Consider the following 576,716-nt stretch of genomic DNA (forward strand, 5'->3'; position numbering starts at 1 on the left):
CCCACCATCCACGAGATCGACAGTCACCAGGCTTAACGACGCCGGAACACGTCTCTAGCCTAGACCTCTATGTTGTGCGTTATGTTGCAAAGCGTTGTTAAGTTCATTCAATTTATTTTAGGTTGATCTTTTTAAAGTTTGCCTTTCAAGGTTCACCACGAGATGTATGATACAAATTCCTAAATGCAGTCTAAAGATGATAAGCAAGCTTTATATCTTTTCAACTTTGAAAATCCTAGCTACTAAGGGAAAAGAAAGACACCATCTTTTCTCAAAGAGCAATCAGCACACTCTAATGCACTTTTCCTAAATCCAACATGCAAACTATCAAATGCAAATGCACAATGCAGGTGTTTGTTTTCCGCTTTCTTAGTATTGATGCCTACAAAGAAAGCTTTTTGTACAACTTTGAATTTGCTTTTAAATGATCAATACAAACAAGTTTACTTTTTCGAAATCAGAGAAGATAGAAGAGATTACAACACTTAACGATTTTCGAAATGAAGACTTGTTTCGACACTTAAAAGAGACAAATTCAAACCAATAAGCAATAGTAAATGTATAATCAATCTGCAAACAGCCAATGAACTCTCTTCTAAGATCACAATCAACAGATCTGAATCAAGGGCTACAGGATGACTATTTCACTCATGCAAAGGAAAACTGTAAATGATGCCACAAACACATAAAAACATTCACAGTCTTTTTGTACAAAAGGAGGCAGAATCTAAGCAGAGAAAAGGAGTTTTCAGACTGGTACCTATGCTGGTTACAGGCTGCAAAAAACAGAGATCAAAACAAGGCAAAACAGAGCAGAGAACCCCAGCTGCACAAGGCAAAACTGGTTCAGCGCAACCTCAACACAGGGGTTTTGACATTCAGCGCAGGTAGCCTTCATGGGACCTGCGTTGAAATGCAGAATCCCTTCACTGGGTCTGCGCTGAAGGAGAAACTCTCGTTTCCCTCAGGTTCTGGGTCACAGATTGCTATTTAATTCACTGTTTTAGGCCAAATAAAAGCAACAAGAAAGGTGTAATCAAAGGGATGCTTTGAGAGGCTACTAAGATCTATCACAAGGATCATCAAATCATTTGTGAATCCATTGTTCAGATCATAGACAAGTCCAACAACTGGATCAAAGCAGCAACTGTCTACTTTGCATCCGGGAAAGATGCAGTTCGATTGTTGCTGTCAAGTCTATGAAACAAACAATGATAGAAACACAAATAAAATGACTAAACAAACTTCCCCAGTGGAGTCGCCAATTTGTTGTGGGGAAAAATGCCTATGCAGGACGATCCTATCCACCTAAGGTGTGACAGTGCCTTAGCAACAAACGAGTACAGCTATACTGGTTTCTTCCTTTATGAAATGTGAAAGAAGAGAGATCAATAGACTTACCGGTGTCTTTCGTTTGTCCCTCGATCCGATCTCCCTTCTCTTTGGGTGTTCACAGCTACTTGCCTTCTTGCTTGTCCAGCTACAACTTACTGCAAGATCACAAGAGAACAGCTACTTGCGACAAGAGAACAGCTACTTGAGACAAGAGAAGAACACTACACAAAGACAGATGTTCACATTCATAACTAGTTTAGGATTAGAAATAAACTAAACATGCTAATACATTCATACATCAAAATACATCAGCATATAGGAGAAACCAAGATAGCTTTACTGATGAATAACAAGGTTCAGGAAGAGATACAACCCAGAGGGCTCCAATCCAGCATCTCCTTCCCAGCAAATGGAATTCCTCTCTTTTCCCCCTTCAAAGCATTAAGCACCCAATGATTCCAGTCTCAAACCAACAGCAATTCTTTGCAATAACAAAATTCCAGCCTCTAGATCTCATAGAGGAGAGATCCATATATAGATGTTTGGAGAGAGGATGAGTCAGCTTGAGATCTGACTAGTGTCCTCTCCCTCTATCAGTTCTTGAGTCCACTTGGAGGTTCTTGCTTCCACTTGGAGATTTGGAACCTCTTACTCATCACCAGTCGAATTCCCTGAGGCAAGTGTCATTTTGGAAGCTTCCTGGGTTTTGACACCTTGAGAAATGAGCCTGCCACTTGTCCACTCTCGTTCAGCGCAGGTAGCCTTTGTTCCAGTTGACATTCAACGCAGGTAGCCAGTGTTGGCTTTGACATTCAGCGCAAACAGCTAGTGTAGCCACTGAAATGATCCTGAATTGACTTGTTTTTGAGCAGTTTCAGGTGGAGAACTTCTGTGAATTGCTGTGGTTTGTTAGCCTTGTTCCTCTAGGGGCAGGAACAACATGTTTAGGGACTTTGGATCCCTTAGATTATGGACATTTCATGCTCAATGCTATAAGGCACAAAAATGTCTATAACAGTTAGTCATAATTCTGTTTTATGACGCTTCCAAGAAAACAACCTATATAGAAATTGAGGGAATAAGAAAAAGTCAAATCAGCTGCCATCATATCAAGATAAGAAATTTCAAAAACAAAATTACAATCACATATTTTTCAAAGGCAAGAAAAAAATGTGCAAGCTTCTCAAGAATGTAGAGACTCAAAATGTTATTGTGAGCCTTGTAGCATTGATGGATATAAAAAGAAGACATATTGGAAGCTCCATCCTTGTATCCATCTAAAAAATAAAACAAAGAAGAAACTGAAAGAAACTTAGAGATGTAAAACTTACATGGACCTAAAATCAACCCCATAGATGCAAAATAAAAAAATAAAACAAAAATTTGCAAGCAAGAAAAATCAGCTATGGCTAAAGAAAATCACTCATGTATGTGCAAGAAGACCTATAAGCAAGCCCCCCAAAAAGGAAGTGTTGCGGATAAAAATAAATCAGCTAGTAATAACCAAGAAAAACTTTCCAATGAAGAAAAAAATCAAACCTGAAAGTCAAAATTTAAGGGAAAAGAAAAAATAATTGAAGAGGAACGACAAAGAATCTTCTTATGGAAGGATCGAATCATTGACTCTTATTGATTACAGTTTTGAGAAAAATTGATTTCCAAATCATTGGTGCAACAACTTGGCTTGGAGTCTCATGCCTATCCTCAAGCATACACCTTGGATTGGTTGATCAATGACACCAATATGCAATGACAAAGGAATGTTAGTTTAGATTTTATATTATTTCCAGGTATATTGATGAAAAAAAATGTGATATTGTGCCATTAGTCATAATTCTTGTCCAAGGAATTTTGATGATGTTTCCACGAAAAAGTATAGAGATGAAAAATAAGTAAAACGTATGAAGCAATTTTGAACACAAAATTACAATAAAAAATAAATAAAATGTTAATAAAATGCATTTGCAACATCTCAAGCTTGTAGAGGACCAAAAGAAAATTGCAACCATTGCATCATTGACGAACTTAGAAAGTAGAAAATAAAAACAAAGATGTGAAGTAAGTAATGACTGCTCAAGTTGAACGTGAAGAAATTGAATGCAAATTAGAGCAGCTGTAAAATTTGCATGCCCAACCCAAAAATCAAAGCTAAATATGAAAATAAACAGTTGCAAGTATCAAAAATCAGTCATGTTTGTGAAACAAGTCCTATCCACAAGCAAAAGAAAATCACTCTTGAAAGAGAAAAAGAAATCATCTAGCAATGAGCAAGAGAAATCTGCTAATGAAGAACGAAAATTAGCCTAATAGATGGAAAAATATGGGAAAGGAAAAAATTGAAGAGGAAAGAAGAATACTCTTTCTACCGAAGATTTAAATAAGAAATAAGGTGGTGTTGACTCTTTGTTGATTCCACTTCTAAGATAAATTTGATTTCCAAACCATTGATGCAACAACTTGGCTTGGAGATTCATGCCCATTCTCCAGAATATCCATTGGATTGGAAGATCAAAGACAACAATATGCAAGTGAAAAAGAAATACATGTTCATATTTGCTACTAAAATATATTGATGAAATTTAATGTAAGGTTGTGTCATTAGGTGTGCCAATCAAGCCAAATGGGATGTAAATGCTAGTAAAAATTTATTTTAATTGTGTTGACATCCAAATTAAAGATTCCATTCAATATCATATAAAATGATATATAATTAACATAATAAAATCCATATGCACCATTAAAATATTTAACAAATTATCATTGATTTTGCATCTTCCTTTAATGATAATATTATTTCATAGTTATAAAACATACAATAGAAGACACATATGTTACAAATATATGATTAACAATTTTAAGATTTAAAATTGAAAAGAAACATAAAAGATATATGTTACAAATATATTCTCACAATGAAAATGATATATTGAGCAACACTTTTAAGTGAAAATAAATTCAAAAATATAAATTTAATGTGGAAATAACAAAGATGAAATTCATAAACCAAACAAATACAAGTAAATTTAGTATATTCGTAAATTAGAAAAATACAATATTTATTACTACACTCATTATTGATATTCTCACATAATGACGATAAAGGTTATTGTGAATTCGGTGATCACTAAAACCTTAATTAGAGAAATAAAAGTTATAACTTGAGAGATTGAGATCCTTAGGGTGGTTGAGTAATTACACAATTTTATAGCAGTATCTTTTCTTGTTCTTTTGTTTAAATATAAACTTCCCAAGGTAATATATACATCGTCATTTTATCAATCTAGATGATGGAGATTCAAGGCTCCTCAAAAATTTGTTCCAAGGATGTAATCCATTTAAGAGTGGGCTCCATCTTGAATTACTTCAATGAAAGGGTGCTTCCTAAGTCATTGATTAAACATCGGATTCACGTCGGGGTCTTTCACCCATCCTCACTCTAACCAAAGATTTCTTCCTATTTTAGTTCAGTGACTCAAAACTCAACCCATATGCATGAAATCATGCTTGAGGCCCACGAAATATTGATTTTTCAATTGAAAAATTTTCCCACCTACCTTTCCCAATGTAGGTGGATTTCCCATGCCTTTTGATGAAGTAATGGCCTAGATTTAATTGCATCCCCTATAATGGAAGTTATCTACCATTAGCCTTAGTGATTTTCCCACCCCGACCTCAATATGAGGCAGTGTTCTCATAACCATATCATTGACCGAATAAGTAGGCCTCCCAACTAGTTAGAATTGGACCAAAACCAATAAAAAAACCATAACAAAAATCCAGTCAGCCAAAAAATATATAAATTTTTAGTGTCCTATATTATAGCAATCAAAGTCAAGCTTAGTGTTTCCATTATTGTTGTCAATTTGTAAAGTTTTTCTATGATCTCTTAGAGATAAAGTTATTAGTATTTTGAGAGAAGTGTGAGATCATGTAATTAGTTTGAGTCTAAGTTAGGGTTATGTCAAAAATGTTTCAAGTGAGGATGGAAATAGTCATTGATTTCATAAGGTATAAATTTAATAAGTTTATGAAAATGTGTCAATCAGATCATGAGTGAAGATCATAACAGATTTGTGTTTTCACGATTGGGTCGAGTTTAGTGGTGTCTTGTCAAGTCAATTGCAAGGTCGAGTCAACATATCATCATCATTTCAAGTTGCTGCTACACTTCTCCATTATGTTGTGCTTTTGCATTTCAAATTAGAAAGTCATTACTAGAGTTAAAGGGAGTCTTGGGCCACATGGAGGATTGTAAATACATGCATTGGCTCCCAAGAAGTCATCGAACAAGTTTCTTGTCCTCCTCAGATACTTTCAAAATGAAAAGAAAGTTGGTGCGCTTTGTCTGCAGGGGCGTTGATGCGCTTCTGCAAATTGGAGATTTTCTTGTACCACAGAGGTTATCCAATAGGTATCTGAAATTTTTCAGGTTTTTTTTCACATGTATGATACATTTATAAGCCTAGGAGGTTATCAGAAGCATGCAAGTCATGAATTTGTTGCGCTTTTGAAGTAGTGGAGCGAATGCGCTACGCTTCCACACAGTGCGCAATTTGACCTTCTAATTCGACTCCAAACCTCATGTAATTGAATCTCATGGTTATGAAAAGTGTCCTTAAGTGTCTTGCAGGTTCAACATTCAAGCATTGATCATATAATATGAAAAGGAAGCTCGTTCTGTTTTGGTTGCAGGGGATTTGCTACGTTTTTTTACTATTTTAACAGTTAACTTCAAAATCAAATTTTGACCAAATGGAGATGAATTTTGAAAAACTAAAAATAGTTTTTGTTAATAAAAATCCAAATAAAATAAAAAATCCATTAGTTTATTCATGGGTATCATATATTGGAATATTCGAGTGAATAATTACAACCTATTTTTCAGAGTTCTTAATTTCCTATTTTAGTCATGAACTTTCGATGCATATCCAGAGGATATCGAGAAGAATTTTCGAAAACCGATAGAGGTTTCTCTCAAGAACAATATCATATACAGAAACCTCCTTCTGTTTTGTAATCATGATTAGAGAGATATGGTCTAATATTTGACCCCTATTTTCCATAAATTGGGTCCTTTCCTAGCAGACAGTTTCTAAATCTAATGTAACTGACTCTATCTTTGGGGAAATGGTTGAGCTGGACCCCATAAGTCCATGGATGAGCTAACTGTATATATTTCATGATTTTAGTGTGCAAAAGGTTGGTTGGTCAGGGTTAGAGAAAGAAAACACTATGCATTATACTTTTCCATTTAAAACTTTTCAGTGAATGATGAAGGTCGATCTCTACTTTTTCGGGGATTCATTTGTCAATCTACTGATGGTGATGTTTTCCCTTGTGTATGTGAGTTTATCTCTTGTTACAATAATGCTTGAAATGTTATGTCTTAATGTTTAATTAAGCAATATTTCTTTCAAATTCTCTTTTTAAGTGCTTTTTTATGGCTTATTGAACATTTTAGTGTTTTTATTTCATTAAGATATTTAGAATTCATCCTCAACCAGATGCTTTAGATGTTGTCAATTCCACTATTCCTCTGCCCACCCTCTATAACGAAATTTGATTAAAAAACACCAGAAGGATTTCCTACCTTACCCCTATCTAAAGATTCCTCATTTTTTCATCCTCTCACTGAAAATCATTAGCTTAATATGACTCCATGCCCAATGGATTTTCCCTCTTCTCTGCCATCAAGCCATTAAACTTTTTCTCTCTGATCTCAATATCTATCCTAAAACCGAAGACAACCTGTCATCCAATTGGCTAAAGATCCATATAGAGAGAGCCCTCTCTGAAGCTCGAAGGGCTAGATTCCAATTTTAAATTGGTTTGTTGTTAGCTTTGGGTTCCTCTCCTCGGACTGGAGGAATTACGAAGTGATACCATAAATTATTCAAAATTTAAAGAAAAATGTATATATTCATGTGCATACATATGAATCCAATCCATTTATAAACAAATATGCAAAATTTCTCAATTATATAACGATGCATCCAACCAAAATAACATAGAGTGAAATCCATCTCTAAACCAAAAATACATCAACAAAAAGGCTCTAGATGGCCTCTAGCATCCAAAACAAATCATGCTACAACAACTATTGACATATCAACAAAATCATTGCATTAAAATAAGACAGAAAATATTAACATGTCAAGTCAAGATTTTTGTTTGAGTAATGGGTACATTTTTACAATCAATGTCACTATCATCAAGGTACATGAAAAAATGTTAATTCCACCAAAAAATGTTAATTCCGCCATATTTTGAGAAAGACCTAAAATTCTACTTTTTCATATGAAATCCTAGGAGGTTGGAACCACTCTCAAACATCCAGAAATACTTAATGGTACTGTTAAAAATTTAAGTAAAAAAATCACTTTTTACTTTAAGCATTTAACATTACCATTAATTGCATAGCAATAGTAGGGCCCTCGATTTGGTTAGGATGCCCCACTCAAAAAATATTGTTGTTTTTTCTCTTTATTTTTTAAGGAATGTCCTTTGTCACATTGTATGAAACCGAACGATCTTATACTAAACCAACCTTTTCCAATTCCAAGCCTCGATCGGACCAACTAGTTCCACCACTTTCCATCTAATTCCAATAACATTAATATGGAGTTTTCATTATTGTTTATGCATCTAAATACGTCAAGGAATTTGTGCTCGTCATTGTTGATAACCAATTCAAAGCAGACAAGTTCAATATATCACTTGTACCAACATCTAATTTCACTCGAAAATAATGGATCATCGCATACGTAACCATTTATGACTTCGGTCAACCAAAAGGGGGCCTCGCCAACCCAAACCTATCCTATCCCCAAAGCTCCCTAGGGAGGTAACTCAGTCAAAGCCTATGATGATTATTAAATGAACCTAAAACATTGAAAATAGGCAATGTGGACATTCACAAATCAATAATAGTGGGATATTAAATCAAAAATTGTAACCACTATCTAACACTATCTTCTTTCACATGCCATCACTTATCCCAACATCTATTTTCACTCTCAAATCTTGGACCATCGCATATGTGACCTAGGTAAACCAAGAGGTGGCCTTTCTCTCCCAAAGCTCTTCTACCCTAAAGCTCCTAGGAAATAAAAATAGATGTAGCTTAGACCTATATTTCTAAGAGGTTATCTACTTATGGAAATCTTCATTAAATGTATCATATGTTTTTTCCAAAATTACACTTTATTAATTAATAAAGTGAACATTTTCTTTATTAAAGTGACTTTTAATTAATAAAGTGACTAAAATGGGTCACTTAATCATTTAATTAAAAGAGAGTCATTGATCTCATGATTAGATTTTAGCCATTGAAGATTAGGTTTTTGTTTCATGTCAAAGTTATAAATGAAAGAAAGGGAAAAGGACAAAGACATAGAGAGCATTCATTTCACATAGAGAGCCATTGGCGAAGAGTTTTAGTAGTATTTCAGCAAGAAGAAGGCATCCATTTAGTAGCAAGGAGAAGTGCAATCGACAACCCAACAGAGTGGATTGTAACATCATATGTACAAGTTCGTGCAGTCATACGGATTGCAGAGTAGGTCGAACGAATTGCAAAGTAGGCCACACATTTCATGTAGACATGCCTTGATTTCTATGTAGACTGAAAATTTTCCAGGTTTGTTGTTTGTTTGATAATTTCTCAAATCCATTTTCTATGTAAGGGAGCTCTTGCAAAATTTCTAAAGATATTTTGAATGATGAATTGATCTAGAAGAGAAAAACTAATTGTACATTGTGTGATTGATTTTCTTGTTTTGAATGATGAACTGATCCAGAAGAGCAGAAATAATTATGCATGGTGTCTGATTGAGTTTCTCGTTTCTCATTAAATCTAAGAGTTAATAATTCCACAAATAACCAGATCTTATTTGTTTTCTTAAATAGTTGGTTTTATGATAATTTAACATGGTATCAAATCTTTTGTTTTGTGAGAAAAGTAGATCTAATGTTTTCCAAGTTACTTCAGCGAGCTTGAGAAACAGAGCTTAGGACAACCATGTCTTTAACTAATGTGAAAGTTGAGGATCGACTTGGTGGGGTTTAAAATTTCTTTCCCTAGAAGGCAAGTATTTCAGTGATCTTGAAGGAGCAATACTTATGGGAAGCAGTGTCCAAGATTCCTACTCCAACATAGGCCTTAAGGAGCATGCAAACACCAGTGGTAGTAAACCTTGTAGTGCAGGCAATGTGGGATAAGGACATAAAGGCAAAGAGGGTGATCCTTTAAGCTATTAAGGACCATCTAATGCTACATGTTGCGAAAATACCATATATAAGGAGATATTTGATGAAGTGATAACATGAGTCAAAAATTGATTCTAAAGACTAAGCTCAAAGAGTGCAAAATGAACCCCTTTGACAAAGTGACCAACAACATTATGAGAATCACACAACTCTGTGACTAGCTTGCAACTGTTGGAAAGGATGTATTGGATGCAGAGCTAGTGAATGTTGCTCTGAATGGATTCACCAAGCCTTGGGAACCATTCGTCATGGGAATTTGTGCCCGGAAGCATATTTCCAAGTGAGAGAGAATTTGGAATGACTACATCCAAGAGGTGACTCGTAAAGAGTCTAGGACTAGCAAGTGGGGAGGAGCAACAAACAAAAACTTGGCCCTATTAAGTAATATGAAGAAGACCAAGGGGAAAATTTTCATCAAAAAGTGTGAAAATTAGGGAGAGATACATCAATCTAAGCAAAAGAGAGATATGAGCAAATATCAAATGTTATATCTACTATAAGAATAGCCATTTTTCTTCTCATTGTCCACATATGAAGAAGGGAAAAGGGAAGTCACAAAAATTTGCAGCAACAATAGAGAAACGGTTGAGAGAACATGCTTCCATGTTCGAGAGTGACTTTTTCACTTGTTTCTTACCTTTCTACCAATGTTATTGCTAGAAGTGCCTAGTACTTGGATAGTGGTTCCTACCACTTCAAAGGCTATAGATTTATTTAGTAGATTTGGAGAGGACGACTCTAAGATCCATATTGAGCTTGGCAATGAAGCCAAGTATGCGGTGAGGGAATAAGGGACAATTCAGTTCCAGCTTGAGTTAGGAGGATCCTTTCAAGCACAAGAGGTACTCTATCTACTTGGCCTAAGGAAGAACCTTTTGTTAATCTCAATCATGGAGTATAAATTTTATGAGGTCAACTTCTAGAAGAGGAAAGTGTTTATTTTCCTAGAGGGACCAATCCAAATTCCAGAGACTGCAATGAGGATTAGAGTCTATGATGGAAACCTATATAGACTTCAAGGGCAGCCTGCTCAAGCACTAGTGCACACCAATGAAAACGTGCACGATCTTTGGCATGGGAGGATGGGGCATCTCCGTCACAGGGCTTTACCATTACTGAGATAGATATGACATCTTAGTGTATTTTATTGTGTAATCTACATCCACATACCTATGGAAAAGAGGGAAAAGTTGCAGCCCTCTAGTGAGAGGGACATCCTTGTGGGATACAACAAGAATTCAAAAGACTTATAGAGTCCTCTTGACATATCGATAGAAGACAATGTTGAGCTGATATGTTGAGTTTGAGGAGAACTTTCCATATAATAAATATCAAGACCTACCAACAATTGTAGAGGGGCCTTAGGATGAACCAAAGGAGGAGCCGAGAGAAAAGACTTCCAGTAGAAAAGATAGCCAGCCATCAATGTAGGAGCATTCAACTCCTTAAACATCAATCAAGAGGCCTAGGTGGGCAAAGCAGACCTTACAAGATGTTCAAGAGATTGTCAACCCTTGCAAGACCAATATCAAGGAGAGAAAACCTCTGCAAAAATTTTTGACATACATAACTTTGATTACCAACATCATAAACTTAGATCCTTCTAACTTTGAGGAAGAAATAAACCAACAGATGTTGAGATGCCATGGTGGAGGAGCACAACTCCATCGTGAAGAATGATGTCTGAGAAATTTTGTCGACACGAGATGGGAAGCTAATTGTGACTTAAATTATGCAATAGATGGCGATGTGGAGAAATAAAAAGCCAGATTAGTGACTCGTTGGTTCTCTAAGAAAGAGAGAGTAGACTAAAAGGAGTCTTTTCATCTCATAGCCAAATACTCCTATATCCGAGCAGTTCTTTTGATAGCTTCTGAGATGGGATAGAGCATCCACTAGATGGATGTGAAGAAGTATATATTGAGTAGCCACAGGGGTTTGAGGCCCATGATAGAGAGACACATGTATGCATGCTTAAGGAATCCCTCTATCGACTCAAAGAAGAGCCCAAGGCCTAATATTCTAGGATTAATATTTCTTAGCAAGGCATAAGCTTCACCAAGAGTGAGGCAAAACCCAACCTATACTTCTTGTTGGTTGGATCTAAGCCCCTCATTTTGGCATTGTATGTGGAAGATCTCATTCCAATAGATGAAAAGAGACTGATTGTAGATTTCAAGCCAAATCTAGCATTATAATTTGAGATGAATGATATCAGGCCAATGCATTACTTTCTAGCAATTGAGGTTGGTAGCGACTAAGCGAGATCTTTCTCACACATAGGACAACAAACCAATGGCCACTCTAATGGTGACCAATTTCAAGAACATTAATTCTTTAGCTTCGGAGTTGGCAGACTCCAGACAATATAGGTAGTTGATTGGCTCATTGATATATCTCGTCAACACTTCACCAAAAATTAGCTTCGTTATTAACACCTTCAACCAATTTCTAGGTTTGTTGTTTGCTTGTTAGTTTCATAAAGCCATTTTCCCTGTAAGCGAGCTCTTATAAGTTCTAAAGATATTTTGAATGATGAATTGGTCTACAAGAACAGAAATAATTGTGCATAACGTGTGATTGTGTTTCTAATTTTCTGTTGCATGCAAGAGTTAATAATTCTAAGAAATAACTAGATCCAATCTATTTGCTTAGATAGTTGGTTTAGGATAATGTAACATTGTATCAAAGCATTTGTTCTGAGAGAAAAGTAGATTTATCATTTTCCTAGTTACTTCAGTGAGTCTGAGAGACAGAGCTCAAGACAACCATGTCCATAGCCTGTAAAAGTTGAGGATCGACTTGATGGGATTTCAAATTTCTTGCAATGGAAGGCAAGAATCTCAATGATCTTGAAGGAGCAAGACTTGTGGAATGTCGTGTCAAATACTCCTGCTCCAACGCAGACCTTAGGAAGCATGCAGACACTAGAACTAATAGACCCTACAGTGTAGGTATCATGGGATAAGGATATAAGGGCAAAGAGGGTGATCCTTTAAGCTATTAAGGATCATTGATTATGCATGCTGTAAAAAATAACAAATATAAGGAGATATTCAATGCCCTGGTATTACTTTTTCAAAGTGATAACATGAGTCAAAAAATGATTCTCAAAACTAAACTTAGAGAATGCAAAATGAACCCCTACGATAGTGTGACCAACTACCTTATGAGAATCACAAAAATATGTGACCATCTTGCAACTATTGGAGAGGTTGTATTGGATGTAGAGCTAGTGAACATTTCTCTAATGGGTCCATCAAGGCTCAAGAATTATTCATCACGGGCATCTGTGCCCAAAAAGATCTTCCCAAGTGGGAGAAACTTTGGAATGACTGCATCCAAGATAAGACTCGTAGAGATTCCAAGACCAAAAAGAAGGGAGAAGGAGCAAAAAATGGAAACTTGGTCATGGTCAGTAAGATGAAGAAGACCAAAGGGAAAATTATCATCAAACAAGGTGACAATCAGGGAGAGGGGAAACAATCCAAGTAGAAGCTATTGAATTTTATGCAACTAAGGGATAAATTTCCTTAGAAAAATAAATTTAAACAAAAAAAATGTTGTATGAAGTAAATTATTTCCAAGTGGCTCCACAAGTGCCAAGCTGAATCTTGTAGATGGTCAATTCGACTTGCCTAAAAAATTACATGATGGCCAGTTGGCTTACACTCTCATTTAGGTCACATGGTGGCTATATAAATAGGTTAATATGCCTTCCTTAATATGTAATTCGATCATGCACACATTTCTCATCTGCTCTCCTACACGAAGGTATTCAAAGAGATGTTTAAGGGTCAGATCAAGTGAAGAAATTTCTCTTCTATCTTTTATTGAATACTTTGATTTGGTTGTTCATTATTTTGTGATATAGACTCATTGATTAGTCAGAGATTATAACTACTTCAAGTCTGTAACTAGGCTAATATTTACTTCAAATATACCTCCATAGATCTAGATCTGATACATTTCAGATCTACCTCACACATATCTATACCTGAGCCACCTCAGTATGCCATTTTAGAATTGTGATATGGTTCGAGCTTATGCCTTCACAAATCTATATTCTATCTCAAGTTTGAGCTTAAAAAGGGAAGAATATTTGAGATCTATCTCTGTAGTATGGTGAAAGGATCAACCTCTTGTTTCAGATCTAGCTCGAAGACATTGTGAAGAATAACTTAAAATTTTTGGAAGCTATTATCAATGGCAAATCTCTTATCATCATTGGTGATCTCTTTCGCATTGGTGATAGAGTTCTTGCATCAGTATTTTATCTCTCTCATTGTTAGAATATTTATTGCAAGCTTGTTATTTCGTTTCATCATTAACGTATATGGTGGAGATTTCTCTCTCGCATTTCTAGAGATTGATTTCTTGCATTATTGTTTGGCAGATTTCATATTATTAGCAAGATCTCTATCTTGTATTATCATTGGTGGAAGATCTGTCCTAGTTTAAAAAGGGGTAATTTTTTTGTCATTGAGAAAACGGTTTTGTACTCTCCTTATGCATCTATGTTGAACATTTAATGAAGATATAATACAAGAATATTCTTAAAGGGTTTTCCCCCACGGTGGGGTTTTTCCATGGTCTTGGACCAAATCTATTGTCTCATTTTTATTTGACTATCTTATATATGGTTATTGGTTATTGTATCCACTTAAAGGTCGTAGATCTAAGTTAATTAATTGCAAAATTTAACATAGTATCAATGCACGTTGAAGATAAGATTAAGAACAGTAAGCTGAAGGAAATTGTCTACTAAAAGAACTTATTTGTTGCTCAAAATACAATAGTATATCAGTTTAGATGGCTACATCCTTCTTCAAGGACAACGAGAAATTGATAGGGGCTTCAAAATATGTCGCTTGGAAACTCAGGCTGGGCACCAACTTGGATGGAGAAGATGTTCTAGAGTGTGTCCAAGGAAGTGTACCCTAGGCTCCTAAAAATTCCCCTACTGCTGCTAGGGAAAGATACAAGAAAGGTGATATCAAAGCTCGTAAAATTATCATTGATTCTTTGAAAGATCATCTTCTTACTTGTTGGCATGTTTGGAGTCCAAAATTTGAATCACATCCTTGACTTGAAGAAAAAACTCAAAGGTATCAAATTGAATAAGGGAGAATCTATTCAATCTTGTTTTATAAGGATTACTGAACTTAGGGACCAAATTTTGTCTGTTGGCGAGCCCCTGTCTGATAGAGAATTTTTTGGGTGTGTGTTATATTATTTCCACGACTAGCCCATGGGCGAAGCCGAGGGGCAACCAACTATCCCTTTGTTGCAGTGGGCACAATGGGGAGATCATGGGAGGGTGGGGGGCAACACCTCAGGAATTTTTTTTGGACCCTATATTAGGTGGGCGGACCTATCTATGGTTTTGTGCATGGGTTTTGCACATGGTTTTGGGCATGATGGTTTTCTACCCATGGTATCTTGTAGATCCGGTCAAGGGAACTATGGTTGTCTAATCTAAGGTTAATGGATTAGGGTTTATGGATGCTTTGACATGCATATATGTGTATTGTAACATTGAAAGGAACATAATGAAAAAAGAATTTGGTAGTCCTAGTTTTGGGATCCAAGAGAAAATCTCTATGTATTTGTTTTGTGTTTCTCGCCACTGTATATTTTCTATTTTTTAAGAATTTGTTTGTAGGTAATTCCTGAACAAGGTTAAAATCTACATTTTGTATCAGAGGTGTTTCGGCTTCAAGGGAACGTATTTATTGTTGAGGGGTTTTTCTCGAGCCTATGGTAGACCCTTTTCAGTCGTAGATCTGCGGAATCAATTATTGTGGTGAAAGAAGATGGCGAACAGTGGAAAGATAGAGATAGAGAAATTTAATGGTTAGAGTTTTGAGTTGTGGAAACTCAATATGGAAGATTCACTCCTAGATAAAGATCGGTGGATCGTGGTAGATCCAGGTACTAAACCAACAACAACATAAGATGAATACTAGATGAAGTTGGATTAGAAAGCAAAGAGCACAATACAGTTGTGTATCCTAGATTCAGTATTGTTGAATGTATCAGGGGAAGCTACAACGAAGGTTTTGTGGGACAAGTTAGGGACTTTGGACCAATCTAAGTATTTGGTTAACAAATTGTTCCTATGGAAAAGGTTGTCTAACCTAAGGATGAAGGATGGAGACTCAATGACAAAGAATTTGAACAGCTTTAGTACTGCGGTAAGCCAGTTGTTATTTGTTGATATTAAAATTTCAAATAAAGATAAGTGTATCAATTTGTTGTGTTCTCTACCAAATTCGTGGGATAGTCTAGTTGTTGCAATAGGTAGCAATACAACTACCTTGAAGTTTGATGAAATAGTCTCATCCTTGTTGTTGGAGGAGATGAGATGGAAAATTATGGAGGGCCAAAATGGAGATGCCTTGTCTATACAAGGATGGTCCCAGAACATAAACAAAAATAAGTCTTCGAGTGGAATATCTAAATCTAGAGGGAGATCTAAATCTCCAAGAAAACCTGTAAAGGTGTCTTGGAAATGTGGAAAGGAATAACACTTCAAAAAGGTTTGTAGATCTAAATCTCCTAAGAAAACAAAGGGATCTGATGATGCTCCTTCTACAGAAGCGAAAACAAACTCAGATGAAGGTGGGAATGTGTACTTGGCTTATTCTTCAAGTACACATGTAGATCACAAGGCATGGTTGATTGACTCAAGTACATCCTTTCACTTCACTCCCCACAGGGATTGGTTCTACGAATATGAGAAATATGATGGTGGTGATGTTTTCTTAAGGGATGACGAGAAGGCTAGAATCATCGATCGCGGAAAGTCAAGTTGAAGTTGCAAGGTGGAGGGATTAGAACACTTATGGGTGTTCTGCATATTCCTGCATTGGCCATAAATCTGATTTTTGTAATAAAGATGGATGATGCAAGTGCAAAAACAATGTTCAAGAAAGAGACCTAAAGATGGTTTGGGGAGCACTGGTATTGATGCAGGAAGTTAGGATTGGAACTCTATAAAATATTTTGGGTAGCACTGTTATTGATAGGTGCAACAATTATGTAGTTCCTGAAATTGGAGCAGAAAACCTTGTGGTCTCTAAAGAAAAGGCTATGCTATGGCATCAAAGGCTTGGACATATTGGAGAGAAGGGCCTTCTAATACTTATGGTAATGGTATGGTAGAAGGTATGTCTAATTTCTCTCTAGATTTCGATTTCTGTGAACATTGTGTATATGGGAAGAAAATCATGTGAGTTTCCCCTCTGGTGCTAAAAGGGCGAAAGGGATATTAGAGCTTGTGCACAATGATGTTTTTGGACCTGTGTTGGTTCCATCACTGGGTAATTCTATGTACAATGTATCATTTATAGATGACTTCTCAAGGAATACATGGATATATTTCCTTAGGAAGAAATATGAAGTCTTTCACAGGTTTAAAGAATTTAAGGCTCTGGTTGAAAACCTAACAAAGAAGAAGATAAAGGTGTTGAGGACGGATAATGGTAGAGAGTTCACAAGAAGGAATTTGAAGAGTTCTATAAGAAGTGTGGTATAGCACGATATAATACTACTCCATACACATCTTAGAAAACGGATTTGCAAAAAGAATGAACAAGGCGTTGATGGAAAAGGCAAGAAGCATTCTCAGTGGTGTCGGGTTAGGACAGGAATTCTGGGCAGAGGCGTTGGAGATTGCATGTTACCTGGTTAATAGATCACCTTCATCAGTGTTTGAGGATAAGTCTCCACAAGAAGTATGGATTGATAATAAACCCTCTCTTTCGCATATAAGGGTATTTGGTTGTGATTCATATGTACATGTTCCAAACGAGAAAAGAACCAAGTTGGATAGTAAATCTTAAAGGTGCATTTTTATTGGGTATAAGGATGGTTTAAAAGGTTATAAGCTTTGCAACCCAGAAACAAGGAAGGTTGTGTACAACTGAGATGTGGTGTTTAGAGAGGTGAAAGATGTTATTAAACACGAAGTCCTACCAAAGGAACCTGCAAAGATAGAGTTTGAGCTAAAGGAAGAAGAATCAAACTCTACAGTAAAAGAGGAGTTAGAAGATGACAAGTCACAAACTCCAGCTGTGAGAAGATCAGTTTGAGAAAGAAGGAAACCAGAAAGGTATAGTCCATCTTTTTTCTGTTCAAAATTTTCTTTATCTATTATTGATGATGATCCCATAACTATCAAGGAAGCCGTAAATTCAAAGGATGAAAACTCTGGAAAGAGGCCATGGTTGATTAAATGGCACCTCTGCACAAAAATGAGGTTTGAGATCTGGTGGAGTTGATGGATGGAAGGAAAGCCATTGGCATAAAATGGGTGTTTAAGAAGAATATGAATGCAGAAGGCAGGGTGGAGAAATACAAAGCTCGATTGGTAGCAAAAGCTTATTCCCAAGTGTCGGGAATCAATTTTGGTGATATTTTTTCTCCTATTGCCAAGGTAGCTTCTATTAGATTACTTATATCTGTTGTTGTTGCTTTTTATTTTGAGGTAGAATAGATGGATGTGAAGACAACATTTCTTCACGAGGATCTAGAAAAAGAGATCTACATGAAGTAACCTGAAGGCTTTGCGGTGAAGGGTAAGAAAGAAATGGTATGCAAGTTAAAAAATGTCTAAATATGGGTTAAAATAGTCACCAAGGATGTGGTATCAGAAATTTGACACATTTATATAGGGACTTGGCTTCACCAGAAGCAAAGAAGATCACTTTGTGTATTTTAAATTAATTGGTGACCGTGTTATTTATTTGGTCTTATGTGTGGATGATATGTTGCTGATTGGAAATAACAAAGAAATTATCTAGGATTTGAAGACTCAATTATCCTACAAATTCGACATGAAGGATCTCGATGCCGCAAATTATATTTTGGGCATGGAAATTAAACGATATCAAGCAAAGAGGAAGCTCTAGTTAAACCAGAGGAAGTATGTCGAGACAATATTGCAGAGGTTTAATATGTAGGATAGTAAACCGGTGAAGGTTCCTATTCCTGTAGGTGTAAAGTTATCTGCTGAACAGTGTCCCAAGACATAATAAAAGGAAGAGGACATGTCCCATGTTCCATACGCAAGTGCAATCAGTAGCTTGATGTATGCAATGGTCTGTACTAGACTAGACATTGCACATGCAGTGAGAGTATTGAGCAGTTTATGTCAAAACTAGGAAAGGAGCATTTAACAGTAGTAAAGTGGGTTTTCAAGTATTTGCATGGCACTAGTGATTATGGTTTGTTCTACCAAGGTAGACCAAGATTGGACAAAGTTTTTGACATCCATGGCTTTGCTGATGCAGACTGGGCTGGAGATATAGATCAGAGAAGATCTACAAGTGTGTATGTGTTTAACCTATTTGGAGGTCCAGTCAGTCGGATGAACAAGAGACAATCTATAGTGGCACTTTCAACTATAGAAGCAGAATACATGGCGACCACTCATGCAATCAAGGAAGCAGTTTGGTTGTAGAGATTGTGTTCAAGTATGGGGTCAATACAATGAAGATTTTTGTGATAATAATAATCGACAACCCTTGCCTTCTTTGTGCATCTATAGGGAACATATGCCCAGTCCCTCACCTAGTATCAACCAAAGAAAATTTAAAAATAAAATCAGATTTCCTAGGAGAAAAATGTTGGGCAATGGTGACTTCGAAGGGAGTGAGTAGTACACAAGATTCCCTTATTCATGGGCTCACCAGCACCATCCACTAGAAGATTCTTTCACAACTCGTAAATCAAGTTTTTGAGATATAATGTTTTATTTGAAGGGAGCTACAACTTTAGTTTTGGGAGGCACAAAAAGTTGAGTCGTAGAGGGAAAGGTGAACGACATAGATTTAATTTTTGAAACTACGGTCAAATTCCACCTTGAGCATCTCAAATAACCAAGATGATGATTACATTAGATTTCTCATTTTTAGAGGACCAAAATCGACCTAAATATCACCTTATTTGGACAAGCAAAAGTTGGTTTTTGAATTTATTTATTCACTCATGTATATTGGGTTAGGTCGGCCCTAAGCACATGTTAAATTGAACAGGTCGGCCTCAACTCCAAGTGGACTCTCATGAAAGCCTATAAATAGAAAATAACTCAAGCTCATTTGGATATTGATCAAGTCATCTTCTCTTCTCTTATCTGAATTATGTAACGATGACATGGGGTGAACTTAATGTATTAATGAAGAAATGCAATTATCAAAGTAAAGAACATGTAGCCCTATGAAAATTAACATGGTATCAAATTTGGGCTGAAGAAAATCCATAGAGATCGCCTGGATGATGACACCTTTGATGGAAGCAAGAAGAGGATGGCGGAGACCTAAAATAATTCTATGGATTGAAGAAAACCCTAAGCAACTTGAGTATTAGGGTTTTATGGATTTTATGAGGTTAGGGTTGGAGAGAAAACCTTGGTTTATGGAAACGATATGAGATATGGAACCTAGTTGGTCAATGTGAAGATGCTCAAGCACTTGAAAAATATTTGATGAAGCCCTATATGGGATAATCCCTAGCAGGCCTCGTTAGATAATTGAAGGCAACATTGGTATATGGACCATGGACATTGACATCTCTTGAAGATTGTTTTAGGAGGGAGAGGATCACCTCTCATTGAAGATACGTATATCTTGACTTATGATGCCTCTTACTTTTTTTTTATACCTATGGATCTGATGATTATGTTTATTTCTTATACTTCCTGCATATATATTTGAGAATATGGATGTTTCTAACCTCCTTGATGAGATGTGTTGAGTAAATCCTTCTTGAGGATCATTTGAGATGCAAGAAATAAAAGCTAAATCTAGGAAGACGTAAAGAGGTACTTGATGAAAAGGTGACAAGCACTTCAAGTTGTCTATGTCAAAAAGGTGCATAGGTATTTGAATACCATAAGGTATGCATGGTATGAAATATTTTAGCTGTAACATTGGATGGCTTGATAAGCCCTGAGGTATGATGAGAATGTCTCTTTCTTTGATCGCTCTGTTGGGTTGTGTTATATTCTTTCCACGTAGTTCACAGGGGGTTTGAGGGGCACTCGTAACCCCACTTTATGGGTTCCAGGGCAGCGCCCCGGAAAAATTTGGTTTTGGGCCCTATGTTAGGTTGGGCAGACGCACCTATGGTTTTGTGCATGAATTTTGCACATGTTTTTTAGATGCGATGGTTTTCAGTCCATGGTATTGGACGCAGTGGTTTTCGGTCCATGGTATTAGATGCTTCGGCATGTATAAATATGTATTATAACATTGAAAGGAACATAATGAAAAATCAAGCTAGTAGTCTCAGTTTTGGGATCCAGGGGAAAATCTCTGTGTTTATGTGTTATTCTCTCGCATTATTTATTTTCTGTGTTTTAGAATTCGTATGCAGGTAATTTCTGTACGGGGTTAAAACCTACATTTGGTATCAGAGTTGTTTTGGCTTCAAGGGGACGCCTTTGTTGCTGAGGGGTTTCGCTTGGGCCTGTGGTAGACCTTGTTCAGTGGGAGATCTGCGAGATTGATTCTAGTGGTGAAAGAAGATGGCGAGCAATGGAAAGATTGATATTGAGAAATTTAATTCTCAAAGTTTTGAGTTGAGGAAACTCAAGATGGAGGATCTGTTGGTGGATAAAGACCAGTGGATCGCGTAGATTCGGGCACTAAACCAACAGGAGTGTCCCATGAAGAATGGAAGAAGTTGGATCGGAAGGCAAAGAGCACAATACGATTGTGTGTCTCAGATTTAGTATTTCTGAATGTATCAGGGGAAGCTACGGCGAAGGCTTTGTGGGACAAGTTAGGGACTTTGTACCAATCTAAGTCTCTGGTGAATAAATTGTTCATGCGGAAAAGGTTGTATAATCTGAGGATGAAAAATGGAGACTCAATGATAGAGCATCTGAATGCATTTAATACTGTGGTAAGTCAATTAGCATCTATTGATATTAAAATTTCAAATGAAAATAAGTGCATCAGTTTGTTGTGTTCTCTACCAGATTCGTGGGATACTCTGGTTATTGCAATATGTAGCAATGCAACTGCCTTTCATTTTGATGAAATATCTCATCCTTGCTAACGGAGGAGATGAGACGGAAAAATATGGAGAGCCAAAATGGTGATGCCTTGTCTGTACGAGGGCAGACCCAAAAAAAAAAAAAAATAAGTCATCGAGTGGGAGATCTAAATCTAAAGGGAGATCTAAATCTCCAGGAAAACCTGTAAAGGTGGTGTGCTAGAACTGTGGAAAGGAAGGGCACTACAAAAGGGACTGTAAATCTAAAGCTCCTGACAAAGGAAAGGGATCTGATGAGGCTCCTTTTGCAGAGGCGAAAACCACCTCAGATGAAGGTGGGGATGTGTACTTGGCTTCTTCAAGTACACATGTAGATCATGAGGCATGGTTGATTGACTCAGGTGCATCCTTTCACTTCACTCCCCATAGAGAGTAGTTCTGCGAGTATGAGAAATATGATGGTGGTAATGTCTTCTTGGGGGATGACAGGAAGGCTAGAATCATTGGTCGCGAAAAAGTAAAGTTGAAGTTGCAAGGTGGAAGGGTTAGAACGCTTCCAGGTGTTCTACATATTCTTGCATTAGCCAGAAATCTGATTTCTGTAAGAAAGCTGGATAATGCAAGTGTAAAAACAGTGTTTGAGAAGGATACCAGCAAAATGGTTCGGGGAGCACTGGTATTGATGCATGGAGTTCGGATTGGAACTCTGTACAAGCTGCAAGGTAGCATTGTTATTGATGGGTGCAATAGTTCTATGGTTCCTGAAAATGGAGCAGAAAATCTAATGGTCTCTAGAGAGAAGACCATGTTGTGGCACCAAAGGCTTGGACATATTGGAGAGAAGGGCCTTCGAATACTTCATGGTAAAGGTATGGTAGAAGGTATGAGTAATAGCTCTCTGGATTTTGATTTCTATGAAAATTGTGTATATGGGAAGCAGAATTGGGTGAGTTTCCCCTCTGGTGGTAAGAGGGCGAAACGGATATTAGAGCTTGTGCACAATGATGTGTTTGGACCTGTGAAGGTTCCATCACTGGGTAAGTCTGTGTACTATGTATCATTTATAGATGACTTCTCAAGGAATACATGGATATATTTCCTTAAGAAGAAATCTGAAGTCTTTGACAGGTTTAAAGAATTTAAGGCCTAGTGGAAAACCAAAGAGAGAAGAAGATAAAGGCGCTGAGGACAGATAATGGTGGAGAGTTTTGCAGCAAGGAATTTGAAGAATTCTGTAAGAAGTGTGGTATATCACGGCAGAAGACTACTCCATATACACCTCAGCAAAATGGAGTTGCAGAAAGAATGAACAAGACATTGATGGAAAGGGCATGAAGCATGCTCAGTGGTGTCGGGTTAGGATAGGAATTCTGGGCAGAGGCGGTGGATATTGCTTGTTACGTGGTTAATAAGTCACCTTCATCAGCATTGGAGGATAAGACTCCACAAGAGGCATGGACTGGTAAGAAACCTTCTCTTTTACATATGAGGGTATTTGGATGTGATGCATATGTACATGTTCCAAAGGAGAAAAGAACAAAGTTGGATAGTAAATCTGAAAAGTGCATCTTTATTGGGTATAAGGATGGTTTAAAGGGTTATAAGCTTTGGAACCCAGTAACAAGGAAGGTTATATATAGCTGAGATGTGGTGTTCAGAGAGGTGAAAGATGTTATTAAACATGAAGTCCAACCAAAAGAACCTGAGAAGATAGAGTTTGAGCTAAAGGAGGAAGAATCAGACTCTACAGCAGAGGAGGAATCAGAAGATGAAGAGCCACAAACTCCGGCTGTGAGAAGATCAGTTCGAGAAAGAAGGCAACCAGAAAGGTATAGTCCATCTGCTTTCTGTTCAAATTTTGCTTTGTCTATTACTGATGATGATCCCAAAACTGTGAAGGAAGCAGTGGATTCAGAGGATGGAAAACTCTGGAAAGAGGCCATGGTTGATGAAATGGCATCTTTGCACAAAAATGAGGCTTGGGATCTGGTGGAGTTGCCAGCTGGAAGGAAACCCATTGGAAGCAAATGGGTGTTCAAAAAGAAGACAAATGCAGAAGGAAAAGTGGAGAAATACAAAGCTCGGTTGGTAACAAAAGGTTATTCCCAGGTGCCGGGAATTGATTTTGGTGATATTTTTTCTCCTGTTACCAAGGTAACTTCTATTAGATTACTTTTATCTGTTGCTACTGCTTTTGATTTTGAGGTAGAACAGATGGATGTGAAGACAACATTTCTTCACGGGGATTTGGAAGAGGAGATCTACATGAAGCAACGTGAAGGCTTTGCGGTGAAGGGTAAGAAAGAACTAGTATGTAAGTTAAAGAAGTCTCTATATGGGTTAAAACAGTCACCAAGGATGTGGTATCAGAAATTTGATACATTTATACGGGGACTTGGCTTCACCAGAAGCAAAGTAGATCACTATGTGTATTTTAAATTAATTGGTGACCATGTTATTTATCTGGTCTTGTATGTGAATGATATGTTGTTGGTTGGAAATGACAAAAAAGTTATCCAGGATTTGAAGACCCAGTTGTCCTCCAAATTCGACATGAAAGATCTTGGTGCTGCAAACTATATTTTGGGCATGGAAATTAAAAGAGATCGGGCAAAAAGGAAGCTATGGTTAAACCAAAGGAAGTATTTCGAGACAATATTGCAGAAGTTTAATATGCAAGATAGTAAACAGGTGAAGGTTCCTATTCCTGTAGGTGTGAGGTTATCTGCTGAACAGTGTCCCAAGACACAAGAAGAGGAAGAGGACATGTCCCGTGTTCCATATGCAAGTGCAGTCGGTAGCCTGATGTATGCAATGGTATGTACTAGACCAGACATTGCACATGCAGTGGGAGTATTGAATAGGTTTATGTCAAAACCAAAGAAGGAGCACTGGACATCAGTGAAGCGGGTTTTCAGGTATTTGCGTGGCACTAATGATTATGGTTTGTGCTACCAAGGAAGACCAGGATTGGACAGAGTGTTGGATATTCATGGCTTTGTTGATGCATACTGGGTTGGAGATCTAGATCAGAGAAGATATACAAATGGGTATGTGTTTAAACTATTTGGAGGTGCAGTCAGTTGGATGAGTAAGAAACAATCTGTAGTGGCACTGTCAACTACAGAGGCAGAATACATGGCAGCCACTCATGCAAGCAAGGAAGCAGTTTGGTTGCAGAGATTGTGTTCAAATATGGGGTTAGTACAGGAAGCTATAAGGATAGACTGCAACAGCGAAAATGCAATTTTCTTGGCAAAGAACCCTGCATATCATTCAAAGGCAAAGCACATTGATGTTCAGTATCACTTTGTGAGGGATATGATAGAAGACAAAAAGGTGTTGCTGGTAAAGGTGGACACTTTGAAGAACATTGCAGATGCATTGACAAAATCTGTGAGCTCTGAGAAGTTCTCTTGGTGTAGAGAGACAATGGGCATTTCAGGGCTGGAAAAATGACTAAGCTCTCTTGTGGCCCCTGTGGAAAGAAAACAAGAAGTGGGAGAATGTTGGGTTGTGTTATATTCTTTCCATGTAGTTAACAGGGGGTTTGAAGGGCACTCGTAACCCCACTTTATGGGGTCCGGAGTAGCGCCCCGGAAAATTTTAGTTTTGGACCCTATGTTAAGTTGGGCAAACCCACCTATGGCTTTATGCATGATTTTCGCACATGTTTTTTGGACGCGATGGTTTTCAGTCCATGGTATTGGACGCAGTGGTTTTCGGTCCATGATATTAGATGTTTCGGCATGTATAAATATGTATTATAGCATTGAAAGGAACATAATGAAAAATCAAGCTGGTAGTCTCGGTTTTGGGATCCAGGGGAAAATCTCTGTGTATATGTGTTTATGTATTATGCTCTTGCATTGTTTATTTTCTGTGTTTTAGAATTCGTATGCACGTAATTTCTGTACGGGGTTAAAACCTACATGTTCATACATGCATATGAAAGTGACTTGGATCTATGTTTCCTTTGATGAAATGATGCACCTGATGTTGAACATTTTGATCTTCTTGAATTTTATGAGGTTATCTAGTGTTGATACATTGATACACTTGATGTTTAGCTAACATCCATCCGTTGGACATCTTGCTCCTATAAAGAATGCTAGCACCTTGACTCTAGTAAATGATACTCTTGATACTTGTCATTATGGATTTATATAGAAGGATAGCTTATTGACTCCTATACATGAGTATGCTGACAATGCTTGTGATAAGAATGGTGAAAGCATATGGAAAGAGAGATTGACACTCTCTTGTTGTTTTGGTAAAAATTTATTGAATGACCTAACTTGATCTCATTGATCATGATAGGCATAGTAGCCTTGATGTTAGAGGTATAACTATGAGATTGATATTCTAGATATTTTACTGCCTGTGATCATGTCTTGATGGCATATGGTTAAACTAAATATCCTAACTTTATGAAGTGACTTGACAGAAAGTGTTATTGTGTTCATAATCTCTGAGATATGATGTTGCATCTATCTACTTCTTTGAGTTTAACCTTTGATGAAAGATTGATGTCATGATGTTGATAGCAATGATAGATATATATTCATGATCTAACAGATCTAATGTTGATTAATAAAGACAAGTTAATGACATAGATTCCTAGATAGAGGGAGAACCTCTTCTCAAGATTGTTACTCTTCTTACTATTTTCATTTTGTATTGTTGAAGTATGATTTATGTGCATCTAACATAATTGATCTATAGCAAAGTTTTAGATTTGAAGCTTGTACAAAAATTAGGGTTTCTGCTCCGGATGTAGGAATTGGACTGGGAAATCTCGCCCCTGGATGCACACATGCTAAGGCCCAAGAAGCTAAAGACGCTCCATGGTAACTTGAAGGGAGCGTCCAGGGGTTTGACTACAGTCAACCATCATCTGAAGCTTTCTGAAATTGTCTGAACTCTGAATCAAGATGTCTAACATATTCTGCCACTGTAATATGATTTCTGGAGTTGTTGGGTTAAATTATTGATCACATAAAAATTAAGTATTGTGCATGAAATCAGATGGTCACCTAGAAGATGTCAGTTCCACATAAGTGTTGCAGATAACAAGATCTCGAAGAAGGAAAATCTTGAATGTTTTCCATAACATGAACATGCAAACTAAACTTGTGTTTGTAGGTGACCGGGACATACATATATATATGTCATTATGTTTGTGCTACAAGAGTTTGGCATGATTTGGATGATTGGTATAGATGAACAATGTTTTGTCATGATGCTTGACAATACTTTTGAATTGATAATTGAGATATGTTTTGGCTATAGATATCTCTACGATAACGAATTTGGACTTAACCTAATGTCTAATGATTTGATTTGACGATTATTGATTTTCCCTGATATCAATGCTATGTGGGCATAATGACTTATGTGGGTATTCAAAAAAATGATTTTGTATTGGCCTCCTCGTTCCTAGCACAATGGTTGAGGTAATGATAGTTGTGATTCAACATGAAAACGGAACCTACATGACTCATCCTTGGTGTATATTTGCAGATAGTGACAGAAATGACTTGTATTATGAAAATGATAATAACTTGATCAAATTCGGATTGATAATGCATAGTTGATGACAACTTGTTGGCATACTAATAATAAATGAAGTCACGACTTGATATGAGCTCCCTGTCTCCTAGTTGAAATAATTGATATTATGATGTTGATGACTTTGATAATGGTTGTGATCTGACTTCTAAATTTTGATAAGTTGACTTTGTTGATCAATATTGATTTATGTAAGGCTAATTATGTTGGCTTAGCAAGGCAATATTCTTAGAGCATTGCATGAAGCAAGCTCCTCATCCAGATATGTCTATATTTGACAGTTATCTAATGAAGTCAAGATGATGAGTTCCAAGGTATGGCTTTGATTTTGATTATGGTTTTGGTTTTACATCTCGATGGTTTACTCTTGACATGTGATGAGCCTTTGATGATCTAAATCAGAGGGAGATAACTTCTGAAGCTTGAAATGCTGCATCATGGCATGATGAATTGATTTATGGAATTTGGAAAAGAAATCCCATATTGCAAAGCTATAATGAAAATGCAAATCCTTGGATACTTCGATTTGAAGTTCAAGATGTTGTTGAACTTGACATGGAATTTGAAAGTTGATTGAAGCATTAATGTTCATCTTTGAACATCCATTTATATATATATGTGTGCATAGAACCTGAATAAATATGTGAGCTGCTTCATTTACATAGAGTTTCCACTGAGCATCCTTCCAAATATTTGCATGAGATATTCTATTTTTGAGGTTGAGACATTTCTCCTATGATATGTGACTGCATGGATGTATAGTTGTTGATAGAGATGATTACTAAGCACATTTGGATATTTCTTTAGTATGAGATCTGCCATGATATCTTGGATGAGAGGTCCATAGTACGATTGAGGATGAGTATGATGTTGTTAGCATGGCTAGCTGTGAGGCTGAATGAAGAAACTCCTTAGAGAGTTGTTTGAGCATGATCTAGATATGAAATTGATACATTGTGATGACATCGAATGAGATCCAATTGGCAGAAATTCCCATATTTATAGTTGGGACCAAAATATTCTCATATATTGAGACAGTGCAATTGTTAGAAACAAGCTCAGGCTTCTGGTTGGCACCTTCTTGAGAGGGAGGATGATTATGGTATCCTTTTGTATATGGTTATTTATGTTCTGACATGATATTTGATTTGATGTTTTGTATGAACACGAAACAACTCCTATTGAGACAAGTTGATACTAGATTTGAGTACAATGAGAGCAATGTTGATCGACAACACTGAGCCAACTCTTCCTCCTTGTCTGATCTCCTAGGGCGAGAGATTGAGGTAGAAGGGTTCCTGGGGTCGAGGGAACTTTGTACAATAGGGTATGACACCTATTTCTTACCCATAGGGTTGACGATGTTTCTACCCTATCTTCATAGGGTCAGAGAATGATGCTCCCATGTTTAGTCTTTGCAGAGTATACCCCAGTCGGCATCATACCCACAAGCTGGGTTTATCAAGAATATCGCTCCTCATTTGGCCAACGAGTTGAGATTGTAATTGGAGTGTACAACCCAAGTCGATTATGATGTCAGCGTTCTACCACATGACTATCCAGGGTCATCGATGGGAAGATCAATAGGCAATAGGATGGGTTGAGATAACCCTATGCAATTCCAGGTTGAGATTGAGCTCCCTGATGAGATCCAAGGGTCGAGATGTGCTCCCCTGTGTGTTTGGATATCCTATTTCTTGCTATGGGGTTGTAGACGTGTAGCTCCCCCATGAGATTCTGGGTTGAGATGTGTTCCCTAATGTGGTTTTAGGTTGAGATATGTGCCTTAATAATATGCTCTCCAACGAAAATTGATGATATTCTGGGTAGTAGCCTATTGACAGAGATTCCAGGTAGTAGCCTGATGGATAGAGGGTGGTAGATTTAGCTCCCCTCCAGTAACAAATTCTTAGTCTTCTAGATTCGAGAATGTTCAACATACGAGCAAGAACAATCAAGAGATAAACATGAATAAGCAAGGGATAGATCGAGATGTACATTGATGATTTGTGTTGATGAGATACTTGATGTGGTCATTGCATGATGACAACATGACATAGATGATCAAGGTTGATACGTGATGACAGTTGAAGACACCAGAATGACATATTGATTGATGGACAAATATTGGCAAATGGAATTCTCCCTAGTTGAGAGCGAGTGTTAATTTTTGCAACTATGGTTAAATTCCACCTTGGACAACTCAGATGACCGAGATGATGATTGCATTAGATTCCTCTTTTTGATAGGACCAAAATTGACCTAAATATCACCTTATTTGGACAAGCGAAAGTTGGTTTTTGAATTTATTTATTCACTCATGTATATTGGGTTAGGTCGGCCCTAATCACATGTTAAATTGAACAGGTCTGCCTCAACCCCAAGTGGACCGTCATGAAAGCCTATAAATAGAAAAGACCTCAAGATCATTTGGATACATTGATCAAGCCATCGTCTCTTCTCTTATTGTCTTAGTTCGCACAGGTCTATCAGAGGAAAGTTTGTGCAAAGATTTGAAATCTCAGGGATGAAGCTCACATTTGATCTAAGGTTTTCTAATTCCTGGATGTTGGCACAGAACTGGGAATTTTAGTCTCTAAACACTGGCACATAGTGGTCAAGACAGAGTCCAGAGAGCCCTAGACGCTACCACAGAAGCCTATGGGAGCATATAGGGTTTCAGAGGTAGATCTCGAGGTGTAAGTCCCCAGACGCTCACACATAACGGTCCTGAGAACATCCATGTTTTCCCAAATGCACACACAGTGATTGGAAGAGAGCATCTGAGGGTTTGGTGCAAATATGGTGAGTTGGTCCCTGAACACGCACATAATGGTCTAGGGAGTGTCTGGGCTATCATAGACATCGACATACAGTTCATAGAGAGCATCCAGGATTGTTATAGATGCTCGCACAACTCCTTGCGTCCAGGACTCAAAGATGAGACTTCAATATTCCAAAGACTCCGCTCAGTGACAGTAGTGTTCAGTAGTATCAAGCAGTTGATTACAGTCAGTGACAACACATTACAACCATCAGAGTAAGCGTTTTGATTATAAGCATGATTAGATATGTTTCATGGATATCATAGTAGTTTTGTTGCATAGATAAAGCTATGGATCATTGTACTCTCTTTTGTTGAATCATTTGATGACAATCTAAGAAGAACATTTGCGAGGGTTTTCCCCATAGTGGGTTTTTCGTTGGTCTCAGACCAATCCTAGTGTCTCTATGTGTGCATGATTTTCTTATATTGTTCCTTTATGTTTCGCTGCATTGATGATGATGATGTTGTTCTTTCTATATAACTGCATATGCTGATGACTAATGGTGTACATTTGAATTATGTAATGATGGCATTGGGTGAACTTAATGCATTAATGAAGAAATACAATTATCAAAGCAAAGAACATGTAGCCCTATGAAAATTAAAATAGAGAGAGTTACTCTTTAGACTACGTGGACTGAGAGCAAAAGTCACATAGAGAGTTTGTGCGGCTGAAGGCAAGCGTCATTACATCAGTAGGATAGGAGTGGTGGCGAGAAGTGTTATGTCCACGAGATAGTGAGCATAGGTCGAATAATGAGCATAAAGGACTCATAGATGGAGCGTTCGGTCTAAAGAAAACGACAATAATTAGAGCAGACTAGCTAGCAAATGGAAGAGGAATTACTGAGTGAGACATAAATGGGGACCTATGCTCTAATACCATGTCAAGTCAAGTTGGTAACTCTCAAATATTGAATATTTCATTAACGTGAATGAAATTAAATACAATCAAGATAATGACCCTTGGGATTCACATTCCAGGGTCTCTTCATATTCTAATTTCTATATTTACATACTTACAAATTTTCACCTAATCTCAAAGGATTAAGTGTCAACATGTTGGACTCCATCTACTATGCATTGCAACGATTTTAAAGAAACTCATATTATCTATCAAGACAACCATTGATCGAGGTAAGCATGTCACTTAATACATAGGAAAAAAGGAGTTGTAACACCCTACCATTATAATTTTTTACATTGATTTCATTTCCCTTATGATGAGTTACATGATTGAATGTATAACATATAATAGGACGGGTGAGCCATTGCTAGATTCAAAATTTGGCCCAAGAAGGGAGGAAGACTGAAATCTTCAAACCCTTGGTAAAGGTTATTCACCTAGTTGATGGGAAAAGGATCACAATACACTGCTTGTATCATACCATTTATAGGACCAAAGACAATTCAAATCTTTCTATGAGAGAAGATACTTGAGGAATGATGGACTTCATAAACAACCGATGCTCTAAGGATTGTATAATGATGGAATGCAATGACCCATCATCCCATTCAACAACAAGACTTCACTTCAATCCGATATTTTCTTATCCATGTAGTTTAGATTTCGATTGCAAGGTTATGGAAGGGTTCCATAAAATTATTCAAGAAAAGAAATATTTTAATGCTAAGTAAATTTCACTTCGAATTTTAGTTACAACTTTTACGTTTTACACTTTTGATGAATTATGATGCAAAATCACCAAACTTATAAAAAAAAGTGTTCTTTAGGTGTTTAGCAAAACCCATAGCATTTCACATTATGAGTGCATCAAAAGATAATTTCAAAAAATACACACAAAGAGGTATAACATGTTACAATTATGATTTTTATAATTTTGGACCCTACTTTTGACATGACTCTCAAGAGTCAAGGCTCATGAAATTTTTATGGCACTCTTGCAATTCTAGAGTTGTATCAACACTTTAAATTATTTGGTTTATGTCAATTACAATCTCCAATTGTTAGAGAAGCAAATTGAACACCCCATTCACATGGATGTCAACTCATTAAGAAACATTGATACCTTCATTCGGTGGAGCGTGGATTTTAAAATGCCTATTATGGAGGGTGTACCTTTGCAGTCAACATTGATAATTACCATTGTCAAAGGAAAAAGGGAATTATGTGTTATTAAGTCATATTTACTACCTTTTCTCTTAATGACTTCTTAGTTGTTTTGCGTGAGACTTCACCAATCCCCACCTGAATCTCAACTAACTACTTAAATGGAGAATGTATTCACCAATAAGGAAAGCTTATGAGAAGCATTGAAAATTAAAAACAATTCTAGTTTCTTGCCAACAGGTTCCCAATTCAAATCTCCTTCAGTGAGATGCACTAGTGTATATTGATACATTTATTAAGAATACCATCCATGAATGTGGATAAGCATCCCTTTCATCTCCCTATGAGGTTTTTCTTTTGAAAAAAAAGGGAAATGTCAATCACTTTCAAACAAATAAAATTACTATTTTTTATAAGATTTGAAGAAAATAGATAAGTTCATTAAAATACTTGGTGAAAAGGCTCATTGTTTCTTTAGTGCACAAAAAATAAGCATCACTAAGTAGTTTTGATATTTTGATTGTCCAATGGATATGTGAATAAATTATGCTTAATAAATATATTTCCACCTTTAGAACTATTATAGTAAAGGCACCTTTATGGTCAACATTTATAATGTTCATTGTCAAAACCAAAAAGGTAAATGATGTAATAGAATATCATTGTTGAAACAATAGGCTAAATAAGTTCAACATAGCTAAGTCAATCAATGGTTGGCAATTGATTAAGAGAATTCATTGAGTGATCCCATGGGCATTCAATTAGTTGCATAATTAGACCAAAGTTGTTGATTGATGCACAAAACAAAGCAAAAATCAAGAAGTTCATTATACACCAATGCCAATCTAAGTGGAAATCATCTTTGTCACTTCAAGGGAGTAGGTTACATCATGGTTCTATATAAGATGACCTTAAGAATTGATCAAATGAATGGAAGTGTAAAAAGTATTTTGTATGGAAATAATTTTGTTTCTTACACTTTTATGTATGTTGAGTTATGCTCACTTGTACTTAAGTGCTATAAGGATGTCTTAAGGCAACAACACTTCTCGAAACACCTAGTTCTCTAAAATGGCACAAATTTATTGATTCGGGATCTAACCTTTTGGAGGGTTTCGATTGTTCATAGTCCTAGCAAATCAAATTTTCTAGTTGAGAGACAAGTTTCAACTTGGATATTGAATCTATGATTAGGTTTGTATATTAACATTATATGTTCCACGCAAGAAATAGTGGCCTAAAATGGCTACAATCATGGAATATGGATACAAGATATGGAATCACTTTTGAAGAGTAAAGTGCTCCATTAATTTACAAACATTAAGGTTCCAAATTTTATGAATGGCCACTAAAAAATTATCATCCTTGAGAAGTATAAGGGAGTACACATGAAGACAAGGATGAGGCAAGAGTCATAATGACATACATCTCTAAGGAGAATCTTTTTCATATAAACTACAACTATATAAATAGTCTCTTAAAGAAGATGAAACGAAAATCAAGTTATGCAAATTGAGAAAGAGTTGATCTATTCTTGTAGTGTTAAATTTTTAAATATTAATTATGATCAATGTCATAATATTCATTGTGTTTTTTGTTAAAACTAAAAATACACATTATTTTATTTATTTCAAAAATTTAATGATAATTCCTATTATTATATAGATGATGCCCCTTATTCATTAAGACTTAAGTTCAAATATTAACCTAAACACGCTACTCATTTAAATGTTTTATTTTTTAATAACAAAAATATCTTTAATATCAACATGATGGCAAAATTTCAATTCTAATCTATATTTAAAATCTTCCAACAAAATTCACTTTATTAAAATGAAAACATCATGCATTTACTTTCCCATATTATAACATCCTATCTTATATGTGTTTTTTAAATTCTCTTATATGCATTTTTTAAAAATGGAAAGCAATTTTGACAAGGTTTGATAAATAAATAAAAAGATGAATTTTATGGTGAAATATAAATAGCAATTCCATGAAAAATATGTTAAATTAAAAACATTAAAAATATAAACTACAATAACTTTATATAAAGAAAATAATTTTAACAAAACTTCAAAAACCATTACACAACATAAAAGTACATGAAAAGTAATATCTCCACTTCTAATAACAACAATACAATAAAAGTACAACTAAACAAAACAAAAAGCCACTTTAGTACATGAGAAGTATGCTAAATTAAAATTATTAAAAATATAAAATACTCTTAAATAACTTCACATAAACAAAATTATTCTTAACAAAGCTTCAAAATCCATTACATAACATAAAAATACATAAGATGTGATATATGTACTTTTATAAATGACAATAAAATAAAGTATAATTAAGCAAAACAAAAAGGCATTTCAGTACACTTCTAATAAAAGAAAATTGAAACTACAAACTACAAAACCAAACTTAATGAATATATAAATTAAGATAAATACAATGGTTTTCAAAAATAAAAATAAAAACCAAGACTAACCAATAGTACACCAAATTAGAAAAGGTTGTCTACAAAGTTAATCCAAATGTGTTTGTATCTTATTACGAAGCTTTCCTTGGATGTAATATTAGTTCATTTTCTAATAATTATATTCACTAATTATGTGAAAGCGGCTCTTATACTAAACATAGTAACATTAAAAATATAATATATAAAATAATGATAATGCATAATTAAAGCTCAAATCCCACATACCTCTTCACTTCATCATTATTCAATAATGTAGGTATACTATCGAAAAGAACATTGTAACATCATTGACTCATATCAATCATTCATTACATTCTATACTTGAAGAAATACTTTATCAATTCAATTATATCACAGAGATGTTTGTTCAATCTAGTATCAAAGCCATTGATTTTGAAAATCATGGATTAATTCCAGACAACAAACCTTCTGTCTCTCCTACATCCATTATACATAGTCTGTGTGCAATCAATTCATATGATTTTAAATTAATATTAGTTGTTATCATTCATATAACAAACATTCCTAACACTTTCCTATACAACATGTGTCACTTAATCAACCACGCCTGTTGCTCCCACCTTTTTATCAAACATTTTCAATGTTGGCAAAATATATATGCTATGCCGCCATTGTTAGTGTATATACACACACACGCACACACTTAACAAAAATATTGGTGCAATCATAGGGAATGCAAGGTACATAAAAGAATGTTCAAATTAAAATTTAAAAGGTGGTTGTATGGCCAACAATATCTTGAAGTCATATTGAAGTACGTAGAGAGTACATTTTTGGAAATCTCTCTCTCTCTCTCTCTCTCTCTCTCTCTCTCTCTATATATATATATATATATATATATATATACAACAAAAACTTGCAATTAGAGGATTTTGACCATAGGAAAATCCCAACTCTACAAATTTTCAAAAAGATTAAGTCACAAAAGAGTAAAGGGGGGAATTTGCAAAAATTAATAGAAATAATACCAAAAATATTGAGAAATAGAATTGACAAGTTAAAAAAAAAAAATTGAAAAGACGACAACTAGAATTATAGAGAAAGAAAACAGTTGTCACATATGTGTGAAAAGATAATACAAAAAATATTGACAAATAGAATTGACAAGTTTAAAAAATAAATAAATAAATAAATAAAATTGAAAAGACAACAACTAGAATTATAGAGAAAGAAAACAGTGGTCACATATGTGTGAAGAGATAAATTTCACATTTCCATGTGAAGACAAGTGGACAAAAACGATGGAAAAAATTGGAGCCCAATAAGCGAAATCACCATTGGATGCAATTTCAAATCAAAAAAATGACAAGAGTGCCAACAATAACATTAGTTTCAATCATGAGCACCTAATGAAAGAGAACAAATACAAGAATTGATTACAAAATATAGCCCACCTCATTTAAAAAAGTTTGATAATACCCAAGAACGAAAGGAAGCACATGCTTAAGGAACAAAAAATTTAGAAATGTAATAATATTTGTAGATTTTAATAATAACCATAACTATATAAATATAAATTTTGTAAGAAACTAATTTTTTTTCTTTATATTCACCCAAAGAACGTCATAATTACAATGGTTGATGAACAAAAAGTCTAGCAGAGTAGGAAGAAGTCAAAATATCTAAACTCTAAAACAAGAATTGAAACTACATACTAAGATTATGTGCTCCATCCCTCGATGAAATCAATATTGTGCCATCCAATAAGCGATTGATATGATTAGGCACTTACGCTAACAAACTTGAGTAAACATTGATGGAATTTAATTGGCATGTAAGATAAATTGAGGTTGATGATTATCATCACAAGAAAAGTAATAATTAATGAAATAGTAGGGAGGTAAGCAACAAAAGTTTGTTACAAAAGTAGTATCAAGGCTCATGCTCAACAAACAAGAGAAGACATCAAAATATGATGTATACTCCAATGAAGTATCATACTTGTGTTGGGAAACCAAATCAAACCTCCACAACCAAGTAAACATGATGGCATCAACAAAACATGCTCAATTACATAAATTTCTATTTATCATACTTTCGGGTGAGAGCATTCTTTGAGGTAGCATTGTATTAAACATCATCATCATAATCACTAGATTAATTAAATATATAAAAAAATAGCCATGGGGTGTCAACCACTTGGCAAATCATGTTATATTAAGATTATGCAATCCTTGGTTCCAACCCTAACTTACACGTGCTCACATTAGTGGCAAGTGTGTACACCTAATGGTTATAGCGGTCATGCATAGAATTGACCTATGCCACACAAGTACTTGACTACCCCAATTATTGATTCCACTAGACAAAGAAGAAGAAATAAAAGTAAGTAAAAAAATACAAAAATATAAATCTCTTCACCTCATGGCTAATCAATGCATAAAGTATACCATCATAAGCACATGGTAAAACAATTCTATAGATTCACTAACAAACAAGGTTATTTTTTCCAACTTTTAAACACATTGTCTAATTACTCTGTGTGAAGCTAAGAGAGTGATTACCCACCATAACTATTTCAATTACTTTTACATATATTTTAAATACCAAGGATTTTGATCCAAATGTTCAAAATTCCTAAAGGAACGAGGCTGCTATGTTTAGCTTAAAGTGATTATTATCGTTTCTACGGAGCATATTAGAATGAAATACAAACATAGTACCCCCTATGACTTCGAATTTTTACAAAGGTGGTTCATTTACACCCACTAGAGTGATTTTTTTATTGAGGATATCTTCTTGAGATTGGTGCTTCCGTACCATAATTCCACACATTTATGTATTAAATGATTAATACTTTGCACCAACCTTTAGAGAATCAAGAAAACCAAAGGGATTATCCCTTTTCTTTTAAATCCAAATCCTTGAACCCACACATCACTTGTGATACTTTCAACACATAATATTGCACATACAATTTAATACCTAACATTTCACTTATGAGAACCAAAATCATCAAAACCTTACGTATAATACTTTCAACATATAATAATGTACATACAATTTAATACATAAGATTCCACCTACGGGAACCAAAATCATCAAACCTTCCCAAGGTCATAAGCTAGCAAAAGGTCTAACTAGTTGCTAATGTTTAGCAAGACCATAAGAGACAAAGTTTGTCCATGGATGTAGATTTGCAAGTTAAAAATCATAAGTCAATTGGCAAATTAAAATTCATAAGTGAAGGAACTCTTTATTTGAACATTTTGTGAATATGTAAACAAATTACTATCTAAACAACTTTATCATGATCAGAGCTTACATAATTACATCATGTATTTAATTTATTTTCTTTATTAAGCATTCAACACGGAAGGAATTTATATCATGCAATCATATTTTAATTAAATGAATCTCACAGTTTTCATTCCTTGTTTCAAATATATTCAAGTATTAGTGTTTTGTTTGTTTAAATATTATTTTTATAAATTAATATCAATTATAATATAATGGTAGTACTTTAGGTTGAAAATTTTGAAAAAAAAAATAATAATAAATATTTATTTACTATTTTTTTTAATTATTAATTTATAATAGTTGAAATTTAAACTTCTTAATTAATAAAAAATAGTTTGTATCTATAATTTAATTTGGTTTTAATTAATAAAAAATAGTTATCTTAAATTTAATTTGGTGTAGCCTAACAAATAGACAAAATGGTTTTTTAATGCAATATAGGACAATTTCTAACAAAATTGTGATTTCTTATTGTATATAATATACCCTAAAGCACTTGATTTATTTATTGATAATTTTTTAATTTTAGTTATAAATGGACATTTTCATATATATTATTTACTTAATAATGAGTCTTTCATCTTCATTTATTTACCTATATATATATATATATATATATATATTGGTATATAATATATAATCTTTCTAACAAGATTGGAATAAAATTTCTAACAAGATTCATTTTTTATTGTTTATAATATACCTGAGGCACTTCTTATAAATGAACATTTTCATATATATTATTTACTCTAATTATTATTATATATATATATATTTTTAATGGACCACAAACATAATTTGTATAATAAATTTATTACTATGTTAAATATTGATGGTCAAGTACACTACATTAATATTAGTTATTTTTTATTAATCATAATTGACTTCTTAAATATTATTAAATTATAATTTCTAATTTCTATTAAATTAAATATTATATATAAATATCCCTTGAATCTACAACTGACTAAATCATTCATTTTTAGTTGTTGGATTTGATTGTGTACTTTATATTTATTTAATATATTATTTTTGCCCATAGTTTTGTAATTTATATTTATCCAATTTATTAATTTTTGCTCATGGTTTTGTAATTTATATTTTTCCACTTTATTAATTTTTATTTGCTAAATTTTCTTTTTATAATTAAGATGACCAGAGTGGAAGCCCCAAGGAATAGCTCAAATGGTCGAGTTCCCGTTGCTAAGCACTTTCCCAGTTGGTAGATCACGGGGTCAAATCTCCTCGACGTCCTCGGGGTTAGGCCTGTTAAGGTTGGCCGACGGGCAGATCCCTTCAGGTGGAACTGCCCGATATTTACCATGGATTTAGCGGCCACTCAATGACCGTGAACCACAGCTTAACAAAAAAAAAAAATTAAGATGACCAAGAAATTATTGACTTTTGTTTACATTTTACATATTATATTTATATATGTTTTTATTAACTATTAATTAAAACATATGAAGCCTATATTTTTTTTCCTAATGTTGACAAACTTTCCTATACATTAAATCTACATATTCCACATACTACATATTCCACATATACTGAGCTGTAGAGGCGCAATAAAATTATATTCAAACAAATTACCATCCAGCTACTCCCTCTAAGCAACTCAACTCATCAAGTATGGAGACTTAATTACATCACCATATATTTAACCTAGTTTCTTCATCAGGAATTCAACATGTAAGGAATGTATAGTACCCAATAAGATTTTAATCTCTCTACTAGAAGTGATCCTTCTAAAATTTTGCTTTTCCATCACTAAACAATTTAGAATTCTTTGTTGCAAATGTTCTTGTGGTTGTCTCCATAAACTATTAACTTAATAAATTTCAACTCTCAGAACGTCTATATGTGATGTACTAAAATGACCCACTACTAATTCGAAGATAGCAAACAAATGAGTCACCATAGAAAAATATTTTGAGGAGCTAAGATATTTCATTATAATACCTAGACACAGAAGAGAGTGGGGCAAGAGACTTTGAAGAATGATTATCCGGAGGAAAACAAAAATAAAGTTGCGATAGACACACTGACTATTTTTGCACGCAAAGTTAAAACCGCATGAGGAAAATTATCACTTGGCACACGACATTTCTAAATTATCAATCCGTCGCTTATGTAGAATTCAAACTGAGATTGTATTCGACGACATAGAATCTAGAAGATATGGGTAAAGATTGTGAGTTGGAGGCAAGAAAACAAATAGTGAAAAACCTGTTTCAAGTGGGTTGAATGTACCGCATCTCTAGGTATCAGATGACATGTCTGTCACTTACCTGTTTCTGTGACACCAGCTGCACTACGGTGTTTGAAGTAAACACGCACGTTTTCCTCGCAGGTTTTTTATGAAAAACTCTAAAAAGATCGACATTATGTTTCTCCACATAGAGTATAATGCATTAAAAAATGTACAGTGCTCTTGTGCAATTCCAGAAGACAAAGACATTAAAACAACTTATAGGTAAGCTTTAAAGGCATACTTATAATGTCTGAACAAGGTCACTAGGTCCTTAGTAACAATCAATAAATCTATAAATTACTTGTTAGAAAACAAAATAAATGTTTACACTAATAGAATAAATGGGAATGAAACAATGCATGCATATACAGTCCATTATATATGTATCCCACCACTTAATGCTTGCCTCTGCAAGTCGGAAACTCATCATATGGAACCTCGAATATTGGTAAAAATAAATCAATGTATGTTCAAACTAGTCATGTTATACATAATATGAACACTGGTGCAGGATCGTGAATGTTCAGCACTAATAATTAGATGTATTAGTTCTCTACCTGAAGCGTAGCCTACATGCAATAACCATGAAGAATGCTTTCACGTTGCTAAGCTAAGCTGTCAGCAGCGCTGCATCGCACTTTTAAAGCAACTGACACGCAGGAGAAGCTTACCAGTGCCCGATTCCCCATCCACATATATAAGTCCAGTTCATGTCAAATCCAACATGAACCTAGCCTTAATCACACCTCTTTTACCTCTTTCTCCATTCCTCCCTCCCTTTCTCCATAACTGATTTATCAAATTTCCATGTTATTTAGTTTATGGTTTCCTTCATGCAACATCTAAAACAATGTTAATTATATGCATACAAAAATGTAGGGAGGTTTAAAAATATTTCTTATAATAACCGACTGGATGATAAAAAGGTATCAACTTTCTTATAAAGCATTCAGCCAACCTCTACTCACGTATTGATTAGTTAGTGGTATTATGTTAGTAGGATTTAGAATACATTGTGGAAAAAATTTAAGTGAATCATTTTACTACATGTGGGAATTGCGCTAATATTTCCTGGATCATGCTCTGCAATAATTACCAACTTATACTGCATCACTTATTGTCTAGTGACTTCCAATAACTGTTATTGCAAAAGGACAGAACACGACAAATTGGGAATCAATCAGCATTATACAACTTTACAAAAGCATCAAGGATTTCATTAATTATTGAGAATTGAAAAAGAATTTCCTTTGAAGTTCAAAACAGAAATGAAGAAACAAAAAAATCATTCTACCTTGTGTGTGTAAGCAATACAAAACTTTCAAACTTGCTATGTTGACCAGCTGTTCTTCTACAAGGCCTACCACTTGCTGTCAAGAGGTTCTCAGCTTGATCTGTATCCTTACTTGACACATCCATCCTCTCTAGATGTCTAGAACTGAAACTTCCTTTCAGCCTTTCCTGCAAGTTTGACCTAGCTTTACCACTCAGTCTGCTCCGCCGCTTTCCCCTTGCAAATTCGAAAGGTGGAGTGATTCCATCTCTTTCCCTAGACACCTCCTCTGATGTGAATTCACTGTTTGCAAAATAAATTCTGAAATTTGTCATATTTGTTGTCTCTAAATAAAAATTTCTATAAACAAAAGGATGTAGAAACTTCAAGCTACAATTGACAAGTTGTCACAAAAACCAGTATGCCAAAATGAAACATTCATTTGTCTTGCTCATTTGAAAGATAAATTTTAAAAGTACAGTATATAAAGACTAATTTCAACACAATGCTCCCCAGAAACACAGAAAGTGACTGGGCATGCTACTCGAAATAATATGTCTAACCTAGTTTCTCATCATGTCAAAACTGTGGGAATTTACAAGGTAAGTTCCTCAGATATAACACCAAAGGACACTGCTCACAAACAAATCACAGATCAATACACCAGTATTCTTGACGTGGTTAAAACCTTTAAAGAGGGAAACAGTCCACGCCCTGAGCCAACACGGCCACTTCAGGCAATTTATTAATAAAAGAAACTAAAATGTAAATTACTCCGTCCTTTTAATGGAAACCAATGCTGGTATTAGTTCCACCCTATTGTCAGATGCTGGATGACATAGATGACCCAAAAACGAAAAATATAAGTGTAAAACTATAAAATAGAATTTCCATGAAAAACATAACTGGAAAGATTGCAAAAAAGTCAAAATGCATAAATTTAATTAAGCTGGTACAGAAAATGGGTAATTGTAGGTAACTGAGATATGCGGAAGACACAATGAAGCAAGAGTCAAGAACACGCTCTATGTATCATAGACGTGGTAAAGCTAAGCGCTTTGATAATCTTATAAAATTTTCATTGCATCGTTGGCCCTGTTATAAAGATTGATCTACCATATGCATGATTGCAAAGAATAGCTGAGACACCTGCCGGAATCAGCAGAGATACCTCAATAGTTCATGACTGCTAAGAGTCCTCCATTTCAAAATCATCAAAATCAACCTGACTGCCACTATTCTGTCATCCTCCTTCTCCTCCTCTATCTCCAATCCAATTTGCGCATCTACTTGTGTGGAGGATGACCCTTTAAAAAGACCACCATAGTAAAAAATGACGGGCTCAAGCTGGTTCATTACAATCCAAGTTGGCTAATGCCAATTCAATACTGTTGTCCAAACCCATATCATTAGGAAACAAACCCCCCATCTTCGCTTTTCCCTTCAACCACTCCTCACTCGTAAATAAGATAATAAGACAAGGTTGGTGTGCAATTCTTATCCCACCTGCTGATACGAATATCATGTATGGTGGTGAATAAGTTCTATACTAATATCCCATACTCAAGACACCAACTCTGTAAAATAATAGTCTTGACCTCACTCAATCATGGAATCCCACCCATCATAAACGTCTGTTGGGATGGGTTAATCCATGTCGGCAAACCATAAAAAAGGGATGATCAGTTTAGAATCTTAATGACATCATCCACCCTCTGCCACCAACCATCATCTAACACTATATCCTTGAGCCTTTTTTGAAGAAGCTTGCTTTGTCTTTCTCCAGAAAGACCAAAACATTGAAATAACCATGGACCAACGAGCAGTCTTGAGCTCAATCAACCCTTAAACATGACCTCTTTTGAAGAAGCTTGCTCTGTCTTTCTCCAAAAAGACCAAAACTTTGAAATAACAATGGACCCAAGGGCAGTCTTGACTTCACTCAACCGCTTTAACAAGACGAATGAGGAGGAAAACTTTGTATCTGCAATCTTCAACAATGATAGATATGTGTACTCTTTATAGATTGTGAGGGCATTCATATGGTTTTGTAGAAAATTGAGGATATTGCATGCACCCTTAATAAGACTTCCCAACCATGTCACTTATGAAGCAATAGATTTAACTGCTAATTCAAAGAATGAATAATGCAAGGTGTCCAAAATATCTGTGGTTATTGTGCTTCCACAATCATCGTAGCAGCCTTGCAAACAGGTGCATTATTTCTTTGTGATAATTTGCATACAAGAATCAACACCTACATCTTCAATAACTCTAATGAACAACTCACCCAGGTATTATGCATCCCTGTATTTTCCAAGAGCATCCACCACTTTCAAGAAGATTGGTCCATTTAGGGAAGACACCAAGAAATTGATGAGTGAACGATATGTTACATCCATCCACTCATCAAAATCAATACTAACATTGGATTAGGGCCCTGATGATTTAATAGGCTTTAGCATTTTAAAAAACTCATTCTTTGCCTCAACCAATTCCTCGGTATCTCTTGTACTTGAATTCTTCTAGCACTTTATATGCCTCCTCTTTTTCCTTGTACTTGAATTCTTCAATGTCTCTTGTACTTGAAAATGGATATTTCTAATCCTTGTGGCATTTTTTTGTGCTTTCAATCCATGGCTATCAAAACCAGACTAGACAACAAACTAGTTGACAATAAAATGGTGAAGCTGGCCAAAATTAATAAAAATAAAATAAAATAAATAAAAAATAAAAAGTGAACCACAATACTAGTCAACCAAAAAAGAACATATGTATTCATGTGCAACCATATGAATCCATACCATTATAAACAAACATGCAACATTTCTCATGTGCGTAGGCCCTAGCATGCGTAATACATATAACTAAAATGGCATATGGTACAATCCATCTGTGGACCAAAATATATCAACAATGAGGCTCTAAATGGCCTCTAGAGTCCTAAAAAAATCATGCTACAACAAATAACTACATATCAAAATAATATCCTATTTATGGATCCTCATCATCAATATCACACTACACATTAAAATTAAACAGAAAAAACTTAACCTGTCTAATCAATGATTCTGCCTGACTAAAGGGCACATTTTCAGTAGTCATGATAGAGGAGTCCAATAATTAATGCACCAATGGTGAAGTACATAGAGGATTGTTGATTTTCTAAGTGCAATAGAGACTAGCACGATATTTCTGAAAAACTTGATAATTACTTTTGATGTAGATGTTATTATACTTATTCCAATCTTATAATTTAGTAATTATACTTCATAAATTCAACCAGAAACAATAGTAGAACAGTAGAGATCACAGTGCACAAAAAAAGACAAGATTTACCTTGGGAAAACCCACCAAGGGGAAAAGCCCAACTACCTTTTCAATAGAGGAATTCTTCTTGTTCAACGAAAGACACACCTAGACCTATGGTCAAACCTAGTCTTCCACTCCAAGTCAAGCCTCCCAATTTGATCCAGAACTTCGCTATTCCTATCTTGACCCAGAATTTCGACCCTCCTGCAGTTACAAGTCAGTGGAGAATTTCAACCCCCTGCAACAAAATGCCCTGAAAAACTGTGAACTAGAGAGATGGGATGGTATAAACCTTGGCTCTCTTTTTCTCTTTGGTTCACATTTTTTCTAGGCATCTCTTGCAGCTCACATGAGTGGGATGGTATAAACCTTGCTTTCTATTACCAGGCATCCTAGTACAACAAAGTATGCATCCTCTAATAAATTGAACTAAATTTTCCCACATTTTGGGCCAATAAACATGCCGTTGTTAGTTGGCAACTGTCTTCACAAACCAAAAATGTCCAACAACCTGGAGGTGTGAGACTCTCTAATAAGTTCTAAACTTTCTCTCTTAACAACATAAAACTTTAGCATGTAGGGAAACCCATTATAGAGGTGATAGTTACTCTTATTGTCACCTTATTCTATAAGAATTTGGCCTTGTAGCTACTAAAACACCTACTTAAAGTCCTCATCTTTCATGTATGTCTATATGTATGCATCATAATGAAAGGCTCCATGTGCATAAGAGTTCCCGAACATGTAATTTTGGAAGTGGGTGGCCTTGAAAACATCTCTACTCACTTATTTGTGACGCCCTTCTTATATTTGATGACTAGATGAAAACTCTACAAAAAACCCATCCACTTATAGTGTTTGGGTTTATTGAAGCTTAATGTAGCCCTGCAAATATTACAATGGCTAGTGCTCAGTGTGGATAGCAATTTCCTTGCCCATTAGATAGTTGTTCCACTTCTTAAAAACTTGAAACAAGGCATAGAGTCCCTCATCATGCATGATGTAGTTCAAATCTCCACTGTGAAACACTTTAGAATGATAGCTTACCAGCGAACCTCCCTGCATTAAGAATGTCCCCATACCATATCTACTTACATCTATCTCCACTTCAAAAGGCTTCTAGAAATTAGGCAATGCAAGAACTAATGCATGACTAATCTTTAATTTTAGTTCATCGAAATCTTTCTATCAATTCTCTCTCCCAATAGAAGCTCCTACTACTAGCTATTATGGCATGAAGTGGCATAGTTACAATTAAAAAAGGATGCTATAAACTTCTATCGGTACTACAATGCACCAAAAGAAGTCCTAACTTTAATGACAATAGTAGTGACTTGCCACTTGAGGATGGCCTCCATCTTCACGAGAACTATCTTGGGTTCCCACCACCAACCACATATCACAAATACAATAATGATTGTTGAACAAACTCACATTTCTTAAGGTTAGCCAACAGTTAATGGTTTCTTCAAAATCTCTAATGTTGAAGAATGTCACTAGCTTCGGTTTTCATAATTGTAGTTGTCAAAAAGAAAATTTATTATTAAAGAAAATGACTTATTGAAGAAAATGACTTATTAAAGCATGGGTTTTATGTTTGGGTCAATGTTTTCTAGGTCAAAGCCTCCATTGAAGGCTTCTAGGTTTTGTCTTGAGTCATTAGAGTCGTTGTCATTTTCATTAGACCCTTCTTGGGCTTTCGTATCATGTAAAAAGAATTATTTTTGAGTCAAAAAGATAATTTGTCACCTCCACACCAAGTTGGTCCTATCCCCAAGAAGTCGTCCTACATTAGGGTAACTCGACCCAACAGAAAGGTTATATAAGGAGAGGCAATTCGACCTATTTCAATCACTCACTCAACAAGTTCGATCTACAAGAAAGAGAAGAGGAAGAAGAGAGCAAAGAAGCTATAGAAGGACGAAATTCGCTGGGAAGACCTAAATCAAGTTTTGGGCTATCATTCTCTCACACGTGCAAAGTTTTATGGGCAGTTGTGGGGACCGAAAATCTATCTCTATTGTAGGTCCAAAATTCTGAAGTTGGGGGTCAAAGTTCTACTGTTGGGGGACCAAAATTATGGACTGACGCTGCTACTAGGATGCTGACACTTGGAGTATTTTGTCAAGATCATCTGTTGCATGGAAGGGTTGACTTCGTGGTTGTAGGAGGTCTTTGTCTAGGTCTAAGAAATATGGAAGTGTGTCATCTTGATTTGAATATATTGAAGGAAGAGTTTGTGATTTGTGAATCTATTGGGTTTTCCCCTTATAGGGGTTTTGCCCTGTATGAGCACCTACATCTTGTGTCTCTTGTTCTTGTGATCTTCATACACATATAATTTGGTAATTGCTGGATGAGAGATAAACTAATTAAGACATAAAATAAGCCAATATAGTTCACAAGAAATTCTCAAGAAAGAGGAATCATACCCTAAATCCTACTAGCATTGATTTCTCAACATGGTATCAGAGCTAAGGTCGAAGAAGGTTGGAGATCACTTTGTTGGCTTGGAAGAAAAGATTACTCCCTATATGACAAGTTACTTGAAGATGGGATTCAATATCATAAGAATTGCAAGAAGTTGGATTGGAAGGATCATTTACAACCTATCTAGGAAATTCAAGAGTGAAGGACTCTTGGTTGCACTAACAGGTACTCTTGATGATGACGATGCATGGATTATTGATAGTGGAGCATCAAGACATATGATGGGAGAAAGTGGACAAGTTCATACTCTATCAAAGGAACCATCATCTCATGCAATGGAACTAGGAGACAACAACAGTTATGCACTCAAGGGCCTTGGGTGTACATCATTGAAGCTGAAAAGTGGAGCAAAGCTACACCTCAACAATATACTCTATGTCCCAGGTTTGAAAAATAATTTCATTTCAATTTCTTGTTTAGAAGATAAAGGAGATAGGGTTCGCTTTGTAGATGGTAAAGTTTTCGTTTGGGGAAAAGATTCAAGCATTGAAAAGGCAAAGTTATTGGAGTTCGTGAAGGAAGGCTATATAGAGTATAACACCATCCCCCCAAAGCCTAGTTCCCGTGAATATCAACCCTATAGAACTATGGCATAGAAGATATGGGCATATTCATTACAAGATAATACCCTCTCTTAATCAAATGGTAAAGGGCATCCCAAACATCAAGGAAGATCATGAAGGAGTATGTAAGGGATGTGCTTTGGGAAAGAATAGAAGGAAACCATTTACAAGTAGTGATACAAGGTCTAAGGAAATATTAGACCTCATTCATTTTGATGTATGCGGGTCAATGTCTAACAAATCTTTTGGGGGGCATCTTTATTATGTGACCTTCATTAATGATCATTCTAGAAAGACATGGCTCTACCTCTCAAAACAAAGGACGAAGTATTTGAAAAGTTGAAGGAATTTAGATCTGCAATGGAGACCTTAATCGAAAGAAAGATAAAGACTTTGAAATCCGACAATGGAGGGGAATACACTTCAAAAGAACTAACTGCATATTGTAAAGAAGCATGCAATAAGAGGAAGCTCATTATTCCCTACAATCCCGACCAAAATGGAGTTGCAGAAAGGAAAAATAGAACAATTGAAGAATGTATTCGAACTATGATATTTTATCAAAATCTACCAAAGTTTTTGTGGGGAGATGCAGCAATGACAATAGTGTATATACAAAATAGAAGTCCTAATAGAATCCTTGATAATATGACATCGGAAGAAGCATTCACAAGGAAGAAGCCATGTGTGGACCATCTTTAAATCTTTGGGTGTTCCGCATACATCCATGTTCCAAAAGACAAGCGAAAGAAATTAGATCTACAAGCATAAAGGGGATCTTCGTTGGCTACAATCTTTCTTCAAAAGAATATAGAATCTACATCAAGGAAGGAAGACAAATTGAAGAGAGTCAGGTTGTCATATTCGATGAAAATCATGCCTACAAAAGATCCAAGGATATTCCAATCGATTTCGATGACGAAGATATACTAGTATTTGAAGAAGAAGAGCATCATGATAAGACAACTACAAACCAAGAAGACGAGCCTATTCAACCTGTAATTATTCTGGAAAGAAGGAAGAGGCCAAATTGGTTAAAAACTACACTTGAAGATGTCAAAGGACATGGAGCTACTAAAGGAACTTTTAGAGAAAGCAAAAGACCAAAGAGACATTGAGGATATGCAGCATATATGACAAAATTGATAGAAGTTGAACCTACTACATTTGAAGAAGCTACTCATCAAGAAGAATGGAAGAAGGTGATGCAAGAAGAATATCAATCCATTATGAAGAATGGGGTTTGGGAAATCATTCATAGACCAAGTGACAAAATGGTTTTCACCTCAAAATGGATTTACAAAATCAAATAAGCTATTGATGGAAGCATAGAAATATACAAAGCTAGATTCGTTTTAAGCGGTTTCTCACAAAAAGAAGGCATAGACTATGAAGCAACCTTTGCTCCTACTGCCAGGTATACTACTATAAGATCTTTGGTTTCGCTAAATGCTACTATGGGATGGAATATCCATCAAATGGATGTTAAAACAACATTTATAAATGGAACCATTGATGAGGAAGTATACAATGAACAACTGAAAGGTTTTAAAATAAATAGCAGAGACACATGTTTGCAGACTCAAGAAATCCCTATATGGCTTTAAGCAAGCTCCTACAGAATGGTATGCAAGAATGGATGCATATCCCTTAAGAATTGGGTTCGTCAAAAGCTCTGCAGATCCAAATCTCTATATCAAGGTGGTGAAGAATTAACCAGTCATTATACTACTATATGTGGATGATTTGTTTATTACAAGTGTGGCATGCAAAATAGAAGAATCCAAGAAAACACTGGGAGCTGAATTTGAAAAGAAAGATCTAGGACTTATGCACTATTACTTGGGTTTAGAAGTATGGCAGAAACCTGGAGAGAGATATCTGGGTCAAGGTAAATACATAATCGAGATATCGCAAAGATTCGGTATGATGGATTCCAAGCCTATGCCTACTCCCATGATTGCTAATCTCAAGAAGTTGAGAAGCTCTGACTCTAGTCTCGTCAATCCTACTAGTTATCATAAGTTGGTGGGTTCTTTCATGTACCTGGTAAATACGAGACTTGATATATGTTTTGTCGTAAATATTCCTAGTCAATTTCAGTTGAAGCCTCGTCATAACCATTGGATGGTTGCTAAGCATATTTTGAGATATCTACGTGGCATTATACATCAATACCTAAAGTATGAAGGAAAAGAAGTCAAGTTAATAGGTTTTACCGGTTCTGATTGGGGTGGCAGTGAGACTGATGGAAGAGGCACTACCTGTGGATGTTTTAGTTCGGGATCTGCAATGATTTCATAGATGACTAGAAAACAAGATCTTGTTGCGTTAAGTAGTGCTGAAGCAGAATATTTTGTTGCATGTGAAGTAGGAAAGGGAGTTGTTTGGTTGAGAAAACCTTTGTCAAATTTGTTTGCAAAGCCTCTAGATCCTACAATGATAAAATTGTGATAATCAAACAGCATCAAGACGTCTAAAGACCCTGTATTCCGTGTAAGGATGAAGCATATCAACAACAAATACCAATACATTAGGAGACTCATACAAGATGGGGTCGTGAAGCTACAATATATTCTGAAAGATGAACAGGTAGTTGATGTACTAACAAAGTCTCTTCCGAATACGAAGTTTGAATATTTTAGAAGCTCTTGGGTTAGTTGATATTACACATTTGGTTGATAAAGAGAGATGAAGCATCTAATGGCAAGATGCTTGGGAGGACATCTGGACGGCCTATGTGTTGATGTCTAAATCTCAAAGAGGGAAGGTGGGGCATTGTTCATGGAGCTCCGACCTTGGATACGCACCTAGATCCCTGGGTTGGTAGTAGAGCTTAAAATCCTAATGGTACCTAGAGTTGGCTAAAGCTTGAGTCCCCTTAGTCCCACCCAAATATATTACCTTGGTCAGGTATCTAGTCTAAAGCACTAAGTTTGCTAGAACTCTTCGTATATCATTTCATTTTGAAAAGCTTCCATGTACTCATATATGTATATAATTATGAATACCTCCCTAGTTAAGAGGGCGTGTTGAAGAATGTAACTAGCTTTGGTCTTCATAATTGTACATGTCAAAAAGAAAATTTATTATTAACGAAAATGACTTATTAAGGCATGGGTTTCATGCTTGGGTCAATGTTTTCTAGGTCAAAGCCTCCATTGAAAGCTTTTAGGTTTTGTCTCGAGTCATTAGAGTCATTTTCATTTTCATTAGACCCTTCTTGGGCTTTTGTATCATGTAAAAAGAATTATTACACCAAGTCAGCCCTGTCCCCAAGAAGTCAGCCTACATTAGGGCAATTTGACCTAGTAGAAAGGATATAAAAGGAGAGGCAATTCGACCTATTTCACTCACTCACTCAACAAGTTTGATCTGCAAGAAAGAGAATCCGAAAAAAGAGCGAAGCTGAAGAAGGACGAAATTTGCTAGGAAGACCTAAATCAAGTTTTAGGCTATCTTCTTCTCACATGTGCGAAATTTTCTGGGCAGTTGTTCGGGCCGAAAATCTGTGTCTACTGCAAGTCCAAAATTATGAAGCTTGGGGTTGAAATTCTAGACTGGCGCTGTTGTCGGGAAGTTGTCACTTGAGTATTTTGTCAAGATCATCTGATGCAGGGAAAGGATGACTTAGTCATTGGAGGTCTTTTTCTAGGTCTAAGAAGTTTGGAAGTGTCTCATCTTAATTTGAATCTACTGAAGGAAGAGTTTGTGACTGGGTTTTCCCCTTTTCGCGGTTTTTCCCTCGCTGAGCACCTACATCTTGTGTCTCTTGTTCTTGTGATCTTCATACACATAATTTAGTAATTGCTTGATGAAAGATAAACTAATTAAGAAGTAAAAGAAGCCAACATAACTCACAAGTAATTATCGAGAAAGAGGAATCAAAACCTAAATCCTACTAGCATTGATTTCTCAACATCTAACACCTAGATGAGTTGTGAGATCTGTTTTTTCTAGGTAAAGCTATGAAGAAATATATCATTCAAGTACAATATCACAAATGAATCTAGAAACAGACACAATACATCATTCACCAAACAAAAAAATATAGCTAGTGGATTACATAAACCAAAAGACATTACCAACAATTCATATAGAGCTTCCCTTTTCCTTGAAAGCGATCTTCTAGGTGTTTTTTCTTTAACTCATACTTGGTGGTATCTCTATTTGCGATCTAACTAGATCAAGTAATTAGCATGCTACAACTAATCTAACAAATCATCAATCCTTGGCATAGGATACCAATTCTTGAGCGTGATCTTGTTCAAAGCTTTGTAGTTGATACACATTCGACAAGTCCCGTCCTTATCGTGTAGTATGATGCTAGGTGATGTGCTTGGTGAAATTAGTCTTTGCTACAACAGTGTTGCAAATGTTTCATCATTTCATCTACTTCCAAGATGAATTCTATATACAACCCAATATTTGGCAATGGTACTATATTTCATGCTTCAGTTACCCCTTAATCGGTAAACCTTTAGGCTATTAAAACACTAATCTATATGCGTGCAACAACTCTCCAAATAGCACTTCTTCTGTTCAATGCATCCTTCCGTAGATGCCTTTACTTCATCAATTCGTCACCTAGTTGATTCTATCCTAAGAAATGTAATACAAGCCTCTACTCAAATTGATCAATTTCTTGCCTTGCTTAGCACTTTTCACAAAGATCTTTTATTTACTTTAGGTGCATTGACTTCCGATCCTTAATGAAGCAGTATTGGTTTTCCCTCCTTATGAAATTTGAATCTCTCATATACATGTAGGGGATTTCAAACACTACACCACACAGATCAAGTGGCACTAAATCTACCTCCACTTTAACAATCAATACAATTTGCACATACAGCATGTGATCTTACACTATTTAGAAACCTTGAGCTCTACATCCTTATTTAGCCATCCTAATGGATATGGTTTAGGATAGTCATGAACTTTAAATCCAACTTTGTTGACCATATCTTATGTAATGAGGTTGACTTGTGCACTGAAATTGAATTGGTCATTCACCTTTGTCTTCATGACCTATGTCCTAATATCCCAGACTTTACTCACCTCCTGCTCTTCCTTGCGATGAAGCTTATGCAAGTTCATCGCCTTCTACATTGTATTATGAACAATCATTTCATTTATATCCAAGCTACTCTTCGCCTAGTTACCTAGATTCATGGCTAGTAGGTTCTTCTACCTAGCATTCTCATGTTTTGTTTAGGATCATCTCTAGATGTATCTTCCAACACTTATCTCCACTATCACCATTAATATTACAATGGTTGCATTGATTGTTTGGATCCTTGCATCGATGGGAAGCGGTTGTTGTCTTCTTGTACTTTCCTTTCCACTTCATCTTCCCCTCCAACGAAGCATCTTGGTGGTCTCCTTGTTTCGAACCTATGACCTCTCATGTCAGCAAGGTGTTGACAGTGCTCGAAGTCCACCAACACAAGGGGTCTCCTAGGTATGAAGTCCCAATTAGACCTCACATTGTTTGAAATAGGAGGCCCATCCAGGAATTCGGTTTGATTTCCATTAGAGATTATACACAAATTGTTGAGATAAAAAAGTAAGTTAGCCTTGTGAAACACCAATTGCAATGTATATGATGTACTTTCACAGAAGGGAAAAGAGAGAGTGAGCCTTTAAAAGAAAAGTAATAGTACTATCCTAATAAAAACACATGCGAGCATAGAAAGGATCATTAATTAACTTGCAAAATAATTCACAAAATAACAACGATCATGAAAGCAAATAAGAACACACATTCAACAAGATGTATACCAAAGCCAACGAAATAGTTCATTTTCTTTAGTACATATGAAGACAACATACATAGTAAACATTAAAAGAATAGTCTTACAACATTCCCAATACATACATGAAATTGTGCAGGCTCTGAGAGCTTCAAGATGTTAAGTGAAAGTTCCAAGATACACAATTACAATAACGCAACACTAGCCCCAGTAGTGGAACATTAAGCCACTAGTTGCTCCTCCAAAGAATGATCTTCTCTCCTATGCCAAGCTAGAGAAGCCAAAATGAAAAGTCCTTTGCTTGAGTTGTGAGGGTTTATTTATAACAAATGAGGTGACCTTCCACCTCCCATGTGACTCTTGAGCTCCCATATGACTTTTGAACTCCTACAAGACTCTTGGACTTCCTAGTGAATTCCATGTGTGACCCTTAGGCTTCGAGACATTTTACATTTTCCAATTTTTGAAATTACATAATTAATTCCACCAATAATGTACAAAAAATGCATGGGACAAAATAACACTCGTGTTGACACTTTTGAAAGGCCATAATTTGGCAATTGTGACATGAGACTTCATCATAGTGTATCAATGTCAAGTTCTTCTCTTTGTTGTCTTCAATCCTTCATAATAAATTTTACTTGTTCTTCATCTTCACCCTCCAAAGGTTCTGGTAATAGTATTAGAGCCTTCCAAGTCATCATAAGTTGCCATCTCTCTGTCATGGTCCAAGGTTCCTTTACTCCTCCATGATAACATCTTTGTGTCTTTCTCCAGAAGTGTCCATTTGAAACCCCTTCTTGATGACCTCCTTGACCATCATCTTGCCATGATAAGATGAGAGTACCTGCAAATGAAGTTCACTCATGACAAGACTACATCAGTCTGAAAATCACCTATTCTATATTGTTTTCTCATGTAAGTTGTTGACTGTAATGGGATAGTATGCAAGGACTGAGAGGGGCATTCTTAGGTGCAGTGCACAAAGTTAGGAGGCAAGGGGTAGGAGGTTGGGCACCAGAAGTACGCAATGCGCAACAGAAAGAGAGAGAGGCAAGGCTTTGCGTAGTGGGCAAGTCCAAGAGGAAAGGGTGACAAGCTTGAGCACTATGATTGCACAGTGTGCAATGATTGAGCAAGGGGCTCTAGGGATTGAGTAGGTTTCCACCACAAGTATCAAGAGATGGCCTTACTGTCCATTGAGAATGCGTAATGAAGGCATGACCTTAATGTCTTGAAACGAAAGATGGTATGATCAAAAGGAGGCTCCAAAATTTGAATGTAGGTAAAATTTTGGCGGGGGTTGTAGCAGTGCAGGGTTGTAGCAGCTAAAACACAGGGGTACATGAAATCATTTGTAGTAAATTTTACTGCCATTGTAAGCCCAAGGTCACAAGTCAAAAGATTTGTAAGAACCATGCAAGGTCTCACAATAGGTGTCCTAGAATTGTTTGGTCGGACCACAATCAATACCTTTAGGTTCATCTCTGGCTTCTTTCACCCTAGACAGGAATGGAGGGCCTTCAATGGATTTATATGAGGACTCATGGTTTTAGAGAAACCTACTTTTTGTCAATTTGATCACCAGGGTGTGGGCTAGTCCAACCCGCATCAAGGCGAACCTATGTCTTTCTCTATGTTTATGTCTCTATAGAGTATGTATGTGGCCTTGGCATTGGTGCAATGTCGCTCAAACAACTATCGAACATGGTAATTTAACATCAATTGGTCAAAATCATCAGGCCATTGGATATCTAGTCACAAGAATCTAAATCTAGTTTACTAAAGAGAAAAGTCAAGCAAACTAGTCATTAGAAGGGTCAAACTAGATGTTGAAGGTACCTTGGACCGAAATATTAGAAGGACCAACACACTAGATTTATAAAGTCAAAGAAGCAAATTGAACACCCAATTCACATGGATGTCGATTCATTAAAAAACATTGATACCTTCATTCGATGGAGCGTGGAGTTTAAAATGCCTATTATGGAGGGTGTGCCTTTGTAGTCAACATTGATAATTACCATTGTCAAAGGAAAAAGGGAATTATGTGTTATTAAGTCATATTTACTATATTTTCTCTTAATGACTTCTTATGTCTTGCGTGAGACTTCACCAATCCCCACCTGAATCTCAACTAACTACTTAAATGGAGAACGAGTTGATTTATTGATTTAAAGTCTAGAATACACATTTCCCAACCATTTTTAAAGTCTATTTTAAATCTGGAAATTTTCTGGGTTGATCCCATATTCACAAAAATACAATTTCCATGTTGCTGGAAATTGTTATTTTCTATTGATCAAGGATGGAGAGTGATCTTCATTCTCCAATCTCCACACCAATAAATCTATGATCTAGGAGTGTTTTGGCACTCATTGGGTGGTCAATTTGAGTGAAACAGGTCATTGTCCCTGCTGTTTACTGCAGATTTTGTAGCATGATTTTATAGAGCAGCAAGCCAATTTACTTTGTAACCCTCTAACCAACAACCTAAATTAAAAAATAACATCATTGTTGGTTAGTATATTTTATCAACACCATTTTTGAGTACTTACATGCCATATTTAACATCAACCGGTGTAGCATCTAGCTGTATTATGATTTCTATTGAATATTTACACTCAGAAATCAGCAAGAATGCCAACATAATTAACTCCCCACCTCTTATCGACCCCATTTGAGGCCCTAGTCTTACTTGGAGTTGGTTCAGGTATTAAGTAGGAATCCTCCCTTGTCCTTTCAAGAGGAAGTTGAACCTAAAGGGCAAGAATTCAGACTGAGGTTACAATGAGCTCTTACCCTGTGTGTGCTGATCTTAGCACATTGTATGGACCTTTGTAACCCTGCTAATCGGATTGGTAATAGAACCACTTGGTTGTCCTTATTGCTGATGTTCTCGAAGTACTATGCTTGTACACATGCTCATCAATTGTCATATTTCTAAAGAGCATCACTTAATTCCATAAACGATTGTGTATACTCCCTAGATACTTGAGTACATCTTTTTCTTGGGAGATATACACATCATAATCACCATTTTTTTGAACTCGGTTACGTACTCATGCACACTCTACTCTTTCCTCTACCTAAAGTGATGCCAACAAATCCACTAGTCCTCTACATACCTAATAGGGTAGAACTAGGACCTAGTAAGGGTTTTAAGCACCTCCTACTTAACTATTTGGCGGCGGAGATCACCCTCTAACCTAAGTGTCCCTTTGTGGCTTTCCCACTAGTCGAGTGCATGGCCCCCTAATTTCAATTGTGCAAATGGAATCGTTTGCTCTTCTACTATGTTATGGACATATAAATAAGCTTCTAACTATTGCAAGTTGCAACCAATGATTTAACTTATCGCCATCAATCTCACTTTGATAGTGTTTCATGTCCACTTTAGACAAAAATTATGAGGAATATGGCATGAGAACTTAGCTGTTTCTCTTGCTCTTTTTTCAACTCCTTTTCTAGCTCTTCATTATCTCCTAGTTTCTTATTCATTCTAGTGTTTGAGTTGAAGCCACAAACCTCCCCAAAACATCCAAACTTCTTTTCCAAAAACAAAAATAGGTGGGTCCTATGAGGAGAGATATCATCAACTTGTCCTTCTAACATCAAAAATATCTCTCGTGCCTCATTGCAGGGATTGTTGCAATTGGACATGTTGCACACTTTTTGTCAAAGCTCCAAGGAAGCAGATATGACAAAAAAAAATAAAAATCAAAGGTCCAGTTCATCAGTCATCAATTCATTCAGTGTTTGTAAACCCATTCTACAAATTTATAATGTAAATGATGCTAGTAAGACTGTGTATGTATGTAACAACTAGGGCCAAATTCCACTTTAGGAAGCTCTTTTGAAGAAGATAATTGTGGTATTGAATTTATCTTTTCGAGAAGACCAAAATCGATCTAAAGATCACTAAATTTGGATAAGGAAAAATACATTTTTAAAAGCAAGCCCACACGTGTAATTTATCAAGGTCGACTTGGGGTTAATTAGACAAAGTGAACCCCTCTCCATCTCTTATAAAAAGAAGTGACCTCCAAGCTCATTCAACACATTCACAACTCATACTTCTCTCTGAAATAGCCGCAGAAGAAAGAGGTCTCCAATGAAGGTGGTAAGGGCAAGGTTGCCATCAAGTCCGGGCTAATTTGATATGTCGAGGCTATTGAAAGCATGTCTGAGCTAATTTGATGGGTATTTAAGGACTATTCTGGGAAGTGTTTATCTTCTCTTGTTTGTCGCATACCTACTATGGAGATTGCAGGGTTCGGACCTATGTTTGATGGAGGTTGAGAGCCCTAGTTATCAGCCTAGCCTGGTCCACATTCACTGCAACCTTCACAAATAAAACTGCAGAAAATAAATAGCGTTGGTAACTGAGAAAATATTAGCACACACACTTAAAATTAACACAATTGTTTTTGAACAAAAGTCCCTGGAAAAACCCAACTTGGGAAAATCGATGCAGCAGATGAGGGTTTTATTATTATGCAACAGTGAAATAATTTGAGTACAATTTGGATGCCAAATACTGGCAATTTTGCTGAGAAAATACTAACAAAAATCCAATGAGGAATTTTCCTTAGACCGTGGGAAAATCTCGGCTCTGACTATGTTGGCTCTGCGTCACCCTAGCACAGTCCCTTCTACACTCAGTCTGAATCGGCTTCTCCTTAAGGTGTCTAGTCTGTTGCTATCTGGGAAAATGTTTCTCCTAGCCCCTGAAACCTCTATCCAGCTTTTGCAATTGAAACATGGTTTTTCCCCAGCAGAATCAAAATTGCCTCTAGAGGCTACTACGTTGCCCCAGCGTCACCCCTCCTTGTGGTTCTTCTACCTCTCTGCAAATGTACTCATCAGATCTGGAAATCTTCCTCCGACTTCACTGTCTCTACCCCTCTCTCACTGCTTTGATCTCTGACTCTCTCTCCCACAACTGACTGCTGCTACTCAGGAAATCAATTTGCCAATAAATCGAACTTCTCGGGTGTCTTCTCCATCACCACATCGACCTCCTCCTATAATCCTCTGTTGGAGCACCAACAGCGAAGATTAAAACTTAATCAATGGTTAGGATCATTTCTATATCGATCCGTGTGACTTTCTAGATGATTCTCGCCTTGACTTAATTAACATTGATTACTTGACCATATTCCCTAAGTTTATATTTAGGAAATATTTAAAAACTAGTTAATAATCTAATTAAGTCATTTCTAGGAAGAATTTCAAGAAACAATTTCTAGGTTTTGGACATCTCATGTATTCTAGCCTCTCCACAAAATTTTGTGGCTAGAATACATTCGGTGCTACAAAAACTAACAAATGATGCTAGTAAGACCGTGTATGTATGTAATAACCTAGGTAAGCCTATTATTTTGGCATAAGCTTCATCCTAGGAAGTTTTTCGTCTGATTGACTCATCTGTGTTTCTAAACATGGATCATCAGCAGAGTTTTTCCCACCAACCTCACCCCAAAGCTAGGGTAGAATTAAGTGATCATAGTATTAAGTGAGTCATAGTGTTTTAGTAGAGTCTTATGTAAAAGTGGTTTGGTAATAATTTAAGCAAGTTGGCTAATTTATTTTATTACAAATAACTTCGTCTACTAGATCATATTGTGTCGCAGAATTGGACATGTAATTTGAGGGTCTATACCGAATGGGTGTTCCCCTTTGAGGGTTGAAAATGTAATTATCTTATTTAAAAAATATTTTAGTGTGTAGTTCCTCATACTTAGACACCATGGCTAAAATATTAGAGGGTCGAAAAAATTATTAATCCCCTCAAGTGTCAATTAATTAAATTTTCTAGCAAAAATAAATTAAAATCCTAAGCAATAAAAATTTAATTACTTAGAGTCAAAATTAAAGTCTTAGAGAAATTAAATTTTCCAAGTGGAAAAAATCGTTAGTATCAAAGAAAATAATTTTTGGAGGTACCCCACCAAGGGAATATTGGAAATTTCAAGAAAAATTAGACCCTTGGACCTTGGTGGTTAAGTCAAAGTCAATTTTTTGATAAAATTAGCTAAAAACAATTAATTTTGAGCTAATAAAAAAAGAGTGAAATAGGAAATTCGAAAATTCCTCAAAAATAAATATTTTCAATGGTGGAGATTAAAAGATGATCAAATATTTTTCGACCGTTGAGATTATCTTGACAAGGATCAAGCCAACTAGCCATTACTTTTTCAGCTTGAAGGATTTATCTATAAATTAGGAGTCATTTGTGTCTCAACCCATCTGATATTTGGCTAAGAAAATTTTGCAAAAAAGACGATGTAATGCTATTGTCCCATTGGGAACTTTTTTTGAATCATAATAAAAGTTTGGGGTGTAGTTTATGGTGTTTATTGTCTACTGATTTGAGGTATGTGCTCAGTACAGGCTTTCCTATATTGTGCTTAAAACTTTGAAGTTTGTTTATTCATTAGATGGCGATAAGAATATTTTATTAGTAGATTTTGGGTCTATCTTAGGTAATTCGATTCGCCATGTGTCTAACAAGCTTTCTTGAAGAAAATATATAGTGTTTGCAAGTTCCCTAGCCCTTGGGCTCCAAGTTCACAAATTGTGGACGTAGACTAACCTTGTCTGGACTTCAAATGTTTGTATAGTTTATCTAACTTCACTAAGTTTGTAACTTGCATTTATTTTCCAAAGTATACTTAGCCATTTATCAAAAAATTTCTAAAAAAAATATTTCTCAAAATTCCTTTTAAAAGCATTGTATATTTGTATATTTGTAAATAAATTTGTGTAATATATTTTGTAAAATATTTTTTCTAATTGGGGTTTTGGGTTTTGAAATTTTTGTATATATTGGGGTTTTGGGTATTTGTAAATTTATTTGTGCAGGTGAAATCAAGTGAGAAGAGTTGGATTAGAGCTAGATCTAGGCCCTTGAGGGTAAGATCTAGTCTCCAAAATTTTTGCAGGGCCAGCCATTGAATAATTTGCAACAAACTGAAGATCTGTAGCAAATAAAATTTTTCAGAGTTGTGATTTCAAGTTTTAGGGCTCCTAAGACCGGATCTCCCCTCTCCAAGGCCAACGTCTTCGTCCTAGGGCCCTATGTCAGCCCTCTTTGGCCCTGCATCACCCTTTCTAGCCTCTTGGAAACTGGTTGTAGCCCCTAAGGGCCTCAGCCTGCCCTATTTCCCTTCGCCACAAGCCTTGTGGGCCTCTCCACGCCTTCAGCCCTCTTCCTCTTCCTCTAGTCCCTGCTCCGTAGCTCCTCCTTCTCCTCTCCTCCCCTCCCTCAGCCCTCCTTCCAAGTCCGCTAGCCTCCTCCTCTTCTCAACTCCCTTTGTCCTCCCTTCTTTCCCTTTCCTCCCTCATTTCTCCCTCTGCTCCCTAGTTGCAGCCCTCCAAGGGCTTATGACCCCCATTCTCGGCCTTCTTACCCTAGGTCGTGGCCATTGTTCGGCCTAGAGCTAGATCTAGGACCTTAAGGGTAAGATCTAGTCTCCAAAATTTTTGCAGGGCCATCCATTGAAGAATTTGCAACAAACTGAAGATCTGAAGCAAATAAAAAATTTAAGAGTTGCGATTTCAAGTTTTAGGGCTCTTAAGATTGGATCTCCCCTCTCCAAGGCCAGCGTCTTCATACTAGGGCCCTGCATCAACCCCTCTTAAGGCCTGTGTCACCCTTTCTAGCCTCTTGGATACTGCTCGTAGCCCCTAAGGGCCTCAACCTGCCCTCTTTCCCTTGGCCACAAGCCTTGTGGGCCTCTCCACGCCTTCAGCCCTCTTCCTCTTCCTCTCGTCCCCCCTTTGCAACTCCTCCTTCTCCTTTGCTCCCCTCCCTTGGTCCTCCTTCCAAGTCTGCTAGACTCCTCCTCTTCTCGACTCCATCTGCTCTCCCTTCTTTCCCTTTCCTCCCTCATTTCTCCCTCTTCTCCTAGTTTCAGCCCTCCAAGGGCTTACAACACCCATTCTCGGCCTTCTTACCCTAGGTTGTGGCCATTGTGGGGCCTAGAGCAAGATCTTGGACCTTCAGGGTAAGATCTAGTCACCAAAATTTTTGCAGGGCCAGCCATTGAAGAATTTGCGGCAAACTGAAGATCTGAAGCAAATAAAATTTTTCAAAGTTGCGATTTCAAGTTTTAGGGCTCCTAAGCCCAGATCTCCCCTCTCTAAGGTCAGTGTCTTCGTCCTAGGGCCCTGCGTCATGCCTCTTAGGGCCTATGTCACCCTTTCTAGCCTCTTGGAGACTGGTCGTAGCCCCTAAGGGCCTTAACCTGCCCTCTTTCCCTTGGCCACAGGTCTTATGGGGGCCGCTCCACGCCTTCAGCCCTCTTCCTCTCGTCCCTACTCCGTAGTTCCTCCTCTGCTCCCCTCCCTCAACCCTCCTAACTCCGGTAGACTCCTCCTCTTTCCGGCTCACTCTATCCTCCCTTCTTTCCATTCCTCCCTCATTTCTCCCTCTTCTCCCTATCTGCGGCCCCCCAAGGGCTTATGACCCCCATTCTCGACCTTCTTACCCTAGGTCGTGGCCATTGTGGGGCCCACGACAACCCTATACAACTTTTACCCTAAGCCACTAGGACTTTTAAGGCCTTTTCCCTTCAGCGCAAAGCCTTCTTAGCCTTCCTCCTCCTTTGCCTCTTTTATGGCCTCATAGGACCTCTTCCGCTCAAAGCTAGCCCTATTGGGCCTAGCGTTGCCCTCTCTTGGCCCTAATTTGCCTCTCTTCCATCTCTGTGAGTAAGTTTGATTTTGGGACTGAATACTTAGTGCGTTTTGTAGAGAAATTGGCTCAAAAGTTGTATTTTCAGGTGGCATAATCATTGGAGAAATTTTGGCATTTTAGGCAAGTTTTCTATAAGGCATTAGGGCTAGGGTTTGCTCTCTAAACTCTCATTTTATCATTGTTTTACTTCAACTGTCATATTCATTTCATAATAGTGAATTGAAGGCCCTAAAATCACATCTAAGTCGTCTACACACCCTAATAATTTCATTGTAAAAGTTTCTAGTGTTTTCGCTACTTGGGCATTAAATATCTAGCCTAGATCTATTTGTTTGCTTGCTGGAATATCTCTGCATAATCACTACATAAGATCTAATATAAATCTGAAAAGAGCATTCTAAAGGGCATAAAATTGATTGACGATTTCTAGCATATTATCATAGCTTCTAGACATCTTGGGCATTAACATTTTGGGCTCGAATCTTCATCTCTGCATAAAAGGCATTAACAATCTTCTTTTTGACATTATCAGAGTGTGTGTTTCTTATTTCATCAAATAGCTATCAAAAACAAATAGACAAGAACACAAGATGTAGGCATTCTGCTAGGGCCAAAACCTCTACCTCTTGGAGAGGAAAATCCGCAGAAAATTCTTCTAATAGAGATACCAATTGATGAACACCAAGACCATGACCCTTGACTGACTAAGCCACTCCAAGACCACATCAATCCTCTTCTTCATACTACTGATATCAGCATCATCATCACTGCACCTTTTTCGAGATCATCATTCTGTCTGCACCACCGATATCTTCATTGTTTCACCATAGTTGCTCCTTCGATGAGATTATACCCTTGAGACAGCGTCACGATTGAGATCGTAACTATGCATAATGGTTATGATTGCAGAGAGTAGCATCGAGACCCTTATCTTTCGACTTATGCCAAGAATGTAACCATTACAATGCTATTCGAAGTCTGATCCTTATGCGAAGAGACACAGTCTTGTACCCTTCCGAGTTTTAGCACCTTGAACTTGACCAATATTTCAGAGTGGAATACAAAGGTATCACTGTACCTTATCGTCGAGGTCCTGCTCCTAACTATCCCATCCGAGAGTGTACTTCTTCAAGATATGTGAACTTGCACACCCTACTCTTATCCGAGTTATTGCAGAGAAAAATGTGAGGTTTTGTTTCTTCCATTTGCAGTGACCCTAGGTGGGTATATATAGTGGTCATGCCTCCATAATGAGCCGACATAACCAAGTGACCTGTTGTGTCTATTTTGCTAACCGACCTGACTTCAATTTAAATTATTTCGCTAGCCAATGTGACAGAGTTTTTCATCGTTTTGCTTGCTTGTATTCAAGAGGATTGTGCTAGTCTTGGAGGGTTGTTCTAGACAGTAGGTAGCTTCATATACATTACAAATATGCTCAAGAAGAGCTTTTTAACATGATTTTAACTCTTTGACTTTCCTAAACCTATGGAATGAGCAAGAAACTCATTCATATAATTTAAAAAAAATAATATTTCTTTTCTTTACAAGTACAAAGATCAAAATTACATGTATAAACACCAAACCTACTTACATTTTCTTCAACAATCCCTCTTAACTAGGGAGGTATTTACAATGGTACTTGGTCATTCTCAATCTGAAAAATTTCAGATAAGTATCGAATTAATAATCCCATCTGTATAGCATCATATCAACTTGCATTGTCACTGTGCAAGGCCTTGACTAATAGCCCCATCTCTCCACAAGACCATGAGCTACAGTGCTGGCGAGACCAATGATTTATAGACACCTTCATCATTGTCTCTTAAGGAACATACCCACCCGGGTGTTCACTAAGTATGACCTTCTAGGACTATTCTTATCTTTAGTTCCCAACCCTTAAAGAATATCAGTCCTCTTGCCTACTCTTATCTTGGATGCCCTACACATCCTCAAACAGTATTGGATGCCAGATGATTACCCAACCCTCCATTCTTTCTTCTTAGGTGAAGACAAGAATGTTGTGTCTATCATGTGTCTTCATTTCCATTCATGGCCTTCATCTAGACTTACGGTTGTTAGTCCTGGTCTAGTGCATGACACATGAAATAGAAAAACACAACTGCCACTCCTTTGTAATCAGGGGTGACTTAATTCAAGCTCCCTCTTGATCAGAGACCTGTTAGAGCTTCCTCTTAGCTAGGGACTCTTCAATACATCCGCAACTTCTTCTTCATGGGTCCTTCAATTGCTTGATCAACTTCTCTTCTTGATGTCATGAAAGTTAGTTAAGCTTCTTTCTTATAGGGCAATAGTCATTGATCAATTTCCTCCTTAGTTCGTCATGTCATTCCTTTCTTCATGGAAAGTGGCCTTCTTCATATCTGGAACCTTCGTCATATGACTACTTCCTCATCATGCTTCTTCCATTCATCACATGAATGCTAGTTGTACTTGTAAGTAGCCCTGCATAAACTTATCCAGATATTATTCAAGAAATCAAGTATATCATTAAATCAAAGCGTACCTTACTAGGTGGCTCTTCATCACGACATCTTTCTGTAGGTATTAGCATCTTGCACACATACTAACATATCTCCCAAAGATAACCATTGTCAAGGGTCTTCATCTTTTTCAGACTTTCATCAAAGTCTTCATATGTTTCCGAGAGATTTCATACTCCAATCTTCTTGGTCTTTTGGTTGTTGATTGCCTTTATCATGGTTGCATGTCTCACAATCTCTTACTTCCTAACACATTCCATTCCCAGCAGCTTTTTAATCAGAGTTTCTTCATTGTAGTAAATCACCTCATATTTCATATGAGGACATATTATGTTGTTTTCATCTAGTGTGGCATATCTTTCTGCATCCTTTCAGAGGAGGAGATCCTTTTCCTTCAATCATGCTTCTCAAGTTAGAGGTATTGATCTGCAACCATACAACATGACATTATAAAACTTAAATACAAGTACGCATACCTCATTTTAGCCAGGCTTCTTTCAATAGCTTCCTTGATTGAAATATCTTCAACCCCTTGCACTGCTATTACGTCATCATATCATTATTCATGAACTTCACAGGTTGGAGTTTCTATTGAAACACTTGCCTCATCCTTGGATCAGTGAATCTTCTAGTGAAGATTCGATCAAAGAATCTTGAGGATCTTACAGATCCCTATCCAGCAAATGTTTCCCTTTTGATGCATGTTGAGCATTCTTCAAATGTTTGAGTTCTGCAAAGTTGTTGCCTACAACTTTCTTTCTTTCATAGAAACCCTAAGTTGTTAACAAAAGTATCATACTTATCCTTGTGATTATAGTCACCCTCGTGATGATGTCATGAGATCTTGTTTCTAATACTTCCATAATGTCACATCATATCCGATAATATATTGTAGTCACATTCTTCGCAGGATTTAGGAGCCCAAAAGGAGACTTATAGAGAGAGACTAACTTAAAGAATTCTACTCCCTCTTACCATGGGTTGCATTCAGCTTCTTCCATCCTATCTAGTGACATGAATTTTCTTTTCCTTCTATCAATGTTCTTTTAAGAACCATACTGTTCGTAATTCCTTTTCTAGCTTCCCTAATGTCTACCTTATGAATTCAAAGGAGACCTCATTCAACGACTTCACTCATCTATGAGGACCATAACTATCGTCCTTATTTCATGCAAGGACCTTTTTTATGAGGATTATGATTATCCTCTAGCATTTCCATTACCTTGCAAACCGAAGTCATTAAACCAAAAATTGATTAAACATGAGAAATACTTACTTGGCATGTGAAGAGGAGATCTTCACCTTGATGCTTCCTTTGCTTGAGCTGCCCATCATGAACTGCTAGTATCCTTTTACCAAGACTTCTTTGGAGACCTTCTAGCACCATGACATTTTTGATCTTGTCATCACCAAAACTGCTTTATGATCTTGAGATCATCTTGATTCCTAATTCATCTTCATGGTACTTTCAACTCCTATATTTGAACACATTGTTGACATGCTCGTGATACTGCCATCCCACAAGTGGACCTTATTATACTTAGCATCAGCAAATTCATGCTCTGATCTGAGCATCATGCTATTGAGATCATGTTCATGGACAAGATTCGAAATTGTGACAAGTATATCGTTGTGACACTGTACCGAGACAGTGAGTTCTATGAGCATTGTACATACGAATTGTGTAGAGAGGCACTTGTCACTGAATAACATAGACAGAGATAGTAATTGAATTGTGTATAGAGAGATTGTCTGCCTTCCTTTCCCAAGTTTCTAAAAGTATAATTTTTGTCGAGACAGAGAAGAAATGTCTCCTTGTATCGAGGAATTATATGGAGTTACCCAAACGATGGCATTTTACCCGAGATCCTCAATAACTAAGCATCATGAGTAGTATTGAGATCACCATGCTTATGTAATACTTCGTCGAACTGTACCATTTCATCAAACTGTGGATATAGTTTTGTCAGACCGAGATTGTGTGTTTCCTGTAGGATCTTTGAGACCATTATTCTTATGCCAAGAAATTACCGAAACAGAGACCAAGATGAATATGTTAAGTCTGTAAGAGTATCACCATGATCATGCCGAGAATATGTTGAAGACTTTGATTATGAGGAGACCAAGACAGTGATCACGTTGATGTCAAGACAGTGTTCTCATTGAGACAGAAATCATAAGAGTGTCGAGACAGGGGATACTCCTTTTTCACCGAGACAGAGTATCCACCAAGTTCATATACCGAGGATTTATACTTTGTTGTGCTCATCAAGACTGATAGAGGAGTTCGAATATGTCATTGTTATGTGTCATCGAGAGCCTATACCAGTCTGTACCATTTGAATATTCATAGTGATCCGACTTCTGAGCACGAGTATTGAGACTTCACTTTAACTGAGACTGATCTTGAATTGTCTTGTTGTTGTATACTGCTTGTTGAAGACTGATCTTTCAATTCCTTCAACTTGTTCTGATGTCCTTCTTGAAGTTGATCCTTAAGTGTCTCTTTTATGCCCTACCTTAGACTGCAACCATAGTTCTGATACCATGTTGAAGAATCTAGGGCAGATGTAGTTAATGAGATACTTCTTGACTTGATAACTATTTGTGAGGCATTTTTAATTTTCTTATTAGCAGAATCTTCTTTTTGACATTATCAGAGTGTGTGTTTCTTATTTCATCAAATAGTTATCAAAAACAAAGAGACAAGAACACAAGATGTAGGCATTCTACGAAGGCCAAAATTCTTCTTATAGAGATACCAATTGATGAACACCAAGACCATTACCCTCGACTGACTGAGCCACCCCAAGACTAAGACATCAATCCTCTTCTTCATACTACTGAGATCATCATCATCACTGCACCTTTTCCGAGATCATCATTGTGTCTGCACCACCGAGATCTTCACTGTTTCACCATAGCTGCTCCTTCGATGAGATTATATCCTTGAGACAAAGTCACCATTGAGATCATAACTATGCTTAAGGTTATGACTGCAGAGAGTAGCACCGAGACCCTTATCTTTAGACTTATGTCGAGAATGTAACCATTACAATAGCACTCATCTGAAATCACAGTGATGCTATCCGAAGTCTGATCCTTATGCGAAGAGACACAGTCCTGTACCCATCCGAGTTTCAGCACCTTGAACTTGACCGAGATTTCAGAGTGGAATGTGAAGGTATCACTGTACCTTATCACCGAGATCCTACTCCTAACTATCCCATCTGAGAGTGTACTTCTTCAAGATATGCGAAGTTGCAGACCCTGTTCTTATCCGAGTTATTTCAGAGAAAAATGCGAGATTTTGTTCCTCTCATTTGCAGTGACCCTAGGTGGGTATATATAGTGGTCATGCCTCCATAATGAGCCGACATAACCAAGTGATCTGTTGTGTCTCTTTTTCTAGCCGACATGACTTCAATTTAAATTATTTTGTTGGCCGACGTGACAGAGTTTTTCATCGTTTTGCTTGCTTGTCTTCAAGAGGATTGTGTTGGTCTTGGAGGGTTGTTCTAGACACTAGGTAGCTTCATATACATTACAAATATGCTCAAGAAGAGCTCTTTAACATGATTTTGACTCTTTGACTTTCCTAGACCTATGGAATGAGCAAGAAACTCATTCATATAATTTACAAAAATAATATTTCTTTTCTTTACAAGTACAAAGATCAAAATTACATGTATAAATACCGAACCTAGTTACATTTTCTTCAACATCTTAAGAGGGTTAAAAGTTCATAAATTTACATTGGCAAAGTTATTCTATCAATTGGCAAGTCATTAGGCATTTCAATGATCATTTCCAGTTTTGTATGCTTGTTAATTCCTTGATTTGAACTGATAAACTTGTGGTTGTCCTATACATCATTAAAAGTGGTTTTTGCATGATCAAGTTGGCTCATTGTGGTTTATGCTATTAAAGACTAACACTTCCTTGTCTTGTGTTAGATCAAAATCTCATTAACTTGGCACTAAAATCACTCACACATTATATCTCTAATCTTGTGGAATTGTTTAAGTTACTTCAAGCATTGAAGTTTCATTGATCTAATTGGCTCAAGCCTCTAATTAAACACTGCTAAGGAAACATTCATAATTGTTAAACACATTGTGTTGCCTATCTTAAGCATTGAAATATTGAGAATTTGTTGGCATAAGATTTTTGATAATCATTAGAATACCTTGTTCAATTGCCATCTTGTGGATTTGATATTGGCACTTAATAATTAGCACACTCTTGATAATAAGATTGTCTTTTCATTTATTTGATAAGTACTCTTGTCATTAAACATTAATCATAACTTTAAGTACTTAAGCAATTAAACAATCTTAATCCAAGGCTCACTCAACTTCATTCCATTGCATTCGAGCCTTAACTTGCACTAATAATTTACCTCCAAGCATAAGCATTAGGGGAATTTTGAGGTCTAAAATGGGCCTCTTAAGGAAATTATAAAATAATAGTGAAAATAATAAAATAATATTAGATTACATCATCAAATTTTAAAGGGAGAAAACGAAAAAACTATTTTTTCAACTCGTATTTTCAACTTATCTCCCTATGGGTTTTCTCAAATTTCGAGCGGAAACACTCGTTGGATGCAAAATTTGATTCCTCATCCAAGGAGTACCCATGTTGCATACTTCTAATGGACCCTACTACATGAAAAATGAGAAATACATGAAAAACGTGATCGCAATCCAACGTGATAAGGAATTAAATTTTGCACCCAAAGAGTACTCCCGCTCGAAATTTCAGTAAAACCTTAGGGGGATGAGTTGAAAATACAAGTTGAAAAAATAGTTTTATTATTTTAATATTTTTTAATCTTTTTACTTTTTACTCCAAAAATGGTGAATCATCCCCCATGGTTGACATCATCATCTTGAATCTTATGCAGTTGTCTATAACGCGACTTTTTGAAAGCCTTTCCGGTGGGTTTTTCCGGTCGAAATCCGGCAGGAATTTATTGGAATCGCAAGTTTGATAGCTAGTTTCTGCACAATGAAAGCGTCCCAGGGGTTTTTGAGGGTGCTGAATCCAAATATGCAGTTAAAAAACCATTTTAACTGCAAGAAATCAAGATTTAACCTCAATTTCTTCTGTCGGATTCCGTCACCGGAATCTCCAAAAAGTCGCATTATAGACAACTCCAAATCTTATTGGTTCTTATAAAGTTTATTTTGGTCGTACATTTTTCTTAGGAGGCCCATTTTAGACCTCAAAATTCCCCTAATGCTTGGTTGATAAATCTCCAGGGCCACTTTTTCTCACCTAGCTTGAGGAATTCAATACCTTTCTAGTGGTTAATGCAGTGACCTTATAGTCATCAGAGCCACAGTCTTTGCAGTGCCAGAGGCACTAGGTGGTTAAAACACAAGGGGATGTATCGTTAATCAAGCCTTTGCTTGCTTCCATCCCACAACCTCCTCTAAATACTGGTCTCAAAACAATTAAGAGGAAGATTCCATTTATAATAGGCATCTAATTTAAAAATTAACCAAGAGCCTTGCATCACACCTAGGTCTTAGGATTTGCATAGCATATAGGTTGGCCAATCATTTAAGCACCAGTTGCCCATACAGTTACCTGGTCTTAACTTGTAATAAGCAAGAATTTTCACTTCATAAGCCACTGGTCTCATTTCTAAATCTAATTAAATCCTCAAATCTTGCCAAATTTAGCACAGTAGCTAGGCCACTCAATTGTGTCTCCCGGACAAGTTGGTTCCCAACTTGTCTTTCATCATCTTGTTTCATAGGGCTACCCCCCATAGCCTGTTGTTGGGAGACAGCGAGAACGGAGTGGGCAGAGATCAGAGTAACAGCCCCTGCCCTGAGTCGTTGTCGTGGTGCCTGTACAATTTGAGGGACAACATGACCCATCCACCGTAGCTAAAATTCTAAGACTTCCTTATCAAGCCAATCCCTAGATCTTGCATCTTCCCACAAAACCACAAGGAAAATTATTATGGTACCAATATGATATATAAACTACCATTGATATTCCACTAGAATAGTGCATTACAACAAATCTTATAATATTATGAAATCATTTATCATGCAATATATTACCTTTGAGCTTAGATTTAATATGACTAGTGTGGTTCTCAAAATTATTGAAATAAATGAAACCAAAATGAACATAAAAAGCATGTGAACACGCCATCCAAAGAAATCATCACAAGATATGATCTGGAAAAGAAGATGGGATCCCGCTAAACTCGATACGAGAAAAAACCTAGCTAGAAGGTGAGGCGTATGCTCTACTCTGCTTTTCTCAATGGAGTTGCCATGGACATTCTCACCTAAATGGTTACCATGAAATCTTCTACCTTGTCTATTATGCTTCAAGATCACACTCCTAGATGTCTACTCAAATATGGTACAATACCAAAATAATGGAACCCTTCCTTTCCTAGCCACCAAATATTTAGCATAGCTCGATAACCAACTATAGTTAGGCTTCGGATAGGCTTTTCACATGGCTCAACCCTCAATTCATATTATGGTTTTGGACCTTTAGAATCTGCACATGACTAGTCCCAGATGTGTGATTAATGGGGGCTAACAAGGCATCCACTCGAGACCATGGTGGTCAATAGGGTATGCCAAATTCTTAGGGCACAACTACCACATATGAATTTCAACTAAGGTGATTTTTTAACCGCAAGAAAGCTTTTGGTGTATAAAATAACATCCCCAAGCTAGGAGTTAAGCTCGCAAAATTTTGATCCCAAGAATTGTTGTTTGATGCCTCAAACCAGCTCTACAAGTTTCTAAACCCCAAGTCATTAAACTAGGACCTATCCCTCAAATGTGCCCTACTATTGAAAATCGGTTGTCATTGATAGTCAGAAGAAACCTTGCTTTCAATGTCAAAAATGACAAGCAAGATTAGGGTCCTTCGGCTCAATATCATCTTCATTTCATGGTCCTCGTCATATTGATTCTAACAGTAGTGGCACGCCTCATAACCCCTCACTATTGAGGAGATATGCTCAATCAAAGTTTGAGCCCCATTTTGTGGTCAAGAAGCCCCAAAGAAGATGTTGCAAGCAACTTATAGATTGGTTTATTTGTGGCATTTTTATTTCAAAAATTAAATTAAATTAAATTAATGATGGGCTTGTCCTAGTAAATTTCACTTGCAAAAGAAGTCATGGTCAAGGGAAAAATAATTAATTAAATTTGGAAATCAAGTCGGCCTCCTAAAATAATTTGTTTTTGGCTCCAAAAATTAAATTTGAAATTCAAATTTGAGGTCGACTCCCTCCTATTGTCAAGTCAGCTTGCCCCATCTAGATGTGTCCTCGGCCAATATAAATTAAGGACTCGCTGCCCTCAAATATCTACAAATTCAAGTGATTATCTATGGAATCTGGCACGATCTGTGGCCTTGCATAGTCACGCTTAACTGAAGATATAAGCCAAGTTCTGGAGACTATTTCGACATGTGAAGTTCATATTTGATCACTGGTTCTTCGCTGGGCTAGTGTATATGTTCTGAGGCATACTTGGCCTTGTTTGGGAGACCACATCTGTAGTTATCTATGGGAGACTTCAGAGTAAATTAGTGTAATATGTCCTTAGGCTACTGCGAGCTCTTGATGGGCTTATTTTTCGATGGGCACAGGCAATTTTGAGGCTTAATCTTCTGTGGTAAAGTCTACTCTATGGCTATTCGCATCTATGTTACAGAGTTTCATGGACTGAGGGTTTTGGTGTTATTTCTTTTTCTTTTATGAAGGGTTTTTCATTGGGTTAATTGGTCATATGTCAGAGAAGCTCCGAGACCTCCTGTGGTTGAATGTTGAGGTTTATTTGGCCTCCTTTTCTGAGACTCTAAATTAGAGTTTCTGTGGTATTCTTCGCAAGTTATTGAGCTATTCGGTGGCAACATTCACTGTGATTTTCTAAGCAACATTCGACATGATTTCCAGAGGTATTTCGTGGGCTTTTTCTGTGTGAACCTTCACTGCTTTGAGGTCTGATCTGTGAGCTATTTAACAATCTCGACATCCTTTCCGAGGAAGATTTCATTGATCTTCTGAGCACTAATCCGTGCAAATCCAAGGAGCTTTAGTTGACCCTTTATTGAGGCCTAATCTGAATGTTCCTTGAGGAAAGATTTACAGACCTAATCTCAGTTCTGAGGCAAAACAATATCTTGGTGTCTTCATGTTCCAAGGCCGAGCCATCAAGAGCTGGAAAAAAAACTATTCTAGCGCTGATTTGTGGAACCTTATGCATTACTTGTTTCATTTTTGTATTGGGGCATCTGTGCATGGATTGAGTAGTGTTTTGTAACATAGTCAAGGACCTTCTGAGCATTCAAGTTTGGTCCTCATTGTGTTTCTTTTTGCTGGATAAAGGCAGATCTGAAGCTATCATCACACTGGTTAGGGCTTTCTGAAGCAGCCAACTGTGGGCATCTTAATTCTGGCTCAAACTCACAATAAGGATGTCACTGTGTCATCTTTTGCAAAAGGCTACAAAGATAGCTTTTGAAGAACTAGGTCTGTTTGATACAAGACTGATTTTTGAATTCCCTCGGGTTTGATTTGGTATCTTCTAGAAGTGCAGTCAGAAATTAGAATTGAACAAATATTAAAAGGTATTTTGTTTGAAGAAGTAAAAACAGGAAACAATCAATGATCAAGAACCTGCTGAAGAAAAAACTGAAGCAGACATAAAGTCTGATCAAGCCTTTTCAGAGCAGATCTCTTAAAGGCATACCAAAAAAGTCAGTGACATTGTTCTAGGCAGTACAATTAATTGATTCCTGTAGATCATCAAAAGGAAGCAGGTTCTTGAGGGGAAACTTCAAGCACTCCTTTTGCCAGTCAAACAGCACACTTAACTCAAGGTGTGGAATTATTGGTTAAAGGAGGAATCATGACGTAGTTCGAAAGTTTTGGTCAGTTATTGAAGTTTGGCTCTCCATTGCATATCTGAAGCATACATCAGCAGAAAGGGGTATACTTAATACCTTTGTAATTGAGTCATTGTCCCTAGTACAAGAGCCCACACTCTATCTTTCTATCTTTTCAGGGTGGTGTGCAAGGCAGGAGAATGAAGTTTCCTTCAGGTTGGAGATTGGAAATACTTTAGGGTGGCAGGGTGGTGCTACGGCAAGTTGGTGCTTGCAGGGTATTGGAGCATCCCTTCAGTTGTAGCTAATAAAACTAGGGCATTAGAGCGTCCTTCCAGTTAGAGCTGGTAAAACCAAGGTGTAGAAGCATTCTTTCAGGAGTTGGAGCTTCCCAATAAATTGAATGTTTTTCTAGAGTACTAGGAAGTTGGAGCTTCCCTTTCAGTTGGAGCTGAGGAATTTTTTTACTCATAAATTATTAGAAAAACGATCAGTGGTTTTTCTCCCAGAAGCATTTCCACCTAAAAATCTTTTGTGTACTACTTTTGTGGTGTATTGATGATTATTCTTATGTTGTTCATCCTCTCAAATTTTATAAATAACTAATTGTAAGTGAAATATTGATTCAACCCCTCTCAGTGTTTCCAACACCTGCAAACCATTTCCTGCAATTTTTTCCACTCAAAAAGTAAGATAGATGAAAAATCATATAATGGTCCATTTTGGATCACTAATCAAGCCCACACTTTAGTAATCAAGCCCACACATAAGTAAAATAAATGTTATCTTACTTATTATATTCATGGAACCAGCTAATATCCTTCCCCCATATATGTTCCTAGCAATCTAGTAATGCAACATGTCCCCACAACTGTGGAGCATGTAACATGCATTTTGGAATCCTTAGGGAGATGGAAACAAGAAGTTGCCACATGTTTTGCAGGGGGGGCGAGGTTGGAATAAGTCCATTGTGTAACAAGAGACATCAAGATGTCTCCCGATCATTTCAGGGATATCTACATAGCCACTATCCAAACCATAGTATTGAAAACCGGAACTGGTGACCAGGCCAGTGCACCTATCAAACCAGTTTTTAAATCGAAAATGGACAAATAGCAGTGGTCAGATTCAATGAACCGGTCCTTAAAAAATACATGAAATAATTAATTTCTAATGAAAAAACCAAATTTTAAAGTTTAAAACCATGATTCCCAACCCATAGAGACAAAACATGCAAAGTTTTCTCAGCTATATACCATGTAAAAGTGAATGTATCAAAATGGCACCGAGTGGCTCTAAATGGCCTCTAGAGTCCAAAAACAAAGTTACAAGCTATGGGGCCATTGGCCTACTACAAGTCTACATATTAGTCATCACATGATCACTCTTCATCATGATCAAACTCATCAACACTGCTAGACATGGGATCATGAACATGAGCTACATAAACATCATCTAGCTCAAAGTCTACAGACTCCTCAGACTCTTCTACAATCTCAGTAGTAGTAGTAGTAGTAGTAGCAGCAGCAGCACAACTAGACATCAAAACTTCAAATCATTGATCAACATGATCACTCATGAAATTCATTATTGATTTAGCACTACTAGAAATGGGATCATCAACAAGAGCTACATAAACATCATCTAGCTCAAAGTCTTCAGACTTGGATTGCTCAACCTTATAATATGGTAGAAATGGAAAACGTTTAACATGCCTAACCAATGATTTTGGTTTGAGTGAACAGCTCATATCCTCAACCTTATAATATGGTAGAAAAAGCTTAGCATATCAAGGTACATTTTTGTTAAAGCCATGGTAGAGGAGTTCAACAATCAATAACACCAACAAACATGAATGTTCAACTATCAATGCCACCAACATCAAAGTACTTAAAGGGCTTCATGCTCTTGATCAAATGACAATCTCATACCCTCACGCATGACAGAATCAAATGGAAACATTGCAATCCTCCAAATCCTGAAATCCTGAAAACCATCAAGTCTGTTGGATTTTGAGTGAGATTTAAAATTCTAGTTTCCCCATATGAAATCCAATGAGGTCACCACACTCAGCCATTCAGAGTCATTTCATGGTAATGTTAAAAATTTAAGTAAAGGATAAAAATGAATGATAAAGGAAATGTGACATCAAATCCTAAAATCAATATTCTTTCAAAATGGTTTTCACCAAGTATCATCTTTAGGACTGTACATGAACTAATTCTTAAACCCATGACATCTGTTCCTCTGCAAGAAGCCATATAATGTCATGAAAGTGAAATTCACACTTACGAATACCAATTTTCTAAAACTTCTAATATTTAGTGTATACCACATGTTTACCAGATTATAGACAACGACTTCAGCAATATGACCAATAACCTAATTTGCTATAACAAAATCAGGGAAATATAAAGTCCTTAATCACTATACCTGTCATCATTGTCGACCTCGAGGTGAAGACTTGATTTCTCTTGTGCCTCTGATGGTTTGCAAGCTGGACAAATAAACTCGGCTGTTGCACCATATTCCTTCTCTAAAAGGAGCTCACAACCTTCATCACTACTGTCTGGCTCTGGAAGGTTAACACAATCAAAGTGATACCACTCACTGCACCTATCACAGGCAATCATTGCTCTTTCCTTGTCATAAGGTTTTCGACAAATGCAGTAAAGGACACTGCGGTGCTTCAATGCCTGTAAAATTACAACATTGAGGATGTCACTTTGATGCTTGCATATGTTTACACCATATGTAGAGATAAACTGCTGCATAGCTATTATCATAAACGATTCCTAAAACAAAAGTGGTCCGATTACCTCTAGCTCCTTGCTGAAATCCACAGGCAATCTTTCACCTTCTGCAATTAATTTGAACACACCATCCAATTCAAGGGCTCCTTGATCTTCCACAACCTGCAACCAGAACACTGCCACCAATTCAAAAACTCCAATATCCATCACAAACATGAACAAAATGAAAATTATATCACTGCATTTAAATTCTGTAATTCAAACTCCCATAACCTGTCTTGTATGAAACAACCATTGAGAAGCAGTGTGTGCCACCCTCTTGAGCTCTTGAAGATAGTAATCTTTCAAAGCGACATTCAAGGACAGTCCCTAGTGTAAAAGCAGAAAATTTGGACCACAATTAAGAGATCTATATTTTACAATTCAAACTCACTTTCATCAATGTTAGATTGCCTAGCAACTGACCATTTAAACATGAAACCAACGTAGCTTGCAATCAGGGATATCCAGAGTAACAACATTAATGGCTTTCAAGAAACAAACTTTAAAACTTGAAATAAACTTGCAGTAATCTAGAAGAGGAGGAAGAATCATTAGGAAAAGTTAAATGTGTATGAATTACGGAGCTTTTCATTGATTATCTATTAATTGAGTGGTTGTATCATCCTGCCTCAAGTCACTAAGAAAGCAAATTGAAACAGAGAAGAGTATTCAGCATAAAAATGTAGTCACAGAAATTGGAATCCACTCAAACATGCCAGATATATGAATATGCATTTTATAGCCTTAGCCTATTCATCCATGTAACCTCACAAATCATTTTTTCTATACATAACCTTGCTATTTTGCATGGGAAGTAATAGGAAGGAGCATCTGTCATCAAATCACAAGAAACAACATAGATGAACAACTCTATTATCGTGGGGTTTGGCTGCCCACCGGTACATTAACAGATGTACATGTAACAAACGAATGCAATAATTAGAATCTTCGTTCCATTTTTTCTGGGTTATCATCCAACCTCAGGGTCAAGTTAAACAGTGTTCCAGCACCTTGTAACAAACTTTGTGAGGAGGATTCAAAACAAGCAGAAGAAATTTGGAAAAGGAAATATATAACCCAGTTTTGAAATTTCACATGACATTTGTTATGACAATGATTTGGATAACCATATATAAAGGTTATTAGAATTTTTGTTGTACACACTGACTTATGGTTATTGTATATGTACTATAACCCCATGACTTGTAGGGGTGACTAGATGATCAATGCACTCGTGATTTTGTAATGATTTTGAACCCTTGAAAAGTCTTCTACATCAGCTTGGTGTCTTCGCAGTGTAGAAGATATTTTATTTCCTCTTTAGGTGCTTGCTTGCTAGAGTAAGCCATTTTATGATTTCATTCGTAACGTTAACTTAAGAAAAATACAATAATTCATTTAATTAATTACTGTGGACTATTAAGCCAAAGTTCTCAGAATAAATAATAAAATTATTTTAAGTGACTTGAGATATAATCTCAACCATTGATCTCAGGTGAAGCTTAGGATTCAATCCTAGCCATTGATCACTTAAGATATTAGGATTAGGGACTTTGTCTTAATGAAATTATAAAATAAGCCTAAGGGAAACACGAAGACACACACAATTGTTGAGGAAGTGGTCTTCTCAAGATCAGGAGGCTCGATTGAACTGAAGAAAAGTGAGGAGAATTGCAGCAGGGAATTTTGGGAAAAATTTCTAGGAAGCCAAAGCTAGGAAAAAGAGAGAGCGAGTCGGCTGAAGAGGAGGGTCGAATTGTCCAAAAGCTGAATTTCTCAAGTGTGAAAATATCATACGAGGGAAAATAGAGGTTGAAATTCTACAACAAGTGCAATAGAATCCAATTTTCTACCAGATAATTACTTCCTATTGATTTTCAAACAGTGTTTTATGCCACCATTGTCATTGAATAATTATACTCATAAAATCTCAATAGTAAATGCAATGGAAACCGTAAGCATCATAGAAAGCTAGCCATGAACAATAGTGACAATAATTTTACCCCAGGAAACCCATCCTTCGGAGAAAACCCAATAACTTTTCTTAGAAAATATTAGTCTTCAGCAAGGTTTACAAATCAGCAATTTGTCTAGAAATCTGTGCCAATAATCCAAGTCAAATACCACTCAAATATGGTCAAACAACAGCCAGTCTATGCTGGTCAAACTATTAGTTTTTGGTAGCATCGGAAGTGCTCTAGCTTTGAAAATTGGTGGAGAGGTTAAGGCACATGAGTTCTAAAGAACCCAGAAACTGTTTGGTGAAATTCCACACGGATTGTATTTTATTAAAATAATTAATATTTTTAATGGGGATCCTAATTCTAAACTTAGGAAAATTAAAATATTAATGGGTATTAATCAAAATATGGGCGAGAATGAACTAGAAGGCGGATCAAGTCATGTTTTAATCTTAGTCATTGATTAGAAACTTAATCTCAGTCGTTGAAGACTCAACAGGAAAAGTACAAAATAGAGACTTGGGGTTCATTTGAAAAACACACACAGACATTTAGGAAATCGATTTTCTGAGGTGAGAAGTTCTCAGGAGGAAAATTGATTGGGGAGATCTTGCAACTGAGGGGCAAAGAGAATCCGAGAGGACTATCCGGAAAACACAGAACAGAGAGTCGGAGAGTGCTTGCAAAGAGGCAACGCAGTAGCCAGGAGAACTGACACAAAAAGTGGCCTGTCACGCAGCATCCAGAACTGTCGAATAGTCGAAACTGTCGAGAACAGGAGGGAGAGCTCACGCAGAGGCAGCGCAGTAGCTGGGAGAGCTGACGTATAAAAGTTGTCTATCACGCAGAATCTAGAATTGTCGAAAGAGCCGAAACTATTGGCAACTGTCAAGAACTGTCGAAATAGGTGAGAGAGCTAACACAGAGGGCAGAGAAGGTGACGCAGGGCTAACGCAAAGCCAGTGCAGAAATAGTCGGGTTAGCCAGCCTTGTGCTGGATCAGTCGAGATTCTGCTAGGTGAAGTGAGGTAAAACTCACTCAGATTTTCTGCCAGTATTTTCTCTGTAAAGGATTGCTAGATGAGCATCCTAGATTTGCATTCAGATATTTCTCCAGCATAATAACAAACCCTCAGAAGTGCTACACCGATTTTTCCGCATTGGGTATTTCCTAGGACTATTGTGTCCAAAAAATAAGTGTGTCCTATGTATCTTGTTCTTTTCTTAGTTTCCTTGTTTCAGGCAAATAAAATTTAAGTAGTGTAGGTTGCAGAAGTAACTTGCTTCAGAATTTAGAATAATAACTTCATGAATGCAATTAAAATCAAGTATGTGAAGTAGATTCAGATTTGTTGCAGTAGGGGTTCCTTCGAGTCTAGGAATTTTCACACAAACCAACCAAAATACATAGAAGTCAATGTTTGTCAAGCAAACAAACTTCAAACATGTGGCCAACCCTCGGATAAGCAATCAACAGTCCACATATGCCTTGCAGTCAAATTGTGGTTGGTCGAACCCTCACATATTTGCCTTCCCTTAGTTAATGCTCGATCAAAGGACTGGTCAACACAGCCTTCTTCCTCACATGTGAAACTAGTCAAATAGTTGGTCAACTCGTCTGTTTTTTCACACGTGTGACTATCCAAGATGGATAAAATGATGAAGAGAGAAATTGTGAGCTACCTGAGGAGCTATTCTTCAAAACAAAGTGAGCTTCCTAAGGCATATACTTCTGTGGTATCTGAGCTTTATGTGGCACAATACTTATGTGATATTCAAGCTTTATGTGGCAATATACTTCTGTGGTATCTGAGACATCTGTGGCATTACATTCTTCTCTGGCTTTGAAAATTCCTAAGCCTATATTCTTCTACAGTTATGCGAATTTCTGAGACACTTTATTTCAGTAGCATGTGGCATCCTAAAGATAGTCTTGAGGACAAACATGACGAAGGTTGACTTGGCACTTGGGTAATTGGTCTACTGGTTAGATTGTGTATGACTTGGATTTCTCACTTGTTGACAAATATTCTATAAGGAAAGCACAGTTGGGCTTTCCCTTTGTGGCTTTTTCCCTAGCCACTGGCCTAATTTCTGATGTCTCTTGTCCCTTCTGCACAGTAATTTCTATTTTTCCTGAATGGATAAAATTGTTAAAGTATAATTGCTTGATGAAAAATAAAGAAAGGCTAAAATAACAATAGCACCTTCACAAGTTATTATCAAAATTAGAAATTCTAGCTTTCAATTGAATTTCAACATGTTCGATGAAGATCTCATCAAGTCTCTACCACACGTCCAATCACAAGAAATAATGTATCAAGACAAGATCCTTCATCTCGAACTCCGAGAGAAATTCCCTCTTGAACCCAACGATGAGCCTCTCTGCCCCAGTAAAGAACAAATCATCAACATACAACACTAAGATCAAAGGATCATCATCAACAACCATGAAGCAAAGGTTAGGATTTGCATCACTCTTGGTGAAGCCCAAACTCATCAAGTATTCATTAAATACAAAGCTTTTCATTAATTATCTATTAATTGAGTGGTTGTATCATCCTGCCTCGCCTAATCAACAGACGTCAAGTCGCTAAGACAGCAAATTGAAATAGAGAAGAGTATTCATCATAAAGATATAGTCACAAAAATTGGAATCCACTCAAAATTGCCAGATATATGAATATGCATTTTATAGCCTAAACCTATTCATCCATGTAGCCTCACAAATCATTTTTTCTATACATAAACTTGTTATTTTGCATGGGCAGTGATAGGAACAACATCAAATCACAAGAAACAACATAGATGAATGACTCTATTATCGTGGGGTCTGGCTGCCCACTAGTACATTAACAACAAGATGCACATGTAACATACGAATGCAATAATTAAAATATTCGTTCCATTTTTTCTGGGTGATCATTAAATCTAGGGACAAGTTAAACAGTGTTCCAGCACCTTGTAACAACTTTGTGAGGAGGATTCAATACAAGCAGAAGAAATTTGCAAAAGGAACTATATAACCCAGGTTTGAAATTTCACATTACATTTGCTATGACAATGATTTGTCTGTGTCAATAGTGGATAACCATATATAGAGGTTACTAAAGTTTTTGTTGTACACACTAGCCTATGCTTATTGTATATGTACTATAACCCAGTGTTGCAAGAAACCCCCCCCCCCCCCCGGCCCAAGGATACAAAGGCAGATCCGCGTCCCGTACAGATCCGCCACCAATCCTTCGGCAGAACCACAGATCGGAAAATCGAATCCGCAGTTCCTCCTTTTTTTGGCGGTTCCTGCAAAATTGGATTCGGGGGGCCCGATCCACAGCTCCTACTGCCCGATCTGTGGTTCCTATTTCCTAACCCGCGGATCCGAAAAGGATCGGGTGTGGATCTGTGGAGGTTCGGGCGTGTATCCACCGCGGATCACAAGCGGATCCGAGAGGTGGACGTTTCCACAGGGATTTTTTTGTTTTGCAAAATTTTAAATTGTTCTGTGAGGAACTACACTTTCAGAATACTCCTAAGGTGCCCCTTAATGCTCCTTAGATGCTTCCTAGATGCTCCCTAATGATAATGTTAAATTCTTAAAGTAAAAGTGGCATTCTCCTTTATCTTTTATTTCCATCCTTTTAATTAAATTTTTAACATTACCATGAAATGACTCAGGATGTTTGAGTGGTTCCAACCATATCAGATTTCATACGAAGATGATAAAATTTCATATCCCATTCAAAATTCAGCAGACTTAACAGTTTTCAGGATCAATGGAATTGTGGCGTTCCATTGAATTATAACATGTATGAGGGCATGTGATTGGCATTTAATCAAGAGCAACAAGCCCTATATGTACCCCAATGTTGGTGTTATTGATTGTTGAACTCCTTTGTCATGGCCTTAGCAATTATGTGCCCTTCACTCAAGTCAAAATCATTGATCAGGCATGTTAAGCTTTCTCTACCATATTATAAAGCTTGGATTACGCTGTTTGATCAAAATTAGGCAATGTTGACTAAAATCCCTATAGAATTGAAGTAGAGCCAAATGCTGGACAAGAGAAGAGCAATCTAGATTGAATATGGTTGATGTTGGAATCATTAATCATTGATGTACAATGGATGCCATATCTATCTTGATTTATGTAAAAATATGCATGATTTCATGTCTTCTACAACTAATTTTGTATTTTGGATGTTTTTTTAATATAAATGCAAAAAATTTAAAAATTTAAAAAAAATATATATAAAAAAAAAAAAATATATATATATATATATATCGTAGACACTTCCGAGACACTTCACTTCCTAGATTTTTGGAAAATGACGCTTCAACATCCCCGCATCAAAAAAACGTCCCTGTTTCGTCCCTGCCTCATGCAACATTGGTTCGAATTGTAAATGACAAAGCCCTTCTATTTGCCAAATATGCTAAGTAACCCACCCATGGTTACAAGCCAACCACGATAGCTCAAAAATTAAATCAAATTTTCCTCCTAGGCCCACATAAGGCTGATGTCATGCAAGCATGGAGGCCTAAAGGGGCAACATGGAGGCCTCATGTGCTAAAAATGTGAGAGGGAGCCTCCAAAATCATAACAAAGAGGGTGATGCCCTCCTAATTCTACAAATAATCTCCAAACCCCTATTTGGGATTTGAAGACTCCAAATGGGTCTCATGAGTCTCCAAGTGGCTGAAGATCAAGTCAATGCCCCACCGATAAGGGCTAGAATATGACACATGTCATCCATCATCTAGCTAGGAAAGGCATAACCTCCTCAAGGTTTTGGATCACCTAGCAAATGTCGGGTGCAATGTGTGGACGGTTAGGGCAACATGGTCCAAGTGCATCATCATCTTTGAATAACTAGGGCACGAGTAACAAATGGTGGTGTAATGAAGAAGCCCATGGTGTGGCAATCAATGATTTGCATGCATGCAAGCCTATGGCTCTCAATGCTCACCCTAAAAATGCCATTGTGATACGTTGGAGTGCTTGGATCCCATATAGGGAAGGCATGTCCAAGATGAAAACCCACCGACAATCCTGTATAAGATCCAATGTGTCTCCTCACCCTCGAATAGAATGATTCATTAGTGAAAATGAGTAAATAAGCTTGTTATTCAAGGGCAGAAGTGGACACTTCATAGTGGGTTTCCCTTCCAGATTTGGGGCATTGAACATGTACTGGTGTTGCCTTCCTTGGTAGGAGAGGTTAATGAAAGACCCCATTAGGTGGTTTCAATGTTATGAATATAATTCATAAACAAGTAAATAAATAAAATAAATATAAATATTAAATAATCAAATATTGATTAGGTTAAATAGTCATTAAGTTAAGTGAATAGGCATGTCTAAAAGACATGCCCAGTCACGAAAGGACACACGCTTAGCTATATATATATATATATATATAATTTCAAATACCTCTGTGTATTTTTACGTTTAAGTCAACAAGCTATCAGTTTTGATGTTCAATGGTACCGGAGCCATGGCGCATAATATAATCATGCGAGTCTTTGAACGTTGTTCACCGCACAATGTGCCATTATGTTCACGTCCTGAATGCGTCGAACAGTTTAGTAAAATTCAAGAAGCATTTCAGCGTTTAGAAAAATCATATGCAGAAGTTAAAGCATGTCGAAAGGAAATCGATAATAAGGAAAATGATCTAGATGATGATTTCGATGAAACTTATACAGATCAAGATGAGGATTCAGATAAAGATGATCTTGATGTGAATGAGGATGATCTAGATCAAGGTAATGATTCCGATGAAGTTAATCTTGATATGGATGAGAGTGTTGCAAAAGATTCTCGAGCCAAAATTTCAAAAGGTAAGGTCGAAGATGCTGCAGATATTTCAGAAGAAGAAGATGATGTTGGTAATGCTTTGCAAGGCCAAAATAAGACACTGCAGTTAAAGATTGATGAGCACAAGAAACAGTTAGAGATACTTAAACAGAAGGATCCTAAATTTTTGAAATTTTTAAAAGAACATGAAAAGGAACTTCTTCAATTCAATCATGAATATAACACTGACTCTGAAGAAGACAAAGAGAATCTCAAGGAAGGTGTTCTGAAGCTTGGTCAACCTCTTGCAAACTTAATTCCTTCCAAAGTGCCTCTTGGGGAGGCCTTTAATGATTGTATTCCTCCTGGAAGAAGATATTCTTTCAAGCAAGTGTTGCACCAACAACGGGTTTTGATGAGAGAACTGGGTTTGATAATTGATCTGACAAATACTTCACGCTATTATCATTCTTCAGATTGGTCAAACAGGGGCATCAAACATTTCAAGATTGCATGCAAAGGACGAGATGCAGTTCCAGACAATGAATCTGTAAATAATTTTGTGTACAAAGCATTGTGTTTCTTCCATAATCATAAACAAAGTGGGCAGAACAAGTATATTTTGGTTCATTGTACCCATGGCCATAACCACACTGGGTTTATGATTGTTAATTATCTTGTTCGCATACAAAGCATGACTGTTAAAGAGGCTCTGCAGCACTTTGTTGCTGCAAGACCTCCAGGGATTTATAAATAGGATTATATTGATGCATTGTTTAGGTTTTATCATGAGAGAAAACCAGAAACAATGCTTTGCCCTTCCACACCAAAATGGAAAAGATCAGTTAGTGTTGATCTTAATGGCAATGCAATGGAGGATGAAGATGATGATGGTGACATTATGGCTGCTTTGCAGGAAGTTGAGGAAGAAAATGAATTGATGACAAATGATGATATCCTAGGTGATGCAATTCCTTCAGCTCAGCAAACAGATATGCAAAAGATTTGTTGTATGGCGCTTGGAGTAGAGTCCCATGGAAATTCTCATTTTCCAGGATCTCAGCCAGTTTCATTGGACAGAGCACACCTACAACTCCTGAGGCAGCAGTATTATTATGCCACATGGAAAGCTAATGGAACTCGATACATGACAACTGTTATGACAATTACAGATTATGACGAGAATATAAGTGTTCTTAAAGATAAAGATGAGCCTTCTAGATAGAAGACTGTTGAAGAAACTGAAAAATATGGCAAACATGAAATCAATGACATGCCTTTCCCCTTAAAGGATGGGAAGGAACAAAAGAAATTAGAAATTTTTATAAGTGGTCATGATAAAGAAGTTGATGAAAAAGATTTGAAGAAATTTTTGGGTATAGTCGATGAAATTAATTTAATACACATATCTAGGAACCCTCCATCCCCAGATAATAATAATAACAACACAACACTGAGCCCCAAGTTCGGTCTCAAAGTTATTTCCAGCTACATTAAAGTGTGGAGCACTAGAGACATGACGGATATCTCGAATGAATTGGTTTTTAATTACCCAAAACTTCTAAATTATTGCAACCCAATGTGGCAGAAATTGAATTTGGTCCGTCTCTATTGCCAGTACAATGAAAAAAACAAAGGAATTATCTCTTTTCATCCACTAAATTCATTACTAAGGAGTGGACTCAGGCACCTCCCAACAGCAAACTCAACAACAAACCATTGCTTGTTTTGTTCCATGACTGGAGTTATTTAGATTGTATGGATTACTATTGTTTTTTCACACGTACTTGGAAAAGATTCTCCCTTCTATTCTTGGAGAAAAAATACGAGCCATATTCCATTGTCTCTACACAGCAGCGGACCTCCATACATTGTGCGTTTAAAACAGTGTTGATAATATCGGTATCGGGAAAATATCGGCGAGGGTCCAGAAAATATCTTATCGGCAATATCGGCGAAAATATCGGCAAATATCGGCAAGCATAAAAAATGCATAATATATTCATTTTTTTCAGATTTTTAAACATATAAAGAAATAACAACATGAAATAAACACATTGGCACATAAATATGAAGAAAACACTGATATATATGATGTCAAATAGAAATGATACATCAAAGGCGATACCAAATCCTGCTGATACCTGATAATTGTCCATTCAAGGACTCAAATGTGGAGAACCAATACAAAATAACATCACATATATAAAAGTATCTCATCATCATGAGTTATATGTAGCACAACAAATAAAACTAGCAACTATCTATCTGAAATCACTGCCCTCTCCCCCTTTTACGGGAAAACATGATGGGTTGTTTGCCAGGCCTGCCCCTAGTAGTAGGAGGCCCTGACCCCTCTACACCTAATGTCAAATAATGAGTGCTAGGTATGGGGCTATGCTCTCCTATATCTATAGCAGATGGTGTTGACGTTGATGCTCCCGCAGTGTCCTCCTCCTCCTCCTCCTGCTCCTCCTCTGAGTGTTGCTGCTCCTCTGACTCTGAGTCCTCCTCTTGTTGCCCCTGCTCTAATGGATCATCTGCCACTGGCTCTAACCATGAAGGTGACTCCTCCAAGAGGGACTCCTCAGACTCCACCCTCCACGGAGACAATACATCAATATTGTCTAAGCTAAGTCACATGACACGAGGACACGAGACACAGAGGACACGTAAATACAAGTATTCAATACGAAACACAACGACCTGGAAACAAGACACGGGGGACACGTTATATATATATATATATATATATATATATATATAGTTTTTTATCCATATTAAATAGCAGGTTGCAGCTTATCTAATCAAATTAAAATATAATTACTTCTCAAAGTTCATAGTTCACTTTAAAAAAATAAATATAATCAAAATTTACTATTTAGAAATTAGAATGTGATATGCTTGGTCTTGATTCTTGAATATTCAATGTTCATTGTTCATGTACAACTTACAAGCACATAAGAAAATAACTAAAGTCTAATCCTATTGATTTCCTCTGCCCCTCTTGCGAGAAAATGCCACAGCTTTCCCTTTCCCTCTAGATGTAGATGCTGGTGCTGGTGGAGTTGGCAGTGGGGTTTGCTATGCTCTAGAAGCTGAAGAACTAGAAGTAGGAGCTATAGGAGGTAGACCACGTCCTCTACTAGTGGCAGGGGTAGCCCGGGCAGGTGGTGTCACCTGGAAACATTACAATCTCCCAATCATGAAATCCTAAAAAACTGATAAGTCTGCTGCATTTTGAATGAAATCTAAAATTCTACTTTCTCCATATGAAATCCAATGAGGCTGGAACCACTCTCAAACATCCTGAGTCATTTCATGGTAATGTTAAAAATTTAAGTAAAAGGATGAAAATGAAGATTAAGGAGAATGTCACTTTTACTTTAAGAATTTAACATTACCATGAATAGCATATCAATACTAGGGCCTAGAAGGCTCAAACCATCCTTGGCAGCAACCACATAGCTCTCCCCTTCTTTCTCCAGCAATCAGAAATGAAAATGATATGAAAAAAACCAAAATCGGATTTTTATAGGCCGTGCAGAAATTTTTTACAATCACCGGGTGATTTTTCAATTGTCGCGCGATATTTTCCGAAATATCGGCGATATTTCGGAAATCGCGCGATATTTTCAAAAGCCGAAAATATCGCGATATTTTGTCGGCGATATATCGGCTCGCCGAAAATATCGCGATATTTCCGAATATCGTCGATGTCTCGGCGATATTATCAACACTGGTTTAAAAAATATATATATAGTGGCACCCGTCCACATCTCGTCCATTCCTCCCTTGTGTTACTTCATCGAGCCACCTTCCGCTCTCTCCATCCATTATGTGATGCCGCAGATCCTGTCTGTCGTGACTTTCCTTCAACGCTACACAATCCGACCGAAGTCACTGCCTGCTGCAAAAACCATTGATGTCGTCACTAGTTCACTGTTACGCTGCATAATCCGCCACCCAACAGAATCCCCGTTAGCCAATCATACAGCAGCAAGGTTAACAGTAACAAGTCAATCGGGTTATTTCCGGTCAAACCAAGCACCGCATTCTCAACTAGCACCGGTTTCTTTGCCTTGTCGACACTGCGTACTACAAAACAATCCGCATTTTTGTCATGTTGTGTTTCTCATCCAGCCAATCTTATTGGTCGGTCAACGCAGTCATCCGATCACATCCTTTCACAATTGGGGTTATACTATTTTGTTCGATGTTATCAACGGTTTAGTTATATATATATATATATATATATAGATTAAGTATATAATTAATTTAATAATTTAAAAAGAGTTAATTAAATAATTAGAAGAAAAAAAATAGAGTTATTTAAAAAAAAAATAGAGTTAAAACAAAAGAGTTATAAAAAAAATATTTAGAGTCATTAAAATTAAATAAAATCAAAAAAATAAAAATAAAAAAATCGATAACCCTGGATTCAAGACAGTGTTACCAAGCGAATTATACAGGCAAAGGTGCCAATGGCATCTAGTTACATATGTCAAGATGACAAATGCAAATCAGTGTTTTACAACTCGGACTCGGACTCGGACTCGGCCGAGGATCGACTCCGACTCGGACTCGGACTCGGTAATGACTCGGCCGGCTCGATTTCAATGACTCGGTCGTTGTAAAAAATACATTAAATATTTATTTTTTTTATAAAAAAACATAATTTCTCTAAAAAATACATTAAAAAATACATTAATTTCTATAATTTTTATAAAAATACATTAAATAAGCATCATTTCTCTATGTATAACTAAAATCAATAAATTTACTGTTATCTGACCAGTTAGATGACCCTAGCAAGTAGTACAGCAACTTCAGTTGTAAGGAAGGAAGAGAAGTTTCAGTCTCATTAATGCTTGGGCTTCTGCTAACCAGGAAGTCAAATTCCAATCTCCTTTTGTGGAAGCTTTCAAAAACAACTGATCAACCACACTACCATGAAGGAATATTCATCAACTAAATGGTGTCTCTAGTTCATGAAAATTGAATGAAAGGCAGGAATTCTGTTTCAATGAACTTTATAAAGTACACTATCAAGAAACATCCAATCAAATGAATTTGATGGTTCATAATTTTAAAATGCATCCATTCTTTACTTGTATACACTATTTCCCTTGTACCATATGTTAATCTGAAGCATCTCTTAGCATGTTCAAAGAATGAGTGTATTTAACAGACAAGCTGCTTTTGTCTCAGCGAGTCAACATTTAGGCTATCAATGGATTTGCTGGCATATGTTACCTCCCAGTACTAGCCATAATTATGGGTCAACCTTATGTAATTTAAGGCTCCAGGAACTCATTACTATGACAGAATGTTCATGGGGCCTCCATTCTCAGCATTACCTCTATTTGTGCTCTCTCTGAGTTGCGAGAAATGTATCAAATCTTTAATTTCATCCAATGAAGCTAAGACTTTAAAGTTTAAAGTTTATATATATCTCTGGAAAGGCTTTAAGCAACGACAATAAAGCTATACAACCTCCATGTTTTTCAAGCACTAAAATGGATTGAGAATAGAGGATGATCCCCACCTCAACTGGCATTTCCTCAGCTAAACACAATACCGTTTATAGTTGACTCGGACTCGGACCCGGCCGGGTTGACCGAGTCAGCTATGACTCGGCCGAGTCATTGGCTGACTCGGCCGAGTCATAGCTGACTCGGCCAGCCGAACCGGGTCATGGGCCGGGTCAAAAAAATTTGCAATGAAACGGATTGAAACGGCCGTTTCCGTTTCGGTTCGGCCGTTTCGTAAAACACTGATGCAAATTGAAGGAAACTGCCGACAAGAAGCTTTGAGGACAAAGCCTCTGAAGAAAGGGGCTATGTTATGAATATAATTCATAAACAAGTAAATAAATAAAATAAATATAAATATTAAATAATCAAATATTGATTATGTTAAATAGTCATTAAGTTAAGTGAATAGGCATGTCTAAAAGACATGACTAGTCACGAAATGACACCTGCTTAGGCATATATATGTGGGTCCTCATCGTAACATTCATCACTTGTATATATATATATATATATATATATATATATATATATATATATAATTTCAAATACCTCTATGTATTTTTACGTTGAATTCAACAAGCTATCAGTTTTTATGCTTCATTCAACCTCTAAGGGGATGACAGGTCCAAGGTACACCCTTTAAGTGGAAGATGTGATGTGAAATAATGATGGAACGGAGTGGAGATAAAGGGAAGGCTCGAAGCCACATGTCATTGTACAAGGGTAGCTATGATGAAGAAAGCACACACCTTGGGTATATGAATGTAGGAGGCAACAATCGTGGTACATGAGTTACCCCAGTCGTTGATTTTCCACCCTGCTTCATTTACCTTTTTCTTGTTATTGATTTTTCTTCATTTTGTTGCTTGGGGCTCAAGGGGATGAGAGCATGATGTGTAAGATATAGCAGTGATTACCCCCCTTAAGGTAGTGCAGTTCATCGCCCACTAGGGGTTGGGACATTCATGGGTTCCTTAATGATGCAAATGACACTCATAGGGGCCCTAGGAACTAGGGTGATGTCCATAGTGATGAGGGGTGGAGCTCATGCTTGTTTTTTCCCACATAATAAATTTTATTGTTTCGGCCATCTTTTGCATTTTGTGGTACATTTCATGTTGTATGTGACCATATTATGATTTTATCTTTCTTTTGCTTCATCAACCTTTGGGGCATCGTTCCAAGCCTAACCAATGTGTGGCCAAGGAGAAGGGGAGGCTAACAACATATGAACCCAATGGACAAATGTAGACCCAGATAGAGAAAATGTCAAAAGGGGCTTGTAATGAGCGAATGGGAGTGAGATACATGGTATCAAGAAATCGGACCATGCAACCAAAATCAAGGTTTCCCATGTAGTGCCACTGCTAAATCTACTAGTCAATAAAGGAGATCCCACAGGACTAGCATTCGGGATTAACCCCCAAGCTGAGGTAAGGCAACAAGTGTACAATCAAGGCCCTTCCTTCTTCCCAGTCTCCTCATGATCCATGCCCAAGTGTTCCCAAGGAAAACAAGCATGAATGCCTAATTACATAATGAAAAATCATACATTTGGGATTGGATGAGCGAGGGTACACAATCGTTAGCTCATGTGGTGGAGACCGGTAGCACATCAAAGCTATCAGGTGGTTGAAAGGGATGGTGGTTGCAAGGGGTTGTTGCAGTGTTTCATGGGGAAGCATCCCCAAGGGTCGCATGCACGCACACCTCACACCCCATGCACCCGGGACAGGGAATCATGGGGAGACACAAGGGCGTGCGTTTCCCCAGTGTGGGGACGAGACTCCCCAAAAGGGGTGTGTCTAGGAGTCCCCCCTCAAAACTTTAGTATCCAGTATATAGTATATGGTAATATACTAGTATGTTTTGCTTTCAATTTAGATTCTAGAATGATGAATGATGAATTTAATTTTTAAATCAATGTAGGTTGTAGAACGATGAATGATGAATGATATGGATCAATGTATTTGAATATTTCATTATTCAATTTTTATTGAATCTCATGGTATGGATGAATAATGAGTATGGCATACTTATGATGTATGTATCAAAATGAATGATTAGGATGGATCAATGTATGTCATTATTTAATTCAATTATGAATTTAAATTTTATGCATGGATCAGATTTCAATTTTCAATGTATTGGTATCCATATTACTATTAGTTTATTTAATATTTATGCTTTAATTATTGAACAATGAATATGAACATGAATTAATTTTATATATATATATATATATATAATTAAAAATTATATACCCCGACATCCCCCGGCACCCCCGAAATTTCCCTAAAATTTGTGGGTACGCCCACACGTCCCCCCATGTGCGTCTCCCTGCACCCGCGTCTACCCACACCGGAGTCTTGGTGGAAAATTGGGTTCTTGGCTGCCAGCTGAAGACAAATCTAGGAGAAAATTTCGCCTTTCGCCTATGGGGTCACCCATTGTTGTGGGCTAACATCTACCTCCAATTGGGACATGAGCTCTCAGAAGAGTCCACGAACCATGCACTCAAACGGGCAGGTCATGATAACACTAACAATCCTTTGGGATTCTTTGCACATCACAGACATGAAAAGAAAGGAAGCATGTGTCCGAGCGTACTTTGATCACCCATGTTTCTCATCAAATAATAATAAAACCATGCAAGAAATAAAATCTACTTTAAAATGCAAGTCTAATTTATATGCATCTAATCTAGCATGAGAACATAATATGATGACGTTACCTATGCAAAAATCAATATGCAATGCATCCTACTCTACCATGCATGGCTACATTATACAAACGTTAGGTGTAATCATATAGCCAATGTAACCAACATATTAGTAGATCAATATAAAAACACTTGCCCTCATGATTACTCATGTAACAAATCCAAAAGCAGAGATAGGAAGAATCATATGTAGGATCACAAGTGGGGAGGTGAGAAAATAAAGTGACCATATATGAAAAATCATGGATGGAGAAGGGAAAGAGGGTTGCAACTTGTTCCATTGGATCCTCTCATCCATCCAAAAGATGGAAATGTCAACAATCAAGCACATGAATTTCCAATGAATAATTAGTTCAAGAATATCATCCACTTCATGGTCATGGAAGAGATGAGGGGATGGAGGACAAATAGGATCATAGTCAGTGTCATATATAAAACCATTTTCAAAACGATTACCAATATCCCATTTGCCTTCTTATATATGCAAGAATTTTGAAATACCAACATTATACGGATCCCAAGGAGCCATTTCCTCGAGTTTTGCATAACAAATCAATAGGGAGTCGCCAAGGGAAATTCAAAATGCCTCGAGATGCTTGCTTCACCCTACAAGCATTGACTTTGAGGTTCAATGAGGAAAAAGGGCTTTGTTCCTCCATCGAAGTCGCCAAAAGGATATATTCATAATGTCGTATAAGAACAAGACACGTCTCGTGTCCCCAGCAACAGCACGAAAAAAGTTGTTGCACAAACTAGCAACCCTTGTAAAGAGGCAAAAGCTAGAGGGAACAACATAACCTATGACACAGGCCCACTGTCACCACAGCCTAAGTCCACTACTCTTCTCGAATTTTCATCGACGAAGGGAGTCTCAATATTACTCACTTGTGATTAATGTGCGTTTGTGCTAGGTTTGAAGTGAGGTAAGGTGGCTCATTCGATGGAAAGGTTCAACAAAAGTATGAGCTTTGGGAGAAGCTAGTAAAACCTTCCACAAAAACCCCTTTAAAAGATATAGCTACAAAGTGTGAATTCTTATCATGAGAACAAATTCCATGCATTAAAAATTATTTGCAAGATAATTTCACCATAAAGAGACACTTACAAGTAGAGTATATCCATTCATCAACAATGCATTAGAAGATCCAAAAAGATTTCAAGATAGATCCAAAAATCAAAGCGCATCCCAAAGACATCTAAAAATCCGCTCCAATTGCAGGTCCAAATTCACTAATTACACCGAAAATCTAAGAAACAATTATTTGAGGTGAGAATAGGTCTCGACTCTCACCTATTTATAGTATATACAAGTCATAAGAGTTTAAATTGTAAATGACAAACCCCTCTATTTGCCTCATATGTTAAGTACCCCACCCATGGTTACAAGCCAACCATGAAAAATTAAATCGAATTTCCCTCCTAGGCCCACACAATGCTGACATCATGTAAGCGTGGAGGCCTAGAGGGGCAGTGTTGAGGCCGCATGTGCTAAAAATGTGAGAGAGGGCCTCCAACATCATGACAAAGAGGGTGATGCCCTCCTAATGCTGCAAAACATCTCCAAACCCCTATTTGGGCTTTGTAGGCTCCAAATGGGTCTCATGGGTTTCCAAGTGGCTCAAGATGAAGTCAATGTCGTATCGATGAGGGCCAGAAGATGACACATGCCCTCGCATGTCTCCCTAGAAATACATAACCTCCTCTAGGCCCTAGATCAATTGTCGAGTGTCAGGTGCAATGTGTAATCGGTTGGGGTAACGTGGTCCAAGTGCATCATCATCTCTAAATAACTAGAACACGAGCAAGCAAGTGGTGCTGTAATGAAGAAGCCCATGGTGTGGCAATCAATGCTCTACATGGATGGAGGCCCATGGCTCTCAATGCTCACCCTAAAAATGTCTAATCCTCTGGAGGGCTTGGATCCCGTATAGGGAGGACATGTTCAGATGAAAACCCACCTGCAATCCTGTAAAAGATCCAATGCATCTCCTAACCATCCAATACAATGATTTATTAGTGTGATTGAGTAAATAATCTTGTTATTCAAGGGCAAAAGTGGACACTTCATAGTAGGTTTACCTTCCCAATTTAGGGCTTTGAACATGTACTAGTGTTACCTCCCTTAGTAGGAGAGGTTAATGAAGGTCCAAGGTACACCCTTTAAGTGGCAGGTGTCATTGTGAAATAATGATGGAACAGAGTGGGGACAAAGAGAAGGCTCCATGCCACATGCCATGGTACAAGGGTAGCTATGATGAGGAAAGATCATACCTTGGGTATATGAATGTAAGAGGGAGCAATCGAGGTACATATGTTACCCTAGCCTTTGTTTTCCATCCTTCTTCATTTGTCTTCGGGCTCTTATTGATTTTTCTTCATTTTATTGCTCGGGGCTCAAGGCGATGAGAGCATGATGTGTAAGATATAGCAGTGATTACCCCCCTTAAAATAGGGCAATTCATCGCCCAACAAGGGTTGTGACATTCATAGGTTCCTTAATGATGCAAGTGGCACTCATAGGGGCCCTAGGAAGCAACGTGATGGCCATAATGATAGGGGGTAGAACTCATGCTTGGCTTTTTCCCATGTGCTAAATTTTATTGTCCCAACCATTTTTTGCATTTTGTGGTACATTTCCTATTGTATATGGCCATATTATGCTTTTATCTTTCCTTTTAGCTGCATCAACCTATTGGGCATCTTGGCCATCGCCTCCCATATAGGGAGGTCATGTCCAAGATGAAAAACCACTTGCAATCCTGTATAAGATCCAATGCGTCTTCTCACCTTCCAATACAATGATTCATAGTGTGATTGAGTAAATACGCTTGCTATTCAAGGGCAGAAGTGGACACATCATCGTGACTTTACCTTCCAAATCTGGGGCTTTGAACATGTATTAGGGTTACCTCCCTTGGTAGGAGAGGTTAGTGAAGGACCCTATCAGATGGTTTCAACATCTAAGGGGTTGTGTTATGAACATAAATTATGTAAAAATAGATAATTAACTAGTAATTACTTAAACAAAGAGGCATGTCTCTGCAAACACGACTCTTCGCGAAAGGTTACTTACCTGGCTATATATATAGGACCATCATTTTCAATTATACTCATCCTATGACAATTCTTTATACCATATACAATTTACAATTACGGTCCTACCATGGATGTCTTTGTCTACAAAGTATTTTAAATATTTCCACTGCGTATACGACTCTTGATCGTTACATGTTGATAAGTCCAAGGTACACCCTTCAAGTGGCAAGTGTCGGGAAATAATGATGGAACAGAGTGGGGACAAAGGGAAGGCTCCAAGCCACATCCTATGGTACAAGGGTAGCTATGATGAGGAAAGCCCACACCTTGGGTATATGAATGTAGGAGGGAGCAATCATGGTACATTTGTTACCTCGGCCTTTGTTTATCAACCTTTCTTCATTTGCCTTTTGCCACTTATTGATTTTTCTTCATTTCATTGCTCGGGGCTCAAGGTGATGAGGGCATGATGAAAAATACTCGAATCCCAGAAAGATTCTTCACAACAATTTTAGAAATTAAACATGCATGATAAAATAGAAACGTAAATTTCATTCATAAACAAAATACCATTCCAGTTCTTGAATATGTAAAATGTTAGAAACAAACGAGTACACTATACACAGACAGATTTAAATCTGGTCAGAATAAATATGCTCAATCACCAAAACAATACATGCTACATACCCCAAACGGGAAAAATACCTAAAATTAAGCTCACGCCAAAAACTAAATAGTAAATAGAGCCCACTGCTCACTCTCCTGGCTCTGAAAACTGTCTCAACTACTGCATGTGTAATAAAAAATAATAAATGGCCATGGTGGGAAGGCCTCCAAATTGCACTATCTCATATCCAAACAATAACCGCATATAAAAATAGCATTGTCTCATGTTCAAGCAGCAAAAGGATGAATGCAAATGTTTTTTAGTTATTTTGTTTTTATTTGGTGAAAAGGATTTATTTTTATACATGTTTGTAGGTTAGATATTCTTTTCTCCAGATATTAAGCCAATTTCTGCCACAATGTGCCCACAATCAACCAACTGCAAACCAAAGCAGGCATATCTTGGTTCCTTTTGGGAGCCATCCTGCTTGGAGACAACCAGAACTCTCTGGTTTCTCAAGGAATGCCTACGACGTTACCATCTCTTATTAAAGGTGGCCCAATGACAAGGGGAACATCCCTGACATCCCCAAGGGTGCCCCCAACACATCAGGGACATCCCCAGCCATCCCCAAGTAACATGGGACATGGGAAAATACAATAGAGGTCCCTAACCTACAGGGATGTATTCTAGTGTAACCATGATCATAACCAAATAAGTGATTGAAAATCTACAGCTACTTCTTTTTAATTTTGCTTATATAATATAAAAAACCAACTCTTCCAATCACTCTTGCTTGCTCATTTCTATTTTTCTCCCTTAAGAACAACAGTTGCCATTGTTTACTATTCATTAAGCATTGAATATCTCACTAATCATCTGTTTCAATTTACCTTAGTATAGATCTTTATATACTCTAAAACTATATTTGAAGTTTTCAATTCCCCATTTGTTTTGTTTCGTATCTTTGCAGAATTTTTTAGTCAATTACTATTTGTTTTCACCTATCCAGCATTCAAAATCATCTTCCAGCTTCCATCTGATATAACTGTTAATTTATTTTTGCCAAACTTCATTTCCAACTATATAATTGGTATAAATGTTAGCAAATTCATTCCCAGATAGCAAAATATTTGATAGTTTAGAAAACACAGGAATCTCATTTTGCTGCAAACAAATACGATTCTCAAGCATAGCATTTCAAACCTCTTTTATAGCACGTCGAATTTGTCTGAAAAAAGGCTTGGTTGCACCTTCTAGAAGTCTTTTTCCTTTATTTCTCCAAGCATTTACATGCAGAGCCACCTCAAGCTTCTTTCTTTCTTCTGCTTGGACCTCCACCAATTCAATTGTCTGAAAAAGAATTAAAAACACGTTAACATGAAGAAAATTATCAAACAAGCCTCGCGGTTGTATCCTTTATCAACCACCCTTTCCCTGTAACTTATTAAAGACAATGAAAATATGTCTACTGGTTAATAATTCCAAGAATAACCTTCTAGTATTTAAATAACATAGCCTCAAGCAGAAAACAGCAAGAAAGAATCAAAACATATTATAAAAATAAAATATAGAGGAAAAGTGATTCAATCTGTTTGTCGGGAGTCTCAGCAAATAAAAGGATGTGGCAAGATATCATATACACTTAGCAAATCTAAAATGATTTAGAAAAAGATAATATACCATATTAGAATTTACATGTGAATAGCAAGACAAGCGTCTCTTGGTGAACTAAGTCATGAAATCCTATGTAAAAGGAATCAATTCAGTAACTACCACAGTCACTCTTCCCAGAGATCAAATTGTAATGACATAAGTAGAACCAATAATAACTATGGTACTGCACAAATAGGCAATTCAATCCAACAAAAAAAAAATGAAGGTCGTAGTCATCCAATTAGAAAGTTAATGGCTTTCAGTATGCCAGATACCTTTAGTGCAATAACGAGTCTTCGCGAATCAAATATGGAATTTTTGTCATGGGGAACCAGGACATCACAAGTGATTTCTCTTAAATAAGATTGCCACTCCTTTGCATGTTCGACAATGCCCTGAATGAGTTCTACCTCCTGGATCCTGCTAAACAACACTCCAAGGGAAAAGAAAAAGTTATCTCTAAACCAAAGTCTCTGGAACAGCAAGCAAAAATATTTGAAAATGGAAATTCGTAAGTATAAACTTTAAAGTAGCATTTACACTCAGATTCAAGTTCAGACTTCAAATGCACTTGCATATTGAACAGAGCTCAATTAAAAAATTATTGACCAGAACATAAGAGAAAAGCATTTGTGAGCAAAATGGGCATATCATTGAAGTAATGAAATAAAAACTCAATAGGTCTCATGGAATCTACCAAAATCTCCAAGATGCCGCATTATAACTGGTAATGTCTCTATACTATTTTTGCCAAATGCTGTGCAAACAGACATGCAAAAAATAGTATACCCTATATTTTTCTTGAAAATAAAATATACCCTATATTTTTCCTGAAAACAATCATATGGCCTGAGAACATAACCAATCCTCATACAATGTTGCAATAACATTTAATTGTTAGGCCATGACAAGAGAGATGGCACTTTGTTTTAGACAAGGAATATATTAATTTATAATTAATAGAACAACTGCACTGTCCAAGTATTTATTTACACTGCTTTTATGAAGGAAACTGTACTGAATAAATCCTAATTGCAAATGATGTCAGAGACAAATCCTGTTGCTAGTATCCAACATTAAATACAAAAGGAGTAAATCAACATACTGCAACCAGTGTAAGAGCAAATTATAAAACTGAATATTTATTTTTGTCTTGCGCTAAACCATTGATCACGCCCCTTCCATTAAACTGTGAGTCCCTAGATAATCAATAAGTCAGAGACCACATAGATATGAGTTCTAAACCTTATCTTTGATGAGGTGTTGTCATGATCCCCTGCTGAGTTGTCAGTAAGATCTAGATCTAGAATGGTCCAATTGATGTACTATAAATTCAGATCATGAGATCAATACATGTAAGAGAATGGCCTAAGACCTTTTCCACCACATTCTTGTCTCGTCTGGCTTGCTCAATTCTTAACATGGTATCAGAGCTAAGAGAAGACCACTGTGTACAAGATCATAGCTAATTAGATTTCTTTTCGATTTAATTGGCTATTACTTTACTTATATTTCAGAAAATATCTGGTTATCATCATGTATGTGAGATCTCAAGAGTGAAAATAAAAGGAATCAAAATAGAAAGTTAAGATGTGGTTGTAATAATAGCATATAGGTTGTGTATAGAGCATAGAACTGGTAAAGCTCTGGTTTAGATCTAGTTTATCTCTCTGAATTCATTCACAATTATCAGATCAGTTTTTTTATTAGTTTCAATTCAAAAAACTACATCTACGAACAAGTGAACTGCCTTCCCTCTCATAAGTTTTAATCCTACTCCCTTCTATGTAGCCCTTATTGATCTTGGCATGAATCCTAGATCCATGGAATCAGGGTCAAAATTGTATCATATCTGCAGAATTTTAAATTGGTTTCTGCTGCAGGGACAAAAGCTTAGGCTTTGAATGTTTTGGGTGCCTTAAAAGATACGGTGCAATTAAAGAGAGAATTTGATCTAAAAAGACTGAATGATCAGTCAGATCTGAAGTTTTATTCCCTAAATCAGTCCCGAGATCATCGCCTTTCTCAAGGAATAGCACAAGCAGTGATCTGGTAACACTCCCCGAGATCATCATCTGCCCAAATTAAAACTCCCTCTTAGCAAGGACTGTGCTCTAGTAATACTCCACACTGAGCATCACCCTGATTATCCGGCACCGGTCCCTATGCTGATGCTAGGCATCCCCACCCAACATCCTCTGCATTGCTGCATCCTGTACTGCTGCCCATGGCCCTGCTAGTGCCGCTGCGGCATCCGTACAGCAGCTCCCTCTGCATCCGTGTTGTTGCTAGTCCATCCTCCCAGCACTGCATCCCCCTCTCATCATGCTACATCGTGCCACTGCATACTGCTACTGCATTGCAACTCAATTACTGAGAAGTAAGTAACTGATACACCCAACTTCTGACATCCCTGTCAGGCTAGAAACACCCCGAAGCTGAAGCTCTCTCTGTTGCTAACAAGTGCTCTCCCTCTACTGGCCTCTGCGCTGCTGCAACAACTCCCTGCATCTCACACCGTTGCACACCTCTCTGTGCCATCCTACATTGGTGCAACACTCACGTGCCTCTCGCACTGTTGCAGCGTGCTAGCCTCGGGCTGCCCCAAGACTCCTGCGTTGTAGCACTCTCTGTCGCTCCATCTGCATTTGTCTCTACCAACATCTGCCAGTTCTGCTACTCCTGCTCGGGGCTCCCGTGGCAAGGTATAATCCAAGAGGTTGGGTACCTCGAGGATCCTACCCCTCATCGCCTATAGTCCTCCTGACTACAGCTAAATGTCTCCCCACTTCTTCTTTAGAGGTATATGAGCACTCATGGCACAATCGTCCTCCTCATTAACTTCTTTCTCCGCCTCTGCAGGCACTGCCTTCGAGTCTGAAGCCTCTCCCTTACTCTTCTTCCTAGAACACTGGTTCGCAAAATGACCCAATTCCCCACAATGGAAGCACTTGACCTTGGAGAGGTCCTTCTTCTTCCTCTTCTCCTGCTTTCTCGTAGATGCTAGAGCCGCATCCTCTTACTCCTTCTTGATCCTGACCGCTTTTCCGCTACTCCCCGCCTTAGTCAGTCGTCTAATCTCTTCTTGATGAAGAGCCGCCCACAGTTCTTCCCAATCTGGAAGACTCATCCTGCCCAGTATGCTTTGGACAAATACCTCCCAATCCTCGAAAATTACGTTTAGTGTGGTCCTCACCATCAATTCCTCATCCAGCATGGCCCCTATGGAAGTTAGTTGGTCACGGATCTCCTTCAATCGACCGAGGAAGACATCTATCTGCTCTCCCTTCTACATCTAGTATGCCCTTAGCTGATTCTCAAGGAGCATCTTCCTTTGCACGAAAGTATGTTGGTATAATGTCTTCAAGGCATCCCACATCTCCTTTGTCGTTTCCTTCTCGGCAATCTGTGGTACCACATGATCCTTGACCCCGTCAAGGATGATGTACTTAGCCTTAGCCATTCCCTCCTCGTACCTTTCATTAGTTACCGAGTCAACTAGGATAGCTATCACTCTTGAAACGAAGCCCTTGAGGCGATGTCTATCTAGAATGGACAAGATCTTGGCCTTCTAGACCACAAAGTTGCATGCTTTGTCCAGCCTAACCTAATCTTTCATCCCATTCACGGCCATCTCGTTGCTCTTATTTCGATACCTCCGAGTCTCTCTTTTTCCCTCCTGGAATTCCTCTGTTCGACTCCTGCTGAGTCTATCAACTTCCCCTCTGGAAGTTCTCGGTGTGAAGTAACTATTTTGTCCATGTTCTAAACAATCTATCCACTTACAACTCCCTCAACACACTCAAAATGTTCGGAGAAGATACAAAGAAAATGAATATCGAGTCTACTACTACAACATTTCAATGAAGTTCATCATTGAATATTGTTCAATTCTATTTAGCCAAATTTTGTCGTCTTTTCCTCAATAGACGAAGGCAGCATTGGGGTCATGATTCATAAACAAGTTATTGAGATGGGTCAATTTGGCCAACTGTTGTTGTCTTTTCACCAAGCCATGAAGAAGGTTGTGGGGTCCCATCCCTGGTCTACTTCTATTTCTGATCAGCAAATTGACCCATCTCAACAACTTGATTATGATATCCTCAATTTAGACAATTTCTTGCTTGGCTTTCCCAACTTTTATGCACCACATCATGACGAGCGAAAACCTCACTCTAGAAAAGGATAACTGATGACAATCCCTGTGTTCAGATTGCGGGCATTGCAACATTTCCATTGGATTCTTTCATGTGTGAGGGTATGGAACTAGCATTTAATTTAGGGGACCAAGCCCTCTATGTGCCTCGAGATGTTGGTGGCAATGATTGTTGAACTCCTATGTCATGACCCTAGTAAAAATGTACCCATCACTCAAACAAAATATCGATTTGAAATGTCAAGCTTTTTCTATCTTATTTTAATGTTTTAGAGGGTGATATTGATGTTCATTGATGAGGATCCTACTATAGGCAATGATTTTGATGATATGTAGTACTAGTTATTTGTTGTAGCATGATCTGTTTGGACTCTACAGGCCAATTCTTTATTGATGTACTTTTGGTTCAGAGATGGATTGCACTCAATGCTATTTTGGTTATGTGCATCAATTGGATGATTGAATTTGCATCAACATCATGTAAATGTTTTATATATTTCATATTTTATGTGTAATTCATTAACTTGCTGCGTTTTTCAATATATATTATATTTTTTTCATATAGATAATATACAATGTGTCCTATGTGTCATGTTTTGGGGGGTTGTCATGTCACAGTAAGATACTCGTATTTTCATGTCCTTTTTGTCTCGTGTCCTCATGTCATGTAACTTAGGTGTGAAGTGAGTAACTGTTTTGTCCAAGTTCTAAACGATCTATCCACTTACAACTCCCTCAACACACTCAAAATGTTCGGAGAAGATACAAAGAAAATGAATATCAAGTCTACTACTGCAACATTTCAATGAAGTTCATCATTGAATATTGTTCAATTCTATTTAGCCAAATTTTGTAGTCTTTTCCTCAATAGATGAAGGCAGCATTCAGGTCATGACTCATAAACGATTTATTGAGATGGGTCAATTTGGCCAACTGTTGTTGTCTTTTCACCAAGCCATGAAGAAGGTTGTGGGGTCCCATCCCTAGTTGACTATGATATCCTCAATTTAGACAATTTCTTGCTTGGGTTTCCCAACTTTTATGCACCACATCATGATGAGTGAAGACCTCACTCTAGAACAGGATAGTTGATGACAATCCCTGTGTTCAGATGTCTCTGAGATATCAACTTCTACCATTCAATTGAATTTTTTCAATATTCTCAACAATGTAACAAACTGCAGCTTAAAAGAAAATGTATGCATAAATATTATAATATTATGCATGCCCCATCACTAGTTTATTATTATTATTCACAAAAGCACAAATAGACAGGCAACTTGAACTTGCAAGGGTCCTTAATCTTTATCACAAAACTGATCCTTTGCTCAAAGCTAATAAAACCATTATCAACATTCATAACATATAATGGTCTGTCTAGATTCATATGACAAAAATAATATAATACCATGGAGGACGACATTTTGCTTCATTCAAGAGTTCTACAAAAACGCCAATAGTGGGGCGATTTTTTTGTGAAACCTGGAAGCATATCAAGATATGTTAGAAAGATGGTATAATTTAAGGAGCATTAATCGTCCAACTAAACATAACTGTTGAAAATTTCAAAAGTAACAATCCATTTACCGTTCTGCAAGCATCAGCATTAGCTAATGATCCACTTCTCACAGCAGTACAAAACCGGCACACATGTCTACTTGTCCACGTATGAGATTGCATAAGCCCAAAACATGAAGGGTGATACCTACCACAACAAAACACTCGTGGTAAATCTTCATGAAATCCACCTCAATCTGGCTTACAAGTCAAATGCACCATAAGGAACATAGGAAAAAGATAAAAACTAAATACCAAAGGATGGTGAGTTAAGAAGCAGTTGAAGATAAAATCAATTTAACGAACCAAAATTTATTCGAAAACATAAAGCTATCAACTACTGCAAGAACTATAGACACCCCAACAAACGATGGGACACTAAAATAAGATAGAATATCAAACCAGTGTTATCAGAGCTGTAGGAACAGATTCGAACAAGCCAATACACACTGGATCAAAAGAAAAAGGATAACTAGATACCAAACTACCAAAGGAAGCTGATTCTGTCCCAAACCGACCAGTTCAGATCCTATTTGACCAATTTGGATTATGTTTGGACATGTATCAAAACTGGCGCTCAAAAAACTAGGCCCTAACCACAGGCCATCATGCCCAAAAACAAAACAGAACAAAGGAAAAAAAACAGACAAAATGAAAGAAAGGGATTATTCCTCCCAAATCCCAATTTATTATTATAAAATGATTTGCATTGATGTACATGAACATATATATTTATAATAAAATTTGATCCAGTCCTAATCTGATCCCTTGTCAATTCCACTACCAGTTCCACACACGATAACATTGAACTGAAATAACAGATGCAACACAGGATCAAATTACATACAATCCACATACTAACGTAAGCTCCAAACAAAGATATCAACAATGATGTCTGTGTGATTGACTGTTCAATACCTGTTAGCAGCCAAAAATGAATTTCTCAAAAATCCATTTCGAGTACTTGTCAGAGATGATTCATAGGTACACTATGGGATGCACTGGTAGGTCATTCCATCAGCTGGCATCAATGGTCCAAGAATACTATTCAAACTCAGCAAATAGTCACAGGCTATTATTTCTCAGTGCTTGATCGTTGGAGAGGTTTTTGGGCAAGTATCTCTAGACGACACATCAAATATGTCAGTTCTTTTCAGGGAAACATCAAACATGTCAGTTGGATAGCTAAGTTGCACTAAAACAGATACAGATACGGGGTTTGAAATGGATCCGGCAAATTTTCAAAAAATCCAGATACGATACAAGAAGGAAACGACATATATATATATATATATATCTGACAAAATAAATTTTTCATATTACCATTCATCTTTTAGAATCTAGATTCTATATTTAAAAATACATAATCAAACTTAGACAGTTACTGTGATGTGTGCATTGAATGCATGTTGACTAAAAGACAACAAGAGGCAATGAGCCTGTGGTCTTAGTGTCAGAACCATACAACTTTAAAAGAAAAACAAATTTAAGCAAAGGAACTTTATTGCTTAATCTTGAAAGGGTTGACAAATATACTAAGTTACCAAGATACGGATACAGATACAGATCCGGATTCGGATCCAGATACAGATACATTGGTTTTTTGAAAAGCCAGGATCCGGATATGGTGAGGATACGACGAGTACAAAAAAATATATATAATATTTTTTATATTTTAAACAACATAGTTCTAAATCAAAACCATTACTAAGTCACAGTATTAGAATTAAATCATTAGATAATTTTTGAATCTAAACACTGAAATGACGCATGTTGCCTCATACAAAAATGATAGTAGTGATACAAAAATGAGTGTCTCATGAGTGATCACTCTACTAATATGATAATATCAAATAGGTGCATACCAGCACACCTATTTTAGTTTGCCCAGTGAGATGGGCCTTAAACCTATTGTATGAGCCTTTTGGAATGCTATCGCATTCACTACATCTCCATTTGTATGAACCACCCCCAACATTTTTGCCAAAAATTTCCACATATTACCACAAAAGAGATTTTGGGTCTTTATTGATATTTGTTCCTTCATTGTAGGAATGGCAATGTTTTAAAAACCCGAACCGGTGACCGGACCGGTCCACCTAATGAACCGAGTTTTGAACCAAAACCAATCGAACCAGGACTGGTCAGGTCTAAACGAACCGGTTTAAAAAAATACATTAAATAATTAATTTTTAATGAAAAAACTACTTTTAAGATTTAAAACCATGATTCCAAGCGAATAGAAACAAAATATGCAAGGTTTTTTCATCTATATACCATGTAAAGGTGAATATATCAAAATGGCATCGAGTGCAATACATATCCGCAACAAAATACATAATCAATGAGGTTCTAAATGGCCTCTAGAGTCCAAAAACAATGTTCTAAGCTATGGGGTCACTGAACTACTACAAGTCTATATATCAGTGATGAACAACATGATCACTCCTCATCATGATCAAACTCCTCACCCCTACTAGACAAGAGATCATAAACATGAGCTACATAAATAATATGCCTCCGAGTTTGAGGACTCCTAAAACTCCTCTACAACTTTAGTAGTAGCAAAAATAGACATCAAAACTACAAATCACTGATCAACATGTTCACTCATGAAACTCATCATTGATTCAACACTACTAAAAATACATAAACATCATCAACAAGAGATACATGAACATCATCTCGCTCAAAGTCTTCAAACTTGGATTGCTCAACCTTATAACATGATAGAAATTGAAAAGGTTTAACATGCCTAACTAATGATTTTGGTTTGAATGTAGGGTTCATCTCCTCAACCTTATAATGTGGTAGAAAAAGATTAGCATGCCTAACCAGTTGTTTTCCTTTGAGTGAAGGGTGCATTCTTGTGAAGGCCATGGTAGAGGAGTTCAACAATCAGTACCACCAACATCAACAAAGTTCAACAATCAATGCCACCACGATCAACGTTCTTAAAGGGTTTCATGCTCTCGATCAAATGCCAATCTCATACCTCACGCATGATAGAATCAAATGGAACATTGCAAACCCCCAAACCATGAAATCCTGAAAACCATTAAGTCTGAAAATTTTGAGTGAAATCTAAAATTCTAGTTTCTCCATATGAAATCCAACGCGGTCGAAACCACTGTCAAACATCATGAGTCATTTCATAGTAATGTTAAAAATTTAAGTAAAAGGATGAAAATGAAAATTAAAAGAAATGTCACTTTTACTTTAAGAATTTAGCATTACCATTAATTGCCAACATTGTTATGGTTGAGATGTGTCAAGAAAATGAGAGGGTAGGCATGTTTTTCTTGGAGGGACTATTTTTGGAGGAAAACAACCCCAAATTTCCCTCAAACCAGCTTCAAAACTCATAAAAATGCATTTTTTGGGGGTTATAGTTGCCTTGGCAATAAACTGGCCAGTTTAGGACAAAACCAGCCGTTTCTGTCCTAAATCGGACGGTTAGGGCAAAAAAAAAAGACGAAATGAGGAGCTAAACCAGGTTTTTAAGCCGGTTTGACCCTGTGAGCTTACTAACCGGCCGGTTTGACCTAGTGGGCTTGCTAACCGGCCGGTTTGACCTAGTGGGCTTGCTAACCGGCCGTTTTCACCGGTTACCGGTTCAGACCGACCGATTTTTAAAACACTGAGTGATGGGTCTTTATAATTATATATAAATTAAAACCATACACAAGTAGCAATATATGTTTTTTAATCTAAAATTACACATTAATTAATTAATATAAAAATTAAACATCAATATAAATTAAATATTAATAAAACTATAATTAAAACTATATATAAATTAAATATATGTTTTTAAAATTATAAATTATACATTAATAAATTAAATGTGTATAAATCAAATATTAATAATATTTAATTTATAATATATATTAATATTATAAATATAGATTAAATATATTAATATTTAATATTATATTAAATAATAATGTTAATCTTTAATATTTAATATGTAATATTGATTTATAATGGAAATTATGCAAAAAAGTAGAGAATGACAAAATAAGCTCACACACACACATAAGACACAAGATATGCTCTCTGGGAACCCTTTCGAGAGAAAACCTAGCTAGAAGGTGAGGTCGCTTCGATCTCTTTCTTTGTCTGGAAATATGGTTGCGAGTACAAAGAAGTAATGTTTGTTGCTCGTGGGTTGCTACAGTGCACAAATCCTCTCTGTGTGCTCTACCTCCTATCTCTCCTAGCTATCTTTTCTCAGCTATGGAACAAAATGCTCTCGAAAGAATGGAATGTCTCTTCCTCCTAGTGGCTCGGTTATAACACAGTCTGATAGCCTACTAGTGGTTAAGTTTGACTAAATCAACTCTTAACTAGAGTTACAATATAGACTCTTCTAGAGTCTTTTACATCACAATCTCGTGGCTAGCCCCTTTTCCATGAATAATGGGGGCTGACACGGCATCCTCCCAAATTATAGGTGTGAAAACAAAAAGGTCAACTTCTAAGTGGCATAACCTTCGCATATGAACTCTAATTGACACGCTTCTTGCGTCGTTGGAAAGATCTTTGTGTGTAAAACAATGTAAACGGGTGCTACGCTAAAGCGACAAAGATTTACCCCCAAAAAACATCGTTTGATGCCTCAAAACGCTTCCACAAGGTTTCAAACCCCGTTTTGCCAAAGTAGGTCCCGTTGGTAAAAACAATCCTGTGAGTTGATCCCTCTACTTTTTCCACTCCGAATGCATCGAAATGGATGACAAACAATATAACGATCCAATCCAGATCATCTTTTGTGTGCATTCTGTGGAAAAAAGGCATAATATTATGGTCATTTATCATGTTATGTTATGTATCATTATGACATATGTCCAACATTATATATCAATGTATCATTCATCACATATGTTCATATCATATATAATATGTCATATGTCATAATGATACATAACATAACATGATAAATGACCATATGTTCATATCATATATATATATATATATATATATATATATATATCACACTTTATATATCAGATTTGTGATTGATACAATGATTATTGACTAATATTGTGTATCATTTATGTTTCAACTTTTCATATATTAAAAATTTAAACTTTTCGTATTTCGAGTAGAGTCTCTATGTTGGCCACCACCCCTGCATCACCTGTCACATCCCCTAAAATTTGGGGGATATCTTCACACATCTCTCCGCATGCGTTCATATTAGCAGCTCAAGTAAGTAAGTGATGCTTTCATTCTTCCTAACAAATAAAATTTTCAAGGATTTCTCTCAAAACTGCAATTACAGATACAACAAACTTTGACATATAAAACTTCAGCAGAGCTCAGAAAACAAGTCTACGAAGAATACAGAAGGGTTCAGTAGCTAAACAAAGTTACCTGTCCTTGCATTCTTCACAGTGAATTACATTTTCAAAATTTTCTCTTGATTTCCCATCACAGATACAACATTCCTCTGTGTCACTAGGCACATTCGACATCTGAACCTTTTGAAGAGCTCTCTCCAAAGAATTGTTTATCTGCAGACAAGATACTGAACATTAAGAGCATCCTATTATGAATAGCAAGAAAGAAAGAAACAGAAACTTGTGTATATTGTTTGAGGGCAACCTGTACAAGAAAATCTCGCAACTGTAGTGCCGATGTATCTAAACAACCAATGGCAGACTTGCAACGTAAAACCCAACTGCTAATCTCAGTTATTTTTGAAGCAAGCATTCCTAACATGTCATCCTCCACAATACTACACTCTCCAACTTCCTGAAAAGAAAAATGAAACAATCAGTATCCCCAAAGGTAATGCCTAAGATAAAATAAGGATATCCAATTCCATAATTCCACAATAGTGACTCAATTCCATAATTCCACCATACTAAACTTTCATGCAGTCTAAACTTATCACACAAAAAGCTTCCTGTATAAACATGACTCTAAGGTAACACCTATGACACTATCCAAAACAACAGTGGGAGATAAGAAAAGAGAAAAAATGCTTAGCAACAAAAGTCCACTGCAGGAATTCCAAAATTAAGCATGCCTGCCAAAATAAATATTCAAACAGCTTTGAAAAAGGAAAGGTCCATTCTGATAAGAAAGAATTCACCTATTCTCTGAATTGGGGATTAGGCTTGGCATTATGTTATAGGTAGGGTTCCTTATTTAGGTTGATATTTCTACCTTTTCCAGAATCTATTCAGCGCATGTTCCTGCGTACACTCTTCCAACCCAAAAAGGACAGGGTCTCTAATTTAGGTCATGATCTCAAAGTACTACCATGTGTGGTTTCCTTTGCAACAGGAAATCTTTCTCTCCCCTATAAGTTTCTTATAAAATTAAATATGCCTATGATGACATATACCTCAAAAGCATAAAGCCCTGAAGCTGAAACCTGAAAGAGTTCTCTCGAGGTTGATAAAACAAATTCCTGGGGGTTCCTTGATGCAACACACCAAGGAAATCCTGAACTGTGCTGTGCAGGTGGTGTTCTGTTTATGACTGAAAATAACAATGTCTCCCTCAAAGTTGGGCTATGAAGGCGGACAGATAACTGGACTGAGCTTCAGCTGACATACTCAGGATCAATGTGTAATAGAAGACTGAGTCTACAGGTATATGGTGATTTGAAGCTATATAATAACCTAAAGGGACTGTAAGGATCCACAATATATCTCTTCATCTAGTCCTCAATCAAATTATGTTGATGGAAAGTAACTTCAATAAAATCAACTTCTCTCACGTCTTTAGAGAACATAATACAATGGCAGAAAAACTTTGAAATGAAGCAATTGGTTGTCAGGATGGAATGCAGGAGCCTGGTTTAGAATAGGAAGGATAAGGATCATCTTCAGGATCCCAAAACTACTCTCATGTGATCCCACTAACCATTGGTAATGCTTACTCCTGCTGTGTTGACCTGGATCAACCTGGATATTAGTTTAGTGAAGATGATGATCTGAATTTTGCTTCTAATAAATAGTTCTTGTTACCCACCAAATATGGATAACCCATAGGAGAAATTTTTTCTCCTCATTTGACAGCCAGCCAGCCAGCAGCCCTGTAATGATCTTTGGATATCATTATGCCATAGTTCTCCACCTATAGCTCCAGTCAGTGCTCTCAGGCATCTAGTATTCTTCCTGGAGGAAGGTGGGTCATTTATCAGCAAGTACTCTAACCATTTCAGCAATCATGTGCTTTCATTTCATGTTATGAGCATATTAATATGAATCACAAGGTGAACTAGATGATTGACCGCTATTGATTGTATACTTGTTCTCACACTTTACCTGGGAGGTTAACCTTCTACTCTAGTCTATGGGACCTCCTTTGAGGCCTTATGGTTTAGAAGGGGCACTACAGGGGAGACATTGATTGATGTTGGGTGTCAAGGGTAATCCATACTTACCACTTTCCATCTCTCATGATTGTCCATATCCATTATTTGCGTTGATAGTCATTGGTCGTTGGGATTGGCACCCTATATCCACAACCTTGAGTCAAGCCCTGGAAACTTGGACTCGGAGGATGATGCAAATGACAGAACAATAAAGGCGTATAAAGCCACAATAGAAAGAAAATGTAAAATGCAAAAGATGGCTGGGACTTATTTAGCACATGGACAAAATATTAACATGAGCTCTAACCCCATTAGCCATCACCCAGTTCCTCGAGCATTTATGCTCCATTCGAAATATAATAACTCTTGAAGGTCCCAACCCACATGAGCAAGAAATTGCTACATCCTCGAGGGATGTTGGAAAAGCACAAAGCAAGATTGAGCTCCTAAGCCATGCACCAAAGAAAGATAAATCATTAAAGTAAACGGCGCACCATAGCGGTGCAACAAAGCAAGTTAACGAAGCGAATACTCATGCTTCCACGATTGCTCCCTCCTTACATCATTACCCTCAAGATGTTGGACATCCATTAGTCGGTCTCATGGCTGCGACATCTTCCTTGAGGCCTCTCCTACTCCATGATCACCTTAACACATGCACATATGGATTGATTAGTCTACCTAGGGAATGTCATTCCCCTTGGGGGTCGGAAACACCCAATAGGGTTGTTGACCTAATCATCCCTAACAAAAGTGAGGTAACTTGTTTCCAAGTCATGAGCTAGTTAGACATTTGAAGATGAGCATTATATGCAGTATTTCAGTGCCCCTAGCATTAGATATGGTCCATTATAATGCTTTAATGGCTTTATGTCCCTAATGATGTTTATCTCACTTGATCTTGAGAAGTTTTGTTCAGGTGGTATTACACATGCAATAGAGATCCCTTGAAGGATAGCTTGACTCTTTTCCAACACCTTCAAGGAGGTATTTTGCCTCATTCTAAGAGCAGATATGACCTTGTTGCCCCCCAGATATGAGTGTTGGCCCTTGAGTAGCTTCTACATGATTCTACACCTCTTGATATACCTCCAAGTGCTAAGACACTAAGCTTGCGATCTTGGGCGTTGGACTATTTAATGATGTGTCTAGAAGAACTCAAGAAGCCCCTCGGCTAGCCTTGACTCCTTTTGATGATGAAGCATTGCTTTGCAGCCCAAAAGAGGATGGATGTCACTAAGATGACATGGGAGGATTAGCACATTCTTCCTTGAAGTTGATACTTGCCCTAAATGGTGCAACGTCACTCCTGCATGCCTTGGAAGGGTGAGGTAGGCCCCTTTATGGATGACTTCATGATGGAGAAGGTACCTTTTGGAGGTGTACACCTGTACTTTGAGGATTCATAGGGCAACGAGCACCCTTGGACCATTTCATCACCAGCTTGATGCATCATTGATCATTCTTGGAGGATGACATCATGGTGGAGAGCATTCATACCCATACATGTGGGTTATTTTTCAAATATTATTATGTTTTAACTTTTAAAGCTATCTCAAGGTCGGCTTGTAAACTTTGACCCACTAGAATCCTCGAGTAAACTTATTTTAGGGCATTTACTTGTAAAATTAGTGAAATGAGAGTTGGTTTCCCTCATATAAATAGAGGGGAGTCTCATTCACTTATTCGTCAGCATCATTCCTCACACTTTTCTCCCTTTAGAAGTGTGCACTCTCTATTCGTCTCTTTTCTACTTGGACACAATGTAATTTTGAGGAGCAGATTGCCTATTAAGGAGAAACTTTGCATAAGGAGACTTCTCTAGGATTGACTAAAGAGATTCTTGTGGAATGTTGTAATTTGTAAGTTTTTTGTTGATCTTCCTCCATTTTGCATTCTCTATTATGTGAACTAAGGTTTATATATGTCCTGTGTTAAAATTGCAATATTTTTCTTGAAATGTTGATTCTTCATGCGATGTAAAATTGTTTTCCTTGAATCCTTCAAGAGAACTTTGATATATGCATCTCTTGAACTTAAAATCTCCCACTTAAAAAAGTCACTAGGGTTTGTAAGTAGACATGATTTTTCTCTCACCCTCTTCATCAAGGTCGTCTTCATAGATTTTTCCCTAAAAGACTCCATTGCCCAATAGGATCAAAGCACTAGTCTAGTAGGTGTTGGTTAACCCCTTCTTTTTATACATTTTCTCCCGTTTTTTCTAAATTCTAGGTATCTAGGGTTACGGTTAAGGTTGGAGTTAGGGTTTTTCTTGAAATTGTATTTAACAACAATTTCATTTTGATGCGTTATTGTCCTCTTAATAGGGATTGCATTTAATAATTTAAATGACGTAAAATCTAGCATTAATTGGATCTTAAAACCCTATAACCGGGGCCGACATCATCTTATCTATTGTTGTTTTATGCATGTTTCAGCCATAAATACTCGCTTATCTAATTGATAGCACTATTCCTTTATTGATTTATGCTTAAAGGGCTATTTTTGTTTTATGCATGTTTCAGCCATAAATACTCGCTTATCTAATTGATACCCCTATTCCTTTATTGATTTATGCTTAAAGGGCTGTTTCTTCAAGCTGTTACATGACATTGCATGCCATATTATTAAATATCTCCCAAACCCTAACCTATAACAGCTCACTAAAATATATAAAAGGTCTTAGCAAAAAGTCCTTGAACTTAGTCAAAACCTATCATTGTCTTTCTAAGCTCTGCCAATACTTACTCCAATCATTAGACCTGGCATCATATTCAGAACATTCTTTATTGAACATCCTTAGGTGATCTTTACAAGGAAGACTCCCTTGTGGGATTTAATTCAGCCCTAAACAGCTGGAGAGAAGCAACTAAGGTTTGGTGGCCAATCTCTTCTTGCCACAAGACCTGCATTGCCTAGTGGGGCTTTGCACTAGGCCTGCTAGATTTTCCAATAACAGTTTGAATGCCTCAAACTAGGCAGAGTCTTTTGTATGTAGTCATAAAGAAGCTCATGCTTTCAGTTTCCAGTGGATAGGTGGCCATTTCATGGAAAGTTAAGCAACCTCTTTATTAGTATCTGTGCGCTTAAGCACTTTCAGACTGTAACTTTTGGACTTTTGCAACATTTATTTCTAGCATACGCTTTTTCCACCCCAAATGTATGTCTCGTATTTGAAATTCACATCGTAAAATAAAAATCAGGTAGGAGGCCATCGACCACAGTCACAATATCTAACAAGTATTTCAAAATTCAGAGAGACAGAATACCACCATTCAGGTCTCTCTGGAACGTCTGATGTACCTGCAGTTTGAGCAACTCCGGCAATGTAAGATCAGTAGACTGGCAATCAAAGAAAGTCTGCACCTGCTTTTGCCAAGCTCTGAAACAAAAAGAAGAATTATCTGATATGTATGATGAGAAAATATAAAAGTCGACAACCACAACCACATGACAGAAAAGAAATCTAATACAAAACTGCTTATCCAAAATTCAAGGGAGTACCTATGATTATGGATAGCTGCATTTATATGACCAACCATAATGGGAAAAGAAATTCTCAATTTCTGCAACCACAAAATAAAAATAAAAAATTATAATGACCTATCAATTCAAAGAAATCTGAAACTCTACACTTCTTTCATATTTCCTAAGACCTACAACTACCAAACTTGAAGCAGCTCTGATAGAATTCAAACCCTGCACAATGCAACTCAAGTGTCATAAGTGAAATTCAGGATAAGCACAACCAACATGTATGCATCTCGCAATAACATGAATTAGGACAAGGGCAAAGCATTCTTCAGTGGTGGTGTGTTTAATACTAGATTATGATTGTAATAAACAGGATCAAGCATTCGTGTCCTCAGAAAGAGAAACTAGTTTTCAAGAAAATCAACATACCTGAGTTTCACTAACAAGCTCTTCCAGTTCCAGAATATTGCATTTTTTCTTTGAAGATGGCCCCGGAATGATTAGAAGTGCTTTCTTAAGCCACCTCTTACTCTCGAGCAATGAACTTTCTAACAATTTATATTCTCTAGATGAAATGGGTAGATTTTTGGCATCTTTTATCAGACTCTCAACATCCTACACAAACAGATAATCTTGTGTTAGAGAGAGAGAGAGAGCAGAATTGACCAAACACATTAATTATGAAACCTACTTGTTGATATAAGCTAAGGTGGAAAATATCACAAAAAAAATACCATCATCAGGACAACAAAAAATTAATCTACACTACCGACTCAGAAAATGATGAAACACAAGAAATGTCACTAGCAATCATCTACAAATAGATGACTTACTCAAAATACTATCCACGAAAAGCTAGCATAACACAACCTAATAAGTTAAAAGCTAGCAATCATCTACAGACAGATGACTTACTCAAAATACTATCCACAAAAAGCTAAGATAACACAACCTAATCACTTAAAAGCTAGATAATCCTCTGTTAGAGAGAGAGAGAGAGAGAGAGAGAGCAGAATTGACCAAACACATTAATTATGACACCTAGCTGTTGCTATAACCCAACACGGAAAATATCACAAAAACATTTATTTAAAACGGATGACTTACACAAAATACAATCCATAAAAATTCTTAAGATATAGAGAGAGCCTAAATGTTAGCAGTAAGTACATTGACTATTACAAACAACATTTTTGGATTATGATGTTGAGTTCGTACAATGACATTAAGAAACAAACAATTTTGGATTACGATTTTGAGCTGATGAGATCTACCGTTCAAATGTATCTCAGCACTTGCCGTGTGTCCCCATTCACTATCTCAGTTGAGCAATTCAAATTCACATGAATCATATAAAATAACATGACAGAAAGATGACATGATGCATTCTCCAATTTTTCTTCACCTGTTTTAAATATTGTGAAATTCCATTAGTTCACCACTGCCCATCCCAAGGAAAGGGCATGTTCTACCTTGTTAAGTTTAGGTATGTTCTATGCTAGAGCAATTTATTTCAATTTTCACAGTTAGCTCAATATCTTTTCCAGATTAGCAATCACATCAGCATTGAAGTAAACTGCAGATAGAACATAAATATAAATCGCCGTAGACAAGCCAAGACAAGAGGACACAAGATGTGGGGAAACCCTTCGTCAATTCTTCTTATATGATCTTCAATAGTTCCGCAGAGAGAGAGAGAGAGATAGTACGTTTACAACAAAAGTCAACACTTTGACTAATCTAGATAAGAGCATAGATTATCTCTAAGAAGATGATACATGAGATCAGTTGAAGACACGCTGCTTTAACTGATTCTCCAAGGTGACTCCTTTACCTATCATTGCGCTGCATCTCGTCATCATGCTGCACCCATCATCACTATGCTGCATCTCATCATTCTTCATCAATCATGACTGTACCCATCACTGTACTGCATCATGTGCCATTGCTCAACCATGTTGCCATAATGTCCTATATGCTTGCTTGGTGTACCTTGCATGCTTGCTGTCCCTTGCATGCTTGCTATACTATTGCTTGCTTCATGTACTTGCTGCACCAAGTACCATACTGCTGTCCCATTATTGTTTTGTCTCATCATATGGTTGTCCCAACATCTTACAGTTGTCCCTTTGATCATTGCAGCATTATATCATTGTTGTCCCATCATCTTGCAGCTGTCCCTTTGATCATTGCAGCATTATATCATTGCTGTCCCATCATCTTGCAGCTGTCCCTTTGATCATTGCAGCATTATATCATTGCTGTCCCATCATCTTGCAGCTGTCCCTTGAATATTGCAGCACTATATCATTGTTGTCCCATCATCTTGCAGTTGTCCCTTTGATCATTGCAGCATTATATCATTGTTGTCCCATCATCTTACAGCTGTCCCTTGAATATTGCAGCACTATATCATTGCTGTCCCAACATCTTACAGCTGCCCCTTGAATATTGCAGCACTATATCATTGCTGTCCCAACATCTTACAGCTGCCCCTTGAATATTGCAGCACTATATCATTGCTGTCCCAAAAACAAGCTACTGCTCCAGCAATTAACTCGGCCTCCATTGAGGAACTCAGGCCTCCTCCATGCTGTCTTAGAGCCTCCCTCTCTTGCTGCGGTTAGGGCAATCCATAGACTGCGTTAAGGTTCTAGGGCATCCATTTAGGGTAGAGACCCTTTTCTAGGCTGCGTTGAGGGCTTACATTGCTGCCCTTCTTGACTGTGTATACCTCTTCATAGGTTATGTTAGGGCTTCTCCATAGGGCTGTGTGTATAGGGCAATGTAGAGCTTCTCTTTTAGACCAGCAATTACATCTCTCCTTGCTGCATTATTTAGGCTTCCTTTACTGCATTAAAATCTCCTCCATGATAGCATTAGGATCTATGGCATCCTCTAGGGCAGTGTATCCTCTTTAGATCTCTCCTCCCACCAAAACCGAAAAACAAGTGGAGAGGAAGAGATCACCAAGAGGATGTGTGTACAAATGACTTTCAAGGCACCTCTATTTATACTAAAACATTGAGCACAAGTGGGGTTTATTTGGTTGTTGGCCGACCTTGACGAATTGTCCCATAACACAAATAAATTCATATCTCCATGAATACTTATCCGAATCGGATGATCTTTAGATCAATCCTACACCTCTCGATGAAAGGGATCCAAGAAAAATATCAGCTGTCATTAATAAGATGACCCACATGGATTTTGGCCCTAGTTGCCAATTTTAACATACCTAGAGAGGCATCAACTCACAAAAGTCTGCAAAACATAGAAGGGGTTCACATCCTCTCCTTTTTACTAACATCTGGGCAGGGAACCATGTATTATATATCCAATATCTGGCATCGATAAAGCCTGAAAACAGACCAGGTATGTTCATAGTTTGGATATAACCCAGATAGTTTGGATATAGTAAGGATCCTTCCAATATACCGTTGAGATTTTGACTAGAATGACCTCCATGGATCCTAATTTGTATTGCCAATAAACAATTAAGAATAAAAATGGATATCGCTGAAAGGTCAATTTTAATTTTCTGCTTGGGTAGTTGAATCCATTGTTGAAAATATCGGTATTGGCAAAATATCGGCAAGGGTCGTGAAAACATCTTATCGCCAATATCGGCAAAAATATCGCCAGAATATCAAAAAATATCGACAAAACTAAAAAATCAATTTTTTCAAATTTTTAAACATATAAAGCAATAATGATATTTAGCCGATATTTTCAAAATATCATGATATTTTGCCGATATTTTGAAAATATCATGATATTTTCAAAACGGAAAATATCGCAATATTTACTCAACAACATATCAATTTGCCGAAAAAATCACGATGTTTTCAAATATCGCCGATATATCAGCAATATTATCAACACTGGTTGAATCCCTTCACTTGTTGGAAAGTAGTGTACACTCTCCTTTTATACCTCTTATTTCACCCATAGTATTCAAAACCGGTTGGTTCGAACCATAAACCTGTCAAACCGTCTAGTTCATTACGATGACCCATCCAACCGGTAGAAAAAACAGTTTTGAACCTTGTGGTTATGGTTTTTGGGACTAACCGGCCATAAACAGGCCAGTTTATACCCAGGTCAGCCACGGACCCCACGTAAGGTGGTTTTGTGCTTTTTGAAATTGTTTTGAGGGAAACTTGGGGTTGTTTCCCTCCAAAAACAGCCCCTCCAAGCCTTTAAAAGGATGCCTCCCCTCTCATTTGCCTCACACATCTCAACCCTAGCAATGTTGGCAACCAACGGTAATGTTAAATTCTTAAAGTAAATGTGCAATTTCCTTTATCTTTCATTTTCATTCTTTTACTTCAATTTTTAACATTACCATGAAATGACTCAAGATGTTTGAGAGTGGTTTCAACCTCATTGGATTTCATATGTTGAAACTAGAATTTTAGATCTCACTCAAAATCCAGCAAACTTAATAGTTTTCAGGATTTCAAGATTTGGGAATTGCAATGTTTCCATTTGATTTTGCATCTGTGAGCATATGAGATTAGCATTTGATCAAGAGCATGAAGCCCTTTAAGTACCTTGATGTTGGTGGCATTGATTGTTGAACTTTGTTGATGTTGGGGGTATTGATTGTTGAACTTCTCTACCATGGCTTTAACAAAAATGCACCCTTCACTAGAAGGGAAATAATTGGTGAGGCATGCTAAGCTTTTTCTACCATATTACAAGGTTGAGGAGATGAACCCTTCACTCAAACCAAAATCATTAGTTAGGTATGCCAAACTTTTTCAATTTCTACCATATTATAAGGTTGAGCAATCCATGTCTAAAGACTTTGAGCTAGATGATGTTTATGTAGCTTTTGTTGATGATCCCATTTCTAATGGTGTTGAAGCAATGATGAGTTTTATTAGTGATCTTGTTGATCAATTATTTGTAGTTTTGATGTCTAGTTATGATGTTGCTACAACTACTATTGAGGTTGTGAAGGAGTCTGACGAGTCCTCAAACTCTAAGCCAGATGATTTTTATATAGCTCATGTTGATGATCCCATGTCTAGTAGTGGTGATGAGTTTGATCATAATGATTAGTTATGATCAGTGATCATGTTGATCACTGATATATAGACTTGTAGCAAGAAAATGACCCCATAGCTTGTAGAATTTTTTTTTGGACTCTAGAGGCCATTTAGAGCCTCATTGATTGTGTATTTTGTTTTGTTGATATGTATCACACTTGGTTCCGTTTTGATATATTCACCTTTGTATGGCATATAGATGAGAAAACTTTGCATATTTTGTCTCTATTGGTTTGGAATCATGGTTTCAAATCTTAAAAACAATTTTTTTCATTAAAACTTAATTATTTCATGTATATTTTTAAAGACCAGTTAACTAAAATCTGACAAGTCCCAGTTTTGACCGGTTCAAGTTTGAAACCCTATTTGATAGGTCGATCAATTCGGTCATCGATTCCGATTTTGAATACTATGATTTCACCATTGGTCTGCCATGATTGTTTATTGCGATAAGATTAACCACATTATTGCGGCCAGATGTAATTGTTAAATGCCTCAGCCATACATGCTTCGTCGATAAACCATATCCATCAATTTCTTCCTTTAGCAATGCACTTCTAACAATACCAGGATGATATTAATGCTCAAAGCCACAGCTTTATACATTCTCTGTAATGTGGCATGAGGTCTCAAGGCCATCCTAACTGTGTCTCCTTCTTCGTTATCAGGGTTACAGTAGAGCGCCCCCCCCCCTGAATCCACTCTTGAAGCACGCTCTGCTTGGGAGCGCATCGGGAGCAACGCCTTTAAAACAGAAATCACTCCCTACCCTTTAGAAAGCGATAGCGGAAGCGATCGAGGAGTAATCGCTCTCGTACCTCTCTCATTCTCTCCAGGAGTGAATATCTAAATCAGAGAGCGATACGAGAGTGATTGGGAATAATCGCTCTCGTACCTCTCTCATTCACTCCATGAGCGAATATTTAAATTTGAGAGCGGTACAGGAGGAATCACTCCTGACCGTCCCCACGAACAAAAGAGCGCTCGTTGGTAAAAAGATGCATGCGCAGTTTTTTGGTGGAGGGAGGGAAGGGGCCATAACAAATAAAAGGCCTCCTCCCCTCCCACAATGCATCATTTGCATGATTGAGAGCACAAGAGGGGGATTTTGGAGCTTGAGTTGAGGAGGTGAGTGAGAAAAAGATTGAGAGGGTATGAGCATGAGGACCTTGAGGAGCTTGCAAGGGAGATTGAAGACTGCCATTGGAGAGAACTTGGGATTGAAGGAACCACCATTAGAGAGCCAAAGAGGTAGGGTCTAATCCCATTCTTTTTTTTTCTATGTAGCATTTGTGTTTTTTATATGTTGAATAAAAGATGTTCTCTCCTACTCTTTCCCAATTCCCATTGCTCCTCCATTTTATTGCAGACAAGAAACAATAACTCCACCAAACATTACGAGTATATGGCTTGGCATTCTCTTGTTGGTTCATTTTCTTGTTATGACGGTGTTGGGGAGTAGAAGGAGTGATGAAGATGATGGAGGGGTGAGTAGTGGTAGTTTAGGAAACCCTGGAGAAGATGAGTGCCAAGAGGAAGAGGAGGATGATGATGAGGGTTGAGATAATGCCGGCAAGAAAACCAAGGTGGACAAAACCCACTTGTGGAAATATGTTACTAGGCTTTCAAGAGGGAAAGGGGATGGAGCAACCAAATTTACATGCCCCCAACGCAAAATCACTTACACAGGTTCATATACCCATGCCAGAAAGCATCTCATGGGAAAATGGCATGGGATGGAACTAAGCAAATAGCAAACAAAACTTGTGGAAGTGTGTCAACACAACAAAGAGCCAAATACATAGAAGAGGCAGAAGCCTAATACAAATCTAAAAGATTAAAGGGTGACTTTGAACATGACACCATTAGCCCACAATCACGTAGACTAACAACTCCATCAACATCCACCCATGGTAGTGGATACGGAGGCACAGGCATAGACATCTCTTTAAGGTGTAGAGCCACATCAAATTTCCTTGATCAAGGGTGTAGGGATGATGTGGATGCAAAAAATATCAGGTTTCTCTATGCATATAGGATACCATTCAATGTTCTTCGCTCACGATATTGGCATGAAATGGTTGGTGGCATCAATGATACGAGAACCCTAGGAATGAAAAAGCTAGAACCATCGGACTTGATCATGAAAAAGCCAAAATAACCTGATTTGGGTAAATTCACAAATGGTTGGAATGACTATGGGGTATCCATTGTATCTAATGGCTAGACAAATGTAAAAGGCAAGCCATTGATAAATTATCTTGGTGTGTCTGTTACTAGTGCAATCTTCCTTCCATCACATGATTATTCAGAAAAGTTCAAGACCTTGCACACCCATTAATCCAAACAACTGAAAGTATAGGGACATACAATGTCATCCAAGTCATCATTGATAATGCTTCTAATTGTAAGGCAATGGGAGCAATCATTGAGGATAAATACCCCAACATATTTTGGTTTGGCTGTGTGTTTCACACAATGAACCTTTTGATGCATGACATTATTAAGATTAAGGAACCTTAATATAGAGGGATTGGTGAATTGTACAAGAGAGGAAAGATAATGATAAAATTTATTACCAATCATAGCAATACACATGGGCTTTTTTGCAGTCACTCAAGGTTGGAGCTATTGACGGTTTGGAAGACTAGATTTGCTAACTATTACTTCACCTTCAGGCGCCTTTTGAGAGAAAGAGAGGCATTGGCTAGCATGGTATCAAGTCCACATTGGTAGGTATTAAAGGACAAGGCTCCAACCACAAATAACGAGGAAACTTTTGAAGAGGTGGAGAAGATCACTCTTGATGGTTTGTTTTGGGCACGTGTGAGGGATGTTTTGCAATACACCAAGCCCATTTATAACATGATTCGTTTTGAAGATCCAAATGCACCAGTGATTAGGGAGGTGCAAAAGCAAATGGATAACATGCTGGGGCAAATAAAAGATATTGTTCATCCAAAAGATCACAACTTGTATGATCATATTTACAAATATGTGTGTGCACTAAGTGATAAACTTGATGTTCGACTACATGTCTTGGCTTATATCCTTATAACAAAATACTATTCTCCATCTTGGTTGGGAAAACCTGCACCTGGGAGTCGGGTTAGGACCAAACACCATACAAAGCCAAAGGTACATGTTGGGTATATGGCAGCATTAGACAAGCCAGTCCCTGACAAGGAGCAGTATGCTAGATTGCATGGAGAAATAGGCAAATACCTCATTCACACTGAGTGTTTGGTTCTTTGCATGCAATGAAAGGTAGGGACAGAATGGATGTTGTCACATGGTGGAACATGTATGGTTGTGGGGGACCTTTGGCAAAATGGGCAATAAAAGTGATTTCACGGGTTGTTAATACTTCTTCTGCAAAGAGGTGTTGGAACACCTATAGCCTCTTCCATAATGTGAGAAGAAATTGCCTTAATGAAAACAGGGCAAAAGCTTGGCTTTTGTGTATTAAAACTTGCGGTTGTCGACACATTATTGTGAGCAAGCTCGTGATGATATATCACATATGACTTGGGACAACAACCCAGACGAAGATAGTTATCAAGATGGAGCTATACATTTAGAACAATTGGAAGCATAACATTTGAAAAATGATTATGAAGCAGCAGTAGCAACAGCAGCAGTCGTGCCACACCCATCATCCAGTAGCAGTGTTCGAGTTCCATAAGCTTTGTCACCACCTTCATCTGCAACCTCACGTGGAGGTCATGTGCCTTCTAGTTCTGGTTTTGGACATGGTCGTCTAGCTACGCGGGAGGAGACTCCAATACACCACAAGAAAAGAAATTAGAAATTTCTTGTGACAAGAGCCAAACGAAGTAGCAGATAATAGATTTACTTGTCTTTTCTAGTTTCTCGTAGCTTTTTATAATTGTTGACTTCTTCATATTTATTATGATATTTTTTGTAAACAAATGGCAATTTAAGTTTGAAGTTTGAACTTGGCAATTATAACTCATTGGTAATGAATTATGAATATGATGCTTCGTGAAAGTTTAAAGTTGAAACATTTCATTTCATGTTTGATATTCTTTGTTATAGTTTGGTAATGGTAATGGTTGCAAGTACAACTTTAGTGATGACAAATTTTATATATTGAATTTTGAAAGCTTCAAACTTTAAGATTGATGAACCATGAATGATGAGACTCGAAGTGTTGTAACATGTAAAATGTAACTTGTGAACATGTGGTTGATGAAAATTATAACTTCTAGACGATCTAATTCATCATTCTACATGCTTTTGTTGACATATACGCATCAAAATATATAAAAATATATATTATATAAAAATTTGCTCCCGATTCGCTCCCGACCCGAGAGCTTTTGAAAATGTTGCTCCTCGCTCCAGCTCCTAAGCAGCCCTGTTCATTATGTTTTTCCTATTATATTGTTGATTCTAGAAACAATTTTAGAGATGAAAATTGCAACATGAGTTTGCAAAGAGCAGATTCAAGTTCTAGGAACACATGAAGATTTCAAAGCTCCACGAATTGAATATAATTTGTTCTAGATTGAAGAATCATGCATTATTGTGGCCTGGCAAGTGGAATATCAACAAAAGAAGCAAAATAAATAACAAGACCCAACATTTAGAGGACATGGTTATGGGAAATAAAAAATATGTTTGGCTTTGGTCATATATTCAAAGTAATTGAAACATTCGAAGAGATGAAGAACCAACATGATAAACTGGTAATTATTCTCTATAACATTGCCATAAGAGTTGATGAGGGAAAAACCTATGTTACCAGATCTGTTGGGCCTAATGGCTGGATTTGCGGATCTCCGGATCGGAGACGGATTCAGATCCGAATCCGCAGAGATCCGCCTATCTTCTATTCGTGGGTAAAAAATCATCAACATACGGGAGCATAAAATTCCAAAACGAGAAATTCAATGCAAGTCAATGGAATGGTAAGAAATAGATTAATGAATCCGTTAGCGGAAATAAACTAGGGAATTGTTGGGCGACATAAAATTCATTTTTTTTATGTTGAACATATTATAAACTTTAATACAAGACGCTATAAACTTTAATGCAAGTTCGTGGCGACAATTTATTATTTCTATGTTGACCATATTATAAACTTTAATAGTATTAAAGACATATTATAAACTTTAATACACGTGAACTCATATTTATTAAACTTTAATAGTATTAAAGGCATTATAAACTTTAATACATGTGACGTGAACTCTTATTTATTTAGAAGATATTTTAAAGTTCAAAAAGTAAGTTTATATTTTAATCAATTTTAAAGTTCCTTTTTAAGTTTAAAAGTAACTTTTTTAAAATAACTATAAGTTTAATAATTTGCTTAATATAAATAATTATAACTTAGTGTTTAAATATTTATAAATGATGCATTAATTATATTATGATTAATTTAATAATCATTTTTGAAGTATTAAATTGGAGTTATATATTTAAAAATTCACATATGTTTTTTTATTTTTATATAAATTTAATTAATGTTTAATTAATATTTATAAATGATACATTAAGAATTATTTATTGTATGTAAAAATTATATACTAAAAAATTTAGCATATGTTTTTATTTTCATATTTGTATAAATTTAGTTTTTATTTTTATATTTATATAAATTTTAATTTTAAAAATTATAAAATATTTTATATTTGCTTGTACTTGTTGTTTCTTTGTCGTTTCCGGGTCCTGGGTTTTCAAAACACTAGCAGATCCGTATCTGAATCCGGACCCAGATCCGAATCCGATGCATTAATTATATTATGATTAATTTAATAATTATTTTTAAAGTATTAAATTGGAGTTATATATTTAAAAATTCACATATGTTTTTTTTATTTTTATATATATTTAATTAATATTTATAAATGATACATTAAGAATTATTTATATAATAATTATTTATTGTATGTGAAAATTATATACTAAAAAATTAGCAAATGTTTTTATTTTCATATTTGTATAAATTTAGTTTTTACTTTTATATTATATTAATTTTAATTTTAAAAATTATAAAATATTTTATATTTGCTCGTACTTGTCGTTTCTTTGTCATTTCCGGATCCTGGGTTTTCAAAACACTAGCAGATCCGTATCCGGATCCAGACCCGGATCCGAATCCAAATCCTGGTAACTTAGGGAAAAACCTACAAGTTTGTGAATTTTTTGAAATTGTCCAATTCAAAGGAGATTTGTATAAAGAAAGATGATATGAGAGGTGATGATGGAAAGTAATCAAGAGAGGAAAAGAGTTAATGAACAATATAACTTTGGTGCTGGACATGTTTCTAATTTGCAGAAAGAAGAATTTATAAAGCAAAGAAAAATGTTGAATGAAGAGTTTCTTATAAAGTTGATGGAGATTGTTACCTAGTTGACATGGCGAAGGGGTGCATTAGTACAATACAGAGATGTTATGGATTTTAATCATGTGATTGGAATCATGCCAAAAGCAGATCATAAATGGTGTTGTAACCCCTATTGCTAAGACTCAAGAGTCTTGTTGAGTCTTGCCGAGTGTTGGCAGCTTGGCTGGGTCAAGTACTTGCCTTAAGACTTGCTCTTGAAACTAGTGTTGCAAAAATCTCAATTTTATCACGATAAAGTCGTGAGATCACAATTTTTTTGCCTCACTGATGTTTACCAATTGCTACCAATATTTTGGTGGTATCTTAATTTTGTCAATGTTTTCTGATTTTTACCAATATTTTCCTGATTTTTACAATATTTTGGTTTTCCATACCCTTGTCGATTTTATCCCGATATCAATGTTTGCAACATTGCTTGAAACCCAGCACTCACTAGACTTGTGGGAAACTCTGCAAGACTGCCACAAATTTGATATCATTTTTGTGCATGGATATTTTAAGGATTTTTTGTATTTGCCAAGTCTTTCTCAAGTGACTGAATCTTGCTGACTCTCAAGCCAGCCAAATCTTTGTTGAGTCCCAGAGTGAAGATATTGATTGTAACAGCAAAATCATGCAACTTAAAGTCATTACATAGTGTATCCCTACAATATGCTCATTGATTTTAGGACACCTACAAACAAGACTGGCAAATGACACTGACAATTACAAAAGACTAGAATAGAAAAAGAAAAAGAATCCTTGGAGACACTGTCAATGGGTTTGCTTGGTTCCCATTTATGTACAATATCTCAAGTATTGACAAGGAGGCAAAAAATGTAGAGCAACAGAAGCCAGATGAAAACATGTGTTGTGTTGAGGATTGCATAGTGATACCTTGCAAGAATTCAAGGATTACAGTAAAATGAAGAATAAGTGATATTGCAAAAGAAATTCTTTTAAAGACAATGTTGCTTATATATTTTAATGATATACTATCTGACTTGACTGCAGAAACAAAGGATTTTACAATTCAAGACAATGAAGATGTTGTTTACAAGATTGAATATGGGGATTGATTGACCATGTGAAGCAAAGCACATCTGAAGCAGTGAAGACAAAGGATGAGCATGATATGTTCGTGCAGGTACTACAAAAGACTAAAAATGAATCAGAGAATGAAGATGATGGTGATTCCCATGATGATGAAACATTTACAGAAATAATGATGGCCTTATCATACAAAATTAGGGATGAATCTTTCATAAACAATTGTTTTGAAGAAGATGGTGCCAGTCTAAAGAACAATTAACCAAAGTAGGACAGAGAATGCAGATGTATTATGAAGTATGCGCAGGAAAAGATTGATTTGAATACTTTTGAAGAATGGATTAGAGAAAATTACATGTGTCGAACATCAGAATGAGACGAGCATTTATGTGAAAAGGAAAAAATAGGGCATAGAAACAAAAGCATTGTTGATATTTCTAGGGTTCACAGAAACTAGAAACAATTTCCTTCAACAGATAACTACTTCCAATGATTTTATAAGCATCAATTTTATATAATATCCAATATCATTAAGCAACTATACAGAACAAATTTTCAACCATTAAACATGAAAGAGTAGTAGAAATAGCAAAGAGACAATGAGACAATGAGACAAGAGACACAGAAAATTAGGCCTGAGGCTAGGGAAAAACCCACATGGGGAAACCCAAAAGTCTTTCTTTATGAGAGAGTTCAATGTTCATCAATCCATCCAGAAAGAAAAACATCAAAAAATAACATCTAACCAGTCACAAGAGTAAATTCCAAGCATCTCCTCCTTTTGAAATTCGGCCCCCTCCTTCTTCCTTCACTAGAACAGAGATAAAACAACAGTTCATCGATGTGTCTAAGTGGTCTTATATTTATAGTCTTCCAAAGGGGTCAGAAGGGTGACTCCAACGGGACTAGCAGACTTGGGCCGACTTGACCAAGGAGGCATAATATAAAAATTAAATATTTCCTTCTTCCTTAATAATGAAAATACCAACCATGGATAATATATTTCCAACACTCCCTCTTAGCCAGGGAGGTATTTTTCATTCTCTCCCTCAAGATTAATCTCCCCGACAAATCCATAGGTCTCAGCAACAGCCCAAGGGAGAGATAAGATATACAAGTCTCTTTGTCTTTCAACATCAATCTCCCCATCCAATCCACAAGTCTCTCCTTAATAATGAAAATAACGACCATGGATAATATATTTCCAATGCTCCCTCTTAGCCAAGGAGGTATTTTTCCTTCTCTGTATCAAGATCAATCTCCCCAACAAATTCGTAAGTCTCTCAGCGACAGCCCAAGGGAGAGATCAGGTATACAAGTCTCTTTGTCTTTCAACATCAATCTCCCCAACCAATGCATAGGTCTCTCAGCAACAGCCCAAGGGAGAGATCACAAATCGCATCATAAGAAGAGATACATAGCATCAAACACATCCCAACAACCAAAATCGATCATGAGGCCAAACTTTCCAACCATATGCAGGTCCATCTCCTCGACCATAAATAAGGTCTCTCAGTCCACGAGCCAAGGGAGGAATCCCTATCTCAATCACCAAATCTATAGTCTATCGGTCCACGACCCAAGGGGAGAACCCATCTTTCCTAACCAAACTTATTGGCCTCTCAGTCAATGACCCAAGGAAGGGAACTCAAGATCGATCTCCCCAACCAATCTATTGGTCTCTCAACAACTTCCCAAGGAAGAGATGACAAAAGCAGTGTCCCTGACCAAACTGGTCTCTTAGTCATCATGACCCAAGGGATCACTTCATGCCTCAGAAAAAAGCTCCCCGACCAAACTCACTGGCCTCTCAGTCAACCAACCTAAGGGAGTACAATTGTTAATTTTACGTATGTTCTATGCTTAGAGCAATTTATTTCGATTTTCACAGTTAGCTCCATATCTTTTCCAGATTAGCAATCACATCAGCATTAAAGTAAACTGCAGATAGAACATAAACATAAATCGCAGAAGACAAGCCAAGACAAGAGGACACAAGATGTGGCACTAACCAGGGACAAACACCAATGTGGGAAACCCTTGATCAATTCTTCTTATATGTTCTTCAATAGTTCAGCAAAGATAGAGAGAGATAGTACGTTTACAACACAAGTCAACACTTTGACTTATCTAGATAAGAGCATAGATCATCTCTAAGAAGATGATACATGAAATCAGTTGAAGACATGCTGCTTCAACTAATTCTCCAAGGTGATTCCTTCACCTATCGTTGTGTTGTATTTCGTCCTCATGTTGCACCTTACTGCATTGCACCATGTTGCACCCATCATCACTATGATGCATCTCATCACGCTTCATTAATCATGATTGTACCCATCACTACATTATGTGCCATTGCTACACCATGTTCCCATCCTGACCTATGTGTTGGCTGCACCTTGCTTGCTTGTCGTCCCTAGCATGCTTGTTGTCCTTAGCATGCTTATTCTTCCATGCTAATTGTCCCTTGCATGCTAGTTGTAACATTGCATGCTTGGTGTATTTGCTGCTAAGTACCATACAACTATCCCAATGTTAGTTAGTTGTCCCTTGCATGCTGCTCTCCTTCAGAGACAGATGCTACGGCTGTTTCAGCGGTTCCCGGAAATTCTGGCAGTTCCGTCTGTTCCCGGCAATTCCGACAGTTCCGATTGTTCCCGGCAGTTCCGGCAGTCCTGGCTTTTCTGGCAATTATGGCTTTTCCGGAAGTTCCGGCATTTCCGACTTTTATGGCAGTTCCAGCTTTTCCGGCATCTCCATCTTTTCCGGAAATTCCGTCTTTTCCGGCAATTCCAACTTTTCCGGCTTTTCCGACAGTTCTGGATTTTCCGGCAGTTCCGGCTTTTCTGACAATTCTGGCTTTCTGCCCTCTGGATCAAGCAACATTATTCCTTAGGATCTCTCCTCCTACTAAAACCCAAAGACAGGTAGAGAGAGGAAGAGATCCAAAGTGTGTTGAAATGACTTGAAGGCCACCTCTATTTATACTAAAACGTTGAGCACATGTGGGGTTTATTTGGTTGCTGGACAACCTTGACGAGTTGTCTTATAACGCAAATAAATTCATAACTCCATGAATACTTATCAGAATAGGATGATCTTTAGATCAATCCTACACCTCTCGATGAGAGGGATCCAAGAAAAATATCAGCTTCCATAAATAAGATAACCCACATGGAATTCAGCCCTAGTTGCCAATTTTAACACTCCCTCTCAACTAGGGAAAACTCCATCCGTTGATCCATATGTCCGACTGTACTATCTCTACCATCAGTGCCCTGCCCTGCTCTGATCTGCTGAGCTCTGCTCTGTTGACCTTTGCTCTACTCTGCTCTGCTTTAATCTGTTGAGCTCTACTCTGCTCTGCTTTGCTCTGCTCTGCTGAACCATTAAGAAGAAGAATTGATCGAGAATGTCTCATACCATTCTCTACTAACCCGAAGTCAGTTTCATCTGAAAAGAGTGTGTCACATCACTCTTACTAACCCGAAGTCAGTTTTATTGATCCCAGATCAATATCACAAGAGAGTGTCTCAAACCAGTCATATTGATCCCAGATCAATTTCATTGATCCCGGATCAATGTCACCAGAGAGTCTCTCAAACCACTCATACTAATCCCAGATCAGTTTCATTGATCCCAGATCAATGTCACAAGAGAGTATCTCAAACCACTCATATTGATCCCAGATCAGTTTTATTGATCCCAGATCAATGTCACAAGAGAGTGTATCAAACCACACATGTTGATCCCAGATCAATGGAGGTCATCCTAGCATAGGGAGTATGATAGATACAGCGATGCGTCCATCGATAGTACAACTACGATCCCTATCCTCATTTCCCTGCTCATTGATCAGATGAGAGGTACTTCCCATGAGTCCCAGACTGCATGGGTAGGATGCCTCGACAAGAGACCTAATCATCATGTCCACAGGAGAACGAATCATCTTGTCAGTGGATGCCACGAAGAACTAATCATCGTAGCCCACAGGAGAACTAATCATCGTAGCCCATAGGAGAACTAATCATCCTGTTCCACAGTCGCCACGGAGAACAAATCATCCTGGCCCACGGGAGAACTAATCATCCTGTTCCATAGTCATCACGGAGAACAAATCATCCTGGCCCACAGGAGAACTAATCAACCTATTCCACAGTTGCCACAAGAGAACTAATCATCCCGGCCCATAGGAGAACTAATCATCCTATTCCACAATTGCCACGGGAGAACTAATCATTCCAGCCCACAGAAGAACTAATCATCCTGTTCATAGCGCACCACCAGGGGAGGGTGAGTCGCCTTGTGGTCGTATGTTGCTCCAGTAAGTACCCCAAGCCCCCCAGAGCTCCTAGAGCTCAATGCATGCAACATGCAGGACCCTTATAAGAAGTTCTCTCAATGACTCCAAGTCATTCGGGAAAGTCACAGATTTGACCTTTCCACGGAGCTTTGACAAAATGTCTGCGACCTATACATCAGTCTCAATGCGATGGAGCCTCCTCGCTCATCGACTTACCATATTGCAAATAAGGCAGTATCTGATGTCTATCTACTGGAGCAATCATCGAATACAGGATTCCTCAATAATCAAATCCCCCACTGGTTATCACAAAGAATCACAGTGGTATTCATCATGTGTACAAAGTTCAAACAACGCACTTAAGAGCTTATGCAACCATGCAGCTTCACACGAGATCATACTCGTAGCTATGTATTCGGTCTCGGCGGTGCTTATAGCAATCGACTTCTGATTCCTGCTCATCCATGATATCAAACCAGAATCCAAAGAGAACCAGCACTGAGAAGTGCTCTTGTGATCCTCCACATTGCCTGCCCAGTCAGCGTTCGAATAATCATGCAGTTTCATATTTCTGGCAATGTATCTCAATCCATGAGAGATTGTGCCCCAAAGATATCTCAGAAGATTCTTGGCACCAATCTAGTGAGGCTCAACCAAATATGTCCGGACGGAAGTTCACCAAGAACATCAACGCGAATGAGTTTATGAAACTCAGAGACATTTCCCAAATCTGGTCCGACATCACTACCATATAACTTCTAAAAGTTAAGATCCTCGAGGTAGTCTCAAGCTTGCAATTTATCACTCCACATCCGGAATCCAACTCCCTCTTACTTCTACAAATGAGAGGGTCTGCACCTGTCAGAAATTGGTCATCCTCATAAGGTGTCGGTATGAGAGGTCTATCATCCACAACCTTCGGGCAATGATTTGGATCGGTTTCACTCCTAGTGAATCTCAGCTTCATCAGACAGCTTTCAATCCTCTCATACTATGCCCGAAGTGTTTTTCTTCAAGCCATAGAGGGCTTTCTTCCACCTGTATACATGAGATTCCCGATCATGAATCTCAAACTCCCGGGTTGTTCCAAACCTGTAGACCTGCTACATGAGGGGAATGGTCCCCTTATAGGATTTTCCATCGATACATCTCAGACATGTACCTTCCTTCTCTACTTGAATTCAAACATCCCTATCACCTTTTGACTCACATTAGGTAGGGCCCCATAGATAGACCTCCGGTGTTATAGATGCAATATGTCAATTGACATGATCCCCAATGGACCATCCTGCAACTTGATACAAGTTGCCAACCCTGAACCCATGAGAAAAAGCATCTTTGAAAATTATATTTTTTAACATGTACCTTTCCATCGATGAATGCCACCTGAAACCTTTGACTTCCATTTCCGAGATGGACACCAGGTTCTTCTTGCGATCAAATACATAAGAGAGATTCTGTAAATGAATCAAGTTACCCTTATTCAATTGAGAGTTAGCAATCCCTACACCCTTCCCGGGATAGGTGGCATCGGCTCCAAGTATAATCCCACGATTGTTTCCATCTCTACCAAATTAGAGAGTGCACCCATCTATTTGATGAAGTGCCTTTGAAGCACTACAATCTATAAGCCACATTTCCAAAGAATCTGAAGGAGAGGGCCAATACAAGATAACACTTCTTTATCTTATCAAAAACAACATTTGATTCTTCATACCTGGGGTTCCTTGCTTTCTATGAAGGGCCGGCCATTTCTTTGATGACCTGCATTACCTGTCATTCCTTTAATCATTGAAGATGTCCCTGGAATGATTGTTATCATCATCAAGTGATGTGTCCCTGCCATTAGGACACTCCTTCGCATAATGGCCGAACTAGTTATCTGCCCTTCCTTCCACCCTAAGATCCGGTCTTCCAACGAAGTGATCTTTAGGTGGGCCATATTCCGCTGCACCATTCTGATGATATTCTCTGCTTCAACCTCACCCTTGGTGAATTTGAAGAGTGATGAGGAATCCACTGATCCTTTTGTCCTTTCCCAACTGTCTTCGGTGATTGCTCTTTCACTCTTGCTTGGGCATTGTCTTCACCTCAGCTCTGATACCACGTTAGTTTTAGGTATGTTTTATGTTTAAAGCAATTTATTTCAATTTTCACAGTTAGCTCCATACCTTTTCCAAATTAGCAATCACATTAGCATTAAAATAAACTGCAGATAGAACATAAACATAAATCGCAGAAGACAAGCCAAGACAAGAGGACACAAGATGTGGCGCTAGCCAGGGACAAACCCCAATGTGGGGAAACCCTTGATGAATTCTTCTTATATGTTCTTCAATAGTTCAGCAGACAGAGAGAGAGAAAGATAGTACGTTTACAACAGAAGTCAACACTTTGACTTATCTAGATAAGAGCATAGATCATGTCTAAGAAGATGATACATGAGACCAATTGAAGACATGTTGTTTCAACTAATTCTCCAAGGTGACTGCTTCACCTATCGTTGTGTTGCATTTCGTCATCATGCTGCACCTCACCGCGCTACACCATGTTGCACCCATCATCACTATGCTGCATCTCATCACGCTTCATTAATCATGACTGTACCCATCACTGTACTACATTATGTGCCATTGCTGCACCATGTTGCCATCCTAACCTACGTGTTGGTTGCACCTTGTTTTCTTGTTGTCCCTTGCTTGCTTGTTGTCCATAGCATGCTTGTTGTCCTTAGCATGCTTGTTGTCCTTAGCATGCTTGTTGTTGCATGCTAGTTGTCCCTTGCATGCTAGCTATAACATTGCATGCTTGGTGTATTTGCTGTTAAGTACAATACAACTGTCCCAATGTTAGTTAGATGTCTCTTGCATGCTGCTCTCCTTCAGAGACAGATGCTCCCACTATTTCGGCAGTTATAGCAGTTTCGGCGGTTCCCGGTAGTTCCAGCAGTGCCAGTTGTTCCCGGCAGTTCCAGCAATCCTGGCGATTGCGGATTTTCCGGCAGTTCCAGCTTTTCCGGCAGTTCTGGCTTTTCCGACAGTTCCGGCATTTCCTGCTTTTTTGGTTTTTCTAGCAGTTCCAGCTTTTCCAGCAATTCCAGCGTTTCCGACAATTCCGGCTTTTCCAACAGTTCCGACTTTTCCGACAATTCCGGCTTTTCCAGCAGTTCTGGCTTCCTGCCCTCTGGATCAGGGCAACGTTATTCCTTAGGATCTCTCCTCCTACTAAAACCCAAAGACAAGTAGAGAGACGAAGAGATCCCAAGTACGTTGAAATGACTTCAACGCCACCCCTATTTATACTAAAACGTTGAGCACATGTGGGGTTTATTTGGTTGTTGGCCGACCTTGACGAGTTGTCTTATAACACAAATAAATTCATAACTCCATGAATACTTATCGGAATCGAATGATCTTTAGATCAATCCTACACCTCTCGATGAGAGGGATCCAAGAAAAATATCAGCTGCCATAAATAATATGACCCACATTGAGTTTGGCCCTAGTTGCCAATGTAAACAACAATCGTCCCAACCAATCTATCAGTCTCATCCACAGCCTAAGGAATATTGTCATGATTTTATTAATCAATGCTCTCTGAAGACAGATTCAAATCCATTCGAGACTTCTCACGTAAGCAAACATTCACCAACCTGCTTAACAGCAGAAAAGTAGCCATGGAAGATTTCAGCACTTGATCAAACATTCCAGCAGACAACAATAGACTGAACAACCAGCTATTTATTCAGCTTTGTTCGTGGCTTCTCACAAAAGCAATCATTAGAATATCCAACTAGTGACACCTATTCTTTGAAGCCGGAGCAGTGAGCTGGTGTATTGGAACCGGAGCAGTGCACTGGTGTATTGGAACCGAAGCGGTGAGCTAGTGCCTTACCGGAGCGATGAGCTGGTGCATTGGACCTGGGGCAGTGAGTTGGTGCGTTGCGCCGGAGGTGGTGTGGCTAGAGTTACCTACGTGGAGACCAAACAGTGATTGCCCCCACTCTTCGACGGTTTGCACACCATTTCAATCAACCACGCAACGGAAGCATGGAAAGCCTTAGTAACGCTGTGACTGGTATGTCTGTATCGACTCCTCCATTTTAACACCTCCAATTATACCACTTCTCCGCCATTTTAGTTATCCAACCATCAACCATGACACCCGACGGCTGATGGTATCCCCGGTTAAGTTGAATGGTATCAGCGGCTGACAGTTATAATATATAACACCTTTTTTATAATATATAACTCCGCCATATATCACCTCCCTCATATATCACCTCCTCCATATGCCACCCCCCCATACAACACCTCCCCAAGTAATAATTGTCATATATATACACCAGAATTGTAATTTTTACAAAATATGCTACCAAAAGTGCATTTTTTCAGAGGATATTGCCAGCAGAGTACAATTTTTACCAATGTTTTAAAACTCCGACTCCGACTCCGACTCGGCTGAGGGTCGACTCCAACTCGAACTCCGACTCGGTATCGACTCGACCTGCTCGATTTCAATGACTCGGTTGTTGTAAAAAATACATTAAATATTTATTTTTTATAAAAACACATAATTTTAAATATTTTCATTCATGTTTCCAAACACAGAGCATTAGAATATAGATAGAAGACAACATATGATCAAAGTAGGCTCATGAATATATCCATTATATCAAAATGGCACCCAGTGCACTGTCCAATACATACACGATGATGATATAGAGATCAAAACAAAAACACATAACCAAGGAGGCTATAAATGGCCTCTACAACAAAAGTTTGTGACCAGTACTACTGGCTACTGCGAAAGTTGCCAACATCATCTGGCTCAGTGTTACTTGGAAGCGGGAGCAAAAGCGGGGAGTGAGAGCGAAAACGGGAGTGGGAGCGACATTTTCAGAAGCTCCCGGTTTGGGAGCGAATCCCGAAGGAGTTCGACAACCAACGTCACTAACATCAAGGTACATAGAGGGATTGGTGCTCTTGATTAAATATGAGTTCCATACCCTTATAAATGACAAAATTCAATGGAAACATTGCAATCCCCCAATCCTGAAATCTTGAAAAACTGATAAGTCTGCTGAATTTTGAATGAAATCTAAAATTTTACTTTCTCCATATGAAATCCAATGAGGCCAAAACCACTCTCAAACATCCTGAGTCATTTCATAGTAATGTTAAAAATTTAAGTAAAAGGATGAAAATGAAGATTAAGGAGAATGTCACTTTTTTTTACCGGCTCGGACCAACTCGACCGAGTCAGTTCCGAGCCGGCTGGCTTTTAAAACACTGATTTTTACACAGTACATAGATTTAAAAATGCATTCACTAATATCAATTGTTGGAGCAGTTCTCTCCGAAAAAGAGAACTATCCTGAATCGTCAAGGAAGATAAAACACACTCATTTTTAATGAGTTGTGGAGAGGAGGTTGTGAAGGAGAAGGAGATAATGCCCCTACAAAGCCCACTTCAGATAAGGAGATTGCCATTTGGGAAAATAAGAACAACAAAGGCCTATGCCTTGATTGCAGCATCTGTAAATGAAGATGTGAGTCACCATATTTCACCATTTTCAAATTCTTTTGAAGCCTTAAAGAATTTGAAGGAACTATATGACTCACTCTTTGAACTTGAAGTTGTCCAATTGATGATTAAATTGTTCATTCTTGAATTAAAAAATGATGACCCTCTTTCTCTAGCATCAGAAGTAAGATCCATTATGCACGATATAAAAACCATTGGTGTTGAAATAGATATTCCTCTCATATCTTATGTCAAGGCACTCTATCCCACCTATTCACATTATCTTGAGTCATTGCAACCAAGTGGAAACCTTAAGGAAATTACCTTTGACTCCCTTGAGAAGAAGTTTGTTGAGAGAGAAGGCTTTTGGGAAGAAGATAGCTCCTCAGTCTTCTAAAGAAGTTGTGTGTCTTGCACATAGAGAGAAGAATCATGCACAAGATTCTTCTAAAGGAAGAGGTCGTCGAAAAGGAAGAGGAAGAGGAAGAAGGAATTTTAGAGGCAGGGGGCAGACAGTTCCAAGGAGAAAAGTCTGATGTTCATTGCATATGTTGCAATAGAGATGGACATGATGCATCCACATGTAAATTTCCTTGGGATAGAATTGAGCAGGAAAGAAATGAAGGAAAAGGTAAAACCAATGACAAAAGGAAAGGTAAAGCACCTGAATTCGCTCACTATGTTTTGGCACACTGTAATAATGGAGTAACTGTAGACTTCTTTATTTCTTCACTTGCTTCTTAGAAAGATGATTGGTTGCTTGATTCAGGGGCAGCTTGCCTTAGGAAAAAAGATTTTTTTGAGGAATTCATTGACAATGTTGATGGAGCAGTATATTTTGTAGACAAGTCAAAACTCAAGCCATCAGGCTCAAACTACCTGGTCTTCCAGACTTTCTTCTACATGATGTTGTATATCTCCCAGAGCTGACGAGAAACTTGTTGTCTTTGGTCCACATCCGCCAACAAGGACACTCCATTCATATATTTGATGGCATGGTCGAGGTCAAAAAAGCATCAGATCACTCACTTGTCATGACGGGGATAGAAGAAGAAAGACTTCTAAAGTTGCAATGTACCTCTGCTTGTGCACAAAAAGTTTCATACAGTTCTCACTATGACGAAGGTACATTTCCATCAAGTCTTTTACGACATGCTAGATTTGGACACTTGAACTATGACAGCCTTAGTTTGTTGAAGAAAAATGGTGTTACTCGTTTGCCTACAATTCCTAGGAAACTTAACCAATGTGATGCTTGTATCTTAGGAAAGCAAAGCAGACATTCTTTTCATGATTCTCATTCTAGAGCACATAGAAAGCTTGAACTCATTATTTCAAATTTATGTGGTCCAATGCCCATTCCTTCTGCACATAGTAATAAATATATGATGACATTTATTGATGACTACACCAGAATGTGTTGGGTTTATTTATTGAAGAACAAATTTGATGCTTTTGAAACATTCAAGAATTTTTATGCATGGATTGAAAATGAAGCACAATCTCATATTGGCTCTATTCGCACTGATAATGCAAAAGAATACACTTCAAATGAATTTGAAAATTATCTTTGCCAGCATGGGATTAAACATCAAACAACTATGCCTTATAATCCCCAACAAAACAGAGTAGCTGAAAGAATGAACAAGACAATCTTAAATATGGTACGTTCCATGATGTTTTTCAAGAATGTTAAACTGTTGTTTTGGGCTAATGCAGTTCTATCTGTTGTGTATATAAAGAATAGGTGTCCATCTAATGCTATTAGAAACAAGAATCCTTATGAAATGTGGTATGGCCACATTCCTTCGGTAAAGCATCTCAGGGTCTTTGGTTCCACTTGTTATCCCTTGATACCTAAGGAACAAAGAAACAAACTTGGTGCAAGGAGTCGTAAGTCTATCTTCTTGGGGTATTCAAATACCTCCAAAGCACACTGTCTCTATGATAAAGTGAACAAGAAGTTTATAATATCTAGAGATGTGATATTTCTTGAATCTTCCAAGACTAACAATGTTGTTGAGCGGCAGCCTGATCGCTTGGATAGATTCTGACACGAAAAAAAATTTCAAGAATTTGATAGTGTAATTCAACATCTTGAAGGGGGAATTCTTATACTAGATCAATCTGTGGAATCTTCTTTTGAAGCACTCTCTCCCCCACATGAAGCTCTAGCCACTAATGACACTTTGAGTGATGTGATTGACAGAATTGGGAGACTAAATCTTGATTCTGTTGAGAAATCTAAGGCATTAGAATTAGTTGATTTCACTTCTCTGGTGACTACTTGTGAATGTTTTTTACTTGATTAGATTAAGATCTTCTTCTTGTAAGATTATTAGAGTTCTTCTTCATCAAACAGTAACCAATGCATGAACATAAATACACAAGAGACACAACATGTAGGCTATGAGCCAGGGCCAAAACCTCTCACTATTTGAGAGGAAAACCTGCACAAATTCTTCTTATAGAGATTCCAATTGACGAATACCAAGACCAAGACCCTTGACCTATTAGCCACTCCAAGACCAAGACACTTCTTCTCTTGACTGTCTTTTCTTCTTCGAGATTCTTCCTTCACTTCAACCTTTTTTGCATCAAGACATTGTCTTCATATCACTGTCTTATCAAGATCTTCTCATCACTGTTTTCAAGATCTTCTTTCCCATTGTCATGACCTTCACAGTACCGAAATGTATAACTGGGGTGCACTATGAGAATTCTCTCATCTTCTTCGTTGCTCCTAAAATATGAATAGTAGAGGGATCTGAATTCCCTTAGACACCAACTTGAGATCTACTACTGTGACATAGGGATTCTCCCTCTAAAGTTCGAGCAAACTGTACCTTTACTTGTCATTGTCACTGTGCTCCGAATTGCATAGATGAACATAACTCACCTATGTAGCCTTCACCCAAACTTTGTGACTGTGTTTAGGGCACCAAAATAGTCACACTGTTCTTGAAGATAGTCCATACTACTTGCTACCATTGTTCTTCTGAAATCATAGAGGGACCCATCTGAACTTCTTTCTATGCCATCATCCAAAGTTCTTACAAAAAAACTCGAAGAGATATATCAAATTGTTTTGCGTGCTAATGCGAAAATCCTTCACTCTTATTTATAGTAGTTTGTCTCATATATAAAGTCGACATGACATTACGAATGGATGTGTCTATTGAAGTGAGCCAAAATGAAATCTTCCATACAGTTTGGAGGTCGACGTAGAAGAGGATGGCAAGTGCTTGTCGTTGGAGGGCTATCTAGACATATTCATAGACTCATATACATTTTACATATGCTCAAGAAGAGCTCTTCATACATGACATTAACTCTTTGACCTTAATGACAATTCCTAAGGCTATCAATGGGAGCTACCTAAAATAAAATTCACTTGCTCATGAAACCCGTGAAGCAAGGCTTACAAAAATAATTTTATTTTCTTCATTACACCATGTACAAAAGTCACAATTACATGTCATTATGAAGACCGAACCTAGTTACACTTTTCAATAGATTCAGCCCCAACTCAATCAACTGAGCAACCTGGGCCATCTCAAAAAGGTCCTCCAAAATGGCTGACAAACAAACTTGAAAGTGTTCATCCTGATGAGGTTGGAAAGACAGGAACAAGAAGCTCAACCAGACAGAACGGAGGTGATGTAGACGATTCTGATTCACCTGTTGATATGGATGTTTCTTATGATTGTGAATTGAATCTGTCTACAAACTTTGAACCAACTTCCTTCAAAGAAGTCGCTTCTCGTGATGAATGGAAAGAAACGATGCAGAAAGAATATGATGCCTTCATGAAGAATGGCACCTAGAAGCTAGTTGATCCTCCATTGGGAACCAAACCAATAGGCTGCAAGTGAGTCTACAAGAACAAGTGCAAAGTTGATGGCTCACTTGACAAGCAGAAACTCGGGCTTGTGGAAAAAGGTTTTGCACAGAAGGAAGGGGTCAACTATGAGGACTAGCACACAGCAGTCATGTAGCCTTAGGTCCCTCAAAATAGTGCCTAAACAAACAGCATTTAGCCCTTAAGGGCTTGGCCTAGTACACAACATGCTCGGCCTCCATTATAGCAACTCAGATACTGTAATAAACCCAAAATAGTCCTCCTTTGTCACGTTGTTCTTGCCTCCTTATGCTGCAGCTAGGGCATGTTATAACCCTCCTTGACTGCGGCTAGGTACATCTTGTTAGGGCCTCCTCTATAGTTGCGTTTAGCGCTTGTTATAACCCTCCTTCTTAACTGCGTCCTCTAGGTTACGCGTAGAAGCTAGGGTTGTTCCAAGACTGCGTCTAGGGCTTGTAGAGGGCAACGTGTAGGCCTCCTTCCCTCCTACGTCTTAGGGCTACTTTCTCCTAGATTTCTCTCACACTAAAACCCAAAACAAGTGGAGAGAAATCAAAAGAGAACTGTGCGTGAAATGACTCTCAAGTCATCTCCTTTTATACTAAAGCATTGAGCACATGTGGGGGTTATTTGGTTGTTGGCCGACCTTGACAAATTGTCTTATAACACAAATAAATTCATAACTCCATGAATGCTTATCGAAATCAGATGATCCTTAGATCAATCCTACATCTCTCGATGAGAGGAGTCCAAGAAAAATATCAACGGCCATAAATAAGATGACCCACATGGAGTTTGGCCCTAGATGCCAATTTTAACACTCCCTCTCAACTAGGGAAAACTCCATCGATTGATCCATCTGCCCGACTATACTATCTCTCTGCCAACAGTGCCCTGCACTGCTCTCCTCTGCTCTGTTGAACCATGAAGAAGAAGAATTGATCGAGAATGTCTCATACCATTCTCTACTGACCCGAAGTCGGTTCCAAATGAAGAGAGTGTGTTATACCACTCTTACTGATCCCAGATCAGTTCCAAAAGAGAGTCAGTTATGTCACTCTTATTAACCCAAAGTTAGTTTCATTGATCCCAGATCAGTTCCAAAAGAGAGTCAGTTATGTCACTCTTACTAACCCGAAGTTAGTTTCATTGATCCCAAATCAATGGAGGTCATCCTAGCATAAGGAGTACGGTAGATACAACGATGTGTCCATCGATAGTACTACTATGGTCCCTAACCCCATTTCCCTACTCATTGGCCAGATAAGAGATACTTCCCATGAGTCCCAGACTGCATGGGTAGGATGCCTTGAAAGGAAAACCACTCATCATGTCCATAAGTCGCCACAGGGTATCACAGGGGAAGGCTGAATCATTCACCCTATGCATGGCGCACCATTTGGGGAGGGTGACTCGCCTTATGGTCGCTTGTTGCTCCAAGAAGTACCCCAAGCCCCCAAGAGCTCCCAGAGCTCAATGCATGCATCATGCAGAACCCTCATAAGAGGATCTCTCAAAGACTCCAAGTCATTCGGGAAAGTCACAAATTTGACCTTTCCCAGGGGCTTCCACATAATGTCTGCGACCTGTACATCAATCTCAATGTGATGGAGCCTTCTTGCTCATCGATGTACGATATCCTAGATAAGGTAGTATCTGATGTCTATATGATGGAGCAATCATAGAATACGGAATTCCTCAACAATAGAATCCCCCCTGGTTGACACAAAAGATTACGGTGGTATCCATCATGTGTACAAACAGCTCACTGAAGAGTTTACACAACCAAGTAGCTTCAAACGAGATCATACTCGTAGCTATGTATTCGGTCTCAGCGGTGGTCAAAGCAATCGTCTTCTGCTTCCTGCGCATCCAGGATATCAAGCAGAACCCAAAGAAAGTCAGCACCCAGAAGTGCTCTTGCAATCTTCCACGCTACCTGTCTAATCATCATTAGAATAATCATGCAGCTTCACATTTCCAGCAGTGTATCTCAATTCATGAGAGATTGTGCCCTGAAGATATCTCAAATGATTATTGGCATCAATCCAGTGAGGCTCAACCAAATATGAGCTCAACATGCTAACTGCAAAACATATATCCAGACAGGAGTTCACCAAGAACATCAATTCTAGAATGAGTTTATGAAACTCGGAGGCATTTCCGAAATCAGGAACGGTATCCCTACCAAATAACCTCTGAAAGTTAAGCTCCATTGAGGTAGTCATGAGCTTGCAGTTCACCATTCCAAATCCGGAATCCAACTCCCTCTTACTTCTGCAAATGAGAGGGTCGGCACCTGTCAGAAAGAGGTCGTCCTCAGAAGGTGTCGGTATGAGAGGTCTATCATCCACAACCTTCAAGTAATGGTTTGGATCGACTTCACTCCTAGTGAATCTTAGCGTCATCAAACAACTATCAACCCTCTCATACTAAGCCCAGGAGTTTTGCTTCAAGCCATAGAGGGCTTTCTTCCACCTGCATACATGAGATTCCCGATCATGAATCTCAAACCCCTCGGGTTGTTCCAAACATATGGAGTTGCTACATGAGGGGAATGGTTCCCATGTAAGATTTTCCTTCGATACATCTCAGACATGTACCTTCATGCTCTTTCTGAATTCAAGGATCCCTGTTCACCATCTGACTCACATCGGGTAGGGCCCCATAAAGTAGACCTTTGGTTGTTTAGATGAGATGTGTCAACTGACATGGTCCCCAATGGACTTCCTGCAACTTGATACAAATTGCCAACCCTGAACCCATAAGTAAAAGCCTCTTTGAAAATTTCATTTTCAAACAAGTACCTTTCAATCGACGAATGCCACCATGAAACCTTTGACTTCCATTGCCGATATGGACACTAGGTTTTTCTTGCGATCAGGTACATAAAGAGATTCTTGTAAAAGAATCGAGTTACCCTTATTCAATTGAGGGGTAACATTCCCTACACCATTTCCGAGATAGGTGGCATTGATTCCAAGTATAATCCCTCGATTGTTTCCATCTCTACGAAATTAGAGAGAGCACCCTTCTATCTGATGAAGTGCCTTGAAGCACTACAATCAATAAGCCAGATTCCCAAAGAGTCTAAGGGAGAGGGCCAATATAAGATAACGCTTCTTTATCATATTAGAAAGAACATTTGATTCCTCATACCTGGGGTTCCTTGCTTTCTTTGAAGAGTCGGTCGTTTCCTTGATGACTTGCATTACCTGTCATTCCTCTGATCATTGAAGATGTCCCTACAATGATTGTTATCATCATCAAGTAATGTGTCCCTACCTCAGACACTCCTTCACATAATTGCCGAACATATTACAAACAAAGCATGTGCCTTTCCTTCCACCCTTAGATCCGTACTTCCCATTGAAGTGATCTGTAGGTCATCAAAAACTTCCACTGCGCCATTTTGATAATATTCTCTGCTTCGACTTCACCCTTGGTGAATCAGAAGAGGGATGAGGAATCCACTGATCCTATTGTCCTTTCCCAACTATCTTCGGTGATTGCTCTTTCACTCTTGCTTGGGCTTTGTCTCCACCTCACCTCTGATACCATGTTAATTTTAGGTATGTTCTATGCTTAGAGCAATTTATTTCAATTTTCACAATTAGCTCAATATCTTTTCCAGATTAGCAATCACATTAGCATTAAAGTAAATTGCAGATAGAACATAAACATAGATCGCAGAAGACAAGCCAAGACAAGAGGACACAAGCTGTGTTGCTAGCCAAGGACCATAGTTTTAAAATTCGGCCGATTCGAAACAAAAACGGTTGAGTTGATCCGTTTCAATGCCCAGAATTGTCACTCGGTGGAGGAAAGTGTTCGGGAGGCCGAGTCTGCCATGACTCGGCCAACTCGATCGTTTCTGTATTGACTCGGCCGAGTCATAACCTACAGCTTGTAACCCCATCAAAACAGCGATTTGTCATTTTTTAATGAAATTTTGAAGTGCTTGCTGATTGATTTGGACTCCAAGGTGTTTTCTAAATTAGTTAAACGCTATTTGGGGTCCATTCCCCTCTCCTAGTATTGATATGCTATTCAAATTTCATGGTAATGTTAAATTCTTAAAGTAAAAGTGACATTCTCCTTAATCTTCATTTTCATCCTTTTACTTAAATTTTTAACATTACCATGAAATGACTCAGGATGTTTGAGAGTGGTTCCAGCCTCATTGGATTTCATATGGAGAAAGTAAAATTTTAGATTTCATTCAAAATCCAGCAAACTTATCAGTTTTTCAGGATTTCAGGATTGGAGGATTGCAATGTTTCCATTGAATTTTGTCATGTATTAAGGTATGGAACTCGTATTTAATCAAAAGCACCAATCCCTCTATGTACCTTGATGTTAGTGACATTGGTTGTCGAACTCCTCTGGGATTTTCTCCCAAACCAGGAGCTTTTGAAAATGTCGCTCCCGCTCCCGTTTTCGCTCTCGCTCCCCACTTTTGCTCCAGCTCCCAAGTACACTAAGCCAGATGATGTTGGCAACTCTAGCAGTAGCCAGTAGTACTGGTCACAAACTTTTATTGTAGAGGCCATTTATAGCCTCCTTGGTTATGTGTTTTTGTTTTGATCTCTATATCATCATCGTGTATGTATTGGACAATGCACTGGGCGCCATTTTGATATAATGGATATATTCATGAGCCTACTTTGATCATATGTTGTCTTCTATCTATATTCTAATGCTGTGTGTTTGGAAACATGAATAAAAATCTTTAAAATTATGTGTTTTTATAAAAAAAAAAAAATATTTAATGTATTTTTTGCAATGACCAAGTCATTGAAATCGAGTCGGCCGAGTCGATACCGAGTCGAAGTCGGAGTCGGAGTCGACCCTCAGCCGAGATGGAGTCGGAGTTTTAAAACATTGCCAAGGACAAACCCCAATGTGGGGAACCCTTGATCAATTCTTCTTATATGTTCTTCAATAGTTCAATAAAGGGAGAGTGAGAGATAGTACACACACAACAGAAGTCAACACTTTGACTTATCTAAATAAGAGCATAGATCATCTCAAAGTAGATGATACATGAGGTAGCTAAACTCAGTTGAAGACATGTTGCTTCAACTGATTCTCCCAAGTGACTCCATCACCATGCATTGTGTTGCACCTCATTGTGTTGCATCGTGTTGCACCCATCATCACTATGTTGGACCTCATTACCATGTTGCACACATCATACTGCTACACCTTATGTTGCACCTTTTGATACTGCAACACCTTGTTGTACCTTATCATCTCGCTGCACTTACCAGTGTTGCCTCATCCTGTACCTTATTGTGCCCATCATGTTGCATCTCATTGTAGCATTTAATATCATTGTACTATACTAGCAAGTGTTGCACACAACATGCTACACTTCACATTGTCGTGATGCCCATCATTGTGTTGCAGCATTTCACATCATGCTACCCCTTATCACAATGTTGTCACTGCTCGTAGTATTGCACCATGATTGCTTGTTGTCCCATGCAGGCACCATGTCCTTGTTGTCCCATCTACCATGCTCCACCATGATTGCATTTGTTGTTGTCCCATTGTTAGCATTGTTGTACCATGCTGTTATCCCAATTGGCTATTGTTGCACCATGTTATTGTTGTTGTCCCAATTGGCTATTGCTACACCATGTCATTGTTGTTGTCCCAATTGGCTATTGTTGCTAGTAAGGACTTCTTGTGACAGCATATAGAATCTCCTCATAAATGAAGGGACCTCTCCAATCAAACATGACCCAACACATCTCCAAATATATTTGTACATTGTTGTTCGTCACTGTTTTGGTTAGGGCGTTGTTCTGGTTAGGGCACTAGGGCACACTGTTGCAGCCCTAAATTCCTTGCACAGTCCTTGAACGGCCCTCTGAAAAGTTGTGGCACACCATTAAGAGACACCTCCTTTGCTACGTTGCTACCTAGGGTTAATATCAGCCCTTAATCTGCCCCTACGCAGGCCTTGTTGTGGTGCTAAGGCCGCTTAATCTGCCCCTACGCAAGCCTTGTTGCGGTGCTAAGGCCTGCGGCCTAGCACACAGCAGTGATGTAGCCTTAGGTCCCTCAAAACAGTGCCTAAACACGCAGCGTTTAGCCCTTATGGGCTTGGCCTTGTACACAGCATACTTGGCCTCCATAACAGCGACTCGCATACTGTAATAAACCCAAAACAGTCCTCCTTTGTCACATTGTTCCCGCCTCCTTATGCTGCGGCTAGGACATGTTTTAACCCTCCTTGACTGCGGCTAGGTACAGCTTGTTAGGGCCTCCTCTATAGTTGCGTCTAGGGCTTGTTATAACCCTCCTTCTTGACTACATCCTCTAGGTTATGCGTAGAAGTTAGGGTTGTGCAAGGACTGCGTCTAGGGCTTTGTCGAGGGCAATGTCTAGACCTCCTTCCCTCCTGCGTCTTAGGGCTACTTCCTCCTAGATTTCTCCCACGCTAAAACCCAAAACAAGTGGACAAAAATCAAAAGAGAAGTGTGTGTGAAATGACTCTCAAGTGATCTCCTTTTATACTAAAGCGTTGAGCACATGTGGGGATTATTTAATTGTTGGCCGACCTTGACAAATTGTCTTATAACACAAATAAATTTATAACTCCATGAATACTTATCGGAATCGGATGATCTTTAAATCAATCGTACACCTTTCAGTGAGAGGAGTCCAAGAAGAATATCAGTTGTCGTAAATAAGATGTCCCACATGGAGTTTGGCCCTAGTTGCCAATTTTAACAGCATAAAAGGGTAAACTACTTTTATGGCACTAACTCCAAGTTGTAGTTGCTTAAACTTGCAAAAACAAGATTTGCAAGTTATACCTCACCTTTAGGCGGCTAGTGAAGGTGAGGCAAGCTTTAACTAATATGATGACCTCTAATTCATGGGAGGAAATTAACACTGATAGAGATGGTGCTAATGTAGCTAAGGACACTACTCTTGACATGTTATTACATGATCAAGTTTGCAGATTCAGATCGACCAATAATTGTGGAGGTGTATGAGCAAATGGATAGCATGTTGCGGCAGATTAAAGACATTGTTGAGCCTAGAGATATCACCTTGTACAATTACATTTGTGTAGAGGTGGAAAAACGACGGTATATGCTAAACATTCCATTGCATGCCTTAGCATATGTTCTGGCACCTAAATACTATCATCCATCATGCCTTTCAACACCAGCACCTAGGGTGTGTCGGGAGAAAACCACACCTAGATCCAGAGGTTCTAGAGGCTTATATGAGAGCATTGGATAAATTAGTCCTTGATGAGCACGAGTCTACCATGGTACAAAAACAGTTGAGCAACTATATGCTTAGCATTGGTCCATTTGGGAGCGTGCATGCAATTAGAGGTCGAGAGATTTTTTCTTCTCTCGAGTGGTGGAACATGCATGGAGGTGCTACTCCACTTCTACAGACTTTGGCATTGCAAGTGCTATCACAGGTGGTAAACACTTCTTTTGCAGAGAGGTGTTGGAGCTCTTATTCTTTTATCCACGGTGTTAAAAGGAACAGGTTAAATTTAGACCAGGCAGGGACCTTGATTTATGTTCACTACAACTTGCGATTGTTGTCCCATTATTGTGATGATGCAAAGACTAATAAAGACGTTAAGGTTTGGGACAGAAATCCAAAGGAGTCCAATTTGGAGGATGGAGTGTTGCAATTGGAGCAATTAGAGGATGCTCTTATCCAGGATGATGATGATCAAGTTGAGATGCCACCCCCATCTGGTACCTTGGTTCCCAGATTCCATGCTTCAACGCCAACAGCAGAGGCTTCATCTCCATCAATTCCAGTGCCACAACCTCTACAGCCACCAACTTCTTCATTGCCACAACGTGGAGGCCCATAGCCATGTATTGTTCTTGTTGGAAGGAGGAGATATTAGTAGATATATTCACAATTTACTACTTTTGTCATAGATTAATCATTAGACTTGTAGGCTTGTTGTGAATTTGAACTTTTTTGTCTTACTCTTCCTAGTTCAGTGTGTACTTGAGTCTTGGTGGTGGCCAAGTGGCCTATTTTGTAAACATTGTTATTTGAATTTTGGACATGACTAATGATCACAGTTGCTCACTTCCTAGATAAATTACTTGAATGTTTGATGATTTTATCTTCTAAATGTTTTATATTTTATAATATGCTTGAAAATTTGATATATGTTTGTAATTCCTAGAATCTAGATGGTTGATGCTCGAATAATTAATCATTGATGTACGATGGAATCATGGATGCCATATCTATCTTTATTTATGTAAAAATATGCATGTTTTCATGTCTTCTACAACTAATTTGGTATTTGGGATGTTTTTTAATATAAATGCAAAAAAATATAAATATATATATATAGTAGACGCTTTTGAGATGCTTCGCTTCCTAGATTTTTGGGAAATGATGCTTACGCATCCCTGCTTCCAAAAAACGTCCCCATTTCGTCCCCGCTTCGTGCAACGTTGATCCGACCTCTATATGAAGCAATAATTAAAGGACAAAATTTTGAAACAAGTCTAAAAGTTTGTCTAGAAAAATTCCACACAACAATTTGCAGTTGTTCGGTCTTCATTACTGTGGTATATCTTTGTTAAGCGCATTGTTGAATACTATGATCATTCGGCCCTAACAATTGTTTGCTTCTAAGCCTACTCATTCTTTTTTGGATACAAGTCTGTGCATTATTCCAAAGAATCCTTTTACTCGCCGGGGAAAAGATTTCAGCCTACAATTTTGGGTATCTCTCAAGCAATAAATTCGTCATATGTTTGAAGGTCCACCTAGGGCACATAATCGTGTACTGTTTAACAATGTTGCGAACATCGGCATTGTGATAAAATCGGCAAGGGTCCGAAAAACCAAAAAATCGTAAAAATCAGGAAATTATTGGTAAAAATCGGCAAATATCAGCATGGACAGAAAATCGTGATTTAGAGATAAAATTGGGACGTTATCGAGATGTTCTCAACACTGCTCTTTAAGACCTGTACTCTCTTGTGTGCGGATTATATTGAGGCAACATTGGGCAGAAGTTTGGGTAAGTTTAAAAGGGCTTGTGATAACTTTACTATCTATTGATGCTAGCTGCATTCAACCTTGTGGAAGGTTCACTGAAGCAGATCGCATTACCTAAGGTGTTCCTCATTGCAAGTGTTTTTGATCCGAGCACTCTCTCGTGAGGTAAAGCTTAACACTTTTGCTGGATGAAAAAGACTATTGCTCTGGTGTGTTGAAGTTTACTCAGTTAGAAACCCTCCATGCACTTTATCTGATTTATTCCTACCTACGTTGTTTTTCCTTAGCAAGTTATTTACAATGTAAATACTGAAAATAAACACTAGTGCATGCTTAACATATTACAGATCAGCAACTAAAGGAAACAAGAACAAACACAACATATGACGCCATTATTTTTGGATTAATGTCCCCCGGAAAACCCAATGCGGGAAAGCCGATGCAACTATCTGAGGGTTTTCTTATTAAGCAATATCAGAGTACATTCTAGGTGCCAAAACTAGCCTACCCAACAGAGAATTTCCTTAGCAGTAATACCTTTCGGTTTCTGACAAATATACTGGTTGAAACCCCGGATAATCCTTCCGACAACTACTCAGCACCAATCTGCGTCAGCGCCACGAGGCCCTACGCCAGCTCTCTGCGTCAACTATGCTGGCCCCTCTAGTGCTCTATGCAGCGCTTAGCTGCCATTGCGTGGCCTTGCATCAGCACTGGCTGCTCATGCGTCTCTCTCTCTCTCTGGCTGCTCTGTTGCTATCCCGGCACTATCTCTGCCTCTCTGCCTCTCTGTATTCAATGCCCCTCAGCTGCTCTCCCGATCACTGATTCTATCTCTCTTAGCAAACCCCGCTCTAGAGAATAGAATCACTGATCACTCTGGTGTATTCTCCAAGTGACCCTCAAGCCTCCTCTTATACTTTTCCTAGTGACATCTCAACGGTCGAGATTAACTCCCTAATCAACAACTAAGTTTAGATCTAGCTTGATCTTTGTCTTTTGGACCATTCTAACACAGATTCATATTAATACACATTAATATTTTATTTTCCCTAAGTTTAGACTTAGGGACTCCATTAAAAATCTTAATTATTTTAATATCTCCTGATCTATTTAGAATCTGCCCAAACCCTTTCTGGGTATTGGATATCTCATGTGCCCCAGCCTCTCCACCAAATTTCGTGGCTAGAGCACATCCGATGTTACCCCAAATCAACACTCCCTCTTAGCGAGGATTGTGCTCTAGCAATACTCCACATTGACTATTTCTCTGATCATCCGGCATCGGTACCTGTGGTGATGCTAGGCCTTCCTGCCCAACATCCTCTGCACTGCTGCATCCTGTAATGTTGCCCATGGTTCTACCACTGCCACTGTTGCATCCATACGACAGCTCCCTCTGCATCTGTGCTACTGTTGATCCTTTCTCCCAACACTGCACCTCCTCTCATCATGTTGCACCATGCTGCCCACTGCTGCACTACAACTCAGTTACTGAGAAGTAAGTAACTAACCTCCCTTTTGGGCTAGGAACACCCACCAATGCTGAAGTTCCCTCTGCCGCTGACAAGTGCTCCCTCTCTGACCTCTACGCTGCTGCAACAACTCCCTGCATCTCGCATCGTTGCACACCTCTCTATGTCTTCCTGCACTGGTGCAACACTCTATGCCTCTCACACCAATGCAACCTGCTAGCCTCGCATTGTCTCGGGACTCCTACACTGTAGCTCTCTTTGCCACTCCATCCGCATCCGTCTCTACCCGACTCAGCCAGTCGTGCTACTCCTCGATAGGGCTCCCGTAGCAAAGTCTAATCCAAGAGGCTGGGTACCTTGCGGATCCTGCCCCTCATCACCTGTAGTCCACCTGACTGCAGCTCGATGTCTCCCCACTTCCGCTCAAGTGGTGTGTGTGCACACATGGCACAAACATCGTCTGTCAAAACTTCCTTCTCTACCTGTGTTGGCACTGCCTTAGTCTCAGAAGACTCTCCCTTACTCTGCTTCCTTAGACACTGGGTTGCATAATGACCCAGCTTCCCACAGTGGAAGCACTTAATCTTGGAGAGATCTTTCTTCTTCTGCTTTTCCTACTTTCCCTCAGATGCCAAGGCCACATCTTCCTCCCCCTGCTTGAATTTGATCCCCTTGTTGCTGCTACCTGTCTTCGACTGTCGTCTGATCGCTTCCTGGCGAAGAGCTGCCCACATCTCGTCCCACAGTGGAAGTGTCCCTCTGCCTAGTATACTCTGGACAAACACTTCCCAGTCTTCTGAGACAACATTCAAAGTTGTCCTCACCATCAACGCCTGATCCGGTGTCGCTCCTATAGCAGTCAACTGGTCTCAGATCTCATTTAGTCCTCCGAGGAAGATGTCAATCGATTCTCCCTTCTTCATTTGATACGACCTCATCTGATCCTCGAGCAACGTTCTTCTCTGCACAGAAGTATGCTGATACAACTTCTTGAGAGCCTCCCACATCTCAAATGTTGTTTCCTTCTCGACTATATGTGGTACCACATGATCCTTGACCCCGTCAAGGATAATGCACTTGGCCCTCACCATTGCCTCTTCGTACCTGCCATTATCATTGGAGTCGACTCGGACAGCTATTACCTTCGACGCGAAGTTCTTGACACGATTCCTGTCAAGCACTGATAATATTTTGGCCTTCCAGACTGCAAAGTTCGATGCCACGTCCAGTCTATCCTGGTCTCTTACCCCATGTAGTGCCATGATGCTCCTCTACTTCCCTCCTGGAAGTTCTTTGTTTGACTCCTCTGAGTCTATACTTACCGTCTGGAAGTTCTACACTCCCTCTGAGCCCTGATTTTCCTCCTAGAAATCCTTCTGCTGCTTGTGGAGATGCCCCCTACTCTAATCAAGTTGTGCAACTACACTTCTGATCTGGGTCCCTCGGCTAGAAACCCTCGGTAACAACTCCTCTAGCCCTGCTCTGTCAGGTACTATTCTGACTACAGTACCTCACCAGCTCCACTTTGAAATATTCCTACAGCCTTCTAAACCCCAACAACTGCCTTCATGTGAGCTGCGTCAACCCCTCTTTGCCTCACGCTGGCCCTACGTCACCCTGGATGGGTCTACATTACCCTGGGATGCCCTACGTCACCACTCTGGCCCTCTGCGTCAGCAACGCTGGCCTCTCTAAGGCTCTATGCAGCTCCCGGCTTCCTCTGCTTGGCTTTGGCTGGCTCTGCGTCATACTTCTTGGCTTCTGCGTTGCTAGAAACAGCTTATGTCACCTCGGGACAGCTGTTTTCTGTTGCTATTGCACCGCTCAACTAATCTCTCTTAATCCTCCTGTGATCTGCAATCACACTTTGAAACTATGTTGAAGTTTCTAAGTTTACTCAGTTAGAAACCCTCGATGCACTTTATCTGATTTATTCCTACCTACTTGTTATTTTTCCTTAACAAGTTATTTACAATGTAAATATTGAAAATAAACACTAGTGCGTGCTCAACATATTACAAATCAGCAACTAAAGGAAACAAGAACAAACACACCACATGACGCCATTATTTTTGGAATAATGTCCCCGGAAAAACCCAATGCTGGAAAGTCACTGCAGCTATTTGAGGGTTTTCTTATTAAGCAATATCAGAGTACATTCTGGGTGCCGAAACTGGCCTACCCTATAGAGAATTTCCTTAGCAGTAATACCTTTCGGTTTTTGACAAATCTACTAGCTAAAGCCCCAGATAATCCTTTCAGCAGCTACTCAGCACCAATCTTCCCCAGAAACCCCAGCGTCTGCCCAATCTGGTCTGCGTCAACCTCTCCTAGCCCAGCGTTGGCATTGCGTCATCCTATCTTGGCCTGCGTATACCCTAGGACGCCCTGCGTTAGCTACACTTAGCTGCCTCTGTGTGGCCTTGCGTGAGCACTGGTTGCTCCTGCATCTCTCTCTCTCTAGTTGCTTTGTTCCTATCCCGGCACTATCTCTGCCTCTCTGAGTCTGTACTCAATGCCCCTCAGCTGCTCTCCCAATCACTGATTCTATCTCTCTTAGCAAACCCCGCTCTAGAGAATAGAATCACTGATCACTTTGGTGTATTCTCCAAGTGACCCTCAAACCTCCTCTTATACTTTTCCTGGTGACATCTTAACGGCCGAGATTAAGTCACTAATCAACAGTTAAGTTTAGATCTGGCTTGATCCTTGTCTTTTGGAGCATTCTAACATAGATTCATATTAATACACATTAATATTTTATTTTCCCTAAGTTTAGACTTAGGGACTCCATTAAAAATATTAATTATTTTAATATCTCTTGATCTGTTTAGAATCTGCCAAAACCCTTTCTGGGTATTGGAGATCTCATGTGCCCCAGCCCCTCCACCAAATTTCGTGGCTAGAGCACATTCAATGCTACCCCAAATCAACATAGTGATGATACATAACGTTTGTTTTTTCCTGAAGCATGAGATTTGTGGTTGACAAGTCCTGATCTAGCTCTCTAAACAGCTACAATACAAACCCTTATTAAACTTGACCTGAAAATTCAATGACCAAAGTAATCTTTGTGATTGTAATGTATCTCAGATCTCGATTAACCTTTGATGGTATGGACCAATGTTTTAAAACTCCGACTCCGACACTGACTCGGCCGAGGGTCGACGCTGACTCTAACTCGGTATCGACTCAGCCGACTCGATTTCAGTCACTCGATCGTTGTAAAATATACATTAAATATTTATTTATTTTTTATAAAAAAAACATAATTTTAAAGATTTTCATTCATGTTTCGAAACACACATCATTAGAATATAGATAGAAGACAACATATGATCAAATTAGGCTCATGAATATATCCATTATATCAAAATGGCACCCAATGCGCTGTCCAAATCATACATGATCATGATATAGAGATCAAAACAAAAACACATAACCAAGGAGGCTAGAAATGGCCTCTACAACAAAAGTAAATTGTGACCAGTACTACTGGTTACTACTGGAGGAGCCGAGATCACGTGGATCAATCTCTGGATCACCATCAGAGTCAGACAGGGGGTCGCATGGCTCCTCCTCATCATCATCTCCAACTACAACTATAGAAGTGCTAGCACTAGCAGGCTGTGCAGCAGCGACAAGCTGAGATAGACGAGATATGCGCTTCTGTCGTGGCTCCACAAAAGAAGCACCTGCAACTGGAGGACTTGGGGCTGGCCCTGAGGCTGGTACAAGTGGATTAGGATCTGCATGCAACTGAACATTATGTTCGAGTGTTGCCTCCACTTGTAAATCCAAATCAAGATCCTCATCAGAATCAAACTCTGTTGGATGACTCTCCACTACCCAATCTGATGTTGGATCAATGTCGTCCAACACAATGGGATCTGAATCAAGTCTTTTTTCAGCAATTTGTTGCCTCTGAGCCGGAGGTTGTATTGGACATAGACTCAATCATTTAACCGTTTTTTATCCAAACAGTTTCTCTTCTTTGTGTGAATCCTCTCAAAGACGGACCAACTGCACTCACACCTAGTAGCATTGCAAGTTTGACTCAAAATACAAATTGCAAACCTTTGCAATTCAGGACAATGGCTACCAAAAGCCTCCCACCATTGTGCTGCAAAAAACATAGGAGTGTAATGAGTTAGCTCAACCAAATTACAAATTATATCCAACTTTCAAATTATAAACGATTTAACGAAATAAGTATTAAGAATTTGAAGAGTGAAATCTTTGTTTACCTGGCTCATTTACTTCCCTTGCAATCTTTGCTAGGTTCTTTCCAAAGGTACCTCAAGCACTGCTGAAGGTTGTGGCCTGTCGGTGTATCTCCCACTGATCACACTCCAATGGGATCATGCGATCAATGCAGTCAATCAATGCATCAATAACCTCCCCCTTCAAAGCTCTTGTCGCCTTAGCTTTATAATGATACCGTGGGTTCAAAAAATACCCAGCTACATGTATAGGGCAATGGAGTTGATTGTTCCATCTTTCATCAATGATTGCCCAAATGGGCCCATACTTAGCCACTTTATCCTTGTATGCCCTCTTTATTTGCTCCTTTGCTTGATCCATACCATCATAAATGAAGCCCATAGCCAATCTTTCCCCATCCACCAACCACAACACCTTAACCAGTGGCTTAGCAAGCTTCAAAATCTTTGTTGCCTTTCTCCAAAATATTTCTTCATTAACTTTATTTTTCAATTCTTTGCCTTCCAGTTTGTGAGACCACTGGCTTTGATTCCATTCTTCACTGGAAAAAAAAATTTGCAAGTTTCTATGTTGTGAAAGCATAGATTGCAATGTCAAAAAATGAGTAGCAAATCTAGTGATCGCAGGACTAATAATATCCCTGCCCCCCGTGTGTTTCCTCATCAAGTTCAAAATCCATGAATGATTGTACATAAATTTTGTTATGCTTTTGGCATGATCTACAGTGTTTTTGACCCAATCTAATTTGCCAATATCCTCAAGCATGAGGTCTATGCAATGTGTAGCACATGGGGTCCAAAAGATGGTTCTGTGTTTTTCCTCTAACAGTTTACCAGCAAGAACATAGTTAGAGGCATTATCTGTGATGACTTGAACAACATTAGCCACCCCCACCTCCTCAACAACCTCATCCAATAGCTAAAACAACAATTGTCCATCTTCTACCTTATTAGATGCATCAACTGATTTTAGAAACATGGTTCCCTGTGGGCAGAAGATAAGAAAGTTTATGATGGTACGGTTACTTTATGAGTCCATCCATCTGACATGATGGTACATCCTGTTCTTGCCCATGAGTCCTTGAAATATTTCAAATACTCATTAATAGAGGCAATTTCTTTCTGCAAACGATATCCCCTTAGCTCATGCATAGTAGGGCCTTTGAAGCCTTTTCCAGCAACATGTATGGAATCAAACATAGGCTCATAATATGGTGAACGAGAAGCATTGAAGGTGATAGCAGCATCATACCACCATCTAGCTATGTAATCACAAGCAGTCTCCCTCAATTCTTTCTTCCAATGGTCATCTAAAGTGGGCTGCAAATGACTTCTACTAGGTTGAGGACCATGTGCATCTGACAGAGAGGAGGGAGTGAAATAACTTTTAATATTCATATCACCCTTTTTCATTTTACCCTATCCCTTTTCTTGAATAGACTCAAAGGAGGGAGAAACATATCGGAAGGGGTTGGATGCATCAATACAACGGATACAGGACGAACCCTCAAAATCAAAATGGGGGTTGGTAGCCAGCGTTTTTTGTATATTCCTCTTCCTCCCAATTTCAGCCTCTAACTCTTTTTGCCTAGCCTTATCTTCTTTAAACTTCTCAAAGTTGGCTAACAAATCCTTCCTAATCTCCCCCATTTCTGATGAGGTACATGGAGTAATTTGGCCTCTAATCCCTACCAAGTGTTGTTTCAGCCTATTAATGCCCCCTGGACCTTCCTTAATTTTCCTATGGCAAAATTTGCAATGCACTTGACTATCAACCATTTCAACATATTCCCAAGCAGCATCTTTCACTCTAGGTGCCATTTTTTGACTTGGAAATGAAAGCAAACAATCTGAAAATGAAAACAAAACAAAAAAGCATTGATTCAATGTTCATTTCTTTCACAAAAAACACTCTTTAGGATTTCTAGATTTGCACATAAAATTTAATAAGCAAAAACAGATTTTTACAAGTGAAAAAAAATACCTCCAGGCACAAACTGCCTCCTCAAGCTTGCTCCAAGAAACCAACTCCTCAATGTTGCTCCAAATCGCTTCCCCAGAAGCTCCTCACTCCAGCTACAATGCTTGCCCAAGACTCCTCACTGCTACTCCAAAAACAAACTCAACAACTCCTCACAAACTCTCACTGAAATTCTCACTCAAATGCATGAGATGGCTGTGAGAGAATGAGAAGGGTTGAGTGGGTTAAATAGGGTTTAGGAGAGGGGAATGGAACCCAAAGACCAAATACGCAGAATTAAAACCAGTTTGGAGTCCCCAAAAAAGATTTTTTTGTTTTTTAAATCGTTGTTTCGTGTTTCATATGGGCCGATGTGACTAATGCGGCCGAGTTAGAGCGGGCTCGACCGAGCCAGCTAGGTTAATATCGAGCCGGCCAAGTTGTTAGACAACTCGGCCGGCTCAGTATTAACCCGACCGGCCAAACCGAATCCATGGCTAGTCTTGACTCTTACCATCTCGGAACACTGAGGTGTAGACCCCACAATTGCTAGCTCATCTTGGGTCTCCTGAAGCTTTGCAAGGAACGGATCAATGCCTTCCCCCTTCTGCGACTGCGTGGATCTCATCCTCTGCTCCAAGTACATCTTCTATTGCTCGGAAGATCCTTGATACAGTGTCAACAATGCATACCACATCTCTTTGGCAGTCCCTCTGCCAACGATGTGACAGACTACATGATCCTTCACTCCGTCGAGGATCATTCACTTTGTCTTCGCCATCTCTCCCTTGTCATTCTTGAGTGGATCTGAATCCGCAGGCACAGCTACCACGCTGTCGACAGAGGTCTTGAGAAAATGCTCAACCAAAAGGCACGACATCCTTGTCTTCCAGATCACATAGTTTGATGCACCATCCAACCGATCCTGATCTCTCAACCGACTAGTTGACATCCTTGCCAAACAAAAAAGTTGAATCGCCTCCTCTCTCCTCTGCATAGCACTAAACTGGCCTACACATTCCCTGCTAGAGCTTGTAGATGTTTATTTCTAATGTACCTTGGACAAGTAGTTTCCCATGGGTTAGTCTCTACCTAGGGAAAAGTGTACAAAATAATTATTTTCCTAAGTGTGACTTTATAAAGTGAAAGTGACTTTATAAGTGGTAAAGAAAATATTAAATTATAAAGTGAAAAGTGACTTTAGACATAAAGTACAATGGGGGTACTTTATTTAATGGGTGAGTTAAAAAATAGAAAGTAAGAATTAAATGCATTTTTATTCTCATCCCTTGATCTAAATGAATCTGAGCCATTAGATCTTAGGGTTGCCCAAAAGTCATTTAGGGAAACAAAAGGGGGAAAACAAGAGAGTGCATTTCATTTTTCATGAGAGAAGATTGGAGAAAGGAGGCTAAGAGCTAGAGAAAAGTTCTGAAGGAAAAATTTGTTGCAGCAAGCTGAAGGAGTGATTTCTAGGAAAAGTTGGGCATGGAAATCAAGGCATAGAAGGCAGCAGAAGGTACAGTACGAACAACATTTAATGTTGTGAGTTGCATGCCATTCAAGAGAAATTTTTGAGAAAAAAAATGAAAAAATCGTACAGTCCTTATAGCAGTACGGAAATCCATACAGTTCGTACGAAATACGTACAGTACAGTCTGTACAGTCAGTATGTGTCCAATACATATTTTCAACTTCAAGTGAGCATGGAAATCGAGGTAAAGTGGGCACGGTTTTCAAGGAGTTTTGCACTGAAGAGATAAATTGTATTTTGTTGTTATGTTTTGTCTGCAAATGTATTTTTCTTGAACTTGAAAGATAAATAGATTTCAAGAGCTCTCTAACAGGTTTTCCCCGGAGAAGATTGAAGGGGTTCTGCCTGGGCCTACGTTGACCAAAAATCTATGTGTATTTTTATCTGTATTGTTGGTCTGTTTATGTCCATATTTATTTTCAACGTGTGTTGACAGTCCCGCGTGTTTTAATCTGAAAATTTCATTTCCATAATTCTATATGTTGAATGTAGGTTTATCGGAAAGGGAATTTAACTGAATGGGAGTGATAAGGTGAAATTAAAACCGGGTTGGGTTTGCAGGAAACTTTTTAGTCATCAAATTTCAACAGTAGATCTGCCCCTCTCTTCACGACTACTCAATAAATGAAAATTTGGACTCCTTGGCTGGAAGTCCTCTGAGGAAGAATTCCCTCAACTGTGTCTCCCTCTTCCTTTTGATGTCTTTTTGCCCAGCGACTGCTTGCAGAAAACTGCATCACACCAGAAATTCCTTTGCGTTGAAGCTTTCTACATTGCCACTAACAAATCTCGATCTGGAAATATTACCTCTTTGTCGACTTACTCAGAGAAAGACTTTCCTCGAAATTTTGCCCTCATGGATTGGATTGCGCACTCCCTATGGGGATTCGAAATGTTGCCTATGCAGCACTTTGACTTCCTTTCTTTCTTCAGCGCTCGGCTCTTTCGACACTGCTCTATTTTTTCACGTGTAACCTTGATACCATGTGAAAATTCGAAATCTGAAATCACTACTGCAGCAACCGATTACATTTCTCCTATTTGTTAATTATTGAACCAAATTATTTATCGTTTCCTACAGTAAACATTGAAACGAATACACTGCAGCCTACACCATTTAAATTTATAAGCGAAAACAAGAAAGAAATGCAACACATCTACACAGTTATTTTTGGCCAAATGTCCCCGAAAAAACCCAATGCAGAAAAAACAGTGCAACAGCTCTGAGGGTTTTATTATTATGCAGTAGTAATTTCTGAATACAATCTTTGGATGCCTTCCCGGCAATCCAGTTACAGAGAATATCACTGACAAAAAGATAACTGAGATTACCTCACCCTATCACTAGAAATCCTAGTTGATCCACCCACTGAATGAGTTGTCCCTCGCTGCCTCTGCGCAGTCACTGTGTCAACCCAACATCACACCCTCTACGGACAACATCAACCCTTCAGCTGATCGATTTGCTTCTAAGATTCTGATTTCTGCTCTCCCAGTTTAACACCCCAGCTTCCAGCGATAGAAATCGATTTCACCAGCAAATTTCCGGACTTCGTCAAGGCTTTGCGCTACCTCTACGTGGCTTTGTGTCAGCGTCTTCTGGCTCTGTGCTACCTCTCTCAGATCTCTCTCTACCTCCTCTGTTGAGTTTTCTCTGACCGGGAAAGATTTCCCTTCGGATACTATCCCTGCCCCTCACTGCAAAAGATCACTATCGAAAATCTCTCCGATAGCTGCTCTACTTCAGAAAACCGAACTTCTAATCTCCCCTCTGTGTGTTCTCCAAGTGCCCCTCAAGCCTCTTCTTATATCTTTCTGTTGGACAACCAACAGCCCTGACTAACTTCTAATCAATGGCTCAGATCATTTTGGCTTGATCCTCGTCTTCTTCTAGAAGTTACATCCATAGTTTAGATTAATACCCATTATTATTTTAATTTCCTAAATTTAGACTTGGGGTCCTATTAAAAATAATTAATTATTTTAATAAAACTGTCTCCGAGTGGAATTTGCCAAAACGGTTTCCAGGTATTGGAGAATGCATGTGTCTAAGCCTCCATGCAAATTTGATACTTAGAGCACATCCGATGCTACCAGAAATCAACACGGCCTACCTTTTATGTATCGTATTTCTAAAAGACAGATCTACGAACTGCGGGTTACACACCTAATCAAAATTGTTATATTGTAATTTGTATTGGATCCTTGAGTTGCACAAAGACAGACTTTTGGAAGGCAGTAACCTATATTACAAAAATTTTCTCTGATGCATTGATGTGATCATCACAGCATCAGACATCTACAGAATATAGTGACAAAGGTACATACTTAATGCAAAGTCATCAGTAGAAGAAAGTGAGGTATATTCGGTTGAAGTTTGTACATCCTCCAGCAGCTTGTATTTGAAGAGTTTGGTAGTTTGAAGTTGGTTATTATTGTGCAGTTTGAGTTTTGTTAAGTTTAAGTTGTTGTGAACTTAGGTTTTGAATATCTTGTAAGTAGGTCGTTATCCCTAGTACAGAAGCCTAATATATAGATGTCAAATCTTGTTGCAAGGGGCAGAGATAGTGTAGGAGAACAGTAACAGTACAGTGACAAAAAGTTGTAGGAACATTAACAAGAGTTGGACATTGTAATACATTTGTAGTGATTGGAGAGTGAGCAGAGTGCAGTAATCAAGAACAGTGATTAGGGTTTGCTTTTGATGTACAGTTGGAGGAGAAGCTAATTGGGCAGAGATTGCATCACTGGTTGCTTTTGTATTGATATTCAGCACAAGTGGATCCAGTGTGAAAATTGTGAAAGGTGGTCTGCCATGGTGAGTTGAAGGTTGGAACCTTCAAGCCAAGCAGCAACTTGCTGAGCAAGGTGGAAAGGTGGTGCAAGGCAAGAGAGTGGAGCTTCCTTCAAGTCAGAGCCTAAGAACACTTTAGGGTGGCAGGTTGGTACTAGGGCAGGTTGGAGCTTGTGCAGGGTGTTGGAGCATCTTTCCAATCAGAGCTAGTAAACAGGGCGTTGGAGAGTGTTGGAGCTTGTGCAGGGTGTTGGAGCGTCTTTCCAATAAGAGCCGGTAAACAGGGTGTTGGAGATTCCTTCAGGTTGGAGACTGTAAACCAGGGCGTTGGAGAGTCCTTCCAATTGGAGTTGGTAAACCAAACAGGTGGAGCCTACTTCAATTGAAGCTGTAAATTGTGAAAGGTGATCTGATGTGGTGAGTAGAAAGTTGGAACCTTCAAGGCAAGTGGCAACTTGCTGAGCAGGCTGGAAAGGTGGTGCAAGGCATGAGAGTGGAGCTCCCTTCAAGTCAGAGCCTAAGAACACTTCAGGGTGGCAGGGTGGTACTAGGGCAGGTTGGAGCTCGTGCAGGGCAGGTTGGAGCGTCTTTCCAATCAGAGTTGTTAAACAGATTTTTGGAGACTGTAAACCAGGGCGTTGGAGTGTCCTTCCCGTTGGAATTGGTAAACCAATGGGGTGGAGCCTACTTCAGTTGAAGTAGAACAATCTTGTAAGTTTGAGCTTCCTAATTGATGTAAATTATTGAAGAAAAATAGTAACAAGTGTTTGGTGGTTTTTCTCCCAAAAGGGTTTCCACCTAAAAATATCTGGTGTATTGTCTTTCTTGTTGATGATTGATTTATGTTTATCTGATGTTAATAATAATTATTGCTTTGTGAAGTTAAAATCAACTAATTGAAGACAAATACTGATTCACCCCCCTCTCAGTATTTCCGACAAATATCACTACATGAACCATAATGCCTAAAATCACACAATCTGAAGCAAAATGCAATTGCCAAATGTTGCACAACAACAAAAGGGCAAGCTTCAAAGAAAGGAGAGAATACAGCAAAAATTAATAATCTTGTTCATATTACGCAGGCACACAAGGACAGGCAGATATAAATGTCAGACACAGGAGACATAGACCCCCAAAAAAAGACACCAGGAAATGCCCATATATAGACAGATAGACAGATAGCCATTAAGATGTAATTTGTTGAGCATTAAGAAAATAAAACTACATCAAAAACGCATCAATATGCATTTAGCAACATGTCAGGACACATTTATACGGTCTTTGATGGTTTTTGAATTTTTTTAAACATTTTTTTGGTTTTCCAGGAAGTGTTCTTTGAGTGTTGGACATGCATGGGAGACATGTTCTTGTATAATAAATGTCCCATGTTAGTGCCCAATGTGCAGACAATGACTGTCCAAGTATCCAACACACTGGACATGTGACAAGCACGGTTGGGAGGTCCTGTTTTACAGAATTCATATACTTATGCACATTCAAGAAAAAAGGAAATATTTCCCATTTGCGCTACACTATAAGATAACATGTAAGGCTTGATAACAGATTCACCTCTATAAAAGTCAACTTCGATGACAAGACTAGATTCATGAAACGAAAAGAAAGAATACAAAAAAAAAAAAAGAAATCATTACATTTTGCTAACTAATATAACAACACATAAAGAGTATACGAGAATCACCTCTATTGATGGAGACTTGGAAGAAAAAGAGAGAGCCTTCAGATTCCATGTCAAGGCAGCTGAAACCTCTTCGAGCTTTGTTATCTCATCTAATTCAAATCCAAGTTTCAAACCAGTTTTAATAGACGACTGCAGAAATGTCATCAGTTGATCAAGTTTCGTCATAAGATTATTCAAGTCCTTGTCATTGCAATGGACTGCATCCCATCCACTCTGGCTATTGAGAAGTAGATTCGCAGATGCGAGTAACAAGGCCGTTTGAGAACACCAAGCCTCCACATTCTTCAAAACCGTTATTAGAATGTCTGATTCCTTAAGGGACACTTTAAGAAGCTTAGACTTTTCAAGAAGCTCCTGCACAGAAGACGAAAAGTAAACATCCTTCTAGAAAATCTAGCTAGTGGAGTTTCTGCACATAAAGTTCTAACCATAGTGTTATTCCTGAAACTTTATCTCAGCCAACGAGGGTAAGAAATAACCTTAAGCACATCAACTCTTAAAGGGGGTCCACATGGCTGATCCGTGAAAATTTGGTCCAAGAATGGTTTGGCATTTTCCAACCATGACTCAGCACTCGAAATAGAAGCCTCGATACTGGGAAGACTTGGCAAGCTTGTACGAATGTCATCAGACTTCCTGAAAAGAGGAAAAGACATACAAATTTATTTCCCAGAAACAAAATACAATAAGAATGTGCATATGCCAATTAAAACTGATAACAATATGCAAACACAAAAAAGTACACTGCAGAAACCTGATGAGATCCTTAAATTCAGAAATGCAACCCCCTGCATGCAGAAGATTCTTAGCAATTTCTTCCCAAGAATATGCAGCTTCCACAGTCGTAAAAACTTCAAGAACCAACTTTTCGTTTGGCAGCTGCAACCTAAAAGTAAAAGAAAAACAACTTCAGCATGGTTTGACAACCTTTCATTTACTAGAAATACAAAACATTTATACCTAAAAACTTTAGATAGGGTACTGAGTACAGAAATCAAACTTTGAAACTTCTGTTGTCAATTCTTCTAGGATCTTCAAAGGTAATCGTCGGCCAAGAGCCTACATGGAAAAATAAAAGAAATTATGAGTTCCAAATATCTTCAGTTTAAACAACTATTACAAAAATAATTTACCTGAATGCAATTCATTGAACTAATCAGGATAACTTTTCGAGAGTTAATTGTACTCTCTGGTGCCTAGAATGGAAAGCAACATCACAGATGCCATCCTAGCAAAATAGCGAAAACCAACATTGCAAATATTTACCAGAAATAGAAATTCATTTCCAAGGTTTATGCAATTAATTCGATTAAATAAGTAAAGTTGACCTTCCCTTGTCACTTCATATTAGCAACAAGTTCATTAACTAATTGAAAGAGACGAATGCAAAACTCTATCCTTTATGTCACAATCCTATAGCGAGATACTTTAAAATGGCATTTCAAAGATGGTTTTGGCTCTAAAATAAATCTTGACTTTCTTCTTTCTTTGTTTAGTTTGATGAAAACTGTAAAGCATTGATCAAGGAAAGCTTAGTAATGTGATCAAGGAGGTTATTTATCGACAATGCCTTCAGCCAACCTGCCCGCCCGCGCTCAGCTACTGAGCTCCAAGTTAATCTCTTACAGAGAATATTTCTGCAGATTTTAAATGGCCTTAATATCGCAGCAGATTTCAGTCCACACTCAAATCTCTTACGTAGCACTTGGGACGGCCAGTTTTGTGAATTGTGATCACTTCAGCAGTTGTAGACTGAAAAGCATTTCATTATCAGGTGCCCAATTCACTATGACATCCAGAGAAATTGTAACTACCTTTCCAGATATTCAAGGGAAATTTATTATTCTTTTCCCACTATACTAGAAATGTCTAGCGTTATTTCTCTAGCATGTGGAACCTTACAAGCATTAGTCACTCTCTGAAGTTCACATAAACCAACCAGGTTGATTACCTCATTCTTTGGAGTAGGGGCATCAAACATCTACGACGACAACTTATATTTGTGAAGATAATAGTACAGCGATAAAATAATATCCCAACAACTGGGACTGCTCCTTGACTGGCAATATATCTTTCATCTAATGGTCAACATATGATGACAGTTGCCCAACACATCTAATCTTGAATTCACAATGGGCTTCCATTTATCTTCCCTAAAGAACACTTTCTTATTAGGTTATCCCTGTAAGTCATATCACTTTTGCCGTATCTAGTTTTCGTCTAGGGTTTACATGTTTTCAACAACCCTTCCTTCAGGATTATGTAGATTGCACATCATTTCAGTACTCTTTTTACTGCCAATAATGATATCTGCACTTCCGAGTCCCACTAAATTAGTTTGGACAATGCTCGGCATTCATATAATATCTTATTTGCTTTCTTTATAACCTTCTTGCTAGCATTTCTCTTCGTAGGGAAAATAAAAAGGTAAACTTAGGTTATCCATTCTCTTAAAAAAAAAAATCTTTTTGTGTATGTCCGCGGATACGGAGATCTCGGACCCTCAGCTGCCGGATCCGGTAACCTTGGTTATATGTAATTTTGTGTCCCACTTGCCTATTTGGGACAATGCTGGGCATTCATATAATATCGTATTTACTTTCTTTCTAAGCTCCTTACTAGCAATTTTATTGATAGGACGAATAAGAAACGTACACTTACATTATCCATTCTCTTTAAAACAGTATCTCTTGGTGTTGCCCTTAGGGCAGATAACAATATCCTATACAGAGATCATTTTATATCTTGCGTTATATCTGTGTATTTTCATGACACAAAACCCAAACTATTTTGGTGGGTTCAAATAATGGTACCACAGTTAGTGTAGATAGATCCAAATGTCAAATTCCTTTAGACATCAGCTAATGTCCCCTTCGAATGTGTAGGCAACTTCCTCTTGGCAAGTGTTAGTCTCATGGTCACCCTCTCTTCTCACCTAACTTTATGGGTCTATATACAATCATCAAGTGTAAGCTTTATTTCCAAATATTTTGTAATGTATAACAAATAATTCAATAACTTGAAATCAATTTAAGAGCTTACTACTCACCAAGTACAGCATAAATCTTTTAGATGTTTTTCCTTGCAAAAAGCATGTTTTCATTTGGGTTTTCTTCTCAACCTGTACATTGTTTTTACTTACATTCTACTTTTAAGTCAATTGCAGGTCTTTTTACCAATGTTCCACGAGGATGCATCCCCCAAGGTCGGGGCATGCCCCTCAGTGTGGGGGGGCATGCTCCCAGCATTTCCCATGCTCCCGAGATGAGGGACACCCGTGGAAACATTTCCCCACATCCTCCTTTTGGGGAAACTCGAGGAAGCGTAGGCAGAAACATTTTCCCAATGTGGCAGACATGTTTCCCCAAAAGGAATGGTTGCGAGTGTCCCCCCTGAATTTTCCCTAAAAACAATAATTGATGAATGGTGAAGCATGATATTCAACAATAGGGTGCTACAAATGCTATGCAATTAATGGTTATCTTAGATTCTTCTTTATCTTCCATTTTCAGCCTTTTACTTATATTTTTAACATTACCATTAATTGTTTCAGGAGGTTTGAGAGTGGTCCCAACCTCATTGGATTTCATATGCAGAAAGTGGAATTTTAGATCCCACTCAAAATCCAACAGACTTAACATTTTTCAGGATCTCAGGACTGGGGGGATTGCAACATTTCAAATGGATCATATCATCTATGAGGGTATGGAACTAGCATTTAATCAAAAGCACCAATCCTTCTACGTTCCTGGATGTTGGTGGCATTGATTGTTGAACTCCTCTGTCATGACCTTAGTAAAAATGTATCCATCACTCAAACATATTCTCGATTTCACATCCTAAGTTTTTTCTATCTTATTTTAATGCTTAGAGGGTGATACTGATGATGAGGATCCCAATATAGGCAATAATTTTGATGATATGTAGGTATTTGTTGTACCATAATTTGTTTGGGCCATTTAGGGCCTCTTTGTTGATATATTTTTAGTTCAAAGATGGATTGCACTAGATGTTATTTTGGTTATATGCACAGTCTATATATATATGACAAACTATGCATATTTGTGTATAATGTTTTCAATTCATATGGATGCACATGAATATTTATGATATGCATTTTTGGGTCGACTAGTTTTTTGATCCGGTGTTTGCCTAATAAGGGTTTTCGGGTCAATTAACTCAATGAGCACTCTGGTTCTGATAACATTGGTTCAATGTCCAATGTTCAATTTCAAGTTTAACTTTGGAGTCTCAACTCTAGATATTAATGACCTCAAACCGAAACTTTGACTCACCACTCTTTACTATTTTTGAGTTTGACTAATTTCAATTAATTATTCCAATCTTCAGATTTTAATATCTAATAGTTTGTTTAGTACTAATCAGATTCTAGATAATGAATGATCAATTTTAATCAATGTAAATTCTAGAATGATGAATGATCAATTTGAATCAATATATACAATACTTTACTATTTCTATTTCAATGATTCAGTTATGATGTATGAATCAATGTATTTCATTATTGAATTTGAATTTTCGTCATGTTTCATATATATATATATATATAGACAACACAGACCATGACGACGTCCACCCGTTCCTACCAAAGTTCCCTAAGTTTCGGGATCCTCACACATGTCCCGCATGTGCATCTCCCTATTCACGTGTCTGCCCATCCCAAAAACTTGGTGTAACATTACCTTTTACCTCCATCCGATTTTCAAGGCAATGGTGAAATGTTGAATGCAATTTAGCATGCGTGCATTTCCAATATCAAAACTCTTTAGAACGCAAAGAAATGGAGTGTACAGACAGATTTAGGCCAATATAGGCCCATGCACATTTTATAATATTATGGTGTACTATTGCTAATATATGGCTAACAGTTGATCCCAAGTATACCTTAAGGCACTGTAGAACGTTGTACATTTCTATATTTATAGACTATCTTTGCACATTTGTAGAGCATGGGGGAGACTTGAACTAACTACAAGAATTGCAGTTAATATAACTTCAGGCTTTTGTCCATCTTAGGCACTTAATGATTGAGCATCATTACCACAATCAACTTCGTCAATTTATTTGTGCACCAAAAGACTCAAGAGTTTGAAAAAGTGAACAAATGACATTGCTATATGTGTGTCGTTGGTTTAGCACTACTAATCCTTCAAGATCTCACTAATCTCATAGACATAGTGATAAAGACGATTCTTCTACCTACTTGTCTCGTAATGCCCCTCTATGCTCAAAGCATCGGAAAGAATTAGAAAAACAAAAACAAAAACAAAAAAAGTAATTTCTCTAAAAGTATCCAATTTGGAGGGAGTTTGGCACAGTGAATGAGAACAAAGTCCATCAAACTCCTCAACAAGAGATGTTAGGCATTGTTGCTCTTAGTATTTGAAGAAAATGGAGACTAAGTTCAAGGACCCCCTAAAATGGAAGTGAAACCAACCTCTAATCTTATGATAGATGGCACACCGAAAATGAAATTCTCCTCCATCTTTGTCTCTTGAAGACGGCATAACTAGCAAATCATATCCGCCTATGAGATACAATGCCCGACTTCTACCTGAAGATAATGCAACTCACAAGTAGCCAAGTGTGATCCTAAGGGTATGCATCCATTGAAAGTGTAAAATACGGTCGAACAATGAGGCCATCCTTGAACTCCATGAACTACTCTACATGCAATGCCATCCTGGAGGGGAAAACTACCTGAGGGCAACCCATGGAACCTAAATCCATTGCCTATATCATTGTTGACGAACCAACATCAACAAATAATCAACCAACGTTCGGAACACAACATCTCAGCAACATCAATGAAGAAAATTGTTAAAAATAAAAATAAAAATAACAACAAAAAATCGTGGCGAGCATTAAAAAAATACAATATAAATTCATTTCTTAAATATTTTAGACATAGAAACCCACAACATCATCAGCCACATCAACCTACATGATGTCAACCTACATTAGGGGTGGTAGAGGGTAATATTGACATCATGTAGGTTGATGTGGCTGATGATGTTGTGGGTTTGGAAGGAACTCAACTAGGAAAAGGTAGCAATATGAAGAATAGGCAAACGATGACAAAGGAAGGTCACTTTCTGAAGGTCAGAAAGTGACCTTCCTTTGTCATCGTTTGCCTATTCTTCATATTGCTACCTTTTCCAAGTTGAGTTCCTTCCAAAGTTATCCATCCAATATTGTGTACTAGTTGTAGGTGAATTTCTACAACCCTCTTGTTCGTAGCCCTGTTACAATCCAACTAGATGCTTGCTTTCAAGAATCAGAAAGTGAACTTCAAAAAATATAATTACCTCTTCATGATGCCCCTTCGTCATAATATCTGCTTTTTGCAATATCAACATCCTGCACATTGAATGAATCCATCTCCAAGACATTCATTACCAAGGTTCTCCTCCTTCATCATAGCTATCAGAGTCTTCATAAATTTCTCATGGAGATGTCATAGCTAATCCTTCTAATTGTTTTTTGATGTTGATTAGTCATCTCATCTCAAGTGGCTATAGGTACATCTTTACAAACTCCTCTTCCAGCTTCTTCATACACTGCTTCATTTGGATCTCAATACATAGTTCCTTTGTCATAGGAACAATGGTTTCCAACCACCTCATATTCTCCATGAGGTCATGTAATGTTGATTTCATCTTGACATCATGTAGAAGAGTTCAAGGCATATTGAATTTTATGCCATCATGTATCATTCAGAAGGAAGAGTTTTCTTTAATCACGCTTATGAGATAGAGCCTTCTAATTATTCTATCTACAACTAAGTGATGAAATGACTTCAACTATCTATCAAAACATATGCATACCTCCTCCTACATGTGATCATCTAGACTTCCTTTAGCAGCTACATTTCCCTTCCCTAAAGATTCAACATGATGCACTTCTTTTGTTACCATTCCTTCATCCTTCTAAATTGTGGATCCCACACTAGGTGGAATGTAGATTATCTATGTAACACTTGCTTCTTCTAGGTAGAGTGGAACTCTTTTAACAAAGATTCCTATGGAGGATCTTGATGATCCTTATTATGCAAATGCTTCTTTCTAATGATGATGAGGTGTGATGATCTCTTATTTTCCAATCTTGCTAGATGACTTGTTTTAACAATACAAACTGCTACTTTAGCTACTATTTCATGCTTCTAGAATATTGTTTCTTAGTTTCTACTATAATGCATTTTATCATGAAAGTAATGCTTCCTACCATGACTTGCTAACTTCTATATACTGAAAAATGAACTTAAATGTATGTGAGACCTTCAATAGTAGAGGTCTTTTACTTCTTCCTTCTTTGACATTTTCTCTTCCAGTTCTTATACCTTTTTGGTCACATGGGCCTCACTTATTTCCTCTCTTTCCTTGTTCCCTTTCTTGAGTTCAGGACAATTCCTCTTGAAGTCTCCATATTCATTACATTCATAGCACTGAATCTTAGACATGTCAATTTTCTTTCGAAATCTTTTTCGAGGCTCAAACGTTCAAAATTTTCCTTTCTTCCTTGTCATAGTTGCATATGCTTGTGTTTGTTCATTTGATCCAATGTCATTCTTTGCCTTTAATTTGGTTTCTTCAATCTTACATAGTGATCATAGATCATTGAATGTAGTGGTATCTTGCTTTCCATATATGCTTGATACAAATTTGTCTCATTCATCTAGTAATAAATTGAGTACAAGAGTGGTCATTTGTAGATATGACATTGTTTCTCCTAGGTCTTGTAGTTGATCTCTTATTTGAGATACTTTCACGAGATATGAGGCTACCCATTCCTCTCTTGATACTTTCATCTTGTATAATTCAGTTCTTAAAGATATTATTTCTCTTGTTGTACTTATAGAGAATAATCCTACCAACTTGTCATCGATTTCTTTTGATGTCTTCAACTTTGCTACATAGAGAATAAGAGAATCCTTGATAAATTCAATGAGGATTCTTTGAGCCCTTACTTCTCCTTTAATATATTTTGATAGTGCTTGAGATTGCTCTTGTGGAGGTTTTGTGATTGAGCCCTTGACATACTCAAAAACTTCATTTTTTGTGAGAATCAAATATATTCTCTTCTTCCATGTCCCAACAAAATTATTGTTCTCCTTGCAAAAAGTAGTCATTTGATTTGTAGGTTGAGACATAAATATAAAGCATTTACTTCATAAATGAAGATGCTTCCTTGAAGATGATGTCATACTCTAGATGCTTCCTTGATGATGATGTCTTCCTGTGATCGTTACAAGGAGGGATGGTCTTCCTTCAAAATGATAGTTTGTTGAGACATAAATATAAAGTATTTACTTCATAAATGAAGATGCTTCCTTGAAGATGATGTCATACTCTAGATGCTTCCTTGATGATGATGTCTTCCTGTGATCGTTATAAGGAGGGATGATCTTCCTTCAAAATGATAGTGCTTCTTTTCTTCAATATGAGGGAGATCACTTTGACTCCTTTGATGATAAAATGTTCTTCTTAATTCCTTTGGATGTAGAGTGTGAGAGGCATGTCAAGATGCTTCAAATGCGTCGAGTCCCTTTTTTAAAATGGAGGGAGGGTCCTTGAGGTATTCCTTTTCAAGAGTTCTTCCTTCAAGATGATATTATCCTTGTGATATGATGATTGTGCCTCCTTCATGCTCTTCTTCTTGCATTTGGTCCTAATGTATCCTTTTCAATTGAATGATCTTCAAGCTGCCTTTCCTTGTCACCTTAGCTCAAATACCATGTTGATAAATCTAGGGCAGCTAGATTTGGTGTGATTTCTTTCTACTTTGATAACTACTTGTGATATTCCTCTCTTCAACTTGTAGTTCTTATTATTATTAGCTTCTTTTTCTTGATAATTATTGTTTTCTAGTGATCAAACAGCTACCAAACAAATGAAGATCAATAGAACACAATAGATACCAGATATAGGCTGCTAGCCAAGGCCAAGACCTCTCCTAGAGAGGAAAACCCACAAGTAATTCTTCTCTTCTTCTAGAATCTTCAAATGATGAATTCCAAGACCTTTAGACCCAAGACAGAGACCCCTCTAAGACCAAGTCAACCTTCCTTCTTGATGAACTTTCCTTACACAGCTTCCAACAACAAACTTCGAACTTCCAGCAACAATTTTGGCCTTCACTGCAGGGATGCAACTTTTCGGCCCTCCTATAGTAGCTGCAACTTCACATATGTGGGATGGAGAGGCTCTTTTACGTCTCCTTTCTCCTTCGCTTGGTTTGATTCTCCTTTCCTTGACAAATAGATGAATTGTCTTGCCTTTTAAGCGCAAATTCCAACCTTCCTTGGAGATCTGAAATTCCGTCCTTGATGTCGCCAAAACTGTAGCTTCTCCTCCGTATGTGTGAAAGAGATTGACACAAAATCTTTGATTTTGTTGTTTTCTAGTCTTTGACTTGTCCCTTGTTCTTTTTTCTAGCTCTTCTCCTTGAGATCGAATTTGCTTGGATGATCCTTCAAATGAGGTCGAGTTCTTCTTACAAATAGGATTCTTAGGAGGTAGAGTTACCCTTCATAAGGTCGACTTATTCTCTTATAGGCCGACTTGGTCTTGGAGGGACTTTTAACACAATTTTGACTCAAATAAATTCTTTTGACTTGATACAAGATGCCCAATGGGGTCTATTACATATGACAATGACTCTTTTGACTCCTTCACTCTGTGACAAACCCTAGAAGCACACAATGGGTGCTTTGACCTAAAACAAATTGTCTTTGAGCATGAAACCCCATGCTTTACAAAATGATAATAATAATTTTTTTTCACTTTTACAACAAATACATAAGATCAATAGTACAATAGACAATATGAAGATTGAACCTAGTTACATATTTCAACAAATCATTCATACATTAGACAAAGAAAAAAATCTTCAATAATTAAAAGCGCTTTACAAAATGATAATAATAATTTTTTTTCACTTTTACAACAAATACATAAGATCAATAGTACAATAGACAATATGAAGATTGAACCTAGTTACATATTTCAACAAATCATTCATACATTAGACAAAGAAAAAAATCTTCAATAATTAAAAGCACTTACCAGACAATATGCAAGAGATCCCCCCGGATGCGGGTGACACGACAGCGGAGAAGGCGGTGCCACATGGTCACCATGGGCAGCCCCAAGCATAAGACTCGCATTTACTGCGATCCGCCGCCATGGAGCTCAAGCGTGGGTGCAAGGGCGATAAGGGACGGCAATTCATTGCTCTGTCCGGGTTTCAATCGCGCATTCAGAGTGCAGTTATGGCTTGTGGTGTTCGAGGAAGAGCAGAGGAGCATAAGAATGGTGAGGCATTGGAATGTAATGTGTTGGGTCGAGTTCAGATTTCGGGAGTGGGCTTATGGTCGACGGCTCACAGAGCTGGAGCTCACGTTGCCCCTTTGGCATTTGACAGTGGTTTCAGGTCTGAGAGGGTGGTTTCAGGTCTCAATTTCTCTGACTCCTCTCATCCTGCTCTGTTTCGTTTTCCTGCTAACAGTGGAAACATGGTCAGGCCCCGACAGCGCCTCCTCAGCCGTCGAGGCACTAGTAGAGGCGGGTCCTCTCGCCCCTCAGTGGCAACTCCCCCCTCCCGCTGCTGTAGATGTCTATGCCACCAAGTTGCAGAGGCTAATCCCATCCAGTCGAGCCACTTCCTGGACTCCAGCAATCCAGATCCGAATTCGGCTCCGCTACCTGCGTTTGGAACCGCAGTCTTCTCCTTCAGCAATTCCCAGGGCAATTCTCGCATTAACGCCCATGTCTCGGTCCTTTTTCTTGAAGAACCGAAGGAAGAGGGCGAGGAACAGCCCAGCACAAAGATGCACCAAGCTGGAAGCTCTGGGGACGCTGAGGGTTTGCCAGAGGTCCGCCCAGAGCATGCTGACATTCCACCTTCGACTCAGGCAGCTCTTCCGCCAGAGAAGGACAAAGCCACATGGGACCCTCTCCCGGAAGGTATGTGCTGGATCATCGAGGAGGAACCGGACGAATAGTAGTCCGTTCGCTCCGGTTTTCCCCTTCAGACGCTGCTCAGGTTCTCTTATGTTTTGCTTCGTTTGCTACCATGGCCCTCTGTATACTGTGGTTGTTTCTGTTTGGTTCGAGAATTTTCATGTTCAATGTTTGTCAATGCCCATGCAAGGGCTCCATATGATAGTCTTCTTTTCCTTTTTTGTGCCCCTGCGTGGGATGTCAATTTACGCTTTTACTGCTCCTCAACGGTTTAGCGCCCCTGTGTGGGTGATCTGTCTCAGTGGTGGCGCCCCTGCGTGGGTGGTTTTTCTCAGTGGTGATACCCCTGCGAGTGTGATTTGTCTCAGTGAGGATGCCCCTGCGTGGGTGATTTGTCTTGATGCTGTGGCACAGGTGTGGGAGGTTTTTCTGATTACTGTCAGTCCAGAATGCCATTCTTGGCCTCTGGCAACATGACCGCATGACTGTAACTGTTTTCCTGTTTATGTACATAATAGAATAGCATAGTCTTAACGAGAAAAAAAAAATATGCAAGAGATCCATCCATTAATCCAAAGAATAGATCCATTCCAAAAATCAAGTCCAAACATCAAAATGCACCCAAGATCCAATATAAACCACAAAAGATCAAGTGCAAGTTTCCTCTATGAGCCTGAATTCCAAGTGTGATGATGATGAGAGATTCAAATGAGATCTCTTTAATATATATGTGGTCTAACAAGTCCTATTTTGGCCTATAAGCCCCTCCACTAATAAAATAATTCGCAAATAAAGGTCGATGTCACAAGTCGACCTAGTAGCTTTTACAAAATCAACTTTATCTCCACAAATGTTCACTGAAATGCTAACGTCATGCGTGTGTTAGCTTCCTTAGGGTTGACATTGAAGCCTTTTGATTCCATGACAAGTGTGGAAGGCCTCTTATATCAATGCAAATCATCATGTGGCCCCCAAATGTGGGTTTGCGGCACAAAATTGGTTCTCATGTGTCTCCAAGTGATAAAATCTTTGTATCTACTCCAATGTTTAGGGCGTTGAAGATGGTGCTAACCCTCCCATGTCTCAAGGCATGAGACAAACCTCATCTGGGCCCTAGATCAACTACCACACCATATATATATGCTATGTCAACTAGGGGCAAACTCATCCAAGTGCACCATACCATGAATAATATAGGGCAAAGTGCATAAGTTGTGGGTGTTGAAGATGCCCATGTCTATGAGTGATGTTATACAACTGTCCAGAGTCCCATGGCTCTCAACGCATCACCTGTGGGTGTCAACATGTCCCTCTAGAGGACCTAGACCTCAGTTAAGTTGCCCAGACCTATAGATGGAACCACCTACCAATTACACACAATATCTAGTGCTGCAACTTTCATCATTAGGCACATTAATCATTAGTGCATCTAAGTGAACCAAGCTTGAAATAAATGGGCATAAAAAAACTTCATATGTCGCTTCTCGTCCAAAATTGGGGACTTAGTCACATAATGGTGTTACCTCCCTAGGTAGGAGTGTTTAATAAGAAACCATATTAGGAGTTACCAACCCCCAAAGGGAAGTGACAAGTCCTTAATCCATCCCTCAATCGATAGGTTCCATGTGAATAATGATGGAACGAAGGGGGAGAGAACTCCATTACCAAGTGCCATGGTCAAAGGGACTAGCTATGATAGAATAGCTCATCCTAGGGGTAAAGATGTGAGGAGGGAGCAATCATGGAGGCGTGAGTTATCTCGGCCTTTGTTTTTCCTCCCATTCATATTGCCTTTTGGCTTTTCTTGAATTTTTCTTATATTACTACTCATAGCTCGAGGAATGATAGCATGCTTTGTATGATGTATAGCAGTTACTAATCCCTTTAAGATGGGGCAGTTCATCGCCCATCAAGGTTTGGGACATGAAAGGGTTTCTTGTCTTCCATGAGATGGGGCAACACTGGTCCAAGAACCAAGTGATGACCATATGATAGAGGTAGAGCTCGTGCTTGGCTTTTGCCCACATACTAATTTGTAAGTCTCAGCCATCTTTTTCATTTTAATTTTCTTTTGTTTTTCTTGTGGCCGTCATATGCTCTCTCCGTTTCTTTTAGCTACATCAACCTCCCAGGGTGCATTTCCAAGCCTTACCCAAGGTATGAGGATGTGCGGATACCAAATCCCAATGAACCAATGGTTAGTTGATTTGAAGAAGGGAGGTGGAATAAGGGTTTATTACGTAAGATGAAAAGTGGTAAGTATGTAATAGGGATAGGTGGGGCTACGCTATCTCAATCATGGCTTCCCGGGTAATGCCCCTTCCTAAAGCCATAGGTCATTAGGGGAGGTTCCCTTAGGCTAGGATAGAAAATTAACCCGCCATTTCAGGTGAGGGAACAAGACTACTGCTAAGACAATTCTTTCTTCCAAGTCACCCCATAATCCATGTTAAAATGTCCAAATACAACAAGCATAACCACTTCATTGCATAATGAATAAAGTAGCTTTTGATCAGATGCCCACCTTCCAACATGAGCTCTCGGAAAATGGGCGAGGTAGCATATGACTGATGCAGATGGCGGAGATATAAATGGCATGTCATATCAGCTACAAAGTGGCTCTCGAGGTTTTTGGTTGTCGATTGTAAGAGATGAATAGGAGAAAAGTTTCTCATAAGGGTTACCCAATTTTGGTGGGTAAAAATGTGCGCACAAATTGGAATATTAAGAACACTTATTCTTGGAGGGGTACTCATGGAGCAATGTGCACTATTCTATAGTAGTTAGACATAAGGTTGCTCTCTAAAGTTACTTCATCATGTTCTCGCTAGAGGAATTGTAGCACATATGGAAATTCACTAACTTTAAAAAAGGGCAAGATTGGGCAACCCAAGGAAAACAAAAAAATAGTGTATGTGCACTCCAACCTACATCTTATTTATAGGATGAGGTATGAAGTAATTGAAAGGAAGGTCAAATATGTGGGATATATTTATTGATGACATGGGTTTGAACAACAACATTGAGTTGGCATTAGCCAACTTAGATCTTAAGAACTAATGCTAGAATCGATCACTCTTGATGATGGTCATCCTCTTCAAGGGTCATCCTACCCACCAACAAATGTACATCTTGGTTTGAATGTGGAGGAGGAGGAGGAGGAGAAAGAGGAAGAAGAGAATGGAGGAAAGGGAAATGGCAACAGTCACGATCTTTGATGATTCTTACATGGAGTATTGTTAATTACCAATGAAATTGAGATTCTTACATATACAGTTCTAGTATGTACCCTATTTGTATTTATTGAACTGCCACTCACTGACCGGTAGAAGGGGCTGAGAGAAGATGCCTTTCGACTGAGTTGGGACTCAAGAGTCAGGACTCACTGTTCAGGACATGATTCATTGTTATGTGTGATGTAGCACTAGAAATGATATTACACATCTTATATATTAGTTCTTTTATCATATTTATGTGTCAAGGTATTTATTTTATGTTGTAAATGCTTTAGATATTAAAAAAAAATTGAAAAAAAAAAAAGAATATTTTTGTATTTTATGATTTTTTTCCGATTTTTACAGATTTTTCTCGATTTTTACGATTTTTTCCCCTCGCCGATTTAATCCCGATCGCGATTTTCGCAACATTGATATTCACTTCCATGTAAATCACCCACATTCCCCACCTCGACCACCCAAGCTGGACATGTATAAATTTGATGGCGCTAATTCGGCAATATAGGTAGCACAAATGGAACAATATTTCATTCTAAATGATATCTGAGATGATCAAACTAAACTACGTGTGGGAGCCCTTTACTTAGACCAAGAGAGATGGCAATGGTGGTAGTGGCATCAAAAATGTTATCCCAGGAACATAACTTGGCATGTGTTCTCAAAATCTCTTTGTGACCGCTTTGACAAAGAGTCTAATTTTTTGGGTTGCCTTACTAAGCTCCGACAGACAAGCAGAGTAAAAGACTACATTGCAGCGTTTGAGACATTGGCCATCCGCAGAGAAGGTCTGGGAGACGAACTCTACTTGGAATGTTTTATAAGTGGTCTCAAAGAAGCCATCCAAGCCCATGTTCGGATGCACCACCCACCCACATGGATGGACACTTGCACAAAGGCTATCGAAGTGGAACGTGTCTAAAAGGAGAAAACAAGGATTGTGCTACTACTATGATGACAAATACTCCTCGGGGCATAAATGCAAGGAACCCAAGTTCTTTCAAATTGATGCTACTAATCCCAGCTCATCTGAGAAAGCCCCACCCCTTGAGGGACCAAAGGACAAAGTTGAGGACACCCAGCAGGACAATGAGCTCCCAGCTACGCCGGAGGAACTAGTAATCTCGCTACATGTTTTGGCGGGCATTTATGTGCCCCAAACTCTCAAAATCAGAGGTTTTATTAAACAGCGCCCGGTAGTAGTATTGATTGATAATGGCAACACTCATAAATTTATCCATCAGCGAGTCCCCGAAGCTGTTCATTGTTTTGTCAGGGCAGTCTCTAATTTCCAGGTCCAGATTGTTGATGGGGGGACAATAAAATGTGAAGGCCGTTGGCTCGAAGCCCTACGCAAACACTTAAGGTTCAAAAGGTGTCTCCAACAGAAATGGCTGAAAGAAGAAGACAAGGATTGTGCTACTACTGTGATGACAAATACTCCCCAGGGCATAAATGCAAGGAACCCAAGCTCTTTCAAATTGATGCTACTGATCCCAACTCATTTGAGGAAGCCCCACCCCTTGAGGGACCAGAGGATGAAGTTGAGGACACCCAGCAGGACAATGAGCTCCCAGCTACGCCAAAGGAACCAGTTATCTCGCTACATGCTTTGGCGGGCATGTCTGCGCCCCAAACTCTCAAAATCAAAGGCTTTATTAAACATTGCCCGGTAGGGGTATTGATTGATAGTGGCAGCACTCATAAATTTATCCATCAGCGAGTCGCCGAAGCTGTTCATTATTTTTTCAGGGCAGTCTCTAATTTCCAGGTCCACATTGCTGATGGGCGAACAATGAAATGTGAAGTCCGCTGCAAAAATATCAAACTTCAGATGGGAGACTACCACCTAAAGACCCACATGTTTGCGATTAACATGGGTGTTTGTGACATTGTCTTGGGTGCTGAATGGCTTCACACACTAGGCCCAATCACAATGGATTTCCAAGAATTATATATGACTTTTAAGAAGAATGACCACATGCATACCCTTCGTGGACTCCAGGCAGGTGCCCCTTCTATCATCAGCTCGAATCAAATGGAAAAGTTGTTGAAAAAGGGCCATCATGGAGTTATCACCCAATTTAATGCCATCCAGGCCATCAAGCCCAGTACTCTTCATATTCATCCTGAGCTGCAACAGGTCTTAAACCACCGGCAGGTATTTGACAAACCTAAAGAGCTTCCACCCTCTAGACAGGAACATGATCATGGCATCACTTTGGTCCCACGGGCACAACTGCCGAATGTGCACCCATATCGATATCCTTTCGCCCAAAAGAATGAAATCGAAAAAATCATCAAGGAACTCCTTGAAGCCGATGTTATTCGTCCTAGCATCAATCCTTACTCATCGCTAGTGGTCATGGTGCTCAGGAAAGATGGGGAATGGCGCATGTGTCCAGAATTCAGGGCCCTCAACAAGCTCATTGTCAAAGACAAATTCCTTACGAAGCTAGATCTTCACTCTGGCTATCACCAAATATGCATGAAAGAAGTAAACATTCCCAACACTGCTTTCCGAACTCATGAAGGCCATTATGAATGCTTGTTCATGCCATTTGGTCCCTGTAATGCCCCATCCACCTTTCAAAGCCTCATGAATCACCTGTTGAAATCATATCTCCGAAAATTTGTCCTCGTTTTCTTTGATGACATTCTCATCTACAGACTAACCTGGGAAAAACATCTTCAGCATGAAGGCCTACTCTTGCAACTGCTCTGGAATTACAAATTATTTGTCATATTGTCCAAGTGCTCTTTTGGCAGGGAAGAAGTCAAGTATTTGGGCCACATTGTCCGGGTGGATCCCAAAAAGATACATGCAAATGCAAGATTGGCCCCAACCAAAAACCTTGAAGAGTTTGAGGGGATTTTTGGCTCTCACCAGCTACTATCGCAAATTTGTCCGCAATTATGGTCGCATTATTAGACCCCTCACTAAGCTTCTCAAGAAAAATTCATTCCCCTGCACTGATGTTGCACAACAACCGTTTATGGCTCTCAAACAGGCCATGTGTTCCACTCCCGTATTGGCACTACCCAACTTCACCAAATCTTTTGTGATTGAATGCGATGCTTCAAGTATTGGTATTGGTGCAGTCTTAATGCAAGAAGCTCGACCCTTGGCTTTCACCACCCAACAACTAGGTGGGAAACATCTGGGACAATCTACCTATGAGAAGGAGATGATGGCCATCTTACATGCAGTAGATACCTGGGGACTTTACTTATTGGGGCGACGTTTCCAAATCCGTGTAGACCATCAAAGCCTCAAATATTTTTTGGACCAGCGTCTATCCTCGCCCCAGCAAAATAAATGGCTGGCCAAAATGCTGGGATATGATTATGAGATAATTTACAAAAAAAGGTGTGACAATGTAGTAGGAGATGCTTTATCACACCAATTTGAGGATGAAAGCACCCTGTTATCAATCTCTCTTCCCATACCAGATTGGATTGAAGAAGATCGCAAGGAATGGTTTTCACACCCCTCTCTCTCCCAACTCATTAATAAATTGAGAGCAAATCCTAATTCCTCAATTGGCTACTCTTGGAAGGATGAGATTCTTAGCTACAACGATAGAGTAGCTATATCGCTGACATCCACCCTCAAAACGCGCATTTTGGTAGAGTTGCACTCATCTCCCACTGCAGACCATGCAGGCTTTCAGAGGACTTATGCTCGCACTCGTCGTTCTTTCTTTTGGACAGGCATGAAAACTGACATTCTTACTTTTGTAGTTGAATGTGATGTGTAACAACGCCACAAAGGAGGAACAGTCAAGTCACCAGGCACCTTACAAACATTGTCAATCCCTGCCTCAGTCTGGATGGATGTTTCTATGGATTTCATTACTGGTCTTCCAAAGTTAGGCAACAAACTAGTCATCATGGTGGTTGTGGACAAACTTTCTAAATATGCTCATTTTTGCGCTCTACCCCACCCATTTACCCCCACTTTGATGGCTCAAGCTTTCATGGACCAGATCTTCAAACTGCATGGCATGCCCACTTCCATTGTGTCTGATCGTGACCCGACTTTCACCAATAACTTTTGGCAAGAACTTTTCAAGCTACAAGGCACCCAACTCCAACTCAGTACTTCCTATCATCCCCAAACTGATGGTCAAACTGAAGCAGTCAACAAATGTTTGGAGACATACCTAAGGTGCTTCACTTCAAAAAGCAACATCAATGGGTATAGCGGCTACCTTTACCTGAATGGTGGTATAATACTAACTATCACGCAGCTACCAAGACGACTCCATATGAAACAGTGTATGGCCAACTCCCACCTTCACCTATTTCTTATATCCCTGGATGCTCTAAGGTGCAAGCAGTGGATCAACTCCTACAGAACCGTGCAACCATGCTAGCCCGTCTCAAAGATAATCTCCATCAAGCTCAGAATCGAATGAAGCAACAGGCCAACTGTTAAATTTGGACAACTAGGTCCAAACTCCATGTTCTGATGCTCAGATTAAGAGGCTAATATTTTTGTTGGATTCCTCTTTCTGAGAGGTGTAAAATCCATATAAAAATAGTCTTAATCCGATGAGCATAACTTATATTTTGAATTTATTATTCTTAATAAATTATATGTGCAAAGGTCAGCCAGTTTTGTAATGTAGGCTCACATGCCCAACAGATGTGTCACACACCCTCATTGATAGATATATATATACAGGAAAAGTTGGAGAGAATTTGATCACAACACAACTCACATCTTCCTCTCTCATCCTAAAAAGTACGAGCTACCTGGAGGACGAATTTCAGCCACACGTGGGAAGGATGAAGAGGATTTTTCTGCTGCTAGGGTTTCGCAGAAGTTTGACCAGCGTTGACTTTGGTCAACGCTTGGTCCAAACAAGCTGAAAACTTGTGGGAGGTTCGATTTTTGAAGGCCATACTACCTGGCACAAAAATCGAGGTCAAAGGGTTGACCGTTTTGCTGCTGCGTTGACTTTTAGCTTGCTGCCCCTGCGTTGACTTTTCAGGACAGCGTTGACTTTTGTAGAACCGACTTGGGTTGACTCATCTACTGGTTGGAGGGTTGTTGTGACACATGCTAGGCTGGCTGACCAAAGGAGACTTTGCTGGTTGAAGCATCCTGTTGACCGCCGAAACAAACACATACATTTTTCTTGTTTCTGATTTGTCTTCTGTAAGATCTGCTTATATGTTCTATCTGCATTTTGCTTATCTACTTGTATGATTGTTGTGGGAAAAGTGAAATTGCTCTTAGCATAGAACATCTACAAAACTTTACATGGTATCAGAGCTGAGGTGAAGACAAACTCTATCTATAGCAATCATCATCGAAGGAAATGGATTCCTCTAAGCTTGAATTCAGGGAGAATGACAAGCTGACTGGAAGTGATGACTTCCATGCTTGGAAGATGTTATTAGATCTCAAATTAGAAGATCATGATCTCCTAGATCATGTGACAGGGAAGATTCAAGAACCTCCATCAAATGCCTCTGCTGCTGTTAAACACAAGTATAAGAAGGGAGAAATAAGAGCAAAACTGCTGATCAGGGAATCCATAAATAAGAGTCTGGTTGCCTACATATCTGAACTAGGCACATCCAAGGAGATGTATGACAAACTGATACTTATGTTCCGAGTAAACAATGTGAACCAAGTGCTATTCCTCAAGAACAAGTTGAAGAATATGAAGAAGGGCCGAGACGAGTCTATTCAAACTTTCTTTATGAAGTTGACCGAAACCAGGAACAATCTGCTAGCTATTGGGGAGACAATAGCTGATCGTGAGATGGTTCTCACCGCACTTGGAGGACTTCCATATGAATGGCAAGTATTCACAACTACCATTCTCAACAATAATACCATCCCTAACTTTGATGAGCTTCTGTCTAGATGTATGCAAGAAGAAACAAGGATGAAGGAATTTGATAATGAAAGAAATGCTGCCTATGTTGCTCATTCCCGAAAGAAGAACTCTGGTGGTTCCAAGGACAAAGGAAGGACTAAGACTCAAAAGAAGAAGGGTAAATGTTTCACCTGCCATAGGACTGGACACCATGCTAGAGAATGCCCCTTCCAGAAGAATTCTCCCGATAGTGACGACAACAACAACAACCGAAGGAATGGGAATCAAAGAAATGACAAATCCAAAGGAAAGAGGAAGGCTCACTTTGAAGGAAACCATCCACCTTCTAAAAGGACCAGAAATACCAGGTATGAGGAGTCTAATGTTGTTGATAAAAGAAATGAGTATATTCTAATATCTGCTCTCTCAGCTGCATCTCCGCCCGACACTATGGATGTCTGGCTAATCGATAGTGGTGCCTCAAGACACATCACCGGATTCAAGGAAGCACTTTCTGACATGGTTGAAAGGGATACTAATCTAGAAATTACCCTTGGGGATAATGCCACTTATCCTGTGAAAGGGACCAGGACTGTGACCCTCCACTTGTCTCAAGGACAAGTCCTCCATCTACAAGATGTACTCTATGTACCCAAATTGAAGAAGAACCTTGTGTCTGTATCTGCCATGGAAGATAAAGGATTCAATGTAACTTTCTCTCATGGAAAGGTACTCATGTGGAAGAAGAGCTTCAAGGAAGCTATCTCAATTGGTTTTAGAGTTGGTACACTCTACCAGGTTGGAGGGAGTCCGTTGGGAGCTATGACTTGTGATACTATCCGTCAAACCGAACTATGGCACCGAAGATTTGGACACCTTCATTACAAGGCTCTTCCCGAAGCAAGGAAGGTGGTGACAGGGATGCCTGATTTTGGAAATAATCATAAAGGTGTATGTAAGGGCTGTGCTGAAGGAAAACATACAAGGGGACCTTTCCCCTCAAGTGTCACAAAGACATCTGAGATATTGCAACTGGTCCATTCTGATCTTTCCGGTATGTTGCCTGTAACATCCCTAGGGGGATGTTCTTACTATATGACATTTACTGATGACTTCTCTCGCAAAACCTGGATATACTTCTTGAAGAAGAAGGATGAGGCTTTCATGTGGTTCCGTACCTTCAAAGCCTTGGTGGAAAATATGACCGGAAAGAAGATCAAGATTTTGAGGACTGACAATGGCACTGAATATGAGTCAAATGAGTTCAAAGACTTTTGCAGAGAAGCTGGCATTAAGAGGGAGACTACCACTGCATATACTCCTGAGCAGAATGGTGTTGCTGAACGCAAGAATAGGACTATTGTGGAAGCTGCCCGTGCCATGCTATGTGACCAGGGTCTTCCAAAGTTTCTGTGGGGAGAAGCTGCAAATACTGCTGTGTACATTCAAAATCGATGCCCTCATTCCGCTTTGGACTCCAAAACTCCCGAAGAGGTTTTCTCTGGTAAGAAACCTGATGTCTCACATTTTAGAATTTTTGGATGTCCTGTCTATTTTCATGTGCCGAAAGAAAAGAGAAGTAAGCTGGATGCTACTGGGAAGAAAGGAATGTTTGTGGGCTACAGTGAGACTTCTAAGGCATATAGAGTCTATGTACCTGGTCAAAGGGAAGTAGAGATAAGCCATGATGTCACTTTTGACGAAGATGCTTCCCTGAAGAAAGTAGTAGATCTTCCTAGATCTGAAGAAAACCATGAAAAAAGACCTGGAAATCTGGAAGAACCCCAGGATGAGACTATGCCTGATGTTGAAGAGCCAATGGACCCTATTGATCCTTCCCCTTCTCTAGGAAAGAGGCCATCATGGCTCAGGGACACCCTCGAAGATGCTGAGGGTCATGCTGCCCCAAGGGGAACATTCCGAGAAAGCAAGAAGCCGTGTAGATACCAAGGGTATCTAGCTGCCATGAGTACTATTATACAATCTGAACCTGGATCTTTTGAAGAAGCCATCAAGCATCAAGTCTGGAAGGATGCTATGCATGAAGAATATGAGGCTATTATGAAGAATGATGTCTGGGATGTGGTCCCGAGACCGAAGGACAAATCTGTTGTCACCGCTAAATGGCTCTACAAGATTAAACATGGATCTGATGGGAGTGCTGAAAAGTTTAAGGCAAGATTTGTTGCCCGTGGCTTCTCTCAAAAGGAAGGAATTGACTATGACGATATATTTGCACCTGTGGCTCGATATACCACCATCCGATCCATCATAGCCCTTGCTGCGACGCAAGGATGGAGTCTTCATCTGATGGATGTCAAGACTGCTTTTCTGCATGGTGCAATAAAGGAAGAGGTGTATGTAGAACAACCTCTGGGATTTGAAGTTCAAGATCGAGACACTTATGTCTGCAGGTTGAAGAAAGCCCTCTATGGGTTAAAGCAAGCACCCAGAGCTTGGTATGAGAGGATGGATAGTTACTTGATGAAGCTGGGCTTCACTCGAAGCAATGCTGATCCAAACCTTTACTTTAAGGTTGAGGAAGGAAAGCCTCTCATTCTAGTGCTGTATGTGGACGACCTCTTCCTGACAGGTGATGACCCTCTCATTCATCAATGTAAGAGGGAGCTTGCTGCTGAGTTCGAGATGAAAGACCTAGGACTGATGCACTATTTCCTAGGCCTGGAGGTCTGGCAGAGACCTGGAGAGATTTTCCTTTCTCAAGGAAAGTATATTGTGAAGCTTCTGGAAAAATTTGGGATGGTGGACTGTAAGTCCGTGTCGACACCAATGGAACTCAACTTTAAGAAGTTGAGTGGCAGCGCTGCAGGGCCTATCTTGGCCAATCCTACTGAGTATCGTCAACTCATAGGAGCTTTGATGTTCTTAGTGAACACCCGTCCGGACATATGTTTTGCAGTGAATACTTTGAGTCAACAGATGGTTGAGCCTCATCATTTTCACTGGGTTGGTGCCAAGAATCTTTTGAGATATCTTCGGGGCACGATAAACCATGGGCTGAGATACACTGCCGGGAGTGTGATACTCCGGGGATATACTGATGCCGATTGGGCTGGCAGTGTGGTGGATCGTAAGAGCACATCTGGATGCTGTTTCAATCTTGGTTCTGCTTCGATCTCATGGATGAGCAGGAAGCAGAAGTCGGTGGCTTTGAGCACCGCGGAGGCCGAATACATTGCTGCTAGTATGGCCTGTTGTGAAGCAGTTTGGTTGAGGAAGCTCTTTAGTGAGCTGTTCCAACATGTGCTAGATACCACTGTAATACTCTGTGATAATCAGAGTGGGATTCGTATGACTAAGAATCCTGTGTTCCACGACTGATCCAAGCATATTGATATTAGGTACCACTTTATCCGGGATATGGTACAGCGAGGCGCCGTAAGGCTCGATCATATAGGAACTGATGAGCAGGTCGCGGATATTCTCACTAAGCCCCTGGGGAAGGTCAAGTTCCTAACCTTCCGTGAGAGTCTTGGTGTCGTGGAAAGACCCTATGATGTGGGTCCTGTTGGACGATGAGCTCTGGGAGCTCTGGGGGGCTTTGGGGATAGCTTCTCGGAGCTATAAGCACTCATAATGCTTCTGCCCCACCCTTGTGATTATTGAGCTGGTTCGCCACTCATTTAATCTGTGCCCCGTATGCATCCTACCCATTGAGTTCAGGGCTCATGGGAAGTACCTCTCATTTGGCCAATGAGGTGTGGAAAAGCTAGAGACTATTAGCAAAGACTGATGGACGCATCAGAGATTGCCGTACTCTCTATCTAGGATGGCATGGTCCAACCACTTGATCTGGGATCAAGATTTGTGAGGTCTGGGACCTCTGGACTGATTATGTCAGTCGGGGAATGATGTCTTTGTGACTGACCCACTTATGTTCTGAAATAAAGAAGCCAGCAAAGCAAGTTTCGGCGGGATGACTCACGATGTTAATTGCACTAATAGATGGAGTTCTCCCTAGTTGAGAGGGAGTGTTAAATTTGGACAACTAGGTCCAAACTCCATGTTCTGATGCTCAGATTAAGAGGCTAATATTTTTGTTGGATTCCTCTTTCTGAGAAGTGTAAAATCCATATAAAAATAGTCTTAATCCGATGAGCAGAACTTATATTTTGAATTTATTATTCTTAATAAATTATATGTGCAAAGGTCAGCCAGTTTTGTAATGTAGGCTCACATGCCCAACAGATGTGTCACACACCCTCATTGATGGATATATATATACAGGAAAAGTTGGAGAGAATTTGATCACAACACAACTCACATCTTCCTCTCTCATCCTAAAAAGTACGAGCTACCTGGAGGACGAATTTCAGCCACACGTGGGAAGGACGAAGAGGATTTTTCTGCTGCTAGGGTTTCGCAGAAGTTTGACCAGCGTTGACTTTGGTCAACGCTTGGTCCAAACAAGCTGAAAACTTGTGGGAGGTTCGATTTTTGAAGGCCATACTACCTGGCACAAAAATCGAGGTCAAAGGGTTGACCGTTTTGCTGCTGCGTTGACTTTTAGCTTGCTGCCCCTGCGTTGACTTTTGTAGAACTGACTTGGGTTGACTCATCTACTGGTTGGAGGGTTGTTGTGACACATGCTGGGCTGGCTGACCAAAGGAGACTTTGCTGGTTGAAGCATCCTGTTGACCGCCGAAACAAACACATACATTTTTCTTGTTTCTGATTTGTCTTCTGTAAGATCTGCTTATATGTTCTATCTGCATTTTGCTTATCTACTTGTATGATTGCTGTGGGAAAAGTGAAATTGCTCTTAGCATAGAACATCTACAAAACTTTACACCAACCAACATCGTTCCAAGTGCACATTTCAAGAAGGGGATCAGGTATTCCTACAGCTGCAACCATATAAGCAAACATCGCTCAAAGAAAAAGGATGCCAAAAATTAACTCCAAAATTCTACAGACCTTATCAAATACTTCAGCGCATTGGAGCAGCAACCAACAAGCTGGCCTTGCCACCAACTTCAAAAATCCATCCAGTCTTCCATGTATCATGCCTCAAGAAAGTGGTGGGGAACAATTGCAGAATTCAGACCAGTCTACCAGAATTGGATGAAGAAGGTTCACTCTGGCTCCAACTTGAACAAGTCCTCGATACGCAAGAACGACATCTGCGGGGCCGCACAATCAAGGAAGTCCTCGTCAAGTGGAAAGACACCTCTCCAGAAGATGCGACCTGGGAACCAGCCACTATTCTTCAATAGTTTCCGCAGCGTCAACCTTGAGGACAAGACTGCTTTTTATGGGGGAGGGCATGTTAGGGTCCAACCCTACCCCCCGTTTATTTATGTAATAGGATCGAGTCATACTTATGGTTAGTTAAAGAGTCAATAAAGCCAGTATTAATAATTATAAGTGGTTAACCCGCATTTAAGAAAGGGACCACAGTCAGTTGCAAACGGGCCATGGTATTAGATAGATGGTACTGAGAGAACCATGGTAATGACCCATGGTATTGTATTTATGAATCCTATATAAAGGATAGAGACTCACCATTGAGAAATATTGAGTCTTATTTTGTAATCGAGCTCTGCTCAGCTAGAGGTTGCCCCCTCGAAGAGGCAAGTGAACATTGCTTTCATCTCTGAATAATAAAATACTTGTTGTTTTTCTCATTTTATTCTGTGTTCTGGGTTGTATTTCTTCTCATGTTTGGTATTCTGGAATTTCTCGTTGGTCAAGAGCATAACACAAATCAAATGCGCACAATACATCGCACATCCAATGAAGATCTTGTTGCAGACTTGAGTCTTGAGTCTTACGTCAAGTATTTACAATGTTTCATTGATTTTCAAATGTAGTTCACCATTTTTTGGACATAATCGGTTTGAACAATTTAAGTTTAAAAATTAAACACAAATTTTTTGATAATGTCATTCACTGCAATATTAGTTTTCGATTTTCATCTAAAATTCTTCATGAATATTAATTGTCGAGTCTTCTAATATCATTAATCAATGAATCATATTATTTTATGTTGTAAGATTTATTGTTTTAGATCAATTTTGGCTATCTTTTTTTAAATTTCATGTGATCCAACCCCATGCACTTTTGTTTTGAAAATTCTCATTTCTATCCCCTGGCCCATTGCTATCCTTATCCCCACAAATAGAAACCTTCATATCATAATACCTCTAACCTATAACAATAACCAGTTGACTTTTTACATAAGTATTGCAAGTGTTACATCAATATTTATCTAGCAGAGCTGGCCTCCTACCCAAATTTTATTAATTGTCTTTCATTTAAATTTAAGGCATTCTCAAAATGCATTACAATTGAAAAAGGTTCTCAAAATGCATTACAATTGAAAAAGGACAGATGCATCTCAATCACGCAAGATGTTGAGCAAATATTTCCAATAGAAACAATGTGTTTTACTTTACAGATGCTAGTTTTTGTTGCTCCAAACCTGTTTTTTAGATGACTTCCTTCATATCCTATAAATCAAGTGTTCCCACTTTTTAGGAGCTTTTATTTTTTATTGACTATGGACTAGTGATAAGCCATCTTTTCTTTCATTTTCTTAATTTAAAGGTTTGTAATTTTAGCAGTTATATTTTCAGACTATTGTTTGATTAGTGATTAGTCATCAGTGAGTTTTTGCATTTAATAATTTGTTCAGTGCTTAAATTAAAGTGAATATTCTCTCCTATTGCACTTCACCCATGCATAGTGTGCCCTATCTAGAGAGAAAAGGTCAGATCTACTCTAGTTTGGTCCATGCACATCACTGAAACTTGAGTAGAACAGTCTCTCATGCGAGGCAACCATAGTTTAGCTACTTTATCAATTTTGGGAACTTAAGTGTGACTTTTGGCATCTTCTTTATCTCTCAATTGCCTTATTCCATCAATTGGATCCTTGAGATGAACACTTTGTTTTTTAGAGGGCAAGTTATCTGGAGAGAACTCGAGCAAATGGAGCACCTGCCTTCCTAGGATGTCACTCCATTGTATTGTATCATTGTAAATATGAATCCATGGTTAATGAGATGAATATTCTTTTTCCACCACAGATTTTAAGCTTCCTGGTTTTGAGATTCAACAGTAGTATTTCTCAGAACTACAGACCATAACAAGACAGGTTGATCCCAAGTTCAGATATGTTATATCTCCACACTTGACCTGCACCTTTATAGTATTTGTTTTTAAAAGGGAAGAATTCCATTGGGGTTTCATCAAATTTTTAATTCCAGTTCTATATGAAGCTCTTGCATTCAGTTATGCATATCATGAAGTGAAATTCGTACAACAAATATGCAAAAGAATTCCATAACTTGACATTCACAAAATGCACTACAATTGCTTTCATAACTGAAAGGTTGCATCCCTTGTCAAGCAAGACGTTAAGAAAATATTTCCAACCAAAAAATTGTGCAATTTACTTTACAAGTGAGCAAAAGAAATGCATGACTTGACATCTTCAGATCCCATTGCACTTGCTTTGAAAATCGATTAGATGCATCCCTAGTCATGTGAAATATTTGACTAAATATTTCCAATCACAAAAGTCATGTGCTCTATTTTACAGGTGTGCAAAACAAATGCATAGCTTGAAGTTATCTACATTCCCCCCTGCTGAATCTTAAGGCACATTTCGAGCATCTGTGACAACTCATCTTCACACATGGAACACAAACCATTCAAAAAGTAATAGAAGAGCAATTTAGTTGAACCCACCTTTGATGCTTTCTCCTTCCACAAAAATTTCCTAAGCTCCACTTCCACAATGTCCAATTCTTTTACTGCATTCAGTTAAAGTATTCAGCTATAATCAGGTATCGATCAAGCACAAGAAGACATTAACCTTCACAATAACAGTTTATCATTTCATTAGCTATTTGGTAAAGCAGATCCAAGTCACATATACAGACTAGAAGCTGTTCATACCTTGAATTCTCATGGTCCTTCCCTCTGCCAAAACTGATGTCAAATCCTCAACAACATTACTATAGTCTATCTCTTCATGGACATTGTCAAGAATATTGTGGCAACGCTCAATCCAGGATAAAGCATTGCACTTATATTGTCTCAGTAAATGTAATTCAGGTATGCTTATATAGAAGTCCTCCGCATTTTGCAATGCAACTTCTAGGTCCTTAAACACAGATTCACAAAATTTTAAAAATAATTATTGCAGAAATATCAGAGAAATGCTGTAAGAGAAACAAAAACTCAATTAACATACTAGAAACTAAATGGAATTACAAGGATATATTATTATACAAACAACAAGAAAATACCTCTAGTTTAACGGGTGATTTGAGCAGCTCCCTAGCACGTGCTTGCCACATTTCAACATTTTGGATAAGCTTTTCCAGAAGTTCCTTTTCTGGAAGGACAATAGGAATTTTTGAAACCTAAAATACATTAAAACGGCTTTAGAAACTCCAATCACTTGAATATTGTTTCAATTATCTCGAATTTGATTATAAAAATTTTGAAAAACCTCTTCCGACAAAGAAATCAATAGCTGCAAGAGAGGAATAACTAAAGAAATCACAATAACAGTCCAACAACAACAACAAAAAACAAAACACAAAACAGCCTACCTGTGCCTTCAGATCATAAAGAGTATTTATGTCATTCTGGTGAAACGTTTCTGAAGCTAACTGATCTCTCTTGCCTAACAAGCATTCTTCTGCACGCTCAAGCCAACCCTGAGTCACCCAGAAACTTATATAGTTCTCATAGCAGTTTAGACAACAATACTTGGTCTGTACTTAAATTGGAAATCATGATATATTAAAATCGAATAAAACGTTATACACCAAACATCTATTCATATCTTCGATTGTGGAGAAGTTAAGACAGCTCTACACATAGAGACCTTGAACCATTCAAAATGAAAAAATATTTTTATAGATTGTTTTCATTTTCAAAACTTAACAAAAGTTCTTTTTAACTAAATGTAATTTAATTTCAATTGCATAGAAAAGCTTCCAACTACATTCAAACATCCCAAGCACAGAAGAGTCACAGTCAAATCACTGTGTTTATAATTGACAGGATAACTGGTCACAATCTTGAATAACATTATTATTGCTAATAAAAGCCTGACACATGAAAAAAAAGGAGAAATAATTTGACACAAAGTACAAAAAGAAACAATTCATTGAGAATTCATAGGTAAATTTTCCCTCCTGATAATCCAAGAATATTCCATTCATTATTTATATGATCTCAGGCTAGTATTTAATAAAATATGTTTACTAACAGATCATAGGCAATCACAGACAAAATGCTGATTAGTAAAACCCCCAATAGTTTCCTGGGAAATGATTGACGCATTGAACACAGGGAAACATATACAATAAAAAATGAAAAGATGCAAAAACCAATCGGTAATGTGTGGAAACTTGACTAATATTGTAATTTTTTATTACTTATTAAACCCTAAGAGAAAAAATAATTAGACACAACTGTCGCATACCCATCTATGTCTTGCAAGCAAGCAATCAAGTGCCCACTTGATTCAATTTTCGAATGTTATCCACTAACCAGTTGGGCTCACCATTCTCGACAAGTTGGCTTCTAAGAGGAACCCAACCAACTAACAATGCGTGCCAAGTTGAAAATTAAGATGAAGGAGAATGATTTAAATTTTATGCATACAGCTATGGATATCATGGTAGCACAGTCTATAGTTGTTCTTAATCAGATTCATAAGGAAAGCATGCACAAATTTTTCATCATCACAAAATCCAAAGAATTAGAATACAGAGAAGCAAAACAATAGCTAAACACTTGTCCTTTAAAGAAGAGTGATCCAAGAAATTTCAAAAAGACATAAGACTGATTCACTACCCAACCATAGCCATTCACAGTAAAACCTACCCTAGCTGTGCTATGAAGAAAAATAGAGAAGGAAACCAACTACGTGCCTATAACACTCCTCAGCCCACATACAACTCTTGTGATAGAGCCAATCCTCTCTCTACAGGACTCCCGGGAACCACATTCAGCATTCAGTTAGCCATTAGCCTCCCTTTCCTCATCCATACACAACACAACTTAGGAAAGTTGGGATATTTCCCTTCTCTGCCATAAAATCCCCAAGAAATCTGCACAAGCGTGAACTCTAGTGCAGGTAGGAAGAGTGTAAAGGTTGACTATCTTCTGCACAAGTCTTGGCAGGAAATTCCTTCAATCAGGAGTTAGTAAGCATCATAAGCATGCAGGTGACAGTTACCCATTTCTTCTCTAGCCTCTACACTCACACAACCTTCCATAAGAATGGATTCTATGATAGACATTTGGTTCCACGATGAACTGACTCAGTGTACACAGCATAACATATAACCAGTCTAGTCTTGACCAAACACAATAAGGAACCCACCAGCTGCCTGTACAATGTGTGATCCTCCGACTCTGGATCAGAAGTTGTCAACATCTTCAAATTAGTGATTATGGATGTGGCCATAGGTTTGTAATCCTCCATCCAAAACCTCTTTAGGATCTCAACTGCATACTTGACCATGGCCAAGGAAAATCTCCCTTGGTCTCTGCCAAACATCCAAACCCAGGAAGTAATGCATCATGCCAATGTCCTGCACCTCAAACTGAGCTACCCCATTTGCTTTGCACCCAGCAATGAACTTCTGTACACACATAAGAAACAACTCATTGACATACAACACCAAAAGAACAAGATCAAATCCAACATATATACAATAAAGTTAGGATCTACTTCACTTTTGGTAAAACCCATACTCTATGAATAACCATCTATCCTGGAGCACCATGCTTTCAATGCCTACTTGAGTCCATACAAGGCTTTCTTAAGCTTGCAAACATGGAACTCCTTCCCATTTACCTTAAAGCATTGAAGCTGCTCTATGTACACTTTCTCCAAAATGATCCCATTAAAGAAAGTTAGCTTCACATCCATCTGATGTATCCTTCATCACATAAATGAAACTAAGGACATAACTGCACTAAAAGTGTACATGGTAACTCAAGCAAATGTCTTCTCATAGTCGAATCTCTCTTTCTAAGAGAACCCTCTCACCATGGGCAACAAATAACTGGCCTGCCAATGGAAAGTAAATGTGCGGGGGCTGTATATGCCCACCGTTGGATAACTGACCTGCCAAAATCCAACGGTGGGCATACACAGCCCCCGCACATTTAATGCCCATTGGCAGGCCAGTTATTTTCAAACCCAAGAAGTAATGCATCATGCCAATGTCCTGCACCTAAAACTCAGCTGCCCCATTTGCTTTGCACCCTGCAATGAACTTCTCTACACACATAAGAAACAACGCATCGACATACAACACCAAAAGAACAAGATCAAATCCAACATATATACAATAAAGTTAGGATCTACTTCACTCTTGGTAAAACCCATACTCTATGAATAACCATCTATCCTGGAGCACCATGCTTTCAATACCTACTGAGTCCATACAAGGCTTTCTTAAGCTTGCAAACATGGAACTTCTTCCCACTTACTTTAAAGCCTTGAAGCTGCTCTATGTACACTTTCTCCAAAATGATCCCATTAAAGAAAGTTATCTTCACATCCATCTGACGTATCCTTCATCACATAAATGAAACTAAGGACATAACTGCACTACTGAAAGTGTACATGGTAACTCAAGCAAATGTCTTCTCATAGTCGAATCTCTGTTTCTAAAAGAACCCTCTCACCATGGGCAACAAATAACTGGCCTGCCAATGGGAAGTAAATGCGCGGGGGCTGTATATGCCCACCATTGGATAACTGACCTGCCAAAATCCAACGGTGGGCATACACAGCCGGCGCACATTTACTGCCCATTGGCAGGCCAGTTATTTTCAAACCCAGGAAGTAATGCATCATGCCAATGTCCTGCACCTCAAACTCAGCTGCCCCATTTGCTTTGCACCCTGCAATGAACTTCTCTACACACATAAGAAACAACTCGTTGACATACAACACCAAAAGAACAAGATCAAATCCAACATATATACAACTATGTTGCACGAAACTTCAAAGAACCCGACGTTTCAGGCTGTACCCGTACCCGAAACTCCGAAACTCGACCATCATGTAATCATATATTAGAGTTAATATAGACTTCTTTTTCCTTTTAAATTGTCATATATGGGTCTTATTCCCTTTTTTCTGGCAAGATAATGTGTTATTCACTTATTTCTTTATATATATATATATATATATATATGACGTTTCCATTTTTGGGAGGTGACGTTTCTAAACGTACCCGTTTCAGAAACTCCGAAACGTTTCGGTGTTTCGTGCAACTTAAATATATAATAAAGTTAGGATCTACTTCACTTTTGGTAAAACCCATACTCTATGAATAACCATCTATCCTGGAGCACCATGCTTTCAGTACCTACTTGAGTCCATACAAGGCTTTATTAAGCTTGCAACATGGAACTCCTTCCCATTTACCTTAAAGCCTTCAAGCTGCTCTATGTACACTTTCTCCAAAATGATCCCATTAAAGAAAGTTATCTTCACATCCATCTGACGTATCCTTCATCACATAAATGAAACTAAGGACATAACTGCACCACTGAAAGTGTACATGGTAACTCAAGCAAATGTCTTCTCATAGTCAAATCTCTCTTTCTAAAAGAACCCTCTCACCATGGGCAACAAATAACTGGCCTGCCAATGGGCAGTAAATGCGCGGGGGCTGTATATGCCCACTGTTGGATAACTGGCCTGCCAAAATCCAACGGTGAGCATACACAGCCCCCACACATTTACTGCCCATTGGCAGGCCAGTTATTCTCAGCCCTCACCATGAACCCCTTTTGAACTTCCCAATGCCCCCATCTACCAATACTTGGTAACATTTTTCGAGCTATTTTTGTTCACAGAACCACAGATTTCAATAGCTGTGATTGCATAATCCAGGAGCAATTGGGGTTTTTGAGATACTTGAATCCATTTTTGCAATCAAAAATGCAACTCCAGCAATGAAAAATTCCAATTCCAACAGTTTTTCTATAGCCAGATTGCAATGACATTGCTAGAAAAAACTCAAATCGTAGAACGTCTAGACTTGTGCATTATATTTTCATTGAAACTCTCTTTCTGTGTGTGGATTTTTACAGACATACACCACAATCTACCAAACCTGTAACAGCATGTAGAACACTCAAAAAGAGCCAGCAAACTCATTCCAAATTGAATGATTAATTTAGTGGAAAAATATTGCTTGCATTTAATCTTTGTCAGATGATTACCAAGCGTTTGATGGTGTGCCTTGACTCTTAAATAAATAACCATTCCATGTCATTTTTTTGGTTCTTGGGTTAAAACTCAAGGATAATTAATATAATATTATAATGTGGCCATGCTCATGGAATAAGACCCACCAAGTGGTTGGTGTGTGAACTCATTAACTAAAGAATAAGGTCCACTGAGTGCCTGGTGGGTAATAAATTTAATAATGAGGGGTAGTCTGCATAGGCCCCAAGGAATACTCTTGAGAGAATATATGTCCACAAATATATCATTGTACTGAACATGCTGGATGTTGTCTTATGACAAGCATCACATGTGCAGTAATCCTTCACATAAGGCCTATGTTGTAGGAAACGGCACCCAAGTTGGCATCCCCGTACCCGAAACTCCGTGAAACGCCAAAACGCTGCCGAAACACAACTGAAATGTGGCCGAAACGGCTGGGTGGCGTTTCCTGGTTTGGATATGCCACTGAAATGTTTCTATGGCTTTTCGGTCCAATTCTGCCCCGTTTCCGGCCAATTTTGCTTGATTTCCGTGACTTTTTTGCCTCCGCGGGCTCACTAAAGCACCAAGAAGGCTGTGGGGCCCTGTCCGATTACCCGAAACACCGAAACGCTTCCAAAACACTATTAGAAAAATTCAGAGAGAGCCAAGAGAGTGATTACACACCACCAAAAACACACTCTATTTATTGATCACATAAGACATTTACATATATAAGAATTAGATCACTGACTCCTACAAATTATGACTCAGACATGACTTGACTCCAACTCATAACAAAGGAATCAACAGCTTCTAAATGACACTTGGGAACTCTCAATGACAATTCACAACAACACATGGAAGCATTACTTCCAACACCCTCCCCTTAATGCTTACATGACAAATATAGAAACACACATTACAACAATAAATGAATATTTGTCAAATTGGTCTTCATCAACATTCGCATCCACTCTAGAATCTCACAAACACCACTCTTTCACCACCACATCTTCAAGTTGTCACTTGACCTCCATTTAAAACGTAACCGCCTTTGACCATCATTGATGAACTTTGAAAGATCAACAATATTCACACCTTGGCTCATCAGGGCTTCCGCGATAAGAGTAGTCGGGTAATGAACCATCCTATGGACCAACCACCATTTGTCGGATATTTCACCTTCGGTTATCCGTTAGTTGCTAGGGTGGAGGTCTGGATACTAAATGTGTTCAAAAGTTGACCAAACAACTTGACCTTACTAACACACAAGAATTGATGTTTCGAGCACTGGGGCTTCCAGTTTAAGAACCACCAACCCTTTTTATAACCAATAAAAACACACAAGAATTGAAAGAAATAGACTACTTCTTCAACTCACACCACACAATATGTCAGGCCAGGCAGTAACTCTCCAAAGGCAGAAAAACCGATTGGTGTATTATTCCATAGGTAACCCATTTTTATATACAATAGGGAGTGATTGTTCAGTTCATCTCCCGATGAGTGTTCACCTTCCCAATTTATTTAGTTACATAAAATTCCCAATCATGAAGATTAGGTGTCAACATTCCCCCCCTTAATCTGAAGGGATGTGAGTGAGTCCAAGCATCATTCTGAATCGTTCAAGCTTTTCCTTTCCAAGTGCTTTGGTGAAGATGTCTGCAATTTGCTCATTTGTGGAACAATGATGGAGATGGATTGTTTTGGCCTCAACATGATGTTGAATCAGATGATATTTAGTATTGATATGCTTTGTTCGATCATGGAACTTTGGGTTCTTGGCCAGTTTTATTGCAGAGGTGTTATCAATCATGAGTGGAGTTGATTGTACTTGTTTTACCTGCAAATCTTCAAGAACTTTCCTGAGCCACACAATTTCTTTCGTTGCTTCAGCTGCTGCCACGTATTCTGCTTCTGTTCTGCAATCTGCTGGAACTGATTGTTTGCGTGATCTCTAGGAGACAGCTCCTGATCCAAGACTCATAGCATATCCTGAGGTAGATACCCCAGTTTCTTTGTCTCCATCGAAGTCTGAATCAGAGTATCCAATCAAGCTGAAGTCGTCCACCTGTGTATACTTGATTCCAAGGTCTTGAGTTCCCTTCAAGTACCTTAGAACTCTTTTTGCAGCAGACCAATGTCCCTCACAAGGGTTTTGCATGAACCTGGAGAGGATTCCAATAGTAAATGAAATGTCTGGTCTGGTAGTAGTGAGGTAGATGAGACTTCCTACAAGCTGCCTATACTTTGTTGCATCCTCAAATTCCTTTCCTTCAATAGATGTGAGCTTTAAGTTTTGTTCCATTGGAGTAGAAAGAGGATTGCACTCTGTCATGCCAAATCTGTTTAACAAATCTCCAATGTATTTCTTTTGAGAAAGAAATATGGATTTTGGATGTTGGGTTACTTCAATGCCAAGATAGTAATGAACATAGCCCAAATCAGTCATTTCAAAACTTTTCCCCAATTCCTTCTTTATGGATGCAAGGTAGCTTCCATTGTTCCCTGTCATTAAAAGATCATCTACATATACCACAAGATACACAATTGTTTTGCCAACTTTCTTGACAAATAAAGTTGCATCATCAAGATCAAAATGATTGAAGTTGAGTTTCAGAAGATGCTCAGTTAGTTTTTCATACCAGGCTCGCGGTGCTTGTTTGAGGCCATACAAGGATTTCACAAGTTTGCATACTTTATGTTCATGTCCTTTCACAACAAATCCTTCAGGCTGGGACATAAAAACATTCTCTTTTAGATCTCCATTCAAGAAGGCAGTTTTTACATCCATTTGATGGACTTTCCAACCGTTCTGAGCTGCTAGTGCAAAGAGTGTCCGGATGGTGGCCCATTTTGCTGTGGGGGCAAAAGTTTCCTCATAATCGACCCCTTCCTTCTGTGCAAAACATTTTGCCACAAGCCTAGCTTTGTGCTTGTCAAGTGAGCCATCAGCTTTGTACTTGTTCTTGTAGACCCACTTGCAGCCAATTGGTTTGGTTCCAAATGGAGGATCAACCAGCTTCCAAGTGCCTTTATGAGAGCATCATACTCCTTTTGCATCGCTTCTTTCCATTCATCATGAGAAGCAGCTTCTTTGAAGGAAGTTGGTTCAAAATCTGTAGACAAGTTCAATTCACAATCATAAGTAACATCCATATCAACAGGTGAATTAGAGTCATCTACATCACCTCCATTTTGTCGGTTTGAATTTCTGGTTCTTGTTTTTCCAATTTCATCAGGATGAACACTTTCAAGTGTCTTTGTCAGCCACTTTGGGGGACCTTTCTGAGATGGTCCAGGCTGCTCTGTATATTGAGTTGGGACTGAATCAAGATTGAGTCTCCCAATTCTATCAATTACATCACTTAAAGCATCATCCGTTGTTGGAGTTTCATGCAGGGGAGATTGTTCTTTAGAAGAAGATTCCACATGTTGATCTAGTATAGGAATCCCCCCTTCAAGATGTGGAATCTGATTATCAAATTCTTGAAATGATTTCGTTTTTGCGAATCTATCCAAGCAATCAAGTTGCCGCTCAACAACATTGTTAGATTTGGATGAATCAAGAAAAATGACATCTCTAGATACAACAAACTTTTTATTTACTTCATCATAGAGGCGGTATGCTTTAGAGGTGTTTGAATACCCCAGGAAGATACACTTACGACTTCTAGCACCAAGTTTGTTTCTATGTACCTTTGGTATCAAAGCATAACAGGTGGAACCAAAGATCCTGAGATGTTTTACCGAAGGAACATGTCCATACCACAATTCATAAGGAGTCTTGTTTCTTATAGCATTAGATGGACATCTATTCTTTATATATGCAGCACATAGAACAGCATCAGCCCAAAACATTATCTTTACATTTTTGAAGAAAAGCATGGACCGTACCATATTCAAGATTGTTCTATTCATTCTTTCAGCTACACCATTCTGTTGGGGATTATAAGGCACAGTTGTTTGATGTTTGATCCCATGTTGGGGAAGATAGTTTTCAAATTCATTTGATGTATATTCTTTTCCATTATCAGTGCGAATAGACCCAATATGAGATTGTGCATCATTTTCAATCCATTTATGAAAATTCTTGAATGTTTGAAAAGCATCAGATTTGTTCTTCAATAAATAAACCCAACACATTCTGGTGTAATCATCAATAAATGTCATGATATATTTATTTCCATTTGCAGAAGGAACAGGCATTGGACCACATAAATCTGAATGAATGAGTTCAAGCTTCCTATGTGCTCTTAAATGTGAATCATGAAAAGACTGTTTGCTATGATTTCCTAGAATGCAAGCATCACATTGCTTATGTTTCCTAGGAATTGTAGGCAAACCAGCAACACCATTTTTCTTCAATAAGCGGACACTGTCATAGTTTAAATGTCCAAATCTAGCATGCCATAATAAACTTGATGGAAGTGTACCTTCTTCATGATGAGAAATATATGACAAATGTTGTGAATGAGCAGAGGTTCCTTGCAGTTTGAGAAGCCTTTCTTCTTCTATTCCCCTCATGACAAGTGAGTGGTCAGATGCTTTTCTTACCTCACGCTTGCCATCAAACATATGAATGGAGTGACCTTGCTGGTGAATGTGGACCAAGGACAGCAAGTTTCTCTTGAGCTGTGGGAGATATAGAACATGATCCAGAAGAAAGTCTGGAAGACCAGGCAGTTTAAGCCTGATTGTGCCAAGCCCTGATGGCTTGATTTTTTACTGATCTGCAAAGTATACTGCTCCATTGTCAGTGAAATCTTCAAAAAAATCTTTCCTATGAGTCATATGACAGGTTGCTCCTGAATCAAGCAACCAATCGTTTTTCGAAGAAGCAAGTGAAGCATTAAACAAATCTTCATTTACTCCAATGTTACATTGTGCCTCAATATAGTGAGCGGATTCAGGTGCTTTACCTTTGTCTGTATCATCAGTTTTACCTTTCTGTTGGTTTCTTTTCTACTCAATTTTGTCCCATGGTAGCTTGCATGTAGAAGCATCATGTGATCCATTTCGTTTGCAGCGAATGCAATGCAGATCTGCTTTTTCTCCTTGAGAATGTCTGCCCCCCTGCCTCTGAAGTATCTTCCTCTTCCTCTTCATCCACCTCTTCCTCTTGTAGAATCTTGAGCAGGATGCTTTTCTTTATGAGCAAGGAAAACAGTCTCTTCAGAAGATTCAGGGACTATCTTCTTTCCAAAGGCTTTCTCTCTTTCAGCAAACTTTTTCACAAGAGAGTCAAAGGTTATATCTTTAAGATTTCCATTTGCTTGTAAAGACTCAAGATAATTGGAGTAAGTAGGATAGAGTGCCTTGAGAAAAGCAATAAGAGGGATATCCAGCTCAACCTTAGTGGATTTGATATCATGTATTATGTATTTTACTTCAGATGCAAGAGCAAGAGGATCATTATTTTTCAGTTCAAGAGTGAAGAGTTTAATCATGAGCTGAACAACTTCAAGTGCAGAATGTGAGTCATAGAGTTCTTTGAGCTTTTGTAAAGCTTCAAAGGCAGTTGAATATGATGAAATATGGCGACTTACTTCTTCATTTACAGATGCTGCGATTAATGCATATGCTTTGTTGTTCTTGTTTTCCCAAATGACGAGCTCTTTGTCTGATGTAGGCTGCACTGGGTCATTGTCTCCTTCTCCGACACACACTCCCTTCCACAACTCACTGAAGATGAGGGTGTGTTTTATCATCCGGGACCATTCAGGATAGTTCTCCTTGCCAGTGAGAACTATTCCTACCATAGGGATGATTGAATGCATTCTGTAAAAAAATACTTCTGCTGAAAAAAACTTCCTTAAGTTACAGCCTTATGCACTATATTTTCTTCAAATCCCTCTAATGTTTGATAGAAGCATGTACATATCACTTCAATATTACATATCACTTTAATGCTTTAACTTTTCAACGCAACATTACCATTCAAATGATAAAAAAACTGTGCAATACTACTATGTTTTGAATGATATATAAAACTGCGCAATACCACAAATGCTTTGAATGATATATAAAACGCTTTGAATGATATATAAACTGCGCAATGCTTTGAATGATATATAAACGCTTTGAATGATATATAAACTGCGCAATACTTTGAATGATATATAAACGCTTTGAATGATATATAAACTGCGCAATACTATTCGAACTCAACACGTATCCACGGACATTGTGGACTACCAAGACGCAGTTTTGTTACCATACCATGTCATTGCTGCCCAATAAGAGTACAAGATCTCAAAATCCTCGTCTAGATCTGTCCTCAGCAATGTTCACTCTCAAGGGCTTCCCACAGACGGCGCCAGATGGTTTACAAAGCGAAGATCTGGGCAGGTTCGGACCCTGCTGTCGACGCCAGATGGTCTACAAAGCGAAGATCTGCTCTTTGCAATTTCTGCGAAATTTGGCCCGGAGACTTTCCTCGGTCTATATCACAATGAACGACCGAAGCACCTCGCACCAGATGGTCTACAAAGCGAAACAGGTGCAAGAGCTTACACACCGGGAATTGAGCCTGGCCAGTTGTGGTAAACTCCAACTGGTCTACTGGACCATAGCCAACGGACTGGTAAACATACCCGGCAGATGTACCTTGTACATAACTATTGCATTTGCAAATAACAGCAACATGCCAGAGGACATAATAGGGAAAATTTGCAGCATGATCTATGCGTTTTCATAAAAACTTGCAACTTCGCATGGTTTAAATCTGTAACTGAAGAAAGAAAGCTTTGCTACAGAAGAAGTTATCTCAAAGGAATTGTACAGTAGAAATGACATGTGAAGGAACCATAGAGTATGTAAGAACCCTTTTTAAAACAGAAACTTCCCCATTTTTTTTTGGCCAGACTGCGGTCAATCTCCTGGAACATAAGGCTTTCGTATACCCACATGGCCGACATAGGTGAAAGCATCTAAACACCGGTCTATTCGGATGAGAAAACTACAGATGCATTAATACAGATGCGTTAATGGACAGAGCCCAGTGGCGCAGGGATACAGATGCGTTAAGATGCGTTAATGGACAGAGCCCAGTGGCGCAGGGATACAGAACGACTTAGGATTTTGAGTGTCAGGAACAGCGCAGAGACAGAACGTAGGTAGGCAGATAGAATTATAGAAAGAGTTACAAAGACATAAAGGGTAAACAGGGAGCTGGCTCTGATACCATGTCAGGCCAGGCAGTAACTCTCCAAAGGTAGAAAAACTGATTGGTGTATTATTCCATAGGTAACCCATTTTTATATACAATAGGGAGTGATTGTTCAGTTCATCTCCCGATGACTGTTCACCTTCCCAATTTATTTAGTTACATAAAATTCCCAATCATGAAGATTAGGTGTCAACACAATAGAAGAACTTAAATCCCTTTTACTTTTAAAATAGTTTGAGAGGTGATTTTGATGGCCACTCATAACTATCTGATTTTGACATGTCATCCAAGTTGGATATGTTTGTACTTTGTAGTTTCCTTTCCATTTCGAAGATCCCTTACACAAGTTCTACAATTCCACATTTGATGTCCATATTTGTGACAATGGAAACATTTTGTTGAACCCTTGTTTTTTTCATTTTGCCTTTGGAAAATAGTGCAAGTTCATGTTGACCACTAACATCTGAACCTTCTGAATTTGCCCTTTTTTCCTCAGCTAAAAGTAATGATACCATTCCTTCTAATGATTGAGAAGACATTTGACTTAATGTGAATACAATGTTGCTATACTTGGGAGATAGGCTATTTAATAGAATTGCTTTAGCATCATTTGTTTCTACCTTGGCACCAATTTCAGCTAATTTCCCAAGAGAGACATTAACTCATTTATATGATTAGAGAGAGGTGTCTCATCATGCATTTTGAGACTAAAGAGCTGCAGTTTTAAAGAGAACTTTGCATTCATAGCCTTTTCCCCAAATAGCTTACTCAAATGTTCCCAAATTTCATGAGTTGATTTTGCTAAATCAATCAAATGCATCTGAGTGTCTGAAAGACCCAATCCAATTATAGCCTTAGCCTTGTCTTCTTTCTTTTCCCATTCAACTAAAAGCTTGGCATCAGTAGGAGCCTTTTCGGTTCCTTTTACTATACTCCACAGACCTTTATTCATAAGATGCATTTGAATTTTAACTTTCCAAGTATGAAAGTTGATGCCATTAAATTTCTCTAGAGGTAGAGAATCCATGTTACCTCTTTCAGATTTGGGATTGATTCTTCAACTACGCGGATTTGAGATCACTGAATCATTATCGCTTTTCACGCTACAAAGACTCGTGTAGCGCAAAGAGCTTCACGCGTCTCATATCTCAGCAAGGAGATAAAGATAGGCCTTTAAGGGGGACAACGACTCCTCAAACAGTGAACTCTTGATTTTTTTTACTCCTACGCCACCCACGTCGAAATCTGATCCCCAAAGGATAGCATGTTGTCTCTTTCTACTCAGGCAGCATCGTAGCGTGAATTCACACTTACATGAATTCAAGTGGATTCAAAAGCCCAAATACAGAGCGAGGCCTATTGCACATCGCGGCAAGAGAAATAAATCCAGGTCGCACTTGAATGGATCCGTTGCTCGCTACTGCATGCTTGCACAAATCCACTGCTCCAAACGCTTCTCGACAAGAGAAATAAATTCAGATCACACTTGAATGGATTCGTTGCCCGCTGCTACATGCTTGAACACATCAATAGTTTCACGCTCCAAGATAACACCTACATTGTTCAGATCTACCTTTCACACAAACCAGGAAGGAATCAACGCGCTCTAACTGTCAATACACCAAACCAAATGAAAAAATGGCCACCATCCTCGATATGACCATGACGCCAGCAATCACAGCGTCGTTTCAAAGATCCCGTCTCTCACACTTGCACACATTGAGCATACACACCAAAACATTACACAATCTCGACCTCTGGCTCTGATACCATATTAGAAAATTTGAGAGAGCCGAGAGAGTGATTACACACAACACCAAAAACACACTCTATTTATTGATCACATAAGACATTTACATATATAAGAATTAGATCACTGACTCCAACAAATTATGACTCAGACATGACTCGACTCCAACTCATAACATAGGAATCAACAGCTTCTAGATGACACTTGGGAACTCACAATGACATTTCACAACAACACATGGAAGCATTACTTCCAACAAACACGACCGAAACGTGGCTGAAATGGCTGGGTGGCATTTCCTTATTTGGAAACACCACTGAAATGTTTCTATGGCGTTTCAGCCCCATTCTACCTTGTTTCGGGAAAAATTTGCTTGATTTATGTGACTTTTTTGCTTCTGCGAGCTCACTAAAGCACCCAAGAAGGTTGCAGGGCCCTTCTATGGCCAAAATAGATTTGATATAACACTAAATTTTATGTCTAATCACTCCACAAATTAATTTATCTCTAATCAATCCACGCTCTAGTTTTGCTAAAAAAACTTGTTCTATTCTTGTTAATGAAGATGAGGATTAGGATTATAAGATATGTAATTACACTTGTCATTAGTGTATGTTATGTTTCATTTTCAGCACATAGAGCCACATATAAAGGCTGATTTTGGATGTAAAGTCCCATGTATAAAGGCTGATTTTTGAATCTTTGATGTACAGTCTCATTTATAAATGATAATTTTAGATTTTGAATCATTTAATCATCTATGAGAGTTAACATAGACTGGGTTTTCCTTCTAAAATGTCATTTTTGTGTCTCATTCTTTTTCTCTTGCAAGATGTGTTATTAACTCACTTATAAAAAAAAATGTGTACATAAATACATACATATACATATACATATACGTATATATGGTCTTTCACCCGCCATTTCCATTTTTAGGAGAGGTTGTATTTCCAGCCATACCCGTTACGGAAACTTCCAAATGTTTCGTCATTTCGTGCAACTTAGCATAACTCATAGCTAACGCTGTTACCCTAACTTAAGGCTTTCTCTACAATCCTGAGGTTTATTCTTGTGTGGATGCATTTTGTTATTTTAAAATTTGGCTTTTATCTTTCATCTATTCAGGATCTCTAAATAGATTGATGCACACTTTGCACGATTTCTGTGATTAAAGTGGGACAAAAGCTGAACTTTGAGCCTCGAATTCTAAAAATCAGGTATTTCAAGCAACTAATCCCCCTCGTCATCCTTTCCACAGAGCTTACAATTCAATTTTTGAAAACTTGTGCTGTCATGAGGCTAGCCATATTTGCCAAAATAGTTTCAAACCAGCATGTTGTCAAGGCAAACTAATAAACCAAGGGGAAAAATTATTAACTGAAATGCAAAAGAATGCAGGTAAAAAAACAGACCTCGAAAACCATACTATTCCCACGAAAAAATTGGCAATAAGAGGTAAATGTAATGCATTTCGCTAACCTTGGCACAGATTTCGAAAATAACTAATTATACACTGAAAAATTAACACATACCTAGGAATGAAAACAACAGACAAATAAATCCCCACTCCACAAATTATTATTTGATGGCAACGGAAAACACATTTTAGACCCTTTTAAAATCGATGGAAACTCACAATCCCCAGAGGCTGCAAGCAAAAATGAGGCAAACGAATCTTTTTGTGGGGCTTTATAGTCAAAAGATCACCAGCCTTCATTATTTTACAATTGTAGTGAAAAGTTTTTAAAAAATCATGACTTGTTTTCTCAAACCACAATTTTTTAATTTTATGCACTATTTTTCATTTAGGCCCAGACAATGCAAAAATAAATGTTGGAAAAAAAATTGCAGATGTTTGCAACAGTGCTATAACTTACATACAGAAACCTTACTCTGGTAGAAGACTAGAATATAAGAACATGTACAAACAGAGGAAATCTTACAATTTCTCCACAAACAGTATATAGATTAAATTTACAGCATAGAACTTTGTGGGGCAACTAATGTGCTAGTTCAGAATGCAAACCAACAATTGATTCACATGCATGAAAACAAAACCCATAACTGAGAAGAATTTGCATATTCCCAATGACGATCATTTAAGCTCTCAATGATGATAATCCTTCAATTACAATAGAAATAAAATTCAAATTCTTCGGCAAAACAAGAATGAGTAGGAGAAAAACTAACCTTTGCAGAATCAAGTACTCTCTCCAGATTCCCTGATTCTTCCAGCTTAAAAGGAGACTCCACTGCCCTTGATTCAAGATCCTCTAATTCTGTAATCTAACAGCCCACACATGCAAAAGCACAAAATAAAGCGCTTAAATTTTAGAAGGTGAGATATAGTAAATTAGACCTAGAAAACAGAATAAGGCAGGCAGTGCAGTGCATTAATTTACATTCAGAAAACCACGTGATTATTTATTTTAACAGAAAAAGGCATTATATTTTTCCAAGGAATAAAAAGAAACACTGACAATAACATATCAGTTCCACAGTCGACTCTTAACAAATAGGCATGTATATGACTTTCTGTCCAAAAGCAATTCCATCTCAACCAGATTTTACATTAAAAAAGGTTGTTTTAGTTTGTAGCAAATGAGTGTTTTGGAGAAGCCTTGGATCAAATAACTAACTACCTTGGCACAAGATGAAAGTAAGACCCCTCTCAAAGAAAAGGAACCTTATCATGAGAGGGAAGGGCCCACCCCCTAAAGAAAGAAACAAATCAACTACCTTGGCACAAGATGAAAGGAAGACCTCTCAAAGAAAAGGAACCTTATCATGAGAGAGAAGGGCCCACCCCCTAAAGAAAGAAACAAACCCAGAAATTGAGTAAAAATAAAATAAATAAAAAAAGAGGATGACACAATATAGGAAGAGCCTCAAGACAAAATGCTAATTTTATTCATCTTGTCCAATGGCTTTATACAAGATTATAATGGGTCCATACAGAACAATGGCTAAGAGAAAAGTTATTAAATACTAATACATGAAACTCATACACTAGAGAGTGTGCAACTAATTAACTATACGGCCAACATCAATTAATGCTGAACTAAAACTGCTGCAAATCATTGAATGCTTCCTTAGAAGCTGTCAGTGTGTTCTTCATTAGGGGGTGGGGGTGGGGGCAGGGGGGGGGAGGTTGCACCAAATCTATTCATGTCAGTTTCTCCCTGTTTAGTTGGAAAGTGTCCCGATTTCCTTCTGACTTATTGTAATTTGTAATGCCTCATATTAATTAATAAATAATAATAATAATAATAACAACAATTATAAATACCCCACTGCAGGTGCGTAAATCCAACGACAGCCGGCAAGTGTATAAGCCAATTGGAGGATACAAGACACCTGGACATGCAATTAAGTTTCTGGCACACCGGCACTCAACTCAAAATGATTTTCGCACTGGTAAGTTGTGGGAAATTGTACTCCGCACATCGCCTCACTCGCGGGAACATGATGGAGGCTCATACTGGTTCTTTACTAGTCACAGGTAAGGCACGGCAGAGATGGTGTTAGGTTGAGCATACGTTCCTCCCCACACCCTCTTATAATTCTGTCAACCTCAAGAGCTCAACAGACATCCAAGGCTACAGTGAGTGTATGGTGGTGGTTACGAGCGGGAACAATGCCTTTTATGCTAATTCTCTCCTCCCAATCCACAATTGACCCATTTGCAAGCTTGCTTTGGTTGTCTCAGCGATGGAATATATTCATTGCAGTGGGCATGGTGCTCAGACCTTGCAAGCCTCCTCAATTCGCAAGGTCGTAGTGGTATTTGCAGTGGCATCATTGTCTTACAATATTTATCTCACCATCGAGTCAGCCCCTTTGCCTTATCATCATTCGCAAGTACTAGTACAAGCTCATCCGGGGTATCGAGTATGACCGCGCGCCCTCGGCTCATGAATCTTCGTTGAAAGGCTTCGGCATACTCCTTTGCACTCACCGCAGAGCCCAATTGGTCAATGAATCTCCTCCAAGGTTGACAATTCAACCAACATTGAACCATGTCAGTCTACTTTGCCCCTTGGAGAATTTTTGTCGACGTCAACAGACATTAAGGGATTTGGTCACATTCAATCTCACAGAGGACTAGCAATTTTGGACAACCCTTGCATGGATTACAATGGACCGCTCAACTGTTGGCTCAAGGGCGTCGTTGGAAGGCTCGGCTGAAGACTCTCTAACTCAAATGTGGCATCCACCTCTTCACGTTGGGACTGCTAATGCTCAAGCAGGAAGGTCAACTGGGGACAACGTTTGGAAGGTCGCTTCAAGCAGGAAGGTGTGCCATTCAAAGCTTGCCAACTCCTCTTAGGTGCCTATCATATAGCTTGTCCAATGTCTCACTAAGATCTCTATCATGTAACCGAAAACTCATGGAAATGCCCTCTCAATTTGACTGAATTCCGGCTAGCCCATCAAAGGTAAGCCATCCTGTTTGTAATCAACAATTTTGTACCACTGGCATAAATTATCTGTATTTTTTGCCAGATAGACTAGTCAAGGAAAATATGTGTAATCTTAACTTTTAAGAAGCTCAACATGTGTTATTGGGTCAGTTTCCCAATGAGGCGGTCCATAACACCATGAAAAACACTTTGTATATTTTTGGCACAATAATATAAAATCGAACCTTTACACACAAAAAAACAACAATTATAAATAATAATAATAAACCAATAAATAAAATAATAGTAATAAAAATAATAATAAGATAAATGAAATAATATTAATATATAAATAAATAAAATAACAAATAACGAAGTAAAATAAAAATAGAAACAAAGAAAACATAACAATTGACTGAAATTCTGAATAAATATATATAAAAATAAACTATAAATAGTAAGAATAAGAAAGTCAAATAAACAGATCTCCTTAGACACTTTCTCTAGTGTGAGCAAGTTGTCCTTGTAACTTGGCCTAAGTTAGACTTATGAAAAAAATATAATTATTATGTTGGATTATTGAACTAAAGTAAACTTAGGAAAAGTAAAATAAATTACTTTAGTCAACCTTCAAGTTCAGGAGGGGAGGAGCAGTTGACAGATTCCTCCAAACCTATCAATGTCTATTGGTATGAGATAGCCTTATAGCTAAGTCACATACTATATAGGATGTCTAGGAGCAAAAGGCTTCTAGGAACCAAACCAAGGATAGCAAGATTTCAAGGATGTTTCTAGACCAGATGGCAAGAAGGGCTTCTACTTCAGAGGGAGCAACCAAGGCAGTGGATGAAGTTCCAGGATCAAAGTTAGATCCAAGTATCAAAAGTACCTCCCAAGCTAAAAGCAAGTGTTGATGTTCGTAGCTCGGGCAGGTACTTCTACAAAGGCCTAAGTGCCTAGGCATGCAGAAGTCACCCAAGATCTCCTTAGACACTTGCTCTAGTGTGACCAAGTTATTTTTGTAAATCTAGCCTAAGTTAGACTTGGGAAAAGCACATAATTATTATGTTGACTTATTAGACTAATGTAAACTTAGGAAGATTAAAATAAATTACTTCAGTAAATATGTTTTAATCTCAGTGCTTGATCTCAAGTGAGGGGAGATCTAATATCAGCCATCAATCAATTTAGAGATTAGGGTTAGAGATTTAGCTCAATGTAAAGTATTAAAGGCGAAGCTAGGGAGAAGAAGAAGACACCATACAACGCCACAAGATTGAGAGATGCATCTCACTAAGTGTGTTGGGTCTGAGGAAGGGGCAGTAAGGAGATCCAGATCAACCAAGTAGGGCTTGATCAGCTGGATCAGACCTAGTGTTGTATGTATTTCCTCAACCGGGAAATTTTCCTGGGAAGGGAGCCCAAGTAAGTTTAGAATTTTAAAGAAGAACTCTAATTGGGCAGAATGTGGTGTTTCAGTTTTGTGATTGAGATTGGTATACTTTGCATTCCATTGAACTTATTTTGTTAATACTCTAACTGTGCTTTTATTCAATAGATGTAAAATCTGCTCAGAAATAATTGTCGGATTGCTAGGGTAAGAAAATTAACAATCCAAAGGAGCTGGACCTGCATTGCGCTATACCCAAAAGGTGCAAACTGACATAAAACTAGTGTACATGCTATTTGAACTTTGTGCTTATGAATAGGGTGTGGAAGAGGAGACTTCCTGTCTAAGAAGCATCATAGTCATCCAAAAGGAGTGCCACCCTTCGCACCTCCATGAACCCTGCTGCTGAAGACATATAGTAACCCGCACAAACCTATTGTTCGGCTGACACTGAGTGAGGCACAAACCGCTAAACAGTGAGTGAAGAAATGGTGACACAAAATGTTTGTGCCAACTCATCAAATGAAAAGTAAAGAAGCTAACTTAGGTACAATATCTGAATGAAAAGCCCAATGCTACAACTGTGAACTCATTGTAGCTAGTGCTCTCGAGGGTGTGTCGACTTGCCTATAAGAGGTTGGTTGTAAAAAGATGGATGCTAGATGTGTCTAAGTATTGTTATGTTCTGTTCTAGTCAAGAGCTAGAAGATAGCATGTAGCTACCTCAAGATTGAGAAAGTGTATCCGAGTGAAGGTTGATATTGTTGTTATGATCACCCAAACTTCAAAATGAAGTTGAACATCCCTGTGTGATGGGGAATAGTCTGCTACAAGAGTTGTGATAGGCCCCTGAACATGGAGGTGATGTAAGTCCTCAGAGAACCCTGATGGAAATGTTGATCTTCGACAGAAAAACATCCCCAACAGAGAGTGTATGTGGCACCATAATACGCTGGGTGTATCCGTAACCAAAGAAGTATGTCCAATGTTGAGTTCATATGCCTTAGTGAATCTTGTGCCTGAGTAGTGTGCCATTTTGTTGGGGTCTGTCAGATATCTGTTGGTGATTGATCTGTGTGGACCTTGGCATCTTGTCAGAGCAGCGGGTTGAAAGAATGAAATGGCTAGTGAGGAATGCATATTAGAGATTGAAGAGAAGGAAAATAAGGATTCAATCTAAGAGATAGTATATGGGATAGTTCCAAGCAGGGGGAAGAGGTTTGAATACAAAGATATAGACACAAGGGTATCATAGAGAGAGGGTTGGAGGATATCGATAGTGAGGTAAAAGGTGGTGCTGCAAAGGAACGATACGCAAGGAGAGAGATTTTAGAAAGTTTAATTGTTGAAATACAAGATGCAAGAAAGAGGGACCATAGCAGAGTTAATTTAAATGCTTTGTCATCATTGAAGATAGTATATGCACAACAGTGAGCATCATAGAGAGCCCCACATTGTACTGTGTCTGGGACACCCGGGATCTCACTAGAATAATCAAGTGAGATCACAATTGATGGTATCTTTGAAGGGTTTAATGAAAAACATTATTGTACATCTCTATTAGTTTAGCAGAGGAGGATTGTGATACCGTAGCCAACCAAGATAATACAGAGTGGGACCATAGCATTGTTAATTTAAATACTTTGTCATCATTGAAGATAGTATATGCACTATAGTGTGCAGCATAGAGAGCCCCACATTGTAGTTGGTCTGCAACACCTGAGATCTTATTAGAATAATCAAGTGGACAGACATCACAATTGATGGTATCTTTGAAGGGTTTAATGACAAACATTATTCTACTATATCTCTATTAGTTAGCAGAGGAGGATTGTGACATTGTAGCCAACCAAGATGATATGGAAACGAATGGGGAGTTGTGGGAAGCTATAAGAGATGCACAAAGTCGTATAATATGACGATCTCTTGACTGTTGTTGTCAAGTATGATGGTGATCAATTGATTTTTAATCTAGCAAGTACGAGTGAAAAGAAATTTGAGAGACTGAATACTATTATCTTGTGTCAAAAGGATAGATCAATCTAATGTGCTATGGTTTAGCACGGTAACAACTTCTACACCTAATAGAGGAGGGTGTGTTGAATTTTGGTAGTTGTGGTCGGTATTCTTAAATTGCATTTGTTGAATGGTGTTGTCCTTGATGTCAACATCTGTTAATGAACGCTCTTAATATTTGTCTGGATTGCATTAGTTAGAAGCTCCAATCAAACGATGGTTAGAAACCCAAGCTCTAGGGTTGAGATTCCCCAAACAATGGGCATATCCCACACTTGTTGAGGGTTTTTGAAGAAGCAGAGCACTGAATTTGCCTTGGAAATCCTCACCAGTGAATGATGTTGTACAATCAATGTTCCCTCTCTCTCATAGAGGGGTTCTCAACAACTCCAATTTGTTCTCTGAAATAATCAAACTTCATACGAGACAAAGATTTTGTCAACACATCAGCAATCTGCTCATCAGTAGGGACATTTTCGAGCCTCAGAGCTCCCCTCTGGACAATATTCCAAATGTAATGATACTTCATCTCAATGTGCTTCGACCTATCATGGAACATCGGGTTCTCTGAAAGCTTCACACAGCTTTGATTATCACTATATATAATGGCTGATTCCAGCACTTGATCAAACAATCCAACAAACAGTTTTCAAATCGACACACCTTCACAAGAGGATGAACATGCAGCAATATGCTCAACTTCAGTCGTACTCAAAGCAACAAAAGTTTGCTTTCTACTAGACCATGAAATCGTAGTGGAGCCCATGCTAAAACAGAATATAGAGGTGTTATTCCTATCATCAGAGCTTCCATTCCAGCCCAATCAGCATCAGTAAATCCATGCAGTTGTCATTCTCCATTAGAAGCACATCTCAGACCATATTCAATGGTACCACACAAATACCTCAATATCTGTTTCGCTGCAACCCAGTGCATATGTCGAGGCTCAACCAAAAATTGGCTCAAAATGTCCACAACATAACAAATATCAGGTCAAGTGTTCACAAGATAGCTCAACGAGCCAATCAAATTGTGATACAAAGAGAGATTAATCAAATCAGAGTCATAGTCCCAAATCTTCTTCAAATTAGTCACCATAGGAGTGTCAATGAACATGCATTCCATCATGTCAAATCTCTGAAGGATTGTAATAGTGTATTTTCTTTGACCGATTCCATCAAGCCTTTGTCGAATTTCCAATCCCAAATAGTAATGCATGAGACCAAGATCCTTCATCCCGAATTCAAAAACCAGCTCCCTCTTACATTGTACAATCAGAACTTCAGCCCTTGTCAGAAACAAATCATCTACATATAGAAGCAACAGCAAGGGCTCACATTCAACAACGTTGAAATACAAGTTTGGATCAGCATTGCTCTTCTTGAAACCAAGACTCTACAGATATCCATCAATAAGGGAATACCAAGCATGAGGAGCTTGCTTTAGCCCATACAGGGTTGTCTTCAATTTGCAAATATGTGTTTCTCTATCATGGACCTCAAAACCTTGAGGTTGCTCAATATAGACTTCCTCTTCAATGACTCCATTCAGAAACGTAGTCTTGACATGCATTTGATGCATGAGCGTAAGTGTAACTAATCAATGCCAAGAGTACAGGTTGCTCTGATGCAACCGACACTAAATGGACGCTCTCGGTCTTGGCGCAATCGGCCTGTCCCAACTTGTTGTTAATAGAAGGTAGGGGTCAAGGAATTGAAAAAATAAGAAACGATGTACTAAATATGCTCGATTCTGTGGACCGAAAACTTCACATTGCTATAGAAAAAGTTGCGAAAGGGATAAGCTTTCCCTGAGTGTCCAAGGGGTGAGGGAAGTGGAAGAGGAAACAAAAATGCATGGAATTTTCGTTCACCCACTTCTATCCATACGGGGGGGAAGACGTTTCTATTTGGCCACAATACACTGTGAGTAATTCTATCTTTCCGCTAATCGGAGCTTTAAGTAAAGCTTGGCGAGAAACTTGTTGTCGGATCTGGTCAAATGCTCTTTGCTGTTCGGAGTGAATCGTCTCATTCTTGGGATCCTCTAATTGTTCCATTTCAACCTAAAACAAAAGCAAGAGCAATGACAAATCTAATAGAAGCATACCCAGCAACAAGAGCAAACGTGCCTTCATAATCCTCATCCTCTTTCTAGAAGAATCCTCAAGCCACAAATCTTGCCTTGTACTTTTCTACACTTCCATCAACTTTAAGCTTGATTTTGTAAATCCATTTTGAAGACACAACGGACTTCCCTTCAAGTCTTGGCACAATTTCCCAAACATTGTTCTTCATTATAGATTGATATTCTTCGATCATAGCGTCTTTCCAAACTTGATGCTCAGTTGCTTCCTCATATGTTGAGGGCTCTAACTCAATGATTTTACACATCATGTTTGCATATCCAAAAATAATTCTTTGGCTTCCTGCTTTCCCTGAAGATGCCACGAGGTGGAGCATGTCCTTCAGCTTCCTTCAAAGTTTTGTGAAGCCACGCAAGTCTCTTTCTACTCTCAAGTACAGTGGCTCTTGGAGATTCAACAAGTTCATGATCATCAAATTCTTCGTGAGGATCTTGATCCATTGGTTCAATATCTTTAGACGTTGATTCCACAACCATGGGAGCCACCTAAGTCCAAGTGTGAACCCTTCGACTTCCAGAAAGCAACATCCTCATCAAATATAACATCCCTGCATGTTTCAATAGAACGTTGTCTTGGAAAATAGACCCTAAAGGCCTTTGAATTTTAATTGTAGCCAACAAACGTTTCTTTCTTCTTGGAAGGTGCCAACTTCGTCCTTTTTTCCTTGGGCACATCAACATAGACAAGACAACCAAAGATTCTTAAATGCTCAACATTTCGTCTCTCACCTGTGAAGACTTCTTCAAGAGTCTTGTAGTCCAATATTCGATGTGGGCATCTATTTTGAACATAAACAGTTGTTCTTGCAACTTCACCCCAAAGAAAAATAGGCAACTCTTGATCATGAAGCATGGCCTTGGAAACTTCCATAATAGCTATGTTTTTCCTCTCGGCAATTCCATTTTGTTGAGAATAGTAGGGAAATATCAGCTCCCTCTTAAATCCAGCATCCCAACACTAAGCAATCAATTCATTGGATACATATTCTCCCCCATTATCAGACATTAAAGTCTTAATTCCTCTTCCTGTAGCATTCTCAGCTTGTGCTTTGAATTCATGAAATTTCTCAAATACTTCATCCTTGGATTGCAGGAGATACATCCATGTCTTACGAGAGTAATCATCAATAAAAGAGACAATGCAAATTGCCACCCAAGGTCTTGTCAAACATAGGCCCACAAACATCAGTGTGCACAAGATCCATGATTCCCTTAGATCTATTATCATTACTTGTACATCTTCCTTTCACATTTTTCCCAAGGGCACATCCCTTGCAAACCCTATCATGTTAAATCTTAATTTCAGGTACACCTTTAACAAAATCTTCAATCTAGAAAATGCTTTACAATGAACATGAGCACACCTTCGATGCCATAGTTCACAAAAATTGACGTTGTTGTGAAGAAAGGCCTGGAATTGAATGTCCAAGGAGATGATATAGACCTCCACTTCGCACACCAATGATCTTGGGAGCTTCAAAGGAGGCACCTTTCTTCCATACTAGAACTTGTCTATCAATGAAAGCAATTCTATGTCCTTTGTCTTCAACAGATGAAATAGACAACAAGTTGTTCTTCAAACTAGGAACATATAAAATGTTGTTAATTGATACATCACCTCTTGATTCCAATTGGAAGGTTGACGAACCAATGCCCTTAACTTCATATTTGCCATCGTCTCCAAGCTCAACCCTTTGGGCAATGTTCTTTCGACCAATTCAAAGAGATGTTCACGACTCCCAGTCATGTGCCTAGAAGCACCACTGTCCACCTACCATATTTCATCATGACCTGCAATGGAACATGTAAAAGCAGAATAAAATGAGTATTCATCATCAGAATCACTCTTTCTAGGCCTCCTTTTATGAGAGGATTCATCAAGGTAAGTCGCAGAGGCATGATGCTTTCCTTTCCTCTTTCGACCTCCATTCCTTTGATTGTGAACCCTTTGATTCCTTCAAGGACAGTGAGCTTGATAATGACCATATGCTTGGCAACAATAGCATTGATCATTTGTCAGATCTTTTCTATCTCTTCTACCTTGAGAGGGAGGAGGAGGGCCTCTTTGTGGCGCAAGTTCCCTTCTTGGAACAAATCTTGAATTTGGTCTTCTACCAAATATTCTTTCAAATCTTCCAAAATCTGCAAAAGCTTCTTCACTTGGATCTTCAATTTGAACCCTAGAAAGGAGTCTTGATTCTTCTTGTGTACAGGTAACCCACAATTTATCAAATGAAAGTGTGTTTTCACTTCCATAGATGCATGATGCAAAGGATCCCGCAATCTAGGCAAACCACCCAAAGCCACAACTACCAATTCTTTGTCAGATACTTCTTCTCTAATGGCTTTGAGTTGATCTCTTATTTGAGAAATTCTAATGAAGTATGATGCCACAGTATCATTCTTTGTCATCTTGATATTGCAAAGTTGACCCCTTAAATTTATAGATTGATTGATGTTGTTGATAGTGTACAATCCAATAATGGCATCATACATCTCCTTGGAAGTTTGATGATCAACAATATAGGGAATTAGATGATCCCTAACAAATTCTATAATGATGCTTCTTGCCAAGATGTCATCTTCTTGAAATTTATCTTTTCCTACTTGGTCAAATGGTTCAGTCCCCTTTGCTATAAAAATGCCCAAAACCTTGTGCCTTGCAAGTACTAGCTCAATCCTAGCCTTCCATGCCCCATTATTAGTAGCTCCTTCAAGCTTGTTCGCGGCCTTCATGAAGGAATTCATGATGACGATGATGAGGACGACCAACCAATATCAAAATATAAAGAATCCCAAAGCTATTCAAGGTGCTCTCAATGCTTCTTCAAGGTGATCCCACAACTCTTTTCCTTCACCAAAGCTCTAATACCATGTTGATTTTCTAGTGCAATAAAGACTACTTTGGTTTTTAAGAATTTTTAACTACTTTCAATGATACAATTAGTCTTCTTCTAGCATTTCAATCATTAAGTTGTTACACATGAAAAAATTCAACCATTCAGTTTCTACAATAGGCCAACAGAGAACTATTAAAATTGGCAACTAGCGCCAAACTCCATGTGGGTCATCTTATTAATGAAAGCTGATATTTTTCTTAGATCCCTCTCATCGAGAGGTGTAGGATTGATCTAAAGATCATCTAATTCCAATAAGTATTCATGGAGATATGAATTTATCTGTGTTATGGGACAATTCGTCAAGCTCAACCAGCAACCAAATAAACCCCACTTGTGCTCAATGTTTTAGTATAAATAGAGGTGGCCTTCAAGTCATTTTCAACACACTTGGGATCCCTTCCTCTCTACTTGTCTTTGGGTTTTAGCAGGAGGAGAGATCCTAAGGGATAACGTTGTCCTAATCCAGAGGGCAAAAGCCGAAACGGTCGAAACTGCCAAGAAAAGCCAGAACTGTCGGGAAAAGCAACAATTGTCAGAACTGTCGAAACTGCCAAAACTGTCAGGAATAACTGGAACTGCTGGGAAGAGTCGGAACTGTCGGAACAGCCGGGAAAACTAACGCAGAGGGCAGAAGCCAGAACTGCCGAGAAAGCTGATGCAGAGGGCAAAAGTCGGAACAGCCAGAACTGTCGGGAACAGCCGGAATTGCCTGAACTGCTAGAACGGCCGAAACTGCCAGAAACAGCCGGAACTACCAGGACTGCCGAGAACTGCTGGAACAGCCAGAGCATCTGTCTCCAAAGGAGAGCAGCATGCAAGGGGCAACTAACTAACATTGGGACAGTTGTATGGTACTTAGCAGCAAATACACCGAGCATGCAATGGTACAACTCGCATGCAAAGGACAACAAGCATGCTAGGGACAAGAAGCATGCTAGGGACAACAAGCAAGCAAGATGCAACCAGCACATAGGTCAGTATGGCAACATGGTGCAGCAATGGCACATAATGCAGTACAGTGATGGGTACAGTCATGATTAATAAAGCATGATGAGATGCAGCATAGTGATGATGTGTGCAACATGGTGCAACACGGTGAGGGCAACATGATGACGAAATGCAGCACAGCGATAGGTGAAGCAGTCACCTTGGAGAATCAGTTGAAGCAAAGTGTCTTCAACTGATCTCATGTATCATCTTCTTAGAGATGATCTATGCTCTTATCTAGATAAGTCAAAGTGTTGACTTATGTTGTAAACGTACTATCTCTCTCTCTCTCTCTGCTGAACTATTGAGGAACATATAAGAAGAATTGATCAAGGGTTTGTCCCTGGCTAGCGCCACATCTTGTGTCCTCTTGTCTTGGCTTGTCTTCTGTGATTTATGTTTATGTTCTATCCGCAGTTTACTTTAATGCTGATGTGATTGCTAATCTGGAAAAGATATTGAGCTAACTGTGAAAATTGAAATAAATTGCTCTAAGCATAAAACATACCTATAATTAACATGGTATCAAAGGTAAGGTGAAGGCAATGCCAGAGCAAAAGTGAAAGAGCAATCACCGAACACTGTTGGGAAAGAAAAAAAAGGATCAATGGATTCCTCATCCCTCTTCAAATTCACCAAGGGTGAAGTCGAAGCAGAGAATATTATCATAATGGCACAGCATAAGTTTCTAATGGCCTACCTAAAGATCACTTCAATGGCAAGTCTGGATCTAAGGGTGGAAAGAAAGGCAGATGTCTTGGTTGTAATAAGTTCGGCCATTATACGAAGGAGTGTCTGAGGTAGGGACACATCACTTGATAATGATAACAATCATTCCAGGGACATCTTCAATGATCAGAGGAATGATAGGTAATGCAGGTCATCAAGGAAACGACCGACTCTTCAAAGAAATCAAGGAACCCCAGGTATGAAGAATCAAATGTTGTTTTTGATAAGATAAAGAAGCGTTATCTTGTATTGGCCCTCTCCTTCAGATTCTTTGGGAATCTGGCTTATTGATTGTAGTGCTTCAAGGCACTTCATCGGATAGTAGGGTGCACTCTCTAATTTGGTAGAGATGGAAACAATCGTGGGATTATACTTGGAACCGATGACCCCTATCCCAGAAAGGGTGTAGGGAATGTTACCCCTCAATTGAATGAGGGTCACTCGATTTATTTACAGAATCTCTTTTATGTACCTGATTGCAAGAAGAACTTGGTGTCCATTTCGGCAATGGAAGTCAAAGGTTACAAGGTGGCACTCATCGATGGAAAGGTACGTGTTTGAAAATAGAATTTTCAAAGATGTTTTTAAGTTCAGGGTTGTATCAAGTTGCAGGAAGTCCACTAGGGACCATGTCCATTAACACATAGCACCGGAGGTCTGTGAGTCAGATGGTGACAAGGATGCCTGAATTCAAAAAGAGCATGAAAGTACTTGTCTGAGATGTACCGAAGGAAAATCTTACAAGGGGACCATTCCCCTCATGTAGCAGGTCCACAGGTTTGGAACAACCGGAGGGGTTTGAGATTCATGATCAGGAATCTCACGTATACATGTGGAAGGAAGCCCTCTATGGCTTGAAGCAAAATTCCCCGGGTGTATTATGAGAGGATTGATAACTGTCTGATGAAGCTGAGATTCACTAAGAATGAAGCCAATCCAAACCATTGTTTGAAGGTTGTGGATGATAGACCTCTCATACCAGCACCTTCTGAGGACGACCTATTGCAGACCCTCTCACTTGCAGAAGTAAGAGGGAGTTGGATTCCGGATGTGGAATGGTACACTGCAAGCCCATGACTACCTCGAGGATCTTAACTTTCAGAATTTATATGGTGATGATGCCGGACCAGACTTGGGAAATGCCTCTGAGTTCCATAAACTCATTTGCATTGATGTTCTTGGTGAACTTCCGTCCGGGCATATGTTTTGCAGTTAGCATGGTGCTAATAATCTTCTGAGATATCTTCAGGGCATAATTTCTCATGGATTGAGATACACTGCCGGAAATATGAAGCTACATGATTATTCGAACGCTGACTGGGCAGGCAGTGTGGAGGATCACTAGAGCACTTCTCAGTGCTAGTTCTCTTTGGGTTTTGCTTCGATATCATGGATGAGCAAGAAGCAAAAGTCGGTTGCTATAAGCACCGCCGAGACCGAATACATAACTACGAGTATGATCTCATGTGAAGCTGCATGGTTGCAGAAGCTCTTAAGTGAGTTGTTTGTACACATGATGAATACCATTGTGATTCTCTGTGACAACCAGAGAGGGATCCGATTATTGAGGAATCCCGATTCGATGATTGCTCTAGCAGATAGACATCAGATTATGCCTTACCTGAGATATGGTAAGTCGATGAGCGAGGAGGCTCCATCGCATTGAAACTGATGTACATCTTGTGTCCTCTTGTCTTGGCTTGTCTTCTGTGATTTATGTTTATGTTCTATCTGCAGTTTACTTTAATGCTGATGTGATTGCTAATCTGGAAAAGATATTGAGCTAACTGTGAAAATTGAAATAAATTGCTCTAAGCAAAGAACATACCTAAAATCAACAAGAACACCGTGAACAGTAAACAAGAGAAAAGAGACACCTGAAATTAGGCTCACACCCAGGGGAAAACCCACAAGCGGAAAACCCAACCAATATTTCCTTATGAGAGAGAAATTTTGTTAATTAAAGATACATCAAAATATTCCAACAAGATTCCAAATCTTGACCTCAATAGATACCAAGTCCAACCAGTCAACGGAGAGAGAAGAAAGTCAATGCTAGTCAAAATAACATTTTGCAACAAAGGTCTGAATTTTGGCCTGAGGTAACTCAAAATTAGCGGCCAAAATTTGGTTAAATTTCAGTCAAAGAGTCGCATGCAATTCTCAGTCAAAGCCTTAGTCAAGCATGCAGTCAACCCAAGTCAATGAGCCCAAAAACTGAGATGTAGGTGCGGTCAAACAGAGTCAAAATATCCCTAGAATATTCTACCTTCATGATAGTCAAAGAGCTCGGTCAAAACAAAAGCAATCTCTCCAAGTCAATGGTGGTCAAATAGAAGAAGATAGGTTGATCAACGTTGGTCACCAAAAGAAGATAGGTTGGTCAACGCAAAACAGGTTCTCCTTTTCTCTTTGTACATGTTGATGCCTTCTCTCTATTACAAATAGAATGTGTAATGAGATGATGCCATATGAAGTCCAACAAGCCTTTATTTATACAAGGTTTAGGAGGTGGCTTTTCCACATGTGGGGCTGACTTGGTCAAACATCAAATTTCATAATTTCTCCATCAATTTGTGAATGAAAATATTGACCATAGCTACCAAATTTTCAACACTAATTGGGAGGGCACACTCATGGTTAGCTAGATCTGAACTTCTAATGCTAATCAACACTTGTTGGCAATCAACCAAGGAAATAAATCTACACTCGTTGTAAATGGTTATTCAAGCTCCTAGTGTTGTATGACGAAGCAAGGCTAGACCAACTACTCCTATACCAAATGGTGAGAAATGTTGTGAACATCGGCATCGTGATAAAATCGGCAAGGGTTCGGAAAACCAAAAAATCATAAAAATCAGGAAAATATCGGTAAAAAATGGCAAACATTGGCAAAATCAAGATACCATCAAAATATTGGTAAAAATCAACAAACATCAGCTAGGCCAAAAAAACGTGATTTCGAGATAAAATCGAGATGTTCGCAACATTGATAGTGAGAACTTTGAAATAAGAACCCTAGCTTGAGAAGCAGGCACACCACATGAAGAAAGAAACAAACCCAAAAACAAGGAAACAACAATGATAGGAAGAGCCACAACACAAAATGGTTTACTTTATTCATCCTAGTCAATGTACTTATATAAGATTATAATGGGTCCACACAAATGTTGCACACAAGAACAATGGCTAAGAGAAAAATAGTTAAATACCAATATACATAGCCCACACACTAGAAAGGTGCAACTAACTAATTAAATATTCAACATCAATTAAATGTTGAACCAAAACTACCATAAATGATGAGTAGCTTCCTTACAAGTTGAGTGTTGCTGAGAGCATGTTTCCCTTGGCAAAAATGCTCGAGCTATTCATATTAACACACATGTTGAGAAGCATTAGGCATAAAGACACTTGGAAACAACCAATCATGTAAAAAGGGAGTGTTGGGCTAACAGTTATTGAATAGCACAACAGTTGGAAAAAGTAAAGTGGCAGCTTGTAATTCTTATTTTCCTTTACCTTAATATTTGCTTGTGAACTTTTTATGTTCTTCTTTAGTTAGATATTTTCATTAAACAAATATCAAGAACAAAATAGCAACAATAGAGGACACAAAAATTACGCTCTCAGCCAGGGCAAAACCCCTCCAAGGGGAAATCCGGAAGAACAAAAACAAAAAACAAAAAAAAAATCTTTTCTTAGAATCTGCTTCAAATTAGATACAAAGACCCAACCCTAGACCAAGCCCTTCTCCAAGTACCAAGTCGTCCCTTCCAACAAGTCCTTCCTTGATCCTGCATCAACCATCTACAACATGCAACTTCAACCTGCCAGCGTCAACCCTGCAACTCGCACAGCTACTTTGACCCTTCAGTTCATTACCTCAATTCTACACCTTCGTCCTATTCTGCACCTTCGACTCAGTTTTGCAACTTCGGCTCAATTTTGTACACCTTCATCTTAGTTTTGTACCTTCGGCTTGTTTTGCACCTTCAACTCAGTTTTGTAACTTCAACCTGTTCTGCACCTTCGACTCAGTTATGTACCTTCAACCTATTTTGTACCTTCACTAGAAACTTCAGATGTGACGATCGAATTCGTCTCAGTTGAATGAGGTTGAACTAGTCCTTTATATAGCCTTCCCAAGGGGTCGAATTCCCTCCTTTTAGGTCGACTTGATGTTTCTATTGCCCACTTGTACTTTAGGAGATTCCAGGACTTTCTAGACTCAAAAATAATTCTTTTTATAAATACATTTTGCTCGAAAAGCTCTTACAAACATGATGTTGACTCCTTTGACTAATGATAATAAATCTTAAGTCCTAAGAAACCCTCGAAGCATGAAGAACATGATTTTAACTAGAAGACCATCAATAAAGAGCATGAAACTCGTCCTTTAATAATAATAACTTTTTCATTTCTTTTCTTGTTTGTTACATAGCATACATATTGCAACGAGTACAACAACAATTATGAAGACTGAAATTATTTACATTTCCAACACTCTCTCTTAACTAGGGAGGCATTCATAATTGTACAACTAGTACGACATCATATCTCAAACTGAAGATCTTTGAGATATATTAACTGAAAAACTGTACAACTAGAAAATATTAACCTTAATATTTTCTTGTGAACTTTATTAGTCTTATTTATGTTGTTTAGTTAGAACTTTTCATTAAGAAAATATCAAGAACGAAATAGCAACAATAGAAGGCACAAAATTAGGCTCTCAGTCAGGGTAAAACCCCTCCAAGGGAAAACCTGGGAAAAACTCTTCTCTTCTTAGAATCTGCTTCAAATGAGACACAAATACCACACCCTAGACCAAGTCCTTCTCCAGGTACTAAGTCAACCCTTCCAAAAAGTCCTTCCTTGATCCTGCATCAACCAACTACAAACTTCAACTTCAACCTCGCAGCCTCAAACCTGAAACTCACACATCTACTTTGACACTTCGGCCTATTACCTCAGTTCTGCACCTTCAATCTATTCTGCACCTTTGGCTTTTATGCACCTTCGGCTCAGTTTTGCACCTTCGGCTCAGTTTTGCACCTTCGGCCTATTTTGCGCCTTCGGCTCAGTTTTGTACCTTCGACCTGTTCTACACCTTCGGCTCAGTTCTATGCCTTTGGCCTGTTCTGCACCTTCAACTCAGTTTTGTACCATCTCGTTGTTCTACACCTTTGGCCTCTTCTAAACCTTCGTTAGAAACTTCAAATGTCATGATCGAATTCGTCCTGGTTAAATGAAGTCGAACTACTCCTTTGCTTAGATTCTCAAGGGATCGAATTCCCTCCTTTAGTACAACTTGATGTTTCCACGGCCCAGTGGTACTTTAGGAGATTCGAGGACTTTCTAGACTCAAAAATAATTCTTTTTATAAATACATTTTTCCTGGAAGGGTCTTATAAACATGATGTTGACTCCCTTGACCCATGACAATAAAACCTAAGTCCTAACAAACTACAGAAGCATGAAGAACATGATTTTACCTAGAAGACCATCAATAAAGAGCATGACCCCATGCTTTAATAATAATAACTTTTTCTTTTCTTTTCTTGTTTGTTACATAGGAGAAATGTTAAATTTAGTTAACAGTGGTATGATCTATGCTTAGCACAATTACTTCAATGTCCTTTAAGCAGCCCAATGACAATTTCCAAATTAGTTGTCCAATAGCAATCACATTAGCAGTAAGCGTAGATAGAACATGAAAAATAAAATGCAGAAGACAAGACAAGGAAGAGGACACCAGATTTGGCAGATGCCAAGGAAAAACCCCATCATGGGGAAAACCCTTCGATCAATTATTCCTATTATTATATCAAATGTTCAGCGTAGAGAGAGTACAAAAGTCAAAATTGACTTGCCAAATCATAGTCAAACCAACCCTGTCAAATCTGCAGTCAACAATAGTCAAATTTTGCCCTAACCAAAAAGTCAATGATGGTCAACACAGCAGCAAAACATCCTCTTTGAAGCTTGGTCAAAGGCAATCAAACTCGGCCTTCAGAAGTTGTCAGAGTTGGCCCAAAATAGTGGTCAAACCTAGTCAAATTCTACACTTCAACTCTGCAGGCATCCTTAGTCAACGTGCCCAGAATATCTCAGTGTTTGTGCCAACAGATGTCACTCTACAAAACTGAAATTTTGACCCAAAAATTGAAATCAAATTGTTGGTCAAAGTGCTTGGTCAACATTGGTCAAACCTGCAATAGAAGTCTTAAATTTTGGCCCTGCAATCTGTCCTGAAATTCGTCCTTCTTGCCACGCATGTGAGAGAGAAGATGTTCCCAATAAGCTATATGAACCAATGAGAGGAGGAGAGAGAAGATTGTGCGAGTGAGTGAAGTGCCAAATGAGGTTGGAGGTCTCTCTTATTTACACAAATCGTTGAGGGTGAAGTCACATGTCTTTTGGGCTTCATGAGAATACATGATGATGTGGCTGACCTTGACAATTTGGACATGTGTGGGCATAAATTCGAAAACACATTTCTACTTGTCCAAATTTGATGATCTTTAGGTCCTCTTGAAAAGAGGAATTCAATGCAATCATCATCTCCATCAAATGAGTTGTCCAAAGTGGAATTTGGTCCTAGTTGCTAATTTTAACACTCCCTCTCAACTAGGGAGAATTCCACCTACCAATCCATTCATCATCATGCCACCTTGTCATCATGTGTCGTCTTTGCATCTCATCTCAACTATGTTGAACACTGGTGTAATAATGAAGAAGAATCAATCAAAAGTAAGTCACAAGACCTTCACACTCTCCACTGATCGAAGTCAGTCCAAGGGTAGAACCCCAATCAGATTTGGTCCCAAATCAAGTTGATGAACACCATGCATCCTAGACATAGGGAGTACGGCAGTACACGATGCGTCCATCAATAGTGCTATGGTCCCTAACCACTTTTCCCAAATCCTTGGCCAAATGAGAGGCACTTCACATAAGTACCAGACTACATGGGTAGAATGTATGTTGGGGCATCCTCACGAGAAAGCGAACCACTCATCCTGCTCATATGCCATAGGAGAAGGTGAAATACTTATCATATGCATATATCATCAATTGTAAGGGAAGGTGAACCACTCACCCTACACACACGTCAACCATCATGGGGTATCACAGGTGAATGTGAACCACTCACCCTGTACACAGCGCACCTATAGGGGAAGATGAACCACTCAACCTATTATTGCTCATACCTCTAAGAAGTACCCCAAGCCGCCAGGAGCTCCCACAACTCAAAGTCCAACTCAAGCGGAACCCTCATGAGAGGGTCCTTCCACAACTCCAAGTCTCTCTCGAAGATGCTGAAAGACATATTGCTCCAAGAGGTACATTCCGCAAAAGTAAGAAACCAAACAGACATTAAGGATATTTGGTTGCTATTGGTACTATTGTTAAAGTTGAACCATGCACATTCGAAGAAGCCGTAAAGCACCAAGTATTGAAGGATGTGATGAATGAGGAATAGGAATCAATCATGAAGAACGATGTCTTGGACGTGGTGCCTAGACCCAAGGACAACTCGGTGGCCACTTCTGAATGGATTTACAAAATTAAACATGGAGTTGATTGTAGAGCTGAAAAATATAAGGCCAGGTTCATTGCTCGAGGCTTCTCTCAAAAGGGAGGATTGAAGTAATTGTGCTAAGCATAAAATATACCATTGTTAATTAAATTTACAAAAAATATTGAAATGAGTACAACAACAATTATGAAGGCCAAAACTAGTTACATTTTCAACACTCCCTCTTAACTAGGGAAGTATTCATAATTGTACAACTAGTAAAACATCATATCTCAAACTGAAGAACTTTGAGATATATTAACTGAAGAACTGTAGAAATGTACAAGAAGCAAATATTTACCTTAATATTTTCTTGTAAATTTTATTAGTCTTCTTTATTTTCTTTAGTTAGATATTTTCATTAAACAAATATCAAGAACAAAATAGCAACAATAGAGAACACAAAAATTAGGCTTTTGGTCAGGGCAAAGACCCTCTAAGGGGAAAACCCACAAAAAACTCTTATGTTCTTAGAATCTACTTCAAATGAGATACAAAGACCCAACCCTAGACCAATTCCTTCCGCAAGCTCCAACAATTCCTTCCTTGATTCAGCATCAACCAACTACAACCTGCAACTTCGACCCGCCAGCGTCAACCCTGCAACTCGCACAGCTACTTTGACCCTTCGGTCTATTAACTCTATTCTGCACCTTCGACCTATTTTGCACTTCCGACTCAATTTTGCAGCTTCGGCCTATTCTACACCTTTAGCTCAGTTCTGTACTTGCGGCCTATTCTGCACCTTCGGCTCAGTTCTGTACCTGCGGCCTATTCTGCACCTTTGGCTCAATTTTGTACCTTCAGCTTGTTTTGTACCTTCGCTAGAAACTTCAGATGTGATGATCGAATTCGTCTTAGTTGAATGAGGTCGAACTACTCCTTTACATAGCCTTCTCAAGGAGTCGAATTCCCTCCTTTAGGCAGACTTCATGTTTCCAAGGCCCACTTATACTTTAGGAGATTCCAGGACTTTCTAGACTCAAAAATAATTCTTTTGATAAATACATTTTGCCTGGAAGGGTCTTATAAACATGATGTTGACTCCTTTGAATCATGACAATAAATCCTAAGTCCTAACAAACCCTAGAAGCATGAAGAACATGATTTTACCTAGAAGACCATCAATAAAGAGCATGAAACCCATTAGTACATAGGATACATATTGAAATGAGTACAACAACAATTCTGAAGATCGAAACTAGTTACATTTTAAACACTCCCTCTTAACTAGGGAGGTATTCAGAATTGTACAACTAGTACAACATCATATCTCAAACTGAAGAGTTCTCACAAGAAGAGTCGGATTGATAAGCCATATTGTAAGCATCATCATCATCATGAGCATTGTCTCTAAGGGCTAACTAGACAAGCTCTTCTTCATTCAAGAGCATAATGCTAGAAGGATTTACGTGTAATACTGCACTACCTCTACAAGGAACATAGCCCATCCAGATGTCCACAAGGTATGTCCTTTTAGGACTATTCTTATCTTGGATCAACATACTTGAGTCCTCGAAAAATATTGGTCCTCTTCGACCACTCATCTCTTGAATGTTTGTCCCATTCTCAAAGAGTGTCAGTACCTTTCCGTTTTTGGATGTTATATCCTCAAGGAGACGATAGATGTTTATCCAATTGTCCGACCATCTTTCTTCATGAACTTCACTTAGACTTACAGCTATTAGTCTTGGTCAAGTGCATGACACATGAAGAAGAGAATGCCCATGTGATTTCCAACATCACTCCCTCTCAAACTGAGAGGACATCCCTAATCTCCCTTAACCTTGAGAATAGAACCTTGCTCGTTATTCAACAAGGCTTCTTTGCTCCCTCTCAAACCTAAGGAAATTCCTGACTTCCTTTTAATAGTGGAAGCCAACACCTTAATCTTTACAAGTTGTCTTCATAAGAGTACCAACTACTTCATCTTCATAGCTATATGGCTCCCTCTTTCTTTTAAAACTCTTGCTTTGTTTCGAGGTCTCATGGATCCATCTCCACTCTTCATTCTTGTGACACGATCTAGGTCATCTCTCTTGCTCCACTTTCATTCTTGACATGAAGGCATTGCATTGAGTCTTCCCAAACTTCAAATTGACCATAGCTTCCTCATGAATGTGATCTCCTTTGACCTTCAAGTTATCTTATTGCACTGCCACGTTCAGGATGGACATATCTTGTCTTCATAGTTGCCAGGTACCAGATATTGAGCTTCCCTCAATACTCTTCATCCATACAATTGACCTTGCCTCAATTGTCATCATGTATTCTTGCAACATTCTTCCAGGTAGCAAAAATAATATGTTAACTAGATAACCAACAATTAAAATTAGACTTACCTCATCATGATGACCTTCTCGTACCATCAACATCCTCATCGACCATCTCCACTTGAAACTTCCTTCATGCATCAGAGTGCCCAAGGATCGAACTTGATTACCAAGTTACAATTTTTCTTTTGCAGATTTATACTAGATGTTAATCACTATTTATATATTCTAGAGAAAGTCCTACTCTTTTATTCACCTTAAAGTAAGTCAAATCCTATTCTTTTTCAAGCATCATATATCCATATACTTAAGCATATTCTATGACCAAGTTTCTAATCACAAGATCCTATACCTATGAATCTTGTCCAAAGTTTCACATCCTGCATGCATTCCTATGCTTTCACCCAATCATCTAGCTATCTACCCTAAAGTGAGCCTGCAACTTGACCCATTGCATTCTTTCATCCCTTTAACAGTATTGATTCCACATTACATGGAATGTCTACTAACCTTGTCATGATGTTTTTCCCAAGGACCTTCCAAAATGATGGTCCTAAATCGTGGTGATCTAACTAAGCAGGATGACAACTTCTAACATAATGTTAGATAGTGCCTGGATGAACATTATGCAAAAATGATCTATCCATCTATCTAGATGATCTCTACAAACCAACTAAATCATGTAAATTCTAGACATGCTACTATCATATGCTTCTCTCTATGATGTTATACATAATCAAGATTAACAAAGCATATTGTCTAAAGGAAAGAACATTCTATGTAAAGAACATGCCAAACATAGTGCCTTCTTTAGTAGTAAAGATCATTTACTTCTTCCTTCTTCAACTTCTTCTAATGTTCTCCCACTTCCTCAGCTACATGAGCTTCGCTTCTTTCCTTGCTCTTGTTGCTTTGTTGACATGGACAGTCCCTCTTAAAGTGTCCAAACTCATTGCACGTAAAGCATTAAACCTTGGACATGCCTTTATTCTCGAACTTTCCAAATTTTCCCTTCTTAAGCTTCTTGACTCAAGCTAGAAGGCTCGAGACTGTTCATTGATCCAATGTCATCTTTTAGCTTGATCCTTGATTCTTCCAAGTTGCGTTGAGCCCACAACTCATCAAAAGGAATTGAATATTTCTTGGAGTAGATGATTGTTGCAAAGCTGCTCCTTTTTGGTGGCAATGCATTCAGTACACGAATGGTTACTTCTAAATCATAAATTGTTTCCCCAAGTCCTTGTAGATGGTCACTTAGTTGAGAGACTCTTCTATTGTGTTGTACTTATAGAGTACAAATTCACTAGCTTGTCATACATAGCCTTGCAAGTCTTCAAGTATGCAACAAATGGAACAAGAGAATCCTTAATTGATTCAACTATGATCCTTTGAGCCCTTACTTCCACTTTCATGTACTTTGCTAGTTCTTGTGTCTTGTCTTTGCTTGTTTCAGTGATTTATTGTTAAATTGTGCAAATAGGGCTAAATTCCACTTTGGGTAGCTCATTGACCTAAGATGATGTTTGGACAAAATTCCTCTTTTCAAGAGGACCAAAATGGACCCTGGAAGCACTGAATTTGGATAAGGAGAAATATGTTTATGATGTCAAGCCCACAAGAGCACATTTGGTAAAGGTCGACTTGCGGTCAAATTGGACAATTGCATATAAATAAAGGAGACCCTCAACATCATTTGAGACATTCATCACACAACATTTTCTTCTCTTTCCTTTAATAATTGGTTCGTACAAGTCTGAGGAAGCCTATTCTTCTTCACATCTACGAGTTCTTGGAGTTATTTTGACCTGCGTTGACTTTGTGCTTGAGAATTTGACCAATGTTGACTTTGGACTTTAGAGTGGTTGTTTGACTGTGCTTTGACTAAGAGAAGACCTCAAGCCCTCAGGAAACAGCCCAACCTTCCAACTACAAAGCACCCTCAGATCAAAGAAGTAACCAGTCTGGAAATGGAGAAAGAAAAATTGTTCAAAATAATAGTTCAACAGAATATTCAAATCCAAAAGATGGAACAGGACCTGAAAGCACTATTGAAGGAAAAGGAACAATTAGAAGCAGCAAGTACATCAGTAGCAGGTACATCAACACAGCAGGAACTACAACAAACAACACAAGCATCAACTTCAGATTCTTATCAAAAAACACAAGCAAAATAAAAGCAGATAATGCACACCTAGCAAAGGTGCAAAAGAACTATAAATTGATACAACAAATTCAAAAGTATGAGAACCAATCTCTAGCCGCTCAGACGTTGGCAGAGGCCAAAAAGAGTATATGGCATAAACATAAATGAAAACATTACAAAATTATGGCCATCCATTCAAATCACAGTTGAGCAGGAAGAGTTAGTGCAGAGTGTTAAGGCAGCAATTGAACAAAGGTTGAAATAGAGCACAGGCCAGTAGAAGCAAATAGAATTATTAAGATGTTGAATTCTAAAACTAAGGAAGAGCTTGAAGAGCTCCAAATTCAAGATAGAACAAATACAGTGATCGGAGTCAAAAGACTGTTGACAAAGAAAAATCTTATGGTGCAATTAGAAAATAAGTGCAAAGAATTGGAGTTACAGATAAAAAGATTCAACAGAAAATTTAATGTATTGCAGGAGAAAGAGCTCCCAGCCTTAAGAGCTTCTAATGGAAAATTGATTCCATTAGAAAAATATCAAGATCAATTATGTAATATTGTTGCAGATGCATCTAAATTTGCTAAAGTCATAGGAACTATAAGTGGAAAAGCTTTCATAGAAGGCCTACAACATGATCTCTTTTATTCAACATGATATTCATCATCTATTTCTAAACAAGCTAACTTTCAGACATACACAGAAGTAGATGAGAGATTCAGGAGCATGGTAAATTTTGCCATTCCAAGTGAAGAGCGATGGGATAAGTTACTAGAGTTGGTTGAATAAAGATAAACAGAAATCCTACAGTTTTGGCAACAGACAAACAGAAGAAACGAAAAAGTAGCTACAATCAGCAATAGTTCACCTCAAAGTCTGAACAGAAAATCAGAAATAGCCTAGATTTCCTAATGCTTAGTTCTATTTTGGAAATATCTACATGTTTTTAGTAGACATTATTTTGTAATAATTTTATTTGAAGTCCGAATTTATTTGAGACAAATTCTATAAATATTTTGTAAAAATACTTAGTAAGGGTTGGATTATGGAAGAAGAAAAGATTTTCCTGTGATTGTTGGCAATCAAATATATTTTTGAAGTAATCAATTTAGTAATACAGACGCAGATTGGTTTCAGGATTCTTGTGTCAAGTAAATGGTGATGTTTCTTTCTTTGCAAATCTATTTCTTTTCAAGTTTCACATGAATGTTTTCCTTCTTTTTTATATTAAGTATAGAATTCATCTATTTATGCTCTATATTTAATTTATCCTAATCCTTATTCATCTCATCCACAACACAACAGCTCTACGAGATCCAAGAGTTTGCCTACCTCACCTTGTTTTCTACTCCTCTATTTATTTCAATTGATAACTAAAGATCTTATGACTCCATGCCCAATGGACTTCTCTTCCATTTTACAACCAAAATTTTAAAAAATCTACCTTGTCCTTTCATACCTAGCCTAGAATCTAAACATTAAAATTAAAAATCATACAGAGAGAGCCCTCTCTGAAGCTAGAGGGGCTAGATCCCAGCGTTGAAAGTGGTTTGTGGTTACCTTTGTAGTTTTCCTCCTCAACCTAGGAAAAATACGGAGTGCTAACAGGTCTCATGGATCCTCTTGATCCACCTCCTTGTGAACCCTCTACCTCAAAGAAAAGACCTCTATGGCTCAAAGATACACTTGAAGATGCAAAAAAACATTCTGCTCCAAGAGGAACGTTTCGAGAAACTAAGAAGCCCAACAAGTATCAAGGATATTTGGTTACCATGAGTATTATCATTCAAACTGAACCTTACACCTTCGAAGAAGCCATAAAGCACCAAGTATGGAAAGATGCTATGTCTAAGGAATATGAATCAATCATTAAAAATGATGTTTGGGAAGTGGTGCCTAGACCCACGGACAAGTCCGTGATCACTTCAAAATGGATTTACAAAATTAAACATGGAGTTGATGGAAGTGCTAAAAAATTTAAGGCAAAGTTCGTGGCTTCTGGTTTTTCTCAGAATGAAGGAATTCACTATGATGTAATATTTGCACCAATCGCTCGATACACAACTATCCAATCCATAATTGCTCTAGCTGCCAATCAAGGGTGCAGCCTACATCAAATGGACATCAAGATTGCTTTCTTACATGGCTCACTTAAGGAGGAAGTCTACTTGGAACAACCTCAGGGGTTTTAAGTACAAGATTGAAGGACACGTGTATGCAGGTTGAAGAAGGCCCTCTATGGGTTAAAGCCAGCCCCTAAGGCTTGGTATGAGAGGATTGATAGCTATCTTATGAAGCAGGGATTTACAAGGAGCTATGTTGACCCAAACCTATACTTCAAGGTTGAAAAGGGCATGCACTTATTTTGGCCTTGTATGTCAATGATCTATTTCTCACTGGTGCGGACCCTCTCATCTATCAATGCAAGAGGGAGTTGACTTCCGAATTCGAGATGAAAGACCTAGGACTGATGCATTACTTCCTAGGCCTGGAGGTCTCGCAAAAGCTAGGCGGGATTTTCCTTTCTCAAGGGAAATACATCGTGAAGCTCTTAAAAGATGAGGGATGGTGGAATGCAAGTTTGTGTCTACTCTGATGGAACTAAACTTCAAGAAGCCATGTGGAACTGCCACTGGTCCCAAATTAGCAAATCCTTCTTAATATAGACAACTTGTGGGGGCCCTGATGTTCTTCGTAAACTCCCGACCGAACATATGTTTCGTTGTAAATCCTTTGACTCAATTTATGGTTGAGCCTCATCATATACACTGGATTACTGCAAAGAATCTCTTAAGATATCTTCATGGCACTATAAACTAAGGTCTAAGGTACACTATCTAGAATCTGGACTACATGGATATTCTAATTCTTTGGGATATGCTTCAATTTCTTGGATGAGCAAGAAACAGAAATTGATTGCTCTAAGCACTACCGAGGCCAAATATATTACAAGTTACAACTAGTATGGCCTGTTGTGAAGCTATTTGGTTGAGGAAGCTCTTCAGTGAGCTACTTGAACATGTGTTGGATGCCACCATCATTTAATGCGATAACTAAAGTGGGATTCGACTTTCAGGGAATCCTTTGTTCCACGACTGCTCCAAGCATACTGACATCAAGCACCACTTTACGTGGGATATGGTACAACGAGAAGCAATAACACTCCAACACATCAAGACTGATGAACAATTTGTTGACATCCTCACGAAGCCCTTAAGGAAGACCAAGTTCTTAGCCTTCTGAGAGAGACTTCGAGTTATCGAAAGACCCTCCCATGACGATCCCGCTTTAGTTGGACATTGAGCTTTGGGAGCTCCTTGGGCTTCTGGGTACTTCTTGGAGCTATATGAGCACAGGGTGAGTGGTTCACCTTCCCGCACAGGGTGACTGGTTCACCTTCCCCTATGAATGACATATGCATAGGATGAGTGGTTCACCTTCTCCTATGGCATATGAGCAGGATGAGTGGTTCCCCTTCTTTTGCAGATGCCCCAGCATACATCCTACCCTTGCAATCTGGGACTCTAGGGAAATACCTCTCAGTTGGCCAATGAGTTGGAAAAACTGGTTAGGGACCATAGCACTACAAATGGATGCATCGTGTACTGTCGTACTCCCTATGTTTAGGTTGCATGTTGTTCAACAACTTGATCGCGCAAGATCAAGTCTGATTAGGGTTCATCCCCTAATTATGCAGACTGACTTTTGTCAGAGCGAAGAGAGTGGTAATGTCTTGTGACTCACTCTCGATAGATCCTTCTTATTATCTATATCAATATTCAGCAAAGATGAGACAACATGCAAAGATAGTACATGATGAACAGCATAGCATAATGATGGATGGATACCTGCATTGACTTTCTGTTTGAGACTTTGACCAGCGTTGATTTTCAAACTTTAGAGGGGTTTTTCGATTGTGCTTTAACCATGAGAAGAGCTACCCTAGCAGGCAACATTATCTGGCACCAAAACCGAGGCAAGAAGAGTTGTTTGACCAGATTTTACCATAAAGTTGCAGGATTGTTTTGACCGCAAGTTGACTTCATCATTTGACTGGGTTTGACTACCACTTTGTTCATTGTTTTTGTTGTTGTTTGACCACCAAGGAAGGTTGAGTTTGACTGACTTTCACAGAGCACAAAAAGATAAGTTTGATTGTTGTGTTGACCATTGATTGTTGACTAGTTAGGGCAAGCTGACTGTTGTTGACTTTTCAGAATTGCAAAACTTCATCAAGCTAATCATATTCACATTGGTTTCGATAATTTGCAAAACCCAAGTCACATTGACTTTGACATTCATCATTGTACTCTATTAGACATTCTCTTTCTGTTGAACATTTGATATTTGATAATAGCAAGGCTTGATTAAGGGTTTTTCCCTGGATTTAGCCAAATATTGGTGTTCTCTTGTCTTGACTTGTCTTCTGCATTTATTGTTTATGTTCTATCTACAGAACTGTCAATGTAAATTATATTGGAAAATCAAAAAACCAGACAGATTTTCTTTATGTTCATAATTACTTGTGATATTCTTATATTCTTATTAGCTTTCTTGTGTTCTTCTTTTAGCTTAGTTCATCAAGCAATTACCAATAACCATAACACAAAGATCAAAGACACCAGATGTAGGCGAACAACCAGGGCAAAACCCCTATCTAGGGGAAAATCCAGTCAACAACTCTTCCTTTAATAGTTTCACGATATGATCCAAGACTCCTTGACCTAGACATAGACTTCCTCCAATCACCAAGTCAGCGCTTTCCTTATTCTGCAGATCATAACCTTCCAATAGAAACTTCGACCTTGCAGCAACAACTGGCCGCGGTGACTGAACTTCGTTCTAGATGCAACACTTCGATCTTGGAGCAGCACCTCAACCAGGAAGCAGCAACAGAATTTTGACCTCCCCAGCAACAAAACTTCGACCCAGCAGCTGAACAAGTTCAATCCTGATGCAGTACTTCAACCTTCCAGCGATAGCCCAGCAAATTCACACGTGTGAGAGAGAGATAACCCAGAAACTTTGATTTTCCTTCTCCAACAAATCTTCTCCTCCTTCTGCAACTTCGCATTTTTTTTGCTACCTCTTCTTGGATATCGAACTTGTGTGAGTGTATCTTCCAAATGAATCGAATTGCTTGTATATATACCCTTTTCTAGAGTTCGAATTACCCTTATGTAGACTGACTTAGGGCCAACTTGGTGTGGAGGTGACAAATGACTTATTTTACTCAATAATAATTCTTTTTACATGATTCAAAAGCCCAAGAATGGTCTCTTTAAATGGACAATGACTCTAATGACTCCAGAAAAAAACCTAGAAGTCCTCAATGGGGACTTTGACCTAAAACATGATGACCCAAGCATGAAGCCCACGCTTTAATAAGTCATAATAATAATAATAATAAATTATTTTTCTTTCTTTTGATAAATACAATTCATTATGACTCAAATACAATTATGAAGATCGAACCAAGTTACATTCTTCAACAATGGGTTATGTGATTTCTATTGGAAATTAAAGTGGAATTGACATTGGGCTAATAAAGGCACATTAAAGTAATTGTTGCAAGCATAGAACATACCATCATTATCTAAAATTAACATTTCCCCAGTAACATATTCGATTACTTCTGGTTTTGTGAGTAGCAGAAAGAACCCATATGAGTAGTAGATTCAAACATGATGTAATAATATGATTCTTGAGACCAAGTTTCTCCTTGACGATGTCTTCAATCGTCTTGATGCCTTCAAGATCTCTAAACATACTTTCTTGAAAGATGTTCCCTAGGATTCCTCCAACAACAGCTTCCAAGACTGATGAGTGATAACGAGATCCCTTCATGCTTTCTTCAAAGAGGTTTGTCAATGAGTCTTCAACTATATCCTTTCAAGAGATAATTTTCCTTGTAATATTCTTCTTCGGGTTTTGAGAGTTTCCTTTTTACTTCCCCTTGACAAGCAAATCCTTCTAGTGTCCTTCCAGTTGCCTTCCTTGTTCACCTTAGCTCTGATACTATGTTGGAAAATGTAAAATGGCAGCTTGTAATTCTTATTTTCCTTAACCTTAATATTTGCTTGTGAATTTTATTAGTCTTCTTTATGTTCTTTGGTTAGACCTTTTCATTAAACAAATATCCAAAACGAAATAGCAACAATAGAGGACACGGAAATTAGGCAAAACCGCCTCCAAGGGGAAAACCTAGAAAAAACTCTTCTCTTCTTAGAATCTACTTCAAATGAGATACAATGACCCAACCCTAGACGAAGTCCTTCTCCCAGTACCAAGTCGGCCCTTCGAACAAGTCCTTACTTGATCTTGCATCAACTAGCTACAACCTGCAACTTTTACCTGTTGAAATATGTAACTAGGTTCGGTCTTCATAATGACATAAGTAATCATGATTTTATGTATTTGATGTAAAGAGAGAAATAAAATTATTATTGTTATTCTTGAGGCATGGGTTTCATGCTCAAGGTTATTTGTTTTATAGGTCAAGCACCCATTGAGTGCTTCTAGGCCTTGTCATTGAGTCTACAAGTCAATTGAGTCATTGTCTCGTATGGAAGACCCTTTTGGGCATGTTACATCTTGTAAAGAAAAAAATATTTAAGTCAAATTAGAGTCAAAGACCCTCAAAGACCTCATCATAGTGCTACAACTAGTCGACCTTCAAAAGGATGACAAGTCGACCTACCAAGTGGATCAAGTCGGCCTATTAGGGCACCCTATGAAGCCTATATAGAGAGAGCTCGACCTCATTTGTAAGGGCATCAATCAAGTTCGTTTTGAAGCACAAGAAGCTCGAGTATATCCAACAAAAGAGAGAGAATCGAAGGAGGAGAAAAGCAAAGTTTAGAAGGATTGTTTTTGGGCCATACACCTCACACGTGCGAGATATTTAGGGCTACTTTTTGTTGCAGCGAAAATCAAAAATTACAGTCATTTCAGGAGACTGAAACAAGGTGTCAAGCATCAGTTTGCTAAGTTGAATTGTCAAGGAAGAAGGATCGTCCCAAGAGAGAAAGAGAAGACTTGCAAATATGCCCTAATCTGTCCACATGTGTGGAACCATAGAGATGACATGCAGGCCGAGAGTTGCAGACCTGTGATAGAGGCCGAAAATTTGAAGAGAAGTCAAAATATGTAGTGTTGCAACAAGTTTAACTAGCATTGACTTTGGGGAAAAAGAGTGGATCAAAGAAGTGATTTGACTTGGGTTTGGAGGGGTCTTGGTCGAGGGTCACAGATCTTGGAATTTGTCAATTCAAGTTCTATAAGAAGAGAATAGTTCTTGTGCGTTTTCCTCTCCAAGAGGAGAGGTTTTGGCCCTAGTTGCTAGCCTATATCTTGTGCCCCCCTGTCTCATTGCTCTTTAATGTTTGGTAGTTGTTTGATGATAAGAACATAATTATAATCAAGTGAAATAAGAAGCTAATCAAGTTAAGTAAAAACATCACAACCAGTTATCAAAGTAAGAGAAATCACCTAATCTAGCTACCGATAGATTTCTCAACATGGTATCAAAGCTAAGGTGACAAGTCAAGGAAAGGCAACTTGAAAGAAGAATCATCAAAAAGGAGTATCAAGGAAGCCAACACATTAAAGAGGATATAAAACCATCAAAAAGGACTAGTCTACACATCATCTTGAAGAAAGGATCTGAGGAGCATCACATGGATCTTACAATCTAGAAGCAACATCAAGAAGAAGACCACAAAGACTCTACTTCAAGAAGGGACCCTACCTCCAATAAGGACTACACATTAGAAGCATCTTGAAGTCTCCACATTCTAAGGAAGCAAGAACAAGCATTACCATCATCATCAAAGACATCAAGGTGATCTCCCTCTCATTAAAGCAAGGATCACATCTCCAGCATATTTGAAGAAAGGCATCTCTAGAAGAAGAAAATTGTCATCTTCAAAGAAGTTATCAACATCATCATCTATAATCAACATCAAATAAGGCATCATGTTGAAGATAACGTCATCAAAGAAGCATCTTCACCTGACAAGTACCTTTACATCTATGTCTGAATCTACTATTAAAATGACTTCATTCTGCAAGGAGAGCAACAAACTGGTTGAGTCATCTAATTCCCTTGCATAGAAGAAGAGAGCAGATTTGATCCTCATAGAAAATGAAGTCATTGGATATGCTAAGGGTTCAACCATCAAACCACCTAAAGACGAAGTTCAAGCTCTATAGAAATATATGAAAGGGGAAATAAGGGCTCAAAGAATCCTTATAGAATCAATCAAGGATTCTCTCATCCCTTATGTAGCAAAGTTGGAGAATTCAAAATAAGTTGGTAGAATTGTTCTCCATAAGCACTGCACGAGAAGTGATATCTTTGAGAACCAAGTTATATAAGATGAAAGTATCAAAGGAAAAAAGGATAGCCTCATATCTTATGAGGGTGTCACAAATATGAGACAAACTGCAACAGTTATGGGATAATGTCCAAAAACGAAATGACCATTTTGGTGCTCAATGCACTACCTGATGAATGGGGCAACTTTGTATCAAGCGTCTACGGAAAGAAAGAAGCCACCCCATTCAGTGAACTCTAGTCATTATCTAAGATTGAAGAAACCAGGTTGAAGGCAAAAAGCAATGTGGGATCAAACGAACAAGTTCAAGCATTTGCTACCATGGTTAGGAGAAAAGGAAAGTTTGGGAAGTTTGGTCCTCAAGAAAAGAAGAAGATCGATATGTCAAAGATCCAATGCTATGGTTGTCAGGAATATGGGCATTTCAAGAGAGATTGTCCTAAACTCAAGAAGGACAACAAGAAAAGGAAAGAAAGGAATGAAGCCCATGTCACCAAAGAAGTGGAAGAACCTGAAAAGAGGAAATCAAAGGAGGAAGTGAAAGATCTCTACTATGACTGAGATAATCTCCTTCACTTAGTTCTTTTCAGTTTTTTGTAAAAGATAGCTATCATGATAGGAAGCATCACAAGGATGGTAGGATGCATTGGAGCTGAAATAAAGATGACTTCATGATGAAAGACATGGATGATGGAAGCATAGCTAGAGTAGAAAGTTTACATGATTGTAGGAGTCATCATGATAAAAAGAAAGCAATTCATGGCATTAGAAGCATTCAAGGATAACCATAGCAACAATATGTATGGTTGAAATAAAGTCATCTAGCATAATAGAAGATGAAGAAATCACCATACACCAGTCATTAGGAAGGAGCATTTGCAGGATTAGAATCAAGATCCTCCATTGGAATCTTCATTAGAAGGTTCATCTCTACTTGGAAGAAGCAAGTGCCTCGCTGATAGTCTACAGTTCACCTTGTGTGGGATCCACAGGTTAGGTATGATGACAAAGATGTGCAGCATGTCACGTTGGTTGAAGTACTTTAGTCTTCAAAGGAAATCAAGTTGTCGAAGGAAGTCTAGGTGACTACATGAAGGAAGAGACATGTATATATTTGGAAATAGATAGATGAAGTCATGTCATCATGTGGTTACAGTGAGAACAAGTGAATTTGCTATCTTATGAGCAAGATTGAAGAAGAAGGATCTCTTCCTTTAAGAAGATGCATAAAGGCATGAAGATAATATGCCTTGAACTCGTTCACATATTGATAAGATGAAATCAACATAATATGTCCTACTATGGAATATCAGGTGGTTGACAAGATGAAGGAACTATGTATAGAAGTTCCTGGGGAACAATATGTGAAGAAAGGAAGAAGAGTTCGTAAAAGATGCAACTATAGTCAAGTAAGTGATCAACATTAGCTATAACATCTCCATAAGAGAATATACGAAGACTTTCATAAAGTCTATAAAGGAGCGAGACCCTTGACATTGAAAGTCTTGGAGATGTGTTTATGGATGTGCAGGATGTTGATGTTGCAAGAAGCAAAAGTCACGATGAAAGGCCATAATAAAAAGGTAAATTTGATTTGATGTTCATTTTGATTTTTGAAAATCATATAGTTGGGTTAAAACAAGGCTACCAAAAGAGAGTTGTAGATGTCACCTACAACTAGTACTCATGGGAATGGAATGAAGATCCTAAAAGGAACATAACTTGGAAGAGGTAGCTATGTGAAGAAAAGTTAGATGTGCATTGGAAGATCACTTTCCGATGCAAAGAAGGATGACATGACTATTCGTTCAACACTATGGTTTGTTGAAAGCAAAGTAATGGATAGTCGATGCCCTACGAAGGAAAATCTAGAAGAAGAAGGCTCCATAATGAAAAAGATGAAGTTCGTGACATCGAAAGTAGGAGCCTTACAAGAAGTTGATAGTGCCATGATCTCCATCAAAGAGCAGATAGTTGTTGTTGGTAACAAGTCTCTAGTTAAGAGGGAGCTTGGACAATTCCCTGGATAATAGGGAGCTTGGGTATATTTCCTTTTATAGGAATGGGTATGTCTTCCCTAGTTGAGAGGGAAAGATAGACACATCATTCTTCTCTTCATGTTGTGAAGAAAGAATGGAGGATTGGTTAAGCATCTAAGATTGGTATCGATACTCTTTGAGGATGTGTAGGGCATCCAATAGGTAAGAGTAGTCAAAGAGGAAATTCCTTGAGGATGTGTTATTCCAAGATAGGAATTGTCCTAAAAGGACATACCCTGTGAACACCCATGTGGGTATGTGCCTCAAGAGACAATGATGATGGTGTATATCAATCGTTGGTTTCGCCAGCATTGTGCTATGATCTTGTGGAGAGTTAGAGTTATTAGTCAAGGCCTTGTTATGTGACAATGTTGTTGAAAATAGCAACAAGAAATGCTAAAAATAGCATTGATATAAATAGCATTTCAGGATATACTCCAACTCTGTTGGAAAATAGCATCAAGAAATGATAAAAATAGAAATGCTAAAAATAGCATTGCTATAAATAGCATTTCAAGGTATATTCCAATTTTGATTTGTCCTTGAATCAAAATTGAGAATTAAAATTCGACTTTAATCTCACCAGCTGTTTCAAAAATAATTAATTAATTCATCCTGAGCTAATTAGTTGGAGAAATTCAAACATGAATTCTTTGTGAAGACATGCAACAGTTATCCCTTTGCTTGAGGAAGTTATCCCTTAATTAGGGAGATAAGGATGAGTTTTATTTGAGTTGTAATTAGTTAACTCAGTTAACTGAGTTAAGTCCAGTTAAATTAGTTCCAAACAGTGTGTGGAACTAATTGTGAGTTCAGTCAATTATTGCATGCATGCATGCAACTAGTGTTCTCCAAATAACTGAATATTCTCTCATAAATAACTCATGCATATCAGTTCAGACAGAAACCCAGTTGAGATTAAAGGCAGGGACATTGTACTATCAGTTCGAGGAATTTTGCTATAAAGGAAACTCATCCATGTAGAAGGAATTCATTCCTTCAGGTTTGCGCAGTTACTACAGAGGTCAGGGCAGTGTGTGAGGTGCGAATCACACAGGTGGCAACTGGAGGACCCAGGAGAAACTAGGCAAGGAAATAGGAGGCTTGGAGGACTGAAGGAAGGCATATGTGTTGTCTATTTTGTCTATGAGCAACAGTGAGGGATTGTACTGAGAGCTGGATAGCTTGTGAGCTAAAGCTTTGTGTAATCCTAAGATACTTCCACTTGTATAATAATATAGATAGGGAGGTTTTTAGCTGAGGCTTTCCCCAGAGTATTCTTCTGTGTTTCAAGTGTGATTGAATCTTCCTCTCTGTTATATCATATATGTGTTCTATTTGATCTTGCTCAAAATCGATTAAGCTTCCGCAAGTTTGATAGTAGAAGTAGATTAAGTATTTTGCTTTAGTACATTACATAATCAGTTTAATCTACAGTGAGAATTTCTACAAATGTTGGTTGGTATGATGAGATGCTTCGGCATAAGCTAAGGAAGTACTTTATGAGATGGCATACCAATTCGACTCTTCTTATCAGAATTCTTCAGTTTGAGAATGTCCAAGTACCTTGTATGGATTATGAATACCTCCCTAGGTAAGAGGGAGTGTTGAAATATGTAACTAGGTTCGGTCTTCATAATGACATATGTAATCATGATTATATGTATTTGATGTAAAGAGAGGAATAAAATTATAATTGTTATTCTTGAGGCATGGGATTCATGCTCAAGGTTATTTTTTGTTTAGGTCAAGCACCCATTGAGTGATTCTAGGGCTTGTCATTGAGTCTACAAGTCAATTGAGTCATTGTCATGTATGGAAGACCCTTTTAGGCATGTTACATATTGTAAAGAAAGATTTATTTGAGTCAAATTAGAGTTAAAGACCCTCCAAGGCTTCGTCATAGTGCTACAACAAGTCAACCTTCAAAAGGATGCCAAGTCTGCCTACCAAGTGGATCTAGTCAGCCTAATAAGGGCACCCTATGAAGCCTATAAATAGAGAAATTGATCTAATTTGTAAGCGCATCAATCAAGTTCGTTTTGAATCACAAGAAGCTCGAGTATATCCAGCAAAAGATGGAGAATCCAAGGAGGAGAAAAGCAAAGTTTAGAAGGATTGTTTTTGGGCCATACACCTCACACGTGCAAGATATTTAGTGCTACATTTTGTTGCAGCGAAGATCAAAAATTACATTCACTTCAGGGGACAAAAACAAGGTGTCAAGGATCAGTTTACTAAGTCAAATTGTTGAGGAAGAAGGATCATCCCAAGAGAGGAATAGAAGACCTGCAAATATGCCCTAATCTATCTACACATGTGGAACCGTAGAGATTACAGCCAAGCCAAGAGTTGCAAACCTATGATAGACGCCAAAAATTTGAAGAGAAGCCGAAATTTGTAGTGTTGCGGCAAGTTTAACCAGTGTTGACTTTGTGGAAGAAGGGTTGATCGAAGAAGTGATTTGACTTGGTCTTGGAGGGGTCTTGGTCCAAGGCCATAGGTCTTGGAATTTATCAATTGAAGTTCTATAAGAAGAGAAGAGTTCTTGTGGGTTTTCCTCTCTAAGAGGGGAGGTTTCGGTCCTGGTTGATAGCCTATATCTTGTGTCCTCTTGTCTCATTGCTCTTTATTGTTTGGTAGTTGTTTGATGATAATAAAACTAATTATAATCAAGGGAAAGATGAATTTAATTGAGTTAAGTAAAAACATCACAAGCGGTTATCAAACTAAGAGAAATCACCTAAATAGTTGCCCATAACCCTACAACTCGCGTAGCTATTTTCACCCTTCAATCAGTTACCTCAGTTCTACACCTTTGGCCTGTTCTACACCTTCGTCCTATTTTGTACCTTCACCCTGTTCTACAACTTCAGCTCAGTTTTGCACCTTCGGCTCAGTTCTATACCTTTGACTTGTTCTACACCTTCAACTCAATTCTCTACCTTCGTCCTATTTTGCACCTTCAGCACAGTTTTGTACCTTCAGCCAGTTCTGCACCTTCGGCTCAGTTTTGTACCTTTGGCATGTTCTGTTCCTTCACTAGAAACTTCAGATGTGATGATAAAATTCGTCTTGGTTGAATGAGGTCGAACTACTCCTTTATATAGCCTTCTCAAGGGGTCAAATTCCCTCCTTTAGGCCAACTTGATGTTTCTAGGGCCAACTTGTACTTTAGGAGATTCCAAGACTTTCTAAACTCAAAAGTAATTCTTTTTATAAACACCCTTTGCCCGAAAGGGCCTTATAAACATGATGTTGAGTCCTTTGACTCATGACCACAAATCCAAAGTCCTATCAAACCCCAGAAGCATGAAGAACATGCTTTTACCTAGAAGACCATCAATAAAGAGCATGAAACCCATGCTTTAATAATAAGAAGTTTTTGTTTTATTTTTTGGTTTGTTACATAGGATACATATTGAAACAATTACAACAACAACTTTGAAGACTGAAACTAGTTACATTTTCAACAACACCATCATGGAAGAGCGGTATTAGGTACAAGGTGCATCCTACTTGGTGAGAGCACCACCATGGGATTATATAAAATCCTAGTACTCCATGTGGGATTGCACTATTGAATTAGTTCTATCGATACTTGTGTGGACTAGACCATGTTTTATGTCAACCCTCCTCACCTATTCTATATAAAGGGACAAGAGAGCCTTTGTCATTAATCACTATTTGACATAATGGTTTTTCTATCTTTGTAATTGTCTCAACGAAGTCTTGTGGGGAGAGAATGACCTAGGATTTGTGATCTAAACCCTAGAGAAGGCATGAAGATGATGTTGATGTTGGGGATGAGTTGCACTCTTTCACACTGGTATACTGCAAGAGAAGAAGACGTAGGGTTTGGTGATGTAAAACCTAAAGCAACAATATGCAGTTGCAAGAGGAGTATGGAACAATTGGAGCTTGGCATAAAGCTTACTTTGAAGGAGACTTGGGCCTTATGTTGATGTACAGTAGATATTTCACAGTAACATGGTCTAGATATCTTAGTTCTTGTGGGATGCAAGAAAGAAGGCATAGGGTTTGTGGGATGCAAACTAAGGGATGGACAAGAAGCATGGTAGAAAAGAGTTTATTAGATCATTGTACCTTATTGATGAACATGTTTTGAGTCTTTGTATTTGTTTTGATGCAAGGGAGGAAGGCACCAAGGTTTGTGTGGGGCAAAACCTAGATAAGACTTGAAGTGCTCGAGTTTGAATCCTTGAGTGAAAAGAACCCCAATGGTTCTGACAAAGAAACCCAAGAGAAGAATTGGAGAGGTTTGCTTGAAGAGCTTGTCTGAGGCAGACTTCCTCTATTCATAAACAAGTCGAGGTTATGTACGGAAAAGACTGAAGAACTGCCTTCACCAATTAGTTTCAAAGATCACCTCAGAAAGCCTAGATTTACAGGTTCAATACCATTTATGAAAACCACTGAGCTCTTAACAAAGATATGACCCGGGCATGGTTGCACATTTTAGAGGATAGATTTACCTGGTACCTTTTCCCCACATGTTTTTCATCTAAAAGTACAATACTTCTGAATAAAAAAGAAAGGTTTCGGAACAGAGCACTAGGTTTTGTCAAAGGGCCAGATTATTCAACTGAGTTTCCAACATCTAAATACCATGGTTCCTTTATCCATTTATGTTTGGGAAACACTACAAAAATGCACCTGCATTCCTTGGTGGCTGATATTTAGCTATTGGGAACTCCATTCGGAGGTCATTATAGAATAAGACAACTCAATCATTAGTCAGAAAACTCTGTGAGTTGTCTCAGTTCGACAGTCTACTATGAAACTCAACCATACCAGGCACAGCCCAGTCAAATTAGACAGAAATCAATCAATATTGCAACTACTCTAAAACTGTGTGCATCAGTCACTCATGAATCGCAATCAATACATAAACAAAAAGAATCATGGTTGGTCAAATTCAGTCGATTGTAGTCAAACATACAAATGATTTTTCCCTTATATTTTTCACGTTCTTTTCTTTTTTGATCCTTTGAATTCATATCACATAAGAGATTATTGGTAATTATAGCTGATATTTGATCAGATAGAGTTTCTATGAAACTGTGAACAAGAGGAAAGACTAAAACCACATCAGCAGAAAGAAGAGCAATAAAAGGCAAAAAGATCCTATCCTGTAGGTGCCAAACATTGTAGACTATAAAAATATCAGCAAGAAAAATACAAACTTGGGTATATGTTTTCTAGTATGCAAATCAAGAAGAACAGCAAAAAGCTTCTAGATTATCAGCTACAACTCCATTACCATATTTACTTGACTAAATATATTTTGATATTTGCCATGAAACACGATTGCCTCTATTTTCTAATGTCAAATCTTGAATATTGTTCTACTACTTTTAGTGTGCCAGGCAATTCTGGAATGGCAAGCTGACTTTTACACTTTCACTTCCCAAGTTGCTGTCATGTCCATTCATGCAAGCTGTATTTGTACATGAATCACAAAAAGCTTCTTATCTAGTACTAGAATTTGCCTTGAATTGGAATACATATAGATTTATCTTAGGAGGCAATATTGAATTTTGAATTATACCATTGCAAACAATTTTTGAATTACCAAAATCACCTTTATGTGTAGATGTTTGCATGATATGGCCACTTATTTCCGACATATCAGAAAAAGGTGTTTCTCAAAACTTAAATATAAAAGAAATGACATAAGAAAGCTGGACATTATTTCCACTCCTGAAGCTTTGATTCCTAATGGTAGCAATTTGGAAGATGATGCAGATTTTAAAATTTTGCATAACAAGCAAGATAAGGGTCTCAGATCTGTCAAATGCATGGATAACACATAACCAGTGGCCTTCAACGATTCTTATTTTAAAACATAAAATCCTCTTGCTACTCAACTCGTATGATTGGTTTTAAGCATTTAAAAGGGCAGTAACTCCTGCTACAAATTTATCAGATTTTGTACTTTGTTATTTTGTAAAAGATAAATTTTATTTGATTCCAATGAATATGTTAATTATTTCCACACAGCACAAATGTGAACAGGTCAATCTGCTGCCAACTCAATGGCATTAAAAGACTAGAGGTTCTAAATGGCCTTTACAGAAAACTAAGCTATTCAATACAATTAACAAATTCACAGTAAAAGAAGGAAAAACAAATTGGTAGAAGAGGGTAAAATGTAAACTTGCATTGAAACAGCAGTCTACCAATTCTAGGACCCTCATCAATCCTTACCTTCACTGGCAATGAAGATGACAAAGCATCTTTTATTTGTTGTACCAATATATTGGCTTCTTCCACCAGGGCCTGAATAAGAAAAATCCATCAATCAGACAAAACAAATATTCAGTAAATATGTCAGAAAAACTGATATGCGGTTAACAGACCTTCAATTTTGAGAACCCAGGCTCAATGTTTCGAACTGCATCGACATCAATCAAATCTTGGGCAAATTTTAGAGGAACCTTTAATGATGTCTTATTCTTTTCATTCATCCATGATTCGATTGTAGACAAACAGCCTTTCAAATCTTGAGACCACTTCTGTACCCTTTCCAAATCCTTCACCATTGATCGAACCTACAAACGAAAGCAATTAAACCTGTGTAAGAAACAAAACGTCTCATGTCACTGAAATGCAGAGATATGAGACTTTCTGCTAACCACATATAAGCAACTACCAGATCCATCTCGTGCCCGGCCCAAAAGAACTGTTCTGCTTGCTTCAATATGTCATTAATATCATCTTGTGAGATTGGGCTACAAAGAATAGTACACGCACTTGCAAGCCATGTCTCTGCCAGCTCTTTATAGGTGATATTGCGTCCTTTCACCTGTTAAGATCTAATCAGACTTCAACCTCGAATGTATCTTTTAGAAAAACATTAAAGTGCAAAATGATTGGCATACAAGGAACCAACCACAATAAACATCACCATAGCAAATGGACAAACATCTCTCCCAAATTCCAATGCTGGTGGAAAAGAAAATCTGGTATCCTTAACTTTATTATAATATGTACAAAGCTATAAAGTAGCCTATTCATGCAGCAAACACACCCTATTTTCCAGCGGGTTTTCTTTACAAATCCAGCAGGACTTTTGATGGATTGTTGGAATTATAAGTTTTGATTACTGAAATTTAAGCATGAAGTTGCTCCATGGGGACCCCCTAGGAATCCATCCACACTATCAATATTTGCAAAATTGCATAATTTAACTGTCAACTTCACGATTTTCCATTGCCAGATTCTGTTAAGTTACAACCTAGAGATGGACGGATAAGAACAAAGTTCACTCACACCCAAAATAACTAAATGACCTGGAATATAAAGTAATCCATAGGATAGAAAATATTATATATTGAATAATGCATGAATGAATAATAGCGTTCAGTTACGAATGAGGACCCTTGTATAAATACTAGCTGGGATGCCCTCTCGTGAATAGTCATGGCCCAACTAATAGAAATGTCCTTTCATAATTGTTAATTATATTTATACTTATTATTATTATTATTATAATTATCATTATTTATTTATTGATATGTGTGTGTGTATGTGTTCATAATATGGACATTCGCTAGACAACCATGCCAACATATATCTAATCTTCATCACAATCATATTCTAAACTGACTGATTTCAGTAATGATCCCAACATGAAATCAAAAACTTCATACTGTATTACTGAGAAAAAAAAAATCTCCCTAGATAAAAATTTGCAGGAAAATCATTTACAAAGACAGAGAAAATTCAAAGACAATTATTTTCAATGTTAACCAACCACCTTTGCTGACAGAGACAATATTCACATAATCTGTTATAACTTCAAACAGGATATGGTGCATAAAGACGCTAGAAATTACTCAATAGGAAATTTTGATAGATATCTTACTACACCTGAGATTGCTACGATGGTGTAACAGAAAATATTCTTTATGAAATACTTTTACATTAAACTACTTAGTCAGCTAATGTGATTCCTTCAGTACTAGTGCTCAACCACTGTGATACCTCAGATAGTCCTTCTGACAAAGAAACTGATCCACAGGAAAGAAAGAATTACTCATATAAATCGTCAGATCAAGAACTTGGTTATGTAAACAAGATTCTCATGAAACTGTATCCATGCCCTTGTAATCTTGGTTGGATGAATAAGAATGCGCAACCAACAAGGGTAGATACAATTTGCAATTTTAACTTCTACCTTTCATTCACACCATGGATTATGATGCCACCCCTTTGAATAACTGTGACCTGTGAGCACTGGCTTCGAAGACCCCAAACCCGACAAAATTAACCAGGGAAATAATACAGATTAATTTAGTGTCTACCAGTCACCTTATTTTAGAACATACAACCAGTTTAAGCCTTGATTTCAGACTTCTGTGGTCCATATTGTTAATGAGAATGTCTATCAGATAAATCACATCATTAGTTGTTAGTTGACGTTCCGAACCATCTAATGTGGTTCTTCCTCAAGATGAAGATCTTTAGTTTAAGACTACCATGTGGACAGTCAAACAAGGCTGGGAACTGACAACTAATACAACAGTCATCAAATTTGATTCTCCTAAGGATTTGAAGTTTGAACCCATTTAGCACCATTCAATATCCCAGTAAATGTGTCTCCAAATCAGATTTTGCTAAGCAAGCTAGAGTTAGAGATTTTCAGACGAGCAACTCTATCTATTGTTGGTGGTGCTGGTAATACAATTCAATTTTAAGGGCGCTTCTTTGTACATGTGAGGCAACAAACTCCCAACAATCTATGATTATTGGGAACACATCAGTTTGCCAACATCAATGACACAAATCTTATATTACTTACACATGTATGTACAATTGTGGCATAAGATCAATCTCCTCATAACTGTTACATAACCCATGTATATTCTGATCACAGCATCACTCTTATATAAGTGGTGCATTACTAATTATTCATGGTAATGGCTACGTGTTGAGCACACAATTCCTCACACCTCTTTTGTACATCTTCGTGCTACTTGTCTGTCTCCTTGTATTGTTTTTGTATTTTACAGTAACAAACAAAACAATTGTTACCCCGTTACAAATAAAAGGCAATAAATCCACATACATACATGCGCATACACGGCTATGTGTTGAGCACACAATTCCTCACACCTTTTTTATACATCTTCTTGCTACTTTTCCGTCTCCGTGTATTGTTTTTGTATTTTACATGCATGCATACATGCATACATGCATAAATAGTACACACATGCATACATGCATAAATAGTACACACATACATACATACAAACAAGCATGCGCACACGCGCACACACATACATGCATGCATGCGCACACACACACACACATCCAGAGATACATATATGCTTGATACAATCATCACGTTAGGTAGTGAAGAAGACTCTGTATATATTACCTAAGAGGCACATATATACCAATAGATAAGATAAAATATCTTAACCTATGTTGCACGAAACTTCAAGGAAACCGACATCTCGGGCCGTAACCGTACCCAAAACTCCGAGTCTATGGGTCTTATTCCCTTTTTTCTTGCAAGATAATGTGTTATTCACTTATTTATTTATATATATGTTTTTTATATATACATATATGATGTTTCGGCTGACATTTCGGCCGACGTTTCCATTTTTGGGAGGTGATGTTTCTAAACGTACCCGTTTCGGAAACGCCGAAACATTTCAGCGTTTCGTGCAACTTAGATCTAGATTCTAAACTAACTTCCAACGAATGACTGCAAAAGGAGGTCAATGGAACTAAAAGTGTACAACAAGTGTGATTGAAAATCACAGTGCTAAATCAGCACCTAATGCTACATTAATATCAACAAGAAAAGATCTAATATTGGTGCTAAATGACTAGCTCAAAGAAAGGAATAGACAGAGACATTAAATGAATGCATAATTTTAATCTCAACAAAGAACACATTGAGAGGTGTTAGAAGCAGGCCTTGGGACCAAAAGAAGACGGGGGCAAAAGAAGTCACTTCATCAAAGTCCTCAACCATTTTGAAGGGACCAATTAGTCTCTAATAAGGTCATCCAGAGAGTGTACCAAAGGTTGAGGCACTCAATAATGACTGAAATTTCACCTTAGCAATTAATTTTCGTGTATTTGTGCTTGTTTCGAGGACAATGTAAATTTCTTGTTCTGTGTTTTTGTGCATTTTTTGTGCTTACGCAAGGTTGTTCAGACCTCTATCTCACATATTTTCTCACCTGCAACCTTTCAGGCATGCTCCTTGTTCCATGCAAGTTTTCATGTGTTATATGTATCTATTGACGAGAACAGTCTCTCATGTGCACTTATCCATGCGCTGCTTGTGGCAACATTAAGGCTTAAATGTACACTGCACCTGCACCTATAGCATGCCTATTCTTGCAATGCCACGTTTACACCTTGTTTCATCACACCCTCACATTGTAACTTTGTGGCTTTGCCCATGGTGCGCCTATTTCAGACCTTGTCGCACCACTCTCCTCTCCCCATCCTATGTAATTCTATTGCAACCACTATATTTTCTATCCCATATGGCCAACCTACTATTTCTCTCTATACATGCTGCCCACGTATGTCAATCATCGTATGCCTTCAACCACTACACACTTAATGAATTTGTATGTGCCTCTACTTTATAAATTAGTACTATAAATTGAAATTGATCTACTTATCTTCTATTTTCCACTGCACAAAGGCCTTATGTGCCTTTCCATCTTGCTTATTTTCATGCTACTCTTCTACTAATTAATTCCTTGCATTGCTTATTTGTTGTTACGCTACCAGAGTCCTATGGTCTTGCTTCTCCTACCTTAATCATGCCCCCCAAATTGTGGTTCTAATATCATATCAGTAATTGTATATAGCTAAAAAGGGGTACAACTTCAAATGGGAGAGAAACATTTGAAAAGAATTATTTCATTTTTTCTTGTTTACTTTAAGTGAGGACATAACTACTCTATGATTGGAAAATAATTGACTAGTCACTAAACTAAACTAAAGTCATTACAATATCTTGTCGAATAGATACTTTCAAACCTAAACACCTAAAGAATTCAACAAGATCATTACATGTATACTATAGTAGAAACCCAATTCATCTCATTTTTCACATTCGTGCATTAGAATAGAACAATTTTGAGAGAGTTTGCAGGGGAAAAGCTTTTTATATAAATCACTCTCTATAATTTATGCTTTCATGTCACTTCAAAGCTTTTGGCCTGAAGTATATCTGCTCAGCTTGTTTTCTTCTATACATCTACAGATTTCATAGCTGAGACCCCTATTCAACAATTTTGATCACTTCTGTAGTGATCATTGCCTTAGGCATTTACACAAATTTATCAACATAAAAGAGCCCAAAACGTGTCTTGGGGAGCAAGACTACTGAGGAGATATATACCGTCAAGAAGATGGATGTTGGGCACATCAGGATATTAGGGTGCCTTACATATTCACATGTGCCTTAGGAGAAGACGACGAAGTTGGAACCCACTACAGAGAGCGGTATCCTGCTGGGTTACAGTGAGACCAGCAGAGCCTACAACATATATCTTCATGCACAACGGAAGATTGTCCTGAGGAAGGATGTGAAATTTGAGGAGTAGAGGGCCTTGAGGTCTCGGGAGGTTGATCAAGTAGAGCAACATGCTCCTCAACAAGGGGCCACACCACAAGTTTCAAGTGCATCACGTGGTACATCAGGATCAGGAGGTTCACCTTCTTCAAGGATGGCAGGTTCACATGGCACAGTTTCGCCTGGTGTCAACACACCTGGTGCACGTTCATCAAGCACACTATCTCAGAGTTCAAGATCTCCCTTGGATATTTCAGAGCCTTCCTCGCCTAGACGAGAGGCACCAGTTGAGGATTTTCCCATACCACCACAGGAGACTAATGCAAGGAAGAGGAAGCCAAAATGGCTTCGAGAGACCCCGAAGGAGGATTAGGGGGCAGTGGGTAGACCCAAGTGGTCAGTGAGGGAGAGAAGACCACCAGAGAGGTTGGGTGGCTTTGTTGCAGATGTTGTGGAGACAAAGCTAGCTAGTTTTGAGGAGGCCGCTAGAGAGTAAATCTGAAGGGATGCCATGGTGCAAGAGTATGCCTCTATCATGAAGAATGATGTCTAGGAGGTCGTGCCACATCCTGATGGTAAGTCAATTGTGACTTCCAAGTGGCTCTACAAGGTCAAACATGATGTGGATGGCAGGGGTTCTCACAGGTAAGGGAGTTGACTATGAGGAGAACTTTGCACCGGTTGCTCGCTATACTTCCATTAGAGTAGTGATATCTATAGCAACTGAGATGCGATGGAGGATTTACTAGATGGATGTGAAGACCGCCTTTCTCAATGGTGTTATACAAGAGGCGGTGTACATTGAGCAGCCTAAGGGCTTTTTGAGTTGCATGGGAGGGAGTCTCATGTTTGTAGGCTGAAGAAAGCCTTGTATGGACTAAATCAGGCACTGAGGGCGTGGTAAGAGAGGATAGATGCCTACTTGCAGAAGATGGGTCTATTACACTCATTTTGGTATTGTATGTGGATGACTTGTTTATTACAGGGGAGGACAGTCTCATCCAGCTTCAGAGTCTAATATGACTGATATTGGGTTGATGAATTACTTTTTAGGGTTGGAGGTCTGGCAGGAGGATGGGCACATCTTTGTGGGTCAGGGCAGGTATGCAGGAGATATCTTGAGGAGATTCCATATGGATGGTTGCAGGCCTATGGCTACTCCTATGATCACCAACCAGAAGAAGCTTCATGATGTTGATTCCGAGTTGGTGGATCCCACTCTGTATCGTCCGTTGATTGGTTTATTGATGTATCTGGTCAACACTAGACCGGATATTTGTTTTGCAGTCAACACATTGAGTCAGTTTATGATGGAGCCCAGGAGAGTACACTAGGTGGCTGCAAAACATGTGTTGAGTTACTTACAGGGCACAGTGGATTATGGTTTGGACCATGTCAAATGTGATGGGGTCAGATTGATTGGTTGCATAGACTCAGATTGGTTTGGCAGTGTCAGCAATGAGAAGAGCACTTCTGGATGTTGTTTCTCATTGGGCTCGGCCGTTGTGTCACGGTTCAGCAGGAAACAGAAGTCAGTGGCATTGAGGCAATGCAGAGGCAGAGTATATGGCAGCTAGTCAGGTAGGTTGCAAGGCATTATGGCTTCACAAGATGCTTCATGTATTATTTGGTCACATGTTGAGACCAACTACGATTTACTGTGACAATCAGAGTTGTATTAAACTCTCTGAGAATCCAGTATTTCACCACCAGTCAAAGCATATAGAGATCATATACCACTTCATTACGGACTGGATTCAGAGAGGAGCAATGAATCTTGAGTATATATCCACTGATAAGTAGGTAGAAGACATTCTCGACAAGCCTTTGCCAAGAGTCAAGCATGTCTTCTTCAGAAACAGGATGGGAGTGGTGAGCAATGTTGATTTCTAGCAACATCAGATGTGCTCTAAGTCTCAAATTTTGCAGGAAGGCTTAGACACATGCAATCCACAATAACCAGAAATAGTTTTGGCAAATTCCACCCGGAGATAGTTTGATTAAAATATTAATTATTTTCAATGAGTGCCTAAGTCTAAACTTAGGAAATTAAAATAATTAAAGGGTATTAATCTAACCGTGGGTGAAACTTCTAGAAGAAGACGAGGATCAAGTCAATCTGATCTGAGCCATTGATTAGAATCTAATATGGGTCATTCAATACTCAACTAGAGGATTATAAGAAGGACTTCGATGGGCATTTGGAAAACACACTAGGCAAATACTCAGTTACCCAAGTAGAATCGATTTCCTCACTGGTCGAAGTTCGGCAAGAGGAAATCAATTCAAAGGGAGAGTTGCAGGTGAGGAGGAGAGAGGGCATCAGCAACAGTCAAGAGGCAGAAGCAGAGCAGAGAAGAGACAACACAAAAGTTGTGACGCAGAGGGACAACGCAAAAGCTGAGACACTGGGACTGCGCAATCCCTACGCAGACTCTGGCGCGGTGAGTGACATAAGGGGCAGCAGGTCCTCTCCCATATCAGAATCTCGCCAAGGAGTGTGAGAAAGTTGTCTGTAAAATTCTCACAGAGATATCTTTTCTATTCTGCTAGTTGCATCTTGTACATGAGATTTTTGATGAAGATTACTAAAAAAACCCTCATATGTTGCACCGATTTTCCCACACTGGGTTTTTCTAGGGACAATTGTCCAAAAATAACGGTCATTATGATTATCCTTGTGCTAGTATTTTTCTTTTCATTTACTTTCTGCAGTATTTTAATTGTGAAGGTTGTAGTAGAACTTATTTCGATATTTGTTGTAGAAACATTGTGAATAACTTATTTCTGAATTAATAAGTAGAAGAAATAATATCAGTCACATGGTATCAGAGGTGAGACACGCAGACCAGAAGAGCCAAGCGTTGGAGAGAAGAACGGAGTTTGACATTACTGCGTAGGCAGAAAATCGAAACCCCAGAGGAATTGCGCAGTCGAGTCTTGGAGGGGCAAATTTTTCATATGAAAATCCCTCTAAGTGAATCGACAAAGAGGAAGAATTCCAAGTTGAAATTGTCAATGACAAAGGGAGCAGCGCAGAGCAGTATTCAAGTAAAGACGCAGTCTCTTCTGCAACAGTTGTTGGGGCAGAAAAATCGTCAAAAATCGATAGGAAAATATCACTAAGAAGGATGGAAAATCAAAAGCACCAACCCCTCCATGTACCTTGAGATTAGTGGCACTGGTTGTTGAATTTCTCTATCATGATCCTACCAAAAATGTACCTTCACTCAGACAAAATCTTGACTTGACGTGCTAAGCTTTTTCTATCTTATTTTAATTGCTTAGAGGGTGATATTAATGACAAAGTTCCAATACAGGTAATGATTTTGACGATATGTAGGTATTTGTTGTAGCATGATTTTATTTGGATGTTAGAGTCCATCTAGAGCCTACTTGTTGATGTGATTTTGATTCAAAGTTGGCTTGCACTTGGTACTACATTGGTTATGTTCACCCTTACATGCTATATAAATGAGAACCTTTGCCTAATTGTGTATAACTGGTTTGGATTCATATGGATGCACATGAATATATATGTTTTGATTTAAAATTTGACTATTCTGTATGTTTTTTGTTGACCAATGTTTTGGTTTGATTTTTTTACCAATTTCGATCTGATTCTGATAACATTCTATTAGAAATTAAGTATTGGGTTCAAGATTCATAGTAAATCTAACATGGTATCAAAGAAGAAACTATGAACGAAACCAATCTCAAAATCACAGAAGCCAAAGCCAAGTTTGTACAAGATCATCAGGGCCAAATTTGGTCATGATCGTATTGAGGCAGAAAAACATTTTTAGAGGGGTCGATATTGGGCAAACAAATGAAGACAATTTTTGTAAGGGACTGAAAATCGTTGATGGAACTAAAATTGTGTGGGGCATCACTAGGCTATACAGCAGTCAAAGACATTAAAAACATTAAAATTATTAAAAAAAAGTGGGAGTCATGGTTGACCGACGGGTTGATAACCCACCCAGTAGCCAGCCAAAGTCAACAGCTAAGGAAGGTTTGACAGAACAAGGACGAGGTGACATAGTGTTTTCTACTGACAGGGTCTCACAGTGCACAAGCATCGTAGAGAAACCAATCGCTAGTGTAGGAAAGTCATGATAGGCGTTGACCTCAAGAGTAAAGAGCTCAAACCATGCATAGGATTAGGTCACCAGCAAGGAGATAAGAATCGTTGACACGCGAAGGAAGAGACACCAAAGTGTGTAGCATCAAACAATGTCCGACAAAGTTTTGAGGCATAGGTAGCCACAACAAGGTCATGACAAATCCTGAGAGGAAGTTGTAGGGTGTGCAAGTTTGAACATAACCGCCAGTCAAACTACTAGTCAAGGACGCATTCGACTAGGCGTCGAAGAGAGGTCGTCATCAAGACTGTAGACTAGGTCTCAACCGCAAACTTCGGACTAACGGAGTGGACAAGGAGACATTTCTTTGAGAGACAAGACAAATAGCTAGCTAGAAGTCGATAGCTAGCAGACTAACCCCACACAGGAGTAATTAAAAATCAAAAAACCCCAAGCGAGGAGAAGAGTAGTTTTCTTCTTCATCAAAGAAAAGTTCGTTTGCAGGCTTTGGTTAGCAGGGCAGAGATAGCTATCGGTCCTAGGTTTGAAGATCGTTTATATGGGTCATCTAACTCATGGAAAATTTTAGGAGCTAATATTCGCCCAGTGGGCTAAATTTCCATGATTTTTCCACAAAAAAGATTTGCCAGTTTCCAATTTTTATGAAAGATGATTCGCCCAAATTTTAGAATATAAAATTATTTTACCTTAAAACTCGCCAACATTATATAGAGACTATATATAAAATCATTATAAATTTGAATAGTTTTACAAATATATCAATAAACATTTTTAAGTTTGGATATTAGGGATTAGTGAGATTCACCAATGTTTTTAAACTTCAAGAAAATTTACCATCCTTAAATTTTTCTTGGATGAAGATAATTGTGAGGTGTTAGAGGAGAATGATATCTGAGAGTTTGTAGAGCAAACTCAAATCCCTCCTACCGATGCAACACTTATGGTCAATCATAAGAAGAAGGATGTGAAAGCCAAGATGATTATCCTAGATGGAGTGAAGGATCACATTGTTCATGTGTCTAACAAGAGAACCACCAGCGAAATGTGGGAGGTATTGACTAGTTGTATCAAAATGACAACCAGAACTGCAAAATGGTGCTACGAGAGAAACTCAAGACCACCAAGATGTCGAAGACTAAGATAGTCTCTTCTTATCTTGCCCCAATACCTCAAGTACGAGATTAGCTTGTTGTAGTAGGGGTGAAAGTGCCAGTCTCAAAACTGGTAAGGACATGGTGTTGTCGAACATGGTCTAGGGGGTCAGGGGCAAGGAAAAATGGTATGGAATTGAGGAAAACAGACGCTCCAAAAAGCTTTCGATGAGTGTAGAAAGTTATTAATAAGTTTTCATCTCTGATGAGTGTAGAAAGTTATTACAAAGTTCTCGTCTCCTCCAAGACAGAAATGCCCTTCTTTTATGACAAAGGAGGTTACCATATGTTTTGCCAAGGTGAAGGAGGGAAGATGGGTTGTGTGTGAGGGTGAGAGGGAGTTGTTTATGGAGGGATTCTCAGTCATCATTAAACCACTAGTTCATGGGTCAAGAGATACGGGTAGCTTTATGTGTGCTATGACAAGTAGAGAGGGGGTAGGAGTCAACAGCTGCTTCCACAAGGATAGAGAAAAGTATCTTATATTTTGTTGTAGTTGTGTCCAATGACCTAAACTGGGAAATTGGGGGTGGCACATTATGTTGGGGTTTGCGAGGGGGGTCAACTGAGAGAGTTAATCTCAACCACACATCTTGAGATTTGGAGATTAAATTGCATCCATTGGATCCTAGGTTTAGGGATTCAATCTTTTCTAAGACACAAAAGGAGAAAAGGGAGGCTCATTCTTCACTTCACACTTGAGAGAGCGTGACGAGAAGAGAGGAGAGAAAACTTGGAGGAAAGAAGGAGAAATTGCAGACGAGAATTTGCAGCAAGGAGGCTCAAATTTCTAGGAGAGGGATAGTCACTCAGCAGCGCAAAATTTGAGGAAGACGACAGCTACAACAGACACAGAAATAGAGGCAAGGAAGCACAGATATCGAGGGTTGTAGCACAAATTTCAAGGTATTGCTCAGTAAGAATTTCGAGGAGGGATTTGTTGCTGTCAGGCCCGAAATTCGAGGCACAAAGTTCGAGACAACAACCTCTGTCAACACGTTTTTTGAGGCAAAAGACTGGCACAATTTTTCGAGGCAGTTTGGCTCACCTTCAATACAAAAATCGAGGCAGCTTTAGCACAGATTTCAAGGCAGAATTCTAGGCATGATTTTTGAGGAGCTTCACTGTGAGAAAGTGTAGAAAATTTTGGGCAAGAGATTTTGTGAAAATTTGTACATATTCAAAACAAATGAACAAAACAATCAATTAAAAAAATCCAGTGGGTGCAAATCTCTAGATTTGCATTTAATGCTTCACCTGCTAAGGGGGATAAGTAATATGATTATTTTATGTACTTAGACTAACTTTCTCAAACAATAAAATCTTCCTTTGAAGACCAGCTTTCCCCAAGAGGTTGTGGAGTATTTTTCAAGGTCACCTTGACAAAAAACTAGTGTCTCACATGTGTAAATGCTTGCAAAATTATGTGTTAATTTTCATCTAATAGGAAAGTGAAAAATAGTAGAAGTATTCTTTGAATCTTTACAATTAATGCATAATGAAATTTATATGAGCATGACAAAGCATGTGGGTTGGGCCTAAACAACACATGCAAACTCGTAAACTGGGTTAAGGGTGTAGATCATAATTTTTCTACATGGTATCAGAGCAAAGTTGAGCCAAGTTGGGGCTTAAATCTTCATTTTCAGTCATCTGATAAAGAGGGCAGCAAGCTACTAAAGTCTTCAAACAGTGAACCATACCTTTGAAACTTTGCCAGAAACCCAAAGACTTCAACAGTTCAAAGGGAGGGAGGTTTTAGCTTCCAGATTTGCTTCATTTTGTTGGTTGTGGGGTCATGGCTATTGGGTTGAGAGTAGAAGACAGATTGATGGGGGCTGAAAACTTTGGCCCATGGAAGGGGAGGATCATGCTTTTACTAGAAGAGGTGGAAGTGTGGTATGTTGTTGAAGCAGTTGTGCAAGCACCCACTGATCCAGCTCAGGTGGTGGAGTTAAACAAGATGAATGTGAAGGCAAAGAGGATCCTTCTAGATGCCATCAAGGAACATTTATTCCCTCATGTTTCAGAGATGAGATATGCATATCAGATGTGGGAGTCCTTGGTCTCTTTGCAACGGAGTTCTAATGGCAACAGGAAGATGTTGTTGAGACAAAAGCTATGCACCAAGATGACCAAGACTGACAGTGTGACATCTTTCCTCACCGGAGACTCACAGGTGAAGCACGAGTTAGTTGTTGTTGGAGAGGTTGTTCCAGAGGAGCAATTGGTTCAGATTGCCTTAGATGGGTTTACCGAGAAGTGGGATGGCTTTATCCATGGCTTGATAGCCAAAGAGCACTCTCCTGGAACGATTTCATCGAGGAGGAGATCAGGAGTGTAAGAGGTAGCAGCAAGAGTGGTGGGGGAGGTGAAGAGGAGAATGTTGCTCTTGCGGCAAAGGGCAAGAAGGGAAAGAGGATCAAGAAGAGGTATTCTAGTGGAGCAAAGCAGGAGAAGTGGAAGCAAAAAGCCAAGGAGAAGGACATGAGCAAAGTGAAATGCTTTGCTTGTGGGAAGATGGGTCACTATGTCGTTCAGTGTCCCAACAAGAAGGGTAAGAAGAAACAAGGAGTTGCAACTTCAACAGATGTGGATGATTTTGTGGCTATGTTTGATTCAGAGTGTGCTTTGGTGGTGAGTTTAGCCACTCATGTCACATCTTCCCGTGCTTGGTTCATAGACAGTGGATCATCCTAATATAAGTCCGCAGTTAGAGAGCACTTTACAAGCCTTTTGGAGGATGACATTGACTTGGAGGTTGTGCTTGGTAACAACTCCAAAGTCAAGGTGGTAAGTATGGGGAATGTTTCATTTTAGAGGGAGTCATCACCTCCTGTGAAGGTGACAGATGTTATTTATGTTCCAAGGTTGAAGAAGAGTTTGATATTAGTCTCTAGCTTGGAGGACAAGGGGTATGAGGTATTGTTCCAAAAGGGACAAGTGTTGATATATCCCAGGGGATCCAATATCGAGTCTACTGGTGTGATTCAAGCTCGCAATGGGAGTGTGATTCGAGCTCGCAATGGGAGACTATACGGACTTATATTTCAGCCTCTTAGAGCTATCAGCTATGGTAGCGCAGACCAGTAGTAGTGATTTATGTGACTTGTCGCCAAAGAGGATGACCCACTTGCACCATGGAGCTTTCAGGATGTTGAGGGAGATGGTTATAGGGTTGCCTGACTTCAGCATGAAGCATCATGATGTTTGCAGAGGGTGTGCTTTGGGGAAGTACACCAAGACACCTTTCCAAAGCAATGACAACAGAGCTGCAAGTATCCTAGACTTGATTCATTCTGGCGTATGTGGTCTTATGTCCCATGTTTCATTGAGTGGATATGAGTACTATGTGACATTCATTCATGACCACTCCAGGAGGACCTGGATTTACTTCCTGAAGACCAAGGATGAGGTCTTTTGGTCATTCCAATAGTTTAAGGCTCTTGTGGAGAACAAACAGTGAAGCAGACCAGAGTGTTGAGATTAGAAACTGGGGGTGAGTACATTTTTGCGGAGATGAGGGATTTTTGTAGGAGTGTTGGCATCAAGAGGGAGCTCATTATGCCTTATACCCCTCAACAAAATGGGGTAGCATAGCAGAAGAACAAGACCATTATGGGTGCAGCTAGAGCTATGCTGCATGATTAGAGTTTACCTTTCTTCTTGTGGGTCAAGGCATGTAACATTGTCGTTTATTTGCAGAATAAGAGCCCACACAGAGTCTTGGGGAGCGAGACTCCTGAGGAGATATATAACAGCAAGAAGACGGAAGTTGGGCACATCGGGATATTTGGGTGCCTTACATATTCACATGTGCCTTAGGAGAAGAGGACAAAGTTGGAACCCACTACAAAGAGGGTATCCTGGTGGGTTACAGTGAGACCAACAGAGCCTATCACATATATCCGTCTGCACAGACGAAGATTATCCTGAGGAAGGATGTGACAGCTTTGAGGTCTCAGGAGATTGATCAGGTAGAGCAACAAGCTCCTCAGCAAGGAGCCACACCACAAGTTTCAAGTGCATCAGGTGGTACATCAGGATCAAGAGGTTCACCTTCTTCAGGCGTGACAGGTTCACATGGCATAGTTTCGCCTGGTACCAATTCACTTGGTGCATGTTCATCAAGCACTATATATTAGAGTTCAAGGTCTCCCTTGGATATTTCAGAGCCTTCCTCGCCAAGAAGAGAGGCACCAATTGAGGATTTTCCCATACCACCACATGAGACTACTGCAGGGAAGAGGAAGCCAAAATGGCTTCGAGAGACCCTGAAGGATGATCAGGAGGCAGTGGGGAGACCCAAGTGGTCAGTGAGGGAGAGAAGATCACCAAAGAGGTTAGGTGGCTTTGTTGCAGATGTTGTGGAGACAAAGCCAACTAGTTTTGAGGAGGCCGCCACACAGTAAATCTGAAGCGGTGCCATGGTCGAGGAGTATGCCTCTATCATGAAGAATGATGTTTGGGAGGTAGTGCCACATCCTGATGGGAAGTCAGTTGTGACTTCCAAGTGGCTCTACAAGGTCAAACATGATGTGGATGGCAACGTTGAGACGTTCAAAGATTGGTTTGTGGTGCAACAGTTCTCATAGGTAGAGGGAGTTGACTATGAGGAAAACTTTGCACCGGTTGCTCGTTATACTTCCATTAGAGCAATGATATATATAGCAACTGAGATGGGATGGAGGATGTACCATATGGATGTGAAGATTGCCTTTCTCAATGGTGTTATACAAGAGGAGGTGTACATTGAGCAGCCTGAGGGCTATGAGTTGCATGGGAGGGAGTCTCATGTTTGTAGACTGAAGAAAGCCTTGTACGGACTGAAGCAGGCACCGACGGCATGGTAAGAGAGGATAGATGCCTACTTGCAGATGATGGGTTTCCAGAGTGATGCAAATCTGAACATATACTCTATCTTGGTAAGTGACGATCCACTCAATTTGGTATTGTATGTAGATGACTTGTTTATTACAGGGGAGTTCAGTCTCATCCAGCAATGCAAGAGTGATCTTGCTTCAGAGTTTGATATGACTGACATGGGGTTGATGAATTACTTTTTGGGGTTGGAGGTCTAGGAGGAGGATGGGCACATCTTTGTGGGTCAAGTCAAGTATGCAAGAGATATCTTAAGGAGATGCCATATGGATGGTCGCAGGCCTATGGCTACGCCTATGATCACCAACTAGAAGAAGCTTCATGATATTGATTCCGAGTTGGTGGATCCCACTTTGTATTGTCAGTTGATTGGTTCATTGATGTATCTGGTCAACACTAGACCGGATATTTGTTTTGCAATCAACACATTGAATCAGTTTATGATGGAGCCCAGGAGAGTACACTAGGTGGCCACAAAACATGTGTTGAGGTACTTACACAGCAAAGTGGATTACGGTTTTGGACCATGTCAGATGTGATGGGGTCAGATTGATTGGTTGCATAGACTCAGATTGGTTTGGCAATGTCAGCGACGAGAAGAGCACTTATGGATGTTGTTTCTCATTGGGCTCGGCAGTTGTGTCATGGTTCAACAAGAAACAGAAGTCAGTGGCATTGAGGCAGCGCAGAGGCAGAGTATATGGTAGCTAGTCAGGTAGGTTGCGAGGCATTATGGCTTCGCAAGATGCTTCATGTATTATTTGGTCAGATGTTGAGACCAACTACGATTTACTGTGACAATCAAAGTTGTATTAAACTCTCTGAGAATCCAGTGTTTCACAATCAGTCAAAGCATATAGAGATCATATACCACTTCATTAGGGACTGAGTTGAGAGAGAAGCAGTGAATCTTGAGTTTATATCCACTGATGAGTAGGTAGAAGACATTCTCGACAAGCCTTTGCCAAGAGGCAAGCATGTCTTCTTCATAGACAGGATGAGAGTGTCTCACATGCGTAAATGCTTGCAAAAACTGTGTTAATTTTCAGCTAATAGAAAAGCGAAAATAGTAGGATGTATTCTTTGAATGTTTACAATTAATGCATACTGAAATTTATATCAGCATGACAAAACATGTCCGTTGGGCCTAAAAAACACATGCAAACTTGTAAACTGCGTTAAGGGTGCAGATCATAATTTTTCTACAACTGTGTCCTTTGTTATGTCATGAAGGGGTACCTATCAGTCTCCAGTGGGGGCCATTGAAGCCACCAAGAAGAATGGCCTCCCAAAGAGTGTAGTGGGAGACATCTGCATAAATATCGAGTCTCTAGTGGGGGGCATTGAAGTCACCAAGAAGAATGGCCTCCCAAAGAGTGTAGTGGGAGACATCTGCATAAATATCGAGTCTCTAGTGGGGGGCATTGAAGTCACCAAGAAGAATGACCTCCCAAAGAGTGTAGTGGGAGACATCTGCATAAATATCGAGGAAAGGGTTTCCCTTGGACACACTATGTAGTGCAAAATGTGACAATGTTTGGGTGGAAGTAACAAACAACAATGTATTTGTCCTGGAGAAGGCGATTGTTCTGATGGAACCCAACCCAAAAAAATTCAGCATGGTAATCCTACTATAGAGGAAGGTATTGTATAAGACATGCCAATCCCATCCCTAAAACCCTCGAAAACTGTCAAATCTAGTCTCTTGTCAACATGGCCATGCCCAATGGTACCCATGGATCAAGGGTAGTCTCCACATTGGGTCAATATGTGCCCCTGTGACGAAAAGGAGCTCGTGGGACACAGCCACATCACAAAGTATACATGGAAAAGCCCAAAGCATGCCATTACAATTCCAATAGCCAATTAAGATGGTGTGCTAGCTCCCCTTGACATACCACCCAGCTAAACAAGACCGTCATTTGGCCCAAGGATGGGAGTATCCAAGAGGAGCCAAATCATGGATGATAGCATTAAGATCACGCATAGTTTCCAATTTCCCATCTTTCCATGCAAAAGTGACCTAATCCCTAGATAACTTGAGTTCTTCCTATCAGGATTTAGTGGGGTTAGGGTCAAGAAAGATCACTATGTGTGGGCAGGAGAAAAGTCAAAATTTTCTTAACTCGAAGGGCTTTGAGCCAATCTTCAAATGTCTGAAAACGAAGGAAGGGCATGGAGTTAGGGCCCATCCATGCATGCTCAAGGGTGATGTCCTTCAAATCTAAAATGTCAAGGAAAGAGATGCCTAGATATATAGGAGCTAATGGGACCACAACAGGAGGAAGCCCACAAACTCTTGGATCAAGCTTTTGAGCGCAATGGAGGCATTCCTTGTTCAATCTTTCCTATATTACTCCGTCAACCATGGTGAGCAAGGGAGGATGTTCCCTTTCTAGACCACTTCAACCAAAGAATTGAGTGTTAGTTGTTGCATTTGTGTCTCCTGTTTAGAAATGGCCTACTGTGATCTCATATCTTCCTGTAAATTTTTTATGTTCAAAATCTCTTTGGTTGAGCATGGGGGAATTATGAACTGGTTTCTATAAATGTAAGTTATATGTTTTAGTTTCAGAAACCAGTTGCTTCATGTATATTAATTCTACATGAAGTTGTTTGGTTTTATTCTCATGAAATTCAACCGTCTATAACAGATTTTAGACCTGGGAAGTCTGATTTGAAAAGTCTAGCTCCATAGCAATAGTAGCAGGGCTATACATTGACTGCAGGGGTTCCTCCACTTCCTCCCTAATCCAACTCGGAGCCAAAAAAATTCGGAGCCCCTCACTCCAAACTCAAGGATCTATTTGTGAAGGGTATGAAATTCAAGAAAGCAAACATAACTACTAGAAATGACATGGCTACATAGGGTTACAAACATTGCGAAGGTTGCACGCTGGAAGAGTCCAAATCTCATCCAAAACCCATGTAAATTAAAAAAGATCCAATGAAACATTGGCAACCTATTCCTCACAAGACTCGACATGAGTTACAAGAATAGAAGCGGGAATTCCAACATAGTTGCATCAGGTCACAGACGATGCGGAGGTCACATGGTCACTTTTCCTACTAAAGTTGTGCTCTAATGGCTGCTAAGAGTACATGGTTGGACCTGCAGTAGCTAGAGGGCAAAGGCGGATGAGTTAACAAAGGGCGAATCAAGAAGAAACGTCGCAATGCAAGGGCACAAGGACCTGTGCAACGAAAACTAGCTACATGGAGGTCAACGACTTGAAATGGCAAACCTACGATGGATCATGGACACTTGTGAGAGTTGGTTTTGATAAGTTAGAATAAATTAGACAAAAATGAAAATATATTTACAAAATGTTAAGATAGGATGTGGAGAAAAAAATATTGAATAAAAAATGTTAGGAAAATATTTTGATAAATATGTCCATATCAAAGAAAATGTTAGGGTAGATGCCCTAAAAAATGAAGGCAAAATAAAATGTTAGGTTAAACAGAAAAGAAAAAGAAATCAACTCTGAAAGTGTTGCAAATCTAAATGCCACTACTTTGTTCTAAATTCGGTTTGAAAAATAATAAGTTGTGTGCAGTTTGTTTAGATGCCACACTAGGTTATTTTATCCAATTATACATTTGCATCATAATTGGATTTGTTTTAAATTAATTCTCATAGGTAGAAAATAAATTGGCTCAACAGTTTAATCTAAGCCAATGGAGGGAATAAGGTATAGGTATAGATATAGAATGTTCATAAAAAGAAAATATCGGGTTGCTAGTTCAAATGCGCTCTAAAAGGATAAGTAAAAATGTTAGGAATAGAAGGGTAAGTAGAAATGTGAAGGTTTGAGATGTTGAAATGGTTATTTCCTAAAAGATCAAAACATTAGAAAACATATTGATGATGGGAGTTCGAATAACCAAATTTTTGACTTTATGTTATCTCATTCATATACTATCACTTCATTCATTAAAACACCTAGACCCACAGCCACCGCATCCGCCTATCATATTGCGACCCCACCGTTCATTCCCCGCTCACACGTTAAACTCCCTCCACCTCACCTCTCATCCCGCACACTCCTCCGAAATGTGCAATCTTTAATACTGCCTACATAAACCACAAGAAGTACCTTTTAATCTTTCGGGACTAGAAATCCGAAAACCACAAACCACTTTGTCTTACCCCCGAACGCGATATCCTTCATAGTCGTTTACCGCCGCCCCACGTCACGTTTCACTTCATATCTCTCGTCCAATCATCTGTCGCCTATCCGTTGCCCATTCATTTCCGCTCTCGCGCATTTATAACCAAATGTTCGTTAATTAACCCATTGGATAATTAATGAAATTTCAAGCATTCGGCGCCACCCTCCCACTCCATTTTTTCTCTTTATAAACACTGTGTCATGCATTTCAAACGTTACACAATTAACTTTTGCGACCAAGATTATTCTTCAAGCCCACTTGCTCATACAGCACAGCCACTTGTCCTTTTCGCAAGCACATCTTCCAGATCCACTTGTCAGTTGCCTATCTCTACTCTGGTAACTCCTTTTACCATTTTGTCATTTACAGTACGCAATTTTGTTTGACAAAAGGCCTCCCAAGGGAAAAACGATTGCAGAAGTTTCAAATCCTCTAATTCACCCGCTGGTTGATTTCAACCATACTCCATTAGTTGACAAGGATTGCAAAATCATTGAGACTTCTTCTCAATTTGATTTATTTGAAATTTATTGCTGGTGGGAAGAGCAGCTAATTGACCAGAGTGATGAAATTGGGCTCTGGGAATCCCAATTACCCCACTATATTTTTCCACAAATACATAGAGCTCCAGAGTTTGTGAGAAAATGCCATGAATCCTATGATCCCAGCCAGAGAGCAATTATCTCACCTATTGGAGAAATCCTCTGTCCTATTAACGCTGATTCAATTGAGAAAATGTTGCAGGCCCCTGCCACTACACCAACTCATCCTTTTTCTCATGAAAACCTGATAGAAGCTTATAACAAACTGGACTTTACCAAGAGATCCCAAACCCTGGAACTGTTTTTAGCAATTGGTAGTCCTCTACCAAAGAGAAATCCCCCTTATGATTCATCTATGTTTCCTGATAGAACCAGGCATATTACTACTATCCTTTCCTATTTGCTTGGCCATCACTCTAATTAGTCTGTCAATGAAGCCATCCTTGGTTTCTTATCCATGTTTTCTTCTGATTCTAAGCCTATTGTTATTTATGATTTCAGTCATTTCATAGCTGAAACCATACATGAGCAGTTTGTCAAATTTAACACTAAAAAAGTATTCAAGTATGCTTCAATACTTGTGTATCTTTTTATATATTTTCAGGGAGACAAATTCCCATTTCCTTTGCAGAAACTTAATGAAGAAGGACAACAATAGTGAGTGATTTTCTGGACTTCAATGGGGATGAAGGAGAAAGAAGAATTCAAATACAAGCAGTTCATAGAACTATTTATTCATCCAGCCCTCAGCCTTATGAGCAGCACTCCATTACCAAGGATCAGTGAGGAGATTGTTAAAGAACTTCAGTTCATAGATCAAGCTGCAACAGGAGATTGGTATTGCTACCGAAACTACACAAAAATCAGGGTTTTTCGCTGTGAGCTTCCACCCTACAAACTATCAAAGTACCTCCCTGTTAGAATCTTTGCACTAGAAAGATTGAACGCAGATGAAGTACATTCTGTAGCTGCCAAAAAGAAATCACAATTTAAGCTTAAAGCTCAAGGTGGTCCCTTGATTTGTAATACCAGGACAGCAGGGGAGGAAGCTGATAAGCTGTTAAAAGAAATGAAATTTGCTCTCAGTTTCTCTTGGTCATATGACCCATTGGGAGTCATCTCCAAACTCAGGCTGGAAAATAAGTTCACACCATATCATCATACAGCTAGGCCTAAGATAGAATTTATCAAGAATCGGTTGGAATGGACAGAGAATACCCTCCAAAAAGTTGAGGAGCAGGCAGTCTCTACATCAAATATGCAAACTCCAATTGCACAGGAAAAGACAGCCAAGAGAGGGAGGGAAGAACAATATTCACTTGCAACAAAGGCAACAAGCCAAGGCCTCAAAGTCTTTCACAGGAAAATGAAACAAAGGGCCCGTATGAATATTGATTCATAGTCTGGTGAACACTCTATACAATCTCCAACTCAATCTACCACTTCTCATGAACAGCAGATAGTCCAAATTGTTGGAGGCATTCCAAAGAATAAAGAGGAAGACATCTTCCATGTCTTTAGTGAAATCAAAAGAAAGAGTGAAGAATTGAAGTTAAATACTTACACCCAGTTTTGGAAGCATTCTTCCAGCTCTCAAGCCAAGCTTCTTTCAGTCTTTGACTCTGAGAAGGGGAAGATGCAAATGACTTTCTTGCAGGCCCAAGTTCCTCAACCCAGGACTGCAGCACAATACCAGAAACACACTTCTTTTGAGTTTAATGTCTAGGATGTGCATCCAATTGATCAAATTGAGATGCACAAACAAACTGGACAGATGATTGCTTCAACCTTGACAAACACTACTATGAGTTTGTCAAAAATGCAAGTTACATTGGCCAACATTTAGTCACAATTAAAGTTGGAGAAGGTCTCCTCATTAGCAAAGGATACCAAGATTCAATCTTTGGAAAATCTAGTGCTAAGGATGGGATATGATCCCTCAAACATAAATGTTGCAGAGGAGCTCATTAAGAAAAAGAACACTGAAGTTGCAACATTAAAGAAACAGTTGAAACTACCAACATCTGAGGATCCAATGGCCAAAGAAATCGAGGAGACAGAGACTCAAAAGTCGGATATGATGAAGCTCATCACAGAACAGAATTTGCAAATAAAACAAATGGAGGAGCAGATGGAAAAATTGGTTAAGGAGAAGGAGGAAGCTATCAAGAACATTCAAATTTCAGTGGATGTAGTCTCTCTTGCAGCAGTTCCCATCACCAGAGTTTCTACTTCAGCCACTACATTGGCAATAGGTACAGCAGAAGGAGCTGAACACCTTACTGAAACTGTTCAAAACCTGTCAATCCAGACAGGAGAAATCAATAAACTAAAAGATGAACTCAAAAATTACGGCTTATGAAGTCTATATCAGACAATTCACATACCACTGAAACAAACAGACTCAAAGGCCAAGTGGAAATGTTGCAAAGAGAACTCACAGATTCCTTCATAGTAAACAAGTTGGGTTTAGCAAAAGAAATTTTGTGGGAAGAAATCACAGAAGCAATCAAGCAGATTTGGACCTCCATTAAGATAATATTCAATCAGAAGGATCTCTTGGAAAAAGCTCAGGAAGTAGTGGAATCCATAACTAAGCAGCTGGAAGATATGCCAGAGACTGCCTCTGATATAATCAAATTTCTAAATTCCAAGGATGACTATGAGCTTGAAGAGTTAAGAATAAGTGACAGAACTGCAACAATATTCGAGGTAAAGAGGATTATCACTAAGAAAAATCTCACCCTTCAACTACAAGAAAAGTGCAGCAATGTTAATAACATAGTTCAGAGATTTTTCAACAAGATTGAACCTTTGGTCAGCAAGGGTTTACCTTCTATGATGGTTATTAATGATAAATTAATGTCAATTGAGGATTATGTCAAGAGGTTAACAAATGTGGGCACCTAGGCAGCTTCAGTCGCTAATATCAAAGGATCACCAACACCAGCTCTCATAGTAAAAACACTAAGGGATTCTTTCTTCATCCTGGATGAAATCAAGAATATATTTTTGGTAAAACCCACTTTTACTAAATATACCAAGATGGATGAAATCTACAGGGGGGTAACAAAGATTTCTATCCCATATAAGAAACGCTGGGAAGAATTAACAGATTTACTTGATTAAGGATAATTGAACAGCATTCAATTTTTGAGGTAACAGTTAGCCAGCTTCAACCACTTTTCAACTTTTTCAGTCATAGTCATGAAAGAGTGCAGCACCAAAATAGTGTCAGATCATTAGACAGTTTTATTTTTGATTGTGTAGATAATCTACTTTTGTAAAAGCAGTTCAAGATATTTTTCGTCCTATTGTTGTATAAATAACTCTCTTCACGAGTTATTAAGGGTTGCACCCTTGAAGAAGCATTTCTAGACATCTGATGTAATTAATCTTTTTGGATCATTAATACCAGCAAAGGATTCTGAATTTTATTTTACACAGTTTGTGTTTCCTGTAAGTTTTTCCAGTGTCATTCATTATGTTTTTTCTTCATATACTTGTGTCTTGCAGAGAATAACTAGGTAGGAATAACAGTATTTCAATCTATTCCTATAATCTTTCTGAAGTGATAATCTATAAAGAGAATGAATTAATGGACTGTTTTTTTAATTAATTCCCTCAAAATTATATCAGCATCTTTTGTAAGCTCGTGTGTATTTTCTCAAACCTTTAAACATAGTTTAAAGGTTTTCATGCTTATGATTATTTAGCTTTCAATTTGAAAACTATGGCAATCATATTACTTTTTTGTTTCTGCTCATCATCATAAAAGCTATTTCACTGTGTAAATATCCATAGCAGCCCTCTGCTGAGATATTGATATTATTCAAGAGGTTAGACACATCAGTTCTATATCTGTTTCATCCATTGGTCTCCCAAATTAAAACAAAACCCCCAAAACAATTATCTTAGATGCTCTGGCATAATAGCTGACCATTATTATCTCAGAGATACAACATCAAACTGGCCTCGCTGCCGGGGAATCGAATTTCATTAAGTTTTCCTGGGGCAACGATATGTACTCTATTCCTTTAAGATGATTAAAGGTCTAGAAAGGTTAAAATCCTTCACCTAGCGACTCCACTCTCCCAAACTGGCACCTTTTAAGCACACTAGATCTCGTTCAGAGGCTGACTTAGTTGATCCTCTGTCAGACCCTGAAAAAATTCTAAGAAAAGCCAGTTCTAAAAGGGGACATCAACCCTCTTCTTCTTCCTCTTCAGTCTTGCAGTGTGAAGATTTAGCATCATTTGATCCTTATAGTAACATTCCACCTAATCCAAATTATTCCAACCTATCGCCTAGGGTCGCTGAACTCTTAGACGGGGGAGTTTATTTTAAATCAGCATTCCTCATTCATTCATTTGAATATCATCCAGAACCCTCACTACCAATAGGATCACCTAAAACTGAGTCTGACTTGGGTGTTAATTTACTAGAATACAAACCAACAGATTTCATATCCCCTACCACTTATTCATTTCCTCCCACTTTCGGACAACCTAAAGCTTCTACTTTTGAACAACCTGAAGAGACCCTCTCTGTGTATTCGAATCCACTCTTTGAAACAAAGGAGGGTATTCATCCACAAGTCCAGAAGATAGTTCTTAAGACTCCTTTGAAATCATTCAGGAGATCCCCTCCTTCTTCACCTCCAACTAGTTCTTCACCCCCTCAATCACCTTTTTCAACCCCTTCTTCATCTTCTTCAACTTCTTCATCCACACAAACACCTCATACACCACCTCTCACTATGGCTTTCCAACCTATTGTACAAGCTAGATATGCAGCTTTAGTCTTACCTCCTAATCTCGATGCACTCCCAGCTGGATACTTGAAATACCTTCCCAGGTATAATGGAGAAACCGGTCCCTTTGTTGAAGACCATCTTCAAGCCTTTTTAGACTTTGCAGATAACATGAATATTGAACAAGAAAATGTTTACATGAGGTTGTTTGTACAATCACTTGAAGGAAATGTAAGAATTTGGTTTAGGCAGTTACCTGCAAATTCCATTAGAAATTGGGAAGAACTTACAAACATATTTAAAAATCAGTTGGGTGTGAAAAAAGATCCTCTTTACTTTCTCACTGAGTTTGATGAACTTAAAAGAAATTTTGGTGAACCTGTATCAGAGTTTATCAAAAGATTCAATAAGTTTTATTATAAAATGCCCCCTAATTGTAAACCCCCTGTATCAGCAGCAAAGTCTAGATTTTCTAAAGCCTTTGATGATGATTTTGTTGTTATGCTGAGAGAGAGAACTTCAAGAACTCTTGAAGATATGCAAACAATTGCTATTGAGGTAGAAGCAAACAGGGTTGCTTCAACTTCTTTGAAAGCTAAGGAGGAAAAGGCCCAAAGAAAACTTAAATCGACACCAGAGACTTCTAGTTCCTCTAAGACTAAAATTGAAGATTCTAAAATAGATGAAATAACTTCTCTTCTTAGAAATCTATCTAATAGAATTTCCAAGATTGAGACTCAACCTAGGACAATTCAACAAATAGTTACCAAACCCCAAAATCAAAATCAAGGTCAGTATAAAAGAAATCCACAATTACAAATTCTTCAGAGACCTAGTAATGATCAGCAGATTCCCACTCCTTTGTTGATAGATGATCAGCAACCTGATGATAATACTATGACCATCACTGAAGATATAAATAATATGGATACTTCCTCTGATCAAACAATTATTATTCCTCTTACACAACAAAATCAAGTTCAAGAAGATCAAGAATCTTCACAGGTTTCTAAATATCATGCCTTCTCTGAATTTTTAATTGCAGAGTTGAACAAAAGATATGACCTTAGGCCTAGACCTGGCCCTAGAAGACCTCCTAAGGAAACTCCAATAATCAAACCTCGTGCCAAAATTGCTCAAACTCAAACGACTTTTATTCAACCATTAGAACAGTGAATTGATACTCCTCGAAATGACAAAAATGATTTGACTACATTTAATGTTGAAAAATGTTAGAAAGAGTTAAAATCCCAATTCCTCTTTCAGAACTTTCTAAAAAACCCTGGGTATAAAAATCAGGTCTCCGAATGGATACAAAATACCTCGGTTGATGTTGAAGGTGATATCATCAGTCTGCAAGGTGAAAAACCAACAGTTGTTTTGGCCCTAGCTCAGATATGATAGATGAAATAGTGCCTCCTTTCTATGTAACTCTTAAGACAAATGATTCCATGTTGTATAATTGTATGCTTGATTCTTGAGGATCACATAACCTCATGCCAAAAACTATCACAGACCATTTGAAACATGACATAACTAGGTCCTATCATGACGTGTACACCTTTGATTCTAAAAGGGTGCCTTGCTTAGGATTGATTAAGGATTTAGTAGTCACCCTTGCCCAAATCCCAGTGAAAAGTGTAGTATTTGATATAGTTGTCACAGATATCCCTCCCAAATTTGGAATGCTCCTTTCTAGGTCCTGTTGTGCCAAATTAAGGGAAACTCTTCAAATGGATATGTCTTATGCTATTATTCCAGTTTATGGGGGAGAACAACTAAGATTATATAGAGAGGTGAGATTTGTGCACACTGTTTGCAAAACAGAACAGCCAAGGAACCATCCCATTTATCCAATTGACCAAGATTTTGGTTGCTTTCAACTCTCTTCAAATCAAGTGCATGAATCTCAAGTTAAAATTGAAGATGTAATTGAAAGTCCAACACCAAATCAAACTGATATATGGAAACTATTCTTTGATGGCTCATGTACAAAAGATCGATCAGGAGCTGGAGTAGTTTTAATATCACCAAAAAAAGAAAACATTACCCAATCATGTAAGCTCGACTTCGAAGTTACAAATAATGTGGCTGAATATGAAGCTTTCCTTTCAGGATTGCAATTAGCCAAAAGCTTAAAGGTTCAAAACTTCAAGTGTTTTTACTGATTCAGAACTTATTGTCAAGCAAGTGAGAAATATTTCCCAGACTTAGGTCTTACCAAAATGAAGTATGGGATTCACTTGAAAACTTCTTTGATGCTTTTAATTTGACTTCTATTCCAAGGGATCAGAATATTCATGCAGATGCCATAGTTGTTTCTGCTAGTTCATTTAAAGTTCCTTATCAAACTAATTTACTCTACCAAATACAAGTCAAGTATAAACCATCTATCCCAGACAATCTAAAACACTGGCAGATATTTGAAGATGATGAACATTTGAAATCTTTTCTGCAAGTTGTAGATCAATTTTATGTTCTACAAATTGATGAAGATAGATCCGAAATAAATGAAAATACAAGTGGGAATGATACTTCAGATTTCAGTTCAAAAATTGTTGATCATGATATTATTCAATTGTCTAACAATTTTATTCCCAAAGGCTTGATACCTTTAGAAAAATTGTTTGATCAAAATGATGTCCTCCGAAATCCTTAGTCCATTTCTTCGGAAGAGGACATAGAAGAAATTAACATTGGAACAAATGATGATGTCAGAAGCATCAAAATTTGTGCATCTCTAGACCCTGAGATTAAAACTCAATATCTTAAGTTACTTCAAAATTATAAGGATGTTTTTGCTTGGACCTATGCTGATCTAAAAACCTATGATACTTCATTAATACAGCATAAGATCCCTTTGAAGCCAGAAGCAATACCTTATCAACAAAAACTTAGGAGGATTAATCCAGCCCTTCTACCAACTGTAGAAAAGGAAATTAAGAAAATGCTAGATGCCCAGATCATTCTCCCTCTTCGATATTCTAATTGGGTTGCAAATTTAGTCCCTGTTAGGAAGAAAAATGGAGAAATCAAACTTTGTGTGGACTTTAGAAATTTGAACAAAGCATCATTAAAGGACAATTACCCTTTGCCCAAAATGGATCAATTACTTCAAATGGTTTCAGAGCACAAAGACTTTCTATGCTTGATGGTTTTTCAAGTTATAATCAGGTAAATGTTGATCGAGCAGACAGGGAAAAGACAACCTTCACTACACCCTGGGGTACATTTATGTACGCTAGAATGCCATTTGACTTATCAAATGTTGGAGCAACATTTTAGAGAGCTATGGATGTAGCTTTCATGGGTCAGGTAAACAAATTTGTGGTTATTTATCTTGATGACATTACTGTTTTTTCTAAATCTGATCAGAAACATCTAAAGCACTTGATCAAGGTTTTTTACAGGTGTAGGAAATTTGGGATATCACTGAACCATAAAAAGTCCTTGTTTGCTATCAAAGAAGGAAAATTGTTGGGCCATATAATTTCAAAGGAAGGAGTGGCAATTGATCCCAAGCATGTGTCTGCCATTGAAACATTGACCTTACCTAGAAACAAGAAAGTAATTCAAGCTTTTCTGGGCAAAATTAATTTTTTAAGGAGATTCATCCCAAGATATAACTGACATGCTCCGAGAGGATCATGAAGTTAAATGGACTGTCTCTTCCAGGCATGCATTTGATCAGATCAAGAAATCTATCTCTGAAGCTCCCACCTTGGCCAACCCTGATTATACTAAACCATTCAGTATCTTTTCTTTTGCCTCAAAAACAACCCTTGTTGTTCTATTACAAAAGAATGAAGATTCCCATGACCAGCCCATAGCCTTTTTCAGTAAGGTTATGAGAGATGTCAAGCTTAAGTATGACATAATCGAGAAGCAAGCCTATGCCCTCATTCAAGCCTTGAAATCTTTCAGGATGTATGTCCTACATTCACCTATTACTGCTTATGTTCCTAATGGTGCTGTAAAAATTGTTTTAACTCAACCTAACACTGATGGGAAAAGAGGTAGGTGGATCACTCAAATACTTGAGTTTGATCTAACTATCAAAACTACAAAGCTAGTAAAAGGCCAAGGATTAGCCAAGCTTCTAGCAGAATCCAATTGAAAAGTGCTTGGAACTTCCAATTAGAGTTCCTCAACTATAGTCAGTTGCCTGATCTTCTATATGAGGACATATTATGTTGATTTCATCTAGGGAATATGTGATCTATGCATTCCTACATCCTAGGAGGAGATCCTTTCTCTAATCATGCTTCTCAAGATAGAACATTGATTCATGTTGTCTGCAACCATATGACATGACTTTTATAATATCACTTGTGAGCATACACACCTCATCTTTCCTTTGGGTCATCCAGACTTCCTGCAGCAGCTTCCTCTGAATGAATCTGGCCCAAAAACAATCCTCTAAAGATGACCCTTTTCTTCGCTATATTCCTTCGTTTCTCGCTGGCTAGGAGGCTTCTTCTAATCTAAGATGTAATGTGCACTTCCTTTTGGATACTTGCTTCATCGAACTGCTTGCCTTCAAATGAGGCTGAGCACTGCTATATATACATGTTTGCCCATGTCCCTTAGGCCGACATGATCACTTGGAGGAGTGTCAACATCATCTTCTAGATTTCTCCCTTCGTTGTATACCGACTTGAAGAGGGTTAGTGACAAGGTCTTCGAGGATAACTTTACATAAACAAGTGTGACTCTTTATAAGGACTCTCAACTTTACATAAACAAGTGTGACTCTTTATACAGGACTCTCAACTAGTCGTCCCAGTCGCCCAGCCTCTAACCGTTTGGTCCATCCATCACTGTCAACTTTTCCCCTACCATCGCCACCCTCGTCAACTCTCCCAAACTGAAACCACCAACCAAACTCACCCACGCCATCATTGTCGACCATCCTCCGCTTCAAGTCTTTCATCCGCATCTCTGCATCCGCCACATATTGTTGTAGTCCACACCAGACACCGCCAACCAATCAGCAACTAGCCACCAAAAACCAAATAGCATCCAACTACCATTGTTTGTCCTTCAACTGCTCCACCTTTCGTCCAACCTCCATTCCAACGTTTTCTCTCTCCCCCCTGCTCAAACCACGACACCCAGCCACCGTCCTTGTCATTGCTCCCTAGCTATCGCTCAACAGACAGGCACCTCCTTAGTTGTTGCTGGATTATTTTCGTCTAGTCGTCGAGTCGTGTCGCTGCCACACTGTACGCTCTGTGTAAAATTCATATGCACTGTTTCAAACACTAATTCGTATAGTTCCCTCGATCACCTTGTAATGTAGTAATCAAAATATGAGAGTCAATCTTACCAACTGAATACATAACAATTGGTATAGTCGCAGATCATGACTCAAAGGTAGATGGTGTGACTCTTGTTAAAACTTAAAACATAATTTTAATATATCATTAGACCAACGTACACCACAAAGAGATATTAGAGATATAAAGGAATATAAAGTTTCAAAAGTTTCAATTATATATATATATATATATATGACAGACAAAGAGAAATATTATAAATAAATAAAGGAAAAATATATATTATAAAAGTCAAACAAAATTATTATTAGTTAAAGATTCTATTTAAAAAAGGGGGGGTTATTCAAGTTACCCAACTTTTGATAGTTCACATAAGGAAATTCATTTATAAAAAAACCATTAAAGTTATAAAAAGTTTATAAATAAGTACCAAACTTCAAAAAGGGAGATCTATTATTTAAAAAAACAAAAAGGAAAGAAGTAATTACATGTTTTGAAGATTTAAAAACAATATAAAGTGTTATTCTAAAGATTAAAAATGCGTATCTTTAAAACCCCAAGGTTGAGAAAAATGGAGTCTAGATCGGAAATGAAGGTCGAAAGGTTCCCAGAAGCTTCATGTAACTATGCCTCGGTGCTATTTAGAATTAAAGGGTCTATTGCAGGAAAAGATGTTAATATCACTATGTCGCCAGCCGAAGATAAAAATTACATTGCAAACCAATTAGTTATTCCTGAGTCAAATATAATCAAAAAATTAGATTGTTATGACAACAAAAAATATGAAATAACCAATTTACAATTAAAAATTGGAGATTATACATTCATATCACAATTCTCAGTTCAAAACCTATGGAGCGATCAAGGTGACATTATTTTAAGTTCACCCTAGATGGAAACCCTAGGTTCCTTCATCCTGAATACGAAGAAAACGTTTTTGACATTTTCTTACAAGAAGAAAAATACAACGCTACAAGATGTTTATAGTGAAGACGAATTCAGTAATACCAAAAGACATACTAGATATCTCAAAAGTAATTTTTCAAAAAGATAAAAAGTACTACAAAATCTGCAAAGAGAAGTTGACAAGATCACTGCTGAAAAAAGTGAAGAATTTCTCGGCTTAAAGACCATAGTGAAAAACTACTGACGTAAATTAAGAAGCTTAAAAAGGACAAAAAGTCATTGGAAAACAAGGTACAACAACTTATCGAGAAGGAAGCATCGAATGTAGAAGTCCAAGTTGAAGAGAAAGGAATAAATATTGATCTAGTGAATATCATAACTCAAGAAGAAGGTAAACTGGTTGAAGAAAAGATGCACTTAGATGTTGCAATTCAGAGGATAAACATCCCAAGTGAAGGTTTTGTAACCAACTCAACAACATCGTCACCTAAAGTAAATCAGAATATCGCCACACACATGATAGGGGAAAGACAAACCAAAAGAACTCCTTATCTACATCTGAATCACAAGAACAGACATCTCAATCAATCTACGAATCTGTATCACTCAAAACATAAACAACAAATTTATGTTCAGAAGGATATTGAAGTGCGCACAACTCAGTCCAGTGATAATGATTCATCACAAGTTTCTAGTACTTGAAAAATTCCACAACAGAAGATTAATTTGGATGGTCAGATCCTTCCTCTATGCGACAATTTTATATATCACTCCAAGGATCATATCAACAAAGATGGCAATTTTGAGACAAGAAGACACTGGAAACAGAAAAAGAGGTCAAGCCTTTTCATCAGCAAGCTTTGAGGACAAAGCTTTTTGAGGAGGAAGGCAATGTTATGAATAAAATATATAGCAAATAATATAAATATAAATAGTGATGATAATTGTAATAATGATTAGTTAATTAGTAATTAGTATTGAAGAGGGATGTCTAAATGGGACATGACTTCCATCAAGAGGCACCTGCCTAAGGTATATAAGCAGGCCCTCACTCTCATTTGTAACATCATTCTCATTTATACATTTTAATATATATTCTTGTATCTTCAATGGAGATCTTCATATTCCAAGTCTTCTGGAATATTTAACTCCGAGTATACGAACTTTGTTCGTAACAGCTTTTATGGCTTGAAATTGTATGCTTTGTTGTGAGTCCATTCTCAAAATCTATATACACAATCTTTATTGAAAATTCTTTTCGCAAATCAATCCAGACTCCATATCTGCTGCTACCAATTTTTTTGTTAGCAGAGGCTTGGCTGGCATGCACCAACATATAATTCCATTTAAAACGCGTCATACATGTTAGTCAAATTGAATCATATTTACATTTATTTTTACTATAGAAATCAAACACTGCACTAATGTAAAAGTGCTAGCTATTGATTCCTGATGATCTGATAAATGAAGTTAAATGCAGTCCTGCACTTCTAATTCAGTACAAGAAAATATATCACTTATTCAAACATGGAATTTAAAACCTACAAATGATGTTGATATTTTACAAAGATAGCAAAACAATAAATGTTCCAACATTAAAAGACAATACATATTTCACATTGGCAGGAATTATGCCTATATTAAAACAGGATGAACAAGCATGTGTCAAAAACACCATGGAAATATTTTACCAAATATAAATTCCTAGTAAACAGCAAAAGTCAGCAGAAAACAATACAAATAGTATCTAGGAGACGAGAAGTTAAAGCATAAAATCAGCTGCCATCATAAGATTCTGCTATGCAGAATATTCAATAAACACTTACGAAATCCAAATAGATACTGCAAATAAGTCAAAATGGCCATGTACTCAGCTCAGAAATCTGAGCTCGGAAGATTGTTATGCTATAGTAGTACGGTCACAAGACAATTACATAGCAAGACTGATTGATATTACACAGCAGTAATCTATCAGACACAGGGCATGGTAAGGTTAAATAAACCAGCACAATAAAGAACATTTAATTCCACATTCAAAAAAAAAACGCATCCATAGTGGTGGTGTCAACTCAGTCGGAGGAGCGCTTACAGATCAATTAAAAATGGTACATATTGCTCTAAGTATAAAACAGGAAAATGAATCAGCAAATTTAAAAGAAACAGGGAATCACCTTCTTAACTAGATGTTTTCCTTGAGAAGAGGTAGACTGCTTTGCAGATATCCTTCTGCTTCGAACTCTCCTATCCTTCACAACGCTGTCTCGTTCAGCAAAATTTTCATCTTCCACACAAAGCAAGTCCTCTAGCTCTGCCATGGTATAACGATACAGAAGACACTGCTGATCTGGATTGCATTCACAGAGCCGTTCTGCATGCTGCATAAATAATGATTTCCCATAAGACATTTTTGGTCCACAGGTTCATTAGTATGCTATAACATAAAGCTACAAATTGACAAACCATAACATTAATTTATTCCATTATTATTCCGTCACACCACTAGCCAAGTCTGACTATTCTACTAGTCTACTATACAAAACAAATTCATACAATGATAGAAACGGATAATGTACTGTCAATCAGTAACACACAAAAATACATTCAAGAAGAATATGGTGTTTTCCAATGCAAACATTCCTAGTGGAATGAATCCTGTGATCAAAATATTTGACAAAAAATTATGCAAATCCAGAAGGAATAACCTCCACGAAAGGTCTCCGATAGTAGCTAGCATAACTCTTTAACTGCAACAACACCTATGGCTATTATATATCTATTCTGGTCGTGTTGCAATATAAATTATACCACAATGTACATGCACTGGGGAGTATAATTCACAATTTCAAAACTGTAAACATGACTTGTGACAGGAATTATGCTTGGAAAGTTGCTTGTAATTAAGTACTCGGACAAAATACCTGTAGACAGACGAAAGCACCTGGTCGACAGCTGCACACAACAGCAGAAAGATGTAGAAAATATCGACATATGATACATTCCGGATCCTGCAGAAAGATGTTTCAACCAAAATACAATCAGCCTTGTATAAGATAACCTTTGGTTAGCAAAATAAACAAACAGCCAATTTGATTAAAAAAATTGGAAACTCACAACAAGAAGCAATATCTGCAAATATATGTTTTATAATGTACCTCTTCAGTGCCGCCAACATGCTCAGGATACTTTAGAGAAGTCATTCGAGAGGCTCTCACAACACCCTTTCTCCAAAGTTGTTCTCTATGGATGCGCTCAGTATTGATTACACGAACAAGCTCTTTCTTCAAAAAGGGCAGTGCCTCTTTACTACAACCACTCTGTATACTCCAGTACATTTGTTAAATTAATTACTTCCAACAAAAACATTGAAAAGAATTATTAACAATGATGATGTTTGTAAAACTTCTTTTAACATTTATTAAGGGAATCCTAAAGATTCTGTTCGTTATAACAGAATATACAATGATGTCACATATTGAGAGGAAAGTCTAACAAAAAAAAAGAAAATTTAGGACGAACGAGAGTACTGTTTGGAAAGATGTACTTCAAAGTGCATTGATGACCGTATACAGACACTAGTTCTTGAGCTGGTAATTAGCACTGATAAATGAGTTGCAAAATGCAATCAAGGATGCAGTAAGTAAATTAGGTGGCACATATTCAAGGCAGAGCAATGGAAAATGCACTTCAGTAAAATGCCAGTGCCAATCAAAAATGCATTTCAGTTAAATGTCAATGCCAAGCAAAAATGCACTTCAGCCACATGCCAGTTCCAAGGTGAAGAGCACTCAATTTCAAGGTCGTAGAAAATTGTTGTTGTAATGGCATCCCAATAAAGACACCCACCCCATCCCCAACCTCGCCGCACCCCACCCACCCCACCCCACCCCACCCCTAACACTCACACAAAGCTCAAGTCCATATCAGAAGTCTAGAATTGCTGCTTCACTATAAGCATTACAAAACTTGCATAAGTATTTTGAATAAGTGAAGAAAGTGGATGAAATTCCTAAGAAGGTTAATTTTTTTAAAAACAAAAAGAACAGATTCAGCCTAAAGGTTAGAACTACAAGTCAGCTCATTTTTAAAATCTAAAGAAAATTAAAGATCTGGAGGAAAGAGGTGAAGACCAGCATAATCCTTAATGTCATCTTGTGGCAACATCAGTCTTAGATACAAAACTTGCATAAGTATTTTGAATAAGTGAAGAAAGTGGATGAAATTCCTAAGAAGGTTAATTTTTTTAAAAACAAAAAGAACAGATTTAGCCTAAAGGTTAGAACTACAAGTCAGCTCATTTTTAAAATCTAAAGAAAATTAAAGATCTGGAGGAAAGAGGTGAAGACCAGCATAATCCTTAATGTCATCTTGTGGCAACATCAGTCTTAGATACTAGTGTATCTTCAACAAGAACATAATAAGCATTGAATTCTAGCTGACCAAGACACTCAGAACAAGGATATTAGATGTTAGACTAAACTGTCAAATGAAGATATAGTTCAGATTCCACTATATTTCCAGTTAGTGACATTCACTTTATAGGCATTGTGACCAAAACACACATACTCAACAAAGATAGAATGTCTTCAAAAGAGAAATCGTTTAAGTTGTTGAGGAGGGGATGCTATTGGGAAATCCTCATTAGGAGGTCCAAGTCAGTAGGGGTTAAATAGTTGCTTCACTATAAGCATTGCAAAATTTGCAGAAGTACTTTGAATAAATGAAGAAACTGGATGAAATGCCTAAGGAGGTTAATTTTTTAAAAACAAAAGGAACAGATTTAGCCTAAGGTTAGAAATACAAGTCAGCTCATTTTTAAAATCCAAAGAAAATTAAAGATCTGGAGGAAGGAGGTGAACACCAGCATAATCCTTAATGTCATCTTGTGACAATGCAGTCATAGATACTAGTGCATCTTCAACAAGAACATGAAAAGCATAGAATTCTGGCTGACCAAGACACTCAGGACAAGGAGATTTGATGTTAGACTAAACTTTCATATGAAAATATAGTTCAGATTCCAGTATATTTCCAGTTAGTGGCATTTGCTTTATAGGCATTGTGATCAAAACACAAATACTCAACAAAGATAGAATGTCTTCAAAAGAGAGAAATTGTTTAAGTTGTTGGGGGGGTGTTATTTGCAAATCCTCAGTAGGAGGTCCAAGTCAGTAGGGGTTAAATAGTTGTTCCCTAACCATCACACATATAGGACCTCCAACAATATAGGAACCCACCTTTCAAAGAGTTATATTAATGTCCAATGAAATTATTGTGAATGTTGTGTTTCATACCACAAGTCCATTGAGCGGTTGTGCATAAGTAAACTCCCATTCCATTAGTTGCTGGTTCATACGTATAAAAACTAGCATGCTGTATGATAAAATTAATGCATTCTTCTTGTTCCCGTGAATCTTATACCTGTGCACTCACACCCTATGTCACACAAAACTTCTAGAAACCCAGCGTTTTGGGTCGTACCTGTACCCAAAACTCTGCTGAAACTCGGCCGAAACTCGACCATCATATAATCATCTCTGAGAGTTAATATAGACTTGTTTTTCCTTCAAAATTGTCATCTATGGGTGTTATTCCCCTTTTTCTTGCAAGATAATGTGTTATTCACTTATTTATATTTATATGCATATATGATGTTTCAGCTGACGTTTCCATTTTTGGGAGGTTACGTTTCTAAACATACCCATTTCGGAAACTCTGAAACCTTTCGGTGTTTCATGCAACTTAGCTCACATCCAATTAAGTCATGTTCAAAAGCATACTATTCTTAATCTGTTTTGTTGTCACTATCCGAAAATCATAACCATGAGAAAACCCCACGTTCAGCAAGATACTGGATTTTGCTTCAAATCCTTTATTATGAAAACCAAAAGGAATATACAAGAATATATAAAAATACCAAGAAGCCATTTTTACACATCAACACAATAAAAGACATAATATTTTCACTAAACCACAACCCTTTGATATAATAAATAGCAACACCCTACACAATATAACCATCATTTTAAGATACTAATGTCATACTTTCAAAGGAAATAATCTATTACTTTCAAAATTAATAAGATAAATAAATATATCCATCACATAAATCTAAGAGAGCTATACAGAAAGTAACCTTTGCCACAGCATATAACAACTCATCATGCGACAAAACTGCAGACTTGTGATACAAACGGTACAATTCCACCGCAAATCCACCATGTGGTAACCAATCTGCAGGAGCAAAATTCACAGCTTCTGCACAATTCAATCCTGCAATCATGCACAGTTTGAGATCATTAACAAATAATTCACACTTTCAGAACCATTCTTGAAAAACAAAAAACATGTTGAAAAGAAAATTTTACCCAAGGAATATGTTCCTCGAGATTGCTAACTCCAATGGCATTCATATAATTATGCACAGTCAAAATATTTGAAGAGTTAATTGAACTATCAAGAAATCCAAAAAATACTTACCACAATTGAAACCCCCATGAAACGACCTGGGAAAAGTTATAACAAAGTTACCAGGCTCCTGCAACATTTGGATCAACAACATCAAATTTCACATCAGAAAGATAGAAGCACATCCAATACATGTAGGAAAGTCAAAGGGTTCATTCCCACATAACAAACAAAAGACAATCAACTAAATCCATTCAACCAGAAGGAAAAAAAAAAAGTATATAACAAGCTATCAAAATAACAAACATATAAAACTGCGAGTCCAGCAATATGCAGTAAATGTGTTCAAGAAATGTAACAGCAGGATTACTTCGAGAAGTTTCAGAAGCTAGGTATGTGCCACCTAATGTATAAAGTTGTGAAAATCTACAAAGAAGTCCACCTAAAATTCATAATTACCATGAGTGTGAATTTATGTAATTTGTTAGTATAATTTTAACAAACTTTATCATAGTAAGCAACATTTTGAAATGTCAATTTTTATAAGTTTAGCGTTACACTGATGCAATAAGCATTGCACCTAATTGCTTTACGAACATGTACACCTAGAGAGGGAGATATGATGTTCTGAACAAGGTATGATTGAAGCAACGCAACTTGTATCAGCCAACAAGAAGCGGATCGATACCAGAAAGGGTCGGATGAACAATGCTAACATTATGATGGCAGCCACTACCAAAGTGAGATAGACTAGGGAATCTCCTGACGCCAAAAGACAGATCAGCAGCTCCAAAACCCTCACCAAAATGGACAAAAATAAGGTTCAAACTTCAAACATAGAAATGGGGAAGGCAACAACCACAAACCTTTCAGAAAAACAGTAGGAAGAGTGCAATTATTGATGCAAAAGTAGACCCAACCGAGAGGCAAGATGCACGGCAAGCCAGTGGGTTGAAGAGGAAGACTTTGTAGAGCACTAATTCATTGCCACCTAAATATTTAAACAGGAGTAACGATCTGTTCCTCTAACCTATGCCTCAGTCCAATTAGAACATATATGACTAGTCGTAGGAAACAATGATGAGATAGCTTAGGATTAGTGACCAAATTTCAGGTGAGTAATCCCAGGGCCAATAAAGTAGAGAAGGTAACATTTGGAACAGCAATCAAAGCACATGCACATACCCAAGGGAAATGGATCATGCATATAGGAACACCCTTAAAACTCGAAAATTTACAGTTAATTATTGATAGTTTAATTTTCACAACAGAAAAAGGCATTGTGTATTTTGTTAGTGTTTAATAAACATACAAGCTTAAGGTTAGAAAATGCAAGTAATTAAGAGACCAAAGTAAATATAGAATTACAATATTAGAGATGTTGTTCTGAAAAGAAAAACCACCAGAGTGCATACCCATGAATTTCTATTTATAAATCTTAGTCAAGATAACACTATTTTTAAGAAAATGATAGGAGATGGCTATCAATTAGTTCCAACTTAGTGTCCAACAGTGGATAGACAAGATGTGTTGGAATTCACAATTATACTGAGAGGGGAAATGAATCAGTAAAATGACAATTTTTACCTATTTAATTCCATTCAAACATCAATCTCATAAACTGAACAATACAAGATATACATGGAAACTCTTACAGAAAAAACCTACAAAGCTTCTTAATATGAAAGATCTTGTACGCGCCAACCTACTCTTACATCATTTTTTAGGCACCAACCTACAGGAGACACCAATCCCCTCTTCTGCTTTGTAGGAACCAACCTGCAGGAGGCACCAATCCCCTCTGCTGCAAAATTTGCAAGCACCGACCTACTTGCTTGCTTCTTCACAATGTTTGTTAGTTGCTTCCGCTTTCACCAAGTCTGCCTGTTGCTTCTGTCTCCACCAGCTCTGTTAGTTGCTTCTACCTTCACCAAATGTACCTGTTGCTTCTTCCTTCACCAAATCTTCTTCTCCCAAAGCTTGTTGCTTTTGGCTGTTTGAAGAAGATTTCAGCAGCATTTGGGAAGCCTAACTTTCTTCAACCATATCTCCAAAATTATAGTGAATCATGGTTGAAAACTTGAACCACGGGTACATGAATATCTTATATCTATAGCCTCCAAGTTTCACGGTCTGAAACATCCCAAAACAAAAGTTGTAGCGAAAATTCTCGGCTGGCCTATTTGAAGAAGACTTCAGGAGCATTCAGGAAGCCTAACTTCCTTTGGCCATATCTCCAAAATTACAGTGAATCAACTTCTGAAACTTGAAACACAGGTACATGAAGATCTTTCTATAGCTCCTCCAAGCTTCATTGTTTGAAACATCACAGCACAAAAGTTATAGTGAAAATTGTTAGCTGACCTTTTTGAGGCAGATTTCAGGAGAGTTCAAGAAGCCTAAGTTCCTTCAACCATATCTCTGAAATTATAGCGACTCAAGGTCTGAAACTTGAACCCCCTATACAAGAAGATCTTCTTTGTAGCTCCTCTAAGTTTCATGGTCTGAATCATCACAGAACAAAAGATTTAGTGAAAATGACAAGATGACTCGTTCACTCCATAAGTCACATTTTTGCTTCCACCTTTAAACACCAAGAATCACCGCAAAAGTTATTCCCCATCTCCTCTTGCCACCTCAGATCTGTTCTTCGATGAATTGATGTTAACATGAATCCATATTGCCTTGTACATTCACTTATGTGGCTGACTTGTAAAACTACTTGTGTCAGCATGCTTGTACTTTGGATGGGTCATCCTGATGAAATCTTTCATATCTCCTCATTCACAAGGAGTTGGAGGGAATGCCATATACCAATGGAAAGATCTCAGAATAAGCTTTCCAACTATATATCCTATGCTCCAATTTGAGTTAAAATGCCTTCAAAGATAGGGTATCCAAACAAGGCCTCCCTGTACTTTGGTTTGGGTCACCTTGACAAAAATATTTCATATCTCCTCGTTCCTATGGAATTATAAGGAGTGGTGTACATTGTTGGAAAGGTCTAGGATTAAGCTTTCCAACCATATATATATTATGTCCCCATTTGACCAAGGTAATTGGAGTAAAAATGCATTCCAACATATGGTATCCAAATGGGACATCAAAAATCCAAAAACAATATTTCCTGTGAAAATTCGACTAACCCCGAATCCTATTGTAGTAACTGATGCTATTTCTTCTATTTGTTAATTTAATTAAACAAATTATTTCTTGTGTGCTATGGCAAATATCGAAACAAATACACTACAACCTTCACAAAACAAATACTGCAGAAGAAATAAAAACACTGCAAGAAATAGATGCACACACACAATACACATTGTTACTTTTGGACTAAGTCCCCGGAAAAAACCCAACTCGAGAAAACTGCTACAGTGGACCTAATGGTTAAGAGCATGTGTTTCCTCCTAAGAGGTCACAGGTTCAAAACCAGAGGGAGGTAGAGTATGTATGCCTTGATAGACTTAGCAGTCAAATCATTGCACGAAGGTGGGTCCCTTGTCCCACAAACAAGGGGGTCTCATACACCAATTTGGTTTCTGAATAATAATAATTATGCAGTAGTGAAAATCTAAGTACAAACTATGGATGCTTAATCTAGCAATCCAAACAGAGAAATAACTAGCAATAATAACTAGTGAGGAAAATTTCTCACTCCACAAGTGATCCCACACTTACCTCAGCTCGAATTGAGTTGCTCTTTGCTCCCTCTGCGCAGTCACTGCGTTAGCCTATGCAGTTACTGCACCCCGCAAGCTCGTAAATGTGTCTCCTCTCAGTCTCGACAGCTTTTGTCTGGGAAACTAATACTCTTTGCCTCCCGACCCTCAGTCCAGCTTCTGAGTCAGCATCTCGACTTCTCCACAGCAAAATGGAAATCTCCCCAATAGGGTTTTGCGCTGACTCTCTGCAATGTAATCACCAGAACTGGAAAAGCTTCCTCCAGCCTCTCCATCTCTGCCCCTCTCTCATTGCTTCGACCTCACTAAATCACTTTCGACAACACACAACTGCTGCTCTGGAAATCGATTTCTCAACAAAATCGAACTATACAAGTGTGTTCTCCAAGCCCCATCGACTTTCTTCTTATAATCCTCTGTTAAGACTTCAACAGCCAAGATTAGATCTTAATCTATGGCTAGGACTAACTAGAGGTCGATCTATGTGACTTTCCAGAACATTCACACCATAACTTAATTAATTCTGATTTATTAGCCATGTTCCCTAAGTTTAGACTTAGGAAATATTTAAAAAACGACTAATAATCTAATTAAGTCATCTCTAGGTGGAATTTTAATAAACGATTTCGGGGTTTTGGAGATATCATGTATTCTAGCGTCTCCACAAAATTTTGTGGCTAGAACACATCTGATGCTACAAAAACTAACACTTCCTCTTAGCGAGGAATGTGTTCTAGTGCTGCAACCCACTGAAACAACACCCTATCTCTGCATCATCTCCTGTCACACTAATGATGTCTGGTTGTTGCTGCCCAGCAACCACTGCGCAACTCTGCTATGTGTTGCATTTGTGTTGCTATTGACTTTGTTGAACTGTTGCCAACACAACATCTGCACTTCAACTCCCTCTCATCTGTTGTTACTGCAACTCCAACATCTGCAACTGAAAAGCATCCTAAATACTAAATCAACCGTGATCAGTATGACGCATCTGTCACCCAAGTCTATGACTGTTGCTAGTATCTGCGTTGTCACTGAAGCATCTGCGCTGCTATTGACTCTGCACTGTGCCAACTGCACTGCTGCTAACTCTGCACTGCTCTCCCCAGCATCTGACATGCAACTAGACTCTGCATTTGTCACTCTGGCATCTGACTACATCTACTGCCACTGATCCATCCTGCTACTGAATATTGTGGGCCCCTATAACAAGGTATTTGATTCAAGAGGTGGACCTCCTCAAGAACCTTGCAGATTCGAGTCTCATACTCCTAGATCTGGTGCCCCACTATCTCCTTTTGAGCCTAGCCCCCGGTTGGGACTCTTCTTTTTTTTGCAACTCACACTAGACAACTCGCACTTCCTCCGTCATCTACCTTCAGCAACTAGAAGTCGATTTTCTGCCCAGATCTACATTATGGCTACCTCATACGGCCTCCTCTGGCAATCACGTACGGTCATCCCTGCAAAGCTGCAAAATCTATGAAACTCAAAACTGGAGAAAATAAACTCGAAAATCTCCCTCTTTCCTGTTGCTCGGTTGCTGGATCTGCTACTCGCACTCCCTTCTGGAGTGAGAAGATTTGCTCACAACTACTACCAATATGCAACTGGAAAAAATTAGATCTCTAAAACTCGAGATCCCCTGAGAGAAATTTTCCCTCTATGTGCTTTTCTTCCACCCGACATTGGCTCTGCTCTAGCAAACTACTAGAAAACCACTAAATCCAGCGAGACATATGCTCTACAAGGAAAATACTGGTTGCTCCTTTTGCCTCTGATAATCCTCGAACTGGAGAAATCTGATTTCTCTGTTGCTCTCAGAGAAATCAGATTGTTTTGTTTGGAGAATATCACAGTTCCATCAATTTTGAAGTTGAATCCCTCCTCAATCAGAGAGAGAGGAATACTACTCATCCCATGAGCTTATCTGTCGAGTCAACACCTTTTGGCCAAAGTCGAAGAGCCTTCAACCTTAGATTGTTGAGTCCCGGGGTGCTTCACTTTTGAAAAATACAATGTTGATTCACCCTTGTGCTAGGGGTTTTTTAAATATGGAATGTCCAGTGGAGGAGGGCATTGTCATAGTTCAAAGCAATGGCCCCTGGTTCATAGGCAAATCTAATTGCTATATAAGACCATCGGCATTGGACTTCACTCAACATACAGATACATCATTGTCAATCCTAATCTCAGTGAAATGTTGAATCTTTCTATGGAATATTGGAATAGTAATTCTTAAGGGCATTGGCAATGCCCTCTGAAATAGACCAACCTAGAGATTGGTTGGAGATAGGACAGACTCTTCCATGTCCTAAACCTACACTAATATTGATTTGAGCAAGGGCCTCCCTAGCCAATAATGTTAGATTTTCATGACCAAAACCAAATGCAAGTGTTGGATTATGAACATAATGCCTTTCATTGCAAGACATGTTTTGAACACAAGCACTTGGCATATTCCTTCTGAGAAGGGAAAATCCATCTCAAGTAATAACATTAACACATCATTTGCCCACTTACTTGAATGACAGCAACATTAACCACCTTTTGTTGGAGCCAGTTAATGAAGAAGGGTTCCTGAGCCAACTAATATCATAGAAGTCCCCAAATTAAATTGCAATCGACAAGCACATGTTGACCAACTTGTGGCAAATGAGCTAAGCCTTGCACCAGATTATCTCCTGCTTGGAAACCCTCCTAGGGGTAGTCAAAAGGGATAAAGATGTGCGATTCAAATAAGGAAAACAATTCAATCCTTGTGGGCAAGACTGACAAAGAATTATGAACACAAGACTCAAAGATTCCATCAATTTCAAAGCTTGCTACAAAAGGTGGATAGAAATAAAAAATTAAAAGTAGAAGAACGTTGGCAACATGAACTATATGATAATACAAACAAGAAATCACAAAGTTCCCCGCCTCAACAACAACAAAGAAGCCACGTTAAAACCTAAATGTAATAGCTCTTATGACTTTGGCCTATCCATTTTCATATGGATAGCAATCATTTAGTAGATCTAGCTTCGGGTCAGCTGTAGAATATCAAAAAATTATCACTTTAGCTTAGTATAGGGGTTAACTATTGAATAACTCACCCTATATATACTCTGCTTGGTTGAATGCCGCAACCTATAACATATCCGATATTTCCATGAAAATAGTTTTAATCAAGACAACAGTTATTTAATTTCCAAAAAATATTTAGATAATAATTAAGGCCAAACTCCTCCCAACCATATCGAGAATTGAAATCCCATGGAATCATCAACTAAGTTATCTAATCCACAAAAAGATTTGCATGGTTCATTTTTGGAGAGATTACCAAAGTTGAAATTCATTGGCCTTTTGACTCAAATTTTGCAACTTCGAAAACAAACTCTTCTGATAGGCCGCAAGAAAAACAATGCTCCAACTTTGGATGTCATTTTACTCCATGTATGAATCTTCTCCTTGATTTTGTAACTCTCTCCCTCTGCAAAACATCAACCAACTAGCAACATCATACATGTTTCCAATCTCACTCTCATCAAGTCTCCAATCTCTGCATATTCAAAATACCTTTCCATTTTTCTTATGCCATTGATTAAATCCACAACCTTGAGTCTTCGGTTGTCACTAGAAATATACTCTTTAGCATGGCCTTCTAATTCTTAAGCAAACTAACCAATTGCACCAATATATCTCGACTGGCAGTTTCTATTGTCTTTTGTTTGTTTTAGGGTCCCATCCTCATTTGCATTAAAAGGCTTGCATTTGATTCTTCAATTCATCTTCTCAATTGCCACAATTCCTCACTAATAGCAGCCCCAACCCCTATGTGAGCCATTCGTATGCTTTAATGACAGTTGAACTTTCAACAATACTCATTTACACAGATATTCATCAAATGCTCAAAACCCAAACTCGCACTGCACCAACACACCCAAATCCCAAAGCCAACCTACTTTGATAACAGATAATGCAATAGAAATCTTGAACAACCTTTCTACTCCATTAATCAAAAACTTGCACTCACACCTTAAATGACGGCAGCTTCACATACAACAAAAACCTTGAGTTTTAACATAGAATTCAAATATACTTACATCATTGGCTTACACATACAAAAAGTATATAAACTACAAGGTCTTGTTTATCCAACCACACACTAACTCAATTCTACTCATCCAAGACTTTCGACTCTCAAACTCCTCAATCCCGACTCCCATCTCTCTATTACTTGGGACATTTTTATCCCATTGTTGCCTACCTCTTTACATGGTTCCTTTTTCTGCTCTCTTATATTTTCTTGCTACAATCATAACTCATGTTTTCCCAATGCTCAAATTCTTCCTTAAATGGTATTTCATATTTCAATGCCCACATGATACCTGTCACATTTCTACTACCTCCTTTCCTTTTCTTGATGCACTTGGTTTCCCAAAGCTTTGCATCCTAGAATATTCTACAATTGTGACACTTCAACAACTCTCCACAAATTTGTGTCTTCAACAATTCTTTACAAATATATGCATTTCAAAAAGCCATGTCTCAAGCCATTCTCCTAAAAAATTGCACCTGTTGCAAATCCACCATGTTTTTCTATGAGGATTCACTTCAACCACTCCAACATTTTCACGAGTCTATAATTCCCCACCATAACATTTCCAAACACTATCAGTTTTACAATCATGCATTTTAGACAGCAATATATAGGAATTCATTGCAAGACTTCGTCGTGGAATGTTAACCAATTCAGACTCTTTCCACCAACAACCCAAATTTATGTGTCTACTTTTTTCACAATTTTAACTTAATCTTCTACTTGCAATCTGCATGCAACCCATATGTATGAGGCATTCACAGATTGAAACTCTTCCATAAATTTCGCCAAAAAAATGCTATCAATGGTCTTGAATCACCGTCAGCGTTCCTTGCTTTGATGTATCATCGAGGGGGGCCAAGCTCCCTTTACATATTTTTGTCAATTGAATAGGTCACACCAAGAGAAGTTCTATTATAAAGTAACATAAGCCCCCATTCCCCAGCAGTGACAAGTTGTTAAATCTTGATAAATGTGTATCTAAAGCTTTCATCACAATTCAAGCACCATTAATATATTCCTCATTATGTTGGGCTTTACTTCATTTTACCTATATGCTTTATATCATAAAGCTAGCATTGTTGAACATAATTTCTCCACCAAGGTTGTGCAACTTGGATAGAAGAATAGAATTAGTTAGAATGTGTGTAAACACATAACATTGGCAACTAACTCGTACACATGAACATTAAGGAATGTTCAGATATGTACTCAATACTATGCGTACAAAAATTACAAGGAGATGATTCAATTAAATATTTAGGGGAATGCTCTTCCAAGGTTACCTGGGAGTGGGAGCGACATTTTAAGAAGCTCCTGGTCCGAGAGCAAATTTTTATATAATATATATATTTATATATTTTGATGCATATATGTCAACAATGTTGGAAATACTGAGTGAGGGGGTGAATCAGTATTTCTTTTCAACTGATATTTTTACCAGTTAGATCACTTATATTTAGAACACAAAATAAACAATAGGAATAAATGCTTTTATTAATTTCTTCTTTACAATGAATCAAGTACAATATATGTAGGGCTCCAACCCTAGATGAAGACACTGACCTTCAATCTTCTAGGCTCCAACCTGTATTTGCCAAGCACCAACTTGGACTTCCAAGGCTCCAACCTTTGTCATTTTTGAGGCACCAACACCAAGGGCTCCAACCCTATATCCGGTTCAGGCTCCAACCTGGTTTCTTGAGGACTCCGATCCTCTAAGGCTCCAACCCTATCTTCCAAGGCACCAACCTTGTCCTTTTGAGGCTCCAACCTCTTGGGTATCCAACCCTTAGCTTCACTTTGTCAAGTTGTATTTTGTTATACTTCACAGCTCCCAATGTCTTCTTCAATGAGCCCTATCTATCTTCGTCTCACTGTAGTCTCCATGTTATGTCACCAATGACAACCTTGATCTCTTCACATGCAGGTGTCTTTGTTGTCCTTCATGGCACCCAATCAAATTCTCCAAGTCACCTCATGATGGTTTATGCATCATGGTCTTCAACGCTGTCTCCAAGACTACTCACCAAAATGTCTTCAATAGTGTCTCCAAGGTCAGTCAAGGCTACTCAACAGGAAGGCTCCAATCTGGGATCTTCTTCAAGATCACTACACAATGACTCCAAACAAGGTCTCGACAAGTTCTTCAAAAAGTGTCTTCAATAACCCTTGCCTAAGATATCTCTCCATGAGGATGCTTCAAAAACTTCACTATCCAATATTGGTCTTCACAATGCTTGCCCAACAAGGTATCTTTAATAGTCTTCTCCAAGAGTACTTTTTGCCTTCTTGGCCTTTCACTTAGAATTTGTTGCAATCAAGGAGGTAATATTGTACCACAGTCACGGGAAGATCACAATCTTCAAGCCATTGATATTATGTTTGTTGCACTATACTCCACCACTGTCTGAGATCATAAGGTGAATCTGAGCCACTGTGCAACTGTGTTATACCCTTGTTTGAGCCACGGTCAAGTAATCTGAATAACAATCATATTGTAATGATCAGCTCTGAGGCCGAGTATAATCCGAGCATTGTACCACAGTGCTATTACAGGAGTCACAGTCCAAAGTTTTATTTCTGAGCACAGTCACTGTAATAGGCTCCACAAGTCTGAGGTTCAGCGACAGTCTAAGCACTGTAATGCTATCACACTCTGAGCCTTCTTTCTTCACAGTCCGATCTCTCTTCTCCACAGTCCAAGCTATTTTGTACACCTTTGTCTGAGGTTTTGTTCCATATTGTCCGAGTTAATAAGCCATCACAAAGTTGCATCAACGAATAATATTAAACCCAAAATTTAAGCCTTTTAATCTTCCTCCTTGGATGTTCACGAGTTGTGAACAGTAGCTTTCTTGCCATGTATTGATCACCGAATGCTTGGTGAGAAACTAAGTCGAAGTACTTCTATTTATAGTGATTTTTGCCAATAGAACCGAAGGGACACGTCTTCATAAAGTGCGCCGACATAGATGACAAGTGTAGGTTGGCTAGCCTGCAATTTCATACTTTTTACCTTAAAAAATCATTATCTCATCAACCGCTGGGTGTTTCGGTGCAAGAGCTCATTGGAAAGAGGAAAGAACCCTCTTTAAGATGGTATAGGTCCCATGTTGACACGTTGCCTCTAAGGTCACAAAAAATATTTTTCTTTGTGACTGTCTTTAAATTTTATGTATAAAATGTTTGGGACAACATGAGGAATGTTTGGGACAGTGTGGCTTCTTCATTGTTATCAATGTCATCATAAGATCATAGAGTCATCATGTAGGAGTGCAACATCCATGTAGCATCATGTATCAACAATGTCATCATATACTAGTGCAGTGATATGTCATAGTGCAGCCTTTATTAATTTGTTATCGGAAAAGCTCCAAAGTAGTCTTCCAACCATGTCATCAAGACCATTATCAAGTGTGGTCATTCAAGAGTATGACATTATCACGTGTATGGCTTCATGAAGTATAGTCCTCCACATCAAGTGCTTGTATATTGGCACTTAGGGTCTATATCACCAATCAAGGCACATGCCTTAAGAATTCTTCATTAATGGTTTGACATTTTCATGCCTTAACATCTTCATTGATGATATCCTTGTCAAACAAGAGTCCTGACATCATCACCTGGAACCAGGCATCTCAAGAATATTGACATCTCGGTCAATGCCATATTGACATCAATGACAACCTTGATTAACAAACAAAAGCATGTAGAATGATGAATTAGATATAAAAAGCATAAAAACATAGATTGAATCATATAACATCAATCATCTAGAAGTTATAATCTTCATCAACTACATCCACAAGTTAGTAACATACAACATATTGAGTCTCATGATTCATCAATCTTAAAGTTTCAAGCTTTCAAAATTCAATATATAACATTTATCATCATTGATCACCAAAGTTGTACTTGTAAGCTAAGTGTTCATTTAACCATTACAATAAAGAATATCTAACACGAAATGACATGTTATAAAATGAAATGAAATGAAACAACTTTCAACTTTCACGAAGCATCATATTCATAATTCATTACCAATGCCTTATAATTGCCAACTTCAAACTTCAAACTTAAATTGTCATATATTGTTTACAAAAGATTTATAGTAAATATGAAAGAGTCAACAGTTATAAAAACTACTAGAAACTAGCAAAGACAAGTAAATCTATTGTCTACAACTTCCTCTTGCCACCATGAGAAATGTCTAATTTCCGAGCAGGTCGTGGTACTGGTGGTCTTCTAGGAGTCTCCTCTCGCATACTCGTATGACCAAAACCAGAAGGCACATGCCCTCCATGTGAGGATGTAGACGAAGGCGACGGCAGCAAGGGAACAATAGTTGGAACTCAAGCACTGGCACTGCTACTAGATGGTGGGCTCAAGGTGGCATGGTTGTCGTTGCTTCATCATCATCTCTCAAAATTTCTAGTTCCAACTCTATAAGATGTATAGTGCCATCCTCCAAATTATCATCCTCTTGGTTGTTGTCCCAAATTTTATATGTTGGATCCTCATAAGCTCGATCACAATAATGACTCAACAACCTCAAGTTGTAGTGCACATAAACCAAACTTTGTTTGTTTCTTCTCACATTATGTATGAAGTTGTAGGTGCTCCAACACCTTTCTACAGAAGAAGTATTTACAACCTGTGAGAGAGTTTTTTTGCCAATTTTGGGAAAAGTCCCATTACGCCATATGCTTCCCACTATGTGAAAGCATCAAATTTGTATCTATCTTCCATTGCATGCAAAGAACCGAACAAACCAATGCAACTGAAGTATCTGCCTAATTCAAGACGTAGATTAGCACACTCGTCCTTATCAAGTGCCAACTTATTTAATGTTTCCATATATCCTTTAGATACCTTTGGATCCTAACCCCACCCCCAGGTGCAGGTTGGCCCAACCAAGATGGAGAGTAGTATTTTGGCATAAGGATATACGCTAAGGCATGTAGTGGAACATTAAGTTTATTCCACCATGCACACACACAATTGTGAATCATTGTATACAAGTTGGGATCATTTTCCTGAACAATATCTTTTATTTGTTCCAACATGCTATCCATCTACTCGTACACCTCGTCAATCATTGGTTTATCTATATCTGCAAAACAAATCATGCTATAAATGGGCTTGGTGAATTGCAATACTTCCCTCACGTGCCCAAAACAAACCATCAAGAGCAGTGCTCCACCTGTTCAAAACCTTGCTTGTCAGCTGCATTTGGAGCCCTATCCTTTAATTCCAACCAGTGTTGACTTGATACCATGCTAGTCAATGACTCTCTTACCTTCAAAAGGTGCATGAAGGTGAGGTAATAGCTCGCAAATCTAGTCTTCGCAATCTTCAACAACTCCAATCTTGAGTGACGGCGGAAAAGGCCATGGGTATTGCTATGATTTGTAACAAATTTTATCATTTCTTTGCCTCTCTTGTACAAATCACCAATCCATTTGTATTGTTGGTTTTTGTTCTTAATAATAACAAGCATCAAAAGGTTCGTTGTGTAAACCAAACACCTAGACCAAAATACATTGGGGTATTTATCCTCAATATTTGCTCATGTTGCCTTACAATTAGCAACATTATCAGTGATGACTTGGATGACATTGTAAGGCCCAATACGTTCAATTGTTTCAAGTAATGGTTCTGCAATGTTGACGTCAGTCTTAAACTTCTCTGAGTAATCATACGCTAAAAGGAAGATGGCATGCAACTCCCTCTAGCCCTCTGACACTATCAAATCTTGTCTCCTTTATGCATGACCATATGCAGTGGTACCCATAAATCGAGGGTGGGACTTGCACGTGTCTCTGTGAGGAAAAGGTCGCAAGACCCAATAGCATCTCGAAGTGTACCTGGTGAAGACCAAAACATGACATTATGATTCCAACAGCCAACGAAGATGGTGGGGACACCCCCTCCCCCCGAAAGTGTCCCCCATCTAAATGAGACTGTCATTGCCCCAAAGTCAAGAGTATCTCAGAAGGATTGAGTCACGAATGATGGCATTGAGATCTCAAAAAATTGCCCACTTTCCTTCTTTCCATCCAGCTACAACCCAATCTCTTGCTTGCTTGAGTTTCAAATGTTGGGATTTGGTGAAGTAAACATCTAGAAAGATTCTTTGTGCAAGTGAGATCAAAGTCAGCCTTCACTTGGCCCGAAGGCCTCTAACTCGGTCCTCAAGCGTTCGGAAATGAAGGAAGAGTGTGGAGTTGGGCTCCATCCATGCCCGTTCAATAGAGATGTTATTCAACTCCAGGGTGTTGTGAAGGAAACAGGTGGCCATCTACAAAGGATCCAGACAAGTCGAAGGAAGTGGGAGTGCATGCACTCTAAGATAAAACTCTCGAATTAGACAAAGACATGCCTCATTCAGCTTGGATTGCACCACCCCTTCAATCACGATAAGCGATGGAGGCTACTCCCTTTTCCAAACCACTTCAACCCAAGAATTAAGTTTTTGTTGTTGTGTTTTCATTTCTTGTTTAAAGAGGGCTTCTTGTGATTTGATCTCTTCTTGCAAACCTTTTATGTTGAAGAGTTTAGTTTGGAGTGGGGGGAGTACACACTTGAAGTTTGCAGGCGTACATTTACCTGATTCTTCATTTTTGCGACCAAATGCGTGAGGTCAGAAACCACTGTGTGGACCTATTTGTTTTCATTCTCGAGGAATTCTACCCTCCTCAACAAGCTCTTGATTTGCGAGACCCAATAAGAGAAGTCTCGCTCCATGTCTATATCCATGGGACTGTAGATATTCCCTTGGTTGTTATTAATGTTATTGTAAGGGTATTTGCTATGTGCCTAAAACTGGGTATGACCATCCTATACATCAGTTGTCGTCAAATTTTCCCATAGTGGAGTTGGAGGGGAGTCTTCCATTGGAATTCCAATGCCTAAACAACCTCCCAACGACTCAACTGTCACAGAACAATTAAGAGTAGATTTACTCGGCACCAAATTCAAAAGGCCCCTTCTTAGATCTATCGTTGTTCCTCTTCGAGCAACTCTAGCTCGATCTCTACCGTTGCTCAATTCCTCACCAATGACACCATCCCTTTCTCCAACTGTGTCTCAATTAGCATCTACATCACAGCTCGATTCTTCCCCAACGACTGCTCAATTCCTTGTTGGCGGTTGCTCAATTCCTCACTGGTAGCTCGATTATTCCCCAACATCGGCTTAATCTAGAGGTTTTAACCCCGTACAGAAATTACCTACATACAAATTCTAAAACACGGAAAATAAACAATGCAAGAGCATAACACATAAAACACATATACACAAAGATTTTCCCTGAATCCCAAAACCGGGACTACCAGCTTGACTTTTCATTATGTTCCTTTCAATGTTACAATACATATATATACATGCCGAAGCATCCAATACCATGCACCAAAAACCATCGCGCCCAAAACCTGTTGGAAATACTGGGGGGTGAAGCAATATTTCTTTTTCAACTATTGTTTTACCAATTAAAACATTTATATTCAAAACACAAGATGAACAACTAGTATAGATGCTTTTATTAATATAATCTTTGCAATAAAATAGATACAATATATAAATGATTCCAATCTGTTGCCAAGCACCAACTTGGACTTTTGTGAGGCTCCAACCTCCAGAGCACCAACTCTGTTTTGTCAAGGCACCAACCTTGGACTTAGGAGCACCAACTCGCAGGACACCAATCCTTCCAGTTCTGAGGCACCAACCTCAAGGGCTCCAACCCTCTACTGCAAACTGTCTGGATCCGATTTATCAAGGCACCAACCTTGGATATAGGAGCACCAACTCCAAGGACACCAATCCTTCCAACTTCTGAGGCATCAACCCAAGGGCTCCGGCCCAATCTTGTCAAGGCATGTTTGATAGTAATGTTCTGCTCTCAAAACTCTTCTTTACTGAGTTTTGTCTGTTTACAGCTTCACTGTAGTCTCCATGCTACAGCATCAATGGCAACCAGTCTTCTTATGAAGGAGTCTTTACAACTCTTCATACTGTCCACACAGAGTCTGCAATGGCCTTCATGATCTCTGATAAAGTCTCCACACAGCTTTAGTGAGTCTACTATTAGTTGTACTAAGCTCTGCATAAGAACCAACTTTCTGTTCAAGCATCTGTTCTAATTGTCACAGTAAATGCTTCAGCATGACTGCTTCTCTACTGGCTACTTCTCCCTTCAAACAATGTTAGATAAAGCTTTATTTATTACATCACAGAATTGTTCTTCAGACTGCATTGTGTACCTGATTAATTCATCATAGGTCTGAGTCCCATAGGGTAACACGATCAACAGAGATGTTCGTCCTTCAAATCCCTCCTGTCCTGTTGGTCCTTTGGCCCTTTTCTGTTCTGCTAGACCCTACGGCTGCCTCTGTTTCTTCCATCTTCTTTTTTAACCACCTTAAACTTTCCTTGTTCTCTGTTTTTATATGCCTGATGCGCCTGACCGTTGGTTTCCTCTTTCCGCTGGCTCTTCGGCTTTCTCAACGCTCGCTTGATCCTTCGGCTTCCCTCCTTCAGTCGCTATAGTTTCCTCTGTGCTCGCTTGCTTCTTCGGCTTCACGATCCTTTGGTCGCTTTAGCTTCCTCTGCCTATTCGAATTAACCAATGCTTCACAGACACGTTAATTCAAAAGAGAGGGCCGAATTACAAAGAAAAAATGTTGCATATAAAAACTATAACAGAGAGGCCCTTTTTCAATAATAATATTCATACACTAGACTTTATTGTTTACGGAGGATTTCATTTGAGAGACAGTACCAACAAGGAGGCCCCACATGCCACGTCACCATCGCAATCGCAATCATTCAGGCCCACTGAACTATCGGAACCATTATTTGAAGCTTTTGGCCTTAAAAACCCTGGGCAATACAATTATTGAAATACACAGGAATATATGGAAAAAACCGGACCGAAATATTAAGGTCGGACTTCAAATGCATTACGCCCGCATCTATAACTACATCGGATCCACTCCTTTGCAACATTATCGCACTCGGCAATCACGGCTTCCGGAAGTCTTTTATAAGTCGAGCCCCATAACATTGTCAATGGCCGATGGCCAATTCCCCTACTGGACGCGATATTTGATACACTGTTGTTAATGAATCCACCGGGTCCACAACGTATATCGCAATCAGCGCTTTCCATGCAGCAAGGCCTTAAACACTTGCGATATGGCAGATGTGATATAGTATTAAGCCATATTGCAATGTTGCAACGGGTCCGCATACTTTATCGCAATCGGCGCTTTCAGGGGTGACAGCCCTTTGTATATTGCGATATGTGAGTTCCGATAGGCGGATGCGATATAACAATAGAGCATTTCATAATGTTGCAGCGGGTCCGCAACGTATCGCAATTATATATATATATATATATATATATATATATATATATATATTGCAATTCGCATGTTTTAATGTGGCAAGGCTTAGAGCCCGAATATATGAAATGCACTAAAAAACATGCTTCGAAACATTTAGCGGACTTCACCTGTTTATACACCCGGACATATATATCATCGGGTCCGCACATGTATATTGCAGTCGGGGGTTTCGGGTAGTGGCACATAATAGAACCCCCCGATATGATTTCTTCGATATATATATATATATATATATACACACACACTCCGCCTCTGATAGTGTATATTGCATATATATACTATATACTGCTCTGCCTTTGCCTTTATGTCCTCCGCTCTTTGTACTCTTCCGCTCTTCCTCTATGCTCCTCTGATCGGTCTTCCTTTGGATTCCGATAGTTCTTCTTTGGCATATATTACTCCCGATACTCCCGATATGGCTCCTCCTGTAGCTCCGATAGCTCTGTTTATGCTCCTTCGATAGCTCTATTTATGCTCCTCCGATATGCTCTGCTTTGATATTCTGCAATACTCCTCTGATGCATTAACTCCTCTTTTGATGAATTTTTCCTCTCGGTTCTTTTTGGGCATGTATTACATGTGATGCTCGTCCAATGTAGCTCCTCTTTCTCCAATGTCATCCTTTGGCTTTGCAATGTCTTTCAATGACCTTCTCTGATACCTCATACCTTGATGGCTTCTGTCTTTTCCGATATGCCTCTCTTTGTTAACTCCTCCATTAACAGACTCTTACTCATGGCTTGGCTTTCCTGATGGCCTTGCTCCTGTTTCTTCATGGATCCTCTCTACTTCCCCTTGGCTTCATATCATCATCTAGTATCTAGAATATTGCCATATTGACATCAATGACAACCTAGGCCAACAAAACCATGTGGGAAAATCATGCAAAAAACCATAGATAGGTTCGCCCCACCTAATATAGGATCCAAAAAAAATTCCTTGGGGCACTACCCCGGAACCCGTAGAGGGTGGCTAACCACCCCCCTCAAACCCCCAGTGACCCCCAAACGCTGCACAGTCGACACAACGAAGGGGGGGCTCTGCCCCCCCTCTAACCCCCCGGTTTCACTAGGGGGGCTAGTCGTGGAAAGAATATAACACAAACCAACATTCTCCCACTTGTTTTTTCTTTACACATGGGGCCACAGGAGAGCTTAGTCATTTATCCAGCCCTGCAACGCCCATTGTTTATCTACACCAAGAAAACTTCTCAGAGCTCACAAATTTTGTCAATGCATCTGCAGTATTCTTCAAAGTGTCCACCTTTACTAGCAACACCTTTTTGTCTTCTATCATATCCCTCACAAAGTGATACTGAACATCAATGTGTTTTGTCTTTGAATGATAAGCAGGGTTCTTTGCCAAGAAAATTGCACTTTGGCTGTCACAGTTTATCATTATAGCTCCCTGTACTAACACCATACTTGAACACAATCTCTGCAACCAAACTGCTTACTTGTTTGCATGAGTGGTTGCCATGTATTCTGCCTCTGTATTTGATAGTGCCACTACAGATTGTTTCTTACTCATCCAACTGACTGCACCTCCAAATAGATTAAACACATACCCACTTGTAGATCTTCTTTGATCCAGATCTTTAGCCCAGTCTACATCAGCATGGCCACAAATATCCAACACTCTGTCCTATCCTGGTCTTCCTTGGTAGCATAAACCATAATCACTAGTGCCACGCAAATACCTGAAAACCCGCTTAACTGTTGTCTAGTGCTCCTTCCCTGGTTTTGACATAAACCTGCTCAATACTCCCCCACTGCATGTGCAATGTCTAGTCTAGTACAGACCATCACATACATCAGGCTACCGACTGCACTTGCCTATCGAAGATGGGACATGTCCTCTTCCTCTTCTTGTGTCTTGGGACACTGTTCAGTAGATAATTTTACACCTGCAGGAATAGGAACCTTCACCGGTTTACTATCCTGCATATTAAACCTCTACAGTATTGTTTCGACATACTTCCTCTAGTTTAACCAGAGCTTCCTCTTTGCCCGATCTCTCTTAATTTCCATGCCCAAAATATAGTTTGCAGCACCAATATCTTTCATGTCGAATTTGGAGGACAATTAGGTCTTCAAATCCTGGATAATTCCTTTGTCATTTCCAACCAGAAACATATCATCCACATACAAGACCAGATAAATAACATGGCCACCAATTAATTTAAAATACACAATGATCTGCTTTGCTTTTGGTGAAGCCAAGTCCCGGTATAAATGTATCAAATTTCTGATACCACATCCTTAGTGATTGTTTTCACCCATACAAAGACTTTTTTAACTTGCATACCAGTTCTTTCTTACCCCTCACCGCAAAGCCCTCAGGTTGCTTCATGTAAATCTCCTCTTCCAGATCCCCTTGAAGAAATGTTGTCTTCATAACCATCTGTTCTACCTCAAAATCAAAAGCAACAGCAACAGATAAAAGTAATCTAATAGAAGCTACCTTGGCAACAGGAGAAAAAATATCACCAAAATCAATTCCCGGCAACTAGCAAATAACCTTTTTCCACCAACCGAGCTTTGTATTTCTCCACCTTTCCTTTTGCATTTGTCTTCTTCTTGAACACCCATTTGCTGCCAATGGATTTCCTTCCATCCGGCAACTCCACCAGATCCCAAGCCTCTTTTTTGTCCAAAGATGCCATTTCATCAACCATGGCCTCTTTCTAGAGTTTGCCATCCTCTGGATCTATTGCTTCCTTCACAGTTCTGGGATCATCATTAGTAATAGATAAAGCAAAATTTGAACAGAAAGTAGATGGACTATACCTTTCTGGTTGCCTTCTTTCTCGAACTAATCTTCTCACAATTGGAGTTTGTGGCTCTTCATCTTCTGATTCCTCTTCTACTGTAGAGTCTGATTCTTCCTCCTTTAGCTCAAACCCTATCTTCTCAGGTTCCTTTGGTTGGACTTCATGTTTAATAACATTTTCCCCTCTCTGAACACCACATCTTGGTTTACTATCCAACTTTGTTCTTTTCTCCTTTGGAACATGTACATATGCATCACGTCCAAATACCCTCAGATGTGAAAAAGAGGGTTTCTTACCAATCCATACCTCTTGTGGAGTCTTATCCTCCAACGCTGATAAAGGTGATCTGTTGACCAGGTAACATGCAGTTTCCACCGCCTTTGCCTAGAATTCATGTCATAACCCGACACCACTAAGCATGCTTCTTGCCCTTTCCATCAACATCTTATTCATTCTTTCTGCAACTCCATTTCTCTCAGGTGTATATTGAGTACTCTTCTGCCGTGTTATATCACACTTCTTACAGAATTCTTCAAATTCCTTGTTGCAAAACTCTCCACCATTATCTGTCCTCAGCACCTTTATCTTCTTCTCTGTCTGGTTTTCCACCAAAGCCTTAAATTCTTTAAACTTGTCAAAGACTTCAGATTTATTCTTAAGAAAATATATCCATGTATTCCTTGACAAGTCATCTATAAATGATACATAGTACACAAACTTACCTAGTGATGGAACCTTCATAGGTCCAAACACATCGCTATGCACAAGCTCTAATATCTGTTTCACCCTCTTACCACCAGAGGGAAAACTCACTCAATTCTGCTTCCCATATACACAATTTTCACAGAAATCAAAATCCAGAGAATTATTAGTCATACCTTCTACCATACCTTTACCATGAAGTATTTGAAGGCCCTTCTCTCCAATATGTCCAAAGCCTTTGATGCCATAACATGGTCTTTCCTCCAGAGGCAACTAGATTTTTTGCTCCACTTTCAGGAACCACAGAACTGTTGCACCCATCAACAACAGTGCTACCTTGCAGCTTGTACAAAGTTCCAATCCGAACTCCCCGCATCAATACCAATGCTCCTCGAACCATCTTGCAAGTATCCTTCTCGAACATTATTTTTGCACAAGCTCTAATATCTGTTTCACCCTCTTACCACCAGAAGGGAAACTCACTCGATTATGCTTCCCATATACACAATTTTCACAGAAATCAAAATCCAGAGAATTATTAGTCATACCTTCTACCATACCTTTACCATGAAGTATTCGAAGGCCCTTCTCTCCAATATGTCCAAAGCCTTTGGTGCCATAGCATGGTCTTTCCTCCAGAGGCAACTAGATTTTTTGCTGCACTTTCAGGAACCACAGAACTGTTGCACCCATCAACAACAGTGCTACCTTGCAGCTTGTACAGAGTTCCAATCCGAACTCCCCGCATCAATACCAGTGCTCCTCGAACCATCTTTCAAGTATCATTCTCGAACATTATTTTTACACCTGCATCATCCAACTTGCTTACAGAAATCAGATTTCTGGCCAATGCAGGAATATGCAGAAAACCCGGAAGTGTTCTAATCCTTCCACCTTGCAAATTCAACTTAATTTTTCCGCGACCAACGATTTTAGCCTTCCTGTCATCCCCCAAGAAGACATCACCACTATCATATTTCTCATACTCGCAAAACCACTCTCTATGGGGAGTGAAGTGAAAGGATGCACCTGAGTCAATCAACCATGCCTCATGATCTACATGTGTACTTGAAGAAGCCAAGTACACATCCCCACCTTCATCTAAGGTGGTTTTCGCCTGTGTAGAAGGAGCACCATCAGATCCCTTTCCTTTGTCAAGAGCTTTAGATTTACAGTCCCTTTTGTAGTGCCCTTCCTTTCCGCATTTCCAGCACACCTTTACAGGTTTTCCTGGAGATTTAGATCTCCCTCTAGATTTAGATCTCCCACTCGATGACTTATTTTTTTTCTATTTTGGGAACATCCTCGTACAGACAAGGCATCACCATTCTGGCTCTACATATTTTTCCATCTCATCTCCTCCGTCAACAAGGATGAGACTATTTCATCAAACTATAAGGCAATTGCATTGCTGCCTATTGCAATAACCAGACTATCCCACGAATCTCGTAGAAAACACAACAAACTGATGCACTTATCTTCATCTGAAATCTTAATGTCAACAGATAATAATTGACTTACCACAGTATTAAATGCGTTCAGTTGCTCTGTCACCGAGCCTCCATCTTTCATCCTCAAGTTATACAGCTTTTTTCGTAGGAACAGTTTATTCACCAAAGACTTAGATTGGTACAAAGTCCCTAACTTGTCCCACAAAGCCTTCGCCATAGCTTCCCCTGATACATTCAGCAACACTGAATCTGAGACACAATCGTATTGTGCTCTTTGCCTTCCTATCCAACTTCTTCCATTCTTCATCGGACACTCTCGTTGGTTTAGTACCCAGATCTACCGCGATCCACTGATCTTTATCCACCAACAAATCCTCCATCTTGAGTTTCCACAACTCAAAACTCTGACTATTAAATTTCTCGATCTCTATCTTTCCACTGCTCGCCATCTTCTTTCACCACCAGAATCGATCCCGCAGATCTCCCACTGAACAGGGTCTACCACAGGCCCGAGCGAAACCCCTCAGCAACAAAGGCGTCCCCTTGAAGCCAAAACAGCTCTGATACCAAATGTAGGTTTTAACTTCGTACAAAAATTACCTACATACAAATTCTAAAACACAGAAAATAAACCATGCACAAAACCATAGGTAGGTTCGCCCCACCTAATATAGGGTCCAAGAAAAAATTTCCCAGAGACGCTGCCCCGGACCCCGTAGAGGGGCGCCAACCGCCCCCCACTGCACAATCGGCACAGCAAAGGGGGGGCTCCATCCCCCCTCTAACCCCCCCAGTTAACTAGGGGAGCTAGTCGTGGAAAGAATATAACACAACCCAACAATCCCTACAACGAGACTCGATTCTTCTGTAGCAGCAACAGCTCAATTTCTTCCCTAATGGCCACTCAATTCCTCATTGGCGAATCGATCCCCTACAGTGGTTGCTCAATTTCGCACCAACGGCTCGATTCTTCCCCGGTGACGGCTTGATCCCCTACAACGGCAGCTCGATTCTTCCTCACCAACGACTCACTCCCCTATAATGGTTACTCAACTCCTCACTAACAACTCGATTTTACCCTAACAACTACTCGATCCTACAACAACAACTTGATTCCTCACACAAACATCATCTTCACACCATTGAATCATGTGAATCATGAGAATGCCCATAGACTACCTCCATTCAAGATGAGAGTGCTCTGTGAGGGAGTAGAACACTCCCGTCCAAAGAAATGGATGGCCTAATCTTCAAGTTATACATGCAAGAAGAATTTCATGCATGTAAATTTTAATGAGACACAAATTTTGTTTTCTAGGGTGTGCAATTTTGGAGAATTTACAAGTGGGCCAATATGGAAATTGCTTTTTTTTTGTTTGAAATATCATACAAGGCATTATAAATGGTCGAAGGGAAATAAAGCCCCAAGGGTTAGCTCAGTTGGTCAAGTCCTTGTCGTAAAAGGACCTTTGCTATTCAGAGGTCATGGACCCAATTCTCTCAACACCCTTGGGGTCAAGCTCCGTGGTTGAGTCGACCAAAAGAGATCCTTTCGAGTGGTTCTGCCTAGTACAAATATTTCGTGGACGTAGCGGCCACTGATCTCAAGGGTCCGTGAACCACATAGGAAAAAAATGGTCGAAGGGAAACTACATATTCCAACCATTTTTTGAATATGTTATTAGTTATGGCATAAGTAAGCATGATTAAAAAAATATTAATTACAACATATTTGTAAGAAGCTACATCACATATAATTGCAAGATACTCATAGGAAACTAAATTTTGACCTTGATCAACCAAAAATAAGTTGAGAAGAAAGTCAAAGTTCCTTCTAGAGTTAATGACTCAATATTTCCTAAGAGCGTGTAATAAAGAAAAAAAGATGCTAAAAATTGTTCCATAACTTAAATCAATGTTCCACCAAGTTTCCAGGATGTGGGAGCGTCAAAGCAGGGAGACGTAGATGAGGGACTTATGGGAGTGTCCCCAAATTTTAGGGAAATTTCGGGGTACAAGGGGATGTCAAAGCTTCTAGCATACGGGTCCATGTCTCTTAAAGTATAAAAATAAAGATAATAATGATAAAATTCCAACAATAACAATTAATCCCATGCAAATTCATCATTGCGCAATCTAGTGAAATCACTATAATCCTACTAATCCTAAAATCGTGAAAGTAAGTCCTCTAGATTCTGAATAGAATTTGAAATTCTACTAACATATGAAGTCCAATAAGGTTGGAACAACTCTCAAACATCCCGAAACAATTAATGCAGTGTTGAAAAAGTTAAGTAAAAGGATAGAAAAGGTGAGATAAACAAGAATGTCACTTTTACTTTAAAAATTTAATATCCATTGATAAAATATTGCATTGTGTAATATATATATACACAATGCAATTGAAGAAAATAAATTCTTATAGTTATAATATTTCAAGTAGTTTCATTATTTTACAGTTTGGCCATTTTTTATATATTTGACGGTAAATTTTGTCCAAAATCTAAGAAATATTTGTTGGAATTACATCGAGAGGGATAAAATATTTCAAGGTGCAAACTTTTTTTAAAGTTTTCCACTCTAAAAGAGGTTTTCACCTCAAAATATTTGATCCCTCTGAGTCACTTGCAAGATAATGATTAAGATGGATCTCTTCTGGTTAATAACTAAAATTATGGGAAAAGGAAAATAATTAGTCATGGGTGAAAGCATGAAGATGGGTTACACTTTTGGGCCAAATGTGATGATGAAATTTCAAGATTTTCCTCTTTTTATTGAATTGAAGCCCTCAAAATTCTTATAAGCAGTGTGAATTTTGATTTGGAGTAAAAAGACAAATTGTGGAGAATTATGTTGTTGTCCTAATGATATTTTTTGAAAAAATATTTAGTGTCCTATAATATGTCAAATTTCCATTAAAATTAAATGCCTGTGCAAATTTTCACACGTCTTAAGAGGTATGCATGTGTTCACATAGCATAACTTAGTCTAAATGTGTAATTAATTTTTTTATATATACGAGCATAGTCTACACTAAGAGAGCTACGTTTTTCATATTATAATTTTTTTTTTATGCGAAGTTTTATTTTTTTATTTTTTTTCGAAATTGACGTAGTAATATTTCAATTGCATTATGCATAAACATGTGTTCACGTAAGGTTTTTTTCAACTATTTAAATAAATCGAAAAACTAAGAGTACCCTTTTGAAGAGTACTGAAGATAGTGGTATTTTGTATTTTTTGAAGTAACATTAAAATCAAGGTTACAAACTCCTCAACACTCTATCCACTATCTTTATCTTGAAGGGTTGTTGGACAAAAAATCAGGTGGTGAGGCACCCAGGTATCCCCCTTACAGGGTCGGCGCCTAAGCACTCCCTTTTTGGGAAACACCTCCCACAATGGGAAACATTTCCCAAAGTGTTTCCTCCAAAATGGGATGTGGTTAAATGTTTCCCCACGTGCCCCCTGCCTCCACAGCATGTGAAACGTGGTAGGAGCCCCCCCAACCCTGGGGGACACAGAATTAAATATTTATCTTACAAGTAATCTTTTACCAGAATCTACTTTTCCAAAGCTAAAAGCATAAGAGCCAACCAACGAAATTCTATTTACATACAAAATATAAACATTAGCAATATTTGTTTAGGTTATAAAAAGATCACTGTTATCAAGGCACGGTATTCAAAACAGACCTGCAACGTTGTATAAACAGGAACACCACTTCCTTTTAAAACACTTGGATTTAACATGGTCACCAGCTGAAATAGCAGGTCAGGCTGTGCTTCAAACAAGTCTGGAAATGTCTTCCGCATGACCTATAGATGTATAGTACTCCAGTTTCAGAGAATTAAACAGAAATACTTAGACATGTATTATATGGATTAAAACAAATTGAATATATAACCTTCAAAGTTAAAGCAAAAATTATTTAAGTGTTTTCACTTCTTACCTGTTCAAACGCTTCAGCTGCACTGCCTGGAACACTGTACCAGCATTTTGGCTCACCCCTTCATATAAGAATAGAGGATACAAATAAGGTTTTCATTAACGCCACTAAAGTGCTATAAAGACTTGGCCCACAACTGACTGCAAGTATCATGACTCCAAGAACTATATTAACCAGAGTATGATATCAAAACTGGCATTAAGCACAAAACAAAGCTTTCTGATAAACAAAACACTGATAACTAACATCACATGAGAGTGAGGAAGGTTCAAGGCTTTCCTTCCAAAGTAACAGATAGGGCATATGCTAGAATCTAAAGATGTTTGACACTTGGGCATTTAAATGAAATTGAAATGCAATTAAGCTGTATGGAATTCAGATCTATATCATAACAATAAACATGTTCACTGACATTCCCCTCTCAAAACTCCATGCAAAGCACGAGTTGCATGGGCTGTATCTCGTTGGAAGGAATTCAAAGAGAGGCGATATAATAACAGGAAAAAAGGGTTTGGTTTGGAATAATTAAAGAGAGAGAAAAAAATTACACAAGCAAAAGCATATGATAAGAATACATGAAGGGATCATATTAGAGACCACCAACAGACTTCAAACAAGAATAACAGATTTTCATTGACTCAACATGGAAAGAAACTAAGAATCTTAATGTACACATGCAACAGGATAACAAAAGAGTCCAAATTAAGAAAAGAAGAAGCTTAAAGTAAAATCCCTACTCATAAGCAGAAGCTGAAGATAAACTGACTGGCTGCTTATTCAGGAATAGTCATATAACTCCTTGGGATGAAAGTAGGTATGTAAGAAGTCTCGAAAAGTGGGACAAAAAGGTCAAGGAACATATTAACCATGTAAATAAGAAACAAAACCCAATCTATGTATGTTGTTCTTTTGGATTATACTACGGATGTGTAGGAACCTCAAAAGGAGGGTGCAAGAGTCATAGGTGCTACCATACATAAAACAAAGAAAGCTGGCACATAGCAAGGCAGAATTAAGCAAATGTCTTCAGTTTGAACTTTAAAAGCACTTTGCAGAAACTGCCTGAGGTGAGTAGTCCACATTTCAAATCCTTAATTAATAATACACATTTCAAACCCTCAACTAATAACATAAAATGTCCAGGAGGTCTGCTAAACTGTTGCCTTCTTTCATGCAAATGGTATTCCAATTTATCATCCACAACTTTATGAATAAGCCAAGTTAATAAAAATCATGCTTGGAAACTATTTCTTTACAACAAAATTACGTTGGGGAAAGGCAAATAGATAGAAATACTGCATGTTAAAAACTACTACAGATAGATGAGAGTAGTAGCCTCCCATATCTGAGTCAACTACAAGAGGCACTATGTTCTTTAGATTCATCACAACCTTGGGTGCACGAAATGTTGCTAATATGGTGATTGCTTCAAAGTTCAAATAGCCCATTAAGTATTGATGGTGTCAATAATGCTGTCAACTCATCATATATTGTGCAAACGATATTTAGAAACAAGAGATTGTCTCTTGTGTGTAAAGACAGAAGGAAATAAAAGAAGAAGAAAATATATATCAACATCCACAAGTGATCAAAATAGGTTGATGGGACTAGGAAAAGCAACATTTATTAGAAATGCAGTGTTCCACGGGGTCGCGTTTCCTAGCTCCCTCGCACTCTGGGGACTTGGGGACGAGAGGGGGAAATTTCCCCAAACTCCCAAAAAACAGGGTACGCGAGGAAACTTGAAAGGGGTCATTTTCCTTCATTTTTGGGGTTGTTTCCTCCAATTGGGGTCGTTTCCCTAGAAAAAATTCGCAATGTTTTTTATCAAACAAAAAAATTGTAATTTTTAATATTTGTTGACCGATCGGGCAGGGTTTACATTATGTCCATTTCACATTTCATTTTCTGTTTGATCCTTCGTTGAACTGAACACTGCCACCATCGCCAAGCAGCCTTCTGTTTGCTCCTTCGTTGAACGGAATACTGCCGCCATCGCCAAGCAGCCTTCTGTCTGCTCCTTCATTGAACGGATTACCTTGAGCAATTATGCTCATTTATCTTTTGATATGTTCTTATGTTATTTTGACTCTATAAAATTAAAAAATTTGACTCTTGATGTATCAGACTTGACTTTTATAATTTTATTTCAATATTCAGTATTCAATGTTCATAGTTGGAAGTGGAACATCAATATGGTTTAAAGTTTAAAAGTTTAAACATTTATAATTTTATAATTTATTTTCATTGTGCATTGTTAGTAAGTTAGTAGACTAGTAGTTACATTGTACAATTACAAACTTACATGTATGATGTATGATTATAATTTATATGATAATGATATCAATGATCATGCTTTTCGTTTTAAATTTGTTTCAGTTATATGATTCATCGATTTATATTTTATATTTATAAGTTTTTAAGACCCCGACGTCCCCCCACGTTTCCTAAAAATTGGTGGGGAGCTTTTGCATAGGCCGCTCCTGCATATCCCTGCTCCCTTGCCTCCTCATCCCGTTAACTTGGTGGAACATTGCAAAAATGATAAGGTATGCCTAGATCATCTCCGAAACAAGAAAGAAAAAATAGAAAACAAGATGAGGGAGAAGGGGAGGGAACACAAAAAGGTAAAGCCCAAATGGTGAACCGTGAAATATATAACACATCAGAAAGAAGTACGCCAGCGACAACAATAAGCACTAGGAATGCCAAGGAAGAGCAACACCCTGGCCAACATCTGAACCGAAAGTAGAAACATCATCCCTGTCAGCCACCACAGATTTGCCCATGCTAACCACCCTGATGAGGTCCTCCAAATAGTAGCCAAGGCAAAGAGGGCCTGATTGTGCTATGTTGGGTGTGAAATTTCGAACCACTTCTTGTAGCTCTCCCAACATCCAAGGCCAACGAACAGTCGAACAGGGGAAGAAACCTAGTTATTGGGAACTGCAAACCAATGTTTTAAAACTCCGACTAGGCCGAGGGTCGACTCCGACTCAGTATCGACTCGGTCGACTCCGACTCAGTATCGACTAGGCCGACTCGATTGCAATGACTCGGTCGTTGTAAAAAATACATTAAATATTTATTTTTTATAAAAACACATAATTTTAAAGATTTTCATTCATGTTTCCAAACACACAGCATTAGAATATAGATAGAAGACAACATATGATCAAAGTAGGCTCATGAATATATCCATTATATCAAAATGGCACCTAGTGCATTGTCCAATACATACACGATGATGATATAGAGATCAAAACAAAAACACATAACCAAGGAGGCTATAAATGGCCTCTACAACAAAAGTCTGTGACCAGTACTACTCGCTATTGCTAGAGTTGCCAACATCATCTGGCTCAGTGTTACTTAGGAGTGGGAGCAAAAGCGGGGAGCGAGAGCGAAAACGAGAGCGGGAGCGACATTTTCAGAAGCTCCCGGTTTGGGAGCGAATCTCGAAGGAGTTCGACAACCAATGTCACTAACATCAAGGTACATAGAGGGATTGGTGCTCTTGATTAAATACGAGTTCCATACCCTAATACATGACAAAATTCAATGGAAACATTGCAATCCCCCTATCCTGAAATCCTGAAAAAACTGATAAGTCCGTTGGATTTTGAATGAAATCTAAAATTCTACTTTCTCCATATGAAATCCAATGAGGCCGGAACCACTCTCAAACATCCTGAGTCATTTCATGGTAATGTTAAAAATTTAAGTAAAATGATGAAAATGAAGATTAACATTACCATGAAATTTGAATAGCATATCAATACTAGGAGAGGGGAATGGACCCCAAAGACCAAAAAACCAATTAATAAGACCATTTGGAGTCCCCCACACTCAGAAAAAAACATAAAAAAAAATCAAAAAATTTGCGTTTTTGGGGGTTCACTGGCCGCTTTCCTTTACCCGGCCTGGTTGATACGGGACTCGGCCAGCGGAACCGGTTCAACCACCGAGTTGAAATTTTTTTGGCCAAGTCGGTTCCGAGCCAGCCTGGTTTAAAAACATTGCTGCAAACAGAATATGTGATGAAAACCAAGGAAAAGTAGCAGTGCCTCTGTGCCGTATGCAGTAAACTATAAAACAAGTAGCGCTACCTCACTAACTTACTACTTTCTGTACTGACACAAATATCACTCAGGCACTTAACAATGTGACTGGGAGGAGCTAATAGGAGCTAATCAGCCAAGTAGACCTCAAAGGTTTCTATAGAGCTCGACATCTAAAGTAATTTGGAATTACCTCTCAAATATGCAAAGCCAGGCATCTCTGGTCTGGGTAGCAAAGGATGGTAGCAAGGAACCTAACAGAGTCTTTGTAGTATGTACAAGCAAAAATATCTGCTATGGACCTCATAATAAATGGAGCACTGGAGAATGAAGTGCTTCTCCATCTCCACCTCATGGAAGGAGAAAGTGGCCAGCAAATATTATCCTCTAATAATCTGGATATCTATCTCAAACACTAACTAGAGGGAATGTCCTCTTATTGACCTCAGGGAATCTGATGGCCATGTGGCTGCCATTGCAATTGGTAGTTCAAACGATCAATGAGTCCTTCATCAGTCCACAAGAACTGCTCACAATAAAACACCAGTATAGGGATAAGATACTGCAGGGGGAAAGCCCAAGTGATTCGGATGAACTGTTGATAAAAGTCCAATCATATTTTTTGCTCTGCATGTACAGTTCACTGCACCACAAACTCCTAAAGCTTCGTGATGGAAACATTAAAGGATTCAGAGTTGCAAATGTCACTTAATTGCAAATGTGAACAAAACTGCAGAAGAATTTAGAAGACCATTGTTTAGCATACTTGATGATAGCCCCAAGGGTAAGAATGTGATCTATGGCCTAAAAGTTCTCACGGTACAATCCACTGCATAAATCATTTCTCAAAACGTTGAATGCACCAAATGAGAATTCCGTCATAATTGGTAATTGCCAATTACGAGAATATTCTTCATTCTGCGTGTGCAATTAATCTATTTTACATAAAGCATCTGGTACATGGAGAAGTGGAGACTGCAAAACCAACAGAGACTTTAGAATACCAGTGTTTAGCCTCATTGATGATATCCCAAAGATTAAGAATGCAATATATGGTCTAGGGGTTCTCTAGATATAATTCATTGCATTAAGCATTTCTTGAACTATTCAATTTTTGAAGTTTAGCATCCTTGATGATAGCCCCATGGGTAAGAATCTGATCGATGGCCTAGAAGTTCTCAAGATACAATCCACTTCATAAATTGTTTCTCAAAACATTTAATGCACCGAACGAAAAATTGCATCATAATTGGCAATTGCCAATTATGAGAATATATTTCATTCTGCGTGGGCAAATAATCTATTTAACATAAATTTATTTTACATAAAGAATCTTGTACATGGGGAAGGGGAGACTGCAAAAGCAACAGAATACTTGAGAATACCATTGTGCCTCATTGATGATAGCCCAAAGGTTAAGAATGTGATCTATAGCCTAAAAGTTCTCTGGATACAATTCATTGCATTAAGCATTTCTTGAAGTCTTTAGTTCACCAATCAGATCTTCATCATGATTTATAATTTCCACAGAAATAACGACTTGCAAGAAAATACAGGACGAGTATGAGAATATTTTCACTCAGCGTATGCAATTTTAAATTAATTGAGTCAACAATTTGTTGAAGAACTTACCATATTAGATGGATCTCCTACTTATGGAAAAGAATTATCAGAGGACTTTGTTCAGAAATGTAACGTCCTCGGGAAAGCACATGATTATATATATATATATAGTTTTTCAAAAATCCATGTCCACTGGGTCTAGCTTGGGTGGTTAAAAGAAGTTTTCTTCAACACCCATTTTAAAATCTCACTTGTGACATGTTTGCCTATCATGGATCACCTGGTGCTAGCAAGGTGCTAGCAATCCCACTATCACTGAAAGTGCTTGGGACGAGATGTTTCCAAATGGTACCCATAGGGTCAGCTTAATCGATTGGTGCCATTATTTCCAGGACATTTACAGTAATCTGGCATGGTATGCAGGTTCCCAATTCAATTACCACAGCGTCATACACACTAAGCCTACACTGCCCACCTTATACTGCATACCATCCTCTCAATGAGGGGAAGTGCCTGGAAGTTTTGTGGGGAGTTATTTCCAAGGAAAAGAATACATTCAAAAATCAGACTACGAATAACTTGACAAGGGTAAATATCCAAGCTTGTAAAAATTCTGGGAAAAATAAGAATAGCTTAATTTTATTAATTTCCACCAAATGACAGCTTCTTCACATGCTCTAGAATCGTGAATGGTTAATGCGAATGACCTAGCTGCACGCCGCTGCTCTACTGCCGCATATGCCGTCTGCATTTTTCTAGATCCTTCCAATGGCCTCTACGGAAAGGGCTGCTCCCCCTCCACCTCTTTCTGACTGTTTTCTAGACGTCGCCTTTCAAGTCCTGGTGGCATCCCTTCCCAAGTGCCCGTGTCTATCGAAGGCTTCGTCAAAGTTTGTGAAGAGAAACGAAGAAGTAAAAAACGTATCCCTTTCTGATGGAGCGCATCGAACCTTTATTGCTTATGCGGAGCGAGCTCTGATTGGGAAGTTTACTGGGATATGGGCCTCTCCGAGGTTGATGGAAATCTGTATGGGCAAGACATGGAAGCCTCTGATGAAAGGGGAGATAGCTCTGTATATTGTGGGCAACGGATTCTTCATTTTTTTATTCGAAATAAAAGAAGATCGAGATGTATTGTTTCGAAATGGGCCTTGTTACCACTCAAACCAGTAGGGGACCTAAAAGGGGTTCCTAAGAGGGCAACTACTAGGTTAAGGGCAATGGCGGATGTTTAGCCCACTGTCACAACAGCTAAGTCTCCCTACTCTTTGCAGACTTTCATTGATGGGAGGAGTCCCGATAGTGCAGGGATCACTTGTAGAGTATATGTCAATGGATAGGTGAGAAGTGACCCTAAAACCTTTTCCCAAGGACGGAGTGAAGAATGGAACTTGCTTGCTCTTTAATCAAGGGACTTGGTCCACCAGGGGTAAGGGGTGACGATTGGAGGGTTGAGGGAGAAGGAATAGGCTTGTAGATGAGGTTCTCAATCCCTATAATCCTTGGGAAACTTGGATTTCCAAATGGTCCTTGACAAGTAATATTTATTAAGAAGTGGGATCACACGGGTCCAAGTGGACCCAGTGTCGGTTCGAGGACGAAATGTAGCAACCAATGATGTTCCTATCCTGGACAAGGTGAAAAGAAAGGACCAAACAAGAATATTTACTTCAAAAGGTTGAATTGATCCTGTTGAGGTCTACCCTTGGGGATGCATACGCAAAATTCAATACTAGAGCTAGAGCTTAGGATTCCCAGAGATTCCATCATTAGAATTGCCTTAAATTTGGAGGAGAGAGAGGGGACCCACCAGCGCAGTATCTGTAGGAGATTGAAATTTTTCCTTGGGTCAATTCCCAGGAAATTGATGCCCTAGCTGACCTAATGTGGCTAGACCTGGGGAAAAAGGGGAAAAGGGTTAAAAGAGGGTTAAAATGATCACACTTTTTTTAGGGATCAGTACCTAATTCACTTGGGATATGGAGTCAAGGATAATGATGAGTAAGAACTTGGTTTCTTGATCAAGGAGGTCGGGAAAGTCAACTTCATCCAGTGTTGAGAGAAAGAAAAGAAAAGTGACCACCAAGCATTTATACTTCAAAGCAAATTATGCAAGCTTATCAAGACAAATAATCTCTAGGACATTTCATTCATATAACATTGGCCCATACATTAAATTAGCTAAAACATGCTTAATTCCACACATTTCAATTATGCAGCAACTAGACCTAAATTTAGTAGTACGCAGCAACAAGAATAACAATGTCAAAATTTACTTACAACATTATAGAATATATCCAACCAACATTTCATTTGCAAGACAAAGCTCCAACGCAAGAAAAATAGCCCAAATCCATACATCAAAATTCATCCATCCCCAAAGATATCCTCGAAGGAAAAAATGCAAAGTTCTCTATGATTAGAGAGATCCCAAGTCAAGTGATGATCCAAATGAATGTATCTAACATCAATATATAGCCTCCTAAGGAGTTTGAATTAGCCTATGGGCCTACATTAGCCCCTAATGATAAAATAATGTGCAAATAAAACCCCTATTGGTGACAAGCCCACCAAACTAGCTCAGAAGTATAAAATAAGCCTCACAAGGAGCCAAATAATAATATGTACATGTCGTATGGCCCTCCAAAGGCATAATAATATCCAGAAGTGCCACATTTAGGAGTAAACTCCTCGGAATATGATGGACAAGGGGGTGGCCCCTTGTTCTCCAAGTAGTAGACTTGTGGTGCTCCCAAAGGGAGTCGAGGACACATAAATGACCCAGTGGGTCTCCATATGAATCGCAGATGCCTGTAGATCCTCTGTAAGGGTCCAAGTGGTGGAATGAGTGCTGCCATGACATTGTACAAGTCCTGGGACACCTGCCAAGCGTGTGGGGCTCCTGTGGGGCCTGTTGAGCATAATCTACCAAGCATATCACCATCATCCAAAAGTGGATCGCTAGTAGCCTCTCAGCATCCATGAAGAGGAGGCCCATGGCTCTCTATGCACACCCTACATGTGCCAATGTAGACCTCTGGGGGTTAGGATCCCATATAGGGAAACCAAACCCAAATGGAAACCACCTGTAATCCTGCATAAGATCCAATGCATCACCTAGGCTTCCAATACAACCAGTCATTAAAATAATCAGATAAAAGAGCTTACAAATCATGGATAACAAAGTGGGAACTTCATAATGGCATGCCCTTCCGTAGTGGGCTTTGGCATGTGCTAGTGTTTCCAAGCTCCAAAGGGGGTTAGCCAAGTACCTTATTAGGTGGTTTCAGCCCTTAAAGGGGATAGTATGTCCAAGGTACATCCCTCTAAAGGTGGGTGCAAGTGAGAAATAAGTGGAATGTTATAGGGAATGAGAGGGGCAATCCTGGGCCACATAGTGGGGCATAAGGGCAACTAGATAGGGGAAGCCCACACCTGGGTATGTAATGTGTAGGAGGGAGCAATTGTGGTACATGAGGTGCCCCGACCTTGATTTTTCCACCCTTCTTTATATGCCTTTTGCCTTTTATTAATTTCTTTAATTAACTGCTCGGGGCTCAAAGGACAAGAGCATGATATGTAAGATATAGCAGTGATTACCCCCTTTTAGGTAGGGCGGTCCATTGCCCTCCAAGGTTGGGACAATCATGGATTCCTGAATGATAAAGGAGGCTCATCTAGGACCTATGGAACCAGGGTGGTGGTCGTGATTGGGGTAGAGTTGTTACATTGGCTTTTGCCCACATGTTGATTATTTTGTCCTGACCATCTTTTGTATTTTGTGGAACAATTTCCTGTTAAATGTGGCCGATTATGCTTTTCAATTTTTCTTTTAATTGCTTCAACCTCTGGGACATCATTCAAAGCCTGGCCCAAGGTGGGGGCAAGGGGATAGGTAGGTTGGCCCTATGTGAACCCAAAGTCGAAATGTGGACCCAAATGGGAGAAAAGATGAATGGGGTATAGTGAGTGGAAAGGGAGTAATATGTGCAGGTAAAGGAGCAGGACCACGCACCCAAAGTCATGGTTTCCCAAGTAGTACCACCCTAGAAACAAATGGTAAATAAAGGAGATCCCAAGGCACTAAGATCCAAGGGTAACAGCCAAAAGAGATCAAGGGGACAAGAACACAAACTAAGCCCACTCTTTCCGCCAAATCCGCCCATCAATCCACACCCAGAAGTATCCATGATAAATAAACCCAATACTCAATTACCAAATGACGAGACATACCTTTAGATTCAAGAGGCCCACCTTCAAACATAAGATCAATAAAGGTGGGTGAGGGACCACATGGTTGGCTCAGGTGGCAGAGAAATAGCACAACGAGCTAGTAGGAGGCATCAAGGGGTTGTTGGCTGTCGGCTAAGGGTCATCATGGAGAAAAATTTATTCTAGGGATATCACCCACAAAGTGGTGGGTAAGAGGCCTTACTTCTTTGGTTCTAGAGGTATGTACCTGAACAAATGGACTCTGGATTTCAACCTGACGAAGATATACCCACTGCCATTCCAGTGTGGATCAAGCTCCCTTGGCTCCCCATCTCTTGGATAGAACATAAAAACAAGTGCAAAAGACAAGCCAAGACAAGAGGACACAAGATTTGACGGACACAGGGAAAAACCCCAATGTGGGGGAAACCCTTTGATCAAATCTTCTTATTATTATTCAATAGTTCAACAAAGAGAGAGATAGTACATAGATCAAATTCACTTGCCCAATACATAGACAAAACAACCTTATCAAAATCAGTAGTCAACAATAGTCAACTGCAACCCTAACCAGAAAGTCAATGTTGGTCAAATCAGCACCAAAACATCCTCCAAGCAGCTCGGTCAGAAGTAGTCTAATTCGGTCTTCAAGGAGAGTCAAAGTCAACCTAAAACAATTCAATCAAACTTGATCAAAGGAGAGAGAAATACTGTTGCAATTTCTGCAGTCAAGTCTGAAGTCAATGTTGAGGTCAACATTGGTCAAACTGCCCAAAACACCTTGATTTTTATGCCCATCAACTCGACTTAGGAAAATCGAAATTTTGCCCTAAAAACCAAAGTCAAACTTAGTCAAATCAACCTTGGTCAATGTTGGTCATCGCAAGTCTGATTCTCTGAAATTTCGGCTTGTTCTGCCCCTGAAATTTTCGACCTCCTGCCACACGTACGAGATAGAGAGAGAGGTTTCCCAAGCTACACGAACCAATCAAGAGAAGAGAGAGAGATGAATGATTTGTGTGATGGATGTCCAAATGAGGAGAGAGGTCACACATATTTATACAATTCATTGAGGGTGAGGGGACATATCCATTGGGCTTCTTGGGCCTACATTTGATTGAGGCAGACCTTGACAATTTGTGCATGACAGAGAATAAATTCAAAATTTTACTTCTGCTTATTCGAATGAGATGATCTTTATATCAAAATTGGACCTCTCGAAAAGAGGAATCCAATGCAATAATCATCTCCATCACATGAGTTGTCCTAAGGTGGAATTTGGCCCTAGTTGCCAATTTTAACATGACGACCCCAACGAATTTGTGTTGCATCTAGAGGACAATTTCCATTCTATTGAGAAATTAATGTGGTATTAGGATAGATTTGAAAAAACAAAAACCAGACTAACAAAGGCCATTACAGAAGAGGAAGAGGAAATCAATACAAAAGAAGAGAATGGGTTAAAGAGATCTAAGAAAATGAATTCCTTTCTCATAAAATATGAGGCTATTGTGAATTTCCTTCATGTTGAACATGAGAATGTTGAAAAATATGGTAGCCATGGTCAGTATTTTCATCTTGAAAAAAGAAATGGAAATTTGAATTTTTTTAAATTTGCCTCCAAATTCATTAGGTCGGTTGGGCTCCTAAGAGGTACGCATTCGACCCCCACTTAAAAGGCATTTGACACCCACTTAAAGGCTATATAAAGAAGATCATTTCTCCTCATTTGTACACATCAATTTTGTCTCATGCATCTCTGATCCAACGAAATTACAGGAGGGCCGAAATTTTTAAAGGGGGCAAAATTCTAGGGAGGGTCGAAATTTCTGGGACTTGGATTTTGACATGGCACTTGATCATGATTTTGGTTACTGGTTTGGCTATTATTCTGTTATTTGTTATTTATGATGTATTGATGAATCTGAAAACTCTCTCTCATAAGGAAGAACTTTTTCTAGGTTTTCCCCTTGTGGATTTTGCCCTAACTGTGTGCCTAATTTTTTTGTCTCTTGTCTCTTTGTTTCATGGTTACTTTATCGCTCTTTCATATTTATTAGTTGATGTTTTTCTTATGTATAACTGCCTAAATGATATTGAATTTAATGCTATATGAAACTAATATTTAATTGATCATTGAAGTAGTTATCAGGTGAAGAAAAACTTAATATCAATAGAGGAAAACATGAAGAAACATAATAAGAATTAAAAGAAGCAACAAAAGAATTCTAGAGAGAACTTGTACGAAAAAATAACAAGATATTCAAGCTACACAATCTTAATCAAACCCTTGTTAAAGAAGTTAAGACTATATGAAAACACAAAAAAAAGATGTCCTCATGGAGAAGAATTGTAAATTACAAAGAAATGACCAAGAGAGTTGAGGCACTGATTGGTAAGAAATTTTAAACAACCTTAAAATACAAACATAAGTCATATCATAAATGCAAGCAAGGATCCAAGGATTCAAGGACAAATAAACTAACAAAAAGTATTGCACTTCAACGTCCCAAAAAAATACGAAATAAAAGACAGAAGGCCACAAAAAAATACTACAAGAAGTTGACATTCAACATGAAAAACCTAAAACCAAGACAAGTAACCAAGGAAAACATTAGAAGATACTCTCTGAAATATAAAATATAATAACATCCCAGATTGAGCCTTATCGACATCCTCCCTACAAAGGCAGTGTTCACTCGAGATTCAAAACAGTAAAGCAAATACTTTGAGGTTGAATCTCCTAGGCAAGGAGGGCATGTTGTGACTCTACAACACAAAACATGAATAGCATAAAAAATAAATACCTCATTAATTTTTGTGGATCCTTACGGATTCAGTTAACCATATAAATCAACCTTAATGGTTTGTTAAGATTAAATCATGTGGTCAACACTTTCTTATAACCGAAAAACATATTTCATAGCTTTAATATTAAATATATACATAGGTCGTGTCAAATTCAATCTATGCTTAGGGTTTTTCCAATTTATTAACATAAATATAGGAAAATATCTCATTATACATCACCATTTCACTATTATATCTCTCACGTCAATGATTTTCAAGTAGAAGTTGTTAGACTTTCAACTTGGGTTGCAAAGTGGCCTCATTTATCTGGTTAATGGATACAATGTACATCCCATCACTTGGAAACATGACATCCCATCACCTAAAAACATTTTGCCCCCAATATGTTCTTATATTTAGACAAAATTCATAATATTTTGGATATTTTCTAAATAATTTGTATTTTACTCTTCTTGGGATTATATTATGTTGTCCTCCTTGGGCACCCATGGTGGACACCATGGATAGGTTATGGCATGCACCTTATTAGGCAACTCTTGTTCTTGCATGGAAAAAAAGACCATCTCAATCAAGTGTGATGCAACCCCACTCTCCTAACTAGCTAAAGCATGCTCGAGAATTTACTTCATGTATTAATTGTAAAAGCCACTCCCAACACCAACTACTTCTAACACGACGCTTCCTTTCTTGCCTAACATTTCCAACGCTCTTGGGGCTTATATGGAGAAGAGTTTTCATGATTCAAATCTACCCTAGATAGGCTTACAATCTTGAAGCCACTCACAAGTATATGACTGGCATTAACCCTACTTTAAAGAGTTCTATCACTTCCTAAACCCTTCCCTTCTTAGGAAAGCCAATGATCACATTAAACATGCAAAGTAGAAGTACAAGAATTTAATATATTCACTCATGCATTAAACCTAAAAAAAATAAAATTGAAACAAAAAACATTCATTTTTTCTCCTTTTTATGCACTATTTAGTAAAGAAAGGGAAGATCTTCCTAGTGTTGTGTAGGGCAATGAAAGAGAATGCCATGGTTGATTGACGGCTAGATGAGGGCCTTGAATGCTTTGTAGTGAGCTGATTGGGTAAAGTATGGGAATAAAGAGTTGGGTTGTGTCAGATTAGAGCCCTATCAGGACTTCATTTGTCTTTGGGCATCTTGCTCCCACTTGGGAATGGAATCCGTAGCTAATTCCTATGGGTGGGAAATAGATCACTCTTCAACAACTAGTTTGGTGTACTTCAATTGATCACAAATTAAGTGTTTGAATCTCTTTCTTTGTGGAATGATGCACATGTATTATGTTATTTAAATTATGTGAGTTAAGATGGGTTGCATGTGACTTATATTATGGAATTTTTATGTGAATGAGAATAACAAAATCTCATTTGAATCATGCATGTGGTTTTTTCCCATGGCTTAAACCATGTTGAGCCATTGCTAAGAATAGTTGTGTGCGCAAGTTTAATTTCCATTTGTTTTGTGTGTAATGTGATTCATGCAATCTATTTACAAGATTGTAAGAATTAGAACTACTAAATCCGATTGTAGATGGAGCAAAGAATTCAAATGGAGTGCCTTGATGACCAAGGGAGGCATCTGTGGGCATTATGGATGATTTGTAATTGAATCATGTGTTGAAATTTATAGCAAGTTGCAACCTTAATTCACCATGGATCAAGTAACAATTGTTGGTGCCACCTACCAAGACTGCATCACCAACTTTGCAATGTCACCGACCAAGACCGCATCACTAATTTTAATGTCGCCCACCAAGACCATGTCACCAACTATAGAATGTCACCAACTTCTTCAATTCCATAAGGAACCTAATAAACTTTGATGAGAGGAGATATGCCTTTTTGAAAGAAGTTTCTAGACCTCCACCTAAAATCACATGGTAGAGACACATTGCAACGAATTCTCAATGATAATCTTAGGCAAGCTATAGGGACATGTACAATGTTAATGGTCGCATACAATTCTATTGACCACTTATTGGCATGTAGTTCATCTCCTAGAAGCTAGTCATTGTATTGTTATACAAGCATAGCACATTTTGTCAAACATGATGCCCACAATCTATCATACCAAGTCTCATATTTAATCTCGATGACTAGTTCCATTCAAACGTTCACATCAGATATTTCTTTCAAAGACTATATATTGTCAATGAAAAAAAGAATACACATAGCCTAAGTTGATATATGCATTTCTCAACAATTTGACAACTTATAGGAATTTGACTACTCATAGAATTTAGCCTGAATTCGTATTGGAATTAAACCAGAAATAGGGATTTCAGTGCCAAATAAGCATTGTCATTGAAAACTAGGACTTATTGGTGTGTTTGAAAATAAAACATTCTCAAAGGATTTTCATGCAAGGCCCATCTCAAAATGGAAGACAAAACTTGCTACGAATAATGGGTAAACAAGTTATGTCCTACCTTTGAATTGACTATAGTTGTTAATGCTTTTCATATGAAAGGAAATCTCTAGTAAAATTTCTCTCTTCCAGGGGATATTCAAATCTTTCAATTCTAATCTACTGTATCTTACTTCTTTCATGCATCTTACTTTTCTAAATGCATCATTTAAATCAAATGACCATCATTTAGAATTATTGCAAATAAGAATAAATGAAACCAACACGATGGGAAAAAAGCAAGAGTCCAATTTTAAAAAATTCAAAGTCTTCAAGATCAAGAGAAATACCAGTGCAAATAATTGATGGAATAGAAGCAGTGATCCTCAAAATGCCAACAAAAGGATGAAAACAGCATTCCTATATAAAGCCAAGGAACCATAACGCCTGCAATATTATCATCCACAAGCCGCAGCATAGAGCCATATAGTTTAGGAAAATTATTAAGATTCCAAGGGCTAGCTGTATGTTCTTCCCATAGTGTGCGATCGGCGCAGGCCGGAATTTCATCAACGGGTCGAGGAAAACCACTACCGTATTTAGAAGTATCCAAATCACTCCCATACATAACGTCTACCTCGCCAGCCGATCCCTCCACAATCTCCCAAAACCGCTGTTCGATATCCGCATGACATGCCCTTGCTGATCCGAACCATTTGCGCTTAAACTTATCCGCCAATCGCCTAAACGCATCTAGAGAATAAAGCTCGCCGGGCATAAAACCAAAGCTATCCTTCTCCGAATTCAGGCAATCCAAACAATACCAATTCCCAGCTGGAATCGCCTTCAGGGGAGGCGAAAGACAGTACAGATGCCATCCCTTGTCGCACCGATCACAGAGAAGCATCATTTCTTCGTGCAGACCACTCTGACATTGCTCGCAGATTTGATCCAACCGCTGTTCCGAGTTCGAGTCCTCTTCTTTCAAAGATTTGTTTTCTTTGCAAGATCTCCGCCTCCTCTTCACCTTGGGGTGACCTTGAGGTTCCGGTCCCGATGTCGGTTCCGCCGTCTGCCTCTTCGTCCCTTTCTTAAGGTTCGGCATCCGTTTGCCAGAGGTCGTGCACATTTGATAAACCTCATAGTCATACAAATTCTTCTCATAAATTTGACACAGCGAAGAATTCGTTTGCGTTGAACTGACGGCATTAGGGTTGAGGATCCGCATCACCTCTCCCCATTTCTTCTCCTCCACAACCCTATCGAAACCGCCGTGGCGCTTGACAGCATTGAAGAGCTTGCACAGGTCCAACTCCTGCCCTTTTAAAACCACCGGACGATTCCGCGGCCGCCGCCCGCCATGCTTCTCCAAGAACCGCCCGTACTCCAACTCAAAGGTGCTGGCGTCGCAAGCGGCGGGCCGCTCCTGAAGCTGGTGAATGGCCTGCAGCTTCGTTGGAAAAGAGAACGTCTGCAAGTCCCGCGCAAACGGCGGTTTCCAGCTTTTCGGAGGAACGATCCTGCAAATCCCGTAGGGCTCAACCTCGGCTCTGATCTTCTCGATAAATCTCAGGGGATCCCCGAACTCTTCTTCCGTGGGGTGGAAGACCGGCGCCAGCGGTATATTTAGGGCTCCAAACCCCGACGGATTCTCATTTTTCTGCGTGCCGTTGAGTCCATTTGAGGACTTCGGATTTCCCCTGCCCATTGACCAAGATTTTGCCGTCTGCTAAACAGGGTGTGCTTTATGTGAGTTTCATGGCGAATGCTCTGATTCGCTTTGGCCTGTTTATTCTGAATCACCTGAAAGCCTCTTGATATGTTTAAGCCCTACATGAAAAAACCAATAAATATATATTGGTTGTGGCTTCAGAGTATAGCCGTTGACTGCAACACACAGATAGAAATAGAGGACGATGGATTTAAGACGATGATGACGGATCTCTCAATCAACCTTCAATCGGTCTTTCACTTTACCACGGGCGGCATACAAATCCATGACCGCGCCGGTCTTTTCTTTCGGGACGCGCGTTTGGTGCTTTTAACGAGGCACTGGCACTGTAAGTCTTAAATCTGGTGTTTTGTCTTTTTAACAATGTGTAAGACGATTTGTGGAGAGAAAATTGTCTCTAACTATGGGTCAATTTAGGTCCGCGGTGATTACTGTTACTTCCGCTTCAGTGTACATATGTTTAAATCTCACATGCCAAATTTGTATCGTTGTTTATAATAAGATTAAGTAGGTTTAAATTTTGTACGTGCTTTTTGTTCCACGGTCTATAAGATGATTGTACTCACCTTTAAAGTATTTCTTGGAAAACGAAATTTATTAGATGTTCTTCAAAATGTTTAGGTTATGAGTATTATATTTTATATTTTTTGTTTTAACTTTTATGTCGCGTCATAACTTTTTATTGGTCTTAAATAGCGTTGTGACGAATTTTCAAGGTAATTGTATTATGTTCCTAAATGTTTATAGTTTATTCTTTTGTAACCCTCATATTTTATGATCAATTCTTTGTAACCCACCTTTTTTCAGGTATTGATTCTTTAACATGAGTGCTTGATTTGATTAGCATTATCTTGGTATCCAATACAATATTAAGCTCATCATCTCACTTAAATGATGATTTAACGGTATATATCACTAACATGTAATTGTTTAAAGTAGTTCAGTGGTATTGTTTAATTTGATTAATGTTGAAAGTATTTCAATGGTATTGTTTAATTTGATTAATGTTGTTGATTAATTAATAAAATTTATTATGCCATTTTAATGAAAATTTAAATGTTTATATCATTAATATGTTGTTACATAGAGGAATGAGCAAATAAATCATTAGTGGAAGTGGTCTTTTATGGTTAGTTTTGTGCACAATGGAGAGGTTTATCGTTTTTCATGTTCTAAAGTTAAAGTTGGCTTGAGCATATATCAATTTATTCAAAATTAATCAACAATGCGTTTCTTGGTTTGACTTGACCATAATTACACATCTATTTGGTTAACCACAATATTCTTTTTAGCAATAATGTGTCGCCAATGCAGATTGTTGAGAGGTCATTTGTTGAGAAATCTACAAGGAAATAGTGATGAGCCCCAAAAATGGACAATTATTTGGGCTCATTCAACCTCCTAATTTGACTTAATCCACCATTCGCATTAGTTTATTGCATGTTTTTTATTATATTTATGTTAATAGAGTGAATTTGGTTAGTCATTATGCCAACAAGTCTAATGGGTGCTTTGTGTAGCCTTTTTGGTCAACTTGGAGACAAAATTGAAGGTCTTAATGAGCACTTGGCAGCCAAATTCGTGGGAGAACAAGCTAGAGGATTTGTAGGAAGGTGTCCCCTTCATTTATGGGCCCTTACCTCGAATTCTCCACCATCAGCTCGGAGTTCAAGGGCCACCGAATCAATCAGCACAAGGGCAGCCAAGCAAGTCAAGTAGGACTGTTGTTAACTCCAAGTTTTGGGCAGCCGAGTCCCTAAAGTTTAGGAGGACTGTTGGGTCCTCAAATTGTATAAATAAGAAGGCTTAGGGCCTCATTTTGGTTAGCCAGTTAGTCATTTTGTTAGCCAGTGGATGTTAGCTAGTTAGCCAGTAGATAGTAGCTAGTAGTTAGTCATTTCATAGCCTTGTTGTAGTCATTTTGTAATTCGATTTGTAGGCAATGGATTAGCTTTGCTTTCAACTCATTCTCAAGCTCTCCTTGTGGACAGTTTTGATGTAACTCTTCATTCTTGATTAATAAAGATGAATCTAGCTTTGCACCAGCTCTAAATCTCTCTTGGGAGGCTGTAGCTCTTGGGGTTGGGCCCATCTCAAGCGCCCAGTACCTCCCTTGTTTATCTTTATGTCTGTTCGCTGCATTCTTAAAATAAAGTCTGCTCTTTAGATTTAATTCGTGCTTTGTTACTTAGGTTGCTTTTGATGGTTAAAGTAGTTGTTTATGTTTAGAATATATTGGTAGGATAATAACAGGAAAAAGCTCCAAAAAAGGGTCAGCAAACGCTTTTGGTTTCACCTCTTCCTTATTGGATCAGGGGCTGGAGTTGAAGTAACCCTGCTGTCCCAAACAAAAACACTTTCTTTGCTTCGCCATGCAATCATTAGTGTTTGAATCTCGTTCGTAGAACTTGATATCAGTTTGGATGCATGCTTAGGTTTATGATCACTTAGTTTCATAGTTGTTTCACATGGTTTCACTACAAATAAACTTCTGTTCATTTCCTTTTGTTGTTAGGTCAGATTAGAGTGAAGTAACTAGATCATAGGTTTTATAACTAGATCTTTGTTTTCTTGCATGTCTTTGTTTGTTCAGTTTGAAAAACCACTTGCAGAGTACCTGGTATCCTTCCTTACCTGCCATACTCCATCCAACCTACCTGCTTCACCCTTCACTTATAACCCTTACCTTACATTTTCCTCATACACTTACTTTGCCATGATTCTCATCTTCTTGTGCAACATCGTTTCATCCATCCTTGAACAAATCCAATCGCTCCTTAACCTCATCCACCAAGTCCTAGACCTCTTCACACCCCTATTTCACCTCCATACTCATTCCTCCATCTTTTTCCCTCCATCCATGCTCCAAAATCCCATTTGGAAACATCCTATAGAAGAATTACAGAACATCCTGTAGAAACCCCTGCAGACTTCCTGTAGAAGTTCATAAACACGGTTGCATGGCATCCTGACTTTGTGAAACTCTCTGAAAGGATGATAGGGATCCCTTAGACCCTCTCTGTACCTTTCTGACCTCTTCCATGCATTTCTCCTCCTTGATCCACCTCTGCACAGTGAAAAGCCAGTTAAAAGCACATGCATGATAATTCTAATAACTTAATCAAAAATACAAAAAGATGTTTTCTTCAGATAGTGATAACTTAGACACATGCATTTTACCTTCCTAGAAGTAATGGCATCTCTTTTCATAGTTTGCATTCTCTCCTTTGCATCAGTAGGACTAGCTGGTAGAATTAGGGTTTGCTAGGGTTTGCGTTTCTTTTTGGCTTTCATTTTCTTTTCGCAATTAGATTAGCTTCCTTCGAGTTAGCTTTCATCCATCAATTAAAAAGCTTCTTCTAAGAGCTCATAGAAGTTGGCTTAAGCTCCTAGCGGACTTGTGCCAGCTGACCAAGTGACAGCTGCGGCAAGAGCTAGTACTTGTGCATACAGCACCGTCGCTTCCAAGTTTGTTACAAACTACCGGGTTGATAAAATTAAAGAAGGGAGTTCCAGGAGTTGTAGCATTATTGCTACAATACTGGAGCCCACCATCTTTTTGGCGCCGTTGTCGGGGAAGCGTCAGAGTATTGGTGATTGTCGCTTTTCTTCTATTTTCCACTACAATCTTCTGCTAAGTAGTTTATTTCATTTCCATTATGCAATTTCATTTATGCAAAAGTAGATTAGCATTTCCTGCTTTCATAAATTAGCATTTCAATTCCGCAATTTCATTTCTGCAAGCGTAGATTAGCATTTCAATTCCACAAGCGTAGACTAGCATTTCATTCCTGCAATTTCATTCGAGCAAAATAGATTAGTCCTTTCCTGCTTTCATTTCAATTCCGCATTTTCATTTTAGCAAGATAGTTAATTGCAGTTCAATCTATTTCAGTCTTGCAAGTAGAAGTGGAAAAAACAAAAATCAACCAAAAATATTTCCTTTCATGCCTTGTAGGAGTAGAGATAAGTTAGAAAAATGATTGCACAACACCCCCCTTTGCTTCACACAGCCAACGTTCTCTCTTCTTCGATGGTTGTGACTAAGAAGAACCCCTGGGTGGACATCAAGACATATCTGAAGAACCTCTAGGGGAGAAGAAGAAGAAACCATTCCTCTGGAGCAAATGGCTACAAGCAAAAATGTTGGGAGCAGTACCTTATCCAAAAATGAATTTGCAAATCAGATCGAAGATTTCAAGAGTGATATGAGGTAGTTTCTTGCCATGCAATTGGATACCTTGCGGATCCAAAAGAAGCAAGAAGAAGCCAAGAGGGCTTTGGCCATTTTTTGTCCTAGGTGCACTAGAAAGCATCCTAGGAACGAATGTCCATTGTACTCCATAGAAGTGTGTTTTGTCTGTGAGGAATACCATCCTACAGATCAGTGCCCTTATTTACCCAGATTCAAAACTGCATATCAGAGAGCCAAAGGAGCCACTGAATCACTCTATTACATGAACCAAAGTTGGCCGCATGGACCGAGATCTTACCAGCAGGAACTGCAAGGGACACCCGAGACCTATTATGACCCCTATCAAGCCACTTTCATGCCTTCTTGGGGTCCCCCTGCTCATCGTTCCTGGTCTACACCTCCTCCTTGGTCATATCCTCCTTATTCCTTCACAGATCCATATTATGCCCAACTAGTTGCTCATTCATTTCTCTCTTATGCTCAGCCACAGCCTCAGTGGAATGCACCTTATCAGGAGTTGAGGCCCCAGTACAACTCTCATCCCGCTCATTTTCCTCCACCACCTGCTCATCCACAACCATCGCCTCCTCCTCCACCAAGGCAACCCCAAATGCCTACCCAACCACAATGCCATCCATCTCCATCTCAATTTCACACCTCCACTCAACTACCCGTACCACCATTTCCAAAACCATACAATGGAGCAGCTCAACCCAATTGCAAAGCTGAGGCACAACATGTGCAAATGACTCCTCTTGAGCTCAATGATGTTCACCAAAGCTCAGGAAGAGTGTTGCAAACCCAAGATTCTATTGAAGGACCAAAGGAAAAAGAAGATTCCAAAGAGGAGATCAAAGAACCATGGGCTGCACTTGATGAAGAGAAGAGATCAGAATCAGAGATCGAGAGAGTTCCCTCATAGTTACCATCAAACCCTCCATGTACTCAAGAGAAAGATCAGCAAAAAGAGGAAGATGAGAAAGTCATGATAGAAGGTGACATGAAGAATGATCCAGATCAGCAAAAGGACCAAGGATATCAAAGCTATATTGAGACATGGTTCCAGACAGTCACTAAGTTGCAGCAGTACTCTCTTCCTCAGCTATGTTTGATCCCTTCAAAGTCAGATCATTTGGTCTCTGAGATCTGGATAGTTGTCCAAACATGCATTTCGAACCTTCACATCATTTTTTCTCTAATCTCGATGTGCACATGGCTCCATTGGAAGTATTCTTATACTTGAGAACGATTTTGTTTTTCAAGTAGGGTAGGGTAGAAAAAAAGGAAAAAAAGAAAAAAGAAAAAGAAAAAATGAAAATAAGAGAAAAATAAAAATCTAAGGTGAAAACCTCCTTGGAGGCGCCTTAGATTGGCTCATTGATTGAAAACCTCCATGAGGCGGTCAATGGGTTGGAAAAAAAAGAGAAAAGAGAATAAGATCTCTGGGTGAAAACCTCCCTTGGAGGCGCCCAGGGCAGGCAATTAGGGTGAAAACCTCCATGAGGCGCCCTAGTTGTTTTTCAAAAAAAAAGAAGAGGAAAAGAAAAATAAAAATAAAACTAATTCCATTGGCTAATTGCAGGTTGCAAGAAGGACGTTTCATGACATGAGGAGCACTCAAATCAAGGTTAAAGGAATTTTTCTTGTGCCTTCTACAGGAAGTTCTGTATTTCTACAGGAAACATCCTGTAGAACCTTTGGACGAGCCAAATCCAATTTCAAAAGTGAATCTAATGGTGGGAATATGTTGATTAGGCCTACAAGCACTTGTGTGTCCATCCCTTGCCTTTATCCATCATTTTTTTCCACCTCCTTGTGCTTCTCATTATGCTTCTACAGGAACTTCCTGTAGAAATTGTGGGAAACTAGACATGGATTTCAAAAAGTGATTTGGCGAACATGGTAGCTTCCTCAAGGGTTCAGAAGTCCTCATGCAATCTTCCAACTCCTCCTCCATCATCTCCGTACCTGCATCACAGCCCAAGCTCAGTTTTCCCTTCCATGCAAACACATGCAAAGTGCCTTGAAGCAAAAACACCTAGAACAAAATTTGTTTTTGCCATAACTTGAAAACCATGCATCCATTTGACAAACCGTTTTATGGGGAATTTTACAAGGGTGATGACAACATGCCTGAGCAGTTTCATGCCGTTCTGGTGCATGGTTTCCAAGAAATCAGCCTCCATCACCATCAGCCATTTTTGCATTTTCTCCATAACCGTGCATCCGTTTCAAAACCTGTTTCATGGGGATATGCATATGAGTGATGGCAACCTACCCAAGCAGTTTCAGCCGATTCCGATGCACGGTTTCCGAGAAATCGAGCTCTGAAATCTTCAGCCATTTTCCATTTTTCTCGAAATCCGTGCATCCATTGATCACGATTTTGCTATGGGAGATGCATAATGATGATAGGAACATGCTCACCGAGTTTCAGATCAATCATGTTTACCGTTTGAGAGCAATAGCGAAAACAAGTTCTAGTTTTGTAACCATGCAGCAGCAGCAGCTTGAAGGTGCAGATCTAAACGTGGAAACAATTGCATGCAACTCAGATCCGGCCAGAGGACACCTGCACAAGGAAAAGCAATCAAAAATCATCAGCCAAGCCCTCATGCAATCAAAGGATCCAAGAATGCAGCAGCAGAATCAGAGCATGCAGCAGCAAAAAGCTTCACAAGCAGCCGTTTGACTTCAGGTACGTGACTAAACCTTGTTCATCTATTGCATGAATCTAGTCTAAGCATTGCATGAACGAATGGAATGGTGAAATTAAGCCATGAATGTAGCAAGACATCCAGTTCTCTAGCGCTCAAGGAAAAATCACGCAGCATATGTGTATGGTCATTCATGAAAAATTTGAAAAACACAGTTAGTGGTAGATCTGTTGAACTCCAGTGCACAGGACATCAGATGATTGACAGATAGATGAAGACATGCAGTTCATAACATCACTGCAGTTCTAAAAAGCCAGCGCACATGTTTTCGCCAGCTCACCACAAATCACGCAACAACTAAAGTAGGCTCAGCTGAATCTCACGAATTGTTGTTCATCTGCACTTGCCACATCGTCAATTGAAGTTTGCACAAGCTGTTAACTTGTCATCCTCCACCGAGCTTCTCGGTCTAGTTTAAAATTCTCCCACGTACCGGGCTCATTTAGAGGCGCAGTGACATCCTTCACAAGCTGACGAGAGTTCTACAAGAAGAAGTTCTATAGGGAGTATGGCATATCCTTCCAAAGCAGAGAAGCTTGGACTTTTCTTCATCGAGTTTGCAGTTCTAAAAGAGCAAACCATGCAAGATCTCGATTTCTGAGGTTAACAGAAGCTGTGGACAAACTTAAACTCCAGGCTGCTGCTAATGTAAAGGCTGGCAAGGAATCTTCTGCAAGAGAAATGCTTCTGGAAAAAAGAAAGTGCTGCAAGCTTTGGAGAATTGTAAAAAACCATGTGGAGCTTCTTGATGAGCCTTTGACAAAGCTTGGTGAGGCAATCTCAGTAAAGGAAACCCAATTAATTAAAACGATAATGTCTACACGTTTTGACATGGATATTGAAAAAGAGACTAAGGGACCAGCCAGAGTTGTCTCTTCCAAAGAAGTTGCATCTTGTGCCAAAAAAATTAGTAGAACATTTCAGTTGGATCCAGGCAGCAAGGATACTAATATGGATGAAGTTCTAAGAACTGCTGTAAATGATGCTGGTGAAAACGACAGCAAGACAAATCAGAAAGTAGACACCAAGGGCCTTTTGGCAAAGAGAGATAAGATCGAAGATGATTACTTCCATGCAATTTTCAAAGGGATTGACTCATATCAGAGCTTCTTAATTTACCTTGACGAATAGGTAGCTGAAATGGAGTCAAATTTGCATACATTTCTCAAAATTTTCAAGTTTGATACTTGAGGATGCTAGTGTAGGCAGAATTCACCACTAGAGAGTCAGGTCTCAAGGTCTTGGAACTAGCATCAGCAAAATTGAAGAAGAAGACACCCCCAGCCATGCAAGCCAAATCAGGAAGTGTAAAAACGGCTTCTACAGGAAGCCAGAAATCAGCTACAGGACTTTCTACAGGAAGTCTTGGAAAAGGGAAGCAGAAGGAGAAATCGGCCGAAATCCAAGCTAGGGAGGCAGCAGCTGTGTTGGCCGCCCTAAGTACCTCTCCCAAGCTGAAGGAGAAGTGAAAGAGGGAGCTTCCACTATATTTTAAGGCAAGAAAGGGTATGCAGATACACTAGGAAAAGAAGCACAGGCAGTGGGAAGAAGCAAAGAGAAAAGCATGCTGCGCACTGAGCATCTTGTTTGTTCACTGTCTTCCAGTGCTACACTATTTTGGCTTGGTTTTGATTGGTTGTCTTGTGTCTCCTTGTTTCACTGATGTTTGTGAAAATTATAAAAGAGGAAGGTGTTTTCAACTTGGGACTTGGGTGTGTTCGTATATTGCTACTTACTCCATTTACTAATATGCTTAAGCACAATAACCTGCTTACCAAAGCCTTTGAAAAGTGGGGTGATTTGGTGATGGCTTCATTCTGCTAACTGGTCCAACTTAGCATTTGAGGATTGTTGGCAAGATGTTCATCTTTGATGATTTATGTGAAGATCTTACTTTGGAGTTGAGAGGTGATAGTTTGATGGTATATTTGCTTTCACACAAAATGCTGGTGAATTGTCTTTGACAGAGAAGAGGGCATCACTTCAGAAGCTTGGCATGACAGGGAGGCCACCAGGGCCATCAAAGATGAGGAGAGAGATTGGTTGCTCAGAGGATGAGCAACACTTTCAGTAGGTGGGTGATGATGAGCCCCAAAAATGGACAATTATTTGGGCTCATTCAACCTCCTAATTTGACTTAATCCACCATTCTCATTAGTTTATTGCATGTTTTTTATTATATATTGATGTTAATAGAGTGACTTTGGTTAGTCATTATGCCAACAAGTCTAATGGGTGCTTTGTGTAGCCTTTTTGGTCAACTTGGAGACAAAATTGAAGGTCTTAATGAGCACTTGGCAGCCAAATTCGTGGGAGAACAAGCTAGAGGATTTGTAGGAAGGTGTCCCCTTCATTTATGGGCCCTTACCTCGAATTCTCCACCATCAGCTCGGAGTTCAAGGGCCACCAAATCAATCAGCACAAGGGCAGCCAAGCAAGTCAAGTAGGACTGTTGTTAACTCCAAGTTTTGGGCAGCCGAGTCCCTAAAGTTTAGGAGGACTGTTGGGTCCTCAAATTGTATAAATAAGAAGGCTTAGGGCCTCATTTTGGTTAGCCAGTTAGTCATTTTGTTAGCCAGTGGATGTTAGCTAGTTAGCCAGTAGATAGTAGCTAGTAGTTAGTCATTTCATAGCCTTGTTGTAGTCATTTTGTAATTCGATTTGTAGGCAATGGATTAGCTTTGCTTTCAGCTCATTCTCAAGCTCTCCTTGTGGACAGTTTTGATGTAACTCTTCATTCTTGATTAATAAAGATGAATCCAGCTTTGCACCAGCTCTAAATCTCTCTTGGGAGGCTGTAGCTCTTGGGGTTGGGCCCATCTCAAGCGCCCAGTACCTCCCTTGTTTATCTTTATGTGTGTTCGCTGCATTCTTAAAATAAAGTCTGCTCTTTAGATTTAATTCGTGCTTTGTTACTTAGGTTGCTTTTGATGGTTAAAGTAGCTGTTTATGTTTAGAATATATTGGTAGGATAATAACAAGAAAAAGCTCCAAAAAAGGGTCAGCAAACGCTTTTGGTTTCACCTCTTCCTTATTGGATCAGGGGCTGGAGTTGAAGTAACCCTGCTGTCCCAAACAAAAACACTTTCTTTGCTTCACCATGCAATCATTAGTGTTTGAATCTCGTTCGTAGAACTTGATATCAGTTTGGATGCATGCTTAGGTTTATGATCACTTAGTTTCATAGTTGTTTCACATGGTTTCACTGCAAATAAACTTTTGTTCATTTCCTTTTGCTGTTAGGTCAGATTAGAGTGAAGTAACTAGGTCATAGGTTTTATAACTAGATCTTTGTTTTCTTGCATGTCTTTGTTTGTTCAGTTTGAAAAACCACTTGTAGAGTACCTGTTATCCTTCCTTACCTGCCCATACTCCATCCAACCTACCTGCTTCACCCTTCACTTATAACCCTTACCTTACATTTGCCTCATCCGCTTACTTTGCCATGATTCTCATCTTCTTGTGCAACATCGTTTCATCCATCCTTGAACAAATCCAATCGCTCCTTAGCCTCATCCACCAAGTCCTAGACCTCTTCACACCTATATTTCACCTCCATACTCATTCCTCCATCTTTTTCCCTTCATCCATGCTCCAAAATCCCATTTCGAAACATCCTGTAGAAGAATTACAGAACATCCTGTAGAAACCCCTGCAGACTTCCTGTAGAAGTTCATAAACACGGTTGCATGGCATCCTGACTTTGTGAAACTCTCTGAAAGGATGATAGGGATCCCTTAGACCCTCTCTGTACCTTCCTGACCTCTTCCATGCATTTCTCCTCCTTGATCCACCTCTGCACAGTGAAAAGCCAGTTAAAAGCACATGCATGATAATTCTAATAACTTAATCAAAAATACAAAAATATGTTTTCTTCAGATAGTGATAACTTAGACACATGCATTTTACCTTCCTAGAAGTAATGGCATCTCTTTTCGTAGTTTGCATTCTCTCCTTTGCATCAGTAGGACTAGCTGGTAGAATTAGGGTTTGCGTTTCTTTTTGGCTTTCATTTTCTTTTCGCAATTAGATTAGCTTCCTTCAAGTTAGCTTTCATCCATCAATTAAAAAGCTTCTTCTAAGAGCTCATAGAAGTTGGCTTAAGCTCCTAGCGGACTTGTGCCAGCTGACCAAGTGACAGCTGCGGCAAGAGCTAGTACTTGTGCATACAGCACCGTCGCTTCCAAGTTTGTTACGAACTACTGGGTTGATAAAATTAAAGAAGGGAGTTCCAGGAGTTGTAGCATTATTGCTACAATACTGGAGCCCACCAAATAGTTAGGATGATTTCTCTTTTCTTGCTATCTGTTTGTGATGTCCTTTTACTTTTTCTTACTTATTAGCTTCTTCACTTATTATTATGTTTGTATATCATCAAACAACTACCAAAACAAGAAGAATAATAGTACACAAGAACATATAATGTAGGCTGCAAGTCAAGGCCAAAACCTCTCCGCTTGAGAGGAAAACCCACAAATCTCTTATCTTCTTATAGATTCTTCAATTTACAAATTCCAAGTCCTCTAGACCAAGACTAATACCCTTCAAAACCAAGTCCAACCCTTATGGATGATGTGCTTCCTTTGTCCAAGTCTGATCCAGGTGGATATTGGTAGCCACCCGCCTATTCCACTTAAACCCCCACCATTGTTTCTTTCAATTTTTCAGTTTCCTTAATTGTAGCACAATTTGTTATTTTTGGCAGTTTTTCGAGTCCTGAACTTCCGGAGCCATCTTGAGGCCTTAAACGACCTTTCTTTTTTTTTCTTAAATCACAGGCAACTAATAATAGTTTTCAATTCTTAAACAACGTTTTTTTGAAAAATCGCGGGCAACTAATAATAGTTTTCAATTGATAGTAGCTGTAGTCCTCAGATAGACCTTTCTAATGAGGTATGATACGCATCAAACGGAGATTGTATGCCAAAGTTACAACCCCGGGAAGTTAATGTACCAATTTACCCCAACGGGGCCCATAGTTTGGTATTTCATCTCCTAAGGTTAGGTTTTTGGATGTTTGAGGTTTTTCAATGCTTCTCAATAATAAATAGGCCCTCAAGCCTCATTGTAACACAATTCAGAGGCATGTGGCCGCCACTTCTCTTCTCAAAGATAAACTACCATCGCCCGAGCTAGTCTTATTTCCATTCTGTTTGTAAGCATATTTCAGTATTTGATATTAATGAGATGAAGTGTTATTTTTTATGCATCTTTGTATTTATGGTTATATCTGTAATTTGTTGCGTTCCTGTTTAAATTCGGATTAAAGTCAAACCCAGTCAAATCTCTTCCAGTAGCACATTTTCGATTCCCCAGCTTCAAAATTTCGGCCTCTACTGCAAGTCTGAATTTTTTCGGCCCCTAGCAATTGTTGTTGCTTCCACACGTGTGGGTGAAATTAGCCTTTTAAGGCCTCCCAACAACTTCGCTTGCCTTACTTCCTTGTCAAGGGCTAGAAGATGACTTAATGAGTCCTTCTTCCAACAACTTTGATCCTCTTCCAGCATATAGAGATTTTCGACCATGAAGTAGCAATCCTTAACTTCCTTTTTCGCATGTGAGAGAGAGAATTAGCCCATAAACAAATCTTCTTCATCCTCTTCCTTCTTCGCTACCTTCTTTATCTTCCTTCTTTGCTTGAATGAATGAATGATGAATGTTTTCCAAAGAGGTCGAGTTCCTTCCTTTATATAGGCTTCTAAAGGTGGACGTGCCTCCTCAAAATAGGTCGACTTCCCAGCTGCCAAGTCAGCTTGGTCTTGAAGGGTATTTTGACATTTTTAATGACAAAAAATATTTTTTTTACATAGTTACAATGTGCCCGATGGGGTCTTCAACTTATGATAATGACTCTTTTGACTTCTTCACCTAAGAAAAACCCTATAAGCACTCAACGAGTTCTCGACCTCTCAAATAAAATACCTTGAGCATGAAACCCATGCTCCAAAAATAATAATAATAATTTTGTTCTTTCATTTTACAATATACAATAATCAAAAGTACATATCATATTTATGAACATGAACCTAGTTACACATTTTTCAACACTCCCTCTTAACTAGGGAGGTATTCATAAATGGTATATGGATATTCTCAATGTGAAGAGATCTCATAGGAAGAGTCGGATTGGTAACCCATATGTTTAGCATCATAACAACCAACATTGTCATATAGCAAGGCCTTGACTAATAGCTCTATCTCTCCACGAGATCATAACACAACGTTTGTGAGACCAATGATTTATAGACACTGCCATCATTGTCTCTCAATCTACATACCCCACCTTGGTGTTCACTGAGTATGTCCTTCCTTGACTATTCTTATCTTGGATAACTAGTCCTTAAAGAATATTGGTCATCGACTACTCTTATCTTGGATGCCATGCCTCATCCTCAAAGAGTAACGGATGCCAAATGATTACCCAATCCTCCATTTTGTCTTCCCAAGTGAAGACAAGAATGATGTGCTTATCTCTCCCTCTCAACCAAGGAGGATATATCAACCAAACCAAGATTGTCTCTCGAATACACAAGCTTCTTATTAGGAAGAGATGTTGTCAATATGCCAGCTGCCTACTCATGGGTGGAGATATATTGTAGTTGCATCACACCATCTTGTACTAGCTTCTGAATGTAGTGATACTTGTTGTTTATATGCTTTGTCTTTCCATGAAACAATGGGTCTTCAAACAATATTATACAACTAGTGGTGTCACAATGTATCATTGTAGGGTCCATTGGTCCTTCGAAAATGTCTGACATCATCTTCCTCAACCAGACAGCTTCTCTGCTCACTTCACAGGCTGCAATACATTCAACCTTAGCATTACTCAAAGCAGTTGTACCTTGCTTTCTGCTCATCCATGAGATCATGGAGGATCCCAAACTAAAACATCCTCATGTAGTGCTCCTTCCATCCTTCTCACTGCCTCCCCGGGCGGAATCTGTATATCTAATCAAGTGGACATAATTCCTCCTATCATATTTTAGGTATTAGTGGATTGTTCCTTACAGATATTACAGTGTGTGCTTGGCTGTTATCCAATGATCATGCTTCATCTCCACTTGGAACTGACTGAGAACATTCACTGCAAAATATATGTATGGTCGAGTATTCGCCAAGTACAATAGTGAGACAATCAATTATCTATACCTATTTGGATCCATTGGGCTAGATTCGAAACTTCTAAGTCTCTTCAAGTTTGTGGTCATGAGGGTTGTCATTGGTTTGCAATCCATCATGTCAAATCTCTTCAACATCTTGGTCACATACATTGACCTAAATAGATCTCATCAGATCCCTGCCAGACTTCTAGTCCCAAATAATAGTGCATCATCCCAAGATCCTTCATATTGAATTATGTTGCTAGCTGCTTCTTGAATTCTTGAATTCTACCTTCCACACCTGTCAAGAGAAGATCATCCACATACAGAAGAATAATTACAAGCTCACCCTTTACAACCTTGAAGGTCCATATCAACATAACCTTTTGTGAAGCCCAAACTTTGAAGGTATGCATCCATCCTTGCATACCATGCCCTTGATGCTTGCTTAAGGCCATGTAATGCCTTCTTCAACCTGCAAACATATGCCTCTCTATCTTTGACTTCAAATCCCAGGGGTTGCTCTATATAGACTTCCTCATTAATTATGCCATTTAGGAATGCAATCTTAACATCCATTTGATGTATACTCCATCCCATTGATGTTGTCAATGAGACCAGTGATTGAATAGTTGTATACCTTAATGTTGGAGCAAATGTATCTTCATTATCAATGCCTTCTTGTTAAGAGAAACCCCTAGCTACAAATCTTGCCTTATATTTGTCAATACTTCCATTTGCCACATGTTTAATCTTGTACAACCTCTTGAAAGTTACCACAGACTTGTCTTCAAGCCTAGGTACGATCTCCCATACCCCATTCTTCATTATTTATTGGTATTCTTCGTTCATAGCATCTTTCCATTCTTAATGATTGACAACTTCCTCAAAAGTGGATGGTCGTGCTTCTATTAATTTTGTCATATATGTTGCATACCCTAAATACCTTTTGGGCTTCTTGCTTTCTCTAAATGTGCCTTTAGTTGCTCCATGACCCTTTGCATCTAATAGGGTGGATTTCAACCAATTAGGTCTCTTTCATCTTCATAATTTGATTCTTCTTCCTCCCTAGTAACTTTCTCTTCAAATATCGAAAGTTCTTCATCATCAGAGTCCATAGGGAGATCTTTTGATTTTTTGAATGCAATACCTTCGTAAAATATAACATCTCAACTAACTTCTATTTGGTGTCCTTCTTTTACATAGATCCTATAGGCCTTAGAGGAATTACTGTAGTCAACAAATGTTCCCTTCATGCTTGATGGATCCAACTTCTTTCTCTTGTCCTTCGGTGTATGAATATAAATAGGACAACCAAAAATTCAGAGATGACCTACAGTTGGTTTCTTCCCAGTGAATACTTCTTTAGGAGTCAAGTTATCTAGTGACCTGTGGGGACTTCGATTTTGTATGTATATAGTGGTCTTTGTTTCTTCACCCCATAGGAATTTCGCAAATCTTGATCATGTAGCATTCCTTTCACACTTTCGACCAATTCTTTTGCTCTACAACTCCATTTTGCTCAGGATTATATGGGATTATCAACTCCCTCTTAATCCCAGACTCCTTACAAAAGGCTATAAGTTCTTTGGAAGTATACTCTCCTCAATTATTAGATCTTAATATCTTGATTCTCCTTTTTGTAAGGTTCTCTACCTCAACTTTGAATTATTGAAAATTGATAAATACTTCACCCTTGGATTTCATGAAGTAAACCCAAGTTTTCTTGGAGTGGCCATTTATAAATGTGACATAATATAGATGACATCCAAGTGACTTTGGAGTCATAGGACCACAAACATCAGAATGAACAAGATCCAAGATTTCTTTTGACCTTGAAGCACTGCTTCCAAATGGTCTCTTGGTGTTATTACCCAATGCACATCCCTTGCAAACTCCTTCGTGATCTTCTTTTAGTTCGAGGATGCCATTTACTATGGTATTTAGGGTTGGTAATATTTTGTAGTGGAGATGACCAAATCTTCTATGCCAAAGTTCACATGGACTAACTTCAATGTGAACCAAAGCTTGAGCGAGGGGAGTTATCAATCTATAGAGTCTTCCTTCACAAATCCCAATCATTCTAGCATCTTCTATGCTTGAGTTTTTACTCCATGCTACAACCTTTCCATCAATAAATGCAACTCGATCACCTTTGTCTTCCAAGCATGAAATTGAAAGTAATTTTTTGTGCAAACCCGAAACAAATAAGATATTGTTGAGATGAATGTTTCTTCCATTTTCCAGCTCAATCAAAGTTGATCCAATTCCTCTCATAGGGTAGCTTTTATTGTCAGCAAGTTATACAGAGTAAGAGGACTTCCCTTTTGATAATGTCTTCAATTGCTTATGTTGACCAATCATATGTCTTGATGCTCCACTATCGATCACCCAAATATTCTCATCTTGAAATGTGCCAATGAGTGCTGAGAACAATCCTTCATCCTTTGTAGATGTCTTCATCACTTCCTTCTTAGAAGAAAATAAGAGATCCCATACGTATTTGATGCCCTTCTTGAGTTGACTTGCCACCTTCTTTAGGAACTTCTTCAGTGTAGTACAGATCTTCATTATGCCCTAAGCAAACCTTAGCTCTGATACCATGTTGAGGAATCTATAGGGCAATAGTTAGGATGATTTCTCTTTTCTTGATAATTGTTTGTGATGTCCTTTTACTTTTTCTTACTTAGTAGCTTCTTCACTTATTATTATGTTTGTATATCATCAAACAACTCCCAAAACAAGAAGAACAATAGTACATAAGAACACATAATGTAGCTTGCAAGTCAAGGCCAAAACCTCTCCACTTGAGAGGAAATCTCGCAAATTTCTTCTCTTCTTATAGATTCTTTAATTGATGAATTCTGAGACCTCTATACCAAGACCAATACGCTCCAAGACCAAGTCCAACCCTTCTGGATGATGTGCTTCCTTTGTCCAAGTAAAACCCAGTCAAATCTCTTCCAGTAGCACATTTTCGATTCCCCACCTTCAGAATTTCAGCCTCTACTGCAGGTATGAAATTTTCGGCCCCCAACAATTGTTGTTGCTTCCACATGTGTGGGTGAAATTATCCTTCCAAGGCCTCCCAGAAAATTCGCTTGCCTTGCTTCCTTGTCTAAGACTATAATATGACTTAATGAGTCCTTCTTCCAGCAAATTTGATCCTCTTCCAGCAAATAGAGAAATTCGACCTTGAAGCAGGAAAACCTAGCTTCCTTTTTTTGCACGTGTGAGAGAGAATTAGCTCATAAACAAATCTTCTTCGTCCTCTTCCTTCTTTGTTGTCTTCTTCGCCTTCCTTCTTCGCTTGAATGAATGAGTGATGAATGTGTTCCAAGGAGGTCAAGTTCCTTCCTTTATACAGGCTTCTAAAGGTGGATGTGGCTCCTCAAAATAGGTCGACTTCCTAACTGCTAGATCAACTTGGTCTTGAAGGGCAATTTGACACTTTTAATGACAAAAATAATTTTCTTTACAAGTTACAATGTGCCTGATGGGATCTTTAACTCATGACAATGACTCTTTTGACTTCTTGACCTAGGACAAAGCCTAGAAGCACTCAATGGGTGCTTGACCTCTAAAATAAAATACCTTGAGCATGAAACCCATACTCCAAAAATAATAATAATAATTGTTTTCTTTCATTTTACATATACAAGAATCAAAAGTACATTTCATATTTATGAGGAACGAACCTAGTTACACAATTTTGAACATCACTAAGGTGACACGATGTGTTGTATGTCGATCTTGCTGTTGAGCTAATGCTCATCAAATCAAGTGTCAATGTCAAATATTGATGCATTAAGGATTGATCAATTGTGCATTTGTTAGATTGGCTCAATCAATTTAATCAGTGATTAATTAGTGACACCGTTCCCTTAAGTAGTGACATGTTAATGATGTAGACATTTGAATCATCATTGAGGTGGCACAATGAACTTTCTCACCAAACAATATTAATTAGATTGAATGACGGAGACCATTAAGCTACCATTTAAATGAGATTATGAGCTTCATATTGATCTAGGCACCAAGCTAGCACTAACCAAATCAAGCATTAATGTTGAAAGATCAATGCACTAAAAGGAATGAATTTGTCGTGCCCAAGATGTGGAATGTTTCAAAGAACAAGCCATGTGCATTTAGGAAGACAATAAAAACTACCTTTGAAAGTTCATTATAGTGTTATTCTTATATGTTATAACTATAGTCTCTAAAAGTTAATATCCTCCTCATGTGGGGTGAATAGGGGCTAAGGCATGAGGGAGGGTGGCATCCACATCACCACCTCACTCAGTGAGTAAGATGAACATGCTGCCACCCCCCATTATAAGAGTTAAACATGTGAAGTGGCTCTGCATCCTAGTCATCTCCATAGTGGTGTATAACTTAATTTAATTCTTCTTGTGATGTTTTGTATCTAGAGTTAGATCAACGCATTCAAATTTATATAATTATGGTGTGTAATTACTATTATCATGTGAAGGGGCCTCCTGAGACTGCAATCCTATCTCCTTATCATTGTGAGGGGATCTCAGCCTGGTCTAGAGTTATTATTAGGGTATAATTTGGCAAATTTCCTTATGGTCAAGCAAGTTTGTTGCATACTTTGTGTGTGGCTTCAAGCCTTGTTCTCTTGCATGGAGAGTTTGGGTTTCACCATTGGAACTAGACCCTAGCCTTCCTCGAGGCATAAGTAAATTTAACACTAGCCAAAGAGTCTTTTATCCCTTACAAGTCATCACAATGATGCCCCAATCCACCCCTAAGAGGTAGAGGAGGTCATGGCTCCTTTGAATGATCGAGAATACACATGCCAATTGAATTTCCAGCTCGAGCTTACAACATGCAGACTCCAATGATGATAAAGGATGAGCTTTAGGACTTGGAAGATGATGTGGTGGGGGAGCAAGCTTGTTTATCATATTCCAAGGTGACCACAGTGGTTTTTGCCTAGATGTTTGCGGGCCATACCTAAAAGCACAATAATTAGTATTTATATATTATTGATATAACTAGAGGATGAAATCTCTCCTGAGCAAGGTCCTTTTGGGCAACAACAATGCCAAATATTAGGTTTTATGGTTTTGGAGGACATAGGGTTGTAAGTCAAGGACATTGATGGGAGGCTTGCATGCATATGAGCTAAAGTTGCTTCAGGATCAAGCTCTAGCAGCCACAACTAGTATGAGCCAGTACCAATTGAGGACAATGTCTCTCTTTCTTCATAGATTACTTTATGTTTCTACACTCTATTTGGTCTTTGCTCTCAATATGTTTTACTTTGGTTTGCATGAACCATAATTTTGTCTATGTTTTTTTTTAAGAAACAAATAGTATTTTATAATAATAAAAGTGGGAGTCAGCCCAAACCATTACAATTTATGAAGGCTGATTTGACCAAAATACCTAGCAGGTTTGGGTTAGAACACACAAGAACAACCAAAAACCATGCATTAGAACAACTTTTTACTAATAATTTCACATCAACCTAGCTACAAAATTTCCAAAAAACCCCTAAGATCCAAATATGTTTACAAATTTATTTCTTAAATTTTTTGCTTTGTTTGACCTTTCATCTTTCCTAGAGAGTTACTCTTTGTCTTCTTCTTTTTTAAACTTGGGTCCAGCCTACATTTTCTGATATTTTTGGAAGATTTCCCATTTATGAGAAAATGCTTATGTCTGATTCAGTCTTTTGATCCATAGAAGGGAGGACTACAACGACTTGGTTTGCCCATGACAGAGCATTATGATTGGAACTATTTGAAGACACACTCCCTGTAGATGAGAATTTGGATTTACCTTTATTTAAAAATGGAGGAGTGAGAACAATTGTCTTTTTGTCTTGCGAGACCTCCGGTGAAATAAAGGGGTTTCTTTCAATTTTTGTTGCAACAAGAACATACGATTTGTTTCCATATTTTAACTAGGTCTCGAGAATATCACCCTTGTCCTTAGGAGAATCACTCACTTGTGGATTTAGTTATTTTCACTTTTGGTCCTACTTGCAAAGCACTAGAGGGAGATTCTCTTTACATATTGTGTAATGATCTAGATTGGCGTCATCGAACCATCGAGGATTTATAGTGGATCTCTTTGCATTATCCTTCCCTGCTTTGGGGCAGTGTTTATGAGAATGGTCGGTCTCATAACAAATTCTGCATCGAAAACAGAGGTTTTCATAGTCCAACTTTTACATCCAAGTATATCCAAGACATGTTAACTTAATTTCAGGAGGGAACCCTTTATTGAAATCCATTTCTACACATATGTAGGCATATGTATACTTTAAGTGAAATTCAATGTCTTTGCTTCAGCAGCTGAATTTTCCTAAAGCATTGCCAATTGTTGTCAAAGAAGTAAAGTTCCATAGATGCAGAGGAATGTTGGGAAGTCTTACCCGAACTAAAGCAATTGATATTAAGGTCAAGAGAGGATCGAAGGGAGAAAACCATGGTTTCATGGAGAGCCTTGTGCTGCCCCAGAACCACGGACTAGATTCAGAGATAAGAGCTTTGCCATTAACATTGTCAACTACTGCAATAAAAAAACCTCTAGCTAATGGATAAATGTTCAGAATGTAAGAAAATTGAAAAAAATAGGCTTCCACTAGATTGAAATCCAAGAGTGGAGGTATATGAGCGTTGGCCATAGTCCATTAAACCTGCAGATCAAACCTTCTTAAGAAAAAAAAATTACTTCATTATTAGATTCAACAACAACCAGAACCTCCACCATAGGGGCTTGAAATATAGGAATCACAACAAGGAGAAATCTAGAGACTATGTTGGAAGACGACCCTAAAGGTAGACAATCGTGATCAGAGTTCACAATATCTTGGAAGGAGATAAAAGGCAAAAACAGTCGAAAACCAACCTGTCTAGAGGAAGGGACAACACCCAAATCACTATATCTCGAATATTTATAGAGCATGGGATCCATCATAGCGACACAGGAATCAAACTTCAGAGACGAAGAATCACAGACGACAACAATCAAATATCAGTTCTCTATCGAGTAAGAGGGGCGGGCAAGGAGATGAGACTTCTCCAATACCATAGACGAGAGAGAGCTAACAGTGTCCAAAGCCATAGCAATACGAGGACAAACCGTTCGCATGAACTGACAGGAGATGGAGAGTTAAGCAACCTTCTAGGGTTGAACCCTACCTGTCGCACGAGAAGAGCTGAGAAGCCATTAACAATGTCATGAATTCTCTATTCTTGTCTATGTTTTCATTAGAAACAATGCCCATATTTTGGTTCACAATATTGTTTATTATTGGGCTAGACATCATATATTGACTAATTTCCAACGAATTTTTAATTTCATGATATCTTATACTAAATTTCATTGGTTGTTCCATTGGGTTGGTTTCCCCAGTGGTAGACGAGGGAAGAATAAAGGCCAACTGCTATTGGTATTTTTCGAACATGAATAGAAGCTTTTAGTTTAATTAATAAATAAATAAGAGACATAACTTAAAAATGAACCTATAAGAACCAAAAACTTTGGACATATTAGATTTATAACATACATTTTAAGGAAAACATGCTAAACTTTGTTTTCCAAAAAGACACTTGAAATGTGAGTAAACATCAGGATCGACACACAACGCATCATGTCACCTTAATGATATCTCAACAATCCACATTGGTGACACACCATTGCTTAAGAAAATAATGTGCATTGTGTTTAATCAAACGGGTTTTTAAAATAGGCCAAGTCAATCTAAGAAATGAGTTGTTGATAAACCTTGAACAAGTCGATATATGCTTTTAGGATCCCTTTTCATTCCTTGTGCTTTTTAAATGTAATTAAGACTGGTAATTTTGGATTGGTAACATGGAACCTTGCCTAACTTTATTTTATGTAAATATATTGTTAATTAATCTATAAATTGTTGAAGTTGAAGAGGAAGTACAACCGATAAAGATTCCTATGTTTGAAAGGATAGCTTGCTTGAGTTTCCTATCTTCCTTAAATTATTTTTTTGATTTCCTAAATTGCTAACTAAACTACCCAATTGTTAAGCAATTATAAGAGAGATGGAGAAGGAGGTACAAGACTGCTCCAGATATAGACTATGTACCGTATTGGAGAGAGTTTAGGTTGATCCCATAACCCGAAGATGGACCTGAAGTCTGGATGGCAGCACTTGCAAGGAAAAATAAAAGAAACAAAAAAATGTGGAACAACATAACATAGGCATAGAGAGTGAAGGAAGACGAGGAGGGGGAACCCAAAAACCATTGTGCATTAGAAACGTGTGAAAAATCTATGTGTATAGATGTTGAACCATAATGTGACCGCAAGAGAGTGACTCTTAATAAAAGGAGGAAAAAAATAGTTCCTAAAATTAGCAAACCTATGTGGAAGCTACGCTATTTAATTGAGTTTACTATAGGAAGCCAACGAGGAAGATAAGAGTTTTGTAAGAGACGAGTTTCAAAGTCCTTATTTTCATTTGGGGACCTTTTTCCTTAGGAAACAAGCTATTACATTGACATCTTTGTTTTGTAAGTGTTGGAAGTGAGAAGTTTGATGTTACCTAGTTGAAAGCAATTTTCTCTTAGAAGTGGTTGAAGAGTTATGAGTCTTTAGAAGTGTTTAAGCAAATTTTTTGCCTAGTTAGAGTTAGTTTTAGCCCTCCAAAACAGGATTGGCAACTTAGTGGAATATGTAGAAATTTGGGGATCAACTCTTTGATTTTTGGGTATCGGAAGCCTTAACCTCAACCTTGGTCACATGGCTTGATAAGATCTGTGACCAAGAGCTAATCCGAAAAGGAGCATATCAAGGCATTGGGCTATCAAGCCCTGAGTATAAGGAAATCCACTGAAGTGTTCACGAAGAGCTCTAATGTTGATGGATTCTAAAAGTCTATTAACAAACAAGAACCATCTCAACAGTGGACGGCGAATCAAGCTAATGATTATCGAAAGGGCGTAGTAGTGATCTCTTGGAAAAAGTTCCTAAAGGAGACAAAAACCAACCATCTATTAGTTAATATCAAGCTATCCATGGGAGAATATGTGTTGAATTGTCCAATGCTTTCCATTCCAATGGGTGGTGCTGATGTTGTACTGAGCATCGAATGGCTACAACCTTTGGGTATGATAGCTTTTAATTTTCAAGAACTTTTCTTGAATTTTTTTTAGAAGGAAAGGAAGTTGAATTAAGGAGTATTGCAGGGAAACTGAGAAAGATAATCAGCTCTAATACCAATTGTTATGCAACTAGCTCACAAAATAGAAGAAAAGATAGAGCAACGACTTCAAAATCAGCCTCTTCGAGGGGGCAACCTCCTTTACATTACACAAATGAACAATTCTTGGATGATACAAATGGCAAGACCTCCTTTCTATATATAGGAGTCCAATGGGTCACAATATAGTCAAAGTCGACATAACAATAATAATGTAAGGGCACAATAATAACAATATGGGGACAACATGGGCACAACAATAACAATAAGGGGCTACAATGACAATTCTAATAAAGGAATACACTAGTATTATAGGGGCCTAACAGACGGTCAAAGGATCTCAAGTGAAAGTTGGGGCCTACTGTAGCATTGATGTGGGATAATGTGGACCTGATGTGGTGATGTGGCATGTCCACGTTGCAAGTGATGTGTTCTAATGATGTGGCACATGGTAGAACCCATTGATGACGTGGCATGATTATGTGGACTCATGGAGATGACATGGCAGGTCCACACAATAAGATGATGTGGTCATCAGGCCCTTGGGTTCAGGCATTAGACTTTCCATTATCAATAGTCGAGAGAGTAGTGGAGTAGATTGGGTCGATCCCTTGGTGGTGACGAAACCCGAAAGCATGTCAAGTGATTAGAGATTGGGAATATTAGTTGACATAATGGATAATCAGGCGTTGATCAAGGTTTACCCTTGGGAACAACCAAGGTTGACAAAATTTGATAGGTTGACGGTAACTTCCCCATCAACAAATGCTTATTATCATCTCCTCAGGAAATGGAGTACCGAGAAGGAGGATTTCATGTACTGGGTTGATTACCCAATACTGATGGGAACCTAGTCAAGTGTCGGAGACATGATTTGTCGCCATTCGATAGTGATTCAATGGAAAGCCTCGATGTGATGTGTCAAGAACTTTAGGCGTCAAGAGGATTAAGGCAAGGTCAGTTAGGATTCTCCTAAAATAACCAATCTTGATATGAATACAATGTGGCATATTACGTGGCATGGTAAGGATTACCACGTACTACTGACATGGTCATGTATTGTGATGAAATGTGGGAAGGGGATGCCATGTGTTTTCCACTTGGAATTAGGAGGTCAAATCTTTAATTGGGAACAACTTTGTGTGCTTAACTCATTTTCATATAAAGTGTTATCATTGGAAAGCTTTTGATGAGCAAAAGTTGATGCTAATGTTGAATACCAATTTCAAGGATATCGGAAAAGAGAAGAATTTATAATCCCATCTCCATAACTTAGCATTGGAGATCATGTCTAGACGCTGAAGGGATTAGATGTATTACAATGCCTAAGATAAATTCATTTTAGGAAGTGAGGGAATGATCAACCTCATTCATTTTGCATGTGACGATCAACCTCATTCATTATGCATGAGGCTAACCATAAGAAACCACTTTCACTCATGGTGTAGTTTTGTATAAATATATATCATATGCTCTTGTTAATGTTTATTAATATAGCTAGAAAAAATAGGTCAATCAATTTAATGTCAAAAATAATTAAAATATACATTTCCACTCCATCCATAATTACGAACCTTTACTATAGTCAACAACTAATTTTATCCTCCATTAAAAAAAACAAATTATTAAAATCCGGATCACAATTGTATTTTATAATAAATGATTTGTGAGTTATCACATGTCTCACAAAGAAATGATAATGAATTAAATTATTCATTGACATGATTTAAATCACTTTATCAAATTCTTGTAATATAATTAATTAATTTCATTATTTTAAAATACTTAAATTTTATATTTTAATCATTATATAAAATATGATAATATACCTAGGAAATAATATTAACTTATATATTGTTATTATTAAAACTTTAAGACTACATCATAAGAATGGTCATCGTCATTGATACTTTAAAAAAAAATTCGAATGATTAAAGTAAAGTTGGATGCTAAATTCAACCAAATTTAAGTACTAAAGACATAAAGTTGATCTAATCCTCGTTACCAACCTTCTAATATATTTTATAAAATTAAAATGGATTTTTTTTGTAGGTGAACATTTTTTTATTAATTTGTTAAAATATTATACAAAAATATGCTTAAGATTTACTATTTTTCCGGCTTTACTCCTACTAGATTTGTTAGCCAAAAGATATATACTAAAATTGAATACAAAAAACCAAAATTGAGTAAGAATTCAAAAATAGAATGACCATAATGCGTACAACACTTCTAGGATGAGGATGCAACCCACAACCATCAATGATCAGGAGGATATGCCGGAGTGGGACCTTCACCTGGTGCCTCTGGGGACATAGGCTTGCCATGGATGTGGAATTCCAAGTGAGCTAGACGTCTCTCAAGATGCTTAAGCCACTCACTAGTTCTCCTTTGACCTTTCCAAAGAGATGCCAAGAAGTTCTAGATATTCCACTTGTTCCGCTATAGATCCTTCACAAAACCAATTACCTCATTGCGATCTTCATGATGCTGTTGACCGAGTTCCTGCAATAACAGAGTGATTTTTCAAAGCTATCGATCCAAAGAGTTTAGAGAGGTGGGAATATCCACTTGACCAAGAGAAGGAATATGGTCATGGGCACCTCTCCCTCAAATGTTGCCTCCACAACACCATCACCCTGTAATTCCCCAACATGTCCTCCATGTGGCTCCCTTTGGCCTCGTGGTCCTATGCCCCACCTTGTGTGGCCAAGTTGTCTGTACATTTCCACCCTTATCTCAGACCACAACGACCATCTTGTAAGCTTTTGTCACACGCGTGTAGTTGGTAACACTTTCAAGCTCCTAGGTTCAAATGACTTGTTGCCATCGAATTTAACACGACCCCCAACCAGAGCCCAATGTTCACTACCATTCAATTCAAAAGGACTCGCCCCATCCCTATCACCCTTGGTTGTTGAAGGACAAACCACCCAAGACCAGAAATAGAACTCCCAAGTCTTTAATCGCCCACCAAATGCCCCAGGGCTACAATGGGAGAAATGCAGAGTAGAATTACGGCTAAGAATTGGAAGAACCAGCTGAAACCCCACAAGACCAAGAAATAAAAGGAAGCGAATGAAATTAAAATTCACCACCCTCATACAAAATAAGAGTCCTGTTCTCTAGAACCCAAAGAGACAAAACAATAAACTTACCGAGAAATTTGCGATTGAACCCCAACGCAAGATTGAAGCACTAAAGAGTCAACTCTAAGAGTTGCTTTCCCTCTCTGAAACCTGGGAGCTGCTAGACAAGACCTCATGAACCATTGTTCTTGGATCCCACACTCTATGTATTCGGCTACTATTAACTCCACACAGTAAACCCCTCCCGCCTTTAGGATTCTTAGACGCAGAGAACATAGACCAAATGAGCATGCACAAGTTAGAAGCCTGTGCAACTTAGCTTGACTTCCACCACCCTTGCCACCTCCCATAACCAGACTCACGAATAACAACATTGAACATGTCATTCCACTTAAATAATTTATGCGCAACATCTTGAAAGTTCCAAATGTCACCCACCTCTTGTGCCCCATACTCCACATGTGTCATTGATCGATTACGTGTGAGAGACTAACCCCCACCTCATCACCTCTATACCTTTGTGTGTCCACCCCATCAAGGTTTTACAAAATTAAAATGTATAAATATAAGTTTTATGATTTTTTTATTAAATATATATTTTTATATACAATATATGAATAAAACAATGTTTTTTTTTTTTTTGGTAAGCTTGGTAGGACTAGATCTTCATCATGTCCAACTTCTCACCCCGATTGGGGGGGATAGCATAAGATTTGAATCCAAGACTTCTGGTTCGGTGAGACTTCATTTCCATGGCCATTGCCAATTGAGTTATCCCAAGTAGACATGAATAAACTAATGTTCAAATATATTAGAATTTGGATTTTTTTTTTGAAATTTAATTAAAAAATAAAGAAATAAAGGCATGAGGGTTTTTTCGCATGCGATATGGAGGTAGGGTTTGCCGTCACACCGTTAGAATGATCGGTTGTTTTTCGCAAGTGATCTAGCTTGGTCGTGAGTATTATGGATACGATTTAGGAGGAGGTTGTGGAATACAAATTCATCTTGCCATGTGGAAATTTTTTTCCGCCCAGTTTGACTTCATGAGGAAAGGGGCATCACTGGTAAATAACTCGTCGGATCGATAACCCATGGAGGAGGCGAGGGAAATTTCCATATGACAATAGTTGATGGAGGGAGGGGCAAGTGCCCCATGTGTGGATGCCTCCCCTCGGCATGTGGCGGCAACATTGGTTCATCCACCATCCTTCAGTACAACAAGTCCAACCACCTAACCCTTCACTTAGTTAATTCTTACAAAATAGAGGATGGTCATGCTTCAACTATCCCCTCTTTCCATTGTAGTAGACACAAGGTTATCAGATGCAGGATAAAGAAGGTTAGCCTCTCGGTTGGGAAAGGCATACCACCATCATGTGTTATGGACGTTTAGGGGCAAAACCGTAGCGGGTCAATTTGGGGCTCGTTCCTCAACTGGTGTTGTTTTATCTTTATGGGTTTCTAATTCATGGCGGCCTGTCTTAGGATACGAACCTGTAACACTTATCTTGGTTCACAGATGGTTTGTCTTTGTTTTTGAGATGGAGAAGGACTATGAATACATCTTGGAGCATACTTGGATCTGGGGTATGAAGGGGTTTCTTTTAAAGATGTGGTCTGTAGCTTTCAACCCAAAGAAGGAGTTAGTCGACAAATTGAGGGTTTCGGCTCTCCTCCCTACTTTTTCGTTGCATTTATGGGGTTTGGAGACCTTTCCATCCATTAGCGACAAGTTGGGCTCTTTTGTTGGAGTGGATAATGACTGACATAGTGAGGAGGATAGATGTATGACCTAGATATAGGTTGAAGTTGGCCTCAGGCCTAGGCTGATTGCAGAAGCAGACTTGCTACTTGATGGAAGAGTTTGGCATCAGGAAGTGGACTATTGGAAATTTCCATTCAGATGCCACAAAACCAGTCACCTAATGAAGGAGTGCCTCATTCGGTGTCCCCTTGGGCTGGATAATATCGTTGTCAGTCCTAGGAATAAGCCAACATACTCGGATAGGATGGCAGATCTGGAAAAACCAGTAGCTTCCTAAGAAGATAATGTGGAGACGTAAATGATTTTTTTCCTCCCTTAGGCATCAAAGCTGGCTATGTTTCAATGGGTAAGCCCTCCCCCCCCTCCCCAACCCCTTTGCCTTCGAATATTTGTCCTCTTTCTCCTTCGGTTTCCTCGCCTCCCTCAATGGTTAAGGAGGTCTGTAGATTTCGACCCAAAGAAGGAGCTAGTCGACAAATTGAGGGTTTGGGCTCTCCTCCCCAGTTTTTTGTTGCTTTTTTGGGGTTATGAGACATTTTCAACCATCAACGACATATTGGGCTCATTTGTTGGAGTGGATAATGACTGAAATAGCAAGGAGGTTAGATGTATGGCCTATATAAAGGTTGGTGTCGACCTCAGGCCTAGGCTGATTACAGAAGTGGACGTGCTACTTGATGGAAGAGTTTGGCATCAGGAAGTGGATTATTGGAAATCGCCATTCAGATGCCACATGTGCCACAAAACTGGTCACCTAATGAAGGAGTGCCTCATTTGGGGTCCCCTTGGGCTAGCTAAGATCGTTGTCAGTCCCAGGAATAAGCCAACATACTTAGATAGGATGGCAAATCTGGAAAATCCAGCAGCGTCACCAGAAGATAATGTGGAGACATAAATGATTTTTTTTCCTCCCTTAGGCATCAAGGCTGGCTATGTTTCAATGGGTAAGTCTCCCCCCCCACTTCGCCTTTGAATTTTTGTCCTCTTTCTCCTTCGGTTGCCTTGTCTCCCTCAATGGTTAAGGAGGTCTGTAGCTTTCGACCCAAAGAAGGAGCTAGTTGAAAAATTGAGGGTTTGGGCTCTCCTCCCTAGTTTTTCATTGCATTTTTGGGGTTATGAGACATTTTCAACCATCAACGACATGTTGGGCTCGTTTGTTAGAGTGGATAATGGCTAACATAGCAAGGAGGATAGATGTATGGCCTAGATATAGGTTGACGTCGACCTCAGGCCTAGGCTGATTACAGAAGTGGACGTGCTACTTAATGGAAGAGTTTGGCATCAGGAAGTGGACTATTGGAAATTTCCATCCAGATGCCACATGTGCCACAAAATTGGTCACCTAATGAAGGAGTGCCTCATTCGGGGTCCCCTTGGGTTGGCTAAGATCGTTGTCAGTCCAGGAATAAGCCAACATACTTGGAATGGAAGATCTGCACAATCCAGTAGCTTCCCTAAAAGATAATGTGGAGACGTAAATGATTTTTTTCCTCCCTTAGGCGTCAAGACTGGCTATGTTTTAACGGGTAAGTCTCCCCCCCCCCCCCCTTCACCTTCGAATTTTTGTCCTCTTTCTCCTTCGGTTGCCCCATCTCCCTCAATGGTTAAGGAGGTCTCTCCTACTCCTCCCATCCCCCCCTTCGCCTTCGAATTTTTGTCCTCTTTTTCCTTCGGTTGCCCCGTATCCCTCAATGGTTAAGGAGTGTTGGGCTAATTTATTAACACAAATTAATACAATTATTCATTATCAATCCAGGTTTGTAAAACTTGGAGGCATGTCCACAATGTACTGATATCAGATGTAGCCAAGCTTAGAAGATAAAATATGAAGAATTAAGGAAATGCATATTACAAATATAAATCTATTTAAACAATTTCTAATTCACTTCTGCAATGTATGGGAAATGAAGTGGCTCTTAACTTAAGAAATCCATTTGTGTCCTTCTTCTACAATATCGCTTGATGAATAGAAATAAAAAATAATTACTTAACAACAGCTTAAGATGCATAAATAAATAATGAAGGAGACTCCTAACTTAAGAGATCTTTGATATTCTTCATCACAAATTCACTCATCATTATGCTATTGTTAGAAAACTGAAATTGCATAAAACTGTTTGAACACAATAAAGATGAATTCTAGTTTTGATCAATTAATTCAATAAAAGGAGGGTTAAACTTGAACACTTTGTTGTCCCTTCTTATCAAAATGATAAACAAACTAAGATTCATCAGCAACATAAATCATCACACATCAATTCAAGTAAGCAAATTTGAAACAAAACAAGTAAACAAATCTGAAGCAACTAGTTCATGAAAATTAAGCTAGTTTAACAATGAAGTGTACTTAGCTTGGAGTGGGGGCCCTCCACCCTTGCCTTACACACTTGAAGATGTTATAAACTACTGCAACTTCAGTCACTCATCCACACCAATGAACAACAAAATGGAAGTAGAACAAGTTCTTCAAATTAACTTCAAATATTCATATGTTTCGGCATAAAATTATACAAAACTACATGCCATAAGCATTCAAAGTTTTGGCTTAAATAGAAGATCATGAAACAAACTGATCTAAAGTCTCTCTAACAACTATATCTTCTCATATCGATCTATCCAAGTTGAATCCATCGAATCTATCACTAAAAATATGGACAATCCCATGAAATCATAAAACTGCCATATTTCCTAGGGATTTTCTGGATGACTAGTCCTGTTTGACCAGCTTTGACCGAACCTGATTTAGCTTGTTTTGATCGAACCAATTTGAGTTAGTTCAGTCTTAGTTCCCAAATTTTCCATACATGCATCTAGCTCGAGCCCAGGTGTCTTGCAAATATGACATCCATATAGCTATTATAGGAATTTCTGATTTTGTCCAAAAATTACACTTGAAATTCAATTTTCATAAAAACTTCTAGAAGTTGTAAAATTAAAATTAAATACTTGAATATGCATAAAATACATCAAAATGAGGTGGATGTGATGGAAAATTGATGGATAGTATAAGAATTAAGTAAGTTTCCTTAAGCAAAAATGGACCAAAAATGAGGGCCAACATCTCCCCCTTGTTGATTCTCAAGCATGTCCTCATGCTTATTTCTTTCTCTTGGATCTCCTGACCCCTGCTGTGAATCCTGTGCCTGACCCTAATGCCTCCTGTTGTGTTGCCTCTAACAGATAATCTATCCCCATGATATGTTCTTATTTATACATGGTAGCCTTGACATTCTGTTTTTCATATTTGTTTTTCCGCATGTTCTTTTCTTTAAGCCACTTGAATCCCTGTTTGCAAAGTATGTCATTCTTTCTCTTTAGTTTGCCTATCTCTTCAGTTAATTTTTCATTCTCCTTAACTAACTTTGCATTACTTTTCTTGCATGCCTTATTGTCCTTCTTCAAGTGCTTTTCCAAAATCTTGTTTATTTCTAGCTAGTCTGTTAATTCTTTGATTTTGCTCAAGTGTAACTCTTTTTCGAGTTCCTGTGTGTCTTTTGCAAATGATGTGGCTACCACATCATCAAAATATGTGTTTTTCTCTAGAGCTTCTTTCTCTAATCTTTCAATTATATCCTCTAACTGTTTCTCTGTAGAACATGTTTCTACAATTTGTACTTTTTGGCTCCTACTGCTTATTTCTATTGGGCTCTTCCTCCTAAGCCTCCTAGGAGTGGATATGATGGATGTTTCCTTTTCAACCATAACAGTGTTGGTTTGCTTCTTAGACCTGATTATGGGATAAAGTGGTGAATTTTGTTCTGTTCCTTAATGACCTGTTCTTCATATTGGTTTTGGATTAAAAACTTTCTCTAAATTATGCCCTGAGTTTTTACTTGATTCTCTACTAGAATTTTTATTAGTCCCTGATGATAAACTTGAGCTTCTCTCGGTTTCTTCTCATTTCTTACTGATTCTACCATCTTAATGAGACTTCGAAAGAAGAAATATGGCAAGTTTATTTTGATCTCTCCCTTAATGTGTTGGAGTAGCCTGATATGATACAAATGTGCCACACTCTGTCCCTTATCACAAGTGAAGAATTTATGAATAATCAAGACTAGTTCTCCCCATGGCTCATTGAACTACTCCCTGGGTATGCCTTTGGCTCTGTCAAAGGCTCCCTTCCTGTTTTTCTCCAAGAAGAAAGTCCATGCTTTCTCCTTGAAATGTAGACCTTTGTGATAATTTTCCCCTGTCAGTGGAAGGTCTAATACTTGGGAAATGTATTCCTGAGTCAGTGGAATGATTAGGTTCCCTACCCTTGTTTGCTCTTGAGTATAGTTATTCACAAATTCTCTTGTTATACCCTCACTGTGACCATTAAACCTCTGTAGAAACCTTATAAGCCCTGCTTGATACAATTTTTCTATTGTTTCCTTCTTCCATTGCTCTATTTGAAATTTTGGCTCTATTCTGGTGGTCATATTTTCTGAAAACCAGTGGATATACCCTTCTACTGTCATTAACTTCATTTTTAACAATGAAAATAACAATCATTCATGCATAAAAATCCTTTTTGATTCAGTTTGTAGGAGGGCTTACCTTTCTCCTAATGTTCTTTAGAATGATAAAACCAGGTTTGTTTTAGTCTCTGTCTCTCTGCAACATTGAATCACTGTTTTTTTTTAAACATTAACCTCTGTGAATGAAAAACAAAAACACACTTCTTATTCTAATGTAAAATCCATTCTTGGCTCTATTCCATTTTCACCAAAACTCTGCTCTGTTCATACAAATGATGTATTCCTCTTTTTGCATATCACTGTTTATAAGAAAGAAATCGAAAATCTAACTCTATTTTTATTTTGAAATTTTTATAACAACAAAATCATATCATGACTTCTCCTTTCGATTTCATTCTTCTTATCACTCCCTTATGGTTATAGAACTCATTCATATGTCAGAATGGAGTCATTTCTTCGTTCACAGGTTGTTTAATTAAGACTACTGTGTATGCAATTAAACCATGCAATCGAACATGCAATCTAAACTCACTATTTATGTAATTGATGTTAGAAATCTGCAGTTTCTAAATCTTAATGTGACCCGATTAAAGCATTAAAGCGTTAAAAGCGTTAAAAGCATTAAAGCATTAAAGCATTAAAGCATTAAAGCGTTGAATTGGTATATGATGGACGTACCAGATTTAGTGTTAAATAATATAAAAAAAGGATTGGGTCCTCTCTCCCCCTGCCAAGAGTCGCATTCTTCTCCATCAAGAAGCGCATAAAGAAACAGGGCAAGAAAGAGAAACCGAATTCTGAGAAGAAGAGTAGGAGTCAGAAGAAAGTAGATGGCAGCCATTACATCTTCCGCTGTTAATCAAGGTATGTCATCTTAAACAATAGATCATATTAAGTTTTGTTTGTGAAATATTCGGTATTGATGATCTTTGGGCTGTTAATTTGAATTGTTCATAATTAATCAAGAAAGATTTACATTTGGTATCAGAGCCACCAATCAATAACTGAATATTTCCTATGATTGCAATTGATCTGTTCTGTGCTTTACTCATGATGTTAATCAAATCCTCCGCATGCCCACAATTTTCTGATCAAGTGATTTGCTTTCTTCGCGTATCTGCTTTAATTGATCCACCATCCACTGCTTTATTACTGAGTAAAATAATTCTGTCATTCCGTGATAAAATATAATAACGAATATGATACCGGCGATTGCCCATATCCGATTCGTTGGTGAAATGTAGAGCTCAGGAATTTTTTCGGTGGAATTTTGATTCATAATTCGATTCATAATTCTCCACGTATTCGCAACCTATTGCGATCAATTTAGTTTGAATATGCGGGCATGAATATTATCTCGAAAGTCTCTTTTAATAGAGGGATGAATCACTTTGTGCTTGTAGTATACCGGAATGCCGCCACTATGGTTGTGCTTGCTCCTTTCGCCTTCCTCATTGAAAGGAAAGTGCGAGCGAAACTCACTTTTCCCATATTTTGCCAGATTTTTGCATTGGGTTTTGTTGGGGCCTGTAATCGACCAGAATTTTTACTTCGTGGGATTGAAATTGTTTTGCATAAAGTATGTGTTATAAATCATTTATGCACATGAGATTTATGATTTTGTTAATCACCAAAGTGGTCAAAATCAGAATAGTCATTTAGTGCATAAGTGACATAATGATTATTGATAGAAATTGCCAGTTATAATAATACCAATTAACACTAGCGTCACTAATGATAGAACCTGAGAGCTTACCCAAAGGAAAGTCTTGTTCTATAACTAGTTGACATGATGAGGTTTAATAGATATTTTGATTAAATAAATATTGATCATCCAAAGATGTCAGTTCTATTTAATTGAATATATTTATTACCTACTTATGTTTTGGTATTTAATTATGTTAAGTATAAGATAGTATCTACCCAAAGGAGTGCTATATTATGCTATTATGTCTACATCTGAATCGCGTTAGTTATGAGCTTACAGTTATTTCATTTTTTTTTTTAATTTGCAGGAGTTCCCATGAATACGCATGCTTCATCTGTTACATTGTTCACTGGTGTTAATTTTTCTGAATGGAGAGAACAAGTCAATTTCCATTTAGGTGTTCAGGATCTTGACTTGGCACTCCTTGAGGATAAACCTGCTGCTCTTACAAAAGATAGTACTGAGGCAGAAAAATCACACCATAAAGCATGGGAACGCAGTAACAGATTGAGCCTTATGTTTATTAAGATGACTGTTGCTAACAACATCAAGTCAACAATTCCACAAACAGAAAGTGCTAAGGAATATATGCAGTCTGTGGAAGAGCGTTTTCGTTCAGCTGATAAGTCACTCGCTGGTACTCTTATGGCAGAACTCACGACCATGAAGTTTGATGGGTCGCGAACTATGCAAGAGCACATTATAGAGATGACTAATCTTGCAGCAAGGTTAAACTCCCTGGGACTTACAGTAGAGGATTCTTTTCTTGTCCAGTTCATCCTGAACTCGCTACCTTCTGAATATGGACCTTTTCAGATTAACTATAACACTATAAAGGATAAGTGGAATGTTAATGAATTGGCCAGTAGACTTGTTCAGGAAGAAGGACGTTTGAAAAATCAAGTGAATCACTCAGTAAGTTTTGTGAGTAATAAAGCTGGTAAAGAAAAGAAAGGAAAATCAAGTCATTTCAAGAAGAAAAAGGCACCTGCTAAGAATGGGCAGGATAAGGAAAAGAAGGAACTAAAGGATGTTCAATGTCATTTCTGTAAAAAGAAAGGACATTATCAAAGTGACTGTCCGAAAAGGAAAGCTTGGTTCGAAAAGAAAGGTAATTATCTATCTTTCGTATGTTTTGAATCAAATTTAGTTGAAGTTCCCATTAATACATGGTGGCTTGATACTGGTGCTACAACTCATGTTTCCAATAATATGCAGGGATTTCTTATGATCCGAACCATAAATCCAAATGAAGATCGTTTTCTCTTTATGGGAAACGGAATGAAATCTTCAATTGAAGGCATTGGGACTTATCGTCTAATTCTAGAAAGTGGATATGTATTAGACTTATACAGTACCCTTTATGTACCTTCATTATCTAGAAACCTTATTTCTGTAAGTAAGTTGGATAATTCTGGTTTTAGATGTATGATTGGATCTGGCTGTTTTGATTTATATAAGAATACTGATAATGTTGGTTATGGTATTCTAATTGATGGTTTATATAAATTGAAACTGAATGACACTTATGCGAATTCCTTGTTGAATGTAGTAAATAATGTTGGATGTAAACGTAGCATGGTGAATGAAAATTCTGCTTTCTTGTGGCATAAAAGACTAGGTCATATATCCAAAGAAAGAATGATGAGACTAGTAAGTAATGAAATTTTGTCAAATTTGGACTTTAGTGATCTAGAATTATGTGTGGATTGTATTAAAGGTAAACAAACCAAACATAATAAGAAAGGAGCCACCAGAAGCAGCCAGCTTCTTGAAATAATACACACTGATATTTGCGGACCTATGGACACTCCAGCCTTTAATGGAGAAAAGTATTTCATCACTTTTATTGACGATTTTTCCCGTTATGGTTATGTCTATTTGCTTCATGAAAAATCTCAATCTGTGAATGTCCTTGAGACGTTTGTAAAGGAAGTTGAGAGGCAATTAGATAAAAAGGTGAAAATCATAAGGTCTGATAGAGGTGGTGAATATTATGGTAAATATAATGAGTCAGGCCAGTGTCCAGGTCCATTTGCAAAATTCCTCGAAAGTCATGGCATATGTGCGCAATACACAATGCCAGGTACACCACAGCAAAATGGTGTAGCAGAAAGGCGCAATAGGACGTTAATGGATATGATTAGGAGTATGATGTCAGATTCTACACTACCTAAGAATTTGTGGTCGTATGCTCTCAAAACCGCTAATTATTTGTTGAATAGGGTTCCTAGTAAAGCTGTTCAAAAGACTCCTTTTGAGTTATGGACTAACAGGAAACCTAGCTTAAGACACCTGCATGTTTGGGGTTGTCCAGCGGAAGTGAGAATTTATAATCCACATGAAAAGAAATTAGATTCTCGAACGATCAGTGGGTATTTTTTAGGTTACCCTGAGAAATCTAAAGGGTACGTGTTTTACTGTCCTAATCATAGTCCAAGAATTGTAGAAACTGGTAATGCAAGGTTCATGGAGAATGGTGAAGTCAGTGGGAGTACTCGAAGAGAAATAGTAGAAATAAAGGAAACAAGGGTAAATGTTACATTGCCTAGAATAGTTCCTCCATCTACTATTACTCCAAATGTTGTTCCAGCTGTTGTAGAACAACATGATGATAATGAACAACATATAAATGAAGAAGTACTTCCTGAAGGAAATGACTTACATAATGCTGATATGCATGAACCACAACAAGTAGCATTAAGAAGACCTCAAAGAAATCGTAGGTCAGCTATTTCTGATGATTATGTGGTTTATATGCAGGAATCAGATTATGATATTGGAATCAATAAGGATCCAGTTTCGTTTTCACATGCTATAGAAAGTAAAGAGTCAAAGGAATGGATTAATGCCATGAAAGAAGAACTGAAATCCATGCAACAGAATGAAGTTTGGGATCTCGTTGAGTTACCACATGGCTGTAAAAGAGTCGGATGCAAATGGGTTTTTAAAACCAAACACGACTCTAGTGGTAATATCGAACGGTATAAAGCTAGACTTGTTGCTAAGGGTTACACTCAGAAAGATGGTGTTGATTACAAGGAGACATTTTCTCCTGTTTCGAAAAAGGACTCACTAAGAATAATAATGGCATTAGTAGCTCATTATGATTTGGAGTTGCATGAAATGGATGTGAAAACAGCCTTTCTGAATGGAGATCTTGATGAGAATGTTTACATGGATCAACCTGAGGGTTTTTCTATAGAAGGTAAAGAACAATTGGTGTGTAAACTTAAGAAGTCAATATATGGGCTTAAACAAGCATCCCGGCAATGGTATATTAAGTTCAATACCATTATTACATCCTTTGGTTTTAAGGAAAATACGGTTGATCACTGTATATACCAAAAGATCAGTGGGAGCAAGTTTATTTATCTGGTCCTTTATGTTGATGACATCTTGCTTGCTGCAAATAATTTAAGTATATTGCATGAGACTAAGGAATTTCTCTCAACGAACTTTGAAATGAAAGATATGGGAGAGGCATCCTATGTGATTGGAATAGAAATATTCCGTGATCGATCACAAGGAATATTGGGATTGTCTCAGAAAGGATATGTCGAAAGGATTCTAGAGAGATTTGGAATGAGTAAATGTTCACCTGGGATAGTTCCTGTACAGAAAGGTGATAAATTCAGTCTCATGCAATGTCCTAAGAATGATGTTGAACGAAAGGAAATGGAATCAATTCCATATGCATCTGTTGTTGGTAGCCTGATGTATGCTCAAACCTGTACTAGACTGGATATCAGCTTTGCGGTCGGTATGTTAGGGAGGTATCAAAGTAATCCAGGAAGGGAACATTGGCAAGCTGCAAAGAAAGTTTTGAGGTACTTACAAGGCACGAAAGATTACATGCTCATGTATAGAAGATCCAATGAATCGGAGGTGATCGGATATAGCGATTCAGATTTTGCTGGATGCATCGATACTAGAAAATCGACTTTTGGTTACCTGTTTATGTTTGCTCAAGGTGCCATATCGTGGAAAAGTGCGAAACAGACTATCGTTGCTTCATCCACTATGGAGGCAGAATTTGTGGCATGTTTTGAAGCCACAATTCATGCATTATGGTTGCGGAACTTTATTTCAGGACTTGCGGTTGTCGACACCATTAGCAAGCCGCTGAAAATTTATTGTGATAACTCTGCAGCAGTATTTTTCTCAAAGAACGACAAGTACTCTAAAGGTGCCAAACACATAGATCTGAAGTATCTTGTTGTGAAAGATGAGGTTCAGAAACAAAGAGTGTCAATCATGCACATCAGGACAGATCTTATGATTGCAGACCCTTTGACGAAAGGGTTACAACCAAGACAATTTAAGGAACATGTTCAAAGAATGGGTCTTGGTTGTATTAGTAATAATTGATGTGTGACATTCTGAGCTCTTTTATGTGTTTCTGATATACAATTATGTGTCTCTTGTTTTAATATAGTAGTACGTATTTTATGTAATTTTAAACAAGAAAGAGTCTTATAAAGATATTATGTTTAATCATTATGATATAAGACATTATGTGGACCATTATGCTGTTTTATATAAATTATGAGTATGAATTGATGGTTTGCTGGTATTGTAGTATATGGAAGGAAATGCATTGAATTAATAGTGCACAACCGCCATAACTCTCAGCAATTTATCATAGTATGATGTTCAACACTTAATATTATGAATAGTCGGGTCAAGTGGGAGAATGTTAGAAATCTGCAGTTTCTAAATCTTAATGTGACCCGATTAAAGCATTAAAGCGTTAAAAGCGTTAAAAGCATTAAAGCATTAAAGCGTTGAATTGGTATATGATGGACGTACCAGATTTAGTGTTAAATAATATAAAAAGGATTGGGTCCTCTCTCCCCCTGCCAAGAGTCGCATTCTTCTCCATCAAGAAGCGCATAAAGAAATAGGGCAAGAAAGAGAAACCGAATTCTGAGAAGAAGAGTAGGAGTCAGAAGAAAGTAGATGGCAGCCATTACATCTTCCGCTGTTAATCAAGGTATGTCATCTTAAACAATAGATCATATTAAGTTTTGTTTGTGAAATATTCGGTATTGATGATCTTTGGCCTGTTAATTTGAATTGTTCATAATTAATCAAGAAAGATTTACAAACCACTATTTATACAATTTGAACTCATTGTTTATACAATCAACCATAAATATTTCATTGTATATTCAACAAATTCATTTGTTTTATGCATTCAAATACAAGTTCAATACTCTGTTTTTGTTGACCAATTTGGTATAGACATTTATTTATGCAACCAAACTTTAACTTATCGTTCTATCTCACTACCCAATCTTTACTGAAAACACATGTTTATGTAATCAAAATTACAACTAAACACTCTGTTTTAACTCGGCGAAACCATGTGTTTTCAAAACTACACTAAAACACTTTGTTTCATTACTCAATCTCAGTGAAAGCATGTAATCAAAACTTCACTTAAACACTCTGTTTCGTTATTCAATTTGGCGATTTCGTGGAGGATCTGAGTTGAGTTACCTGTCTGCAATGATTTGTCTTGATTTTCTCTTTGTTGTGACTCAACTAACCTGCATTTCATAATGGTTGCCACTTGTTAAACTTTGTTTCAAAACCTTTATTCTTTGACTGATGGCAGAGACAATTTTTAACAAATGACAAACGGAGGTTGGAGCGATTTCCATATCTCGGAGTTTAATTTCTATTTAACAAAAAGAATCTTGAGATTTTCTCATAAACATCTGTTGCATTCATTGAGGGAGATCAAGTTTCGATCTTACCTTGCTTCTCACGAGATCTTCTTCAACTAACTTCGCTTTCTCTACTAGTCTCCTCGACTTATCTCTTAATCTTCTCCGGGTTTCCTTCTTATCACTCTGATTTCCAACCGCTATATCTCTTGCCTTCTCCTTCTTGGTTCGCTTTCCTCTATTTCCGTGTTTCTTCTCTCAAACCACTCATTTCAGGCTCACAACTGGGCACTAATGGCTTATGCAACACTTCGTTTCTCTCCCGGAGCCTTCAAAACGGCTTTGATGGTGGAAAGGGAACGATATTCACCACGCTTTGTGTGTAACAATGGCGGAGTATGTGTGAAGCTTTGTTGAATGCATACTCTCAGCGTTGTTCTGAAACATTTGTTGTTGTATTTTTAAATTTCATTTGACCATTTCACTTGCTACGTTATATGATTGATTCCATTGTGGTTGTCCTTCATTCCATCGTGGTTGTCTTGCATACCAACCCACAGTACCATCGCAACGTTTATTGCTTGACCTTGAGTGATATATCACTCATGTCATCGTATTGTTTGCATACCATATGTTTTATTACCACTGGCTCGTATTTGTTATGCATTGTGTTTTGATCGCCGTGTTGAATAGTTTTGATTGCATGGTTTATGGTCTTGTCTCCATTCAACTGTCATCGTACCTTTCCCTTATATCCATTACCTACGGCTTATTCCTCCAAAGCACTAATAACATGTGTTTGCACTATATTGTCATTACACGATTATTATAATAATTCTTGCACTTCAATAATGTCATTCTTATGCACTATTATAACTTATCAAAATTAATCATTTTGATTTCTTCCACTTTATATTACTTTATAATGCGCATGTTTCCATATGTATTTATTTCAATATATATCTTTTAATTTTAAAATGACCATATTTAGGTCATGTTTAAAATTAATTCCATGATACTAATGTTGTGTATGGTTGTGCAGGTTCTAGGGTTTCAACTATTGAACCCTTTATTTTGATCCTTTTTGCTTTTCAAAAGAAAAATACTTAGGGTTATGAAATGAAATGAATATGGAATATGTAAATGTAATGTGGAATATAAGTATAGAATATGAAATGAATATTTGGAGGATGTTTATAGGATTAAATGTAGGATAATGGGTATGAATATATAAATAGGATGAGGGTAATGAAATGAATATGTAAGTAAAATATGCATTCAGGTACTAACTTAATTTTAACGATCTCTAAAAAAAATTCTAAAAATTTTGAATTTTCAAGAGCAAAACTTTGTACTCACAGTACTTTTGCTCCCTGATAGTATTTGATGGCGTCTTATGGTCAAATGTCTTTGATGAAATGTCTAGGATAGATTGAAATATAGACTTTATTTCTGCTTTCTATTTGTGCATCCTTCATTGATTTAGGTTTATTGATTGTTAATGTTGTTCAGGTCCCTCCTGCAATTGGTACTTGAAGATTCAGGTCCTTGCTGTCATATATTTTTTTATGCAGTATATACATGTTTTTTCTAACATTTCAGGTCCCTTCTGCGCAATGTTTCCAATAATGTTTCAGGTCCCTTCTACAATACAGTTCAAGTTCCTTCTTCAATTCAACTGCTCAAACTTCCAGCTGCTCAACTAAGTTCCTTTTGCAACTTCCCCCTTGCTTATCTTAAGACTTGTCCTCAAGTCTTGTTTTGTTTTGGAGGTTCATTCTGCAAAATCAAACTGTTGTGAGAGTAAAACAAAAATTGTGAATTCATACAGGCCAAACTAGTTGGTTTTCCTCCATGAATTCTTGTTTGCTTTGTGCCAGTTGCCTAGTTTTCAATATCAAAATTTTTATTATTTTTTCTTGTTTGTTTTTTATTTTTATTTTTATTTTTTATTATGTTTTTTATATTCTTCTTCTTATGGAGTACTAGAATGCATATTGCTACGATGTTCCACTACTTCCAGATCTGTCTCTCTTGTCATTTGTTTCACGAGATCTTCTTTATTGATAGAATAATTGTAAACCTTAAGCCTATGTCTGTTAACTAGAAATGAAGTAGACTCTTGATCAATTGTTTTTATCTGAACAACTCCATTATCAAAGATGTCTTCTATCTCATATGGCCCCAACCAATGAGTTGTAAACTTTGCCTTGAAATCTTTGAATTTGGAGTCAAACAATAATGCCCAGTCTCCCTTATTGAATGTCTTGTTCTTGATGAATCGATCATGCCATTTCATTCTTTGCTGCTGCACCAGTGTTGTATGTTCCACTGCTTGCTGTCTCTGTTCGTCCAGTTGATTCAATTCCATTATCTGTTGTTGTTGTGCTTCAGACAATTCCAGTCCTAACTTCGCTGCTAATTTGAATGTGTGTATTTGAAATTCTATGGGCATTAGGACTTCTTTTCCATACACTAACTGGTATGGACTAAACCCAATTGTGTTTTCCCATGTTATTTTGTATGCCCATAGTGCATCTCTTAACTTTTTTGACTAGTCCTTCCTGTTCATCTATACTGTCTTCGTCATTATATTTTCTAGGACTTTATTTGTTGACTCCACTTGTCTGTTTGCTTGAGGATGGTAAGGAGACTCCTAACTTAAGTGATCTTTGATATTCCTCATCACAAATTCACTCATCATTAAGCTATTGTTATAAAACTAAAATTGCATAAAACTGCTTGAACACAATAAAGATGAATTCTAGTTTTGATCCATTAGTTCAATAGAAGGAGGGTTCAACTTGAACACTTTGTTGTCCCTTCTTATCAAAATGATTATAAAACTAAGATTCATCAACAACATAAACCATCACACATCAATTCAAGTAAGCAAATCTGAAACAAAACAAGTAAACACATCTGAAGTAACTAGTTCATGAAAATTAAGCTAGTTTAACAATGAAGTGTACTTAGCTTGGAGTGGGGGCCCTCCACCCTTGCCTTGCACACTTGAGGATGTTATCAACTACTGCAACTTCAGTCACTCATCCACACCAATGAACAACAAAATGGAAGTAGAACAAGTTCTTCAAATTAACTTCAAATATTCAAATGTCTCAGCATAAAATTATACAAAACTACATGCCATAAGCCTTCAAAATTTTGGCTTAAATAGAAGATCATGAAACAAACTGATCTAAAGTCTCTCTAACAACTATGTCTACTCATATCCATATATCCAAGTCAAATCCATCCAATCTATCACTAAAAATATGGACAATCCCATGAAATCATGACATTGCCCTATTTCCTAGGGATTTTCTGGATGACTGGTCCTGTTTGACTGGCGTTGACCGAGCCTGATTTAGCTTGTTTTGATCAAATCAATTGGAATTAGTTCAGTCCTAATTCCCAATATTTCCATTCATGTATCCAGATCCAGCCCAGGTGTCTTACAAATATGACATCCATATAGCGATTATGAGAATTTCTGATTCTGTTCAAAAATTGCACTTGAAATTCAATTTTCATAAAAACTTCTAGAAATTGCAAAATTAAAATTAAATACTTGAATATACATAAAATACATCAAAGCGAGGTGGATGTGATGGAAAATGGATGGATAATATAAGAATTAAATAAGTTTCATTAAGCAAAAAATGGACCAAAAATGAGGCCCAACAAGGAGGTCTCTCCTACTCCTCCCATTGCCTCTGGTCCCTCTCCCTTAGGTCGTTGAGTCTAAATTGCTTGTTCCTTATCTTCTCCCTCTAGATACTGGGCTTCGCCCCCCCGCCCCTTCAAACTCAGCAACGCTTGTTCCCTGTAAGGTTTTGAAGGGCTATGCCCTCAGACCAAGGAAGCAAGCTTAGGTCACCCCCCCTTCTTTTGGAGATCTTACAATGGACTTTCCGACATCAAACCTTGTTGAATGGAAGTCCAATGTACATAAATCTCAGGAAAATGCTAAGCAGGAAATTAAAAAAGGTAGGTAGGTTTCAATAGCCAAGGTGCTTAGAGCAATGGAAGCCCTCCTCGGAGGAACTTAATGAATTTTTTGTCTTTTAATGCAAGGGGGGTTTGGGAGATCCCCTAAAAAGTTTCCCCTCAAACGATATTGAAAACTTAACGTCCAGATATCCTTATGATCCAAGAAAAAATGTGTGTCGGCAAAAAATCTCGAATTTTTTTGGAAAGCATCCAAAAAGACTAGAACTACTACCTTTATGATACAGTAGGTCGGTTATCAAGTTAGATTACTGGGTGGAATAAATATTGTAAACCCTTTGCCACATTTATTGTCCATCTTGCTTTATTAGTAAATTTTTAATTGAAGGATCAGGTCAATTTTTTCACTATGCTTAATGTATATGGTCCTTATGTTGGAAGAGAAACATATTGTGAAGGATTGTCAAATGCAGGTGCTTTCACAAGTGATCATGTCATTGTTGGTGGAGACCTTCATTTTACCTTGGGTCTGAGGGAATTTTTGGGTAGGCATCCTCAACTACACATAGCACGTGGCATTTTCTTGGAGTTTCTCTTCAATTACCCCCTAGTCCACATGGAGCCTATAAAGCTTCTCCCGCTTAGTCGAACGATCATTCAGATGGTGCGGAGGTGTTTAAGCAGCTAGATCGTTTTTGGTTTTGGAGACCCTTATGGAATCGAGAATGTGTTTGAAAGCCATTATCGTGTGAAGAGGAGTCTTAGATCATTGGCTTATAATTCTTCAAGTCTCAGACAAGGAATCCCCTCCAAGAATTCCTTTCAGATTTCTTCCTTCCTAGATAGAGGAGGAGAAATATCGAGGTATGGTTTCTCGCATTTGGTGCCACCTTACGAACTCAGACTTATCCTCCTATATGTAACAATTTGCTAATAACTCAGTCTCTGTAAAGCAAGTGTCTCGAAAAAACGGGCTCTGAACTTCCATAAGAACATGGAAAAAATACTGGTGGAAATAGAACAATTATTAGAAGGGAGTGCCTCCTTGGCGAACCCAAATCCGATTTCTAGCGAGCAACAGAAATGGAGGAAGAATCTCGAAGCGTAAAGGAATGATATTTTTATGGCAAAAGAAGAACGTTGAAGGTTAAACAACATAATATTATGGCTAATGGTTAGGGACAATAACTCCCTATTTTCCCACAATTATGCCAATGGAAGGAGACAAACAAACACCATTTGGAGCATAAAGGATTATGAGGGGGACACTAAAGTGACTTTCAAGGATAAAGTTGAAGAGGGAGTAAGGCATTTTAAGAATCTATTCTCAGAGATGCAAGGCTACCCTATTTTAGATATCCTATAAGTGGTGGTAATGAGGAAATGAATACCCTCTTGTCAGAAGCTATTACAAACCAAGAGATATTTGCAACTCTCTCCTTGATGCAAAAAGGGAAAAGCCTTGACCCTAATGACTTTATGGTGGAATTCTACTTAGGATTTTTTGAGCTGCTCAAAGAAGACTTCATGAACGTACTAAGAGAATGACAGTGTTATGGAAAAGTCCTCTCTTCTTTCAACTCGACTTTCCATATATTCAAGATGGTACATCCTTCAAGGACTACAGACCCATTTCTTGTTGCAATCTTATCTATAAGTTAATTTCCAAAATTGTTGCAGTCAATACCAAATCAATTCTCAACCTGTCCATCTCGAAGAACAATTTGGATATATTCACTACTGGAATATCCATTACGTGGTTGTTATCACGTAGGAGGTTCTCTATTTCATCAAGAAGGATGACACGAAAGAAACGATCTTGAAACTAGATTTATCAGAGGATTATGATAGGGTGTGCTGGACATTTCTCAGATTGGTACTCATACAACTGGGGTTTAGAATCAATTTTATCAATTGGATCATGGGATGTGCTCAAATCCCTTCTTTTGCAGTTCTGATTAATGGATCACCCTCTAGATTTTTTATTACTTCTAGAGGTTTAAGGTAGGGGTACCCTCTATTGCCTCTAAATTTTTTATTAGTTGTTGACACTTTCAGCTGCCTAATTTTTGAGTCTCATATTAGGGGGTGATTTGGAGGACTCAAGATCTCAGACTTTGTTTGTATCTCTCATTTAATGTTTGTGGATGATTTGTTGGCCTGTACATCAGGCTCCCTTTGAGAACTCACTTCCTTAAATAATTCCCTGGACTTTATTTTGCAAAGTTATAGGTATGGGAGTTAATGCTTTAAAATCATGTATTATGTTCAATGGGTGGTTTGTGGAGGTAATGCAATGAGCTCAAGGGATCTTTCCCTTGTCTACCGTAGCTATGGATGATGGCCTCAAATATCTTGGATTTCATTTGAAACCTTGTAAGTACTATAAGAATGACTGGTGTTGGTGCTTAAGAACGGCCGAAGGAAGAATTTTGGGCTAGGTGAATCATTTTCTATCTAGAGGTGGGTGTTTGATTCTGTTCAATGCATGTATGGAGGGAATTCCAATTAACTATAACTTAATTGTTGTTATACCCAAATGGTTCCTCATTCAAATTTATAAAATTAGCTTACGATTTTTATGACATGATCTAATGATTGCAAGGGCATAAGGCTGGTCAAAGGGGCTAGTATTATGGCTCCCAAAGAACTCGAAGGTTGGGGCTTCAAGGAGATTCATCTCTTTGCCATGGCCCTAACAGACAAGAATTTGTGGTGCTCAATGAGTGGCCCTTTACTTTTGTTAAATGTCATGCAATATAAATAGTTTTCATATATGTGAATTTCAGACTGGTTCAGGATTGTTGATAAACCGTCCTCTGGTTCTATTGTCTGGAAAGCCCTGGTGAAGGATTTCCCATTGGTTGGTCAACAGACAACATGGAGAATGGCGAATGAAAAAGGCATCAGAATAGGTTGATCCTTGGTATGGAGCTAGGGACAATTATAGGCTTTATGCTCCCCTTGTATAGAATCGAGACAACACAACATCGTTGTTTTGGCTGATGTTGTTGCACAATCCCCTCAAGTTAGAGGCAAGGAGGGTTGGAAATCAACCCAAAATTTGGGATTGGAAGATGAGTTTATTCTAGAATGGGACTACTATGTGGACAAACTTCTTGAGGCATAGATTCACTTAAAGGACAACATTGACGATCCTCTATGTTGGTAAAAAAACCCTCAAAATGGAGAATTCACAACTAAGCTTGGATATAATGCATTGTTTGAAGAACAATTGTTCCAAATCTTGGTGGTGGAAGTTGCTTTGGAAGCTAAAAGGCTCGCTAAAATCAAAACTCTGCTCATGGTTGGCCTCTAACAACAAACTCTTGACATGGGATAAATTGCAGAGAAGGGGGTGGCACAATCCTTGTTGTTGCGCTTTGTGCACTCTGCATGAGGAGTCACTTAATAATCTATTCTTATATTGTGAATGCACCAAATAGATATGCAGAGGTCCGTGGTTGAATATGCATTTGAAATGCAAGTGACCAAGCCCCTCTTTGGTTGATGTTTACAGATTAAGTTGGTAGGACAAAGGGGTAGTTGTGTATGCCAACCTGCCATGCCTACTAATGTCTCATGTCTGGTGGGCTGAGAATCAAAGTATTTTCAAAGGAAAACTATTACCTTGAATCTATGTGCTTCCAAGATAATTGCGTCAGGTAAAGATTCAAACAACAGAGCAAAAGTTGCGGCCTTATGGGTTCTCTCGAAGTTGGCAAAGGAAAGAGGAATATCACCAATACAAGTATTGGGGGATTCAAAATTGGTAATAGACTAGGAAAATCATAAGGTAGAGGTCACAATTATGGGTTTGGAGTCCCTATTAACTGATATTTAGGATGATGCTGACTCCTTTGAGCACAAAGTCTTCTATCATATTCTCCGTGAGCTGAATACACATGCTAACTTGTTGTCAAAAGAAGCATTGGAGATACTAGGTGGCTCTATTAACTATCATGTTATGATGTATGGGGAGGACGTAGAGTTAAATACTAATCTCTATATCTAATCCAAAAAGTTTTATTAGTTTTGTTGTTTAAGAACGATGACCAAAATAGACGAATTTTTGGGACTAGGTGTTGAAGCCCCAAAAATCAGGTCTATAACAAGGGGGATACCCACCCAGTCTGGACCTTGGTTAGCAGCTCCTTTTCCATTTGGTATAGTGGGTCCGATTGGGGATATGGGACCAGTTTCCCAATTTATGTGTGTGTATGTTGAGATTTGATATTTCCTTTCTAAAAGTTCCTAATTGAAATGCTTTTACTTTAACTCTAATCTAATAACATGCAATTGTATTCTAATAAACAGAAATATCTAATTCTACACTAACCCGGGGTGTAATCTTTCCGTTATGCGATCTAAAATGATTTCAAATAACAATTGGTAATAAAGATCATTCAACTGTTATAAGAAAATAATTCAATAGAGATAAACCACTTCGTATAAAAAGTTAGACGAAACAGTTGTGAAAAACATATTGCATAATAAGCTACTCATACATTAAGCATAAATAAATAGCTATCACCGTACAGAAGTGCCAAATGATAACTCAAGCATTCACGCATCAATATATAAAAAATTGAACATAAATATCACTTTAACACAAAGGCAGAAAGAGTTAAGAGATAGAAGTACCATTTATAACTAGTTCTACTCATGAGCTTCAAGCGATAATGATTTATCTCTTCTTAATCCAACATCCACTAAGAGTACAGAAGTGCAACATCAGTAGTAGATATTAAATGCAGATATCAATAAATCCTATTCCATTCATTCATCAAAACCTCTTCGGAGGGTGCAAAAGTGCATGTTCTGAGGATAAGATTTTGACAAATTTCAGGACCCTTCTCTAAATGCATGAGAAGGGTTTAAATACAACTAACTAAATCTAAAAATAACTTATTACAAAAATGTAGGATACGGTTTAAATGACCGTCCTCATTTCAGGCAAAAATAAAGCAAAATTAATACTAACATTGAATCTAAAATTAAAACTAACAACTAACTATTTCTGTATCTGTTCCTTGAAATTGCAAGCGTTCAACATTTGTTTGAGAAGAGTCAGCTAGCTGACTTTCGACTTTAACTGTCCTGCGAACATGGCATCGGCAAGAGCTGGCGCCATCTTCTCGGCAGAATTGATGATACATTTGAGGGTCATGCACTGGCTGTGTGGTTTTACCAAATGTGCCCAGTAAGAATCCCAATTCAACTTAGTTAATCTTTTGATCGATTCTGCCTTTTCTTGAGCTTTCTATCTCCAGCCTATCTGCAGTTGCTGAGCATATATACTTACCATTTTTAAGATATTTATGACAAATGCCACTAGTTTTAGGATTCGAGTTTTACTTTTTTACCTCTAGCGTTGCTTTCTTACAAATTTTTGGGCTTACAGGTGACTGAGCAATTAGAGGCTTTCCCTTTCAATAGGTTTTGCTCAGCGATGAAACTGCCTCCATTTCTTGATCCGGGTTTCCCTGGTGCGATTTTTTTTTCCTCTTGCGCGCTTTTTGTTAGCGGATATAAAGCTTAAATTTTGTGAAAATAATGATTCCGTAAATTGCTGACACTGAGTCTTAAATTGTATGTTTTTTATGTCAGCGCTGTCCAGTACCCATTTAACCATGTCCGTGTATGGAAGAATTTTGGGCTTCGCTACTATTCGGTGTAAGAATGAGCAAGCTAGCTCTGTAATAGATGCCTCAGAAGACCCATGTGAGCCTGTAGTAGCTGTAACCTCCATTATTTTGGGATTCTCTTCCTCAAGTAGACTATACATGCCTTTCCAAGTAGTAATACCAGCGTCTCTGTTACAGGCGGTGTCTGTATACAAGGGCGTCATTTCTTGATCTTCAGAACTCGGAGCTTTGCCTTTCTTTCCCATAGTATCCTGAATACTACTTTGTATCATTCTCCATTCTTTGTTCCTGCAGTTTACAAATGAGGTGAGAGTCATGATAAGGAAAAGGTGACGGAAAAGCTTTAAATGCCGAAGACATATAAAATATACCACCTTACGTGAAATGGCTCTTCGATAAGCACAAAACCATATGTCATTAATGATTGGCAACTAACTCATTAATTAGCATTAAAGCACATAACCAAGTCTTGGTTTATGGAAAATACTTTTTTGAACAACAAGCCCGAAAGATTTGCGATGAAGAGATTTTGTGATTTGCTTCGCAATATCGCAGATCGCAACATCGCAATATCGTTCTATCGCTCGATCGCAATATCGCTGGAGCGTAGCATATGACAATCATCTATTAATGTGTTTTCCGCGAAATGCGATTTGCGATATGTGCCATCGCATATCGACAGTTTGAGGTTTTTCAGCGTAAGTGATATTTGATGCATGCGATGTGATGAAGTTTTGCATCGCGATCTCGCAACCTTAGAATTGTGTTTGTTAGGAGGTATCCATTATCCTTTTTGCGATGCGATATTTCTTAAGGAGTGATTTTATCCTACCTTATCATAAAACTTAAGCTTTTTTATATTTTTCAAGGGTATTCTCCTAAGTTTATGATGGTAAGTTTTATTGAAAAAGGAAATTTAAGCACTAATTGATTTTTAAAATTTTTGACTAAGGGTCCCCACTTATTTAGTATTAATAATAATACTAAATAAGAATGGGGTTGTTGTTGGCCACAACACTAGGTTAGGCATTTGTAAGAGGTACAATAATCCTTTTTGTAGTTTTTTTGGAAATCAAATACAATTAAAATCAATTTAAACTACTCTTTTTTTTTGGTAGGTAAGCACTCACGGGGGATTTAAACCAGTAACCTATCGCAAGGAGTGCTTTAACAGTGCACCCATTCACCGTCAATCCAAAGCCCCCTAAGCAATTTAAACTACTCTTTATTATTAATATCTTATAAATATATATAATTAAAAATATATATTAAAATTAGATACATTAGTTATTAAAATTACATATTTTAAATACAATAAAAATTATTAAAAATATTGATGTTTTATAATAAAAAAGAAATTAAATTCAACCATTATTTATGCACTTGTCTATAACGCGACTTTTTGAAAGCCTTTCTGGCGGGTTTTTCCGGTCGAAATCCGGCAGGAATTTATTGGAATCGCAAGTTTGATAGCTAGTTTCTGCCCAATGAAAGCGTCCCAGGGTTTTCGAGGGTGCTGAATCCAAATATGCAGTTAAAAAACCATCTTAACTGCAACAAATCAAGATTTAACCTCAATTTCTTCCGTCGGATTCCGTCACCGGAATCTCCAAAAAGTCGCATTATAGACAACTCCATTATTTATAACCACCTTTTCATTATAATTTTTGAAAAAAAAATATATAAATCATAAAACGTTTAGAACATTAAAAACATAATTATGTCTTTAATTGAAAAAAATATATAAACCATAAAACGTTTAGAACATTAAAAACATAATTATGTTTTTAATTGAAAAAAAATATATAAACCATAGAGCGTTTAGAACATTAAAAACATAATTATGTTTTTAATTGAAAAAAAAAATATAAATCATAAAAGTTTAGAACATTAAAAACATAATTGTTAAAAATAGCATGGGTAAAAATGGGAAAATCCCATTTACTAATTTAGTGAACATAATTTTTTTTTTACTCGAATTGCAGCCAAAATTTGTAAGCGGCCATTAAGGTACGATGTTCTTCAAAACATATCTTATATTATATGGGTAGGACGTCCTCTTGTTTCATTGTCTATGAAATGATTGTACTAGTTTAGATGATTGTACTTGAGTGTTCCTTGGAATATGCAATACAGGGTATAGGTAACTTAATTTAAATCTTATATGATCTTTTATATCACAATGTTTGGAGTCAATACTATTTACTCATTTATTTAATTTATTTTAGGCTATGTTAGATGCTCTTTTATTATTAGTGTGTATGAACACTATCAAAGTTTTTTCTATGTTGCGTTTTTAAACCAGATTAATAATTGTTATATAGTATAGTATATATATAGTACATGCCTCTATTGTTATAGTTATTTAATTGATTAAAGATTGTGCGGAGTGTAGAGCGAATTTTGCACATTCAAAGTCAAAATCTCTTCGCATAATGAAAGTTCTTCGCACTAATATGTCCGCACAATGAAATCTCTCGGCACAACGTTTTTCGCACAATGAAAACGCTTTACACAACACTCTCCACACAGTGAAAGCTATCTACAAATAAAGTTCTTCGCATAATGAAATATTTTCGCACAATGTTCTTAGCAGAATGAAAGTTAACCGCACAAGGAGGAATCTTTCAATCTTTGATTGTGTGGACCTCTGTTATCTGTGTAATCTATTAATGCTAAAGTAACCACTCGCGTTGTGCAACAAAGTAAAAAATGAAGTGTGTCTGCAAGTAATTTTAGATTCAATGATGGGTATTTTTTGCGTGTTTAAACTTCAAACTTTACCTTAAATTATGAATCACTCTGCGTGGATGAAGCCTTCAAGATTTCATTTTGCGGGCCTCTGCTCTCCACACTCCGCACAATCTATTAATAGTAAAAAATGAAGTGTGCCTAATTACAGAGTTCCGCACATGCTTTCTTCGCATATGTTTTCTCTTCATAAAGGTCTCCACACAATCACTTGTTAATAACAAATTTAATTAATTAAAGGTTGTGTGGAGTACAGACATTGAAAGCAAAAATCTCTTCACATAAAGCTCTTTGCACAATGAAAGTTCTTTGCACTAATCTCTCTGCACAGTGCTTTCCACACAATGAAAGCTCTTCGCACAACACTCTCTGCACAATGGAATTTATCTGCAAATAAAGCTTCACATAATGAAAGCTTTCTACACAATGAAAGTTATATGCGCAATGTTCTCCGCACAAGGAGGAAGCTTTTAATCTTTGACCTATGTAGACCTCCGTTATTCGTATAATCTATTAATAATAAAGTAACCACTTGCGTTGTGCGACACTGTAAAAAATGAAGAGTGTGTGCAAGTAATTTTATATTTAACAATGAGAACCTTTTGCGTGTGTAAACTTCAGACTTTGTGTTAAATTATGAATTACTTTGCGTGGACGAAGCCTTCAAACTTTCATTGTGCGGACCTCTGCTCTCTGCACTCCCCACAATTTATTAATAATAAAAAATGATGTATGCCTAACTATAGAGTTTCGCACATGTTTCCTCCACACAATCACTTGTTAACAACAAATACAAGTCTGTCGCGTTGTTTTGCATTTCCATATAATAATCCATATGCCCGTGTTTCGAAAAACCTTATGTCGATCTCTATATGTATTGCTATAATCAATTTCTTTCGCGGTAAAGAGTCTACGTTATAGTTTTTTTTCTCATAACGTATCCAAGAGTGCAGATCTTTGTTCGAGTGTTGAGAGTGAGTGCGAAGAAGCTCAAAGCCAACATACAATATTGCATAATCAACTTTTATGCACTTCAAAGCTAAGATAAAATTTCATATCTCATTTATGAAATTTAATGTTATGTATTGTACTTTTTTGTAAGTGTAGTTTAGCAACAATGTTTATGACATATTATATTATGTAATCATTTTGATGATAACAAGTAATGTATGAATTGTTGAAAGCATTTAGCACTAGAGCATGTGAGAAAGGATAAATGTGTTATATGCAAAAACTGTGTCGAGACGGTAATGTTTACGAAGATGCAAAAACTTGTAATACATAGGTAACATTGAAGTATTAATTAATGCTTAGCAGTGGTATTAATATCTATTCAACAAATCGATATGCAATCACGTTATCGCTCAAATGTTGAATTGCATTTACTCTAATGCATTGTGTAATAATTGTTGATTGCAAAGATATCAATAAAATTGTATCTATCGATATTATAAAATATTGTTTTCGATATTTATAAGCATACACAATGCTTTTAGAAGAGCAACACTTAATATTGGATAGAGTCCTCCTGGGTTGGAGAACAAAGGATGTGTTTCGGCTGGAAATGTTGGTGGTACTGGTGTTGCTGCTCATGTTGGTGATGGGTAGTTTGTATGTGCGCCTGTCTCTTCCATGGAAAATTGAATCTATTTATGACTTTATTTCTCGACTAAATAGTTTGAGACTCATTTCTACTGTGTTGTGTTTGTATGAAGATGCAACATGGAAATAGATGGTCAATTTTCTTAAGTTGTTGCTTGTGAAGCATTATTTAGTTGTAACTTTATGATGGTGTTCTAGGGAGAATGGTTTTTGGGAATGTAATGATAGTGAAAGTTGTCTGGATCCTGAAAGTTTTGTTAAGCTATTCTCGATAATGTAAGCATTTTTGTTTAATATATATATATATATATATTAATTATTATTATTATTATTATTTTTTTTTATCCACATAAACTGATATTTAGTTTGGTTTAGAAATGCTTCCAACATTGTCGATTGTTCGAGCTTTTCCTTTTCCATCTTATTTGATTCTTCTTGGTCAATTGAAAGCAATGTTGAAATGCATGAACGAAAGGATAAAGATAGTGAAACAAATTTACATAGTAAATGTCTATATACACGTTGGTTCATTGAATAAATGACAAAAAGACTTGCATTTATTGGCATAACAACTTTAGTTAATCAAAATAGAATGTGATTTAGGATATTAATAAAATAGTATCTCGATATCGATTTCTAAAGCGTGTGAAACAGATCAATCATGAAACGTAATCGTATGAATTGGACTATTTCAAGTTGGAATTTAAGTAAAGTGAATGTGATTTAAAGTGATGGATAGTATATTAATAAAATATTATCTCAAAATCGTTTTCTAAAGCGCGTGACACAGATCAATCATGAAATATAATCGTATGAATTGGACTACTTCGAGTTGGAATTGAAGTAAAATGAATACGATTTAAATCGATCGATTTGGCAACAATCTTTTTTGATTAAATATCAGATAAATCAGTAGTAGTGAAATTGATGACGATCATTGATGAATACCATTAAAATCGATAGTAGTTAAATTTCATTTCAGAACTTAGATGTCAATTCATGATTTAGATGACTTATCGCCTTTAACACATTATATGTATGTTTGTTGATTGTGAAAACAATTTGTCAATGTTCATCTTGTTGTAGATCCGTTAGTACTGAAGTTGGCACTAAAAGTTAAGGGTAATCGATTTTTTTTGTTTGTTCTGATACTGATAAATGTTTTCAGGATTCGTTTTATAATTTGTTTATTGTTTTTTGAATTTTTTGCTAAGAGCGAAACAAATGGCGCAAAGGAACAATGACATAAGTACATAGGAAGAGATACATGTATAAAGCCAAGGTATTCTAACTCTCAGCGAGGACATCATAATACTTAGTCAAGGTATCTTAATGTTAATGGATAATATATTGGAACTTCAGCAAACGCTTAGGAGGTTCGAACATGAATTGAACACCGTAAGAGCGTTCTTAGAAGAGATTTCACAAAATTAGTAGAATTGTTAATCTCCAAGAACAATAGTTAATAAGTAGAGAAATCCTTACCAAATTTGGCCATTTTCTCAACCAAATGTGAAATTTAGTATATACTGCATGCCATATATTGTAATATTCTTGAGACAAAAAACATGAAAAAAATTATCAGAACATTGTGAATAATGATTCATTTAGATATTTGTTTAAAATTTGCATGGAATAGTTTTTTTAATAAAAAGAAGTTGCAAAACTAATAAATCAGTAAAATGGTGTAAGAAATCACATTGAAAAGAAGTAGACATGACAGAGCACTAGTTACACATTGGAGTTAAACTATAAAACCGTTGTCAAATATTACTAGATGCAATTTTTGCTTTATAGAGACATCAAACAAGTATTAAGGATCCATATTCCCTGGATCAAGTGGAGTATTTATGCGAAATGTAAAATGCGGAGGCCTTCACATTTCATAAAAGCTTCCGCACAGCTACGCAAAATTTTATTTACGTGATGGTACACAATACATAATGATAGTTAACTTAATTAGCTAGTAACAACATCACTAAAAGATTATTTGTCGATTATCTTGCTAACCAAGTTATAAACAATTAAAACATAGTAAATAGTCGTAGTAAATAACATAATATGAAACAATAAATAACATAGTATGAAACATAGAACTTGAACAAAAAAAATCATTGAAATATGTCTTTGCACAATGTAATCATATCCCACTCTCCTGTTAAAAATTCTGCAACAATGCTCAAATTCTTAAAGCAGGAAAATAGAAGATGATGTTAAGATTGTAGATACGAATATACAAAAGCACGGAAATATGCATGGCGCTCTGCCCTTTGCCAAGTGTCAATGATGCATTGCGCCACAATGCAAGCAAAGAGAATAGAAGATGAGCTAATCATAACACGAAAACATATTGCAATGATCCCAATTGACTGAAAGAGTTGTTCGACAATAATGAAATTCTTCAACCAAAAAATATAAGGTAATGTTAAGATTAATTGACAATGCAACCAATGAGCACTGTATCGTTATTAGATTACTCGGCAATGTAAACAAATAAGATCATCATTGTAGACTCCATTAATTAACTATGATGTGACTAAAAACTATTTGCAAATTTGATAAATCAATAAAACAATGTAAGAAATGAGACTGAAAGAAAGCAAACAAAACACAACATAATGAAGCATCTATACATAAGAATCAAATCATTGTAAATAATCTTAGTAAATAGCATATTACAAAACATTGAACCTAAACAAAGTAGTTTACTGAAATACGTTCATGTACAATGTAAGGAAATGTCGTTTCTTTGTTAAAAAATTGTTCATCAATACTTAAATTCTTGAACCAAAAAGTAGAAAACGATGTTAAGATTGGAGATACAAATATGTGAAACCATTTAAATGCCCATGGTATTCTACTCCTTGCCAATAGTCAACATTACATTGCTTCGTGACATGAAATCAGATCAATGCATTAGTGTAAATGCAATTTAGCATTTGAGCAACAATGTGATTGCATATCGATTACTGAATTGACATTAATACCACTATTAAGCATTAAGTAATGCTTCAATGCTACCTACAAATTCCAAGTTTCTACATATTCGTAAACATTACCGCCTTGACACAATTTTTGCATATAACACATTTGTCATTTCTCACATGTTCTAGTGCTAAATGCTTTCAACAATTTGAATGCTATTTTTTATCATTAGAGTGATCACATAATATAATATGTCAAAAACATTGTTGCTAAACTGCATAAAAAACTGAATTGTTACTAGATTGCTCCACAATGTAAACAAAGAAAACCATCATTGTATATGCGTAATCATGTTTTGATGGTTTATTATAAATGTGCCATGTGCCTCGAAATTGGACAAGATATCAGTGACACGTGATTTTTCTACACAATATTGCTCATAGGCAACTTTTCACAATCAAGGTAATATTTTTTTCCAGTTCTACGCCTCTTAGAACACACTGTATTGTAATCCTCTCATTTGCATGTATGATGTAGTTTAATTGATGAAAATAAACAAAGTGAGAGTCCTGCTTGCAAATGGTACAATAAAGCATAGTTTTATTCATAGTTCTAGCACTTGTAATCAGACTATTGCATTTGGCACATACAGTCTCAAATGGATTTGTGTATGCACTAGCCATTGTCAGGTGTCCTTGGAAGTACTGTAAAATTGACATATAAAACATAAACTTGGCAACATGAAATCAAATGTCTTTTTATGTTTTTTTCTTTATATATATATATAAAGAGAGAGAGAGAGTAGCTATAATATGATAAAGTTTATCGTGCATATTCCTTTGGGTGAAGAAAGCAGTTCTTTTAGATTTTCGACTTTCTTTTCTATTTTCAATGAGCATATGAAGCTCAATTGTGAAGTTCAAAAAAATCTTTCTTCTTGAATGCATCTAGCCATTAATTCCTCGAAACCAGGAATTACATTATTGTTCAAAAGAGTAGTCTTGAACACGTACCATTCGGATGGTAATCCTCCAAGAGTCGTGAGTGCCATTTCCCTATCAGTAATAGTCTCCCCAATAGATAGGAGATCGTTCTTGATCTCAGTGATTCTTAAGAAGTATGCTTGCATACTCTCATCTTTACCCTTCTTGATTTCCCTTAGCTTATTTCTAAGAAACAAAACTTGATTTGCATCATTAACTTTAAATAAACTCACCAGTCTATCGTAGATTTCCTTGGAGGTGTCCAGTTCAGAGATGTAGGCCACCAAGTGCTTGTTAATAGAGTCCCAGATGATCTTCTTTGTTTTGACTTCTCTGTTTTTCCAATTGTTCCAGGCAGCAGCTAATGCATTTGATGGAGGCTCAACAATATTGCCTCTCACATGATCCAACACTCCTTGATCCTCAAGGGTTAGATCGGTAGACATATTCCATCCGTGATAGTTAGCTTTCTCACGGAGCTTGTCTTCAGCAGGAAAGAGTGTTGAGGACCCCATCGTTCTTTTAGGATAGCCTTGCCTATCTTCTCTTCGGTGATTGCTCTTGCTCTTGCTCGGGCTTTGTCCTCACCTCACCTCTGATACCATGTTAAGTAATGGTATGTTCTATGCTTATAACAATTTACTTCTTTTCCTTATTATATTCCACAGATTAGCAATCACATGTACATAAAGTAAAGTGTAGATAGAACATTAAACGATCGACAGAAAACAAGCCAAGACAAGAGACACAAGATGTGGCGCGGCTAGCCAGGGACAAACCCCACAATGTGTGGGGAAACCCTTTGATCAAATCTTCTTTTATCTTCAACAATTGAGTAGAGAGAAATAGTACAATAAATCTGATTCATATCAGCAGTAGCAAACCCTAGATCAGCAGCACCAGCATTAGCGGCTTCATCATCAAACTAGGTTAGATGATATCTCATAAACTGACGATCGACTTGATTCCACCACCAAAAGTTGCGGCTTCCAGAGGAGGTTCAAATGAACCTACAACGCAGTTCAAATGAGGAGATCTTCTAGTCCACGCAGGTCAAACTTTACTTCTGCAGTTGCAGCTTCAGTTTCGGCAGCTTCCGGCTTCAAACTAGGGCAGTCGATATCTTACAAACCGTCTGTCGGATTGACTTGATTCCACCACCAAAAGTTGCGGCTTTCTGAGGAGGTTCAGATGAACCTACAACAACGTAGTTCAGATGAGGAGATATTCTAGTCCACATAGGTCAATCTTTACTTCTGTAGTTGGAGCTTCAGTTTCAACAACTTTCGGCTTCACATGTGTGAGGGAGAGACCCTTTTCTGCGCAGTAGAGAAGAGACTCTTTTCTGCGCAGTAGAGAGAGAGAGATGTGATGAGATGAATGAGTCCAAATGGGGAAAAGTCCTCCTGTATTTATACACAATGTTGGTGTTTGAATAGATGCGACTATTGGGCTTCTGAGCCTACATGAGTTGTAGGTCGGCTTGATAATAATTCCATAATCAAAATAAATTCATATCTCCATGAATACTTATCGGAATCGGATGATCTTTATATCAATCCTACACCTCTCGACGAGAGGAATCTAATAAAAATATTATCAGCCATGAATAAGATGACCAACATGAAGTTTTGCCCTAGTTTCCAATTTTAACAGAAAGGCACTGGACTGTATCATGTAAACATAGTCAAATGGCAATAAAAGAAGATAAACGTACCTCTTAGCAAAGTTATCATTGTCATTAATGGTATTTGTTTTTCTTGTGTTCAATTTTGTTATTGTGACGATATGAATTAGATCAAATATATAGAATTAAGAAAAATAAGAGATTGTAATTTCACAACAGACAAGTAATTGAGACCTATATGACTGTAACGTATCTTCTGTAAACGTATGTATCACTATCACATTATCCTGTTATTGAATTTGGTACCTCATTGCTAAGGAACCGTACCGTATATTGTATAAACATTTTAAGTGCTTGCATCTAGAAGAAAAAATGCACTATTTACCTGATAAAAATGCTATCTGTTTTGCACCTTCGTTGGAAATTAGCTTGTACTGATAAATCGTCACGACATTCAATACCATAACAATACCATACAACTTGCATAAGGAATCTATTTATAACCAGCTCGCCCAACCAATAATGTAAAATGCATTTGTAATGTGTATGCTAAAAAGGTTGCATGATGAACACATGACGGATGCTCCTACGAACAACACAACCAAAAGTAGTGGCTACAATTCTCACACTATCTCATAAGTATTCAACATACATATTAGATAATCAATCAATTTCAACGCGCAGATAGGAAAATTTTTAGTGAAAATAATCCATAGCTAACGGGGTTTGACCACGAAGCAAGTGTTATAGTCCCTACGAAGGCATGGGATGATAATAATAATAATAGTTAATTGATAATAATAATAAAAACTACGTAAAACATTGAACAACCAACACATTTTGTCCATGTACCAGCTGCTACTAATAAATGATAATATCCGATTTTATTATTGTTAGTTCAAATTATATGCTAAAATTGAATTACAAGTTAATGATTATTGCTAAAGAAGTTACATTGTGCATAATACTTAATTATTATATGAAACCTTAATGTTGATTTAATGTCTTTAGAGAATTTCGAACATTACATTTTTTTTGTTTGTTTAATTTGCATATGTGCGGAATCGCAGATGAATCACATTGTGCAAAGGAAGCTTTTCAGTTTTCATTGTGAGGTTCTCCGGATTAACGAATTCACTGAATTAACCTTTCGCACAATTCATAGACAAAAATTAAAAAGCATAATTACATATGGCATAGTTTGAAAGCATTAAATATCAAATCTAAAATCATGATTTTCAAAGCATTAAAATAGTAATATTAATGTATATTTTCAAAGTTAACACAAATGCATATGTTCAAAAATGCAGAGGAAGACCATTATGCGGGCTCATGCATTCCATGCAATATATTAATAATAAAAAATGAAACCTGCCTATTTAATCACGTATCTCGTATTACCTTAATCAATTAGTTAATCATTGTGCTTGTTCTCCCGCACATAGATAATTGTGCACAATAAAAGCTAATAATAATTTAAAGGCATTTAAATTCAAGTCCTTATGCATAAGTTAATATCTAATATATCTTTCTTTCCATTGAATACTATCGCTAAAGCTTGTGTGGAGAGCTTTATCCAGACAACTTTCATTGTGCAAAGTTTTCTCTGCACTTTGCACAACCTTTAATCAATTTATTAGTAGTAGAAGCAAGAACTATGTTGCATGAGACTAGCAATATGTGTCAAATCACTAATCAAAGAAATGCTTCCCCTTCCTCGCAAAGGACATGTTCAGGGCATTCTATCAATGGTATAAATTTCCCTCTGCACTTCCATTTTTATGCACATCCTTCGGACAATGAACATTTTCATTGTGCGCAATACAAAAGCTAAATTGAAACATTTATTGTACAAGACACAATTGAGACAATGCTACCTTAATCAATTTGCATGTCTAGCAAAATTTTATATATGTAAAAGGTAAATGTCATTAATAGATTGTGTAATGTGCGAAGGTACGCACAACAAGAGCTTGAAATCTTTCTTCGCACAATGCACTCTCTTCGTTCTCCTACACACATGGATTTGTGTTAATTTTCAAAATGTATGTTAATATTAATATTTTAATGCTTTGAAAATATTGCATTTAGATTTGATATTTTAGTGCTTTGAAAAAATGACATATAAAATAATGCTTCTTAATTTTGATGCAATATGAATTTTGATTGAAAAATCAAAATAAAGGTCAGCATTGATGGCAAAGACAAAGCCTTAAAATAAATGAAAGTTAGATCAATCGTATATATAGATTGCTAGAGTAAGTTTGGAAGCATAGAGTCAGTGTTAAGAGAAATAATTCGTCAAGTTTATTAGCAAGTGTTGCACCGGTTGAAGTTTATGGAACATGATTACAAAATTGTAGACGAAGAGCTCAACATTTCTTTAGTTAGAATGGTTTGTGTTGTGGAATTTCTCATCACTTTTTTCTCAAACAATGTTGAGATTATTCTATGTCAATCATGAGCCCATTTTGAGCCTTTAAATCATAAATTGGTAATATTAGAGTTGAAGCTGCAGTAACAATGATCGACAACTAAATTTTTGAGTTTTCATGTGAATAATTTGGCTTAGGCAGAGAATGTCAATGTTGGGGAGCAACATAATGAAGTAGATGAGTATATCATGGCGCAGTATGGAATTTTAGCAGAACAAGAGTAGGCAACGTCGGGCATGCCATTGACCAAAACTCGCTTCCTTCTCAGCTTCAGCCAGAAGTTAATGAAGCCCATATTTCTCCTGTTATGGAGGATAAGTAGTGATTTATAGAGTTAATTTTTTTTGTTATGTTATACAAATATATTATCTTTGTAGTTGGTTTTGGAGATTGTATGCAACAAATCAGTTTATAATAGTTATTTATAGTCCAATTTTGAACTCTGCCAATCTTTCTTGGAGTTTTTGGACATTAGAAAAAAGAAATTTTGTCTAATGATATAAAGGATTGTCGCGTTTCACCTTAGTTCATGACCGAATTCAAAAATAACAAAATTAATATCCATGTGTGATAATTATCTGTATGGGTGTATTTAATTCGTTGGCTACACTCCATGTCAAAGAAAATCGTCGCTGATTTAACTGTTGCTTTGTTTCTGTAACTTAATTTACACATTTGTCTATTTCCCTTTCTGTTTAACAGAAACATTTATTCGAGAAATAGATATTGCATGATGATTATTGTTGTTTAGCACATAGATCGTTGTTATAAAATACTCCTTTTTATCGCTTATTCAACAAATGCATGCATAAACATTTTTCTGCAACCAGTTTCCATGATGTCAAGGTAAAACGATTTGCATAAAATAATATGTACGATAGATTATTTGTTCAGTTTTTTTTACACTTTGTTATACGTTATCCATCTGCACAAAGCAACTTTTTGGAACGTGCATTACTAAATAATAAAAGCTTAATCAAGGCCAATAATGAAATCATTGTGCTACAATAAAAACTTCGAGTCTATATTCACACTCCACAATAATGATAAAGTATTGTGTATGAAGAATGAATATGTTCAGAGATAAGCAAGCATGGAAAAAAAATTGCACAATAAGAAACTTCTACTATCCATTTCCGATTAACGCAAGCATTTATTAAAAAATCGACATTCTATAAAATACTCCTTTTATTCCACACAATGAAAACCTCTTATTTAGTTATGTATTTCAACTCACTTTCTCTCGTACATTCCCCATCCTCCGTACATCCTTCATCAATACATACTGATAGCTCTATGCAACTGCTCTTCCGCATAGTGGATGGTTGTTGGATTTATGGGCCCTGAACCAGGTTCAATGTTAAGTAGCCAAGCAAATCTCCACACTATTGGCGCTTTCGGCATCAATTTGTAGAGCGCATACTGAAGTCTCACCTAAAGCAATATGGGGGGATGCAGGAACCAAGTTTCTGCACCCTAAGATGGTAGCGATGTCTCTTTTAGACCTTCACTCTGCCTTCATGCAGATCGATAAGCCCCTTAGGGCTTATCCATGTACTTTTCCTACTCGTCCTTAAAGTCTCCGATTGTTCTTTACGGACCTTAAATAGCCAATTCAGACGCTTACGCGCCTCTGTAATTATCCTTACTTTTGTGTCTACCCCGATTAGCTTAAGTATTGGTTAAATTCAACATGCATTATGATTATCGTGCGTAAACAGATATTCTTACTTGCGTTCATATGACAAAGTAAAGTGCAAAGATTCGCGCATCAATATAGTATTAATTCATAAACCCAATATTCAACATAACATAATTGCAACATTCATAACATAAGTAAAATAACTCATACACAGATATCTCCAGAATAATTCTCTTTATTGATGGTTCAAATCTCAATACAGACTCTAACTTCCCTACGTACACAGCTGCAGGGGTCCGCGCACTCAGCTGTGGACTTCTACCCTAGGCCTATGTGCACTCAGCTGCAGAGCCTCTTCCTATTCTAAGACTCTTCGATCTTAGCTCTCACAAACCCAAAAACTTACTTAGAACTCCCCCCCCCAAAAAAAAACTTGCCTTAGACTCTTCTAAGACTCCCTTTTTATACATTCCCATGGCTGCGGACCAAGGGCAGATCTCATCAAGCCGACACAAACTATCTAAACTAAGGGTAGAAACCCTTTTTGATTGTTTACATCTTCGTGCTCCCCGACCACAAAATGTAGAGACTTTACGTTTTTTATACAAAACTTGGGCCTTTAGCCCCAAAACTTGGGCTTTTAACCCCAAAATTGACCCCAGGGGACCTGTTCCCAACATGCCCCCAACACAAATCTAGTGACTCATCCTCGAGTCACTCTGCTGGCGCGAAGATCTTGTTGCGAAAACCTCCCAGCTCCACCTGTACCACAGCGACTTCGACAGTGCAATGTGTTGCCGCCTGCTTCACCTGCTCGACCAACTACTCCGTTGCTGGCCCTGCGCTATCTACCTGTATTTTCTGTTGTGTAGCCTGTAGACTGACCAATTTCCCTTCAATGGAGGCAATGAGTACATATGCTTCCTCCAGCCAAGGCCCCAATCTAGCCTTCAGTACTGCCTCCTTGCGCTGTGCTGCGTCCACCTGTTCCTTAAGCACCTTTGCTTCCTACAGCTTCGCTAACCTTTGTGTAATGGCGACAGTGCGCGTCGTCGCTTTAACCTCATCATATCTCTGCTGCAGCTCCCGCGCCTCTATTTCTAGCCTCTACACATTGGGATCCTCCTGTAGGCTGGTGACTACTTCGAGCGACTGCTCGAAGAGCGCAGTGCAATCCTTCATTGCGGCATCTACAACTGCTACTGCATCTTTGACAATAGTCGCGCGCTGCTCTTTAACCTTTGGTGGAGTCGAAGGCTGGGCCCTCAACTCGAGCTCTGTGATTTTAAGGTTTAGTTCAAACTGAACCTTAGCTAGCTTTGTCCTTGCTTCGCGCACTCTGGCAGCGAGCTTCTGAATTCTCACATCCACTGGTGCATCTTCAGGAATATCCAGCTCTAGAATAGTCCTGCATGCCTTAGCCACCACCTTGGTCATGTTCTCATTCTTTTCCATGATGGCCTTAAGAATATCAATGGCAGAATTCTTTTGTACAACCAACTGAGTGTTTTTCACCTTCTTCTCACTGAATACGTTTAGGGAGAGCTGTTCCCGAACCCTAAGTTTCGCGATCACACCATCTTACAAGGTGTGAAGGGCTTCACTTGGAAGTGTGGCCAAATTTATCCCAACCCTCTTGAGGGTGCTGACGGTGGCCTTGTCAGCTTCTACTTCTGTAGTTAGCGCTCCATCCAGCAGCACTATGGCCTGGGGATCCAACGTGCACACCATGTTTGCTGTGTCTAAAGTTCCAAACGCCAAACTAGTTGACGTCGTGTTGCTTCGCCCCACACTAGTCTGTGCCTGTGACGCCTGTATCTATAGCTCATGCAAACTCGTTTGAATGGCATCCAAGGCCTGTTTCTGCTGCTGCATTAGTTTCGCGGTCACATTCCTCACCATATCGCCAATGTCATTCAAATCACCTTCTGTCATGGTGATTGTGTTGAGTGACGTTTTGCTGGCCTTGGACTTCTTTCACAACCCTACTTTCTCTTGTTCCCTGTTGCGCTTAACCCATAACAGAGTAGTCTCTGGGTGTGCTCCTCCATGTTCAGATTGCTGCTCTTCCTCTTCTGTCTCCGGGGAAGGAGATTTCTGACTCCTGCCGGATTTGCGCTCCTCTCTTCCTCTTGCCCTTCTTTCTGCTTTTTGGTAGCGCGATCTACTTTGGATTTGTCCTCAGCCTCTTTCTTCCTATTTTCAGCCAACTGTTCCATATTTAGTCGAGCCTTTTCCTTCTTACGCTTCGCTGCAGACTTGCTAGACCCAGCTGTCAAGTCTGAGGCCATGCGTCACTCTACTAGCCAGCGGTCGAGGACCGTCGCGATTGCATCATCTGTGGCCAGGTATGGAAGGTCATACCACTTTTGCTAAGGGTCCTTCCTTGCTTGCATGGAGACATAGTGGAAGTTCGCCTTGAACTCCACATACTTTTCCAACTGTTCAAAGACAGTCGATGATAACTACGGTTTGCAATTGATGGCCATGTTGATACTCATCTCAATCAAGATCCAAAATATCTTGCTATCCTTGACCCTTTGGGGGTCCTTTGTGGTCCAAATCAAAGCGAACTTCACTGCTTCCGTAAATCCTGCGCGACCAAAGGAAACTGACTATCCTCCGGTAACTCCTATGCAACCAGTACTATGGATAAAAACAACCACGCATAGTGAAAAGTTTTGCTCTGATCCTGCACATATCTGCGGTTTGCGAGGAACTCGTTGCAAAGGTAGCACGCCCAATTGAATTGTACGCCCTACGCGCGTTGGGCCACCAATGATATGACCGATGCTGATACTTCATCTGCGCGACACTTCCTCATAATTTTCCCAGTCGAGATCTTGGTGGTTACTTTGACCGCGGGGTCAGTTATACTAGAAATGGAGTAGCCATGCGGCTTATTGACAAGCTTAAATTTGTCCTTCATTTTCTCGGCGACGTCGCACTCACCTGTCTTTTCACCAAATGCCATGGCCAGATTTAATCCTGAATGCAGTAGCCCAGTGATCCTATGGATCAGCATGTCAGTGATCGGTATTGGTTCAGCTAACCACATGCACCCATTGTGCACCAAGCATAGCAGTTGTTTGATTCATTATTATTGTTATCGGTGCACGGTTGTAATGTGGCACCCATAGCATGTTTAGCAGTCCTACTTTGTCTACCCCTTTTATCCACTTCCTTGGCTCCAGCGCGATCACACCGAAGTCCTTATAGAAGACACGGTGCATGAATTTATTGGTCGCTAAGTGGGGAAAGTGCTCTGTATCAGCCAAATCCCAATCCTCTAGTTTTAAATGGGGGACGCACGCTAGGCGCGGTCCTTCAAATGCGATCTTTTCCGGAAGCAACGGTGTATGCAGTGTGACTTTTCTCTTGTCAATGACCTTTGGGACCTTTGCCTTGCCTCAGCGCGGACGAATGTAATCGAGCAGTTTATAAATAGGGTCGGACCCTTCAACGTCAACATCCTCTGCCCCCATGTCAACGTCTTCCCCACCCATATTGATATCTTCACTGTCTTCTTCGGGTTCCAGATCAACTACCTTGCCCTTCTCCTACACGGTGGGATTTTCCTTCTGTGGGTGTTTTATGTGTGACGCGCGTACCGGCGGTGTCTCTTTTTGCTTATCTTTCTTTGTTTTCAGACTCTCTTTGGTTGGCGTAGGCCTCAACTTGGGCGACCTCGACAATCTAGGTACCTCTGTAGGTACTTCAACACTTGCTATCTCTGAGGTAGCTTCCTCAGCTGCCATTGCTACCTCCGGGCAGCTCCCTCAGCTGCCATTACTTCTCCAGCACTCACGGTTTCTGTGGGTGCTGACATGATGCTAGTAAAAAACTCCTGCGTTTCCTTCAGCAACCTCTCAAACGCTGAACTCGCTATCAAAGCTTCAAAGTTCTCATGGTTCATACGCGCCTGAGAGATCAACACCTCAATTCTCAAAATTCCAAGTGTTTTTCGCTGGGTAGCCATCTGTAATTTATAGGCATTCTCAAATTCAAATTCGACCGTCCCCCCCAAAATTCATTCATAAATGCTAGATTTCCAGTCCTTTGGCATGCATCACATGCCCTAAAATACGCTTTTGAATCCTTATATAGTGTCGGCCACCACAACCCAACGCGCAGAATCTTATACTCTGTTGCTTTGCTTGCATAATGTCCTCCCACGGCTCCTCCATGAGCCTCAACGAGGATGCTGTTTGGTTCAAATTCTAGCACATAACGTCGCAGTATTTCATCTGATCCCATTTTATACAATTGCCCTGTAATGACAAAAAAGTCTGTTGCGTGCACCACCAGTTCGTTCTTTTGTTGACTCATATATCCTTCCGGAGCCGTGCTTGTCGTCAGGAAGTGTATAATATCTTCAAAGTGACTGTCCGCGACGCGCACTGCAAGGAGCTGTGCGTCAGGTAGTCCTTCCTCCAAATTAGTAGGTTCTTCTCCAATTTCAATGCGCGACAGATGATTCGGTCCTGCATTCAATCGTCCTGGTTTCACAATGACTTCAAAATCATATTCCTGGAACAACAACAACCACCTGCATATCTTCCCCCCCAACACAAGCTTGTTGACCAGGTATTTCAATGTAGAATGGTCTGTATACATCTTAAAATGTCTGCCCAACAGATAATGCCTGAACTTCTGGAGTGCGTACACCATAGCTAATCCTTTGCGCTCTGTAGTGGAATAATTTTTCTTAGCTTTGGACAACTTCCTACTTGCGAACGCTATAGGATGATCCAAGTCCCCTTCACCGGCCTGTGTCAGTACTACTCCTAGCGCAATACATGATGCATCCACATGCACATGAAATTCTTTCTTCTAATCCGGGAAGACTAGGATTGGCACAATGACCATTTTCTCCTTTAGCACATCTAAGCTCTTTTGACATTCTTCATTCCAACAGAATGTAATATCCTTCTTTAACAGTTTTTCCATCGACGCAATGATATGGGCATAGCTCTTGATGAATCTCCTATAGTATCTTGTATGCCCCAACGTTGCCCGCAGCTATTTCACACTCCTTGGCGCCTCCAAATTGATTATGGCCGCGATCTTTGCAGGGTCTACCATCAAGCCTTGTCTACATACCACATGACCCATCAAGATCCGAAAAGGGACATAGAACAAACATTTCCTCAGATTAAGCGTGGTCTGGTACCTTCAGCATGTATCTAGCATCAAGCGCAGACTTGCCACATGGCGCTTTACCAATCCAAACACTATCCAATCATCAAAGTATACCTCCAAAAATTTGTGAATGAAATCCTTGAACGTTGCGATGATTACGCGCGAGAAGATCACCAGCACATTCTTCAGCCCGAAAGGCATCATCGTATACTAGAAGCATCCCCATTCAGTGGCGAAGGTCGTCTTACTCCTATCCTCCGGTGCGATCTTGATCTGATGGTACCCTGAGAACCTGTCAGTAAAAAAATATGCTTCTTGGACGCTAACATTATCTAGCACCTCATCGGTAAATGAAGTTGGGAAGGGATCATGCACGCAGGCATCATTCAACTTCCTGAGATCTATGCATATCCTTATTTCATCATTCTGCTTCTTTTACTAAACTACTATTGGGCTCACCCAATTAGATTCTTCCACTGGTTCAATAATACATGCTGCAAGCTTTTTATCTAACTCTAAGCAGACCCTTTCTTTATACTTCAGATTGAGGTAGTAAGGTCTTTGCTTCACAGGTTTCGCGTCCAGTTTTAGGGTGATCTTCATGACACCCAAGTCCCCTATTATCCCTTTCATATCTGAAAACTTCGTGGGGAATAGATCCTAATATTTGCGAAGTAATTCGATGACCTTATCTACTGTCGCATCGTCCCAGTAGTCCCCAATCTTTGCAAACTTCGGCTTTGCCTCCATGCCAATGTTCACCTGTCTAGTTTTGAGCAGCTCGATTATGTCTGGGTTCTCTAATTGCGGTCCTTCAACTTCGCGGTGACCTTCAGTCTCTGGGATATTAATCTTCCTCGGGTCTTTGTCTCCTTCTTTCGTTGTTACATTGTAGCACTCTAGTGTGTGGCTCACATGGGTAGTCCAATCAGGTTGAATCAGATCTAGAGGATCTTGCAGTATCCTGAAGATTGTTACCTTAACCTCCTGCAATGCTTTGTCGATACACTCAAACCCATCCTCAAAGCTAAACGTCATAAAAAATCCTTGGCGCAAAACATCCCACTCATCAGTGCCATGGTGGAGTTCTGTCTCCAAGTACCAATTCATCAGGATAACATCCAAAGTATGATAAAACAGATGTACCCACTCTAGCTGAGGCTTCGCTCCATACACTTCAGTCCATTTGGCCAAGTGGTCGCACGGATCATTCCTCCCATCATATTTTTCTGTTAGCCACACTTGTGGGTGGCCAAACCGCACTGTCATCATTTTTTTATATACGCTATAATCATCAAAACTGTCCTTGTGTGTGCCCCACCATCTCACAAGTGTAGTGCCCAATGCCCAGTCCAGGGCTTGGAGGTGATGTTTCTCTGGCACTTCTCTCTCAAATGCGTCCAAAAAGTGATCAACATCAGTTAAACCATCATAGTAAGGCAAATTTCTTACCTCTGACGATACATAGCACAACGACTTGGTCATCATATTATAGCGCAACGTAGAGACTTCATGTAGTCAATTCTACCAGTGGTCCAGTTCTTCGTCTGAATCTGACGTGCATGAACTTTTGCAGTCCCATGCAATACGTCCATTTGCTGTCGGATTCACCCAGTCCTGATCTTATGCCATTATCTTATAAATCTGGTCCAAATCGTCATCACTTTCATAATTGCGGACCAGTTTAGTATAGCGCGGTCCTTCTACAAGGTCCAGGGGCACCACTACGTGGAGCAATTTATTCTCAAATATGATCTTTCGCTTCTTTAGATTGATTACCCCATTCATGTCAGTGGCCCAATCGATCCCAAAGAGCGCAGGGCAGGGATTGTTGTCATCCAGAATCTCTATCACTTCAAAATTAGCTAGTGCACCTGCGCATTCAATATCAACTATTACCCCCTGCAACCTCCCCATTGGGATGATTTTTTGTTGACTCGCCATTCTTAAATGAATCGGAGACCATTGTAGCACAGGTCTGCCCATTCTCTCCCATGTCTATTTCGGCAAAACATTCGCATCGGATCCTGGGTCCACGATAACTTGGTCCATTTCGTATTCTCCTATTTGCGCGGTAAGTCTCATTTCACGTCCAGTTATTGCCTTATGCTGACCAAGATTTCTAACTACGCGCAGTCCGTCAGTAGCGTTTTCCTTCCCAGCACACTTATTGATCATCTCTTGCAGTCCTTCACAGCCTTGCTATCGCGTAGCAATTTCATGTAGGTCTCCAAGAACGTGGTGATCATGGATGGGTCCATTTCTTCAACCGACTTCTCCTGACTCCCTGAGGTAGAGGCCAAAGAATCTTTTCTTTGCTTCCATAAATGTTTCTTTTGCGTGTTCTAGATCAAACCCAGTCTCCTTTTCTAGCGCTTTGCAGACCCACTCACCTTCTTCAAGTTGCTTCCCTTATCTTCACCAGTCACCGCTCCACTCCACAGCACAATATTTACCTTAGGATCTTCCTCACGAGGCTCAGTCCTCATCATCTGCAAGTTCTGAGTTGGTTGCTAAGGCTGTGCCCCCTTATCACATATCTTAGCCAACAATATAGGGAAATCCTCTGTTGCATGGTCAAACTGAGTACAATAGCGGCATGACAGATGTGTCGGATTCAGGCAGTCTCACGTGTAGTGTCTTGGTCCTCCACAATTGTAACAAATAACATGCCCTCGACCTCTACCAAGTCCTCCTCCACCTCGGCCTCGTCCGCGCCCCTGATACTTGCCTCGCTCTCCTCCATCACAATGGTCCGAGGCCGTGTTTCAACGTGCACCCTGTATGCAGGTGTCTTTTCCATCATTAATTCATAACTCCGATAATTTCGCTCATCATGACCCACTGATTAACAGAAGTTGCAGAAGAGATGTTGCAGTGTATGTATGGATTTCTGCAGCAAATGGCGATTGTCTGTCGCATGTTTCCTAGCTAATTGACAGATAAAACACCATAGTGCGGGCCCTGTACTTGGCCCTGCTGCAGCTTCCGGCCTTAAAGGCATTGGTCCCCCGGTTCAACATAATTTGTGAAAACTGGACAATGATCTTTGTCATGCCCCTGGCTTTTGCACTTTAGGCACCAAACTTCTTCGCGCGCCTCGGGCTGAGCTGTTCTATCTTTCTTCAGACTTTGCATTTCGAGGCAAAGGTTTTGCAACTGCACATGAATCTGCTGAACCCCCAGATTAGCATCTTGCATTGGCGTCTCATGCAATCTCATCGCGATTTCTAGAGCTTCCACCTGGGTCCCAATCTTCTATTGTGATAGCGCAACCCTTAAATGAGGCAAGAGCGAGGCCACAAACCATTCGTGGTGCTGCCCATTAGTCAGATTCATGTTAGCCTCACGGATCATACACTTCAATCTTTGATCCAAATCCCAGGGTGTCTCACCAGGCTTCATCATGATCTCTTTGAATCCCACAATTGATTGCGCCTCAGACTTAGGTCTACTGAATTCCTTATTTAGCACAGTCTGGATATCTGCCAACGCGAACATTAGATTATCAGTGCAATACTTAATGTACCACATTAGTGCGCGGTCCTGTAAATCACTAACCAATGTTGCTTTCTTCATTTGATCATCCGTGATACCCTGAGCTTCCCATACAACCTTCGCGATGAACCAAAACTAGTCTAGATCTTCATTTCTCACGCCCTTGAACACATGTAGCTTTACGAAGTTCGTCATATTGAACGGTGGTGGAGGTGGCGACAGTGTGGGCGAGGGTGTAAGCAGTGGAGGTGAAGATGGAGGCAGTGTGGGTGGATGAGTTATTCGCAGGAACCCCTGTCTTCTTAACTGAACAACGCTCTGTGGAGAAGCCTGTGCTGCTCCATCGTCGTCACTCAGAGCAAGTTCAATCAACGGGCTATATTCAGGGCCTTTTTTCCCTCTGTCCCTGAAAGTCCTTCCACTTCGCGTAGCCCCAAACATTAAGGTAACTGCATAACCCGCTTTTCACACAATATCATCTTAATCCAAGTATTTAAAGACCTTAAATACTTACCTCGCGGTCCTTTGAAGAAGCACCACTCTGCTTCGCTGTAATTGACTGAAGTATCGACTGCGAACTCTGTCACAAATCCTCCTATGATATGATCAAGCCAATGATCGACAACGCGCGCGATCTTATTTTCATAGGCGTCGAATCTCCGCACTAACTCCGGGGTCCAGACAATTAGACCATTAAGCCTCCACCTCCCTTGGCCATCTGCCAACTTCGCGATCCACTCGTATAATTCAACCGAGAAGGAACAAAAGAAGATTTTGTGTATCTCTGTGTACGGATATCTGTATAACCACTGTTCTTTCATCAATCGCGGATTCCTGTTTTCTTGCATCGCGAATTCGTGGATATTTCTATCCAACTAGTCTTCGATTTCTTTCTTAGTTGTATTCCAATGATGCGACATCACACATCTCGTTATGCAGATCCTGGTCCCGGTAATGGAACCATTTGTTGTCGTGATGGTCCTTGACCCAGGTTCAACGTTAAGTAGCCAAGCAAATCCCTACACTACTCGCCCATTCGGCATCAATCCACAGAGTGCACACTGAAGTCTCACCCGAAGCAGTGTGGGGGGATGCAGGAACCAAGTTTCTACACCCTAAGATGGTATCAATGTCGCTTTTAGACCTTCACTCTGCCTTCGCGCAGATCGATAAGCCCCTTAGGGCTTATCCATGTACTTTCTTTACTCGTCTTTAAAGTCTCCGCGAAAGTCTCTGATCGTTCTTCGCGGACCTTAAATAGCCAATTCAGACGCTTACGCGCCTCTGTAATTATCCTTACTTCTGTGTCTACCTTGATTAGATTAAGTATTGGTTAACTTCAACATTCATTATGATTATCGTGCGTAAACAGATATTCTTACTTATGTTCATATGCCAAAGTAAAGTACATAGATTCACGCATCAATATAGTATTAATTCATAAACTCAGTATTCAACATAACATAATCGCAACATTTGTAACAGAAGTAAAATAAATCATACATAGATATCTCCAAAATAACTCTCTTTATTAATGGTTCAGATCTCAATACAGACTCTAACTTCCCTGCGCACATAGCTGTAGTGGTATGCCCACTTAGCTGCGGACTTCTACCCTAGGCCTCTGCGCACTCAGCTATATAGCTTCTTCCTATGCTAAGACTCTTCTCTCTTAGCTCTCACAGACCCAAAAACTTACTTAGAACTCCCCCACCGCCCCCCAAAAAAAAAAAAAAACTTGCCTTAGACTCTTTTAAGACTCCGTTTTTATACATTCCCATGGCCTGTGGACCAAGGGAAGATCTCATCAAGCCGACACAAACTATCTAAACTAAGGTCGGAAACCCTTTCTAACTGTTTACATCTTCATGCTCCACGACCACAAAATGCAGAGACTTTACATTCTTTATACAAAACTTGGGCCTGTAGCCCCAAAACTTGGGCTTTTAACCCCAAAATTGACCCCAGGGGTTTCATTCCCAACAATGGCCATTGCACAAGCATTTCTGTTTAATGTAAACATTTGTTCGGAAAATTGATGTACGAAACATTTCTTTGGCCCATTGGATCGGCACATAGCTAAAAAAACTCTCTAAATGACTCTTTAAACAAAGTCGAAAAGATTAGAAAGAAGCTCGCAAGTTGGCGAAATGAACTCTTGAATGATGTGTGTCACCTGCCAGTGACTCTAAAAAACTATTTGCTTGTGACAATTTTAAGCACATACTAGATTTGGTAATTTGAATATATGCTTGAATTCCTCCATAGTCAAAGGAATAACAATCTTCTTGGTTGGTAGCATAATTGTTCTCAACTTTAAATTACAATTTTGTGCACACAAATAAACAATTTCTCTGAAATCGAGCACTTCTGGATCGCATGCAACATTTGCTAATTTGCTACACCAAATATTATCGCTACTCTTCTATCTCATTGACGGATTCACATATTGTCGATACACAATCGACCACTCTAAGCTCTGATCAATAGGCGTAAGTGAGCTAATCGTATCAGTGCAAATAACTTCTTTCCTTCCTCTGATAGCAGTTTTCGCTTTGTACTTTTAAAATATTATGTCAATCAATAACATTTTCACTTCCCTTTAAGTGTAGATTTATAGATATTCTAAACAATCATTACGTGTTACTACTCTACATGTGAAATTTGTTTGGTAGAAAACTCTCAATAAATAACAATACAAAATAACAAAGTCGGTGTTTACAAGTAGTGGTGGAAATAATTTAGTCTAAACAAGCTACAATTTTTCCAAAACGAAAGTTGGAAGTATAACGATACTTTATAATTTTGTGCTTTTTCCATTTACGTTATTTGTTACTATTATGTGTGTGAAATCTCTTCGATGTAATACTTTCAATAAATAACAATTAAAAATTAGCAAAGCCAATGTTAACAGAAAGTAGTGGAAATAATTTTAAAATAAAATTCAAAATTCACAAACCATTTACTCAATGCATTTCAAACTTTGATGCTGATTTAATACCATTAATGTATGAACCAAATTAAATGTCAAATTTTCCTAATAATAACAACTAGTTTGCTTGCTATTAAAAATCTATATTACGAAATGAGTTAATACCTCGATTTGCACCCACTACTATATCGATGTTAGTTTACAGTTGGTCGCATTTATCATTCTTGATTACATGTTCATTGGTTTATTCGATAAAAGAATATGAAAATGTCTTAGTATTGAGTTAATGCCATTATGCCAAATATGATAATCCAAAAAGCGCACTACCCACAGTAAAAACCCTCGACGACCAGATTTTATCAGAGACCTGCCAAAATTTCCATGGGTTTCCGCACAAATCTGGAGTCTCATTAGACCATGGTGATGATTATTATAATCAGTTTAAAACTATCAATAATACATAGCAATATGTGCAAGGACATTTGCATTTAAATTTCATGCGGACATGTGTTCAACTACCTTCTTCCACGAATTGACTTGACAAGTTCTCTCGATTAGCATGTAAAAATAAACAAAATCTGATTTATGAATAACTTTGCATGTGGTTTCATACAATAGGGTAGTGGTTGAAAGACGATGGTAGTGCTAGTGGTTGAAGAACTCGCTCTAATCATAATATAGAATATTTCAAAAAACATTATCATGATAACTTTATTACATTTACAAGAAATTATTAAAATTTTAAGCACATGCTTAATAATTATGATTTTGTCATAAAGTTAAATTAATTTGATTTATATTTATGAATTTTTTAGGCTTATAGTTCTTTAATCAGAGCTTTCATTGTGCATATAAAGCTTCATCTACATGAAATCTAAAGTTTAATATGAGCTCTGCACAAGAAAAGCTCCACACATTAAAACAAGTTTCTGCATCTAGCACGAGTTCTTAAAATTCTTATTTGCATTAGCAAAATCGATAAAATTTATTATTAAGCAAATATGATTTAGTCATAGTCAATATTTCATTGTGCAGAGCTTTGACTCTCAACAAGAATCTTATTTTGCATAATGAAAACTTTCATTCTAAGCCCCACACAATGAAAGCTCTGCACAATGAAACATTTATCCCTGCAACTCTTGCTTATGTACATGCATTCATAGATAATGACAACTAGGACAAAGTAGTTAGTCTTTCTGTTTCAGAAGCTCTGTACATTATGCAATATAATTATATAAAAAACAACTATATTAAGAGTCAAATGCTAATCACTATAGCTATGATTAAAATAAACATTACAAATGGAATAGATATCTCAGAGTCAAAACTCTTGCTAAATGTTCATTCTCATTGTTGTCAATTCCAGACCATTTTATAGAATATAAAAGCTCAAACGCATAGTCCCACAAACTTATTCTCAATTAGTGTTCTTCAAGAACAATACATAATCCAAAGTTACACAAGTTCACATGAAAAACATTATCTAATAACTTTAGTAGGACAAAGTAAACAAAATTCCATTTTAATTGTCATGAATTACAGAACAATAGCCAATATATAAAAGCAAAAAGTAGGCACTGCAAAAGACATGTTCAATTAGTGTTTTTTGCACAGTGTCATAGAATTTGGACCTATACAACTTCGCATACACAACATTATCTCAGAATCTTTTACATAATTGATAAACAATATGAGAATACGTAGAGCATTATTTAAAATATAATACTTAAAACATAACAGTAAAAGCAATTGTTACAATGGGGACTGGGATTGGGGTCCCATGGACTGTAATCTATAAAAGTCATCTGCAAAGGAAAACAAGAAGTTGCATTCAGGAATTAGGCTATTCCATGAGAACCTATTTAGAAAACTTCAATGACTAAATACTATGAACAGACAAAACAAATGTTTCAAGCTATTAAAACACTTACAATATCAAAAGCATAACCCGACATTATTTGGTTATTAGTTGTCTCTCGGAATCCCGATTTCTCCAACGAATTGCTCTACCTTAGCTTTAATGAACTCTTTCATTGGAGCAACTATAATGTTTTGTTTAACACATTCATTGAATATATCCTCTTCAATTTACATGGACTCTTCCTATAATTGTGAAGCCATGACATCATGCTCTTTGTTAACACTAACAAAAGTAATTATCCATTTGCTAATTTCCCCTGTAGTAAAATTGGCTAAATCATCGAACTTTGTTGCTAGTGTTTGTTTAAGATTCTCCAATTCAACTATCAGCTCGTCTTTCGAAATTAATCCAAACTCATATGTAATGCAAAAAACATTTAAATCCCAAATAATTGATACCACCCTGGCATACACATGAACTCTTCTATTCTTTATGCCTCCACATTTAGAAATAATGTCCTCTAATATTTTGATTTTCTCAGACCATGTAGCTTTGATCTGCTTTATCCAATCAGCGTCCAGGAGCCCCTGTTTCTATTTTTCAAGATTAGGTAGTAGATCAAGTTTGTGACTAAAAGTTAACAAGTCATTATGTACAAATTCCCTATCTCCCTTGAGCTCATTTTTTACCAATTCGACACATGACTTAGTTCTCTGCTTTAAATGTCACAGATAGAAAGCTGCTTCCACGTAAATTAAATACTACATAATATTTTGCATATAATACTAACAATGGATGGTTTTGCTGCATTAACAAGGTAAAAAACTTTATCAAAATTATGAGATGCCCTGGGACTAGAATTGCCAATGGCGGCTAGCATATTGCCAACAGAGTCTTTAACAAAGGACCTAAGCTTAAAGCATTTTCTAGATCTTTTATTTTTGCCTTTAGGTACTGATTTTATGCTTATCATTGGTTAATATATTCTGCGAGCGCGTCACCACTAGCTAGATGCAATTTCATCAACTTTGGTGTTGCAACTCCAACCCGATCAACATTTAGTTCTTCTCAATCAACAATCTTTTGTCGCAAACCTATACCCTTTCAATCCTCAATATTTTACTGCTCCTGCCATAATTTATGTCATGTAATGTAACAGGGTGCTCATTGAAAATAATGACCTCTTCAACAATTTGCTCCATCATTTTTTTGATTTCTTGCAAACAAGAACTAACCCAATAAGGTAGTGTTGTGCTATCAACTTCCATGTTCATGGCCTCTTCAATTCTTGCTATTTTAGGTGGGCTATTGGGTCTAGCTGACTTAGCAGTATGTGCTCTTTTTAGACTTACTATATGAAGAGGATGTTCATCATCTCTGCCATCTAATAACCCTTTGCGAACCAGTTTTCCACTTGCAGTAGTTTTTTTTTCCTTTTTTGACTGCTATATCAATTTCGTCATTGTTGCATGTGCAATATTGAGTTTGTCCCGTAGCATCTGTGCCGACTTGCTTGTATCTTCCACTTGTGGGGACAATGTATTTTTCAAAGGTATCTTCATCACCTACAAGCAATTCTTTTTTTTTTGTTCATTGTGAATTTCCTTTCTTTGCTCTCTAGTTCTTGGAAACAAGTTTTTTTTTAATCAAAGCCTTGAATAGTTTCAACTTCATCTAAGCTAGAAACATCTAAAGACTTTGCAAAAACGTGTAACTAGGTTCGGTATTCATAAATATGAAATGTACTTTTGATTCTTGTATATTGTAAAATGAAATAGAAATTATTATTATTATTTTTGGAGCATGGGCTTCATGCTCAAGGTCTTTTATTTTAGAGGTCAAGCACCCACTGAGTGCTTCTAGGGTTTTTCCTAGGTTAATAAGTCAAAAGAGTCACTGTCATAAGTTGAAGACCCCATTGGGCACATTGTAACCTGTAAACAAAATTATTTTTGTCATTACAAGTGTCAAAATACCCTTCAAGGCCAAGTTGGCCTAGCAGCTGGGAAGTCAGCCTAATTTGAGGGGCCATGTCTACCTTAAGAAGCCTATATAAAGGAGGAAACACGACCTCATTGGAATACATTCATAAATAATTCATTCAAGTGAAGGAGAAAGAGGAAGTAGGCGATGAAGAAGGAATAGGATGAAGAAGACTTGTTTTTGGGCTATTAATATCTCACACGTACGAAGGAAGGCTAGGGTTTCTGTTGTTGGTCTAGGGTTTTTCTTTTGCAGGTTCAATCCTGAAGAAGGAAGAGAAAGAAGTTCAGTGAAGGTCACTTTAGGTCATCCTCAAGCTTCAAAAGAAGGAGAAAGTTAAGCGACGGTCTGAAGAAGTCATGGGAGGCAAAAATAAGCTCACATGTGTGGTAGCAGCGACTGCTGGGAGGGCCAAAAATTTTAGACTAGGAGTAGAGGCCGAAATTTTGAAGTTTGGGGTCGAAGTTATGCTGTTGGAAGAGAGTTGAATAGGTTTGACTTGGGCAAAGGAAGCACATCATATGGAAAGGTTGGAATTGGTTTTTGAGGGTATTGATATTGGTCAAGACGACTTGGAATTCATCAATTGAAGAATCTATAAGAAGAGAAGAGATTTGTGGGTTTTCCTCTCAAGTGGAGAGGTATTGGCCCTGACTTGCAACATGCATTTTGTGTTCTTGTTCTTCTTGTTTGGTAGTTGTTTGATGATATACAAACATGATAATAAGTAAAGAATCCAATAAGTAAGAAAAAAGTAAAAAGATATCACAAGCAGTTACCAAGAAAAGAAAAATCACTCTAATCATTTCCCTATAGATTTCTCAACATGGTTTTAGAGCTAAGGTTGGCTAAGGGCATTATGAAGATATCTACCACACTAAATAAGGTTCTAAAGAAGTGTTCAAAAGTAGAAATCCATCTTAAGAGTAGCTTCAAAGAAATATGGAATCTTCTATTTACTCCAAAGAAGGAAGTGATCAAGACAAAGGACGAAGGACTATTCTTAGCACTCACTGGCACATTTCAAGATGAGATAATTTGGGTGATCGATTGTGGAGCATCAAGACATATGACCAACCATCACAAGAAACTAAAAACATTATCAAAAGGAAAGTCCTTTTACTCTGCAGAGCTTGGTGATAATGAGATCTATCCTATGAAAAAACTTGGATCAACCGCTCTAGAGTTGGAGAATGGAGGAATTATTCATCTCAACAACATCCTATTTGTTCCACGTTTTCATAAGAATTTACTTTCCATTTAAAGTCTATAAGATAAAGGTGATAAAGTGGCTTTAATTGATGGAAGCGTTGTAGTATGGGGTAAAAAATCAAGCATAAAAGATGCTAGAATGATTCAGATTCATGAAGGAAGACTCTATAGATTGGTAAATCCCCTTGCTCAAGCTTTAGTTCACATTGAAATCAACCCATGTGAACTTTGACATAGAAAATTTGGTCATCTTCACTACAAAATATTACCAACACTAAATACCATAGTAAATGCCATCCTTGAACTGAAAGAAGATCATGAAGGTGTTTGCAAGGGATGTGCATTGGGTAAGAACACCAAGAGACCATTTTGAAGTAGTGCTTCAAGGTCAAAAGAAATCTTGGATGTTATTCATTCTGATGTTTGTGGTCCTATGAACCTAAAGTCACTTGGAGGTCATCTATACTATGTCATATTCATAAATGACCATTTAAGGAAAACTTGGGTTTACTTAATGAAATCCACGGATAAAGTCTTTACAAATTTAAAGAATTCAAAGTTGAAGTAGATCACCTTACAAAAAGGAGAATCATGATATTAAGATCTAATAATGGGGGATAGTACACTTCCAAAGAACTTATATCCTTCTGTAAGGAGTTTGGGATTAAGACGAAGTTGATAGTCCAATATAATCCTGAGCAAAATGGAGTTGCTGAATGAAAGAATCGATCCTTTGAAAAAGTGTAAAAGCAATGTTACATGATCAAGATTTGATGAAATTCTTGTGGGGTGAAGCAACAAAGACAATTGTATACATACAAAATCGAAGTCCCCACAGATCACTAAATAACTTGACTCCTAAAGAAGTATTCACTGGGAAGAAACCAAGCATAGAGAGGCATATGTTTTCAGATTGAAGAAGGAATTATATGGCCTCAAGAAAGAACCAAGGGCATGGTATGCTATAATGGATGCATACCTACAAAGATAGGCTTCACAAAGAGTAATGTTAATCCGAACCTTTACGTTAATATTGTGAATGGAGATTCGGTAATCATTCTTTTGTATGTGGATATCTTCTCTTGATAGGTGTGGAAGGTCAAATTGAAGAATGTAAGAAGTATCTAGCTGCATAATTTGACATGAAAGATCTAGGGATGATGCACTACTATTTGGGACTAGAAGTCTGGCAACGACTTGATGAGATCTATCTAGGTCAAGGGAAGTATGTGATCAAGATGTTGAAGAAGTTTGACATGATGGATTGCAAACCATTGATAACTCCGATGACCACAAACTTAAAACGACTAAGGAGTTCTAAATCAAGCCCTGTGGATCCTTCCAGATACAAAAAATTGATTGGCTCACTGATGTACTTGGTGAATACACAACCATACATATGTTTTGCAGTAAATGTTCTCAGTCAATTCCAAGTGGACCCAAATCATGATCATTGGATAGCAACAAAACATACACTGTGATATCAGCAAGAAACCATCCACTACTACCTAAAATGTGATAGGAGGAATGATTTCCATTTAATAAGATATACATATTCTGACTGGGGAGGGAGTGAGCAAGATGGAAGGAGCACTACAGGAGGATGTTTTAGTTTGGGATCCTACATGATATCATGGATGATAAAAAAGTAAGATACAATTTCTTTTAGTAGTGCTAAGGCTGAGTATATTGCATCCTATGAAGTAAGCAAAGAAGTTATCTAGTTGAGGAAGTTGTTGAATGGACCATACAATGATACATTGTGATAACACTAGTTGTATAATATTGACTAAAGACCCAATGTGAAATGGAAAGACAAAGCATATAAACAAGTATCACTACGTTCATAATCTAGTACAAGATGGTGTATTGCAGCTACAATATATCTCCACTGATGAACAAGTAACTCATATTTTGACAAAATATCTTCCTAACAAGAAGCTTATGTATTTGAGAGACAAGATTGGTTTGGTTTATATATCCTCCCTGGCTGAGAGGGAGAGATAGACACATCATTCTTGTCTTCACTCGGGAATAAAGAATGGAGGATTGGGTAAGCATCTGGCATCCAATACTCTTTGAGGATGAGGTAGGGCATCCAAGATAAGAGTAGTCGGGGGGGACCGATATTATTTGAGGATTGGCTATCCAAGATAAAAATAGTTCTAATGGAACATACTCTAAGAGAACCCGGGTGGGGTATGTTCCAAGAGAGACAGTGATGATGGTGTCTATCAATCATTGGTCTTGCTAGCATTGTGCTCTAATCTTGTGGAGAGATAGAGTCATTAGTTAAGGGTTTTCTATATGAAAATTCTGGTTGGTGTGATGCTAAAATATATGGGTTACCAACCCGAATCTTGTTATGAGAATCTCTTTAGATTGAGAATGTCCATGTGCCATTTATGAATACCTCCCTAGTTAAGAGGGAGTGTTTAAAAATGTGTAACTAGGTTCGGTCTTCATAAATATGAAATTTACTTTTTATTCTTGTATATTGTAAAATGAAAGAAAAACCATTATTATTATTTTTGTAACATGGATTTCATGCTCAAGGTCTTTTATTTTAGAGTTCAAGCACCCATTGAGTGCTTATAGGAATTGTCTTAGGTCAAGAAGTCAAAAGAGTCATTGTCATAAGTTGAAGACTCCATCGGGCACATTATAACTTGTAAAGAAATTTATTTTTGTCATTATAAGTGTAAAAATACCCTTCAAGACAAAGTCGGTCTAGTAGCTGGGAAGTTGGCCTAATTTGTGGAGCCACATCCACCTTAAGAAGCCTATATAAAGGAGGAAACTCGACCTCCTTGGAAGAAATTTATAAATCACTCATTCAAGCGAAGGAGAAAGAGGAAGTAAGCAACGAAGAAGGAAGAGGATGAATAAGACTTGTTTATGGCCTACTTACTCTCTCACACGTGTGAAGGAATGCTAGGGTTTCTACTATTAATCTAGGGTTTTTCTTCTACATGTTCGATCTTGAAGAAGGAAGAGAAAAAAGGTCAACGAAGGTCACTTTAGGTCATCCTCAAGCACCAGAAGAAGGAGGAAGTCAAGCGAAGATCTGAAGAAGCCCTAGAAGGCCAAAATAATCTCACACATGTGGCAGCAACTACTACTGGGAGGGCCAAAAATTTTAGACTTGTATTAGAGGCCAAAATTCTGAAGTTGGGGGTCGAAGTTGTGCTAGTAGAAGAGATTTGACCCGGTTTGACTTGGACAAAGGAAGAACATCATATGTAAATTATGAACTTGGTCTTAGAGGGTATTTTTTTGATCTTGGTTAATAGGCCTTGGAATTCGTCAATTGAAGAATCTATAAGAAGAGAATATATTTGCAGGTTTTCCTCTCAAGTGGAGAGGTTTTAGCCTTGGCTTGCATCCTACATTTTGTGTTCTTGTTCTTCTTGTTTTGGTAGCTCTTTGATGATATACAAACATAATAATAAGTAAATAAGCTAATAAGTAAGAAAAAGTCAAAGGATTCACAAGCAGTTCTTAAGAAAAAAAGAAATCACTCTAATCATTGCCCTATATATTTCTCAACAAAACAGTAGTGTGAGCCGTATTCTTGACAATGACATTTCCGATAGTAAATGGAAAAGAAATAAATTGTTTTTCTTTTTTTTCTTCAAATGTAACTTGCCAACGATGGTATTTCGTGGAGATCTCAGCAACAAAATGCTTATCTAGAACTAACCTTGGCAACAACAATGTCCTATCTTTAAAACCGTAAATTTGAATGAACCCATTAATTTCTCTTTCCTCATGCTCCCCTTTGCCACATAAGAAAACTTTAGCCTCTGTTAATATTTGAGGAGGATCTTGCCCAGTTACCATACAATAGACTTCCTTTACAAACACATCTTTAATTAAACAAAAAAGTAAAGAAGTTGCATGCTTCCACAATATAGGATATCAGAAGTGCATTAGTTCCTCGCAAAAATTGAATTTAGAATTATAGGGAAAACCATGAAACACATCCCTTAACATGGAGGATGTTACGAAAATACAATTATTTTGGTAGGTCTCATAAAGAAAATAGAAAATGCATTTCAGAACATTTGTTGTAATTTCTTGGCCAATTACTCGAGCAAAGAGGCAACAGAAATCCCTAAACAGTTGTTTAAACAAAGAAATATATAGCAAATAAAGATTAAAAGGAACCTAAAAACTTGGAGAAACGAATTATCAGATAACACTAATCCTGCTCATTCTTGGCTTTGGGAAGCTATTTGCATCATACAATTTTAAACACTTGTTTGGTTCTGATAACTTGAGTAACCATCTAAATGAATTGGGATCCAGGGGAACCTTTGCCACTCCTAGCACAATCGTTCTCGTTTTTAAATCAAATTTTTTCGCTCACAGATTAATAATTTCTCTGAAATCAAAGACACGTGGAACACACCCAACTTTTGCTAATCTGCTACTCCAAATCTTGTTCCTTGTTTTCTCTTTTATTGATAGATTCACATATTGTTGATACGTCATCGACCAATCAAAGCTACCATCAATATCAACAAGTGAGTTAATTGTATCAGTGCAAATATCCTCTTTCTTTCCTCTGCTATCCAATTTTACTTTGCAGTAAAAAATACTTTGTAAATAACCAACATTTTCAAAATCATTTTAACATTACAATTCTTCATTTTCTCCACAATGACCGACTGTTATTGTTATTCGTGTGAAAACTGCTATGCATGATATTGTGAATAAATAACAACTAAATATACCAAATCCGACATTTGCGGAAGGTAATGGAAATGAATTTGGAAATTCCAAAAGCATCTTGTCCACTTGCTCTGCACATTGCTCTTTCTTAAAGCTGATTGACATACATGTCATAAGAACACTGAGGTGACAAATATGCTTGTATGTGCAAAAAATACTCGAAATCTAGAATTATTATTTTTTTTCCCAAAAAAACTGGTAGTAGGAGTGTTTCAATTGTGTTTTTGATACCAAAAATGGATAAAGTACATGGAAAACACCAACAACACCCAAAACCTTTAAGCTCGATAGATCTAGCTTAGATTTACAAAAGATTACTATCAGATTTTATTAGAAACATGCCGAAATTTCTATGGTTTTCCGAAAAAAATTGAAGTTTCGTTACACTATAGGTATGATCACGACAATTAGATTAAATTTGCAAATAATAGCTAAAATAGTAAATTGCGCAAGGACACTTGCAAATAAATACAATGCAAACACGCGTTCAACTACCTTCTACGATGAATAGAGTTGACAGCTGGTCCCCACCACTATGTAAACCAAACCATATTTGATTTACGAGACAACTTGATAGAATCAAACATGTTCTTCAATGCATTTCTTCCATATACCTACCTCCTGCACAATACTAGACCCAAATCATTGAACATAGACAAGCACTAGTTCTAGTTGTCATACAGAATACTGGACAAAGAAATATCGCGATACACTAAAGTATTGTCGAACTAGTGTCAGCAACAACGAATTAATAGTTTATATTGATAACTTTATTTTCACTACGTTCCCACGAAATTATAGTTCACGCTGATAGCTTTATGTTCAACACCTTCAAGTGAATTGATTTTGCTAACAAATGCAAAATGAAAGATGTACGAAGGAATGGATATGTTCAACAAAATGGGCGTGTATAGAGGACTATATTATAGAACATTAGATTAAGTATTTTTTAATACGTGTGAACAAATAGTGTTGCGGGAGAACGAATTTGCAAAACAAGGACGATAAACGTTGATAAATTGTGTGTATCAATACATTGAATAAATACGTGCGCACATGCATACTCGATGTGTTAATTACGAAAACGAATAATATTTACTCGCAATAATGTTTTCCATTAATCAGGGGACAAACATCGACACAATAAAAAATCTGAATGACAACTCTATCTTCGGTACAAATATTTCATGACATGTTCCAAATGCAAAATAGTAGCAACTAGTGATTTTTAAGGAGATGAGACAAATTTTTTTTGAAATGACTACTATTGTTGGGAGAAATGCCATCTAACATTAAAATTCATTTGAAATGAAAGACCAACAATTTTGAGAAACTTGCACAAGTCAAGGATCAAAAACTAACACTCTCTACCTTCATACAAATTATGCTAATTAATGAGATATCATCTACAATGTGTCTAAACTCCGAAAAAATATTAGTCCTTTCAACATTCAATTCACCGACCACAAACCTATGCAAATAGATTCATCCACATGATGAAAAAATATTTCTCAAATTAAAACGCATATAAGATTCCTCTGCACAATGAAACCTTTCATTGTAAGCTATGTACAATGCAACAACCTCCTGCAATTATGGCTATACTGAATCCAACACTAGCTATTTAAATTCTTATTTTCTCCCTTTGCACAATGCAACCTTTTATTATAAGCCCCGCACAATGAATTTTCTAATCCACTATAAATCTTTTTGTTTTTGTTTTTCTCTTCCATTGGTAGATTCACATATTGCTCATATGCCATCAACCAATCAAAGTTCTCATCGATACGAGAAAGAGAGTTAATCTTATCACTGCAAATAGCCTCTTTCCTTCCTCTACTACCCATTTTCGCTTTGCACTAAAAAATACTATATTAAATAATAATGTTCTAAAACCTCGTTGAACTTTACAATTCTTCTCCCTCTCCAAAATCACCAGATGTTACTATTACTCATGTGAAAACTGTTACACATGAGACTCTCAATAAATAATAATTAAAGATACACAGGTCAACATTTGCGGGAAGTAATGCAAATAAATATAAAAAATCCAAAAGCATATCATCCATTTACCCCGCACTTTGCTCCCGCTTCAATATCATTGATATGTGTCATAAGAAACAAAAAATTACGATATAAAATAAAAAATGAATTATCTATGATCATGATAATTAACCAAGAAACTATCAATAATAACTATAAATAGAAAACTATGCAAGGACAATGACAAACAAATATTATGCAGAGACGTCTGTAGCTATCTTCTACCACAAATCGACTTGATCGCTGAGCTGATCCCCATCCTTATGTAATTGCAATTTCGTTTTATTTGAAAAAAAAAAGGAAAAAAAAAACCTGAACCAAATTTGATTTATCGATGACCTAATTGTGAAAAATAATTGATTTATGGATGACCTAATTGTGAAAAAAAGTGGTAACCCGATTCCTACTGCAAAAAATTGATGATATATCTCCTATTGGTTAAATTACTTGCAATTTTCTACGAAAAATATTGAAATACATACGTTGCAGCCTACACAACATAAAACATTGCGGAAACTAAATATTACACTGGAGAGAAATAAACACACACATATGCACTGTTGTTTTTGGATGAATGTCCACGAAAAAACCCAATGTGGGAAAACCGATGCAACAACTAAGGGTTTTATTTATTATGCAATAGTAATCTGAGTACAAATCGTTAGATGCCCAAACTGTTAATCAAATACAGAAAAATACTAACAAGGAGATAGTGAGAATAATCTCACACTGTCACTGGTAATCCGAATCTGATCCAGGCTCTGGATGGTTGGCCCTACTTTGCCGCTGAGCAACCTCACATTCTCCGGGCTCTGCGTCACCTCCTCCTATGATTTCCTGCTGGCTGGAACTTCGATCCTCTAGCTCTTCGGTCTCACACCCCGACTTCTAGATCTGGAATTCGAGTTTCCCATCTGAATCTCAGAATCCATTTGAAGCTTTGCGCTGCCTCTCTGAACCTCTCTTTATCTTCTTTGCCTTGCACTACTTGGATATGGAAAAATTTCCTTCGGTCTACTATACCTGCCCCTCTCTTAATGCTTCGGATTTACTAAGCCACTTTTGGCAACTCACAACTTCTACTCAGGAAATGGACTTCCCAGTAAAATCGAACTGCACAAGTGTGTTCTCCAGGTACCCATCGATCTCCTTATAATATCTCATTGGAGCACCGACGACCAAGATTAAAACATAATCAAGGGCTAAGATTAACTAGGAGTTGATCCTCGTCTTCTTCTAGAAGATTCACACCTGATTTAATTAATACCCTTTAATTAACTAGATTTCCTAAGTTTAGACTTAGGGAACCATTTAAAAAAAAGTTTATTTTGTTTTGTTTTGTTTGTTTGTTTTCTTTTGTTTTGTTTTTTTTTAAATCATCTCTAGGTTGCATTTTCCCAAACGATTTATGGGTATTGGAGAATGCATGTGTATTAGCCTCTCTACAAAATCTGAGGTAAGAGCACATCTGATGCTACAAAAATCAACACTACCTCTTAGCGAGGAATGTGCTCTAGTGCTGCAACCCACTGAACCATCACTCTGTCTTCGCATTGTCTCTTGTTGATGTATGGCTATACTGCCCACAAACTAGTACACAACCTTGATATGAGATGCATATGTGATGCTGCCGACCTTTCTGAATTGCTGCCAACATTATATCTGCACTGCAACCCATCCCATCTGCTGCTGCCACAACTACAACATATGCGATGGAAAAGCATCCAAAATAATGAACCAACTGTTGTTAGTATGATGCATCTATCGTCCGAGTTCTGACTGCTGCTAGCCTCTGTGCTGTCACTAAAGCCTCTACGTTTCTGCTGACTTTACTATGTGCCAACTACATTTTCCAACTATTCTCTACGTTGCTCAGTCTCAGACCGCTACTAGCTACTGCATCTATCACTCTGGCACCTAATTGCACCAACTTCCACTGGTCCATCCTTCTACTGATGACTGTGGGTTCATGTAGCAAGGTATTGATATAAGAGGTGGAATCCTCAAGGATCCTGCACATCCTGTAACTTTCTGGGGCTACAATTCCAGATTGCCCCGCCTCACCCTTGGAGGTATCTCGAAAATCATGGAAAACTCTTCCTCCAGTCTAGAGGACAACGTGTCGATCTCAGCGGATGCAACTTGCTGATCCTACTTCTTGTCTTTGTCCTTATTTCTGAGAGGACACTAAGTGCTCTACTGGACCAGCTCACCACACCTGAAGCACTTGATCTTAGAAATTCCCTTCTTTCTTCTGCGTCGCTCCTATTGCCCCTTTGATGCAAGGGCCATGTCCTCCTCTTCCTTCACTTGCTTCATCCCACTGTTGTTATTGCCATTGTTTTAGGTCCCTATACTACTAGTGTAACCCCTTATTGTTATTAGTACAACCCCCTTATTATATTGTTGTGCCCATGTAGTCCCCATATTGTTATTATTGTGCGCCATAGAAGCCCACTATTGTTATTATTGTGCCCTTACATTATTATTGTTATGTCGGCTCTTATTATATTATGACCCCTTAGACTCCTATATATAGAAAGGAGGTCTTGCCATTTGTATCATCCAAGAATTGCTCATTTGTGTAATGTAAAGGAGGTTTCCCCCTCGAAGAGGCTGAATTCTAAGGCGTTGATCTATCTTTTCTATCTTTTTGTGAGTTGGTTTCATAACATTTGGTATCAGAGCTTTGGATTCTAGGGTTTCGCTACTCCAAATAGGTCTTGTGGTATTTTCGCTATACCTTTTTTTTCTGCGACGTTTCAGAAGCTAAAAAAAAAACCCATTTGAGAAGAAATCTTTCTGAACCGCGCTTCCAAATTCAGATCTTTTATCGCTATATTTTCGAAGATATGATATGCGGAAGTTAGGGTTTTTGCAAGTTCCAGAATTTCATCTAAAACAGGTCATTGTGGTTTTTTCGCTATAACCTTTTCGCTACGAAGTTTCAGAAGCTAAAGAAAAAACTCATTTAAGAAGAAATCGTTTTGAATCTCAGGTTCGAACTTCAGATCTTGTCTCACTATATTTTCGGAGATATGATCTGAGGAAGTTAGGGATTTTGCAGACTCCTGAATTACATCCTAAACAGGTGACCTTGGGAAAATCATCATAACTTTCTCTCTGAACAACAAATTGAAATTTCGTAAGAAGTTACAGAAAGAGGCCGGACTGTAGTTTTTTGTACATAGTTTTCATATCTTAAGTTTGAAATAGTGACACGTGGCACATCGTACAAGTTCGCTACACCGAAACATTATATAATCAAGTCATATTAGGAGATTGGGCATAACTCTTTATTGGAGAATCAAATTCTGATAAGACTTGCGGGGTTAGAAAGAGGACTCAGAGGGCTACTGCAGGAGACAATTTCAGAACTTTGAGTTCTGAAAGTACAAAGTTACAGTGATTTCAATATTGAGCTCCTGAAATCAAGAAAAGGCGATATGAGGAAGTTTGATGGAAAGGATCCAGTAAATTGGATACTACAGATGGAGTAATATTTTGATCTACATGGTGTACCACTGTTACAAAAGGTTTGTATTGCATCTTCATATTTAGAACGGATCAATTTTTATGGTATAAAGGGCTTTGTTCTCGTAAAAAAACTTGTTACATGGTCAATTTTCACGGAGGAAATGATAGCACATTATGAGGATACAAGGAGGAACACATTTTGTTTAATATTTGAGGAGGATCTTGCCCAGTTACCATACAATAGACTTCCTTTACAAACACATCTTTAATTAAACAAAAAAGTAAAGAAGTTGCATGCTTCCACAATATAGGATATCAGAAGTGCATTAGTTCCTCGCAAAAATTGAATTTAGAATTATAGGGAAAACCATGAAACACATCCCTTAACATGGAGGATGTTACGAAAATACAATTATTTTGGTAGGTCTCATAAAGAAAATAGAAAATGCATTTCAGAACATTTGTTGTAGTTTCTTGGCCAATTACTCGAGCAAAGAGGCAACAGAAATCCCTAAACAGTTGTTTAAACAAAGAAATATCTAACAAATAAAGATGAAAAGGAACCTAAAAACTTGGAGAAACGAATTATCGGATAACACTAATCCTGCTCATTCTTGGCTTTGGGAAGCTATTTGCATCAGACAATTTTAAACACTTGTTTGGTTCTGATAACTTGAGTAACCATCTAAATGAATTGGGATCCAGGGGAACCTTTGCCACTCCTAGCACAATCGTTCTCGTTTTTAAATCAAAATTTTTCGCTCACAGATTAATAATTTCTCTGAAATCAAAGACACGTGGAACACACCCAACTTTTTCTAATCTGCTACTCCAAATCTTGTTCCTTGTTTTCTCTTTTATTGATAGATTCACATATTGTTGATACGTCATCGACCAATCAAAGCTACCATCAATATCAACAAATGAGTTAATTGTATCAGTGCAAATATCCTCTTTCTTTCCTCTGCTATCCAATTTTACTTTGCAGTTAAAAATACTTTGTAAATAACCAACATTTTCAAAATCATTTTAACATTACAATTCTTCATTTTCTCCACAATGACCGACTGTTATTGTTATTCGTGTGAAAACTGCTATGCATGGTATTGTGAATAAATAACAACTAAATATACCAAAGCCGACATTTGCGGAAGGTAATGGAAATGAATTTGGAAATTCCAAAAGCATCTTGTCCACTTGCTGCGCACATTGCTCTTTCTTAAAGCTGATTGACATACATGTCATAAGAACACTGAGGTGACAAATATGCTTGTATGTGCAAACAATACTCGAAATCTAGAATTATTATTTTTTTTCCCAAAAAAACTGGTAGTAGGAGTGTTTCAATTGTGTTTTTGATACCAAAAATGGATAAAGTACATGGAAAACACCAACAACACCCAAAACCTTTAAGCTCGATAGATCTAGCCTAGATTTACAAAAGATTACTATCATATATTATTAGAAACATGCCGAAATTTCTATGGTTTTCCGAAAAAAATCGAAGTTTCGTTACACTATAGGTATGATCACGACAATTAGATTAAATTTGCCAATAATAGCTATAAATAGTAAATTGCGCAAGGACACTTGCAAATAAATACTATGCAAACACGCGCAACTACCTTCTACGATGAATAGAGTTGACAGCTGGTCCCCACCACTATGTAAACCAAACCATATTTGATTTACGAGACAACTTGATAGAATCAAACATATTCTTCAATGCATTTCTTCCATATACCTACCTCCTGCATAATACTAGACCCAAATCATTGAACATAGACAAGCACTAGTTCTAGTTGTCATACAGAATACTAGACAAAGAAATATCGCGATACACTAAAGTATTGTCGAACTAGTGTCAGCAACAACGAATTAATAGTTTATATTGATAACTTTATTTTCACTACGTTCCCACGAATTTATAGTTCACGCTGATAGCTTTATGTTCAACACCTTCAAGTGAATTGATTTTGCTAACAAATGCAAAATGAAAGATGTACGAAGGAATGAATATGTTCCACAAAATGGGCATGTATAGACGACTTTATTATAGACTATTAGATTAAGTATTTTTTTAATACGTGTGAACAAATAGTGTTGCGGGAGAACGAATTTGCAAAACAAGGACGATAAACGTTGATAAATTGTGTGTATCAATACATTGAATAAATACGTGCGCACATGCATACTCGATGTGTTAATTACGAAAAAAAATAATATTTACTCGCAATAATTTTTTCCATTAATCAGGGGACAAACATCGACACAATAAAAAATCTGAATGACAACTCTATCTTCGGTACAAATATTTCATGACATGTTCCAAATGCAAAATAGTAGCAACTAGTGATTTTTAAGGAGATGAGACAACAAAATTTTGAAATGACTACTATTGTTGGGAGAAATGCCATCTAACATTAGAATTCATTTGAAATGAAAGACCAACAATTTTGAGAAACTTGCACAAGTCAAGGATCAAAAACTAACACTCTCTACCTTCATACAAATTATGCTAATTAATGAGATATCATCTACAATGTGTCTAAACTCCGAAAAAATATTAGTCCTTTCAACATTCAATTCACCGACCACAAACCTACACAAATAGATTCATCCACATGATGAAAAATTATTTCTCAAATTAAAACGCATATAAGATTCCTCTGCACAATGAAACCTTTCATTGTAAGCTATGTACAATGCAACAACCTCCTGCAATTATGGCTATACTGAATCCAACACTAGTTATTTAAATTTTTATTTTCTCCCTTTGCACAATGCAACCTTTTATTATAAGCCCCGCACAATGAATTTTCTAATCCACTATAAATCTTTTTGTTTTTGTTTTTCTCTTCCATTGGTAGATTCACATATTGCTCATATGCCATCAACCAATCAAAGTTCTCATCGATACGAGAAAGAGAGTTAATCTTTTCACTGCAAATAGCCTCTTTCCTTCCTCTACTACCCATTTTCGCTTTGCACTAAAAAATACTATATTAAAGAATAATGTTCTAAAACCTCGTTGAACTTTACAATTCTTCTCCCTCTTCAAAATCACCAGATGTTACTATTACTCATGTGAAAACTGTTACACATGAGACTCTCAATAAATAATAATTAAAGATACACAGGTCAACGTTTGCGGGAAGTAATGCAAATAAATATAAAAAATCCAAAAGCATATCATCCATTTACCCTGCACTTTTCTCCCGCTTCAATATCATTGATATGTGTCATAAGAAACAAAAAATTACAATATAAAATAAAAAATGAATTATCTATGATCATGATAATTAACCAAGAAACTATCAATAATAACTATAAATAGAAAACTATGCAAGGACAATGACAAACAAATATTATGCAGAGACGTCTGTAGCTATCTTCTGCTACAAATCGACTTGATTGCTGAGTTGATCCCCATCCTTATGTAAATGCAGTTTCGTTTTATTTGAAAAAAAAAGGAAAAAAAAACCTTAACCAAATTTGATTTATCGATGACCTAATTGTGAAAAATAATTGATTTATGGATGACCTAATTGTGAAAAAAAGTGGTAACCCGATTCCTACTGCAAAAAATTGATGATATATCTCCTATTGGTTAAATTACTTGCAATTTTCTACGAAAAATATTGAAATACATACATTGCAGCCTACACAACATAAAACATTGCGGAAACTAAATATTAGACTGGAGAGAAATAAACACACACATATGCACTGTTGTTTTTGGATGAATGTCCACGAAAAAACCCAATGTGGGAAAACCGATGCAACAACTAAGGGTTTTATTTATTATGCAGTAGTAATCTGAGTACAAATCGTTAGATGCCCAAACTGTTAATCAGATACAGAAAAATACTAACAAGGAGATAGTGAGAATAATCTCACACTGTCACTGGCAATCCGAATCTGATCCAGGCTCTGGATGGTTGGCCCCACGCTGCCGCTGAGCAACCTCACATTCTCTGGGCTCTGCGTCACCTCCTCCTATGATTTCCTGCTGGCTGGAACTTCGATCCTCTAGCTCTTCGGTCTCACACCCCGACTTCTAGATCTGGAATTCGAGTTTCCCATCTGAATCTCAGAATCCATTTGAAGCTTTGCGCTGCCTCTCTGAACCTCTCTTTATCTTCTTTGCCTTGCACTACTTGGATATGGAAAAATTTCCTTCGGTCTACTATACCTGCCCCTCTCTTAATCTTCGGATTTACTAAGCCACTTTTGGCAACTCATAACTTCTACTCAGGAAATGGACTTCCCAGTAAAATCGAACTGCACAAGTGTGTTCTCCAGGTACCCATCGATCTCCTTATAATATCTCATTGGAGCACCGACGACCAAGATTAAAACATAATCAAGGGCTAAGATTAACTAGGAGTTGATCCTCGTCTTCTTCTAGAAGATTCACACCTGATTTAATTAATACCCTTTAATTAACTAGATTTCCTAAGTTTAGACTTAGGGAACCATTTAAAAAAAAGTTTATTTTGTTTTGTTTTGTTTGTTTGTTTTCTTTTCTTTTGTTTTTTTTTTTAAATCATCTCTAGGTTGCATTTTCCCGAACGATGGGTCTTGGAGAATGCATGTGTCTTAGCCTCTCTACAAAATCTGAGGTAAGAGCACATCCGATGCTACAAAAATCAACACTGCCTCTTAGCGAGGAATGTGCTCTAGTGCTGCAACCCACTGAACCATCACTCTGTCTTCGCATTGTCTCTTGTTGATGTATGGCTATACTGCCCACAAACTAGTACACAACCTTGATATGAGATGCATATGTGATGCTGCCGACCTTTCTGAATTGCTGCCAACATTATATCTGCACTGCATCCCATCCCATCTGCTGCTGCTACAACTACAACATATGCGATGGAAAAACATCCAAAATAATGAACCAACTGTTGTTAGTATGATGCATCTATCGTCCGAGTTCTGACTGCTGCTAGCCTCTGTGTTGTCACTAAAGCCTCTGCGTTTCTGCTGACTTTACTATGTGCCAACTACATTTGCCAACTATTCTCTACGTTGCTCAGTCTCAGACCGCTACTAGCTACTGCATCTATCACTCTGGCACCTAATTGCACCAACTTCCACTGGTCCATCCTTCTACTGATGACTATGGGTTCATGTAGCAAGGTATTGATATAAGAGGTGGAATCCTCAAGGATCCTGCACATCCTGTAACTTTTTGGGGCTACAATTCCAGATTGCCCCACCTCACCCTTGGAGGTATCTCGAAAATCATGGAAAACTCTTCCTCCAGTCTAGAGGACAACGTGTCGTTCTCAGCGGATGCAACTTGCTGATCCTACTTCTTGTCTTTGTCCTTATTTCTGAGAGGACACTAAGTGCTCTACTGGACCAGCTCACCACACCTGAAGCACTTGATCTTAGAAATTCCCTTCTTGCTTCTGCGTCGCTCCTGTTGCCCCTTTGATGCAAGGGCCATGTCCTCCTCTTCCTTCACTTGCTTCATCCCACTGTTGTTATTGCCATTGTTTTAGGTCCCTATACTACTAGTGTAACCCCTTATTGTTATTAGTACAACCCCCTTATTATATTGTTGTGCCCATGTAGTCCCCATATTGTTATTATTGTGCGCCATAGAAGCCCACTATTGTTATTATTGTGCCCTTACATTATTATTGTTATGTCGGCTCTTATTATATTATGACCCCTTAGACTCCTATATATAGAAAGGAGGTCTTGCCATTTGTATCATCCAAGAATTGCTCATTTGTGTAATGTAAAGGAGGTTTCCCCCTCGAAGAGGCTAAATTCTAAGGCGTTGATCTATCTTTTCTATCTTTTTGTGAGTTGGTTTCATAACATTTGGTATCAGAGCTTTGGATTCTAGGGTTTCGCTGCTCCAAATAGGTCTTGTGGTATTTTCGCTATACCTTTTTTTCTGCGACGTTTCAGAAGCTAAAAAAAAACCCATTTGAGAAGAAATCTTTCTGAACCGCGCTTCCAAATTCAGATCTTTTATCGCTATATTTTCGAAGATATGATATGCGGAAGTTAGGGTTTTTGCAAGTTCCAGAATTTCATCTAAAACAGGTCATTGTGGTATTTTTGCTATAACCTTTTCGCTACGAAGTTTCAGAAGCTAAAGAAAAAACTCATTTGAGAAGAAATCGTTTTGAATCTCAGGTTCGAATTTCAGATCTTGTCTCACTATATTTTCGGAGATATGATCTGAGGAAGTTAGGGATTTTGCAGACTCCCGAATCACATCCTAAACAGGTGACCTTGGGAAAATCATCATAACTTTCTCTCTGAACAACAAATTGAAATTTCGTAAGAAGTTACAGAAAGAGGCCAGACTGTAGTTTTTTGTACATAGTTTTCATATCTTAAGTTTGAAATAGTGACACGTGGCACATTGTACAAGTTCGCTACACCGAAACATTATATAATCAAGTCATATTAGGAGATTGGGCATAACTCTTTCTTGGAGAATCAAATTCTGATTAGACTTGCGGGGTTAGAAAGAGGACTCAGAGGGCTACTGCAGGAGACAATTTCAGAACTTTGAGTTCTGAAAGTACAAAGTTACAGTCATTTCAATATTGAGCTCCTGAAATCAAGAAAAGGCGATATGAGGAAGTTTGATGGAAAGGATCCAGTAAATTGGTCCAACTTCAGAGAAAGGTGTGGCATGACCAACATCTCCATGACAAGCAATTTCAGCCGGGAGATTGGGCTTTGTTGTATGATTCCAGATACAAAGATTTCAAGGGGAAGTTGAGAACCAGATGGCTAGGACCATATACAGTGGAGAAATGCCATGACAATGGATCTGTCCTCATTCAAACCATTGATGAGGAAGCCATTCCCATGCTTGTCAATGGGCATCGATTGAAGATCTACAGGAGACCTCTCTCAAGACAAGAGTTTATAAAAACTATGGAGAAATCTGTATTGGTCATAGAGAAGGGTTCTGCCTCTGCCTCTGGCACACCCTGAAAGAAGATCTGAAAAAAAAAAAGAAAAAAAAAAAAGAAGATCCTTGGGTGAAAACCTCTCCGAGGCGCCCAAGGCAGGTAGTAGGGGTGAAAACCTCATTGAGGCGCTCCTATTGCTTTTGTTAAAAAAAAAAAAAAAAAAAAAAAAAAAAGTGGAAAAAGATCCTTGAGTGAAAACCTCTCTGAGGCGCTCAGGGCAGATGGCACGGGTGAAAACCTCCTTGAGGCGCCCCTGCTATCTTTCAAAAAAAAAAAGGGAAAAAAGGAAAAAACAAAAGAAAAAACAAGATCCATAAGTTATTTGCATGCAGATTGCAGGTGTTCTATGGAGGAGAGGAAGCCTCTCAACTCAAGGTCAAAGGTCCTTATCATGCAGCCAGGACACCTCACCAGCACCTCCTCCAAGAATGCTTATGTTCTTCAAGGTATATGCACTTTCATTATAGATTGACTCTCCTACAGGAAGGTGCCAGTTTCTACAGGAAGGTGCCAGTTTCTACAGGAAGGTGCCAGTTTTTACAGGAAGAGCTGCCTGTCTACAGGAAGCTCTGTATTTCTACAGGAAACTTCCTGTAGAGGCTTAGAACGGGCCAGAATGCATTTCATGAGCAGATCTGATGACTACGGGTTGGTGTGGACGCATGCAAACCTCTTTTGGGCCCATGCACGACGCTCTTACCTTGCTCCACCATCCTCGTCAACATGCATCCAAGTCCCCTGCACCAGCAAAACAGATCAATGAGTTCTTGCGAAAAAAGGCATTTTCAAAGATAAACAAGCGCGGAGATCTTACACCACAGGCATCAGAAGCTCCGGAAGCGGGATTGAAAGACCAGATCCTCCGCCGTGCAGCCCAAGGAAGAAGAACTGGTACGAGACACCCGCGGGAATCCTGTAACAGTTCAACCTGCTGGAGTGGATACCGTTCACAACACCGCCATCTCCAAGGTAATGCGAGCGCATGCAACCACAACATTCCCTCCATCGTCAGCAACCTGTAACCATGAGCCTCCGGGTCTGTGTGAGTGCGCATGCAGCAGGTAGATCCGCTCACCATCATCGAAAAACTGGAAAAATCGTGTGCAGCCACGCAGGTAAGCGTCTAACCCCTTCCTTCCATCAAATCACATGAATATTACTTTGATTTGTTTGCATGGCGTAAAGGTGAATGGTTGAGCAGCCGTATGGCCAAGTAGACTGGCCACGTCGGCGAGTTATGGTATAGTTGAATGTTCGGGTGGCGGCCACAATAAAATCAGCAGCACGCACGTGAGAATCCGTGGGAATGAGTTCAGCAGAAAAAGGCGGCGACAGATCTGTGGGAATGAATGCGGCAGCAAGTGAATACGCCGGTGAGTGGTTGATGACGTCGTTCAATGGTCCGGCGGGGGATGAGCTGTCCCCCGTGCCACGGATCGCGCCGATTCAAAATCTAATCGGCTAGATTTTGACATGCATTCAATCAACCACCACTTCGAACTCGAGTGGCTATTCCGATCGTCTCTGCACCTTGATACGCCGAGCTATTGGCTACCAGAACACCGGTGAAGCGCACCTCAACCGCGGTCCAATTGCAGTCCTCCCGGAAATTTGCGCACTGCTCCTACAGGAACACAGTTCTACAGGAACGCAGTCTACAGGAACGCAGTCTTCTACAGGAACGCGGGTGTTCACGTAAAAAAAGGTGGCCGAGTAACGAGGTAACCCTGGACTTCTCATGCAAATGGTCATGTAAGGTGGTAGAATTTTCAGTTACTGTCTGGGTATAGAGAAAGTGGTGAAATTGCTGTCTGTAGACTTATACTGTCATTCTACAGGATTGTTGAAGTAGTTAGACTGTGTTGTAAAATCTTGTGGATTATACGCATTGTTCTGCACTCTGTCACCGAAACTTCACACTCCTCCACCATCACCACCTCCGGTTAAGAAAATTGTGCATCATGCCGGGTGGATTTATCAGGCGAGAACCCACAGATTCAGAAAAATTGAGGAGAAATCAGGCCGTGGTAGAGCTTTTTACACGAGCACAGTGGATGTTTTTTTGTGATAATTTGCAAGGGTACGATGAGGAAGTGGCCGAGGAATTCTTGCAGGCCCTGAGGCCAAAATCCAAGGTGCTGGCCACAGTCAATTTCAGAGGCCTAAGCTTCAAGATCATCCCGGAGTCTATCAGCAGAATCACTGAGCTTCCTATGGGTCTCCCGTGGGATAAAGAAGAACGAAAGCTAAGCCAGCAAGCCAAGAAAGAGTTCTTCCCACCTGAAGAATCATTCACAGAGGACAAAAATGGGGTGAGAAGGACAAGCCTGTTGCCACCATGGAACGAAGTCAGTTTGCAAATCATGAAATATATTACCTGTGAGGGTCGTTACAGCATTGTGTATGCATATCACTTCCGGCTGCTCAGTGAACTAAGACACCGAATTGATCTTCCTGCAGAACAGAGATTGAGCATTCCTTACTTTCTACTACAGTCCTTGATGGAGTGCGCTACAAAGCTCAAGGACGGCATTCCGGATCAGGTAGCCCACCATGGGCTAATCAAGCTTCTTGTGGAGGATGCTCTCCACTCATATAAGGTCCCCCTCGCATGGGAATCATTTAGGAATTTAACAAGAGAAGGGGACATAAAAATGTTGCTTGAAGAAACGGGGTCCTCTAGCGGTGCGGAAGAAGAGCCAGTAGCCAAGAATAAGAAAGGGAAAAGCCAAAAGATCCCGACTCCAACACATAAGAAAGAACGAAAGGAGAAGGAGGAGGGAAAGGATGACAGAGCAAAAGAGGACACCCCCATCCTGTCAGAAAGGGAAAAGAGGTTGAAAAGTAGGGCAGTCAAAACCGAGGTGGTCCCTGCCAGCCCAAGCACCTCGTCAGCTCCTGCAGTCAAAGCCAAAAGCAAAATCCATGCAGCCAAGCAAGAAAAGGTGGTGAGAGTTGCATCTGCAGGAACGCAAAAACAGGCTTCTACAGGAAGCTCGGAAGCAACACCTACAGGAAAACAAAAGCAGGCTTCTACAGGAAGCCCAAGAACTACGCCTACAGGAAAGCAGACGAAGGTTTCTACAGGAAGCCCAAAAACAGAGAAGGGGTCTTCTACAGGAAGCCCACAGCTCGTGAAGAAAGGGTCTTCTACAGGAGGGCCGAAAGCGGATAAAGAGGGGTCTTCTACAAGAAGCCTGAAAATAGAAAGGGAAGGGCCTTCCACAAGGAGCACCGGGAAAGTAAAAAGCAAGGGAGAGAAAGTTGATCCTCTCGAGAAGGAGGCGGCAGCTGCGCTGGCTGCCCTCAGTACACCTGCGAAACCAACAGAAAAGAGGGAGAGGGAGATCCCTCTACCTTCCGAAACCAGGAGAAGTCAGAGGATGAAAACAGACATGTCGCAGCCTCCTCCCAGCAGCCAAACCACTTTAGGGAGTGTTCCTACTCCACCCAGTGAGAAAAATCCCTCTAAGACACCGACCACCCCCGAGAAAGGAAGCCCGAAGGTCACCTCCTGGACACGAAAGATAGGCCAATCGCCTTCCGAAGCCCGGCTCAAAGAAACAGGAAAGAGGGAAGAAGTTCCACCCTCGTCACCACCAGGGGCAGAGAAGGCAGGGCCATCAAAAGCGGAAAAGAAAGAGCCTGTTCCGGTCCCGAGTCCTTGGCCAAGGACAAGGAGCAGGAGCAAGGTTGCTCAAGGATGAGCAAATGGTTCAGCTGGGGGGTGATGATGAGCCCCAATTTTGGTACAATTTGGGCTCATTTTGGCCTATTCTACTTGCTCAAACCATTCATATTTTATTGCTTATGCATGCATTTCTTAGTTTGTTCGTGTTGTTTGTAGGAAGAAGGGTAGACATATTATCTACGTGACTAATGCATGATGCTTTCAGGTTTTTTTTGCATTTAAAGGGAGAAAAGACACGAAAAAGGAGACAAGGGGACAATGAGGTGGCACTGCTGGTTTTTAGGAGAGGATGTCCACAGTCTTGGGGACCTTCCTCGTGATTCCCACCGTAGCTCCGAGCTCCAACCAATCTCCCCACCGAGCATAGAGGCAGCCAACTGTTCTACAGGAACAGCAGTCATAACTGTTCTACAGGATCACCAAGTTAAACTTCAGTTGGACAGCCGAGTTCCTAAAATCAAGGAGACCTGTTGGATGATCGTTTTTGCATAAGTATAGAGGCCGTAGCCTTTGATAGGTTGTTGAAACTTTCGCATTACTATTGTAATTTTTGAGCACAGCTCGGTGTTAGTTCTTGTTGTAAGCCAGTTTTGGCATAACATCAGATTATGAATAAAGAAGGCAGATTTTGATCTAGCTCTGAGTTTTCTTAAGGAGACTATAGCTCTCAGGTTAGAGCCCAACCTGAGAGCCATAGATCCCCTCTGCTGTAGTGTTGTTTGCATTTCGTTTCAGCACTCTGAGTTTTCATTTTCACATGCAATTTGAATTACAGGTTGTTGAATTAGTCTTTTTCATGAGCATAGATAGGACTAGTTTATGGTTGAATTGCTTTCGGTTGTTTAGTTAGATTAGCAGGTTGATAATACATTGGAGCTCCAGCAAAAAAGGTTGAGGAAGTCTCCACTGCCATCTCCGTTTGGAGATTGGAGTGCAGCCTATACCAGCCACAAAAACACGCAGTTCTTCACTTCATACATGCTGCAACATAGTCTCGTTATGATAGATCTTTCCACATGATTCACACCTGCACACACGCCTTCATCACAGCTTCATGCACATTCTCCTTCGCGTTTTGGATTGCTGTTCATTGAATTTATACGCACAGGTAGTTTAGGTTGATGCATTTTCGGTTTGGTGACAGTCATAAGCATTTGTTTCACTTACACTGCTCTCTCTCGTTCCATTACCTCATTCTCCATCTTGATCACGCATGCAAACACATCGTTGACCCCTGCTCCGCTCTGTTATCTCCCAAAGTCTTTCACTCCTCACATAGCTTCATTCTCTAGCCCTTTCGTTGACCTAGTCCTCTATCTTCCAACCTACTCCCTACACTCACTCCCTATCCTATTCTTCCACTCTTAGCCATCACCAGCCTTATTCCTACCTTACACATCTCCCCCTACCATTCCATCACTCCTCCATCACTTCAAACACTCACGGTAGGTCATCCTGTAGCAATTTGTAGACATCCTGTAGAAATCTCTGCGTATCCTGTAGGATCCCCTGCAGACATCCTGTAGGTGGCCACTCACTCGGTTGCTGAGCATCTGAATGCGAGGAACCTCTGTGGATGGATGCTAAGGATCCCTAGGGACCTCTCCTAGCCTCCCCAACCTGTCCCACGCTTTCCTTCCTTCTCCATCCCATCTGCACAACCAAACCCTAGTTAGCACAAAATCACAATCATTCCATCCACTTAAAGGAAAAATACAAAAACATGTCTTTTATGATGCAAGTAGCTTAGATCCATGCATTTCCACTTATTAGAGGTAACATCAGCATTGGTAGAGGTTTCATTCACATTCTTTGCATTATAGAGGTTAGACTAGTTAAATTAGGGTTTCCTAGGTTTACATGCTTTGATTTTCTTTCAGTCCATTTTGTCAAGTAGAGTAGTTTTCCTTTGAGAATAGCTTTCGTCCATCAATTAGCAAGCTTCTTCTGAGAGCCTATAGAAGTTGGCTTGAGCCCTAGCGGACTTGTGCCAGCTGACCAAGTGACAGCTGCGACAAGAGCTAGTACTTGTGCATATAGCACCGTCGCTTCCAAGTTTGTACGAACTATCGGGTTGATAAAATGAGAGACAGGAAGCCCCAGGAGTTGTAGCATTATTGCTACAATACTGGAGCTCACCAAACATTACGATCAATTATTTGTTTATGTCTGACACATGTCACGAAATATTTGTATTAGAGATAAAGCTGACATCCAAAATCTTTTTATCGTCTCAATATCTACTATTTAATTGATAGAAACCCTGATACTGCTAAATAACATTCTTCCTCGACATGTATTATGTTATTTCTTTGTCCAATGATGTCATAATTTATGAAATTGCACTACTATCAGTTCAACAACTGTAATGTTCCTCATGCAGTAGAAAGACAATTGAATATTCATAATTAGTATTTTAGAGTAATGATAACATTTCGAATCAAAGTTTCTGTTACACTATGAATTAAAGTTTCTCTTCGGTGTTTTTCACAACCGTTTTCCCACACAACTCTAACCATTCACACACATTAAAAAAAATGCTTATCACAAATGCACATAATATTCAAAAATATTGTGCAAAGTGCAAACATTACACATTTTGTTACTCAACAAACATAATCAAAACCAAATGAGTTATTTGTATCATTTCATTTAGTATTTTCCCCTTACTAAACCAACCATTTCAACTGCTTGCAAGCTCTTTTAACTATAAATCACTACCTGTTACTATTTTGCATCTGAAACATGTTACAGAGATAAAGTTGCCATCTATTTTTTTTATCATCCTGATATTTTTCCTGTAATTAATAAAAAACAATATTACGAGTAAATATTAGTCCTTTTAACATAATTCACTGAGTACGCACATGCCTATGTCATCATTCAATGTACCAACTTCTATTCGAAACTAGAGAACCGTCTATTACGCTTCTGCGTCTAACTATCGCATGTGCACAATCATGAAACCAAGAGGGTATGTGCCTCATGACTATAAATTTCCCTTGAACCCTTCGATAATTCCAACATTCATGACATAAATGCCATCATTCTCTTCTCTCTCGCTCTCTTTGCTTCTTTTGTTTCACCATCTTGGTACTTGAGCTTTTGACTTTTTTTTTAGGTGGCCAACTACGCAGGGTTTTTGGTCGATCTTATTCCTAATTAACACTTGCAACCAACGCTGCGTAGTACAAAAATGTTATGTGTGGAGTGCGAATGTATAAACGATAGGGCATACCTCCGCACTCCACATAGGGGCTTAAATTTAAAATACTATTTTAATATTAACATTTCAAGCTACATTGAACCTCATGTCCCGCATTTAAACATTATTGATTTGCATAAAAGTTTCATATGAGATGAAAATGTGCCAAACAAATGCGCAAAATAGATGTATTGAAAAAGTCTCCGAAAATCCAAATATACACGAAAATGCAAAGAGATGTGCAATTTCAATCAACGAGAAAAGCTCCACACTACGCACCCCCAAATTTTCGCTTACCCCCATACTCGCGCACATATCTCGTCATCCGCACATCCTTCATTATACGTCTCTACTATGCCCTCTTATTCTCCCGCACTTGCTACATTGTGCTTCTCGCACACTGTCATGCGGAAAGAGTCAATTTTGCGGACAAAACCGACCTCCCTAGAAAACAAGGCTGTTCTAGTGACAAACAAAACAATTAAGCACTATCTTTCCCTAAATATGCATTGAAATAAAAGCAACCAGTTGTTTAAGGCTTACCTTTAGTCCAACACTTGTTTGTAGCAGCCAAGCCTCTTCGATCCAGATGAGCTCGTTCTCCTTGAAGCCTGCATTCACTAACAAGCAAACGATTACATAGCACCTGAATAACTCATATAATAAAACATATTCATCATAAAGACCAAGGAGTTTATGAAACAAATTATATATAACAACTTGTTGAGAAAAATGAGCTTAATTGTATTAATTGGAAACAAAAGAAACCATTACAACCAGTGCCTTGGTGTTGTGCAGGTCCCTCCCAGGGTCTAGCAAGAGTTCTCATCTACTTTGATTAGCTCACCCACTTCCAAATGAAGCTAAGAAAGGATTGAAATCTCTCCTCTCAAGCTCTATAAGGGAGTCCTAATTTCAGCAGCATCTACCCTTAGGAATGTTCAGCTTTCAACCTCCCCTCCCTCTGGCCCAATGCCTGTATTTATAATGCTTTGGAGGAAGTTAAACAGGTCCACCATCAATGGGATAAGCCCCTCTTTCAAAGGGATAGCTCCCCTCTTCATGGGATAAGTTCCTCTTTCAAAGGGATAGCTCCCCTCTTCATGGGATAAGTTCCTCTTTCATTGGGATGCATGAACCATCTGGGGGCGCTCAATCCACGTCAAACCATCTTCTAGAATGCTCTAGAATCGACCACGAGTAAGTTTTTTGGAGTAAAACTTGCGCCTTTTGACTTTTACAGGAGTACGCACCCACCCCTTTACAGACAGAGCGTACAAGTACGCAGGTATTATGAACTTGAGGTGCGTACACGCAGGTAAGAGTAAGAGAAACTGTGTAACCAGAGTTATATTGATTTTTAAAGGCTTTCTCTCTTTTTGGAGTTTGACATGAGGAGCAGAGGTATAAGACTTGCCAAGAAGGACAGTATGGTTATTGATGGAGCCATACTGACTGCAAATAGTCATGGTGACAAATTTTAGTGTAACAGATTGCCCCCTAAAGTGCGAAGTCTGTAGTAGATTAGGGTTTTATATCATCTAGGAAGGGTGAAGCACTTTATCATTTCGAGGATTATCTTGTGGAGAGCCCAGTTGGAACCTGAAAATATTCAACACAAAATACATATATGAGATCATATCATCGCTGAGGTAGGCATTCCCATACTCAGATCAAAAACTTAACTAACAAACTAACTACTGCTCTGATACAGGAATGATTTCGCAGTACATCATAATCATAGACTCATGTAGACACAGCATTGACGCAACCATCTGTTTATAATTAGTCTACTATATAATGAATACAAAACTCCTCGCAGCCTGGATGGCGGAAACTAGATCTAGGGTCTTCATTTCTACTTCCCGAAATAGTACGATTCTATCCATGCGAATAAATGAGTTGATGTCGAACATGGTAGAAACCACTTGATTACCAGTCAATGATGTAAAATGTTAACAAGTGTGAGAGAGACCACCAATGATGTCAATGGTTCTCAAAGTACCCAGTACAATCCATGAGATGTGAATGAATGTGTTGATGTCGAACATGTCACGGAATCCTTCGATCGAAAGTCAATGATGTAAACTGTCGTCAAAGGCGAGAAACCTGCCATTGAGGCATGCAGATTCCAAGGTACTGATGATTCCTAGATCATCTTTCTAGATAATGTGCTGATGTCGATAGAAAGTGATCCGTCGTAGGTAAGCCCACAACACGAAATCATAGATCAAGTTGAAGAAATGTAGCTGTAAGGACTGACTCAGGGATGGTCAAGATGGATGACAGGTATTTTGCAGATGAATGTTTTATTTGCAGTGACCTCTTGAACACATAACGACACAACAGATGGCTTGGTGACAATTGACCCAAAGTTAATACCCAGAAACCGGCTGAAGACTTTCAATGTGGTTTGATCAACTGTTAGGCAAAGGATTTCCCAACCCAGGTGAATGAAAAGTGTCGCGTTCAAGAGTGGTGATAAAGTTTTTTAGAGACAAAGGATAACAAATAGGCTCATTTTTCTCTCTTTTCCCCCACCATTTATGGCAAGTACCTCTTTATTTTTTACAAGCTTGAGGAGGATAACATTTGCTTGATTATAAGCTCATCCTTCGGATGAGTCCAACTTAGTTTAGATTCGAACCCTAAGAAGGAGTGGTCCGTTCTTGTTTGTAATCGAACAGGTCCTTCACTGTGAAATTTTAACGAGTCCAGTATACGAGAAACTCGGCATTTTTCAATTTTAGAGAGTCTGAAAAACTTAAGAAGACTCCAGGGTTGACCTTTTTCGTAAATTTGTGTCTCCCAAGCCCGAAAAAGTATAAAATAATACTTGAGAGAACCGCTTGATCTTTACGACCAAGGAGTACTTTCATGATTAGTGTCTCTGATCTGAAAAGTAAAAAGCGATCAAGGACACGTCGTTTTATTTCCAATATCGAATTTGAAACAACAAAAATCGAGCAATTTTTTCATGTTTTTACGGTTAGAAAAGGGCTGTAAGAGGACCGTCTTTTAATTCCGTTTTAACGAGTGTAAAAGAAACGCTCGACAATCTTTTCATGTTTTAGGAGTCAGAAAAGGGCTTAAAGATGACTCTGATGTTTTTGTTTGTAAAAAATGACAATTTTCCCTGAAAATCCTTTATCCTGCACAAAAAACCAACACATTACTCATACCTGTTGAAGATAGATAAAAATACTTTGAAAAATACCTTTTCATGGTGAAAAATAAACAAATTTACCATTTATTTACCCAAAAATCCTATAAAAAGGGCTTTTACCAATTCATTTTTACCATTTTACTGTTGAGGAGAGAAAAAGGGCTTTTGGCAAGAAACTTCCCGTGGACATTGCGGAGAATCCGACCGTCGAAACCGAACGCCGTCTCTTCCAGGTAATTTTCAACATCCTCCTCTTCAATTTCATCCGTTTAGAATTCTTTTTTAGGCCCTAGATTTTATTTTTTGGAGGCTTTGGGGTTTCAAAGACCGCCTCTCGGGGTACGCAGGTGCCACACTAGGGACCCGCGTACCCCGACATTTTTGCAGTTGGAAAAATGTCGGGAGTACGCACCTTGCCTTCAGGGAACCTGCGTACCCACGCTCTGTTCCTAAAGGCGGGGTGCGTACTCCGCGCAACAAGTTTTTAAACCCCAAATTCTCCAAAATGGACCAAAAACTTTTGATTTTATGGAATCTAATGGATGTTTTCTGGTGTGTAGATTGTTCACCATGCTTGATTGGCGCGAGAGAGAGCACGAAGATGTTGATTTGGCTGCCATTAATCATCAACCGTCAATTGATGCTTTGAAGGCATGCGGCCTTTATAAATACTGGGCCATACCTGGCATGAGGGCCCAAGTGAGCTTTCTAGAGTGGCTGGTAGAAAGATGGAATGTTCAGGACCAATGTTTTTATATTGGAGGGCACCAGCTTGAGATGGAGCCGGAAGATATCTACTTTCTCACTAGTTTGCCCAAGAGAGGCGAACACTTGACTCTGTTCGGGACTAGGCCGGGTGGCCAGTCCATCGCTAGTCTCCGACTAGAGTGGTGTAACACTCAGACTCAGGAGAAGGGGATAGAGATCAAAAATATATCCCGTCCCGAACTTAAGGTGATTGCCTTTACAGTTACCAGACTTTGCGGGGCTGCCGCTTGACACATTGCCACTGGATCCCAGATGCGGATGGCGATTGATTGCTATCGAGGTACCATTTTCAACTGGTGTGATGCTGTGTTGGCTAATATAAAAGGCTAACTGACTAGAGTCAAAAATAGACAGCTGAAGACTTTTGGTTATGGGCCTTTAGTTGTGAGTTTTGGCTTAGAGAGGGTTCCGATGCTGATCCCACAACAACTCACTGTTGGGGTTGGGCTTCCTCGAGAGCCCAAATTGATGTGATGGGTTGCGGTTATGGCCCGTCATCCTGATGAGGGAACAGAGGTTGTCCGATTTACTCTGGAGTACTCTCACTGGTTAGAAGACCAGGTCTTTTCTATACAGGATTTTCCTTATGCCGGAGTTGATTTTCGTGGAGATCCGGACATGGTTCTTCCACCGGGAGAACAATGGGATGATACAGGTAACTTCATTTTCCACAAGCTTTTTAAACTATTTTTTTTTTGTTTGTTTTATATCGTCTCAAAATAATTTTCAAAATGCAGATGTAGGCCCACGACGTCCAGCCAATCTCCAGCCTTACAAGAGGAGACTACCAGTTGCAGTGGCACCGGCCCCACAGGACGAGGCCACAGAGACTTTGGCTGAGTTGGAAAGTGACCTAGAGCGTCTTACAACAGATATACTGGAGACTACCATAGATGATATTCCAATCAGGCTTCAGCGCTATGTAGTCGGGGTCCCAGGACCTTTTAGGAGGTTCTTGTGTAGGGTGGCCCGTGCAGTGGTGTCATATAGAGATCATCACCAGTGATTGGATGGTCGTTTTGTAGACACATGTGACATTTTGGTTTTTTGTACTTATCATTTTTGCCGATCATAAGGTGTTTTTCAACCTATGATTGAAGACGATGTACTTTTTGACACACTCCTATATATATCATTATTACCGGCTTATCTTGTAAATCATGTTATGGAATGGTTTTAAATTTACATGTATGATTATTGCAAATGTCTATTTAACATTCGAGAAGAAATTGCATCTGTTAATGTATTTAAAGACCTTGGAATATGCTGATATTCAATGTAATCAAACTCACGTTCCAAGAGACGCACTCTCAAAAATAACCTTAATAACACTGGATTTCTAATGGCATACACTCTATTAAGCTGTAATACAACGAGTTCAGAATCTAACCTCACTATCAAATTCCGAATCCCAAATGAAATAGATTCAGACAATAACTCAATCACTGCACTGTATTCGGCAATGTTGTTTGTTGTTTGACCGAGGCTCACCCCATGCATAGAAACTAACTCGTCAGAGGGCAAATAGATAACCCAAGCTGTGGAAGAGATATTCCATGTACTACGACAAGCACCATCAGCGAAACCAATGTATGTTTGGAGAGGCATCGACATCTGCATCATCAAGAGTAAAACCAAGATAAGCAGAAAAATGACGAAAACACACTCTCTAAGCTAAGCAAACTGTCTAAATTAACAAACACACCAGCTAGAAAGAAAAACTAACCTAACTAAAAATCTCCATACCCACTCTTTTAAGCATAATACCTCTTTAGGTAAAGTCCATTTCTGGGTTTACCCAAAGAGTCCCCGTCAAAGTCTACCAGCTCATAGGCCCCTTTTGCTAGCTTTCGCTTGACAATATAGGGCCCATGCCACATAGGAACGAATTTTCCAGCACCTAATTTATCATTAGCTTGATCATATAATAACACTAGGTCTCCTTCCGAAAAATTTCGAGGGGTCACATTTCGATCATACTGAGATTTCATACGTTTTGCGTGAGTCTCGATTGCCAATGTAGCATCACGTCGATTCTCATCTAATTGAGCTAAGTATAATAAACGCTTCTCCTCTTCGGAAGTAGCTGGAAGTAACTCGATGGCCATTTGCAGTGACGGGATTTCGCATTCAATGGGTAGCACAACTTCCAAACCATAAACTAGTTGGAAAGGAGTGAACCCTGTTGATGTTTTCACTGAGGTTTGGTACGCCCAAAGCGCTGAAAATAACATGTTGTGCCAATTCGACCAATGAATACCAATGATTCGTCGGATCATGATAACTAAAACTTTGTTGATAGACTCAACCAGACCATTTGCTTGTGGATAATAAGGAGTTGAACTATCGTGACGCAAACCAAGCTAGCCCGTAAGTTCTGTCATCATAACGTTTTGAAAATGGCGCCCATGGTCAGTGATTAATGCTTGTGGGACACCAAACCTAGCAATTATATGATTGAACACGAAAATTGCAGCTCTCTTGCCGTCTGCCTCAAATGTAGGCATCGCCTCGGCCCACTTAGTAAAATAATCTACCACAAGGATGATATACGCATGCCCCTCGGCCGAGTGAGGGTTACATGTAATAAAATCGATACCCCATTTGGCAAAAGGACCAACGACAATTATAGGGTGGAGCGGGGCAGGTGGAGCGCGCATCTTTCGATCAAACACTTGACAGTTGTGGCATTTTCGGACCGCAATAATACAATCTTTAAACAAGGATGGCCAGAAGTAGCCAGCGCGCAATATCTTTTGGGCTGTGGCATACCCAGACATATGACCGCCACACGCTCTAGAGTGACAGTCATTTAGAACCCTTTCAGCCTCCGCGTGAGTTAAGCAACGTCGAAAAATAGAGTCCGCCCCACGGCGATAAAGAGTATCTCCAATAATTTTGTATTGTTGGGACTGGAATCGAATTTTCCGACGTTCCGACTTTGAAGCTTCGGGCCGAAAGGATTGGGTCTGGAGATAGATGATGATATCCCCATACCATGGATCTAAAGTGCTGATTAGAAACAAAGATTCATCCGCAATGGGCTCCTCTGCCACAGTTTCTGTGTCAGCACGCGGGAAGTCACACATTAACTCTGCAAAAACTAAAGATTTCTTAGACTTAGATTTCTCAAACTCCAAGTCAAACTCCTGCAGGATAACAATCCATTTAGAGTACTTGCCCCCTAGCAATTGTTTGGTCAAAATATAGATCATAGGGTTGCAATCCGAAATGACTGTAGTTTTACGAAGTAAAATGTAGTGACGAAAACGTTGGACAGCTTGAACGGCTGCCAATGCCAATTTCTCCACATGTGAGTATTTTAGTTCAGTGGGATTTAACGTCCGACTAAGGTAATATATCACATGTTCCGTTCCGAATTCGTCTTCCTGAACTAAGACCATTCCAATGGTGGAATGAGCAGCGACGAGGTACAAAAAGTAATCCTGGTTGTAGTTGGGAGGATGCAACAATGGTGCATGGGTCAACGCGTTCTGTTTCAACAACCGTGTAAAACCCTTTGTAACCTCGGCGTAGTTAGGAATGAATCGTCGTAAAAAGTTTGCTTTCCCCTGCAAACTTTGGAGTTGGCGAAGACTCGAAGGAGGAGGCAATTTGATGACAGCTTCTACCTTCGAGTGATCGACGGGAATGCCGGCTTTTGAAACTACAAATCCTAGCAATCGTCCCACTTCTATACAGAAGACACATTTGTGTGGGTTCAACCGAATATGATAATGCCTACACCTCATGAAGATTGCTCGTAAATGGACAAGGTGGTCAGCTCGATGTAATGAATGAGCAGGCAAATCATCGAGATACGGTTGCACAATGTGTTTGATGTCGTGAAACGCATAAATCACCCTTTGAAAAGTTGCTCCGGAATTCTTGAGCCCAAAAGGCAATTTGCAATAAGCAAATGTCCCCCATGGACAAATGAAAGCCGTTTTTGGTTGATCGGCAGGTAGAATATTGATTTGATTGTATCCGGAAAAACCTTCCATAAAGGAAAATATTTCGCTGCTGGCACAATCATCAATGATTTGATCAATATAGTTGTCTTTTGGACAAGCTCGATTAATGTCCCTATAATCGATGCATATTCTTATTGTTCCTTGTTTTTTGTTAACCAGAACAATATTCGATACCCAATCCGTTAACGGGATCGGATAAATGAAACCTGCTTTCAACAACTTTTCAACTTATGCTTTAATTGCAACAGCTTTTCGTGGGTGAATCTGACGCAAACGTTGCCGGACGGGTTTAGCATCCGGGTAAGTCTTGATCTCATGAACAACAATCGCGGGATCAATTCCCGGCATTTCCTCATAGGACCAGGCAAACACGTCGCAGAATTCTTGAAATAGGGCCTTGTATGTCTGAATTTCGTCATCTGTACACGAGGCACCTATATGAATGTTTTCAACAATTCCAAGCTTAACCGAAATGTCAATGGGAATAGTTCGAGAGATGTTTCCCAAATTCAGCTCTGAATCAGGATGTTTCATGGGATTCTGAGCTTCCTTGACATATTCAGCTGTAAAAATTGATGAGAAATCATTTTCAACACGATCATCCTCAGGTAAAAACGAAGATCTATTATGGAGATCGTCCCATGGTAAATCATATATACACAGGACTTCACGAAGTTGCTCGTCAGATGAAACAACTTCGGGAAACGCTATTAACTCTGAGGTTGATGTGAAAAGTGATTCCTCACGGACCACATTCATTTGGTCGATTTTGGTTGAACAGTCGGTAAAAGACTGCACAGCTTCATAAGCAATTTCATATGGACTCAAAGGCATAAAATTACCAAATGAGTCTATTTCAGATTCAGAAGGAACGATCCAAGGATCGTCATAATAAATAGTGTCTGATGTAATCATATGAATGGTTGCAAATGAAGATGATGCGTCGAGTGGAGGAAAAGGAAAAGTTCCCAGTAAACCGACATCTTTAACTAATCCTACTCCAACATCCTTATATGTGATAGTCGTTTTACCGACATGCTGAATACTCTCTGAAGAGGTTGGGTCGGATGAAAAGTAAGCCAGCTGGTCTATTGTTACGATCTTTCCATTATGTGGGAACTTTATTACACGGAAGACCGATGAAACAACCGCTGTCATAGTGTAAGTCCAACTTCGACCCAAGAGAAGGTTGTAGTCTAGAGGGGCATCAACCACCTCCACATCTAGACTAACAGTTTTTCCTTCAACCCCTATAGGAAAATCCTGTAGAATGCCAAAAGGATGAAACCCATGGCCATCAAAGGCCTTAAGAATTGTCGGGGATTGATTAAGTGAAGGAGAACCAAGCGATCTCCAACACTGTATCGACATAATACACGTTGAAGCTCCCTCATCAATTACAGTCCGATGAATAGGCATGTTTTTGACTATCACTGGGATCTGGAAAGCCATTTGATGAGGCAAACACAGTGTACTATTTTCTAGATCAAAGATTATTAGGTTCGGGTCCTGAACATCAACAACTCCTATAGCCGACAAAAGTAATTTGCGCTGTGCTGGGCATGATTACAGCACTTCCAAAGCCGACATTGCTGAGGGTGAAACAGCTAAGTCCTCAACAATGTTGTAATTCTGGGCCGCTCTCGCATGTGGATTGAAAGCAGACCTTCGAAGTACACCCTTAGCGGGTGGTTTGATTACTAAGTCTGGGTTAGGCTTCTCGATCTGTAGTGGATCGGAACTGGGAGCTGAGGTTGATGGATTAGAATGAGAAGATTCTGCTTCTTTGCCATCAACAAGACTTTTACTACCATAATCTTGCGATCGAGTCGCAATCCTTACATGAGACATCATCAATATGGGTTCTTCATTGGCACTCGAGGAAGAACCTATCATTTTGCTATCTTTTGGAAATGGATCCTTCAAGACAGTAGGAATTTGGGAACCTTTGACGATCTTCGCAACCTCTGCTCGATGAGGGCAGTCTCTTGTAAAGTGTTCCTCTTCACAAATAAGACATGGATAACGAGGTTTGCGCTTTTCATCATTGGATTCTGCCTTTTCAGTTTTCTCCTTTGGATTTTTTTCTGCTTTATTCTTCTTCTTCCCTTTCTTTTTCCCACCGGATTTTGATTTAGCTGTAGATGACTCTACAGCGTGAATATCGGCGGAAAGTTCAACAGAAGAATCTCCTGTCGGGGAATCAGGCAAGGTTATGATAGGAGAAGAATTCTTGGAAGACTTCTTCTTACTTTTAGTGTTCACCGTACCAATCATGCCATCAGCAGCATGAGACCTTGACGGAGCAGCAACGATTTGATTTGACTTAGGAAGATCTGGGATCTTTTCGTGTAACGTACCTGACTGAGTATAAACTAAGTCAAGGTACTGTGCTTGAGCAATCACTTGCTCCTCAGTAACTACTCCGGCCTTAGCTACGTCTTCAGTAATCTTCGGTAACAATGATTTAACAAACCATTCAGCTAAGATCTGGTCCGGGATAAAAACTTTCACTAACCGCCTTCGATGTCTCCATTCATGAATATGATCGGAAATATAAGTGGACGTCGATTGCTTTAATGAAGTTAGTAACTCTGTGCAATTATCATATCTGACCGGCAACTGAAAATGAGTTAAAAACGAAGTAGCTAACTGGATAAAGTTATAAAAACATGCCCGTGGTAACTCAATGTACCACTTGGCCACAAGACCAATGAGAGTGCACTGGAAAAGACGTAAGCAGATCGAATCATCCGAGATGGAATTAGAGGCACACCAGAGGTGGTAAGTCATCACATGATTCGACAGGTCCTCTCCAGATTTACCCTCGAACTTGGTAATGTCACTGGGCAACTTATTCGGCATTGGCGGCCAAAACGGAAGATAATTAATTGGATCGTTCGTTAGGCGTGACAAGTCTGGTAGATCCAAAGTTGCGATAAACGGTAGCTACCGATTAGAATCCCTAAAACCTCTGGGTCACGAGACCAACCCCAGGAGGAGGATATCCAGGATAACTAGGAATAGGAATCGCGTTCGGGATATTGTATCTTCCTGGAAAACCATGATTAACCGGACCGTACTGGGGTTGTTGTGGTTGTTGATAAGTGTACCCAAGATACGGTTGATACTGGTAAACTGGTTGCTGGACAGCAGGACCGAATTGGTACTGTCCTTGGTACGATTGATAAGTGAATTGTGGTTGACTTGTGACAACCGTACTTAAACCAGGTTGTCCTACAGGCATCTGAACCGTAGTTTGAATCGTGGATCCAGACGATGGTAAAGATGTCTGAAGAGTAGATACAGGGACAATAGAAACCAGAGCTGTCGATACTCCAGAAGTAAGTGGGGTAGATGGAACAGATGTTGCGGCAGTTGCAGCAGTCGTTTGAGATGGAGTACGAGGCGAAATAGGCCTAGACTGAGAAACTACCGAAGGTACAGAAGTTTGAATATTAGACTGGACTGGTTGCTGGGGTGAACCAGAAACTAAGGGTTGTCCAGTTTGAGATGACAACTGTACATTTGGCTGCAACACCTGTTGAACTTGCGATGGATCCCACACTATGTTCATTCCGGGGTATTGACCCATAATAGGTTGAGGATATTGAGATCCATAACCGGATTGAGGGTAGGATTGATAATTGAAAGGTACATTTCCCGTTCCTTGAACATAAGATTGACCTTGGGGTGGTTGGAAACCTTGGCTCAAGTACTGACCTTGGGGTGGTTGGAAACCTTGGCTCAAGTACTGACCTTGGGGTAGATACCCTTGAGGCATGTACTGATACTGGGGTTGACCTTGAGGTATAAATTGATACTGGGGTTGACCTTGGGGTACATATTGAGTCTGGGGTTGACCTTGAGGAATGTAATGTACCGTAGGCACGTACTGTCCTTGAGGTTGCCCCCCAGATGAAAATTGTGTACCTTGAGGTTGCCCCCCAGGCGTTAATTGAGGCTGCCCCCCAAGCGGTAACTGGCCACCTTGAGGTTGAGAATTGGGAATAGAACCTGACATCATAAGAATGTCTTCTACGCTCAACGGCTTTTCACCATTGCTTCCAGTGAATAACCTTTGTTCAGTGGGTTGAGGAGATGCTCCCGAAAAAGTACCAGAAAGTGACTGATACCCAGAGGGAACAGAAGGACCGCTGTACAAAAAACATTCAGGCGATTGAGTAAACATGGATGACTGACTTGACATATTTACGGGAGTATAAATACCCCTAGGTGGATAAGAAGCACGAGGTGGTGAAAAACTTAACCCTGAGTTGTCCAAATAATTAGTTAGAGAAAGATACCAAGTAGTACTTCTAGGTGGACTGTAAAAAATCGATTCACGCTCCCTTAGATCAATAGTAGGTTGATTTTCAGGGATAGGGATGCCTATTTCTTCTTCTGGAGCAAGTTCTTCAATAGCTATCAAACCAGAAGGAAGATTTTCGGTGATTACTCTTTCTACGCTAAGTGAATTAGGAGCACTAGAAGTTGGAGAGACTAACCCCGATGTTGGAGTAACAGGTTCAGATATCTCAGGTTCTTCGCCTATATCACTAGTAGATGAAAAGCTACCAGCAAGTTCGGAAACCGAAATAGCTTCAGGATTATAACCTGTTTCTAGAGTTTGGTAATCAGGATGAACAACCAACGAAGACTCTCCTTCTTCAGGTGACCCTCCTTTACTGCCACTAGGAGTTACGAGGACTTTCAAACCTTCGTAATGACCCGGGACTTCTTCAGGAGGTTGGCCCCGAAGTCTACGGGACTTCCTCAACAAATCAGCCACGGTTACAACCTCAGGAGACTGGCCCCGAAGTCTACGGGACTGTATTGGTAATTCAGCCACAGCTAAAAACTTTTAACTACTGCACACGCAAACAAAGTAAAATCTCAAAGCAAACCACCTAAAGTCTCTAAAGATCCAAACAAATTCGAATCACACGCCTAAAGAATCTAGGGCGTCAAACCACACACAAACAGTAACTTTTCGGACCGAAAACACTAGTTGGTGATGAAATCCAACATCGCAGAATCCAGTACAGAAATGGCGGGTGGAACAGTTACCCCGGCAACCTGCTTAATGAATAGACTGGACCAAGTTCCTCCACTTTAACCGTCTCGAGTGAAGTGAACCCCCCAGAAAATCCAAGTGAGTCTAGCCGACGTCTGCTCCAGGTATAGTGGGATCTTCCCTCCACCGTCACCTTAGGAAGAATCCTAAAGATAATAGTCTCTAAGGTCACCAACAGCAACAAATATACCTGGGGGAACAATCTATGATCCGATACACACGCAAGGGCAGAGTAACAAGCTCAATCCCCTTGCCGGCTCCTTGACAATAATCCAAGGTTTATCGACAAGTGACCCTAGGCTCCTCGACAATGGTTAATCCGAGGTTTACCGTTTGTAGTACGTGCATATCTGGCGTCGTTCCCAATGAAGGAGGATTGATTTCCTCACTGGTTCAGACACGATATCGTGCTTCTCCTTTAAGAGGAGTTTTCCCAGAGCATAAATGTAACAGTTGGATTTATCCTACCGCAAGATAAGCTACTTGTTTGTTTTTACTGTCTTGGAGAGTTGATTACTCTCCTACTCCAAGACACTAGCCTGATCTATGTTGGTGTATCAGAGCCCTAGTAAATAAAAAGTTACTAAGTTAATTTTACTTTAAGCGTTAATTTTTATGGCTTTTCTTTAGGACAAAAGGTAGCGGAGATGAAACTTATGATGTGTAGACTCGACTCAAATCCACTAAAAAGATGCACCTAGGATGAAACAAAACAATCTTTCCTTTTCAATGAATTCCCTAGCTAAGAGAGTTGGAGAATGCAAAATTTATAAAGACAACTTTCTTGGCAATGAAAATCAAAGAAACAATCTCTTTATCTTTTCCAAAGCACACAACACAAGACCACTAATTATTTCACGAAAATTTCCTTTCTCTTTTCAAAGACTTCAAACGCTACTAAAACAAACTTTCCTCAAAAGAGATTTTGTATTTTTTCCTATTTTAACAAAGCATGCAAAACTACTTAACAAAAATCAATTTTAAGATCTATGAAAATCTAAGAGAAATTTACCTAAAAGCAAATCTAATGAGGTAAAAGCCTACAAAATATAATTCCAGGTTGTTTTACTCAGTTACAATTCAACCAAGGACTAATTCATGCAGAATCATAAATCAGTCAAAAACAAAAATAAAAAACTCTTGTTCTTTTTCTTAAGAATAAAAATTCACAGCTTAACAAACAAGCCTTCTCGAAATTCCACAAAGAGACAACACAACGGTAGGTTTCTCAAACAAAGGTGGATTTTACGAATGCTCTGACTCCTAAGAAGACTGAAAAGACCAGGGATATCCAAGGTTTTTACAACTTCTAAAGCCAGAGTCACTACAAGACCACAAAAATCAAACCTAGGGCTAGAACTTCTATGAACTTCACTAAAACCCTTGACGCTAATGAAACAAGCTCAGATGAAAACTTCTGACAGGTAACCAGTGGATCTGGGCAGCAATAAACAAGCTATAAACAAAATCTAATAGGTAAAAAGGAAAAAATTGAAAATTTCTAAACTTTTGACAGGGTACGCAGGCAGCCTGTTTGCACAGGTGCGGCCACGCTCTGTGTACAAAGCAGAAGTGCGTACAGGTACGCACTGTGCTTAACGCAGAGGGTGCGTACTGCTCTCAAAAACAAGAAAAATAAAAAACTAACTCAACCCTAAGCTATTCCACCCAAATTCACAGTCAATCAGTCAAAAACTAGAAAGAAATCAAATTTTCTCAAATCAAAGTATCAATCAAAAGAGAAATCAATCAAATCCATGGATTCCCTAGTGGAGTCGCCATTTTGTCATGCGGAAAGAGTCAATTTTGCGGACAAAACTGACCTCCCTAGAAAACAAGGCTTTTCTAGTGACAAACAAAACAATCAAGCACTATCTTTCCCTAAATATGCATTAAAATAAAAGCAACTAGGTGTTTAAGGCTTACCTTTAGTCCAACACTTGTTTGTAGCAGCCAAGCCTCTTTGATCCAGATGAGCTCCTTCTCCTTGAAGCCTGCATTCACTAACAAGCAAACGATTACATAGCACCTGAATAACTCATATAATAAAACATATTCATCATAAAGACCAAGGAGTTTATGAAACAAATTATATATAACAACTTGTTGAGAAAAATGAGCTTAATTGTATTAATTGGAAACAAAAGAAACCATTACAACCAGTGCCTTGGTGTTGTGCAGGTCCCTCCCAGGGTCCAGCAAGAGTTCTCCTCTACTTTGATCAGCTCACCCACTTCCAAATGAAGCTAAGAAAGGATTGGAATCTCTCCTCTCAAGCTCTATAAGGGAGTCCTAATTTCAGCAGCATCTACCCTTAGGAATGTTCAGCTTTCAACCTCCCCTCCCTCTGGCCCAATGCCTGTATTTATAATGCTTTGGAGGAAGTTAAACAGGTCCACCATCAATGGGATAAGCCCCTCTTTCAAAGGGATAGCTCCCCTCTTCATGGGATAAGTTCCTCTTTCATTGGGATGCATGAACCATCTGGAGGCGCTCAATCCACGTCAAACCATCTTCTAGAATGCTCTAGAATCGACCACAAGTAAGTTTTTTGGAGTAAAACTTGCGCCTTTTGACTTTTACAGGAGTACGCACCCACCCCTTTACAGACAGAGCGTACAAGTACGCAGGTATTATGAACTTGAGGTGCGTACACGCAGGTAAGAGTAAGAGAAACTGCGTAACCAGAGTTATATTGATTTTTAAAGGCTTTCTCTCTTTTTGGAGTTTGACATGAGGAGCAGAGGTATAAGACTTGCCAAGGAGGACAGTATGGTTATTGATGGAGCCATACTGACTGCAAATAGTCATGGTGACAAATTTTAGTGTAACACACACATATCCCATCATCCGCACATCCTTCATTATACGTTTCTACTTTGCTTCCCCATTTTCCACATATACCATGTGATCTGCACACCACTTATTTTGCACAACGAAGACTTCTTGCACACAACTTTTTGCAGTTGTTCTTCCATACAACTATTAACAAATTCCTGTGCGAAGATCTTCCACTCGGAGGATAGTTTCCACTGTGTAGATAGCTTTCACTATGAGAACCAAACCTTTGTTTAATTAACTAGCTCTATGCAATTGCTCTCCCACAAAACTAATTTTGCAAAAATTTTAGATGGAAAAGAGCTTAAAATGAAATAATGAGAGTCAATGCAATTTTTACCATGAGGCTAATGCTAAAGTATCTACTGAAATTAATTCCATCCCTGCGAAGTAGAGTCATATTTGCATCCTCGTTTTCCTGCACGTTAAATTTGCGAAAAAATTAAGCGAAAAAAGTGCTTAAAATGAAATAATGAAAAATAAACACACTAGCAATATGTACCAGAGCACCAACCAAAGAAACATGCCGTAAAGCACCTGTACCCCCATAAAAATATTAACAAATTCTTGTGCCCAGTGCTTTCACTGCACAAAGAACAACAAATCGCCATCATTGAACTATCGATTGTCTTTCACATTCATGAGCCTCAACAACATCTCCAACATGTATTTGCTATCGAAAACAAGGAACATCATGCTTCATTTGTTTATGTTCAACATTTCTTACTTTTCATACGATATTTATAGATTCCATTAAGATCCAATTGAAAGTCAAATATGTGATCTGATGCAACGCCAACTTTGTAGAAAAAACAAACAATACTCCCAGTTTCTAAACGCATTATGCAAGAAGAAAATTGCTACTTGTACACCACCACCATAGGACACATCATATACACATATGTAACCTAAATCACAAAAATGTAAGAAATTAAATAAATATGATTTTTTATTGGCCTGATCCTTCGGTAATGATTACAATTTTGACCATTGTTTATGCTCATTACCCAATTTCGTGCTAGTTTTGTATGAATAGGTTCATAATATAATTCTCGTCCCACCACATAATACATGCATCACCGTGGCCCACACATACCCATTCTCCGCACAGTAAACCCCCGCACAAGGAAACATAATAATATTGATTGCAAATTCGTTAAGCTCCCCTATTTCATGACATGTTCCAAATGCAAAATCGTAGCAGCTAGTGATTTTTAGGGACACGATACAACAAGCATTTGAAATGGCTACTATAACGGGGAAAAATACCATCTAAAATTATAATTAATTTGAAATAAAAACAAACTATTTCAAGCAAGTTGCATAAGTCAAGGAACAAAAACTAACACTCTCTAACTTCATACAAATTACACTAATTAATTAGCTATAATTTATAATGTGTCCAAACTTGGAAAAAATATTAGTTCTTTCAGCATTCAATTCACCAACCACGCACCTACGCAAATAGATTCATCTGCATGATGAAAAAATATTTCTCAAATTAAAATGCATATAAGATTCTTCCACACAATGGAACCTTTCATTATAAGGTCTACACAATGCAACAACCTCCCACAATTATGGATATAAAAAATCCAACATGATCTCTTTAAGGTCTTATTTGATCCCTCCGCACAATGCAACCTTTTATTATAAGTCCTGCATAATGAATTTTCTAATCCACTACCCCAAATATTGTTGCTTTTGTTTCTCTTCCATTGTTAGATTCACATACTACTCATATGCCATTGACCAGTCAAAGTTCTCATTGATACGAGCAAGTGAGTTAATCGTATCACTGCAAATACTCTGTCAATGAATAACGTTCTAAAATCCCATTTAATTTTACAGTTCTCCCCTCTCTTCATAATCTTCATTTATTACTATTACTCGTGTGAAAATTGTTACACATGACACCCTCAATAATAGTAATTATAGATACAAAAGCCAATGTTTATAGGAAGTAATGCAAATAAATCTCAAAACTCTAAAATCATCTCGTCTATTTATCTCACACTTTTCTCCTGCTTCAGTATCATTGATATACGTTTCATAAGAAACATAAATTTATGACATAAAATAAAAAATGAATTATTTGTGATCATGACAATTAGCCAAGAACATACTCTAAGAGAACCCGGGTGGTCTTGCTAGCATTGTGCTCTAATCTTGTGGAGAGATAGAGTCATTAGTTAAGGGATTTCTATATGAAAATTCTGGTTGGTATGATGCTAAAATATATGGGTTACCAATCCGAATCTTGTTATGAGAATCTCTTTAGATTGAGAACGTCCATGTACCATTTATGAATACCTCCCTAATTAAGAGGGAGTGTTTAAAAATGTGTAACTAGGTTCGGTCTTCATAAATATGAAATTTACTTTTGATTCTTGTATATTGTAAAATGAAAGAAAAACCATTATTATTATTTTTGTAACATGGATTTCATGGTCAAGGTCTTTTATTTTAGAGTTCAAGCACCCATTGAGTGCTTATAGGAATTGTCCTAGGTCAAGAAGTCAAAAGAGTCATTGTCATAAGTTGAAGACTCCATCGAGCACATTATAACTTGTAAAGAAATTTATTTTTGTAATTATAAGTGTAAAAATACCCTTCAAGACAAAGTCAGTCTAGTAGCTGGGAAGTTGGCCTAATTTGTGGAGCCACATCCACCTTAAGAAGCCTATATAAAGGAGGAAACTCGACCTCCTTGGAAGAAATTTATAAATCAATCATTCAAGCGAAGGAGAAAGAGGAAGTAAGCAATGAAGAAGGAAGAGGATGAATAAGACTTGTTTATTACTCGTGTGAAAATTGTTACACACGACACCCTTAATAATAGTAATTACAGATACAAAAGCCAATGTTTATAGGAAGTAATGCAAATAAATCTCAAAACTCCAAAATAATCTCGTCTATTTATCTCACACTTTTCTCCTGCTTCAGTATCATTGATATACGTGTCATAAGAAACATAAATTTATGACATAAAATAAAAAATGAATTACTTGTGATCATGACAATTAGCCAAGAAACTATCAATAATAACTGTAAATAGAAAACTATGCAAGGAAAATGGCAAATATATATTATGCTGAGATATCTGTAGCTATCTTTTACCATGAATTGACTTGATGGATGAGATGGTCCCCATCACTATGTCGATGTTGATTTGTTTTATTTGATATCAGATTGCAAAAACAAAAAATATAATTGAACCAAATTTGATTTACAAATGACCTAATAAGCAGTTTTGAAAACTAACGTACAAAGCTAACTGTCACAATGTGTTCAAGTCAACTTCACTGAGAAAAAACAAAAGCTCTCTTTCAAAATATTTTGTGCCTTCACATACATTTCTCTGCACATCTACATTCTGCACAACACTAAACCCAAATCTTTGAACATAGACAAGGATTCACTCTAATCATAGTACAAAATACTAGATGAAAAACTATTAAGATATACTAAAGTATTGCCTGACTAATGCCATCAACCACGAATTAATAGTTTATGCCAGTAGATTTATGTTCAATGGATTCAATTCGGTTGATTTTGGTAACATAAATGCTAAGATCACACACAGTGGAAAATTCAAAAATTTCAATACAAAGAGAAATAAACATAGACTAGAATTTTTGAACATAGACTAGAATTGACTTTGACCATAAAACAAAATATTGAACAAAAAGATATCGCAATGCACTAAAGTATTCCAAAAATAATGTGAAAATTCCACTAAAAATGAACTAATAGTTTATCCCAAAGCTAGAATTGTATAAATGACATCTCAATTTTCAATTGAGCTTAAACGACATTTTAAATCTGTATTAGCTATCAATAACAAACAACATCACACTATATTGCTCTGAGGTAGACTTATCCCCTTGTCATGTGATGCTATTTCGTGAACCCTGATTTGTCATCAATAATGAATTAGAGTTGTGTCACAATGACCTTATGTTCAATATTTCACAATCTTTCAGTTACAACATTCACATACAATTGAAAGAAGAAGAAGTCATTTTATGTGACGTTAGCTTTGGAGATAACTGTTTATGTAAGGAAACAAATTCTCGAACAATACTCCTAGCCTTTAAACGCATTCTACAAAGATTAAATATTATGATTTGTTATTATTATTATTTTTCTTCTATCTAACACATGTCACAAAGTCTTTGTATGGGAGATAAAATTGGCATCCAAAACCTTTTTATCTTATCAATCTCTGCTATCTGATTAATAGGAAACATCAATACCACTAATAAAAATATTCCTCAACATGTATTATTCTATTGCACTACTATCAGTTCAACAACAGTAATGTTCCTCACACGTAGTAGAAAGACAATTGTATTTTCAATATTTTTTTTTTTTTTTTTTTGGATTTTAGATTTCTGTGGTTAGTTTCTGTTGAGCTATATTTTAGAATATTCACAGTAGTGATCATGTTACGTTGCAAATCAAAGTTTTTGTTACAATATGAATTAAATTTTCTCTTCATTGTTCGCACAACTGTTTTCCCACACAACTCTAATTGTTTACCCCCATTAAAAAAACGCTTATCACAAATGCACATAGTATTCAAAAATATTCTGCAAAGTGATAATGTTGCACATTCCGCTGCTCGACAAACGTAATCAAAACCAATGAGTTATTTGAATCATTTCAAATAGAATTTTTCCCTTATTATACCAACCATTTCAATTGCTTGCAGGCTCGTTTAACTAGAAATCACTACCTGTTACTATTTTGCACCTGAAACATGTTATAGAGATAAAGTTGCCATCTAGTTTTTTTTATCATTAAGATATTTGTCATCTGATTAATAGAAAACAACGTTGTGAGTAAATATCAATCCTTTCAACATTCAATTCATCGACTACACACATGCTTATGTCTTCATTCAATGTACTGACTTTTGTTTGAAACCAAAGAATTGTCTGTTACGCTTTTTCGTTTAATTACCCCATGTGCACGGTCAGGAAACCGATATGGTATGTGCCTCATGACTATAAATTGCCCTTGAACCCTTCGAGAATTCCAACTTTTAGGACAAAAATTCCATCATTCTCTTCTCTCCCGCTCTCCCAACTTCCTTTGTTCCACCATTTTGGTACTTGGGCTTTTGATTTTGTTAGATTTTTATTTTGGAAATATGGATAACTATGCACGATTTCAATCCGTCTTATGCTCGATTAACACTTGCACGCACCGCTACATAGTACAAAAATGATGTGTGCGGATGAGCGTATGTGCGGAGCGTAGAGGCACAAATGATAGGGTGCACCTATGCACTCTGCACATGGGCTTAATTTTAAAATCAGATTTTAATATTAACATTTCAAGCTACATTGAACCTCATGTCCCACACTTAGCCATTATCGATTTGCAAAAAAAGTTTCATACGAGATGAAAATGTGCCAAAAAAATGCGCAAAATAGATGTATCGAAAAAGTCTTTGACAATGCAAATCTATATGAAAATGCAAAGATATGTGCAACTTTTTACAACAAGAAAATCTTCGCACTATGCACCCTCAATTTTTCGCTCATCCTCCCATACTCGCCCATAATCCGTCATCTGCACATCCTTCATTATACGCCTCTACTGTGCATCCTCGTTCTCCTACACCTCCTACAATATGCTTCCCATTCTCGCGCACATATCATGTCATCCACACATCCTTAATTATATGTTTATACTCTGCATCCCCATTCTGCCACATATACCACGTGATCCACACACCGTTTATTTTGTCCAATGAAGAATTCTTGCGCACAACTCTATGTAGTTGTTCTTCCACACAACTATTAACAAATGCTTGTGAGAAGAGCTTCCATTGGGTGGATATCTTCCACTATGTAGAGAGCTTTCATTGTGAGATCCAAACCTTTGTTCAATTAATGACCTCTATGAAACTGCTCTCCCGCACAACTAAATCAGCAAAATTTTTAAATGGAAAATAACTTAAAAGGAAATAATGATAGTCAATGTAGTTTTGACCATGAGGCTAATGCTACAGTTTCTATCGAAATTAATTTTTTCCTTGTGAAATAGAATCATCTTTACGTCCTCGTTCTCCCACATAGTTAAATCTGCAAAAGTTTTAAACGAAAAAAGAGCTTAAAATGAAAATATGAAAAATAAATGCACTACTAATATGTACTAGAGAACTAATCAAAGAACACCATAAAGCATTTGCACCCCCCGGACAACTATTAACAAATGCTTGTGCGTAGAGCTTTCACTACACAAAGAACAAAAAATCACCATTGTTGAACTATCGACTGCCTTTCACATTCATAATTTTTTTTTCGAAATACATCCTCACTTTCTAATTGAGCCTCAATAACATCTCCAACCTGTATTAGCTATCAAAAGCAAGGAACATCATACTTCATTTGGTTATGTTCAACATTTCGTACTTTTCATACGATATTGAGAGATTCCATTCAGGCTCAATTGAAAGCTGAAGTTGTGATCTTATGCAATGCCAACTTTGTAGAAAAAGCAAACAATATTCCCCGTCTATAAATGCACAATACTCCCAATTTCTAAACGCATTCTGCAAGGAGCAAATTTCTACCCATTATCTCTTTGTACACCACCACCATAGGGTCAATACACATATGTAACCTAAATAACATAAATGTACAAAATGAAATAAATATGATTTTTTATCAGTTTGATCCTCTCATAATGATTAGAATTTTGACGATTGTTTGTGTTGATTGACCAATTTTGTGCTAATAAGTTCATAATATAATTCCCGTCCCACCACATAATACACACATCGCCATGGTCCACACATACCTGTTCTTCCCACAAGGAAACATAATAATATTGCTTGCAAATTTGTTAAGCGCCCCACCCCGGGCCCATGGAATGGACCATTCTTGCATAATTGTGCATAAAACATCTTATTAAAGTTAGTTAGTATATATGATTAACAAAAAAACAACTCTTCAGATAAATATCAATATTTTAAACATTTAATTCACTGAATACAGGTATAATCATTACTCGCAAATACTCTGTCCTCCACACAAAACATGATAATATTAATTTAAATTTTGTTCATCATCCCCCCTGGAAATGCAAAGGACCTGTAACTGCTTCAGAGCACTGACCCACAGAATGAGCACATTTTTTTTTTTAAATTAATTGTGAGGCACTAACAAATAACAAAAATAAAACTCTTTCCACTAGGGGAATTATGTCCCATCAGAGCTCCCTCACCCAGTATAAAATTAGAAATAAGATTTCCAAGAAATTAGAAAATCATTTTTGAATTTATACAAAAAATAGAAATATTAAGCACTTTTCATTAAACTTTCGTTAAAATTGCAAAAGCATAGCAAAATAATGCAGAGTAAACACACTTTGACCATGAAGTGAATGCTATAGTCCCTGACGAGGTAGGGAATAATAATTAAAGTGGTTTTGTATATTTATTTTTTAAAATTAATGTTTGATTTGATGGTTTTTCAAATGGGGTGTTAGAGGAGTGACTAGGGGTGGACACATGGTTGTTTCCCTCATCACATACACATGATAAGTGTTGTGGTCATACACCACCCCCATAAACCACTACTTACATTAATGTCATCGACATGAGAAATCCAAGATATCGGGCTAGCTATGACATGGGACCTCACCTCACAAAGTACGAGTTTGATGGCAAGGAGTAAATGATGTTTTTCTTCACTTCAATGTAATCACAACTACAAATGAGGCTAGTATGAGCAATCCTCCCATGCACCACCTTCATCATTTTTAGGAGTGGTCATTCTTGCAAGTCAGAGATCAATCTTGACACAAGGAAACAATAAATTCTAGGTCTCAAGGCCGAGTGGGAGGTGCATCATTGTTCTCTAGGGGCTCGTATTTCCTTTATTTGCCTCTACTATTGGTAATGAATCTCATTCCTCCTTGTCTCTTTGGTGTTTTATGTCGTTGTTTCTTTTATATTGCACCCTCTCCTCAAATCAATCTTAATAACTTCTATTTTTTGTTTCTTATTCATTGGGTAGTGCTAGTGGTTGTTAATAACTTCTAGTTTGTCAATCTGTTAGTCTAGAAGGGAAGCTTGCTTAGCTCCAATATCGTTATTATGGTTTTCTTCCCCTTAAGATATGTCCTTGCTCATGGCTTTATAACCTCCCTATCCTTAGCCCTCCCCTCAACACATATCATGGGGTTTTTCTCTCTCTCACATTCTCCTTAAGAAATTCTATTCTTCTCGAACCTCTTCTCATTGTCGATGACCACTTACTAGGCCTCACCAACAAGTAAGGAGCAGACGAGGATAAATTTATTTTCAAGAGAATGAAGGCTCTCATGTGCAATAAAGAGTTGAAATATCCACCCAATGATATTGCACAAACATACCACGGGAAATAAAACCAGAAATTACAAGAGGCAGAATGAGATATAGTTGGAGAACATGGTTGCTTGACATACATGGAGGTGTTCACTAAAATAAAAAACTATTTGTCGAATACTAGGCATACTAGAGCGAATTACAACCAATATATGTATACAATTGACCTCTACTATCACTTGAAGATTCTCTTTGGGTGGGTTGTACTTGAAAGAAATGAGGCCAAAGAGGAAAGTCTTCTTATGTTGGATGAATTGCAACTCAATATGAGGAGTCTAGATAGGTGCCTTTAGCACATTAGAGATCATATCGACCTATTAATAAACCCTTGATGCTCTCTTGGTAGCAAAAAGGATCTCTTTCATGTGGATTCTTTATACTCTTCAAAATCTAAATGATGGGTTCTATTCAATTTACTTTTTTTTTACTTTTTTAAGCTAGGTTTCTTTTTTTTCATCTAGCCAATAAACTGTGGTGTTTCGGTCCTCAGTATATTTTATTTATTGATGAACTATCACAAAAACCATGTTTGGGTGATAAGAAAATTATGGTTTTTCCACAGGTATGGTTTCCCTAGTGATAGATTAAGGGAAAATAAAACTTGATGTGTTGCTTTGATTTGATGTTTTTTTTTTGTAAGTTAGGTGTTTTCCATTAAGAATATATTACATTGTTGATAACACTTTTAAAAAATTATACCATCCTCACTTTGATCATATTTTTTGGTCGGTATGTGATATACCATCCTCACTTTGATCATATTTTTTGGTCGGTATGTGATATACAAGAAAAATTGATTGCACAAACCAAAGCATCAAATATACAGAGGTCCCAGGAAACAACATAAACAAGTCAAAACATGTAACCATTCTGAGGATATGATGAGGTCACAAGATTTGGGTCTTCCAGTCTGGTGCCCAAGGGGACTGGAACCTTGAATTCACATTACATATGATTTTACATATGAGTTAGATAAGTTTCCAATCTATAAATCCTATCCTACATTCTCCACTGGTTTCCTTGGAGGTCATTGAGCGGGGATATTATTTCATTTATGTCCTCATGCTTTTCTTTTAAAACTCCCCCAAGTATATTCTTATGTTTCCAGTTAAGAGTAACATAGTGGATGTATTTGTTTGTCCCTCCCCTTGTTTTCCCAAGGTTAGGGAGCCAATGAGAAACTTCATCCATAAGTTTATAATTCAAAAAGGCTTGTTTGTCCTTGCGAACATGCCTTTCTAACCATTGTATTTCAACTTGAGTGCTTGGCGATGTCGTTGCATGGTATGTAATAGTTGCCTCCCAGGCTATACTCTCTGTGCAGAACTAGATGGTCTATCCATGCTCCCTTGCCCCTCGTCGAGTACATCCACATTAGCATGGCATAATGACCCAAGCTAGCTACAAAATCATGTAGACCCCAAGAAGGAAATTAACATAATTCGCCTGATGCCAAGCCCAAGAAAATTTCTTGAACGTGTAAATAAGATTTAGAGAACTAAAAATAGTTAAACTCTACCCCCTTCCCCCAAACCAGAAGACAATTATAACCCATGTTTCACTTTCAATGGATGGAGAAGGACCAAAGGGAGGCAAGGGCACCAAAACCATAGCCTCAAGAAAACTAGAAATAGGAGAAGTTGTTGAATGAATTTCAGCCCAGAAGGAGAAGACAATTCCAAATAGAAGAAAACCCTTAAAAGAAAACTAACTGGAATAACCACATTCCCTGCCAAGAGTCATGGAAATATAACTAAAATAAAGTAGAAGCCATCCTGAACAAGAAAGCAAAGTGAATGGAGCTAGGGTCCTAGAATTACCTTAACTTGGCTCTGAGATAAGGTTGAGATGCTCTTCTTGAAATGAAATTCGAGGTATTGCACCTCTATATCCCATCACTCAAAGCCAGTAACTTCATAGTGAACATGAGTTGTTTTTTAACTAGGAATCCCACCATTCTTATCATCGTTTGTGTCAACACCCTTTCCCCGTGCTTCAATAAACGACAAAATTCCAGCTTTGTAAGGATTGAACTTTAGATAAAGCTTGACATTCCTTCTCCAACATAAAATTTCCAATTATGACTCCTAGAACTTCATGCACGCACCAACAAAATTCCTTAAACCCAGGCTTGCGGGGGTGCCTAATAATCTCACATGCATCCTGTGAATACTTCTTACATAACACAATAGCCTGCCAATTATCAAAAAAATCGAGAAAGAAGGTACTGGAAACTATTTCTCCATTAGATTGGATGATAAACCTCCAGATGTATCTTGCATAGGGGTAGGACATGTCACCCCCCTTTTAATGATATCGGGAGTTGGTGGGGTGGCAAGTGCCTCCCCTAATCTCCATCATTTCTTGCTCTTCCACCCCCATCGGGGTTTGATTTAATGCTTAATTAGAGTATTTTACTTCAATATTTTAAAAATAAAAATAAAGTAAATAAATAAATAAAAACATTTAATTTAATGGTGTTGGCTCAATATTTATATTAACATGCAAGTTATTGTGTCATTTAAGTGATATGTGATGAAACAAGCTCTAAAGAAAATGTCTTCTCGCTTCACCTCAAAGCCCACCACAACAAACCCTAATTTCAAAAGGGAGAACACTGGAGATGATACACTGCAACAGATAATGCGAAACGCTAAGCCAATGTTGATTGTCAGCGTTGAAGTTGAAGAGAAAAAGTAGTCATTGGCCAAACCTAAGGGAGCAGAGGTGGCACCTTACACCGAAACAATCGAATTCGTTGGACCCCTTGATTATGGCACCTCATTGAATGTTGGTTTCCCTACACCATTGTTTTCCTCTCACGGTGTCATCCTCAACTCGATCCTATGTATAGTTTTGGCTAGATCACTTTGGGTTTCCATGATTACAACATTGCCACCCAAGGGCAATGTGAAGGGGCTAACCCTTGGGTTGATATTTTCCACGGTAGCCAACTTGGTCTTCATGTTCGTGAGGTTATTGAATATGTTTCAACCCATAATTGAGGCCATCACCCCTGGTTCTTTGCATTTTACGATCTTTGTGAGGCCAATCATAGGGGGTTCCTTTTGTATGAAAGTCAAAGCCAAAAATTTGGTCTCTTGATTCGCAACCATAATTCAGGATCAAATGGGTATCTCCTTTGGCTATATTCGTCTTCTACGAGTATGGCATAGCCAAGGATGTTGTTGGATCCTAAGTGTAACCATGAGAAAAGTAAATGTAAAATGTACATGTGAATGTAAATGAAATGAAACTAAAATGCCTTAAACTATGGAGGGAAAGGTAGTTACAAATGTTTTCATGAAAATAATAAAATATTCCCTCCTAGGTTTAGGGTTAGGGGTTTTGAGGAGCAAGGAGAGTTTGAGTCTGTCTTTTCAACAGGTGTGCTTCGCAAGGTTTGAGGGTGTGTGAAGAGCCTTGAAGGTAGTGCAACCTCCCTGCCACCATGGCAGGGATATCTGCATCTTAGGTAAACTTCTCTTATTTTTAGCTTACAAACAAACCATGCAACACAACAATAAAATCTAGGCAGATCATACTGGTAGTATTCCTTAAGACCCCCACTGGTGTTGCTAGTTATTCCTGCACAAACCAACTGACACATTTCTTTTTTAGCCATCCCATACCAACAAAAGATGCAAAGATAGATAGTTATGCAGCCCAACAACTTAACCTAGTAGAAGCAAGGAACTCAAACAACACTTACATGTGATAGGGGAAAAAACATTTGAGCAAGTGCATCGGACAATGATAATGGAAGAAGGGAGAGAGACATGGAGCTAATTGCAGGTTGCAGTAGATGTAATAGAGTAAAGAAGAAGAGAGTGGGGTCTTGCGGGTAAGAGGCTGGGATTCCAACGCAAGGAGGATAAGAGATGGGATCTTGCGAGAAGGAGGCTGGGAAGCCCATCACTATAGGAAGTAGTGCATGAAGAGGGAGCACAATGTAGAGCAGAGGATTAGGGAGAAGCCAACGCTTCAACATTTATAAGTGGAAAGGGATCATGTAATGAAAACAAAAGTGAGCATGGATGTCCACCTGCAGTTGGCTTAGGACGAGTCAGGATTTGTTCCAGGGGCCTGTTGGAGCCCAAGTGTAAGCATTAGAAAAGCAAATGTAAAGTGTACATGTAAATGTAAAATAAATGAAATGAAATGAAACTGAAATGCCTTGAACTATGGAGGGAAAGGTAGTTATAGATATTTTCATGAAAATACTAAAATATTCCTTCGTAGGTTTAAGGTTAGGGGTTTTGAGGAGCACGTAAGGAGAGTTTGAGTTTGTCTTTTGGGAGAGTGCGCTACATAAGGTTTGAGGGTGTGTGAAGAGCCTTGAAGGTAGCACAACCTCCCTGCCACCATGGTAGGGAGGCCTACATCTTATGTAAGTTTCTATTCATGTTAATGAAGGAGTTCGACTTCCAGTTTTATGTGTTTAATTGGCAGTAGTTTCTTGTTTTATTTACAAAAATGTGTTGGTTTAAGTTGTTGTTAGTCTTATTTTGTATGTAATTGTTGGTTACGTTGTTGTATATACATTCTGCTATGGTTTATTTCTGCATTTATATTTTTCTGTTTTTCTTTCGTTGGCCTTCCTGGCCAGAGGGCACCAACAAATGCCTTTATTTATGTAGGCTCAATATTAAGAGGTGGAGCCAAAGGTTGAGGTATGTCTTCCTCCTCCCACCCTAAATCCTTTAAGGATGCCCTAAATCCAGGACTTTCACCTTCGAATACTGAATATCTCTTTGGGTCGCTTTCGTTGTAGATCAAGCAATAGACATCCCTTCTCTTGAAGTGAATGATCTTGTGACCAACTTCGTTTCAGCAGATTAAGACATCGACATCTGCTCTTTGGGAATGGGTAAATAAAAAATGGTCCCCATATATAGAGCTGTATTTTTGTTCAAAGGGATTCTTTATGGTAATCTTACGAAATTTAGAGGATCGACATAAGTTTTTTTTATCAAGTACCCTGGTTTTGGGGGCATTAGAGGAAATTTCAGCCTTGGTTTACATATTATGACATGGAAATTATATGAAAATTTCAGCCTAAAAGTGCGTGTGAAAAATTCATGTAATTTCCATGTCATAATATGTAAACCAATCAAAATCCTTTCAATTTAAAAAAGGTACATGTAAATATTTTGGAGGGAAAAGAAAAAAACTATTTTATTTTATTTTATTTATTTATTATTATTATTTTTTAATTGTATTTTTCACTTATCTCCTTATAGGTTTACTCAAATTTCAAGTGTAGACACTCGTTGGATGCATAATTAAATTCCACATCCAATGAGTACCCATATGCATACTTTTGAGAAGACCCACATTGATAAAAATTATCGATACATTAAAAAATGTATTCTAACACATTTTTTAATGTATCGATAATTTTTAGAACACATTTTTTAATGTATCGATAATTTTTATCAATGTGGGTCTTCTCAAAAGTATGCATATGGGTACTCATTGGATGTGGAATTTAATTCTCCATCCAACGAGTGTCTACAATTGAAATTTGAGTAAAGCTATAAGGAGGTAAGCCAAAAATACAGTTAAAAAAAGTAGCTTTCTTCTTTTCCCTCCAAAATTCATAATTCTTATTTTATTATTTTTCCTTAGGAGGCCACTTTTAGGCTGAAATTTCCTCTAATGCATTCTGGTCTCTCATTTCAACCATGGTTTCCTGATTTTAATCCTCTTTCCATGATGGCTCTAGCCACTCCAGTCTAGGTAAGGCTTCCCAACGTGCCCATCAATTTGATATAACGAGACATCCTAGCTGATGTGGGAAGATTACTAGATTGCTTCATCAAAACAAATCCTAAGAGGCTTGTGAAAGGAATTGTCACATTCACTGACATATGTGTTGAAGTAGACCTCAGTAAAGGATTGCCCGCTAAAATCCTTCTCAAGTGGAGGGGTAGGGTTTATACGTAGCCAATGGACCATGAAAACCTACTTTCCGCTATAGGAATTATCAACAGTCGGGTCATCTTCAAAATACCTATCCTTTTTCTCAAGGGCCCCATCCCCACTAGGATGCTAAGAAAAAGAGCCGTGGATGGAAAGATCCAAAGGTTACAAAAGGATCCAAGAATACTTTAGCTCCCAACTAGGATAATCTATAACAACATTAGGCACCTACTGGAAAATCAAGTCCTTCAGATTCAACTTAGCTACAGGTAGAGCCATCTCATCCCTCAATTGAGGAGGCCCATCCTTTGACTGAAGAGGAAAGAGACTCAACCATAATCTTGGATTCATCAAAGAGTGGGCACAAATGTACCCACAAATAAGATCACTCAAATAATGACAAGGACACAACAAATACTGCATAACTTCTGACAATGGAATTGTCTCAAAGAAATGTGGTCATTGTACCCTCCACATTTGTCCCTAACAACCCTTTAGAATGGATTGACATCCACAATACAAATAAAAAAAGGAAAAATCCATGACCAATCCTGGGAGCTAAGACTAGGACATAAGTAAATGTATTGTGTTGTACAGTGCATATTTTTAATGGATGGAATGATGTAATTTGCTATTTTGAGGTAATACAAATTAAATTCCAAAAAAAAAAGTGATATATGATGATTTATATCATTAAGTGGGGGAAGTGCAGGGGGATACTTCACCTCAGTGGACAAATTGAAATAAATATCTCATGGGGTCTTGGAAATGCTTCTAATAATTAAGCCAAAAATTATGCTACACCCTTTGTCAAGGGTTGCTTCAAGCCTCCATGTTAAGCCTCAATAAACTAGTGATAATAATAGGTTCTTGAATTATAATTAGTCATCTAAGGAGGGAATCCTTCCCAGTCAATTTAGATTTAAACAAAATTCTTAAAGGGACTAGGCTTCTGTTGCAAAAACTAACAAGATATTTGGTCTTTCATGTATTAATACATAACAATAAGTGCACAAGGTTCCTAGCAAATCAAGGGGCAAATATGGAAATGGGTTCTATCTTAGTGAATGGGTGGGGGGTGGAGGGGGAGAGGGTTGTTATATCCCAATCCCTTAACAAAATGCTTCATGATTTTGCATGCAGTGTGCATGAAAGATAGGTTGATATACATTATGGAGAGTGTGATCGCAATAAACCACTCAATGATGATACTGCAAGTAAAGAGTACCTTTATCCACGAGAGTATATGAAAAACTAAATTAACTATGATGACCATAATTGAAGGTGAATGTTGTGACTTGTGATGGCACTAGGTGCATTGAGTTATGAAAGAATGGCATTGTTGACTCAATCCCCAGATGGGTGGGGATGATTTGGTTCCCAATTTCACTCTCCAACAATGTTGATTGAATCAAACAAAAGGTAGACAAGCAAGTCAAGCATATTGAAGCCATTTTGAGTAATGAAAAATATCAATCAATTGCTTGGGTGGGGAGGGGATATGGTGTGTAAAATCCCTGGTCAAAAATCCATGTAATAAAGTTAATAAAGCATAACAAAGGTGATGGGACATGTTTTCCAAGATGGATGGTTAGCAAAACATAGTCACAGGGATCACTTGTGATAATGGCTATGGAAATTGGCAAAGGCAATGGCAAAGGGAAAGAGACATTAATGAAAATAATGGAAAATAGGAGAAAGGGAATGTGAAAGGTCACAAGTTTCGTGTGAGGAGGAAAATGAAGGAAAATAATGGAAATTGAAGAAAATAGAGGCCCCAATGATAAAAAGGTTTATGAGGATCAGTTCATGGCTTTTTATGAGTTTTAGCTTGGAGCTCTCTCTTCCATTCTCTCTCTCTCATACTCTTGCACACTTAGATTTTTCTTGGAGCACTCTTGGAGGAATGTGGCATACTTGGGATTTGGAGCAAGGAGGAAAAGGAAAAGTAGGAAAGTGAAAGAGGACTGTTGGTCTAATTTATTGAGGTGAATTAGAGCATTCATTTATTTATCAATCCAGGTTAGTAAACTTAGAACCAAACCAAAGTATACAGAACCATAGATTAAAATAGTGTAGGAAGTAGTTGTTTAGATGCAAATAATGGAAATGCATATTACAAATCTAAACTATTTTGAAAAGAAAAGATTCAGATCTATTTTATGAAAGCATAAAAATGTTTGATCAATGGAATTAGTTTACTTTAGAAGATAGAGAAGAGTCTCTTGTTCAAGAGCCATGTTATGCCCTTCTACAATCTTTCTATAATAACATTGCCAAACATCCAAGAAAGCAAGAAAGAAATCATATAAATAAAAGCAAGTAAATATTGTTTTCAGTTCAGTTCTTAGTTCATGGAGAAGAGTCTCCTAACTTAGGAGGTCCTGGTTGTCCTTCTCACATAAAAAATAGCCACTGAAAGAAAATCAATATTCACATAAATTTAATCGAGGAAAACATATAAGAAAGTAAATATTGTTTCAGTTCAGTCTAGCTCATGGAGAAGAGGCTCCTAACTTAGGAGGTCCTGGTTGTCCTTCTCACATAAAAACTAGCTATTGAAAGGAAATCAATCTTCACATAACAAAACACACTTGCAAAAGTAAATCACACCTGCATGAAAGGAAATAACATAAATTAAACTATGTTACAAATGTATGCGAATTGTGGTTGATGGGAATCCATCCATTCCTTAATTAGCACACATGAAAAACTATCACTTCTTAAGAATCAAGCAACATTCATAACTCATAATTGCAAGAAAATGATATTATTCATGTTGAATGAACAATCATAAATCTAATGCTAATGAATAAATGACAACTGTTGGCTTCCTTTGAAGGATGCTCCTCTTATTTATACATGAATTAGGGGTACCTTCTTAATAAATGTAAATCCCTTAAATATCTACTAGATCCATACTTGTCTCAACTTATACCTACATATTAGATACAAATCCCATGACACATCAATATCTCCATGATCTTTCTCCTTGGAATATGGTCCACCTCTTGAGTTGAAATTCGAATTTGTGCTTGGGAGGCTAAGTAAGATCCTTTTAGAACCTCCAAATAAGCCTACACATGTCACAAAACTCATAACACAAATATATATAAATGAAACCATGTTAATTTCCTAGTTTTTAATCATAAATTCACTTTAAAAATACATAAAATAAATAACTTTGGAAAATGATTATTCTAACCCATATGATAATGAATATGATTACTTGATGTAGGGTTTTAGGCTAGATAATTATGAAATGAGGGCTAAATGGTTATGAAATGATGGAAATATGGATGAAGATGGAAGACAATTTTGAGACTCAACATACCCCCCAACTGAAGTTGTTGCATGTCCTCATGCAACTATTGCATTGATTCATTTATCCATAAGTTGATCTTTTTGAAATTCTTTGCTTCTTTATGAGATTTTGCTTGTATGGATTCTCTGCGAACTTTGCGTTATCATATTCTCTTTTGCAAAGTGTAATACATTTGATTGCAACATATATTTTTGATGGTTGGTTCTTGTGTGACAACCGAAATTTTTGAGCATTGGTTCTTGTGTAACAATACTTTTATTATTTTTTATTTTTTGTTGCATCAAAGTACATGAAAACATTGATAATTAGCAAAGCATATAATCTTTTGGAATCATACTGCAACAATAGTTGATTGGGAAGAATATGCGAGTTGGAATGAAATGAAAATGTGTGATGATGTATGAAATGTGAATATGAATTGATGTCCCTTCCCCCCAACTAAAGGTGTTTTTCAGTTTATAACAATATGAGAAAGGGAGTGAGGAATTTTCCAAAATTACTATTTTAGCATTTTAAGGAATTGCATGACTAAAAATTAGAAAACAACATACCTTCACTTACCTTCAATGTGGATGAGTTGTGTTTACTGAAGAGTGTGGCTGCTGATGTTGGATCATGGAGTATGTAAACAAAGGAATTTGATTTGCTTCTTTGTTCTCTTTGTGTTGATGACAAGATTGTGATATTTATTGTTGTTGTTACAAATTGATTCCTGCTGCAAACTGCTGAAATGATGTAGTCTTCAATCGTTACAAAACCCGATGGTACAATTCTAGTCATGCGAATAAATGTGTTGATGTCGAGCATGAAGAGAAGTCATTGGATTACCAACCATTAATGAATGTCGTTAACCAATGAGAGGCAAAATTGCCATTAATATCAATGAGTGCTAAGGCACCCAAGTACATCTTGCGAAGTACGGATAGATGAGCTGATGTCAAGCCACTTGCAAGATATAACGATCAAGGGAAATTGATGTATTCCCATGATTGTGAGTGAGAGAATTTGTCATTAATGCATACAAGCCTCAAGGTACTAATAAGGACTCTAGCCTTGAGCCTAGATAATGTGCTGATGTCGATAGGCCAAGACATGTTAGAAGGGAGACATTAATGAATCCTCCATCATCTAACATGAGCAAAAAAAACAATAATTTTTGAAGAATTATGGATGAATTTTTTTTGCAGTGGATCGAGGTTTATTTGACAAAATGAAAAAAGGAAATGAAATGAATCAACTTTGTAGGGGAGCTGAATTGTTTTATTGCTGGGTTACAGGTTAGTGAAAGCGAGGTAGGAGAGTATAATGACTGTGAAGGAAAATGAAATGAAGATTTTATTGACTGAATGACTAGGAATGCGATAGTAAAACTGGTATCTGAGAAGCTTTGAAATGGTGTGACGGATCTGATTTGACATTCTTTATCCAAAATCTTGTGATCATGCTTATTGCTTTGATCATGTTCTTTTTGAAAGAAATGTGGTCTTTCAGAGACACTATTTTGCTTATGGTCATCTGTTTATTTTCCCGAAACTTGCAAAAACTTAGTACTTTTTCTGCAATGAAATGTAAGTTTATCAAGAGAGAGAGGTGATAAGTATCTCTTCCTTTGATATATAAAAAAACACAGAAACAGTACTAATAAAACAAATTCAAGAAAAAATTAATGCACTTTTACCTGTCTCTTACCAATTTTAATCTTTAAACATCTTCTCCATACACTTAATGCTTTGACAATAGATCATAAATCAATTTTGCATAAGCTATTGAATTGTGTCGATTCTGCAGCTACCAAAAACATAGATTGTTGCACTGCATTGCTACTTTACAACCTGTAATTAGGACTCAAATAATGTTTTTTTTTTTAATCGCAGTTGGGGTTTTTAATATTTGCATTGTTTTTATGAAAGTTAAATCCTGTAACTACATTTTTCCTCTTTATTTAGCGCTCCACCCTTGTACATGATCTTGTAAATCAAGAAAATGCTCAAAAATCAAAATTCTTGGATCAGATTGAAACCAATTCCAAATCGTAGATCTCGTTGTTCTGAATCCAATGCACTATGTTTCACTAAAATTCGACATCTTATGAGAAAGTTATGGCTATTTGAAGTTTTTATGAAAAATAGCAAAAATGATGAGGGGTGGCACGTGGCAGCACCAGGGAGTGGCACATGGTAGCACCGAGGATACAACGTGGCCGAGACAGGGCCGTGCTGACATGGCAGAGTGGTGAAAGTCAGTGATGATGTGGTAGAGTTGTAACTGGGCAGTGATGATGTGGCAAAGTGATGACTGGGTAGTGATGACGTGGCAAAGTGGTGACTGGATAATGATGACGTGGCAGAGTGATGACATGGAAAGTTGAATGTGTAAGTTGACTGTACATTATTAGCCAATGTGAGGTTGACACTTGTTGCTTGTTGGTTGGTTGACACATGGCAAATTTTAATTGGTCAATGTGTGGTTAATATGGGCCAATGAGGAAGTGCCATGTGGCACCCTCGTGGTGGCCAAAATTACCATGAAGGTCGAAATTTCCTTTGACTTCATTAAGGCCATTCTTCTAGCAAGTCTTGACCCATTGACTTCATCACATTATCTGGGTTTCAGACTAGAGTTATTTTAAGTACCTTGCGGCTTGTATGCCTTAATGGCAATTTCTCTCGCCAATGAACATTGGGAATACATCAATGTCCCATGTTTGTCCGATATTTTAGGTGACTCGAATTCAACTCATTTATTCTTACCTAGTAAGATGTACTTGGGCATCTTAACTCTCATTGATATTAATGGTGAGTAGTCTCGTGTTGGTTAACCACATTCGTCAATGGTCAGTAATCCAAAAATTTCTTTCCATGTTCGACATAAAAAAAAACTATTCACATAGAAAGGAATTATGCCATGATGTGGATATGAATGAAGACTATATGGTTCCATGAAATTTACAATAGATTGTAGCAGTGTTCCAATAAATCAAAATTTATCTCCAGAATTCAGCACCAACAACTTAGTTCCAACAATAAGATGGTACAAATGTACCAATTTCAAATCTCATTCTATGTTCATACAACCAAGCAGATCAGATTGTTTCACTTCAAAGATCGATGATCCAACAGTAGCAACCAAAAAGATCCCGCCATACAAATATCTCTTATATGCATAGCTCAAAACCTTCTCAGGTAGGTGAAGGTATGTTGTTTTCCATTCTTTAATCAATAATTCCTTGAATGCTAAAATACATGTATTTGGAAAATTTCCCTATTTGTCCTTTCGTATCCTTCCCTATTTCATGTCATTCTAGGTCTTCCTTATTTGCTACATTTTCCAAGGATGGAAAAGACCTTCAGTTGGTGGGGGGATATTCATCATTCCTTATATTCATTACACTATTTTTCGATCCCATATTTCATAACCTCATATACTGTTCACCAACATGTTTTTCCCAATTGAAAGTTGTTGTTCTTATAAACACCTTGATTGACATCCATAATGCATCAATGGTTTTCATATGAAGCATACATTCCTAAGCAAAACTACCATGTGGAGGATGTTCCAAATAATTTTTGCAGCCATTGAAACATAAATTTTCAATAAGCTATCCATAATTTTGTGGTTGCCTATACATAGGATATTTAAAGAGCATGTTTTGCACAACAATTTCAAGCAAATGAGGCTAAAAAGATTGAATGGTTGATGCACACATTACCGAATCATCATTTGGAATGTATTCATATGGTTGAATTTTCAAGATCATTCTTTGTTGTAGTAAGAAGAAGAGTAAAAAGGAAAGTGTTGTCACACAAGAACCAACACTTGCAATATTTATGGTTGTCACACAAGAACCAACCATAACAAAAAAATGTTGCTACACATCAGAAAAGAAGACTCCATTACACAGTTCAAGAAAGTCAATGCAAGGTTGCATGAGGACATGCAACACCTTCAGTTGGGGGGAATGTTGGGTCGCCCAAATACCATCTTTTTACCAACCTTTCACTTCACTTTTAAACCATATTTCTCTTTCCCATACCCTTACATTAAACTATTTTCATGATTACATCGGGTTTAGACCTATTATTTTCCAATGCATATGTTTTAGTGTTTTTGAGTGAATTTATAATTAAATTTTGAAAAATAACGTGTTTTCACTTATATAAGGAAGTGGGATAAGTTTCATGATGTTTGTAGGTGTATTTGAAGACTTCAACAAAGTCATATTTGACTACCAAGCCTCAAATTCGAATTTCTTCTTCAACCCCTTGAAGATTTGATGAAGATTTGGGAGATTCCTTCAAGCATACTTTATGGAGAATAATTATGGAACTTTTGATAAGATTTATATCAAAGATATTAGATATTTGTGAGAGGAGTTTTAGAGATGTTACTTGCTAAGTGTTAGCACATGGTTGTAACCACATGAGACATTTGTGGATTTAGGAGAGATTTGTGGATCTCAAATATTTGTTAGTTATCTCAATTTTATGTATAAATAGGAGTGCCTCCTCCATTCCAAGAAGAGGAATCTTGGAGCATGTATCCAACTTATGATGGAATAGAATAAAGCTTCATTTTACATAAATTTCCATTCTATAGTTACTTAGATGTGTTATGATTTATGTATGATTTTTGGATGATTTTGGTTTAAAATCTAATTTGCGTATGAAAGGACAACCAAGGATTTAAGTTAATTTATCTTTCTATCAAATTATGAATCACAAATAAAAAATCATCCTTTTGCATTTCTTGAATTCTAGTTTATGATTTGATGCAATGGTAATGTTGTTGGAGTAGAACTGGGAGGAAGGACAACCAGGACCTCCTAAGTTAGGAGCCTCTTCTATTTCTTTCTACACAGCACAAACCACTGCTCTTTAGTTTCTCTTCTTGGGGAAAATATTGTGGGGAAGGACAACCAGGACCTCCTAAGTTAGGAGTCTCTTCCTTCTCTTACTGCATCTTGAATCAGAGACTTTTCTTATTTATGTATGTAGTTCAAGTTTTTATGGATTTACGGAATAGTTTGTCACTTTGATCTTATGAGAATTGAGCTCACCCCAAATGGATCAATGAAGCATTTTATTTCGTTACGACCAAGTTTTCTTAGCTTAGAGACAATTGCCTACTCCATCATATATTTTGCTAGCATCATCACATGCTTACAAGTATCCCTGGTTGATAATTTAATGAAAACAATTTAAGCAATTGAATTGCCCAACATTTTTGTAAGGGTATGGGAAAGAGAAATATGGTTTAAAAGTGAAGTGAAAGTGAAGTGAATGGTTGGTAAAAATATGGCATTTGGGTGACCCAACAAGGACATTGGTATCAACAACTACAATGAGTCTTGCTTGCAGGTACCGAGTTACCTGGGTGATTTCCTTGCTAGTTTTGGTATGCATGGCACATGCATGTGATTTCTTGGTCATGATCTGTCATTTTCATGGACGTTTCCCTGAATTGACGATGGTTTTGCCTGGCCTTGGAATTTCTTGGATAGCCATGGTGTTGTGGTTTTTATCTTTGTTTTCTAGTTGGTTCTCATGTTCCTTTGGTTGCTAGTTGAGTTACTAGTTCCTAGAGCCTTGGTTGGACAAACTCTCTGGAATCCCTGTAACAACTTAGGTTGAGTTACTAGTTTTGGAAGCCTTGGTTGGAAAAATGATCTGGAGCTCTTAGTGGGTTGAGTTACTAGTCCCGGAATCTATGGTTGGACAAATGCTCTGGAGACTGGCAACAACTGTGGGTTGAGTTACTAGGCCTAAAAGCCTTGGTTGGAACAAATGCTCTGGAGTCCTGAACAACTTGGGTAGAGACCGATCTGCTGATGGTTAGTGATGTCTGACTGTGAGGTGGAATCAATGGTTGAGGTTTGAGGTGGTTTGGCCTATGGAAGCCCTAGTTTGGTTTTGTTTGTTTTGTTTCATGAGATTCCACATTCATGCTTGGAATATGGCACGGGGGTGATTGGTTGAAAGAGAGAATTGGTTCAGCCCAATCTATGGTCGGGTGTTACAAAGAAGTCCCCGACTTGGTTGGATTTGCATATGTTAATACGAGCTCCTTTTCCTTTGGTATTTTCATGATTAAATGTTCTTGCCATTATGTGGCTTTAATAGTTTTTTCATAATTGATACATCTATGGTTATTTGCTGGTTATGAGCGTGTTTTATGATAATTTGATGTATGGATCTCATCATGTTTTTGTTAGTAGATGAAATAATAATAAATGAATGACCTAATAGATAACAATGCAACTATTGGGATGAGATACCTATCCTTCTTGGCGATTCTCAGACAAGTATGAGATCGCTATGTTCAGATATGTTGTTATGACCTATAGATTTCATGTTTACAATATGTTTGACGAAATTCCTATCATGGCTAGTAGGGTTCAGATCAAGTACTTGTTCAAGTTTTTGCATTAGTAGCCTTGTTTCAATGTTATTTATCAATTCCGAAAGGTTCATGAAGTTCTGGGCAGTGGCCTGAGTCTTGACCCTGAAAAAGTGGTACAGAATCTAGGGTCGTTGGCACAAAACTTCCTGAAAAAGGCCACAGTCGAATGCATGCCTTTCTATTGGAGCGAATGGAGGGTCTCAGTTACATGCATGGCTTGTCATGGGAGGAACTAAAGGTCTATATAAAAAAAAAAATGAAGTTGTCTGAAGGGTTGGGCACCTGGAAGGGTTGGTTGTTTCTTGAAGGTGTTGTAGCTCCTGAGGAAGGTCAAATTGGTCTTGTCTTGTTGGTTCCACTTCCTTAACTGTACTTGGGGGGTTGAATCATATCATAGTAACTCTTTGTCACATGCTTGCCTCGATGGACCGGTTAGCTTGGGTAAATGTGGGAGGAGGGTGTTACATGGTGTATACTTGTGTGCAACCAATATGGAGAAGTATTCAATGACTTATGGTGACATGTCACTTTCTCTTGACTCCGCCATCAATCCAGGACAAAATGTTGTGGGAGTTAAAATGTGGAGAATACACCTAGTTAATTCCTAATTTAAACAAGGGTAAAAGTAATAGAACAACAAAGGAATTCCATATTGGTGACTATGTTTACATGCTGTTTCCAATTAGTGAGGGCTCATAAGACTTCAAATCAAGTTGGAAATTAAATGCAAGGAAGATGGGGAAATGTGATACAAGTGTGGGTTTGACATCATATTTGTTTTGGATATATGTAACTTTGGTTTTGATGTTGGTCTTTTCGTTGTATTAGAGTTGAGACAAGTCCAACCAAGTGACTATGGAATTGAGAAGGCCCAACAAAGCATGCAACATAGGGAGAATCAAAATATTCAAGCAACCAGAGAGGAAATATTGCAGCTTCACGTTAGATATAACCATCTAGCAACAAGTTTGACTACAACCATGGAAATTATAATTGATCAAAGGATGCTTCATGAGAGGGTGGAAGACAAAATTAGCAGCCTTTGGCACCAATTAGAAGATCTTTGGAACAATTTGGCTTATAAAGTGTTCTATTCCTTCTAGTAATTCGATTTGTGATGTTACTTTCTTGGTCCTAGATTTGAATGTTGTAATTTCTCTAAATGTACAAGAGGAGGTCCATGAGGAGGAATATCTTTATTAACAACATTGTTGGGTGTAGCTTTTGTATCTATATTCTATACTTTCTTTCCCTGTTTTGACCTTTTTCCCTCCGAACCTACAGAACTTTGCATATTAACTGCCTCTTTCTTTATTATGAACAACATATTTTTCCATCATGTTATTTTTCCATTTTTGCTAGATATAATGATGCAATATTCCTTTTTATGGCTAACTGGGGCAAACATCGGAGAAGTATTTTGGTTCCTTTCCTCTTTTTCAGGTGCTACCTGTGAGAACAAGGTTATGAAATGAACAACCACGTCGATTGATCTATGAGCATGATGAAACTAATTGCTGTTACACTCTGTGTGCTATCACAGACTTTGTTGTCGCAAACTTTGTTGTTACACTGCGTTGCTGTTACAAATTGCTGCCATTATATTTCGGGTGTCGTTACAGGTCGTTTCTGTTACCAAATGTTGATGTTACATCCCAAACTATTGTTTTACCACATGATGCTATTAAACCATAAATATCACGCCGTGGGTACTATTCCACATGAAAACTGTCGGAGATTTACGAATTATCTATTTATAAAGTGACAGATCTAAGTGGTTATGATTCCGACTGATGTATTAGGACATAAATTGTATTTAGGAACTTGTTATAACTATTTCTGTTTTATTGATCAACATAAGAATCATGAGATTCTTATGACTAATCTGTTCCTGATTTTTGGGTATGTAATTTCTATAAGAGAAACTCAATCCCTCAGGCACAGGGGATGGCATGGAGAGCACTGTTATTTTGATCCTGTAATTCTTAATTATTTTTAATATCAAGACAATGTGGTGATGATGTTATAGTTATGAGTTGAATTCTTAACTAAGTTCGTGTTCATTCATGTGCCCGGCTAGGGAGGAAGGAACCTCCTCTTAGCAAGGACTGCAGTTGTAGAGTAGTTGTATATTATCAATCCTTTCTTTTAGTGTATGCACGGTTTTTGCTGTCGTTGTATAATTTGTAGAATAGATCTACTTCAAGTCCATATTTATGATACATTGTTACACATATTTGGTTAGAAGTATGGTAGTTGACCAACCGATGTAGTTATCAACACAGTGTGTGGCATGCCTTTGTTCTAGTAGATGAAAACTGTGATTCCATTCTTGTAGAATGTTTTTGTTTTATGCATGAATGTTAATTTCTGCAATTGATTCAATGACATTCTTTATTGTTTTCCATTTTCATCCTTGGCTATGGTGTATCAACACAGATAATGCATACTCCTTTTAAATAAACAGACCTACCCTGGGTTGAAAATTAAATGGTTGTAGTCTTAATCAATTAAAGGTGATTAATACAACACAACATTTTGGTGCCATTGCCGGGGAAGGCAGTTGACAATATAGTCAGCTAAGCTGTTTATTTGATGATAGAGTGTTCCTAGTCCACAGTTGTTGGGCGGTAAGACGAGAGGTAAGAACTTGTGCATAGCTCTAACATACCTGGGCGGGCTCACCATTGTGATCACTAGGGCACTTAGGGTGTGGCATTTTGGTATTTTCTTAAAACGTGTCTTCAACTCTTCAATTGCTAGGCGGTAAGACGAGAGGTAAGAACCTGCGCATCGCTCTAACATATCTGGGCGGGCTCACCGCTGTTGAAACTAAGACACTTAGGGTGTGAATCAATACACATAGGGTCCATGTGTGCAATTTTAGGAATAATAGAGATACCGAAAACACCCCCACTCTAATTAGTCATAGGAAAAACGGGTCATAAAAAGGAAGAGAAGAGTGTAGATTTGGGGAGGAATTTTTTTTTGGGGAACTGATTTAAAAAGCAGAAAAATAACAGTCCATTTCACACAGGGGTACAAGGAAAACAGGGCCATAGAAAGTTGCAACCATATCAAGAACTGGAGCGTCTTGTCCCTTGGTCTTTGGACCTCATCATGCTACAATGAATATATCCACTCCTGAGATTGGAAATCTAGACCAAGAACAACAGTGGGGAGATAGTGAACAAGGCTTGAGGCAAAAAGGTTAAGGGGAGACTGGCGGGGGACATCAAGCGCCTGAACTGGAAAGGCATATATTCAGCTACCATATCCAGATTTAGGCAGTGTGGTGAAATAGTCGGCCCCATGGCAACTTGATCCATTAGTTCCTAACCCCTTACCTGTTGGGTCCCTATAATACTAGTGATTGCCCCATTACTATTGTAGTTGTATCCCTTATTAATATTGTTCTGCCCCTATTGTCCCCATATTGTTATTACTGTGCTAGAATCCCTCTATTGTTATTTTTGTGGCTTTATATTATTATTGTTAGGTCGGCTGGGTTATATTGTGACTTCTTAGACTCCTATATATAGAAAGGAGCTTTTGTCATTTGAATCATCCAAGAATTGTTCATTTATGTAATGTAAAGGAGGTTGCCCCCTTGAAGAGGCTGAATTCTAAGGCATTGATCTATCTTTTCTATCTTTTTCTTGAGCTGGTTTCATAACATTTGGTATCAGAGCTTTGGATTCTAGGGTTTCGCTGCTCCAAACAGGTCGTCGTGGAATTTTCGCTATAACTTTTTTTTCTACGACATTTCATAAGAAAAAAGAAAAACCCATTTGAGAAGAAATTGTGCTGAATCTTGAGTCCTAATTTCAGAGATTTTTGCGCTATATTTGCGGAGATATGATCTGAGGAATTTGGTCTTTTTGCAGACTCCTGAATTACATTCCAAACAGGCGACCTGGGAAAAATCGTCATAACTTTCTCTCTGAGCATCGGATTGAAATTTCATAAGAAGGTACAGAAATAGGATGGACTGTAGTTTCTTTTTTATATTTTTCAGAGCCAAAGGTCGAAACAGTGACTCGTGGCATGTCGTACAAGTTCGCTCTACTGAACTAGTCTATAATCAGGTCACTGTGGGAGATTTCACATAACTCTTCCTTGGAGAATCCAATTTGGATCACACTGGTGGCATTGGAAAGAGGACACAGAGGGCTATTACAAGTCGTAATTTCAGAACTGGATGATCCGAAAGTACAAAGATACATCAGAGGCAATATCGAGCTCCTACAAAGTGAAAAAAGGTGTGTAGATTTTTTTAAATTTTTTCTTAAGCTTGGTTTGAAAATTTATTTTGAAGGAATTCAAAGGGCATAGTAGAGCATTATTATCGGTAACTCATGCCCCGAGGAAAGAAAATGCAAACACCTAGTAAACAACCTGAAAACTCTAGCATGACTCATGAAGAAGAGGAAGAAATGCTACATGATATATCAAAATTACAAGACCAAGTGCAACAAATTTCACTCTCACAAAAGCTAATAGAAGCTAAGATAAAGGGCATGGAAGCTAAGATGGACGATTTGATGTACACAACACCACCTACACAACGTATGCACATCACATGTACATGACACCACCTGCACAACGTGTACACAACGCCACATTAACACTGCACCACCTGTAAAACATGTACACAATACCACATGTACACAACACCACATGCACGACATTTACATGACACCACATGTACACAATGCCACATGCATGACATGTACACAACACGACATGTACAACATGTACAAAACACCACATGCACACGACACCACATGCACACAACACCACATGTATAATCATGCATACAACACCATATGCACATAGCACCACATGTACAACATGCACACAATACCATATGTACATATCACTACATATACAACATGTACATAACACCATATGTACACAACACTGCATATCCAATACATGCACAACACCATATTCACACAACACTGCATATCCAACATGTACATAGTACCATCTATACCCAACACTATATATGCAATATACACACAACACCATATATACAACAAACACACAAAATCATATGTACACAATACTACATATGCTATATGTACACAACACCAGTAATGCACATCCTAAGATCACATTATCCTTACCAAACAACCTTGCTTCTAGTGTCTTATCCATGCTTGTCCCAACATGCTACAAAGCACACTGCTTTCATTCCGCTGATGTATCCCTCAACATTACTTATCCATAACATAAACATAGGAATAGTACAAGCATATAATATCAATTCATATCCACATGATATTGACCTCATAGATCTGTCAGGGTTACTCTTCCCAATTGATTCCTCATAAGTCTAGGAACCTCTTCATGTAATTCACCTTCATAAGAAATCATTCCTCCACAAGAAGGATCTCTTATGACCCTGTCAGACAATGACATACATACATACATACATACAATAAACATTAGCATAAAACAATCATGATCTCTAACAACCCTGTCAGAAAACGACATACATAACACAAAGCCTTCAAGTAATGAACCTGTGACCTATCACATGCTTTCGTTGCATATTAAACAATACCTTTATTTTGACTACATATTGGAAAATGCTCATAAAAATCACATTATTTAACCCGCTACCAATACGAACCCAATACACCTTCTCAATTTAAAAAACCCCTACTTCCACTAGATATTGCACGTATCCATTTTTCATTAACATTTTTTATACCCCTTTATATTTTTTCATTAACTTTAAGCTCCAATTTTTTATACCTTCCAATATAAAAACCATTTACCCCATATATATCCCCCAATTTATTATGCCATTTTCCCCTCAATATATATCCCTCAATATGAACCCACGTGGTATGCTATTTCTCCCCAATGAAGCTGTTGTGATACATACATACATGTATACATATAGATACATCAACGTAATCATGATCACAACATAATTAGCATATATCATAAGTTCAATTTTGACAGAACCCTCTTTATCCATGCACAACATGCACAACATTGAGAACAACAGTTCCCAACTTATCCAAGGCATCTGATGCCTCAAATCCATTTACTTGACCTTTCCTATTACCTTTCTCATGACTTCCTACCACCATCCTTTTACACCAATGGACTCAACCAATACAACTGAATGTCATACTCTTGTCTTCAACTGGCCTTACTCACGTACTAAGCTTCATCTGGGTCTTTCATTACCTATTGGGTTCCACACATCTCTCCCCGAGCTCCATTAAATTTCCTCTTTACGAACCAATTCCCAAGACCATCAAAACATAAAAGGAAAGAAAAAGAAACAAACTAGAAGAAAACCATGAAATCCCATAGCAATACAAAAACATGAACAAAGTGGCATGGTCATGCACTAGACACAGACAAAATCACAAATCAAGCACGAACAAGTCACAAGGAACCAAAATCATAAGGCTCTGAACAAACACTATGACTCAATCCCCATGGGTTCCTAATGCTTCCAAAGGAAAGCTCATCCCGATCCTTCTTCAAGATTCCATGGCAGTCTCTTTTACTATGCAATCCCCGCATCATACTTCCATAAACACATAACTGTCAATGTATAAATAAATACAACAATACACTGGTTACCTTACCTTGTTGTGCTAAGCACGCTTCCTTTTAACTGAACATGTACACCTCTCGAGGAACTCTAATTCCTTGATGAATCCAGCCATATTTGGAAACTATATAATATATCTGTCAAATACATGTTCATGAATCTAGCACATATCCACATAAAGTCAAATAAAATGAAGGTTAAGGAGACTTCTTGTATTAATACAAAGCACTCATTCATTTGGAGTTGCGGTTTCCTAACATAGCCAAAGTAATTATCACCCAATTCCTTTCCTTAACCTTTTCCTCACTGTAATTGAGTCTTACTATGTGCTATCACATCACCCAACTATTAGTTATATAAAAAAATCAATGGTTACCTTGTCATGCTAATACAAAGCATGTTTCCTTGCAACTGTTCACACATGTCAGTCACATGTTCCAAAAATCAAGGCATCGTGTCTATTAATATGGAATCAACCTTTACCAAGACTAAAAACCATGTCATAATCAACTAATAGTCATTAATCATAATATTACAACTAGCACCCACTTGCACTCAAGTATATATCAGCTATCTCGACCCATAATGTGTTAGTACAACTATATTGAAACAAGATCATTCCTTCATGCAGTATTACAAACACATACTCATATCTTGCAATTAATCAAACATTCAAGCAATAGATAGACGACATAATAAACACCAAACACTTAAACACCAAATAAACGACATAATCCAACATTCAAGCACCAAATAGATGACATAAGAAAACTTGTACCTTGATGTATCTTAGGGGAGGCTATCTTGTATGCACAATCAATCTAGATTAGCACATTACAACTTCACAACACGTCAAATAAAACATAAATAAGGTCATGATATCCATGATGGTATCTTGTTAACATGTTCACATCATAAACTCATAAATAATTGTCATTCATGAATAACAATCACATATGCACAGTCAATCTAGATTAGTACAACACAATATCACAATGGGTAGACTCATACCTGAATGTCATAACCCTAACCATCTGCATAGTCCAATCCAATTTAGCATGATACATATAACATCAAGATCCTAAGTACAATGACCATAATCATCATTCATATGACCACAATGCATATAACAACAAACTAATATCCTTCATGACTATCCAATGCACGTACATATGATCATACTGAACAACTAGCATCTATCGTACATGTAACCACAACAATGATAGAATGACAGGTGCATATGTAACCATAATTCATATAACAACCATTAACCAACATACTTGCATACCCACCATACAAACCTATATGGCGATCTTCTCTTACATTGAGGTCTAGTGCTGCAACCTCGCTTTGATGATATGCATCTCTTGCTCTATCTCAGCCAACACATTAGCATCATAACAACCAATAAAATCATGATGACACAAACTACATGAAATGACCTCATAATGCATGTTTGACCTACTATACATGCATATACAACTTACATGCATTCATGACTAAAGCATCCCAACAACATATCATCAACTCCTACATGGAAACACAACTCTAACAATGACCACTACCATGCATACATAACAAACACATATACAACCTACATGCATGCATGAAAAAAATTTCCTCCCATCCATTCCAAGTGTTGAACTATGATTTGATACCACTTTGTGGTATCAAATATCACACAAAGAGAACATAAACCAGACACCACCCAAAGAGTTGTACATATGGTACTGGTGTACATGTGGTATTGTGTGCATGTTGTACACGCTGTCAAGGAAGATTTTAAGGATGGAAAATTTTCTTGAAGTTTCAAACATTGGCGAATCTCACTAATCCCTAATATGCAAATTATAAATGTTTATTGATATATTTGTAAAATTAATCAAATTTATAATTATTTTATATATAGTCTCTCTATAATGTTGGCGATTTTTAAGGTAAAATAATTTTATATTCTAAAATTTGGGCGAATCGTCTTTTATAAAATTGGAAATTGGCGAATCTTTTTTTTGGAAAAATCATGGAAAATTAGCCCACTGGGCGAACATTAGCCCCTAAAATTTTCCATGCACGCTGTGTTGCGGGCATGCGGTACTATGTATGTGCATTGTATATTCGTGGTATTGTGACATATGTATTCATTGTGATGTACTATGTGTACATATATGTATTGTGTTGCACACTGGGTGTAGGTGTATGTATTTGTAATACCCTCCTCCCACATCTACCGAAGCAACCGACCAACTGGGGTAAACATGCGATGAGAGGCCACTATTATATGATTTGACCTCCTAAGTCACATTAAGGAAGTGGAACAGATGGACACACACCATACAGACATTCAACATCAGCTTCGGGACCCTCAGGAACCAATACAACAGTTCAAACAGCTTGCCCTTGAGTCCCACTGAACTTTTGGACAGCTTAAGCCTCAGCCGCTCTCATGCTATAGGCATGACATCATCTAGAAACCCAAAGTCGCACTCATAGCCTTGCTTGTCAACTTCCAGGGACTAAAATCGTCAGTGCTATGCCAACGTCCCTGGGATTTTATCCACTTTTTCAGGCCCAAAGCCCAGGTCACTTCCCAGAATTAAACCATCTCTTCAGAACAATAAAATAACATGGAAGTGGTAGTAATAAAGAAAATACTTGTTTAAGGCCTTGACTGGACCCCTACTAGCCACGACATGCATTTTGTTAAACATATCACGGATATGTAAACTACAGGCGTAAATAACATATTTGAGCATAGGGGTCTCATACTTATCTGAGATTCGCCATGAAGCATTGATGCCTCAACACATTAACTGTCATTTCATCCATTAAACCATAGATACATTGTTTATCCATTTACAATTTAAAACACGATGAGAGTCACACATAACTGTTTTCATAAAACATATGCATAACCAACATAATATGGAAAAAAATACCAATGAAAGTACAATCATATAGACCACATATAATCCATCAAAATGCTCACAGAAATAGAAGGATAAATAACCTTTCATTAATGATGAAAAATCAAAACTCGGAATGGGACTTCCACGTTCCACTCGACCGTAGAATGGCTAAGCCAAATCTCTCTTCAGCCATTCACCCTGAGCCCTATTCCAAGCAAGAATGTGGGACTCAAACCAAAAGAACCAACCAAGACATGCTAAGGCTAAACCACCTCACCCTCATCAATAGAAACTAGGATTTACTGTAATCCATCCCGGAGCATAAGGCCAACACAATGAACACATCATAACAAGATTTACAGTTATCTCCAACCTGATCACTAGGAAAAACATGCATGGATGCCACCAGAGTTCTCCACCTACACCGTGAGGAATCTTCTTGTCTCCTAGTCTTTTAGACTTTAATGCAATCCAAACATGGATCACTAGGCCCTAAACTGAGGCCCACTCTCCAGGTTTTACGACATATCCCAAACCTTTGATTACTAGGCCCAACAAAGAGAAAACCACCTCTTGGCTTTATCGTATATACTGCCATTCACCTGCAAGGATTCCTAGGCCCACCGACACAATACAATCCTGTCTTTACCGCAACCGATAGTCTGCCTCAGGGGTCAATAGGCCAGTGGATTTACCGTGATCCATAATCTGGTTCAAGGACAACTAGGCCATGTGCTCTATCATTTGGAGAACCAGCCCATTGAGTTTCGAATCCATCCGGCAATCCAGCTCAACCAAGACATGAGAACCCCATCACACCATGGTTATCTGGAAATGTAAAGTCTAGGCTAAAAACATTGTTACACCTAGAAAAATCCATGCCACAATAGCAAAAGAACCACATGTAATACCATGCATGCCAAATCTAGCAAGGAAAGTACACATGCAAATCGATACCTGCAATGAATCCTATTGTAGCTGCTTGATCCTGCTCCTCCTTACTTTCTCCTTCCTTCCTCTTGTCGTCTTTTCATTTCTTGATCCCATGCATAACCAAAGCAAAATCTTGGGCAAAGAGCTTACACTCACTAAGAGCTCGGCAACTGATCCTCATAAGCCTTTTTATGAATGATGCCTCTATTTTCTTCATTTTCCTCCTCACATGCAACCTGTGACCTTTCACATTCCTTTTCTCCTAGTTTCCATTATTATCATAAATAAAATTCCAATAAATGCCATTTTGCCTTTCCAACACCTTAGCCATTTCCTTAGCCATAGACAACCAAATTAACACCCCTTAGGATGTCACCCCTTATATATATATACATGGAATTTTTATCAGAGTTGTTACAAAACCCTCCCCCTTGGGGGAACACCATCCTCGGTGTTCAATGACACCTATAACCACTAAGACTATTGAAAACAAAACATACTGCCCATGGAGATTTATAACACATATCATTGTAGTATTTATAATGAATGACCTGCTCAAAAGTAAAACATCATGATAACATGACAACATGCCACATACTGGAGCTTTATAACACAACTCATTACGATATTTACAATAACCACATATACACATATGAACATTTTCTAAACCAACAAATAAATATGATATGATGCTCGTATCAATCAACAAGGGAATCCGGAGGATCACACCTCCACCCTCAAAGTAGTACTAGGATTCACCTCCTTCCTAGGAAGTCTAGAATCCACTGTAAAGTCAAATCTACATCCAATGTCCAACACGATAATCCTGGGCCACTTGTCCTCTCAGTGAAAAGTCATCAACTCATTGTTCCAGGGTGCTTTCCCAATGTGCATCTAATTCCATTTGGAAATGCTAATTACCAAAACAAATATATGCACGACCTTCCCTTCTTTGCTATACAGTCCCTCGGGAAATCTAGTCATCCCCTTTCGTGTAGTCACTCACCTTCTAAGTTTTGTTGGCACCCCCATCTCAGGCAGTCCATCCCTTGGCAAGGCTTCCTCGCATCGGAAGATATAAAAATAATGGAATATAACTGCCTTAAACCATCATACGGGTCATAGCATGCTCATGGAAAACAAGGGACACTATTGGGTACCAGTGTCCCACAATGGCCCTGCTTCTGAAGTTCTTTACTAGCATATTGTTGCATTTTCAAATTCCTTTTGCTGATGCTGCTAATTCTTGCAATCGATTTCAACCACCTAACTGGGCATGTTCATGCATTCCTGTACCAAGAACATAATTTCCATTAGATTCTAAATAAATTGAAATAACTTCAAATCATACCTCATTGGTAGTTCATCAATAAGGTACAGTTGCAATTGTGTTCGCTTCCTATCACAACAAGTCAAACTAACATCTTTGACCAAATCATCATGTATAACATATCACATCACGTTAGCTCAAAACACAACCATCATAGATCAAAATCATAAATCACACATAACCATCATAAACCATAATCATAGATCACATATAATCATCATATACCATAATCATAAATCACATGCATGATAAAACTGAAACAAAATGTTGATACTTATCCTTTCATCAATCCTTAGCTTCTATCTTTGTCTTTATTTTGTATGCACTATGGATCGGTTGCCACACCAGACAAACACCCAATGCCTCTCCTCAACCATGTGCACATACACATAGTGTGCTTCACACATATACAACCACACACAACATACAACACCATGCAATACATGCACCTAGTACCACGTGCCTTCAACACAACATGTATGACATGTGCACAATACCACACATACACCAATACCATATGTACAAAGCACCACCTACACGATGTGTGCACAACATCACATGTACATGACACCACATACACAATGTGTACATAACGCCATATGTACATTGCACCACTATACAACATGTACACAATACCACATGTACACAGTACCACACACACGACATGTACGCGACACCATCTGTACACAATGCCACATGCACGACATGTACACAATACCAGCTACACATAATGCCACTTGTACAACATGTACACAACACCACTTGTACAATAATGTACAAAACACCATATGTACATAACGCCACATGTACAACATGCACGTAACACCACCTATGCATAGCACTGCATATCCAACATGTACATAGCATCACATAAGCAACATGTGCACAACAATAGTACCACACATCCAAAACCACAGTCTTGACCAAGCAACCTTACTTCCAGTGTCTTATCCATCCTTGTCCTAGCATGTCGTAGACTAGACTACTTTCATTTTGTTGTTGTATCCCTCGGTGTAAATTGTCCATAACATAGACATAATATTATCACATTATATCAAATCATAACCATATGATACTGACCTTGTGTATTTTCCATGATTACTCTTCTCAATTGATTCCTTGTAAGACCAGTAACCTCTTCATGCCATTCACCTGTGTAAGTAATCATTCCTCCACAAGGACAATTCCTGATGATCCAGTAAAATAGTGACATATATACATGGATACATGCATACATATACATAAACATTAGCATAAGAAATCATGATCATGTCATACAACGATATGCATACATATAAACATCAACATAAAATAATAATGATCCATGATGACCCTGTCAGACATAACATACATACATACATACATGTATACACATATAAACATTAACATAATCATGATCATAACATAATTTCGAGATATCATAAGGTCAAGGTCAAGAGAACTTCCTTTATTCATGCACAACATGCACAACATTGAGAACAATCATTCCTAACATATCCAAGGCATTCGACACCTCAGATCCATTTACTTTACCTTTTCTAGTTACCTTTCACATGTATGTACTGCCACCGTCTGTTTACCACTATGGACCAATCAGTCCAACTGACTATCATAATCTTACCCTTCTCTGTGCTTACTCATGCATAGAGCTTCATATGAGTCTTAAATTACCTATTGGTTACCACAAAGCTCTCCCCAAGCTCTATTAACTTCCTCTTTCCCAAACAATTCCCAAGACTCAAAATGAAAAAGGTAATACCAAGAAACAACCAATAAGAAAACCATGAAAACAAATAACAACACAAAACCGCAATAAAGTGGCATAACTATGCACCAGACACACGAAAAATCACAAATCAAGCACAACAATCACAAAACACCAAAAGAACCAGACTAACAACAGACATCATGACTCAATCCCCATAGTTTCCAAGGAAAGCTCAACCAGAGCCTTCTTCAAAAATTCATGGAAATTTGTTTTCCATGCAATCCCCTACATCATACCGCCATAAACACATAAATTTCAGTGCATAAATAAATATAAAAATACACCAAATACCTTATCTTGTTGTGCCAAGCATGTTTCCTTGTAGCTGAACACATCCATGCCATCTCTCAAGGGACTTCAATTCCCTTGACAAATCCACCTGTAACTAGAGACTAGCTAATATACCTGTCAATTACATGTCCATGAATATAACACATATCTACATAATTTCAGACAAATCAAGGTTAAGAAGACTTCCTGTTTGCAAAGTACTCATTCATTCGGAATTAGGGTTTCCAAACATGGCCAAAGGAATTCTTGCCCAATTCCATTCCTTTACATTTTTACCTTGCTGCAATCGAGGCTTACTATGTACTGTCACATCACCCAACTATTACTTATATAAACACATCAACTATTACCTTGTCATGCTAATACCAAGCATGTTTCCTACAACTGCTCACACATATCAACCACATGTTCCAAATATCAATACAATCATATATATCAATTTGAAATCAACTTTTACAAACAATCATGTCATAACCCATAGTCGACTCATAGTTCTTAGACATAATGCTACAACTATCACCTACTTACACTCAAGTACATATCAATTGTCCCAACACATATGTATTAGTACAATCATCTTAAAACAAGATCATTGGAACACATACTCATATTATGCAATTCATCAAACATTCAAACAACTTGCAAACATACCATGTTAACTAAATCAACTAGATGACGTAATCAAACACTCAAACATAAAATAGACGACATAAGCAAACTCATACCTTAATGTATCTCAAGGGAGGCTATCTTGTCTGCACAATCAATCTAGTTAGCATAATATAACTTCTCAACACATCAAACCAAACATAAATAAGATCATGATATCCATAATAGTCACTAACTAGCATGTTCACATCATAATCTTATAAACATTTTTCATTCATGCATAGCAATCACATATGTATGATTAGTCTAGACTAGTACAACACCATGTCACAATAAGTCGACTCATACCTAAATATGGTAACCATAACCATATGCATAGGCCAATCCAAGTTAACACAATACATATAACATCAAGATATTAATGTAATAACCCTAATAATCAAGTTACTAGCATATAAAAACAACAAGCTATATATGATGCTCATCAACAACATTTAACCCAATCATCAAGTTATCTAACATAAAACGATAATAGAAATGTATACAACCACAGGTTACTATCATTCTTGACTATCTGACACATGTGATTAGGACTATAGTAATCAACTATCATATATCGTGTATGTAACCATAACATCAATAGAATGAAAGGCATACACACAACCATAATGAAAATAACAATCCTTAACCTACATACATGCATGCCCAACATACAAACCTATATGACGATATGCTCTTGCCTCGAGGTCCAATTCTACAACTTCACTTTGATGATCTACATCTCCTTCTCTACCTTAGCCAACACATTAGCATCATAACAACCAATAGCATCATGATAACCTAAATTTCATACCATGAATTCACAAGGCATGTTTGACCTACTATTCATGCATAACTATAACCAAGACCATACATGCATAACAATTGCATATAGACATATAACATATGAGTACCAAACCATATACACCTCATTCTAGCTAGAGTCCAATCATTAATGCATGACCATATCAACTACACAAACCATGTGATCAGGTGCTCAATATTTAGCTCAAAAACCAAATTTCTCTAAATGGATCGAAACTTGAATGACCACATCCGTCTCGAAAAAATGATGCTAGTGCAACTCGTTTCGTCGAAAACTGAGTTCGTATGAGAAAGTTATTGTGTTCTAATTTCTTTGTTAAATAGGAAAAATTTGTAAAAAAAATGCCCAGTCACTGCACAATCAGCAGTTCATACTAATGACATGGCAGATGACTTGGCATGGTCAAAGTTGGTCAACGATGAATCAGGGATGGACAAGTGGCATCGTTTGGTTGGTTTGTACTGGGGTGTGTTGGTGCATTCTTATTGGCTCATTCCTGGACCAATGAAAGAATGTCACGTGGCAAGCCCGAAGGCCACCACGTGGCACCTCCCAAAGGTTGGGTTGGAGGTCTATAGAGTGGAGCAAAATATATTGGCAGAAGACATGGTCTAACCCATGACCTTCCACACACAAACCTTACGCCTTAATTTCTTTCTCTACCAGATGGTTCTTACCATATACGTTCATGGTTTATATTTAAAATGTAACGAAAATGGGGTTGGTGGTTAGGGGAGGGCTAACCCTCTCCCCATGTGAACACAATTTCACAAACCGCAATGGTTATAGGTTGTTACGACAGCTATACACCAAGAACCAAACGGTTACCATGTGAACGCTATCACCACAACAATTTTGTTAACCCCAACGACTCTAGCATACATTACTCTGCAAAGGTTAGTGTTCAAATGTGAACATGATGGATGTAACCTCAATGGTCAGCTCCGATGGCTCCGCTCCAACGGTTAATGCAATGTTGACATCGCATGTGACAGCCCATTAAAAACCGCCAGACATAATAGTTGCAATTAGCACTAATCACGGGATTATGTGCTAATCTGAGTTTTAAAATTAATTAAGTACAATTTAACCTCAATTAACCCTCAGTTTAATCTGGCGGTGGATTTGATGGTGCCCCCAAGTTCAAGTTTGCCACCAAATTTAGCGCGCTAACTGGAGTCATTCCAAATTTAGCAGAGCTTTTCTAGGAAAATACTGACTGAGCCATAGAGAAGTCAATTTTTGACCAAATTGAGCCCAGAAAGAGGTTTTCTTAGCTAATTTGGACATTCTAAACACATTGGTGCAGGTATCAGGAGCCACAGAGATTTTTAAAACATCTTTTTCCACATTGATCTAATATAGAGGCCCAATCCATGGAAGTTGAACCAAGGAGATGTAGCCCAGGAGGGGTGAACTCCTTCATCAAAACAATGTGTTAAAGTATATCTTTGATGGTTTGTTGTACTTTTTATGTCTACTGTTCAATACTTTTTTGAATCTATTTCGCTCATGAATGTCATTTTAAAACTTAAGGAAATTTACCTGATTGCATACACAAACAATTAATAAAACCTCAGCACAAGAAGCAATAAGCAAGAAAATGCTTAGAAATATGTAATTGTTATTAGCACAAAAAAATTAATCATACAAAAACAAATTAAGTTGGTATCATAGCAAAGGTTGAATTGCTTGATTGCTTGAGTTTGTGCAATTAGGTTTTTAATGGTTTCAAAATTGTGATGCTTACAAGGTTAAAGTTGCAAAAAGGAGAAGGCAAGCTATTGCTTGCAACTCCTGAGGTAATGGCCAGAAGAAGGAGAGCCGCAAGGCCACAATCTCCACCACCCAAAGTTCCAATTCCAGTTGCACTTGAAACTCCTCAAGTTTTTACTTCAACTGACATTGAAGAGGTACAAGCAGTATCAATTTCTGAGCCTAAATCCATAGCCATTATGTCAGGAGAAAGAGATCATGAAGGTCCTTCTTCAGAAGAGGAAGAATTAAAGAAATATTTCTTCACTTTAATTGAGATGGTTAAGTTCCTCTATGAAGAGAGGAACGCTAGAATGGTTGGAGAGAGTTATAAACCTCCACAGGGAGAAGGAAGCTCAGAGGACAAAAAAGATGAGAAGAAGGATTCTAAAGGGAATGGTGGAAAGCCACCTCCATCTCCACCATCCTCATCATCTTCCTCATCATATTCATCATCTCACACAACATCATCTTCCACTACCACCACTGAAACTGCCCATACTCATTCAAAAACCCCAAAAGGAAAGACTCCATTACTTAAATTGGACATAAAATTCGAACTTCCCATGTAGAATTGAGAGGTGAATGCGGAAAAGTTGGACAACTGGATTCGATAGTTTGAGGTATACTCCAAAATTTAGAACCTTCAAGAAGATGACATAAAGATCCAGTTGGCTTCACTGAGGCTAGAAGGAACTGCATTATTTTGGTGGGAAGCAAACACTCAAGAGGAAATGAGAATCCATGGTAATATATCCATTACTTGGGTTGAATTTTTTTCTGCAATTAAAAGACAGTTTTATCCTTTAACCTATATGCAAAAAGCCATTATGAGTTGGAAAAATTTTGGGCAGCTTAAAGGCCAAACAGACCAAGATTATACACATGAGTTTAGGAAAAGGTCTTTGCTATTAGGAGTGAATTTGAATTCCCAAGATACACTACTAAAATATATTGGGGGTTTACATTTCTATCTGAAACATACTATCCTTATGTTCAATCCAAAAAATTTAGATGAGGTATGTGTGCAAGCCACACACCTTGAATCTAGAGGAAAGAACATTTAGGAAGAGGGTAGTAAGAGGAAGCCATTTAAGGGCAAGGAGAAAGAGAAGGGAGGAAAATGGAAGGGAAAGAATAATGCAAGTGTGAAGAAAGAAGGGGAGAAAATCACATGCAAACACTGTTTAAAAGAGGGGCACGATGAAGCCCACTGTTGGAAATTGCATCCTGAATTAAGGCCTAAGAAACAAAATAATAAGGGAAAACAAAAGACGACCGCTACCACACAACATGACCTTGGTTCAGATTCTGGTGATGAGACCAAGATTTCAGCCATGGTTACAAAAGGAAAAGAAACTGTTGCAAGCACTAGTTCATCACATAGTCAAAACAACACTCCAAATGAAGAGTCAAGAATAGAGTTGTTTCATGTAGAGTGATTTCAAATCATACAAAGATTGATGCATTATTTGATAGTGGGTCACAATCAAACTTGATTTCAGAAGACTTGGTTAAAAAACTAAACCTTGAAACTGTACCTCATCATAAGCCATATCCATTGGGTTGGATAGTTAACAATGCAAACTTACAGGTTACAAGGAAGTGTTTATTCAAGTTCACCATTACTGAAAAGTTCATTGATGAAGTTGAGTTAGATGTAGTTCCACTTGACATCTCAGGAATCATTTTGGGTAGTCCTTATTTGTATGATAGGAAAGCACTATTTTATCGCCATCACAACAAATACATATTACTCAAGAATGGGGTGGAGTACATAGTGAGAGCCCATCGTAAAAATCTGAACATTTCTTTGGCTAATGCAGGGCATATGAAGAGACTCATAAATGCAAGTAAAAATTTTGTGCTTCTCATGATCAAGAAAAATAATGATATTGATTATGAATATTTTGAAGCTTGTGATAATAGATTGAAATCTGATTTGTTTGATGCAGTAAGCAAGCATATCGAGATGTTTCAGGAACCAAAGGGGTTACCTCCCAAGAGGGGAATTTAGCATGAGCTTCAATTGCAACAGGATGTTCCACTTCCGAACATTGGCATGTATCATATGTCTATTATGGAGAGTTTGGAAATCAAAAATCAAATTCAAGAATTGTTGAACAAAGGTATCATACGCCCATCTACTTCACCATGTGGTTCGCCCATTGTCTTGGTGCCAAAGAAGGATGGAACTTGGTGCATGTGTGTGGATTTCCGTGCATTGAACAAAATCACGGTAAAGAATCGTTATCCACTCCCAAGAATTGATGATTTTCTTGATCAGTTGAGGTATGCAAAGTATTTCACTAAGTTAGATTTACAAAGTGGTTATCATCAAGTTAGGATAGCTAAAGAAGAAATTTGGAAAACTGCATTTAAAACTAAACAAGGATTGTTTGAGTGGCTTGTTATGCCTTTCGGTCTTACAAATGCTCCAACTACTTTCATGAGGGTAATGAATGATGTATTGAGACCATTTCTAGATGATTTTTTCATTTTCTACTTAGATGATATCCTCATATTCAGCAAGTCAAGAGATGAACATGTCATGCATGTAAACAAAGTACTTGATGTCTTGAGAAAATAACAGTTGTTTTTAAAGACATCAAAGTGTGAATTTGGCAAGACTTATTTAGTGTATTTGGGACACTTTGTTGGGGAGGTGAGCTGAAGATAGACCCCTCTAAGGTTGAGGTCATTCTGAATTGGCCCAAGCCCAATACAGTTACAGAGGTAAGAAGCTTTTTAAGGGCAACACAATATTGGAGAAAGTTTATTGCTAATTTTTCTGCCATTGCAACTCCATTACATTCTTTGACAAGTGTCAAGAAAGTATTCCATTGGGGAGATGTACAACAGAAATCATTTGATGCTTTGAAGCAAAAGATAAGTTCAACACCGGTATTGGCTCTTTTGGATCTTAGACAACCATTCGAGATTCAAACAAATGCAAGCAATTATGCCATGGGAGCAGTTCTATTGTAGCATGGCAAACCCATTTCATTTCATTCTGAAATCTTTAATGGAGCTATAACTAACTATCCCACATATGACAAAGAAATTTATGCATTGGTACAAAGTGTTAAGAAATGGAAGGACTATTTTATGGGGAAGGAGACCATCATCCATACCGGCCATCAACCATTGCAGTACTTACAGCCACAATAAAAGTTGCAGCAATCACGACATTTCAGATGGATGGGTTTTCTACAACAATTTCATTTGGTTATTAGGTATAAAAAGGGAATCCACAATAAGGTAGTTGATATGATTTCAAGGCCTATCATAAATTCATCTGTTATACTCAAGCATAATTTTGTTTTGCATGAAATTTACATAGAACAATATGCAAATGATAGTGACGTTCAAGAAGTATATGTAAGCTTGAGTCAAGGAAATCAAATTGAAGAGTTGGATTATCGTGTACATAACAATTTGTTGTATCACTTGGGCAAGTTGTGTATTCCACAGGGAGAAAGAAGCAGTATCATAAGGGAAGCGCACACTTCATTTATTGTTGGACACTTGGTCTAGGCAAAACAATAGCTAATCTTGAAAGGTATTGTTATTGGCCACGCATGTTGGATAATGTTTCTCGTTTCATAAGAGGATGTTCTCAATGTGTTACAAGTAAGCCTAGCTATAGGAAACTTGGTTTATACAATCCACTTCCGGTACCTTCACGTCCATGGGAGAGTATCTCAATGGATTTTGTAGGAGGTCTTCCATTGTCAAAGAAAGGTCATGATTACTTGTATGTAGTTGTAGACAGGTTCAGCAAGATGTGCATTCTAACACCATGTAAAAAGAAAATTATAGCTGAACAAACAACTCATCTTTTCTTCCAAAACATTTGGGTTCATTTTGGTCTTCCTACTTCTATTGTAAGTGATCGAGATTCTCGATTTGTTGGGAATTTTTGGTCAAATTTGTGAGACATGATAGACACAAAGTTGAAGAAGAGCACAACCTTTCATCCACAAACATATGGACAAATCAAGGTGGTCAATCGAACAATTATTCATCTTCTTAAAGGATATTGCAGCGAACATCCCAAGTTGTGGGATGAACAGTTGCATTACATACAACATGCATACAATAGGGCAAAGCATTCTTCCACAAGCACATCGCCATTTGAGGCATGTTATGGGTACTTTCTAAGATTGCCATGTTGAGAAAGATGTCGCTATCGAAGGTCACAGTGACAATGATAAGGCAAGGAAGTTCATAGAGAAAATTCAGTTGATACATCATACAATGTAAGAACAACTTGAGAAAAGTCAAAGCAGCTACAAGGAGAGGCATGACAAACACTTGGTTGATCATAAATTTCAAGTTGGCGATGAAGTTTGGTTATATATTAGCAAAGAGGGACTTCAAGGGGAAGGTAAAAAATTAAACCAATCTGTTATGGTCCTTTTAAAATTCTAGAAAAGATTGGTAACAATGCATTTAAGCTTGATTTGCCTCCTTATATGAAAATATACTCTGTTGTTAATGTTGAGAATTTGAGATTGTTTGAGCCTCCTTTGATTGATGATCAAGAGTATGTTTAGCTACCATCAATAGATTATTTCTCGCCAGAATATCTAGATGAGATTCAACAAGATCTTATACTTGACAAAAGAACCAGAACTTCAAAGAGAGGGGATGTCGAATCCCTTAGAGTGGGACTCAAGGAACAAAATCCTTCTCAAGCCAAATGGTTGTAGACTGATAAGGTGAGGGAGTTGTACCCTCACCTACTGAAAAATTGATAGTATCTTTTGGGGTCCAAAAGGCTTATAGTGGGGAGGAATGATCAGGTGCTCAGTATTTAGCTCAAAAATCAAAGTTCTTAGAATGGCTCGAAACCTGAACAATTGCGTCTGTCTCAGAAAAAAGATCCTAACGCAACTCGTTTCGTCGAAAAACAAGTTCATATGAGAAAGTTATTGTGTTCTGATCACTTTGCTAAACAGGCGAAATTTGCAAAAAAAAAATGCCCAGTCACTGCACAGTTAGTAGTCCGTACTACTGACATGGCAGGTGACTAGGCATGGCCAACATTGGTTAACGACGAATTAGGGATGGACAAGTGGCATCGTTTGGTTGGTTTGTACAGGGGTGTGTTGGCACATCCTTATTGGCTCATTTTTGGACCAATGAAAGAATGCCATGTGGCATCTCACAAAGGTCGAGTTGGAGTTCTATACATGGGAGCAAAAGGCAGAAGTCGGGGTTGAACCCACAACATCCCGCAGACAGACCTTATGCCTTAACCGCTTGCTCTGCCGGATGGTTCTTACGATATACATTCGCGGTTTATATTTGAAATGTAATGGAAATGGGGTTGGCGATTAGGGGAGGGCTAGCCCGCAGGCCAGCCCTCCCCCCATGCGAATGCAATGTCACAAACCACAACAGTTACAGGTTGTTCTGGCGGCTATCCACCAAACACCAAACAGTTACCATGTGAACGTTATCACTGCAACAGTTTTTTTAACCCGGCGGCTCCGACATACATTACTCCACAACAGTTAGCGTTCACATGTGAACACAATGGATATAACCTCAATGGTCAATTCTGACAACTCCGCTCCAACGGTTAATGCAACGGTCACATCGCATGTGACAACTCATTAAAAACTGCTAGACATAACGATTATAGTTATCACTAATCACAGGATTATTTCCTAATTTAGGTTTTAAAATTAATTAAGTACAATTTAACCTCAGTTTAATCTAGCGGTGGATTTGGTGGTGCCCCCAAATTCAGGCCTGCCACCAGATTTAGCGCGCTAACTAGAGTCATTCTAGATTTAGTGGAGCTTTTCTAGGAAAAGACTGACTAAGCCATAGAGAAGTCAATTTTCGACCAAATTGAGCTCAGAAAGAGGTATTCTCAGCTAATTTGGAAATTCTAAACACATTGGTGCAGGTATTAGGAGCCATAGAGCTTTTTAAAACAAAATTTTTCCACATTGAGCTAATACAGAGGCCCAAGCCATGGAAGCTGGACCGATAATATGTAGCCTAGGAGGGGTGAACTCCTTCATCTAAACATTGTGTTAAAGTGTCCCTTTGATGCTTTTTTTTACTTTGAATGTCTATTGTTCAGTATTTGTTTTGAAGCTATTTTTTTCATTTTAAAACATAAGGAAATTTACCTTATTGCATACACAAATAGTTAATGAAAACTCAACATAAGAAGCGATAAGCAAGCAAATGTTTATAAATTTGTAATTGTTATTAGCACAAGAAAACTAATCATACAAAAACATATCAACCTTATGCATGACAACAACCATTACTCCATTGTACACATTGCCACATGCAACCATCCACATGCATAAGCAATGCCTAATAAACTACACATACGCATGAACACATGTAGTTGAGCATAAACAATAAATTATTGTAACCAACCTACAACAGTGATACATGTAATCAAACATACAAGTATGCAACCTACCATGTAATCAAGCAACATATAACAACATATAAGTGTCATATAACAATATGTAACTATTCATATACTCATGGTGATGCACTCCACAAAATTAACATCAAGTTCCTCATGACAACCTTACTACAACCATTATCAACATCATGCAATGCAACAAGCACATGGAATGCAAGTGTAAGAGAAACACATGCAACTGACATGCATGCATGACCAACACATATCCCATCCAGTCTGAGGGGTGAATCATGCTCTGATACCACTCTATAACACCCTCCTCCCACATCAACCCAAGCAGTCGGCCAATTGGAGTAAACATGCAACAAGAGGCCACTATATATGATTCAACCTCCTAAGTCATGTTAAGGAAGTGGAACAGACATAAGCACACCATACAAACATTCAACATTAGCTTCAGGACCCTTAGGAACCAATCCATCACTTCAGACAACTTGCCCTTGGGCCCCACTAAACTTTTGGACAACTTAATCCTCAATCGATCTCATGCTATAGGCATGATAGCGTCCAAAAATCTAATGTCACTCTTAGAGGCTTTCCTTCCAGTGTCCAGAGACTAAATTTGTTAATGCTATGCCAGTGCCCCCAGGATTTGAGCCACTTTTTCAGGCCCAGAGCCCAGGTCACTACCTAGAATTGAACCATCTCTTCAGAAAAGTAAAATAACATGGAAATGACTGTACTAAAGAAAATACTTGTTTAAGACCCTGATTGGACCCCTACTAGCCATGACAGTCATTTCATCAAACATATCACAAATATGTAAGCTAAAGGTTTAAATAACAAATATGAGCATAAGGGTATTATACTTATCTAAGATTTGTCATGAAGCATTGATGCCTCAACACATTAACTGCCATTCCATCCATTAGAGAATAGATACATTGTTCATCCATTTACAATTAAAAACATGATGAGAGCCATACATAATTGCTATCATAAAACATATGCATAGCTAGCATAATAGGGACATAAATAGCAATGAAAGTGCAACCATATAGACCACATATAATCCATCAAAACGCTCATAGAAATACAAGGAGAAATAACCTTTCATTAATGATGCAAAGTCCAAACCCGAAATGAGACTTCCACGTTCCACCTGACCATAGAATGGCTGAGCCAAATCTCTCTTCATCCATTCACCCTGTACCATATTCCATGCATGAATGTGGGACTCAAACCAAAAGAACCAAACAGGGCATACCGAGGTTAAACCACCTCACCCTCATCAATAGAAACCAATATTTACCATAATCCATCCCGGATCACTAGGCCAACACAATGAACACATCATAACAAGATTTACCATGATCTCCACTTGATCACTAGGCCAAACAAGCATGGATGACACCAGAGTTCTCCACTTACACCGTGAGGAATTTTCTTGTCTCTTAGTCTCTCAGGATTTATGGCAATCCAAACACAGATCACTAGGCCCTAAACTAAGACCCAATCTACAGGCTTTACCGAATATCCCAAGCCCAAGATTACTAGGTTTGATGGAGAGAAAACCACCTCTTGTATTTACCGTATATCCTGCCATTAACTGACAAGGATTCTTAGGCCCATCGAAGCAACACAATCCTAACTTTACCACAACCTACAGTCTGGCTCAGGGGTCACTAGGCCAATGGCTTTACCATGATCCATAGTCCGGTTCAAGGCCCACTAGGTTGTGTTCTCTATCATTCAGAGATCCACCCCACTCATATTTGAATCCATCTGGCAATTAATCTCAATCAAAACACGAGAACCCCATCACACCATGGCTATTTGGAAATGGAAACGCTAGGCTAAAAACATTGTTACACCTGGAAAAACCAATGCCACAACAACAAAAGAACCACATGCAATACCATGCATGCAAAATCTAGCAAGGAAAGTACACATGCAAATCGATACCTACAATGAATCCTATTGTAGTTTCTCGATCCTGCTCCTCCTTGCTTGCTCCTTCCTTCCTCTTCCCTTCTTTTCCTTTCTTCATCCCATGCATAACCAAAGAAAAAGCTTGGGCCAAAAGCTTACACTGACTAAGAGCTTGCCAACTGATCCTCAAAAGCCTTTTTATGAATGAGGCCTCTATTTTCTCCATTTTCCTCCTCACATGCAAACTGTGACCTTTCACCTTCCTTTTCTCCTATTTTCCATTATTTTCATAAATAAAATGCCAATAAATCCCATTTTCCCTTTCCAAAGCCTTAGCCATAGACAAGCAAATGAACACCCCTTAAGATGTCCTGCCCATATGTGTCCCATCACCGTGGCCTTATATATATCTATACATATATATATATATATATATACATGGAATTTTTACGATGGTTGTTACAATGTTGTACACCGGGTGTAGGTGTATGCGTTGTGTCGTACGTCAGTGTAGGTGTATGTGTTGTATGTCAAGTGTAGGTGCATGTATATTGTGGTGTTGTACGTCGTGTGTTGATATACATGTTGTGATGTACACTATATGTATGTGTACGTAGTTGAAGAGAAGTAAATTGGTGTTTATCAGGTGTGGAAACTGATCTAGTGTGTTTAAAAAAAGAACAAAGGTAGAAGCGAAAGGGCCGATTAAAGGATAAGTATAAGTATTTTATTTTATCATGCATCTGATTTACGATTTTGATTTATGATGGTTACGTGTGATATATGATGATGGTTTATGATGATTGCATGTGATTTATGATTATGATTTATGATGGTTACGTTGAGCTAACCGGATGTGATATGTTTATATATAATGATTTTATTGAAAGCTTAGTTTGACTTGTTGTGATATGAAGTGAATAAAATTGCAAGTGTACCTTATTGACAAGCTACCGATGAGGTATGATGTGAATTTATTTAAATTTATTTTAAATATAATGATAGTTATGTGCTTGGTATAGGAAAGCATGAAAATTCCTGGTTGGGTGGTTGAAACTCACTGCAAGCATTAGCAACAACAACAAAAGGAATTGGAATAGGAATTGGAATAGGAAGGAGTATGTTGGTAAAGCACTTTAGGAGCAGACTTGTTGTGGGACACTAGAACCCAATATGTCCATTGATTTCCATGAGCATGCTATGACCAGTATAATGGTTTTGAGGCAAGGATATTCCTTGGTTTTTGGACCTTCTGATGCGAGGAAACCTTGCCAAGGGAGGGGTCATACTAGGGAGTTTATAGCAAATAAGGGATGCCCACGGAACTTGGAAAGTGTGTGACTGCATGGAAAGGGGTGACCATATTTCCCGAGGGACCATGTAGCAGAGAATGGAAGGTTGAGGATGGATTTGTTATGGTCATTAACATTGCCAAATGGAATCTGAAGCACATTGGGAGTGTGCCCTAGAATAATGAGTCGATAACTGTTCACTGAGAGCACAAGTGGCGTAGGATTGTAGTGTTGGACATTAGATGTAGTTTTGACTTTGGAAGTGGATTCTAAACTTCCTGGGAAGGAGGTGAATCCTAGTACTACTTTTGAGGTGGAGGTGTGAATCTCTGGATTCCCTTGTTGCAGACGCAACCACCGTATCCCTTTATTTGTTGGTTGAGAAAATGTGCATATGTGTATATTATTATAAATATTGTATCGAGCTAGATTTATAAATCTCCATAGATAGTATGGTTATTTGTTGGTTGAAGAAAATGCACATAATTATATGTGGTGGTTATTTTAAATACCGTAACGAGTTGTGTTATAAAGCTCCATTAAATGGCATATTTGTCATGTTTCAGCAGTGGTCATTATAAATACTGCAATGAGTTACGTTATAAATCTCCACGGGCGGTATGTTTTGTTTTCAGTGGTTGTTGGTTTATAGGAATCATTGAACACCGAGGACGGTGTTCCCCCAAGAGGGAGGGTTCTGTAATAGCCCCGGTTAAAATTTCATGTAAAAAAAACATAAGACCATGGTAATGGGACACATATTCCAAGTTGAATGTTGGGAAAACATCCTAGTGGGTGTTCATTTGGTAAAGGGGCAATGGCAAAGGTAAAGAGGCATTAATTGGTATTTTATTTATGAAAATAAAGGAAAATAGGAGAAAAGGAAGGTGAAGGGTCACAGGTTGCATGTGAGGAGGAAAGTGAAGGAAAAATAATGGAAATAGAAGAAAATAGAGGCCTCATTGATAAAAATGGTTCTGACGATCAGTTCATGGCTTTTTTCAGTTAAACTTTTTTTAGTTTTAGCTTGGAGCTCTCTATTCTACTCTCTCTCTCTCTCATACTCTTGGAAACTTAAATTTTTCATGGAGCACTCTTGGAGGAGTGTGGCATACTTGGGATTTTGAGCAAGAAGGAAATAGAAGAGCAGGAAAGTGTAAGAGGACATCAGGATCAACAACTACAGTGGATTTTGCTTGCAGGTACCGAGTTGCATGTATGGTTTCCTTGCTAGTTTTTGCATGCATGGCATATGCATGTGGTTTCTTGGTTATGATTTGTCATTGGCATGGAGGATTGCTTGAATTGATAATGGATTTGCCTAGCCTTTCCATTTCCTTGATAGCCATGGTGTTGTGGGTGTCTTTTCTTTTGTTTCTAGTTGGTTCTCTTTTTCCTTATGGTTGTGGGTTGAGTTACTAGTTCCTGGAAGTCTTGGTTCAACAAACGATATGGAATCCCTGTAATAGCTTGGGTTGAGTTACTATTCCCGGAAGCCTTGGTTGGAAAAATGCTCTGGAAGCCCTTTATGGGTTGAGTTACTTGTCTCGGAAGCCCTGGTTAGACAAACGCTCTGGAAGCTTGACATCATTTATGGGTTGAGTTACTAGTCCTGGAAGCCCTAGTTGGAACAAATACTCTGGAGCCCTAGATAGCTAGGTAGAGACTGATTTGATGATGGTTAGTGATATTCGACCGTGAGGTGGAATCACTAGTTGATGGTTGAGGTGTTTTGGCCTCCAGAAGCCCTCGTTTGGTTTTTCTTGAGTTGTTTCATGATCACACATTCATGTTTGGAATATGGCATGGGGATGATTGGCTAAAAGAAAGATTTGGTTCAGCCTAGTCTATGGTTTGGTGGTATGTGGAAGTCCTAGACCTGGTTGCATTTTGCATTTGTTAATACGATTTTCTTTCCTCTTGTATTTGATGGGTAAATATACTTGTTTATATGTGATTCTTATGGCTTTTATATCCTTTCTATTTCTGTTGGCTATATCCTGATTATGAATATGTTTTATGACAAACTTGATGTATGGATATCACCATGTTTTGATTAGAAAATGAATGAACAATGAATATACGACCTAATAGATATAATGTAGGTATTGTGATAAGGGATTAGTGCTTCCTTACGATTCTTAGATAAGTATGAGACCTTTAGGCTCAGATATGTTATTATCATCTGTAGATTGCATATTTGTGACATGTTTGACGAAATGTTTGTCATGGATAATAGGGGTCTAGTCAATTCATTGATCAAATGTTTGCATTAGTAGGCTTATTCTAGTGTTATTTATCATTTCTGAAAGTTTCATGAAGTTCTAGCACTGACTTGAGTCATGGCCCTAAAAAAGTGGCACAAAATCTGGGGTTGCTAGCTCAGAACTAGCTAAAAACATCCACAGTCGTTGGCATGCCCTTGCTATGGGAGTGAATGGAATGTTTCAGTGGCATGCATGACTTATCATGGGAGTGACTGAGGGTCAAAATAATTGAAATTTCAAGTTGTCTCAAGGGTTGGTCACCTGGAAGGGTTGGTTGGCTCCTGAAGGTTTTGTAGCATGCATGGAAGGTCGAAATGGTTTTGTTTTGTTAGTTCTACTTTCTTAAATGCACACGGGGAGTTGAATCACATCATAGTAGCCTCTTGTCACATGTTTACCCCAACGGACCGATTAACTTGGATAAATGTGGGAGGAGGGTGTTACAAAGCATAATGAGAAAATGCGTTAGTGAGTAAACGAAATAGGTAGGCATCAAACCCTATCATAATCCTAAAAACCTAAGAGTTGTCGATTTGGGAATGAATAATCCTTGTTGTTGATGAAGTCAAATATAGACCAAATCCATGGAAAAAAAATATGGTTTTCTATGTAATTCAGAATAATCCAAAGTTGGCCGAAAATTCTTAAAGGATCAAAACTATAAACCAATAGCCCCACATTAATAACAAATCTTAGGATCCACGTATCATAAATATAGTTCTTAACATAAGAATAATGAAACATTAAGGGGTGTGATGACAAAGAAATTGTTGGACTTGGTATATGGTAGAGCATTACAAACCCAAAGTATTGTGTTATTGTTATATAACATCTAGATATATATACCATCATGGGATGTCCAAAATTACATCTTTTGAATAGATTAAATGAGGAGCTTAGACTAAACCAAAATTTGTGAAAATAATCTCATGATTTCACTATTAAATCGATTCAATGATAGGTAATCTTATAATAGGACTATTAAGTTAAGGGTTACAATAAAAAGTTCTATTATTGGCATAAGAGCTTTAAAAGTCTTATGTAATTAAAAAAACAACAAAAATGAAATTATGTTGTCAAACAAATAAATAAAAAATTGTCTTGGATTGTTGCAGTATGATTCACTGACCAACCAAAATTGAGGCTAGACTTTTTGTAAGAGTCTAGGGTTAATCAAAATGCAAGTATATTGAGGACTCTTGCTATGAAATATGAATATAATAAATAACTAATCTCTTTCCAAAGGTTATAGTTCTTGTATCACCGTTCACATAGATCGTATTTAAAAAAAAATGGTTAAATCCCTATTTATATAAGAAAAGTCATTAATGATTCTGCCTTATATTGTCCCACATCCATACCTCTCACCTGGTCATCTAATATTTATGTGAAAGAATTTTTAAATGAAAAACAAAGGTTGGAGGTTTTAGAAGCTAAAGGGCATGAAAGAGATCATAAAATTCATATAATAACAACTGAGAACAAGGCTTTAGCAGAAAGCAATAAAGTTTTAAAAGAACAAGTGGCATTGCTACAGGAAGCTCTCTTGATAGGGAAGATAGAATGGCAACGCATGAAGGCGGATGTGCAAAACATAAAGAAATATGTAGTGGAAAGTATAGAGGTGGTGAATGTGAAATCATCCCAGGATAAAGGGAAAATGATTGCCCAAATAAACAACCATGAAGAGAACGCAAGAGAAGAAACGAAAGGAGATTCCACCAAAGTTTCCAAAACTTGGGCTCAAGTTATTAACAATTTTGCTAATAAGGAAGGAGAAACAAATATTTAGGTTGACAACATGCAAGATAGTGAAGGCAAAGAAAGAAAAAAAGAGAGCAGCAAACATAAGTATTAAAGGGGTGAAAGACTATGGGAAAAATGAATGTACTCTTGACCTTGCAAGAGACTTCTTGAAAGACAAGATGCTATGGCAAGGAAAAATATGCCAAGCATGGAGGGTGGGTAAGTTTAACGAGGAGAAATTCAGGCCCATAAAATTCATTATGCCAAGCTTGCATGATAAATATATCATTCTAAGAAAGAAACATCTCTTGAGGGGTTCTTGTCTTTTCCTAGAAGAAGATTTAATTGTAAAAAAGATAGGAGGAAAGAAGGGAGGAAATTTTAAAGGTTAGGGCAGCAAGAGAGCATGGATTTATAAAGGCAAAGATGTGATAGTGAAATTTGAACCTCCTTCCAAAACAGAACGGCAGGATGGTAATAAATAAGAGGCAACAAACTCTTCAACAGGAAATTAGAAAATAAGGTCAGTATGGGAAAGTAGGAACAACAAAGACTCAAATGTGAGTCTTGCATGTCAAAATAAATAGCAATTAAGTCATACCCAAGTTTCCTTAAGATTAGTTTATTGGAACTGCAGAGGTTACCCATGGAGACGAGGACCTAAGTTAGAGCCTATTGCGGAAGATAGAGACATAATTTGCCTTATAGAAACACATGAGCATGAAGGGTGCAAGACACCTTTGTTTGAAGGATACTGGAAGATGGCAGCGTGGAACAAGGCAACAGGGAATGGCAAAGGGATCATGGTTTTAGTAAGGGAGAAAGAAGGTCGTCTCATTCAGTTAGAAAAAGAAGACTCAAAAAAGCAATTTATTTGGTTTAAAATATCAGAAAATGGAAACCACATCAAATTGCAACATGTTATTTTGCGTCGCAAGTTTAAAAAATCTACAAAGGTAGAGGGCTTGACCATAAAGATCCATTTGCAGCCTTAAAAGTGGATATTGCAACATATTCATAGCTAGGTGAAGTCCTTATAGTGGGTGATTTCAATGCTAGGACTGCAAGTGAGAAAGCTAGCATTCTTTGTTGTAAAGATGATTATGACCCTATTTGGCTTACAAGAGAAAGTAATCATCAGTGGGAAAGAATTTCAGAGGACAAGGGCTGCAATATCTTTGGTGAAAAATTGCTTACTCTATGTGGGGCCTTTGATTTAGTCATTTGTAATAGCTTGACTAGATGGGCAAAGTTCGGTAATTTCAATTGCAATACTTACAATGGAGAAAGTATGGTAGATTATGTAATTTGCTCGCATGGTTTGTGTGAGAAAATGGAGGAAGTTTTGATTGGAGATCAGTTGTGGGATTTGAAATCAGATCACAAGACAATTTATTTATGTTTCTCTTGGATTGGAAAGAAACAATTAGAGTAAAAAATTCAACATGTGCAACAAAATCTCCCATAGGGTAGAATTCTTTTGACCCCAGAAAATTGTAATACCTTCAAAATGACGCTAGAAAGGCTCTTCGAGAAGGAGAAAATTACAATTCACAGCCTTCATAGTCATGAATTAACACATTTAATTCAATGCACACTTGCAAAGTGCAAAAGAGAAAAAATTAAGAAGTCTGAAACAATTTTTTTTCCGTTTAATGCTTGGTTTGATGAGGAATTCAAAAAGACAAGGAGAATGTGGAAAGAGTCAAACAAGGACAACATAAAGCTCAAATCTTACGAGCAGTTATTAAGCAAGAAAAAGGTTAATTTCATGGTTTCAAGGAGGGAATAACTAATCTTCCTTGGGAAAAATAATCCCAAATTATTTTGGAATGAGCTCCAACGAAAAAGATACAAAACTACAGCTTCTAAATGGTTTGACTATGCAAGACAACTCTATGAGAAAGTTCCCAAGTTTGACCCTCCCCTCTTGGTCAACACTGATACTGAACTCTTCACGGTACAAGAGGTAGAGATGGGTATCAAGAAGTTGGGTGTTGGAAAAGCAAAAGACTTAGCTGAACTCCAAGCAGAATATCTAAAGTGGGGCTCAAAGATTCTTGCACCTCACATTACAAAAATCTTCAACAACATCATACAACAAGGGCTCCTCACAAATTCGACAACTAGTCTGGTAATACCTCTTTTCAAGAACGGCGATGTCAATAATCCATCCAATTATAGGACCATCATCATAAACCCTTTGTTTGCAAAGCTATTTAGAAGCATGCTAGAAAACAAAATTAGCAAGTGGGCAGAAGAAATAGATAAGCGTGCTAAAGGTAAAGCACGTTTTAGACCTAAACATTCCACAGTTGATCATTGTATAACTTTAAGGCACATCATTGAAAAAGTTTGGGAGAAAAAGGAAGGAGTCTTTTGTTGTTTTTTTTATTTTAGAAAAGCGTTTGACTCGGTTCCTAGGGATAAGCTTTGGCACAGAATGGAGGAACTTGGGGTTCCTAAAAATTTGAGAGCAATTGTGCATAGGTTGTATGAAGAGGTGAAAGTCAAAATTAGAACTTCAGTAGGCATTTCTGAAAGTTTTAGAAGCGATATCAGGGTCAAGCAAGGTTGCCCACTGTCTCCTACCCTTTTTGGTTTATATATCAACAAGATTGAGGAGTGGTTAAATTCGCAAGGGGGTGATGGTATCTATTTGGGCAAGTTTGTTATAAGACTTCTCTTGTATGCAGATGACCTTATTCTGATTGCTAAATCAGCTCTTGGTTTGCAAGAGCACTTACTATCCCTTGAGCATTTTTGTAGAAGTGTGGGGATGCAAGTCAATATGAGCAAAATGAAAGTAGTGGTATTCTCTAAGAAAAGAAAGCATAACCAACATAAGTTCTACTTTGAAGGCAACATTCTGGAAGAAGTTGTGGATTACAAATACCTTGGAATTGACTTCAACAAAAATCTAAGTTGGAATGGTTGTAGAAAGAAAAGAACTTTTGGGGGTTGGAAAGCATTTTATTCTTTTCAAAATAGGTGTAGAGAGGCATAGTAATGGGACTGGAAAACCACTCAAACTCTTTTTCGGCTTCTAGTGATTCTCTATGGTTGTGAACTATGGGCCAGCAGTATATCTGACATGCAGTGGAGACAAATTGAGAAAATTCGGAAGCATTTGATTACAAACAAATTTAAGATTAAAAGTGCAGTTCCTTATGATATCTTGTTAAGTGAAACAAGGATTGCTCCTATTGAAGCAATTGCTATGGTGTGAGTCATAAGATATTTAAAAAAATTTGAGAAAATGGAAGAGGGTAGATGGCCTAAGGTTGTCTTTAATGATATATTGTGCAAGAGAAAAAAAAACTTGGATGCAGCAAAATAAAGAATGGTTTAGTAAATGGGTTATTCGCTTGAACGCGTGTCCCATAAACAACAAAGAGATAAAAGCTTTTGTTATGGAAAAGTTCCACAAGCGCACTTGGGATAAAGAGCTAGGAAGAAATAAAAATTACTATATTGAAGTGTTTAATCCCACTCATAGTCATCAACCAAAAGCATACATAGAGACCAATATCTCTTGGAGAGCCAAAATTCTTATTGCTCAGTTAAGGACTAATTCTCATCAACTCTGTTGTGAAACAGGGCGCTGGAAAGGCCAAAGGAAGTCTGGGAAGAAATAATATGCATTTTTTGTTCTTCTGGAAAAGTGGAAACAAAAAAACATTTCATTTTAGAATGCGAGGCTTTCAAAGACATCAGGGAAAGTTATGCAGATATGCTCACAACTAGCTCTTGGGATAATCTATTTAGCAAGGGGTTTGTCGAGAAGATGGGAGCATTTATTTTAAAGCTTCACAGAAAAAGGGTCGAATACATCAAGCAGATGAAGAAGCAATCTGTCCCATAGGCTATCTTTAGCCTCGTGGACGTTAAAATTCTTTCTTTCTTTCTTTCTTTCTAAGGAATTGAACATTATAGAACCTCATTGTGAATAACTTATTAGTAAGTGTTTTTCACTAATATATATATATATATATATATATATATATATATATATAGATAGATAGATAGATAGATAGATATATATATATATATATATATATCTAGGTATGTGTTGTTGGGGTCATTACAGAAGGCTTCTCAGATTTGGTAAATGCAACATGGAGTAGGTGGGAAATTGGTTCTCCAATTACCATCTTGAAAAAAAATAAAAAAATATGAAGCTAGCCATTAAGAAGTGGAGAAACACAAATAATGAAGACAAGGGGTACAAAATAAACATACATAAAGCAAATATGGAAGAATACCAAAGGAAAATAGAGTTGGGAACTATCACAATGGAGCTTTTGCAATACGAGCAAGAAAAATGCAATGCCTTTCATCATGTGCTTAGATCAAAAGAGGGAAAATGGTGCCTCAAGTCCCGTAGTTTATGGCTTCTCTCTAGAGATCACAACACCATGTTCTTCCATAACCATGATAAGGTATGGGTTACGAGAAATAATATTAAATATGATAGCATTGATGGAGTCCATATTGAGGACTTCAAATAGAGCCAAAGGGAAATGATTGATTTCTTCAATTCATTATACTTTTCCCAACTTGTACCCAATTCATAGGTTGTCCAATATATGTTAGATAAGATCCAAAAAATGGTTTCTAAAGACGACAATTTAGCCCTGTTACAAGGCACTACAAAAGAGTAGATCCAAAATATAGTATTTTTTTTCAACCTAGACAAAGTTTCAAGCCCAGATGGGTTTTCACCCCACTTCTATTAGGCTTATTGGGATGCAAATAAGTAGGGATATTCAAGCATTACATCTTAGTGGCATCTTACATCTTCAAGCATGATTTTTTGGGAGGAGGGATTAACTTGTCCTTCATTGCCTTGATTCCCAAAGAAGTTAATCTTTCCTCTTTAACCAGGTATATATCGATCTCTTTATGTAATGTTTCACATAAGATAATTTCTATCATTTTAGCACAACACATAAAACCTATCCTTCCAAAGCTAATATATGAGAATCAAGGGGGATTCGTGGGCCAGATGCACATAATATATAATATTGTCTTGCTCTTGTTGTACCTATTTCCCATAGGCAATCCTTGGCTGCAAAAATGATGCCAGGAAACCAACTCAACCAGTCTTTAGGTTCAAGTTGGCCCTTGAACGAGAGGGGGCTCCCTCAGTTGTTACGAGGCCTTATTTAATGTTGTTCATCGTCACTAAACAACAACCTATGAAGCACAATGGCCAGATTTATGATTTAGTTTGGGTGGTTGCTGATGATTGCACAATCCCTGTTCATGAATAAATACCCCTCTTACAAAGTCCTTCCTCAAAGTGTTAGCTTCCAGCCTGACAGAATAACATGATTTATAAAGAATTTGACAAAAGAATATAAGGATATTCCTGGTAATTAAGCAATCAAACTGAATACTTAATCAATCAGGTAGATTTGGATGTGTGTAGAAAACTTCTACAACCCAACAAAACACATTGCAGAGGATGACAAAAGGCAATAATTAGTAAATATGTAGAGGAGCTATCTCAGACAAATAGTATAATAAACTGATCCCTTTAAATGATTATAATTTTGTAGGGGATTTCAGAAATAATGATACTCAATATATTCTTGCCCAGAATCTTCTATGAAAACTTGAACATGTGCAAAAAGAGAGTATGAAAGTAGTGGAAAAACAACAAGAAACACAAGTTCTGCCATAAACTGGAGCCGAAAGGCTTCAATAAGAATTATGTAATCAAAGTTTTACAAAGCTGAAAAGTTTTGGCATCTAAAAGCCAACCCTTGTTTATTACAAATGATGGAATATATAGGAAAACCTTAAGTTGAACCTTCATCCGCTGTTACAAGACTTCAGGGATCAAATCCTAACAATAATCTAAAATTAGTCTGCAAGAAATTTGGAACTGTTTGCAAATTCTCTGTCTTAAAATCTTAAAAGTTGCTGCAAAGTGTCTCGAGCTGTAGGTATTGCTAGAGTGGTTAAAATAATTTTAAAAATCTCTTGGTTGCCAAGTGTTGATTTGGCTACCAGCTATGGTCCTTTGGACCCTAAAAAAATCAAAATATCTACCACTGAACATTGTAGCTGATTTTGAGCTTAGAAAATCTCAACCTCTACCCGTTTATTTGGTCACTGTTTGACCTGATGATTGGATGCCTAAAGACACTCAATGTGATTCAAATGCCAATCTTGAAATTGTTTGGTCTTTATTATACACAACACAACTTGATTGAAGACCCGTATTGCCTCAACATACCTTCTCAACATAAGGTTGGTGAATCCATATAATAAATAGTTGTGATATGGCTTCCAATCACTGAATTGTAGACACATGTTTGGTTAACATCTATAGGTGCCAAGCAGTTGAGTCCACTGTAATAATCTCCAAGAAGGTAATGTACACTAAGTAGACCAATAATACTAAATTATCCCAACACCTTCAGAATATTGCTTCCTCCATTGTAGTTATATCCATTAAGTGTAGTAAATGTTAAATTGCCTTCTTCCTCTTCCTGTAGGATCTGGATGATCATAATTTCTCAACAAGAGCCTGTAAATAGTTTAGCATACCATAAACATTCCACACCTACTCCAGGTATTGGGAAATGAGAAGACCAAAAGTTCCCCAACTATGTGTTGATAACCATATACTCAGGAGTAATTTTCCCAATAAGCTTTCCAGTTGCAGATGATTACATGCTCATGCCCCATCCACTATTGGCACTTAAAAATTAAAGTTTCTTATATAACCAATTTGCAAAGCATATAAATCCAACGTCCTTGAATTCATCCTCCACCATTTAAACTCATCTGAATAATGTGCTAGTAGAAAATACAAATCATCATTAGTGATATCTGAAACAAGATGTACAGGAGCACCATAATTGCGTAGTAGAGAGGAAATTGGTCTTTCAAGAATGTGAAAAAAAAAGAAATTCTTCTTTGTACAGTATCTATATAATACAATGCAAGACTAGCACCAATTGTAATATCCCAACCAACAAGAAAACTAGCCAGGAAGATATAATATCACCAATCAAAACAATAGGCTTCAAAGAATCATACATTCCAAAGTATAAACCATGATAGACTATAATTCCCACACAGGAAATGTTGAACCCACGATAAGGAGAGAAGATGCATCAGCTGCACCACCAAAGTCCAGGTTTCCAGCACACCATTTCTAGTAACCATCCTTGTTTTTCCAACGCATTTCTTCCATGACGAAATCTGGGGTTATACTCTTGATAGAACCGATGAAATCTCCCAAATCACTCACGATATGGAATAGTTTCCCACCTTGCTCCTAATTAACGTGATTCTGCAAAAAACCCATGTTTCAGAATTTGAAAATTCAGCTTCGTTTATCCAGAATCTGCAGTTGAATTTCACTGTCTGGAAAACCCTGCGAAAAAAGTTAAAACATCACAGAGACAAAAGTAACCATTAAATCCACCACTGGAATTAGGATCGATCTTTTCTTTGACTTTAGCTCCCTCATTTATTGTAAGATGTGCATAAGCTGGCGAAGAATTTCAGAGCATCTGTAAGTGAATCCACTTCATTTATTACCAGGCTTAGATCAATTGAGCAATGCAGGAAATTCATGCCCTTTATCTGACTTAGAGGAAACCACCTCTGAAAAGAAATCAATATTTGTTTATATATTCACCACATCGCAAGTCGACAAAAAACCCTCGGTTGTGCAAGGGATTTTTACGGTTCCAATTACGAAGGGATCCAGCCTATTGTACCGAAACCAGAAGCTGATTTCAGAGGGGCTGATGCTTGGTAAATGGTTTTGGACCTGAGATCCGAAATGCACAGGAATATGCCACGTGGAAGAGTGGTTTATTTTTCAAAACAAGACTTCAGACCCCTAGTTGTTAAAGCTCGGATGACCTTGGGGTCGGAAGTGAAATGAAAGCAGTTGATCTTATAAGAGATAATATTGACCATTAAAAATTTCTCCATATTTATCCTATGTGCTATTGTATTTCAATATTTGTAATGGCGTGTTCCTCCCGTTTTTTGATTAGTGTTGTTGTGGGCTCCTCCTTTGACTTGGCATGCTGCATTGACTTGTATATGATTTATGATTATTAATACAATTTAAATTTTAAAGAGATATTTATATAAAAATATTCGAATACATTTTTATAAGAATATTATGGTATTTTAAAATTAAAATTTTATAAATCATTCTTTTTATAAAAATATTATGGTATTTTAAAATTAAAATTTTATAAATCATTCAAAAATATTTAATAAGTATATATTTTAACATTTGGCCAAGAAAGAAATTGGTAATTTCTTACTGAAATTTTGTAATTTTTAGTGCACCAAAATATGTTATAACACGCCCAAGAAGCAGTGCAATTGAGCAATGTAATGAAGGATAAAGGTATGCTCACCAAACTTTACATGGAAAATGCATTTGAACGTGTCAATCAAGACTTTTTATTAAAATTTATATCTCAATTTGGATTTGGTGGGAAATTTATAAAGTGGGCGGAGGGTTGTACCTCCTTCCCTTGGACCCACCCCCCCCCCCCTTAGATAATGGTCACTCGTTGAGCTTTTCTAAAGCCTCGAGAGGGATTCTCCAAGGGTGCCCCTTATAAGCTTTCCTCAACATCTTCATGGCAGATTCATTAAGAAAATGTCTTGAATATGAATGAAGGAATGACAATTCTCGAAGTATAAGATATGTCTCTGGTATCAAGAGTATACATCACTCACAATTTGTGGATGATACCCCCTTATTGGGAGGAGCCTCATTAACTATTATTGAGTGCTTCAAGCAAGTTCTAGATCAATATCTACTGAGTTCTTGAGTTATTAATCATAGAAGATCATAGATCTATTCTCACAATATTAGTCCCCTTTTTGGGAGATAGTTGGGTCTCCTTCTTGGGTTTCACCCTATAGCCTCTTGAAAATATTTCAAATATTTTGGTATTTTGAACTATTTAAAACCCATTCTTCCCAAGCCTGGTCAAGAATTATCGTGAAATTCAAGTCCAAGCTTCAACAATGGGGAGTGATTTTGTTGAATTTAGTTAGGTGTCAAGTTCTTATTAAAGTGGGTTTATCAGCCTTTCCTTTTTACCAGTTCACAACACTTCTAGTGTTAGATGGGATTCTTTGCGAACTAGCTAAAATTATGAGTAAATTTTTATCGAAGGGTGGTAAGCAAAGCCATAAAAATTTTAATCTCATCAAAAGGGTTATGGTAAAATCCCCAAGGTCTCATGGTGGCCTAGGGATCCAGGATCCCTCTATTATGAATATTGTTAAGTGTCAAGGTGTTGTGGAGATACATTTCAAATCATTCTTCCTAGTGGAAAGAAGTTTGACATTGCAAATACTTTCTACAAAGAAGAGATTTCAACCTCAAAGCTCCCCTGGCTCCAAAAGGAGGCTCGTCCATACGAAAGCTCTTCTATTCATATATGGATCTTATTAAAGAGCATATTTCTAAATATCGAAGGAGTGGGAAGTCAATAAATCTATAGTTAGATCAAATTCTTAATAAGTAGGATTTGGAAATTCATGAGGAGCTAATATCCTTGAGATATTGGCTTATATCTGAAATAAAATTCACATTATTAGATATTTCAAAATGGGATAGCTATGGCTCATGGATTTTTTGGGACCTAGGTTGCATTCTGCACCATCTCTCGACTCGATTTAGCCAGTTGATGTTTATGTTGGTTGGTTGCTCCTCTCTTTTCTAGAATTCAATGGCCTGACTAGCCCACCTCACTCTTATCTTCTTCAAAGGGTTTCCATCTTGGCCAATTCAAAGGAAAGAGCTATTTCAAGAAAATCTAGTTGGAGTTCCCAAAATTTGTCTATTAGAAGGCTTGGATAGCTTGGAATGACAACATTTTCAACAAGAAGCAATATGACCCTCACTCTGGACCATTAAGAACTCGAGTGTTATGCGTTGAATAATGAAAGAATTCTACCCTCCCTACTGATATGGGAAATGTGGATTCCCAAGAAAAGGAATGGCTTCTCAAACTCCTTCCTGGTTTTTCAAGGAGGAAGAAAACTCATTCAAGACTGAAGAATGGTGGAAGTTGAGGCTAGATCAAGATGAAATGAAGGATGGAGGAAATATCAGACATCCTTTTTGCTAAATTTTGATGGTGCTTCAAAGCATAATATGGGGATGGTAGGAGTGGGATGGGTCATTCTGAACTCTAATGGAAAAATTGAAATTGAGTATAGTTGGGGGTTAGGCAACTGCACAAATAATCTGCCAAAGGCATATCGATTACTACAAGGGGTCCTTCTAGACAGAGAAGGATGCATTGAAAATTTGGTGGTGTTAGGAGATTCACAACTTGTTATCCATCACCTTGTTCGTGGATCATTGCCTAGGGATTGTAAGTTGAGAAGCATTATTAATCGAATCGGGAATCTGAAACTATCCTTCTCTACTATTAGATTTTTTCATGTGTTGAGAATGAATAATTTTGTTGCAAATGATCTCACTAACAAAGGTGTAAACTTGGACGCAAGAGTCCTAATGAAAAATGGCATTCCTTCCCATGTAACTATTCTTTAACAATGGGTCTGCAAACATTTCAATCAAAGTTTTGGGAGGGGATAAAATAAATTTGGTTGTCTCCTCCTTAATCACAAAGAGAAGTTTTGATTCCACCACCACGTCTCTTTATTAAAATTTTCACTCCCAATATTAATGCAATGAGCGTCAAGTTATTGCTTCAAATAGGTAAATTGTCATCCTCTACTCTTAATAGATCAGGGGTGGATTTGAACACATGTTGAAAGGATTATATAGAGATCAAGTTGGAATTTTGGGTTCATGTCGTTGAGTTGTCGCCTTCGAAAGTCTTGAGCTTCAACTGGGTGAATACTCTTCTTGTGTGTCTCTCCCTTAGCATTAATGGGCTCAAGTTGCAAAAGGTTCTTTCTGCGCATTTCATTCCTTGCGAGAATATGTTTCTCCTTCAGGAAAATCCGAAGCAAGTAGTTGTGATGACTTTAAAAGTCTAGGAAACGATAATGGAGGATCAAATTTAGCACAAATGAATAGACTCACAAGATTGATTCCCTCAAGAAACTTCTATAGGACCTAAATACATCCTTTTCGTAGCATACTTCCGCCTTGCAAATCCATAATATTGGTAAAATTTTGAGTTAAATTTGAATGTTCCTCTTATCGTCGAGGATGATCATGTTTCTCAGTCAAGAACTCTATGTTAAATCTTGCTATGTAGGCTAAATTTTCTCTGTCTATAGGTCTTTTGTAGAATCTACACCTCCAAAGACCTAGTGTCCTTTAGGATAGTAAGACAACTAATAGTTTTCAAGAATACAGATTGTCACGAGATTACAGATATAACTAGCCTAGAAGGATTTTTATTGTGCTCACCTTCTATATAGGTTGTGATACAAGTGCAGATTTTGAATTAAAATACAATATTCTTATCACAATTTAAGACAATAATAATAAATAATAAATAATCCATACAACTTGAAATATTCATATTTTTTTTTTGAAAAAATCTTATAATTTGCATTTTATACTTTTGTGAATAAGATAGTTTAACATATTTTTTCATAAAATTCTTATTTCTTTTATTTAATTTATGCTTATTTTATATTCAATAAAAAATATAATATCACGTTTATTTTATTGTACTTTCTTCATCCAACTATATGAAAAGTTATCTAACCCTACTCAAATAATGTTGAATAGTAGAGTGTACGAAAGTTGACACCATAAAAATTATATGTGACTATTTCAAAAGAGATTTTACCAATCATTATGAATCACATAAATTTTCCCCAATGGGGGTGTCTCCCGGAAAAACTATAGTTTCGACGACATCTCCCGCCAACATTCATTGTCATCGGGTTTCTCTGGCAAGTAGGTTAATTAAATTTGGATGGACACCAAGGTGGAGGTCCTCGAGAAGGGAGAAGAGCACAACACTTGGCAGAACATATCACATGCATGGCAGGAAGCTGGTCATTTGAAGGTTTAAACCTTAGTTAATCGATGCACCAAAAATTTCCACAACACGGTGCATCAACCGATGCGTGCGGTATTAGGTTGGTACATTCCTTACTCTGTCAAGTTGGAGATGGCATGCTTGGCTCCTGGTGGATTGGACATCCTCACCTCTCAGTCTGACATCAATGGTATGCCCATTAATGAGAAAATTATGGTTTACAAGATCCAAGCAACTAGTTTCTATTAAAAATTCTCCATTTGGTAAGCACGGGACTAGTGTGTTATCTCCCTCATGTCTCAAGAGATTTATATCTACATGGCGGAGACCTCAGGGTGGTAGAAAAGTCTATTATGGAGCGTGTCCTCATGACCCTCTCTACAGTTCCTTCGCAGTAACACTCTTAAGAATTGTGGTCTCAAGGGCATACCTCTTTAACTATCTGAGCAACGCAAGGGAGGTATAGCTTACTGGTCATTTTGTTTCACCTTTGAATTAGGGTCTCTGTCGTATCTCATTGTTGAAAGTTTATTTGATAAAATGATATATTGCAAACCTCATTGGTCCTCCGGGGGCTTGTATGGTCATGTTAATGTTGTGTCATGGTACAAAAGTTCTCATATTGTTTGTCAAGGGTTTTTCTTGTCAAGACTATCGGTTATAGCGTTGCATATGGTTCTTACAAAGTCTCTATATCTTATTGCAAGGTGTTTTTTAAAGTAAGCTTTCGTTGGGTCAAACTTATTAGTCTGTAGCTCCACAGGCCTTCTCCAGTCCCAACTTTTAGTGATTTTTTCATCTATGGGTCAATGCTTTGTCCTTTTCTTACACAACTCTAGGTCTGGACCCTCCTCTGAGCTTCTCGTTATCCTTCCCTCGGCGGCTCCTAAAAATTTGGATCTAGCGAGCATCTCCTTTCCTTGTCTAGTTTTGGTGTGTGGAGTTTGGTGCCCCGGGTCCTTTTCCATCTGGTTTTGATAGGGTTTTCGTCAAGGTCGTAAATGCCTATTACAAATTCCTCTTGTATCTTTTGTATGTTATATCCCAGTTGTGTTTCTACGCGTACGCTATAGTCAATAGTCTTGGTGTAGGGAGTCCTATCAATTTGGTTTGCATGCACATTCTCACTATGGCCCCAAGGTTTCGCATATCGTGTTGCTGAGGGGGTTCTTCGTGGCCCTCCTCCTCGCGACATAGGAGATTATTCAGTTGGGAGTTGGTCACTAATTTTTTCAATGCGAGACCTTTGGAGGTACGCAAAGAAATCCTTGAACCAGAAGCCAAAGAATTTGGAGATCGAGTGTATTTCTCATAATCTGACATCGGAGGCAATAGTTTAAAATGGGCTCCGAACCTGGGAAACTTTCATAGGAGAAGGATACACTTCCTACATTTTGTCACTCATCACCGCCAAATGAAAACCCTCATGAGTATGGTCATCAGAGACAAGCATGTAGACAACTATAAATGTTTTTTAGGCCAAGAAGACATCAAATGCATTCTCAAAGACATTAGACATAATTTAGATGACATATTGGCTCTATTATCTAGCATTGAGAAATATATAGTCTCCAACTCAGATACTGAATCCAATGAGAATGTGGAAGGACCTGATGTCATCAATGCACCAGCACAAGCCTCCCCTTAAGCTAATTCAACTGCTTCATCACTAGTCATCACTTTGGATTAATGAGTCCAACTAGAGGTTTTGATAAGTTGGATTATCCTCAATTTTGGTTTTTTTCTTATATCTATCAGTCACATATATTGTGTTTAAGGTTATTAGCATACACTTGTTCTCTAATTGTTCGTCGTGTTATTCCCTAATTGTTCATCATAATCTAAGTGTTTTGTGTTTTTAATTTGTGCTCTTAATACATCCTAATTTTTACATAACTTTCAATATATAAATCCATAAAAGTATGTGATATGTGATTTGTACAAATGTGAACCTTTGCTATTAATATCCAATGTAAAATTTACCAAAAATAAAAAATAAAAATTGAGAAATGTATAATCTTATCTCTATAACAAGGCAACATAAACCTATATTTCTACTCATAAAAAAGGTATCCTTATAATTGTCCTTTATAATATCCAATTATTCATTATGATGTGACATCTTTATCTCGAGTGAAATCATTAAACAACATCATCAAGTTTATTCATTATGCCATGACATCTTTATAAACACTAAAATCATATCAATATGATCATCAAGTTTTACATGAGCGATCTCTTAGAATTTTTGAATTGCAAACTCAATATCTTTACGAAAGTTCAAAATGTTTGTATTCAAAAACTTTCCCTTTATCTTTTCTTTAATTAATTTTGACTGGTTTAATTTAAAATTTTTTATTATATAATTTAAAAATATTAATAAAAAATTATTTCAAATTAATTTATTTTTTATAATATTATATGGACGTCGTCTTAGAGAGATTTTATATATTTTTGAAGTTTTTTCCCCAATCTCATATAAATTATATCGGTTTTTAAAAGTTTGAAATACCATGTCTGGTTTGTGATGAGTTTATAAATTTTTTAAAATGAAATTATAAATGATATTATTTTTATTTTTAATTTATATAAAAAAAATGTTTTTTTTTTTTAATTTTTTTTTTCCATTTTATTTCAAAATATTTAGTTTAAAATAAATTAGATCACATTAAATTTAGATATAATAAATTTCAATCATATTTAATATATCATATTAAATATCATATTATTTAACCAATTTTAAGTCAAGTAATTATTTTAATTTGTATACATCTTATTTTTTTATATTTTACATCTCGTTTTTTTAAGTTAATAGTTCAAATAGTGGACTTTAACAAATTTAATTTCCTTTCTATTTAAGTGTTTTTTTTTTTTATATATTAACTTTAGGGCAAAAATTTAAACATATATATAATTTTAATATGTAATAATTTCATATAATTTTAATATGTAATAATTTCATGTATTTGATTTTAAATAGGATACTTCATATTGAAATTAAATATGTAAATTTTTACATGTATATATTTTACTGGTTCATATTTTAAAAGAATTATATCAAAAAAGTTATTTGAAACTTAGAAAAGGATACTCATTGCGTAGTCAATCATATTTGAATTCAAATTAAATTATAAAAAGTAGATTAAAATATAAATAAAAAATTATTTAATAATATTTTTATGGAATAGTTTTTAAGTAAGATATTTAGGAATTTCTGATTGGAATCTGGTAAAAAAATTATTGCCAAATATTGATTTGTTTTTAATTTGTTTTTTTTATTACATATATAAATTTAGTATTTTCAAAAATTCTTGAGACACTTTGATTGTGAAGAGTTTATTTATCAAACTTGTGATTTTAATGAATTCGTGCAAATTCTAGACAAATTAAATCATAAATTAAATTGAAAAATTTTCTTAAAAATTACACTTAAAAACTACTCACATTTCGACTAATCATTTAAACTAATCAATATTACTTTAAAATAAAAATATCTGTCTCTGTTATCATACTGTCTCCATCTTCATTTCATGTCCGTTGTCGTTCGCCATGTAGCTCCGTCCTCGACCACTCAGACTATAACTCCCTGTGCAATTCAAACACCAGCTCCCCACACAATTCAAACCAGCTGCACTTACAGCACCAGAGCTCGCATCTCTCGAGTTGTTGCTCTCGCATTCGCAGGTAGGGCAAATGACTTGTCCATACAGATTAAAGCCTTATCCATGGAAGAAGGATGGCAATTGTTTGGCAGAGTTACATTCAATGCAGGCGATGCTCCTACAAAAGTTGCAGAGGTTATTGCAAGAAAAATTGCAGAAGGGTGTATTTCTCACCAATTTCTATAGGATTTCCCATTTCTACCCATCATACTCTGAGATATGTGCTATATGACATCCTATCTATATGATCCATCTCTATTTTGACTTGATATTCACTCAAGTCCCTTTTATATGCTTCCAATTGTAGCTCTTTATATTGACTTAATATAATCTATATTACTTTTTCTTCTGAAAAAAAACCAACATTAATTTAGAAAAGTCAAATCAAATAACAAATTGTAATGGACCATTGATAATCAAATTAAAACTATTCACATCATAAAAACTTAAACTTAGAAATATCTTAAATATTGTACTTTATATTGATTTTACAATAATCTAATTAATTCATATATAAATTATATTATTTCTTAATATGGTTAAAATGGGATAGCGTTATTTGTTATCTCATAAACATATTATTAGCTCATTAAAAATAAGTTTATTTATTTTTATGACTTATTTGATATATAGTACATGAGAAATTATGATTTAGAAATGAAATTTAATTAAAATTAAAAATTTTGTATTACATATAAAAGATGAAGAATTCATTTATATTTATATTTATATTTGATAATTAGATATTTAATTTAAATTTAATAAGAGATAATATTATTGTTCAAGTCTTTAAATTGGGAATTACAGATTGATATGGTAACTTTTACTCATCAACAAAATCAAAATAAAATAAGTTTTGAAGATAAAATATCAAAAAGACATTTAATCTACAATTGTCATATTGTCTCTTTCAATATCATATGATTTATGTTGAATTTTCTTAATTATGAGTTACACCTTGACAAAGTAATCTTCACTACATCAAACACTAAAATCCCTTGTCTCACTGGTTTTAAAAAAATTACTCTCATTCTTCAAGAAAGAATGCTTAATCTCTTTAAGCAAAATTCAAGTTTCCGATAGTTACATTTTCTGCTTTAATGAAAACAAAATTGGGGTTTCTCTTTCTTAGATATATAGACACTCTCTAACCAAAACAAAACAAAAATTTCTCTTTATAAAATATATAGACACCTTAGCCCCAAAGGTTAAATCTCTTGGTTAAACCATCTACCCAAGGCATGTTGTCAAGAGAGAGACCATAGGTCACACGTCCACACAACCATCCAAATAAATCATAGATTTTTCTTTAATAAATGAACCAAGATTGAAAACAACAATATCAAAATTAATAATAGTAAAGTTGGTCAATATATGGTACAATCCACATTTAACAACAACTGAAATTCTAAGATAAGTGATGTAGGGCAACAAAATATCACAATTTCAACAAGTAAAACTAATCGATTTCATGTAGTTATCTTGCAATCATCATGCATTAAAAATGAATCCCATGTCTAACAAGTGTCAATTTCATTTCACAATGTCCATTATAATTATATAACAAGAATGCAATCTTAAAATGTCTATATTTATTCTCATCTTTGTTGCAATTCAACACATTTGTTGGTTATACCCAAATTGATCAAAGACCTAGGTCCAATGCAAAAAACACGTGGTCTAAGTTAAAGAGGCTAAAATTATGTTAGGTTACTATAATACTAGTGTAACCCCTTATTGTTATTATTACAACCCCCTTATTATATTGTTGTGCCCACGTAGTTCCCATATTGTTATTAGTGTGCCCCATAGAAGCCCACTATTGTTATTATTGTGTCCTTAGATTATTGTTGTTATGTCGGCCCTAACTATATTATGACCCCTTAGACTCCTATATATAGAAAGGAGGTCTTGTCATTTGTATCATCGAAGAATTGTTCATTTGTGTAATGTAAAGGAGGTTTCCCCCTCGAAGGGGCTTATTTCTAAGGCGTTGATCTATCTTTTCTATATTTTTGTGAGCTAGTTTCATAACATTTGGTATCAAAGCTTTGGATTCTAGGGTTTCGCTGCTACAAACAGGCCATTGTGGAATTTTTTCTATAACTTTTTCTGCGACGTTTCAGAAGCGAAAAAAAACCCATTTGATACGACATCGCGCTGAACCTCGGGTTCGAATTTTAGATCTTGTATTGCAATATTTTAGGAGATATGATCTAAGGAAGTTAGGGTTTTTTCAAGCTCCAGAATTTCATCTAAGAGAAGTCATCCTGGAATTTTCGCTATAACGTTTTCGCTACGAAGTTACAAAGCTAAAAAAACCCATTTGAGAAGAAATTGGTCTCAATCTTGGGTCCGAATTTCAGATCTTAGCTTGCTATATTTTCGGATACATGATCTGAAGAAGGTAGGGTTTTTGTAGACTCCCGAATTATATCCTAAACAGGTGACCTTGGGAAAATCGTCATAACTTTCTCTGTGAGCATCAGATTGAAATTTCGTAAGAAGTTACAGAAAAAGGACGGACTGTATTTTGTTGGGTATAATTTTCAGAACCTAAGGTTTAAACAGTGACATGTGGCACATCATACAAGTTCACTCTACTGAACTAGTCTATAATTAGGTCATCGCGGGATATTGGGAATAAATATTTCTTCAGGAATCCAATTGCGATGAGACTTGCGGAGTTAGAAAAAAGACTCAGAGGGCTATTACAGGTCAAAATTTCAGAACTTAAAGATCTGAAATTACAGAGTTACAGTTGTTAAATTAAACATGATGTAAGATTTAAAGTTTTTTTTTATCACAAACTCTGTATATGTAAAATTTTAATAAAAATGAATATTTGTTTGTCATCATTATACTGACACAGACCTGAGACTCAATTTAAGTTAATTTTGTTTTAAACAAAACTGTACATCAATTTTCTGTTATCAAGAGACCCTAAGTCCTCTCACCTTCATAATAACTACAATGACATTCCACGCATGCGATCCGTTGTATAACACGACATCGCCCAACCCTCCACTTGTTACAGTTAAGCGTTTCTGACACACGGTCTTTCCCTCAATCCTTATCTGTTGCATTTAAAACCAAAAGCATACGGTGCGAAGTGGAATACAGTAAAGCTCGATTTCTTTTTGTTTCAAGCCTATAGTAGTACTACACGCAATAAAAATGGCCATGTTTAGGAAGAACGTTTTTGAGTTGATTGTCCTCTGTGCGCTGTGTATGTGCAGGTTTCCTGCGATGGCAATGGCAGCCGAATATCCCACGCAGCCTCAAGAGATGTCTAGTCCACCTCCATCTTCAACAATGGAGAACCCTGTGAAAGCGAACCCAATGTCGCCAAGGCAGCAAGAGGAGCAGCTAAAGCAGATCCTGGATGACACAGGCTACAGATCTGTGAGCAAGCTCGTTGGAGAATTATTAACACATGGAATTATTGTCAATCACTCTTCACCACTGACGCTCTTCGCACCCAGCGACGAAGCCTTCAAGAAATACATGTTCCAGTCGATGGACCCGCGTTGGATTCTTGGCTATCACACCATGAAGGGCCTCTTTTCGTCTCCAGATCTTGCCAGGCTCCTCGTGGGGATGAAGCTCCATACAATTCTTCCAGGCCACTTCCTCGTCGTAATCGCCGCTCCAGGAATGCGTGAATATTCCACAACGTTGGGAATTTGGGTGGAGGGAGTAGAAATCAGCCACCCTGACATGTTCAACGACGGCCAGTTCTTGGCCATTCATGGCATCGACACTTTCTTAAAGGCGGAGGAAGAAGAAGATTCAGTTTTTGTGAAGGCGCGGTGGCAGGAGGAGCAGCCGGGGAGGAGGAGAACCACATATCTGTTGGAAGAAGTGACGATAGAGCTGAGAGACAGACGGTACAATGCTCTTTCCATTGGCATGTGGCTTGCGCCCTATATTATTGGACTCAACAACATTACCGTGTTCGTGCCCGACGATAACTTCGTTTTCTTGGATGCGGGCCAAGATTACTTCAATATTTTCGGCTACCACGTGCTTCCCAATTGACACTTTATCTACGTGAATCTGGCCCGTCTGCCCACCGGCATCACATTGCTCCTCCTGTGCAGTCCTGCTGATAACCTTGTGGAGATGTTGTATGCAACCTCTTACATGACCAGCTCTGTGGAGATGTTGTATGCAACCTCTTGCATGACCAACTTATCCATGGCAAACCAAGATAGCTCATGTGGAGGCTTCTCCGCACCAAACATTCTAATGAAGGTGCGACCGGGTGAGGCATACCAATCTACAATGTTAAGCAATGCCTGCATTGCTTCTTGGGACATGTAAGGTAGATCCTATTCAAATATCATCTTGTACAATGGGGCAATGAAGTGGTCAAACAACCTCACTATGACTCCTCGGTAGTCGCACTCAGATAGAAACTTACAATAAACGTTCACAACTTCCTCTGATGGTGTCCATGTCCAACCCATGCCAGGGTACTAATGTTGGGCACATATTGCATCAAGTAGGTACGTGGACATGTATAATCTTTCTTGTCCATCCTTAGGTGGATTATGGGCTTTTGACACATGGACTTTCAGCTGAAGAGCCAACATTTATGACCAGTTGAAATGCTTTCCTTCATTTGCCAACTGATCTAACATAACAACCCAATAGTGCCTGAAGGTCTCCGTGCTCTCTTAACCATACAAACGACATGTGAATATGACCAAGAGTTGGTAAGACACTTGGTTGGGTGTTGTCCTAAATTTCGATGGCTCTTTTACCCAATGCTTCATGATATCTCTAGTGTTTACATTATTGTTGGGAGTGAAGAATAATGCATCCATGTAGTTCACCGACTGCGGCAAGTGATACATATGATGATATTTTTCCGTCCTGAAGGTGGCAAGGTACGTCCCGCTGGTATTGCTCAATGTCATTATCTCCGGATGATTATGTGAGATAATCTAGTGAATTATGTCCACGCACAGGAAGTTGGGGTACCTGCATGCAACCTTATACAAGCTGACTCATGAATGTTGACATAGACTTGTCGATCTTCTAGATCTTCCTTAAAACTACCTACAAATATGTCTGTTATTTATTGCCATGTGATCTTCATGTCTATCTCTACGAACAACTGCGTGTTTGTATAAATAAGAAAGTTCATTGGCACCTGTTCAACCACGTCTTCAGTGCTGCTCTCTACAGTGTCCTTTGATCCAGCTCTCTCGGAAACCATGATGCAGGTACTGCTAAGAGACTGCTCAGTAACTGGTGTACCTAGAGATAGAGCAGACACTCACGGCAAGCAAATGCCAATTTAAAAACACAAAGCACTTCAAGGATTGATCATGCAACAAGCTAGGTGACTGCAGGGCAAGATTGCGTAGTAGTGACTATTATAGGCTAAGAGACTGTTAGTTGGAACTACACATTATGTAGTCCCAGCTACCAGTGATACATGTTGCTGTATGGAACTGCACAAAGCATAGTCCAGCTAGGTTGACTATGGACTGGAATTATGCACAGTTCAATCCGTCTTGATTGTTGGCTACGACTCCCGCTGGGCAAGACTGGGCACTGTCTCCCAGAACTCAGCAAAGCACAGCTTAAGGCCAATGACAGGCAACTTCTGCGCAATTCTTGGAGCCAAGGCAAAGCCTTAAGGTCCAGGAATGCACAATGAATGTCGGGAAAAGCTAGATTTGAGCCAAGGCAGCCTAGATTTGCCTAAGGGCAACTTGAAAATGAGTAGATCTGAATGCATGAGAAAAGGATGGTGCAAATAGGAGTGAATGATCATTCATGCAATCAAAACCAATTCAGGAATCAAACAAACGAACGAACAATGAAGCTAGTGGGGAGAGTCATCGCAATGACGACCGTTAGTGCAAAAACAGTGTTATGCGTGCGACGCTTAAGAAACACAATGAAAAACTTGAAACAACACTTCTACAAGTTAAAACGAACTAAAACGCCAGTAGTCGTTCAACAAAACATGAAAAACAACACTCACACAAGCCAAAGAAATAAAAGTGACAGAAAAACAACAAAAGACTTGAAAAGCGAAACTTACCCGGAAAATTTTCTCCCACTGTGCAGAAGGTTCCTAGATGCAATGGAAATTCTAGAGCTCCAAGATAGAATGTGTAGAATGACCTATGGGGCGTCCATTAAATAGATTTGGTAGATTCAAGGTCTATGATGTGCATGACAAAAATCTAGGAAAAAACGACAAGTGGCAGGAAGTTTCTAAAAATGACTTGAACAAACTCATAGTGCTTTTTGTTTTTTTTTGTTTTGTTTTTTGTTTTGTTTTTGTTTTTGTTTTTGTTTTTTGTTTTGTTTTGCTTTGTTTTGTTTTTTGTTTTTTGTTTTTTGTTTTTTTTGTTTTTTGTTTTTTGTTTTTTGTTTTTTGTTTTTTGTTTTTTTTTTTTTGTTTTTTGTTTTGTTTTGTTTGTTTGTTTGTTTGTTTTGTTTGTTTGTTTGTTTTTTTTTTTTTGTTTGTTTGTTTGTTTGTTTTTTGTTATTTTTTTTCGGAAAGGCTGCCATGCATGCATGGAGAAATTACGCAGTTCTGGAGGGAACCAAGCAACTTTCCAGCACATGCATCGGACAACAACTGAGAAATTCTTCTGCACAATTCCTAGGTTGAGTGGCTCTGGCTGCCTCTCATGTTTTGTGCAATTTCCCAGCTGAAGACAAGATGTCAACTGGGTCTGCGCAATTTCTGAGTCGAAGCTCATTGCCGAGATGTTCCTTTTAATTCTGGAGAGAGAGGTTGACTACCACACTACTCTGTGCAATTCCGGAGAGCAAGGCGAGCCGTTAGGCTACTCTGCACAATTCCTAAGAGCAAGGCAAGCTACCCTTTATGACTGCACAATTTTCCAAGACAACGCAAGAATCGGATGTAAACCAAGTCACAGGGTCAGCTTGTGGTTAGTTAGCAAAGCAAGTAAGCGAACACAAACTGCAAAGTGAAAGATAAACTTGAATAAAACACAAGTACCTGAGAAGTGAAAAACTTGCTGTTAAGATTTTGTGGAGGGAGGCTCCAAAACAAAGAAAAGGCAAAATTTTGGAGGGTGGTTGTAGCTGCTAGAACAAAAATATATAGACACCTTAGCCCCAGAGGTTAACTCTGTTGGTTAAACCATTTTCCCATGGCATGTTTCCATAGGGAGAGACCATAGGTCACACGTTCAAATCCAGTGAGTCTCATGGAATTACCAATCACTATTGTGGCGAACAAATGAGCCACCCTCTGTCCAAATATTCCAAGGAAGAGGAAAGGATCCACTGAGTTTTACCTTAGGAAATTTATATATGACAATATAGCTCTTGTGACAGAATATCCATAACCTTTTAAAATCAACAATCCATTTATATAACTATAAAAGTATTAAGATACAACGACACACAACCATCGAAATGAATTGTATATTTTTCTTTAATAAATGAACCAAGATTGAAAACAACAATATAAAAATTAATAATGGTAAAGTTGGTCAACATATGGTACAATCCACATTTAACAACAACTGATATTCTAAGATAAGTGATGTAGGGCAACAAAATATCACAATTTCAACAAGTAAAACTAATAGATTTCATGTAGTTATCTTGCAATCATCGTACATTAAAAATGAATCCCATGTCTAACAAGTGTCAATGTCATTTTACAATGTCCATTATAGTTACATAACAAGAATGCAACCTTAAAGTGTCTATTTATTCTCATCTTTGTTGCAATTCATCACATTTGCTGGTTATGCCCATATTGATCCAGGACCTAGGTCCAATGCAAAAGACATGTGGTCTAAGTTGAAGAGGATAAAATTATATCCTCTACTTTGGATCTCAATAACATGTAAGATAAGTTAAAACATAAAACTAGGAGAACCAAACAACTGACTAACAATCATAAAAATCCTATGGTGTATAGTATTAAAGCACCATGCTCCTCACAATAACAATGTGTAGTTATTGTCTAAGAGATGAAATCCGTTTATTAATTCTTACTAGTAGTTCATTTTTCAACTTCTCCAACCTAGCTCTGTCAAGACAAACATATCCCAAAAATAAGAGTCTTCTCGAAATTGAAATGTTGAAAATATATTTAAATGTAACCATTCTTGCATATAAATTAATTCTCAAAGTCAATATTCAATGGCCTTTCATATGCAATAAAAGTATTTTCTCTAATTACATCTAATGTTGTTACTCCCACAAAAGTATTTTCTCTAACAACTTGTAATTTTATAACTCCCATCAAATGCTTAGGGTTATAGACATCGACTCTTTTAAAAACCTTTGATGTAATTGGCACAATGGAATACTCCATTTTGCAACTTAACTAATTTTAAGCACTAAAACAAAGAAATTTATTCCATATGTTGAAGTAAACTATTATCCATTGAATTGTGGATCTCCAATATACCTGCCAATGCTCTGGATGGACGAGGTGAACAACAATTCGAGAGATGCGAGCTCTGTTCTATTCAAATCTTTCTCCTACACATAATTTATATGAGGGACCGAGGATATGTATTGATTAGAAATTTATTATGTGATATGATCACGTACTTATCTTTCTATAAATAGCAACAAGACATTCACTCCAAATTATCTGGTATCTGAAGTGGACAGTCGTAGTGGGAGCCTTGCATTACATATTCATTTCTATACATTTCAGTAGGAAATTACTTAGCCTGGTTTAAGTCTGTCAGTGAAGTTCGAATGTTGAATGCAAACACACTAGAATGTTGTAAGACATGGCAAGGAGTCTGGATTGTGCAGTGAGCTGGAGTTTGACTGCAGTTGTAGGGCGTGGAGGGTGGCAGCATGCATTAATGAAATGGAGAGGCCAGGACAGAGGTACACGGTGACAGACATAAAATGAGACGGAATGAAAACGGACAAATAAGCCCCAGGGAAGCGGTCCACCTGATGCCGAGAATCTAAAAAAAACTGCAGTCAGGATATCCAAAACGTAGCATAGGTAGACTATGCCTTTCCACGTTACTAGCGTGCTTGTGCAGTCTAAGGTCGGAAATTCCTATTTCCAATTCTATAGAAAAGTAAATGTGTTCTGACATGCGAGGCAAATAGCGCTCGCCCTCTCTCTCCACGTTGCTATTTCGATTCAGCACACCCTCTCTCTACGTTGCTATCTCGATTCACGTGCTATCACTCAGAGGGCGAGTATTATTTGCCTCGCATGTCAGAGCGCATTTACTTTTCTATAAAATTGGAAATAAAAATTGTCGTCTAAGGTCAGTTCGACTCATCAATATCAAAGATTTAAGAAAGTAAAAAGGAGTGATTGGGATTTGTTGGGAAAAGCACACACCTCGAGCTAGATCGAGTATGATTCAACTATTGCTACCTTACCATATAAATCATAGGAAATTTTTTGTGGATCACATCTTTGCAAGTTGCAACTATCATATCAAGGTTCGTAAGTGTTGGTGTTTTAATCTCAACATTTGGTGACAGAAATGGGCACCCCTTCGCATGTTTATCAGAATAAGCGTGAGAGAGATGAGCATTAAAATGGCAGGTTGACTTTGCCAGCCGCCTAGCGATTATAATTTTTTTTTGAAGTAAATGATTGGTATTGGTTGTAATGATTAAAAAAGAAAAGTAAAGGATAAAGCACAAAAAAACACACATGGAATGATGAAATTATTAAACAAAGACATGGTATGATGCAAGTTTCAAGAATAAGTGATAAAAAGTTATAAATATACACATTAATTTGGTATATTATGATTTCTAGAATTCCCATGATCACTTTTAGTTATTAATAAATTTTATAAATCACATGAATTTTAAAATTTGACAATCAATTTATAAATTTTTACTTTTTATTATTCTCTGTTTATATTTTTCATATGTAGATTAAGAAATTATGAATGTTATCTTTATATATTAAAATTTCAGTGACATATCTCTACATTTTAGTCAAATAGATAGACTTCATCTTTCGGAGGTATCATGTTCAGGACCACACTAGGATGGCTCTGACGCCGTTCGTTAATCTAAACCGCGTCGGATTAGGGTAAGCCGCAGACCGCAGCTGCAGGACCACAGGCTGGAGGGTTTTCGGAAGTTAGGGCACCGAGCTGCTGCCAGATCGACGCCATCGACGGGAGCCTGCAGTCACTGTCCGGCATGGAGGGTCAACGGGAAACAGACCTCGTGGATTATTCCGAGGATCCGTTGGAAGGTCAGTTAATTTTTGCTAACCCTAATCTAGCTTCCCCGGGTTTCGCTCCACCGACTTCTGAGGCATCACGCGCACTGGACTGTTTGCCGGTGGTTTCCTTGCCGGACCCTTCCCCATCTTCTATCGGTCTGGAGGCACCGCCTCTCTCGCCCGGTACTGCATTTCTCCTTGCCTCCTTACCACCTGATACATTGACTCTTGATGAGATCCCATCTCCGCTGCCTGATTCACATATTGCTCAGGAAGATCCGAGGGTTCAATCAGTCCAGAGGGCAAATTCGACAAATCCCCCCCCGAACAATGGGGCAAAACCCTCTGGGTGCTTCGGTACGCCGGTAATTAACATAAATCCCTCAAAACCCTCACCGGCTGGGGACACAAACCCGTTCGCGGATCATCCGTCGGCACCACGCACCAAGAAGCAGAAATCGAAGTGTGTTAGGGCAACAAGGAAAGACATCACTGTCACCTTCGGCAACTCTTCGGATTTTGAGGAAACTATGGCTATAGCACGCACAGTGTTGGTTGGTCATGTGCGGGGGCGTACCTTCACGGCGGAAAGGTTGATGCGCTGGGTAAAAGAGATCTGGGGAGCCCTGCTCCCACAACTGCCGGAGGTACAGGTTCTCCCACGAGGGTGGTTCTCCCTCCATTTTGCAAGCGAAGGGCACACGAATGCGGTACTTGAAAGATATTGGCACATTGAGACTGCACCTGTGCTGTTAAAGAGATGGAGCCCTTTATTCGATCCTGAGAGAGAACAAATTGCTGCAGGGCCACTGTGGGTGCGACTTCCGGGGCTTCCATTACAATACTGGAGTGAAGAAGCCTTCATCAGGATTGGAAATGCTTTGGGGACTTATTTGGATCACGATCGATCCTACATAGACACACGAAAGAGAACAGTGGCCCGTATTCTGGTTCATCTCGATACTCGGGAGGGATTGGAGGAAGGAATCACTCTGCAATGGGGGAAGCATAGGCGCAATCAGATTTTGGATTATGAAGGAGTCCCATTCCGGTGTAACCGGTGCCATCAAGTGGGGCATCTATAAAAGGATTGCCCACTGATCAATCGTTCGGTCAGTACTCCAAAGATCTCCCCCATAGCCTCCAGAGGGACTGCGCCATTCATTCCTCCTTCGTCGCATGGATTCTCGGCACCCCAAGGTGCACAGGAATGTCCAGCGAAGACCAACAAGGACTCGCCCTCTCCTCCTATGACGCGGGCTCGGGCAGCTGCTGCAGCTGCACAATCCTCGGGTACAAATCTTACTTTTCCATCTATCTCATCTGCTCATACATCAGAATTTTTTAATTCTATTACATGCTCTATGGCGCATTGCATTATTCCCCCTCCCCCATTGATACCCTCCACAGCTCCACCTTCTCTCCCTCTCGCATCGTCGCCTCCTTCATCGCCTCCCCCTGAATCTTCTGCAAGGAAAATCCCCCCTCACCCTTACTCCCTCCGACCCCGGACCTCTCACCCGGAATCCTCTGATCCCCAGATTGGGCTGGGCATTGTTCCTATGGGCTCGGGACCCTCCACCACCAGGGGAAGGAAATCTGATCTAAACAAGGCTATCAGACGTGCTGGAGCTGAAGTGGCTTCCGGTCGTCAATCCACCATTGATGGGGTCCTTAGAGCAACAAACCCCCCGAAGAGGGGTCCCCCATGAAGTGCCTCTCCTTTAATTGCAGGGGTTTGGCTAGTTCCCCCAAAAAACTAGCTCTCAAACGACTTTTTGAGGTCGAACACCCGGATGTCATTCTCCTTCAAGAAACGCTAGGTCCCGCTGAGTCCATCTCCCACATCCTGAGCTCTATATCGCCTAGGTGGAATTTCATAGCTATGGATGCCATTGGTAGATCAGGTGGACTGGCAATGGGCTACAACCCTAAAACCATCAGATTGGACTCTTCCTGGGGAGGTCATGGTTTTATGGGAGCTGACATTTTTTCAATGGACCTGGGTCTTCCCCTGCGCATCATCAATATTTATGGGCCATGCCAGCAGAGGGAAAGCTTTTGGAGAAATCTTCTCAGTAGGAGCCTGATGTCTCTGGAGCGCATCATCCTGGGGGGTGATCTAAATTTCTCAATGGGGTTTCGGGAGTCTTGGGGCTCTTCGGCACAAGTAGATCCCATATCAGATTTTATGAGAAGCATTCTAGAGCAATATGATCTTATCGACATTCCCATGCAGAACCCTCTCCCAACATGGAGGAACAGAAGGATTGGGACAACAGCTCTGGCTCGTAGGTTAGATCGTTTCCTGATGAAAGGCCCTCTGGTTCACCAGCTACACCATTACAAGCAGTGGGTGGGATCTGGAGGTATTTCGGATCACTCTCCAATTTTAATGGAGATCATGGGCCCCATCCAAAGCCAAAAGCTCCTTTCAAGTTTAACCACCTTTGGCTCCAGGATCCAAGCTTCTCCAAAATTGTCTCGGATTATTGGCAAGCCCATCCCATTAATAGAGAATCTTCGATGGCAAGGGGCTTTGTCAAAAATCTGACAGAACTCAAACACATAGTGATTGAGTGGGCTAAGACAAAAAAGGCAAGGGAGGATGAACAGCTCATCTCGGTGGAAGCGGAACTTAAATCCCTTTTGGATGAGAGAAACTTGGGGTTCATCTCAGGGGAGAACAAGACTCGTCTAGTAGACTTGGAGAAGCAAAAGCAAAATATCCTCAAGCTCAGGGAGGAATCGCTCAGGCTGAGGAGTAGGGCTTTGTGGTTAAAAGCTGGGGACGAGAACTCAAGATTCTTCCATAACTTCGCAAAAGGAAGGAGAGTGGCAAATACCATTTGGAACCTCCCCCTCCCGGATGGAGGACTGGCGGATACCTTCAATAAGCTCTCCCATCTTGGCTCGACTCATTTCAAAGGCATATTCAAGAGTCCTGCTGGAACAAACCTAGCCGAAATCATTGATGTGGCCTCTCATTTTCCTAGGTTTGTAAACAATGAAGATATTGGTGCACTCACCGATCCGGTCACCATGGAAGAATTAGAAAGCACCATCAAGTGGTTTCAGAAGGAAAAGAGCCCAGGTCCAGATGGATGGACTATTGAGTTCTATATTGCATTTTTCGACATCACTGGTGAGGATATCCTGAAGGTGGTTGAAGAGAGTAGAACATCGGGTCAGCTCTACCACGCCATAAATTCCACTTTCATTGCACTCATACCCAAATCGGACTCTCCTACATCCTTTGCTGACTTTCGACCTATCTCTCTGTGTAATGTCCTCTATAAATCATCTCCAAAATCATTGCTAACCGGATCAGGCCCATTCTGTCTAAGCATATTGCCCCCCAGCAATTTGCATTCTTGGAAAACAGACAGATTCATGAAGCCATAGGATCTGCTCAGGAAGCTATTCACTCCATATGGACCAAGCATCTCAAATGCATCCTCCTTAAAATCGACCTTTCCAAGGCTTTTGATCGAGTTAGCTGGCTCTTTATTAAGATGATTCTTATTCATCTGGGTTTCCCCCACCTGCTCATCAACTGGATCATGGCATGCATCACATCCACTACCTATAGCATTCTGATTAATGGTGCAGCCTCACATTTCTTCCACTCCGAGAGAGGGCTGCGACAAGGTTGCCCACTATCTCCCCTGCTTTTTCTCCTGGTCATGGAAGCTCTCAGCCGCCTCATTCTTACAGCCAAAAGGGATGGAACTATTAGAGGTCTCAAAATATCAGAGGAGTATTTTCTCACACATCTGCTGTTCGTTGATGATGTCCTTATCCTTCTAGACGGCAGCATTCAAGATACAACCACTTTCAACAGGATCCTTAAGCTATTTGCACATGCCACTGGGATGGAGGTCAACAGGGAAAAGTCTACCATTACATTGGTTGGTACCACTGTTAATGAATCCTTCACAGCCAGCCAAGCATTCCCTTACACCACTCAGCCCCTGGACAGGGGGCTAAAATATCTTGGCTACTGGCTAAAACCCACCAACCAAAAGATCGCGGATTGGGTTTGGCTGGTCACCAAAGTGGAAAAGAGGATATCCTGCTGGTGCTATAGATATCTATCCAGAGCAGGAAGACTAACATTGATCAAATCAGTTTTGGAAGCAACTCCGGTCTATTGGATGGCACTCGCATGGATCCCTCGGAATATCCTTTCAAAGCTCCAGCATCTCTGTAACAGATACCTATGGGCGGGCAATAAAGAAAAGCGCACATTTGCATGGATTGGCTGGAGCAAGATTGCCCTACCCAAGAAATGGGGTGGCTGGGGATTGAAGGATCTCACCTCTTTTGCTAGTGCCCTGGTAGCAAAAATGGGCTGGGCCCTGCTGACCTCTCACAGCCTATGGACAAATATCTCCTACCATAAATATATTTGGCCCCTCAACATTATCGAATGGGCCAGGCTCCCTACATGGAACAAAAATGGCATCTCTTCAATCTGGAAAGCTCTCCTTCACTCACTCCCGCTCATCAGGAACAACATTGTATGGCGAATAAGGAATGGAAACATAGCTCGTATAGGATTAGACCCTTGGAGTGGTTGTGGGGGGAGACATCTGCTTCCACAAGCGCTGGTAGAATTCCTTACATCTCAGGGCATTAGGGTGATTGCACAGATAGCAGATCAAGAGCAATCTGATATCTTCCATCAGGCTTGGAAGACAGCCACCCAACTTAACCTCCCGCAAAGATGGCACACAACCTGGCGCGAATACTGTGCAGCACTGATAGAATCCCACATCAGAATTATGGAGGGATCAGATGAACTTGTTTGGCATCAGGCAGAAAGCGGGATATATACTCCAAAGGAGGGTTACATTCAGATAATCAAACAGAGGAAACCAGAGGTATTAGATAGATGGTGGTAGAATATTTGGAAGCTAACAGCCTCGCCTCGATCGAAACTCTTTACATGGTGTGTTCTCAGGAACAAAATTCCCACTGGAGAATACCTCATGCGCCGTGCCATATATGGTCCGACGAGATGTGTACTGTGTAAAGCCGATAGTGAATCTATAGAACACCTATTCTTGCGATGCATCTCTGTACAACAAGTATGGAAAAACATAAAACCATTTACACATTTCTCAGGGGAATGGAGGGGTACTGATATAATAAACGCCTGGATAGAATGGGGCAATCAGAATAAGGGCTCGAAAGTAGTGAATTTACCCATTATAGTCAATTGGTCCATTTGGAAGACCAGGAACAAATTGATTTCTGAAGAGAGGATGATCCAATGGCCCCTTATAGAAGCTGGCATCATCACCGCATTCAATGAGCTTCCTGATCCGCCTCCCCCAAAACTGCGCAGAACAAACCCTCCTCCCATCATCGATCAGGGTACCCGTGGGCTTTTTTTGACAGAGCTGCCAATGTTCAAAGCTGTGGGGGTGGCTTCATCCTGCTTAAAACTGAAAACCACTCCTACACCATAAAAGCGGGATTGGGTGCTGGAACAAACAATTTTGCTGAGCTCATAACCCTGCGACATATGCTGCACTTTGCATTAAGCCATCATTGCACTAGCATCAACATTTTCGGAGATTCACAGATTATCATAAATTGGTTCAATAAAATTTCTACATGTCACTCGCACACACTCAACGTCATTCTTGATGAAATCTTTCATCTCAAAGAGGCATTTAACCATATCACTGTCTCTCATATCTACAGGGAACATAACCAGGATGCTGACAAATTTTCCAAGGAGGCCGCGCTGATGGAGCAAGGATTCTGGGAGATAACCGAGTTTTGGAATCAGCAGGAACAAAATTTTTATCATCGCCCATATATAGACCCGGCATACCCTACAGCGGGTCTACACGCGACTTAATTATAATAGCAGTATGACAGCAGCTTTATATATGACAGTTTTATGTATAAATCTTTTTTGTAACAGACTGAAGGATGCCAAAAAAGGCATCAAAATCTATACAGCCTACATAGCAATCTGAGCAGAACCAAATCAGCATAGACAAGAAATTTTGAGTAAAATGTACAGAGAATCAATGAACATGGCATATGTGTTAAGCATCTACATATGTAATCTTTCATATTAATGAAATGTTACGGATTTTTCCAGTGGAAAAATATTAAAATTTCAACTTTTTAAATTATTTTATGTTTATATTTTTCATCTCTAAATTAATAAACTATTAATATTGTAAATGGATATAATAATAATTTATTATTATTTTTTATATAAATAAAAAAATTAACATCTAAAACCATCAATTAAATAATTAATTTATTTTTTAATATGAAGTTAAATTATAATAAAAACTATTTTTTTATGTAGAATTAAATCTAATTATTATTAAAATGTATGAAGATAGTCTTAGTGCTAATGACCAAGAATATTGGATTTTTTAAATATTATTTAAATTGGATTTAGTTTTGGTTCTAGAATAAAATCTAAAAGTGATATAATTGTATAATAGTTTAATTTTCTCAAATGTGAAGAAAATGTAAAGAAATAAGGATGATGATGGTGCTCCTTCTTGTTAATTGACAACTTCATTATGATAAGTTTGTTCATTTTCAAAGGAAAAAAAAAAAGAAAAAAGAAAAAGTACGTTTCTTCTTAAAGCATATGATCCCATTGTTATTGCTCTAAAAATGACAAGGACAAATTGTCTTTTAGTTTTAGAGTAAGATCAAACATTGTGTTTGATTAACTAAAATCTAATCTTCCATAAAAACAAAAAGAAGAAGAAGAAGAAGATTAATATAATCCAAAATCTAAAAGCACGCGAGTACCCTATATAAATTATGGTAAGAAGTGCGAATGTATGGAGTGACTTCCTTCCTCTATGTGGATTTAACTTCCCCTTCATGGCTCCAATGAGTCAAAGTAAGGTGACATTTGGAGAAATTGTGAAACTATAGTTGACCATGTAGAACATCCAACTATATTTGAGCATGGTTAATTATGTTAGCCATGATGACCATGGCCAATTATCATTTAACCAAGTTCATCCTGGTTGAACATGGTTGATGGTGACCATGGTTGACTAATTCAACTTGAACGTCTTCTTTCCATTAGAGTTCCATTAATTGAGTGGAGAGGCTCACTCTACAACCCCATATGATTTGTACATCTTCTTTCTATAAGAGTTCCATTAATTGAGTTGAGAGGGTAAGAAGTGGGAATGTATGGAGTGACTTCCTTCCTCTATGTGGATTTAACTTGGCCTTCATGGCTCCGATGAGTCAAAGTAAGGTGACATTTGGAGAAATTGTGAAACTATGGTTGACCATGTAGAACATCCAATTATATTTGAGCATAGTTAATTATGTTAGCCATGATGACCATGGTCAAGTATCATTTAACCAAGTTCATCATGGTTGACCATGTTGTCTGTGGTTGAACATGGTTGATGGTGACCATGGTTGACTAATTCAACTTGAACGTCTTCTTTCCATTAGAGTTTCATTAATTGAGTGGAGAGGCTCACTCTAAAAGGCAATATGATTTGTACATCTTCTTTCCATAAGAGTTCCATTAATTGAGTCGAGAGGCTCACTCTACAGCGCAATATGATGTGTAATGATGTCCAACCGTCATCAAAGTTGAAATCCCGCTTATGCTGGTCAAAATAAAAATTTTAAAAAATCTAAAAAAAATAAATTAAAATAACTATACAAAACATTTAAATAATATCGACTCATAAAAAAAATTTGCACTTGAAGAAATTGGATCTCTCTACTCATGTTAGATCTGTATTTAAGATGGATCTATGATGGTTTAACATAAGGAACTGCGTCTGACCGTGTGACCCAATTGATATCGAGATAACATCCACTTCGTCATCCAACACATTATTTTGTAGACCTATGCTTTCAGCGCCATTCCTTTGAAGATTTCGTAGGCCTAGCCTTTGCAGAAACATTGTGCTCGAACTACTCGAACCATAAGTGAAATATTAACATGTAAAAATGTGAAGATATTAATTATTATTTTGAAACTCTATATTTAAAATTAAACATGATGTAAGTTTTAAAGTTTTTCTAATCACAAATTTTGTGTATTAAAAATGAATATTTGTTTTTCATCATTACACTGGCACGAAACTAAAACTCAATTTAAGTTAATTTTGTTTTAAACAAAACTGTACATCAATTTTCTGTTATCAAGAGACCAAGTCCTGTCACCCTCATAATAACTACACTGACATTTCACGCATGCCATCTGTTGTACAGCACGGCAGCGCCCAGTCCTCCACTTGTTACGGTTAAGCATTTTTGACACGCGCTCTTTCCCTCAGGCAAGTCCTATTTCCACCTCTATAGCAAAGTTAATGCTATAGAGGTACCCCCTCTAACAGCCGCAGACAGCATCATAAACCATGCATCCCCGACCATGCATCATAAACCGCATCCCTCTCCGGCATGGCATGCATCCTCCTCCGGCTGCCCATCAACGCCCCCGGCGACCCTGCCCGTAGAGACTGGTGGCCTCCACTCAGATCGTATCAATGTCACCTCTGCGTGGGGGATTTCAAACTTAGTCGCGCGCGCCAATTTTGAAAATGGAATTCAAATTCAGAGTCAGAGTCACCCGCTCAAATTTTTCAAATGAAATGAAAACAACAAAGCACATGGTAATCTGCATTTCGATGGGAGCAGCCATGGTCAAGGATTCCAGATTATTCATGTTGTCTCAAAGTTGTTCATGTGGACATCCACAAGTTGATTATTAGCAATCTTGAACCAAATCTTTCTCCAGAGTTGAACCAAATCTTTTGATTATCGCGCAAACCAGAAATCTGTGGATGTCAAAGTTGCTGCATATATGAGAATAAGTCGGTGGACAATCAAAGTATATCGATCTTGGAAGATAAAATTACACACAGGCGAAAGGATGGCGAAGCAAGCACAGGGATGCGTGTCCTAAATTTGTATCTGCTTTTGTTCATGGGCGAACTCCTCCCCGATGACATTCTAGAGCAAATATAGTCTCCATCCAAGATCCAAGAGCTACTTGAATTGACAGGCAGACTCACCAATGACGCCAGAGATCTCCAGGAATTTGTAATTGAAATTAAGATTTATTTTATAAATTATCCTTACAACTTTAAATTATGACTAATTTCTCCCTAACCCCCTCTGAATTATTTTTCATTTTCCACTATTAGGGACGAGAAGGAACATGGGCAGATAGCGTCTGGCAGATTTCATGTGCACGCCGAATCTCCATCATTAGACTGGGTGGCGAGCCCCGAGTTGTTTACAATAAGATATGTAATCGACCAGGACTTGACATTTCATGTGCACGCGGAATCTCCATCATTAGATTGGGTGGCGAGCCCCGAGCTGTTTACAATAAGATAAGTAATCGACCAGGACTTGACATTTCATGTGCACGCCGAATCTCCATCATTAGACTGGGTGGCGAGCCCCGAGCTGTTTACAATAAGATAAGTAATCGACCAGGACTTGAGATTTCATGTGCACGCGGAATCTCCATCATTAGACTGGGTGGCGAGCCCCGAGCTGTTTACAATAAGATAAGTAATCGACCAGGACTTGAGATTTCATGTGCACGAGGAATCTCCATCATTAGACTGGGTGGCGAGCCCCGAGCTGTTTACAATAAGATAAGTAATCGACCAGGACTTGACATTTCATGTGCACGCCGAATCTCCATCATACATATTAATGAAGTCTACAATATTAATTATTGGTTGGAACGAGAATTTTTTTGGTTAAATATTAATTTCTTGTTCTTTAAAATGCAATCTTAAAACTATAAATGGATTCAACACCTGAAAATTCCTAGGCCATCTAGATTGTGCAGAATTTACAATTCAAACTTGTGATAATAACAAATCTCTACAAAATTCCAAATAAATTTAACTGAAAAATATGGCCAATAAAACTTTAGATAGGTTTGTAGTATGCCCGATAAAATTTTGGATAGGTCTGTAGCACTATTTAGTCGTTGGTTTTTAAGAACTATAATTGATTTTTTCAATAAAAGTGACAATGTTGGAAGATGGTGTGATAATGAGCATGGCAGAATGTACCACAAGTTGGAGGACTACTCCTTAGCACTGTTTAGAGATTGGCTATAGTCTATCTGGTATATGTTTCAGAGAGTTTTTTTGCTTATTTGGGGTAATTTGCCTAAGATTTGTTAGACATTTGTTGCAATCAAATGTTTCAGTTGTGAACTCTTCACAATTTAAATGCCCCAAAAATTATTCAAAATAATGAATCCATATATACAATCAACTATTAATTTTAAAGGAAACAAATTAAAATTTAACACCGATTTTTTTTAACCTAATTCCAATGGAAAAAATCGAAAGCTTATAATATTTAGACAACATCGTTTGTTTTTGCTTGCGTTTTAAGCTAAACCCCAACGAGATTTGCACCATTTCGGAGTCCTGCATTAACGCGCATTTCGGACCTCTTCACCTAACCCGTTGTAATATGGACGTTGACCATTCGACAGTGGCCCCGCGTGAAACCATTAATGTCATTCATTAGTAAACCCGAACGACAATCACGGGGACTGTTCCTTCTCCTCTATCCTCGACCGCCCTTCTTCATACCAGGCTAGAAAAATTCCTTTCATAGACTAGGTGCAGAACAACACAGGTTTTAGCCCTCCTATTCTTAAAAATTGGATGTGCCGAATGTGGGTCCTGGTAAGCACCTTTCAAGCTGTTAACTTTGATCATATTTACAGGGAGCACAATTGGATAGTTGATTTGTTTTCAAAGAGAGGGATGACGAAACCAACAGGTAAATTTTACTTTTATGCCTATGAACAGGCCCACTTGATCAATGCAGGTAGTATAAACTACTCGTAGAAGCAAAAGGGAGAAATCTAGGATATCTAGAAACATCGATAGACTTATATCGGAGGAGGAGGACAATCTTTTAGACAAATTTTTTTTTATTTGAGAAATCTTATAACAAAGAAAATGTAATAGAATAGTCATAGGAGGAAAATACACAGATACAAAAAAGGTTGATGTAAGAAGTTTCATGAGAAGGTCGAAGAGAAACATGATTTTTGTAGTATTTTTTTATTAATGCAAAGAAATAGCGTTTTTTCTATTGAATGAAAGAAAAAAAAAATTAAATAAAAGAAATTATGTAAGATTAAAAATACTTAAATTTATTTTCATTTAAAAATTGACCAAGAATCTTTTAAGTGAAATCCATTTCATATTGGCACGAAAGACCGAGGCTCGCTTTAGGATTTGAAACAATGACTCTCATCGTATGAAAGTAATACTCTAACCTTTGAATTAAGTCATCTATTGAAGATTGAGAATATATATATAGATAGATCAATTTAATAAAAATAAAAAATAAAAAAATATTAACATCATTATAAACCTATCTTTATAAATTAAAAATAATAATTTTTTTTAATTAATAAATCTAAAATCAAAATATATTGATATCATTAAATAAAAATAAAAGAAACACAAATTTCAAATCCTTATTTTTCTTTTATTCAAATTATTTTTTTAATTAATTATTAATTAAAATAAATCACATTTATTTATATTTTTAATATATGATTTAATTGCTCTAAAAAGTAATTGTGAATAGTGGCAAGCACGCTGTATAAGGTGAACAAGGTTCTGTAATAATTCTGGTTATGTGATTTTGGACAGTTAGTAGCCATCATTTAAGTGTTCATTTTTTAAAATTGTTAAGAGCTCATTTTTTTCAAATGTAAAGAAATATGTTAACATCCCAAAAATAGAACTTTCATCCTTTTCCTTCCATGCGACTCAAATATATTCACATTAAGATTTGTATCCATCTTATACAAGAGACTATGGAAGGTGTCGCTTGTATACAGAAATGAGGAAATGATTGAAGCTACTAAATTTCATCTACATAGCCTATGGAAATGCAAATGCAAATATTATGAAATTGTGTTTTCTAAAAAGAAGAAAAAAATAAAAATTGCGTAATACGAGTTTCCAAACAACTTGTGGTAGGTCCATGGTACATGGGCCATTTAGATAAACTGAATGAAAGGGTTTGTTGTCTTCCTCTTCACAAGCATGAAAAATTCTACTCTAACTCATGTAGATGGATCTACTTAAATTCTTGTCTTCCACCACTGATTCTACCTCTGCCTCTTCACAAGCATGAGAAATTCTACTCTAACTCATGTAGATGGATCTACATAAATTCTTTTCTTCCACCACTGCTTCTGCCTCTGCCTCTTCACAAGCATGATAAATTCTACTCTAACTCATGGAGATGGATCTACTTAAATTCTTGTCTTCCACCGTTGCTTCTACCTCTACCTCTACTACTTTTCGCCAATCAAAAAGTTATAATTCTATGCATGTATTTTACATGCATGTAGGTCTCGCTTTCCACATGGAGAATACTCTCTTCATTTTTTCCATTATGCCATGCAAGGAATCGCCAACGCTGTGAGAGATATCATGTTAATTCATGGACTCTTTCAATGCCAAACAAGAGAGCATGAAACCAATATGATTAGATATGTTGGTTCTTTTTTATTCCTTGACAAATCTTCTCCCTATGCAATGTGACCTCACTAAGGTATTCTCTCCTTCCCACTCGAAATCCTTAATCACCATTCAACCATTGTTTTTGGACACTTACGTTCACTTTTTCATATATTAACAACTTCTCAAATAGAGAAAACTCACAACAATTGCTCTCCTCTTTAAAAGTCTAATGGATAAACAAGTCACACATTATGGACAAACCAACATAGTACTACAAAAAATATACTTAATAATTATCTCTACTTTTTTTTTTTGCAGAGAGAAAAAAACCAACATTTTTTATTAAAATGAAAATTATTTATATCATTTGTGAAAATAAACTAGATAATAGGGCACAAAGGCCCACTAAAAAACTCTCGTAGGGAGAATTAGTTTTAGTCCAAACAATGGGCGACCAATCATTACAATGCGGGTCAAGAAGCCCCCAAAAAAATCTAAAAGTAGAAGAAAAGGAAGAAGGCACATCCATAGACCCAAATGGGTCATAGACATTTCTGAGCAAAAACCCTAAAGACACCCAAGTAGCTTTAGAAGATACTCTAACCGGTAAGAAAACAATGTTGGAAATATTCATAATGGTAAGTAAAGGTTAGAGATGCTCTGACCTGCCTCACTGAATCACAAAGCCACCCTAGAAGCTCTGGAAGAAGCTTTAACCAACAATAAAATAAAGCTCGAAGATACTCTGATCGACAAGTAAGCACCAGAAGATGCTCTAGTAGGCCTTATGACATGAACATGTGCATAACAATCCACCGCCACCAACCCTTGAACCAACACCAGCAAGGTCTAGTGCCACAACAACTACAAAAAGGAAGTCATATACTAGGGGCAAGGTTGACTAGGGTTCTAGTTGCCCCCTTTCTTCCTCTTCTGTGTCTACTTCAGATGCTGCAACATAACTCTTCTTCCCCTTATTCTTGGCCACTTGTTGTGACATTTGCTACATGTCCTTTTTAGTATACCTAGGGGGGATAGTATGGGGTATAGAGGGAGGTACCCAAGGGAATAATGTAATAATCATATTGGCCATAGTTATAAGGTATGCCCGTGGTATTAGATATATGGTATTGAGAGAACAATGGTAATGGCCCATGGTATTGTATGTATGAATAATATATAGAGGCTAGAGACAACCCATTGGGAGATGTCAAGGAATATTGTATGAACAAGCATATGGCTTGTGGAGTGTTCTCCTTCCTTAAGGACTGATTGTATGGTGTTTCCCTACCTGAAGGGTTTGATATTAATAAAGAAGCATTTCTATATTTTGTGTTTATTTACAATTATTGGGTATATTGGCAATATTTCATATATTGCACATCATATCTATTACAAGTGGTATCAAAGCACTTTCTTGGGCAAAGCGGATATTTTTTTGAGGAAATTTTTTGGGGCAGCGAGTTTACAGATCCAATATGTAACTTCTGGTGAAAATTTTGAAGAAACAAATGGAAGATCTAGAATTCTTTGAGAAAAAATACCCAATTACAAAACAAAAATTGGCCGAATCAGAGTCCAGATGAGGGAGATATCGCTGATTTAAAAATCAGTTGTGCTGCGGAATTGCTTTGACGAAAATTCATGGGCGTCGGATCTCCAGTTAATATTTGCCATTTTTGTGGGGAATTTTGAGAAATAAATTGAAAATATGAGATATTCTTGAAAAATTACCCAATTTAAAAAAAATAATATCGGTCGAATCAGAGTCTGGATGAGGGAGGTATTGTTGATTTAAAACCATTTTTTTTTTTTTTTCCAGAATTTTTTTTGACGACGGGACAGTTGTAGCATGAATCTAAAATTCCAGTGCCTAGATATGGTTTTCTATCACAATTGAAGATGCAGAATGGTCGTTCCATTTTCGAAAAGTGGTCATAATAAGCATTATGAGCAATATTGACCGAACTGTGGAAATTTTAATTTTCGTCAAGTAAGTGATTTTTTCAAAACACTCTTCATGGATTCTAGCAAGAAATATTTTACACGAAAAGATGGTGGCCCTACTATTGAAGAATTAATAGAAAGATATAAGTCATTATGGACGACAAGTTGGAAAACGTTCATAGTGACTCAGTTTAAAGAGGAGGCAACACATGGTGGGAATCACTTAACAGAACGAAGTGGTTAAACCTGCTGGATGAAGAATTTGAAAAATTATTGCTAGACAAATGGTCTCACCTTAGAAAACAAGATAATGGGAAACATTTGGGGTTATTTTCTACTGGTATCTCCTTATTATAGGTTCATAGATGTATTCAGAAAGAGAAGATAATTGTGACTATCAATCCTAGTTGCAAGTATAATTCTATTAATGTTCATTTGGCTAAAAGATTGCAAGTCTGAGCCAAACAAATGAAGCACACACATGTTAATAATGGGGAGGTGCAAGTTTATAAAGATTTGAATATTTCTATGGATAAGTATGTATTGCATTCTGATTTTTATGCTTCAGATATGGCTAATGTGGATTATTGGGCGTGGGATCCCCAAAGGGCAGTTTTGGGGCTTAAAGCCCATATTTTGGTCCAATTTTGTAATCCTAATGTAAAGACTCCGTATTTTGTGGTCGCGGAGTGCGTAGTTGTTAAAGATTCATAGGGTTTTCCCCCATTATTTTGATAATGTAATGTAATTTGTAAAATATCTACCGATGGTCCGCGGACCATGGGATTGTATAAATAGAGCGAAGCTCTAAGTAGTTAAGGCATCAACTAATAAATGATGAAGAACTGAGTGATATCTTTGGATTAAAAGTCTGAGTTTGGGTCGTAGCGTAGGTAGAGGCTCTGCAGCTAAGTGCGGAGAGGCCTGGAAGTTCGCAGCTTAGTGCGCGAACCCCTATAGCTGAGTGCACAGGGCGAGTCAAGTCTGTAATCATTTGGAATTATCAATAAAGAGAAATATTCTATCATTTCTGTGTGTTTATTTCCTGTTCATGCATCTGTTTTATTGGGTATGAATTTCACTTATGATGTTTATATGATACGCAAATGTGTATAACTATATTGGTTAAGCGAATGCAAGTAAGAACATCCGTTTATGGGAAGCTAACCAAGATCTATTAATAAGATAAGTAATATGCTTAGCGTAGTTTGGGAAATATCACAGTTCGCTACCCTAGTAGTGCAAAAGCAGATCAACCCTTGGTTAGGGTTGTGCGAAAGCTGATTGTAACAGTTCGCGAAGATATTGAAGGGTAGAACAAAGGGATAAGCATGCTACGTGAAGGCAGGGATAGTTGGAATAAATAGACATCACATCCATCTCAAGGGTGTGGAAACTTGGTTCCAGCGTTCCTCCATACTGCTTTGGGTGAGACTTCGGTCCGCGCTCTACGGGCTGATACCGAAAGGGTCAGTAGTGTAGGGATTTGTTTGCCTAACTAACGCTGAACCTAGGTCAAGCCCCCATAAGCCAACAAATGGTTCTGTTGTCGGGACCGGAATCTGCATGCGAGATGTATGATGTCGTATCACTGGAATCCAACTAAGAAAGAAATCGAAGGCTGGCTGGACAGAAGAATTCATGAGTCTGTGGCAAAAGAGAACATAAACCCACGACTGTCAAAAGAACAATGGCTAGACAACTACCTATATACGGAGATCCACGAAATATTTTTCGTGTCCTTCCCTACTGAGTTATATGAGTGGATCGCGAAGCTAGCAGATAGCCAAGGAAGGTGGAAACTTGACAGTCCTATTCTGTGGACCCCAGAGCTAGTGCGAAGGTTGGAAGCAATGGAGGATAAGATCGCACGCATCGTCGATCATTGGCTCGATCTCATTATAGGAGGATTTGTTACTGAGTTTGTGGTCGACACCTCAGTCAGTGATAACAAGGCAGTGCGATGCTTTCTCCAAGGACCACGAGATAAGTATGTAAAATCTTTGAACACTTGGATTAAAATGTTGTTGTGCAAAAAACGAGTTATGTAGATATCTTGATGTTCGGATCTACGCGAAGTGGAAGAATTTACCAAAACGAAGGAAATAGGGGTACAAAGCGTAGCCCCTTGATATCACCTCTGTAAGGAGACAAATAAAGGATCGCGAAGGTCTCTCCACAAGGTGCTATTCAATTGATAAGATAGGGATTTCTGAGAATACCACCTTCACCCACACCACCTCCATCTTCACTACCATCACCTCCAACTTCACCCATACCACCTCCACCACCACCACGGTTTAGTATGGCAAACACAGTGAAGTTTCCTGTATTCAAAAGTTTGGGAAATGAATATCAGGACCAATTTTGGTTCGTTGTAAGGCCTGTATGGGAAGTGCAAGGTGTTACAGATGACCATATAAAGAAAGCGATACTCTTTAGTGCTCTGCAAGATCGCACGCTGACCTGGTATATTAAGTACTCCAACGATAACTCGAATGTGAGAGTTGCGGACATCCCAGCAATGCTAAATAGGGAATTTAGCAGGCCTAAATCTCAAGTGCAGTCGATTGTGGGATTCAAAGAGATCACGATGCTACTAGGTGAGATGCCTTGGGAACTAGATCAGAGGCTGAAATGTATGATCCGCGAAGCCAACATGAATTTGACGGATGGACAACATCGCGAGTGGTTTGTAGCTTTGTTACTACCACATTTAAGGAGTGCTCTATCGCAGCAGAAGATAAGAACTCACGTAGAGGCCTTGGAGATTTCCATGAGACTCCGATGCAAGATCCTAATCTAGGAGTTTAGCAGATCCACGCGTAGCTGAAGAATCTGTGCCTTTAGATGCAAAGCTTGAAGCAGGATAGGACAGTTCGACGAGAGGTACGTGAAGAAGTATGGTGTGTGAAATGAAAAAATTAGGGCCATGACAAAGACCACTACCCGGTCTTTACAAATTACCTTGCAAGAGGAGGATCAATGCCTTTAAGGCTAGAAGCTCAAGCAGGACCTAGCGTGCCGCCTACTTTTTGGTGCACTATCTATAAAATAGGAGGAAAACATGCGACGGATAACTGCCACTTGTTACAGAAGTATATGAAAACTCCGCAAGAGTTGTTCTACAACTTTTGTAGGTCAATGGGACATGATGAGCGTACTTACATAAGCTATGAATTGATGATGGATAGAATGCCTGCCTACAGGGTTCAGGCCTAAACGCGGTCCCCTGACTGGAATGCAGGATGGCACAGATAGGATTCTAGGGGCACGAACGATGCTGATGCAGAGGAGGCCCTGGTAGAGGTTGCAGATAGTTGATTTGCTACAATTGTGGAGGGCAAGGACACTATGTCCCTGATTGCACTAATCCAACGCACCCGTCGTGTAAGTATTGCACGGTGTTTGATCACGAAACAGAAGATTGTACTACGCTGATAGCCATGATACGTGAGAAAGGAGCGCTATCGCCTCCCCCAACTCAGAACCTACAGATGACGAGGTCTGAGCCATGCGAGGAAGATCCGAACGTAAACATAGTACACTGAAGTGGAATCACGAATCTCCGAATCATACATAGTAATGAGGTCTACAATACATTGACTACTATAAGATCTATATATAAATATTTTTCAGGTAGTGTCACACATCCACAAGTTAAAATATATATAAATAAAAAATGTAAATTAAATAAAGTATTGTAAATTAAATATATAACTATTACCATGTGAAAAATTACGATTTTTAACAGAACTCTGAAATGTTTTTCCAAAGTGATTCTGGTTATTTGTAAGATTTATACATTAAAAATGTGAACCCCTTTCAATATGACCCACTGCGGCCCTTACATACCTTCCATGACTATATTTACAAGTTGAAAAAGGGGAGTGGGCTTTCTAACCGAGCCACTTGTCCCTCCGACACATGAAACACTTTTCCAGCTCCTTAGCATTTAAAACTGGACTTAATAGTTGTCTGGCTTTCTGAGCGATATTAACTCTTACCACTTGTTCTCCCATGCTGCATTAATGTTCTGGCTGTCGTATCGGCCTAGGTGGAGGCTTCTCCTCTCTCGAGTCTTCATGGTGGTACTGCCTCGTCGATGGTCTCGGGACTCGTTCAAGATTAATGGCCTCCGCTCACTGTTTAGATCAGACGATGGAGGGAACCTCGGGGTATCTATGCCTCAGAAGAAACGATGTTGTTCATCATTCTTTTCCTTCCTGGAGATGGAAACCACGTGCTCAGAAGGGTTTTCTCCATACCGAGGTGCTCACAGGTCTATTTCTCATAGCTGGTGTGATTTGTATTGTAAAATTGGTTCGTTGTTGTCATTCCATGATTCCTAATTGTCTCTCGCCTCCATGGCAGCTGTATCGGCCTTTGGCTCGACACTCTATAACGACAAGGGCTTGCAAAGACTTATCGCGGGTTTCAAAGACTTTTATTGATATTCATATATATTGTGTTTTACGCTCTTTTATATGAATTTCTATTATAAAAGATTATAATAAAAAGGTCGGACTTAAAGCATATATGTATTACATTTTAAAGCCCCGGCAGGTCCGCAATCATCGTATAACACTTTAAATATATATATGACATGCTGATTGTGGGCCAGATCTGATAGAAATATATATTATGTTATATAAGTCTTTCGGGTCCGCAAGGCATGCAAAAAGACAGTTTTTAAGTTATAAGGCAGTTTTCGGGCGGAGCAAAAGCGATGGATGGTTTTTAATGGAATCAACCCGATTCCACTCAGCATTTAACACGTAGTAGTCACCTAGAGAGAGGAAACTGCCCATTTCAGGCAGGTATTCTTCGGGCTTATGTCCCAACCGAAAACCTTTGTAGATCGTCTGATCTGAAAGGTGTAGATCAACGGCAGGGATGAATCGGCGGGAAGTATACTTTAGGAATTGTGCTGAGCCCATATTGGAAGAGGAAAAGCATGTTTTATTATATATTTTCTTTATAAAAGATATATGCATAATTCCAAATATTTTCTTAGTTATTGCAGCCGCATGCATAAGTTAAGCTTTACAGGGGTTTTAAGGCTTAAAGGCCTATATGTAATGCTTTCCATAGTATAAAAGCCCCGATAAAGTTATATGGCTCCGATTTAATGTAAGTCCATGGTTGAAAGGCTCAAGGCCTAAAGAAATGCTTCCAATAGGCTTAGTGGGCCAAAACCCACAGGCCTCAAGACCGATATTTTTTTAAGGAAAGGGATTTTGGTTAACCCCCAAGATATCTTTTCATCAAAAACCTAAGATAAACAAAAGGGACTAATATTATAAACCCGAGGAATTAATAAACCCAATACTTTAATATTATAAACCCAAGGAATTATTGAACCCAATGGATAAATATTAAAAACCTAAGGGATCAGGAAGTGCAAGGGATTGATATTACAAATACAAGAGATTAATAAAGATGACCATGATTGATATTATAATCCCAAGTTAATAATAAATCCAAAGGATTAATAAAAAAACCCCAAGGGATTATGAACCCAAGGAAATAATATTAAACCCATGGGACTAATATTATAAACCCAACATTGTTAAACCCAAATATAAACACTACAAACACTAAAATAAACATGGTTTATTTTCATGGTGACTCAATCTTTGTCAAAATGCGACATTCAACCAAGGGACTAATATTATAAAACCAACATTGGTAAACCCAAAAAATATAAATACTACAAACACTAAAATAAACATGGTTTATTTTGATGGTGAGACAATTCTTGTCACAATGCGACATTCAACCATGATTGACCATGTTTGGCTATGGTTGACAATGGTTTACAATGATTGATATTATAAACCAAACGCAATAATGAACCCAAGGGATTGATATTATAAACCCAAATGAACAATAAACCCAAGGGACTAATACTAAAACCCCAATTAACAATAAACCCAAGGGATTAATACTAAAAGCCCAAGGGATTATGAACCCAATGGAATAACATTAAACTGAAGGGCCTAATACTATAGACCCAACAACATTGAAGCATGAGACTAATATTATAAACCCAACATTGGTAAACCCAAATATAAATACTACAAACACTAAAATAAACATGGTTTATTTTGATGGTGAGACAATTCTTGTCACAATGTGACATTCAACCATGATTGACCATGTTTGGCTATGATTGGCAATGGTTTACAATGATTGATATTATAAACCAAATGGAATAATGAACCCAAGGGATTGATATTGTAAACCCAAATGAACAATAAACCCAAGGGATTAATACTAAAACCCCAATTAACAAAAACCCAAGGGATTAATACTAAAAGCCCAAGGTATTATAAACCCAAGGGAATAATAAACCCAAGGGATTGACATAATAAACCCAAAGGATTAATAAACCCAAGGGATTATCATTTATTTTCATGGTGAGACAATCATTGTCACAATGTGACATTGAACCATGGTTGGCTATGATTGACAATGGTTTACCATGATCGATATTATAAACCTAAGGGAATAATAAACCCAAGGGATTGATATTATAAACCTAAAGGAATAATAAACAAAGTGATCAATACTAAAACCCCAAGGGTTTGTGAACCCAAGGAAATAATATTAAACCCATGGGACTATATTATAAACCCAACATTGTTAAACCCAAATATAAACACTACAAACACTAAAATAAACATGGTTTATTTTCATGGTGAGTCAATCTTTGTCAAAATATGATATTCAACCAAGGGACTAATATTACAAAGCCAACATCGGTAAACCCAAATATAAATACTACAAACACTAAAATAAACATGGTTTATTTTGATGGTGAGACAATTCTTGTCACAATGCGAAATTCAACCATGATTGACGATGTTTGGCTATGATTGACCATGGTTTACAATGACTGATATTATAATCCAAACACATCAATGAACCCAAGGGATTGATATTATAAACCCAAATGAACAATAAACCCAAGAGATTAATACTAAAACCCTAATGAATAATAAACCCAAGGGATTAATACTAAAAGCCCAAGGGATTATGAACCCAGTGGAATAATATTAAACCGAAGGGCCTAATACTATATTCCCAACAACATTGAAGCATGGGACTAATATTATAAACCCAACATTGGTAAAACCAAATATAAATACTACAACCACTAAAATAAACATGGTTTATTTTGATGGTGAGACAATTCTTGTCACAATGCGACATTCAACCATGATTGACCATGTTTGCTTATGATTGGCAATGGTTTACAATGATTGATACTATAAACCGAACGAAATAATGAACCCAAGGGATTGATATTATAAACCCAATTGAACAATAAACCCAAGGGATTAATACTAAAACCCCAATGAACAATAAACCCAAGGTATTAATACTAAAAGCCCAAGGGATTATAAACCCAAGGGAATAATAAACCTAAGGGATTGATATAATAAACCCAAAGGAATAATAAACCCAAGGGATTATTATTTATTTTCATGGTGAGACAATCGTTGTCACAATGTGACATTGAACCATGGTTGGCTATGATTGACAATGGTTTACCATGATCGATATTATAAACCTAAGGGAATAATAAACGCAAGAGATTAATATTATAAACCTAAAGGAATAATAAACAAAGGGATCAATATTAAAACCCCGAGGGTTTATGAACCCAAGGAAATAATATTAAACGATTGGAACTAATATTATAAATCCAACATTGTTAAACCCAAATATAAACACTACAAACACTAAAATAAACATGGTTTATTTTCGTGGTGACTCAATCTTTGTAAAAATGTGACATTCAACCAAGGGACTAATATTATAAAACCAACATTGGTAAACCCAACAAATATAAATACTACAAACACTAAAATAAACATGGTTTATTTTGATGGTGAGACAATTCTTGTCACAATGTGACATTCAACCATGATTGACCATGTTTGGCTATTATTGACAATGGTTTACAATGATTGATATTATAAACCAAACGCAATAATGAACCCAAGGGATTGATATTATAAACCCAAATGAACAATAAACCCAAGGGATTAATACTAAAACCCCAATGAACAATAAACCTAAGGGATTAATACTAAAAGCCTAAGGGATTATGAACCCAATGGAATAATATTAAATCAAAGGGCCTAATACTATAAACCCAACAATGGTAAACCTAAATGTAAATACTACAAACATCAAAATAAACATGGTTTAGTTTGATGGTGAGACAATCATTGTCAGAATGTGAGAATCAACCGTGGTTTACCATGATCGATATTATAAACCTAAGGGAATAATAAACCCTTGGGATTAATATGAGAAACCCAAAGGAATATTAGAACGAAGTGATTAATACTAAAACCCCAAGCGATTATGAACCCAAGGGAATAATATTAAATCCAAGGGACAAATATTATAAACATTAAAATAAACATGATCGACCATCATTGATTTATATATTCAGACAATTCCTATCACAATTCCATGTTGGTCCGTGGTCGACATTATAATAAACCATGTTTGACTCGGGAATAATAAACCCAAGCAATTGATATTATAAACCCAAGGGATTAATACTAAAACCCCAAGCGATTATGAATCTAAGGCAATATTATTAAACAAAAGGGACTAATAATATAAAATAATGAACCCAAGGGATTGATATAATAAACCCAAACAAACAATAAACCCAAGGGATTAACAGTAAAACCTCAAGGGATTATAAACCCAAGGAATTATTAATATTAAAAAGTTGAAGAATGAAGAAAACCAATAATTTGATATTATAAACCATTGGGAATTAATAAACCCAAGGGAAAAATATTAGAAACCTGTTGTGCTATACAACAACCCTCCCCATTTCAAAAATTTTATATAAAAAATTTAACAAGAAATGGGTCCCTTTTTTAATAAACTTAGCTAAAATCAATAGTTCTAAATAATAAGTCTTTTTTCTTTTAGGATAACTTCAATAACAATCGCATTTTGCAAAAAATCCATATGATACATGAAAATCCTTATGATGAGGTCCGATCCAATGTAAACGCGAAACAAAACCTTGTCATAAGATAAACTATAAATGAAACATATCGCATCACGCACATCCTTTGGCTAAAATATGGACTTAACGTTTCCTTTGGCATTCCCCGATGCGATAACACAATCGGAAAGCGCATATCACAAATTTCTTAAGGAAACATTCCATGGGGTCATACAACTCCGCCGATGCGACAAGCCGATTGCAATCGCACATCGGTAAGGTCCCGAAACACATAATGAATGCCCATTTGAGATCCGTCGATGTGATTTCATCATCATAAATAAAGGCGCGCTTTTCAATAAAGTGGAAATAGTATGGTTAAACGAATGCTTGCGGGTTTTAAGAGCATAAATCATTAGTAAATGAGAAATAAATGATTTATTGATTTCTTAAAGATTATCCCGCCTCCCTATGACAACTCACTCTTTATCGCAATTGGAGCTATATGAAGAAAACGACTAAAGCATAAAGTTGGGCCTATCAATCTGCGATATGCGATTATTGCTAATTGTTGATCGAGAAGTCACGATATTTACTTTAAAGAATTGTTATTAATATGTGGGATGTGACATATCATTATGGCATTTAATGATCACGATTTGTAGTTGCCGAAATCATTAATAAAGCAGTTATGGTTGAATCCTTCGAGGATTTCATCTGTGGTAACATAATATATCAAATTGATATCAATTATTGCGCTTAATTGTTGTTAATCTTGTGTATTGTGCATTATCTTGGAATGGATTTTCTCCTCTATTACGGTCATCTATTTATTTTGCAGAGTAAGTTTGAATTCATCAATTCAGCAAAAATGTCGAAGAAATCAAAGAAATTAAAGATTCTAGTCTTAACCAAGGAGGAACTAGTAAAGAAGGTCTTGATAGGTGATACTACCTGCGCCGGCCTGGGCAAAGCTTCATGGGAAAGCATATACAATTTATTGGAAGCTGAAGATCCAGAAGAAATTGAAGAAGAAAAGGGAACAACTGATTCCACTGACAAATCAGAAAATAATCTTAAGCATTTGGCCAGCTATTTTCTCCACAGAATAGCTGCCCACACCAGAATATTACCCTACAATGACTTAGTTAGATGGGTAATCGAAAGTATCAACATAATAGACAGAGCATTTTTTACGGCTGATGGAAGGATGTTCGGGTCGTTCAGAGCAAAAGATATGAAAAAGATGTACCATTTTCCGGAACCGCAGAAGCATTACAACAAGGAATTTGTCGAAGCCTTTGACAAAGAAAATGACGTGGAATTGGATCCTATCAGGTAATGGAGGCATTACCCAAGCAAACACAAGCATGAATCATCGGTTATGTATTCCGTTGACTCCTTAGCATCTCCTTACTGCTATGCTGGTGCTATGATATATAGACGCTTTGGGGTCTTCGATTCCGCTAGGTTTTCAATTGAAATGGTTCTTTTAATGGAGGTAGCGGTTAACTCATATATCATGGATTGGGCAACCATTTTGTCTGATAAAATGGCTAACCATATCCTTAAGTATAGAAGAAACAGGTTCGTGACTACCCAGGTAATACCCTCGTTTTATATGAGTGCCTACATTATGGACACTATTTGTTTCAATTCTGATTACCCCATTCTAGATTGGAAATGGACTCCACAAGACCCAACCCCCATTCACATCTATCATAAGGAACTATGGAAAACCCATTATAAAAACCATATTTATAGAATCTTTCATGGTTGACTTGCCTGTTCATTATGCTATATTCAATAAATCTGCTCCTCGGTTATCCGATGAAGCCAATGTTGACTTAACATCAATTGGTAATTGGTTTGGTGAAGAAAAGTTCACCTACATTAGACTTTTTGGAAGCACTGCTGCTCCACATGTTCTCCCCTTATACATTCCCGATAAACTATTTGCCAGGGAAATAGCTTATCAAATCATAGAAGCAGGGATGTCTAGAAACCTAAAGGACTCCAAAAACCAAATTTGGCCTTCATTCCCCCTCCCATGTGGTACTTTCACACTGCATGACTTCAAACATGCAGAGAAAGAAGCATAGAAAATAAAAGTGCTAAAGTTAGCAATCATTCCAAAGAGGCAATATGATCCAAAAGCAATAGCCTATAACTTCACCTCTCATGTCAAAATTGCCAAGTTTGACCATGAAAAAGATGATTTTGATGATTTATTCACCTCAGCTGAGTTATTTTATCAAGTAAAACATTTTGCAAAAATCAAATTGGGAGGAGAGGGAGTAGAATCATTTCTAAAGTTCAGAATAGATAGGTTGCAAACTCTACCGGTGGACTTATTAAATACCACCCCTATCCTGCAACATGAAGGCCAAAGTGAAGTAAAAACTACCCAGAAGATTACTGAAAAGCAGAAGAGTCCTAAAAGGCAGAGGATAATGCAAGGAACTAGTGAGCTTCTTGATACTGATATAAATATTGATCCAAATTTAATCAAGGAATGGGAGCAATTTGATCCACTCATAAAAAACCCAAAGGACTCCCAAAACCTCACTACACCAAAATCGCCCACAACACAACAGTTTGAGGTTATTAATGTTCTTATTGAAAGGACCAACTACCTACCCAAAACACAGCAGGATATAGAAATCATTCCCGAAAATCCCATAGAAGGGATTGTACTAAAAATAGAAGAAATACCACCCCTTGATGTATTCTACAGTCCAAAGCATAGGGTTGTAGTTAAAAGACAGAGGAAAAAGAGGAAAACCGATCAAGGACCTTTTTTAACTCCTCAAGACGAAATGATGAATGTGGTATGGAAGTCAAAAGTCAATCCTTTTGAGGATTTAACTAAATTATCTCAGTATGCAGGGGCTTCTACAACAGCAAAAATGGACAAAGCCTCAGAGGTCAATCAACTAATCAGGGATAAAGATCAAAGGATCACTCAGATTGAGATGGAATTGGAAGAAGAACAACAAAAGATTAATCAACTAGAACAACAACTAGCAGAACAAAGGCAACAAAATGGGCAACTTAAAGAACAGTTGAATCTGGAGAAACAGAAAATTGATAAGCAGGCTCTGCAGAAAAAACAGAAGTTGTCTCAAGAACTAAGCAACCTTCATATGGCGATTGAGCAAGAAAAGAAGGCCAACGATGATCAAATTGCACAAGTACAATTACAGATAGAAAACCACAAGGGTTATCCACAGGTTAATGAATTCAAAAAAGAAGCCTTGGAGATAACCAAAGCCTTGTCCTGACAATTGAACATCCTTTCCCATAATATATCATTGGCCGACCCGTTGTGCGACATCTCTGCATCATTGATTGACAAGGCAGTTGACAGAAGATTGGAATTGGAGAAAGCAGATGAAAAAATAACAAACTTTCTCTCTTGGCAAAATTCAGAGGAAGGAATGGCTGCAAATCTACCAAAAATACAAGAATCGCACAAGGAAATCCTATTTTTGGAATGGGAATCTTAGCTAATGAAAGCCAAAAGAGCAACTTCTAGAGCCAGAGCTACAATGAATGGTGTAATCGAATTAGTAAATAACAATTTACATATGTCTAATTTGATTTCCGATTGCTCTCCAGGTAAACTCCTGAAAGCAAAGGCACTGGAACATCATTGGAGACAAGAGCTGGCAAGCAAAGAAAAACAGATCAGAGAAGTTCAAAACTTGACATGGGATGCATTCTGGTTTCTTCTAGTCAAGCCTCATAGCCAGCAGATGGCCATGAAATGTCTGTCTAACGCGGTAAACTGCATGGTTCTCGAACTCTTTGATGCCACCTCTACAACCCAGCTACATTCTAGGATGACTCAGCCTCCGAAAATCCAGCCAATGCTAGCAATCTGTGAGCTACAAGCACAAGAGAAGAAGTTGATTCAATGAATTAGTTAAACTGCCATTGCACTGCTATTTTTATACCAAATCCCAGATTTTCATGTCATAGTTTGAACAGCTTATAACGATTTTTGTTGATAGTAGATTTTATTTTTATTATTTAAGACCCTTCCATGTATTTAGAAAGGGTCCTCAATTTGTATAAAATTTTGACTTGGGAAGTTGCACTACTGTACTTCTAAATATTTTTTTTATCAAAAAGTGCATCAAGGTTTCACATTTCTATCAAGAAGCTTTTTCAAGACTTGCACTTTTGCATCTTCTGGAGGTTTTATCAAATAACAAAGTGGAATCGGAGTGTTGTTCACATCTGAAGGATTCAAATGCATGTGGTACTTCTATCACTGTTTTTGTCTTATTTCCTTATGTCAATGAACACTTCTTTAAAAATTTCTATGGTTGATATATGTATTTCTTCTCAAATAATTCTTTATCATATCATTTCCGAAGATTGAGAATTGTTATATTTCAAAGAATATATGTCAGTGATATATATATTTTGATGAATGCAATAATGTTTTTATAATCAATTTGTTTAATTTCTTAAACAAAGTAACCATTATATGAATGCATCTTTCTATTTGATAAGTAAGCCATCTATATGATTATTTGTCTTTTAGGAATAATCAAAGATCGCATTGTTTATAAATTACCCGGCTTAGATAAGAATATTTATATATTTTTGAGTTGTAGGATAAAGACATTCTCATAGATCCATTCCACATGCTTCAAATTTGTGAAGCAAATCTCATGTTCTTGAAGATGAAGTAAATGTTACTCTGTTGTTTAAGATGCTTGTGGCAATATTAATATTTCCTATAGAAGAGTCAGAATAGATTAGTTCGATTGTGATCTAAACCAAAACCAATATAAGAACCACATTGCAAACCATAAAACACTAAAACATGATAAATCATGACTACATTAATAATAACACATTTATATCACTACATTGTAAACAATGAATAGAATTTAGGCCATAAATACATTCATATCTATACATGAATGTATTAATACTAAAAATCTCAAGAATATTGATATAAACACCTAGAACTGATGAAATCCCAACTATAATATTATAAATGTAAACAATATTTTCATTTATGGATCCTGGTGAACAAAGCGAAGGGATCCACACAGAAGACCACAATAATCAGAAATGCAAGATAACGATATAAAATAGTAGCAATCCCATTGGAGCAAAGCAACATAAATGATTAAACACATCTGAATTTCACACATTGGATTTAAACAAGAACAACATAATAGGACACTTTAAGACCAAAGATATACAATTTTGTACATAAAAACATCAGTGTTTAAAATAATCACAATTTAACCAACATTGCAACCACAGAAAGAACATTGAGTCTTAACATATATTTTTTTGTTTTGTCTACATCAAATAATCCACTGCAAAATTGAAGTTCAAAACTATAAAGAAGGCCCCAATGTTATTAGTTGTATTTCATAGTGATATGGACTTCAATCACTCCTCTTCCTTCTTCCTAATTGTAACATATGCACTATCATTCATCTTGGCATAACGTTGGAAAGAAAAAGGCAGTGTAATGCGTAAACCATCTATTGATTTCATTCTTGATATGGCTATGAAGGTAAGGCCTTGCTGCTCTTTATTCTCAATATCAACTGACGCTCATTCTAAAGTCAATCCCTGTGACTTGTGGATTGTAAGAGCCCATGCCATCTTCAAAGGATTTTGTTTTTGATTTCCTCTTATCACTGGGGTGATAGGGACAATGTTTGGATTGCTTCCATCAAATGGAACACCAACATACTATTATGATGTTAGTGTACATAACCAATTATGTTTTGAACAATGCCGACCCTTAAGGGCGATAGGAAGATTGCATATTTGCGAGGGGGTTTTAATGAAGTTCATTGTTAATCTATTAGTTTTAAATAGTTACAATTATCTTTCAAGCGAAATGTATTGTGTATGTTTGCAAGGGTCGGAGTTCAAATCCCGACTTGGCTTATCCAGCTTCCGTTCTAGTGTTAGGCTAGATAGTGTGTGATGTTGCCAAAAAATCTATTGTTCTTAAGTTATGGTTAGATAATTGTGAAAATTCGTGGACGGTGGATCTCCAGTTAATATTTGTCATTTTTGTGGGGAATTTAGAGAAATAAATTCAAAATATGAGATCTTCTTGAAAAGTTACCTAATCTAAAAAAAAATATCGGTCGAATCAAACTCTAGATGAGGGAGGTATCGTTGATTTAAAATCAGTTCTTTTTTTTTTCAGAATTTTTTGTAAAGGCGGGACAGTTGTAGCATGAATCTAAAATTCGAGTGCCTAGATAGGGATTTCTATCACATGGGAAGATGCAAAATGATTGTTCCATTTTTGAAAACAAGTCATAATAAGCATTCTGAGCAATATTGACCGAAATGTGGCCATTTTAATTTTCGTCAAGTAAGTGATTTTTTCAAAACCCTCTTCATGGCTTCTAGCAAGAAATATTTTACACGAAAAGATGATGGCCCTACTATTGAAGAATTAATAGAAAGACATAAGTCATTATGGACGAAAAGTTGGAAAACTTTCATAGTGGCTCAGTTTAAAGAGGAGGCGACCACATGGTGGGAATCACTTAATAGAATGAAGCGGTTAAACCTGCTCGATGAAGAATTTGAAAAATTATTGCTAGACAAATGGTCTCATGTTAGAAAACAAGATAATGAGAAACATGTGGGGTTATTTTCTACTCATATCTCCTTGTTACAGGTTTATTGATGTATTCATAAAGATAAGATAATTGTGTTTGTCAATCCTAGTTGCAAGTATAATTCTATTAATGTTCATTTGGCTAAAAGATTGCAAGTCTGAGCCAAACAAATGGAGTACACACAGGTTAATAATGAGGAGGTGCAAGTTTATAAAGATTTGAATATTTCTATGGATAAGTATGTATTGCATTCTGACTTTTATGCTTTAGATATGGCTAATGTGGATTGTTGGGCGTGGGAACCCCTAAGGGCAGTTTTGGGGTGTAAAGCCCATATTTTGGTCCAATTTTGTAATCCTAATGTAAAGGCTCCACATTTTGTGGTCGCAAAGTGCGTAGTCGTTAAAGAGTCATAGGGTTGTCCCACCTTATTTTGATAATGTAATGTCGGTTGTAAAATATCTACCGATGGTCTGCAGACCATGGGATTGTATAAATAGGGTGAAGCTCTAAGTAGTTAAGGCATCAACTAATAAATGACGAAGAATTGAGTCATATATTTGGAGCGGAAGTCTAGGTTTGGGTCGTAGCATAGGTAGAGGCTTTGTAGCTAAGTGTGGAGAGGCCTAGAAATCCGCAAGTGAGTGCGCGGACCCCTGCAGCTAAGTGCGCAGGGCGAGTCAAGTCTGTAATCATCTGGAATTATCAATAAAGAGAAATATTCTATCATTTCTACATCTTTATTTCCTGTTCATGCATCTGTTATATTGGGTACGAATTTCACTTCTGATGTTTATATGATGCGCAAATGTGTATAACTGTATTGGTTAAGTGAACGCAAGTAAGAACATCTGTTTACGTGAAGCTAACTAAGATCTATTAATAAGATAAGTAAGATGCTTAACGTAGTTTGGTAAATATCATAGTTTGTTGCCCTAGTAGCGCAAAAGCAGATCAACCCTTGGTTAGGGCTACACGAAAGCCGATTGTAACAGTTCACAAAGATACTGAAGGGTAGAACAAAGGGATAAGCATGCTGAGCAAAGGCAGGTATAGTTGGAATAAATCGACATCACATCCATCTCAAGGGTGCAGAAACTTGGTTCCAGCATCCCCCCATACTGCTTCGGGTGAGACTTTGGTCCACGCTCTATGGGCTGATGCCGAAAGGGCTAGTAGTGTAGGGATTTGTTTGGCTAACTAACGCTGAACCTCGGTCAGGCCCCCATAAACCAAAAAATGGTTCCGTTGTCAGGACCAGAATCTACATGAGAGATGTGTGATGTTGTATCACTGGAATCCAACTAAGAAAGAAATCGAAGGCTAGATGGACTGAAGAATTCACGAGTCCGCAACGCAAGAGAACATAAACCCACGACTGTCAAAAGAACAGTGGCTAGACAACTATCTATATATGGAGATCTGTGAAATATTTTTCGCATCCTTCCCTACTGATCTATACAAGTGGATCATGAAACTAGAAGATAACCAAGGAAGGTGGAAACTTGATGGTCCTATTGTGTGGACCCCAGAGCTAGTGTGAAGGTTGGAAGCGTTAGAGGATAAGATCACGCATGTCATCGATCATTGGATTGATCGTATTATAGGAGGATTTGTTACTGAGTTCGTGGTCAACACCTCAGTCAGCTATAACAAGGCTGAGTGATGCTTTTTCAAAGGACCACAAGGTAAGTATGTAGAATCTTTGAATACTTGGATTAAAATGTTGTTGTGAAAAAAATGAGTTATGCAGCTACCTTGATGTTCGGATCTATGAGAAGCGGAAAAATTTACAAAAACGAAGGAAATAAGGGTCGAAAGCATAGCCCCTTGATATCACCTCCGCAAGGAGACAAATAAGGGATCGCGAAGGTCTCTCTGTGAAGTGCTATTCAGTTGATAGGAGAGGGATTTCTGAGAATACCACCTCCACCCACACCACCTCCGTCTTCACCACCATCACCTCCAACTTCCCATACCACCTCCACCACCACCGCGATTTAGTATGGCAAACACAGTGAAGTTTCTTGTATTCAAAGGTTTGGGAAATGAGGATTCAGACCAATTCTGGTTCATTTTAAGGGTTGTATGGCAAGCGAAAGGTGTTACAGATGACCATATAAAGAAAGCGACACTCGTTAGTGCATTGCAGGATCGTTCACTGACTTGGTATATTAAGTACTCCAACGATAACCCGAATGCGAGAGTTTCAGAAATTCAAGCAATGCTAAATAGGGAATTTAGCAGGCCTGAATCTGAAGCCCAGTCGATTGTGGGATTCAAAGAGATCACAATGTTACCAGGTGAGACGCCTTGGGAACTAGATCAGAGCCTGAAATGTACGATCCACGAAGGCAACATGAATTTGATAGATGGACAACATCTCAAGTGGTTTGTAGCTTCGTTACTACCACATTTAAGGAGTGTGCTATTGCAGCAGAAGATAACAACTCAGGTAGAGGCCTTGGAGATTTCCATGAGACTCTAATGCAAGATCCTAATCTAGGAGTTCAGGAGATCTACGCGTAGCTGAAGAATCTGTGCCTTTATATGCAAAGCTTGAAGCAAGATAGGATGGTTCGACCAGAGGTACATGAAGAAGTATGGTGTGTGAAATGCAAAAATCAGGGCCATGACAAAGACCATTGCTTGGTCTTTACAAATTACCTTGCAGGAGGAGGACCAATGCCTTTAAGGCCGGAAGCTCAAGCAGGACCTAGTGTGGTGCCTGCTTTGTGGTCCACTATCTATCAAATAACAGGAAAACATGCCACAAATAACTGTCACTTGCTACAGAAGTATATGCAAACTCTACAATAGTTGTTCTGCAACTTTTGTAGGTCAGTGGGACATGACGAGCATACTTGCAGAAGCTATGAATTGATGATGGATAGAACGCTCGCTTATAGGGTTCAGGCAAAAATACGGTCCCTTGATTAGAATGTAGGGATGGTGTGGACAGGATTCTAGGGGCATGGATGAGGCCGATGCAGAGGAGGACGTGGTAGAGGTTGCAAACAGTTGATTTGCTACAATTGCGGAGGGCGAGGACACTATGCCCGCGATTGCACTAATCCAACGTGCTCGTCGTGTAAGTATTACACACTATTTGATCACGAAACAAAAGATTGTACTATGATGATAGAAAGGATACGTGAGAAAGGAGTGCTACCTCCTCCCCTGACTTAGAGCCTATAGATGATGATGTCTGAGCCATGCGAGGAAGATCCGAACGTAAACATACTGCTTCGAAGTGGAATCGCGACGGGATATGACAAAGGAAAACAACCAGAAGACAATACATGGGTTCACAAAGCCCCGGTGAAAGAAGCTGAGTTTGATTTTGAGCGCGCTCAGGAAGCCTTCATGGAAGCTAAGAAGAGCTTCACTAAGGCATCCACTTCAGGAAGCAAAGATAAGCGTGAGTCGGAGATGGACCCATCCATGCTCACAACTTTCCTGGAAACCTGTATGAAGTTACTGTGCGACAGTAAGGCTGTGAAACGGTTACAGGAACTTATCAATAGATGTGCTGGGACCAAGGCAAGTGAACCGCGCGTAGTCTGCAAGATCGGAAAGCATAAAACAAGGATAGGACGTGAAACGAGACTCATTGCGCAGATCGGAGAATACGAAATGGATCAAGTCATCCTGGATTTTGGATCTGATGCGAATGTTCTACTGAAACATAAATGGGAGCGAATGGGGAGACCTACACTGCAACGGTCTCCGATTCAGTTAAGGATGGTGAACCAATAGAAAATCATACCCATGGGGCGGCTGCAGGGAGTAACCATGGATATTGAGGGAGCAAGCGTGCTGGTGAATTTGAAGTCATAGAGATTGTTGATGACAACAATCCCTACCCCGTGCTCTTGGGAATTGACTGGGCTACTGATATGAACGGGTTAATCAATTTGAAGAAGCAAAATTTTATTTTTGAGAAGTCACTATGCATAATAATACCCCTTGATCCTGCTGAAGGATCGCGCTATACGGAGCTGGTCCATGACTATGAGAGCGATGATGATCTAGATTACATCTATAAGATAACAGTGCGAGACCAAGACTGGGTGAATCCCACCGTGGATGGGTAGATTACATGGGAGAGTGAGAGCTCCTGCACTTCAGATTCCTATGAAGAGATAAAACGCTGGTAGAATCGGTTACACGAAGTAACTACATTGAATTGTAGCATGATGACCCAATTGCTGTGCTGCGTATCATCAAAGGTAAGAAATCTACCTATTTATGATGGTCTAAATGAGGAAGATGTTTTTTGGATGCATTTGTAAGGGAAGTGCCTGAAAAACAATGATTCCAGGCCTTGGACTGGGTACTACGCGCTAGACCTGCAAGATGGTGGGGTACACACAAGGGGATTTTCGATGATTGGCGCGAATGTAGAAAAATGATGCGAACATGATTTGGGAAGCCTAAGATGTGATTGACAGACAAGTACAATGGGCAGAATGATCCGTGCGTGCCCATCTACCCAAGTGGATGCAGGCTTACAAGGAAAAGCCACAACCTCAGAAGTTGCACCTGTACTCTGCACTGAAGTGCTTGGTCAATAAGCCTGTGTTGGGGGGTGCATCTGCAGATGGCTATTATTGTTCCAAGAATACGATTTTGAAGTTTTTGTGAAGCCCCGACGGTTGAGCGCGGGACCTGACCACCTATCGCTCATCGAGAAAGGGGAGGAACCCACTAATTTTGAGGAAGGATTACCTGACACACAGCTCTTTTCTATGCACGTCACGGATGGACATTTCGAGGACATAATACATTTCCTAACAATAGGAACTACGCCGGAAGGATACTTTGTCCAACAAAAGAAGGAATTAGTGGTGCGCGCGACAGATTTCTCTGTCATTGCTGGGAATCTATACAAGATGGGGAATGATGAGATACTGCGAAGGTATGTACCTGAGTTCAAACTAAGCAGCATCCTTGTGGACGCTCATGGAGGCGTTGGGGGAGGACATTATGCAGGGAGAGCAACTGCGCAGAGGATTATACGCGCAGGGTTGTGGTGGCCAACCCTTCATCAGGATTCAAAAGCATATTGCAAGGCGTGCGATGTATGTCAGAGAACATGTAGGCCATTGTAGAGGGATGAAATGCCTTTGAATCCACAAATGACATTACAACCCTTCAAGAAGTGGATAATAGATTTTGTAGGACCGATTCAGCCCCAAGGAAAGAGAGGTGTGAGGTATATTATCACTGCGACGGAGTACTTGACTCGTTGGGCAGAAGCATAGCTGGTGAAGAATTGCATGGGTGTGACTGCCACAAATTTTCTATTTGAGCATGTACTGAAGCGATTTAGTTGTCCAAAGATATTGATGAGTGATCGTGGTATGGATTTTTTGAATGAGATGATCAGTGCACTAACATAGGAATTTTAGGTGTACCATTGTTTGGTCAATTTAGTGTTGTCTAAATTGCAACTTTTAAATGTCAACTCGGGGCTCGTAAGCTGATGAAGTGATGTGTACCGTATGTACTTAGGTAACTATTTCTTAAGTTTTTGTCGTTTTTAACTTTTTAAGTTTGTTTTCAAATCTATTTCTCCTACAGTGATGTGATGGAAATGAAGTAAAGTGAGTGAGGTGTGTGTAATTGTGATGAGTTCTAGATGATTTCTTAAAACTTAAAAGTAATCTACAAGAAAGCTTTGAACAACAACTGAAATGAAATTAACTTTTAAAGGAAAAATGAAGGCATCAAATAAAAGACCAATGGCATTGGCCCAGTACCTATACTACTGATAAAAATGAGATTGAAAATGACATCTACATTAACTTAAAAACAAGAGCAACTACTTTAACTCTTCAATGAAATCTCAAGCAATGTACAATCTAAGTGACAAATCACACTACTTAATTTTCCCTTAACCTTTCTGCCTTCAGCTGGATTGATCATATAAGAAAGAGTTATGAGCAAGTTAACAATGTGAGTCTTAAACAAAGTAACCAAGCTGCACTTTAAGTGATGTTCTGGCTCCTTGAAAAGTTAGTTGGTTATGATAAAAAGAGCCATTAAAAGATAAACAACTTGATAAGCTATGAGCAAAAAATAAAGTGCAAACTGAAGCAGTGATACTAATGGAAATAAAAAACAAAGATTAGCAGTTTAGATAAGACGATCACAAGTGCCACTGGCTGCAAAAAGAGTAAAAAGAAAACTGTCCCGGGCACCTAAGAAATCTGCAAAAATACACTGATCAGTCATGGAAAAGTGCAGAAATATAAATGGGCAGAATTCAAAGTTATATACAACTATTGTACATGATCAAAACATAACCATCAAAAACATTATATACAACTATTATACATAAACTGATAAGAAGAAATGCAAGAAATGAAAAGCACTGTACAGGCCTTAAGTAAACAGGGGCCCTCTGCCTACTCCAGCCAGCTCAAAAGATCAATTAAACGCTCAAATGGAGAACAGTCTTCTCATATATTACGTAGCAAAGTAGAAGGTACAGTGGGGTTCAAAATTACATATATGCAGCTAACTAATCAGCGTTCAGATATGCTTTATTTATAGCAGAGAAAACGAAACTAACTTAACATAAACTACGCTATTCTATCAGTTGTGTGAAAAACACGTAATCTAGCACAGTCCACGGATTTAGGCAACGGTCGTGGTGGGCATTAAATCTCTTGTTGGATTCGTGTTCCCCATCATCTTCGTGGCTGAGGAAGAGGCCAGCTGTGCTTCACGTGCTCTAAAACCGAACACGCAGAGCCATGCCACCGCCAATGACCTTTGTTGACCGAAGTTGCCCCCTCGTTGACCATGGGTGTTTATAACTGATTTGGCTGAGCTGGAAGGACACACACCATGTCCTTGGTTCCACGCACTTTCCCATGTGGCTCTTCTGACCGGAGGACACCTGGATCATGCCGTTTAACAAAACAACTGCGGAAACTGGGATCAGCTGCGGAAAGTGCAGGTTTTGAACCAAAATTCTAATCCAACAACACAGTCATTAGCATAATTAATAAACCATGCAAAAGTCCTATAATACAATGATTTAAGCAAATTGATGGAGGAAATGAGTGATAAAGGAAGGAAATGAATGGAAAAGGAGGCTGAGAGGATGTGAAAAGAAGTGCAGGTCTGAGACTCAACATACCCCCACTGTGAGGATGTTGCATGTCCTCATGCAACCAAAACTTTGTCAGTGTTTTTCAGTCCATGTGCTCAGATGCTTCTGCCAAAACATCCAGCCTTCTTCTCTTTCTCCTTGTTGCCAAAATTGTCCTTGGTTTTCTGACTAAACACTTGAATTTCAAATTGATCAAGGCCCTGCTCAGTTTCTTGCATTTTCTCTTCAATTTTATGTTCTTCTTTTGCCAGAGTCCCAGGTGAAGCATGGTGTTGTCATGGACAATCTTGTCCACCTTGCTTTGTTCTTTCAATGCTTCGTTTTCCTGTTTAATATGCCGGTTCAGGACTTCTAGCTCAAACACCTCTTGTTTTAGAGATTGGACTTGTTCCTCAAGAGGCAATATAGTGCTTGGACCTGCAACTGATTGCTCCAAGGTCTCCAAATAATTGTATGCCTCTTGCTGGTCAGGGTCAATGTCAGGTGTTTGTCTCGGCCTAAAATCGAATTCTTGAGGACTGTTTTCTCTTTCTTGGAAGGGACTTTCTTCTCGTGGAGGACTTGGCTCAATATCTAGCTGGATTGGAATCTTTTCAGGTGTGCCCAAATCAATGAAATGTGACTGTTTTTCTTTAGTCACACTCTTCTTTTCTATAAGTCTACTGCTTCTTCTCACTTGTACACTAGTACTCTTTTGCTGATTGCTTTGTTTTTCTTTTTGTTTCTTCTTGGAGAGGGCAGTAGCTTGGAGTTCTACTAGTCTATCAGCCAAGGTTTGATAGTCCTCTTCTATTGAAGGTTCAGGTGAGGAATATGATTCTTGGACAACTGTTTTCCCTTTATCCTTTTTCTGTTTCTTGGTTTTATCTCTCTCTACCTCTTCTTCTTGAGTAGTCTCCTGAGTTTCTATAATGGGAGGATCTTGGGCTGCAACATCCCTTTTCATTCTCCTACTTCTTTTTGGGACTCTAGGAGAGTTGCTAGCGGAAGCTTCAGTTACCTCTTGAAAATGATTCCTGACTAAAAACTTTTCCCATGTATCATTGTTATTTTTCAATTGGTCCTCTATAAGAATTCTAATGAGGCCATGATGATACAAGTGAGGTTCGATATTGCCTATATTCTTTTGGACAGTAGAACTCATTTTTGTTAGGCTTCTTATCAGAAAATAGGGTAAATTGATGGCATGGCCCTCCATGAAGTTCATCATAATTCTAGCATGGTACATATACATAGTGCCAAAGCAGCCTTCACATGTTATAAACTTTTGAACTAATAACAACAATGCAGTCCATTCTTCTTTAATAACATGTACAGGAATCCCTTTAGTGAATATTGAAGTGTCCATACCTGGATTCTTAAGCATATTTTTCCATTCCTGATCTTCAACCCCTCTGTTCTTGAACCATCGGTCTCCCACCATAGGTAGATTAGTTGCTGTTGCTATGGAGTTTTCTGTGACTGTGAATTTCAGATCTCCTACTTCCACAGTATGTCCACTGAATGAACGAGCAAACGTTTTTGTTACCTCCTTATCATATCCTTTGAATTTTTGAATGAACTTCAACCATTTTGCCTTCTTTAACGCTTCCTTTGTCTGTGGGTATCCTTCTAGATACTTTGAACCTTCAGGTTCAGCTCGAAGAAGTTTCCCCATCTCAACTTTGGCTGAAGCTTTGACTGTGTATGGATACTCAAGGAGGATGCTCACGGGAAAGATGGATGGACTACGGCTACAAGTGGAATAGCCGCAGTGTTATGCAAGGTAATACGGGTTTGAAACAGAACTTTGGAGCTTGAAACAGAGCTGCAGGGTTTGAAACGAAGCCGTGGAGTTTAAAACAGAACCGTGGAGTTTGCAGTGAAAATAAGAAATGGTGTGAGTGCGGGAGTGGAAGACAAGCACGAGAATGAGTTCAAATGCGTGCGGAAATGGAGTGATAAGGTAATGAAATAACGGCCAAATCCCTTGGAGTTGGACGGCTTACATACACGTTTCAGTTTTTGGCTGCGGAGATCGTGGTGGAGAAGAGACGTAGTACGATGGGTCTCTTCTTCCTCGTACGGCTAATTAATGAAAGCGCAGTCTCGATTTGAGTTTAAACTAAGAGTGATTATGAGACCGTTATGCGGGTATGAGGTGGATGAAGGATTATCATGGCGGAGAAATGGGATGATCTTTGCTTAATCATTGCATTTAGTGGCTCTGTCCACGATTAATAATTATGAAAACAACATGACATTTAAATGGTTGTTTGGAGAAAAATTTTGATCATACCTTTATGGGTTTACCATTTTTTGATTAAGGTTGTTGATCCATGATTGCCTTTTGATCCTACAGTGCCTCCCATCCTTGTTTCCCTCTGACTGTGATTTTTGAGAACAGAGTACTGCTGCTGTAGAGACAGAGTGTGCTGGCTGCGGAATCTGGTGTGAGCTGCGGAAACTGGTGCGAGCTGCGGAAACAGTTCTCAGCTGCAGAAACTGAAACAACACCCTTCTGTCTATACAAAAAGTAGTTAGAGAAGACTTAACTAAATGAAAGAGTCCTGAGAGGGACTTTATTGATGAAATGGAGTGAGATGAATGAAATGGAATGAAGTGGAATGGAAAATGAAATGGAGTGGAGATGAAGTGGAATGAAAAATGAAATGACGAATGAGATGGAAAGAGAGAGAATTTTTTTTTATTTGGAAAATATAAAGTGTCAGGTGCCCCTGATTTTTACCTTATATTTTCTGCATAAGACCGCCAATCCAAGATTGGTTTTCAGGCTTATACAAGAGATTTTTTTTTTTTTTTTCAACTGAAAGAAACAAAGACTAGGCTGATGGAGGAGAAGAATTCTTCTCCACCAGCCTCATTGCAGAATCTTCTTGGAACATTTTAACAAATTCTTCCCTTGAGAGTGGCTTGTGGTAGACTTTCAATCGGTGGCCATTCACAATGAGAGGAGTCTGAAGCTCATCAATGGTCTTTACTCGAACTTCTCCATTGTTAAAGACTTCATCAATCTCATATGGTCCAAGCCAATGAGTTTGAAATTTTCCTTTGAAGTCCTTAAACTTGGAATCAAACAATAGTGCCCAATCTCCCTTCTGAAACTTTTTCTCTTTGATGTGTCGATCATGCCACTTAGTTCTTTGGTGCTGAACTAGATCAGTCCTTAAAATTGAATCTTGTCTTATCTCATCTAGCTCATTCAGCTGCTCCATTCTGTGCTTTTGGGCTTCTGATAGATTCATCCCCAACTGAACTGCCATCTTGAAGGTCTTGATTTGAAACTCAATGGGGAGCAAGACTTCTTTCCCATAAACAAGTTCATAGGGAGAATGTCCTGTTGTGTTCCTCCATGTAGTTCTATAGGCCCATAAGGCTTCAGGAAGCCTTTCTGCCCAATCTCTTCTATGAAGATGAACAATTTTGGTGATGATGCTCTCAAGAACTTTATTTGTGGATTCCCCTTGACCATTTGCTTGCGGATGGTATGGAGTAGATTTTCTATGCTTGATTTCGTATTCTTCCATCAGCTTCTCCATCAAGTTAGATGTAAATTGACTTCCCTGATCTGTCACAATTTCTCTTGGGACACCAAAACGAGTAAAAATATCCTCAAAAAGAAATTGAACAACTGAATTTTCAGTGGCAGAAGGCAATGCCTTTGCTTCTACCCATTTAGTAACATAATCAGTACAAACCAATATATACTTCTTTTGCTTAGATGGTGGGTTAATAGGTCCAATGAAATGTAAAGCCCATTTTTTAAAGGGTTCGATGCATACCTGTGGCTGTAATGGCATTTCATTTGAAAGAGTTGGTCTCCCAACTCTTTGGCAGCTGTCACACCTTTTGACATATTGTTTTGCATCTTTGAAGAGAGAAGGCCAATAATATCCTAAAGAAAGGATTTTATAGGCCGTCCTCTTGTCAGCAAAGTGTCCGCCGCACGGTTCATCATGACATGCCTTAAGGATGTCAGGCATTTCATCTTCCCGAACACATCTTCTGATCACACAATCTGGCCCTGTTTTGAACAATTCATTAGAAATCCATGAATAATGTGAACTCTCTTGAATGATTTTCCTTTTCTCATTAGGAAATAAGTGTGGAGGTAGCTTCCTTGTAACTAAATAGTTAGCAATATCTGCATACCAAGGAGTTTTAGTAGTTACTGCAAACAAGTATTCATCTGGAAACTTATCCTCTACAGGAGAATCTTCGTTAGTATTTTGGATTCTAGACAAGAAATCAGCTACTGTGTTTTGTTTCCCTGGTCTATCTAACACAGTAATATTGAATTCTTGTAAAAGTAAAAGCCATCTTGTAACTCTGCCATTAGTAACAGGTTTGTTCATAAGATATCTAATTGCAGAATGATCAGTATGGACAAAAGTTTCATAGCCGGTTATATAATGTCTAAACTTGTTGATTGCATGAACAATGGCTAAGAACTCTTTTTCAGTCACAGTATAATTTAACTCGGTGGGAGTCAAATTTTTATTGGTGTAATAAATGGCATAAGGGATCAAATCCTTTTGTCCCAAGACAGCTCCTAGAGCTGTATCTGAAGCATCTGTAGAAATGTGGAAAGGGAGTTTCCAATTTGGCCCTCTCAAAATGGGTGCTTCAGATATGCTAGTTTTTAAAGCTTCAAATGCAGATTGACAGTCAGGATCCCAATTGAATTCACAATCTTTTGTAAGTAATTTGAAGAGCGGAGATGCTATCTTGGTGAAGTTTTCAATAAATCTTCTATAATATCCAATAAATCCAAGAAAACTTCTAACATCTTTCTGACAATTTGGAATAGGTAATTTGGAGATGACTTCAACTTTTGATCTATCAACTTTAATTCCATCTCCTGAAATATGATGTCCTAAAACAATCCCTTCAGTAAACATCATAAAACATTTTTCATGACTTAATGAAAGATTTGTTTCTTTACATCTTATAAGGACTTTTTCCAAATTTTCTAATGCTTCTTCAAATGAGTTACCATAAACTGTAAAATCATCCATATAGACCTCTACACAATCATGAATTAGATCGGAAAAGATTCCTAATACTGCCCTTTGAAATGTTGCGGGTGCATTACATAATCCAAAAGGAAGTACTCGGTAAGCAAAAGTCCCCCATGGACAGGTAAATGTGGTTTTGTCCTGATCTTCAGGTGCTACCTGAATCTTATTGTAACCACTAAAACCATCCAGGAATGAGAAATACTTTTTGCCTGCTAAAGTATCTAACACTTGATCAATAAAGGGCAAAGGAAAGTGATCCTTCAAGGTTGCTTTGTTCAATTCTCTGTAATCAATGCAAACTCTCCATTTACCATTCTTTTTAGGTACTATAACCAAAGGAGAAACCCACCGGCTATCTGAAATGGGGTAAATGAAGTTTACATTAAGTAACTTTTGGAGCTCTTCTTTCACTATTTCCCTAAGGTTTGGATTCATCCTTCTTTGAGGTTGTCTGATTGGTCTACTGTTTTCCTCAATGTAGATGTGATGAATACAAGTCTTAGGGTCGATACCTTTCATATTAGTATACTCCCATGCAAATGCAGTAGAATGTTTTTGCAAGATTTTGGTTAGCTCTTCCTGTTGTGATTTTTCCAAGTTTTTGTTGATATTCAATGTTTTTCCTGGAAAGATCTCAATGGCAGAACTACCAAACTCTTCCATAGAGAAAAGAGACATCTGTCTAGATGATAGACACTCTATGTCAGAATCCAACTGAAATTGTGTGGAGTCATATTCTGAAGATGGTTCAAAATTTTCTAATGTGTTCAGAATTTGACTATCTTCACTAATCTCAGAAATGGTAAAGACAGGTTGTATAGTATCTTCATCATCAACCCACTCATTATCTCTTATTTCTGTGATTTCTTTTGCTGGAGGATACAGATTGAACTTCTTTGTCGAATTACCATCAGAAATATACATATCCCCAGATCTACAACTTATGAAAGCATCAGTTGTGGCTAACCAAGGTCTTCCTAAAATAAGAGGATGTCCTCCTAGATTACTCTTGGGAGTTAAAATCATGAAATCCACTGGATATTCCCAAGAATCTAAGGAGACTGGAATGTCTTCTAATACACCATCTGGTTTGATAATGGATCGATCTGCAAGTTGCAATAAAGTAGGTGTAAAAAGAAGATTAGGAAGTTTTAGCTGTTCCATAGTCTGTCTACTCATAATGTTGATAGCAGCCCCTAAATCAATCAAAGTATTTGGTATTTCTACCCCATTGATATGTGTTTTGACAATTGGACTACCAGGATCTACATATTTCTGCATAGTAATCTTTCCCATCATGATGTCTGCAATTTTTCCTACCAGGTGGATCCTTCTGGTATCTCTTGGTTTCCTTCCTGGTCTTTTAAGGCTCAACTCCTTTATTGTTTTTGCTAGAATAGGAATCTCTTTAATGGCTTGTAACAAGGGAATCTTGATACATACATTTTTCAATTCATCTAGAAAATTATAGTCAGGCAACCAAATTTGTTTTTCCACTCCTTTGTCAATTTGTAATCTTTCAGGAAAAGGAGGTGTGGATAAAGATGTAAGTTGCTCAACTATGGGAGTTGTGGGGGTTGATTCTTTTTCTTTTTCTTTTTGAGTGTTTGGGTTTTGAAGAGATACTTCAAAACCCTTATTGGCTTTAAGAGACTCTTCCTCAGATATGCTTGGCTGTTGAACATTTATAGAAGGTTGATCTAGGATTCTACCTGATCTAAGTTGTACTTCATTGAGAGGGACAATCATATAGGTAGGGAACGGTTGACCTTCCATCATGTAAGCATTTTGAGGGTTTTTATTATTGGGGTTTGGGAATGGCTGAGAAGGAAGTTGATTTGACTTCTGTTGGAATGGAAGCAAGAGTTGAGAATTTTGATTCTGTTGAGAAGGTTGTTGTTGTTGAGGAAATGGCAATGATAGTTGTGGACTTTGATTTGGAAGTTGTGGAGCTTGTTGGTTTTGAAAAGATGGAGGATATTGATAGAATTGAGCAAATCTCCCATAAGGATTTTGCATACCTTGTACCCATGATTGAAAAGAATTTTTAGGTTGGGACCAAGGTTGTTGCCAAGGATTCCAATTTGGTTGGGGTTGAAAATTCATAGAGTTGTTAAACCCTTGATTTTTTTGCCCTTGCCAAGGTCTCCTTGCAACAAAACAAAGAGATTCGAGTGTATTTGGATCTTCTTGAAAGACAGCTTTGAGCCCAGGGATTGAAGGACAATCCTTGGTCTCATGATTCTCTGAGAAAATTACACATGTTTCTACAACTTTTGCATCCAAGGGGCATTCCCTTAGAGCATGTTTCTTCCTACACTTTGGGCAAAATATGGCCAAAGCCTCAGCTTCTGCTTTCTGCTTATTGTGAATCTTAAGAGTGTCTAGTTGTTCACTAAGACTCCCTAAGATGTCAGTTTTAAATTCATCAAGCATATTGCCTATCTCAGCCCTACTTATTGCTCTGAGGAGAGAAGGATCTCTAGGCCCTTTTTGAGTTTTAGATTTCCCCCTTGAGAGATGGACACATAATTCTGCTATATCAGAAAGTGGAAGTTGAGATATATCTCCCTTCCCCATCATATTCAAAAGATCTATCCATTCATCTCTAATGGCTTTTAGTAGAAGGGCTTTCAAGGTCTCCTCATCCAAGTTACTCATTTTTGCTCTTTTCAGATTATATTGAAATCTTTCAATCAATTCCTCCAAGTTTTCATCTTCCTTTTGTACCATTTTGAATACCTCATCCTTATGATTGGTGGGAATACAATAGTCCAGGTACCTATCCAAAAAGGTTTGTTTCATATCATTCCACGACCTAATGGATTGAGTGAGTAATCCTGGCAACAACGCCAAAAATGTTTGGTCAATTTAGTGTTGTCTAAATTGCAACTTTTAAATGTCAACCCGGGGCTCGTAAGCTGATGAAGTGATGTGTACCGTATGTACTTAGGCAACTATTTCTTAAGTTTTTGTCGTTTTTAACTTTTTAAGTTTGTTTTCAAATCTATTTCTCCTACAATGATGTGATGGAAATGAAGTAAAGTGAGTGAGGTGTGTGTAATTGTGATGAGTTCTAGATGATTTCTTAAAACTTAAAAGTAATCTACAAGAAAGCTTTGAACAACAACTGAAATGAAATTAACTTTTAAAGGAAAAATGAAGGCATCAAATAAAAGACCAATGGCATTGGCCCAGTACCTATACTGCTGAATAAAAATTAGATTGAAAATGACATCTACATTAACTTAAAAACAAGAGCAACTACTTTAACTCTTCAATGAAATCTCAAGCAATGTACAATCTAAGTGACAAATCACACTACTTAATTTTCCCTTAACCTTTCTGCCTTCAGCTGGATTGATCATATAAGAAAGAGTTATGAGCAAGTTAACAATGTGAGTCTTAAACAAAATAACCAAGCTGCACTTTAAGTGATGTTCTGGCTCCTTGAAAAGTTAGTTGGTTATGATAAAAAGAGCCATTAAAAGATAAACAACTTGATAAGCTATGAGCAAAAAATAAAGTGCAAACTGAAGCAGTGATACTAATGGAAATCAAAAAAAAATATCAGCAGTTTAGATAAGACGATCACAAGTGCCACTGGCTGCAAAAAGAGTAAAAAGAAAACTCTCCCGGGCACCTAAGAAATCTGCAAAAATACACTGATCAGTCATGGAAAAGTGCAGAAATATAAATGGGCAGAATTCAAAGTTATATACAGCTATTGTACATGATCAAAACATAACCATCAAAAACACTCTATACAACTATTATACATAAAATGATAAGAAGAAATGCAAGAAATGAAAAGCACTGTACAGGCCTTAAGTAAACAGGGGACCTCTGCCTACTCCAGCCAGCGCAAAAGATCAATTAAACGCTCAAATGGAGAACAGTCTTCTCATATATTACGTAGCAAAGTAGAAGGTACAGTGGGGTTCAAAATTACATATATGCAGCTAACTAATCAGCGTTCAGATACGCTTTATTTATAGTAGAGAAAACAAAACTAACTTAACATAAACTACGCTATTCTATCAGCTGTGTGAAAAACACGTAATCTAGCACAGCCCACGGATTTAGGCAACGGTCGTGGTGGGCATTAAATCTCTTGTTGGATTCGTGTTCCCCATCATCTTCGTGGCTGAGGAAGAGGCCAGCTGTGCTTCACGTGCTCTAAAACCGAACACGCAGAGCCGTGCCACCGCCAATGACCTTTGTTGACCGAAGTTGCCCCCTCGTTGACCATGGGTGTTTATAACTGATTTGGCTGAGCTGGAAGGACACACACCATGTCCTTGGTTCCACGCACTTGCCCATGTGGCTCTTCTGACCGGAGGACACCTGGATCATGTCGTTTAACAAAACAGCTGCGGAAACTGGGATCAGCTGCGGAAACTGGGATCAGCTACGGAAAGTGCAGGTTTTGAACCATAATTCTAATCCAACAAAACAGTCATTAGCATAATTAATAAACCATGTAAAAGTCCTATAATACAATGATTTAAGCAAATTTATGGAGGAAATGAGTGATAAAGGAAGGAAATGAATGGAAAAGGAGGCTGAGAGGATGTGAAAAGAAGTGCAGGTCTGAGACTCAACAACCATCAAAAGAGCACACCTTATCACCCACAGGCTAACGGGACAATGGAAGCATTCAACAAAGTACTTGAGACCACGCTGACCAAAGTATGCAATGCTCAGTGAAGTGATTGGGACCTGCGCATACCTACAGTATTGTGGGCATATCAGACAATGTGTAAGAAGTTAACATGATAGAAACCCTTTAGGCTAGTCTACGGGGTTGAAGCCGTAATGCCTATGGAATATATCGTGCCTAGTCTGTGCATAGCAGTGCTCACAGATATGATGGATCGCGGAGCCCTAGAAGAAAGGCTCGCGCAATTGGATGAGCTCGACGAAGAAATATTTTTGGATGGATTTCACTAGCAAGTCCAAAAGCAACGCGAAAAAGCATGGCATGATTGGCATATTAAGTTGTGCACCTTTAAGGTGAATGACTTGGTGCTATTATATGATAGTAAGCTTGATAAATTTCCAGGGAAACTCAGAATGCA

The 576,716-nt window shown here is 38.1% G+C and overlaps 1 protein-coding gene and 1 pseudogene across 5 annotated transcripts; one reads left to right on the top strand and one right to left on the bottom strand.

Moving 5' to 3' along the window:
* Window positions 1-40,359: 40,359 nt before the first annotated feature.
* On the bottom strand, window positions 40,360-329,103 carry LOC149151296 (lysine-specific demethylase JMJ17-like). 5 transcript variants are annotated; one of them, XM_089445770.1, is made up of 34 exons: window positions 327,418-329,103; window positions 312,048-312,105; window positions 311,791-311,913; window positions 286,062-286,119; window positions 285,718-285,854; window positions 282,737-282,898; window positions 282,503-282,589; window positions 281,756-281,959; window positions 248,886-249,038; window positions 248,593-248,784; window positions 248,441-248,512; window positions 207,451-207,546; window positions 191,697-191,804; window positions 191,388-191,504; window positions 191,035-191,242; window positions 190,825-190,889; window positions 164,058-164,116; window positions 163,812-163,943; window positions 163,537-163,693; window positions 163,058-163,411; window positions 114,621-114,806; window positions 114,222-114,283; window positions 114,021-114,099; window positions 108,992-109,141; window positions 108,761-108,900; window positions 103,412-103,529; window positions 103,233-103,306; window positions 97,944-98,088; window positions 97,219-97,365; window positions 76,581-76,676; window positions 76,374-76,469; window positions 75,988-76,250; window positions 41,367-41,666; window positions 40,360-40,861 (listed from the first exon to the last, which is right to left on the bottom strand). In XM_089445770.1, the coding sequence occupies exons 1-34, from the start codon at window positions 328,773-328,775 to the stop codon at window positions 40,813-40,815; spliced, it is 5,805 nt and encodes a 1,934-aa protein (XP_089301896.1). In that variant the 5' UTR covers window positions 328,776-329,103; the 3' UTR covers window positions 40,360-40,812. The 5 variants fall into 5 exon arrangements, with proteins under 5 accessions (XP_089301896.1, XP_089301895.1, XP_089301897.1 ...); XM_089445769.1 differs by having other exon boundaries at window positions 97,944-98,091; window positions 327,418-329,102; XM_089445771.1 differs by having other exon boundaries at window positions 41,367-41,648; window positions 97,944-98,091; window positions 327,418-329,100.
* Window positions 83,809-85,432, top strand: LOC149151297 (uncharacterized; annotated as a pseudogene).
* Window positions 329,104-576,716: the final 247,613 nt, after the last annotated feature.

The sequence above is a fragment of the Pinus tabuliformis genome, chromosome 9 (genome assembly GCF_031772625.1).
Source record: "Pinus tabuliformis cultivar Carrire ecotype Pingquan chromosome 9, CPIR1, whole genome shotgun sequence".
NCBI lineage: Eukaryota > Viridiplantae > Streptophyta > Pinopsida > Pinales > Pinaceae > Pinus > Pinus tabuliformis.

Coding starts and splice junctions, on each gene's coding strand:
- LOC149151296 (XM_089445769.1), bottom strand. CDS start 328,775: ATGGGCAGGGGAAATCCGAAGTCCTCAAATGGACTCAACGGCACGCAG. Junction 103,530..108,760: donor TGTGAAGAATGCAAGGACAG/GTAACTTTGTTT, acceptor TTGTTGTGGTAG/GTATCACCCTTCATGTTTTG. Junction 98,092..103,232: donor GCAAAATGTCGTCCTCCATG/GTATTATATTAT, acceptor AGTGTTGTTTAG/CAGGATCCAGGAGGTAGAAC.